This window comes from Callithrix jacchus, chromosome 22 (assembly GCF_049354715.1).
Source record: "Callithrix jacchus isolate 240 chromosome 22, calJac240_pri, whole genome shotgun sequence".
Classification (NCBI taxonomy): Eukaryota; Metazoa; Chordata; class Mammalia; order Primates; family Cebidae; genus Callithrix; species Callithrix jacchus.
The window spans coordinates 33405065-33906995 of record NC_133523.1 but is presented as its reverse complement, the minus strand read 5'-3'; the positions used below and the strand labels follow the sequence as shown (position 1 = coordinate 33906995).

At 48.7% G+C, this 501931-nt stretch overlaps 9 protein-coding genes, 1 long non-coding RNA gene, 4 other non-coding genes and 1 pseudogene across 92 annotated transcripts; 10 read left to right on the top strand and 5 right to left on the bottom strand.

The window, feature by feature from the left end:
- Positions 1 to 4758: 4758 nt before the first annotated feature.
- YIF1B (Yip1 interacting factor homolog B, membrane trafficking protein) lies at positions 4759 to 14810 on the top strand. Of its 4 annotated transcripts, none has more exons than XM_035287054.3 (8): positions 4759 to 4848; positions 10407 to 10645; positions 10723 to 10827; positions 10964 to 11042; positions 11172 to 11229; positions 12230 to 12385; positions 12461 to 12554; positions 14415 to 14810. In XM_035287054.3, the coding sequence occupies exons 1-8, from the start codon at positions 4800 to 4802 to the stop codon at positions 14568 to 14570; spliced, it is 936 nt and encodes a 311-aa protein (XP_035142945.1). In that variant the 5' UTR covers positions 4759 to 4799; the 3' UTR covers positions 14571 to 14810. The 4 variants fall into 4 exon arrangements, with proteins under 4 accessions (XP_035142945.1, XP_035142944.1, XP_035142947.1 ...); XM_035287053.3 differs by having other exon boundaries at positions 4759 to 4857; XM_035287056.3 differs by having other exon boundaries at positions 4759 to 4978.
- Positions 14805 to 15693, bottom strand: C22H19orf33 (chromosome 22 C19orf33 homolog). 2 transcript variants are annotated; one of them, XM_078359272.1, is made up of 4 exons: positions 15663 to 15693; positions 15451 to 15566; positions 15258 to 15363; positions 14805 to 15112 (listed from the first exon to the last, which is right to left on the bottom strand). In XM_078359272.1, exons 1-4 carry the CDS (start codon positions 15682 to 15684, stop codon positions 14805 to 14807), a joined length of 552 nt encoding a protein of 183 aa, XP_078215398.1. In that variant the 5' UTR covers positions 15685 to 15693. The 2 variants fall into 2 exon arrangements, with proteins under 2 accessions (XP_078215398.1, XP_017823315.1); XM_017967826.4 differs by having other exon boundaries at positions 14963 to 15112; positions 15258 to 15320.
- Positions 15694 to 29017: 13324 nt separating this feature from the next.
- SPINT2 (serine peptidase inhibitor, Kunitz type 2) lies at positions 29018 to 67004 on the bottom strand. 12 transcript variants are annotated; one of them, XM_078359261.1, is made up of 8 exons: positions 59775 to 60265; positions 36594 to 36764; positions 34000 to 34059; positions 33446 to 33517; positions 32743 to 32796; positions 31503 to 31664; positions 31196 to 31234; positions 29018 to 29619 (listed from the first exon to the last, which is right to left on the bottom strand). In XM_078359261.1, exons 1-8 carry the CDS (start codon positions 59878 to 59880, stop codon positions 29453 to 29455), a joined length of 831 nt encoding a protein of 276 aa, XP_078215387.1. In that variant the 5' UTR covers positions 59881 to 60265; the 3' UTR covers positions 29018 to 29452. The 12 variants fall into 12 exon arrangements, with proteins under 12 accessions (XP_078215387.1, XP_078215388.1, XP_078215384.1 ...); XM_078359262.1 differs by having other exon boundaries at positions 29018 to 29616; XM_078359258.1 differs by lacking the exons at positions 33446 to 33517; positions 59775 to 60265 and adding an exon at positions 66465 to 67004.
- On the top strand, positions 41191 to 41325 carry LOC144580956 (small nucleolar RNA SNORA70). Its single transcript, XR_013531356.1, has one exon. It is a non-coding gene; the product is annotated as a small nucleolar RNA SNORA70 (small nucleolar RNA).
- Positions 50765 to 50897, top strand: LOC144580957 (small nucleolar RNA SNORA41). The gene has a single exon (XR_013531357.1). It is a non-coding gene; the product is annotated as a small nucleolar RNA SNORA41 (small nucleolar RNA).
- A 325-nt stretch (positions 67005 to 67329) lies between the features above and the next one.
- PPP1R14A (protein phosphatase 1 regulatory inhibitor subunit 14A) lies at positions 67330 to 73263 on the top strand. Its single transcript, XM_078359273.1, has 4 exons — positions 67330 to 67565; positions 70945 to 71025; positions 71578 to 71610; positions 73052 to 73263. The coding sequence occupies exons 1-4, from the start codon at positions 67365 to 67367 to the stop codon at positions 73178 to 73180; spliced, it is 444 nt and encodes a 147-aa protein (XP_078215399.1). The 5' UTR covers positions 67330 to 67364; the 3' UTR covers positions 73181 to 73263.
- A 15831-nt stretch (positions 73264 to 89094) lies between these two features.
- Positions 89095 to 107035, top strand: DPF1 (double PHD fingers 1). 20 transcript variants are annotated; one of them, XM_035284774.3, is made up of 12 exons: positions 89095 to 89231; positions 96981 to 97136; positions 97223 to 97330; positions 100176 to 100303; positions 100511 to 100600; positions 101244 to 101322; positions 101531 to 101662; positions 102733 to 102783; positions 102877 to 102996; positions 104972 to 105084; positions 106364 to 106445; positions 106591 to 107035. In XM_035284774.3, exons 2-12 carry the CDS (start codon positions 97112 to 97114, stop codon positions 106659 to 106661), a joined length of 999 nt encoding a protein of 332 aa, XP_035140665.1. In that variant the 5' UTR covers positions 89095 to 89231; positions 96981 to 97111; the 3' UTR covers positions 106662 to 107035. The 20 variants fall into 20 exon arrangements, with proteins under 20 accessions (XP_035140665.1, XP_035140656.2, XP_035140652.2 ...); XM_035284765.3 differs by having other exon boundaries at positions 96976 to 97136; positions 100517 to 100600; XM_035284761.3 differs by having other exon boundaries at positions 96976 to 97136; positions 100517 to 100600; positions 106334 to 106445.
- A 3526-nt stretch (positions 107036 to 110561) lies between these two features.
- On the bottom strand, positions 110562 to 434187 carry SIPA1L3 (signal induced proliferation associated 1 like 3). Of its 15 annotated transcripts, none has more exons than XM_078359226.1 (23): positions 433511 to 434187; positions 429099 to 429340; positions 282404 to 282471; positions 228506 to 230331; positions 222165 to 222295; positions 209779 to 209967; positions 208724 to 208898; positions 205041 to 205144; positions 201857 to 202014; positions 194425 to 195001; positions 186441 to 186715; positions 176357 to 176608; positions 174764 to 174901; positions 164014 to 164141; positions 155762 to 155880; positions 153226 to 153653; positions 138191 to 138412; positions 126927 to 127092; positions 125197 to 125440; positions 121926 to 122069; positions 117354 to 117489; positions 114685 to 114766; positions 110562 to 112873 (listed from the first exon to the last, which is right to left on the bottom strand). In XM_078359226.1, exons 4-23 carry the CDS (start codon positions 230019 to 230021, stop codon positions 112730 to 112732), a joined length of 5328 nt encoding a protein of 1775 aa, XP_078215352.1. In that variant the 5' UTR covers positions 230022 to 230331; positions 282404 to 282471; positions 429099 to 429340; positions 433511 to 434187; the 3' UTR covers positions 110562 to 112729. The 15 variants fall into 15 exon arrangements, with proteins under 15 accessions (XP_078215352.1, XP_078215348.1, XP_078215354.1 ...); XM_078359222.1 differs by having other exon boundaries at positions 282413 to 282471; XM_078359228.1 differs by lacking the exon at positions 429099 to 429340.
- LOC118150335 (U6 spliceosomal RNA) lies at positions 388116 to 388224 on the top strand. Its single transcript, XR_004738448.1, has one exon. It is a non-coding gene; the product is annotated as a U6 spliceosomal RNA (small nuclear RNA).
- Positions 398701 to 424820, top strand: WDR87 (WD repeat domain 87). Of its 7 annotated transcripts, none has more exons than XM_078359216.1 (7): positions 399148 to 399224; positions 407795 to 407915; positions 409656 to 409762; positions 409896 to 410066; positions 410452 to 413327; positions 414079 to 414350; positions 415022 to 424820. In XM_078359216.1, the coding sequence occupies exons 4-7, from the start codon at positions 409983 to 409985 to the stop codon at positions 420289 to 420291; spliced, it is 8502 nt and encodes a 2833-aa protein (XP_078215342.1). In that variant the 5' UTR covers positions 399148 to 399224; positions 407795 to 407915; positions 409656 to 409762; positions 409896 to 409982; the 3' UTR covers positions 420292 to 424820. The 7 variants fall into 7 exon arrangements, with proteins under 7 accessions (XP_035140512.3, XP_078215342.1, XP_078215340.1 ...); XM_078359214.1 differs by having other exon boundaries at positions 399148 to 399308; XM_035284622.3 differs by lacking the exon at positions 409656 to 409762.
- A 1466-nt stretch (positions 434188 to 435653) lies between the features above and the next one.
- On the top strand, positions 435654 to 461819 carry LOC103787301 (uncharacterized). Of its 4 annotated transcripts, XR_013530796.1 has the most exons (8): positions 435654 to 435902; positions 439675 to 439797; positions 442578 to 442744; positions 443880 to 443988; positions 444402 to 444459; positions 446037 to 447012; positions 450412 to 450683; positions 451029 to 461819. XR_013530796.1 is itself a non-coding variant. In XM_078359241.1 (6 exons), the coding sequence occupies exon 6, from the start codon at positions 453526 to 453528 to the stop codon at positions 454933 to 454935; it is 1410 nt and encodes a 469-aa protein (XP_078215367.1). In that variant the 5' UTR covers positions 435654 to 435902; positions 439675 to 439797; positions 442578 to 442744; positions 443880 to 447012; positions 450412 to 450683; positions 451029 to 453525; the 3' UTR covers positions 454936 to 461819. The 4 variants fall into 4 exon arrangements, 1 of the variants encoding a protein (XP_078215367.1); XR_008478671.2 differs by having other exon boundaries at positions 443880 to 444459; positions 446060 to 447012; XR_013530795.1 differs by having other exon boundaries at positions 443880 to 444459; positions 446060 to 447012; positions 447124 to 450683.
- On the bottom strand, positions 439291 to 462057 carry LOC118150135 (uncharacterized). Its single transcript, XR_004738023.3, has 4 exons — positions 461809 to 462057; positions 443630 to 443688; positions 441747 to 441974; positions 439291 to 439782 (listed from the first exon to the last, which is right to left on the bottom strand). It is a non-coding gene; the product is annotated as an uncharacterized LOC118150135 (long non-coding RNA).
- Positions 462058 to 462153: 96 nt separating this feature from the next.
- On the top strand, positions 462154 to 491385 carry ZNF420 (zinc finger protein 420). Of its 21 annotated transcripts, XM_078359239.1 has the most exons (7): positions 462154 to 462259; positions 463101 to 463250; positions 463684 to 463727; positions 467183 to 467459; positions 473183 to 473309; positions 488225 to 490003; positions 491208 to 491385. In XM_078359239.1, exons 4-7 carry the CDS (start codon positions 467418 to 467420, stop codon positions 491237 to 491239), a joined length of 1980 nt encoding a protein of 659 aa, XP_078215365.1. In that variant the 5' UTR covers positions 462154 to 462259; positions 463101 to 463250; positions 463684 to 463727; positions 467183 to 467417; the 3' UTR covers positions 491240 to 491385. The 21 variants fall into 21 exon arrangements, with proteins under 21 accessions (XP_078215365.1, XP_078215366.1, XP_035140528.1 ...); XM_078359240.1 differs by lacking the exons at positions 463101 to 463250; positions 467183 to 467459 and adding an exon at positions 471248 to 471336; XM_035284637.3 differs by lacking the exon at positions 467183 to 467459 and adding an exon at positions 471248 to 471336 and having other exon boundaries at positions 488225 to 491385.
- Positions 468931 to 469070, top strand: LOC118150403 (U4 spliceosomal RNA). Its single transcript, XR_004738504.1, has one exon. It is a non-coding gene; the product is annotated as a U4 spliceosomal RNA (small nuclear RNA).
- LOC100386383 (ubiquitin-conjugating enzyme E2 L3 pseudogene) lies at positions 481288 to 481988 on the bottom strand (annotated as a pseudogene). The gene has a single exon (XR_013530797.1). The product of XR_013530797.1 is annotated as a ubiquitin-conjugating enzyme E2 L3 pseudogene (transcript).
- Positions 491386 to 501931: the final 10546 nt, after the last annotated feature.

Below are 501931 nucleotides of genomic sequence, written 5' to 3'. Positions count from 1 at the left end.
ATGAGAGGATATTTTTCCTTCTGTGTCTCCTGTAAGTCTCTCCACTTCTGCCTCCATCCGGAACTCACTGCCTTCCTGGCATCCTTCTGGAGGGCAGCCAGAATCCTGACCACATCTGACTGCTGGGGCTTGGGGCACAGCTCAGACATGCCCCAGCTGGTTCTATTAAAAAGTTGGCAGATCACGGAGAAGAGCCCAACTTGGGGCTGGCAATCCAGAAGTAGAGACACTTGATGATAAAACCAGTAACACAGCAGGTGCCCGTGATGGAACACTTACATTCTGCCAGGCTCTGTGGACACCTGAAAACTTGCACTGAATTCTCAATCCCCCCCATATAATTCCCACTCAACAGATGAAAGTTTAGGCTTAAAAATGAAGTAGTTGGGCCGGGCACGGTGGCTCACACCTGTAGTCCCAGCACTTTGGGAGGCCAAGGTGGGTGGATCACGAAGTCAAGAGATCAAGACCATCCTGGTTAACAAGGTGAAACCCTGTCTCTACTAAAAATACAAAAATTAGCTGGGCATGGTGGGGCGTGCCTGTAGTCCCAGCTACTCGGGAAGCTGAGGCAGAAGAATTGCTTGAACCCAGGAGGCGGAGGTTGCGGTGAGCCGAGATCGTGCCATTGCACTCCAGTCTGGGTAACAACAGCGAAACTCCGTCTCAAAAAAAAAAAAAAATGAAGTAGTTGTGGCCAGATGCGGTGGCTCATGCCTGTAATCCCAGCACTTTGGGAGGCCGAGGCAGGCAGATTATGAGGTCAAAAGTTTGAGACCATCCTGGCCAACATGGTGAAACCCATCTCTACTAAGAATACAAAAATTAGCTGGGGTGGTGGCATGCCTGTAGTCCAGCTACTTGGGGTGCTGAGGCAGGACAACTGCTTGAACATGGGAGGCAGAGGCTGCAGTGAGCCGAGATCACATCACTCTACTCCAGCCTGGCGACAGAGCGAGACTCCTCAAAAAAAAAAAAAAAAAATGAAGTAGTCGTTTAAGACCAGTTTGAGCAACATTGCAAAACCCTGTCTCTAGAAAAAAATACAAAAATTAGCTAAGTGTGGTGGCGTGCGCCTGTAGTCCCAGCTTCTCGGGAAGCTGAGGTGGGATGATTGCTTGAGCCCAGGAATTAGAGGCTGCAATGAGCTATGATCCCACAACTGTACTCTGGCATGGGTGACAGAGACCCTGCCCCCCCCAAATAAAAAGTAGTAGTCACACAGCTGGTAAAGGATGAACATGAGGCCAGCAGGAAGCCCAAGAACTTACTTTTTTTTTTGAGACAGAGTCTCTCTTTCTCACCCAGGCTGGAGTCCAATGGCACAGCTAACTGCGACATCTGCCTCCTGGGTTCAAGTGATTCTCCTGCCTCAGCCTCCTGAGGAGCTGGAATTACAGACGCCTGCCACAACACCCAGCTAATTTTTGTATTTTAAGTAGAGACAGCGTTTCACCATGTTAGGCTGGTCTAGAACTCCTGACCTCAGATGATCTGCCCACTGTGGCCTCCCAAAGTGCTGGGATTACAGGCGTGAGCTGCTGCACCTGGCAGTACTTGCTTTATTAATATAAATAAATAAATAATAAGGTTGGGTGCAGTGGCTCACGCCTGTAATCTCAGCACTTTGGGAGGCTGAGGCAGGTGGATCACTAAGCCCAGAAGTTCAAGGTCAGCCTGTGGAACATGGCAAGACCCTATCTCTAAAAAAAAAAAAAAAAAACAAAAATTAGCCAGGTGTGGTGGCACGTGCTTGTAGTCCCAGCTACTCCAGAGGCTGAGGTGGGAGGATCACTTGAGCCTGGGAAATCAAGGCTGCAGCGAGCCATGATCCTGCCACTGCACTCCAGCCTGGGTGACAGAGCAAGACCCTGTCTCAAAAATTAAGAAATAATAGGACTAGGCATGGTGGCTCATGCCTGTAATTCCAACACTTTGGGGGGCAGGTGGATCAACCGAGGTTAGGAGTTCAGGACCAGTCTGGCCAACATGGAGAAACCCCCATCTCTACTAAAAATACAAAAATTAGCTGGGCATGATGTCATGTGCCTGTAATTCCACCTACTTGTGAGGCTGAGGCAGGAGAATCGCTTGAACCTGGAGGGCAGAGGTTGCAGTGAGCTCAGTTCATGCTGCTGCACTCCAGCCTGGGTGACAGAGCATGACTTCATCACCCCCTCCCCCTGAAAAAAGGAATAAGAAAAATTTTAAAAAGCCGGGTGCAATGGCTCACGCCTGTAATCCCAGCACTTTGGGAGGCTGAGACGGGCAGATCACAAGGTCAAGAGATCAAGACCATCCTGGCCAACATGGTGAAACCCCATCTCTACTAAAAATACAAACATTAGCTGGGCGTGGTGGTGCACACCTAAAGTCCCAGCTACTCAGGAGGCTGAGGCAGGAGGATCTCTTGAACCTTGGAGGCGGAGGTTGCAGTGAGCCAAGATCACTCCACTGCACTCCAGCCTGATGACAGAGACAGACTCTGTCTCAAAAAAAAAAAAAAAAAAAAAGGAAAAGAAAAAGAAAAAATATATTCACAGAGGAGATGTATCTAGAGCAACTACAGCAAGAGAGGGCTGAGGATGAGGAGAAAATGGTGTTGGAGCCCAGGAGACAGAGGCTAAATCAGAGGTGAAGAAGAATGAGGGCATTTCACTCACAGAAAAGAACCACAACAGAGACAGGACTCATCACTGAGAATCCAGGAGTAGTCCTTAAAGTCCCCAAAAAGAAAATGTCTCAGAGGAGGAAGGGGAAGCCACAGCGATAGGGTCACTTGCTGACATCCTTCCGGATGTGCTATCGCTGCGCAGAAGTCACTTCCACCACTGTGTTTTCCTGAGATAAGTCGGGGAGGCTGAGAGGGAGAGAAAGGGGAAGAATGAGGGGCAGAAAGAGGAGAGATGAAGGGCGCTTGGTCTGCAGCGCTCTTCACGTGCAGGTGCGCCTGTGTGCTGTGAGCTGCTGGGGGTGTAGAATGCCTTTGGTGGACAGAGGGAAACAGTCTGCAATGTAAGAACATTTTTATGAAGTTCTGGGAAACTGCCTTAAGATCTCTTCCAAGAGAGACACCTGGTTCTTCTCACCTAACTTGTTGGGTTTCCTTTTCTCTAAATATTCACTTTAAGTCTGGGCACTGTGGCTCATGTCTGTAATCCTAACACTTTAGGAGGCTGAAGCCAGACGATGGCTTGAGCCCAGCAATTCGAGACCTGCCTGGGCAACATAGCAAGATCCTGTTTTGACAAAAAAAAAAAAAAATTAAAAATTAGCTGAGCATGGTGGTGCATGCCTGTGGTCCCAGCTACTGGGGAGGCAGGAGGATCACTTAAGCCCAGGGGGTCCAAGGTAGCCTGGGAAACAGAGCAAGACCCTGTCTCAAAACAAATAAATGTGCACTTTAATACGTAAGGACTGTCATAAAATTGTAAGCCCCCACAACTCCAATTAGCCCCTCAGGAGCACAAATGTTTCTCTTCCCTTGCTCCACAGCCTTCTCTGGCTCTCTAGTGCTCTCAGCAACCCAAATTTAACACCTGTCTGTAGAGAACTCCATTTTCCATCAAACTTTTTGCTCAATATTTACATTTTAAAAAATGTTTTGTAGTGGCCCGGCATGGTGGTTCATGCCTGTAATCCCAGCACTTTGGGAGGCCGAGGCAGGCGGAACACCTGAGGTCGGGAGTTCGAGACTAGCCTGACCAACATGGAGAAACCCTGTCTTTATAAAAAAAGAAAGAAAGAAAATTAAAAAAATGTTTTGTAGTGATGGAGATCTTGCTATGGTGCCCAGGCTGGTCTCAAACTCCTAGGCTCAAGTGATCCTCGGCCTTCCAAAGTGCTGGGATTACAGGCGTAAGCCACCATGCCTGGCTAAATTAAAAAAAATTAGGTGCCGGGCACAGTGGCTCAGGCCTGTAATTCCAGCATTTTGGGATGCCGAGGCAGGCAGATCACCTGAGGTCGGGAGTTCAAGACCAGCCTGGCCAACATGGAGAAACCCCCGTCTCTGGAAAAAAAAAAAGAGAGACAGAGAGAAAGACCATCTGGCCCGGCGCCGTGGCTCATGCCTGTAATCCTAGCACTTTGGGAGGCCGAGGTGGGTGGATCACCTGAGGTCAAGAGTTCAAGACCAGCCTGGCCATCATGGTGAAACACCATCTTTAAAAAAAAAAAAAAAAAAAAAGACCATCCTGGCCAAGAAGGTGAAACCCCATCTCTACCAAAAATACAAAACTTAGCTGGGCATGGTGGCGCGCACCTGTAGTTCCAGCTACTTGGGAGGCTGAGAGAGGAGACTCGCTTGAACCCGGGAGGCGGAGGTTGCAATGAGCTGAGATCGCGCCACTGCACTCCAGCCGGGCAACAGAGCGAGACTCCGTCTCAAAAAAAAAAAAAAAATTGTAGGGATGGGGCAAGGAGAGCTCAGTATGCCCAGGCTGGTCTCGAACCCCTGGGCTCAAGCAATCCTCCCGCCTCGGCCTCCCAAAGTGTTGGGATTACGGGCGTGAGCCCCCGCACCGGGTAGACACTAATTTTCTAACGTGGCAGACACCGCCTCCTCCTGGGATTCTTCCCGGCCCCGACTTCCTGCCACTCAGGCCCCGACTCGCTTTACGACACGAGCCCAATCTCCGCCTCTTACGTAAGGCACCGCCCACTCGCCTAGGCCTCCGTGGGAGGCGTGGCCTTCCCGCAATCCTGACACCCATTGGCTGTCGATTCGCCGGCGGGGCACGGGTACGGGAGCCGGGCGGGCACGTTCCGAACCGTGGCTGAGGCGGCGGCGGCTAAGGATGCACCCGGCAGGGTTGGCGGCGGCGGCGGCGGGGACGCCCCGGCTGCGTAAGTGGCGTACGTGGCCGGCGGAGGAGATCAGGAGGGCCGGCGGGCGGGGGCGTGGCGGGACGGCCGCGGCGGTTGGCTAGGGCACTGCAGGTCGGAGGTCACGAGATCAAGGATCTGGAACCCCGAGGTGTGCGCAGCGGTGGGATGCCAGGTCCGGGTAGGGGCGCCTTGGGGGGCGATTCTTTAGGAAATTCCTTTAGAAGAAAACAACTTGTGACAGGAAAAAGTGCGATATGCAGAGAAATGCAACTTCCATTCATTTGCAGTTAGCGATCCGCCCTCCCCTGCTCCCCACCTTTCCGTGGCTTCCCAATGCCCGCCTGCTGCCGCTCACACTCTTAGGGCAGCTTCTTGGCCCCCTGTGAGCGCAGAGGGCCATGCTCACCGCTCATTTAAGAAGCGAACCTCTATTTATTGTGCTGTAGGCCCCTTTTCCTGTCTCTGAATTTGTCTATTTACGCTCTTCATGTCCCTAAGTGTGCTGTGTGTTTCATTTATTCATTCAGCCTAACTTCAACTCCCATGTGCCAGGCCCTGCGCTGGAATATGGGTATGGGTACAATAGTAACCAACATAGCCCTGGTCCTTGCAACTTTACAGCTCAGAGTTTGGAGGGAAGAGAGATGCTTAACTATGAGGAAACTAGTCAACAAGTTTTGTGGGGGCCGGGCGCAGTGGCTCACGCCTGTAATCCCAACACTTTGGGAGGCCGAAGTGGGCGGATCTCTTGAGGCCAGGAGTTCGAGACCATCTGGGCAACATGATGAAACCCCGTGTCTACTAAAAATACAAAATTAGCCGGGTGTGGTGGTGGGCACCTGTAATCCCAGCTACACGGGAGACTGAGGCAGAAGAATCGCTTGAATCCGGAAGGCGGAGGTTGCAGTAAGCCGAGATGGCGTCATTTCACTCCAGCCTGGGCAACAGAGTGAGACTCCATCTCAAAAAAAAAAAAAAAAAAAAAAAAAAAGCCAGGCACGGTGGTGCGTGTCTGTAGTCCCAGCTACTCTGGAGGCTAAGGTTGGACGATTGCTTGAGCCCCGGAGTTCTGGGCTGTAGTGCTATGCCCATCGTGTGTCCGCAGTAAGTTTGGCATCAATATGGTGACCTCCCGGGAACAGGGGACCACCAGGTTGCCTAAGGAGGGGTGAACCAGCCCAGGTCGGAAATGGTGCAGGTCAAAATTGATGAGTAGGGGGATCATGCCTGTGAATAGCCACTGCACTCCAGCCTGGGCAACATAGCAAGACCACCTCTCTCTGAAAACAAAATTACATGTAAAATTTTTTCAAAAAAGATAATTGGGGGATTAGTAAAGGCTATAAAGGGAAGGATCCAGGGTGTGACTGGGGGTTGGGGAGGCCTCTCTGTAAAGCAAGAATGTGTGCTGTGCTGTTCCTCCCTTCAGCCACTACTCCATGCCCGTCTGGCCCTGTGGTGGGGATGTGGGGGCTACAGCAGTGCCCAGACAACCCCTGTCCCTGTCCTCATGGAGCTGCCAGGACCAAAAATAGCAGCAGGCTCCAGTGGTGGAGCTGCTGTTAGAGTGGCCCAGGCAGAGGGGTCGGGGCTGGGATGAGGAAGGCCCAGGCAGAGGGTTTGGGGTTCAGATGGGGGTGCCCAGGCAGAGGGGTCAAGACTAGGATGGAGATGTTGTAGGAGCCAAGGAGGCATGTGACCCAGCCTAGGGTGTCAGTGAAGCTTCTGATGATGAAGAGTTACTGAGGAGAAGGAGATTTGTGGTGGGAGAGAAAAGCAGGCTGGGTGCAGTGACTTACACCAGTGATCCCAGCATTTTGGGACGTCAAGGTGGACGATCACTTGGGGCCAGGAGTTCAAGACCAGCTTGGGTAACATAGTGAAATCCCATCTCTACTAAAAATACAAAAAATGAGCTGGGCGTGGTGGCATGCACCTGTATTCCCAGCTACTTGGGAGGCTGAGGCTTTAGAATCACTTGAACCTGGGAGACAGGTTGCAGTGATCCGAGATCGCGCCAGCCTGGGTGAAGAGCAAGACTTTGTCTCAAAAAAGGGTGATCTGCCTGTCTCAGCCTCCCAAAGTGCTGGGGTTACAGGTGTGAGCCACCATGCCCAGCCGACTAGCCTGGCCAACATGGTGAAGCCCTGTCTCTAGTAAAAAAGACAAAAAATTAGCCAGGCGTGGTAGCACAAGCCAGTAATCCCAGCTACTGGGGCGGCTGAGGCATTCAAGGTTGCAATGAGCTGTGATCACACCACTGCATTCCAGCCTGGGCAAACAGTGAGACTCTGTCTCAAAAAGCAAAAATAAAAAGATCACTCTGGCTGTCCATTGGAGAGGTTGGTGGCAGTGAGAATGGACAGAAGGACCGGGTAGGAAACTTAGGTCAGGTGTGAGTTGGCAGTCTGAGATGGAAGAGTGATGTTGAGACATGGTGAGTGAGAACCATGACTGGTTGATTGGATGTCAGACAGAAGGAGAATCAGGGTTAGGGCCCCGGGGTAAGCCAGAGGGAGTGCCAGGCAGTGGCCAGACCTGCATCTGGAGCCAGCAGAGTAGTGGTGCCTAGAGACAGAGCCCAGAAGCTAAACGCACAGTGCGGCTGGGAGAGCTGGGGTGTGGGTGTGGTGGCCCTGGGTGAGAGACAGAGGACAAGGGCAAGGGTGGAAAATGAAGTCACACATTTTAGGAAGCTAGGAATGCATGGTTGAATGGGAAGGAGCCATCGAGAGACCATCAGCTCCATGAAGGCAGGAGTTTTGGGTTTTGTTTTGTTTTGTTTTGTTTTGTTTTATTTGAGATGGAATCCCGCTCTGTCACCCAGGCTGGAGTGCAATGGCGCAATCTCAGCTCACTGCAACCTCCGCCTCCTGAGTTCAAGCAATTCTCCTACCTCAGCCTCCTGAGTAGCTGGGATTACAAGCATATCCCACCACACCCAGCTAATTTTTGTACTTTTAGTAGAGACAGGGCTTCACCATGTTGGTCAGGCTGGTCTTGAACTCCTGACCTCAGGTGATCCACCTGCCTCGGACTCCCATAGTGCTGGGATTACAGGCGTGACCCACCGTGCCTGGCCAAGTTTGCGGTTTTTATTCATTGCTGTATCCGCCATGCCCATGGCAGAGCCTAACATAGAGGGAGCTGCTCAGTAGATGCCTGTGGAGTCAGACAGGTAAGAGAAAGTGCTCCATAAGCATCCTGGACTCAGAAAGTTGGAGGTTGGCATTCGGGACACTGGTACCAAATGCTGCTGAGGGCTTGAGTCAGATGAGTGGAATTTCGTAGTGTAGCAGGGGGCACTTAGGAGGCCTGGTGGGAGCAGAGCCCTGAATGCCAAGAGCTGAGGGACTGACAGGGAGGGCGGAAGGGCTCACACCAAAGCTTTCAGGAAGCTAGCCCTTCTGGCCAGAAGTGGGAGAGAGAGGCTGAGGCAGGCAGATCACTTGAGGCCAGGAGTTCAAGACCAGCCTGGCCAACATGGCGAAACCCTGTCTACTAAAAATACAAAAATTGGCTGGATGGGGTTGGGGGGCGCCTGTGATCCCAGCTAATTGGGAGGCTGAGGCAGGAAAATCGCTTGAACCTGGGAGGCAGAGGCTGCAGTGAGCCGAGATCATGCCACTGCACTCCAGCCTGGGAGACAAGAGAGAGACTCTGTCCAAAAAAAAAAAAGAAGTAGTAGTAGGGGAGAGAAAAGGGAAGTGGGGCTTGCAGAGAGGCTGGGGCCGGTGCTGCCTGGGGAGACCTGGGTCTGTCTTCAGGCTACAAATAATTGAGAGGAAGAGCTCATGGCTAGTAGTTGATCAGCAGTGACACGGATGGACTGCTTTTAATGGGACCAAGGAGTTTATGAGCGTCACAACAGCTTTGCAAGGGGGGACAGGTAACTCCGTTGTGTAGAGGAGAGTGTCCAGTTGCAAAGTCATGACATGGATAATTCAGTTCCTCTCCCCATGCCCGCTGTCATCTGGCCACCCATTCCACGTTCTCCATTATGCCTGCAATAGAGCCTGGCACATAGTAGGATCTCAGCAGATATTTGCAGGGTAGCACTGCTTATTGATTAGGAGCAGAGGCCCTGGAGGCAGAGTGTGGGGTTCAAATCCCACCTCCCCATCTTCTCCATCTCAGTACACAGCACTCCCACTTGCCCCATTACTCAAACCAGAATCTGTGGAGACAGCGTTGGTTCCTTCTTTTTTTTTTTTTTTTTTGAGACAGTCCCATTCTGTCTCCCAGGCTGGAGTGCAGTGGTGTGATCTTGGCTCACTGCATCCTCTGCCTCCTGGGTTCAAGTGATTTTCCTGCCTCAGCCTCCCCAGTAGCTGGGATTACAGGCACATGCCACCATGCCTGGGTAATTTTTTATATTTTTAGTAGAGACAAGGTTTCACCATGTTGACCAGGCTGGTCTCGAACTCCTGACTTCAAGTGATCCATCCGCCTAGGTCTCCCAAGGTTCTGGGATTACAGGCATAAGTCACTGCGTCCAGCTTCCTCCCACTTCTTAACACACCTCCACTGAGCACACCTCCAGCAAGTCCTGTCCCTCCTACCTCTGAAACTGATCCAGAAATAGCCCATTCCCCTTTTACAACCCAGTTCTGTCTGCCATGGTCTCCCACCTGGACCGCCCCAGCAGCCTCCTCTCTCCCTTCCCTGCCCACCCTTCATCTGTTCCCCACATGAGGCCACAGGGACCTTTTAAAAACTTTTGAAACCTGGCTCATACTATGACTTTGGGCAAGGGTGTGAGCCTCTTTAGGGCTTGCTTTTCTCATCTATAAAATGGGGATGATGATAGCATTGGCAATTGGCAGAAACAGGGTGGTTGTGTGAAAATGAAATGAGTTCGTCCGCAGAATTATTGTAATATTTATCAGGCATGTGGGGCCGGACTCCTGCTCTGCCACTCACTCAGTTTGGCCCTTTGCACAAGTCATTTTAACTGCCTGGGCCTTGGTTTCCACACTTGTAAATTTGGGGTGGATGGGTAGATGGATGGATTGATGGATGAATGGGTGGGTGGATGAATGGATGGATAGATGAATGTATCAGTGGATGGATAGTTGGCTAGATGGGTGGGTAGATGGATGGCTGGATAGGTGGATGGTTAGGTGGGTGGATGGATGCATGGATGGATAGATGAATATATCAATAGATGGATAGTTGGCTAGATGGGTGGGTGAATAGATGGATGGATAGGTGGATAGATGGATGGATGTTTGGGTAGATTAATGGATGGATGGACGGATTGATGGATGGATGTGTGGGTGGATGGATGGATGGGTGGCTGGGTGGATAGATGGATGAATAGATGGGTGAGTGGATAAGTGGGTGGATGGATAGATGAATGCATCAGGAGATGGATAGTTGGCTAGATGGGTGGGTGGGTGGAGGGATGGCAGAGCCTGCACCTGACAGTCCATCTGACATTAAAGCCAGTCTGATGGTGACACCACCCTCCGCTGCAGCAGGAGCAGGAGGCAGAGGTGCAGGATGAATGAGGCTTGCCAGGCCTCCCTTACCTATCCGGTGTTCCCAGCGCCTCCCCACCCTTTCCCTTGCAGCCTCGAAGCGAAGGATCCCTGTGTCCCAGCCGGGCATGGCCGACCCCCACCAGCTTTTCGATGACACAAGTGCAGCCCAGAGCCGGGGCTATGGAGCTCAGCGGGCACCTGGAGACCTAGGCTATCCTGCAGCCTCCGCCACGCCCCAGGCAGCCTTCCTGGCTGACCCTGTGTCCAACATGGCCATGGCCTATGGGAGCAGCCTGGCTGCGCAGGGCAAGGAGCTGGTGGATAAAAACGTGAGTGGTCGGGGCTGGCGGGAATGGGGGAGACACATGGGGCCACGGAGCCTCAGGTTTGAGCTCTGCCTCTCCAGATCGACCGCTTCATCCCCGTCACCAAGCTCAAGTATTACTTTGCCGTGGACACCATGTATGTGGGCAGAAAGCTGGGCCTGCTGTTCTTCCCCTACCTCCACCAGGTCAGCACCCCCCAGGGGAATGTGGGTCTGCGGTGGGCCGGTGGGGACAGGTGTGGGGTGGGGCCTGGAGATTCACCTCAAGGAAGGGTGGGAGGGGCCTGGCTCTGAGGGTCCTGCCCATTCCCCATCACCACAGGACTGGGAGGTGCAATACCAACAGGACACACCGGTGGCCCCCCGCTTTGACGTCAATGCCCCAGACCTCTACATTCCAGGTTTCAACCTCCTCCTCCCCTGCACCCCCCTCCATCTTCTGGGCCTGTCTGGGGTGGGTGTGTGGGTGCCTGGAGACCGAGGGTGGTTCTTCCCCTAATGACCAGTGTCTGCATGTGTGCCTCCCACAGCGATGGCTTTCATCACCTACGTTTTGGTGGCTGGTCTTGCGCTGGGGACCCAGGATAGGTAAGGGAGGCCTGGGACATGCCAAGTAGGATGGGGTTTGGGAGGCCCGTGGTTGGTCAGGAAAGTCTCAGTTCCAAGGTCTTAGTTCCCTTCTCGGGAAAGCCCCACCTTGCTCCCAGGTGGCCCACAGCCCTCGGGGTCACCACCAGTGTCACCCTCGGCTCCTCCCTCTCCTTCCTGCCCACATGCCTTGCGTCACCACCCCCTGTGCTGGGTGACCCTCTCCATCCACGCTTCCTCTTGGCCTCTACTACCAGACCCATCCTCATCCTCACTGTGTCCTCACCCGCTCCCCCGACACCCCTACTCCAGCAGCAGTCAGGATGGTCCTGTCTGCGGGCCTGCCCCGCCCTACTGTCCCTGGCTCCGGAACAGGCCCAAGTTCCTGGGCCCGGTGCTGCCCCTCCCACCGCATGCTCCGGTCCTGTTCCTTTCCTGGGAGGGCTGGCGCTGTCTCCTGGGACCTTGGCACATCCGCTTCCCTCTGCCCAGGAGCATGTTCCCCCCACCACTGCCGAGCATGGATCCATTCCAGCGTCGCTTCCTCAGGGAAACCTTCCTGCCCCCAGGCTAGGTCAGGCCTCTCCTCTTGCTTGCACCACCCTGTTCACTTCCTTTGTGGCACTGAACACATCTGTCATTAACTGACTGTTGAGGCCCTGGGGATGTGGCGGAGGCCAAGGCTTTGTCCCTGACCAGCTCCTTCCTGCAGGCTTTGGCTCCGTGTTCCCACTCCTGGGAAGCCCTCCCTGACACTTGCCTCCTGACTGTCAGGGACAGCCCCCTGTGACTCCAGCCCTGCCCGCTGTGGGTGTCACTGTCTAGGAAGAGGTCTGCAATCCTCCCTGGATGGGATTTCCATGGGAATAGGATAGTGCCCAGAACCATCTGGGTCACTGCCTGGTGTCCGGCCCCACCCAACACAGGGCTGTCTCTAGGTGGGTGCTGTGACTCGGCGGTCTGAACCGGCCAACCAAGTGGCGGGGTTTGCTGTCTGCAGGTTCTCCCCCGACCTCCTGGGGTTGCAGGCAAGCTCGGCCCTGGCCTGGCTGACCCTGGAGGTGCTGGCCATCCTGCTCAGCCTCTATCTGGTCACTGTCAACACCGACCTCACTACCATAGACCTGGTGGCCTTCCTGGGCTACAAATATGTCGGGTGAGTACCCCCGCCCTTCCTGCCAGCCACAGCCCTCGGGCCTCGTCCTCACACAGCCTCCTCTCCCTCCCTCAGGATGATCGGTGGGGTCCTCATGGGCCTGCTGTTCGGGAAGATTGGCTACTACCTGGTGCTGGGCTGGTGCTGCGTGTCCATCTTTGTGTTCATGGTGAGCTGGGGCTCAGGGCGGATGAGGCTGAGGGCACAAGCGCCCTGGAGGGCATCCAAGCAGAGGATGTCAGGTGTGGGGTTCAGACCAGAGACACATTGCTTAACTGAGGGGCCCTGGAGTGGCTGTCCAGCCTGGGGGGTCAGGAGGGCTTCCTGGAAGAGGAGGTATCCTGAGCCCTGGAAGAGGAGACACCAGCCAGGCTGCAGGAGGCTGGGGATCCCCAGCACATAGGCTCCAGGCTGGGCTCTCACTCTCATTCCACTCTCCTTACATGGGGGCTTCTCTGCCAGAATTTCCCTGGAAGGGGATTTTCTAGAACCCTTCCAGCTGGAGTCAGGGGTGCCAGTGAAGAGCACTGGGGTCTGTAGGCCAGCCTGGACTCCAGGCTTAGTTGGATCCTGGACAAATCACTTACTCTCTTTAAACTCAGTTTCCCAGTTCATGAAATGGGATGATGATACTTGCACCCCAAGGTGCTGGGAGGATTCAGTGTGAGCATGCGAGAAGCAGAGGGCAGGCCACGTTGGCTGGTAGGCCAGGACGGACCCGCGGACAAACTTTAAGTGTCTTCATTTAAAAGTTTAGACCAGGCATGTAACTCACATCTGTGATACTGGCACTTTTTTTTTAATACTGGAGTGCGATGGCACGATCTTGGCTCACTGTGACCTCTGCCTCCTGGGTTGAAGCAATTCTCCTGCCTCAGCCTCCTGAGTAGCTGGGATTACAGGTGCACACCACCACATCTGGCTAATTTTTGTATTTTTAGTAGGGATAGGGTTTCGCCATGTTGGCCAGGCTGGTCTTGAACTCCTGACCTCGTGATCTGCCTGCCCCAGCCTCCCAAAGTGCTGAGATTACAGGCAGGAGCCACCACGCCCAGTCGATCCCAGCACTTTGGGAGGCTGAGGCAGGAGGATCACTGGAGACCAGGAGCTTGATACCAGTCTGGGCAACATAGCAAGACACCATCTCTAAAATTTTTTTTTTAAATTAGCCAAGAGTGGCAGTGTGCACCTGTAGTCCCAGCTACTCGGGAAGCTGAGGTGTGAGGATCTCTTGAGTCTGGGCGGTTGAGACTGCAGTGAACCAAGGTCACACCACCGCAGTCCAGCCTGGCGGACAAGGCGAGACCTTGTCCTTTAATAAAAATAAAGATAGGCTGGGCGCGGTGGCTCATGCCTGTAATCCCAGCACTTTGGGAGGCCGAGGCAGGTGGATCATGAGGTCAAGAGATCGAGACCATCCTAGTCAACATGGTGAAACCCCATCTCTACTAAAAATACAAAAAATTAGCTGGGCATGGTGGCACATGCCTGTAATCCCAGCTACTCAGGAGGCTGAGGCAGGAGAATTGCCTGAACCCAGGAGGCGGAGGTTGCGGTGAGCCGAGATCGCGCCATTGCACTCCAGCCTGGGTAACAAGAGTGAAACTCCGTCTCAAAAATAAATAAATAAATAAATAAAAATAAAGGTAGCATTCTGGCGTGTCTTCAGAAATTGCCATGTGGCCAACATAAGAGGGTGACAGCAGCCAGGGCCATGTCTCCCACACCCTCAGGCTGGTGTCCACCGTGAAGTCCCCCTTCACCTGTTCCTAGACCTTGCCTGGCATTTGAGTGTGGAAGCTTCTCGTATTTTATTCACAGGGCCTGAGGAGGAGGAAGTCCTCACCCTGTTGGGAGGTTTGGGGAAACTGAGGCCCCTGGGAGCAGAAACCTGAGGCTGCATAGGGCCAGGGACTTGTCCCCGGCTGCCTGGGGCTTCTAAGCAGAGGCTGGAAGTGTGTCCAGGCGCTCACCCTGGCCCAGAGGGCTCAAGGGTAAACCCCTGATTCCCTTCTTCCTTCCCCCCCAGATCCGGACCCTGCGGCTGAAGATCTTGGCAGAGGCAGCAGCTGAGGGGGTCCCGGTGCGTGAGGCCCGGAACCAGCTGCGCATGTACCTGACCATGGCGGTGGCAGCAGCACAGCCTCTGCTCATGTACTGGCTCACCTTCCACCTGGTGCGGTGAGCGTGCTCGCTGAGCCTCCCGATACTGCTGCTGCTGCTACTGGGGGCCACTGTGGCCGCTGGACTCATCTCCTGCCTGCGGGCCCCAGGGTCCATCCTGTTTGGGCACAGGCGCCGCCCCCATCCCAAGTCCCGCCGAATCCCGCCCCCAACCCAAGGTGCTGAGAGATCTCCAGCTGCACAGGCCACCACTCCAGGGTGTGGCCACTGTTACAGAAACAATAAACCCTGATGGTCATGAGCAGCCTCTCCTTGGCCATGTGCACAGATGGGCAGGGCGCCTGGCTGCCCGCATGGGCAGGCCCAGCCCTGGGCAGGGTGCAGGGAGCTGGGGATGGGCTGGGGCAGGGAGCTGGGGATGGGCCTGAGCAGGCACCACACTGACCAGTGGCAGAAGGCAGAGAGGAAGGTTTAATGAGCCCTGCCCAGGCCCCTTCAGTGGGGAGCCTCCTTCTTCTTGCCCTTCTCCTTCTTCTTCTTCACTTTGGGCTTCTTGGCCTTGCCCGGGGTGCTCTCCTGCTTCTTGGAGCCAGCAGCTTGGGACTGTGGGGCCGAGGGCAGGATTGGGAGAGAAGAGATCGTTCTGGGCTGGAAGTGAGACTGGGGATTCCCTCCCCCTGGCCCCAGCGCTGGGACCCTTCTCTGGGGTGCAGGGCACATGCCTGGGGTGCTGGCAAGAGCCCCTTACCTTCACATTCGTGTCCGAGTCGCTGGAGCTGCTGCTGGAGTCCGAAGAGCTGTGGCGGCCTTGCTGGATGGGGGTGTGGCAGTGAGGCAGGGCCCCTACGCATCCCCTGAAGTTGGAAGCCCACGGCAGGACCCTGGGGTCAGGGCAATCCCACCCTTCCCACCCCTCTGAAGCTGGTGGTGAGGAGACTTACCTTTGAACTCGGACCTCCCCCTGCCTCCGACTGGCCCTGAACTTTGTGGGGACTGAGCTTGGGGTCTCCCCCATGGCCCAACCCCAAACCAGGCTTCTGGGAGGTGGGCTCCAGGGCTGCAGAGAGAAGAGAAGTTGGGTGGTTGGTGCAGGCAGCGTCTGGGCTTGAGTCCGGCCCCCTACACCTCCAATCCACGCTCCTCAGCAGCTCACCTGCTCCCAGGTCGAACTCCATGGCAGTAAGAGATGTGTCCCAAAGGCTAAGGGCCCTGCAGAGGAGGACGGCAGGGGGAGGAGCGCTGAGACCTGCCCATTGGAGGAATGCTGAGCGGCCCCACCTGACCTCTGTCCTGGTCCTCAGCCCTGATTCACTGCGGGCACCACCCAGCATTTCCTCTGTGAGAAGCGGGGGGAGATGGACAGCTGACTATCCCCCCAGTCTTGGTGCCTGAGGGGAGGCTGACTGAGGGGGGCTCTGTGGATGGCATTCAGGGAGCTGCAGGTTTCCCCCCAAAGCTCAGATGGTGGTTCTTTAAGAGGGAGGTGCTGCCCCGCCTTCCCGGTTACTGCCACAAAACAGCCTCCTGGCTGGGCGCTGCTACAGGGGCGTCTCAAGTTCTAACTTGCTCCCACAGCCCCTCCACTTGGTGAGCAGCATCGGAGGGGTGAGGGGTGTAGGCCTGGAGCCAGCCTGCTGCCCTAGATGCCAGCTGTATCACTTAACAGCAGGGTGACCTCGGGAAAAGTTGCTTCACCTCTGCCTCAGTTTCCTCATCTGTAAACGACAGCTACTCCATGGGATTGATGTGAGTCAGATCAGGCAACTTCCTAGAATGGTGTCTGGCATGAAGAACTGATAATGTGTTGGGTTTAAAAATAATAATAATAAAAAGCAGGTGTTGGCTGACTCCATTTTTGGACTAAGCTCATCCACATCCCAGGTGAACAAAAAACAGAAGGTAGGTGTCTTAGGCTGGGCGCTGTGGCTCACGTCTGTAATCCCAACATTTTGGGAGGCCAAGGCGGGCGGATCACCTGAGGTCAGGAGTTTTGAGACCAGCCTGGCCAACATGGCGAAACCCCATTTCTACTAAAAATACAAAAACTAGCTGGGTATGGTGGTGGGCGCCTGTAATCCCAGCTACTCCAGAGGCTGAAGCAGGAGAATCATTTGAACCCAGGAGGCAGAGGTTGCAGTGAGCCAAGATTGCGCCACTGCACTCCAGAGTGAGACTCCACCTCAAAAAAAAAAAAAAATATATATATATATACATACACACATACACATATATATAAAAGATAAGTGTCTTAGTGTGGGCTGCTGTGACAAAGACAGGGTGGCTTCAACAGCAAACACAGTTCTCACCATCCTGGACGCTGGAAGTCTGAGATCAGGGTGCTGGTAAATCTGGTCAGGAGGGCTGCTTCCCGGTTTGTGGATGGCTGCCTTCTCCCTGCCTCCCTGCATGGCTGAGAGCAAGATCTATGTTATGCACCCCTCCCCCACTTTTTTTTTTGAGATGGGAGTCCTGCTCTGTCACCCAGGCTGGAGTGCCGTGGTGCAATCCCAGCTCACTGCAACCTCTGCCTCCTGAGTTCAAGTGATTCTCCTCAGTAGAATCAGGCCTGTTCTCAGCCTCCCAAGTAGCTGGGGTTACAGGCACCTGCCACTGCGCCCAGCTAATTTTTGTATTTTTAGTAGAGAACGGGTTTCACCCTCTTGGCCAGGCTTGTCTTGAACTCCTGACCTTATGATCCACCTGCCTCAGCTTCCCAAAGTGCTGGGATTACAGGCGTGAGCCACTGTGCCAGCCTGATGCCTCTTCCTTCAAGGGCATAAAATTCATTCGTGAGGGCTCCACTGCCTCACCTGAGGACCTCCCAGAGGTCCCACCTCCAAATACCATCACTCAGCTTCAGCACAAGAATTAGGGGAAGACACAAACACTGAGTTTATGGCAGTAGGTACTGTTCCAATGCCTATTTCACAGATGAGAAAATTGAGGCATAGGCTGGGTGCCGTGGTTCATGGCCATAATCACAGCACTTGGGAGGGAAGCCAAGGCAGGAGGATTACTTGAGCCCAAGAGTTTGAAATCAGCCTGGGCAACATACTGAGACTGTCTCTAGAGAAAATTAAAAATTAGCCAGGAGGCTGGGCACGGTGGCTCATGCCTGTAATCCTGGGACTTTGTCGGGGGAGGGGGTGGGCAGCGATCACCTGAGGGCAGGAATTCGAGACCATGCCTGGCCAACATGGTGAAAACCTGTCTCTACTAAAAATACAAAAAAATTAGCCGGGCATGGTGGCAAGTGCCCATAATCCCCCAGCTACTCAGGAGGCTGAAGCAGGAGAATTGCTTGAATCCGGGAGGTGGAGGTTGCAGTGAGCTGAGATTGTGCCATTGCACTCCAGCCTGGGGGACAAGAGAAAGACTTTGTCTCCAAAAAAAAAAAAAAAAAAAATTTAGCCAGGCATGGTGGTGCTTGCCTCCTGCAGTCCCACCTACTTGGGAGACTGAGGTAGGAGGATCACTTGAGCCTGGGAAGTCCAGGCTACGGTAAGCCATGATCAAGCCACTGCACTCCAGCCTGGGTGACGGAGCAAGACCCAGTCTCAAAACACACCCACAGGCCAGGCCCAGTGGCTCACAGCTGTAATCCCAGCACTTTGGGAGGCCGAGGTGGGAGGATCACTTGAGGTCAGGAGTTCAAGACCAGCCTGGCCAACACAGTGAAAAATACAAAAATTCACTGGACATGATGGTGCACACCTGTAATCCCAGCTACTTGGGAGACTGAGGCTTGAGAATTGCTTGAAGCCAGGAGGTGGAGGTTGCAGTGAGCCTGTTGAGACTCTGTCTCAAATACACACACATACACACAGGAAGTCTAGTTCTAGTGTGTTCATGCCATATATATATATATATAAAACCCAGGCAATGTAGCTCAAATCCAAGGCTTGGCCTGGCCCCTCTGTCTCACCCTGATGGGAGCTCTCAGAGGAATGAGCAGCCAGCTGGGCTCCCCTAGGGGAGCTTTCCCTCCCCTAGGCTAGAATAGAAATGGGAGCCAGAGCCATCTGCTCCTAACTCTGTGAGGCGAGATGTCTTTGGCGTCCCTCTCCAGCCCAGCCCTACCCCCAGCAACTGGGCTGCCTGCACCTGCAGGGAGTGGACATGGAGGAGCAGGTGGCTGAGGCCTGGGCGTGGTAACGAACATGAAACTCGTGCCCTTGTACACTCAGGTGTACATTCCTCAGAGGGGCCTGGCTTGGCTGCCGGCAACGCAGAGCAGCATTGCTCCGTCCCCTTTCCCAGCTTGGTGTCCAGCGTAGCCCATGCCTGCCACTATCTCCAGTTCCCCTTCTTCACACTCACTTCTTCGGCATATATTTATTGGGCCCCAGCACAGCTGAAGACCTGGGGGTGGCCGGGTGCAGTGGCTCATGCCTGTAATCCCAGCACTTTGGAGGCCAAGGTGGGTGCATGGCTTGAGCTCAGCAGTTTGAGACCAGCCTGGCAACATGGCAAAACCCTGTTTCTATTAAAAAAAAAAAAAAAAGATTGTTAAAGGAGGACCTGAAAATAAATAAATACAAATTAGCTGGGCACAGTGGGTCACGCCTGTAATCCCAGCACTTTGGGAGGCCGAGGCAAGTGGATCACTTGAGGTCAGGAGTTCCAGACCAGCCTGGCCAACATGGTGAAACCCCATCTCTACTAAATATACAAAAATCGGCCAGATGCAGTGGTTCATGCCTGTAATCCCAGTACTTTGGAAGGCCAAGGTAGGAGAATTGCTTGATCTCAGGAATTCGAGACCAGCCTGGGCAACACAGTGAAACCCCACCTCTACAAAAAATTTAAAAATTAGCCAGGTGTGGTGACCCACGCCTGTGGTCCCAGCTACTCAGGAGGCTGAGGCAGGAGCATCGCCTGTACCCAAAAGGTCTAGGCTTCAGTGAGCTGTGATTACGTCACTGTACTCTAGCCTGGTGACAGAGTGAGAGGCCCCATCTCTACAAAAAATTAAAAAGATCTAAAGACAGGCCAAGCACAATGACTCACGCCTATAATTCCAGCACTTTGGGAAGCCAAGGCGGGCAGGTCACTGGCCAATATGGTGAAACCCCATCTTTACTAAAAATACAAAAATGAACCTGGTGTGGTGGCGGGCGCCTGTAATCCCAGCTATTCAGCAGGCTGAGGCAGGAGAATAGCTTGAATCCAGGAGGCGGAGGTTGCAGTGAGCCAAGATCGCACCACTGCACTCCAGCCTGGGCGGCAGAGCGAGACTCTGTCTCAATAAATAAATAAACAATAAATAATAAAAAAGACCTGAAGATAAGCAGGCAAGCCACACAAGCATATGAGGGAGAGGGAAGAGCATGTGCCAAGGCCCTGAGGCAGGAATTTGCCTGTGTCTGAGGAGCTGCACTGAGGTCAGAGGGGCAGAGAGAGTGGAAGGAGAGAGGCAGATGAGAGAGAGGGGAGGAGTGGCGGGTGGTGGGCAGGGACCTGTCAATCAAAGACCTTTGCTCTTTACCCTGAGTGTGACTAAGAAGAGGTGAGCAATGACTATGGCTTTGCCCGCAACTGGACGCAGGATATGAGAGAAAGTGTCCTTCTCTCGCGGCAGAGCGGGCATTCCGTGTGGGTGAGAGCTCACCTGCTTTGTGCACCACCCAGAATGGTGTGACTCAGAGGGACTGTTCGCCATGCCTTGGTGAATGGGTGGCATCGCCTGCTGCCAGGTGCTGTGCTAAATGCGAGTCACTGCCAGCACAGAGGGGCTGCAAGTTTGGGTCCTGGAGATCAGTCTGTCTACCCTTTACTGCTCTGTGGACAAATCAGTTTACCACTCTGGACCTCTGTTTCTTCCTCTGTAAAAAGGAAAACTTACTTAATCTAGGAAATGGTTTTGCACAGCACCTGCCTGGCACAAGGTAAACTGATGCTCAATCAGTTTTTGTTTTCTTCTCTTTTATGGGGGTGGGTGGGGCAGGGTCTTGCTCTGTCACCCAGGCTGGAGTACAGTGGTGCGATCATAGCTCACTGCAGCCTTGACCTCCTGGGCTCAAGCGATCCTCCCACCTCAGCCTCCTGAGTAGCTGGGACTACAGCCGTGCACCGCTATGCCTGGCTCATACAAAAAAATTTTTGTGGGGCCGGGTGCAGTGGCTCACACCTGTAATCCCCGCACTTTGGGAGGCCAAGGCCGGTGGATCACTTGATGTCAGGAGTTTGAGACCAGCCTGGCCAACATGGAGAAACCCTATCTCTACTAAAAATACAAAAATTAGCCAGGCAGTAGTGATGGGCACCTGTAATCCCAGCTACCCAGGAGGCTGAGGCAGAAGAATCTCTTAAACTGGAGACGGAAGTTGCAGTGAGCCAAGATTGCACCACTGCACTCCAGCCTGGGTAACCTTGTCTCAAAAAAATTTTTTTGTGTAGGGAGGTGAGGGTCTCACTCTGTTGCCCAGGCTGGTCTTGAATTCTTGGGCTCAAGTGATTCTCTCTCCCCAAATGCTGGGATTACAGGCATGTAATCATTGCCATAGGCATGAGTCATTGCCATTCAGTTCTTACCCATCGTGACTAACAGGAGCAGTAACTGTAGCTTATGGTTGTCCTTCTCCCCAGATCCTGGTCACTCCTCACCTAGCAACAGGCCAGGTGGCATGTGGGACTTCCCTGTTGTTCTTGCCTTGGCATTTAATGGCTCCGACCTGCCCCGATTTTTTTTTTTTTTTGAGACAGAGTTTCACTCTTGTTGCCCAACCTGGAGTGCAATGGCATGATCTTGGCTCAACGAAACTCTGTGTCCGGAATTCAAGTAATTCTCCTGCCTCAGCCTCCCGAGTAGCTGGGATTACAGGCATGAGCCACCATGCCCAGTTAATTTTGTATTTTTAGTAGAGACAGGGTTTCTCTATGTTGGTCAGACTGGTCTCAAACTCCGACCTCAAGTGATCCGCCCACCTCAGCCTCCCAAAGTGCTGAGATTACAGGCGGGAGCCACTGTGCCCAGCATTTTTTTTTTTTTTTTTTTTTTTTTTGAGATGGAGTCTTGTTCTATCACCAGGCTAGAGTACAGTGGCACGATCTTGGCTCACTGCAACCTCTGCCTCCCAGGTTCAAGCGTTTCTCCTGCCTCAGCCTACTGAGTAGCTGGGATTACAGGCACATGCCACCACGCCTGGCCAATTTTTGTATTTTTAGTAGACACAGGGTTTCCTCATGTTGACCAGGTTGGTCTTGAACTCCTGACCTCAGGTGATCTGCCCGCCTCAGCCTCCCAAAGTGCTGGGATTACAGGCATGAGCCACCTCGCCTGGCCTGCCCTGCTCTGCTTATTCCCTGATGATTTCTGCCTAAAATGCCTTGGTGCAAAGGGTATAAACAGTGTCTTCTCCCCTGCAGGAAGAAGGGATCTGTGTTCCCAGCTGGCAGGCGTATCGGCGTCATCCGCTCTAGGTCAGCTTACCCCTTCTCTAACATTTCACCAGCAGCCCTCCTTCCGGGGGCCACTCTAACTCTGAAAGCTTCTACTTAATCTCTGTGATTTACAAAGATTTCTGGATGTCAACTTAACTGGGTTGGGACGCCAAGACGGTGTCAGACCAAGGGGGCACTGTCTAGTCCTCCTGGCGGGTCTCACGCTCCTGCACACCCGAGGGCTGATGGGTGGACTGGGAAAGCAGCTGCAGCAAGGCTGGTTTGGTTTCTTTCCTGAAGCTTACAGGAAGAGAGTGCCCTGGTCCTGTAAACACCATAATCCCTGTTCCTGAATGTTTTCTTTGAAATCAACCACATCTCGGGAGACAGATGACCTTAAGCACGCAGTATGCAGAGACCCAGATTCCTTTCCCAGAAGATGAAAGCTCCGTATGGGCCCCGATCGCAGCCAGTCTCGCTTGGCCCCTTGATGTTCTGGGATCCTGTTCGCCAGGAAATCTCGACGGACCGTCCCCGGGAAGTGCCAAGGGGCTGAAAACCCAACTGGAAAGGCCCAGGCTTGGCCTCCACCTAGCTGACTGCTGGGTCCAGGATTTGATTTGATTTTACTTAACAGGCTAGTATGGCTGGGCACAGCACTTTGGGAGGGTGAGGCGGGTGGATCACCTGAGGTCAGATTGATACTAGCCTGGCCAACATGGTGAAACCCCGTCTCTACAAAAAAATACAAAACATTATCTGGGCATGGTGGTGGGCACCTGTAACCCCAGCCACTTGGGAGGCTTAGGCAGGAGAATTGTGTGAACCTGGAAGGCAGAGGTCATAATGAGCCCAGATCGTGCCATTGCACTCCAGCCTGAGTGACAAGAGCGAAACTCTGTCTCAAAAAAAAAAAAAAAAAAAAAAAAAAGGCTGTACATGGTGGCTCATGCCTGTAATCCTAGCACCTTGGGAGGCTGAGGTGGGCAGATCACAAGGTCAGGAGTTTGAGACCAGCCTGGCCAATAAGGTGAAACCCCATCTCTACTAAAAATATAGAAGTTAAGCCAGGCGTGGTGGCACATGCCTGTAATCCTGGCTACTTGAGAGGCTGAGACGGGAGAATCGCTTGACCCCGGGAGTCAGAGGTTGGTTGCAGTTAGCCAAGATCGTGCCAGTGCACTCCACCCTGGGCGACAGAGCAAGACTCTATCTCAAAAACAAAACAGGCGAGTATGTGAGCCTTTTACTGCTTCAAAAATGCTGGCAGAAGCCTCAAGACTCCAGGGTCAGAGACAAAGCCTTTCTTGCTCGCACGAAGCAGTGTAGGTGTCAGTGTGTGTGGGCTTCCCCTGGGCAGTGGAGGCAGAGCCAGGGACCCAGATAGATATCTGTGCTAGTAGTGGGTTGTTATGAAAGAGGCATGCTAAGCTTTGGGGACCTGCCCAGGTATACCCAGCCTGCTCTCACCCCTCAAGGTGCTTGCTGCAAACACAACCCTAACAAATGACCAAGGGAGGCTGGGCGCAGTGGCTCACGCCTGCAATCCCTGCACTTTGGGAAGCTGAGGCAGATGGATCACTTGAGGTCAGAAGTTCAAGACCAGCCTGGCTAACATGACGAAACTCCATCTCTACTAAAAATACAAAAATTAGCTGGGTGTGGTGGTAGATGCCTGTAATCCCAGCTACTCAGGAGGCTAAGGAAGGAGAATCGCCTGAACACGGGAAGTGAAGGTTGCAATGAGCCTAGATCACGCCACTGCACTCCAGCCTATGTGACAGGAGCAAGACTCCATCTCAAAAAAAAAAAAAAAAAAAAAAATCCTGAGCTGGGCACCCTGGACCCCTCAGGCTGTGTGTTTGCATGTGGAAAGGGGGCTCATAGAATGTCTCTCCTCTGGGGACAAGGTTGCTTCTTGGACTTGTAATGACAGGCAGTGACACCAAAGATCAGCAGGTGAGACTCAACTTCCTGTATGAGTCCTAGTGAAGTGCTCTTCAACCTTTTTGGCACCAGGGACTGGTTTTGTGGAAGACACCGCAGACTGGGGTGGGGGTAGGGTGGGGGAGTTTCATACTGAAACTTCCACCTCAGATCATCAGGCATTAGATTCTTATAAGGAGGCCAGGCATTGTGGCTCACACCTATAATCCCAGCACTATGGGAGGCCGAAGTGGGTGGATGACTTGAGGTCAGGAGTTCAAGACCAGCCCCGCCAACATGGCGAAACCCTGTCTCTACCAAAAATACAAAAATTAGCCAAGTGTGGTGATGTACGCCTGTAATTCCAGCTACTCAGGAGGCTGAGGCAGGAGAATCACTTGAATCCAGCAGGCGGAGGTTGCAGTGAGCCAAGAGCTGAGATCGAGCCACTGTACTCCAGCCTGGGCAACAGAGTGAGACTGTGTCTCAAAAAAAAAAAAAAATCTCTCAGGGCATGGTAGCTTACACCTATAATCCCAGAACTTTGGAGGCCAAGGTGGGTGGATCACCTGAGGTCAGGACTTCGAGACCAGCCTGACCAATATGGTGAAACCCTGTCACTACTAAAAATTACAAAAAATTTGCCAGGCATGATGACACATGCCTGTAATCCCAGCTACTAGGGAGGCTGAGGCAGGAGAATCATTTGAACCTGGGAGGCGGAGGCTACAGTGAGCCAAGATTGTGCCACTGCACTCCAGCCTGCCTAGGCAACAGAGTAAGAATCTGTCTCAAAAAAAAAAAAAAAGTTAAAAAAAAGAGTATCATAAGGAGCACACAACCTAGATCCCTCCCATGCACAGTTCACAAGCGTTTGTACTCTTATGAACAAAATTAGCCTGGCTAATTTTTGTATTTTTAGTAGAGATGGGGTTTCAGCATGTTGGCCAGGCTGGTCTTGAACTTCTGCCCTCAGGTAATCCACACACCTCGGCCTCTCAAAGTGCTGGGATTACAGGCATGAGCCACCATGCCAGCCTTTTTTTCTTTTTTTTTTTAAGCGATGGGGTCTGGTCTTGCTCTGTTGCCCAGGCTGGAGTGCAGTGGGCAGCATTGTGAGTATGTCCTGACCTCCCAGGCGCAAACGATTTTCCTTCTCAGCCACCCTAAGTGCTAGGATTATAGTCTGAGCACCGTGCCCAGGTGGGAATTGTGAAACTTCACTTGGAACACCACAGCATTGGTTTGGTGAAGCCCCGTGGGCAGTGCCACCAAGCTGCAGCCTCAACTACTACTTAGGGTAGAGCTCAGGGCTCCTTGGGCATCAGAAGCCTATGATTTTGTACCAGCCAGACTGGAACAAGGCTGGGCCTGTCTCTATGTTTAGAAACGTCTTGTGTGTTGGGAGAGGAGGCCCCACATTCAGGAGCTGCCACCGATGGCATCAGATGCACATGGCATCAGAACACTGGCCATGCCTACAAGTGTGGGTTGTTTCTGGTTTTTTTTTTTGATTTTTGAGAGTCTCCTTCTGCCGCCCATGCAGTGGTGCAATCTCGGCTCACTGCAAACACTGCCTCCTGGTTTCAAGCAACTGTTGTGCCTCAGCCTCCAAGTAGCTGGGACGACAGGCATGTGCCACCATGCCCAGCAAATTAATTTTTTTTCTTTTGAGATGAAGTCTTGCTCTGTTGCCCAGCCTGGAGTGCAGTGTAGCAATCTTGGCTCACTGCAACCTCTACTTCCTACGTTCAAGTGATTCTCCTGCCTCAGCCTCCTGAGTAGCTCGGATTACAGGCGTGTCCCACCACGTCCAGCTCATTTTTGCACTTTTAGTAGAGACGGGGTTTCAACATGTTGGCCAGGCTGGTCTCGAACTCCCGACCTCATGATCTACCCACCTTGGCCTCCCAAAGTGCTGGGATTACAGGCGTGAGCCACCGCGCCCGGTCTACGGATGTGTTTTTGTAGTGGGTCAGAATAGCAGCTGTAGATACTGCTGGACTCGGGAGGACCAGGTGACTGCCTGGTCAAGCAGCAGTGCTGGGTCTGGAGGCCAGAGGGAGGATGATGGCCCCCTCCGCACCCCTCATCCCCCACCTCCTGGGGTCTAAAGTGTTCCCTCCCCAGAAGCCGGGTTGTTGCTCTCCCTTCAAGAACATGAAATCAGTCTGTATCCCAGCCCAGTTAAGTACAGCTCACCTCTTATTCATCATCTACTCATACCCAGACTTGTTTTTGGAAGTCAGATGTGAGTGAAACGTGGGCATTTTTACAGATTTAGAGACTTATGATTTCCCTCGTGTTGGCTGATGTGGGACACTATAGGGAGACTTGGCAAACAGGACACTCGACCAAGTGGCCACTGTCTTGGGGACCTAGGACCACAAGTCCAGGAGAGTCTCAAGGGCAGAACCCGAAATAACGCCAAGCCCCCAGGTCCCCTTCCTGTGGGCGTGCCCCCTCGAGGCTGTACCCATCAGGCAGGCATGGGCTTGATGTTGGGGGAAGAAAGAGGTACCATATCCAGGAATGCCCAGGGCAGAATCCCTAATTTTTATTTTTTACTTTTTTGAGACAGAGTCTCGCTCTGTCACCCAGTCTGGAGTGCAGTGGTACAATCTCAACTCACTGCAACCTCCACCTCCCAGGTTCCAGCAATTCTTCTGCCTCAGCCTCCCAAGTTGCTGGGACTACAGGCATGTGCCACCACACCTGGCTAGTTATTTTTTTTTTTTTTGGTATTTTTAGTAGAGACGGGGTTTCACGATGTTGGCCAGGCTGGTCTCAAACTCCTCACCTCAAGTGATCAGCCCGCCTCAGCGTCCCAAAGTGCTCGGTTACAGGCGTGAACCACTGAGCCCAGCCAGTTTTTTATTTTATTTTTTTGAGACAGGGTCTTGCTCTGTTGCCCCGGCTGGAGTGCAGTGGTGCAATCACATCTCACTGCAGCCTCAATCTCCTGGGCTCAAGTAATCTTCCCACTTCAACCTCCTGAGTAGCTGGGTTTTGCTACATTGCCCCAGCTGGCCTTGAACTTCTGGACTCAAGTGATGATATACCTGCCTCAGTCTCCCACAGTGCTGGGTTTACAGGCATGAGCCGCTGTGCCCAGCCCCTAAGGTTTATGGGTCTGTATAACCCCCAAGCCCTTTGTCCTGATCTTAACCCAGCAGATGGCCTAGAGGATCTCTTTCTGGGGACAGCCACACTGTCTGCCTTCCTAAAGTGTGTGGATCAGGAGAAGGCAGAGTGAGAATCTCTGAGTTGCCTTATATTTTTGGTGAGCTGATTTTTTTTCAGGCTGGTCAAGTGAAGCAGTGGAAGTAGAGAAGGAACAAAGAAATCTTAACTGTTTGTGATCAATTAGTTGTCACACCACTGCACTGGGACCAGCAATGAGGTGTTTTTTTTTTTTAATTTTATTTTTAAGAAAGAGTCTCTGTCACCCAGGCTGGAGTGCAACCTCCACCTCCCAGTTCAAGTGATTCTCCTGCCTCAGCCTCCCAAGTAGCTGGGTTTACGAAGCCCATCACCACGCCCAGTTAATTTTTTCTATTTTTAGTAGCGAGGTTTCACCATGCTGGCCAGGCTGGTCTAGACCGATCTGCCTGCCTCAGCCTCTGAAAGTGCTAGGATTGCAGGCATGAGCCACTGTGCCTGGCCGATTCTCAAGTTTTTAAGAAGTCCAAAGACACGACTTTTTGTTTATATGAATGAGATAGGAGACAGCCCGTATTGGAGTTGGTGGAGAAAGGTTCCTGCCGGGGTTAGGAGCCGCACTCAGAGCGCTACGGTTAGAGAGGCTCTTACCAAGTCCCAGGCCCTCTTTCCCTGGACCACAGGCTTGCGCAGACACCTGGGGTCCGGCAAGTAGATTCCACTTGTTCACCAACCCCGAACCAACTGCAGTGACCACTGGAGAGCCAGCTGAGGCCCGTGGGGCTGGGCTGAGGGGACCTCAGGACCCCTTCGCAGCACCTGCTGTGGTGGAAGGAGTCGGGGCAGGAGCAGATGAGCTATTCGCCCAACTTGCTTCGGGAAGAGATTTTTAAGCCCTAAGGGATTTCTAGGAAGGGCCAAGGGGAGGACACCAAAGTCCTCTGGTTCGCAGCAATGGAAAACACTGACTAGCCTGTCGCACTGTACCTGGCCACTCCTGGAGTGCAGGCCCAACCTCCTGTGTCTCTGAAGCAGGCAGAAGTCCAGACGTTTGCCTGAACTCATGGGGCACCCAGATGCCTGTAACCCAGACCCATTTTGTTAGAATGGAGAAAGGGAGGAAAGGGGCCTCTAGAGTCTACTGCCGGGAAAGCAGCACCCACAGGTGGCAGCAAGATTGAGCCTGGAGGCCAAATTCAGCCAGGCAGTGCTCTGTCCCCGTTCCCACACAGGGGTGTGTGGGAGACTTGGCAGAAAAGCCAGTGCAGGCAATGCCAGGCCTGACCTAGAGCGCCTCCCACCACCCCTTCAAGATGCAGAGTGCAGAACCAGGAGAGAAGAGTGGCGGATGCCACCAGGACTCAGTGAAACCCCTCCAGCCCCAGGTCTTGTCTTCCCTGGATGGTGGTACACGCCCCTCCTGTGCCCTTGAGGGCAGTGCTTTAAGATGTGGGCTACAGTCTATACTGGAGCATCAAGATCAGTTCAGAGGGTTGTAGCCAGAAGTTTAAAAAAGTGAAACAGAGAAAAAAAATCAGAGTTCACAGGTGGTGAGGCTAAATGTGGTTTGGTAAAAGTTCATGGGCATTCAGTAATATTTTATTTATTTTATTTTTGAGATGGAGTTTCGCTCTTGTTACCCAGGCTGGAGTGCAATGGGGCGATCTTGGCTCACCGCAACCTCCGCCTCCTGGGTTCAGGCAGTTCTCCAGCCTCAGCCTCCTGAGTATCTGGGATTACAGGCACACGCCACCATGCCCAGCTAATTTTTTGTATTTTTAGTAGAGACGGGGTTTCACGTGGACCAGGACGGTTTCGATCTCTTGACCTCGTGATTCACCTGCCTCGGCCTCCCAAAGTGCTGGGATTACAGGCATGAGCCACTGCGCCCGGCAGGACATTTATTTCATTTTGTGGATTGCATTCAAAAAGTCCTTTCAGGGGCCATTTTCTAGACTGGGACGCCTCAGATAGCGCTCTGTGATCATTTTGGTAGGGCTGAAATTAGGAGTCCCATAAAGAAAGCACATGCTGAAATTTATTTTAAAGGGGAAGGCCCCTTTTTATTCAACTTGTACATTTTACTTTCAGAATGCTAATAAAAAACTTCTGTTTATACTTTTAAAAAACCCACAAATCAGACAAACAAAAGAAACGATTATAACATCACTTTTGTGACAAGAAAAAGGGCCATGGAATTCAACATAAGCAAAGAAAACTCTACCTGGCGGAAAGAAATCTACCAGTGAGGAAACAACTGGTGGCTGCTGCCAGACCACAGGCCACGTGAGGGGAGCCTCCCTAGAGGACTTCCAAAGCAAACCCACCCCCAGCAGACCAGGAAGAGCTTCCTACCTCCCAGAGAAACAGACCTCAGCCCTAATGATCACACAAATCCAAGTCAATCGCTCTTTTAAAAACGCATATACATAGTGTCCCCTCCCTTCCCTGGTCCTCTTGGCGACAGGGCAGTCACAGGACGTATGTGTTCTTCACCAGGTGCTCCTCGTCGTCTCCGGTGCTCCAGATGGTACGCAGGGCCCACTCCTGCTTCCTCCGTGCCACCCGGATCAGGTAGACCATGGAGGCTCCCAGAAAGAGGATCAGCACCATCACCAACAGCCCCGCCAGAACCACTACTGAGGACGAGAGAGGGCCTCAGGACCAGCCAGGCAAGGGGCAGGCAAGGGGAGCTGCAGCCAGGGTGGGGCTCACCAAGGGCCTGGGGAATCCAGGTGGGCTCAGGCTGAGGACCAAGTGTCCCTCCCCAACATGGAGGGTGTACAGAGCTGCAGCTGGAGAGGACACATCCTGCCAGAGAAGTCACCAAGGAGACTCCACCAAAAAGGAGGCGCCATGCTACGTGCACACTAACACAGTGGCTGTTTGTATTTCTTCTTTTTGGACTAAAAATCCAACTCTCAGGGCTGCAGAGGAGCCTCAGGCCAAGAGAGGCACAGGGTGTAAAAAATATTTACCTCCGGCGTGCACACACAAAACCTCAGGGACTCTGTGCACACACCCCTGACCAACAATAGAAAAAGATGTGCCTTGCAGGTGGCTGGGATACTGAGAGCTGCCTACAGAAAGAAGTCAGGGCAGAAGCCAGGCGTATTTAGAGCTGTGCCAGGAGGGGACCCTTGTCCTCCCACTGCCTGGCAAATTTAATAGTCTCTGCCCCACTGTGTCCTGCCTGTCACTTCAGATGCTTTTCCTTTTTTTTGAGACAGAGTTTCGCTCTTGTTACCCAGGCTGGAGTGCAATGGCTCGATCTCAGCTCACTGCAACCTCTGCCTCCTGGGTTCAGGCAATTCTCCTGCCTCAGCCTCCTGAGTAGCTGGGATTACAGGCACGTGCCACCATGCCCAGCTAGGTTTTTGTATTTTTAGTAGAGACGGGGGTCTCACCATGTTGACCAGGATGGTCTCGATCTCTTGACCTCGTGATCCACCCACCTCAGCCTCCCAAAGTGCTGGGATTACAGGCTTGAGCTACCGCGCCCAGCGAGCTCAGATGCTTTTCTTCAGGATGGGCTCTGGCTAAGAAGCATGACCCCCTGTGGCAGCCTCCCCCATGTGGCTGTGGAGCTGCAGAGTTGGCCCTTCTGGGGCCACCCTCCAGACCCAGACTGCTTGCTTCCCTGCCCCATGCCTGGAAACCAGGCTTCACTGCTAGAACAGGACAGACTCGCAGGCCAGGTCCTGGCTCCTTCACAGACAGGGAAGCAGATCGAGAAACAGGCCAGACCGGCGTGGCAGGTATTTTGTGCCCACATTATCACCTGCAACTCTCTCAGTAACACAGGCCAGACTGTGTTGGGAAATGCCCTGGCCCCTGGCCCTCCACCCTGTCACCTGTGACCAACTCTTATGCCCCATATAGTACAGCAGCGGAGGCTCCCTCCACACCTCAGGCCAGCCTCAGGTCCGTGTGCAGCAGTCCCCAGATGCCCAACAGGAAAACCTTATCCCCAGTCACCCAGGTGGCCTGAGCAGAGCCTGCCTCGTGACTCTTCAGCCCCAACCATGTACAACACTGATGTACACTGAACAGTGGGACAAGCCACCATCCAGCCATTCTCACACAGAAACATGACTTTCTGCAAAGATGATGTTCCCAATGAAGGACAGTGTAAACCACAACTGGGCAAGGCTGAGCTTGTCAAGGAAGGGAGGAAGCAGGCTGATGGCAGGAGGAGGGTGAGGGGCCACTTACCCTTTGTGCCAAGCAGCAGGGAAGAATCCACCTGCTTGCCTGGAAGAGAACGCACAGTGTGCAGTGAGCTCACAGCCCCCACCCCACAGAGCTGCCCCCAGGGGTCCCTCAGCCAAGGCCTCCACGGGGAGCTCTTTCTGAGGGACTTACTTCTACCTCTTGTCAGGCTTAGTTGCCACTGTGGAGGGCCCAAGGACAGCATTCCCAAGGCCTTCAGATTTTAGGGATGGGGAGATGGATGGGGGTTCTCAAGGATGGGGCTTCTCCGCCAACAGCAGCTTCCTGGGCTGAGGGACCCCAGACTCACGGAAGCAGCGGAGCATGCACGCCTCCTCAGAGAGGTAGCTGTTCTTATTGCCCCGGCACCCTCCATAGATGAAGTTGTCGCAGGAGTTCCTCTCCACGTCAAAGTACCAGCGTGGGAAGGCCGCACGGCAAGGCCCAGTGACTGCCTTGGCAGTGCAGTATTCTGGTAGCAAGACAGCCCAAGGAATACAAATTAGCAGGGTATGCAAAGAAGGGAAGCAGGGCCGGGCGCAGTGGCTCAAGCCTGTAATCCCAGCACTTTGGAAGGCCGAGGCAGGTGGATCACGAGATCAAGAGATCGAGACCATCCTGGTCAACATGGTGAAACCCAGACTCTACTAAAAATACAAAAAATTAGCTGGGCATGGTGGCGCATGCCTGTAATCCCAGCCACTCAGGAGGCCGAGGCAGGAGAATTGCCTGAACCCAGGAGGTGGAGGTTGCGGTGAGCTGAGATCACGCCATTGCACTCCAGCCTGGGTAACGAGCGAAACTCCATCTCAAAAATAAAAAAGAAGGGAAGCAAGCTAGAACGTGATCGCGGGGGCTCCTGGCTCCAGCCAATGGAGAAACTTCTCTCTGGTAGAGAAGCCTGTAAATTACCGCCAAGGCCAGCCCAGCCACTCTGACATGCTGCTCCGAGGGCTACATGACGGCTTCAGAGCTGAGACTGCATTACTTTGAAGACTGCCCTCTACCAGGCCCTGTTCTAGGCCGTTTACATGCAGTGGCTGAGTCTCTATGAGACCCGTGAGGGACCCTTCATTTGATACATGGGAACTCTGAGGCAGGTCAACAGTCATGTGCCCACAGCCAAGCCGCTGCTGAGAGGTGCAGGGATAGTGCAGACTCCAAAGCCATGTACCAGGCTGCACCTCTAAAGCACATCTCCTTCCTGCTGCTGAGGCATCCATGTGGGGCCTATCACCTTGACCCCGATCGCAGGGGGCTGCCACCACCCAGGGAGGGGGAGCCCTGCTCTACAGCCTCCTCAGTGGAAATCCACAACTGTCTCTCAAGACCTAACTAACAATTCTCCTGCCTCAGCTTCCTGAGTAGGTGGGACTACAGGTTTGTGCCACCATGCCCGGCTCATTTTTTATATTTTGAGTAGAGACCGGGTTTCACCGTGTTAGCCAGGATGGTCTCAATCTCTTGACCTCATGATCAGCCCAGCCAGCCTCCCAAAAGGCTGGGATTACAGGCATGAGCCACCTCACATGGCCTCTTTGGAGTTTTACCTTCATAGTTGAACATATCGCTGGAGTGGTCATCAGAGTCCTGCCTTCTGGGAGCTGAAACACAAACGTGTGTGTCAGGGAGCCTGGGCCAGACACAGGACACGGGCCTAGTTGGGGCTGGGGCTGGAAGGGCCCACTGAGGAGAGTGGACACCACGCCTTTAAGGAGGGGTGTGGAGCCCCTTCCATGGGCAGCTCTGCTGTGTCACCCCAGCCATAATGAGCTCGCTCTACACACACACTGAGAGCAATAGATGAGGCAGCCCAGCAACCACCTCAGGGTTCCTATAGAAACCACGCCCGCGACAGCTCCTAATGGGATGAGGAATACAGTCTCGATCACACTTTCTAATACAGTGAGAGGAAAATGTTCCTCTCCAACAGAATGGAAACCAGAGCTGGCATGCAAGGGGCTAGCGGGGAACAAACAGGGAGCCAGGCAGAGCAATGCAGGGACAGGCATGGGACTCCTGGCCTAGCAAAGCTGGAAAGTGGCCACCCTAACACCCCAGCATTCTGCAAGCCAGCTGCCCAACAGCTGCTGAGCTACAGTGCACTCAGTGGGCAGTGGCTGCTGGGAGAGTCCCATCCTTCAGTGGGGGCGCGGTACAGTCCTCCCCTCCATGGCAGCCTCCCAAAGCCCATGGCCTGGGGACTGCCCTGAGAGTGCATTTGCTACCTGGCAGTGCATCGGGACCACTCACCCCAGGCGCCTGATGCAGTCTTTAAACCATAAAGGAGGAATGGCGCAGCGGCCGCCAGCACTACAAAGCAAGCTAACACACATCTTGAGATCATGCACTGCAGTGGCGGGGAGGCGGGGGTGGCAGAGGACAGAGGTCGCTCACAGGGAAGGGGACAGCGATGACAACAGAAAGCAAAGGAAGTAGAGGAGGCAGAACGGGCAGACGGGCAGACAGGCAGGGAGTGGAGCCAGCACAGCAGCTGAACTGCACAGCAAGGAGGGGCCTAAGCCTCACGAGCAGAAGCCACCTCCATCCCCTGTCTTCCAGGAGGAGGTAGGGGCCAGCCAGGAAGTGCTGCAGGATCCCCGGCACCTCTGTCAGCTGGATAGTGTAAACTCCCCCATGTAAGGATACTGGAGCCAGAAGCCAGCAGCCAGGCAGAGCCCCTGGTTTGCCAATTTTGAGTCAACAGAACCACAAGAGGGAAGCCTGTGACAGTTCCCAAATTGCAAGTGTCCTTTCACAATGACCCTCGGTGGCCTCACTCCATCTTGGTCTCTTTAAGAACCTACCACTTGGGACAGAGGAATCTGCTGCATTCCTGCTGATGGCCAGGTCACCCGTGGCATTCTCTGCAAGGGGACAAATAAACAGCACAGTGAGAAAGCACCTCCAAGACTGCCGGCGACAAAGAATGAGCTGGCCCTGTGTGCCTCTCACCACAGCCTCCATTTCTCCCTTGCAGGAAACTTCAACACGCATGCCAGACCACAACGAGCCCGTCACAACTTGGAAATAAGGAACTAAGATTACCTCCTTTAAGAGGTAACTTTAAGAGAAAACTTTAAGATTAACTTGCAAAGATGTTCAAAGTGATTTTAAAGGGACAGTGACTTGGCCAGGTATAGTGGCTCACACCTGCAATCCCAGCACTTTGGGAGGCTGAGGCAGATGGATCATCTGAGGTCAGGAATTTCAGAACGGCCTGGCCAACATGGCTCTATTAAAAATACAGAAGTTAGCCAGGCGTGGTGGCGCATGCCTGTAATCCCAGTTACTCAGGAGGCTGAGGCAGGAGAATCTCTTGAACCCAGGAGGCAGAGGTTGTGGTGAGCCGAGATGGATGGCATCACTGCACTCCAGCCTGGGTGACAAGAGTGAAACTCTGCCTCAAAAACAAAAAACAAAACAAACAGAAAAAAACCCAGTGACTTCCAGGGTCAAATAATCTGCTTAACCATATCAACTCATCTAACGAATTCAGCTGTAATCCTAGTGCTTTGGAAGGCTGAAGGGTCATGGGGGGGCCTCACTTGAGGCTGGGAGTTTGAGAACAGCTTGGGCAACATAAAAAGACCTCATCTCTTTAAAGAAAAAAAAATTTTTTAAGGTGAATATAATAAATTTTACATGGCATTTATTTTATCTCCTACACCTTGTCCAAGACGGAGGGAAGCCTGGCTCCCCTGCGTCCTCAGGGCTGGCCTAGCCTGATGCTGTTAAACGGTCACCTGCAAACCAGCTCCCCTCGTTCTGCCTCTCTGTTCATCAGGCGGTCTTCTGGCCATTGGGCTAGAGAGTTGCCTATGTGGACTAAAGGCACAGGCCCGGGACACGAGTGCCTGCTCCCTGGGTAGCACTGATTCTCATGATAAACTAATACCTTGGCATTCTCATTCTCACTTGCCCTCCCACAGAGCTTGCCTGCCTGGGAGAGAATATGCCGGCAAAGGACACCGGGAACTAGCAGCCCGCACAGTTTTTAGCTCTTTACAGACTCACATGGGGGCGCCTTGAGAGACATACATCACATCCAGTCAGATGCCAATATGTGCTTTCCGGACCCGCAAGGTGGGGCCTGACTCCAGAAAGACGGCTAACCTGCCTGCTCTCGGCAACAAACAGCCACATCCCCTGGCTGATGCTCACTGTCCACAGCCTGAGTTCTCAATACTTCAACTCCCTTCCTGAGGAGATAAGGAATAGCCAGGATGGACACATACATTTGCTAAAGTCAACTCTTGACTGGGATAACTCAGAAAAGGTAGCAAAAAATATTTCTACCAAGTCCTCCTTCATACTGAAACACAGCAGATGATAGAAAAATACAGTAACTGGGTCACGTATGGTGGCTCACAGCAACAACGTCAAGTCATCGAAAAAAAGTTAGAAATATTTTTATTTATGTTTTAATTAAAGACCAGTGTAATAGTTTGGGTATTTTCCCCCCGCAGTTAAAGGGAAAATGTTTAGCCAGGCGCAATGGCTCATGCCTGTAATCTCAGCACTTTGGAAGGCAAGCGGATTGCGTAAGCTCAGGAGTTTTAGACCACCTTAGGTAACATAGTGAAACCCACCTCTGCAAAACATACAAAAATTAGCCGGTGTGAGAACGCGTGCCTGTAGTCAGTCCCAGCTACTCGAGAGAATGAGGCACAAGAATTACTTGAACCCAGGAGGCAGAGGTTGCAGTGAGCCGAGATCACTCCACTGTACTCCAGCTTGGGTGACAGAGCAAGACTCCATCTCAAAATAAAATAACATAACCCAAATACTCAGGGAATAAGAGGGGCAGCCCTGTTGGAGTGGATCGAAAAGCCTCTGCTCAAGAAGGCAAGGCTACTTCCTCCTTGGTCTGCTCTGAGACTTGGAGTCAGAGGTGGGAGAAAGGAAGCTGGGTCATGCTGGCCCCTGTCGTCTCACTGCCTCTCTGGGAAGAGGAGGAGGGAGGGTCCGCTGTGAAACCACTGTGCAGCCACCAGGACATTCACACAGTGCCTGTTTCTTCTGCTTTTTAAACCACCACCCAGATTCCACTGTCAAGAACTAATAAAGAGCAGAAGTATCCACATTCCAGTCAATAAATTGTCTCTAAATAGCAAAACCTGGCTGGGCACAGTGGCTCACGCCTGTAATCCCAGCGCGTTGGAAGGCCCAAGTGGGAGGATCACTTAAGGCCAGGAGTTCAAGACCAGCCTGGGTAACATAGGGAGATCCCGTCTCTACATAAAATTTCACAATAAGCAAGGTGTGATGGCATGTGCCTGTTGTAGTCCTAGTTACTCAGGAGGCTGAGGTGGGGGGATCTGCTTGAGCCCAGGAGGTGGAGGCTACAGTGAGACCCTGTCTAAAAAAAAAGCAAAAGCTCCAGCTACCACTGTCTTACCTGTGACAGCAGCACATTTCTTGAGACACTCCTCCTTGCTCAGGTGATTATTGCTGTTTCCGTCACAGCCCCCATACACAAACAGCTGACAGGATCCGTCAGTGACATTGTACCACCACCTAGGCATGGAGGCCCGGCATCTGCCCACCACCTTCGAAGCCAGGCAAAAGTCTGCAACAAAAAGCACAACCCTGTTAGCTTGGCAGGGCAATCCTGGCAATGACGGACCCACACAGAGCTGTTCAAGGATTCACCAGGAGAATCAAAGCCTTGAGTTGCAGCAGTTCCTCTGAGCTGTTTCCCAAGCCCAGATGGCCAACAGACCTACTCAGTGCTTCTTTCCTTGCACAGGGAAGAAACACATCACCCAACAACAAAGACCCAACCCACCCACTGAACTGTATTTCAGTTGCGTGCTTTGTCCCCTGTTCACATTATTGAAGACGTGCACATCCAATGTAGAACCATGACCGTATTTATTTATTTTGGAGACAAGAGTCTCACTCCATCGCCCAGGCTAGAGTGGCTCAATCTTAGCTCGCTGCAACTTCTGCCTCCTGGGTTCAAATGATTCTTGTGCCTCAGCCTCCCGAGTGACTGGGACTACAGGCGTGCGCCACCATGCTGGGCTAATTTTTTTTGTACTTTTAGTACAGATGGGTTTCACCATGTTGCCCAGGCTGGTCTTCAACTCCTGAGCTCAGGCAATCTGCTCGCCTTGGCCTCACAAAATACTGGGATTATAGGCATGAGCCACCGTGCTCAACAGAAACATGACTTTTAAAGGCAAAAAAAAGAAAAAAAAAAAACCAAACAGAAACAAAAACAGACTCCAGGACTCTTCTGGATGCTGCCCCATCCCACAGGGCTAAGGAGAGCTTGGTGCTGAAAGGTTAGAGCCGGAGAAGTGAGGCCGGGAAGGAGGGTGCTGTCAGCACCCTCGGGAGTCCTCACGTGCACTTTTCCTAACCTTTCCTATCCACTCTCTGCCCAGGCAGGCCACAGGACAGTCAAGTTGCTGAAAGAGCCTCAGAAGGAAGCTTTTTTTAATTTATTGCATTTTAGGTTTTGGGGTACATGTGAAGAACATACAAGATTGTTGCATAGGTGCAAACGTGGCAGTGTGATTTGCTGCCTTCCTCCCCTTCACCTGTATCTGGTATTTCTCCCCATGCTCTCTCTCCCCAACTCCCCACCCCCCGCTGTCCCTCCCCTATTCCCCCCAACAGACCCCAGTGTGTGGTGCTCCCCTCCCTGTGTCCATGTGTCCTCATTGTTCAACACCCGCCTATGAGTGAGAACATGCGGTGTTTCATTTTCTGTACTTGTGTCAGTTTGCTGAGAATGATGTTCTCCTTTTTTTTCTTTTTAAATTTTTGTTCTCTTTTTTAGCTCTGACACAGGTCAGAAGAAAGAAGCTTCTTAACTCTAGTGCCTGCAGCCCCACCCGTGGCTCCAAAGATAACACAGGTCCTACCCCTGCACCAGGGCTTGTTATAGCTCCTATCTGGGCACACCAAAAAGGGCCTGGGTTTCAAGGTGCCCTCAAATCTGGCCCTACTTTGGTAAAAGGGAAACAAAAGCCAGAAACATTTCTTGCAAAAGGTCAATACTCCATTTTAAGAGAGAGAAAGAAACAATTGCTAGAAGCATTACCTGCACCAAAATAAGCCTTTCCACTGGAAGGAGGGGAAGCAACCCGAAAAGAGTGAATGGCCTGGCTGTGTGGCTCTAAGTCTGCTCCTGTATCACGGTATCACCCCGCCCTAACCCTGGGCTCCACCACCGCTGCCTGCTCAGCACAAGGGCATTCCAACCTGAGCAGGGCCTGGCACAGGGTGCTTGATAAACACGTCTCAAACAAGAGCATCCCGAGCCAAATGCTTGCTTACATGTTGTCATTTACTCCTCGCTAGTTGTTTTCATGTTTGTTAGGTTTATTTCGCCCACTGGGGATATATCTTCTGTTGTGTCTCCCAAAATATGTCACAGTGATGGGCATGAAACCAGATGTTCCACAGAACACTAATCCACAGACAAAAAGGTTGGTACTGTGCAAAACACACACGCACATATATGCCTCCAAGGAAATCCCACAGACACCAACAAATCACACGCAAGTAGCACGCATAAAAAGCATTCTGAACCAGGAATTCCCTATCATTTGAAGAAAGCTAACCATAAAAAGTCACCCGTTAGAAAGTACCTTATCTAGATACTTCATATGAATGAAAGTGTACAGTATGTCCATAAAAGGCATCAATAGACACAGGAAGTAGATGAGTGGTTGCCAGGTACTGGGGGTGGGAATGGGGAGTGACGGGTACAGGGATCTTTAGGAGATGATGAAAATGTTCTAAAATTGGATTGTGGCAATAGCTGCACAGCTCTGTAGAAGATGCTAAACATCCTTGGATGATATACTTAAAATGAGTGATTTTATGATATATAATTTTTTTTTTGAGACAGAGTTTCACTCTTGTTGCCCAGGCTGGAGTGCAATGGTGTGATTTCGGCTCACTGCAACCTTCACCTCCTGGATTCAAGCAATTCTCATGCCTTAGCCTCCTGAATAGCTGGGATTACAGTCGTGTGCCACCATGCCCATCTAATTTTTATATTTTTAATAGAGACAGGGTTTCCCCATGTTGGCCAGGCTGGTGTTTAACTCCTGACCTCAGGTGATCTGCCCACCTCAGCCTCCCAAAGTGCTGGGATTACAGGCGTGAGCCACTATGCCTGGCCTATGTAATTGTTTATCTCAAAAACAATAGAGTCTTCCTCTGTCATCCAAGCTGGAATGCAGTGGCAGGACCATGGGTCACTAAAGCCTTGCCTCCTAGGCTCAAGCGATCCTCCCACCTCAGCCTCCTGAGTAGCTGGGACTACAGGCGGGGGGGAGGGAAAAAAAAGGAAGTTTTTTTTTTTTAATAGGGGCACCTTTTATCCATTACACATCAACCAGAACCAGCCGGGTGTGCACCTGGAGCAGGTACAATATGCCAAAGGTCACAAAACACACAATCAACAAGGCCCAGAGAAAACAGCAGGAGGAGGTACTCTGGTGTGTGACTCAGCCCAGCCCAAAGCTGGGAGCAACACTGCCACCAACAAGATGAGATGAAGAGGAACCACCTGGGACCCAGTTATGATCCAAAGCTGAAAACAGCATCAAGGCAGGAGCACCCAATGGCTGCAGGAGTCAGCAGCCTCCCCGCTGCCCTGGCAGACACTCGGCTGCTTTTGTGTCCTGGCTTCCTGAGCAGTGTCAGACACAGCGTTTGTCCACCATAAACCTGAGAGGGCAACTGTACACCTTAAATGGGTGAATCGTATGAAATGTGAATTATACCTCAAAACAAAAACCAATAACCCGAGGGAGGGCCCAACAACACAGGGCAGCCAGGCAGGAACCACCAGACACCACACCTGAGAATGAAGCAGGGTGACCCACAGTATCACGGCAGGAATTTGGTAACTTTTCATAAGCAAGGGTGCCAGGTACATGTGGCATGTACAGACGCCTGAGAGTGTTAGGAGAAAAAATGCCTATCGAGGGATGGATGGCTGTTACCTGGGTGAATTCAACCCTGCCCAGAACCTGGCCATCATCTTTACAGGTGCAGACATGCACTCTTGCCGGGGCCCTGGTGCTGAGGAGACACAGGAGCGCTGGCCCCAGCTAACAGTGCACAGGATACATGAGGCCACAGCAGCAGGTGATGAATCTACAGCAAGAACATCAGCGCATTCTGTCAAGCACATGGACTTTCCCTCTTGTTGCTCAGGCTGGAGTGCAGTGGCACAATCTGAGCTCACTGCAACCTCCACCTCCTGGGTTAAAGCAATTCTCCTGCCTCAGCCGCCTGAGTGGCTGCGATTACAGGCGCCCACCATCGCACCCAGCTAATTTTTATTTTTTTAGTAGAGACGGGGTTTTGCCATGTTGGCCAGGCTGGTCTCAAACTCCTGACCTCAGGTGATCTACACACCTCGGCCTCCCAAAGTGCTGGGATTAAGGGTGTGACCACTGCACCTGGTTGACACTTCCTTTCTGGGTTGCTGCTGTGGGCCAGCACCTCTTCTAGCCTGGACACTTTCTGTCGACATGCTGGGGCCTTCGTGACAAGTCTTGTGAGCCTGGGAAGCCATTCCGTGTCTAGACAGCTACTCACAACTGCTCTAAATATTACACATTGACTCAGTAGTTTAAGTTTCAGAAAACAGCCTTATTTTCAGGTTCCTTGGGTAAAGTAGGAAGGAAAGACAGCATTTCACTGTTGTCCTAGGAGAATTCAGAAATGTCTCTTTATGGCCACAGTGGTTCACGCCTGTAATCCCAGCACTTTGGGAGGCTGAAGCAGGCAGATCACCTGAGGTCAGGAGTTCGAGACCAGCCTGGCCAACATGGTGAAACCCCGACTCTACTAAAAATACAAAAATTAGCTGGGCATAGTGGCACGTCCCTGTAGTCCCAGCTACTTGGGAGGCTGAGGCAGGAGAATCACTTGTGCCCAGGAGACAGATGTTGCAGTCAGCCAAGATTGTACCACTGCACTCCAGCCTGGGGAACAGAGCAAGACTCTGTCTTAAAAATAAACAAATAAATAAAAATAAACATCTCTTTTTTAAGAGCGAACTTGTGTGCAACGGCTGCAAACAGCAGCTTCCTTGGTAGTGTAGTGCAGCCTGTTTCTTGTATGGGTTGCTCTAAGGGGCCTTGGACACAAGCCTTTCAGATGTATGTTCATGTCTCTGACCTTGTACCACTCCAGTGTAGGCTCCAAACAGGCATGCGAGGTACGTTTGGAAAGCCCTAGGACACTGGCCAGGGTTCACATTGGCCAAGTTATCATGTCCATCTGCACCAAGCTGTAGAACAAGGAGCATGTGATGGAGGCCCTGCGCAGGGCCAAGTTCAAGCTCCCTGGACGCCAGAAGATCCACATGTCAAAGAAGTGGGGTTTCACCAAGTTCAATGCCAATGAATCTGAAGACATGGCGGCTGAGAAACAGCTCATCCCAGATGGCTGTGGGGTTAAGTACATCCCCAGTTGTGGCCCTCTGGACAAGCGGCGAGCCCTGCACTCATAAGGGCTTCCACTGTGCTGCTCCCTCTTAATATTCACCAATAAATTTACTTCCTGTCCCAAAAAAAAAGGAGAACGCTTGGACTAAAAACACATTATGTCTGAAAGACAGAAGTTGGCAGTTGTTGAAGCCGGATGATGGTGCATTGGGGTTTATAACACTTTCACTACTTTGTATATATTTGAAAATTTTTGTAATAAAAATAGAATTTTTGTTTTTGACATAGAGTTTCGCTCTTGTTACACCAGGCTGGAGTGCAGCGGCACAATCTCGGCTCACTGCAACCTCCGACTTCAGGTTTCAAGCGGTTCTCCTGCCTCAACCTCCAGAGTAGCTGGGATTACAGGTGTCTGCCACCATGTCTGGCTCATTTTGTATTTTTAGTAGAGACGGAGTTTCTCCATGTTGGTCAGGCTGGCCTCAAACTCCTGGCCTTGGGTGATCTGCCCGCCTTGGCCTCCCAAAGTGCTGGGATTAACAGGCGTGAGCCACTGTGCTCGGACAAAATAATAATTTTTTTTTTAAACCCAAATTTCATTTGAGCAAAAGAGTTCTAAGTAGCAGATTAATTGGCTGAAGTTAGGTCCAACTGAGACTAAATTTAGCCATGTCCTTACTAGTTAGGACACACATCCTTCTGTGAATCTGGAAGGAAGCTCCCTGCTGAAAGTAAATCATCTCGCTTTGTCACATGCTTTCACTAACTGAATTGCTTTTAAGCATCTATGATGTCAACTTTACTTTCAGGCTTGAGAGAAGTAAAGTCATGAAAAGGGATTTTGTTTGCTCATTGGTTTTAATGGAGGCAGTGTTCCTTCAGGAAACACAGGCCATATAGTATTCACTTCCACCACAAACAACAACAATGCATTTTCTCATTCACTGTTCTCCAAAGAGCTTGCCATTTATTTATTTATTTATTTAGAGACTGAGTCTCACTCTGTCACCCAGGCTAGAGTGCAGTGGCATGATCACAGCTGACAGCAGCCTCAACCTCCTGGGCTCAAGCGATCCTCCCACCTCAGCCTCCTGAGTAGTTGGGACTACAGGCACGAACCACCATGCCTGGCTAATTTTTTTTTTTTTTTTGTAGAGATGGGGGTCTCACCATGTTGCCCAGGCTGGTCTCAAGTGATCCTCCTGCCTTCATCTCTGCAAGTGCTGGGATCATAGGCGTGAGCCACAGCACCTGGTCGCAATACTTCTTGCCTTTGCCAAGCATGATGCCTGGCATATCATGTGCCCTACCTCTAACAGTCACAATAAAACTGTGAATCAAGTAGTAATACCCCTGCTTTACAAATGAGAATGCTGAGACCTGAGGTGATTAAAGGGAGGCAAGCAGCAGTGCCAGGATGAGCTCACAGAGGTCTGATGAGCGCCCAGGGGCTAACATGACCCTTCAGACTGACGGGAAGAAAAAGCCACAGCATCAACAGGCAGTAGAAAAACACAACGAGGTTGCCTACAAGCCAAAACATTCCTCAGGGTCTTTATCACAATCGGAGGGCTCACCAAGGCCAGGCCCTCGGCCAGGCCTCTGTTTTCAGTCACACTCAATGACAGGGTCACGGACAGCAACATACCAAAGGAAACGGCCAAGGCTGATGAGGACTGGGCTGGACACATATTTAGAAAGCTATTCTTTAATGAGGAATTCTATTATTACAAAATGACAAAATGCTATATTGGTCTTAAAACAGTATTGGGAAGCAATCATGAAAAACATGACTCAAGAGCTATTTTGTATGCACATAAATACTAGGGCAAAATTAAGTACATTCTGTATGTTTCCAAAATGCAGATGGACAAACAGGAAAATGCTGAAAGGAACCAAATTTGGATGAACTCTTAAGTTTCAGAATATCCAAGCAAAAGTAGAATTCCTGCCTTTAGGGAAGAGTAACTTTCTTTTGGAAAAGCATCAGAAATGGCTAAAGGCACACATCAACTGAAATATGAACCTCCCTTAGAAACTCCTGGCAGGTATTCTCAACAGCTGTTGTAAAACTGCAAAACACACGGGTCTTTGTGAATGACGTCTTGAAGAACAGGTTCCTCTGGATCTGAAGTCACTAGAGCTTTAACCAAGACCATCAGCCAGCGACTGAGACAACAACTACAGCCAGCTGGATAGATCTGCTGTCACCCTCAGAAGGACATTACAGAATTCTGGGGGGCGTCCCAAGTACTACCAATCTAATCTAATTTTACAGATTTTAAAAGACAGTACTGGGCTGGTGGCTCACACCTATAACCCCGGCGCTTTGGGAGGCCAAGACAGGCCAATTCCTTGAGCTCAAAATACCAAAAAAAGTGGGGTGTGGTGGTGTACACCTGTGGCCCCAGCTACATGAGAGGCTAAGGTGGGAGGATCACCTGTGCCAGGAGACAGAGGATGCAGTGAGCTGAGACTGCACCACTGCACTCAGGCCTGGGTAACAGATGAGACCCTGTCTCAGAAATAAAAAAAGACAGGCCAGGCGCAGTGGCTCAAGCCTGTAATCCCAGCACTTTGGGAGGCCGAGGCGGGTGGATCATGAGGTCAAGAGATCGAGACCATCCTGGTCAACATGGTGAAACCCCGTCTCTACTAAAAATACAAAAAATTAGCTGGGCATGGTGGCGCATGCCTGTAATCCCAGAACTCGGGAGGCTGAGGCAGGAGAATTGCCTGAACCCAGGAGGTGGAGGTTGCGGTGAGCCGAGATCGCGCTATTGCACTCCAGCCTGGGTAACAAGAGCGAAACTCCGTCTCAAAAAAAAATTAAATAAATAAAAATTTAAAAAGACAGATGAGATGGTACTGTAATCATTTTTCAAAAATGCATAATTGCAGCTGTGTCTGCTTTGCAAAGTACTTTAATGAAGTATTTCAACTATGCTGAGTACAGAAAATACCCCATGTGTAGTATGTCCACATCTCAATGTCATCAAATTTTAATATATTTCAAGGAGTAAGATATATATGAAGAGGCTGGGTGGGCGGATCACTTGAGGTCAGGAGTTCGAGAGCAGCCTGGGAAAAACGGTGAAACCCCATCTCTACTAAAAATAAAAAAACAAAATTAGCTGGGCTTGGTGGCGGGCGCATGTAGTCCCAGCTACTCAGGAGGCTGTGGCGGAAGAATCGCTTGAACCCAGGAGGGGGAGGCTGCAGTGAGCTCAGATCGCACTACTGCACTCTAGCCTGAATGACAAAGCAAGACTCTGTTCTCCAAAAATAAATAAATAAAACATGGATAGAGCAGAAACCCTTTGCATACCCCTCATTCCGTCACATTTGCTCTGCCTCAGCCAAATTAACCTCCCACCACCTTGAACTTGGTGTTTTCTTTTATTCATGTTTTATATTCATTAAAACATGCAAAATAACATTCCTAGGCTTCTAGTTATTGACACACTCCCATGAGTGCTCTGGGCTGAGGCACCAGAGCTTCTTGCCTCACCATATGCAGGACAGGAAAGCCCAAAGCCACTCCTGAAATGCTTCTCCTCCTCCTGCTCCACCCATATGTTTTTCTAGAACAAGGGGCTGCAAATGTTTTCCATAAGAGGCCAAATGGTAAACAAAGGCAGCAATTGTCCTGCCCATCAGTGTATGATCACACAAAGAATCTCATAATCAGTGGGAAAAATGATAAAAATTTTTGTCACTGGGCGAGGTGGCTCACACCTGTAATCCCAGCACTTTGGGAGGCTAAGGCAGGTGGATCACGAGGTCAGGAGTTCAAGACCAACGTGGCCAACATAGTGAAATGCCATCTCTACTAAAAGTATAAAACTTAGCCAGGCATGGTGGCACGCGCCTGTAGTCCCAGCTACTAGGGAGGCTGAGGCAGGAAAATCGCTTGAACCCAGGAGGCGAGGTTGTGGTAAGTCGAGATCATACCACTGCACTCCAGCCTGGGCAACAGAGCGAGACTCTGTCTCAAAAGAAAGAAAAATGAAAAATTTTGTCAAACTAGGCATGGCAGCTCATACCTGTAATCCTAGCACTTTGGGAGGCCAAGGAAGGAGGATCATTTGAGGTCACAAGTTTAAGACCAGCCTGGGCAACATAGTGAGACCCTGTTTCTACAAAAAATAAAAATAATTTTTTTGGCCAGGCGCGGTGGCTCACACCTGTGGTTAGGATTTCAAGACCAGCCTGACCAACATGGCGAAACCCATCTCTACTAAAAATACAAAAATTAGCTGGCCATGTTGGTGCACTCCTATAATCCCCGCTACTCAGGAGGCTGAGGCAGGAGCATCGCTTGAACTGGGGAGGTGGAGATTGTAGTAAGCTGAGATGGTGCCGTTTGAGACAGGGTCACCCAGACTGGAGTGCAATGGCACGATCTCGAATCACTGCAACCTCTGCCTCCTGGGTTCAAGCGATTCTCCTTCCTCAGCCTCCCCAGTAGCTAGGACCACAGGAGTGCAGCAACACACCTGGCTAATTTTTGTTTTTTTGCCTTTTTTTTTTTTTTTTTTTTTTTGAGATAGAGTCTTATTTTGTTGCCCAGGCTGGAGTGCAGTGGTGTGATCTTGGCTCACTGCTACCTCCGTTCCCCCAGGTTCAAGTGATTCTCCTGCCTCAGCCTCCTGAGTAGCTGGGATTACACATGACTGCCACCCTGCTCATTTAAGTGTTTTGTTTTTGTTTTTAGTAGAGATGGGGTTTCACCATCTTGGCCAGGCTAGTCTTGAACTCCTGACCTTGTGATCCACCCTCCTCAGCCTCCCAAAGTGCTGGGATTACAGACGTGAGCCACCACGCCTGGCCTAATTTTTGTGATTTCGCTGTGTTGGCCAGGCTGGTCTTGAACTCCTGACCTCAAGTGATCTGCCCACCTCAGCCTCCCAAAGTGCTGGGATTACAAGTGTGAGCCACCTTAGCCAAAAACACTACAGCACACCTTTTCCTAAAAACTACTCTCCTCTTTTCATTAAAGCCACTTGGAATTCTAGGGATAGTAGCCAAGGAGAAATTATTTGCTACAAAAAACCCCAGACATTGGAAGATCATATTTTACACAGAAAAGTAGGATAGGCTACGGGCCACTCCTCTGAATCAAAAAGCAAAGAAAGCTCTGAAGAGTCATCTAATCCAAGAGTTTCAGAGAACAGGGGCAACTCTTACTAGATCCATAAAAGGCCTGGTGTTCACAGACTTTCGACAGCTGAAAATTCACCCACCATGGAGACATTTTGTTCGTGCTGGCACACAGGGCATCCACACAAGGGAATACTCAGAACTGTTTAAATACACAAATACAGTCAGCTGATTAGCAATGAAAAAAATGATAAAAATAATGAAATACGCGAATGTGTATGTGCCAGGAGAGAAAAATGACTAAGACGGAAAAAAAGGAAAAGAATGGTTAATATATTGATTCAGGATACATGCATTAATCTACCTTTAGAGAAAGGTACAAGAGGAAGGAAGGAAGCTTTTATATTGCTTTTCATTTTTCTTTTTTTTTTTCTTGAGACAAAGTTTTTTGCTCTTGTTGCCCAGGCTGGAGTGCAATGCCACAATCTCAGCTCATGGCAACCTCTGCCTCTAGAGTTCGAAAGATTCTCCTGCTTCAGCCTCCCAGGCTGGGATTACAGGCATGTACCACCATACCTGACCAATTTTTTTTTTTTTTTGTATTTAGTAGAGACAGGGTCTCACCATGTTGGTCAAGCTGGTCTTGAACTCCTGACTTCAGGCAATCTACCCGCCATGGCTTCCCAAAGTGCTGGGATTACATGCATGAGCCACTGTGCCTGGTCTAAATTATTTTATTGATTTTTATTTTTGAGACAGAGTCTTGCTCTATTGCCCAGTCTGGAGTACAGTGGTGCGATCTCGGCTCACTGCAACCTCCACCTCCCAGGTTCAAGCAATTCTCCTGCCTCAGCCTCTCATGTAGCTGGGACTACAAGCACCTGCCACAACAGATGGCTAAATTTTTTTGGCATTTTTAGTAGACACAGGGTTTCACCATGTTGGTCAGGCTGGTCTTGAACTCCTGACCTCATGATCCTCCCGCCTCCGCCTCCGCCTCCCAAAGTGCTGGGATTATAGATGTGAGCCACCCAGCCCAAAATTTTTTTTTTTAGAGCAGGTCTAGGTTTGCAACAAAATTAAGAGAACAGTACAGAGATTTCCTGTATCCTTGCTGCCCTGACACAGGAAGAACACTTCTTCTTTTCCATCTGCATCATTTAAAACAGTTTCAGTCTTTTTTCTTTTGAGACGGAGTTTCGCTCTTGCTGCCCACGCTGAAGTGCAATGGCGCAATCTTGGCTCAGTGCCACTTGTGCCTCCCTGGTTCAAGCGATTCTGCCTCAGCCTCCCAAGTAGCTGGGATTACAGGCACGTGCCACCACGCCTGGCTAAGTTTTTGTATTTTTGGTAGAGATGGGGTTTCACCATGTTGGTCAGGCTGGTCTCAAACTCCTGACCTCAGGTGAGCCACCTGGCTAAGCCTCCCAAAGTGTTGGGATTACAGGTGTGAGCCACAGTGTCTGGCCTAGTTTCAGTATTCTAATATTGTGAATGCAGTATTGTTATTTTTTTTTAAGAGTCAACAGTGGTTTTATCTGGGTACTAAAATGTAGTCCTTCGTGTTGGCTTAAAATTTTTCAGTTAACAAATTTAGGCAGGGCATGGTGGCTCACGCCTGTAATCCTAGCACTTCAAGAGGCTGAATGGGATGATGGCTTGAAGCTAAGAGTTTGAGACCAGCCAGGGCAACCCAGTGAAACTTCACCTCTACAAAAATGTTTTTAAAAATTAGCTGGACATGATGGGATGCACCAGTAGTGCCAGCTACTAAGCGGGGGGCTAAGGTGGAAGGATCACTTGAGCCTAGGAGGTGGAGGCTGCAGTAAGCCATGATCGTGCCACTGTACTCCAGCCTGGGTGACAAAGCAAGACCCTATCTCAAACAATAACAAAAAAGGGCCCAGCATGGTGATGTACCCCTGTAATCCCAGCACTTGGGGAGGCCAAGATGGGTGGACTGCTTGAGCCCCAGATACAACAGAAGGAGGTGTTAACGGCTACCCTGGGACATAACGGTAGCATGAATTGGAATTGTCCAGAGTAAACTGGGCCCACTGACTGGGGATATAGTTCTTGTCCTCCAGGGTTTTGCAATTAAGCTGGAGCCACAAAACTCATATGGATAGAGAAAAATTACAGAAGGTAGAAGATTATAATCACACCCTCAATTCAAAGGGCTTGTAAGCCATACAAGGTGCAAAGGAACTGGCCAAATAAATGCTTTGGTATAGGGGAGGGACGCAATAAGGAAGAGTCATTTGTTTTCATTTATTTATTTTTTTTTTTTAATAAAGACGGGCTTTCACCATGTTGGTCAGGCTGGTCTTGAACTCCCAACCTCAGATGATTCCCCCACCTTGGCCTCCAAAGTGCTTGGATTACAGGCGTGAGCCACCACGCCCAGCCAGAAGAGTCATTTGTAAAGTGTGTAGGGCAGATTAGCAGAAAGAGCCTGCAACCTGAGCTGTTCCAGCGAAGGACCTGTGAGCACTTTAATCCCTGGCTGCTTCACACAAGCCAGCTGTGCTACCTGGGGTGGCTTTCCTCTGTGCTTTTTTCCTCCTTCATAACAGGTTAACAATAACACATGCAATAAATGATGAATAAACCCCATGTTTTGTTATTCAGTAAGCCCATATTATCTGATTCAGGTATGACTAATTTTAAAAATCATGCAGATTTTTCACCAGGCACAGTGGCTCACACCTGTAATCCCAGCCACTCAGGAGGCTGATACAGGAGGATTGCTTGAGCCTTGGAGTTCAAGGCTGCAGTGAGCTATGGATGCATCCCGCAATTCAGCTTGGGCAACAGAGTGAGAGATAATGCCCATCTCTAAAAAAAAAAAAAAATTAATTAAGTTAAAAAAAATTTTTTTAATCATGCAGATTTTAGAGGCTTAGGACGATAAGGCAAAGCTCGATTATGAAGTCATCATGTCCCTTTGGGTTAAGGTGAAAGACTGGGAATGTTAGCCAGACAACTATCTTGAGGACATTATAAATAGCCCAAGCAGGAGTGAAGGTGTGTCTGCACGTGATCTATGCCTGCTCTGGAGCTAGTTAGAATAAAAAGTTTCTGGCAAGTTTGTTAACAGAGTCCCCTTTTCTGACCTCTCTCCAGCCCAGTTTCCTGCATGGAATGTATCATTAATCTTGTGGCTATTTTGCCAATCGCTTGTCTGGGAAATGGCATTTGCTCGCTGTAACTTCAATTGACTTGTGAATGATAAAGCGCCAAGACTCAGTCGGCTTTCTCTCCACAGGCCCCGTGGAGATAGGTTCATGTGCTTGCAGATTCATTTCCTAAAAGCAATGCAAATGGGAAGTTTTTCTCTAACCCACATTACCAACATACAAGTGCTGTGGTCCAGGTGCGATGGCTCATGCCTGTAATCCTAGCACTTTGGGAGGCCGAGGCAGTCGGATTGCCTGAGTTCAAGACCATCCTGAGCAACATGGTGAAAACCCCGTCTCTACTAAAATACAAAAAATTAGCCAGGCATGGCAGTGTGCACCTGAGGCAGGAGAATTGCTTGAACCCGGGAGGCAAAGATTGCAGTGAGCCAAGATCACACCACTGTACACCAGCCTGAGCAACAGAGCAAGACTCTATCTACAAAGAAAAAAAAAAAAAAGAGCCATGTGTGATGACTCACACCTGTAATCCCAGCACTTTAGAAGGCTGAGGTGGGTGGATCACTTAAGGTCAGGAGTTCGAGACCAGCCTGGCCAACATAGTGAAACTCTGTCTCTACTATAAATTTAAAAAAATAAAAAAATTAGCTGGGCATTGTGTCATGCCCCTCTAATCCCAGCTACTTGGGAGACTAAAGCAAGAGAATCACCTGAGTCTGGGAGGCAGAGGTTGCAGTGAGCCACTGCACTCCAGCCTGGGCAACAGAGCAAGACTCCATCTCAAAAACAAAACCAAAAACAAAAGAGTGTTACGAAGACTAAAAGACTTTTTAATCCATTATAAGTGCTTGAAGCAGTATTTGGCACAGAAGGTTCGTTTCTGTTTTTGAGACAGGGTCTTCCACAGCTACTGGTCTGCAGCTGTTCTTACAGTAGCGGTTGTGACATTCCTCTGTGGGAAAGAAACTGTTAACACAATTCAACACCTCTTTCTTAGCAAAACAGAAAGTGGGCATTGTGTGACAGACACAAGAGAGAAAAAAGTGAGGAAAAAAAGAGAGACAGGGTCTTGCCCTGTCGCCCAGGCTAGATTACAGTGGTACAATCTTGGCTCACAGCAGCCTCCACCTGTGCTCAAGTGATCCTCCCACCTCAGCCTCCAAGTAGCTGGCACTACAGGCATGTTCCACCATACCTGGCTAATTTTTGTATTTTTTGTAGAGGCAAGGCTTCACCATGTTGCCCAGGCTGGTCTCAAACTCCTGGGCTCAAATGATCCGCCTGCCTCAGCCTCCCGAAGTGCTGGGATTACAGGCATGCGCCACAGAGCCCAGCCTGTGATTGTATTTTTTATGAAGAAGACAAGACTTATAAAATAGAGACAGTCAGAATAAAGATAAACAGAATGACACATTTCACTAGGAAGTCCAACCAGAGAGGATAAGGAGGAAGAGCGTACAGAGGTCAGCAGTACTACCTCAAGCCAAACCAATGATTTTTTTTTTCTTTTTTTTTTTTTTCATGGGAATCATCAAACCATAAAAACCAATGATTCTTATCTTCACCTAGAGGAAGACAATGGCAAACCACCCAAGTATCAAAGTCCTATATGGCTACAAGAACAGGACATGCTGGGCTGGGAGGCAGAAAGCCAGAGGGAGGGACTGGTGGAAAAAAGAAACACCAGAATAAACGAACCAACACAAACCCACCTTGCTTTCCATACCCACCTGCACTTCAAGTATCTTTTCACCAAAGAATGAATGAGAGCATCTCAAAAAGAGGTACTTAGGCCAGGCACAGTGGCCTGCAATCCCAGAACACTGGGAGGCCAAGGCAGATCACCTGAAGTCAGGAGTTCGAGAAAAGAGGTACCGAATGGCAGGAGGTACTGAGCTTATTTCAGTTCTACCAAGCCAAATTCCAAAGGTGATATTTATTGTGCAATCAGCCTCATTTACTTATTTACTTATTTAGAGAGGAAGTCTCACTCTGTCACCCAGGCTGGAGTGCAGTGGCATGATCTTGGCTCACTGCCACCTCAAACTCCCTAGATTCAAGCAATTCTCCTGCCTCAGCCTCTTGAGTAGCTGGGATTACAAGTGCCTGCCACTGTGCCCGGCTAATTTTTGTATTTTTAGTAGAGATGGGGTTTTCGACATCTTGGCCAGGCTGGTCTTGAGCTCCTGACCTTGTGATCCACTCACCTTGGTCTCCCGAAGTGCTGGTATTACAGGTGTCAGCCACCACGCCCGGCCAATCAGCCTTATTTTAAGGTGAGCTATAAATCTACCTACTTTGGTTAGCTGGCTAGGTTCTACATATTCGAGTGCTTCTGTTTCCAGTACAGAAAGCTACCAACTAACCATCTTCTCGAGAGTTGGGTGTCTGGAAGTTTTCATTATTGAGACAAGTAATTCACAACCTTTCAAAAAACAACCCAGGTATTTATGAGGAAAGAACATTTACAATTACAAATCCAACTTAAGTTATAAGGCTCATAAAATCTTGGTGTTTCAGATGTAAAATCTTGGCATTTTCTATATAAAATATTTAGATATCAATGTTTACATTTCAGGCTGGGCACTGTGGCTCATGCCTGTAATCCCAGCACTTTGGGAAGCCAAGGTGGGTGCATCACCCAAGGTCAGGAGTTCAAGATCACCCTGGCCAACAAGTTGAAACCCTCATCTCTAATAAAAATACAAAAGCAATGAGCCGGGTGTGGTGGCACACTTCTGTAGTCCCAGTTACTCGAGAGACTGAGGCAGGAGAATCACTTGAACCTGGGAGGTGGAGGTTGCAGTGAGCTGAAATTGCACCACTGCACTCCAGAGCTGGGCGATGGAGTAAGACTCCCCATCTCAAAAAAAAAAAAAAAAAAAAAATGTACATTTCATAAACCATCAGCACAATGCAAGCCATCACCATTCTTGCCCACTGTCACTCCAAATTCCGCTCTGAAACAGGACTATTAAGTCTACCCTCACCTCAATCCAAAACAAGAGCGCAGGCAGCCCATCTGATTAACAGGGAAGGAAACAAGCAGTTTCAAAGTCTTCCAAGGACCCGTCCACGTTAATTCACACTCAGGCAACCTTCACCTTCTGCAAATCACAGACCATTTTCAGAACGGAGGAAAGCTCTCGGACCCTCACTCTAGAATGGCGTTTCTCAGCCTTTTTTCATTACTACCGTCCCTGCAAGGAGACTTTTTGGACATGTTTTTCCTAATTGCCCGTGAAGTTTTAATACCACAGACATACTAGATATATCTATTCACGTAGAGCAGCCCTTCAAAAGGTCACAAACTACTGTAGCATCCTTTCTTCCCCCACCCCTTCAAGAACACGCCATAGACTCTAAACGACAAACTATCACATACAAAATTTTTTTGAGATGGGGTCTCGCCCTGTTGCCCAGGCTGGAGTGCAATGGCATGATCTCAGCTCACTGCAACCTCCACCTCCTGCGCTCAAGCAATTCTCCCACCTCATCCTCCCATGTAGCTGGGATTACAGGCTGACTACTTTTTTGTATTTTTGGTTTCACCATGTTGAAACTCCTGAGCTCAAGCAAACCACTTGCCTCAGTCTCCCAAAGCATTGGGATCAAAGGCGTGAGCCACTGCGCCCTGCAATAGCACATAAAATTTAAGGCCTTCAGATTAAGGGAATTCTGAAGCCGTGGACCCTGGGCCCAGTCAGGAATCACTGGGAGCTCCATCTCCCAACAGGTGTGTGTAAAACATGTGAATTTTTGCCCTCATTTCTAAAATGGCTTCTAATCATAAAAAGCTCTTCAAAGTAACTAAACTCTAGCTCGTACTTCATCCTGCCAAGGAAAATAGAAGTAAAAGTAAATAAACTGCAAAGGTCCTGGGCCTCGGCATCAACATCAGCACTTCTTTTCAGGGACTGTTCAGGAAGATGTTGCCAGAAACAACCCGTGAAATGACACTTATGAGAAGGATCTTGTAAGACATCGGAACCCACAGTCTAACGGCCACACTAGCATGTCCAGTGGGCCAAGGCCTCCTGAGGTGAATGAAGCCATGTCGGCATTACTCCTGCTGGGCTGTCTCCGGCCTCACATGAGCCACAGGCTTAGCGTCCCTCATTCAGCCTCCCCTGTCAGCCTCCAGACACAGCAAACAGAAGCTCTGCATGCGTACTGCAAATGGCTGGTGACGGGTAAAATGAGCAAAAGGATGGGGAGCAGGGTGAAAGAGAAGAATTGTGCTTTCTCCATCACAGGCTGAGCTCTCAAATACTGACCAGGGCAATGCAATGTGTCTGGTGGAAAGGGGTCAGTCTCCCACAGACACCTAAAGGCAAGACCCTCAACCTTTTTTAGGAACCAAATTTTCCTTTTTTTTTTTGAGACAGAGTCTCACTCTTGTTGCCCAGGCTGGAGTGCAATGGTGCAATCTTAGCTCACTGCAACCTCCACCTCCTGGGTTCAAGCAATTCTGCCTCAGCCTCCAGAGTAGCTGGGACTACAGGTATGTGCCACCACGTCTGGCCAATTTTTGTATTTAGTAGAGCAGTGTTTCTCCACGTTGGTCAGGTTGGTCTTGAACGCCCGACCTCACGTGATCCACTCGCCTCAGCCTACTGAAGTGCTGGGATTGCAGGCGTGAGCCACTGCGCCTGGCCAGGAACCCCATTTTTAGTGCTAAGTACACCAACCCTGACACTCACCACCAGACATACACTCGATGTGTTCATTTATTGTACTGTCTTCCTCTCATTATGACATGCCTGCCATGGATGGGGGAGGGGTCTGTCTATTTTGTTCAGTGCTCTATTCTGAGAGCTAGAAATGGTGCCTGGCCATTGGTGGGTGCTCAATAAACACGTGCTGACTGTACCAGTGAATAAGATCTCAAACGACCCTGGAACCAAACTGCCTTGCCTGCAAGCAGGACAAGCTCCCCTTCTATGGAGGATTAAGAATAATGTGAGACGCTGCTTTAGAGAATTCCCAGCTGAAGGCCAACACCAGCTTTACTTCAGCTCTTCTGTCATCTTATCTCTGACCGCCAGCGTCACAACTATGGGGGTGAGGAGGAAAGGAAAGAAAGGGTGGCAACTAATAACATGTTTATGGAATGTGCTGGAAAGCTAACCTATTAGTTAAGGTTCTGAGGACACTGTAATTAACCCAAGAGGTCCATGGATTTCAAAAATCCCTTGAAAATGCAGGAGAGGGCCAGGCGTGGTGGCTCACACCTGTAATCCCAGAACTTTGGGAGGCCAAAGCAGGCGGATCAGGAGGTCAGGACCCCAGCCTGGCCAACATGGTGAAACACTGCCTCTACTAAAAATACAAAAATTAGCTGGGCATGGTGGCGCAAATCTGTAGTCCCAGGTACTTGGGAGGCTGAGGCCGGAGAATCACTTGAACCCGGGAGGCAGAGGTTGCAGTGAGCCAAGATCATGCCACTGCACTCCAGCCTGGGCAACAGAGCAGACGTCTCAAAAAAAAGAAAGTGCAGGAGAAGGTTCTCCAGTGAGTGCTGCCCTACTTGCCTCCAGTGGAAATTCCCAAGAAGAATCAACAAAGGACCCTGAGCCAAGTAACCATTAACACAGGTTCTGATGCCCAGGGCCAGGCACAAAGTTATTGGCAGCAAGGACCACTCTAAAGGACCCTTTCAGTTTCTATTCTGAGGAGGAAATACATTATCTGGCCTTGTGTTGATCAACGTTACACATTTCAGGACCCTCCAAATACCAGGATTTACCACCTGGGTGGGAAAAGGAAAAAAAAAATCATGTTTATTTGCTGCTACCTGATAAAAGGATTTCCCCTAACAGCCATCACACACACACACACACACACACACACACACACACACACTCATATTCCTTCATTCTCTCTCTCTCTCTCTCACTCACTCACTGTAATGTGCAATTTATAAAGACCTTTAGGCATTATCTACCTTTTACTAAATGGAGCATATGTTTACGGTAGGGGTCACAAGCCAAAGGCTACAGAGATAGAGGGCAGGCAGCTGTGGAGACGAGGCAGGCTGAGTGAATATCTACAGGCTGGGGAGTGGTTTATGTCCTGCCTGAAAAAGGCACTCAGCTCCAGCCCGAGACTGCTGGGCAGGAAAACAGACCTGTGTTCTGATCCCATTCCATTACATCTTCATGTCTTTCAGACAAAGACAAAACCTACATTTTTTTTCTTTTACTTTTTTAAAGACAAGGTTTCTCCATGTTATTCAGGCTGGTCTTGAACTCCCAACCTCAGGTGATCCGCCCGCCTAGGCCTCCCAAAGTGCTGGGATTACAGGCTTGAGCCATCACGCCTGACCGCAAAACCTACATTTTTACATCTAAAAAAATCCCAATTCTGGAGAACGTACAAGTCATATAAAAGCTGCGTGAAGCTTCCTGGGAGTGGCCAGTTTATAATCTCTGTGTGCTTCCCACTGCAGACTACAACTGTCCCTATCGCTAGACCGGGGAGCTTTCTCACCTGGCACAAGCTCAGCTTCCCCTCCACCTCTGTCTGCAGAGGTTGGAGTCAGGACACTCTTTGCTGGGCCGTGTGCGGCCATCCACCTGTCCCTTCCCACCTGCCCTCACTACTCAGAGTCCCATCAACACATCAGTCATAGACCACATGATGCTAGACACAAGAAGCCCTGACCCAAGTTAACCCTCACTCTCACAGGGTGGCAGTGGGGCCTCCTTTGTCCCTATCTCCCCTCCGCCAACTCCTGGGACCTCTGGTGGTACTCAGGACTGGTCTTCAGCCAGTCTTCTATGTCTTCAATCTCTCCGCTGAACATTGCTGCCACCCTCTTACCTAACTGGAATCTCCCCTGAGGACACACCTCCTGGGGCCCTTCCAAGTGGGGAAGTCTCCTTGCTTCTGGGAGCTGCTTCTGAACTGTTTCTCTTCACCCTCCCCAAACCCCCATCTGGGAAACCCTTATCATCAGAGTAAATCATTCCCTACCCCACCTGGTGAGTTATCTGCCAACCCAGACAACTATTCCTTTCTTCCTAACTTTAGCTGAGGGCCTGCCGCCTCTCCGGCTCCTCTGGCTTCTTGGTCCCTAGACCTCCAGCTGATCTCATCCCACCCTCACCCCCATCCCCATCCCTCTCAGGGTCACACCTAGACCCACCTCAGTAACTGCCACCTCTTCAGAACCTCCCTCTCCTGCATCTCACTCACTGCCCACTGCATCCTGTCGGCTTCACTCCCTTCAGGACCTCAACTCCAGCAGTCTACTGGCCCCACCACCTCGGCCCTCTGCCCCCTCATGTCTCCACACAGAACAAATTCCTTGACCTACCCCATCCTCACTCCCTCACACATTCTCTGCTCACTCCTCTCGCACCACCGCACTCATCTGGCAGCACTGAGCTGCAGCAATGCCTCGCTCCCAGTGGATGACTCGCTTCCCGAGAAAACAGAGGCAATCAGGAGGGAGGGAGGAAAAAAAAAAAAATCAAACTGCCTCCTGCCTCGGATTAAGCTGTTCAAGCTTTCAAACAAACAGAACTTGTGATAAGTGAGGGCATGAGTTCACCCAGTCAGACATTAGTAATTCTGAAAGGTCAGTAGGTCCAGCTGGCGGCAGCAGTCAGGGAGACCACTCTGAACAGAGGCCTCTGCAGTGAGACCTGGCTTTGTCAATTACTACTGTCAAGTGACCTCGGACAAGGCGCATAACTTCGCCACTGCACCCGGCTGTTTTAAAGGTTAAAGGGCACATCCAAGCTCAGAGTAAGCACCAGAGGTAGCAAGAGGCCAGGTAACTGGAAGGTACATCCTAACGTAATTACTTCACCTGAAAAAGTCCAGCGGGGCCGTGCTGCCAAAATTCTGGTTCTGATTGCAAGAATGGTCAACGTCTGCATCCTGGACTCCCAGTCACCTACAGCCCAGCCTCTCCCCACCAATTCAATTGTTCCTCCTGCCTAGGGCATAGGGAAATTAACCACTCCCCAGAAATTACTACAGGTGATGACTTGGTGCCCACATATCCTGCTCTCTTTTTTTTCTCTCTTGAGAAGGAGTCTTGCTCTGTTGCTCAGGCTGGAGTGCAATGGCATGATCTCAAGAGATTCTCCTGCCTCAGCCTCCAGAATAGCCAGGACTACAGGTGCGCACCACCACAGCCAGCTAATTTTTGGTAGAGACGGGGTTTCCCCAAGTTGCCTAAGCTGGTCCTGAATTCCTGGCCTCAAGTGATCTGCCCGCCTCAGCCTCCCAAAGTGTTGGGATTACAGGCATGAGCCACCGCGCCTGGTTTTCTTTTCTTTTTTGGGGGGGGACAGAGTTTTACTCTTAGTGCCCAGGCTGGAACGCAGTGGTACCATCTCGGCTCACTTCAACATCCACTTTCCGGGTTCAAGCGTTTCTCCTGCCTCAGCCTCCTGAGCAGCAGGGATTCCAGGTGCCAGCCACCACGTCTGGCTGCTTCTTTGTATTTTTAGTAGAGATGATGTTTCACCATGTTGGCCAGGGTGGTCCCGAACTCCTGACCTCAGGTGATTTGCCTGCCTTGGTCTCCCAAAGTGCAGGGATTACAGGCATGAGCCACCGCGCCCGGCCTTGGCCTTCTGATTTTTAATAGGTCTAGTCCTGAATCCAGACTGCTTTCCCTTCGCATCCAGTATCTGTCTATAATGCCTTAGGGCACCGGGCTCTGGCCTACCTCTTCCACCTTCCATCATCCTCCCCTCCCCTCCCTCACGCCTGTTCTATCCAGCCTGGCTCTGTCTTTTCCTTGAACCTAACCCGGCTTGTTCCAGCCTCAAGGCCTTTGTACTCCATTGCCTGTAACTGGACACTGGTCCCCCAGGTCTCTGTGTGGCTACTGCCTCTTCATTCTTCATTTTAGAGCTCAGATGTCACCCTCCTCAGAGAGACATCCCCTGACCACCTGTGCTAAAGCCGCCCCATCAACTTACGTCACCCTGTTGGTGTACTTCGCCTGGTTCATTTACTTCTCAGTAACTTAATCTCATGGCAAGTGCTCTCTAAACCTTCCCTAGCTCTGCCTCTCCCACTGGAATACTAGCTCTGTGAATGCAGGAATCCAGCTCGTCTGAGTTAACTATTATCACCGGCGCCAGTGCCTGGCACGTAGCAGGGCCTCAGTAAGTTTTGCTGAATCAATGAATTCTTTCAAGAGAGCTCTTTTCAAAACCCGCTGGTGCTTGTCAGAGGCAGTTAAGGTTATAACAACACTTGTTCAAAGAGACCTTTCAGGCCACACTTCCTTCACAGTGTAGAGGTTTAAATCACCTTATCCGCCACCGACTTCTAAGGACCAATTCAAAGAACCCAACCCCAGCTGCTCAATGCCAACACTCTCTCGCGCCTTAGCAGAGCGGCTTCTTCCCCACACTTGCTTCCTTTCTTCTCCCTCCTTCTCGGGCACCTACTTTACGGCAACTCAACTACAAAAGCTTTGGGGGAGGCTCTTGTTCAATCTCCAAAGAGGCAGGGGTGAGGGGGGCGTCTTCCCTGAGTCTAAAACGGCCACCAGGTCACCCAAACCAACCCCCACCCTCTCAGGCCTGGCCTCTCCCTGGGCTTTGGCCACGGAACTTTCCACCGCCAGGAGGAGGCTGGTCAATTCACTTCGTCACCCCCTTCCTGCCACAGGAAGGGCCAATGCCACACCTTCTTGGTCAATACCTTCCTTCACCCGAAGGAAACTCTCCTGACCCTCGCTCCTCCGCCCGTCTCCGCTCTCGAGAGCTCCCAAACCTCAACTCAAGGCTCAATCTGCCAGGGCTGGCTCCACCACACCCCCTGAACTCCATCAAGTCGCCCCTAGTTTCCTCCCCCAATTCTCCCTGCTCGGATCCCCGTTGGCCCCCTAGCTCCTGCCCCCTGCGACCCGCCTCCAGTCTCCCCGACCCTCACCGTGGATGCCGCGTTCTCCGTCGGCCGCCAGGACCCCGGAGAGGAGCAGCGATGCCAGCAGGGCAAGGAGCGCCCGGCCCCGCCTCGGCCCACACAGCTGCACCATGGCCTGCTCCGCCGAGACGGTCAGGCGACGCCGCCAGGCGCCAGCCGTTGGGGTCTCGCGATCAGGTGCCGGAAGCCCCTCGCCGCGCACGCGCACTGGAGCGCCTCGCCTTCAGGTGCGGGCGCTCTGGGAGGGTCCGCCAGGTGCCGAAGTTCCCGGAAGCCGCCTTTCCGGACCTTCCGTGAGGGGGACACCCGACCTTCTCCGCGCGCGATGCCTGGCTCTGCTCCTCACTCGCGCCTTCGCCACCTGCGACACTCAACGCCCCTCCGCGCGTCCAGAGCCCCGCCACACCTCCCAAGGCTCGGGGGTCGCCAGAGCCAATGGCGGACGCCTGGAAGCGGCTCCCGAATGTGGCCTAGCAGGCAGGAGGCGGGGCGCACCTGGCGAGGCGGGGCGTGCAGGGCGCAGGCGCAGAGGGCATGCACCTGCGCGGCCGCTCCCACAACCCTGGCGCACCTGGGCCCGCCCCTGGCGCCGGGGAAGAGGCGGGGCTTGCGCGAGCCTCGCCCCCAACAGAGCCTTGCCGGGCCCGCTGCGCGCCCGCTGAGCACCTGCCACCCTGCCGTGGGCTGGGTGACGACGTCCGAGGAGGGCCTTCGCTCTTGGACTGGCCTCAGGATGGGAGGAGGGGGCGGCAGACACGGGTTTCTTGGAAGCCTGTGGTTTTCTGCCGGCCTCGCTTCTGCTTTCCTGTGAATTCCTTCGTGAATTCGGAGTTCACTGGACTCCTGCTCCGGGGCTAAATGCTGGGGATCCAGCGGTGGCCATGCCAGACTGGTCCCTGAGTCACCAAACAGGATAGTGGAAGCTTCGCGCAAAGTGATGAAAGCTGTGATGGGGGAAGAGCCACGCTGAGGGATCAGAGGCTGGGACGCTGGAGGTGCAGGGCATGATGGGAGTCCAGACACCTTTACCATCCAGCGTGAGAAAGGGCCAAGGAGGGCTTCCTGGAGGAGTTGATAGGCCCATGTAAAAATAACAGCGCCGGGCCCTGGCTCCAAGGTTCCCAGGACAGATAGGGAAACAAATACTTAGCAACGGGCAGCAAAAGACTTGAGAGGAAGGAAGCCCCTGGGGAATACCAGAGGAGACACCTGACCAAGCCTGGAAGTCAAAGAGGGCTTCTTGGAAGAGGAGTTATGTGAGCAGACTCTAGAAAGGAGAATTAAGTGGTACAGGCACACGAGTAGAGGATAGCCAACAAGGCAATCCAAACAAATGCATTATTATTGAAAACACTTGCCCAGTGCAGTGGCACGTGCCTGTAGTCCCAGCTACTCCAGGCTGAGGCTGGAGGATCGCTTGAGCCCAGGAGTTCTGGGCTGTAGTGCGCCATGCCAATCAGGTGTCTGCACTAAGTTCAGCATAAATATGGTGACCTCCCGGGAGCCAGGGACCACCAGGTTGCCTAAGGAGGGGTGAACCGGCCCAGGTCAGAAACTGAGCAGGTCAAAACTCCTGTGCTGATCAGTAGTGGGATTCCACCTGTGAATAGCCACGGCACTCCAGCCTGAGCAATATAGTGAGACCCCATCTCTAAAATAAATAAATAAAAGACTTTTATTATTATTATTTTTGTTTGTTTTTGAGACTGAATTTTGCTCTTGTTGCCCAGGTTGGAGTGCAATGGCACGATCTCGGCTCACTGCAGCCTTGACCTCCTGGGCTCGAGGGATCCTCCCACCTCAGCCTCCCAAGTAGCTGGGACTACAGATGTGAGCCACCACATCCAGCTAATTTTTAAATTTTTTTATAGGTGTCTTGCTATGTTGCCCAGGCTGGTCTCAAACTCCTGGCTTCAAGACATCCTTTGAATTGGGTGGTGAAGGAAGGGCTCTGGGAGGGGTGGCTTGATAATGAACCCTGAAGGATGCTAAAGGCCAAGGGACAAACATCCCAAGCATCAGGAACAGCAAACGCAGAGGTCTTCAGGCAGGAAAGAACAGTGTGTACAGGAGCCAGGACCACACCCACTCTTCAGCCTCCCTCCTAGCACAATAATACGTGAAGAGCCTTAACAGAGTCGTCAAAATGGTGTTTACCTTACACAGTGGAAGTTTAAGCTTGCAGTGAGGTCATGGACTCAAGGTGGAGTCTGAATGCGAGGCCAAAGGTGTCTCCCAGCACCTGAATCCCCCACTGCCACTCAGGCCCACCAAACCCAGGCCCGAGCATGAAGACAGAGAAGAATGTGTTGAACCGTTGAGGCTTGAAAGAAGGCAGAGGCCTCTTTATTTCATTTTATTATTTATTATTTTTCTTGAGACAGAGTTTCACTCTTGTTGCCCAGGCTAGAGTGCACTGGCGTGATCTCCACCCACTACAACATCTGTCTCCCCGGTTCAAACAATTCTCCTGCCTCAGCATCCCGAGTAGCTGGGATTACAGGCATGCACCACCAGGCCTGGCTAATTTTTGTATTTTTAGTAGAGACGGGGTTTCTTGATGTTGGTCAGGCTGGTCTCGAACTCCCGACCTCAGGTGATCCTCCCGCCTTGGTCTCCCAAAGTATTGGGATTACAGGCATGAGCCACCACACCTGGCTAGAAAATTATTTTCACTAATAGTCACGTAAGAATCATTGTTATAGTTCTTTTTTTGGTCTTTTGGTGGGAGGGAGCCTGCTTTGTAGTTTTAAAACAATTAACAATTGATCAAATAAACTTCAATTTTAGATATTACTCAAATCCAGTGTGAATGAAAATTTGCACTTGCTGGCTGGGTACAGTGGCCTATGCCTATAATCCCAGCAGTTCGGGAGGCTTGTAAATCATTCGAGGCCAGGAGTTCAAGACCAGCCTGGGCAACATAGCTAAACCCCTGTTCTACCAAAAATAGAAAAAATTGGCTGAGCTTGGTGGCCCATGCCTGTCCTAGCCATTTGGGAGGCTGAGGTGGGAGGATCGTTTGAGCCTGGGAGGTGGAGGCTACAGTGAGCTGGATTGTGCCACTGCACTCCAACCTGGGTGACAGAGTGAGACTCCATCTCAAAAAAAAGAAAATTTGCAGCCAGGTACAGTGGCTCATGCCTGTAATCCCAGCACTTTGGGAGATTATGGCAGGCAGATCACGAGGTCAGGAGATCAAGACTCTCCTGGCCAACATGGTGAAACCCCCTCTCTACTAAAAATACAAAAAATTAGTTGGATGTGATGGCACGTGCCTGGAATCCCAGCTACTCTGGAGGCTGAGGCAAGAGAATCCCTTGAACTGAGGAAGCAGAGGTTGCAGTGAGCTGAGATTGCGCCACCGCACTCCAGCCTGGCGACAGAGTGAGACTCCATCTCAAAAAAAGAAAATTTGCCCTTGCCAAATAAAAATATTACACCTCAAAGTTTATACTATTTGTTTTTTGTTTTTGTTTTTGTTTTGTATTTTAGTAGAGATGGGGTTTCACCATGTTGGCCAGAATGGTCTTGATCTCCTGACCTCCTGACCCGCCCACCTCAGCCTTCCGAAGTGCTGGGATTATAGGGGTGAGCCACTGCACCTGGCTTTTTGTATGTGTGTGTGTGTGGCACAGTGTCACACTTTGTTGCCCAGGCTGCTCTCCAGCTCCTGGGCTTCAGTGATTCTCCTATTACAGGTGTGAGCCACTGCACCCAGCCATTTTGAACTTTAAACACAAAAACTCGAAAGGAATATGTAGAGTGACAGAACAGTTTCTTCATGTTTATAATCATTGTGCTACTATATTTATTTCTAATCTATTATTAAAATGCAAGTACATGGCTGGGTATAGTGGCTCACACCTGTAATCTCAGCACTTTGGGAGGCTGAGGTGGTTCAGGAGATGAAGCCCATCCTGGCCAACATGGCGAAACCCCATCTCTACTAAAATACCAAAAAAAAAAAAAAAATTAGCTGGGCATGGTGGTGCACGCCTGTAGTCCCAGCTACTCGGGAGGCTGAGGCAGGGGAATTGCTGAAACCCAGGAGGTGGAAGTTGCAGTGAGCCGAGATCGCCCCACTGCACTCCAGTCTGGTGATAGTGAAACTCTGTCTCAAAAAAAAAAAAAAAATTAGCTGGGTATGGTGGTACACACCTGTAGTCTTAGCTACTCAGGAGGCTGAGACAGGAGAATCTCTTGAACCTGGGAGGCAGAGATTACAGTATGCTGAGATCGTGTTACTGCACTCCAGCCTGGGCAACAAATTGAGACTTCATCTCAAAAAAATAAAAAAAGAAAGAAAAATATTTATATATATAAAATGTTAGAAAGTGGCAAGTGTTATGTATAAAACAGAACTGGGTGAGAGGCGTGAGAGTTGCACTGTGAGATAGCACGGTCAGGGAAGAACTCACTGAATGGGGCATTGGAGGGCGTGAAGGAGTGAGCTCTGCCGACATTCTAGGGAAGCGCTTTCCTGGCAGAGGAACTTCCAGTGAAAGGTGCTGAAATAGGACTGTCCCTGGCACAGCTGGGACTGCTAAACCAAGGAATTTGGCCTTTAGGATGAGGTCTATGGGGAGCTATGGATATGTGTTTTTTGTTTATTTTATTTTATTTTTTTTGAGACAGGGTCTTGCTCTGTCACCCAGGCTGGAGTGCAGTGCTGTGATCTCAGCTCACTTCAGCCTCCACCTCCCGGGTTCAAGCAATTCTCCCACCTCAGCCTCCCAAGTAGCTGGGATGACAAGGGTGCACAACCATGCTTGGCTAAATTTTTTTTTTTTTTGCATTTTTAGTAGAGATGTGATTTCGCTGCATTGGCCAGGATGGTCTTGAACTCCTGACCTCACATGATACCCATCTGCCTTAGCCTCCCAAAGTGCTGGGATTACAGGTATGAGCCACGGCACCCGGCCTGTTTTAAATTTTTAAATAAAATAGCTTTATTGAGATATAACTCACATACCATACAACTCACCCTTTTATTTTTTTATTTGTATTATTTATTTATGTATTTATTTGTTTTGGGGACAGATTCTCATTCTGTCGCCCAGGCTGGAGTGCAGTGGCACAATCTCAGCTCACTGCAACCTCTGCCTTTCAGGTTCAAGCGGTTCTCCTGCCTTAGCCTCCCGAGTAGCTGGGACTACAGGCACACACCAGCACACCCCGCTAATTTTTGTATTTTTGGTACATACAGGGTTTTGCAGTGTTGGCCGGGCTGGTCATGAACTCCTGACCTTAAGTGATCCACCTGCCTTGGCCTCCCAAAGTGCTGAGATTACAGGCATAAACCACTGCTCCCAGCCCCAATGCACCTTTTTTTTTTTAATTTGAGACGGAGTTTCACTCTTGTTACCCAGGCTGGAGTGCAATGGCGTGATCTCGGCTCACCGCAACCTCCGCCTCCTGGGTTCAGGCAATTCTCCTGCTGCAGCCTCCTGAGTAGCCGGGATTACAGGCACACGCCACCAAGCCCAGCTAATTTTTTGTATTTTTAGTAGAGATGGGGTTTCACCATGTTGACCAGGATGGTCTCGATCTCTTGACCTCACAATCCACCCGCCTCGGCCTCCCAAAGTGCTGGGATTACAGGCATGAGCCACTGCACCTGGCCACAACTCACCTTTTTGAAGTGTCCAGTTTGGCCAGGTGTGGTTGCTCATCCCAGCACCTTATGAGTTATACGATTTGCCATTTTTTTCTCCCATTCTATGGGTCGTCTCTTCACTTTCTTGATGATGTTCTTTGAAACTCAAAAGTTTTACATTTTGGCTGGTTGGTGGGTTGAGGTGGCTCACACCTATAATCCCAGCACCTTGGGAGGCAGAGCCCAGGAACTGGCGAACAGCCTAGGCAACACAGGGAGACCCTGTCTCTACAATTTTTTTTTTTTTTGGAGACAGAGTCTCACTCTGTCCCCAGGCTGGAGTGCAGCAACCTGATCTTGGCTCACTGCAACCTTCACCTCCTGGGTTCAACCACCAAGTATCTTGCCTAGCCTCTCCAGTGGCTAGAATTATAGGCACGCACCACCATGCCTGGCTAATTTTTTTTTTTTTTTTAATTTTTAGTAGAGACAGGGTTTCACCATGTTGGCCAGGCTGGCCTTGAACTCCTGACCTCATAATTCACTTGCCTAGGCCTCCCAAAGTGCTGGGGGATTACAGGCATGAGCCACTTCGCCCAGCCACGTTTAAATTTTAAAGTATAGGCCAGGCACAGCGGCTCACACCTGTAATCCCAGCACTTTGGGAGGCCGAGGTGGGCTGATCACCTGAGGTTTGGAGTTCAAGACCAGCCTGACCAACATGGAGAAACCCCGTCTCTACTAAAAATACAAAATTAGCTGGATGTGGTGGCACATGTCTGTAATCCCAGCTACGCTGGGGGCTGAGGCAGGAGAATCGCTTGAACCCGGGAGGCAGAGCTTGCAGTAAGCCCAGATCCTGCCACTGCATTCTAACCTGGGCGACAAGAGTGAAACTCCATCTGAAAAAAACAAACAAACAAATTTTAAAGTGTAATTCTTGCTGCTCATAATTAGCAGTGGGAAGCCTGTTTTGAGGTAAGGGACTTCCCTGGCCACCCTGGCTAAAATTGCAACCACACCCTCACTCCATTTCTCCTTTTCTGCTTTATATTTCTCTAAAGCAGTCATAATAAACAGTATAATACTGTACTTACCGTGTTTCTCATCTGTTCCGGCCGCAACTGTCAACTCCGTGGGACTGGGCTTGTCTGTTTTGTTCCCTGCTCTATTCCTGGGGCCTAGAGCAGTGGCTGGTACAGAATGAATACTTAATAGATATCTGTTGAATAGGGCCGGGCAAGGTGGCTCACACCCGTAATCCCAGCACTTTGGGAGGCCAAGGCGTGGTGGAGCACCTGAGCTCAGAAGTTCGAGACCAGCCTGGCCAACATGGCGAAACGCTTTCTCTACTAAAAATACAAAAATTAGCCCGGCGTGGCGCATCCCTGTGATCCCAGCTACTCCGGAGGCTGAGGGAGGAGAATCGTTTGAACGCGGGGACGTTGCAGGGAGCAGAGATCGCGCCACTGTACTCCAGCCTGGGCGAGAGAGAGCGACTCCGACTCAAAAAACAAAAACAAAAAAGATATTCGTTGAATGGAATGAGTGAATGAACAAACGGATGGATGGATGAGTGAATGAATGAACGAAGCAACAAATGGCGCTCGACCTTCCACAGCGACGGCGGCTAAGCCGCTCCCGCACCGCCCCCCGCGGCCGCCAGAGGGAGCAGACAGGCCGGGTCCCGAGTGTCTGTCCCGGCCCCCCGCCCCTCTGCCCCCCACCCAGGATCCAGGCCCGGGGACCCCCCCCGGGACCCGCCTGGGGCTCTGGGACTCCGCGCATACGTGAACCCGGCACGACTGCAGGCTTCAAGCCGGCGCAGCGGCCTGCCCTCGCGCAGCACAGGGAAACTGAGGCCCGGGGCGGGGCCGACCTCCCGCCGAGCCCCCGCCCTCTTCCCCCGCCGGCCAGCCACGCCCCGGCCCGTAAGAAGTACCCGGGGGGCGAGGCGAAGGCGCACAGAGCGGGGCCGGGCCGAGGCCAGCAGCGCGATGGCAGCTCAGCGGCTGGGCAAGCGCGTGCTGAGCAAGCTGCAGTCTCCGTCGCGGGCCCGCGGGCCGGGGGGCAGTCCCGGGGGGCTGCAGAAGCGGCACGCGCGCGTCACCGTCAAGTATGACCGGCGGGAGCTGCAGCGGCGGCTGGACGTGGAGAAGTGGATCGACGGGCGCCTGGAGGAGCTTTACCGCGGCATGGTGAGCCCGGGGCGGGGTGGTCTGGGACAGACCGAACAGGGCGCGGAGTCCCCACGCCGTTGGGGTCTCGGTGCACGCTCGCTGGTGCACAGGCAGCCTGGTCCGCACAAGGGGACGAGTGCCCCAGCGCCGGGCACTCACTGGTCTGGCCGTCCGTGCCCCACAGCATTGAGCTCGTGGACACACAGAGAGAAACACACAAACTCCTGGGTCTCCAGAGATGTGTCCAAATGCCTGGGGAGGGCCGGGAATTAAGGGGAGAGAAGAGGCTAAATTGAGCTGAAACCACCACCTCTGGAGAAAGAGTGGGGGAAGGGGGATGTCGTAAAGCCAAACATAGACTTGGTGACAGAGGAGATACAGCCACACAGAGACCCAGGCAAAGGAAGCAACAGCAGACACAGCCGTGCATAGTGAAGGAAGCTATAGCCACTCACAGCCCAGAAGCAACAGCCATGCACAAACTCACAAGGTCACAAGTGCGTGGGGCTGGAGGGGGGTCACCCACAGATCAGCATATGCTACAGCCACAGCCACCCATAGACACAGCGGCGTGGCCACAGCTGTAGGCAGATGCAGCAAACTCCACTCAAACACAAAATGACTGGGGTTACAGCCCTCCGTTCCCTCCTAAAGGAAAAACTATGACCACCTACAAACACAGGCCAGACCCACAGCCACTCACAGACAGAAGACAGCAGAAACCGACCCAGCACAGTGGCTCACGCCTGTAACCTCAGCACTTTGTGAGGCCAAGGCAGGAGGACTGCTTGACATCAGGAGTTCAAGAGCAGCCTGGGCAATATGGTGAAAACCTGTCTACCAAAAATATAACAACCTAGCCGGATGTGGTGTCACGCACTTGTAATCTCTGCTCCTCGGGAGACTGAGATGGGAAGATTGCTTGAGCCCAGGAGGCCAAGGTTGCACCACTGCACTCCTGCCTGGGCAAGAGAGTGAGACCCCGTCTCAAAAACAAACAAAACCCAACAGAATTTATAACTACACTCAGACATAAAACTGTAAACTATAGGCACAGGTGGACATACAATGTAGAACCCACCGCTGCCCACAGGCACACAGGAGCTGAAGCCACAGCTGGATGTGTTGACAGACACAGCTACTCGGTCACTTGAGTCTCTGCTCGAATCATACTTTCAGTGACTTTTTTTTTCTTTTCCTTTTTTTTTTGAGACAGTCTCACTCTGTGGCTCTGTCACCCAGGCCAGAGTGTAGTGACATGATCTCGGCTCACTGCAACCTCTGCCTGCAGGGTTCAAGCAATTCTCCTGCCTCAGCCTCCGAGTAGCTGGGATTATGGACACGCGCCACCATGCTCAGCTAATTTTTTGTATTTTCAGTAGAGACAGCGTTTCACCATGTTGGCCAGGCTGGTCTCAAACTCCTGACCTTGTGATCCACCTGCCGTGGCCTTCCAAAGTGCTGGGATTACAGGCATGAGCCACCTCACCCGGCCCCTCTTTTTTCTTTTCCTTAGAGATGCAGTGGCTCAAGCCTGTAATCCCCACATTTTGGGAGGCTGAGGTGGGCAGATCACTTGAGGTCAGGATTTCAAGACCAGCCTGGCCAACATGGTGAAACCCCATCGCTACTAAAAATACAAAAATTAGCCCAGCATGTTGGTGGGTGCTTGTAATCCCAGCTACTTGGGAGGCTGAAGCAGGAGAATCGCTTGAACCTGGGAGGTGGAGGTTGCAGTGAGCCAAGATCATGCCACTGCACTCTAGCCTGGGCGATAGAACGAGACTCAGTCTCATAAAAAAAAAAAAAAAGAGATGGGACCTCACTATGTTGCCCAGGCTGGTCTTGAACTCCTGAGCTCAAGTGATTCTCTCTTCCCGGCCTCCCAGACTGTCGGGATTATTTATAAGCCTGAGCCACTGCAGCGGCCTTCTGTGACTTGTGAACCTACAGTGTACACAGGATCCAGGAGTCGTCCTTTCCTTTTTTTTTTTTTTTTGAGACGGAGTTTCGCTCTTGTTACCCAGGCTGGAGTGCAATGGCCCGATCTCGCCTCACCGCAACCTCCGCCCCCTGGGTTCAGGCAATTCTCCTGCCTCAGCCTCCTGAGTAGCTGGGACTACAGGCACACGCCACCATGCCCAGCTAATTTTTGTATTTTTAGTAGAGACGGGGTTTCACCATGTTGACCAGGATGGTCTCGATCTCCTGACCTCGTGATCCACCTGCCTCGGCCTCCCAAAGTGCTGGGATTACAGGCGTGAGCCATGGAGTCGTCCTTTTCACAGTGCAACAATGGTGGAAGGCATGGCCCTTCTCCCACAGGGACACGCAGTCCCTCTGTTCTCAGGCTCACAACTGGGCCCACACGGGTGAACAAGTGTGGTCGCTAGTGGCAGGTGGCATCTCTGAGGTCTTTCTTGGTTGGGGGATCCTACAGCCGGCTGAGGACACATGATGATGCGTCACATACCCAAGCCAGAGGCTCACACCTCACACCGGCAGGACCATAGCTCCCTATACGAAGCTACCACACGCTGCTGGGTCCCTCTGCATCCTCAGCCAGCCCCGGGCCCTTGGCATCAGGCAGTGGCCCTGGCAGAGACTCACACACCTGTGTCCTTGCTGAAGCAGCTTCACCACACATGAACCAGGACCCTCCAGCCCTGAAGCCGACAGCGGACTTTGGGTTGGGGAGGAAAGGATTCCTAACCTCTTGCTGCCTCAACAGCTGGGGACAGCTGGGTTGTGTTCCCGGCAGGGGCACTGAGCCGGCCTGTGCTTGGACCGCTGCCTGCAGAGGCCACACTAAGCACCCACTCTTAGCAGCCGAGTTGAGCTTCTGACTCATCCCACCCCCCCCCACCTTGGGTGGCCTCGGTGGTCTTCCCTCTGGTCTTACCAGACTGCATTTTGGCCCCTGAGGGGCTGGCCCAACCACTCCCCTCCCTTCCTGTCCCCTGGGGGAAGGGGCCGCCCCAGCTGGCTGCTGTTTGCCAGCCTCTCCTCCCCCGCACCTAGCGCTAAGTAAGACTTTTCCTTGAAAGGGCAGAAGCCAGCCCCTCTCCTGAATCCCAGAATCTGACATTCCAGGGCTCCACCAGGCCTGTTTTCCTCTGTGGGAACCAGAGCCAAGGCGAGAGCCCCGTGCCAGCCCCGAGGCTCCCGGGGCCCAAGGGCCCAGGCTTGGGGCTGGTACAGGGCCCCGGGGCTCCATCAGCCCATCTGCCACCCCTCCCCCCCCCAGATGTCCCGCCTTGGCAGTGCTGTCCCTGACTGCCACATTAATGCTCCAGAACTCGCCAGCTGGGCCCTGGGGCTGGTGGGGCAGAGCCCTGGACAAAGGCATGGGAGGGAGGGAAGGGGACCCCAAGCACCTCTCTCTCCCTGACCCTAGGAGGCAGACATGCCCGATGAGGTCAACATTGATGAGTTGCTGGAGTTAGAGAGTGAAGAGGAGAGAAGACGGAAGATCCAGGTAGGTGGGGTGGGGAGAGTCCCCAAGCCCCCCACTTTGCACATCCCATGTTTACCGAGTGCTCACTGGATGCCGGGTGCTGGCACGGCGGCCTTACACACATCCACCCACTGATTTCATCCTCACAGAACCCTCCGAAGCAGGCACTAGCGTGAGCGCCATTTTCCAGATGAGGCAAATGAGGCCCAGAGAGGTTGACTCCCTCGCCCAGCATCACACAGCTCAGAAGGAGCAGAGCTGGGCAGCGAACCCAGGCAGTTTGGCAGCCATGTCCCTGCTTATGGCTTACACCTTTTTAGAGGAGGGAAGTGCCGTGTGACCTCCTGGCCCTCTCGTGTGACCACTGGATCCAGTGACTCAGCCCTTCCCTGAGTCGCTCCGCATGCCCCTCAGGCTCTGTTCCTGTCTGGAAGCTTGGTGGGCAGTCCACCCTGGAGTCTGACTTCCATTTGTCTTGCTGCTGGAAATTTTTGGGGAAGTGAAGGGGCTGGAGGGGAGGAGGTGTTAGTCATTTCATTTATTTATTTATTTATTTTTGGTTGGGGGTTTTAGGGACTCCTGAAGTCCTGTAGGAGCCCCATCGAGGTGAGTTTTCTCTCCCCTATTACCAGCCCTTTTCTAGCCCCAACTACTCTGATGGGGGAGGGGAACGGAGCTGGCCATGCCTGGGACAGGCAGAAGGATCTCTGGGGAACCCCCGGTATCCCCCGCCACAGCTCTTTCTGGTCTCCAGGGGTGTCTTTTGTCCTCCTCCTCCTCCTCCTCTCTCTCCCTCTCCCCCATCTGCTGAGGGGGCTCCATTCTGTCCTCCCCCATCTGCCTGGTTTCTGCCTGTCCTATGCCTGTCCTTCCGCCACCAGCCTTCAGGCTCAGTCTCCTTCTGTCCCTCTCCCGTTACTGCCTCCATCACCCCGGGCTCCCTTCTCTACCTCTGGGGGCCCCTCCATCCTCCCAGGCTCTGAAGCTGAGCTGCCCAACCCCTCCCACTTCCTCCCCTGCTTTAAAAGGGAAAAATATTCATGTTTTTCCAGCTAGCTCTGGACAGCCTGAGGGACAAATGTCATTGTGTGTCTGTCTGCCCTGGATCTATCTCTGGGGGCCTCTGCGTCTTTCTCTGTCCCTATGTCTCTCGCAGTCTCTATCTCTACAAGTCTCTCTGTTTTCTTTCTGTGTCTGTTTCCCCCCTCCCCCACTCCCTATCTGTCTCCTTGGCTCTCTCTCTTCCTAGCTCTTTCTTTCTTTCTTTTTTGTTTTTTTGAGACAGAGTCTCGCTCTTTCACCCAGGCTGGAGTGCAATGGCATTAACTCGGTTCACTGCAACCTCTGCTTCCTGGGTTCAAGAGATTCCCCGCCTCAGCCTCCCGAGTAGCTGGGATTACAGGCACCGGCCACCAAGCCCAGCTAATTTTTGTATTTTTAGTAGAGACGGGGTTTCGCTGTATTGGTCAGGATGGTTTCAAACTCCTGACCTCAGGTGATCCACCCACCTCAGCCTCCCAAAGTGCTGGGATCACAGGCATGAGCCATCTTGCCTGGCTGACTTTTTTTTAAAATTTGAAACAGAGTCTCGCTCTGTCACCCAGGCTATAGTGCAGTGGTGCAATCACGGCTCAGTGCAACCGCCGAGTCCTGGGTTCAAGCGATTCTCCTGCTTCAGACTCTGCAGTAGCTGGGTTTACAGGCACATGCCACCATGCCCAGCTAATTTTTTGTATTTTTGGTGGAGACAGTTCACTATGTTAGCCAGGATGGTCTCAATCTTCTGACCTTGTGATCCGTCTACCTCGGCCTCCCCAAGTGCTGGGATTATGGGCATGAGCCACAGCACCTGGCCTCCTGGCTCTTTCTCCATCTCTGTCTCTTTCTCCTGCTTCACTTTTCTCTATGTCTATAGCCTCCACACCTAACTCCCCCCACCCCACAATCAGAGAACAGGAGGAGGCACCCAGGTCAGGGACTGGGCTGGACAGGGGCAGGGGGCGCCCCCGCCGCTCCCATGTTCTCAGCTTCCCCACCCTGTCCGCAGGACTTCATCCAGGAGCTGCTGGCAAAGCTTCACGGCCTCCACAGGCAGCCCGGCCTCCACCAGCCCAGCCCCTCCCATGATGGCAGCCTCAGCCCCCTCCAGGACCCGGCCCGGACTGCTCACCCCTGACCGTCTCCCACTCTCCCTGCCCTGCTCCCTGGACGCCACCCCAGCTTGTGTATAAGTTGTATTTAATGGTTCTGTAACAATAACACTGTGTGGCTGTTTTTCCTCCCTGGGGTTACCATGGGCTTCCCCGAGCTCCGCCCCCAGCCTCCCTCTCTCCTCCCATGGCCTCTGCCCTCATCCCTGTCCCAGCACCGCAGCTGGGCCAGCCAGATGGAGAATCACTCCTCCTGGGCCAGAGAGCATGAGAAGCCGCCCTGCTGACCCCACAGCCTTGGGACTTACATCCTAGACCCCGCCTACCCTTGAACTCTCCACCCCGCCCCCATCCCTAGTCCCAGCCAGCAGGGCCCCTATATGCGGGCTCCTGCAGGAATCTGGGTCAAGGGGCATGCTCATGACCGAAGGTGGCCAGTATCCACTCAGTACAGGTGATCACACAGCAAAACAAATCATTCAGCCACTCCATGAACTCTGTGCTGTGCTTACAATGGCCCTTGGTACTGAGGCTACAAAGATGAGAGGAAGATGGTCTCTGGCATCAAGGTGCTCACACACTATGCGGGGAGAAGGGTCCGAGTGTGAGGATCAGAGGAAGGTGTGCTGAATGGCCCAAGATACCTGGGAGCCTGGCAGTGGGGAGGGAGTCATACACTCTGGGGGTGGTGAAGAAATCTGGGAGGGCTTCCTGAAGGAAGTGACATTAAGGTAGGCTTTGAAGGATGCATAGGAGTTGTATAAAATGGATACACCGCTCTGAGGACTCTGAACTTATGGGTGGAGGGATTGATATTGGGGCAGAGACAGGGAAAATACCAAATGTTGCCAGGGCCGTCCACCAGTCAGGAAGGACAATGGCCCCCAGAGCTGGGTCAGGGAAGCTCCCCTATTGAACCAGGGTTAACCTTTCATGCTGGGGCATGGAGAGGCCTGGAGGGTACCAAGGGAGCAGCTGGGCCATCAGAAGTGGGTAATGGCTTTTAAAACATTTTTATTTTATGTTTTTTAATTTTATTATTTTTTTTAAAAAATTATTTATTTTGAGACAGGGTCTCATTCTGTCACCGAGGCTGGAGTCCAGTGGTGCAATCTCGGCTCACTGCAGCCTTGACCTCCTCAGGCTCAGGTGATCCTCCCAGCTCAGGCTTCCAAGTAGCTGGGACTACAGGCATGCACCACCATGCCTGGCTTTTTTTTTTTTTTTTTAAAGAAACGGGATCTTGCTGTGCTGCCCCAGGCTGGTCTTGAAATCTTGAGCTCACATGATCAGCCTTCTCTCAGCCTCCCAAAGTGCTGTGATTACACGGGTGAGCCACTGTGCCTAAGCTAATTTTATTTTAGAGACAGCCTCACTCCACCATCCAGGCTAGAGTGCAGTGGCACAATCACAGCTCACTGCAACCTTGACCTCCTGGGCTCAAGCAATCTTCCCAACTTGGCATCCTAAAGTGCTGGGATTACAGGTGTGAGCCTCCATGCCTGGCTAATTTTTTTTTAAATTATTATTATTTTTTTTTTTGAGACGGAGTTTCGCTCTTGTTACCCAGGCTGGAGTGCAATGGCGCGATCTCGACTCACCACAACCTCCGCCTCCTGGGTTCAGGCAATTCTCCTGCCTCAGCCTCCCGAGTAGCTGGGATTACAGGCACGCGCCACCATGCCCAGCTAATTTTTTGTATTTTTAGTAGAGATGGGGTTTCACCATGTTGACCAGGATGGTCTTGATCTCTTGACCTCGTGATCCCCTCGCCTTGGCCTCCCAAAGTGCTGGGATTACAGGCTTGAGCCACTGTGCCCAGCTTAATTTTTTTTTTGAGACAGAGTCTCACTCTGTCACCAGGCACCAAGCTGGATGGAGTGCAGTGGTGCAATCTCCACTCACTGCAACCTCCACCTCCCAGGTTCAAGCAATTCTCCTGCCCCAGCCTCCCGAGTAGCTGGGACTACAGTCATGTGCCACCACACCCAGCTTTTTATATTTTTTAGTAGAGACTAAAAATACAAAACATGGTTTCACCATGTTGGCCAGGATGGTCTCGATCTCTTGACCTCGTGTTCCACCCACCTTGGCCTCCCAAAGTGCTGGGATTACTGGCGTGAGCCACCGCGCCCGGCCTAATTGTGTACTTTTTTGTGGAGATGAGATCTCCTTATCGCTAAGGTCCAGACCAGTCTTGAACTTCTGAGCTCAAGCAGTCCTCCCACCTTGGCCTTTACCATGCCCAGCTCTCTATTTCAACATTTTTTGTTTTTGAGACCAGAGTCTCGCTCTGTCCTCCAGACTGGAGTGCAGTGGTGCAATCCCAGCTCACTGCAACCTCAACCTCCCAAATTCAAGTGATTCTCCTGCCTCAACCTCTCAAGTAGCTGGGATTACAGACATGCCACTATGCCTGGTACTTTTTGTATTTTTAGTAGAGATGGAGTTTCACCATGTTGGCCAGGCTGATCTTAAACTCCTGACCTCAAGTGATCTGCCCACCTTGGCCTCCCAAAGTGCTGGGTTTACAGGCGTGAGCCACCAGGTCTGACCTATATTTCAACATTTTAATAGTTCTGCTTGGACCAGTGGTCCCAGGTGTGTCTAATCAGGAGCTGGGGTGGGGCTGTGGCCGTGCTTGGGACCAGGGTGGGGTCAGAGCTGGGCTATCTCACCAAGGAGAAAGAAGTTGAGACCCCAGGGCCCTGTCCCCACCTGTGCCACCCAGCGGCCCCTCCACGATCAGGCATCCATCCCTGGGGGTCTGAGCTCCAGTCTGGGAGGAAGAGAAGAGGCCCCTGAGGAGGAGCAGCCAGGGGCACCCTGGCCTGTGCAGCCCTCCAGGTGCCCGCGCTGTCTCTGTGGCTTCCAGGGCCCCCTGCTCCACACTTACCGAGAACGAGCAGGTCCCTCCTGACACCCCAGCTCCTGGTCCCAGAACATTCCACGTGGGCCTGCAGAACCCTCTGTCCCTCTCATGGAAACTGGTTTTGGTTCCTCGTCCTGGTGGAGGCGGTATGTGCTCAAAACCCAGGTTCTAAAGTCTGGCATGTGCCATGTGTTAGGCCTCAGTATCCTCATCTGGAGAATGGGTACCTCACAGAACTGAGGCCCAGTGGGATGTCACTTGTCCTAAGTCACATGTCTGGGAAATGGTGGCACTGGGCTTCAGTCCCAGACATTATGACTCCAGAGCCCAACTATTTAACTCCTGCACTACAGAGTCCCTTTAAACCACAGCAACGATGGCTATTGTTCTGAGATGGGAAAAGATTGGCTACTTCATACTAAGGTGTTAATGATTGCTCACAATCCTTGGAGATAAGTAATGTAGAGCTCAATACAATTAACTGAGAACAGTGCCACAGTGAAGGATGGGGAGGCCCAGTGGTGACTCAGGCCCATAATCCAGTCAAGGTCAGAGGATTGTTTGAGCCCAGGTCGCTGCATTCAGCCTGGGCAACAGAGCAGTGTCTCAAAAAAACAAAAAAAAAAAAAAAAGGAAAACAATTGGGGAAAAATAGACCAAGCACAGTGGCTCACGCCTGGAATCCCAGCACTTTGGGAGGCCGAGGCAGGCGGATCACCTGATATCAGGAATTAGAAACCACCCTGCCAACATGCAATACCCTGGCCAATAAAATACAAAAATTAGCTGGGCATGGTGGTGGGTGCCTGTAATCCCAGCTACTCAAGAGGCTGAGGCAGGAGAATCACTTGAATCCAGAAGGTGGAGGTTGCAGTGAGCTGAGATTGCACCACTGCCCTCCAGCCTGGGCTGGGAGACTCTGTCTCAAATTAAAAAAAAAAAAAAAAAAAAGGCTGGGTGTGGTGGCTCACGCCTGTAATCCCAGCACTTTGGGAGGCAAAGGTGGGCGGATCACCTGAGGTCAGGAGTTCGAGACTAGCCTGACAAACATGGAGAAACCCCCATCTCTACTAAAAATACAAAATTAGCCGGGCGTGATGGCGCATGCCTGTAATCCCAGTTACTCGGGAGGCTGAGGCAGGAGATTCACTTGAACCTGGGAGGTGGAGATTATGGTGAGCCAAGATCCTGCCATTGCACTCCAGCCTGGGCAACAAGAGCAAAACTCTGTCTCAAAAAAAAAAAAAAAAAAAATAGCTGGGCATGGTGGCACATGCCTGTAATTCCAGCTACTCGGGAGATGAGTCGGGAGAATGCCTTGAACCCGGGAGGCAGAGATTGCCGAGATCCCGCCATTGCACTCCAGCCTGGGCGACAAGAGCGGAACTCTGCCTAAAAAAAAAAAAAAAAAAAAGCCCCAAAAGACACAGTGTACTTGACCCTCCATGCCCCACCCGGCTGCAGTCACACTCTCCTCTCCACCCATCTGGCTCTTGGCTTCCCGCCATCTGTGGTCCGTTTCCCACTCAGCAGCCAGACGATGCCTTTTCTCACTCTTACCCTAACCTCCTTTCCACCCTGTTCCCTCTTCCCCTTTTTTCTAAAGGTCACCATTTCAAAAAGAAAATCAATTTCTTAGTATTACTGTGATATTTTTTTCTGCAAATACAAACAGGCAGGAGCTCTAATCGCCCCTTTCATACTAACAAGGCAGACATTCCAAACATTACTCTTTGCTTTTTTTTTTTTAGAAACAGAGTCTCACTCTGTCACCCTGGCTGGAATGCAATGGTGCAATCATAGCTCACTGCAGCCTGCACTCAACAAGCCACCTGCTTTAGCCTCCCACGTAACTGGGACTACAGGTGTGTGCCACTATGCCCAGATAATTTTTAAACTTCTCGTAGAGATGAGGTTTTGCTGTGTTGCTCAGGCTGCTGTCGAACTCCTGAGCTCAAGTCATCCTCCCACCTCAGTCTCCCAAACTGCAGGGATGACAGGTGTGAGCCTCATCATTTAATAACTTACCCTGGGCCAGGCGTGGTGGCTCATGCCTGTAATCCCAGCACTCTGGGAGGCCGATACAGGAGGATCACCTGAGGTCAGGAGTTCAAGACCAGCCCCCCCAAACACCCCCCATCTCTACTAAAAAAAAAATTAGCCAGGTGTGATGGTGCACACCTATAGTCCCAGCTACTCCTGAGGCTGAGGCAGGAGAATCACTTGAATCTGGGAGGTGGAGGTTGCAGTGAGCTAAGATTGCGGCAATGTACTCCAGCCTGGGCGACAGATGGAGACTCCATCTCAAAAACAATCATAACGAAAAACGCACCCTGCAGACGTTTCATGTCACCACCTTACACAGCCATTCTTTGGCAGTCCTGGACACATTGTGCCCTGTCACCTTTCTTGTCTTTTTTTTTGTTGCCCAGGCTGGACTGTAGTGGTGTGATCTCAGCTCACTGCAACCTCTGCCTCCTGGGTTCAAGTCATTCTCCTGCCTCAGCCTCCCTAGTAGCTGAAATTATAGGCACCCACCACCATGCCTGGCTAATTTTTGTATTTTTAGTAAAGACAAGGTTTCTCCATGTTGGTCAGGCTGGTCTTGAACTCCCAACCTCAGGTGATCTGCCTGTCTCGGCCTCCAAAGTGTTGGGATGACAGGTGAGGACCACTGCGCCAGGCCCCTGTCACCTTTCTGCATTCAGCCTTCTGCCATCTGACTCTCACCCACACCTGTTTCTCTGCCATCCTTAGACCCACCTGCCTCCCCCTCCACAACCCAATGTGGCCACATTGCCTCTGCCTGGAGTTCTCCCAGGTTTCTCTCATCCTCACCGTCATGTCAGATGTCATCTTAGAGAGGTGTTCGGAGCACCTAACCTAAGGAGTGCCCTCAGTCACCATCCTGTCACTTGATTGATTGATTGCTTTTTAATTTTTTTGGAGACGGAGTCTTACTCCAGCCCAGGCTGGAGTGCAGTGGCGCAATCCTGGCTCACTGCAACCTCCACCTCCTGGGTTCAAGTGATTCTCCTGCCTTAGCCTCCCAAGTAGCTGAGTTTGTATTTTTAGTAGAAGTGGGTTTCTCTATGTTGGCCAGGCTGATCTCAAACTCTCACCTCAGGTGATCCACCTGCCTCAGCCTCCCAAAGTGCTGGAATTACAGGTATGAGCCACCATGCCTGGCCAATTTTTTTTTGAGATGATGTTTCACTCTGTCACCCAGGCTGGAGTGCAGTGGCACGATCTTGGCTCACTGCAACCTCTGCCTCTGGGTTCAAGCAATTCTCTTTCTCAGCCTCCAGAGTAGCTGGGATTACAGGCATGTGCCACCATGCCTGGCTAACTTTTTTGTATTTTTAGCAGAGACGGGGTTTCACCATGTTGGTCAGGCTGGTCTTAAACTCCTGACCTCATGATCCTGCTGCCTCAGCCACTCAAAGTGCTGGGATCACAGGTGTGAGCCACCACCCCTAGCCAATTTATCTTTTTTATAGAATTTATTGGCTGAGCGTGGTGGCTCACACCTGTGATCGCAGCACTTTAGCTGAGGCAGGAGGATCACTTGATTCCAGAAGTTCCAGACCAGCCCAGGCAAGACCTCGTCTTTACAAAAATAAAATTATGGTCGCAGTGGTGCACAGCTGTGTTCTTAGTTACTCTGGAGGCTGAGGTGGGAGGATCGCTTGAGCCCAAGAATTCCAAAAAAAAGAAGGAAAGAATGTATTACATTCTGAAACGGTCTGTCTCTTCTATTGTCTGCCCCCCCCCACCCCCACCCCACAACGACCACCACGACTTTCAGAATATTAGCTCCTCGCCTACCTTGAATAGCGCGGTGTTCCGGTGTAGAATGGCGCTGGGCGCACAGTAGGCGCTTGCTGGAGAACAGTGCCCCCAGGTGGTCACGTTGTGTTCTGCAAGCACCGCAGCCCTCCGCTTGCGGACGTGAGGCCTCCGCGCCCCCTCGTGGCTGTGTGAATTGGTTTATTTTATTTTATTTATTTACTTTTTGAGACTGGAGTTTCGTTCGCTCTTGTTGCCCAGGCTGCCAGTGTAATGGAGCAATCTCGGCTCACTGTAACCTCCGCCTCCCAGGTTCAAGGGATTCTCCTGCCTCAGCCTCCCGAGTAGCTGGGATTACAGGCATGCACCACCACGCCCAGCGAATTTTGTATTTTTAGTAGAGACGGGGTTTCTCCATGTTGGTCAGGCTGGTCTCGAACTCCTGACCTCAAGTGATCCGCCCACCTTTGCCTCCCAAAGTGCTGTGATTACAGGCGTGAGCCACCGCGCCCGGCGGTTTATTTTATATTATTTATTGTTTTGTTTTTGTTTATTTTTGATTCTCTTATTTACTTTTTTTTCCTTTTATTTTCTTATTTTTTTTAGATAAGGGGTCTTGCCCAGGCTGGAGCGCAGCGGCGCCATGATAGCTCACTGCAGCCTCGAAATCCTGAGCTCAAGTGATCCTCCTGCCGGCCCAGCCTCCTGAGTACCTGGGACTACAAGTACCCACCACCATGCCCGGCTTGAAGTGGTTTTTGTTTGTTTTTGAGACGGAGTCTTGCTCTGTAGCCCAGGCTGGAGTGCAGTGGTGCAATCTCAGCTCACTGCAACCTCTGCTTCCTGGGTTCAGGCAATTCTCTGCCTCAACCTCCCGAGTAGATGGAATTACAGGCGCGAGCCCCCTCACCCACCCTTGGAGGCCATTATTGTAAGTAAAGTAACAGGAATGGAAAACCAAAAACCGTATGTCCTCACTTGTAAGCAGGGACTAAGCTGTGACGACACGATGATGTAAGAATGATACAATGGGCCAGGCGGTGGCTCACGCCTGTAATCCCAGCACTTTGGGAGGCCGAGGTGGGTGGAGTGTCTGAACTCAGGAGTTTGAGACCAGCCCAGGCAACATGGTGAAACCCTGTCTCTACTAAGATACAAAAAATTAGCAGGACATGGTGGCGCGTGCCTGTAATCCCAGAACTCGGGAGGCTGAGGCAGGAGAATTGCCTGAACCCAGGAGGCGGAGGTTGCGGCGAGCCGAGATCGCGCCATTGCACTCCAGCCTGGGCAACAAGAGCGAAACTCCGTCTCAAAAGCAAATAAACAAACAGTGGAGCTGATTATGGAAAATGGAAGAGAATGTCACTGTGAAATTTCCACAAATTCTTTCTCACTTCCCCATCAAAAGGTGGTATCTTATTCCCTCTCCTTTTTTTCTTTTTGAGACGGAGTCTCACTCTTTTTGCCCAGGCTGGAGTGCAGTGGCCAGATCTTGATTCACTGCAACCTCTGCCTTTTAGGTTCAAGTGATTCTCGTGCCTCAGCCTCCTGAGTAGCTGGATTACAAGCATAAGCCACCACGCCCAGCTAATTTTTATATTTTTAGTAGAGACAGGCTTTCGCCATGTTGGCCTGGCTGGTCTCGAACTCCTGATCTCATATGACCCATCTGCCTCGGCCTCCCAGAGTGCTGGCAACCTTCTGCAAGTTTGTGCCCTCATTAGTTAGCATGGCTGGAGGAAGCATTAGTTTTCACTTTAAATTCCTGACCCTCCCCTCAGGGGAGCCCTGAGCAGCCTGGGCACCCGCTGGGGTGGGAGCCAGGCTCCATGCCCCCGTCTGGTCGCCTTAGTGACGGTTCCAAGTGTGTCTCTCTCCTTTCCCCGTTCTTGCTCACAAGCTTCTTATTTTGTGGAAGCCACTGGAAGAGAACACCCTAATCCCCTCCTCTCCTGCCAACTGCCCCACCTCCCAGCTTCTGTGCCAGTAGGTGCTTTCGGGTCCTGTTGGAATGGATCAGGTGTCTCTAAGGTGACCGTCCACTTGCGGACTTTCCCCCATTTTCTTTTGCTTTTTGTTTTTTCCTTTTTTGAGGCGGGGTCTCACCCAGGCTGGAGTGCAGTGGCACCATCATGGCTCCCTGAAACCTCAGCCTCCCCTGGCTCAGATGATCCTCCTACCTCAGCCTCCCAAGTAGCTGGGATTACAGGCATGTGCCACCATGCCCCGCTACATATTTTGGTATTTTGTTTGTAGAGATGGGGTTTTGCCATGTTGCCCAGGCTGGTCTCAAACTCCTGGGCTCAAGAGACCCGCCCACCTCGGCCTCCCAAATTGAGCCACCGTGCCTGGCCTTCTTTGCCCATTTGCTCTTGCTTCCTGAAGGTCGTTGCTCCAGCAGGTCTCCATTCCCTGTGTACTCATTCCCACGGGCACACAGACACGTCGTCACTTCTTCCATATGAAAACAAAAACACAACAGAAACTCTCTGGACTTCCTCCAGCTCCAGCCCCATTTCTCCGTTTCCCTTTATAGCAAAATTTCTCACAAGAGACATTCCCAGTTCTCTCTTACACCATTTTTTTTTTTTTTTTTTTTTTTTTTGAGACGGAGTCTCATTCCGTTGCCCGGCTGGAGTGCAGTGACACAATCTCATTTCACTGCAACCTCCACCTCCCGGGTTCAAGCGATTCTTCTGCCTCAGCCTCCTGAATAGCTGAGATTACAGGCACCCACCACCATGCCCAGCTAAATTTTGTATTTTTAGTAGAGACAGGGTTTCACCATGTTGGGCAAGATGGTTTCAATTTCTTGACCTCGTGATCCACCAGCCTCGGTCTCCCAAAGTGCTGGGATTACAGGCGTGAGCCACCGCGCCCATTTCCAGTCAAATGTTCACACCCTGCTGTTCCTACTCTGGAAATTCTCTTGTCTGGGCCCCATGGTGTTTGGGCCCCATCACACCTCCTGCTTGTCTTACTTGACCTCTCGGCTACATCTGGTGGAGGACTGTCTCCCACTCCCCTGAATGCTCCCTGCCTGCTTGCTTGCTTTTCTTTCTTTCCCTTCCTCCCTCCCTCCCTCCCTCCCTTCCTACCTTCCTTCCTCTTTTTCGAGATGGAGTTTTGCTCTTGTGGCCCAGGCTGGAGTGCAATCTTGCAATCTCGGCTCACCGCAACCTCCACCTCCTAGGTTCAAGCGATTCTCCTGCCTCAGCTTCCCGAGTAGCTGGGATTACAGGAATGTGCCACCACACCTGGCTAATTTTGTATTTTTAGTAGAGATAGGGTTTCCCCATTTGGCCAGGCTGGTCTCGAACTCCTAATCTCAGGTGATCTGCCCTCCTCAGCCTCCCAAAGTGCTGGGATTACAGGTGTGAGCCACACCGTGCCCTGCGAATGCCTTTTTATAAAACATTTATTTTGTTTATTTATTATTATTATTATTTGGAGACGGAGTCTTACTCTGTCTCCCAGGCTGGAGCGCAGTGGCACAATCTCGGCTCATGGCAACCTCCACCTCCCAGATTGAGTGATTCTCCTGCCTCATCCTCCCAGGTAGCTGAGATTACAAGCATCCACCACAACGCCCAATTACTTTTTTTGTATTTTTAGTAAAGACGGGGTTTCACCGTGCTGGCCAGGCTGGTCTCGAACTCCTGACCTCAGGTGATCCGCCCACTTGGCCTCCCAAACTACTGGGATTATAGGTGTAAGCCACTGCACCCAGCCATTTATTTATTTATTAAATAGAGATGGGGTTTCACCGTGTCAGCCAGGATGGTCTCGATCTCCTGACCTCATGATCCACCTGCCTCAGCCTCCTAAAGTGCTGGGATGACAGGCGTGAGCCACCACACCCGGCCTATATTTATTTTTTAAAACAGAATCTCATTCTGTCGCCTGGGCTAGAGCACAGTGACTCGAGGCGTGATCACAGCTCACTCCAGCCTTGACCTCCCAGGCTCAGGTGATCCTCCTGCCTCAGCCTCCCGAGTAGCTGGGGCTACAGGTATGCACCACCATGCCCTGCTAATTTTCTTATTTTGTAAAGATGAGAGTTTCCATATGCTGCTCAGGCTGCTCTTGAAAATGCCTTGGCTCAAGAGATCCTCCCTCCTCGGACCCCTGGTGCTGGGCTTGCAGGCCTGAGCCGCCATGGTGGCAGGAACGTTTTGTTTACAGGGCCGAGGTCTCTGGCCTCCTCCCACCTCCCCGCCTCCTCTCCGTGCTTGTCCTGGGCTGGTTTCTCCTCACTCTTACCTGCCAATGCTGGGGTCTCCATCTGTGGTCCTCTTCTCCATGCAGGCTTATCCCCGGGAAGCTCACTCAGCCTTCTCACTCTAGGCAACGTTGACAGTCTTCCAGAATTCTCTCCACCCTGACCTCTTCCTTGACCTTCGGACTCACCCAGCAAAAACACTTGGATGTCTGACGTGCATCTCAAACCCAACACCTCCGGATCTCCTGGCCTCTCCCTCACCTGCCCCCACTTTTTTCCTTTTTTTTTTTTTTGAGACGGGGTTTTGCTCTGTTACCCAGGCTGGAGTGCAATGACATGATCTCAGCTCACTGCAGCCTCCGCCTCCTGGGTTCAAGCGATTCTCCAGCCTCAGCCTCCTGAGTAGCTGGGATTACAGGCATTCGCCACCACACCCAGCTAATTTTGTATTTTTAGTAGAGACCGGCTTTCTCCATGTTGGTCAGGCTGGTCTCGAACTCCTGACCTCAGGTCATCCACCTGCCTCGGTCTCCCAAAGTGCTGGGATTACAGGTGTGAGCCACCACGCCCAGTGATCCTATCTTTCTTTAAAAAAAAAAAAGAAGCTGGGCATGGTAATATGCACCTGTGGTCCCAGCTATTTGGGAGGCTGAGGTAGGAGGATTGCTTGAGCCCAGGAGGTTAAGGCTGCAGTGAACTATGATGGTGCTACAGCACTCTAGCCTGGGTGACAGAGTGAGACCTTGTCTCAGAAAGAGGGCAGGGAGGGCAATGCTGAGGGGAGGCAGATTCTCCTGAATTATCTAGGTGGGTTCCAAAAACGATCATATGTGCCCCCCCCTTTTTTAATAAAGATGGGGTTTCACCATGATGGCCAGGCTGGTCTTGAACTCCTGACCTCAAGTGATCCACCCACCTCGGCCTCCCAAAGTGCTAGGATTACAGGTGTGAGCCACCATGCCCGGCCATATATGCCCTTTTAGAGGGAAGCAGAGGGAAACCTGACAGACAGGACAAGGTGGTGTGCAGGCAGAGCAGAGACGCGGAGATGCTGGCCTTGAAGACGGCAGTAATGCGGCCCCGCTCAGGACACAAGCAGCCCCCGCAAGCCGGAAGTGGCAGGACCGGATTCTCCCCTAGAGCTCTGAAGGAGCACTGCCCTGCCCACAGGTTGCTTTCAGCCCAGTGACACTGACTTCAGACTTCTGGCCTTTAAGCTGTGAAAGAATACATTTCTGTGTGTGTTTTCTGTTGTTTTTGAGAGAAAGTATCGTTCTCTCATCTCTCACCCAGGTTGGAGTACGATGGCGCCATCGCGGGTCACTGCAACCTCCACCTCCCAGGTTCAAGCAATTCTCCTGCCTCCTGAGTAGCTGGGACTACAGGTGTGCGCCATCACACCCAGCTAATTTTTGTATTTTTAGTAGAGACTGAGTTTCCCCATGTTGGCTAGGATGGTCTCGAACTCCTGATATCAAGTGATCTGCCAGCCTCGGCCTCCCAAAGTGCTGGAGTTACAGGCATGAGCCACTGCGCCCAGGCAGGGGAGGAAACTTCTGAAGGGCACATCTGAACATCCCAAGGGTGGATTAGAGAAGGCTTCCTCTGAATCGTAGTGGGGACGGGAGGGGAGAGGTGGGTGTTAGCAGATGCGTCTCCTTCAGAGGCCAAAGCTGGACCCAACGGGCATGGGGCAGAGTTTTCTATGATTCCAGGTCCACCGAACTGTGGATTAAAAACGTTAGTGTGTGCGCGTGTGTTTGAGAGAGAGGAGAGGGAGAGACCCTGGTGATCAGGTCCGGGGCAGGGTCTGAGGCTCGGAGCAGGGGCCCAGTGTCTCCAAGGGCACCCCATGGCCTGCAGGATGTCTCCCGGATCTGAGGCTGCTGGAGCGGCCTCTGCTGGACAAAGACTGGGGCCACAGCGCCATCTGGTGGGCAAACCCTTGGTTTCCAGGGTTGGGAGAAGTGACTACAGGTGGACACTTTTAGGATGTTTGTTCCCCAAAACTTGAAGGATGGGAAGATAAGGCATGAAGACCCCAAGAGGTCACAGCAGAAACCCTGCCCTGTGTCTGGGTAGATCAGGGGGTCAGGATTCAAAAGGATTCACATGCAGGCTGCGTGTCCTCTCCTCCAGGAAGGCATCCCTGACTGTCAGGCTAGGCCAGGAGACAGCTGCATCTGGGCTCCCACAGAGCCCTGTGCCTCTCCTGTCCCAGCCCTGACCCCTCTGCCTGTGGCCTCCAATCCCTGCCTGGACCCCTCTGCCTGTGGCCTCCAATCCCTGCCTGGACCCCTCTGCCTGTGGCCTCCAATCCCTGCCCGGACCCCTCTGCCTGTGTCCCCCTTGTCCCAGCCCTGACCCCTCTGCCTGTGGCCCCCAATCCCTGCCCTAACCCCTCTTCCTGTGCCCCCCGTCCCACCTGGGCAACACTGGCTGGTGATGAATCTGTTACTCTTCTGGACTCCAAGCTTCAGGCAAAGTCTGGGGCCATCTCAATTGCTGCTGTGTCCCCAGCACGTCCGCACAGGGATGGAGACCATTGTTCTCTAGAAATGAGTGGGTGTGCCATTTATTTATTGATTTTGAGATAGAGTCTCGCTCTGTTGCCCAGACTGGAGGACAGTGGCACCATCTTGGCTTACTACAGCCTCTACTTCCCAAGTTTAAGTGATTCTCCTGCCTCAGCCTCCCAAATAGCTGGGACTACAGGTGTCCGCCACCATACCTGGCTAATTTTTATAATTTTAGTAGAGACAGGGTTTCGCCATGTTGGCCAGGCTGGTCTCGAACTCCTCACCTCAAGTGATCCATCCACCTCAGCCTTCCAAAGTGTTGGGATTACAGGCATGAGCCACTGTGCTCAGCCCCGAGATATGCTTCAGATAGCCTGCTCTGGCTGTGTGGGGAGAGCAGACTTGTGGGGGCAGGAGCCCAGTGAGGAAGCTGCTACCATAGCCCAGGCAGGAAACGATGGTGGACAGGACTAGGGTGCAGGCCATGAAGGGTGGAAAGTGAGTGGATTCTGGATCTATGTTTTGAATATAGAGACAACAGGATTTGCTGATGGGCTTGGGTGGGGGGCGTGTGTGAGAAAGAAGAGGAGAAGGAGAGTCCAGGATGACTGATTGCACTTAGAACAAAATCCATTTTCTTTATAATGGCCTACAAGGCCCCACATGAGCCGGGTCCTTGCTCTGTCCCCAGGCTGTCTCCCCCTGCTCACTCTGCTCCAGTCACACTCGATTGCTCCCTGATCTTTGAACATGCCACGCTGGTTCCCAGCCCAGGGCATTTGCTCTTGGTGATCCTGTGCCTAGACATGCTTCTTAGTACATGCTGGTAACTTCTAGGTCTCAGCTCAAATGTCATCTCCTTGGAGAAGCCACTTCTTTTTTTTTGAGACAAAGTCTCACTCTGTCGCCTAGGCTGGAGTGCAGTGGCGTGATCTCAGCTCACTGCAACCTCCGCCACCTGGGTTCAAATGACCCTCCTGCCTCAGTCTCCTGAGTAACTGCGACTATAGGCATGTGCCACCATGCCCGGCTAATTTCTGTATTTTTAGCAGAGATAAGGTTTCGCCATGTTGGCCAGGCTGGTCTCGACCTCCTGACTTCAGGTGATCTGCCCGCCTCGGCCTCCCAAAGTGCTGGGATTACAGGTGTGAGCCATCGTGCCAGGCCAGAAACCGCTTCCTTACTCCTTCAAATCAATCTGCTTTTTTTTACTTGCTTCTTTTTTCTTTCTAAAATCTGTGTTTTGCTGAATCTATTTTCTTTTCTTCTTTCTTTTTCTTTTCTTTCTTTCTTTTTTATTTTTAGAAACAGTCTCTCTCTGTTGTCTAGGTGGAGTACAGTGGTGTGATCACAGCTCACTACTGCCTCCAACTTTCAGGCTCAAATGACCTTTTTGCCTCAGTCTCCTGAGTAGCTGAGACTGCAGACATGCATCACCACACCTAGATAATTTTTAAACTTTTTGTAGAGATGGGGTCTCATTATGTTGCCCAGGCTGGTCTCGTGCTCTGGGGCTCAAGCAATCCTCCTGCCTTAGCCTCCCAAAGTGCTGAGATTACAGGTGTGAGCCACTGTGCCCTGCCTCTTCTCTTCTCTTGTTTTTTTTTCCTCTCTCTCTCCCTCTCCCTTCTTTTTTGAGACAAGGTCTCACTCTGTCATCCAGACTGAAGTGCGGTGGCACAATCTTGGCTCACTGCAACCTCTGCCTCCCAGGCTCAAGTGACCCTCCCACCTCAGCCTCCTGAGTATCTGGGACTACAGGCATGCACCACCACACCCGCCTAATTTTTGGTATTTTTGGTAGAGATGAGGTTTCGCCATGTTGCCCAGACTGGTCTTGAGCTCCAGAGTTCAGATGATCCACCTGCCTCGGCCTCCCAAAGTGATGGGATTACAGGCATGGGCCACCATGCCCGGCCCAATTTTCTTTTCATAGCATCTCTCACTGTCTGAAATGATTTTATCTCTTTATTTTCTTATTATCTGTATTTCTCCACTAGAACGTCAGCTCCTTGAGAGCAGCAACTTTGTTTTGGTCATTGCTGTATCCTTAGTGCCTAGAAGAGTTTCTGGAACATAGCAGCCACTCAGTAAACGAACAAAGGCGTGATTAACCCCTGTGCTTGTTCACAGGCTCGCTGATATAGAAGAGAAACCCAAATAGGCCCAGACAAAAATACACGATAAAAACCCTAGGGTCATCCACATACCCTGGGGACATCCAGAAGCTAGGGACCACCTGCTCCCGCGCTCGCGGTGCCTCGAGGGTGGAGATCCCGAGCTGGGGACGGAGCACTCCCAGGGAGAGAGGAAAGATGCTCTGGGGGCAGCCCCGCCCCTCCCTGTATCCCCAGCAGCCAATGGGAGCGCGGTCCTCCTGACGCCCCCTGGGACGTGTAGTCTGGGCAGGGGCGCCCTCGGGCGCCGCCGAGCGCCCCTAGACTCCACGTCCCGTCGTGCGCTGGGAGGCGCGGGGATTGGCTGAGCCCCGCCCCCGGCCCGCCCCGCTCCGCTCGCGCCGCAGCCCCAAGAATGAATGAAATCGTAGCGCGCTGGGCGGCAGAGCGGGCGGCGCAGGCCGGGCTGGGCCCGCGCGCGGCGGCAGCGGCGCCCCGGGCCGGAGGCGGCCCAGCCGAGCGGGCCATGGCTACCGCCATTCAGAACCCGCTCAAGTCGTGAGTGTCCCCGCCGTCCCCGCCCCCTGTCCAGACCCCCCCACCAGGAGCCCTTCCCCCGCCCGCCCTGTGGCTGAGGAGGGGGACGCAGCGCGCGGACCCGTAGTTGAGTGGGGGCCCCCAGCGCAAACCGTTGCCCCGGGGGTCGGCCACCCCCTGTCGCCCCCTGGGGTTGGAGGCGGGAGCCTCTTCAGGGTCGCGGGGGCGCCTCTTCTTTGTCGCTGTCAGTGAAGGAATGTGGCGCGGGCTGGGGGTGGCGGAGGCCGTTTCCCCACCCAGAGTGGGGGTAGGGGTTTCCCTCTCCTCCATCTCTCCCTCAGGATCTCCGGAGGTGCCGGGCCTGCCCCGGCCGGGGCTGGAAGCTCGAACACCTGAGTCCGGACCTCGGTCCCCAGGGTTTCCATCACCCGCTCTCCCCTCATCAAAGCGCCTTTCTCTCTTTCCCCTTCTTTCTCTGGGGACCCCGGACCTCGCGGCCGCAGGGTGGGAGCTGAGACGTCGGGGGTCCACGGTTCCATCCCCGCTGCCTCCCTTTTTTCCTTCTGGGATCTCCGGGAACTAGAACCCCGAACCCACGGCCAGCATGGACCGCGGCATCCCTTCCTCTCCCCGCCCATACACATCAAACCGGAGCATCTCTGGTCCCCTCCGGGACCGGCCCGGGAAGGGGGTGCCTGCCGGGAGCGCCCTCGGTCTCCGGGGATTCCCTCCCTTTCTTCCTGGCCGCGGCCCTCCGAGCGTTCGCATTCCTCCCGGGCCCGGTGGCTGGGGACCGGGACGCCTGGGTCCGAGCCTAGACCCTCCTGACCCTCCCCTCTCCCTGCCATCCCTCGCGCTCTCCACCCCTCCCCTTCCCCCTCTCCATCTCGGGCTTGCTTCCTCTTCGGGATCCCGGACTCCTGGGTCCCAGAGCTCCCCACCCCCACCCCTAGTTCCTAGGCGGTGACAGCGGTCTCCCAGTGACAGGCGCTTGGCTGCTCCCGCCCTCCCTCCCCGCAGGCGAGCGCAGCGCTCCCCTCCCCCTCCTCCTGGGCCTGGTGGAGGAGGCGGAGGGCGAGCGCCCGCGGCGGCGCCGCACAAAGGGGCCGGGGCGACCTCCCCACCCTTCCCCCAACCCCGCTCGCTGGCTGCCTTGACCTTGAACATCGAGGGCTGGGGGCGGGGCGAGTGGGGACAGGGAGAGAGGGAGCGCACCCCCCACCCCACCCACAAGAAGGGCTGCGCCTGCCGGCTGGACCAGAGGCCGCCAGTTGCTTCTGGTTTCTGGCGGGAATGGGGGTGGGAGGTGGAGGGTGGGAGTTGGGAGAGGAAGGGGGGCAGGGACTTAGAGGCACGCGCCTACACGTGTGGCTCCGCCGTTAGCAGGGTGCCGGGAGCGAGTGTGTGGGACTCGGGTCCGTGAGAGGTGGTGCATGATGCTGACACCCCTCCGCTGCCCTCTCACCCTGAGTGGCACACACAGTTGTCTCTCATGTGAGGGACACTGCACAATGGTTGTGAGCAGGGTGCCGGGAGCGAGAGCTCCTGTGCAGGTTGGTGGATCTACCCCGCACTCTGACCCTGGCCCAGACACTCCCCCCCCCCCCCCAGGAGGTGTGCTGCATTGGAGAGCAGGGACCTGGGGAGAAAGCCTGGACTGAGAGGGCCCTGCCCCCTGTGCCCTCCCCTTCCAAAACGTATCTGCTGGGGTGAAGGTGGGGAACTCCCTGACTCCTGAAAGAATGTGAATCACATCCCTTGGGGAGAAGGAGCTGGAGGGTGCCGCCCTGGGAAGTTCCACTGCCTGAGTTCTAAAACCAGCTTGAGCCATGAACGTCCCCTGCCGCGAGCCTCAGTTTTGCCATCTGTGTATGGGGCTTTTTTTTTGTTTGTTTTTTTGAGACTGAGTTTCACTCTTGTTGCCCAGACTGGAGTGCAGTGGTGTGATCTTGGCTCACCGCATCCTCCACCTCCTGGATTCAAGCGATTCTCCTACCTCAGCCTTCCCAGTAGCTGGGACTACAGGCGCCAGCTAATTTTTGTATATTTAGTAGAGACGGGGTTTCACCATGTTGGTCAGGACGGTCTTGATCTCTTGACCTCATGATCTGTCGCCTCAGCTTACTAAAGTTTTGGGATTACAGGCGTGAGCCACGCACCTGGAGTATGGGGTCTTCTAACAGCCCTTACCACCCCATACGGCTGTCTCGGGGCTTAAATAAGGCCGTCTTTGTAAAGCGCTTAGCACAGAGCTCTGACCCTGACCAAATGTAGTGATTAGTAGGAGTAGTATCAATATTGATTTATGAAATTGATTTCTACTGTGGGTCAGCTCCACACAGGGCACTGGGGGATGGGAGCAGGAGGATTGTTTGGGCCAGGGAGAGGACTCGGAGGAAGTGTGCAGGAGTGTGGGAGGGGTGTGTGCAGGTGATTAGGCAGAAAGGAAAGAAAGGAGAGCCCGCTCCAAGTGTCAGCCTGGGTCTATGGGTAGAAACGCTGCTGGTGGGCCAGGGACGGTGGCTCACGCCTGTTTTTACAAAAATACAAAAATTAGCCGGGTGTGGTGGCACCTGCCTGTAGTCCCAGCTACTTGGGGGTTTGAGACGGGAGGACCACTTGAGCCCAGGAGGTGGATGCCTCAGTGAGCTGTTAGTGCCACAGCCCTCTAGCCTGGGCCATCAAGTAAGACTCTGTCCAAAAAAAAAAAAAAAAGAGAGAGAGAGAGTGAGAGAGAGAGAGAGAAAGAGGAAAGAAAGGGAGGGAGAGAAAGGAAACTGGAAATTCTGCTGGTAGAGGAGGGCTACACTCAGTGTCTACACTCAGGCTTCTCTTAAATCGACATGAGAGTCTGGGGTTGGGCAGGGGTGAGTCTGCGTGTCTGAGGCTAGAAGTGTGGGAATCAAGTGTAAGAGGGTGTGTTAGGGGACCCGAGAGCGGATGGGAGGTGAGAGAGGAAGGTGGGGTCATGGCTCACCGTGGGTGAGGCGTGGGGTGGCCACGATCAGGGCCTGGAGGCCAGAGTGATCGTAGGGGCGCCAGTGCCCCTCACTTCATTCCCTTGTCACCACTCCAGGTCATATGTGAATCAGAGACTTACCTCGTCCTGTTCCAGGAGAGGGGAGAGTCTGTGGAAAGGGTCTAAGACTAGAGGGGTGTGTGTGTGTGTGTGTGTGTGTGTGTGTGTAGAAGTGACCAGACCATGAGTGTAGGCGGCCTTGACTGGCTCTCTCTCCGGGGGTATTTCTTTCTTTCTTTTTTTTAAAGACAGGGTTTCACCATGTTGGTCAGGCTGGTCTTGAACTCCCGACCTCAGGTGATCCGCCCGCCTTGGCCTCCAAAGTGGTTGGATTACAGGCATGAGCCACCACGCCCGGCCACTGGCGGGGATTTCAAGCTACAAAAGAGGTGAAGGCTAGAGGGCCACTTCTGTCGGCTGGGGCGCCCCCTGGTGGACAAGGGCATTTGTGGGCGTGTTAATTCCAGCAGCTGCTCCAACCTGAATGCTGGCTCTACAGCGGGTGGAAGAGGGGAAGGGGGAAGGGGAGGGAGGTTAGGGTCGGGGGAGGAGAAGGAGGATGGAATGGTAGTGCTCCCGAGAGACTGGGTCAGTGTGGGTGACTGGGAGGGGGCGTCAGGACCAGTGTGGGAGGGACGTCAGGGTGCCTGCTCTCTTCCTTCAGTCTCACCTTCAAACAACCGCCAGGGGATTCCAGCATGTGAGTTCATCTTCCTGTGCCTCAGATTCCTCATCTGGAAAATGCAGATAATAATGGCCTCACTGGGTGAACTGTGCCCAGCAAATGGTGTGTGCATTTACACATTCAACAAATAGCTATTGAGCAGATAATTTTTTTGTTTTTTTGGAGATAGGGTCTTGCTCTGTCCAGGCCGGAGTGTAGTGGTGTGTGATCACTGATCACTGCAGTCTCAGTCTCCTGGGCTCCAGCCTCCTGACTCAGCCTCCTGAGTAACTGGGACCATAGGCATGTGCCGCCAGACCCAGCTATTTTTTATATTTTAGTTCTCGCTATATTGCCCAGGGTGGTCTCCTGAGCTCAAGCAGTCCTCTTGTCTCAGCCTCCCAAATTTCGGGGATTATAGGCAGGAGCCACCATACCCTGCTTACTTTTTTTTGTTTGTTTGTTTGCTTTTAGAGACAGAGTCTTGCTCTGCCACCCAGGCTGAAGTGCAGTGGTGGGACCACAAATCACTGAAGCCTCGGCCTCCTAGGTTCAAGCTATCCTCCCACTTTGGCCTCCCAAGTAGCTGGGACTAAACTCATGTGTCATCACACCCACCTAACTTAAAAATGTTTTTGTAGGCCAGGAGCATGGTCTCAAGCCTGTAATCCCAGCACTTTGGGAAGCCAAGGTGGTCAGGAGTTCAAGACCAACCTGGCTAACATAGTGAAACCCTGTCTCTACTAAAAATACAAAAATTAGCTGGGCGTGGTGGTGAGTGCCTGTAATCCCAGCTACTTGGGAGACTGAGGCAAGAGAATGGCTTGAACCTGGGAGGTGGAGGTTGAAGTAAGCCGAGATCAGGCCACTGCACTCCAGCCTGGGTGACACAGTAAGACTCTGTCTAAAAACAAATGTTTTTGTAGAGACAAGGGTCTCAGTGTGCTGCCCAGGTTGGTCTCAAACTCCTGAGCTCAAGCAATCCGCTCATCTCAGCCTCCCAATTGCAAACTAGAGCCATTGCACCTGGCCAGCATTTTTCTTTTCTTTTCTTCCCTTCTTCCCTCCCTCCCTCCCTCCTTCCCTCCCTCCATCCCTCCTTCCCTCCTTCCCTTCTTCCCTCCTTTCCTCCTTCCTTCCTTCCCTCCTTCCCTCCTTCCCTCCTTCCCTCCTTCCCTCCTTCCCTCCCTCCCTCCTTCCCTCCCTCCCTCCTTCCCTTCTTCCCTCCTTCCCTCCTTCCCTCCTTCCCTCCTTCCCTCCTTCCTTCCTTCCTTCCTTCCTTGACGGAGTCTTGCTCTGTTGCCCAGACCAGAGTGCAGTGGCGCCATCTCGGCTCACTGCAACCTCTGCCTCCTGGGTTCAAGTGATTCTCCTGCCTCAGCCTCCTGAGTAGCTGGAATTATAAGTACCCACCACCTCACCCAGCTCATTTTTGTATTTCTAGTAGAGACCGGATTTCATTATGTTGGTCAGGCTGGTCTCGAAACTCCTGACCTCAGGTAATCCACCTGCCTGGGCCTCCCAAAGTGCTGGGATTACAGGTATGAGCCACCACGCCCAGCCAAATTATTCTTTCAAGTAGCATTTAGGTATTACCATTGACATCTTGGTAAAGTACATATCACATCATTTGTGGAATAGCAAGTACTACCTGCCAGGTACCTTTGTTTTTTTTTGAGGTGGAGTCTTGCTCTGTCGCCCAGGCTGGAGTGTAGTGGTGTGGTGTCGACTCACTAAAGCTGGGATTACAGGCACGACCACCATGTCCAGCTAATTTCTGCGTTTTTAGTAGAGAGGGGTTTCACTATGTAGGCCAGGCTGGTCTCAAACCCCTGACCTCAGGTGATCCTCCCACCTGGGCCTCCCAAAGTGCTGGGATTATGGACATCGAGCCCCTACTCCTGGCCTGCCAGTTACCTTTAAAATGCTTTACCTATATCATTTAACCCTCACCACACTCCAGTGAGGCATCGTCCTCTTTTTACAGACGAGAAAACTGAGGTCCAAAGTGGTTAACCAAATAGCACCAAATAGCAGAGCTAGGATTTGAACCCGGAGATGTGACGACAGTTTCTAAGCCCCACTGCTGCTGTCAGGCCTGCAGAAGGCGTTGAGCAGGCTGGGGTGACCATGAGCGAGGCTGCTGGGAGAGACAGCCCCGGGTGGGGTCTTGAGCCAGGAGGGACTTGGGTGGGGGGGGGGTGTCTGCTCCAAGCATGCTGGGGAGAAGTCTGTGTGGGCACCTGGGAGGTGTCTCTGCGTCTCTTAGTATTGCAGTGTGTGTGCGTGTGGCTGAGTCCGTGCGAAGGTGTGTGAGTGGGAGTGTGTGGGAGGCTGTGAGTCTCCGCGTGAATGTGTGTGTAAACTGCCATGCGTGGGCGTGTGCGAGTCCAGGTGTGCGTGTGATTGTGTGCACGCGAGACTAGGATGTGTGGAAGAGTGAGGCCGGGTGAGTGCCCGGGGCCCCTGCCTCCGCACGGTCCCAGTCCCCGCGGGGTCCCGGGGGGCCCCCTGGCCTGAAACTACCACTCCCGGCATGGCCCGGGCGGGTCCGCCCCGCCGCCGCGATTGGTCGTGGCCCGCGTGCTCCCGCCCCCCGGGAATGAATGGATGGGCGGCCTCAGCGCCCGCCCGACCGCTGGGAGGACCGACCCGGCGGGGACCTGCTGGGGGCAGGACCCGGGGAGCAAGATGGCCACGGTCATCCCTGGCCCCCTGAGGTGGTGCGAGCGGGCGGGAGGCGGGGAGGGCGCGCGGGCGGGCCTGTGTGTGTGTGGCGGCCGGGGGTGGGGCCGAGGGGGTGTCGGGGGGGCTGTCACCAAGTGCGGGGGTGCGAGTGTGTGTGACTGTGGGTCTCTGACGAGAATGGTGTCTGATGCGCCGCTCCCCGGCGGGGTGGAGGGTGTGGGGGGCCTCCAGGTTCTTTTTGGGGAAGGGGACAGCGTCCCCACCCTGCGACCCTCTGGTCTGGGAGAGGGTGAAATGGCCCCGGGGTGCGGGGGCCTTGGCAAACTGGAGTGAAGTCCACACTAGCTTTGTCTTGGGATGTGGAGTGTGTGTGTGTCACTCATTTGTGTTCTGGTTTCTTGAATTTTCGGGGATAGGTGTGTGGACATGTGTCAGTTTCCTTTTATTCTGCTCTGGATATCTTTGGATATTTGGGTCTCCGAGTGTGTGTGTCGGTGTCCTCTGGAGCTACATGTCATTTGTCTTGTGTTCTGTGTTTGTGGGTATGTAGGGCTGCATATATATTTGTGTGTAAATTTTTGTGTGAATATGGGTGGGTTTGGCTTTCTGTGTTTTATATGTGTGCATCTGTGTGTGTGTCTATGTGTGATGTTTTAGATGTTGGTTTCACATTGTGCATCTTTGTAAATGTATGTACCTGTGTGAGTCTCTGTCATTTCTTTGTGTTGTGTCCACATACTGTCTGTGTGGTTTGTGTTGTGCCTTTGGATACATGGGGGCAAGTGGTTTGTGTAGTTCCTGTCTTTTGACATGGGTGTACTGTGTGTCTTTGGATGCATGAGGTGTGTGTGTGGTGTGATGTTTCCATGTTGTGTGTCTTTGTGTGGGTGGCATGTTTATGGTGTTTGTCTGTGTATACCTGATGTGTCTTTGTGTATGGTTATTTGTGTGGTCTGTCTCCCCATTATGGAACTTGGGATATTTGTCTTTTTCAATAGCTATTTATGTGTGCACGTGTGTGAGGTTTGTCTGTTTCTCCTTTGTGACTATTGGGATTTGTCTCTCTTTGTGTGTGAATTAGGTGTGACTGTGTGTGATTTGTGTTGTGTCCGCATGTGTTCATGTAGGGATGCGTCCGGGGGTGTTTTTGTTTGTTTCTGTACCGCGTTTCTACTCATGAGCTGGAGGCCTGTTTGAGTCCCAGTTTGGGGGCCCCTGGGCCCTGTCCCCTTCCCCCAGCCTGGGTTCCGGAGTGGGAGGAGGGGAGAGGTGAGGCTGGAGGGGTCCCCCAACCCTCCCAAGTCTGAGCGGGCCGGCTGCGGGAGGAGGGGTCCTGGGGGACCCTGCACGCCTGCCCTTGCTGACAGCTGCCCGCCTGCTCGCCGCCCCTCTAGCCTAGGCGAGGACTTCTACCGCGAGGCCATCGAGCACTGCCGCAGCTACAACGCGCGTCTGTGCGCCGAGCGCAGCCTGCGCCTGCCCTTCCTCGACTCGCAGACCGGCGTGGCCCAGAACAACTGCTACATCTGGATGGAGAAGACCCACCGCGGGCCAGGTACCGCCAGGAGGGCGGGGGTGGGGCGGGGCGGGGCCGACCGTCATACCGCGGCTGCCCTCTCACCCTCCCCCTCCTCCCCCCAGGTTTGGCCCCGGGACAGATTTACACGTATCCCGCCCGCTGTTGGAGGAAGAAACGGAGACTCAACATCCTGGAGGACCCCAGGCTCAGGCCCTGCGAGTACAAGATCGGTGGGTGCAGCAGCTAGGACCCCCATAGGTGTCCCAGAGTCTGCTGTGCATCCCAGCATGTGTCGGTCACATTTATCTGCCTTCTAGCAAGTATCTGTCTGGCCAACTATGTGTCTGTCTGCCCATGTGCATCTTGGGTGTATCCTGGAGATTCCACAGTTCTCTCTGAGTCACTAAGTGGCAACTGCATCTCCTCCTACATGGGCGCAGGTGCCCAGCTGTTGTTATTTATTTATTTTTGAGGCAGTTTTGCCCAGGCTGGAGTGTAGTGAGTGGCACAATCTCGGTTTACTTCAACTGCTGCCTCCTGGAATCAAGCAATTCTCCTCCCTCAGCCTCCTGACTAGCTGGGACTACAGGCATGCGCCTCCATGCCCTGCTAATTTTATATTTTTAGTAGAAGCAGGGTTTCACCATGTTGGTCAGGCTCGTTTGGAAATCCTGACCTCAGGTGATCCGGCCACCTTGGCCTCCCAAAGTACTGGGATTACAGGCGTGAGCCACTGCGCCCAGCCTGTTGTTTTTTAAACAGAGTCAGGGTCCTTACTATGTTGCCCAGGCTGGTCTTGAGCTCCTGGGCTCAAGGATCCTCCCGCCTCAGCCTCCCAAAGTGCGGGGATTACAGGCATGAGCCACCACGCCCCACCAAGGGGCCCAGTGGTATGGAGGGCACAGTGATATCTGTTAGTATGTGTGGGTGTGTGGAGTTTCTGACTGTGTCCCCTCCCCTGGAAGCTGGATGGGTCAGTGTCTGCCTGTATTTATTTTTTGAGATGGAGTTTGGCTCTGTTGCCAGGCTGGAGTGCAGTGGTGCGATCTTGGCTCACTGCAACCTCCACCTCCCAGGTTCAAGTGATTCTCCTGCCTCAGCCTCCCAAGTAGCTGGGATAATAGGTGCCTGCCACCACGCCCGGCTAATATTTTGTTTTTAGTAGAGATGGAGTTTCACCATGTTGGCCAGGCTAACCTCAAACTCCTGACCTCAGGTGATCCACCTGCCTCGGTCTCCCAGAGTGCTGGGATTACAGGCCTGAGCCACTGTGCCTGGCCATTTGCCTGCGTTTTTTTCTGTGGGTGCTTGAGGGTGTCCGCCTCTGTATCACCCCTTGGGCATCTGGAGGTCTCCATGCCTGGCTGGAGCTCTTTCCTCCCTTCGGTGTAATCTCCCCAAGTGTCTCCGAGTGTCTTAGAAGGCTTGTGTCTTCCTGCATGCGCCTGGTCTGTCAGGGCGCCTAGCTCCTCCTGAGTGTGTCTGGGTGTGTTGTGGCATGTGGCCATCCCTTTCTGTGGGTTGTAGGTGCCTTGGAGTGTCTGGGAGGATCTCTTCTTGTGTCTGGTGTATCAGGTACATTTCTGCACGTGTATGCCAGTCCATCAGGGGATCTGGACTTAACCTTGAATGAGTTTAGGAATGTCGGGGTCATCGGCTATTTCTCCTCTGGAGTCCGAGGGTCTGGACACTGCCCAGGAGTGTGGCAGTGTCCACCCAGCTGTGTGTCTTCCTGTCTGCGCCTCCTCTGTGTGTGTGTGTCTGTGTGTGTATCTAGCTGAGCGATTCCCCCTGGGTGTGTCAGTATCTCCTACAATGTGTCCAGGCATCACACCTGGCTGCGTCTTCCCCATGTGGGTCTAGGTATATCTGCAGGGCTAATTGTCTCCTTTCTTTCTTTTTTTTTTTTCCGCCCAGGTTGGAGTGCAGTGGCACAATCTCGGCTCACTGCAACCTCCGCCTCTCGGGTTCAAGTGAGTCTCTGCTTCAGCCTCCTGAGTAGCTGGGATTACAGGTGTGTGCCACCTTGCCCGGCTAATTTTTGTATTTTTTTTTTTTTTAGTAGAGATGGGGTTTTACCATGTTGGCCAGGCTGGTCTTGAACTCCTGACCTCAAGGGATCCACCTGCCGCGGCTTCCCAAAGTGCTGGGATTACAGGCATGAGCCACTGTGCCCTGACAGCTAATTGTCTCTTTCTGAGACTCTCTGAGTGGCCCTATGGGTCCGGTATGACTCCCCCATGTGTCTGGGTGCCCCCAAGGATCTGTCTATGCCTCTGTGAGTCTCTAGGTTGTATCTGAGAATGTGGCTTGCCTGGGCGTGGTGGCTTATGCCTGTAATTCCAGCATTTTGGGAGGCCGAGGTAGAGGACTGCTTGAACTCAGGGAGTTTGAGACCAGCCTCATCAACATGCTGAAACCCCATCTCTATCAAAAATACAAAAATTAGTCGGGTGTGGTGGCATGCCAGCTAGTATGCCTGCAGTCCCAGCTACTCAGGATGCCAGGGTGGGAGGATCACTTGGGCCTGGGAGCTGCAGTGAGCTGAGATTGCGCCACTGCACTCTAGCCTGGGTGACAGAGCCAGACCCCGTCTCAAAAAAAAAAAAAAAAAAAAAAAGAAAAGAAAAAAGAGAGCATGGCTGGGCGTCTTCCTTTTCGTGTCTGTCTCAGACAATCTGTCTGGATGTCCCTGTGGGTGTCCGTGTGTCTCCTCTGACAGTGTCTGTATCTATCTGTATTTGACTGGGTGTATTCGAGAGTCTGGCTGTGTCTCCCTCGCGTAGGTCTGGGTGTGCCCGATGCTCTGTGTCTTTTTCCGAGGCTTTCTGGGTATATCCAAAGTTCTGACTGTATCTCCTGCTGGGTGTCCAAGGGCATCAGAGGGTGTGGTTGGGTCTCCCGGGGTCTGGGGCTCCCTCCTAGGGTGTGTGGTTGAATTCTTGCCTCTGCTGCTGGCTGAGCGTTGGAAAGCCTCTTCCCTCCCCTAAAGAGCATGGTCCCCCACCTGCATAGTTTGAAGAATCCTCCAGGGTCAAATTCCCCATCTGACCCCCGCCATGACCCTGTCCCCAGACTGTGAAGCACCCCTGAAAAAGGAGGGTGGCCTCCCGGAAGGGCCAGTCCTCGAGGCTCTACTGTGTGCAGAGACTGGGGAGAAGAAGATTGAGCTGAAGGAGGAGGAGACCATTATGGACTGCCAGGTAGGGCCGCCCACAGGGGATGCCTCCCCCCTCAACCCGCCCGGCTTCCTCTCACCCCTCACCCCGGCCCACCCTCGCATTCCTGCTTTGTTTGGAAGAACTCCTGACTTACCCTCTCACCCCCAATCCCCACCTCTGCCCAGAGCCCCTCAAAAGCAGGTCAGTGCCCCCTACTCTCCTGACCTGTCTCCTTTCTCTGTGGCCTAGAAACAGCAGTTACTGGAGTTTCCGCACGATCTCGAGGTGGAAGACTTGGAGGATGACATTCCCAGGAGGAAGAATAGGGCCAAAGGAAAGGTATCATCCTGACTTCTCTTCGGGCCTCATTCATGGAGCAGGCCCAGTGGTCCTGCTGCTGCCATGAGCCTGACCTCATTGAATCCTCAGGGCAGCCTGAAGGGGTGGGGGATTTTATAGCCATTTTACAGATGAGGAAACTGAGGCTGATCTGTATTAAGTCACTTGCAAACCAGAGAGCATGCAGTGGGTTAGAGCTACCCTCATCCCTGTGCCACAGAGGAAGAAGCTGAGCGTTGGAGAGGTTCGAGGCCCCACAGCTAGGACAGCTGCAATTTGAATTTGCAAATGATGATTACGCTGTTTTCTCACGTTTTGTTTTTCAAGATGGAGTTTTGCTCTTTATTGCCCAGGTTGGAGTGCCGTGGTGTGATCTCAACTCACTTCCACCTCCTGGGTTCAAACGATTTTCCTGTCTCAGTCTCCCAGGTAGCTGGGATTACAGGCGCCCGCCACCACGCCCGGCTGATTTTTGTATTTTTAGTAGAGATGGGGTTTCTTTTAGTAGAGATGGCCATGTTGACCAGGCTGGTCTGGAACTCCTGACCTCAGGCGATCTGCCCACCTCGGCCTGCTGGGATTACAGGCGCGCCTGGCCTATTTTCTCACTTTCTTGGGCCCTCACTCCTGACTCTCCCCACAGGCATATGGCATTGGGGGTCTCCGGAAACGCCAGGACACCGCTTCCCTGGAGGATCGAGACAAGCCGTATGTCTGTGATAGTGAGTCCTTCTGAAGAGGGGGAAAGGCAGAGAGAGGGGGGGCCCAGAGACTCCCCACCTCGTGGCCCTCTCTCTCCCTCCTGTTCCAGACCCGGGTTGGGGGGATGCTTAGGTCTCTGACTGAGGTGGGAGGTGTGATCCTGGAGACCAGGGTGGAGGCAGCAGGGGCCTGGAGGGGCTGACAGGCCCTCCCGGCTCGCTTCTCCAGTCTGTGGGAAACGGTATAAGAACCGGCCGGGGCTCAGCTACCACTACACCCACACCCACCTGGCCGAGGAGGAGGGGGAGGAGAACGCCGAGCGCCACGCCCTGCCCTTCCACCGGAAAAACAACCACAAACGTGAGCTGGAAGGCCAGGTGGGGGTGGCGAGGGGCCCGGGGAGTGGGAAAGAGGGGCCCGGCTGGGGGCGGGGGTGGGGGGGCATTAGACATTTCTGGAAAATCTCCAGCTCAGCCGTTCCCTCCCCCACCGACCATGGGGATGCTGGCTCTGGGGTTGCCATGGCAACCAACCATCGCTCCTTCGCTCCCGGCTGGGCATAATATTTCTGGGTCTGATTTATTGTTTCAATTAGAGCTTGGGGAGGGGGGGTGATAGATGACTCCCCTCCCACCCTGCCTTCCCTTTCCCCTTTCTCTGTTAAGCTTTGGTCAAGGGTCAGGGCCTGTGGCCTGGGAGCCCTTGGTGTCCGCCTGTGCCAATCCCATGCCAATCCTGACGGCTGAAGGATGGGGGAGGGGAGGAGGGTTTGGGAGGGGCAGGAGAGAGACACCGTCTTCCCACCTCTCAGAGGGAGAGGCTGAGCGTCTTTATCCCAGGCCACTGCACACCTGGGCACCTCAGTGTCTACAGTTTTTCTTCTGAGTGTCCTCTGTACCAGCTCTTGGCCAGGGGCACCTGCTGAATTTGTTAGATGCAAATTACTGAGGGCGAAGGTGGGAGTGGCTGGCTGGGAGGCATGGATGTGAGAAGGGGGACAGGGAGCCCTTCTCTAGCTGTCTTCACCATGTTTTGACCCAATAAAGAGGACATGTCAGTGTCTCAAGGAGTTGGGAATCTGGCTGGGCACAGTGGCTCACGCCTATAATCCCACCACTTTGGGAGGCCGGGGTGGGAGGATCGCTGGAGGCCAGGAGTTGGAGATCAGCCTGGGTAACATACCAGGACCTTGCCTTTATTTATTTTTTATTGCTAAGTATCGCAGAACTTGCCTTTATTTTTAATTAAAAAAAATAATTGGAAGTCCCAATGAGAACTGTTTCCGCCTCTCCCCACAGTTTAGGGAAGCTACTCACTCTCCCCACCTCCCCACCTCCCCACACCTGGACCAAGAGGTCCATCCTGAGGCTGGGGGCAGGGTGGAGCCTTGCCTGTGGTGAGAGCCCCTCTCTCTGTCCCCCCTACCCCAGAGTTTTACAAAGAATTGGCCTGGGTCCCTGAGGCACAAAGGAAACACACAGGTACGGATGCCTCCCTCTGCTCCTAATGTCTGCAGCTACCTTTGCTGGGTGCCCCCGCCTGCCCCTCACCAATGCTGGTCTGCTGTCTTGCAGCCAAGAAGGCGCCTGACGGCACTGTCATCCCTAACGGCTACTGTGACTTCTGCCTGGGGGGCTCCAAGAAGACGGGGTGTCCCGAGGACCTCATCTCCTGTGCAGACTGTGGGCGATCAGGTGACAGTCCCCACCTGAGGTTTCTGGGGGCTGGGTGCAGAGGACATCTAGGAGTGCAGAACTGGAGGGTGGGAGGCAGGGTGGTGAGGACCAGGGGGACCCGGAGTTTGTCGGGGATACTGCGGATAACCACAGTTAGTGAGGCTGATTCAAATGCTGAGGATTGTGGGAACTGGGTCAGATCAATGAGGCTCCGGGGATAATGGGATGTGGCTCTCATGGCACTGTGCTTAGTATGGCATCAAGGGTGTGAGAGGCTGGGTGTGGTGGCTCACGCCTGTCATCCCAGCACTTTGGGAGGCCGAGGTGGGAGAATCACTTGAGGCCAGGTATTTGAGACCAGCCTGAGCAACACAGAAATACCCCATCTCTACAAAAAATTTTAAAATTAGCCAGGTGTGTTGTTGCATACCTATAAGTCTCAGTGACTCAGGAGGCTGAGGCCAGAGGCTCGCTTGAGCCCAGGAGTTTGAGACCAGCCTGGGCAACACAGTGAGATCCCATCTATGAAAAAAATAGCTGGCTATGGTGTCACACCACATTGGTCCCAGCTACTTGGGAGGCTGAGGTGGGAGACTTGCTTGAGCCCTGGAGTTTTTTTTTTTTCTTTTTGAGATGGAGTCTCCCTCTGTCACCCAGGCTGGAGTGCAGTGGGCCAGTCTCGGCTCACTGCAACCTCCACCTCCTGGGTTCAAGTGATTCTCCTGCCTCAGTCTCCCAAGTAACAGGGATTTAGGTATCTTTAGTACAGACAGGGTTTCACCATGTTGGCCAGGATGGTCTCAAACTTCTGACCTCAGGTGATCTACCCACCTCGGCCTCCCAAAGTGCTAGGATTACAAGCGTGAGCCACCTCGCCCAGCCCCTTGAGCACAGGAGTTTCTGACCAGCCTGGGCAACATAGTGAGACCCCATCTATTAAAAGAAAAATAGCTGGGATAGTTTTGCACTCTATCAATCTCAGCTACTTGGGAGGCTGAGGTGGGAGGATCGCTTGAGCCCCAGAGGTCGAGGCTGCAGAGTGAGCTGTGATGGCGCCACTGTACTCCAGCCTGGGCGACACAGCGAGACCTTGTTTCAAAAACCAAAACGAGACAAAAGGAGTAGCAAGAGACGGTGGCCAAGGCATGGCAGGTAGCAGGCTGTGCGGTGTGAATGACGGATGCCACCGCCTGGGCGCTGGTAGCAGGCTGGGCTTGCGGTGGAACTGTGGTTAACAGAAGGTGGTTCCCCATGCTGGACTGCAGTTGCCTCTCAGCACAGTGGGTCATGAATGGTGGTTGTCATGGCATCATGGGTAGTGAAATATGGTTGTCATGGTAACTCGGTATCCCGGAATGCGGTTGAGATGGCAGCGGGGCCATGGCTGCAGGCGACGTGCACCATGGGTCAGGGCTGCAGGTAGCGGCCTTTCGGGTGTCTCTGCGCTGGGGCCACGGAATGACTAAGAGCCTGGCACTGCACAGTATTGTGGGTAGCAGTTTGGTTGCTGGGGCATCAGGTGGGATGGGCTTTCATGGCATGAAACCGAGGTGTGGGGACCTTGTTGTGGAAGGCAGTTGCCATGGCATTGTGGCTGGGAGAGTGTGGCTGCCACGTTGCTGTGGTTAGCAGGACCCCTGGCCACTCTGCTGTGGGGAATGGAACGTGGCTGTCTCAGCCCGGTGGTTAAGAGTGTGGTTGCCACGGCGTTGTGGGTGGTAGAAGGGGTTGCCACAGCACTGTGGGTAATGGAATGCGGTTGCCATGGCATTCTGGGAGCAGAGTGTGGTTGCCATGGTGGGTGTGGTTGGAGACTGTGGTGGCCGGGGGACTGAGGCTGGCCACGTGGTTGCTGGGCAGGTGTGGGGACCCTGGCGGCTCATCCCGGCCTCATGAGTCATGGGTAGGGGCTGAGCTATGGCTTCCCCCAGCTGTCAGTGCCCACCAGGGGCGTGGTGACCCCCTAACTGCACCCCCTCCCCTTGGCCCTTAGGACACCCCTCGTGTTTACAATTCACGGTGAACATGACAGCAGCCGTGAGGACCTACCGCTGGCAGTGCATCGAATGCAAATCCTGCAGCCTGTGCGGAACCTCTGAGAACGACGTGAGTGCCGCCCGGCCCCCCCCCCCCCCGCCGTGCCCCCGATGCCTGCCCCGCCTATGCATCCGCCTCTGCCCCTCCAGCCTAAAGCCTGTGCCTGAGCCCTCCCTGTGATCACGAGTCCCCTGTGTTATCATTATGCTGGTGTCCATAAATCAAACCTGGTACTTGTTCCTCTTCATCTCTCCGGCTCCTCCCTAGAGCCACCTCTGAGGCAGGTGTTCCTGTCCCCACTTCACAGGGAAGGAACCGAGCTCAGAGAGGGGAAGGACCCTGCCCCAGGTCAGCCAGCAAGGGAAGTGGTGGAGCTGAGGTTTCAAGCCACGACCACTGCTGGCAGAGCTGGTGTCAGAGCATCTTAGTGTTGTTTAAAGCCTTCCACAGCCTGGGTAACCTGTAATCCCAGCACTTTGGGAGGCTCACACCTGTAATCCCAGCACTTTGGGAGGCTGAGGTGGGTGGATCACCTAAAGTCAGGAGTTCGAGACCTGCCTGGCCAATATGGTGAAATCCCCGTCTCTACACAAATACAAAAATTAGCTGGGGGCCTGTAATTCCAGCTACTCGGGAGGCTGAGGCAGGAGAATCACTTGAACCGGGGAGGTGGAGGTTGCAGTGAGCTGAGATAGCACCATTGTACTCCAGCCTGGGTGACAGAGCTAGACTCTGTCTCAAAAAAAAAAAAGGCCATGACCACTGCTGGCAGAGCTGGCATCAGATCACCTTAGTGTCACATAAAGCTTTCCACAGGCGGGGCATGGTGGACCCAGCACTTTGGGAGGCTGAGGAGTTTTGAGCCAGGAGTTCTAGACCGGTCTGGACAACATAGTGAGACTCCTGTCTCTACAGAAAATAAAAAAAGAAAGAAAAAGCCAGGCATGGTGGCACAGTCCTATAGTTCCAGCTCAGGAGGCTGAGGCAGGAGAATCATTTGAGCCCAGGAGTGTGAGGCTGCAGTGAGCTGTGACTGCACCACCACTGCACTTCCAGCCTAGGTGACAGGGTAGGACCCTGTCTCTAAAATTATAAAATAATAATAATGAGCCTTCCACAGAGTCTTCTAAAACCCCCACTATAAATGTCTAAGGGACCGTTGTCAGGGATGTGTGCTAGGCTAAGCAGTGTTGCCCACAGCTTTCCCGCTGCAGAGAGCTTCTCAAGGCCTCCCTCGGAAGGACACACCTCCCCCAGCCCCCTTGACCTAGCCCCTGCCCCAGCCCCCCACCCCCGTTTCTGGTGCCCGTGCCCCCAGGGTGCCAGCTGGGCGGGTCTCACCCCCCAGGACCAGCTGCTGTTTTGTGACGACTGCGATCGGGGTTACCACATGTACTGCCTGAGTCCCCCCATGGCGGAGCCCCCAGAAGGTGAGAGGAGAGGCGGGCACCACGTGGGGTGGATGGGTGGGAATGCTGTCTCCTGGTTGGCAAACACCCACATCCTCTGGGTGGGAAGGGGCTGGGGCAGCCCTCCCAGACCTGGGCCTGACTCCAGCCTCGGCTGCCCCCGCAGGGAGCTGGAGCTGTCACCTCTGTCTTCGGCACCTGAAGGAAAAGGCCTCTGCTTACATCACCCTCACCTAGGCCAGCTCTGCTCACCGGGACTCTGGGGTGGTGCTCGCCTACCTGCCTCTCCGAGCTCCTCAGCCCTCCCTGACCCTGAATGCCCTGCAGGGGGAGGAGGAGAAGGGGAAGCCGAGGGGGGGGTTGGGCCACCCCTCCCCTCTGTGGAAGTAGAATGTCTGCCCTGTGGGTGGGTGGGCCCGACTGGGGCCCGTCCCCCTCCCTTCCGCCCTATCAGTCCCTTGGCATATGGACACCCGGGGCCTCTGCTCCCCTCAAAGCCATACCCCGCCTCTGGGCGGGCATGGGGGGGTGGTGGGTGCCAGCCAGGGCATGGACAGAGCCTTTTTCTAAAGAAAAAGAGAAAAAGTTAAAAAAAAAAAAAGAAAAGAAAAGAAGTTAATATATACAAAGAATCCTTCAAGGCCTGGCTGGGTAGAGGGGCGCTGCTGAGAGTGTCCACTGGGCACCCGCCTCTGCCAGCCTCCTGCCAGGTGCCCTGACCCCAATTTCTGGAGCTGCAGCCGTCCCTCGCCCCACCCAAGGTGGGCACCTTCCCCTCCTGTGCCCAGGGCGGTGGGCGTAGTGTCCACCCACCCCTCCCGGTGCCCACGGTGGGTACTGCATGATGTGAACCTTGATTTTGAACTCTTCCTGCCCCTCCCCGACCGACCCGGCCTGTGCCCACCCCGTGCCTGCTGTGGCTGGTGGGTGGTAGTGGTGGGGCCGGGTGGCCCCCGCCCAGCGCCTGCTGGAATGAGAAGCACAGACTCCGCCACGGACTCCTTTTCCCTCCCCTCCTCCACCCTCCTTCCGCCCCGCCAGGCCTGGCGGCCCCCGCCCCCCTCACAGGCCATTTTGGGGGGAGTGAGGGGGCGTGGTTGTTTCTTGTGGTTGTGTGTGTTTGTTGTTTGGGTTTTAAAAAAGGGAAACTGAGACTGCAGGTGGGGGAGGTGGTGGATTTTGGGGGGATGTCCCCCAATCCAGGAGTACCCCTCACTTGTCACTGAGTCTCCTCTATTGCCTGCCTCTGCTGTGAATTAACTTGTTCTGTGTATTAAACTGGGCCTGACCCCTCTGCCCACAACTGCCTTGTTCTCCCGTCTGATCCGGGGTGTCACCAAGAAGTGGGGCTGGGGATGGGGGGGCCTTGTTGGGGGAGAGGCAGCCAGCCAGCCCCTACCTCCATCCACTTCCTCCTCTTCCCCACACCGCACCCTGCCTCTCCCTGGCTTTGTCCCAGCTCCGCCCCGCTTTGCCAGAAAGGAGGAGAAGGGGGATGGGGTGGAGGGGCTCCCGCCCAGCCAGCTGTGGTTGCCCTGGCAACGGGCTGCTGCAGCTGCGGCGGGCGCAGCCGGGAGGGAGGCGGGAGCTGGGCGGGGGAAGGGAAGGGCTGGGAAGAGGACGTTGGGGCGGCCCCTGCTGGGGTGCTGGGATGGGGAATGGGGGTGTCTGGAGGGGTCATCTCAGGCCCAGACATCTCCGGGGGCTCCGTGTTCTGGACGCGGGGCAAATCGGCAGTTGGGGATGGGGTGGAGATGGAAGCGCTAAGGGAGGGCAGGAGGGTACCTAGACTCGGGCACTGGGAGAGAGACAGACGTGGGCGACGGGTGGGGGGCGGGAGTGAGAGAGAGAACTAGGACACAGATCAGGAGAGAGAAAGAGATGAGGACAGTCACACAGTTACTGAGAGAGTCAGAAAAAAGAGCAGGAGAGTGCAGAAGGGACAGAAACGGGAGGAAGGACAGGGGAGAAGAAGGGAGCAGGGGTGAGGTTTAATGGAGAGAGGGAATAACAGTAATAAAAAATAGCTGACAGGCGGGGAGAGCGGGAGGAGGTGACTGGGGAAGATCAGCAGCAGATTTCGGGAGAGGTCTTCCCAAAGGGGAGGCAGAGGAGGAAGCAACAGGGATCAGGAGAGGGAAGAGAGTGAGAGGGAGGCACGTTGCAGGTGGGGAGAGAGAGAGACTTGGGATCAGGGACAGGCAAAGTCCCAGGACAACAAACAGGTAGAGATGGGGAGAGAGAGACAGAATTTAGGGGAACTGCAGAACAATCTGCAGAGAGAGCCGGAGGGGTGAGGGACTCAGAAAGACCGGGGAGGAGAACCGGGATGGGGTGGAAGCAGGAGAGACCGAGATGGGTAGAGGAAGCTGGAAATGGGCACGAAGGGAAGGGCCGCACGCCGCAAAGCACAGTTCGGGCGCGACCAGGGGCTGGCGTGTGCACGAGTTGTGGGGTGCTGGAGGCAGCTGGCATGGCTCTGGCGCCAGGAGAGGATGTGAGAACAGCCTGTTCCTCGGCTTCCCACCCCCTTGGCCCAGTGGCGGGGGGGGGGGGGGGGGGGGGGGGGAAGGGCAGTGTGGGTTGAGGATGGGGCGTCAAGGAGGAGGGTGGAGACAGGGAGGGTGTCTGGAGAACTCCAGAATTTTTAGGAGACGTGGGAAAGGCTGGTCCTGCTACTCTGATGCCAGCCCCACGCCTTTTGGAAAAAGACACTTTTTGAAGGGGGCAGGGTCTGAGTCAGAGAAGCACTGGGTTTTAGCTCAGGGATGTGAAACTCCACGACAGGCACATGGGTATGGGGGCAGGAAGACCCCACCTGTCCAGCCCCGTCAGGAGGTTAGGCTTCCAAGGGGCCGGCCTTCGTGATTTTAACAGGAATTTCCTGATTCAGAAATCAGTTTGGCCCAAAAAGCAAATGTTCATCAGGCCAGATGTAGATCTGGAGTGACTAGGGCTGCTTTCTACCCTCAAAGCACTCACTTGGCAACTGGTAGTGGGGGTCTGCTTCTCCCAGACAGAAGTCAGGGAGTGTCCAAAGTCAGCCCTGTGGCCGGGGCCAAAGGAGGCAGGGGCCCCTTACTTTAGAGTCTTGCAGCAAAGGATGGATCAAAAAATTGGAAACCTGGCCTTCATGTGCAATCTTTTTTTTTTTTTTTTTAAATTAAGCTGGGAGCAGTGGCTCACACCTGTAATCCAGCACTTTGGGAGGCTGAAGTGGGCAGATCACTTGAGGTCAGGAGTTCGAAACCAGCTTGGCCAACAAGTGAAACCTCGTCTCTACAAAAATGCAAACATTAGCCAGGTGCCTACAATCCCAGCTACTTGGGCGGGTGAGGCAGGAGAATCGCTTGAATCTAGGAGGCAGGGGTTGCAGTGAGCTGAGATTGTGCCATTGCACTCCAGCCCAGGCAACAGAGTCTTCTGTCTCAAAGAAAAAAAAAAAGTTAAAAAAATTCTTTTTGGAGGCAGGAGCTTGCTATGTTGTCCAGGCAGGTTTTGAATTCCTAGGCTCAAGCAATCCTCCTGCCTTGGCCTCTCAAAGTGCTGGGATTACAGGCGTGAGCCATGGCGCCAAAACTCCAGGTCAGGTCTGGCCTTCAGGCCTCCAGCATATGACCTCTGAGGCCGAATGTCACTCTTGAACATTGGCTGGGTGTGGTGGCTCACATCTGTAATCCCCACACTTTGGGAGGCCGAGGCAGTCAGATCATCTGTGGTCAGGAGTTCAAGACCAGCCTGGCTAACACAGTGAAACCCCATCTCTACTAAAAATACAAAGAATTAGCCGGGCATAGTGGCGTGTCCCTGTAATTGTAGCTATTTGGGAGGCTGAGGCAAGAGAATTGCTTGAACCTGGGAGGCAGAGGTTGCAGTGAACTGAGATCATGCCATTGCACTCCAGCTTGGGCAACAAGAGCGAAACTCTGTCTTAAACAAACAAACAAATTGACATTCTGAGTGTTGGATTTTTGTCCTTTGGATTCCACAAGGCAGGTGCCCCGTGGGTCTCAGGACGTGTGGGGTGGTCATGGTTTGGGGAACATGGGGACAGGAGCAGCAGGAGTGACTCATACCGGACCACAGCCTCTCGCCAGCAACTCCAGACAGCTGCCCCAAAAGTGAACACAGAAGCCATTTCTATGAAACATTTATTTCCTTTGAAACCTCCAGAAACATGCCAGAAAATCTCAAGACAGGGATGGGGGGGGGGCAATAAAGAATAATTATTAAAAAATCCAAATGAAACAAATCAACATATGACAAAAACTCCTGCCGCTATCTTCAGCCATCAGATAGAACACCAACCTCAAATTAAATAGATCTGTTTTTGCAGAAATCCTTACAAAATAACAGAAAACAAAACCAAAAATCATAATTTACACTTGTCCATGTACATGATTAAGTCCCCAAAATGATTCGAATGATCTGAAGATGGGGGAGGAGGCAACTGAAAAAAAAAAAGGACCTGATCAGGGTCCGAGGAAAGGGGTGGGGGACTGGAGAGCCCCCAGGGAAGGGGATGGGGGAGAAGACGACATCACAGTAGCTGGCCAGGGCTGAGGACGCTGCCTTGGGCACTCACGCCCACCTCACTGTCAGTGTGAAGGGCAAGGGCATGAGGGGGGCAGCACTGAGGTTTCCTCCTCCAGGGGGCCAGAGGCTGATCACAGGAGACACGGTGAGAATTCTCTTCTCTTGCCCCCACCCATCCACACCGGCACCTCCCTGAGTGCCTGCGTCCTAGGCAGACCCCAGAGCCCCCTTCCCTGAGGTTCCTGGCCCCAGAGAGAAGGCGGCGGAGTCCCTGGACAAGGGCCGGGCTGCCTGGTGCTGGCTTGTGGCCAGACCTGCTCTGCCAACTCCTCCCCACCTGGTGCCTCCAAGGGCACCGGCCTCCCCGCCCTGACTTTGTCCCTCTGGTCCTTCCAATGACCCCCAGCCCACGGGGGCCACATGCCTTGATCCTCAGCTTGAGGTTGGGGGGTGAATCCACAGGCTGTGGCCATACAGGCTTGTTCTGGCGCCAACTCTACATGAAAAAATAAATATATATATATATATCTTTTTCTGTTTGTTTTGCAAGAAGGAAGAAAAAGAAACGGTTTCCTGGGTGAACAGCGTGGTACCACACCGGCGTGGCTGCCCCTTATTGCCTTTAGAGAACCAGCGTCCAGTGGGGTTCAAGGGGGGGCGGTGCTCCCCAGGGAGCACGGTGAGGGAGTCTGGTGGTCGCTGCTCGGAGAGATGGGCTGGGAGACTCACAAAGGAAAAAAAACAGAGGAGGAGATGAAGGCTGTTCTTCTCCAGCCCTGTCCGGAGGGCTTCCGGAGCCCTGCCTGAAGCCCAGAAGAGGCCGAGGCTGCTGGTCAGGGCCAGGTCGTGCTAGGAAGGGTGGGGGAGAAGGGGGGGAGGGTGGAGGAGGGAGGGAGGAGGAGGGAGTCCGCCCTGTGGTGGCTCCACTGCCCCCGCCTGGCCTGGGTGGGAGTGGGAAGGTGGAGGGGCCTGTGGGCCCCCAGCCCAGGCGTGGTGGCCTCTGGCGCAAGAGGAACTGATAGAAAAAGATCGTATAAACTGTCCCCGAGGTACAAATAGAGTTTCTCTCTCAAATAAATTGGCTCTGGAGGCCGGCCTTGCCTCTCTCCATCCTCAGGCCCCCAAGAAAATAATTTAAACTCTAAGAAAGTGCTCCTGGCTGCTTTTTGGGAGGAGGGCGTTAGGGAGGGGATCATGTTCGTGCTTTTTGGAGCTTGCGCGCTAGGGACCGAGGCACCCTGGTTTGTTTCCTTGAGGGCCTCGCCTCTCTGGGTGTGGGGAGAAAGGGTTGCTTTCACGTTGTACTTTTCATGCAGGGGCCTCGGCCCCACAAGCTGCAACTTCGTGTGCGTGGTGAAGAAAACTGCTGTGTGACCTCCTGGAGCCAAGGGGTCTGCAAACTGGCTCCTCTCTCTGTCCCCATCAGCTTCGGAGGGCTGGTCCCAGGAAGAGGCCAGATGGGGACAGCAGGACAGGCCCAGGGGTGGTGTGGGCATGACCCAGCTCACAGGGACCACAGCTGGGCAGCTCAGAGGGAGGCCTGAGACCACGTTGCCCTCCAGGGCTTCAGGGCCGTGCGCTGACCCTGCCTCACAGCCCCAGTGAGGCCCCTCGGGTCCTACTGCCATTGGGGTTTCCGTGTCCAGGGGGAGTGCCCTGGCTGGGTCATCTTGGTCACGCCGGCAGCCAGGAGCTGAGTAGAAGGAAAGAGGCGAGCAGAGCCACAGCCTATGGGGAAGGAGCCAGGGCTGGGCGGTGGCCTCCCCACCTCAGAGCTCCTTCTTCTCCCTGCAGAAGATCTCTGCGAACTTGCGCAGCTGCTCGCTGGCTGCCTGCGACTCCTCCTGCAGCCGCTGGTTGTTCTGTCGCAGGCTGGCCACCTCGGACTGCAGCACCACCTTGTCCTGCTTCTCCTGCGTGGGGTGGGAGGCCAGCGTCAGGTGGGTGGGCATAGCTGCCCCCAGAACAGCTGACGACTCCCCGGGGCTGGAGAGCTCTGGCCTGGCGGTGCTTTGGAGCTGGGCCAGGCCGGGTGCATCCCACTCTGCGTCTCCACCACCAAGGGACCCTGGGCAAGTCACTCAGTTCCCGGTTCCCGCAACTCTACCAGGAGGCTGAGGAGTGGCCTGGAGCTCATATACTTAGAGCTCCTGGAATGTGGCCCATCGTGGAGTTCAAGATGCATTTGGGACACGGCTTGACAAACGTCACTATTGTCGTGGTCACCACATCCAAAATCATACTACCTGAGGACTTAGTGTCCCTATTTTCCTGGAAGAGGACCCCAGCCTCACACAGCAAGTGGGAGCTGGGACATGAGCAGGGTGGCCTAAGCAGACCCTATTCTTCCAGGAGGACATAGCCCCTGAAGACAGTCCCGTCTCAAATCACGTAGCATTATGCAGTGGGGCGGGGGTCAGAAACTGGGTGACTTGGATTCCAGGGCTCAAGGACTTATGCATTATATACTCTGCCACCTTTCTGACTTTTACCCAGAAGTATAGAAATGACAGGTAAAAGTCTCCTCATTCTTTTCTTTTCGTGAGACTGAGTTTCGCTCTTGTCGGCAAGGCTGGAGTGCAAAGGCATGATCTGAGCTCACTGCAGCCTCTGCCTCCCCAGTTCAAGTGATTTTCCTGCTTCAGCCTCTAGGATTACAGACACCAGAATCCCAGCTAGCTAGGATTACAGGCACCCACCACCACACCCGGCTAACTATCATACTTTTTAGTAGAGGTGGGATTTTACCACGTTGGCCAGGCTGGTCTCAAACTCCTGACCTTAGGTGATCCACCCACCTCGGCCTCCCAAAGTGCTGGGATTACAGGCGTGAGCCACCACGCCCGGCTGGTCTCCTCATTCTTCTGCCCCGTGGAGACAAGTCCAAAGAACAAATTGCCTGTCACCTTCTAGACGGCCCTCTCAACCCCTAGTGGTTAAACAGTAAATTAATATCATGATGACTGTGTAGCCAACAGTGCTGCAGCTCACTCTGGTTTTTACTTAAGTTACTGGACTCCTTTTGCATGTGAGTAAATACATAGATTTGTTATTACTTTAATTGGCTGCATGCTGTTCCGCTGCATGGGTGCCCTGTAATTTACACAGCTGTTCTGTTGAGTGAGAGCCACGCCAGCTCCAATTTTTTATTGCCAAGAGTGTGGCAACGAATGGCCTTGTTCACAATCTCTTTGTACCCACACCGGAAATTCTCATGGAAAAATTCCCACAAATGGAATTACTGGGTCAGCAGGGTGCACAATTACATTTTTTTTTTTGAGCTGGAGTCTTGCTCTGTCGCCCAGGCTGGAGTGCAGGGGCACAAACTTGGCTCACTGCAACCTCTGACTCCTGGGTTCAAGCGATTCTCCTGCCTCAGTAGCTGGGATTATAGGCGGCTAGTTTTGAATATAGGCCAGGTTGGTCTCGAACTCCTTGCCTCAAGTGGCTCACCAGCTTCAGCCTCCCAAAGTGCTGGGATTACAGGTCTGAGCCACCATGCCCGGCGCAATTACATTTTTGATAAATGTTCAACTGCCCTCCAAAAAGCCTGGGCCGATTATTCTTCCCCCAGGAACGGATGACTTTCTCTGTGCACTTGCTAGCTGCAGTGTTATCACTGTTTACTCTTCACCCATGACTACAGGCAAGCACAGGAGGTGTGGGGGTGGGGCGGCCCAGGGTCTGGGAAGTGGGATGGAGGGGGGCGTGGCCCCAGCCTTACCTTCTGCAGGTCGGTGTGCAGCTGTTTCAGCATCACCTCCAGCTGGTATACCTTGCCTGTCAGATCCAGGGGCGGTTCCTCACTGGAAGGACCAGGGACAAGGTCAGCCTGAGGCCCCACTGCCCCCGGGAGGACTCCTCGCCTACAGCTGAGAAAAGCCTGGGGGTACGGGCCCCCCTCATCCCTGACATTCTGATGAAGCCCAACGAAAAGCTCCGAGGGGAGGCAGGAAGCCAGCCCTCCACCCTCCACCCACCAAGGGCACCTCTGTGGATGTGGGTAGGGTGTTGAGAGCACCAGGTGTGGGAAGGGTGGGTGCGCACCCTGAAGTGCGCTTTTTCCCTGGGGCGGGGCCGTGCACGACTTCAGGGAGGACCCCTTCTTCGTACCGTCAGGATACAAAGAGCCCACTCCACAGACACCTGGTGGGTGCAGGTACCATTCCAGGCACAGGAAGCACGAGAGTGGACAGATAGTCAAAAGGGCCCGCTCTTGGGGGCAGGACTGACAGTGGTCCTGGCAGTGATGCTGACCATGTGCCTGCCAGTAAGAGCCGCCCCTCATCAAGCTCCAGACTGCCCGGTCAGTCTCAGAGCTCCCCTGCCCACTGTGGCCTTCAGAGGTGCTGCATGGTTAGCCACCGGACAGGGGACGAGGCCCAGGCGATGTCACCCAGTCATGTGTTGGTGCTAGGATTTGACTCAGGGACCCACGGCCAGTAGCTGCCCCTCTGCAGATACTCCCAGCACCGGGCCTGCCTGGCCCCTGCAAAGAATTCACAGCCTCTTCCTGCCTGGAGTTGGGGCTGAAGGAGGCTCCACTGGGCACCGTGGGTACACAGGCACAGTGGCGGGGATGGGGGGCTGGCCCTCCTGCCTCACACACCCTTTCCCACAACCTTGCTGCTCAGTCCTAGGGATCTGGGGCTGCAGAGGGAGATGAGGCACATGGACTCCAGGAACGCTGCCCAGGGCCACAGGTCCCACTGCTTCCCACAGCCCACACTGCTCCTGCCCCTCGGCCTGGCAGCACCAACTGGAACTGCCGACTTCTGGTAATTACAGTGGGGCCTATGTTCCTGGTGGAGGTTGCATTCTCAAGCCAGAGTGTGAAAAGCAAGAAGTCCAAACTACCCTCAAAAATGGCTCCCACTGCCCATGAAGTACAGTGCACGGATGGTTGGATATAGAACCCTGCACCGTGAGGTGTGCAGACGAGTGTGAAATGCACTATTTAAATCCATGTACAGGCAGAATGTGCCATTTACATTCTCTCTGCCTCTTTTTAATTTTGTTTTCTGCCAAGTGAGTGCAGTCAAATATGCTGTGCTGAATGTGAGAAGCCATGCGTGAGATGACAAATGTGAGATATCTGTCCCTGTCCTCTTCCTTCCCCCATGAAGCCTCCTGAGGGCCAGGCCTGGCCTCAGTTGCCACTGGGTCCTCAGATGGCCCAGCGTGGCACCTGGCAGGGAGGCCGGGAAGGGTGAGTGTGAGCAGAAGTCTGTGGGGTTTAGGAATCTGCAGAGGAGGAGACAGGCGGGAGATGGGCGGCAGAGACAGGGGATGAAATGCGCAGGGCTGGAGGATTGGGAGACAGTGTCTAGAAGCTTTCTTTTCGTTTCTTTTTTTTTTTTTTGAGATGGAGCCTTACTCTATGGCCCAGGCTGGAGTGCAGTGGTATGATCTCGGCTCACTGCAACCTCTGCCTGTCAGGTTCAAGCGATTCTCCTGCCTCAGCCTCTTGAGTGCTAGGATTGCAGGCGAACACAACCATGCCTGGGTAATTTTTGTATTTTTTTTAACAAGATGGGGGTTCTCCATGTTGGTCAGACTGGTCTCAAACTCCCAACCTCAAGTGATCCGCCCGCCTCGGCCTCCCAAAGTGCTGGGATTACAGCCGTGAGCCACTGTGCCCACCCAGTAATTTTTGTATTTTTAGTATAGACATGGTTTCGCCATGTTGGCCAGGTTGGTCTTGAACTCCTGACCTCAAGTGATCCAACCACCCTGGCCTCCCAGAGCGCTGCGATTACAGGTGTGAGCATGCCTGGCCTCTTTTTTTGTTGTTTTTGTTTTTAAGACTAAGTCTTTTTCTGTTGCCCAGGCTGGAGTACAGTGGCATGATCTCAGCTCACTGCAGCCTCCACCTCCCAGGTACAAGTGATTCTCTTACCTCAGCCTCCCGAGTAGCTGGGATTACAGGCTCCTGCTACCACGCCCAGCTAATTTTTGTATTTTTAGTAGAGATGGGGTTTTGCCATATTGGCCAGGCTGGTCTCAAACTCCTGACCTCAAGTGATCCACCTGCCTCGGCCTCTCAAAGTGCTGGGATTACAGGCGTGAGCAACTGCGCCCGGCCTGCTAAGCAGTTTTCAAAGTTGGAAGCAAAACAATTGTGTATGTATTGATTCAAGTGTCGTCTCTGATGGACCGGGCGATCTGTTGGGGCCAGGCGGAGTCTGTCTTGGTCACTGTGGATGCCCAGTGCATAGACAGTTGCAGGGTAAGGACTTCTAAGCTTGTTAGGAGAGGGGAGTAGCTGCTATAACAACATCTGCCGGAGACTGGTGGGCGTGACCCACAGAGGCTACCTCTCTCTGGATCAGCCTCTTCCACTGCACAGAACTGCTGCTGGCATGAACCCGGGTGTTCCCAGGGAAACCTCACCTCATGGTAGGGGTGGTCCTGGGGGTTGGGGGCCCCCTTTCCAGGCTCAGGTGACTGTGGACAGGACTGTGTGCAGGCGGGACGTCCGGGCTCAGGGCAGGGTCGTTCAGAGAGAAGAGCGAGACGGCTCTTTGCACTGCCAGGGAGGGAGGAGGAGGAGAGGGGGTCAGCAAGGCTCCCAGCTTCTCCCGCAACTGACTCTCCCTGCAAACCTCCACGGCACTGCCCATCATACTTGGGATAGATCGCATAGGCATTTGGGATAGATTCTTGCCAAAAAACCCAACCAAATGAACACACAAGAACACAAACAAAATCCCATCCGGATCCCGATCAAGGCTTTAGATCCAATGACTAACGAGTTTACATGAAATCCAAGCGCAGGCAGAAGCCAGTTAGATGAGAGTGCGAGGAGCAACCGATCAAATTCTGAGCCTGGGATGCTCTCAACGTAAATGACCTGATTTTAGTCTGAAAGTAAAAGGGAGGATAAAAGGGGTCCGAAGCGGACGGGCTGGTGCCAGGTCCACGGGGATTCGTTATCAGATTCGCTCTCCTTTGGAGGAAGCTGGGAAGATTTCAAAAGCGAAGAGAAGCGAGAGAGAGCACATCATGCATATTGAAGAGAAAAAAGAAATCGCATGGGGCTGCCAGTGAAAGTGAACATTCCTGGGTCCCGCCTTGGACACGTGACTCCAGCTAGGGCACCTGAACCATCTGCGTTTTCAAACATTGACTGTTAGATGTTCTTTCTGTAATGGCAACAGCTGGCCACTGCCCCAGTGCCCTCCAATAGTGGCTGGTTCAGTGAGCTATGAACAGCCAGACAATGAAATCCTTGGGGGTGTTAAAAACAAGAAGGCATCCCTGGGTGCTGTGTGTTGAGGGCAGCCTGGGGTGTGGCAGGGCAGGGCAGAGTGGCAAGCCCTGGAGGCAAGCAGCTCCCTGGGTCCAACTTCCACTCTGTGCCTCAAGCAGAGTAAAAACCCCAACACCCTGTCCCTGGGGCCACTCACTGTTAACATTTTTCCCATTTACTTTTTTTTTTTTTTTTTTTGAGACAGATTCTTGCTCTGTTGCCCAGGCTGGAGTGCAGCAGTGTGATCTTGGCTCACTGTAACAGCTGCCTCCCGGGCTGAAGCGATTGTTCAAGTAATTCTCTTGCCTCAGCCTCCTGAGTAGCTGGGCCTACAGGTATGCGCTACCATGCCTGGATAATTTGTCTATTTTTTTTTTTTTGAGACAGAGTTTCGCTCTTGTTACCCAGGCTGGAGTGCAATGGCCCGATCTCGGCTCACCGCAACCTCCGCCTCCTGGGTTCAGGCAATTCTCCTGCCTCAGCCTCCCGAGTAGCTGGGATTACAGGCACGCGCCACCATGCCCAGCTAATTTTTTGTATTTTTAGTAGAGACGGGGTTTCACCATGTTGACCAGGATGGTCTCGATCTCTTGACCTCGTGATCCACCCGTCTCGGCCTCTCAAAGTGCTGGGATTACAGGCGTGAGCCACTTTGCCATGATATTATCTAATATACAGTCATCTGCAAATGTTTTCTGATTTGCTGAATAATACCCTTTATAGCTTTATTTTTAAAATCTTTTTTTTTTTTTAAAGATGGGGTTTCACCATGTTGGCAAGGCTGGTCTCAAACTCCTGACCTCAGGCAATCCGCCCACCTTGGCTTCCCAAAGTGCTAGGATTACAGGTGTGAGCCACCACACCCAGCCAAAATCTTTTTTTTTTTTTTTTTTGAGATGGAATTTCACTCTTGTTGCCCAGGCTGGAGTGCTATGGCGTGATCTCGGCTCACCGAAACCTCTACCTCCCGGGTTCATGCAGTTCCCTGCCTCAGCCTCCCAAGTAGTTGGGATTACAGGCATGCGCCACCACACCCAGCTAATTTTTGTATTTTTAGTAGAGATGGGGTTTCTCCATGTCAGTCAGGCTAGTCTTAAACTCCCCATCTCAGGGGATCCATCTACCTCAGCCTCACAAAGTGCTGGGGTTACAGGTGTGAGCCACCATACCCGGCCTATTTTTTAAATCTTGGATTTAATGTATATTCACTTTGACATTCGATTTTTAAGAGACAGGGTCTTGCTATGTTGTCTATGCTGAAGTGCAGTCGCCATTCATAGGCCTGAGTCCATTACTGATCAGCATGGGAGTTTTGACCTGCTCCATTTCTGACCTGGCCCAGTACATCTGTCCTTAGGAAACCTGGTGGTTCCCAGCTCCTTGGAGGTCACCGTATTGATGTTGAGTTTAGTGAAGACACTGGATCAGAACAGCACACTCCAGCCTAGAACTCCTGGAAGCTCAAGCGATCCTCCTGGTTTAGCCTCCTGAGAAGCCAGGACTACAGGTATGTGATACCACACCTGGCTAATTTTAACATTTTTTTGTTGTGACAGGCTGGGCGTGGTGGTGAGCACCTATAATCCCAGACTCTAAGGAAACTGAGGCAAGAGAATCACTTGAATCTGGGAGGTGGAAGCTGCAGTTAGTCAAGATCACACCACTGCACTCTAGCTTGGGTGAAAGAGTGAGATTCTGTCTCAAAAAAAAAAAACCAAAAATAAAATAAATATTTTTATAGTGACATAGGCCTCACTATGTTGCTCAGGCTGCTCTTGAATTCCTGGCCTCAAGTCATCCTCCCACCTTGATCTCCCTAAGTGTTGGGGTTACAGGTGTGAACCACTGCCCCAGCCTGGAATATTTTAAAGCAACTCCCAGTCAGCTTTGCATTTCATCTGTAGAAGTATCACTAAGTAGCTCTAGTGGATAAAATATTTTTTTGTTTTTGAGATGGAGTCTCACTCTGTCACCCAGGCTGGAGTACAGTGGTGTGATCTTGGCTCACTGCAACCTCCGCCTCCTGGGTTCCAACAATTCTTCTGCCACAGCCTCCTGAGTAGCTGGGATTACAGGTGTGCGCACCACACTCAGCTAATTTTTTGTATTTTTAGTAGAGAAGGGGTTTCATCGTGTTTGCCAGATGGTCTCAATCTCCTGACCTTGTGATCCATCCACCTTGGCCTCCCAAAATGTTGGGATTACAGGTGTGAGCCACATGCCTGGCCTGTTTTTTTTTTTGAAGAAAACTACTATGCCATGAACACACCTACCAAAGTTAATGAGAATTCCTTTAGTCTTTTCCATTATGTAAATTGCATGGGAAAACCCATATTTATCTTCATTATGAACTCCACACCTCACAGCAAGCTGAAACCGCGCTGACCTCCACTCCCTGCTGGCCCCTTTACTACTGCCAGGAGGCACCGCCATGGTGGTGCTGGTGTGCTTTCTTCCAAGCCTTTCTGCTATGTCCACCCCTCCCCCATAACCTTCTGTGGTTCATCTATTAATCTGATAAGGAAGGAAAAATCTCCCTAGGCGACTGTGACGCACAGCCTGGGGGAGAAATCAGTGCCACTGGCCAGGTTCCCTCAGCTTTCTCACACGGGATGCACAGCTCCCAGGACGCCAGGTACCCGGAGTAGCTGCGAGTGGGTAGGGGGCTCTGGCCCTTTCCTGTGGTCCATGGTTGGGGTTGTCACTGTCTGGGCAGCTCTGCCTTCCACAGACAACGCTACAGCCGCTGATGGCATCTGGGTCTCCAGGGAAAGAACTGAGGCCTTCCTTGCTTCCCACTGTCCCGGAACCAGCCATCCTGGCACCAGCTGGTCCTGGCCCCAGGACGCTTGGAGACCTATGTGAGACGAGATGGCCTAGTTTCCCGGCTCCCTGTCCCCAGGGACTCCCAGCACATAAAGAGGCCTGGGTGGCAGAGCAAACCCTGCCCACTGTTCCAGGGAACCTAGAAAGTGAGGATCCCTGCAGGCCTGGTATGGGGAGCCCCCAACCCTAGGATCCAAGGTCTTGGTGAGAGCCTGAGGGCACTTGGAGAGGACAGTCACTAAAAGCCTTCATTCTCTCTTCCTGCCTCCCAAATCTGGGCTGAAAACCCAATTGTCCTCAGGGACACAGATTTTTTTTTTCCCCAGACATGGGGTCTTGCACTATTGCCCAGGTTGGAGCATAGTGGTGTGATCATAGCTCATCACAGCCTCTACCACCTGGGCTGAAGCAATCCTCCCGCCTCAGCCTCCGGAGTGGCTGGAACTAACCGGTGTGCACCACCGTGTCTCCCTTACTTTTTTTCTGTTGTAGAGAAGGGGTCTTACTACGTGGCCCAGGCTGGTCTCAAACTCCTGATCTCAAGTGATCCTCCTGCCTCGGACTCCCAGAGTGCTGGGATTACAGGCAGGAACCACTGTGCTTGGCCTCATATGTTTTGTATGTGGTGTTCTGTGTAAACACCTCAGGGGTCGGGCAGCCTCAGGCATGGTCACTTTCACTGGTTGGTCAACATGGTAACTGGCATCAACAAATGAAGATGCTTGCCCAGGGCTGCACAGTGGGCAAGTGACAGAAGAGAACTTGAACCCATTCCCTGATTCTGGAATCTGAGTGGGTATCCCTAGAAAGCCATGGGGCCCTCCATGAATCCCTCTAGAACCGAGGAGGGCTTGGGGGCCTGGCGGGGCTGGGCAGAAGGCGCTTACCTTCGTATGCCTTGGCAGCATTCACCAGGCTGGACCACTCAAGGCCAGCAGCCGTGTCAGGCAGGGGCATCATCCCAGGGTCCAGGCGCCGCAGGGGCCGGTCCCGTCCATCAGCCAGTGAGAGCTCTGAGGCTGAGATGGTGGCTGGATGGGGAGGGTGGAGACAGCAGTGGTTGGGCATGACAATGCGGGAGAGACACCTACATGAAGACATTCCCCTGCTTTTGCGGAGATGCTATGGGCGGGGGAGAACCTCCAGCAGGGTAAGGGGCTTGGGATTGCTGGAGCCTACTGAGGAGTGACTTGGAACAGGGTGCCAGGCCAGGCCTGGCGGAAAAGACATCTGGACAGAACTCTGAAGGGGAGGAGGGAGGGGGCGGGGGTGGGGCGGGGTGGAGAGGGACATGGGGAGGGGAGGAGCATTCCAGGCAGATGGAACAGCCCGTGCTAAATCCCTGAGGCAAGAGTGCTCTGGAAGGTTTAAGGAGCATGGAGGCGACCATATGGCTGGGTGAGGGTGAGCAAGGGAAGGAGCAGCGGGAGGTGAGGACAGAGACAACGTGGCCAGGCCAGGCTGTGTGGGGCCTGTGGGCCCTGATGACGACTCTGTTCTCACCCTGAGTGCAATGGTGCCCCTGTAAGCCTTCCTCTGGCTGCATGTGGGGAGGATTTGGAGGGAGGTGGGGACCAAGGAGGAGCTGTAACCATGAGAGAGCACCGCTGGGCAGGACCAGGGTGGGGATGCAGTGGGACACGGGGGCCAATGCTGGGCCCACATTTCAGGGGCAGCTGATGGGATTTCCTGAGGGATGGATATGGCTGTGAAACAAAGAGAAGGGCTAGGATTGCAGCTCTGATTGGGAAGGCTGGGGCAGGGGGATCAGAAATCTGTTTCAGGAGGTGCTCAGTGGAGATGACCCTGGATACCCCAAGGAGGTGGTGGGAGGGGGACTGGCCACAGGGGCCAGCAGCGAGGAGAGTCTCAGGTGCACCTGTAATGGAATCGCCAGTATATGGACAGTGTTTAGATGCGGTGGGGTTGGCGTGAGGGAGTTCAGGTGTGACGCATTGAGCAGAGAGGCCTGTGACATCTCAGGGGTTGGAAGTGACAAGCACGGTGCCAGCACTTGCATCTGCTGTGGCTATCGAGAGTCCCATGGACAAGGGCTCAGTGATTCCTTGAAGCCCCTAAGAGAAGGGGACAGAGGAGGACAGCCAGGTACAGAGAGACCAGGCAACACGCCTCAGGGCCCTTAGCTGGGAATCGGCAAACCCGGCCATGAGCTTCGCCCGCTGTGCATTCCCGGCACCTCCTCTGTGCAGGGCCAAGGGAGATCACCTCACAGCCTCATCATGAGTCTCGTGGGGGCAGGGGATGTCATGATCTCCATGCATGGAGCAGGAAAACTGAGACCTGAGCGAAGTGCCACCTTGCCTGGGCTCGCACGCCTCCAGCTGGTACTTCTCAGTGCGGACTACATATTAGGTGTATGCTACGTGCTTTTCATACATCCACTTGTTTGATTCTTTTAACTCACGGAAGTGGGCACTATTTTTTTTTTTTTGAGATGGAATCTTGCTTTGTTGCCCAGGCTGGAGTGCCGTGGTGCAATCTTGGCTCACTGCAACCTCTGCCTCCTGGGTTCAAGCAATTCTCCTGCCTAAGCCTCCTAAGTAGCTGGGATTAAAAGCACACGCCACCAGGCCTGGCTAATTTTTGTACTTTTTTAGTAGAGATGGGGTTTCACCATGTTGGCCAGGCTGGTGTTGAACTCCTGACCATGTGATATGCCCACCTTGGCCTCCCAAAGTGCTGGGATTATAGGCGTGAGCCACTGCACCTGGCATGCACACTATTTTTTACATTTTACAGTCAAAGAAACAGAGACACAGAGACGTTATATCTGTCAGTGGAGAACGTGGGACACAAACTCAGGCCGTCCAGCTCTGTGATGTGTGGTGTGCAGTAAGTGCTGGCCGAATGGGCTCCTGGCTCTGCCCTTGGCCTCCTTGCTCCGCCCTTGACCTCCTTGCTTTGCAGTGGTGTGATATTGGCTCACTACAACCTCTGCCTCCTGGGTTCAAGCAATTCTTCCACCTCAGCCTCCTGAGTAACTGGGGATTACAGGTGCCCATCACCACCCCTGGCTAATTTTTGTAATTTTAGTAGAGACTGGGTTTCACCACACTGGCCAAGCTGGTCTCGAACTCCTGACCTCAATCAGGAGGTCAGGAGTTGATCCACCGAACCTCAGCCTTCCAAAATGCTGGGATTACAGGCATGAGCCACTGCACCAGCTCTGTGGGGGAATTTTAATGGAGGAGATGGACCACACTTGATAAAAGTCCAAGGGTCTCCTCCACCCCATCAGCCACAGCTCACAAGAGGCTCTGTCCAGACATCACAGATAGGCACACCCCCTCAGCGGAGACCCTTGGGATAAAACATGCGTCTGAATTGGAGATGAGCTTGGATTTGAGAGAGTAAGTGTGCAGATGCTGTGTTATATAACACACCCAAAAAGCTCAGGGGGACCCTGCATGCAGCGGCACGCCAGCACTCTGCCCCAAGCTCCTCATTGCTGACACTGAGTAGGGAGACTAGACCCCCAAACGGCCTCATGTCCCTCCAGGCCGGGTAGCATCACCCAGTGAACGTGGTGCAAACTTATGTATGTCTCAGTTTTGGGGGTTTTAGGAGGTGGATGAGGGGTTACGGGGTACATCTGGGGCATGGCCAACTGCAGCTGGCTCGTGGCTTTTTATGGGGGTGGTGTGTGCACTATCTGTTCATGGGGGGTGTTAAATATTTGCTGGGTGATTAGGGAGTGGAGAAGTCACACCCTGCGCCAAAGAGTGGCAAATGTGGGGGGAGCCAGGGAAGTAAATAAAATGCTCATGAAGCAAACCTCTTGGTGCTGCAACAGGTGGGAGGGTTGGGGAACACTGGAGCAGCAGCTGGGCATCCCCCAACCCCAGGCCTGCACCCTGAGGGTGGACTTCCTCTCTGGTCTAGGGAACTCCAATCCTTGGGTGCTCCTGACTCCTAGGTGACCCTCTGACGCTTGGCCAATGATCCCTTGCTCCTTGGGTGATACCCAGTGCCCCACCATCAGGCCCCTCGAAGCTCCTGTGAACTCTGCTCCTCCCTGAGATGGCCCCGACACTGATGACCTTTAGCCTTTGACCTCCAGGTGAGCCTGTGTTCTGGTGCCCCCCACCTCCCGACCCCAGGGTAACTCCCGAGCCAGTCCCGGGGGCCCAGGCTTACATTTCTTCTCAGGAAAGCCACTGCCAGCAGCAGGAACAGTGCCAGGGCCGACGGGTGGGTGGGGGTGCTGGTGCTGGCGGCGCGCGGGCAGCGTGCTGGACGGGAAGGCGCAGGTGCTGGTGAAGAGCACATCGCTGGGCAGACCGGGCTCCAGGCCAGGGGGGTTGGCAAAGCTGGGCTCGCGGCGCCCGCTACATAGGCTCTCATCCGACAGCGTCCGCTGTAGGCCCTTCTGTGGCGACTGCTGTGGGACATGGGTGGGATGTGGGGGGCGGTCACGGACTGGGTCCTCAGAGGCACTGTACCCTCCAGGACATCGGTGGTGAGTCCTTAACCACCCAGCATCCATTTCTTTTTTAGAGACAGGGTCTTGCTCTGTCATTCAGGCTGGGGTACAGTGGGTGATCTCAGCTTACTACAGGCTTGGCCTCCTAAGCTCAAGTAATCTTCCTATCTCAGCCTCCCAGCTAGCTGGGACCGCAGGCACGTGCCATGGCACTTGGCTAATTTTTAACATTTTTTATTTTTTATTTTTATTTATTTATTTATTTGTTTATTTATTTATTTTTGAGACAGAGTTTCGCTCTTGTTACCCAGGCTGGAGTGCAATGGCCCGATCTCGGCTCACTGCAACCTCTGCCTCCTGGGTTCAGGCAATTCTCCTGCCTCAGTCTCCCGAGTAGCTGGGATTACAGGCACGCGCCACCATGCCCAGCTAATTTTTTGTATTTTTAGTAGAGACGGGGTTTCACCATGTTGACCAGGATGGTCTCGATCTGTTGACCTCGTGATCCACCCGTCTCGGCCTCCCAAAGTGCTGGGATTACAGGCTTGAGCCACCGTGCCCGGCCTAAAATTTTTTATAGAGATAGGGTCTCTTATCGCCCAGGCTGGTCGTCAACTTCTGGGCTCAAGTGATCCTCTTACTGGCCTCTCACTGGCCATCCAAAGTGCTGGGATTACAGGTGTGAGTCCCCACGCCTGGCCTTCTGCCTCCTTTCTGATCAAAGAGCTCCAGTTTCCCACTGGGGACACCCACTCCCCAAATCCATCCTCCAGCTCTGGGTAAGGGGAAGGTGGGTTGGGGAAGGTGGTGTGAGCCAAGCTGGACCCATAAGAGGCAGTGCTGGCACCCCTGTGGGTAGCACTGGGCTGATGTGCTCTCTTCCCCCAGGGCTGTGGACTGCTGGGACACAACTCTGGAGAGACTGGGGTCCATCTCAGTCCCCACAAAACAGCTCCTGCCTGGCAGTGAGGAGGAGCAGGGCAGGCCCGGCTGGGAGTGGAAAGCAAGTGGACACTGTGGAGGGTCCCTGGAGCCCGCTCTTCTTTTCTTCCATCCCTGAGTAACAAGAGCCTGAACTTCCCTGAGAGCCCCGGCTCTATTCAGTCCCTGTGGTTTCAGCAGATGCGGCCGTTTCTACCCTGGGCTGGAGGAGGAAGGCATAAGGCCCAGGTCTCTCCAGTTGCACGAGGTTCTGGATATGGGGTAGATTCCCACATGCCTGCCTAGTCTGGTTATCCTGCGACTCCATCCCAGACAAATGCACTGCCCTAACTCCTAGCCACCAGCCTCTACCCCCAACAGGACTGGCAGATGTTGAGGGCTGCGGACACGATAAGAAGGAGCTGGAGCGACCTCAGGAAGCAAAGCCCTCCTCCCCGCCTGCCCGGATCTGGGATCCCGTTGGGAGCTGGGGGTTGGGAGTGGGAGACGTGGCGCTACGTACTCCCGAGTCTCTCTCCTGCTCCGGCCCCAGGTTGTCCATGATGATGAGTTTCTTCAGGTCATCCTCGATGGTGGATTTGTAGTTCTTCCGTGGCGATCGGAGGTCTCGGAGGGATGCCCTCAACCTTGGTTGTCCGAAGACATTTTTGGTGTTTGTGTCCACCTGCCTGCAACAAGAGTGTCAGGGTCAGAGGGGTGTCAGGGAGGCTTCAGCCACTTCTCAAAGCTGTTTGGATTCAAGCGGGCTGGGATGCATGGGACGCATGGCCACGGCCTTCTCTCCTTCACCCAGCAAATGTGTGGCAGAAAGGGGCTTGGCTTCTTCCCTCCATTCCCTCGTTCCATAAACATTTCCTGGGAACCATCGGTCTGCTGTGCTGTCCTGTCCCAGGCACTGGGGACATGGCCATAGGCACCGAGCTGGCAGCCAGTCGGGGAGGCCCACGCTGAACACGTGCACAGAGACAGACCCCCTGTGTGAGGGGAGAGGCTTTTCTTTTTTTAGAGACAGGTTCTTGCTTTCTCCCTCAGGCTGGAGTGTTGCGGCCTCCTGGGCTCTAGAGGTCCTCCTACCTGAGCCTCCCAAAGTGCTGGCACTACAGACATGAGCCACCGTGCCAAGCCACAAGAGAGAAGTGTATGAAGAATAATAAAGCTGGGTAAATGGATGGGGATTGGTGGGGATCTGGGATGGCTTTTCTGAGGGGTGATGTCTGGGAGGGAGAAAGGGAGGAAGGGAGGGCTGAAAAAAGGAAGGAAAGGAAGGAAGGAAAGAAGAAAAGGAAAAAAAGGAAGGAAGGAAACCGAGGTAGGTGGATCACCTGAGGTCAGGAGTTCAAGACCAGCCTGGCCAACATGGCAAAACCCCATCTCTACTAAAAATAAAAAAATTAGCTGGGTGTGGCGGTGGGCACCTGTAGCTACTTGGGAGGCTGAGGCAGGAGAATCGCTTACGTCTGGGAGACAGAGGTTGCAGGGAGCTGAGTGCATTCCAGCCTGGGTGGCCAAGCAAGACTCTGTCTCAAAAAAAAAAAAAAAACCAAGTGTGGTGGCCATGGGGGAATGAAGCTAGTGAGTCTGAGGAGTGAGGGGGCTGGTGGGGTAAGGTGGGTCGGGATGGGGCGATGAGGGGGGTGAGTGGTGACAGGTGTGGTCTGGGAGGAGTCGAGGGCAGATCACCCTGGATCTTATAAGCCATAGTGAGGGCCTAGGATTGCATCTGGGGGCCTCTGAGCTGGCAATCTGTACTTTAGAAGTCTCACTTGGGGCGTGGGGGGTGGTGAGGAAGCCCCTGCAGCTGTTCAGGTGAGAAGGGAGAGCAGCCCAGACCAGGAGCTTCCAATTACCGAAAAGGGATGGGGTGTCAGAGCAAAACTGCCCTGGGTTGGGGGCTGGGCCCTGTGGGCAAGGGCTGGGCTGCAGGGAGTGGGGCTCCAGGCCGGATGCTCCACAACCAGGCAGGGACCTCCCGAGCCTCAGTTTCCTCATCTGTCACACGGGGCTGTGGAGCTCACACAGCACAGGACGGTTGAGGCACACAAACCCTGAGCAGGGGCCAGGTGCTGCGACTGTCACCCTCACACTTGTCTGCTGGGCCTCCTGCCGCAGAAGGTAGACTGTGAGCCGGGGTCACGCGGCTCACCACCCCTCCTTCAGCATTCCCAAAGCCAACCTCACACTGTCTCCTGAATGCTCAGTGGCCTAAGGACCATGGAGGCACAGCCCGGGGTGAACACAGGATGCCCTGGAGTGGACAGGCCTGGGGCTGAGTCCTGCTCTGTTCTTCTGCTGTGGGAGCTCTCTGACCCTCGGTTTCCTCATCTGGAAAACACATATGCCTCCCATTGTAGTGGTGGGGTTTGCTGCCAAGTGACTGGTGACGCCCTGGCACGGAGCAGGTGCCAGGAAGTGAGGGCAGCTCTTATAAGCATGGACCTGAGGCTGAGGGCTGACCTGAGCCGCCCACCTCCAGGCAGCTCAGCACCTTCTGGCCTCTGCAGGCTCCACTGACTATCACCCTGGCTCATAGCTTTCTCCTGGCCAGGGCTGGCTCCCCTATGTGCCCCTGACCTCCACTCAGAGGCCCTCAGGGCCACGCAGACCTCGCTGCCTCCCCTTGCCTTCCGATTCCCCCCCAGCCTTTGGGCTCTGGTCTTACTTCTCCAGTGGAAACTGGGAAAGCTGAGGCCCTGCTCCAAGGCATCACTATACCCCAGGAAAGAGGATAAATACCGACTGCTCAGAGGAGCACAACCCTCCCTACACGCCAGACACCACCTGAGGGCCCGCAATTCAGTTACTTGTGACATCCACACAGGCTCCCATAGCCAGCCACTATCACGATCGTCATTTTACAGATGAGAAGTAGAGGCACGAGGAGGTTCTGATAACTCCAGAACTCTGGCCCTGATGCCAGTCACCCTCTCATCACACTACCCTTCACTTTCACTGTCGCTCACAGCGGCCACTGCACCAGCAACTGTCTTTGTGTCTTTTTTTTTTTTTTTGAGATGGAGTCTTGCTCTTTTTTTCCAGGCTGAAGTGCAATGGCACAATCTTCGCTCACTGCAACCTCCACCTCCTGGGTTCAAGCGATTCTCCTACCTCAGCCTCCCAACTAGCTGGGACTACAGGTGCCCATCACTACACCTAGCTAATTTTTGATTTTTAGTAGCGCTGCACCATGTTGGCCAGGCTGGTCTTGAACTCCTGACCTCAGGTGATTCACCCACCTCAGCCTCCCAAAGTGCTGTGCTGGGATTACAGGCATGTGCCACCATGCCCGGCCTGTGTCTTTGTCTATTGTCAGTCTACCCAGCAGAATGTGAACCATACCAGAGCAAGGCCTGGGTTTCCCTTGGAACATAAATGCAGTCGTGTGTGTGTGCGTGTGCATATGCGTGTGAGACAGAGCCTCCTCTGTCACCCAGGCTGGAATGTAGTGGTGTGATCACAGCTCACGGTAGCCTCAACCTCCTGGGCTCAAGTGACCCTCCCACCCCGGCCTCCCAAGTAGCTAGGACTACAGGCGCATGCCATTATATCCAGCTACTTTTTTTGTAAAGATGGAGTCCCACTATGTTGCCTAGGCTGGTCTCAAACTCCTGGGCTCAAGCGATCCTTCTGCCTGTCTCCCAAAGTGCTGGGATTACAGTGAGAGCCACTATGTCCAGCTTATAAATTCATTTGATCCCCACCACAGCCATATGTGTTAAGCACTATTGGGATCCCATCTCACAGATGAGGCAGGTAAGGTACAGAGGAGTTAAGCCATTTGTCCCAAGTCACACAGCCTGTGAATGGAGGAATCAGGATTCAAATCAAGGCTGCCAGGCTGCAGAGCCTACCCACACCACTGCCAGGCTTGACTGTCACGTGTCTATCAGAGACGGCAGGAAAAAAAACACGTATGGTGTGGGGGACAGCCACACTGGATTAAATATGCTTCTGTCTGCAGATAACAATTTCTGGAAGAAATTACAAACCATGATGACCTCTGGGAGGTAGGAGTCTTAACAGAAGGTGGAAACATGGGACTTTTCATCTGATATCCTTCTGAACTGTATGAATTTACTTAACCATAATCACATGTTCTAACAATAATCATAGTAAAAACTAGCTTAATAAAGGCTGATGCTTGGACGTTTTCATTCTGTAATGTAAGAAAGAAAAAAAGTCTTTGAACCTGGAGAAGAAATAAGATGTCTTGGGTTCCCGAGGGTTTTAAAGACTGCGTTTCCCTTTTCTTTCTCGGCTGCCAGGCTTGGGATTTTAACAAAGGAAGGGTGAGTGGAGGGGCAGATTTTTTCCCCATCAGGTCATACTCCTCCCTAAATTAGAATTCCAGGTCTAGGGTAATGCTGGGTCTGTCAATATCAGGGAAGTATATTCTCTGGGCAAATTAAAAGCTTTAGATCCAGAGAGAAACAGAGACAAAGAGAGAGAGACAGACACAAATCAAAAGGGGACTCCCCCACCCCTTTTGATTTCACCATTTCCCAGAATGCCCTGCACAGGGGTATGTGACTCAGCATAGGGCTCACTGTGGCGGCCGTCTCCCTGGCCTTCAGCACCCCGCCAGCCAGAAAGGTGCACCGCCCACAGGCTCCCCTCGAGAGGAGCGTGCCAAGACCTCCTGGAAACATGAATAAAATGTGCTTGCTCTCTGCCCTAGCAGTCCTACTTCTGGAAACGTGTCCTTCAGAAAGCCTCACATGGGTTCACGGTGCCATGTGTACACGGATGCTTCCCAGGGTCTGGTCTGTGGAGCAGAGAGCAGCCCCCAGCTGCGCAAGGGCCGGCCCACCACCCAGAATCACACCCTCCAGAGATGCAGGCAGATGCACATGGCGTGCAGAGGCTCTCACAGATACAACGTCATGTGAAAAAAGAAGTATGTACAGTGTGAAACCATTTTTAGAAAACTCACACACAGCTCACCTTGGTGCACTGGAGTTTACCAAACTCGTTTTTAAGACTGGATGCATGAGGGATTCACTTTTTTTTTTTTTTTTGAGTTCAAGTCTCTCTCTCTGTCACCCAGGCTGGAATGTAGTGGCGCAATCTCAGTTCACTGCAATCTCTGCCTCCCAGGTTCAAGCAATTCTCCTGCCTCAGCCTCCCAAGTAGCTGGGATTACAGGTGGGTGCCACCACGCCCGGCTAATTTTTTGTGCTTTTTTTAGTAGAGGCGGGGTTCCACCATGTTAGCCAGGATGGTCTTGATCTCCTGACCTCGCGATTTGCCTGCCTCGGCCTTCCAAAGTGCTGGGATTACAGGCATGAGCCACTGTGCCTGCCCACCCACCTTTTTTTTTTTTGGAGACAGGGTCTTACTCTGTCACTCAGTTTGGCATGCAGCGGTGTGATCTTGGCTCACTGCAACCTCCACCTCCTGGGTTCAAGTGATTCTCTGAGTAGCTGGGAGTACAGGCGACTGCTGTCACACCTGGCTAATTTTTGTGTTTTTGGTAGAGACGGGGTTTCACTAAGTTGGCCAGGATGGTCTTGAACTCCTGACCTCAAGTGATCTGCTCATCTCTGCCTCCCAAGTGCTGGGATTACAGACATGAGCCACTGCACCCAGCCAGGATTCACCTTCTTGGAGACAGGGTCTCGCTCGGTTGCCCAAGCTGAAGTGCAATAGTGCAATCACAGCTCACTGCAGCCTCCACCTCCTGGGCTCAAGCAATCTTCCCACCACAGCCTCCTAAGTAGGTAGGACTATAGGCGCCACCATGCCTGGCATTTTTGTTTTGTTTTTACAGACTTTCGCTCTTGTCTTCCAGGCTGGAGTGCAATGGCTTCATCTTGGCTCATTGCAACCTCCACCTCCCAGGCTCAAGCAATTCCCCTGCCTCAGGCTCCTAAGTAGCTGGTATCACAGGTGCCCACACCTTGCTAATTTTTGTATTTTTAGTAGAGACCGCGTCTCACCATGTTGGTCAGGTTGGTCTTGAACACTCCTGACCTCAGGTGATCCACCTACCTCAGCCTCCCAAAGTGCTAGGATTACAGGCGTAAGCCACTGCGCCTGGCCAAGAATGACATCACTTTCTACACATGAATACAGAACCACTGCCAAGAGACTTATGTCAGGTACGGTGGCTCATGCCTGCAATCCCAGCACTTTTGAAGGTCTAGGTGGGAGGCTCACTTGAGCCCAGGAGTGCAGAGTGCGAGACCAGCCTGTGTAACACAGTGAGATCTCACCTCGACAGAAAGTGGAAAACTAGGTGGGTGTGGTGGTGGACTCCTATGGGGCCAGCTACTCGGGAGGCTGAGGTAGGAGATCGCTTGAGCTCGGGAGGTTGATGCTGCAGTGAGCTATGATGGTACCACGGCACTCCAGCCTGGGTGACAGAAAGCCTGTCTCAAAAAAAAAAGCCTTCAAGAGAAAGAGCAAGTGAGGAAGCAGCGCATATGCAGGAGGTGGCCACATTAATAAACGGGGTGTGAGGGAAGCCCACACAATCACATGTGCACAGTCATGTCTGGGACATTTCTGGAAGGATGTATAAATAAAACGGTGGTTGCTTCTGGGGAGGGAGCAGGATGGCTGAAGGCCAGGGTAGCGAGAGAGGCTGACTTTAGTAGTATTTTGGTTTTTTACATGTTTTACCTTTCAAAACCTCAGTGACAAAAACATCCTTCAGGTTATGTCTGGCGGCACTGGACATAATCTCTGATTTGCCTCTCTTGTCTAAATTTGGATTTTGGGTCTGGTGTGATGGCTCACACCTGTAATCCTAGCAGTTTGGAAGGCCAAGGTGGGCAGATCACTTGAGGTCAGCAGTTTGAGACCAGCCTGGCCAACATGGCGAAACCCATTCTCTACTAAAAATACAAAAAAATTAGCTGGGTGTGGGGGGGCGGGGCAGAGCCTGTAGTCCCAGCTTCTGGGGAGGCTGAGGCATGAGAATCACTCTGGTAAGCCAAGGCTGCGTGAGACAAGATCATGCCACTGAACTCCAGCCTAGGTGTCAGAGTGATACCCCCTTTAAAAAAAAAAAAAAAAAAAAGGGGACTCTGAGGGGTTAGGAGGAAGTAGGCAGCTGACAAGGGGGTTCCTGCCCTTGTCCCCAGACTGTTCTGCCCTCTAATGGCTGGGACAAGGCAGGCTGATGAAAGAGGAGTCCCAGGATGAAGGGGCTAGAGGTGCCTGCCTGGGCCCTAGCATCAGCCAGGACCTGCAGCTTTAGAGACTTCTATGGCAGCTGCTCTCAGTCCCCATGGAATCTAGCTTCTCTGTCCTTCAATGGGTCACTCTTCTGACAAACAAAGATTACACCCTAATGGAGGAGAGGCTGTTTCCTCAAAAAAGTCATTCCTCAAAAAATTGGAGCCACACCTCAGGTGCACATCTTCTGAGCTTGGGTCTCGGGTGATGAGATGCCCTGTCAGTTAGAGAGGCTGAATCCTGGTTCGGCCGCTCTGGCTCAGTGACTTGGACCACATACTTCTCCGACTGTGTGCCTCAGTTCCCTCATCTAGAAATGGGGTAACCGTGAGATCCCTCTTATAGGGTTTCCAGGAGAATCAATGGGGCCAGGTCCACACAGCTCCCTGTGCTGGCTGTGGCCAAGGTCATTCCTCCAGGGATGCACAGCCTCAGTCAAGGCCACTTTGGAATGTGTTTGAGGTCCCTGACCAGAATCAATGGAAAAGGAGGCAGAGACGTTTAGCAGACAGATTGGGTAATTATTCCTGGGAGGATGAGCTCATACATGGTGACCTTATGAGGACAAATGACAAAACCAACAATTGTCACAGTTATGGTGGTTAAACCTCAATTAAACAAGTAAGTTTAGGCGAGTGACTCGACCATTCTGTCTCTTAGTTTTTCTCATCTGGAAAACAGGATGTGAAGTTGCTACAACCATTGTTTGGCAGGGAGGACTGAATGCATTACTATAGGGGTGGGCTTGGCAGAGCAGGTATCTGTATATGCAGGTGAATATGCTCTACATGTAAGTTCTTGTGCCTTGGGATAAAATTTCAGTGACAGCACTGTACACAGACTAGAAAAAAAAATGGACAAGTTTAGGCCAGGTGCAGTGGCTCACACCTGTAATTCCAATGCTTTGGGAGGCTGAGGCAGGCCAATCACTTGAGCCCAGTAGTTTCAGACCAGCCCGTGCAACATGGCACAAGATCCCGTCTCTGCAATAAATACTGAAAATTTACAGGTGTGAGCCACTGCATCTAGTTGTGATTTTTAAAGTGTATTTACAACTAAATAAATATTAAAAGGGGCCTGGTGCGGTGGCTCATGCCTGTAATCCCAGCAGTTTGGGAGGCTGAGGCGGGTTGATTGCCTGAGGTTGGGAGTTCAAGACCAGCCTGACCAATATGCTGAAACCCGTCTCTACTAAAAATACAAAAATTAGCGGGGCGTGATGGCAGGTGCCTGTAGTCCCAGCTACTCAGGAGGCTGATGTAGGAGAACTGCATGAACTAGGGAGGTGGAGGACACAGTGAGGAGAGATTGAACCATTGCACTCCAGCCTGGGCGACAGACTGAGACCGTCTCAAAAATAAATAAGTAAATAAATATTAAAAGGAACTTTGAAACAGTTTCATCTGTGTCCCCCCTATATGTGCTATGTTTAGTCCACATAGGTTTATATACACATGTACAAGCCATCTCTGGATTTTACCACTGGGAAGCTGTCATCGTTGAATAGGGCTGATGTCTCTCCAGCTGTATCTTCTGGGCACCTACTAAGTGTGTGGTCTGCATGGGGTTCAGGGTGTCTCTGTTCTGGGCCCAGTGAGGATGACAGAGAGGAAGCAGGTTGCCAGTGGAATGGCAGTCACTGTGCCCTAGGACAGGTGCTGGGGAAGGGAGGAAGCGCTGTGGTCGGTGGGGAGGGCTGAGCCTGGTGTGGGGGTTCAGAGAACTTCTCCAAGAAAGATGTGTCTGTGTTAAGACCCGAGGAGGGTGGGACTGGGCCCTCACAGAAAGCCGTGCTGAAGTACCAAGCCCCAGCATCTCCAAATGTCACCTCATTTGGAGACAGGGTCTTTACCCACAGAGGTAGTCAAGTTAAAACGAGGTCATTAGCGTAGACCCTAACCCCGCTGGACTGGTGTCCCTGAAGAAAGGGGAAATGCAGGCACAGACGCAGGGAGAATGTCATGCGAAGAGGAGGCAAAGACAAGGCTGACACATGTATGTGCCAGCACCCACTGGGTGCTAGCAGGGAGGCCAGGAACAGATTCTCCCTCACCACCCTTGGAGGGAACCACCCTGCCGACGCCTTGACCTCAGACTTCTGGCCTCCCCAACTGTGAGATGATACAGTTCTGTAGTTTAAGCCACTCAGTGCGGGTACTTTGTTATAGCAGCCCCAGCAAATTAACACGGGTGGGCGGGAGTGAGCCTGGAGTGGGGGTGAAGGTGGGGGGGTTCCAGGCAGAGGAAGCAGTGGGCACGGGTAATTGTTGAGGAAGGTAACAGGGTTCAGCAGGGCCTGACTTGGGCCACAATGAAAAGTGGGGGCCTTATAGTATCTACTTATTGGGGTTTCCACGAGAATCAATCACGATCCATTGGTCTTGTGTGCATGATGGGGCACGTCCTGTGTGCCGGACACGTTACAAGTGCCTTGTGACCAAGACGGTGGCACCTGCTTTTCCAGGGGGGATATGGGATGTGGAACAGAGTATAGTGCCATGGAATGACGGCCTGGGCTACTGAAGGCCAGGAGGACCTGTCTGAGGGGGTGGCAGTAGACTGAGCCCTTGTCAGCTGTGCCCGAGAAGACTTGGAGGGAGCTCACTGCAGGCAGCAGTGAGAGCCAGTGCAAAGGCCCTGGGGTAGGCCTGGATGTGGAGAGTTTGAGGAGCAGCAAGAGGCCAGTGTGGCTGGAGCAGAGCAAGGAGGGGAGAGTGGATGGGAAGGAGTGCAGAGGTGAGGGGCAGATCGTCCAGGGTCTGAGCAGGAGCCTGGGCAAAGAACACAGCACCTGGTATAAAACGTGTGTAGTCAACGTGAGCCTCCACCATTAATCCCGGGAGCAGGCTTTAAGCCATCAGTCTAGTTTTCAGAATCCCCTCTGGCTCTCAGCATGAGCTCAGCACACTCGTCTGCTGATATCTCCAGGGACACCATTTCTGTCTCCTGACACGTCTCTCCCCGAAAGCTCTGTGTCATCCCCCAATTTGAATGTCCCCATCTAGGTCACGAAAGATGACACTACAAAGAACAGGATGGAGGAGGGCAGAGCCCCTCACTCAAGAGACATGAGCCTTGAGCTCTGATCCAGGCTGCATCTCTCACCAGCCGTGTGACTCTGGGCCTCAGCCGCCTCATCTGTAAAAGGGGGAGGACAGGTCCACCCCGTGGAGCTGTTATGGGATCCAGTGAATTCTTCCACCTCAAAGCATTTAGAACTGAACCCAGATGTGGTGAATACTGAGGAAATGTTAGCTACTGTATCTTTCAACTAAAAAACCTTTTCGCAACTGCACACTCCTCTCCTCTTTCACTTTAAAGCAAAATGCCCCAAATGAACTCTCATGCAGCTCCTCAATTCTGCCTCACCCTTTTCTCCTGAGAGAGAAGAGACCTCAAGAGACCTCTGGGAGGCTTAATCCTATACAGTCAGTTCTCCTCGGCTCATCACTCTGGCCTGGGCCCTGCCCCCTCTCCCCAGCTCCGCCCTCCCCTGGCCCTGGCCCCGGCCCCAGCCCCGCCTCTGCCTCCACCCCTCCCCGCCTTCCCCCTGCCCCACCTCCTTCACTGGCTTCTCACATTGGCTCAACACCAAAGGGTTTCAGTCTTCGTCCCACACTTCTCCCCTACCCACATATGCCCTTCCTCGGGGGCTCTTCCAGCCTCACAGCTTCAGGCTGATTAACGCCCAAAGTTCTCCCTCCAGCCTGACCTCTCTGCTGAATTCGGGATTCCTTACCCAAGGGCCTCCCCAACGCCTCCGTCCGGATGTCTCATGCACATCTCGCAGCGAAGCATCCAGCATTGAGCTCCTGCGCCTTCCCCACGCCTGCTCCCCACTCAAGGCAAGTCTATCCTCCAGGGTTCAAGACGCCGCATCATCCTTAACCCCTCTTTCTCTCACACCACATCCACCCTGCCAGCAAGCCCGGTCTGCTCCATTTCAGATAATCTATCCGGAACCGCCCCCTTCTCACCCTCTCCGCCCCGCCCCCCGCTCCCGCCCCCTCATCTCCGCCTGGACCACGAGACAGCAGCTCCTCCCTGCTCCTCGCAGGCTGTTCCCCACACGGAGCTACAGAGCCCCTGGAATGCCCAATTTAGATCCTGCCCCTCCTCTGCTCCACGCCCTCCCATGGCTCCATCTCTTTCAGGGCGGATGCCAAGCCCCTTCCACGTGGCCAGCAAGACTCTCCATGTTCTATCCCCACACCCTCCCCTGGCGCAAACTGTTCCAGCCACATCGTCCTGCCCACAGGTGATGGTGTCTCTCACTGTCTCAGGACCTCTGCAGCTGCTACTCCTTCTGCCTGGAGTGCTCCTCACCCACATAGGGCACAGTGCTAACCACCGTCGACCTACTGCATGCTTCTCTGTTCATTCCATTTATTGCTGCTCACCCCAATTGGAATGCCAGCTCCCCAAGAGGGGTTCTCGCTTGTCCTCTTCACAGCTGCAGACCCAGTTTGTACGCAGTGTGCTCACAGTCGCCTGTGCAATGACAGCGTGTGGCATCACCCATTTTCCGCCCCAGAGACGCCCTGGTGTGGCTGTGGCGGGCGCCTTGCTGGACGTCCAGGCACTTACTTCTTTGGGTCACTGAAGGGGAGTGGCCGTGGTGGGGGATCCTCCGTCCTCTTCCACCCTGTTGGATGCTTATTGCGCACAGGCTGCTTGGAGAAGAAGGACTTGGGGACAGAGGCGGAGAGCTGGAAGGGGCTGGGCTGGGCCAACTGGGAGGGCCGAGAAGTCTCTGCGCTGGCAGTTTTGTAAACCTGAGCCGGGTAGCCAACCCTGGAGCCCATGTCACTGCAAAGCAAAAAATGAAAGAGATAAAAAAACCAAATCCATTCCACATTTGGCAAGACAGAGCTACTGAAGTTCACTCTTGGGAATCAAAAAGTTCATCTGCACAAGAGACACAAATATATTACCATTGTGGAAAATTCCAACGCTATGGAAGCCTATCTGTGGGAAAGGGAAGGCTGCCCGAGGACGGCCTTCTACCACCCCGGCCTCCCTGGTACAACCTGTGCAACTAAAGGTGGGGATCCCACCTCCTGAACATCTCTAGTCGTTTACAGTTTGCTTTATTTCCTTCTTAATCTTTTTTTTTTTTTTTTTTGAGACAGGGTCTCACTCTGTGACCCAGGCTGGAGTGCAGTGGCGTGATCTCAGCTCACTGCAGCCTCGACCTCCCAGCCTCAAGTGATCATCCCACCTCAGACTCCGAGTAGCTGAGACTACAGGCATGCCTGGCTAATTTTTGTAGAGATGTAGTTTCACTCTGTTTCCCAGGCTGGTCTTGAGCTTCTGGGCTCAAACAATCCGCCTGTCTTGGCCTCTCAAAGTGTTAGAATTACAGGTATGAGCCACTGCACCTGGCCCTTAACCTTCTTCTTTTTTTTTGAGATGGAGTCTCATTCTGTTGCCCAGCTGGAGTGCAGTGGCACCATCTCAGCTGACTGCATCCTCCGTCTCCCGGGTTCAAGCAATTCTCCTGCCTCAGCCTCCCCAGTAGCTGGGATCACTGATGTGTGCCACCATGCCCAGCTAAGTTTTTTTGTATTATTAGTAGAGACAGTGTTTCACCTGTTGGTCAGGCTGGTCTCAAACTCCTAACCTCAAATTATCCACCTGCCTCAGCCTCCCAAAATGTTGGGATTACAGGCCTGAGCCACTATGTCTGGCCAGCCTTTTTCTATGCATCAAAAACATACACAAATGTACATAATCAGAGAAAGGGGACATTTTGGTGGGGGGGGTGGCGGGGAGGATTATTGGGTTTTGTTTATTTAAAGAGACAAGGTCTCGCTATGTTGCCCAGGCTGACTTTTAACTCCTGGGCTGAAGTGATGCTCCCACCTAAGCTTCCTAAGTAGCTGGGAACACGGGCATTTGCCATCACACCAGGTAGGATTATATATAAGTTAATAAATCCCTTTTTAGGATCAATTTAGTAGTATTGCAGGATGGGACTTTTGACTACAGTCAAATGAGAAGACTGGCAAATCTCCCCAGTGACAACAAAATTGACCACAACCAACCACTTCATTCAGTACTCCGAAAACTGACCAAACACATGACAATCTGGGAAGAATTTATGCTTGAGAAACTGAACTTTAGGCAAGAACAGAGGAAATTCATTGCATTTTGTCCTTCCCCCCACCCCTTCCCAGCTCAGTGATGAAGTTCTTCCAGAGCAGAGCCTTTGGGATGGTATCAAGGGTACCAACATACGTGCAACAGTAGCTCTGGACGGAGAGGAGAGAAAGGGCAGAATAAATATTTGAAGAAATAATGGTTGGAAACTTTTCAAATCTGATGAAAAACATTACACATCTAAAAAGTGCAACAAACACCAAGTAGGAAAAACACAAAGAGATTCACACCTAGAAAAAGACATGAAAGTTAAATGCCAAGATAAATATCTTGAAAGCATCAAGAGAAAGATGATTCATCACAGAGAGAGGAGCATCAATACAATAAACAGGCCTGTAATCCCAGCACTTTGGGAGGCCGAGATGGGAAGATCACTTGAGCCCAGAAGTTTGGAAACCAGCCTGGGAAACACAGCGAGATCCCATTTCTATAAAAAAGAAAAAAAAAATACAATTAACTGACTTCTCATTTAAAATAATAAAATAAAAAGTAATTTTTAAAGCGCTGAAAGAAAACAACTGTTAACCAGGAATTCTATATTCAGCAAAACCATCCTTGAAAATGAAGGCAACACAAAGATGTTCCTATATAAATAGAGACTGAGAATTTGTTGCTAGGACAGCTGCCTGATACAAAATAATTTAAAAATTTCTCAGGCTTATCCCAGCACTCTGGGATGCTGAGGTGGGTGGATCACATGTCAGGAGTTTGAGACCAGCCTAGCCAAAGTGCTAGGATTACAGGTGTGAGCCACCACATCTGGTCTAAAATTGTATTTATTTACTACAGAATAAGGCCATAAGGAAGAACAGAGGAGCAGGAAACATAACAGACATAGCAAAATAAATAGCAAAATGGCTAATGCAAATCCAACCATTAGCAGTAATAATTAAATTTAACATGAATGGTTTAAACACTCCCATTAAAAGACAGGGATTGTCAAACTGGATTGAAATAGCAACTATGTATCCTTTCTATAATTTAGCAACATCTGTCAATGGGACAAAGAGGATGCACTGGTGAGGAGGTGTCTAGGGAACTATTAAAGCATGTAACACCAAGAATGGTCAGGAATGCTTTCCCCAGGAGGGAAGAGCATCAGAGCTGAGAATTTAAAGATGACTGGCCTCAGCTTAACATTCGGCCTCCCAGAAATCCATGCAATGGAAAAGCCTGTACAAGGCTGGGCATGGTGACTCATGCCTGTAATCCCAGCATTCTAGTTGGCTAAGGAGAGAGAACTGCTGGAGCCCAGGAATTGTTGTAGAGAATCTATCTATTTTTTTTTTTTTTAAATAGAGATGGGGTCTTGCTATGTTGCCCAGGCTGGTCTTAAACTGCTGGGCTCAAATGATCCTCCCATCCCAGCCTTCCAAAATGCTAGGATTACAAATGTGAGGCACCATGCTCAGCCCTAGAGGCCCCACCTGCACAAAAAAAATAATAAAAATAGCTGGGAATAGTGGCACTCGCCTATAGTCTCAGCTACAAAAAAGAAAACCAAAAGCCTGCACAAATACACACAGGCTGCTATGAGGATGGTCTCTGCAGTACTGTTTATAATCAGCAACAGTTGGAAGTGCCCAGGCTGGAGCACAGGGGTGTGATCTCAGCTCACTGCAACCTCCGCACCTCTGGAGTTCAAGCGATTCTACTGCCTCAGCCTCCAGAGTAGCTGGGATTACAGGCATGTGCCACCACACCTGGCTAATTTTTGTATTTTTAGTAGAGACAGGGTTTCACCATGTTGGCCAGGCTGATCTTGAACTTCTGGCCTCAAGTGATCCATCCGCCTCGGCCTTCCAAGGTGCTGAGATCACAGGTTTGAACCACTGTGCTCTGCCACAAGCATATCCTTATAATCAAAAACTATGCAGTCAGTGCAAAGAAAGAGGTCAATCTGTTGATGTATGAGGACAGATGGTCTGAGCTATAATAAATGGAAACAATGCATGGTACAAAACATAATTCTGTGTTCTTTTTTTTTTTTTTTTTTTTTGAGACGGAGTTTCGCTCTTGTTACCCAGGCTGGAGCGCAATGGCATGATCTCGGCTCACCGCAACCTCCGCCTCCTGGATTCAGGCAATTCTCCTGCCTCAGCCTCCTGAGTAGCTGGGACTACAGGCATGCGCCACCATGCCCAGCTAATTTTTTGTATTTTTAGTAGAGACGGGGTTTCACCATGTTGACCAGGATGGTCTCGATCTCTTGACCTCGTGATCCACCCGCCTCGGCCTCCCAAAGTGCTGGAATTACAGGCTTGAGTCACTGGGCCCGGCCGATTATGTGTTCTTAAGGGGAAAAATCTCTCTCTCTCTCTCACACACACACACGTACGTATATATGTGGAGAAAGAAAGAAAGAAATTTTTGAAAAGCCACCGTGTATCATACAAGGTAAGGGTTAAGTGGTATATTTGAAAGAACTGGGTTGGTAAAGGTTTAGAGAACAGTCTCTGGAGGGGTGTACACCATGGATTATCTCTGGAAGTAGTAATGATGCCGAACACGTAGAGAATAAAAGTCAAATTAAGCTGGGCATAGTGGCACATGCCTGTGGTCCCAGCTTCTTGGGAGGCTGAGGTGGGAGAATTACTTGTAAGCAGGAGTTTGAGCATGCAGTGAGGTACGATTGTGCCGCTGTATTCCAGCTTGGGTGACAGAGAGTGTCTCCATCACTAAAAAACAACCAACCAAAACCCTAAAAAGTCAAATTAAACTGTATAAATGGCACTGGGTAAAAAGGAAGTGGCCAGCCAGGCGAGGTGGCTCATGTCTCATAATCCCAGCACTTTGGGAGGCTGAGGGGAGTGGATCACCTAAGGTCAGAAGTTCGAAACTAGCCAGGCCAACATGGCAAAACCCCGTCTGTGCTAAAAATACAAAAAAGAAAAAAATTAGCCAGGTGTGGTGGTGTGCACCTGTAATCCCAGCTACTCAGGGAGTCAGCCTGGAGGAGTAAGTTTTAGTGATTTGCTGCACAGCACCGTGACCACAGCTAATAACGATGTAGTGTATATTTTAAGATTGCTAAAAGAATAGATTTTTAATGTGCTCACTACAAAAAAATAAGTCGGTAAGGTGATGGACACATTCATTGGTTTAAGTGAATCTTTTTTTTTTTTTTGAGACATAGTCTTGCTCTGTTGCCAGGCCAGAGTGCAATGATGCATACTCGGCTCAAACTGCAACCTCCAACACCCTTGTTCTCAAGCGATTCTCCTGCCTCAGCCTCCCAAGTAGCTGGGATTACAGGCACATGCCACCATGTCCAGCTAAATTTTTTCTGGTATTTTTAGTAGAGACAGGGTTTCACCTTATTGGCCAGGATGGTCTGGATCTCCTGACCTCAAAATTTCCACCCGCCTCAGCCTCCCAAAGTGCTGGGATTACAGGCGTGAGCCACCATGCCCAATATGAATCTTTCTATAATGTATACCTAAATCAAAACATCCCAAAGTACCCTGTAAATATACACTATTATTACTAATATCCACCAATTTAAAATGAATGCATGCACGGGGTGGGTGCAGTGGTTCATGCCTGTAATCCCAGCACTTTGGAAGCTGAGGCAAGTGGATCACCTGAGGTCAGGAGCTCGAGACCAGCCTGGCCAACATGGTGAAACCCCATCTCTACTAAAAATACAAAAAACTAGCCAGGCATAGTGGCGGGTGCCTATAATCCCAGCCACTTGGAAGGCTGAGGCAGGAGCATTGCTTGAGCTCAGGAGGTGGAGGTTGCAGTGAGCTGGGATTGCACCACTGCATTCTAGCCTGGATAAAAGAGTGAGACTGTCTTAAAAAACAAAACAAAACAAAACAAAAAGAATGAATGAATATGTGTCTGTCTGCCGACTGAGCTGGGATTTTGTTGCTTATAGCCCTAAGGCATTCCCATGACTGTCCCTGTCTTCAATCTCTGCTAGCTCAGTAGGGCCTTGGCAAAATATCAATTCCCCTGAATGTGCTGTGCAACTCAACCCAGCCCTCTGAGGTGGGCACCCCCCCACACCATGGGCCATGGGCAATGCCAGGCACCATGCTTTGTCATTTCTCAGCAGCATCAGTGAAGGCCTGCTACACCAGGCGGAGTTCTTTTTTTTTTTTAGAGACAGGGTCTTGTTCTGTCAACCAGGCTGGAGTGCAGCAGTGTAAATCATAGTTCACCGAAGCTTTGAACTCCTGGGCTCAAGTGATCCTCCCACTTCAACCTCCTGCGTATCTGGGAATATAGGCATGTTCAACCCAGATAATTTTTAAACTTTTTTTTTTGAGACGGAGTTTCACTGTTGTTGCCCAGGCTGGAGTGCAATGGTGCGATCTTGGCTCACTGCAACCTCAGCCTCCTGGGTTCAAATGATTCTCCTGCCTCAGCCTCCCAAGTAGCTGGGATTACAGGCAAGTACCATCACACCCAGCTAATTTTGTATTTTTAGTAGAGATGGGGTTTCTCCATGTTGGCCAGGCTGGTCTCAAACTCCCGACCTCAGGTGATCCTCCTGCCTCAGCCTCCCAAAGTGCTGGAATTACAGGCAAGAGCCACCGCGCCCAGCTAAAAACTTTTTTTTTTTTTTTTTTTTTAGAGATGGGGTGTTGCTATGTTGCCCCAGTTGGTATAGAACTCCTGGGTTCAAGTGATCCCCCCCTCCACCTCAGCTGCCCCAAATACTGGGATTACAGGTGTGAGTTCTGCTGCTACCTGCCAATGGACAGAGTAAACATTCTTTCTGGAGCACCAGTGTGGCCATGTGTCCCCCTCAAACAAAGCCTCAGTATCAACTTGAAAAACGGGGCAGCATAGTGTGGGCTTTGCTGCCCACCTGACCCAGGTTCCAATCCTGGCTCCAGTCAACACACTGGCCATCTTAGGTGGGGTCTCTTCCCCTCAGTGAGCCTCAGTTTCCTCCTCTGAGAAATGAACCAATAACAGCACCTGCCTCACAAGATGCTATTTGCTAAGTGTTCAGGACTGAATCCTGAGGAGGAGCCAGGGAGCTGCAGGTGCCAGGGAGGTGGTGGGTTCCTGGGCTCTGGCTCAGACAGCACTAGGGGTAATGGGGGAGGGACAGGCATCCCGCTCCATGCTCCCATCCTCACCGGCTATGCGTTTACCTGTTTGACATCTTAGGGGAGCGTTTAACATTTTGTTGGAGTTAAAGGATTTATGCTTACAAAAAAAGCTGAAAAACCAGAGGCTGGGTAGAGAAATCATACCAGCTGCATGAGTGTGTGCAATGCTTTTGGTCTGTCCAGGCTGGGGACTCTAAAGGGGACCAATGGGTGGTCCTGGGTGGGTAACAGGCTCTCGGGGAGCGAGCCGTGGTCCCTGCCGGCAGGAGGAGGAGCAGTGGCGCAGTAGGTGGCAGTGACAGTGCTGAGTGCTCTGAGCCTGTGGAAGCTGCCTGGCCTTGTTCTAAGCATCTTATAGGCATCACCTCACTTAGCCACTGTGGCAGCCCTGAGGCAGGAGCTACCACTAATTCCATATTTCAGGTGGGGGAAACTGAGGCCCAGAGAGATGAAATAACTTGCCCCAAATGATGTAGTTGGTGGGGGATAGAGCCAGGACATAGGCAGTCCGGCTTGAGAGGCGATGCTTTTAACCACCATTCTGTAATTCCAGTGACAACAACTGTTAACGATAAATGTCAATACATAATACATGAGACTAAAACACAGCAGTAGCTAACACACTTGAGCCCAGCTGTGTCTCAGGCCCTGTGCTAAGTGCTTCAAACTCTTGGTCTCAGCTCGCCCTCACAACCTTAGATGACGGATCCTTTTTTTTTTTTTTTAAATAGTCTCGCTGTCAACCAGGCTGGAGTGCAATGGCATGATTTTGGCTCACTGCAACCTCTGTCTCCTTGGTTCAAGCAATTTTCCTGCCTCAGCCTCCTGAGTAGTTGGGATTACAGGCATCACCACCACACCCAGCTAATTTTTGTATTTTTAGTAGAGATGGGTTTCACCATGTTGGTCAGGCTGGTCTTGAACTTCTGACCCAAGGTGATCCACCCACCTTAGCCTCCCAAAGTGCTGGGAATACAGGCGTGAGCCACTGTATCTGGCTTTTGGCTTTTTTTTTTTCTTTGAGACAGAGTCTAGCTCTGTCACCCAGGCTGGAGTGCAGTGGCATGATCTTGGCTCACTGAAACCTCTGCCTCCCAAGTTCAAGTGATTCTCCCGCCTCAGCCTCTCGAGTATCTGGGATTACAGGTGCTCACCACCACACCTGGCTAATTTTCATAACTTGAATAGAGATGAGATTTCACCATGTCAGCCAGGCTGGTCTCAAACTCCTGACCTAAGGTGATCCACCTGCCTCAACCTCCCAAAGGGCTGGGATTACAGGCATGAGCCACCACCTAGCCAACAGATCCTATTATTACCCCCATTTTAGTTTATTTTATTTATTTATTTTAATTTTTTTATTTTCTCAAACCCCCATTTTAAAGATGAGGACATTGAGCCTCAGAGCAGCTAAGTGGCCTGGTGGAGATCACAGTTGGGGTTGGAGGTGGAGCTGTGATGTAGACACAGGTAGTCAAGTGCTGAGTCCTGAGTCACGGTGCTCACCTATGTACCCTGAGGGCCCCTGGCTGCTTGGCCTTAACTCAGGATCAATCTTGCTTTCTCTCCCTGACCTGTGTCATGGGCTGGAGAGCCAATCTGTCCCCGCATGTGGCTGGAATCATGCTCCAGTGTGTGTAGGAGCCCTGAGTGGCCACATAGCCTTGTGGCCTGTGGGGCAGAAGCGACGGGTCTTCAGGAAGTGGACACAGAGAGGGTCTAGGCTAGAGATTCCACAGAGATCCCAATCCAGCCGCTGCCCTCTACCTCTACCCCCATTGTCCAAGTGGCATCCTCCTGGGCTCCTCCCAGATTCCCTCTTCCTCCTGCATCCTTCTCCAGCCTCAACCCCAGCTGGAGACATGCTGGGAACATGTCAATCAGATCAGGACTCTCTCGGGGTTCCACCTCACCCTGGATAAGACCGAGAGCCCTCCCCAAGGGCCCCACCTCATCTGCTCCCTCTCTTCTCTGCCCCCAGCTCCTCCAACCTCCTCCCTCTCCTTTACTCTGTCTGCTCCAACCACGTGGAAGCTGTTCCTCAAACACACTAGAAACGCTTCCACCTAAGGGCCTTTGCCCCACAGATCTCTACCTGGCTTCCTCCTCCCAAGCTGACTGTGACTCTCTGAGGAGGTCTCCGTCTCCCGTGACCGTAGCCACCTAACACTCACAGGCAGGTGGGCCCTGGTGGATTACCTGGTGGGCCCTCAGATTACTTTTCAGGGCTGTGCCCCCAGAAGGGCATCCCGGGGACTCCTGGCACAGCCTGGGGAAGCAAAGGCACATGCTTCTTGCCTGCCCGGGAACACCCAGCTGTGTCAGCTCCACGTGGAGCTGAGTGCCTCTGATAGACCCTAACAGCTCTGACTAATTGCTCTGGATGCCCAGAAAGCTCTTGAGTGTGTGCTGCCTCAGGAGAGGGTGAGGGCCAGGTGGCTGCCAGCCCAGGATCACTCAGCCCACTGCAGTGCCCACGGCAGGTGCTGGCGCCTGGCAGCATGCCTGGCAGCTGGGCTCCCATGACGAATGTCTGGGAGGAGTGCCTGTGAGGTCATCGATGGGCACAAGCTGCTACAGGCTACAGTGGCTTCAACGGCAAGGGCTGCAGCCTGGGGAAGAGTGGGTGGGGAGCTCCCTGCCTGGGCATGTCAGGACCAAACCCTCTCCTGGCAGCCTTTGAATGTTGCTCACCACCCTCCCTGTGCCCAAGAGAGTCCATCCTCCCCAGAGTAGCCCACAGTGATCTTTTCTATTTTTTTTATCTTTTATTATTATTTTTTGAGATCACTTTGTCACCCAGGCTGGAGTGCAGTGATGGGATCTCGGCTCACTGCAGCCTCCACTTCTGGGGCTCAAGCAATCCTTCAACCTCAGCCTCTTGAGTAGCTGGGACAACACGTGCGTTCTACCACACCCAGCTAATTTTTTGTAGACATGGGGGTTCTGCCGTGTTGCCCAGGCTAGTCTTGAACTCCTGGGCTCAGGTGATCCGCCTGCCTCAGCCTCGCAAAGTGCTGGGATTACAGGCATGAGCCACCATGCCCAGAGAATAGTTTTAATGTTTTTTAAAAGCATTAAGTAAGATGATGTGCTCAAATGCCTCCCATGGCTCCCATGTCCTTTGGAACCAAATCCCAGCATCTGACTGTGGTCAATATGCCCACAGAACCAGGCTCCTGCCACCTCGCCATGCTGACCTCCTGTCACTTTGCCTCTGTCCCCTGCTTCAGCCCCTTTGGCTGCCTGACCATTTCTGGAGCACTGCGAATAAGTTTACCCTCAGGGTCTTGGCATCTACTGTTTCCACTGCCTGGATCTTGCCCTGGCTTCCTACAACCCATCACCTCCTCCCAGAAGTCTTCCCAGAGCCCCGCTCTGTTTGCCTTTCCTCCCCAGCACTTATCACCTCCTGGCACACTCCCCAGTGGTTCGGCTGTCTGTCTGTCTTGCCCTGTCTCCAGGAGAATGACAGCTCCATAAAGGGGGGACGCTGCTGTATTGCAGTGTCTGGAACGATGCCTGGCATAGAGTGGGCACTGCAAAGGTCAGTGACTGGAAGAATCACAGTCCCCTCTGGCTGCCCACCCCATCTCTTCTCACAAGCACCTCAGGCGATACCCGGGGCAGTCAGCCTGGACTCTCACACGGCTTGCTGGCTCTGCCCCGATCTACATCTTCTTCTTGGCTTACTTCCTGGTAATGCTGCCTGCTGCCACATCCAAAGTTGCTCTGTCCTCCAGCTCAGGCCCATGTTCTCCCATGCAGATCCAGGCCTCACCCCCTCAGAGACTTTGCCTCCTGTCTCGCCCCCAGCACCATATTTCGGTACACAAATTTGCCCACATTACCCCCACTGCTTTTGAGATCCAAATTCCATAATGGAGCTGGTAGGGCCCTGAATGTTCTGGCCATTGCTGACCTCCCCAGCCTCCCACTGGCTGCTCACTCTGTCTGTCAGCCTGCCTGCCCGCCCGCCTGCCTGCCTGCCTGCCTGTCTACCTACCTACTAGGTCTCGCTCTGTTGCCCACGATGGAGTGATCAATTGATCAACAGGGTCTCAATCTGTTACCCAGGATGGAGAGCAGGGGTGAAATCACAGCTTATTGCAGTCTTGAACTCCCAGGCTAAAGTGATCCTCTCACCTCAGCCACTCGAGTAGTTGGGACTGCAGGAGCCTACTGCCACACCCAGCTAATTAAAAAAATGTTTTTGCCAGGTGTGGTGGCTCATGCCTGTAATCTGAACACTTTGGGGGGCTGAGGTGGGCGGATCACCTGAGATCAGGAGTTCAAGATCAGCTTGGCCAACATGGTGAAACCATGACTCTACTAAAAATACAAAAAATTAGCCGGGCATGGTGGTGTGCACCTGTAATCTCAGCTACTCAGGAGGCTGAGGCAGGAGAATCGCTTGAACCCGGGAGGCGGAGGTTGCAGTGAGCTGAGATCATGTCATTGCACTCCAGCCTGGGTGATAAGAGTGAAACTCCATCTCAAATGCTGGGTTCAAGAGATTCTTCTGCCTCAGCCTCCAGAATAGCTGGGACCACAGGCGTGCACCACCACACCCAGCTAATATTTGTATTTTCAGTAGAGATGGGGTTTCACCATGTTGGTCAAGCTGGTCTCCAACTCCTGGCCTCAACTGATCCACCTGCCTTGGCCTACCAGAGTGCTGGGATTACAGGCATGAGCCACCACGCCGGCCTGGATATGTTTTTTTAAATCAACTCATTTTATTTTCCTTAACTTGTCCAAAGTGGTATCATAAAATCAGGGGGTGAGCTGCAAACACTTTTTCCTAATACTCGTTAAAGGAAGCACATATCCATTTAAAATACAACGTTTTCCTCCCCACACCACCCAAATCACCTCAAGCACCCCATTTTGGGAAATGCTGCGCCACACTAAAGGCTGGTTGCCTAGGAGAAAACTTCAGGAAGCAGCTTTAATGAGTAGATAAGAATGATTTGCAATTAGCATCAATTGTCTGTATGCAAATTAAAGCTCCCAACCAGGGTCCTCTTTTGCAATGGGTTCCTCTCCCATTTTGTTCCCTTCATTTCTGGGTTCAGCAGATCCTTTCCTTACACACAGGGTCATTTCATGCCCACCCTCCCATCTCAGCCACAGTCTACTCCAGGCCTGGCTGTCTTTATGTTTCAGATTTCAAATCCTCACAGTCGTCCGGGTTCACTAACGTGGGTGGTGGTCCCGTGCCTGGGACAGGGGGTCCCATAAGCGAGACCTGAGACCCTGTTGTAGACTCTCTTGGCTCCATGTCCCTCTCAGTGGCACAGTTTTGTTTTGTTTTGTTTTTGAGACAGAGTCTCTCTCTGTCCCCCAAGCTGGAGTGCAGCAGCGCGATACCCGCCTCCTGGGTTCAAGGGATTCTCCTGACTCAGCCTCCCAAGTAGCTGGGATTACAGGCGTGTGCCACCACACCTGGCTAATTTTTGTATTTTTAGTAGAGATGGGGTTTTGCCATGTTGGCCAGGCTGGTCTTGAACTCCTGACCTCAGGTGATCCTCCCACCTTGGCCTCCCAAAGTGCTAGGATCATAGGCGTGAGCCTATGCCTGGTCCCGGTGGGCACAGTTATTCATTCGTCTTAGTGATAATCTGATTCTTACCTGTTTCCCTCCCTTGACGGTGGGCGGTGGGGAGGCCTGGGGGCCTGATCCAAATGTGCTCGTGATTTCTCTCAGCCCCAAGCACAGTGTCTGGGACAGAGCACATCCCCAAGAAATACTTACGAATGGAATGAATGAATAAATAAATGAATGAAAGAGTCATTCAAAAGAGTCCAGCCAGGGTGCGGTGGCTCACACCAGTAATCCCAGCACTTTGGGAGGCTGAGGTGGGCAGATCACGAGATCAGAAGTCTGAAACCAGCCTGACCAACATGGTGAAACCCTATCTCTACTAAAAATACAAAAACTAGCTGAGCATTGTGGCACTGGCCTGTAATCCCAGATACTTAGAAGGCTGAGGCAGGAGAATCGCTTGGAAGGCAGAGGTTGCAGTGAGCCAAGATTGCACCACTGCACTCTAGCCTGGGTGACAGGGTCTGTCTCAAAAAAAAAAAAAAAAAAAAGTCCAGGTGTTCAAAAGATTAAGTGGTACTTGTCACCTGGTGTGGTAGCTCATGCCTGTAATCCAAGCCCTTTGAGAGGTCAAGGAGGGAGGATCACTTGAGCCCAGGAGTTCCAGACTAGTTGGGCATAGGGGCATGCGCCTGGAGTCTCAGCTACTTGTGGGGCTCAGGTGGGAGGAACACTTGAAACCAGGAGTTCGAGGCTTCAGTGAGCTCTGACTGTACCACTGCACCCAGCCTGGGTGACAGAGCAGGACCCAGTTTCCAAAAAACAGCCACTTGTCTAGGGAGATGAACCGAGAGATCTGAAACACTTAGACATTTTCTGTCTCTCTGCCTCCTCTCCTCCTTCAGCCTTTCTCCTGGGTTCTCTGATCATGGTGTGCCGGGGTGTGACACTACAGTCACTCTCAAACACAGCGTTTTTCAAATCTGTCGGAGAACACTGTAAGCCAAGAAATCATTTGGGGATTGATCAGCATTAAACATTTTTAGATAGAGGGGAACAGAATCAAAGTGTATCGCTCATAGGTTAAGTATTAATCTGGAAAGCACTGCTTCACTTTTTTTTTTTTTTAATATCGACATTTCTGTATAGATGCACACAATTCTATTGTGGACTGTGTTCGGAAGTCTGAGGTGGCTGCCTGAGTGTGGGTGTCCTGTGTGGAGAGAGGCTGGGCTTTGAGGACTGGCAAAGGATTTAGGGAGCCCCAAGAGAGGAAGATCCCTGTGCCAATGAGGCTCTGAGCCCTAATGGGTATTGGTATCGTGGACTCAGGCTGGGCCACCCCAGGAATGGTCAGGAAGGGACGTGGGGCTGTGGCCTCAGGGGCTGGCACTAGGGACTACAGCACAGGAAGCTCCTGCCTGGGGCCACAGAACCCTAAGGGGGTCTAAGGATGGGGCTGAGCTCTGTGTGTGCAGAATAGTTCTCTGATCTCTGTGCCCTTTTCTGGAAGGCAGCTCATGGCCTCCATGGGAACCTCAGTGTGTGTGTGGTTGGGACTCCAGGCTGCTGGCTGGCCAATGCCTGCTCTTTCTCTCACTCCCCTATCTGCCTCTCTACCAGTGGCTCTCAAAGTGTGGTCCTGGGACCAGCAAGACCTCCATCTACTGGGAACTTAATGCATATTCTCAGCCAGGTGCGGTGGCTCACGCCTATAATCCCAGCACTTTGGGAGGCTGAGGTTGGCAGATCCCTTGAGGTTAGAAGTTTGAGACCAGCCTGGCCAACATGGTGAAACCCTGGCACTACTAATACAAAAATTAGCTGGGCATGGTGGTGGGCATCTGTAGTCCCAGCTACTCAGGAGGCCAAGGCAGGAGAATCACTTGAACCTGGGAGGCAGAGACTGCAGTGAGCCAAGATCATGCCACTGCAGTCCAGCCTGGGTGACAGAGCAAGACTCCCTCTTAAAAACAATAACAACAAAACAAGGCATATTTCTCAGGTCCCCGGACCTACTGAGTCAGAAACTCTGGGTGGGGCCCAGCAGCTGGGCTGCATAAGCCTTCAGGGGCTTCTTTGGGGATCACTGCCCTATACTATAGAGTCTGGAAGGCCAGATCATGACCTTCCAGACCTCCTTGTAGCTGAGATGGCCTTGTGATGCCAGCTGCTGAAGGGGATTCTGGGAAAGTGTCTGCTTTCTCCATAGGAAGGGAAAGGGAAAGGTGCTTGGAGGCTGCCACCTTTCCTTCTGTTCTCTGCCTCCAACTGCCACCCACCAGGCACCACAGCTCCATCTCAAGGCCAGGGAGCAAGGTAAGGACCTCAGCAGGGAGACACAGAGCGCCCATCCTTGAGGTTCTCCATGAGCCCCAGCACTAGCCCCGCTATGCCCTCTCTGACACTTCATGTCAGGGGACTGCTACACCTCTGTTTGTTTAAGCCGAAGTGGGTCAGGTTTCCTATGGCCTTCGGCCAAATGCATCTAAAAGATACAGTCTGTAACCCCTAAGAAAGCATAAAAACTTTTGGTCTCAGAAGAGAGCAAAGAAAAATGAGGCAGAAGGTCACAGAGAACCAGGGACAGATGAAGACAGAGATACATAAGGCCAGGGGTTTCTTTCCCTCCACCTAGGTGGTGTCCCTGAAGGCTGATGGACGGGCAAGAAAGCAGCGGTCTATGAGCCCCCCCCCCCGGATTCTGTCAGCAAACCAGTGACCAGGCACATGCATCCGTGAGTGTGTTTCCGGGAGGAGAACCCCACCGTCAGGACTGTAGAACTAGAACTATCAGAAGTGGAAGGTGGTCAGAACCCGGACGAGGTGCAATAGCTTACCTGGGCTGCCTTGGCGGGTCTCGGCTGCCCCCGGCCAGGCCCGTGGGGGTGCTGGAGCCGGAGGAGTACAGCTTCGGTCGGTAGCCCTTGCTTTGGCCAGCAACTGTGGGGGCAGGGGAGACCTCCCGCCGCCTGTCTGTGTGGTGGGATCTCCCGGCACCCTCGAGACCCCCGCCATAAAGACCCATACTTCCAGGGGGCTTGTGTGGCTTGGCGGGCCGTGGTGCCTTGGCCAGGGACATGCAGCTAGGGCTGGAGGTATAGAGGGTGGTGTCGATGCCGCTGTCGCTGGAGCCGCCCTTGGAGAGGGGGTCTTGCTCTGGCTCCAGGGGGTCCAGGGGGTCGAACCAGCGGTCGTCGCTGTGGCTGCTGGATGCGTTGCTGGAGAGGGTGTTGCTGCTGGAATGACTCGAGTACTGAGGTTCTCCCTGAGGGGCAAGAGAAGCGTGTCACTCCCAGACTCCAGGGCAGGGGTGCATCCTCCCTCTCTGGGTCCTCCCTCTGCTTGGGCCTGAACCCTAGGACCAGATAGCTTCAAATCCTGGCTGCTCATCTACTGGCCGTGTTACCTTGGGCAAGTGATTTAACTTCCCTTGGCCTCAGTTTCCACATCTGTAAAATGGAGGGTAATAGTAAGCCTGCCTCGTGGGACTCCTGACAGGAACAAATGACATCATGCATATAACAGGCTTCCCACATCTCAGACTCAGCCAATCTAAGACTCAACTCGGCACCCTCCCTCCCACACCATCTTCCGTGTCTCAATGATGCCGGCCATCTTTCAGCTGCCCCTGCTGAGAGCCGTGGACCTACCTTGGCCCCGTTTTTGCTCTCACTCATGTCCAGCCCAACAGCAAATCCCAATGCCAGCGTCCTCAAAACGGATCTGGGACCTGTCACTTCCTGTTCCATGGCTCTGCCGGGTCCTGTCCATGCCTGTCCTGTCCACCACCACCTCCCCCAGGCCAGAGCAGCAACCTCCTCCCTGGTCTCTCTGCTCCCTCACCCCCGTTTATTCCCCACGCATAGCCAGGAGGCTGGGAACACCCGAGTTATATTATGGCTCCCACCTGTGGTTCCATCTTACTCCAGGCACAAGTGAGAGTTCTCAGCACCACCCACAGATGATTTTAGTGCCACGTTCTGGTCTCCAGCTTCATCTCCCCTCCCTCCTGATCACACTGCTGCAGCCACGTTGGCCCCCTTGCCATTCTCTGAACATGCTGGGCACTCCCCCTCTGGGCCTGTGTGCCTGCTGCTCCCTTTGCCTGCAATGCTCTTCCCTGAGAGATCTTCGTGGGCTGCCCCTTCCTTCACTCAAGGTTTCAGCTCAAAGGTCACCCCTTCGAAGGCCCTCTCTGACCACGTCATCCTAAAGCTGCAGTGCTTGTCACTTTCCCCCCGAACTGTGCTTTTTCTTTTTCTTTTTCTTTCTTTAACTTTTGAGATGGAGTCTTGCTCTGGCTGGAGTAGAGTGGTGTGATCTCGGGTTACTGCAGCCACCGCCTTCTGGGTTCAAGCAATTCTCATACCTCAGCCTTCCAAGAGGCTGGGATTACAGGTGCCCACCACCACGCCTGGCTAGGTTTTGTACTTTTAGTACAGATAGGGTTTTACTATGTTGCCCAGGCTGCTCTCAAACTCCTGACTGCAGGTGATCCGTCCGCCTTGGCCTCCCAAAGTGCTGGGATTACAGGCGTGGGCCACTGTGCCCGGCCCATGCTTTTTCTTATACAACAGATCTGTTTATCTGCTTACTGCTTGCTGCCCCCACTGGGAAGTCAGCTTCCTGAGGATAGGGCTGGTCTGTCTTCTTCATTACCATGGTCCCAATGTCTGGCATGTTGTAAGCACTTGTCAAACACCTGCTGAATGAATGGATGCCCCTGCAAACCATCTCCTCCTCCAGGACACAGGAATACATTTCACAGCCTTCCTGGGTCACATAAGACTACATTTCCCAGCCTCCCTTGCAAGTAGGTCTGGCCACATGATAGAATGGAAGTGATTCATGCCATCTCCATTCAGGCTTGGACTGAAAAATACCTCCCATGTGATCTTTTTTCCCACTCACTTCCACTGCTGGAAAGATGCAGGAACCCAACAGAGGGCTTGGATGCTCTGAGGGACAGCAGAGCCATGAGAGGGAGGGAGCCTGGGCTCTGAATCACCATGTGGATTGTGGGTAAATGCTCACTGAATACCTGCACTGCGCTGTTACGGGAAAGGGAAATTCACTTCCACTGTATGAGGTCATTGGGATTCCGGGCTATCTGTTACAGCAGCTGATTTACCATGACTGATAGAACATTGAGGAAACTGTGGCTCGAGGAAGGAAAGGGATTTGCCCAAGATGTCCTGGCTGATAAGGGCTGGAGCCAGAATGTGAATCTGGTTGGTTCCAACTCCAAACCAAGTATTCACCCCCTGTGGAGTGGAAGGTGGCAGAGATAGAGGATGTGCACAAGTGTGAAGTCAGAGGCCACACCCAGGTCGGCCTGGTTCCCTGGTGGGGCAGGGCAGGGCCCAGACTCACTTTGGAATGCCTGTTGGGGGAATCTTTGCCTGCTGCATCCTGCCTGGACGCGTGCTTGTTCCCGCTGCTTCCGGCTATGGCTGAGAGCCTGGCCTGGGCGGGCACATGCCACAAAGGCTCTGTAGGAAAACAGGAGACACACCAGTGGTTAGGAGTGACTCAGGCCAGGGCCTGAAGAATCCGGTCCCTCTGCCAGCCTGTCTGCTCACCCAGGGCATGACCCCAACAACTTATTCCTTGGAGTGTAACACTCAGTAACAGAGAATATGTGCCAGAACTGTTGTGAGAGCCTCACTGAGGCCGTACAATAATCCCATTTCCCTCCCTCCCTGTCTTCCAGGCTAACGTGCAATAGCCTCCATAAGCTCACTGTAACCTTGAACTCCTGGGCTGAAGCCATCCTCCCACCTCAGCCTCCCAAGCAGCTAGGAGTACAGGCGTGCATCGCCATGGTTGGCTATTTTCCTTTTTTTTTTTTGGAGGTCTTGTTATGGCATCCAGGGTGGTCTTGAACTCCTGGCCTCAAGTCATCCTCTTGCCTTTCAGTCTCCCAAAGTGCTGGATGACAGGAGTGAGCCACCATGCCTGGCCTCCTTTACCCATTTTTCTATGAGATTGACTGTCTTTTATCTTATTGGTTGGTAGAGTTCTTTACATATGCAAGGTGGCAATTCTTTGTTGACGATATTTACATAACTTTTAAAGAACAAAAATGGAATCTAATAAACATTGTCCTGCAACTTGGTTTTTCACTTTGTAATATATTTGCGCTTTTCTCTTTATATCTTCACAATACATCTTCACATAATTGAATGTGATGTTACCTTTTTTAAATAGCTACATAATAGTATTGCACCAAGTAAATGTGTATCAATGACCTGCAAGTTTCCTACTGATGGATATTTGTGGTTAGGTGAGTTTCTCTGGTAGTATGTTTTAATTCTGTGTGTGTGTGTGTGTGTGTGTGTGTGTGTGTATCTTCAACAATCTTGCAATGGCTTTTCTTCCACATGAGACTTTCAGCACATATGGAATTTTGTGTGGGGCAGAGAGTTCTGCTGGTGGAATTGCTGGTTCAAAAGTGAAGCAGGTTTAAGAGCAGCGGCTGTTGTGGGTGTCAACTGGTCTAAACTCCCAAGATTAGTCGGTGTGCCTGAACCGAGTATCTTGTTGACCTTGAAAAATATTGGCCAGGCACAGTGGCTCTTGCCTATAATCCTAGCACTTTGGGAGGCCAAGGTGGGCAGATCACATGGTCAGAAGTTTGAGACCAGCCTGGCCAATATGGTGAAACCCCATCTCTATTGAAAATAGAAAAATTAGCCGGGCATGGTGGCACATGCCTATAGTCCCAGCCACTTGAGAGGCTGAGGCAGAGAATCCCTTGAACCCAGAGACAGAGGTTGCAGTAAGCCGAGATTTCACCACTACACTCCAGCCTGGGCAACAAAGTGAGACTCCCTCCCCGCCCAAAAAAAAAAATTGACCAACCCCAATGGAGGGCACTTAGATAAGATCTATGGAAATTACAAGTGCACTAACTGAGGAGCTGAACACAGGTGGTTTAACCCCGAAGCTGGCTTTGCATCACAATGGCATTCAAGATAATTATCACAATGATAATTCCTATTAAGCATGTGTTCTGTACCCAGTGCTGCTGCAGTGCTCTGCATACATCACCATGCTGTATCCTCCCAGTACCACTGTGAAGTGGGCATCAGGGCCATCTCTAACAAATGTGGAACAAGACTCGGAGAGGTTAAGCAGCTGGTCCAAGGTCACACAGTGGGAAAGGCCCAGGCAGGACGCAGGGCTCAGGCCAGCCTGGTTTTGCGCTTGTGCTCTCAAGCCCTGCCCCTCCCCGGGCTTCACCAATGATGGCAATGCCGGCAGTGGTGGAGAGTGAGTGCCTGAGAGATGGGAGGCCTTGTTCTCCTAATGATGGGTCGTGGGCTTGGCAAGCATGATTTCACTAGACCACCCCTCCCCCTACCAAACTGTCCTGGAAAGAGAAACACCTAGGATGTCCACTACAGGGGAGGGACCTGAGGCTGATAAGGAGGAAGTCATTGCTGAGGCCACACACCAAGCACACGGCCAACTCAGAACTGCCCACCAGGCCTGTGGGACCCTGAGATCGCAACCACACCACCACCCAGGGTAGCCTCGGGCCCACGCTCCTGCTGGGTGACCGGGCAGGGCACTCAGGGCCACTGCAGAGAATGGTCTGGCTGGATGTAGTCTAGTCTCAGTTGAGGGTGTCACTGACTGCGTGGCTTTCACTCAGGAACCCTGGATGCAAAGCGGGGAGACTGGCCTCCTTGTCCACCTGCTCTGCCTCCATCAATGGTTTTTTTCTTTGGGGCATCCTTATATGCCCAGAAGGTGCTGGTTCTCCAGAAGGCAGGCAGTTACTCTGGGAAACCACATTTCTACAGAGCAAAGCCCATGGCAGTTACATCCAGCCTCAAAAACTACCAATGACAGACAATTCCAATGCTCTGCCTCTGGGCTGACCTCTGCCTGACTTGAGACTGGAACTCAGCTGCCCTATCGCACTTCTACTTGGGTATCTAACAGGCACCTCCCACCGAACACAGCCAAGGCCAAGGCCAAGGGCTGTACCTTCCCCCAAACCTGTATCTCCCAGGGTCTTCCTGCTCAGTTCATGGCTTCTCCTTTGAGCTGCTGAGGCCAAAACCCCTGTGGCATCCTTGAATTCTCTCATGCATACAACTAGGCATCATTAGGAAATCTGGTTAACACTGCCTTTAAAATACTATATCCAGGCTGGGTGCAGTGGCTCATACCTGTAATCCCAGCACTTCAGGAGGGTGAGGTGGGAGGATCACGTCAGGTCAGGAGTTCGAGACCAGCCTGACCAACATGGAGAAACCCTGTCTCTACTAAAAATACAAAATTAGCCAGGCATCGTGATACATGCCTGTAATCCCAGCTACTCGGGAGGCTGAGGGAGAAGAATTGCTTGAACCCAGGAGGTGGAGGCTGCAATGAGCTGAGATCTCACCACTGCACACCAGCCTGGGCAACAAGAGCAAAACTCTGTCTCAAAAAAAGAAATAAAATAAAATAAACTACTAAATCCAGAACCACACAATTCCCCCTTCTTCTGTTCCTACCTGGTCCTGCTCCCACCCCACCTAATGGTAATCTGTAGCAAGAGGGGCCCTAAGAACACCCAAGTCAGATCCCATCTGTCCTCTGTGCAGAAGAATGAGGCCTGTGGCTCCTGCCCCACTCTGAGTACAGGACAAAGGCCTCCCTGCGGCCCACAAGGCCCCACAAACTGCCTGTCCCCTCCCTGATGTCAATTCCTACCACATGGGCCTCTTCACCACCACCTCAGGGTCACCAACTAGCTGTTCTCTTTCCCTGGAATGTTTTCATCCCTGCTGACTTCTTTGCATTATTCCAGCCTCACTTGAAATGTGATTTGCTCAGAGATGCCCCCAAACCCTGTCGATCTCTTTCTGCACACTTTGACAGTTTCCACTTTTTTTTTCTTTTTTTGAGACAGAGTCATGCTTTGATGCCTAGAATGTAGTGCAGTAGCACAATCACAGCTCACTGCAACCTCCGCCTCCTGGGTTCAAGCAATTCTCTGCCTCAGCCTCCTGAGTAGCCAAGATTATAGGCGTGCACCACCACACCTGGCTAATTTTTGTATTTTTAGTAGGACAGGGTTTCACCATGTTGGCCAGGATGGTCTTGAACTCCGGACTTCAAGTGATCTGCCCACCTTGGCCTCCCAAATGCTGGGATTACAGATGTGAGCCACCGTGCTCAGCCTAGTTTCCACTTTATACTTAGCATTACTGGTTAATATTTTATCATGATTGTGCCCCTGTTACGGTCCAATTCTCCCCCCAGACTGTCAGCTCCAAAAAGGCAGAAAACGTGCCTGCCTGGCTTACCCTATATCCCTGGAGACCAGCCTGGTGGCATCATCAGCTGAATGCATGCACAGCTGAAAGGCCAGCTTCCTCCCCATCCTGGCTGTTCTGAAGTTCTCCTGCCCCGGCTCTGCCCTTAGCTGGCCCTGATCCTGGCCTGGGTCCTCCCCTGGTTCTCTGGATCAGCCCTCAGTGACCTGCGGGCCCTCCTACCCCAATTCAACATGCTGGGCAGGGGACAGCATGAGAGACTTGCTAAAACCCCAGCCAGGCACGGTCTTGGGGCAGCTGGTGACCCTGGAGGCACATTCCCAACCTGGGTGCTCTGAGGCCTGGGAAACCCATTCTAGGGGTGGGGGGTTGTGGGTGGAGCTTCCGGAGGGGTTCTGGGACATGCAGGCCTCTGTTCATATCCCATGATGCCGCTCAGCAGCAGTGATCTGGGACAAGTGACAACCTTTCTGTGCCTCATTGTCCTCCTCTCTAACTGGGGCAGTCGCAGTGTCCACTCTGGCATTCCTGAGATGACTCAACACGAAGGCATGTGTAGTGCCGTACAGTTGACAATCCACTTAACTGTGCTGCTGTTACTAGGAAGGATGGTTCGCTCCACCGGGGCTGGGCAAACCCCTACATTTGCTGTGAAGCCTGATCCTTTCCATCTTTAGTGAAGTTTTTTTTTTTTTGTTTGAGACAAGGTCTTGCTCTGTCACCCAGGCTAGAGTGTATAATGTTATGATCACAGCTCACTGCAGCCTCAAACTCCTGAGCTCAAGTGATCCTCCCACCTCAGCCTCTTGAGCAGCTGGGACCATAGGTATGCACTAACATGCCTAGCTATATTTGTAATTCTTTGTAGAGGCAGATGTGGTTGCCCAGGGTGGTTTTGAACTCCTAGCCTCAAGGAATCCTCCCACCTCAGCCTCCCAAAGTGCTAGGATTATAGGTGTGAGCCACCATGCCTGACGTTTTTTCTGGGTCTTGAAAACATTCTAGAATTCATGATAATTTTTTTTTTTTAGATGGTGTCCCGCTATGTCTCCCAGGCTGGAGTGCAATGGCACAATCTCAGCTCACTGCAACCTCCACCTCCTGGGTTCAAGCGATTCTCCTGCCTCAGCCTCCTGAGTAGCTGGGATTACAGGCACGTGCCACCACACCTGGTTAATTTTTGTATTTTTGGCAGAGATGGGTTTTTATCATGTTGGTCAGGCTGGTCTTGAGCTCCTGACCTCAAGTGATCCACCTGCCTCAACCTCCCAAAGTCCTGGGATTTTAGGCGGGAGTCACTGTGCCCGGCCTCAGGATGATTTCTAAACGCCGATTCTCCTGATCTGTGCGCGCACGTGTGTGTGTGTGTGTGTGTGTGTGTGTGTGTGTGTGTGTGGTGGCAGCAATTTAGGAGTCAACTATAACAACGTCCCAAGGAAGTGGGAGAGGAGCCAAGCTCCAGGGAGCAGAAGAGGGAAGGGAAGGGCAACAGTGAGTTTCTTATTTGGGGCCCATGGTATATGTGGGAAACATTTCCTCCCCATTTTATACTTTCGTGTAATGAAATAGTCAAGCAACACTTCTCTCTTCTTCTGAATTTGGTAAAAAGGCAAAAAAGAGATCCGAATCTGTCTTGGAGCAGAGATGACAGAACTGTAGGCAGTGATAGGCATGATCGAGTATGCCAAGGGCAGGAGCAAACCATGGCAGGCCCTGGAGGCAGCAGAGAGACGAAGGCCCCTGAAGTCCCACCTGCTTCCCTGAAGTCGAACCACTGTCCCTGGTTTACAAGAATCATGGGCTGAGAGGCTGAGGAATTCTCCAGGCCATGAATCTTGGGGCATGCAGCCTCTTCTGTACCCTAGAGCACCTGGGGGAGCTGGTGTGCTGATGGGGTTACCTCTCCCAGCTGCCTGGAAATTCTCAAACACTCCCTAAGAGGAAATCCTCTCCCACTCTGAAGTCACTGCTTTCTTTTTTTTTTTTTTTTTTTTTGAGACAGAGTCTTGCTCTGTCACCCAGGCTGGTGTGCAGTGGCATGATCTTGGGTCACTGCAACCTCTGCCTCCCTGGTTCAAGCAATTCTCCTGCCTCAGCCTCCCAAGTAACTGGGATTACAGGCGCCTGCCACCATACCCCGCTAATTTTTATGTTTTTAGTAGAGATGGGGTTTCACCATGTTGGTCAGGCTGGTTTCGAGCTCCTGATCTTGTGATCTCCCTGCCTCGGCCTCCCCAAGTGCTGGGATCACAGGCATGAGCTGCCGTGCTCGGCTGACGTCACTGCTTTCTAACACTAGTCATTTGTTTGCTTCCTTGTGAATCCAACCTGCCCATTCATCTGCTGGTTCTCAGCCTTCAAAAGGGCTACAAGTTTGTTCTATAAAATTATGTTTAAAATATTTATCTGAGATGTCCACAACATGATTAATAACGGGGAAGAAACATATGAGAAGATGCTCAATCTCAGCAGTCTTCAGAAAAATTCCAATTACAAACACAGTGTTGGCCAGGTGCAGTGGCTGGCGCCTGTAATCCCAGCATTCTGGGAGGCCAAGTTAGGAGGATCACTTGAGCCCAGGAGTTCGAGACCAGCCTGGGCAACATAGTAAGACCTTGAATCTATACAAAAAAGTTTTTAACAATAATAAAATAAAACCACAATGTGATACCACCACATGCACACCAGAATAAATGAAACACAGAGGTTGGTGAAAGCGTGGAGCAACTAGAACCCTCACGTTGCTGGTCAGACTATATGATGCTTTGTCATCTTGGGAAACAGTTTGGCTCCTTCCTATAAAGTTAAACATACTGGCCTGGTGTGGTGGCTTACACCTGTAATCTCAACACTTTGGGAGGCCAAGGACGGCAGATCACTTGAGGTCAGGAGTTCAAGACCAGCCTGGGAAACATGTTGAAACTCCATCTCTACTAAAAATACAAAATTAGCTGGGCGTGCTGGCTCATGCCTGTGTTCCCAGCTACTTGGGAGGCTGAGGCAGGGGAGAATTGCTTGAATCTGGGAGGCGGAGGTTGCAGTGAGCTGAGATCATGCCATTGCACTCCAGCCTGGGTCACAGCGGGAGACTCTGTCTCAAAAAATAGATAAAATAAAATAAAATAAAGTTAAACATATGGCCTAGCAATTTCACTCCTAGGTGTATACCTTACAGAAATGTAAGCATATGCTCATCAAAAGACAAGCCCAAGAATGTTCCTAGCAATACTGCTCTAAGCAGCCCAAACTGCAAACAACCCAAACATCTATCAACACCAGGCTGTGGCAATAAACTGTGGCTCATTCAGACAATGGGGGATACCACTCAGATACTGCGATGCCATGTACGATCATGTGGCTGGCTGTCATCAATGTAATGCTGAGTAACAGAAGCCAGACACACATACACAAAACAGACACAGTGTGATTCTGTATTCTATGAAATTCAAAATCTGGCAAAGCTCAGGCCATGAGAAGTAGGACAGGGTTCCTTTGGGGGTACTAACTGGGAGGGGAATGGGGACTTGGGGAGACTGGCCACGTTCTGTTTCCCACCTGGGTGTGTCCACTCTGCAATAGGTTATTGTGTGTGTGCTCATGATGTGGGCCCTTTTCTTTCTTTCGTTTTTTTTTTTTTTTTTTTTGAGATAGAGTCTTGCTCTGTTGCCCAGGCTGGAGTGTAGTGGTGTAATCTTGGCTCACTGCAGCGTCTACCTCCCAGGGTCAAGTAATTCTCCTGCCTCAGCCTACCGAGTAGTTGGGATTACAGGTGTGCACCACCATGCCTGGCTAATTTTTGTATTTTTAGTGAAGACAGGGTTTCACCATGTTGGCCAGGCTGGTCTCAAACTCCTGATCTCAAGTGATCTGCCCACCTCAGCCTCCCAAAGTTCTGGGATTACAGGTGTGAATCACTGCACCTGGTCAGGTGGGCTCTTAACACATGCTCTATGTCCATAAAAGGTGAAAACAACATAGAAGGGTTTATGTGATGAAAAGCCACAGGATGCAGTCAGTTCTGCTCCTGAAAGCACCACGTGCTTATTCCTTTTCAGCTACCTTCCCTGGTGGCTCCCAGCTCTGTGTCACACAGCTGCATGCCAGCTCCAGCCTTATCAGCGGGAGCAGACGCCACCTGTAATGCCCTGTCTGGATGGATAAGGATCTCACTCACTGGTTCCACTGCTCTCCTGGGTGCCCTCTCTAGTCTTACACGTGGCGCTTATAGTTTTCTTTTGTGTTTTATCCGTCACTGACAGGAGGTGGAGTGTTGCCTGTCAAGCTCTAAGTAAGAGGTCCTGAGGAGTGAGGCAGGTGGGTGGGCACGGCGGCTGCTGGGGGCCCTACCTGGCTTCTGGCGTTCCATGGTACTCTCCTGGCTGGTCAGGCCTCCGGAAGAAGAATCACCGCTGGACGTCCCATCGTGGCTGAAGTGGGGATCAAGAGATAGCAGGGGGTGTGGGGCAGCCGCGTACCTGCAGGGGACGAGAGGAGACCCGCCCAGGGTGAAAGACCGGCCCGTGTTGAAAACCACCCCAGCCTGAGCCTTGCTCGCCGTGGGCTTTAGACACATGGGAGGCTCTGCGGTGGATCGCAGAGAGAAAGCTGCTGGCAAGGCTGGATGAGTAAGCCTGGAAACGTGCTATTAGGTGTGGGTCCGGGATGAGAGTCTCGCCTGGGATGCCTGCCAGGGAGCTGGTGGTGGCAGGGAGCACAGGGCAAGGAGGGTTCTTCAGGGAAGGAGGGGGCAGAGTCTGCTTGGGCAGACAGCCCTACCCCTGGGCTCCTCTGGGGTCCTGTTTTCTGGCTGTGACACTGGGTGAATGTCCCCAGCAGCTACTGCCCCAGGCCTATCCTGGGCTGCCTTTTGGTTCAGCAAGCCCTGAGCTGGTCAACTGAGGCTTCAAACCTCACCACGGTCTCTTGCCTAGACAGATGCAGTCACTCCCTACCCCTGAGCCTCAGTTTCCCTAGTTGTCAAGAGGCGAACACAGTAGGCCCTTCTTCTTAGGGCTAAAGGATGCCTTGTCATGCCCAGTGTTTACTGGGGGCTGGTTCCTAACATGTGGTGACTTGGGACACCTGGCTGATGGGCTGGAACTCTGTGTGTCCCCCTTTGCAGCTGGAGCAGGGGACCACAGGGAAGAAACTGTGGTGCAAAAGCCTGGATCAGTGCAGCCTGGACTACCATGGCTCAAGTAATCCTCCCGCCTCAGCCTACTGAGTACCTGGGACTACAGGCACATGCCATCATGCCTGGCTGATTTTACTTTTTGTAGAGATGGGGTCTCCCTACATTGCCCAGGCCGGTCTCGAACTCCAGGGCTCAAGCAATCCTCCCACCCTGGCCTCCTAAAGTGCTGGGATTAAATCAGGCTTGAGCCACGCACCGGCCTGAGCTGCAGTTATTCCATCTGAAAAATGATGTAACATTTTCTACCTCACAGGGTTGTGGAGTGGACGGAATAAAGTTATCCCCTAGACAGAGGTCCTCCTGGAGGCCAGCTCCGCACATCTGCAGGCAAGGCCAGGATTTAAGGGAGGTGGTGGGAGAAGGCTCTCACTGTGCCCTCATGTCCTAGTGGCATTATCTCTGTTTTTTTGAGACGGAGTCTCACTCTGTCAACCAGGCTGCAGTGCAGTGGCACCATCTCAGCTCACTGCAACCTCTGCCTCCCAGCTCAAGCAATCCTCCCACCTCAGCCTCCTGAGTGGCTGAGACTGCATCTGCATGTTACCATGCTTGGCTAATTTTTAATATTTTTTGTAGAGATGAATTTCATCATGTTGCCCAGGCTGATCTTGAATTCCTGGGCTCAAGTGATCCACCTAGTTCAGCTTCCTAAAGCACTGGGACTACAGACGTGAGTCTCCACGCCCAGCCCCAGTGGCCCTGTCTACACCACGGGGTGAATCTTGTGGACACTTCTAATGCCCAGTACCCCTTGGATCAGAGCCGGTTGTGGTAGAGTCTTCTCCCTGCCTGGGGTTGGTTCAGGGACAGGCCTGTGACACAATTTTGGCTGATGAGGCGTGAAGGGAGGTCAAAGTTATTTAGACTCCCACAAAACATTTTCAGCTCTCCACCTCCCACCAGGTGGCAGGATGCACTTCCAGGTCTCTTGATTGGCTGAACGGAGCCATGTGACCAGCATTCGCAGCTGAGCTGTCAGGGAAGTGACTTGGAGATGCTGGCTGACTGGGCAGCCTGGGTCCTGAGAGGTCCCTGCCAATCAGCAGGGGAACAGCATAAGGGCTGAAAAATAAACTTCACTGATTGAAGCCAGGGAGACTTTCAGGTGTCTGTTACCAAGCATGGTCTCACTGAAATGGGGGAATTATGCCCAGAGTCTTCTGGGAAATCTTGCTTTTAAGAGGGATGACAAGAAAAGATGGTCTCTTTGTCCTCCAGATGCTGCTGGGTCCAGATTTAACGTCACATGCTGCTGCTGCCCTCTTGTTACCAGGCTGCAGGTGAGGCCCACTCTGACGGTGGAAGAGAGGAGACAAAAAGAATCTGGCCCTTGATAATGTGGTCAAGACGTTGAATTCACCCTCCCTGGAACCTGCCCTGCTCCTGAGCTTCCTTTTCGGTGAGGTAACAAATTCCTACAATGTTTGAGCCAAACTTTGGTTACTCTGGCCAGAAGTACCTCACTGACACAGGCCCTGTGCTCTGGGGAAGTTACTGAGCCTCCATTAATAATGCTGACATTGGTCAGGCACGGTGGCTCACGCCTGTAATCCAAGCACTTTGGGAGGCTGAGGTGGGCAAATCACTAGAGCTCAGGAGTTCAAGACCAGGCTGGCCAACATGGCAAAACCCTGTCTCTACTAAAAATACAAACATTAGCTTGGTGTGGTGGTGGTGTGTGCCTGTGGTCCCAGCTACTCAGGAGGCTGAGGCAGGAGAATCACTTGAACTCAGGTGGTGGAGGCTACAGTGAGCAGAGACTGTGCGACTGCACTCTGGCCTGGGTAACAGAGCAAGACTCTATTTCAAAAAAGAAAGTATTGATATTGCAGTTCTCTGGGTGGCTCCTGGCACCTGTACTTTCCACTTGGCAGGATCTGATGGGGGGAGGTAAGGTGATAAGCTGGGATCCCCCTACATGCCAAAGAGGAAGTAACTGACTTATCCAGGGTCAGCTTACCCTGCCAGCTCAAAGCCGGGACTGTCTCCACAAAGACCTTGCTCTAATCCTGGGCTTCAACACCCTGAGCACAGTGGAGGGGTACTTCAAGGGCATTGTACTCTCTGAAAACTCAACTCTACTCACTTGCCAGGAAAAAACACACCACCACTCCCCTGCCTTTAACCAGACCTTGACCCTCTAAACCCTCCAGGAAAGGAAGACAGAGCCAAAACATAGGAAGTACAAAACGTTAATTCTTAACTTTTCTCAATGTCTGAGGGCCCAGTTTCCAGCAATCAAAGGGATTTTACAAAGGCAACTTTGACTATAAGCAATCTTCACCTTACTAGCTGACTTCACACCTGGCTAGCTGCCTGGTAAAATGTGGCTCCATCATTGCTGGAGATCGGAGTGTTGATGCACTTACTCAGTTTTTCCAAAAAGTCGCTGTGAAATCCTCAGCACTCAGGAAAAATGGCTAGATGAACCCGGGGAGAGCGGAAAGTCTGAGTGGCGGACGCGGCAGGCTGCTCCCCATGACTAGCCTCTCCTTCCTCCTTGGTAACAGGATCCCAACCGTATCTGGGGCAGCAATGAGACCAGCTTGCCAGACTACATGTCCCAGGATCCCTTGCAGCTCTGGCCAATGAGATAAAACTGGAAGTGCCACACGTGACTTCCAGCCTCGCAGCCTCCTCAGGAGTGTGCTGCGGGTGCCTTTGCCTCACCGCCTCCTCAAGGCTGCAGCTTGAACAGCCACCTTGAACCAGGAGGCAAAAGGCCAAGGACAGCAATACATCAAGGAGGAGGAGGGGGCTGGTTTCCCGTCAATGTGGGGAAAGAAACGATCTTGTCAGAACCACTGCTTTCTATACTATGCAGCTAAACCTAATTGGATAGACCCTCTTTAGTTGGGTATATTTTACCTTGTTTCATCTCTCAGCTACTGACCCCAATCAGAAAACCTGTACTTTATCCAACCATATACTTCTCTTGCTAACACGACTTTTTTTTTTTTTTTTTTTTTTTTGAGATGGAGTCTTTGCCCTATTGCTTAGGCTGGAGTGCGGAAGTGACGCAAACTTCCACTTCCAGGGTTCAAGCGATTCTCTTGCCTCAGCCTCCCAAGGGATGACAGGCACATGTCAAGATACCAGGCTAATTTTTTTTTTTTTTTTGAGACCAAGTCTCACTCTGTTACCCAGGCTGGAGTGCAATGGTGTGATCTCAGCTCACTGCAACTTCCATCTCCTGGGTTCAAGTGATTCTCCTGCCTCAGCTTCCTGAGTAGCTGGGATTACAGGTGTGTGCCACCAAGCCCCGCGAATTTTTGTATTTTTAGTACAGATGGGGTTTCACCACATTGACCAGGCTGGTCTCGAACTCCTAACCTCAAGTAATCCACCCACCTCGGCCTCCCAAAGTGCTGGGATTACAGGCGTGAGCCACTGTGCCCCACCCAACTAACAAGACTTTTTATTATCCCAATGCAAACTGACCTATGTTGACCATTTACTGGGATGCTGAATATATCCCATTTGGGGCCATATCTATCACTGTCCAATTTTGGTCAAACTGATTAGAAATCGGGACATCCCAGCCTCTCATCACACACAGCTCTGGAGAAACATCCTTGGCAGAAGAGAAGATCAAATTGCCATCTTTAACCTTATCTGAGTAATTTTAAAGTAATTATCTCTCCTTGGAAGATGAAATCACTTCACAGATAAAGGGTTTGGGACTTTGGGAGGAGCTGACTAGCTGTGGTTTCAGGTGTCTCCAGGCAGAAACTGGAGGCACTGACTCTGGGGAGGCACCTTACGGGGAGCAGGGTCGGGCTATGAGATGCTGGCTTGAGCTTCCCTCTTGGCCATGGAGGAAAGTACCAAGACAGACAGGACTGTGGGCAGGAGCCTCACCCAGGTGGAGAGCTCCAGCCTGCTCTGTCAATATCCCACACTGACCAGTGGGAAAAACAGACAGGTGAATGACAGCATCCCTGGGTAAAATGATGGTCAGATGACGTAGCTTTGTTGGCTGCCACCCCAGCAGCCATCACCTTCTCCATCCCTGCTTGGTGGAGCCCAGATTCCACTCTGGTAGCCAGCCCTCTGTCACATGGCTTGAGTAAATCCTGACAGTTAACAGGCACAGGGGTGCAATGTGACCCTCCCAGGGACTAAAGGGTGGGCAAGTGATCTAGTTTCTTCCCTCTTAATTAACTGATTATTTTTGAGACAGGGTCTCACTCTGTCACCCAGGCTGGAGTGCAATGTAGCACACCTGGCTCACAGACACCTTGACCGCCTGGGGCCAAGCAAGCCTCCCACCTCAGCCTCCCAAAGTGCTGTGTCAGGGTCAGCCCTCTGGAACCATAGTCCTGGGTTCTCATCCTGGCAGAGTGACCTTAGCCAAGTGAATTCACCTCACTAAGCTGTAGTTTCCCCTCTGTAAAATGAGGGTCATTAAACTACCCACCTCAAGGAGTTGCTGGGAGGACTCACTGAGATCATGCATATAGATTGATGGAACCCAGAAACAGATCCACACAAGTATATCCCATTAATTCTGCACTCCCCCATTTCTGCCTTAAGGAACAAAAGCAGTACAGTGGAGTGGGGGTAACCTTTTCAATAAATGGCGCTGCAGCAAATCAGACAACAGTAGGCAATAAAGCAACCTCCAGATAAACCTCTCACCTTATACAAGAATTAACTAAAACAAACAAAACTCAAAATGGATCACGGACTTAAATGTAAAACAGTAAAACTTCAAAAAAAAAAAAAAAAACCACAAGAAAATCTTCAGGACCTAGGACTAAGCAGAGTTCTTAGACAACACCAAACACTTGCTCCATAAAATTTAAAAAAACAAAAAGCTCACTTGGGCATTATCAAAATATAAAAACTTAGGCCGGGTGTGGCGGCTCATCCCATACTTTGGGAGGCTGAGGCATGAGAATCGCTTGAACCCAGGAGTTTGAGACCAGCCTGGCCAACATGGTGAAACGCTGTCTCTACTAAAAATACAAAAATTAGCTGGGTAGGTGTTGCGTACCTGTAATCCCAGCTTCTTGGGAGGCTGAGGCATGAGAATCGCTTGAACCTGGGAGGCGGAAGTTGCAGTGAGCCAAGGATGGCACCACTGTACTCCAGCCTGGGCAACAGAGCAAGACTCCGTCTCAAATAAATAAATAAATAATAGAAAACTTTTGTTCTGTGAAAGACCCTGTAAAAAAGACAAAAAGACAAACTAAAGGCTGGGAGGAAATATTTGCAAATTGCATATCTGACAAAGGACTTGTATTTAGAATATCCAAAGAACTCTCAGACACTGAACAACACTGCATCCAATTAGAAGACGAGCAAAAGACACGCACGGGCACTTCACTGAGGAGGATATACGGCTGGCAAAGACACGACAAGGCGTTCAACACCGTTAGCCATTAGCAACATGCAAATTAAAATCACAATGAGGCATCACTGCACACCTATCAAAATAGCTAAAATGAAACACGGTGACAACGCCAAATGGTGATGAGGATGTGGAGACCCGGATCACACTCTGCTGGTGGGAATGTAAAATGATACAGACACTCTGGAAAACAGTTTGGCAGTTCCTTTTAAAACTAAAAATGGATTTACCATACGGTAAGCAATTGTACTCCTGGGCATTTATCCCAGAGAAATGAAAACTTATTTTCATGCAGAAACCTGTATGCCTGAATGTACATGTTCACCGCATGAATATTTATAACAGCCAAAACTCGGAAACTACCCAAATTGTCTTTTTTTTTTTAAGATAGTCTCGCCTTGTCGCCCAGGCTGGAGTGCAATGGTGTGATTTCAGCTTGCTGCAACCTCTGCCTCCCAGGTTCAAGCAATTCTCCTGCCTCAGCCTCCCAAGTAGCTGGGATTACAGGCATGTGCCACCATGCCTGGCTAATTTTTTGTATCTTTAGTAGAGACGGAGTTTTACCATGTTGCCCAGGCTGGCCTTGAACTCCTGATCTCGTGATCCACACGCTTTGGCCCAAATGTCTTTCTTTTTAATTTTTTACTATTTTTAATTTTTATTACTTACTATTTTTAATATTTTATAATTTATTATTTTTAATATTTATTTATTTATTTTTAAAAAGATAGAGACAGGGTTTCACCATATTGGCCAGGTTGGTCTCAAACCCCTGACCTTGTGATCTGCCCACCTCGGCCTCCCAAAATGCTGGGATTACGGGCGAGAGCCACCGCGCCCGGCCTAAATTTTTTTTACGTTTTAAAAAGTTTTAGCTGAGTGTGGTGGCTCACGCCTGTAATCCCAGCATTTTGGGAGGCCGAGGGTGGGCGTATCACCTGAGGTCAGGAGTTCAAGACCAGCCTGGCCAACATGGTGAAACCCTGTCTCTACCAAAAATACAAAAAGTAGCTGGGCATGGTGGTGCATGCCTATAATCCCAGCTACTCGGGAGGCTGAGGCAGGAGACTCACTTGAACCTGGAGCAGAGATTGTGCCACTGCACTCCAACCGGGGCAACAGAGCAAGACTCCATCTCAAAAAAGAAAGAAAAAATTATTTCAACCCAGGAGCATAGATTCAAAGTGTCCTGAATATGCCCTCCCCCAAATGTCTTTTCATGGGTGAGCGGTTTATTTCAGACCATGGAATAAACAGCATAATAAATGAGACTTGCAACAGTGTGGATGAACCTTAAGGATATTCTGCTAAGTGAAAAAGACAACCTCTAAAGGATACCTACGTCTGATTCCTTTTATCTAACATTCACGAAATTATAATTAAAGAGACAGTCTGGGTGCGGTGGCTCACGCCTGTAATGCCAAGCACTTTGGGACACCCAGGTGGGAGGATGATTTGAGGCAAGGACTTCAAGACCAGTCTGGGCAACACAGTGAGACCTTGTCTCTATGAAAGAAAAGAAAAATTGGCTGGGTGTGGTGGTGCATGCCTGTAGTCCTAGCTACTTGCAGGGCTGAAGTGGGAGGATTGCTTGAGTCCAGGAGAGGGAAGCCTCAGTGAGCTATGGTGGTGCCATTGCACTCCAGCCTGGCTGATAGAGTGAGACTCTGTCTCCAAAAAAAAGAGCCTCAGAACAGATGAATGGTGAATGGTTGCCAGGTTTAGGAATGGGGGGAGGAGATGGGTGTGGCTATGACAGGGTAGCATGAGGCACCTCGTGATGATTACACAAGACTCCACATGTGATAAAACTGCACAGAGCTACAGACACACACACATAGAAATGAGTGCATGTATAACTGGTGAATTCTGAATAAGCCGCAGGCCCGTACCCACGTCAACCTCTTGCTCTGATATTGCGTCATAATCATACAAGACATTAACAACAGGGAAGGCTGCGTGAAGGGGTCACAAGTCTTCCCTGTATGTTTTTTTGACAACTTCCTGTGACTCAATAATTATTTCAAAATAAAAATTAAAAAATAATAATAAAGGGAGATACCAAGACCTTAGGGGGAAAAAAATAGCTCCCAAGAGCTTTTCGTAACACCACCGCCACCTCCTTTGTTACTGGTGAGTTGCTCTGACTGCCTTTTCTAACCTCAGCCCCTGCTGTCGCCTGGGTGCCCCCACACCCCATGTCCTCCACATACCAGTTTCCTCTATGATTCGCCTGCATTTCACAGCGTCCTGCTTGTTCACGTCTGTGGCCTTTTCTCTGTCGGGAATGGCTTTTTCCCTCCTCTCTGCGGCAAACTCCTGTTAGTCCCTTAAAGTTCTGTTCAGATACCACCTCCTCCAGGCAGCCAGCCTAGACCTCCAGGGCTGGGCTGTGTTCCCTCCTCCTCTCTTAAAGTGCTCATTAGAGCACTTTCCGTCACAGTCAACAAGGGCTGACTACAGGACCCCCGGTAACCAAGCATCTCAAATATTCTTCCTGGCACGCAGAAAGCTCTTGAGACCCTTTGCGGAATGAAAGCTGAAAGGTGGCTACTAGAAAAAGAAATAGTAGGTGTGTTTCCCCAATTTAACAAGAGGCCAAGAATCTGAAAATGGACGAGTGTGGCGACTCTCAGAGCATGGTCCCTGGTGCAGCACCCCGAACCTACCAGGTCAGAAATTCGAGGCTCAGGCCCAGTATTTTAACAAGTCCTCCTCTGGGTGATTCCAATGCCTGCTAAAGATTGAGAACCACTGGTTTAGTGGCCTGATCTCTGGTCTTAAGGCAGGTGGGTTTTTTTTTTTGAGAGGGAGTCTCACTCTGTCACCCAGGCTGAAGTGCAGTGGCGCATTCTTGGCTCACTGCAACCTCCGCCTCCCAGGTTCAAGTGATTCTCCTGTCTCAGCCTCCCAAGCAGCTTTGGTATATCTTCATCCAATATATACCAAAGATCAGCCACGTGGCAGACCCTGTGCTATGTGATGGGAGGTCTTGGAGAGCACGCTTACTCTCTCTCTGTGTTTCTCTCTCTCTCGCTGTCTCACAGGTGCACACACATGCACGTGTGCAAGCACACACACTTAGCTGGCTAATAAGGATGGCGAATGCTTAAGGCCATGGTCAGAAAATACACAGGGAACTGGGGGGCAGTGACTTGCCTCAGGAGGGAGGTCCAGGGAAGGGTTCTGGAGGGAGCACAGGAGCTCAAGTTGGTAGGATGGGGGAAGTGTGGGTTCAGGAGTGTGAAGCATATCCAGGCCAAGGCAAGAATACAGTCAATGGTCTGAAATACACACAGTCCCTTAAGGAAGCTGGAGTGGCCGTGTGTCTGATGCATGGCGCTGCAGGAGGCTCACAAGGTACCGGGGCCCTGGCGGCCACAGGGAGGGGGCCAAAGCTGTGCCATAAGTGCTCTGGAGTGGTGACAGGGTTTGGAGCAGGGGACAGGAATGGTCAGATATAGAAAGATCTGGCAGGGTGCGCTGGCTCACACCTCTAATCCTAGCACTTTGGGAGGCCGAAGCAGGTGGATCACTTGAGGCCAGGAATTCGAGACCAGACTTGTCAACATGGTGAAACTCCGTCTCTACTAAAAACACAAAAATTAGCTGGGCATGGGGACGGAAGCCTATAATCCCAGCTACTAGGGAGGCTGAGACAGGAGAATCGCTTGAACCCAGGAGGCGGAGGTTGCAGTGAACCGAGATTGCGCCACTACACACCAGCCTGGGCGACAGAGTGGTCTCAAAAAAAAAAGGCATAGAAAGAGCCCTCTGGCTGTTGAGTGGAGGGGGGACCAGAATAGGTGAGATGAAGGCTGGAAGCCCACTGTGGCGGCCTGGGCAAGACAGCAGGGAAAAGAGGAGGGGTGGGCAGCAGAGATGCTCAGGAGGAGGACTGCAGGGAGAAGGAGGAAGGGGACGTTCACAGGATGAGGCCCATGGCTCAGGCCCAAGGACTGGGATTGGTGTGGCTGCCCCGAACCAGAAACCTGGAAGCGGAGGAAGAACAGAAGGCACCAGGGCTGAAGGTAGCTGGGCAATCAGCTCAGCTGGAGCCAGAGCCTAAAGGGCCTTGAATGCCAAGTTTATCCTGAGGGCACTGGGGAGCCAAGGAGGGTTTGGGGAGATCTCTCAGGCTGCCAGGTTGCAGATGGACCCAAGGGGGCAGAAGAGAAGCCTGAAATATTTTGAAAACTGGGTAATGCTGGCAGCGTGGTCCGAGGGGCTTAGGGCTAGAGAGAGTTAGGTGTGTGCTTGTGCTAGATGGTGGAAGCTCTCGCCTGAGCCATGACACAGGCGTCAAGAGAACCGCAATCAAAATTCTGCTGCAAGGAAAGCCAACGATGGGTCCTGCACAGCCCAGCCCAGTTTAGCTCTAAAACATGAGACATAACCACCCCATGGGGCTCCTTTGAGGACCTTTGGGGATCCAGAAACCCCATAAAATGGCAAATAAAATTGTGGGGGGTGTGCATTTCCTGGGGAAGAAGGAGCCACAGCTTTTATCAGATCCCTTAACATGAAAAGAGCGGAGAGAGGCTGACCTTTCTGGGGATGGCTTGTATCTCACGTAGGTGGCGGAGCCGGGGGTGGAGAAGCTCCCAGAAGGCTGTCGGTAGGGAGGGACTCTGTCGGCCCCTGCTGGTGATACTGTGTAAGGGGTTTCTGGGAAGCTGACTGGCCTGGAAAGAGACAAGGGAGGAAGGAGTCAGGGGTGAGTGGGAGGGTACCCTTGCCCTGGAAGGACAGATATATGGACAGACAGACAGACCTTCCCTCGTCAAGCCACATCCCTTCTGCTATCCACCGCTTAGGATGAAGGGGAGGATGCTAGCATCGGGCGAGAGAAGCTGGGATGCCCCTGGGACCCCTCTTCAGGAGGCTGAGGCACGAGAATTCTGGAGCCACTGCAGCCGCCCCAACTACAGCTTCTGCAGTGTAACAGGGGCTGCCCAAGAGCATTCTCGCCTCCCTGCACCTGGGGACGAGACGCCCCTCTGCAAGTTGGATTCCTTCATTTTTTGGAAAATTTTTTTTATCTTTTAAGATATAATATCTTCAAAAGAGTATCTGTAAGTTATATTTGTCATCATCATCAAACAAACTCCCTGAAGCTTCCACCCAACCCTAGGACTAGAATGGTGGTGATAACATCTATCCATGGGCTCTCCCATTTCCCATTTCCCTGCCTCCTCCAAAAAGAAATCACAGCCGGGCATGGTGGCTCACGCCTGTAATCCCAGCACGTTGGAAGGCCGAGGCGGGTGAATTATGAGGTTAGGAGCTTGAGACCAGCCTGGCCAACATGGTTAAATCCTGTCTCTATTAAAAATACAAAAAAATTAGCCAGGCATGCTGCTGCGCCTGTTGTCCCAGCTACTTGGGAGGCTGAGGCAGGAGAATCCCTTGAATTTGGGAGGCAGAGGTTGCAGTGAGCCGAGACCATGCCACAGCACTCCAGCCTGGGCAACAGGGTGAGACTCTGTCTCAAAAAATAATTCACTGTCCTAAATTTTGTGCTTATCAGTCTCTTCACCTTAAAAAAAACAGTCTTAATTTTTGATCTTTTTCAGAGCTGAGGTATGGCTGAGTCTGGAGTGCAGTAGTGCAATCACAGCTCACTGCAGCCTGGAATTCCTGGGCTCAAGTCATCCTCCCACTTCAGCCTCTTGGGCAGCTGGGACCACAGGCGTGCATCATACCTGGCTAATTTGTAATAAATGTTTTTTTACAGAGCCAGGGTTCTACTATGTTGCAGCTGGTCTCTAACTCCTGGCATCAAGCAATGCTCCTGCCTTGACCTCCCAAAATGTTGGGATTATAGGCGTGAGCCACTGTGTCCAGCCTAAAAAAGCAGTTTTAATTTAACTTAATCGTCTACTTAGTATAGTGGATTTCCAGCTCAGATGCTGAGCTCCCCAGCATTGGGTCCTCAAACAAGAGCCCTACAGTGAAAGCTGAAGGGAAGGATGGAGGGAGGAAAATGGAGACAGAAGCCTAAGAAGGAAGGTCGAAAGTCTGAGGCGAGGAAGAGGATGGAGGAAAATAGTGTGGAGAGGGAGGTGCAGAGGACAGGTGTGGGAAGGTGGGGGTTGGGCAGTATTCGTCCCCTCCCCCCCCCCACCCCAATTGCTTACCTCTTGCTGTGCAGTGGCTGGGACTCCCGGAAGGGGACCATGGGGGTCTGCTTCGGGGGCCGGCTCAGGGACTGGGCATGGCCAGGGGTGGTGGGAGTGGTCCACTTGGAGGCTGGTAGAGAGTTATGGGATGCAGGCCCACTCCACTGCCAGGGAGCATTGCTGCGGTAGGGGGGCCGGCCCCCAGGAGTGATGCTTTCCTGCTCTGTCTTGGGCTCCGAGGTATTCATGTCATAGGTCTCCGGCCAACCCCTGGGGAGAAAAACTGCGTCACTCAGAAAGGCCCCAGCCCACCAGCACGTGGGCCTGCTGTCTAGGCTGGGTTTTCCTAGCCCAATACGAACCAGGATGACCTATTTTTTTTTTTTTTTTTGAGACAGTGTCTCGCTCTGTCACCCAGGCTAGAGCACAGTGGCATGATCTCGGCTCAGTGCAACCTCTGCCTCCCGGGTTCAAGAATTCTTGTGCCTCAGCCTCCTGAATAAGCGGCACTATGCCTGGCTAATTTTTGTATTTTTAGTAGAGAAGGAGTTTCACCACCTTGGCCAGGCTGGTCTTGAACTCCTGACCTCAGGTGATCCACCCATCTCAGCCTCCCAAAGTCCTGGATAACAGGCATGAGCCACTGTACCTGGGCAGGTATGGCCTCTTTTAAAAGTTGAGAGAATACCCCTTAAAATGGTCTGAAACTTACCAGCTCAGAGTCTTCAACCAGGACAGGACCCAAGACAGGGGCTCTGACTGCCTGGCCCTTTCCACCTCATCTTCTCTCCCTTCCTCCCACTCTCTCTGTACCCTCCCCTCGCTTCTACCTGACCCAGGCCACACGTCTGCCAGTGTCCTCCATGGACCTGCCTGGCCCCCCTTAGCGGTACTCGGGGCCAGAAAAGCAGATGTCCTCAGAATCAAAGGACAGTATCTGCCTTGTTCCAAAGACTCTTAAAGGCAGCTGGAAGAGAAGCAGGTGACCTACTTTGCAGGGTGGTTTAAAAAAAAGAAAAAAGCCATGAAATCCACAACCTTGAAATAGATGCAGAGAGGCCTGTGACTCCCTAGACCAGGCTGGCACCTGCACCGGGGTACTCCTGGCTTGAGATGGGGAGATCTGCCGGTGGGGCTGGCATTCTCCACTGCCACTGCAGTGCCGCATGGGAGGGGCCTCGAGCCCGAGGATGAGGCCGGGGCAGTGCTCGGAAAATCCACCTCCCGGCAGCTGTGAGAGCTGAGCTCAGAGGAGCCTTCCGCCTGTAAGCTCCCATGCCCCCATCGAGATGATCCTCTGAGGGGTCTCCTGAGTTTCCTGGAGCCACCGGTTCAAGGCCACCCAGCAAAAGATCTGGTGGATATGGTGGTTCAGAGGCTGCTATGGTCTGGATGTGGGTTCCCCCAGAAGTCATGTGTTGGAAACTTAACCCCCAATACCACTGTTGGGAGGTGGAGCCTAGTGGGAGGAGCTCGGGGCCCAGCCCTCATGAATGGATGAATGCTGCTATAAAAAGGGCTTGTGGGAGTGGGTTCTCTGCTCTTCTGCTGTCTGTGGACATGGTGTTCCTCTTCTCCAGAGGTCACAGTGTTCAAGGCACCATCTTGGAAGCAGAAAGACCAGGCCCTATCCTGCCAGTCACTAGATCTTGAACTTGCAGCCCCCAGAACTGTGAGAAATGTATTTCTGTTCTTTATAAGTTATTCCACCTCATATTCTGTCATTGTAGCACAAAACAGACTAAGGCAGAGGTGGATGTGCTGTGGCACCCAGGGCCTGACACACTGCATCCCTCAGTAGCACCATGGCTGGAGCCAACATGCGGCAGTATCTTCTGGCTGTCTCTTTGGATTGGCAGCTGCCAATATCTTACCAGGCACCAGGTGAGGAACAATAACAATATGAATGTCTAACAGAGCCTGCAGACATGCCAGGCCCAGGCAGAGGTGGGAACAGGTACCATCGCTGTCCCCAGGCAGGGCACACCTGCCATTCCTGCCTGCCTGGTGTCTCTTCCCACACCCCCTCTCCTGATAACAGGTGTTTGTTAATATAGGCTCTGGGCAGGGCTGATCCCACTTATTGGCTCCAGGTATGCGTATGTGACCCAGGCCCGACCAATCAGAAGCTTTCTCCAAGCCCCCACCCCGACACAATGACTAGCACAGAACTGTCATGTGCTCTAAGCACGGCCAGCAAGAGATAATGAGCATTAATTCTGGAACTGTTTTTGTTTGTTTTTTTGAGATGGAATCTTGCCCTGTTGCTCAGGCTGGAGTGCAATGGTGAGATCTCGGCTCACTGCAACCTCTGCCTCCCAGGTTCAAGTGATTCTCGTGTCTTAGGCTCCCGAATAGCTAGGACTACAGGGGTGCCCCCACCACACCCAGCTACTTTTTGTATTTTTCGTAGAGATGGCATTTCACCATGTTTCCCAGGCTGGTCTCGAACTCCTACTGACCTCAAGTGATCCAATCTCCTTGGCCTCCCAAAGTGCTGGGATTACAGGTGTGAGCCACCGCACCCAGCCCCCGACTCCTTTTTTTTTTTTGAGACAGAGTTGTTCTGTCACCCAGGTTGGAGTGCAGTGGCTCGTTCTCTAGGTTTGAGTGATCCTCCTGCCTCAGCCTCCTGAGTAGCTGGAATTACAGGCATGTGCCACCGTGCCCGGCTAATATTTGTATTTTTAGTAGAGACAGGGTTTCACCACGTTAGCCAGGCTGGTCTCGAACTCCTGACCTCAGGTGATCAGCCCACTTTGGCATCTCAAAGTGCTAGGATTATAGGCATGAGCCACCACGCCCTATTCTGGAACTGTTTTTGAAAACCATTAGGGAAAAAAATCTATTTCCACTGGGGCTGCTGCGCTGAGGGGACTTAAGTTCAGAGCTGTGGGAGTGGGGGTAGGAGACCGCCTGAGAATGACAGTAAGCATGGAGGTAAAGAGGGGACAGAGGCTCCTGGTGAGGGTGTCTGAGTCCCTGGATATGGCTGTGCCTAAATGCTGTCCCGTCTCCTAGTCTTGTTGGGTGTGTGAGCCAGTGAAGACTCCCTTTTGCTGCGCCATGTTTATGTTTCAGCCTGTTCTGTCGCTGGTACCCAGAGTCTTGGTCAGTACATCACCTTTTAGAGAAAAATAAACTGAGGCACAGAGAAGTTAAATGACCCATCCAAGGCCAAACAGCCAGTAAGGAGTAGAAGTTGGATTTAAATATTTAGTACATTGACTCCAAAGCCCACAACTTTAACCTAACTACCAGGACAATGGCCCCACCATACAGTGCTTTGGGAGCCTTCTTAGGTCCTTGACTTTTCCTTTAGTTAATTTCCAAAAAAAATTTTTTTTTTTTTTTTTGAGATGGAGTCTGGTTCCTATCACCCAGGCTGGAGTGCTGTGGCATGATCTCGGTTCACTGCAACCTCCACTTCCCAGGTTCAAGCAATTCTTATGCCTTAGCCTCCTGAGTAGCTGGAACTACAGGCATCCGCCACCATGCCCAGCTAATTTTTGTATTTTCAGCAGAGACGGGATTTCGTCATGTTGGTCAGGCTGCTCTCGAACTCCTGACCTAAGCTCCTGGGCAGTCCCAGCTATGTAGACAGCTCAGTCTGAGATAGGAGGATCACTTGAGCCCAGAAGTTCAAGGCAAGTCTGGGCAACATAGCAAGATCCAAAAAAAAAAAAACAAAAAAAAACTAACTAAATTATAACAATAATTAAAAGACAAAAAGAGGAAAATATTATTCAGTCACTTTGAAGGCAGCATGGTCTGGGGAGAGTGACTCATACCTATAATCTCAGCACTTTGGGAGGCTGAGACAAGAGGATCACTTGAACCCAGGAGTCCTAGACCCCGTCTCTTAAAAAAGAAAAAAAAATTAGCTGGGTGTGGTGGCATGTGCCTTGTGATCCCAGCTACTTGGGAGGCTGAGGCAGGAAATAGCTTGAACCAGGGAGTCAGGGGTTGCAGTGAGCCAAGATTGCCCCACTGCACTCCATCCTGGCAACAGAGTAAGACTCTGTCTCAAAAAAAAAAAAAAAAGAAGGCAGCATGGAGTGGTAGAGCCAGGGCTACAGGGCCATACGGCTGGCTCAGATCCTAGCCCTTTTATCACCTACACTAGTGTGGGTGAGGAATTCTCTCCTCAGAGCCTCAGTTTCCTAATCTGTAAGATGGGGCTGGTTGTGAGCATTCTCTGAGCGTTAGCAAAGTCTGCACATGCCAAGTGCTTAGCAAATCAGAGCTGATACAGTTGCCTCCTCTGGCAGATTCTAAGGACAGTCTGCCTGGTTTTCCCACAAACAGAAGCAAAACCCTTGCTTCCACTTTCTGAAATCCAATCAAACCCACCTTGGGGCTCTGGAAAAGATTTTGCCCCAGCTCCTCTAACCTCCTGCCTTCCATAGTGATCTGAAAATGACCAGCCTCTAAATTGCAAGTGCTCAGCAAATAATGAAGACTCCTGGGCCCCACCCCAGATTACATGCATCAGAATCCCCGCTGAGGCAGGGCCCAAGGATCTGCATTTGACTGAGCTGCCTGTGAGGATGCTGACACACAATACCACTTGAGAAGACCTGCTTAAAAAAAATTTTTTTTTTTTTGAGATGGAGTTTTGCTTGTTACCCAGGTTGGAGTACAATGGTACGATCTTGGCTCACCACAACCTCCGCCTTCTGGGTTCAGGCAATTCCTCTGACTCAGCCTCCTGAGTAGCTGGGATTACAGGCACTTGCCACCATGCCCAGCTAATTGTTTGTATTTTTAGTAGAGACGGGGTTTCATCATGTTGACCAGGATGGTCTCGATCTCTTGACCTCGTGAGCCACCCTCCTTGGCCTCCCAAAGTACTGGGATTACAGGCGTGAGCCACTGGGCCCGGCCCCAACTTTTTTTTTAAGACAAAGTCTTGCTCCGTCACACTGGCTGGAGTGCAGTTGTGCGATCTCGGCTCGCCACAACCTCCACCTCCTGGGTTCGAGAGATTCTTCTGCGTCAGCCTCCCAAGTAGCTGAGATTACAGAAGCCCACTGACCATACCCTGCTAATTTTTGTATTTTTAGTAGAGATGGGGTTTCACCATGTGGTTCAGGCTGGTCTCGAACTCCTGACCTAAGGTGATCTGCCCACCTTGGCCTCCCAAAGTGCTGGGATGACAGCCATGAGCCCCTGAACTGGCCAATATATTGTTAATTGGGGATAGGGAAAAAAATAGCAAGATACTATACAGAGGTATAAAGTGCCAGTCTCTGTATTACTATTTGGTTTTATTTGTTTCATCTTTCTGAGTCTCACTGTTACGCAGGCTAGAATGCAGTGGTGCAATCACGGCTCACTGCATCCTTGACCTACCCGGCTCAAGTGATCCTCCTACCGCTACCTCCCAAGTAGCTGGGACCACAGACATGTACCACTACGACTGGAGAATTAAAAAAATTTTTTTGGTAGAGACAGGGTCTCCCTATGTTGCCTAGGCTGGTCTCAAACTCCTGGGCTCGAGTGATCCGTCCACCTGAGCCTCCCAAAGTGCTAGGATCACAGGCATGAGCCACTGCGCCTGGACTTTATTACTACTTTAAATATTTGCTTTCCTGCATAAGGTATTTCTGAAACTGGGAGCGGTGGTTGCTTCCGGTAGGTGAAACTGGAGGATGGGGGTAGGAGGCAGGGATGCCCTGTTACGTCATTTTAATCCTTAAAAACAACTGTACTCCAGCCATTGCACTCCAGCTAGGGCGACAAACAAACAAAACACACACAGAAACTCCAGCCTTGTGACCTGGGAGTAGGAGGAAGAGGCCATGCATTCTCCTCAGTGCCTGAGAGCATGAGGTCGGCGTGCATGCCATGAGGCCTGGCTGGTGGCAGCATGGGTGCTTCTGTCCCATTCTCACTGTTCCCCTCAGAGCTTACTGCAACAGACATTTGAGCCAGGGGTGGCATCAAGAGGCTGGAGAGCCCAGAGCCGGGGTTATCAGCTCTGCAAATGAGGTCAGCTACACACCTCTGCATTTGAACAACAACAAAAACCACCCAAGTCCCAACGCATGCCTGTTTCAGTAGCCTCGGTGTAAAGGGTGCAGGAGGGTAAGTCTTCCTCCTGAACAGGGCAGGGAGAAGAACTTGTCTTTCTGTTGTACTCTCCCTGGCCCTGTCTTCCCAAAGCTGGAGAATCCCAGACTTTCCTTTGCATTTTAGTTTGTCCCTACCTGCATGTTTGGGGTGAGAGTCACGCGACGGGTGAGCTGGCTTGTCACGGGCACACGTGGGAGTATGTGGAGAGGGTGCATGTCCTTCCCCGAGGAGCACAGCCGCCAGGGCACTTGCCTGTGGGGTTATCTGGCCTTGACTTGCCCCTGCAGAGATCTGAGCAGGTGTGGCTGGGCCTTGGCTCCAAGCAGAGGAGCAAGGTGGTAGGGGAAGAGGGCTGGGACCAGGAGACACCTGGGGTGTGACCAGAGTCCTGAGGCTGAGCCATTGGGGGTGTGTGGGTAGGGGTGGCCACACCCTCAGGCTCAGGGTTTGGGCCTGCCCAGAGCAAGTACGGCTCAGGAAGGTGAGGGTGGGGAAACCACTTGCATGCCTGTGTATTAACAGCTCGTGGCTTTCAGAGGCCACAGAGTATCATGGAACAGGCCGACCTGGATTTGAATTCTGCTTTGCTGCTTACTAGCTGTGCAACTCTGCAAAGGGACTTGTTTGCCCTGGGCCTCAGTTTTCTCATCTGTAAAGTGGAGATCACACCAGCCCTGGTATGAGCCCAGCAAAGTCGTATGTGAATATGGCACTCATCATCACCACAATTTGTGCCCTCTCCTCGGCTCAATCTGATGCAGTCGCACAGGCCCTCTTTCTGGTCTGTCACCCAGCCGAGGGCCTTTGCTCTCACTTTCAGGCCTTCCCGGACCACCATGTCCATGTGGGTTATGTGCCCTTCACATACCTCACATCCAGTATCTCAGCACTAGTGTCTCTCGAGTGCCCCCTATAGGCCAAGTACTATCCCATGGGCTTTTTTTTTTTTTTTTTTTTTTTTGAGAAAGCTTGAGTGCAGAGGCGTGATTATAGCTCACTGCAGGCTCAACCCTGAGTAGCTGAGCCTACATGTGTGTGCCATCACAACTAGCTAATTTTTAAAAATTTGGGCTGGGCGCGGTGGCTCACGCCTGTAATCCCAGCACTTTGGGAGGCCGAGGTGGGCAGATCACATGAGTTCAGGAGTTCGAGATCAGCCTGGCCAACATGGTGAAACCCTGTCTCTACTAAAAACACAAAAATTAGCCAGGTGTGGTTGCATGCCTGTAGTCCCAGCTACTCGGGAGGTTGAGGCACAAGAATAGTTTGAACCCAGGAAGCAGAGCTTGCAGTGAGCTGAGATCATGCCACCGTACTGCAGTCTGGGAAACAAGAACGAAACTCTGTCTCAAAAAAAAAAAAAAAAAAAAGTGTTGAGGTCTTGCTATATTGCCTAGGCTGGTCTTGAACTCCTGGGCTCAGGTGATCCTCCCGCCTAAGTCTCCGAAAGTGCTGAGAGCCACCAGCACTCTACAGGCATAAGCCGCTTACTGGATCTGGCCTGTCTTATGTGCTTTACAAGTTGAAACTCCTTCAACTTCACAAACACTCTCATTTTACAATTGAGGAAACCCGTGTACAGGGTGGTGAGGCCACTTCCCTAGGGTCACAGGTAACAAGAGGAAGAGCTGGGATTCAAATCAAGACAGCCTCGCTGCAGAGCCTGCCTCCCCCGCTATACTCTCCTGCCTCCCCCTCTGTAATTTGAAATCATCTCATGCATTTACTTGTGTACTGTTTGTCTCCCCTGGCCCACTGGGGCCTCACTCCATGAGGCCAAGGCCTCGGCTGTCCTCTGTGCACTGTTTCCAGAGATGGGAACACGGTGGGTCTCTCTCACTGGTCATTCCTGGAGGCTTCCAGGGACCAACTCATTATTCTGAAAACTGTATTTATCTTGCCTTCCTTGTACAAATTATACCTCCGGGTAACTAAACAGTTACTGAAGGAAAGCTCTTTTTAGAAGCATTCCAGCCAATACATGAAGAAGGAACGACAGAATGAAGATGGCGCTTGTCTGCATCTGCAACCTGTCATGAAATGATGGATCTAGGCAACGTCTAGTAATGGCTGCTAGGCCGTGAATCAGGACTGAAGGGGACATGTGGCGATGGCCAGGGCTGCTGTCTGAAGGCTCTGCTCACCCTTAGTGTCACTTGCAGAGGGACATGAGACACACAGTGCTTTCTCACAGATGTATACCTAGGAGTGCTGCGGCTGAAAGACATCCAGCTGGGGCCTGAGCAAGCTGCCATCTTTGACTCTAGTTTACAGAAAATCCCAGTGGTGGAGCAACAGGCAAACGGACACCATGGGGAGACCACCAGCTAAAGCCAGGAAGAGGAAGCTCTAAGGACAGGTGACCTGGTTTCTTTCCAAAATTAACTGCAAGGAAAAGGCCAGGCACAGTGGCTCACGCCTGTAATCCCAGCACTTTGGGAGGCTGAGGCAGGTGCATCATGAGGTCACGAGTTCAAGACCAGCCTGGCCAAGATGGTGAAACCCCATCTCTACTAAAAATACAAAAATTAGCCAGGTGTGGTGGTGTACGCCTGTAATCCCAGCTGCTTGGGAGGCTGAGGCAGAGAAGTTGCTTAAACCTGGGAGGCAGAGGTTGTAGTGAGCCGAGATTGTGTCACTGTCCTCCAGCCTGAGCAACAGAGCAAGCTCCGGCTCAAAAAAAAAAAAAAAAAAGAAATTACTGTTAAGGTGATTAACATGAGCCAGGTGAGGTGGCTCATGGGTGTAATTCTAGCACTTTGGGAGGCTCAGGCAGACAGATAACTTGAAGTCAGGAGTTTCGAGACCAGCCTAGGCAACATGGTGAAACCCATCTCTACCAAAAAATACAAAAATTAGCTAGCTGCGTATAGTGGCACAGGTCTGTAGTTCCCAGCTACTGCTGAGACTGAGGCAGGAAAATCACTTGAACCTGGGAGGCGGAGGCTGCACTGAACCAAGATGGTGCCACTGCACTCTAGCCTGGGCGACAGAGGTCAGGAATTCAAGACCAGTCTGAGCGACATGGTGAAACCCCAACTCTACTAAAAATACAAAAAATTAGCCGAGTGGTGGTGGGTGCCTATAGTTGCAACTACTTGGGAGTCTGAAGCAAGAGAATCACTTGAACCCGGGAGATGGAGGTCTCAGTGAGCTGAGATCCCGCCACCATACTCCAGCCTGGGCAACAGAAACAAAAGAAATAAGTCACCTACCATACCTACCAGCTTCCCACTGCTCCTGGAATAAAACCCAAACTGCTCCATGGCCCATGAAGCCCACACCATCTGCCTGGTCACCTCTCTGTCCTTTGCTCTTAGCTCACTCCTGCTCGCTTTGCTCCAGCCACATGGGCCTCCCCGCACTCCAGGAACGCGCCACCCATGTACACTGGGGAGGCTGTGACCTGCCCAGCTTCCGTCTGGAGTCTGCTGGTCAGAAAACCATATGGCTGCCTCCCTGTGGAGCCTCACAGAGCCTTCTCTGCCTGCAATGGCGCTGTAGCCCCTTCGTTACCCTGATTTAATTTCCTTCTGAGACTTCACACTACCTGATCCTGTAAGACACACCTATTTCTTCACTGCCTATCTCTCCCTGTAGAACACAAACTGCAAGGGATCAGGCACTTTGCTGTAGTCACTTTGAACAGAGCTTGCACATAGCAGGGGCTCAATAAACACACACACTGAACAAATGAATGAAGTGTGGTGTGTCCGCAGGCAAGTGACTGTTAACATTGTGTGCTTCGTGCAGAAAACAGGAAGAATGCTGCTCTCCCTCACAAGGCGGCCACGGAGTTGACATGGGCTCATGCCCGTATGAAGGAATAAACCAGTAACTGGCTTACAGTAAGTGCTCTGTAGATGTGCCCTCTCTCTCCTGTCACTGTTGCCGCTATTCCTGCTGAGAAGGGCCTGCCTATCCCCTTGTCTATTGGGACGTCAAATGACAGTGCCAGGGAGGCCTCAGGTCAGCGCTCTGGGAGCTGCCACCCACCACTCAGATGAAAGGCGGAGGTCCTTACCTCCGGGGCGTGCCGTCCTCAAAAGGCGGGATGATGACCACCTTCACAGTGACAGAGGTACGCAGTAAGTCAATCATCTGGTCGTGGGTCAGTGTGACCACGGCCACCTTGCAGATCTCCACCAGTCGGCTGCCCTGCCGGAGGCCGGCCTGCCAGGCAAACCCGTAGTCCTCAACCTCGGCCACTGTGCCATCGTACTTCACATGGAAGCCCAGCTGCCCGAGCCCGTTCCGCCGCAGCGTCATGTCCACTGTCTCCCAGCCATTGGTCATCACCTGCAGGCAACAGGCAGCATTAAGCCTCAGAAGCTGTATGCATCAGCTCCTCTGGAAGACCCCTGGTCAGATTCCCCACTTTGAGGCCAAAAACCTGCCATCTCCAACCTTCTCGTGCAATGGCAGGGGACCTTCAGGGGGAACACGCACCTGGTCCCAGCCTGGCTTCCCGATTACTGGAGGGGAAATGTGGATATCTGACCCTGTGGCTTACAACCTTGCAGAGACCATGGCAGTCATGAGCTATGGCTCCAAAGGTCCTGACCTCCCTCCTTCCTAGGGTCTAGTAGGACTGCACTTCTTGGCTCCCTTGTGATTGGATGGGGCCAATGAGTTGAGAGTGGTACTGGCATCTCCTCTGGGCTGAGGTATTTGTTTATTTATTTATTTATTTTTGAGACAAAGTCTCGATCTGTCGCCCAGACTAGAGTGCAGTAGTGCAATCTCAGCTCACTGCAACATCTGCCTCCTAGGATCAAGTGATTCTCCTGCCTCAGCCTCCTGAGTAGCTGGAATTATAGGCATATACTACCACGCCTGGCTACTTTTTGTATTTCTAACAGAGACGGGTTTTGCCACGTTGGCCAGGCTGGTCTCAAACTCCTGACCTCAGGTAATTCACCCGCCTCAGTCTCCCAAAGTGCTAGGATTACAGGCATGAGCCACTGCACCCAGCCTTATTTAATTGATTTATTTATTGAGGCAGAGTTTATTTATTTATTGGGGCAGAGTTTCACTCTTGTTACCTAGGCTGGAGTGCAATGGCACAATCTTGGCTCACCACAATGTCTGCCGCCTGGGTGCAAGCGATTCTCCTGCCTCAGCCTCCTGAGTAGCTGGGGTTACTATGATGCCCAGTCTTGTCTCAAACTCCTGGCCTCAAGAGATCCTCCTATCTCTGCACTTTTTATTCTTTCCCATCTTATTACTACAGCAAAACCCTCAGGAAGGGGATCAGTGCCTTTAGAAGAGGCCCAACGTGGTGGCTCATGCCTGTAATCCCAGCTACTTGGGAGGCTGAGGCAGGAGATTGTTTGAATCTGGGAGGCAGAGGTTGCAGTGAGCTGAGGTTGCACCACTGCACTCCAGCCTGGGGAAAGGGGCCCTCACCAGATACTGAACCTGCTGGTTCCTTTATCTTGGACTTCCTGGCCTCCGGAACTGTGAATAAATACATTTCTCTTGCTTATAAGCTACCTATCTAAGGTATTTTATAATATTCATGCTAAATGGACTAAGACATGTAACTTTAATACTGTTGTAACGCAGGCTGAGTGCAGTGCCTCACGCCCGTAATCTCAGATCTCTGGGAGGCCAAGGCAGGACTGCTTAAGCCCAGGAGTTCAAGATGAGCCTGAGCAACACAGCAAGACCTTGTCTCTTAAAAAAAAAAAAAAAATTAGCTGAGCATGGTGGCATATGCTTGCAGTCTCAGCTCTACACAGCTACATGGGAGGCTGAGGTGGGAGGCTGCCTTGAGCCCAGGAGGCTGATGCTGCAGTGAGCTAGGACTGTGCCACTGCACATCAGCCTGGGTGACAGAGTAAGACCTTGTCTTTAAAAATTAAAGTTGGCCGGGCGCGGTGGCTCATGCCTATAATCCCAGCACTTTGGGAGGCCGAGGGAGGTGGATCACAAGGTCAAGAGATCGAGACCATCCTGGTCAACAAGGTGAAACCCCCGTCTCTACTAAAAATACAAAAATTAGCTGGGCATGGTGGTGCGCGCCTGTAGTCCCAGCTACTCGGGAGGCTGAGGCAGGAGAATTGCTTGAACCCAGAAGGCAGAGGTTGCGGTGAGCCAGGATCGTGCCATTGCACTTCAGTCTGGGTAACAACAGCAAAATTCCGTCTCAAAAAAAAAAAAGAAAAATTAGCCGGGTGTGGTGGTACATATCTGTAATCCCAGTTTCTCAGGAGGTTGAGGCAAGAGAAGTGCTTGCACCCAGGACTCGGAGGCTGCAGTGAGCTGAGATTGCACCAATGCACTCCAGCCTGGGAGACAGAGCGAGACTCCATCTCAAAAATAAATTAAATAAAATTGGTTTGAAAGGAAAGGTGCTGCTCAGTGCCTCAAAAGAGAATGCTGTGGCTAGATTCGTCCTAGCCCATTACTTTGCTCTGGGAGTCAAAATTCTTCCCTTTGAAGCTGTCCCTCGTGTCTAAGGAGTTTGGCTGTGGGTTATAAAGCAAAGTCCTGGGTGTCTGTGCCCACAACCAGCTGGGTCACACCAGCCCTCAGCATCCTGGACTGTTCCCCTTGGAAGGCCCAACCTTTCGTAGAGTCCAGAGAGAGAGCAGGCAACAGCTCAACAAACACTGCTGTGGCGAGGCCTGCCAACGCCGTTTTTTCCATTCCTGCCCCCGTCCCCCACCGCCTTTCAGTAATTAGGCCCAGGCTCCTCTGTAAAACAGAGTTTTGATGGGCATGTGGCCATCTAGTTGGGGACCACATTTCTCTGCTTCCTTTGTAGCTGGGTATGGTCATATGACTCAGTTTTGGCCAACAGGATATGAAGTGATGAAACGTCTACCTCTTGTTCTTTCTTCTTCTTCTTTTTTTTTAAGAGACGGAGTTTTGCTCTTGTTGCCTAGGCTAGAGTACAGTGGCCCGATCTCGGTTCACTGCAACTTCCGCCTCCCGGGTTCAAGTGATTCTCCTGCGTCAGCCTCCTGAGTAGCTGGGATTACAGATACCAGTCACCACGCTCAGCTAATTTTTGTATTTTTAGTAGATACAGGGTTTTACCACGTTGGCCAGGCTGGTCTTGAACTCCTGACCTCAGGTGATCTGCCTGCCTCGGCCTCGCAAAGTGTTGGGGTTGCAGGCATGAGCCACTGCACTCGACCTTTTTTTTTTTTTTTTTTTGATAGAGATGGGTTCTCGCTCTGTTGCCCAGGCTAGTCTTGAACTCCTGACCTCAAGCAATCCTCCCAGCTTGGCCTCCCAAAGCTCTAGGATTACAGGCATGAGATACAGCACCCAGCCAAAATCCTCTAAATCAGGGGTTTCCCATCTTTCAGCTTCCCTGGGCCACACTGGAAGAAGAACTGTCTTGGAGCTGGGCGTGGTGGCTCACATCTCTAGTCCCAGCACTTTGAGAGGCTGAGGCCAGTGGATTGAGGCCAGGAGTTTGAGACCAGCCTGGCCAACACAGCGAAACTCTGTCTCTACCAAAAATAAAAAAAATGAGCCGGGCGTGGTATTGCATGCCTGTAATCCAAGCTACTTGGTAGGCTGAGGCATAAGAATCACTTGAACCTGGGAGGCTAAGGTTGCAGTGAGCCGAGATCGTGCCACTGCACTCCAGTCTGGGCAATAGAGTGAGACTCTGTCTCAAAGAAAAGAAAAATTGTCTTGGGCCACACATAAAACCCTAATGATAGCTGATAAGCTAAAAACATACACACACACAAAAACTAATAATTTTATAATATTTTAAGACATTATGAGTTTATAAACTCAGTTTAGGAATTTGTGTTAGGTGCCATTCAAAACTGTCTTGGGCCGCAGGCTGGACAAGCTTGCTCTGAATGTTAAACTTTGGTAACTAACTAAATATGTCTGGGGCTGTATCCAACCCCAGACCTTCTCCTTGTCTGATTTAACACCCTCTGCTAGGTTCTCCTGGCACATACTCCACACCCCACTTTTAAGCTCTTGGCACTTTAAATTGTGTGTTTAATACCTGCCCCAGATAGGAGCCCCATGAAAGTAGGTCTGGGCATGTTATGGTCACCACTATATCCCAGCACTGCCCAGGCCAAGGCCAGGCACATAATAACACTCATTCAATTAGCAAAAGATGGGATACGCTTGAACCCAGGAGGTGGAGGTTGCAGAAAGTGGAGATCACACTACTACATTCCAGCCTGGGCACAGAGAGAGACTCCATCTCAAAAAAAAAAAAAAAGAAAGAAAGAAAACCACACACACAAAATAACAAATGATGGGACACCATTAGTTCGGGAAGTCTGGGGCAGTCGGGTCAGCTGCAGGGGAGAGTCTGGAATCTGCTCCCTGTGGGTGCTTCACAAAGAGAGAGACTTGCTGTCATGAGTCACTCAAGAAGGGCCTCCCCCTTCATGGGAGATGGCTTCTGTCACCATTCCCTGGCCCACTGGTTCCCCAGCAGGCTCTGGGGCGCTGAGATTAGCAGTGGGTTGGGGGTATCTCTGTGGAAATGTGCTCAAAAAGGATTCTACCAACAGTAGGCACGGGGGTGGGTGTGGGGCAGAGTGGCACAGTGAGGATGTGGGTAAAACATGTCACCTGGCATGGTGCCTGCTCAAGAAATGAGAGCTGCTGTCAAGATTAGGGGAGGTGGAGTAGCCTGGCGTTTAAGAACCCAGGCTCGGTTGGATGTGGTGGCTCACCCCTGGAATCCCAGCACTTGTGGGAGGCCAAGGTGGGTAGATCACTTGAGGCCAGGAGTTTAAGACCAGGTTGGCCAAAATGGCAAAACCCTATTTCTACTAAAAATGCAAAAATTAGCCAAGCATGGTAGAGAGTGCCTGCAATCCCAGCTACTCGGGAGGCTGTGGCAGGAGACTCGCTTGAACCTGGGAGGTGGAGGCTGCAGTGAGCCGAGATGTCACTACTGCATTCCAGTCTGGGTGACAGAGCAAAACTCTGTCTCAAAACAACAACAACAAAACCCAAAGGCTCTTTGGGGTCTGGGCAAGTCCAGGTCTCTGCGGGCCTCAGTTTCCTCATCTGTGAAGTGAGGATGAGAACGGTATCTACCTCAAGGTGCTGAGCAGGGTATGATGCACAGCTGGCGCCCACTCTACGCTCGCTACTGCAGCCTCTGCAGGGTAGGGTGCATTCGTGCCCACGCTTGGGTCCTGCTCACTCAGCAGCTACTATGTACCAGATGCTGGCCTGGGTGCTGAGGACACAGCAGTGAACAGATACACACGGTGCACGGCAGATGGTGGTGAAGCAGGCAAAGCAGGGGAGTGTGCTCCAAGCCAGTGTGTGGTGGGTGCAATCTTAGATAACAAGGCCACACTGACAAGGTGACATGTGACCAAAGGCCTGCAGGAGGAAAGGGAGTGAGCCATGTGGTTATCAGAGAAATATTCCAGCAAGAGGCACAGGGGTAAAAAGGCCCTGAGGCCGGACGCCTCCAGAGCATGCACATGAAATCCCAGAGGTCTACATGGCTGGGACAGAAAGCAACAGCGAGATGAGGTCAGAGAAGTCAACAGGAAGCCAGATCACACCAGGCCTCAAGAGTTTCCTTAAGGCCCCAGCCTTTAACCTACAGTGACCTGAGGGTTTACAGGAGAAAGGTGATGTGATCAGATTGCTCTCACTACCATGTTGAGAACAGGCCACAGAAAAGCAAGGGTAGGGGCAAGAGGGACCAGAAAGGACACCACCGCAAGTGTCTGGGAGACGCCAGGGTGGCTGGCATCTGCCCATGGAAGTGGAGCTGATGAATGCGGGCATGAGGGAGAATGGAGCCCAGGCTGATGCCAAAGCTGTGACATCGGCAAACAGAGGGATGCACTTGACTTTTTTTTTCCTAAAACCTTACTTGAGCAGAGGACTTCTGTTTTAGGAGCTCAGGAAACCTCTGAGACGAGTGAGGAGGAAAACAGGAGTTTGCTTTTGTTTGTTTGTTTTGAGCTGGAGTCTTGCTCTGTCACCCAGGCTGGCATCCAGTAGGGCTCACTCTCAGCTCACTGCAACCTCTGCCTCTTGGGTTCAAGCAATTCTCCTCCCTCAGCCTCCCAAGTAGCTGGGATTACAGGCACATGCCACCATGCCTGGCTAATTTTTGTATTTTTAGTAGAGACAGGGTTTCACCATATTGGCCAGGCTGGTCTCAAACTCCTGATCTGAAATGATCTGCCCACTTCAGCCTCCCAGAGTGCTGGGATTATAGCCGTCAGCTACCGCACCTGGCCACTTTTTAATTTTTGTTTTTGAGTCAGGGTCTTGCTCTGTTGCCAAGGCTGGAGTGCAGGTGTGATCACAGCTCACTGCAGCCTCAAACTCCTGGGGTCAAACAATCATCCCACTCAGCCTCCTGATCTGTTGAGACCACAAGTGTGCACCACCATGCCTGGCTAATTTATTTTTAATTTTTTTTTTTTAGAAATGGGGTCTCGCTATGTTACCCAGGCTAGTCTGAAACTCCTGGGTGCAAGCAATCCTCCCTCTTTGGCCTCTCAAAGTGTTGGGATTATAGGCATAAGCCACTGCACCCAGCAATGCAGAATGATTCTTCCTCCTGCTTTTCAGGTAAAGAAACTGAGTCACAAAGAAGCTAAATAACTTGGCTCAAGGTCATGCAGCTGGTAAGTGGCAGTGCTGGGACTTGAAGCCAGGCCTTCTGACACTAGGGCTTGACACTTGCTCTGAACTGCTGTGTTGTATGCTATCTCTATTTAGCATGCATGGTATGCCATTCTGCTAAGCCCACTGCAGAGGTAATCACTGACCACAGTGTTCTATCTTGTGGAGCTTAGATGTGGCCTAAGTACTTCTCAGCACAATACTTCAGGCAGACAGCAACTAAGGTGTCACCAATCTGCCACTCTTGGTTTGCCCACAAGGAGTTTAGGGGAAGATTTCTACCCAGACTGTGAGTCTTTGTCTTTTAATAGGGCAAGTTAAGCCATTCACATTTATTGTGATTACTAACATGGGATTTATTCCTGCCAAATAATTTTATGTTCCTTTGTGCTTTCTTTTTTTTTTTTTTCGGAGACGGAGTTTCGCTCTTGTTACCCAGGCTGGAGTGCAATGGCGTGATCTCGCCTCACCACAACCTCCGCCTCCTGGGTTCAGGCAATTCTCCTGCCTCAGCCTCCTGAGAGCTGGGATTACAGGCACGCACCGCCATGCCCAGCTAATTTTTTGTATTTTGAGTAGAGACGGGGTTTCACCATGTTGACCAGGATGGTCTCAATCACTTGACCTCGTGATCCACCCGCCTTGCCCTCCCAAAGTGCTGGGATTACAGGCTTGAGCCACCGTGCCTGGACCCTTTGTGCTTTCTTATATTTTTTCCCTCCTTTTACCGCTGCCCTGTCCTTTAATGATTTGGACATTTTTCATCCTATTTTAATTATTTTAGAAAGTACTCTTATACTTTTTTTTTTTTGAAACAGGGTCTCATTCTGTTGCCCAGGCTGGAGAGCAGTGGTGTAATCTCAGCTCATTGCAGCCTCAACCTCTTGGGCTCAAACAATCCTCCCACCTCAGCCTCTCGAGTAGCTGGGACCACAGGCATGCACCACCACACTTTGCTAGTTTTCTTGTTTTTTTTGTTTTGTTTTGTTTTTTAAGATAGGGTCTCACTATGGTTACCCAGGTTGGTCTGGAATCCCTGGGCTCAAGCAATCCACGTGCCTCTGCCTCCTAAAGTGCTGGGATTGCAGGCATGAGCCACAGTGCCCAGCTTACATTTTTAACCTTAACTTAAACTTTCTATCAACGTCCAAGATTAATAAGCATGTCTCTTGTCCTTCCAAGGTAATAGCATAAAGAGCCTCAGATCCCTGGCACAAACCTTCCAGAGGAAAAACCTAGCTGCAGAATCCACATAATGTCTAGTGTGTCTGTGACAACTGTGATTCTCTTGGGGCCAGTGAGTGTCTTAGCCTAACTGACTGGGCTAGGGAAGTATTTCAGTGGTTCCTGAGACTGAAACCATACCAACCGCTGCCCCATCGCTGGGCTCTCTCCCTTACCTTCAGTCTCTGCACAATCTCCCTTATGTCCTCCACAGAGCCCTCTGCCGCCTGTAAGAAGATGTGGTCCCCTCGCCCATAGAAGATTTTGAGTGTGGAGGAGTCTGGGGTCCAGCCAATGACATCCCCGCAGTAGCAGTTGAACACCACTTCCTTGGTGCGTAGGTCCAGGAGCACCACAAACTCATTGGAAATTCCCAAAATGCAGTTAATTTCCACCCCCTGGGCGTAGTCTTGAGCCACCACCCTCCAGGCGATGGCCCCTGCGCTATGCTGCTCAGCGCCGGCCCGCGCTTTTGTCTTTTCCTTCTTCTTAGAGGTCAGGGAGATGAGGTTGAATTTGCCCGTGGAGTCGATGGGGGTGTTGGAGACACAGTTTTCAGCCAGGTCCTTGAGATACTCCTGGCGGGTCCTGGTGGCCATGGTGTGGAACTTGTCAGACTTGTGCGCAGCGTTCTCAGCGTTAATCACCTTGGCCAGCAAGAAGTCTCTGAAGACATCGGATTTGCGGAATGTGGTTCCGCTGGGGATGGGGGGGCCGAAAGGAGGAGCGTCTTTGGATCGGGTCACAGCCATACTGTGGAGGGAGAGATTATTTAGACAGTGGGAAGAAATGTACTCAGACACTTCAGAAAGAAAATATTTGATCACAAAATAGGAATAGAGTTTTCTCCTGTTTGTTTTGTTTAATGGAGACAGGTCTCCCTCAGTCACCCAGGCTGGCGTGCAGTGTTATAACCATAGCACACTGCAGCTTTGACCTCCTGGCCTCCAGCAATCCTTCTGCCTCAGCCTCCCAAGTGGCTAAGACTGTAGGCTCACACCACCATGCCCAGCCAATTTTGTTTATTTTTTTGTTGAGATGAGGTCTCAAACTCTTGGGCTCAAGCCATCCTACCTCCTGGGCTTCCCAAAGTGTTGGGATTACAGGTGTGAGTCACCACACCTGGTCAAACGGTTTCCTTCTGAAGAATGAAAGTCCACATCTAATTAGTAAGTTGCTGGCTAACCAGATTAGAAATCTAATAAAATGTGGGCCAGGCGAGGTGGCTCATGCCTGTAATCCCAACCCTCTGGGAGGCTGAAGCAGGTGGATCACCTGAAGTCAGGAGTTCTAGACCAACTTGACCAAAATGGTGAAACCCCATCTCTACTAAAAATACAAAAATTAGCCAGGCATGGTGGTAGGCACCTGTAGTTCCAGCTACTTGGGAGGCTGAGACAGGAGAATTGCTTAAACCCGAGAGGTGGAGATTTCAGTTAGCCAATATGGTGCCACTGCACTCCAGCCTAGGTGACAGAGCAAGACTCTGTCTCAAAAAAAGAGGTCTCAGGGCACATACACATACTGTATAAAGCAGATGTTTGAACATCCTCTGACATCAAAGGGTAATTCCCCAAGGACTGTCCAACTTCAGGTATTCTTGTTTTAAATACACATACACTGTATAGCAGATCAGCTTACAGTCTGGCAAAAATTCCCTCCCTCCTCTGTACCTTCGCAGGCAGGCACACCCCACAGATCTTGGTCATGAGACTTGATTTGACCAATGGCTTCTAAGTAAAGGCTTGAAGTGTGTGTGTGTGTGTGTGTGTGTGTGTGTGTGTGTGTGTGTGTTGAGGCAGGGAGACTGCCTCCTAAGCTCTTGCCATCACTGGGGGATAAACAGACCCCAAGTATTCTACTGGTCCCAGAAGATGAGAGACCCCTGGAGCAGATGTGGAACCAAGTCCATCCAGACTCCAGCAGATCTGCAGATGTGTGAGCCAGAAAGAATTATCAATCTCGTCACTGAGCTCTGGAGTGGATTTGTTACACAGCTTTATTGCAGGAATAGCTGACTGATACAGAATGTTTACAAGGTTTAGTTCTTTCAAACATTTGTGTGACATAAGTATACTTTTTGTAAGTCATCTCAACAAAGGTTATTTTGAAAATTCATTGTATTGCTCTGGTAGATCTGAGGTTTAAAGAAGAAAAACAATTTAAAAAGGAAATTCATTGTAACAGGAAGTTAGAATGGAACTCTTCCTGTTTGGTTTTGAGTGGGCAGGGCTGGGAGGAGGAGAAGGGCAAGGTACAGAAGCAGGAGGTATAACCAGGCTCCCCACACATTGAGGCTTCTGGGCGGAGGGAGGCCTGAACCAGGACAGGGAGAAGATCTGTTGATTTGGAGATTTGAGGAATGTCTTGGATGTGATGCTCTGATGACCAAATTGAATAGAGGCTCAGTGGCCTTTCGGCAGACTATTGCTAAAAGTGCACAAAAAGGCCAAGGCACCCGCTAGAACGTTCACCCAGGACAAGTGAGTTATGTTCTGTTTCCTTTATTATTATTATTATTATTTTTTGAGATGGAGTCTCGCTCTGTCACTCAGGCTGAAGTGTAATGGTGTGATCTCAGCTCACTGCAGCCTCCACCTCCCTGGTTCAGTCAGTTCTCCCACCTCAGACTTCCAAGTAACTGGGATTATGGGCACGTGCCACCATGCCCAGCTAATTTTTGTATTTTTAGTAGAGATGAGGTTTTACTACGTTGGCCAGGCTGGTCTTGAATTCCTGGCCCCAAGTGATCTACCTGCTTCAGCCACCCTAAGTGCTGGGATTACAGGGGTGAGCCACTGTGCCCAGCCTGTTCTTTCCGTTTCTTAATGGCACAAGCTGATGTAAATGAGTGAGCAATAAGTTAATTACATGTTCCTAAAAGTGCATGGTATTTTCATCCTTGATTAAAACTTCTATTTGTCAGTACAGTGTCTCTTCCAACCATCTGCAAGACAATTTAAAAAGTAGAGATTATGGATGAAAAATACTCCATGAAACTCAAACCCAAGGCCATACTTGCTCAGGTTTTGTTGATTCCCTCCCTTTACCCCCAAATCCTGACAAGGGCGACACTTATCCACTTGTTTGACAAGCATTTCCTGGACTCCCACGCTCTAGACTAACTTCTAGTCTAGGAGGAGGGACATCCGAAATCAACACACAGAGATAAACTCATAAAAACAAGGAAAGGGAACAGGGCATGTTACGACACAGGGAGAGGAGGACCTGACTTGGACCAGGAGAATCTGGGAGGGCCTCTCTGAGGAAGTGACGATGAAGCTGGGATCTAAGGGCTGAGTGGAACCAGAGAAAGAGCTGAGGGAGAGTGCTGTGGGCAGGGGGCACAGCACAGGTAGCAGCCAACTAGAGAAGGCCAGGGTGAGGTCACCAGGGGCCAGGCCACACAGGGCCTTGGTACATTAGCACTTCCCATCCTCATCATGAGAGCAGGCAACCATTTAATGGTCTGATCTGATGGTGAAACCATTCCCTATCTGCCTTTCTCTGTGTCCTCTGCAGGAGAAAGAAGTTCTCTCCAGCCGTGTAACCTGGGTTCCTGTGCCCTTTGGCTTCCAGCCGAGTTTGGCCAATGGGAAGCACTGGTAGGGGATGGGAAGGCAGGAGGAGAGAGACTGGAGTACTTATTTCTCTTCCTTCCTCCCTTCAGGACTGTGATGATAGCGTCAATGGCTGTCATCTTTGGTCCCTTACAGCAGCTGCTCCTGTTACGCCACCCCTCTCCCAGGCCCACAGCTCTCACCAGCTTTCAGAAACTCCTTCCATCTCCCTCTGGGCCCATCAAGCCTTGGGGGTGGGTGAAGGCTCCTGCCCTGGCTAGCTCCCCGGATGCAGCACCTTCCCACGTAGTTCCTGCAACCTCCCCACACTTCTGTCAATGGCCTGTGTGGTTTTCCATCAACTCCCTTTGCTTAAATCCTTGAGGGAGATTTGCTTCTTGCTGGGTTCCTGATGGAGGCAGGTGCTGACAGAGGGACAACTGACTGGCAATTGGCAGAGACCAGTATGGCTGCCTCAGGAAGAATGGACTGGAGGACAGAACATGTGCAGGAGACCAGTGTGGGAGCTACTGCGTGACCCCGGCCCATCAGGCCAGATCCCTCGCTCTCCATCTCTGGTGGACTGTCTAGTGGCCCTTCACACCCCAGGAGTGTCATGTGGCCAGGTGATGCCCTAGGCTTAGTGGATTCCCCAGCACAGGTACTCAATGCTGACTAAAGTAATGGTTTCAACATGGACAGATGAAATAGGTTTCTACCAAGGTATGGTGGGCATAGGTTTAACAGAAAAAGGCATTTCCAGTACACACATTCTTCAAAGAAGGCCACACACACCAGGCAGATGTGCTTCCGTGGGAAATCTTGTGGGCAGGGCCTTACCCCAGGCAGAGGGATGGATGAGATGACCTCCCCTGTCCCTCACTCTACTGAATGGGGTGGTCAGATTGCGCTTTACAGAGGTGAAGAGCTTTGCAACTTCTTTATTCAACACTTAGCTGCTTACAGAGACAGCTTTTCCTATATTCCAGATTCATGATTTTCCGAATCATAAAATTGCAAACAGCTGAAGATTTTTGAGCCATCAGAACAGCTGGTCCCTCACTTCCCAGCAGGAAGGACTGGGTTTTGAGAGTCCACAGGCTGCAGGGATGACACGGGTGGCTGTTTGGAAATGGCACACTGGAAACAGAAAAGATGACCACTCATGACACAACCAGGCGATGAGGCGACCTGTGGTCACCTGATCACTGGAGGGCGTTAAGCACTGCTGGAACACTCAGAATTATTTATTCAACAGTTGTTTTTCAAGGGCCTGCAACATTTGGGCCAGGCATCCTTCCAGCAAGCAAAGGCGGCTTCAGGGCCCACTATGTGCCAAGCTCTGTGCTGTGACAGATACAGGAAGCTCAACATGACCCGGGGTTACCGTCAAAGGAGGCAACAGTCCCGTTATGTCTTTTTTTTTTGAGACAGAGTCTTGCTCTGTCATCCAGGCTGGAGTGCAGTGGGGCTCACTCCAGTCTTGATCTCCTAGGCTCACGTGATCCTCCCACCTCAGCTGAGATTACAGGTGCATGCCAGCATGCCCAGCTAATTTACAAAATTTGTTTTTAGAGACAAGGTCTTCCTATGTTGCCCAGGCTAATGCTGAACTCCTAGGCTCAAGTATCCTCCTGCTTCGGCCTCCCAAAGTGCTGGGATTACAGTGTCAGCCACTGTGCCCGGCCCTGAGTCTAGTTTTGAAAGATAATTAGAAATTCACTGAGTTGGGAACCAGGAGTTGGGAGTTTCGGGAGAAGGTAAGCTGGAGAGTGGTGGCCAGGCTCCCTCCACAGCGAAGAGGCAAGGTCAGGTCTGTGGGGATGGAGGGACAGCAAGGGAGGGGAACGGCTGAGGAGCAGTTTCGGTTGTATCTCTAACATTCTTTAAAAATGAAGGAAAAAGGGAGACCTGAGGCAAACAGGAAAAGGTTTACATCTGTTGAAGCTGGCGGTGGGCACATGGGTGCCTGTTATGTGATTTTCTGCACTTTTCAGAATGTTTAAAATATTGTATAATAAAAATATTTAAAATTAAATTATAAAAAACAAGAAAGATTAGTGTGTCAGAGAAGAAATCACTCTGGAGACCATGTAGAGGCAAGCCCAGAAGGGTGAGAAGTCAGCTGCAGGCTGATGTGATGACCCCAGCAGGAGAGGGGAGGTCAGAGCGGGGACCTCTGACCTCCCGTGGTGAGAGCTGTGGCCCTGGGAGAGGGGTGGCGTAACAGAAGCAGCAGCTGTAAGGGACCAAAGATAACAACCATTGACACTATCATCACAGCCCCACAGCGAGGAAGGAAAGAGAAATAAATATTCCAGCCTCTCTCTTCCAGGCTTCCCGCCCCCTTCCGGTGCTTCCCATTGGCCAAACTCAGCTGGAAGAGAAGAGAAAGCTCTCCCAGTCAGTTCAACCCCCAACCTCTGATGCACCATAAGAAGGCTGCCTCCTTATCCAGTGTGTGCATGTGTGTGCATGCATGTGTACATATGCACGTGCATGTTTGCCCATGTGTGCATGTGCATGTGTATGCGTGGGTGCATGTGTGCACATGTCATGTGAGTGCGTGTGCATGTGTGTAAATCTCTCTCCATCCAAGGGTCCTCAGCCCCCAACAGTGTCCCAAGTGCTGGCACTCTGTAGCTGCTGCTGCACATCTGGGAACAGACAGGCAGGGGAGGGGGGCGGTCTCAGGTCCAGGGACATGGCTGTAAGGAGGCCCTGCCATGCGGTGTGCGGGTTCCCAGTAGCCAGCAGACAACACACGCAGCACAGTGGTGCTCCGCAGCCAGTGCTGCAGACTGGGATGCCCTCCCTTCCCTCGCCCAGCCGAGAGGCAGCTGGTAGACCTGTGCTAATTCCACGATGACTACTGGTACATACACACATGTGTACTCTGCTCCAGCATCTCCATTTCTAGAATTTCTTATACAGCTGTGTGCTTGGACCCAGGCGCAATGAGAGTATAAATAAGACTGTTCACTGCAGGCATCAGAGAATAACCCTAATATCCATCAATAGAGGCCAGGAGATGACCTGGCATCCATCCAATGGAATATGAGCATCAGAAAGAACAAAAAGCACTTTATGTACAGGTACGAAAAGATCTCAGCTGTGTGCAGTGGCTCACACTTATAATCCCAGAACTTCGGGAAGCTGAGGCTGGAAGATCACTTGAGGCCCAGGGTTCAAGACCAGCCTGGGTAAAATAGAGAGACCCCACCTCTACTAAATTTTTTTCTTTTAAATTAGTCAGGCACAGGAGTGTACACCTGTAGTTCCAGGGACTCAGGAGGCTGAGGCTGGAGGATCATTTTAGCCCAGGAGGTCAAGGCTGCAGTGAGCTATGATCGCACCACTGCACTCCAGTGTGGGCAACAGAGTGAGACCTTGTCTCTTAAAAAAAACCCTCAAAACAACAAAACCCCCCTCAATTCTACCTCCCAAGTGGGGCCCACTTCCACAGGCAGTCCCTGCTTTGCCCAACGTTCCCCTGGACCATCACTTGTGCCTCTTGGTCCTTGAAGCCTGGTGCCCAGGACTGGCTGGTGATTTTGGCTGCAGGACACAGGCACACAACTCCAACTGGGCCAGTGAGCCCCAATTCTGGAGCTTCTGATGCAACTCCTGGGAAAGAAAAGCTCTCATTTTGGGGGATTTGCAACTGGTAGGACGTTTGCCTCAGAGCTGCTAGAAAGGTGACCACCGGGAGAGGGAAACAGATCCGGCCAGGCCTAAATGTGCCATTTCTGAGAGCCAACGTACACAACTGGCTTTTTGTCTTAAGCAACATTGAGATGGGTTTTCTGTTCCTCACAACAAAAGATTCCAAGCAAATACAAATCCCTCATGGTTTCCTTAGCAAAACGGGAACCATGCTCCTTTCTGGCTAAAAACTACTCTCTCAGGTGGCATGGCATTGTTTGTGCGGAGCTCTCCTCTGGAGGCACAACAGGTGACAGGGGGTGGCCCTGCACTTGGACCCACTTGGGCCAGCGCCCGCCCCTCTCTCCGCATGCTGCTGGGGGCCATGTGTGGCGGGGCCTACCTGTAGCAGACGTTATCAGTGCAGGGGTTGTGGGCTCGGACGATGATGAAGACGTGCTGGAAGTGTGAGCGGATGTTCTTGGGGGTGAATGGCAGTGCGCCGGGCTCTTGGAAGATGATGGTCACGATGTCGTTTCCTATGTGCCTCTTCCGCAGCAGCTGGGAAAAGGGCAACAGAGGGGGACAGGGAAGTGTCACAGGTCGGCCTGAGGGGTCCTGTCTGAACCACTGCCTCAGCTCCTCACCCACCCCCGTTCCCACTCCCTGCTCACACGCAGCCAAAGGAACACCTGAGTCAGGGGACGAACCCTCCCGTGGTTCCCTCTCATTCAGGATAAAGGATGGAGGCCTTGCCATGGCCCGGCAGGTCCCTGTCACTCCTCTGACATTCCCCATGGTCCCTGCTCACCTGCTGCAGCCACACCCATCTCCTGCTGCTCCTCAACCATGCCAGAAACACTTCCTCGAGGCCTCTGCACTGCTGTTCCCTCCTCCCGGGGCCCCACACGGCTTCCTTCCTCACCTCCTCTGGTCTTGCAGATACGTCACCCTCCCAAGCAGGCCTTTGCTGACTGTTATCCAAGATCCACCCCACCACAACACTTCCTGATCTTTACTTTTCTGTCCCCATTACTTAACACTTATTGACACTCAGCAGAGATGGCTTTCGCTCCTTCCTTTTGTTTCTTGTCTCTTCACACTGAAGTGGCAGCTCCAAGAGAACAGGGAATTTGTTGACTGCCCCGCAGTGTATTCTCAGTACCTAGCAGTGCCTGGCATACAGCAGGCGCTCAATAAATAAGATCTAGAGAGCACAGGCTGGTGGCCTTCAACTTGCTCAAAGCCACACTCACAGGCAATGACTGACTCAGAACCCAGGTCACTGGCAGGGCCAGTTCTAGGCACCACCCCTTCCCTGGACGCTGACTGAAGTCAGGATGGCTGCAGCTTCAGAGTGTCCTATGGGACCCTCACCCTCTGATATGGTTGGCTGTGTCCCACCCCTACAATTCATCTTGAATTGTAGCTCCCATACTTCCCATGTGTTGTGGGAGGGACCCAGTGGGAGCTAATGTAATCACGGGGGCGGGTGTTTTCCATGCTGTTCTCGTGATAGCAAATAAGTCTCATGAGACCTGGTGGTTTTAGAAAGGGCAGTTCCCCTGCACAAGCTTTCTTGCCTGCCGCCACGTAAGACATGATTTTGCTCCTCCTTTGCCTTCTATCGTGACTGTGAGGCCACCCCAGCCATTTGGAACTGTGAGTCCATTCAACTTCTTCTTTTTCTTTATAAACTACCCATTCTCTGGTAGGTCTTCATTAGCAGCAGGAAAACGGACTAATACGCCTTCTCTTCCCTGCTGGTCAGTCTCCGATAAAGACTGTTATCTTCACAGGTAACACTGGATTCATGGTATTTGGCTTATTTGCTGAGATTACATTGTTCTTATTTGCATAGTTCTAGTAGTCGTTTAACTGTCAAGGAATCTGCCAACACAGGAGATCCACAGACAGGAGTCCCATGGAGCTCAAAGTGATGTGGCTCACAGTGTGAACTCCAGACATGCTTTGTAGCTCAGCTCCTAGTACTGAATGGTTGGTTCTTTATGTGTGTTTAAGTGGCATTATATCAAATTGCTAAAGTACCTATTGACTGTGGCTGGTCCTGTACTAGATACCGCACAGCCGTATCTTCTATTCATCATCTTTCTTAATCTCTCAACCCTGAGAGGTATTAACTCATTTTGCCCCATTTTACAGATGAGGAAACTTAGGCTCACAGAGGTTAAGTGATTTTCCCTAAGCCACGTAGCGATGCAGGGAAAGAGCCTGGATTCTAACCCACTTCTTTTTTTTTTGAGATGGAGTCTTGCTTTCTCACCCAGGCTGGAGTGCAGTGGATCTCAGCTCACTGCAACCTCCACCCCCCAGGTTCAAGTGGTTCTCCTGCCTCAGCCTCCTGAGTAGCTGGAACTACAGGTGTCCACCACCATGCCTGGCTAAGTTTTGTATTTTTAGTAGAGATGGGGTTTCACTACATTGACCAGGCTGGTCCTGAACTCCTGACCTCAGGTGATGCCTTGGCCTCCCAAAGTGATGGGATTACAGTTGTGGGCCACTAAGCCTAGCCTAAGACCAAATCTCTTAATAGCATGCTTTTAAATGAACCTTAGGAAATCAATATTTGATCATTTTTGGCCTATAGTGTCACTTGTGCCAACTGGGAAAATATGTACACTTCCTAAATTGTCAACACTCCGGGGCTTCCGTTCATTAGGAACTGGAAGAACTGTTTGCTGGGCCCAGCCTGCAAGGTGGGTCCAAGAGAGGGGCCGGGTCACAGCTGCAGCCTCTTGGCAGTGGGTGTTTAATGGTTCGCCCACCTGGTATCCCTTCCTCCTCCACACCCACCCAGTTCAGGAAAGTACCTCCCCAACCTCCGTCCATGTTTCGAGTTGAGCTGGCGCCACTCACCCTCTCTAGGGGAGGGCGTGAGCCTCAGGCGTGGCCAGTCTGCCCATTCCAGCCCCACTCCAGGCCCCAAGACTGGCCCAGGGACTGGCATGTGAATGGTCCAATGAGACTCAGTTCTGAAACACTTCTGGGACAACTGGAAAGAACAGTGCTCTTTCCACTGGGGTGGCTAAGCTGGTGGGAGGTGACCCTGGGGCTGCTGGGAGGCATCTTTGCCCTGCACCTGTGAATATAGCTGCTGCAAAGAAAAGTGGAGGTGAGAAATGGGGAGGATCCTAATATTGTTAGAGTCCCTGGATCCAACCAGACCTGAAGCCGGGCCTCTCCAGAATCATAGAGTTATATAATCCAGTAATTATCTTTTTCTACTTAAGCCAGTTTGGTGTGAGTTTCTGTTACTTGCAGTCAAAATGATGTTCACTGATTCACTCTTCTTCAGAAGACCAGTGACAACTCAAGGGGCCCTGGAGGGGAGTCGGGGTAGCTGGAGCCAGACAGGTTGCCTGAAGAGCAGCAGGAAAGACTGGGGCCAAACTGACATGGAACCATACCTGGCCTGGTCTCTAACCCCCAGGTAAAATGACCCCAATAAAGATAATCTCCAAGGCCGAGGGCCTCCATCTGCTCCACAGGATGGTATTGGGAGAGGCCGATGCTGGTGGGTGGGCAGCCAACATTCAGCAGCCATGCCTCTGCAAAAAATCACTGACCTGCTGCCTGTTGTTAGGTGTATAAGGGAGCAGGGTGGAGACGTGGAACATGATCTCGTAGTCCTGGTATGTCGTGTAGAGGGAGTGCGTTCCCGTAGAATCGGCTGAAACAGAAACGCCAGTTAGGACCACGTTTCCAAAACCTCTGGGTTTCTGCCATATCCCATGTACCATCTGTGTTGGTCTTTAACTTGGTGCTTTCACTTCAATCCACTCTTAAAAATGAAATACGTTTAGATAATAAGGAAACCTCACTGTGGTGTACCCTCCAGATTGGTAAATATTAAAAAATCTGACATGAGCACCAAGGGTTGGTGAGGATGTGGAGCAACTGGAACTCTTGAGGCGGCTGGTAAGGTGTGTAAATTGGTACAAGTGCTTCGGAAACCTTTTTAGCAATCTCTCTTAAACCTCAAGAGTGGCTTCACTCATCACCTAGCACTTCCTCTCCTAGGAGCATGGCCCAGAGAAATCATGTACATGTGTCCTGGGATGTGCATACAAGAATCTTCAAGTGTCAGTCAAGAGAATGGGTGAACACACTGGTAAATTCACACTGTGGAAAAATATACAGCCAGGAAAAGGAATGAGTTGTGGCTGCAGCACGGGGGAATCCTCTAAATACAGTGCCGAGTGAAAGATGCTGACACAAAGCAGCATGCACTGTGTGATCCCATTCCTGTGACTTACAAAAGCAGGTCAAATTACCCCATCGGGGATGCGTATGTTAAGCAGCAAAACTATGAAGAAAAGCAAAGAAATGGTTATAGCTGAGAATCAGGATATGGGTTCTAATAGGAGGGACGGTTATGACCAGGATGAGGCAAACCTGCTTATTAAGCCCATGTTTCAGAGCGGGAAACTGAGGCATGGAGAGGGAGTGACTTCCCACGTCCACGCTGCAGTGAGTGGTAGAGTCTGGACCAGGACTCAGGCTGTCGGGCTCCAGAGCTGCTGTTTTTTTTCTTTTGAGATGCAGTTTTGTTCTGTCACCCAGGCTGGAGAGCAATGGCCCAATGTGGGCTCACTGCAACCTCTGCCTCTTGGGTTCAAGTGATTCTCCTGCTTCAGCCTTCCAAATAGCTGGGATTACAGGTGCCCGCCACCATGCCTGGATAATTTTTCTATTTTTAGTAGAGATGGGGTTTCACCACGTTGGTGAGGCTGGTCGAACTCCTGACCTCAAATGATCCACTCACCCCAGCCTCCCAAAATGTAGGGATTATGGGTGTAAACCACCGTTCCTAGCCCCATATATCATATATATTTATGTACACATACACATGATATGCACAGAGACTGCTGCAATGAGCACGTCCTATGTGCCACCACCTTAAGAAAGAGATCATCACCCACACTCTAATGTGAGCACCATTCCCCAGACACATGCACCTCTCCCTGGACAGCCAACACTATCCTGCGTATTGTCTCCAGTGTTCCCTTATTTTTCCTATTCATTCATTCATTCATTTATTTATTCATTGAGATGGAGTCTCACTCTGTTGCCCAGGCTGGAGTGCAATGGTGCAGTCTCGGCTCACTGCAACCTCTGTCTCCCAGGTTCAAGAGATTCTCCTGCCTCAGCCTCCCAAGCAGCTGGGATTATAGGTAGGAACTACCATGCACAGCTAATTTTTTCATATCTTTAGCAGAGAAGGGGTTTTACCATGTTGGCCAGGCTGGTCTTGAACTCCTGATCTCAGGTGATCTGCCCACCTCAGCCTCCCAAAGTGCTGGGATTATAGGCATGAGCCACTGTGCCTGGCTTATTTTATTTTAATTTTGAGATGAAGTCTCGCTCTGTCACCAGGCTGCAGGGCAGTGGTGCAATCTTAGCTCATTGCAACCTCTGCCTCCTGCAGAGGTTGCAATTCTCCTGCCTCAGCCTCCCGAGCAGCTGGGACTACAGCCTCATGCCACCACTCCTGGCTAGTTTTTTGTATTTTTTAGTAGAGATGGGGTTTCACCATATTGGCCAGGCTGGTCTCAAACTCCTGACCTCATGATCCACCCATCTCAGCCTCCCAAAGTGCTGGGATTACAGGCATGAGCCACCGAGTCTAGCCTATTTATTTATTTTTGAGATGGGGTCTTGCTCTGTCACCCAGACTGGAGTACAGTGGCATGATCATATCTCACTGTAGCCTCAAACTTCCAGGCTCAAGCAATCCTCCTTCCTCAGCCTCCCAAAGTGCTGGATTATAGGCATGAGCCATCATGCTTGGCTCTGTTTTTCCTCAAAGTTCCACTATATAAGAGCATAGCCCCAAACAATATATTGCTGGGGTTTTGGTTTTTTTTTTTTTTTCAGAGACAGGGTCTTCCTTTATTGCCCAGGCTGGTCTCGAACGCCTGGTCTCAAGCAGTCCTCCTGCCTTGGCCTCCCAAAGTGTTGGGATTACAGCTGTGAGTCACCCTGCTTGGCCTACTGGTTTTTAAAATTTTTTGAGATCAGTTTTAGTTTAACAGGTAGTTTTAAAACTAATTGTTAGGCCAGGTATAGTGGCTCATGTGTGTAGTTCCAGCACTTTGGGAGGCCAAGGACCCTGAGACTAGTCTGGGTAACATAGCGAGATCTTGTCTCTATAAAAAATATTCAGTATGGGCTGGGCACAGTGGCTCATGCCTGTAATCCCAGCACTTTGGGAGGCCGAGAAAGGTGGATCATGAGGTCAGGAGTTCAAGACCAGCCTGGCTAACACAGTGAAACCCCGTCTCTACTAAAAATACAAAAATTAGGTGGGCATGGTGGCGGGCGCCTGTAATCCCAGCTACTCAGGAGGCTGAGGCAGGAGAATCATTTGAACCCGGGAGGCAGATGTTGCAGTGAGCTGAGATTGTGCCATTGCACTCCAGCCTGGGCAACAGAGACTTGGTCTCAAAAAAGTAAAAGGCATCATTCAGGTCTCGCTCTTCAGAGGCTTACTGTCTGTGCAAAGCACAAAGCATGTGGCTGTCTTCCACGCTGATGTCCACCATGCCAGTTCATCTCCACTAGGTGAACACACCACAACTCTGCCAGTGTGCACTGGGTGCATGGAGGTGCCAGCTGTTAGGGATATTCAGCCCTCTCCCGCTGCACATTAGACAGTGCACGTCTAGGCGTGCAGGAGCTGAGTCACACAGCAGGTTCTTTTCAAACTGGACTTGAACGTGCTGTACTGTTTTCCAAAGTGGCTGCACATGGCCAGGCGCGGTGGCTCACACCTGTAATCCCAGCACTCTGGGAGGCGGAGGTGGGTGGATCACTTGAGGTCGGGTTCAAGACCAGCCTGGCCAAGATGGTGAAACCCCATTTCTACTAAAAATACAAAAATGGAGCCCAGTGTGGTGGTGCACACCTGTAGTCACAGATACTCGGGGGGCTGAGGCAGGAGAATTGCTTGAACCTGGGAGGTGGAGGTTGCAGTGAGCTGGGATGATGTCACTGCACTCCTGCCTAGGCCACAGAGTGAGACTCTGTCTCAAAAAAAAGAACCCCAAAACAACAACAACAACAACAAAATCTGAGAAAACAAAGCGGCTGTACTTACTGGTGTTTCTACAAGTGAAGTCTGAGAGCTCCCACTGCTCCACATACCCACCTTGGCATCCCCACCTTGGCATCCCCAGGCCTTTTAAGCTTTGCCCGTTGAGTGGGCGTGTGGCGGTGGCTCACTGTGACCTAACTGGCCCCCACTTACTCTTGACATCCAGCTGGGCGGCGTACTTGGTGAAGCCCTTCAGGCAGACCTTCTCGCCGATGAGGGAGAGGAACTCCTCGAAGGCGGGGCCTGCCTCCTCGTTGTTGTACATCTCCTCCTCGGAGCTCTGGCCGGCCTTGCAATAGAGGATGCCCACCTTGTGCTTCCGGCAGAGCTGCAGAGGCAAGAGCAGCTTTGTGGAGGCAGGCCAGGCAGAGTTGGCAGAGGGAAGGGAGCAAGGGGTATTTCTGAGGGCTTCAGCCCTGGAAGCTGCTGGGACCACTGGGGAACCCAGAGCCGCAGCCAGACAGGAAGGAAAGCAGTGTTGGGGCATGACGGCATGTCCCAGTTGTCCCTCCGCCTCCCTTCTACTCGAGAGAAGCACCAACGAGGTGTCCAGGCCACTATGGTGGGTGGAGGATGGCTGGTGATGGCATGCTTGCATGAAAGAGACTGTTGCCTTGGCCAGCTTCCCACAGTAGGTGGACTGGGATGAGCTGAGATTCTGCAAAAGCAAAATCTGGAGGGCTCAAGGCTTATACTCAGTATCTTTTTTAGGGAATGGGTTCCCAATAACCATGTTTGCTTTAGGTATCCCAGATTCCCCTGGTCACGGGTGACTGGGCCACGGACAGACAGCTGACCTATGCACAGCCCAATCAATGGCTCTTCCGTGACCAGAGTCAGCTTGCTGGGGTCTGTGTGCAGCTGTAATTCTAACAGACTGGGAGCTGTGGGAGAGGTGAGAGAAGCAGAGGGAGCCAGCATGAGGAGTGGGGAGGAAAGACACACACTAACCCCCCACCACAGACAGATATATGCATGCACACATGCAGACCTAGCAGCTCTCTCACCCCCAGACCATCTCCCTCCTATAGGAGACCCAGTTACATTCCTGCTCTTAGCAGCACTAGAATTTTGATTTGAATCCCTGCTTTTCCTGAAACCAGCTTAAGTAGGTTACTGTTACTTGCAAAGAAAAAGGAAAATGGTACCAGGAGTGGGGTTGCCAGCTACTTTCCCAGCAGCCCTCCCACCTCCAGCCCCTGGCTCACCCCTTGCTCGTCGAGCTTCAGCAGCTGCTCCGTCACCTTGGGGGTGTTGAGGGCCAGCCGCAGGCAGTGAATGTTGAGCTCAGGGATGACATACTCCAAGGCATCCTTCAAGGGCAGACCACGCCCAGTCCCATGCTTGGTGGCTGTGGGTGTGGCATCTTCCAGGATGGAGCCCCGAAGGGTGATGAGCTACTCAGGGGATAAAAGGGAAAATTAGGGGCTCTCAGGACCGAGAAAGGGAGTAGAGCACATGAGAGGTATCTTGTTTTGAAAGAGACATGTGTGATGACTGAAGTTTGTGCTCTAAGGTCAGAAAGCGCTAGGTCTGAACCAATACTTGAACCTGCTTCCTCCTGGCTGTGTGGTCTTGACCAAGTGACTTCGTATCTCTGAGCCTCAGCTTGCTCTTCTGTGAAATGCGTACAGGATGGTATCATAACCTTGAAGGAGTGTTGGGTGGATTAAATGAGACAATAATGTAAACTGCCTTCATTTGTTCAACACATACTGACTGAGCGCTACCTATGAGGCACTGAGTCCTATTCTAGGTGCAATGAACAAAAATCCTTGTCCTTGTGGAGCTGACATTTGAACGGAGGAGATGAATTATGTAAGGCAGTAGGAAGTATAATGAATAGAACAGGCCCACCAGGACGTGGGCTCTCGTCATTATTACAGTAACATTGTATTATATACATATTACCGTAAATGCTCATGTAAAATACCTGCCTGCCTTGAATACTGGCACCATCTTAGATCTTGAACTGTGGCACTGGTTTTCAACCAATTTCATTAAAAAAAAAAAAAAGGCCAGGCGGGTGAATCACAAGGTCAAGAGATCGAGACCATCCTGGTCAACATGGTGAAACCCCATCTCTACTAAAAATACAAAAAATTAGCTGGGCATGGTGGCGCGTGCCTGTAATCCCAGCTACTCAGGAGGCTGAGGCAGGAGAATTGCCTGAACCCAGGAGGCGGAGGTTGCGGTGAGCCAAGACTGCGCCATTGCACTCCAGCCTGGGTAACAAGAGCGAAACTCCATCTCAAAAAGAAAAAAAAAAAGGCCAGGCATGGTGGCTCATGCCTGTAATCCCAGCACTTTGGGAGGCCAAGGTGGGGAGATCACTTGAAGTCAAGATTCGAGACCACCCTGGTCAACACGGTGAAATCCTATCTCTACTAAAACTACAAAAATTAACTGGTCGGGTAGCACATGCCTGTTATCCCAGCTACTCAGGAGGCTGAGGTAGAGGAATTGCAGTGAGGCAAGCTGGTACCACTGCACTCCAGCTTGGGTGGCAGAGCAAGACTCAGTCTCAAAAAATAAATAAGAAGAAACCACCACCAGGGATTCTAACTTGGTTGGTCTGGGATGGGGCCAGACATGCATGTCTGTACGCATGGCATATTTTTAAACCATCTCAGGTGCTTCTGATGTGTAGTCAGGGATGAAAACCTTTAGTCAAAGCCAATCACAATCATCTCGTTCCCATTCCTGATGTTGCTTTCCAAGTTTTTCCTACAGCCAACCATGTGACCAATTCCAGGCAGTAAGATGTTGGAGAATTGTGCCTAATTAGGACTTCTGGGGCAGATTTCCCTCTAATAAAAGGAAAGCCCCCTTTGGGAGGTCAAGACAGGCAGACTGCTTGAGGCCAGGAGTTTGAGACCAGCCTGGCCAACATGGCAAAACCCCATCTCCATTAAAAATACAAAAATGAGCCGGGATTGGTGGTGCATGTCTGTAATCCCAGTTACTCAGGAGGCTGCAACAGGAGAATCATTTGAACCTGGAAGGCGGAGACTGCAGTGAGCCAAGATTGTGCCATTGCACTCCAGCCTGGGTGAGAGAGCCAGACTCTGTCTCAAAATGTTAGTCAGGTTTTCTACTGCTTTGCAGACAAAGAAATGTCTAAGTGATATATCTTAATAACAAGTCACATTTAAGAAGGCGCAGTTCACTGCACTGTGCTCCAGGTAATGTACTAATTGTCTAACTATATGTAAAGGTCTGTTCAAGGGAGGTTTTTTCTCTGTTTTACAAAGGAGGAAACTGAAATTGCAAGAGGTTATGTGCCCTATCCAAGGTCACCACAGCTGACAAAATGGCAACCAGGATCCCAACCCAGTGCTGATTTCTCCAAAGCTGATGGTTTGTTCTGAGGTTTTGTTTTGTTTTTTGGTATGTGTATGGTAAGGTATAATCCAAATATGCAAAGTATACAGGCCAGGCACAGTGGCTTGCACCTGTCATCCCAGCACTTTGGGAGGCTGAGGCGGGCGAATCATGAAGGCAAGAGATCAAGATCATCTTGGCCAACAAGGTGAAACCCCGTCTCTACTAAAAATACAATAAATAGCTGGGCATGGTGGCATGTGCCTGTAGTCCCAGCTACTCGGGAGGCTGAGGCAGGAGAATTGCTTGAACCTGGTAGGCAGAGGTTGCAATGAGCTGAGATCACGCCACTACACTCCAGCCCGGGGACAGAGCGAGACTCTGTCTTAAAATTTAAAAAAAGTAGCTGGGTGTGGTGGCTCAACGCCTGTAATCCCAGCACTTTGGGAGGCTGAGGTGGGTAGATCACCTGAGGTCAGGAGTTCGAGACCAGCCTGGCCAACATAGTGAAACCCTGTCTCCATTAAAAAAAATATATATATATATATTTTTAAAGTATATAACACATAGATATGAGGGCAAAGAAATTATCACAAAGTGAATACCTGGGTAATTGCCAATCCAATCAAGAAATGTATTTCCAGCACCCACGGCCCTTTTGTACCTGCTACCTTTTCCCCAAAGGTAACTCTAACCTGACTTTCAACGCCATGGTTTAGCATTTATTTCTCTCTAGTTTTGAGCTCCAGGCAGTTTGTATTTTTTTTTTTGAAGACAGGGTCTCACTCTGTTGCCCAGGCTGGAATAAAGTGACACAATCACGGTTCACTGCAACCTCGACCTCCTGGGTGTAAGAGATCCCCCTGCCTCAGCCTCCTGAGTAGCTGGCACGTGCCACCATATGCCTGGCTAATTTTGTAAACTTTTTGTAGAGACGGAGTCCCACTACATTGACCAGGCTGGTCTGCAACTCCTGGGCTCAAGTGATCCTCCTGCCTTGGGCTCCCAAAGTGCCAAGATTACAGGTGTAAGCCACTGAACCCAGCCAGGCAGTGTATTCTTTTGTTATCTGGCTTCTTTCTCTGAATGCTACACATGTGAAATGCAACTGTGCTGTTGCGAGAGGCTGACATTTTACTACGATAGGTTTAATCCTTTTCGCTGTTGATGAGCACCGCAACTGCTTTCAGTATTTGCCAACTGAATAGTGCTGTTAGGAACCCTCACAGAAGCACCTCGGTGCACATGAACACGTTTTTCTTTTGGGTTTATACCTAGGACAGAAATTGCTAAGTCACCAGGCATGCTAATCTTCAATTTTACTTAACTGCCAAATAGTTTTCCAAGTGGTTGTACCAATCTACACCCCACCAGCCCTGTCTTCGAGCCCCTGCTGTTCCACATCCTAACACCAGCTCATGCTTAGAGCCACAGCATGCTGCTGGCCACCAGGTCATGCCATGCACTGGACCAGCGCCATACCAAGAATGCACAACGAAAAATCCCTCCCCAGGGGGCTTGTTACAAGCACCCAAAGTACACTTGGGGCTGTGGTTTAACCAGTAAGGAGGAGGCCAGGCACAGTGGCTGATGCCTGTAATCACAGCACTTTGGGAGGTCGAGGCGGGCGGATCACCTAAGGTCAGGAGTTCGAGACCAGCCTGGCCAAGATAAAACCCCATCTCTACTAAAATAGAAAAATTAGCCAGCATGGTGGCTCATGCCTGTAATCCTAGCTACTCGGGAGGCTGAAGCAGGAGAATCACTTGAACCCAGGAGGCAGAGGTCACAGTGAGTCAAGATCGCACCACTGCACCCCAGCCTGGGTGACCAACAACATCAAGACTAAGGAGGGTAAGTATTAATTGCAAAAATCTGCTCGCCTGAGTCAACAAACACAGGAGGTGGCAAAAATAACATGTCACGACTTCGGCTCTAAGCACACAGCCCACTCTCGCCAAATAGCACCTGGGCAAGAGGCATGTACGGAAGGAATAAAATGATCCCACTTCTGGCCCCGGTAATTAACAAACAAACAAATCTGTCTTATCATAAGCACAGTAGTCTCGAAACTGATCATAAAAAGCAATGATGTCAGGGGCTCTGCCCTGTCAATCTGGGTGGCCCTGGGGTTGCAGTTTCAGTTAAGGCACCAACAGGATCACTGTCTGTATCCTATTGACACTGTCCCACAGTGCCCTCTGCTGGAACAAGGGACAGCACGGACCAGAAATCTTCATTCTTCCACACTGGAGTCACATTTTGGCTCTGACCACCTCACCAGCATGCACTACTTGAAAGGCTCCCAGCTTTTCCTTCTGCACTGGGGATAGGAAGTGGGACAATGGCAGGTCATGAGTGGCCACCTCACTTTCCTCCTGGTCACCCCCACCATCACCTCCCACCTGAACAGCCACCTGTGGGTCTCCCTGCCCCTGTCCTGTCCCTAGTCTATTCTTTTTTTTTGAGACAGAGTCTTGCTCTTTCATCAGGCTGGAGTGCAGTGGCACGATCTCAGCTCACTGCAACCTCCATCTCCCGGATTCCAGCGATTCCCCTGCCCCAGCCTCCTGAGTAGCTGGGACTACAGGTGTGTGCCACCATGTCTAGCTAATTTTTTTTAAATTTTAGTAGAGACAGGGGTTCACCATGGCCAGGATGGTCTCGATCTCCTGACCTCAAGATCTGCCCACCTTGGCACCCCAAAGTGTTGGGATTACAGGCATGAGCCACTGCGCCTGGACCCCAATCCATCTTTCTGCAGCTTCCTGAGTCAGATCACAGCCCTTCTCTGCTCAGAGCCCAAAAACATCTGGCATCAGCTTGTCCAGGGCAACAAATGAAGTGAGCTGTGAAAGGCACAGTGCCACATGAGCAAGGAGGTTCCAGCTGGTACAGGTGATCCCCACTTACTCCTGACTCAGACACACTCCCCACTTGACTTTGTGCTGGAGGCGGGTATACCCTTTAAGAACATTCTCAGGGAGGTTACTTAGGAGGTGGTCTGCCTGAGTTTGAATTCTAGCTCTAGCCCCTCCCTAGCTATGTGACTCTGGGCAAGTCACTTAATTTTCCTATTTCCTCACTGATAAAATGGGGATAAAAATGCTTGTGTCAAGGCGTTGAAAGGATTCAGAAAGATCCATGCACAACGCTTAGCACTGTATCTTGGGCATAGAGTGAGAGCTCAATGTGTGTCAACCATTATTAAGTGCAGACAATGTTAAATGTGTATGTATAAAGCCACAAATCTTATTTTTTTATTATTTTGTTTTTGTTTTTGGAGATGGAGTTTTGCTCTTGTTGCCCAGGCTGGAGTGCAATGGTGCAATCTTGGCTCACTGCAACCTCTGCCTCCTGGGTTCAAGCGATTCTCCTGCCTCAGCCTCCTGGGTAGCTGGGCTAATTTTTTTATTTTTAGTAGAGATGGGGTTTTGCCATGTTGACCAGGCTGGTCTCAAACTCCTGTCCTCAGGTGATCCACCTGCCTAGGCCTTCCAAAGTGCTGGGATTACAGGCATGAGCCACTGCGCCTGGCAATTAATTTATTTTTAATAGAGATGGGGTCTTGCTATGTTGTCCAGGCTGGTCTCAAACTCCTGGCTTCAAGCAATCTTCCCACCTCAGCTTCCCAAAGTGCTGGGATTACAGGTGTGAGCCACTGTACCCAGCCAAGTTTTAATTTTTTAACCTTAAGCAGGAAGTTAAATTTTTTGCTTTTCCCCCTCTTAACAATATGCTTTGGAGATTGTTCATTTAAACATACACATGGCCAGGTACAGTGGCTCATGCCTGTAACCCCAGCATTTTAGGAGGCCAAAGGAGGAGGATCACTTGAGTCCAGCCAGGAGTTCAAGACCAGCCTGGACAACATAGTGAGATTCTGTCTCTAAGCATAAAACAAAATTATTAGCTAGGCATGGTGGTGCATGCTTGTGGTCTCAACTACTTGGGGGGCCGAGGCAGTAGGATGGCTTGAGTCCAGTAATTCGAGACTGCAGTGAGCTATGACTGCACCACTGCACTCCAGCGTGGGCAACAGAGCAAGACCTTGTCTCAAAAATAAATAAGCAAACACACAGACACGTACACAATCAGATATACCTACTGAACAAAAATGGGGTCACACTTGCTTTTTTCACTTAATGAAACGTTCCTTTTTCTACTTTGCATACTTATGTGTTAAGTTTTTAACAATAAGCATTTGGGACTTTTTAAATCAAAAAGAAAAACCAATAAAATAAAAGTCCAAATCTCTAACCCTATCAGAACTAAAGCCTGTCAGAAACTCACGTGTGCTAGGCCAATGGGAACCACTGGGTCATGAGGGCCAGACAGTTCCTGGCTGTTTGCTGTCCCCACTCCCTCCCCAGTGTCCTGGGTGAGACAGGGCAGCCCTGGCCTGGCGCTCATCCTGTCCAGGCCCTCTGGGTTTGGGCGAGTGGTGCCAAAGCCCAGATCCAAGTCTGTTCCTGCCTCAGTGGGGAGCCTGGCGTTGCCAATGCTCATATCCCATCTGCTGGGAGATGTAGGCCCACTGGAGACTGTCTGTTTGGCGGCTGGGGGCGGCCATCTGGGGCAGGCCGGCTGGCTGGCTTGGAAGGCAGCCCGGACCTCTTGCTTTGGCCCCCATGCCCTGGTTTACAGGAGCCCAAGGCATGTGTGTGTGTGAACATGAGAGACACAGAACTGTGGACATGAGAAAGACAGAACTCTATCCATGAGCTCAACCCACGCTTCCCAGCATGGGCCACTGACCTCCCGGGAAAGAACGTCAGCCACAACAGTGGTGCCCACCATAATCAGATGCTTCCTGCCCTGGAGCTGTGTGCTGCTGCTTCTTGTGGGTCAGTCCAGGTGAACCCTTCTGCCTCTCTTGGAGGCAGGTAACAGCATGAAGCTTTTTTTTTGGTGGGGGGGGGTAGGGGGACAGGGTCTCATTCTCTTGCCCAGGCTGGAGTGCAGTGGAGTGATTACAGCAACCTCCGCCTCCTGGGTTCAAGCCATTCTCTTGCCTCAGCTTCCTGAGTAGCTGGGATTAAAGGCACGCATCACCATGCCTGGCTAATTTTTCTACTTTTAGTAGAGACAGGGTTTCACCACGTTGCCCAAGCTGCTCTAGAACGCCTGACCTTAAGTGACCCACCCGTCTCATGCTGGCAAATCCCAAAGTGCTTGAGATTAGGTGTGAGCCGAGGCATCCAGCCCAGAAAGCCTATTTCACAGATGAAGAAACTGAGTTATGCAGAGCTAAAGCCGTAAGCCCAAGGTCACAGGGTTAGTGAGTGGCAGAGTGGGATTGAACCCAGGGTGGTCTGTTTCCACAGCTAGAATTCAAAGTCAACCCGCTAGGTGCTATGCTGCAGTGGTTAAGGGCATGTGCCCAGAAGCCAGGCAGCCCAGGTCGACATCCGGGCTCTGCTAAGTGATGAACTCTTGGGCCCCGATGCCCTCATCTGTAGCATGGGGATAATAATGGAAGCCACTAGGGGGATTTGATGGGTCAGTGCACATAAAGCACGCAGGACAGTGCTGGCACTACTACATGCCACAAGTGTTGGCTATTTTATTTGTTTTGTTATTACTACTTTCGGGCTGTGGGATCATCTGCTCATCCACCATGACTGGAAGGGCCTTAGGAAGGAGCAAGGCAAATCATGCCGACCACTGCCCCTCCCTCCAACTCCAGATGCCCGGGTCCGCAGGTCTGAGGGCCCGACAGTGGTTCTGCAGGAGGCTGGGCCCAGGGCTGCGTCTGTGTGTGGCCTGCTTGTGAGTGTGAATCTCTGGGTGGGTCACCTCCAGGGGCTGACTCCAGGGTGACAGGATGGCAGACTGAGAGACCCTCTTGCCGGCTGACTTCATGGGGCTCTTCCCGTCAAGTGTCAGGCTGGGCACTGCCTGCTTAATATTCGCAGCTCACCGAGCCCACAACACAGTCCTGTAAGCTGAGGATTTCCACAGGGGAAACTGAAGCTCCGAGAGGAGAGGAGCCATGTGCCCAAGGTTCTAGAACTGCTTAGTGGCCAAACTAGGACTCACATGGAGTCTCCAACCCACAGAACATGGCTCTGCCTCAGGACCTCTGCACTGGCCATTCCCTCTACCTGGAACGCTCTTCATCCACCTGTCCACACGGCTCCCTCTCCCCTCCTCCAGGTTTACTCCAATGTCACCTTCCAGTAACATCTCCCTTGACCTTTTTGTTAAAAACCTAAGCACCCGCCACACTCGTCGCTCCGCCTTGCTCGTTCCCCACCTCGTCACCACCGGCCTTGCTAAGGTGTTCTGTTTCCTGCGGTCTCCCCAGGAACCCAGTCCCACGAGCATCTTTGCTGCCTTGTTTGCTACGGTACCCTCCAAGCCCAGCACAGAGCTGGCAGGGGGGAGTGCTGAGTGAACGTCTGTGGAAGGGATGGATCCCAGGCCTGTGGCTGTGAGACTCAAAGGGCCCTGTGCCATCGCCTGAGATGGACCAGAGTCCCCCATGGCTAGTTTTGTAGGTGCTGGGGATGGAAGCAGACACACTGGGAATGGCATCAAGCCAGTTTCAAACTTAGTGAACAGGAAATCACAGCAAAAAAAATTATATAACCCAGCATCCATGCACTGAGCCTCACCACTCTCAATATGTGTGATGCAATACAGCATTTTTAGAGACAAGGGTCTCACTATGGTGCCTAGGCTGGTCTTGAACTTCAGGCCTCAAGCGATCCTCCCGTCTTAGCCTCCTAAAATGCTGGGATTACAGGTGTGAGCCACCATACCTGGTCTATATATTGTATTTTCTTTTTTTTTGAAACAGAGTCTCACTGTGTCACCCAGACTGGAGTACAATGGTGATCTTGGCTCAGTGCAACCTCCAACTCTCGGGTACAAGCGATTCTCCTGCCTCAGCCTCCCAAGTAGCTGCGATTACAGGTGCCTGCCACCAAACCCAGCTAATTTTTTTTTTTTTTTTTTTTTGTATTTTTAGTAGAGATGGGGTTTCACCATGTTGGCCAGCCAGTCTGGTCTCAAACTCCTGAGCTCAGGTGATCCGTCCACGTCAACCTCCCGAAGTGCTGGGATTACAGATGTGAGCCACCATGCCCAGCCTATTCTATTGTCATTACGAACATAAACACAAACACTAGTACTGAGTTGGCTGAGCTCCTAACTCATCAGTGGGTCCAATGTGCAGTCTAAGCTGAGTCAGTCGAACCCCAGAGGCAGCCGAGTGCGGCAGCTGGAGCACAGACAGGCACTCTGCCCTGCCACTCCCCGGAGAATACTTTGGGTAAGTCCCTTAACCTGTCTGTGCCTGTTTTGTCATATCTAAATGAGGACAACGGTGTCTTCATCCTAGAATTGTGATATTTAAGTGAGTTAATAGATATAAAAAGCATAGAATATTGCCTGACACACAGTATAAAGGAGAGTTGCAGGAATAATGGCCACTGCAATAAATATTTTATATACATATACATATATATATATATATGTATATTTTGAGACTGAGTCTTGCCTCTGTCACCCAGGCTAGAGTGCAGTGGTGCGATCTCAGCTCACTGCAACCTCTGCCTCTTGGGTTCGAGTGATTCTCATGCCTCAGCCTCCTGAGTAGCTGAGACTATAGGCGCATGCCAACATACCTGGCTAATTTTTGTGTTTTTAGTAGAGACAGGGTGGTTTTTTTAAATTGCTATTGTTTTTTTTTTTTTTTTGAGATGGGAGTCTCACTCTGTCGCCCAGGCTGGAGTGCAGTGGCATGATCTTAGCTCACTGCAACCTCCACATTCCGGGTCCAAGTGATTCTCCTGCCTCAGCCTCCCGAGTAGCTGGGATTACAGGTGTGCACCACCATGCCCGGCTAATTTTTGCATCTTTAGTAGAGACGGGGTTTCATTATGTTGGTCAGGCTGGTCTCGAACTCCTGACTTTGTGATCTGCCTGCCTCAGCCTCTCAAAGTGCTGAGATTACAGGCATGAGCTACTATGCCTGGCCTAGAGACAGGGTTTTACCATATTGGCCAGGCTGGTCTTGAACTCCTGGGCTCAAGCGATCCACCTGCCTCGGCCCCCCAAAGTATTGGGATTATAGGTGTGAGTCATTGCACCCGGCCTATTTATAAGTATATGACTGTGGTCATCAGTTCACCCAGCAGTTGCCCATATGTCCTAAAACAGCCGAATGCAGTGTGAGCTGTCACCTCTCATTCTGCTCTGGTGCTCATCTGGCCAGAAAGGTGGGTAGAGGGAGGAGGGGGCTGGGGGGACAGAGGCGGTGACCACCTGTGGTTTGGCACACATGGGTTTGAGGCTGCCTATTCCTGGCTGCTGCAAAGCCTCCATGCCATCCCATTCCCCCAACTCAGTGGGAAGGTCTGGGTCAGGGGATGGGGCCAGGGTGCTCCGAGCTGCATCTGCCAGCCTGGATGAGGTCCAGGACTTGGCTGGCCCCACAATCAAAGTCCTTGGCAGCCACAGCCTGCTAGGCTTCCATGCCTTGGCAAAGGCCAGGCCCAAGGGGCTGGGGTGTTGCAGGCTGAGGGAAACCCATTTTGGAGGGCCTGCCTAGCTGGCGACTGCCCCTTTTCTGGAAAGGTCTTCCTTATTTGGGTCTTCTGGACCTCTGTCATTTCTGCTTGCCTGGCTCCCCTCTTTTTGCTAAGGACTACCCTGCCTCTTCCTCCAGGGAGTTCTGGTAGAACTGTCAATCACAGTGCCTGGCCCTACCAAAGGTGGGTAACGTGTGCTAGACCTGGCCAGTTTCCTCTACCGCCTCTGATCACAGTGACTGGCCCAGGGCTTGGGCTTGCAGCCCAGTGAGATGGAATCTTGTTCTGTCACCCAGGCTGGAGTGCAATGGCATAATCCTAGCTCACTGCAACCTCCGCCTCCCAGGTTCAAGCAATTCTCCTGCCTCAGCCTCCCGAGTAGCTGGGATTACAAGTGCCCACCAGCACACCCAGCTAATTTTTGTATTTTTAGTAGAGACAGGGTTTTACGAGATTGGCCAGGCTGGTCTCGAACTCCTGACCCCAGGTGATCTGCCCACTTTGGCCTCCCAAAGTCCTGGGATTACAGGCGTGAGTCATCACACCCGGCCAGTCTAACTGAGCCTTTTGAATGAGAAAGTGTAAAGATAATAGAAGATTTGGGCAGCTGACCTCCATCTTCCCATGATGGGGTGAGAGCTTGTTAGTGGCAGAAGAAAATGACATTCACGATGCAAAAAGCAGAGCCAAGCAGAGAGCTAAAGCAGCAGAGTTCTGGTGACTGCATTTGAGTCTGTAAGTCCAGCTGTGCCTGAAGCTTGCCCAACCCCTAGATTTGCAGTGACACAAACCAATGAATTCTGTTTCTGACTTAAGCAAGTTAGAAATAGATTCCTGTCACTTACAATTTAGAGTCCTAATAGAGTATGGGTGCCCCAACAGGCCTTCCCCACTAGCCACAGCTGACATTTAATCCAGAGGAAGGCCTCCAGCCAGGACAATGAAATTCTCTACTCAGAATGGAAAGTGACATATTCAGAGTACCTTGAACTGACTGGCATAACAGCAGTGCCTGCGGTTGAGTCCCCAATTCCTGTCCTGCCTGAGGATTGTTGCCTTAATTCTTTCCATTGTGTAGGACACCTCATGATCCTAAAATGATCTCTTACCTTCCTTTTTATTTCTTAAGTTTATTAAAGTTAATCTCTTGCAAACAGATTTTGTAATCTTGGGCTCTGAAGTCAGACACTCTGGACTGAAATCTTGGCCTGGCCACTGATTCACTGATCCTGTAGAAATCATTTAATTTCTCTATTTTTTTTTGAGTCAGAGTCTCACTCAGTCACCCAAACTGGAGTGCAGTGGCACAATCTTGGATTACTGCGGCCTCCACCTCCCAGGTTCAAGTGAGTCACCTGCCTCAGCCTCTCCAATAGTTTGGATTACAGGCACATGCCACTACACCTGGAGATTTTTTTTTTTTTGGTATTTTTGGTAGAGATGGGGTTTCGCCATGTTAGTCAGGCTGGTCTTAAACTCCTGACCTCAAGTGGGTCACCTGTCTCACCCTCCCAAAATGCTTGGATTACCGGTGTGAGCCACCACTCCCAGCCAGAAGTTATTTAATTAGTTTCCTCCTCTTTGAGTTCGAGAGACTAACAGGATTGCTCTCCTGGGGTTGCTGGGAGGATTCCATGAGATGAAGCTGGGGAAGTATTTGCCCCCAGAACCTGGCTCGAGATGGGAGTGGCTGTAATTCCTTTAATAAGAATGAGAGTGATGGGACCTACCTCGCGGGTCCGGAAGATGATCCTGTGCTGGTACTGAGGCCCATGCTCCTTGTGATCTTCCAGCTTCTCCCGCTTAATGCTCACAGCCACTGGCCCCAGCTTCTCATCCACGCCAAAGTAATTGGCATGTTCTAAGGAAGAGCAGGCAAGTTCAGGGTCAGCTGTCTGGCGAGGGGCCCTGACGCCCGACAGAACTGTAGATGGGGGGACCAGGCCGGCTCTCGTGCAATCTGTGGGATGCCGGTCATGCAAACCTCATGCAGGGCCACAGATGCCCACCCCCCCAAGTAGAGAAACCACAAGGCCCACCTTACTGTACCACCTCTGCCAAGTCACCTAAGTTTTTTGAGCTCAGTGCTCTCATCAGAGAAAAGGGGGGCCTGGACGCCACCCACAACCCAGAGCTGATGTGAGGGCAAAATGAGGCTACAAATCTGAAACACTCAGTGCAGTGCGTGGCATGTCATCAACCCAGCATCACTGTGATAATTCCCGTGTTTGCAAAAAGGTTCACTTGCCTTGACTGCCTATTAGCCCTTGTGAAATCATTAAGATTCTGGTCTAGAGCACCTCCTCCCACCTGGGCTCTGCCTCTTTACAGATATCTGGCCCCAGCCAAGTTGTTAGAAAGCATTTTCAGCTGTAAAATAAAGCTACAGGTGGACCCAGCCTTCAGCACTGTGCCAGGCACATAGTACACACACGGTGAGTGTTGGCAATGACTGTCCCCAGGGCCTGGCATCTGTCAGGGACTACGACAGGGGCCCCAGGCATCGCCTCTGTTGCACCATGTTTCTTTACCTAGGTAACTTCAACACCTCTTTTTTCCCTTAGGGCAACAGAGGCTTTAGCCAGTCATGGGGCACACCTCCTGCTCCCTCCTCTACCTGACAGCTGCCTCCTCTTTTTTTCTAAAACATGCTGCTATTTTATAACCCTTCCAGGCAAAACATTCTTCCTGATGTATAACCCAAGTATCTCGTGCTTGTGTGCGTATCCGCCGGGGGTGCTGACCCAAGTCCACAAAGTCAGCATCTACCCATCACCGGAAACTGTACTGGTACACTGAATGTTTAACGGATGGTTCTTATTCTCGCCAGACACTCTTGGCACATCAAACGTTAATTTAAGGGCAAAATATTTTGTGTTAATTAACGCCCCAATCAGAATAGCACCTGAAAGGGGGGTGGGGAGGTTTTTAACAATCTCTCCAGGTGGTCAGAGAATGGAATCAACATTGTATGCCACAGATCACAGATACCAGCTTATTCCTGAAGCAGCTACAGGGGTTGCTGCTTTACCCGTCAATACATATCTAGCTCCTTGCAAATCCTAGCATACGGTAGTCACTCAATAAACACTGACCAACGACTAATTTATTTCCTAGCTTTGACAAAGATTCTCTGCTTGGCCAAACTTTGGTCAGGCTTTGCATCTTCTCCTACGCCCACCTGTGCTCCTCCTTGTAAAATCCAGTTTTATTAAAGAACCCTGCTAAGTCAGTTTAGCAAGAACCCTACTCCCCAATATCTGAACATCCTCCACATCTGATCAAGCTCTTTATCTTCCACCACCCAAAGGTGATGTCTGATCATCCAGGCGTGTCATCAGCAAGAATATGGTTCGGTTGGTTTACCCAGAATCTTCCTTACCCCTGCCATTTCTTCTTAGTGATTTCTTTCATGCACTGACCCCCACCCTGCTTCTTGGCTATAAATTTCCACGTGACCATGCTGTATTCAGAGTTAAGCCCAATCTCTCTTCCCTACTGCCAGACCCCATTGCAGTGGCCCCTATGCCTACTGTGATGTTCTGAATAAAGTTTTCTTTACTGTGCTTTAACAAATATTATTCAACGGTTTTTCTTTTTTGAGACAGGGTCTTATTCTGTCATCCACGCTGGAGTGCAGTGGTGTGATCATGGCTCACTGCAACCTCTGCCTCCAGGGCTGAAGTGATCCTCCCATCAGCCTCCACAGCAGCTGAGACTACAGACATGTGCCGCCACACCTGGCTAATTTTATAACCTTTTTTTGAGGGTCTCACTATACTGCCCAGTCTGGTCTCAAACTCTTGGGGGCAAGTGATCATCCACCTCAGCCTCTGAAAGTGCTGGACCTCGTGATCCACCTGCCTTGGCCTCCCAAAGTGCTGGGATTACAGGCTTGAGCCACCGCGCCCGGCCCGAAAGTGCTGGAATTCTGTTATTATAGGCATTCAGTGAGGCCTTGTGCTGGGCCGAACATTTTTTTCTTTAACAGTTTTCAGGGCTACAAAGAAATTTTTAAAAAGAAAATGGCTTTTTTTTTTTTTAAAACTCCATGCTGAGTACTTCCTACCTAACAAGAACTAAGTATTTTAATGTATAATCTTATTTGATCCACATTCATTTCATGTAAGTATTTGTACATGTAGGTTGAAAAGACGGTGTTCTTTGTTGCTTAGGTACAAAGTTAATATACATAAAATGTAAAATCAAGTTTTCATTAGGTTAGTCAAATCCTTTAAATCCTTATTTTTCAACTACTAGATTCTGTCAATTTCAGAGAGAGTGTCTATGAATGTGAATTTTTCCACTTCTCCCTGTAGCCTTATGTTTTTTTTCTTTTTCTTTTTCTTTTTTTGGTTAGGGGGACAGAGCTTCACTCTGTTGCCCAGGCTGGAGTGCAGTGGTGCAATCTCAGCTTACTGCAACCTCTGCCTCCTGGATTCAGGATATTCTCCTGCCTCAGTCTTCCAAGTAGCTGGGATTACAGACACCCACCACCACGTCCAGCTAATTTTTGTATTTTTAGTGGAGACAGGGTCTCACCATGCTGGTCAGGCTGGTCTCAAACTCCTGACCACACATAACCCGCCTGCCTCAGCCTCCCCAAGTGCTGGGATTGTAGGTGTGAGCCAGCGTGCTCAGCCAGCCGTATCCATTTTTAAAATCTATATACCCCTAAATCAAGTTGCCAGGTATACAAAAGTTCACAACTACCAGAATTTCTTGGCAAATTTTAAGAAACATGAAAGGCTTTCCTAGTTCCTCTAAAAAGTACTGTCAGCCTTTAAATCTATTTCATGTGATACTGCTATCGCCTCATTGGCTTTTTCCTCATAAGCAACTGTCTGGAAATTCTTTTTGATCCTTTTCTTTTACATCTCTGTGTCATTCTGTTTGTGCATGTGACATTAATATAATCATCTTCATTTGTCATGCAGTCTGAAGGGTAAAATGTATCACATATCTGATCAGCTATGGAACAGATACCCCAAATTGAGGGCTGTCTGACACCAAGTTGGAGCTCCTGAGACCAGACTCTGAGCCCCGTGGGATGACTTAATTGACATTTGTCATGTTTGTCAAGGACACTACTTTAAATACTTTTAAAAAACTAGTTGCTGTGGGCCAGGTGCAGTGGCTCACACCTGTAATCCCAGTACTTTGGGAGGCCAAGGTAGGTGGATCACCGGAGGTCAGGAGTTCAAGACCAGCCTGGCCAACATGGAGAAACCCTATCTCTACTAAAAATACAAAAATTAGCTGGGTGTGGTGGTGGGTGGCATGGGCTTGTAATCCCAGCTCCTGCACTCCCGTCTTAGACATGCCCATCACCTCCTGCCTGGACTACTGCAGCGGCCTCCTCCCGGTTCCCCATTCCCTCCCCACCCCTCACAGTCTGTTCCCCACATGCAGCTGGAGGAGGTTCTGAATGCAGAAGTCGGATCAGGGCCCTAGCTGGGGGTGATGGTGGTGCCTGTAATTCCAGCTACTAGGGAAGCTGAGGAAGGAGAATCGTGTGAACCCGGGAGGTGGAAGCTGCAGAGAGTTGAGATCGCACCACCACACTCCAGCCTGGGCAACAGAGTAAGACTCTGTCTCAAAAACAAAACAACGACAAACTAGTGGCTGTGGAGTATTAGCTGCTAGTACTTCCACCCCCTCCCTTTTTTTTTTTTTTAAAGAAAAACCCCTCTATTCTTGGAAAAGAGAAGCTCTGTTTAGCTAAAAACCTACATTTCCCAGCCTCCTTGCACACAGGTGTGGCCACTAAGTGGAAGTGGTTGGACACGGCTTCTGAGAAAGCTCTTTAGCCCATTTTGGCTGGAGGTTGCAATTTTTTGAATTTTTCTGTGAGTGAAAAATCAGACCTTAGCAATGGCCAATAGTGTTCCAATAATGGAACACTAGGCATAAGGGGCTGACTTGACAAGAGGTCTGCCTTTCTGTCCTTACCCTTTCCTCTTTTTCTCTGCCTGGAAATACAGATGTGATGGTCAGTGCTCCAGCAGCCATCTTGGTGTGGGGCAGCGCGGGATCACACACTAAAGCTGACATTCCACAGATGCTGAAGACTGACCATACCAGACCTGGGCTGCTGACCCCTGGATTTCCTCACAGGAGAGACATCCTATGTCGTTTAAGCTTGTTATTAGCAGTTATAAGGAATTCCGAATCTCTTTTTTTTTGAGACAGTCTCACTCTGTCATCCAGGCTGGAGTGCAGTGACATGATCTTAGCCCACTGCAACCTCTGCCACCTGGCTTCAAGCAATTCTCCTACCTCAGCCTCCCAAAGAGGTGGGATTACAAGCACATGGCACCACACCTGGCTAATTTTTTTTTATTTTTAGTAGAGAGGGAGTTTCACCATGTTGGCCAAGCTGGTCTGGAACTCCTGACCTCAAGTGATCCACCTGCCTCAGCCTCCCAAAGTGCTGGGATTACAGGCGTGTGCCACCAAGCCCGGCTAACAATTCTGAATTGTTATAGCTGCCACCATTTTAAAATTAGGAAAGTCTACATTAAAGTATCCGAGTTTCAGGAGAATCTTGAAAAACTGGAAAGGCTGGCAACACTAGATTTGCCTGCATGTCTTGCATGACAAGAGTCAGCTGGCATGGAGCAGGAGCAGCCTAGTGTCTGCCTAGCACTCCACACTGTCCTGCTGTCCCCCGAAGCTGCCTGGGTTTTTGGCCGCTGCACTAAGCTATGCTGTCTCCTAGGAATGCCCCACCATGTATGAAGCCTATCTCTCCCTGATGTTAGCACCTTCCAAGCATCAATGGCTTCACCTTCAAACTGGATCCAGAAGCTGCCTGCAAGATTCTTCTCCACTCCTGGGCTCCCAACTTAGACATGCCCATCACCTCCTGCCTGGACTACTGCAGCAGCCTTCTCCTGGTTCCCCTGTCCCCTCCCCGCCCCTCACAGTCTGTTCCCCACATGCAGCTGGAGGAGGCTGTGAACACAGAAGTCAGATTAGGGCCCTGCCCTGCTCAAAGCCGTCCTGTGGCTCCATTTCATGCAGGGTACAAACGTGTGTCCTCGACACAGCCCTCAAAATCCCAAGCGACCTGCCCCTGTCACCTCTCTCTCTGCCTCAGCTCCATCCACTCTCCCCGTCACTCTGCCCCAGCAGCACTGACCTCCTGTCTGTTCCTCCAACATTCCAGGACTTATTTTTGAAATGGAGTCTCTCTCTATCACCCAAGCTGGAGGATGGAGTGCAGTGGTACAGTCTCGGCTCATGGCAACCTCCGCCTCCTGGGTTCAACTGATCCTTCTGCCTCAGTCTCCTGAGTAGCTGGGACTACAGGCATGTACCACTATGCCCAGCTAATATTTGTATTTTTAGTGGAGACAGGGTTTTGCCATGTTGGCCAGGCTGGTCTGGAACTCCTGACCTCAACTGACCTGCCCACCTCGGCCTCCCAAAGTGCTGAGATTACAGGCATGAGCCACAACACCTGGCTGTTCCGGGACTTTTCTACTCACTGTTGTGTTCCGGGAACACTGTCTACAATCTGCACATGGTGCCTTCAGCTCAGTACTCAACAGGACCTACCTAGGCCCTCTCTGACCTTCCTCTACTGAGATCTTCCCCCTCACCCCCCACCACCCGACGCTCCATTTCCTTCTTCCCTGATTTACTGTTTTCCACTGCATTTAGCACCCTGTAATCCCTTGCGTATTTTTCGTATTTATCCCGTTCTATTGTTCATCTTACCCATGTAAACATTAAGTGCTAGGAAGACAGAATTTTTGTTTTAAGCTGGTACATCCCCAGGCTCTAGAGAGTGCCTGGCACTGAGCTGTACCAAGCCCATATGTGCCGAGTAAATGTAGAGCTGTTGTGTCCTGTAGCTCAAGGTTTATGGAGTGTTGCTGTGTCGGACACAGGGCTGAGGCCAGGGTGGCTCTGCTCACCGGATCCTCACAGCCCCCCAGGATGGAGGCCTCTGTTCCTACCACATCCTCAGTGCCAGAGCAGAGCCTGGCACAGAGTGAACGAATGAGTAGTGGGGGACAAGCCGCGGCCTGCCCAACCTTCCCATCCACCCACCATCCGTCACCTTTGCCCACGAAGTAGTCCTGGTAGTAGCGGGCGCCCAGGTCCACGTGCTCGATGCTGTACTGCTGGGGCCGACTCTGCGTCCGCTGCTGCTCCTTGGGCACTTCCAGCACCGAGATGCTGGCGTTGGAGCGGTAGGCGCTCAGGGCGGGCTCTGCCGGGTGGCCCTCGCCGCCGCTGGGGGAGCCCACGGATGCCCGGGAGAAGCTCACATTGCGTTCACACTCGCCCCCGATCTCGTTGCGGAAGTGCGGGCAGCTGAGCAGCAGGTCGTTGCTATTGTCATCGCCGAGGTCCTGCTCCAGGTTCTCCTTGCAGTTCAGGTCCTCCGTGCTGGTGAAGGCTGGGTCCAGGCCTCCGAGGCTGTGAGCCCGTGAGGCTGTGAGGGAGGCCATGGCCGAGGCGGCGGAGGCGGCCGAGGCGCCTGTGGTGGTATTCCGCCGCTGCGCCACCGACACCCTGTTGGCGGCCGCCTCGTTGAGGTCGAACAGCATGCTCTGCACATCGAAGTGGGCGAAGCTCTTCTGACACATCCACGGCCTGCTGGCTTCCGGGGGGCTCCGGCCCTCGTCGGCCTCCCCCGGGGACCTCCCGGCCTCCCCCTCGGGTTTGCTGCTCCTCAGCTTCCGAAAGATGGATGAGTCCACCGTGTCCCCGCCGCCGAGGCCCCGCGCGGGTTTCTTCCGGGCCTTCTCCTTCTCCTTCGTGGGCTGCAGCGGCAGGAGGCTGTCCTTGGTGGGCTGCCCGTTGCGGGGGTCCCCTTTGGTTCCGCCACCGCCAGCCATGAGGTGCGAGACAGGATCTGCCCGGAGGAGCTCGGTGAGGGCCTGGCAGCCCGGGGCCTCGGGCTGCTCGCTGCGGAACTCGTTAAGGATGTCGAAGAAGCTCTGCTCAGGAACGCCCTGCACGTCAATGGACGAGGTGCTCCCATACTCGCGGAAGAGGGGCAGCGCCCCTGTGTGCCGGGCACCCCGCGGCTCCCCGGTGTCCTCCGCATCACACTCGCTGAGGGTGATCTCGCTGCTGCTGCGGTGCCGAAGGGGGAGGAAGGCCCTGCCTGGGGACCGGGGCCACCCGTCCTGGAATTCCACGTCTTTGGACCTTCTCCTGGAGAGTCGGTGGAAGGCTTTGGACCCTGAGGAAGCCGGGGTGCTAGCGGGGAGCTGTCCGTTCTGTATGCTCCTCATGGCATGGGCCATCTTGGTGGCCTTTGCGCCATCTGTGTCCTGTGAGGGGCTTGGGTTGCTCTGCTCTCTCAGGGCCTCCCGCTTGGGTGGCCAGTCAGCCACCCTTGCACGCACGCCCATCTTGGGCATGGCCGGGGTGGTGGGGCTGGGGCGGGTGGTAGTGGTGGCCGGGCTTTCACCAAGAGGCTGGGACATGCTGCCATTCTGGGCCCAGAATCCCATGGGAGCATAGTCCCCTGTATGTGGCCCAGGCAGGACTTCCCCTGCCCTAGCCCCACAGCTGGTTGCCAGGTCCACACCATCACTGGGAATGGCCCGATAGGTGGTCATAGTCCACGGGCACTGGAGTACTGCTGGCCCTGGATGCTGTGGTGTTGCTCTATGGGGTCCCCCAGCCCTCAGCCATTGTTCAGGGCCGCCAGGCCCAGGATGAAGGATGCTGGGCCCTGAAACCTGACAGGAAGGTTGTGAGCCTGTGGAGTCCAGTTCTCCACCATCGCTGTGCACAGCTGAGCCAGGACAGCCTCAGGAGGCAGGTGCTATCCTGGGTGCTCCAGACCGAGGGGCTCAGCAGCGCAGAGCAGGTAGCAGCTGTGGGTGCCGGCCGGCCAGAGGCGGTGAGGATATTGTTCCCATCATGCTGAAAAGGGAGAAAAGGAAAATGTGAGCTGCAATGGCTGCGCTACTGCTCCCAGAAAGTGGGAAATGTGACTTTTTTTCTTGACAGCTTTACTCATTTAAAAAAAAAAAAAACCTTTTTATTATGGAAATTTGCAAACATACTCAAAAGCAGAGAGAAGACTGAGTCACCCATCAGCTGCAACAACCGCTAACTATTTCCCATTCCCATTTCATCTATTCACCCAGCCTTATTACTTTCTTTGTTTCTGATAGAATATTTTAGAGTAAACCCCAGATATCAGGTCATTTTTTTGTTTTTTGTTTTGTTTTTTTGAGACAGAGTCTCACTCTATCACCCAGGCGGGAGTGCAGTGGCATGAGCTGGGCTCACTGTAACTTTCACCTCGAGGGTTCAAATGATTCTCCTACCTCAGCCTCCTGAGTAGCTGAAAATCCAGCACACGCTACCATGCCCGGCTAATTTTTTTGTATTTTTAGTGGAGTCAGGGTTTCTCCATGTTGGCCAGACTGGTCTCAAACTCCTGGCCTCAAGCGATCTACCTGCCTTTGCCTCCCAAAGTGCTGGGATTACAGGTATGAGCCACCATACCCAGCCAGACATCAGGTCACTACACCCAGAAATACTTTAGCTTGTATCTCTAGCAGATAAGATCCTAAAAAAAAATCACTACAGTAACATTATCATACTCATCTAAATTAACAAGAATTCGTTCATGTCATGCACTACCCTGCCTGTATTACATTTCCCACCATTGTCTCACAGGTGTCTTCCGTGGGCTGGTTTGTTCAAAATCATCCTCCGCTTATGCAGGGATTTTCTTAAGTCTCCTCTACAATAGCCATTTTCCTTTATTTTGATGCTCTTTACTTGTAGAAGAAAAGGGGTCACCTGTCCTGTGGATTTCCCCACTTTGAGGATCCCTGTGGTGCCACTTAACATGTTCCTCTGCCCCCTGTATTTCCTGTGAACTGGTGGCTTCACGCAGAGGCCAGACTATTGTCCATCTGCTCTGCTGTTCGCTCAGCTCAGCTACTCTGCCAGAAAGGAAGTGAAAATGACAGATGAGTCAATATGAGCACCAGTGGAGTTTGGGGAGGAAAGCCACAGAAGGAATGTCTCTAGAAATCCACATGCTTACTACAGACTACCACTGGGTAAATCAGAGCTCATCACTTTTTCACTGAGATCTCCCCAGTGACTGCTAACTGTATGAAAACACCATCTAAACTCCTTCCCTTGCTCCACAAGCCCCACAGGATCTGGCCCCTGATGTCTCTCTCCATCCCTGCCTAAGCTCTGACCATACTGGTCTTCTTTTCTGTTCTGATGCACCAAGCCTTATCCAGGATATCTGATATCCTTCCTCAGTCCTTCCCTGGGGTTGATTCCTTCCCATTATGTCAGTTCTTCCATGGAGACTTCCGGCCAGGAGTGGTGGCTCACGCATGTAGTCCCAACACTTTGGGAGGCCCAGGCAGGCAGATCACTTGAGCCCAGCAGCTCAAGACCAGCCTGATCAACATGGCAAAACCCCATCTCTACTAAAAATACAAACATTAGCTGAGTGCGGTGGCATGTGCCTGTAGTCCCAGCTACTCAGGGGGCTGAGGTAAGAGGATCACTTGAACCCAGGAGGTTGTGTGAGCCATGATCATGCCACTGCAGCCTGGGCAACAAAGTGAGACTGTGTCTCAAAAAAAAAAACCTCCCCAAACAAACAAACAAACAAAAAACCCCAAAACTTCCCAAATCACCGTATAGAGATAGAGAAGCCCCATCTTCTGGAAGCCTTTCTTTTTCTTTTTTCTTTCTTTTTTTTTTTGAGACAAAATTTCACTCTTGTTCCCCAGGCTGGAGTGCAATAGCACGATCTCGGCTCACCGCAACCTCTGCCTCCTGGGTCTAAGGAATACTCCTGCCTCAGCCTCCTGAGTAACTGAGATTACAGGCATGTGCCACCATGCCTGGCTAATTTTCTATTTTTAGTAGAGGCAGGGTTTCTCCATGTTGGTCAGGCTGGTCTCGAACTCCCGACCTGAGGTGATCCAACCGCCTCCGCTTCTCAAAGTGCTGGGATTACAGGCGTGAGCCACCGCACCCAGCGGAAAGCCTTTCTTAATTACCCACTCCACTTCCTTCCAACTTTTCTTAGCAGCTGTACATTCTGTCTACTGGCTGTGTCCGCCACTCAGATGTTGGCTCCATAATGGCAGGGAGGTCTGTGTTGTTCACGGTTGCATCCGCAGTGCCTAGAACAGTGTCCAGGACGTTTGTTCAGTATTTATCATATGTACAAGTGAACAGATGGCCTCTGCCTAATTGGAGGTATAAGTACCTCTTGATTTGCAGGTCCCTGGGGAAGGCAGTTTGTGCTTCTGTCCAACACAGAAAACACTCTGCGGGGTCACTTCCCTTTGTCTCCACCTTGAACTTCTAGATGATGAAAACCCTGCTGGAGAGGAAGGGGAAAGTGGGTCGCCGTCTGTGATGGAAACTGTTGACTGCCCAGCAGCCGTGCTCCTCCCTCCTGCCAATAGAAGTGATTTTTCTCAGGGTAGGAGAGTGCTGCTTTGGGCTGGGCACTCAGCTCAAGGTGCCCTCTAACTTTTCATTCCCTAGGAATCTAGAGCTGGATGCAGCTGTTCTTGGTCAATGGCTATTGGTGCTTCCTGTGTGAGAAAGTAGTAGGCCTCTTCTGCATGTTTGTGTCTGTGTGTGTGTTTGCGTATGTATGGGGGCTTTTCCTATTTGCGCCCAGAGGTATGGAGTGAACTGGCAGAGACCATGAGGGAAGCTCAGAGCAGATTCAAGGAGCAAAATAGCAAGGAGAGCCTGCAGCCTTTGAAAAAGTAGGCGTCAGAAGGGGACGGGTGGGGAGTGGGGAGCAATGGAGAGCCCCTCTTCCTGGTGCCCCATGAGAACACAAACAATCCTGAAGATGCTGCAGGGAGGCAGCACAGAGATGGGCTAGGGAAGAGGGAGGAAGCTGGAGCGCCCACAGGGTCGGGTTGCCTCAGGGAGACAGGAGAGAGGCCAAGAGAAGCCTGCGCTGACCTGGACAGCAGGGTATCTTCTGCCAACCAAGGCTTGCGGGAGTGTGGATGTCAGATCATCTGATTTTTCAAGAGAAATCAGAAATCTGATTTCTGAGAATTGCATGCAACATCTCCCAATTTGAAAAGCAAAAATACTGGCTGGGCATGGTGGCTCAGGCTTAGAATCCCAGCACTTTGGGAGGCTGAGGCAGGCAGATTGCCTGAGGTGAGGAGTTTGAAACCAGTCAGGCTAACATGGTGAAACCCATCTCTACTAAAAGTACAAAAATTAGCTGGGTGTGGTGGTGCATACCTGTAGTCCCAGCTACTTGGAAGGCTGAGGCAGGAGAATCACCTGAATCCAGAAGGCAGAGGTTGCAGTGAGATGAGATTGCGCCACTGCACTCCAGCCTGGGTGACAGGGCAAGATTCCATCTCAAAAAAAAAAAAAAAAAAAAAGGAAAGAAAAGGAAAGAAAAGCAAAAACAACAGAAGCAATAACAAACTATCATGCAGAGATGACTGGAAGAATTTTCAAGAAACTGCCAATAATGCTTGTCTCTCTGAGTCTGCCCCCATCACTCCCAAGTCCTTCCCTTGCTCCATTTTCTCCTTAGCACTTATGAACAGGCTTACTTCTTTCTCTTACTCATTTTATTTTTTTAGAGACAGGGACTTCCTCTGTTGTCAAGGCTGGAGTACAGTGATACAATCATAGCTCACTGCAGCCTCGAACTCCAGGGCTCAAATTATCCCCCTGCCTCAGCCTTCTGAGTAGCTAGGACTACAGACATATGTCACCATGCCCAGCTAATTTTAAAATTTTTGGTAGAGGTGGGGTCTCACTATGTTGCCCAGGCTGGTCTCAAACTCCTGGGCTCAAGCAATCCTCCCACCTCAGCCTCCCAATGTACTGGAATTACAGGCATGAGCCACCGTGCCCAGCTTCCTCAATGATTTTCTCGTTGGCATCTGGGAACTCATCTGCTACCTCTTGACAGAAGTTGCTTCTCCTGATACCTTAACATTGTTTAAGCCACACTCTTTCTAAAATTATCAAACCATCCTTTGCTGGCATTAAATTCTCCAGCTTGAGATTCTTCTTCCTTTTGCTTTAGCTTGCCACATATGACTTCACCTTTTCTCGAAGCAAATTAAAGTCTATAGGTATGCCATTCTTTTTTTTTTTTTTTTTTGAGACAGAGCTTTGCTCTTGTTACCCAGGCTGGAGTGCAATGGCATGATCTCGGCTCACAACCTCCACCTCCTGGGTTCAGGCGATTCTCTTGCCTCAGCCTCCCGAGTAGCTGGGATTACAGATACCTGCCACCATGCCCAGCTGATTTTTTGTATTTTTAGTAGAGATGGGGTTTCACCATGTTGACCAGGATGGTCTCGATCTCTTGACCTCGTGATCCACCCACGTTGGCCTCCCAAAGTGCTGGGATTACAGGCGTGAGCCACCGCGCCCGGCAGATATGCCTTTCTTATAGCAATTCAGTATCCTCATAGAAGCTGCATTTGCAACATGAGATAAAAATATATTTTGTAAAAAGTGCAAGGTTTCTGTGCCTGCTGACATAGGTGCAGCGACAGCTTCATGAACTTCCTTTCCATTTATTACGATGGTCCTCACATTACATTCACTGATATGGAAATGGCGGGCAACTGCAGCTGCAGACCTCCGTCAATGGCACATATCAAGCAACTGCGTATTTTCTTGTAATGTTATGACTTTTCTCTGCTTCTTGGGACAACTTCCAGCATCACTAGTGACACTTTGTATGGGTCCCCTGGGGTTATTCAGGGTTTACGGTATTGCACTAAACATGATGAAAAATGCGTGAGAACCTCCAGGGATCACTTTTCACTGCAATATGCAATTTGCTGGAGAGACAAGCTGCTCACACGGAGATGATTAGTGTCACACGGTGTTTTAAATGGATCCTCACAACACTTGAGCTCACTGCAGTGGCAACAGGAGGCAGTCACGAAACTATTACAGTAGTGCAGCATGTGCTGCAGTTAATTTCACAGTTATGATTTAATTTTTGTATTTTCTTTTTTGAGACAGAGTCTTGTTCTGTCGCCAGGTGCCAGGCTGGAGTGCAGTGGCACGATCTCCGCTCACTGCAACCTCCGCCTCCCGGGTTCAAGCAATTCTCCTGCCTCAGCCTCCCAAGCAGCTGGGACTACAGACGCACGCCACCAAGCCCAGCTAATTTTTTATATTTTAGTAGAGATGGGGTTTCACTATGTTGACCAGGATGGTCTTGATCTCTTGACCTCGTGATCTGCCTGCCTCGGCCTCCCAAAGTGCTGGGATTACAGGCGTAAGCCACCACGCCCAGCCCCTTAATTCTGTATGTTTATGTCTGTTTACATTTCTCTTGGCTTGGCAATATGTTTGTATGTATAAGTTTTGATAAATTTTAACTTTTTAGAATGCATTTGTGTACATTTTCCGGTAGTAAATGATAAAACAGACTAATACATATATATTTTATGTATTCATGATATACCTAACTTTTTTGTTTTTAATATTTTTAGGCTATGTGATTCACCTGTAAGTTCTTTTCTTTTCTGGTTTTTTTTTTTTTTTTTTTTTTTTTTTCCAGATAGAGTCTTCCTCTATCACCCAGGCTAGAGTGCAGTGGCACCACCTTAGCTCACTGCAACCTCCACTTCCCAGGATCAACCGATTCTCCTGCTTCAGCTTCCCGAGTAGCTGGGATTACAGATACCTGCCACCACGCCTGGCTAATGTTTGTATTTTTAGTAGAGACGGGCTTTCACCATGGTGGCCAGGCTAGTCTCAAACTCCTGACCTCAAGTGATCCACCTGCCTTGGTCTCCCAAAGTGCTGGGATTACAGGCGTGAGCCACCACGCCCAGCTCTGCAAGTTCTTTTCAAATTGTTGCAAATATCTAAAAAATTTTTAATGCATTTATTGAAAAAAATTCATCCATAAGTAGATCCTCGCAGTTCCAACCCATGGTGTTCAAGGGTAAAATGCATTTCCTAAGAACATTAACAATAAAAACTTCGATGAAGCCGGGCACAGTGCCTCATGCCTATAATACCAGCACTTTGGGAGGCTAAGGCAGGAGGACTGTTTGAGCCCAGGAGTGTGAGACCAGCCTGGGCAATATAGTGAAACCCCATCTCTACAAAAAATTTTAAAAATGTTTTAGCCAGACATGGTGGTGCGCACTTATAGTTCCAGCTACTTGGGAGGCCAAGGCTGCAGTGAGCTGTGATTGTGCCACTATACTCCAGCCCAGGTGACAGAGCAAGACTCTGTCTCAAAAACAAACAAAAAAACATAACAACAAGAAAAACACCACATACACACGCACCATGAGCGTCCACAAAATATGAATAGGTCACACTTGGGCCAGGGTTGCTGGTTTGCCAGAGAAAAGTGAAATTATTTTATCTACAGTGTTTATTGTCTCCACTCTAAACTGTCAGTTACAGATTGGCAAGAGTGTTTGCTTGAGAGCCTGAACCTTGCCCCACACCCCTCTGTGCTGGGCACCAGATCCCAGGTCAAGCTGGGATGACGGTCCGCCTGAGGGCGCTGCCTGTCCTCCGCAGACCAGCCTGTATTGTGGCTCCACCTTCAGAGTGCAGAGTACAGAGGGAAGAGTAGCCCTTTGAGGCCACACTTAGGCTGGCTGGGAAAACCAGTGGCCCAGATGCGACCCTGACTTGCTTATGCAAGCACCTCCTGACAGATGGGCTTTGCTAATGGCATCTGTTGCCAGCTCAGAAACCCTCAATCCATTCTGCTCCCTTCTGTGAACATACACAGATGTTCTTGCAGGCCTTGGTCTCTCTGCACAAATCCCTTCTCCTAGCAGGTGCAGCCAAGTCTTCCTGTGACATTCAGAGGCTGCGTGGCACCCACAGCTTCTGGGTTTCAGAGGGTGCACGCTGGTCTCTTTCTAGTTGTCTTCTACTGAGCTCCTCCTTCCTAAAAGTACCTGGACCTTCCTTATGGGGAACCCCTGTCATGAGAGCAGCACAGCACAGGCAGGAGCCAGACTGCCTGGGCTCAATCCTGGTGTGCCATGGACGAGTTATGGAGACAGTGACTCAGTTTCAATCTGTAAAATGGGTATAATGCCACTTGCCCCATGGCCACTGCTCTTACTACAGCTCTGTTGTGTATCTCTGGCAGGAGGTCTTCCCTTTTCTCCACAATTACAGAAGCACCATTGGGGTGGGCGCAGGATGTGGGCTTGGTCGGCCCAGGGTTCTCCCCTAGGGCTCTGTGTGAGGTTTCTAAGCGCATGTGAGGCTGGAAAGTGTCCTTGCAGGGGAAGGGACAGTGGACCTGGCTTCTCCTGTGTAGTAACTTTTGCTGGGGACCCCTGGTTTCGTCCCTACAGAGCTTCTTGGCTCCTGCTTGTTTCCTAAGATTGCTCCTCCAGCCTCCTGCTGATTCTATACGTCCTCAATGAATTCTGATTTGGCTACAGACTGCCAAGCGTGGCTTTTGCTGGCTGGACCCTGAGGACCCTGAGTGACACATGGTGCTGTGTGAAGGATGACAGCCAGGGAACTGTAGATGGGAAAAACTAGGGCAGCCTGGGAGACAGCAGCAAAATGAGGAGTGAGTGGCAGTGGGAGCAAGTCAGTTGGGATGCATTTGGCTGCAAGTAACAAAAGACTATCCAACGGTGGCGTGCCAAGTGAAGACATTTAGTCATCTCACATCACCAGGAGGCCAGGTATGGCAGCTCCAGGCCTGACGGGAAAACTGGACAGTGACATCAGGCATGTTCCCCCATTCCTTCTGCCTCCCTCATGTGCTATAGGCTTGAGCAAGTCTCTGGCTTGCTGAGTCATGGTCACAAGCTGGTGGCCACAGCCACGCTTTCCACTGAACCATGGGCAAGGGGGAAAGACAGGAATGGTAAGGGCACCGCTATGACCCTAACCAGGAAGGAGAATCTTTCCTAGAACATTTCTCTTACTGCAATCCTTTATGTCCCACTGGCTAGAATGTGGACACATGGCAACTCCCAATGCAAAGGGAGAACTAGAATCTGCAGCATTCTGATTGCCTCTGGGCCAGTGGGCACTTACCTGGGTCTGTTAGAAGCAACCAATGGTGTATCTGTGGATATAAATGCTCCCAGATGGCCCCTGTAACAAGCAGGCAAGCACCGTGGCCTTGGTGTCTTGGCTCCAAAAAGCCCAACTCTGTGAGAGCCACAATGTCTGCCAGACACTCACAGGCATGGCCAGGTGCAGAGGCTCATGCCTATAATCCCAGCACTTTGGGAGGCCAAGGTGAGTGGATCACAAGGTCAGGAGTTCGAGCCTGACCAACAGGGTGAAACCCCATCTCTACTAAAACTACAAAAACTAGCTGGGCGTGGTGGTGAGAGCCTAATCCCAGCTACTGAGGAAGCTGAGGCAGTAGAATCACTTAACCCAGAGGCAGAGGTTGCAGTGAGCTGAGACTGTGCCATTGCACTCCAACCTGGGTGACAGAGCAATATGCTGTCTCAAATTTTTTTTTTTAAAGCTCACAGGGCACAGCATAGGGAAACACAAGAGCCCTCCAAGAACGGACATTTGTGGTTTGCTTTCCCTGTTGCCAGGAGTCCTTTTTCCAACAGCCTAGACCCCTTTGGGAGCCTACCCTCTCCACTGGCCACCCAGTGGGTAAGAGGTGGGGCTCCTTCCCTAGCTCTGTAGCAAACCATGTGGCCCGATCAGAACCAGTGAGACCCATGATGTCTTTGCCAGGAGTGCTGGAACTGAAAACTGTGCTTTTCTCTTTAACCCTAAGTCTGAGAAGATGTGAGGGATAGAGTCGCTGCAGCTATCTCGTAACCATGGGAGAAGAGCTATCTGTGAAGGGGACTGAGGGTTAGAATCTGGGGCTGTAGTCATCATTTGAGTCTCTGTGTCAAGTTGGACACAAAGTCAGCCCTACTCCATTTCCCACCATTGGACATTTTAGTTATAAAACAAAACGACAATGAAAACATAAACAAAAGCCAGTATCTACAACAGCAACTACCATGAATGGGAAACCTTCCATGGCCCAGGTCCTTTCCTGAGCACTTTACACCTGTCAATTGCTACGCATTAACCCTTTCAGCAACCCCATGAGGTAGGATCATCATTACCTCCATTTTACAGATGAGGAAACTGAGGAGCAGAGAGATGAAGCAATGTGCCCAAGGCCACATGGCTATGAGTTGACTGAGCGGGGACTCAACCCCAGCCCCTTCATACCTCAAGTCAGATAGTCCTGAGTTCAAGCCCCAGCCTTCTCTGCAATCACAGGCAGCGTCTGGACCTCTGTGATTCTCGCTTAACTGTGTTGCCAATATGGAAAATATCTCCAGCTCCCACTGCCGAGTTCCAAATTCACCTACCCACCTGATTACTTTACATTATCACCTACACATCTCACATGCACTGCAACCAAACATTCCCAACCAGAACTCTTGATTGCTCCCCATCCACAAAATGTGTTCCTTCTAGGGACAGGTGGGATGAGCTAAGCTACGCCACAGCGATAAATGATCCCAGATGCTCAGGGGCTTTCACAAGAGGCTTGCTTCCTGCTCACACCACCTGTCCATTACAGGCTGGCTGAGGGCCCTGCTCATGCCAACTTCACTCCCAGCAGACAAAACAGCCCTCATCTGGGACCCTGCTGATTGCAGAGGAAGGAGACATGGTTGAACCATGCAAAGGCCCTTCCGGCTCCTGTTTAGGAACAACACAGGCACTCCTCACATTTCATTGGTCAAATCAGGCCACACATCCAAGACTGATGCCCACAGGGTGGGACACCAGAACGTGTGTCAGCTCAGGAATGGAACTGGCCACCTGATTTTTTTGGTTTTTGTTTTTTTTGAGATGCAGTCTCGCTCTATCACCCAGGCCAGAGTGCAGCAGCGCAATCCTGGCTCATTACAACCTCCACCTCCCAGGTTCAAGCAATTCTCTTGCCTCAGCCTCCCGAGTAGCTGGGACTACAGGCGGGCACCACCACACATTCTAAAATTTTTTTTTTTTTTTTTTTTTGTAGAGAGGAGATTTCACCATGTTGGTCAGACTGGTCTGGAACTCCTGACCTAAGGTGATCCACCTGCCTTGGCCTCCCAAAGTGCTGGGATCACCGGCCTGCCATCTGCTTATTTTGCATCTCAAAGGAAAGGCACCTCCTTCCATCCAAATGACTCAACCTGGAAATGTCACTGTCATTCTCCATGCTCCCTCTCCCTCACTCCACACTCCACCCCTGACCCAATCCTGAGGGCTACCCACCCCGCCCCCCACAGCAGATCCAAGTCCATCCTTCTCTCCCACCTCCTACCCTAATCTAAGCTGCCATGACTTCTCAAGAGATGATTGTACCTCAGGGACGATGCTGTCCCTGCTTCTGCTCCTCTTCCTGCTAAGAGCCCTTCTCCATACAGCAGGCAGAGCAACGTGAGGATGAAACTCAAAATCCCACCGCACCTGCAAGCTCCATTCCCCGTGCATTCAGAGCCTGGGTCACGACGCCCTTGTTTCTTCAGTTCGCTTGCCTTTTTGCAACCCTTCCTGCTCTTCTCTCCTGTGCCTTAGCAGTTCCTCGAGACTCGTGTGACCTTTCCTCCTCACCAACCTTGTCAATCTCCAGCCTGAGCTCTCAAACCACTCTGCACTTCTCTTTGGGGGCACCTGTATGATTATATGTCATTTGCCATGTCTTGAATCTTTGCCATATGTGAGGCTTGTGAGGGCACTGCATGCAAGAGTCTGAACGGGAGCCCACATTGCCAGCATGGACCTAACACACTGATGGCCATTCGTAAATATCCACTAAAGCCAGGTGTGGTGGTGCACGCCTGTAGTCCCAGCTACATGGGAGGCTGAGGCCAGGAGTGTGAGGCTAAAGTGCACTCTGATCACGCCAGTGAACAGCTACTGCACTACAGCCTGGGTGGCACAGTAAGAGACCCTGCCTCTAAAACAAACCCTTTTCTAAATAAATATCTGATTGGGCATGGTGGTTTCCACCTGTAATCCCAGCACTTTGGGAGGCCAAGGTGGGCAGATCAGCTGAGGTGGAGAGCTTGAGACCAGCCTGACAAACATGGAGAAACCTGAGGCCAGGAGTTTGAGATCAGCCTGGCCAACGTGGCAAAACTCCATCTCCACTAAAAATACAAAATAATTGGCTGGGCATGGTGGTGCATGGCTGTAGTCCCAGCTACATGGGAGGCTGAGGCAACAGAATCGCTTGAACCTGGGAGGTGGAGGTGGCAGTGAGCCGCTATCATGCCACTGCACTCTAGCCTGCAGCGATAAAGTGAGACTCTGTTTCTAAATAAATAACTTCCGAATGATTGGATGGATGACACCCTCACTCAGGACCAGGGAGCACTGGCTCAGTCAGGGTCTGTGATCCAAGGCAAGCAGGACTTGCTTGGTGCCTGAGTGGGTCCCTCCCTGGGAAGCAGCACACCCAAGAAGCTGAAAGCAATGCTTGGAGACCACGTGTAGGGGTGGGATGGGTTGTCCTTTCACAGGCCTTTGATTGGAGGTGGTGGGACCCACTGGGGTGGGCTTGATGTGCTCTAAGCATCTCTCTTCACGGAAACATGATCCAGTCACAGCAATGGAGGCTCAGCAGGGCTCAAGAACTCTAGAGGGCTCAGGGATGTGACATCAAGTCTGAGCATTCCTCTCCAAGGCCCAGGTGGAATGAGAACTCCTCCAGGCGTGCATCCAGTGACTCAACAGTTTCTGGGCACGTACAAGTCATTTGTTTATCCAGGAAGAACGAGTTAGTCCTTAAAATGCATCCATCCATCCATTCACTCACACAACAAACACCTACCATGTTCTTATACATCCCTCGGAAAAGTTCTTACAGCCAACAAAGCCCTAAAAATGTATGCATTTATCCACAATTTACCAGTCATGTGTAACTCATTCATTCATTCCACAAGCACCAAACACTCAAAATCCATTCGTTTATTCAGTATATATCTTAGGCACCCACTTCATATCATTTCTGAGCAGGACAGACTGTGCTCCCCGCCGCTCTCAGGAATGGATCTCCAGTAGAGAAAAGCCAGAGAAGTAAGATAGAATTTCCAAGGGTGGCCAGCATCGTAAAGGTTATAGAATGGCTGGGTGCAGTGGCTCAGGCATGTAATCAAAGCACTTTGGGAGGCTGAGTTGGGAGGATCGCTAAGCCCAGGAGGTCAAGGCTGCAGTGAGCTGTGATTGCACCACTGTACTCCAGCCTGGGTGACAGAGCAAGACTCTGCCTCAAATATAAATAAATAAATAGGACTGAAGATTACTCTAGCTGGGAAGGGGTCAGGAAGACTCCTTGAAGGTGGTGTCTTAAACCAGGATCTTAAACCATGGATGAGCAGGGAAGCTGGGAACAGCCAGTGTCCAAGGCTAGATGGGGATGCTCAGGGGACTGCTTCTCCCTGCCAGTTGTACAATAGAGGCACCAGAGGAGTTTTTTAAAAATATAGGTGTCTGGGTCAGGCACACTGGCTCATGCCTGTAATCCCAGCACTTTGGGAGGCCCAGGCGGGCTGATCACTTGAGGTCAGTGTCGCCCAGGCTGGAGTGCAGTGGCATAATCTCAGCTCACTGCAACCTCTGCATCCTGGGTCAAGAGATTCACCAGCCTGGCCAATGTGGTAAAACCCCATCTCTATTAAAAATACAAAAAAAAAAAAAAAAAGGTATAGTGGTGCATGACTGTAGTCCCAGCTACCTGGGAGGCTGAGGCAGGAGAATCACTTGAACCCGGGAGGTGGAGGTTGCAGAGTTGAGATCACACCACTGTACTCCAGTGCCTCGGCAACAGAGCAAGACACGGTCTCACAAAAAAAATAAAATAAAAATATAGGTGTCTATTCATACCCCACTCCCAGAGATTCTGAATCAGCTGGCTGGAGTGGGGCCTGGGCCTGAGTGCCTCCTAAAAGCTCAGCAGCTGATTCTATGGTGCAGTCTTAGTTGAGGACAGAAGGAACAGAGAACGCAGACAGAAGAGGGCCTGCCTCCATGCCCAGAGGGGCTGTACATCCCACAGGCCAGGCAGGTGACAGGAGCCAGGACACAAGCTACAGCAGGCCCAGCAAGGAGGCAGGAATGCAGGTGTGCTTGGGGAGGACTGACTGTCAACAGGGGTGGATGCTCCTGAAAGGGTCACAAGTGGTGGCAGTCATGGTTATGAAGGGCACTGGTGACTTTGGTAGGAGATATTTCAGGGTTCCACTGATTCAGAAAGCCTTGTCCTTGCCTCCCCTCCCCTTGTCCCTCCCATGCTGTCTGTCCCCCTACAGGCCAGATAGAATTCTCCCGTTCCTCCCTCTGCTGAGCTCCCAGGGGTGGACATGCACCCTTGACTATGGGACTTAGCCTCTGAGTATCTTTTGCCTTCCCTAGACTGTGAACAGATGCACGTCTGGGGTGGGTGGGATCTAACACATTTGTCCTCACGTGTGGGCGGGGCAGTGGAGAGGAATGATATGGTGACGGAGGTAAACGTAAGGTCAACACTGATGAGCTCCCCCGACGTGCCAGATTCGGGGCTACACACTGGTGTGTACTACTCTGCCAAGTAGGGGCTTCTTTTTCCTTTAAAATAAATTTCTTTTTTGAGACAGGGTCTTACTGTGTCACCCAGGCTGGAGTGCGGTGGTGCAATCATAGCTCACTACAACCTTAAATTCCTGGGCTCAGGCAATTCTCCCACCTCAGTCTCTTGAGTAGCTGGGACTACAGCTGTGTGCCACCATACCTGGCCAATTTTTTTATTTTAAAATTATTTTTGTAGAGGTGAGGGCTCACAAAACCTCAAACTCCTGGCCTGGTCTCAAACCAGGAACTTAACTCAAACCGAGTAATTGGGACTACAGGTATGTGCCAGCACGTCCTGCTAATTCTGAATTTTTTTGTGGAGGCAGGGACTCGCTATGTTGCCCAGGCTGATCATGAACTCCTGGACTCAAGTGATCCTCTCATCTCGGCCTCCCAAACTGCTGGAATTACAGCTTGAACTCCTGGCCTCAAGTGGGCCCCCTGCCTTGGCCTCTCAAAATGCTGGGGTTACAGGTGTGAACCGCCACATCCGGCCAAGCAGGGCCTTCTGCCATGCCCATCTATAGGTGGGGCAGAGGTTACAAGGGGCAGGTGGGATTCAAACCTCAACAGTCTGCCTGCCTTTGCCCTGTGCTCCAAATAAAAGAAAATCGTTCAAGTGAGTGTGCTGTGGGAACATGTGATACAAGTATCTTCAAAATTCATTCACAAGGACAAAATTCTAGCAAGTCAGCAACAGCTTAGTGGATTGCACACTAGGAATCTGGTTTTTCCCGTCTTCCCTGACCTTACTGGAAGTTTGAGCATACAAGGGACCACTACAGAGCTCCCTCAGGAAATAAGATGGATGGAGATCTCAGAAATCTCATTAGCAAGTGCCATGGCAGGAAGAGACTCTGCTCCACTGGCTAGAAGAGGAATGAGTGAAGTCTCGGCCACGGCCGTGAAAGCCAGCACTTCCACATTTAATGTCAAAGAACCCAGAGGACTGGTATTCCTTTCTCTCTCTTTTTTTTTTTTTTGTTGTTGTTGAGACAGAATTTCGCTCTGTCACGCAGGCTGGAGTACAGTGGCGTAATCTCGGTTCACTGCAAACTCCGCCTCCCGGGTCGAGCGATTCTCCTGCTTTAGCCACCCGAGTAGCTGGGATTAAGGTGAGTGCCACCACATCTGGCTAATTTTTTATATTTTTGGTAGAGATGGGGTTTCACCATGTTGGCCAGGCTGGTCTCAAACTCCTGAACTTAAGTGATCGCCTGCCTCGGCCTCCCAAAGTGCTGGGATTATAGGCATGAGCCAGCACATCAGGCCTCATTCTATTTATTTTAATCCAGCAATTCCACTTCCAGAAGTCTGTCTCTTAGACAGTAACACCAGTCTCTATCAAGACAGGTACAGGATGATTTGACTGTATTACACTGCCGTAACACAGAAGAACTGAGAACAGCCCAAATGCCTACAAGCACAAGACAGGTCAAGTGAATCTGGGCGCCTCTATTCCAGGGAATACAAAGTTATCTGTACAAGAAGAGACCGAGACCAGGCCAGTGGCTCAGGCCTGGAATCCATCTCAGCCCTTTGGAAGGCTGAGGCAAGAGGATCCCTTGAGGGCAAGAGTTCAAGACCAACCTGGAAAACATCGCAAGACCCCATCTCTACAAAAAAAATTTTTTTTTAATTTGCCAGGTGTGGTGATACATGCCTGTAGTACCAGCTACTCAAGAGGCTGAGGCGGGAGAATCACCTGAGCCCAGGAGTTCAAGTCTGCAGCTCCTTGATCTCCTCAAGAGATCAAGGCTGGGCAACAGAGCAGGATGGTGTCTCAAAAACAAATAAATGAATAAATACCTAAAAAGCAAGGTAGAGCTATGTGTAATGCATGCAAGATGTCCACGTGGCCCCAAGTGAGTGAGCACAGCTTACACTCAGTGCGTGTTCACCGCATGCCAAGCACGGTGTGAAGGGCTTTTGTGCAGTAACTCATCTCATCCTCATAACCCTGTGAGGAAGGGATGAACAGCATCCTCATTTATTTCTATTTTCATTTTGTTTTTGAGATATGGTCTCACTCTGTCACCCAGGCTGGAGTGCAATGGCGCAATCAGAGCTCACTGTATCCTTAAATTCCTGGGCTCAAGCCATCCTCCCCTCTCAGTCTCCTGGGTAGCTGCGACTACAGGTACATGTCACCATGCTCAGCTACATTTTTTTTTTGTTTGGTACTTTTTGTAGGGATGAGGTTTTGCCCAGTTTGGTCTCAAATTCCTGAGCTCAAGCAATCTGCCACCTTGGCCTCCCAAAGTGCTGGGATTAAAGGCATGAGCCACCGTGCCGGGTCCCATCCTCATTTTAAAGCCAATGCAACTATGGCCAGAGAAGTTCAGTACCTCGCCTAAGGTTACACAGATAGAAAGGGTGAAGCTGGGATTTGAACCCAGGCAACCCATCTTGATAGCTGCTGCCACTGTGAAGGGAAAGAAGCAAGCTGCACAACAGTTCATAGAGTATGACCCCATTTGCTTTCAAAAAGAAAGAGGGGAACAGAGAACTTGTTAGTGTGTATTTCACAGGACTTCTTCCAGAACTTTCTCTGTGGATCTATAAGGAAATACAAGTGCACAGGGGAGGAGTGTCTGAGGCTGGGATTAAGTTTTCAGTTTTAAAAGTTGGCACACAGCTGGGCATGGTGGCTCACGCCTGTAATCCCAGCACTTTCGGAGGCTGAGGCAGGCAGATCACCTGAGGTTGGAAGTTCGAGACAGCCTGGCGAACATGGTGAAACCCCATCTCCACTGAAAATACAAAAAAGAAAAAAAAATAGCCAGGTTGGTGGCAGGTGCCTCTAATCCCAGCTACTCAGGAGGCTGAGACAGGAGATACTGCTTGAACTCGGAAGGTGGAGGTTGTAGTGAACGGAGATCACACCACTGCACTCCAGCCTGGGCAACAGAGTGAGACTCCGTCTCAAAATAAAAAAAAGCACGTGAGGGACAATATGAGCAGAGTGAGAGCCACCCCTTGCAAAGCCCTTACCTTCTAGAAGTCAGAAATGGGGAGAGACTGCCAAGCTGCACAGTTAGAGCTCTCTGCCTGAGGGCCCATGGAGTCTGAACAATTTGCATCTTTCCAAATGGCAGAATCCGCTGTGGCCTGGTGACACACTCCCACCCAGAGCCAATGAGGGAAGGACAGTGCACTCCACCTTGTTTTCATGTATTTCCCCAGGAAAACAGAGGCTGAATTGCCCCAAATGCTTAAACTGAAATGTCTCTTGTTTTAATTTTGCTACCTAGTATAACTGAACTTTATTTATAGGTTAAATGTTCATAATGATTACATGCTTATGAAGAGAGATGAAGTTAAAAAAATAAATGGGTGAATACCTTCAGAGCTGCCTCTCTCACCTGTCACCAGATGCTGGAGGTCTCTCCTGGTGTGGCAGCTGTAGCAGAATGGATAGAAGCAAAGCCTATCCTGGTTCAATTCCCAGCTCCATCATTTAACTAGCTAGACCTTGGGCAGGTGACTTAGGCTCTCTATGCCTCAGTTTTCCCATCTGTAAAATGGAGGCAATAATAAAGCTCAACTCTTAGGAAAGATGTGGGTTAATAAATGCCACAGCTTAGAATATCCCTGACTTGCAGTGATAAATAAGTATTGGCTATTATAATTTTTTTCTTTTTTTTTCTTTTTTTTTTTTTTTTTGAGACAGTCTCGCTCTGTTCCCCAGGCTGGAGTGTAGTGGTGTGATCTTGGCTCACTGCAGCTTCAAGCAATTCTCCTGCCTCAGCCTCCCAAGTAGCTGGGATTACAAGAGCCCACAACTAGCTGGCCTAATTTTTGTATTTTTAATAGAGATGGGGTTTTGCCATGTTAGCCAGGCTGGCCTCAAACTCCTGACCTCAGGTGATCCTCCCACCTTGGCCTCCCAAAGTGCTGGGATTACAGGGGTGAGCCACCACTCCTGGCCTTCATTTTTTCTTATATAATAATCCTTTTTAAAAAATCTCAAGCAAACCAAATGTGACCCGGCGAGGAACCCTCATTCCTCTGGGCTGAGGGGCCCAACAGCCTGGGGTGGCTTATCTTGAGCAAAGGCTCCTTTCTGGCAGCCCCAGTGCCAGGGCCACAAGGGGTTGTCCCTCAGAGTCTGTGTAGGTGGCTGGGTTAGGGGAGGCTGTGGTGACCTCCCTGAAGCACACGTGGATTGAGCAGCTTGTTCCAATCCTGGGCACAGTCCCATTGACTCTAACGAGCCTTTGAAACACAAAGCTAGAAAGGGTTGCTTCCTGGAGTATGGGCACACAGGCCAGGCCCACCCAGGAGCTACAGCCATGTTTGTAGAGCGGGGATGATGTGATGCAGTCAGGCGAGGGGCCTGATGGGGCGGAGGAGAGGCCTCTGTTGCTGGTAAGGCCCCTTCTGGGTACTTAATTGGGGGCATAATCAGGGCTCCAGGCTTCCCTGCAGGGATCCCCCTGGCTTCAGCCAGACTCACTATCAAGCCACAGGCCTTGGTGTGGCTGTGCTGTTTCTTTTAATATTAATTTTTTTTTTTCAGTGAACAGCTGCTGCCCTAAACCCGCTAAGTGTCCCCACTATCATCATGTGGGGAACACTGGGCCCCACAGGGGCTGCTATGACCCAGCCTCCGGGTCTGCTCCCGTGGCTAGACTGATGGTTCAATATTTAGTATGTCCCCCTCCGGGGCTCATTCCTGTGGCCAGACCAAGCCTCCTTTAGAAGACAGTATCTTGTCAGCATGGAGCCTGACCTGCAAACTAATCCCAGCTAATTGCCACTGAAACCTGCTAAGATCACATCTGTTGGGCCTGGAGATTAAATCAATATTTGACAATCTTGATTAAATAGAGCCAGGGAATCCTTGTAAAAGAACATCTGTTAAAGCCCCATTCTTTCCGTCCTGCTGCTGGGGGCCAGGCTGAGGGGGGCTCCGGCTCTGCTTGTCCCAATCTGAGGATGGCTCTAGGCTGAGGGGATGGGGGCGTGGCAGTGGGGCCCACCCGGAATGTCATGGTCAGGAAGGTTCCCTGCAGTGGGAGGGCCGGCAGGGGCGGAGCTGGATACACACAGCTGGGCCTTGTTATCCAGGTTGGTGGTGTGGGGAGGAACCCAGCTGCTGGCAGTAATCATCCATCATCTTAACTGGCCCCTGACCCAGGGCTGTAGGGAGCCAGGCCCTGTGCAGAGCACATGACACCATGACACAAACCACTGCACTAAAGCCTTCTAGTTACCCGCTACTGTCACCCTCGATTCACAATGGGGTTCAGAGAAGAGAAGGAGAGGAGGGGCTGGGATCTGAACCTGGAATTGGCTGGCTCCAGAGTCTGCCCTGGTGACCACTCATGGGGCAACCCCATTTGAGAACTTCTGTTGTCAAAAATGAGAGCAGGCCATAATCCCAGTACTTTGGGAGGCCGAGGCAGGCGGATTACTTGAGGTCAAGAGCTCAAGACCAGCCTGTCCAACATGGTGAAACTCTGACTCTACTAAAAACAGAAAAACTAGTTGGGCATGGTGGTGCATGCCTGTAATCATAGCTACTCGGGAGGCTGATGCAGAAGAATGGCTTGAGCCCAGGAGGCAGCAATTACAGAGAGCTGAGATTGTGCCACTGCACTCTAGCCTGGGTGACACAGTGAGACACTGTCTTAAAATAATAATAATAATAATAATAATAAATGAGAGCAAAAACTGGCATTTATGGAACCAGGAGCCTAGGTGGGAGTCCTGCCCCATGGGTCAAGTTCCGGAGCTGCAGGATGGTAGCTCCCACTCAGCACTGGCCTTACACCTGGCTCCAGTGAGTCCACACAGAATCTCAAGGAGGAAGGGAACAGGGAGGCTCAGAGCAGCAAGTTCCTGTTGAAGAGCACCCTGTGAGGGACAGGCAGAAGGGGGACTTGAACCCAGGCAGGTCAAATCTATGGCCATTGAAACCAGTGTCATCTCTAAAGATCAGGGAGAGAGCCATGAAAACCGTGGGCACATAATAAATGCCTTGAACTCCACTACTGGGTGACTTAAGGCAGAAATTAGGCTCATGCCTTGGAGCCAGATTGCCTGGGATCAAATTCTGGCCCCAATATGTACCAGAGAGGGTAAGTGCCACCTCATCAGACTGCCAGTGCATCGGCAAGATGATCCCCCCCACGGGAGGGCAATACATCCCATCAATAGCACCTGCACTCACAGTGCACTCATTGGGGTGTGGGGGAAGTGGGAGTCGAACACCCAAATGCCTGCAAGCCACCATTCACTGGTCTATCTCCAGCACCCAAAACAGTGCCGCCATCAGGGTGAATATTCCACTAGTATTTTCTGAATCCATGAAAAACAAACAAACAAAAAAAAAACCCTCAAAAATCCAAAACTAAACAGATAACCAATTAGCCCGCCAACCAGATAACCAACCGACCAATTAACCAATTACTTAAACCAACCAATTACCCAAACAGCCAACCAGCTAGCCAACAAGCCAGTTAATGAGCCAACTGGTCGCATGTCTCAGGGGCCTGTCCCCATCTCTCTTTATCTCTACCCCATCTCTGTCCCATGTTTCTTGTCTCTGCTCCATCTCTCTGCACTCCTGTCCCCCCACCCCTCTGCATCCCTGTACCTGTCTCTCCACGGTCCTGTCCTGTCTCTCACTCTGCTTCTGTGTCTCTTGCACACGTGCACACACAGATGGCCATGGCCCTGCACATTTCCGGCCTCTGAGTCACAACCCCACATCAACTCACCACTAAGGATGTGTCCCAGGCCAGGAAGCTTCTGCCTGGCCCCTCTGTCACCTCCTCCCAGATTCCAAGTTCCTAACATCTGCAGGGAGGGAGGGAAGCTAAGGAATTGGCCAAGATTATTATAGAAAAAAAAAGAAAAACGAAAGTCCAGGCACAGTGACCCACACCTGTAATCCCACATAGTGAGACCCCATCTCTAAAAGGAAATGGGGTCTCACTACGTGGAGCTCCCAAACTGTCCAAAGTCATGCACCTCCATCCCAAACTGTCCAAAGTCATGCACCTCCACTAAGGCATAACCGCAGCCCCCCTGTACTATCATTTACCAGACGTGATCCTTTCAACCAGCTGACTGACTAGACCCTTAATAATATCCTTTTGGATTTGTTGCATTTTTTTCTCATATTCATTAAACAAAATGTGCAAATATTAGAACTCACAAAGCTTGTCTATTTATCAAGGAAAATGAGCTTTAGGACCAGAAATACATTGACTCCAAACCAGAATGCACCTCTCAGACATGATACGAAGTGAAAAAGCCAGACACAGAACAGTATATACAGTCCATGATTCTTTTTATAGAAAGTTCAAAACCAGCAAACTGGAACCACGTTATTTAGAGTTGTTCATATAGGGAACAGCTTTGAGAATGCCAGGAATGGTGGCTACGGAAGTGCAGAGCGCAGCAGTTTTTAGAAAGAATGTTCTGGCTGGGCGCGGTGGCTCACGCCTGTAATCCCAGCATTTTGGGAGGCCAACGTGGGTGGGTCATGTGAGCTCAGGGATTCGAGACCAGTTTGGCCAACACAGCAAAACCCCGTGTCTACTAAAAGTACAAAAATTAGCCAGGTGTTATGGCGAGTACCTGTAATCCCAGTTACTTGAGAGGTTGAGGCAAGTTGAACCTGGGAGGTAGAGGCTGCAGTGAGCCGAGATCACACCACTGCACTCCTACCTGGGCGACAGATAGAGACTCTGTCTCAAAAAAAAAAAAAAAGAGGGTTCTGGTAGGGAGAGCCCAAGGGGGTTCCAGGCTGCTAGCAGGTTCCCTTTCTTGACCAGGGTTACCTGACTGCTTGCTTTGGAACTCTTTGCTAAACTGTGTATTCACGTTTTACATGCTTGTCTGTATGCGTGTTCCACTTCACAATAACAGAGTTTTAAAAAGTCTTTTGTATTGTATGAGGTATTTTTAAACAGTGAGATTATACTCTTGTATGACATATGCAACTTAAAAATATATACAAATGTATTTTAAAATCTCAGCTAACATGGTAAAACCCCACCTCTACTAAAAATACAAAATTAAGCTGGGTGTGGTGACATGCACCTGTAGTCCTAGCTACTCAGGAGGCTGAGGCAGGAGAATCACTTGAATCTGGGAGGCGGACACTTCCAGCCTGGCATGGTCACTTACAACTGTAATCCCAGCACTTTGGGTGGCTGATGCAGTGAGGATCGCTTGAGCCCAGCAGTATGAGACCAGCCTGGGCAACAGTGAGACCCCATCTCTACAAATTAAAAAAAAAAAAAGAGCTAAGTATGGTGATATGCACCTGTAGACTCAGCTACTCAGGAGGCTGAGGTGGGAGGATGGCTTGAGCAGTGATGGCCCCACTGCACTCCAACCTGGGTGACAGAGTGAGACTCTGTCTTTTTATTGAGACAGAATTTCGCTCTTGTTACCCAGGTTGGAGTACAGTGGTGTGATCTCAGCTCATTGCAACTTGTGCCTCCCAGTTTCAAGTGATTCTCCTGCCTCAGCCTCCCCCAGTAGCTAGGATTACAGGCAGGTGCCACCACCCCCAGCTAATTTTGTATTTTTAGTAGAGATGGGTTTTCACCATGTTGGCCAGGCTGGTCTTGAACTCCTGACCTCAGGTGATCCGCCTGCCTGGGCCTCCCAAAGTGTTAGGATTACAGGCGTGAGCCACCACACCTGGCTGAGACTATGTCTTAAGAAAACAAAACAACAACGAAAGACTCAGCTGTTTGATCACCCTCTGTGCCACCCCAGTCACTTTCATACCATGGCCTGAGATTCACTTTCTCTCTCCTATAAGAGGTTTCCACTCCCAGAACCACAGGGCCACTTTGCCTGGACAAACACAAACATGGAGGCAGCCTGGGGGAATGTGCACTTCCTCTGAGCCAGGAGGAAGTCAGGGAGAGCGGGGCACCCTCACAGAGGCACTTTCAGGACAACTTTCCCTATGTGACAGCTGGGGACAGAAGGGAGGCACGTCCACCCACCTGGGACAGGCAGGAGGGTGCCTGTCTTCCTTCCCAGTGGGGAGAAGTGCATAGGAATGGGGGGAGGTGGTTGTGGGGCCAGGTGGCTGTTAGGAATGAGCATCCAGGCCCGCGCTTCAGCACTGCCACAGAAGGATCTAGAAGGTCTCCAGTTATGGCCCTCGCTGGGTGTGAGGCTCTTCTCAAGCCCGGGGACCAGCTGGCAGATGGTGAGGGGCTGCTGTTCTGTTTGCTCAACACCGTAATCAAACATCCTGTTCCTGGACTGCAACGCGGGCCAGCAGAGGACAGCAGGCTGGAAGGGGACCCACCAGGCTCTCAGAAGACCAGGAAAATGGCTCTCCATGAACCTGGTGAGTCTAGGACACTAGGAAACCAGCCACTCCCAGGACACAGACCTTTCTTTTTTAATGTTCCTAGTTGGTAGAAGGTTTCTAGAGGCTCTTTGGCAATAGCTTTTAAAAATGTTCTTGTCCTCTGAACAAGGAATGCTACTTCTGTAAACGTAGATATGAAGAGAAATTCATAGTATCGGTTACAGCAGGAAAAACCCCAACCTCAATCACCAACACCAGGAGTACGGTTAGAGAAATTACCGCACTCCCCAGGACAGCAAACATCTACAGGCGACGCAGATGCAAAGACTCAAAACGTAGTGCTGGGGCTACTAGTGGTTTTTAAAAATTTGTTCTTTATACCTTCCCATATATAAAATATATATGTTAATATAATATATACTATATTATATAAGTATATGTTTAATATACATTTATATAACATATAAAATATATATCACATATATGGGAAGGTATAAATATATGTCGTATATATTTAATATATATGTCACATATATTTTGAGATGGATTCTCACTCTGTCACCTAGGCTGGAGTGCAGTGGCGTGATCTTGGCTCACTGCAACTTCCGCTACCCAGGTTCAAGCAATTCTCCGCTTCAGCCTAACGAGTAGCTGGGATTACAGGCGCTCACCACCACCCGGCTAATTTTTGTATTTTTAGTAGAGACACAGTTTCGCCATGTTGGCCAGGCTGGTCTCTAACTCCTGACCTCAAGTGATCTACCTGCCTCGGCTTCCCAGAGTGCTGGGATTACAGGCGTGAGACACCATGCCTGGTCCCCGTGTGTATTTTTTAACGATGGTGTCTCACTCTGTCAGTAGCTGAGAATACAGCTGTGTACCACCATACCCAACTAATTTTTTAATTTTTTTGTAGAGAGGAGGTCTTGCTATGTTGCTCCAGGTGGTCTCCAACTCCTGGGCTCAAGCCGTCCTCCCACCTTGGCCTCCCAAAGTGCTGGAATTACAGGTGTGAGCCACCATGCCTGGCCCCTTTCCATATTTTTTCAAATTACTTTCAATGAATGTTTTCAAAATCAGGGGAAAACAAACAAGTTTTCATTCATTTGATTTATTCCATTAACTAGTTGATTATTTCCTGAGATCTTACTGTGTGATAAGTAACAAAGCAGTAACCAAGATAGCTCCTTTCTCTGTCCATCCATTGACTAAAGGGGGAAACAAACATTAATGAAATGCACTTAAGCAAGCACACCAATCAGTCTAAAACAAGAGACGGAAGGGGTAAACTGAGGAAGGAAGGGAGCATGGAAGGGGCAGTGTTTAAACTCAGCCCTGAAGGAGAAGCTGGCTATGGAAAGGGGAGTGAGTGGGTGAGGTGAAGGGAGGAAAAACAGGTGCAAAGATGCCACTGTGTGCAGAAATCTGGAGTTGACCTCCATGGCAGGTTTAGGAGGGCAGTGGCCTGACTGGCTGTCATGGAGGTCATGACCTGCAGTGGGCAGAGAGCCTCATCAGGAGGTCAGGGTAGCCACTCACGTGGGGCCAAGAGTGGCCTGGACCAGAACGAGGGTGGTGCTGGTGCAGAAAAGGGACGGACTGGGAAAGATCTGATTGCTCCTCAGATCAAGAGGTGCACAGAGGCAGTTCATCCTCAGCCAGGTACCTGGTGGGTGCTGGGCGCTGTGTCGCAGCGCCGCAGCCATCCCTCCTACTCTCAGCCTCCACGCTGCTCAGACTCACGAGGGAGAGGTGAGTAAATGAGCTGTTTCAGGGCAGTATGTTTGCGCTCTGACAGTCAGTTGTAGTTCAGCTGGGCTCCATTTTAAGAAACCCTGACGATTTTCCAAACAAAAGCCAGCCTCAGAACTGAGGGTGGGATGTATGTCAAAGTCCTTCCCAGCTGGTTTTCACCCAGCTTCTCCCAAGTGTTCCTCAGCAGGGGGCATCACTCTCTCAAGCGTTCCTCAGCGGGGGCATCACAGGCAGATGAAGAAACGGGGCACAAAGCAGTGGCGTTCCTCAACATCACCAACCAGAAGTCATGCTTGCAGTGGGGGAACCCCCACCCCTGCTCTGGGCTACTCCACGGCTGGGCGCCTGGAGCTCCACTGCTGGCTGTCAAATCAAAACCCACCCTCCTCTGCTTCCTTGAGAGAGGCCCATATTTGTTGGTGTGGCAGGATACTAATCCAAAAAGCTTCCTTTCCTGGGATCTCATGCAGCCAGACTAAGAATGTGTCTGATTCTGGCCAGTGAGAGGTAAGAGGAAGTTTGCAGCAGGTGGGGGATGGGACCTTCTGGTGAAGCTATGGTTTTTGTAATAAAATGGGGCACACCTCTTCTACCCTTCTCTAGTACCTGGAATGTAAATGCCACATCAGGGGGTGCTAGCATCATCTTTGGAGCAGGAGGCTAAGTGACATGCTGGGGATGGCAAGGTGAGGAGTCAGAAGGGGCCTGCTCCCTTCCCTGCCCACGCCTGCACCCCCCACAGTGGCGCCGCCCCCAGCTGCTCTCCCTCCCTTTCCTTCTTATGTGTAAGAGACCACCTGCTGCCCTACTGAAGCCAATGTGTACTGGTTTTTTGTTACATGTAGCCGATTGCAATCTTGACTGATGGAAGTCTTACCAGGTCCTCATTTTACAGCTAAGGAAACTGAAGCTCAGCAGGGGAGGTTACCAGGCCAAGGTCACAGAGGGTCTGGAAGTGCAGAGGCTGGAATGTGAGCCTCTATTCCTAACCACGTCACCGCAGCACCCCGAACCAGTTACAAGCACTGGCTTTGGAGAAACCTTGGTTCCAATAGGCTTCTCTATTTAGTCATTTACTTGTCCATTTCTCCACCAGAAGCAAGGGCTTCCGGGAATGTGGACTGTTCACCGTTCACCTGCTACTACCAAGGACTCATGGCAGAGGCACAACCACCCCCACGGCCTGAGTGGTGATCATGGGCAAGGAAGGTCATGTGGAAAGTAGGGATGACAACAGTGGCTTCCCAGGAGGCTGTGTGGGATGGCATGGTGTCCCATTAGTGCCAAACGAAAGGTTCTCTTATCGCCATCACTGAAGCTATGGAGCTCCTCTTCCAAAGGCCTCTCCTTGTGATCAATAGGGTGTATCAACTCCGGATGATTTTCTTTTCCCCTAAACTTGGATTCAAAGACAATTTCCTTTTTTGTTTTTTTTTGAGATGGAGTCACGCTGTTGCCCATGTTGGAACACAGTGGCACGATCTCAGCTCATTGCAACCTCCGCCTCCCAGGTTCAGTTGATTCTCCTGCCTCAGCCTCCTGAATAGCTGGGATTACAGGCACCCGCCACCACATCTGCTAATTTTTGTATTTTTACTGGAGACAGGGTTTTACCATGTTGATCGTGCTGGTCTCAAACTCCCAACCTCAAGTGATCCACCTACCCTGGTCTCCCAAAGTGCTGGGATGACCGGCATGAGCCACCACACCTGGCCTCAAAGACAAATTCTCAACACAAACTAGTCATAACTCACAGGCCAATCACCTCCAAGGACTTCCCACCAATTATCTGCGCAGGAGTGGCCTCCCTGTGGCCTGGCGCTTGTGTTCTGTCTGCAGTAACTAACTGCTGGGCTTACTCTCAGAAGCCCTGTGGCCCTCCCTGTCTGCACCATTCTCTGAACCTTTACCCATCTTCTGTCTAATGACAGTCTTTGTTTTTTTCTTTGTTTTGTTTTTTTAGACAGAGTTTTGTTCTTGTTGCCCAGGCTAGAGTGTAATGGGGTGATCTTGGCTCACCACAACCTCCATCTCCCGACTTCAAGCGATTCTCTTGTCTCAGCCTCCCGAGTAGCTGGGGTTACAGGCATGCACCACCCCACCTGGCTAATTTTGTATCTTTAGCAGAGATGGGGTTTCTCCAACTTGGTCAGGCTGGTCTCAAACTCCCAACCTCAGGGGATCCGCCCACCTTAGCCTCCCAAAGTTTTGGGATTACAGGCATGAGCCACTGTGCCTGGCCTAATGACAGTCCTTGACGGACTCCTACTAGGGGCTTTGGGAGAGGCACTGACCACCCCCTACAATAAGACCAAGACCTGTGTGGGGCAGCACCACGCCTACCTGCCTGCCTCCCTGGGAGGGCCCCATCCATCAAAGAGACAGATATTATACATCGGATGAATGTAGGAATGAATAAAAGAATGAATAATAACGCTGGCTAACATTTCCATGGGGCTATGTGCCGGGCACTATTCTATGCACTTTATGTGTATTAGCTCATCCGATCTGCACAATACTGGCTACATCAGACCACTATGAGAGAGGTTTCATTATCATCATCATCCCTGGTTTACACATGAGAAATGGAGGCATAGAATGCAGTAACCTGAGGACATGCTCGCACAGGGCTCCCCGGTAAGTGGCAAGAGCTGGGTTCAAATCCTGCAGGCTGACTTTGGAGTCCATGCTTTGAACTTCTAGGTTCTCCTGCCTTTCTACAGAAGAATCACCAGCCCCCACGACAATGAGGAGAAACCGCTTGACCAGGTTTGAGCAGAAGGCAAAGTTCGCTTTATGAGCCAGGGCAAACACTCTCAGTGGCCTCCCTCCTGCATTCCAATTGCCTTCTCCTTTGTTCACCTGCCAGTATTGAGGATGAAAAAGCCTCTCACTTTTCCAGCCAAGCAGTCAGTCTGCTAGAGGCTGGGGGAAACTTCCGGGTAGCTTCCTAGTAGAAGAAAGGTACCACAGCCCTGGCTGGCCCCTCCTTCCCACCTTGTGACTATGAGCGGACGTGATATCTGGAGCCACAGCGGCCATCTTGTACCATGGAGAAAAGGTCATGATGCTCTCAGAAACACAGACTTGGGGTCCTGACATGAGGAGTTCCAGAGCTCTGAAACTGCCTTTCCTTTTGTATTCTAGCTAAATAAGTCACTCTTAGTTGAGTTTTCTGTCACTTATATTTAAGGTTGAGATATAAAATATTTGGGAACCAGGATAGCACAGGCAACAGGCAATGAGAATGGCCCATTCACTGCTGTCCCTCGGCTCTAGCACAGTGTCTGGCACAGCAGGTATGCAGCCAGTTTGGTGAGTGATCCTGATTCACATCCCTGGAGACCATGTACAAAGTTGCTGAGAGTGCAGGCACTAGACTCTGACACGCAAGGCCAGCAACACTTCCTGCCAGCTCCGAATGAGGGTCTTCGACCTCTCTGAGCTTCAGCTTCCTCATCTGTGAGCACCTCACCAGGTTATGGAAGAAACATCAATAATCACACACGTGGATCACGCAGCACAGGACCCGGCCGGCGTGATGCTAAGCTGCATGTTAGCTGCACTGATGGCTGCTCACGTGTTCCTTGCCTATCAGATGATGGCCAGTATCTGTCTTTGCTTTAATGGCCCTCAACTGAGATAGATCGGAAAGACTATAAAGCACCATACAAGCAAATGTGCCTTCTCATCTTTGACTCAGCGTAGTGCAGCAGTTTTGTTTTGTTTTTTTTGAGACGGAATTTCACTCTTGTCGCCCAGGTTGGAGTGTAGTGGTGCGATCTCGGCTCACTGCAACCTCCGCCTCCTGGGTCCAAGTGATTCTCCTGCCTCGGCCTCCTGTGTAGCTGGGATTACAGGCATGCGCCACCACACCTGGCTAATTCTGTATTTTTGGTAGCGACAGGGTTTCTCCATGTTGGTCAGGCTGGTCTCAAACTCCCGACCTCAGGTGATCTGCCTGCCTGGGCCTCCCAAAGTGCTGAGATTATAGGCGTGAGCCACTGCTGAGAGCACAAATTCTGAACTCAGGCTACCTGGGTTTAAACTCAGTCCTGCTGTGTGATTTTGGACAGGTCCCTTAAATCTCTTTGTGCCTCAGCTGCCTCATCTGTATTTGGTTGGTGCAAAAGTAATTGTAGTTTTTGCCATTACTTTTGATGGCAAAAAAAAAAAGGCAATTACTTTTGCACCAACTTCACAAAATAGAAATAAGAAGGCTGGGTGCGGTGGCTCACGCCTGTAATCCCAGCACTGTGGGAGGTCACAGCGGGAGGATTACTTGAGCCCGGGGGTTCGAGATCAGCCTCAGCAAGAAAGCGAGACCCTATCTCTACAAAAAATTAAAAAATAATACACATTAGCTGGGCGTGGTGGCACACACACCTGTGATCCCAGCTACTTGGGAGGCTGAGGTAGGAGGATCGCTTGAGCTCAGGACTTTGAAGCTGCAGTGGGCTGTGATTGCACCACTACACTGCATCCTGGGTGACACAGCGAGAACCCCATCTCCAAAAAAAAAAAAAAAAGTACCTCCTTCATAGGTGACTGTGAAGATTAAATGAGTTAATAGGTAGAACTCTGAGGGCAGCCTGGCACAGGTAACCACCAGGAAGTGTCAGCATCTATTACTACCACTATTATCCGGATTCCTGGTGCGCCACTCCCTAGACATTTGGCCTTGGGCAAGGTACTTAACTCTCTGGGGTTAACAGTCTGTACCTACCTCATTGGATTATTACGAGAATTAACTAAGTTAATAAATGTAAAGTACTTGAAACAAGATCTGCTTTACAAGAAGGGCCCAGGTCACCTCAGCAATCACATTGCTTCTGACCAAGGCATTCTTGTGTAACCGGGCTTCTCTGTGTCCTTTAAACTCTCACGTTGGTGTTGAGCCTCCTGTTTGTGTATCTGGGCATCATCCCTTTCCCCTGGGGTCCCCCCACCTCCATGAAGCCACCAGCTCCAGGAAGGCACAAAGCACAGCTCCCACGTGCCTGATGCCAGCTGAGTACAGAGCTGCCCGCTCAATGCCAGCTTGCGTAGCTCAGTGGTACAACATTCCTCTGGCCTCTTGGAACACAGGTACCTCACACAGGGGGCTCCCTGAGAATACTCCAGCACCCAGAACTCTCTGGCATGGTGTCCTCAGGAGGCCTTTCCTTGGGGTCAGGGCACAGCCCAGTCTGATGAGCAGGAACAAAAGGCAGTGTCCGCTCTGAGTGTGGGAGGGGGAAGTTTGGAGGGGGTCCTCTGAGGGACGAGAAACTTGGAACCATGTAGGCCCATCCCAAGCAGCAGTGCCCGGCTGGTGGCAGCCAATGCCCAAAGAGTTGCTTCAGGTTACCCTGGCAACCAAGGGACCCACCTCAGTGCCAGGGATGGTACCTGTCACTAAACGATGCGCCCCCAACAGGCCATTAGACTCTCTCTCTTCAAATGGCGATCCACTGCCTGCCCTTTTCCTACCCTGCTCTGAAATACAGGGAGCTACATTTCCCAGGACTTCTGGTGCTCAACCAACAGGGGCAGTGGCAGAAGCCTGGAAGTTGGAGGTGGTAGGGAAGCTGGGTGGTCCTCCCTCCACCATGGACAGTGTCTCAGGCGGGGGAAGCCCCCACCAACACTGCCCTGGACTCTGCTAAGGCGCCCTCCTCCTGTGCCCTTCAGCACTGGTTACTCATCTAGGGACTGGTCTCCGCCCCTTTTTGGTTTCTCTGCTCTTCCCCAACTTATTTAACCAAATTCCCTGTATTGAATTCCCTCTACCTAAAATACCTAGAGTGAATTCTGTTTTCCCGACAGATACACCTGCCTTATGTCTTATGGGCACCTGAGAATCAAGGGAGAAGACACACCCTGGAAAATGAAAAGCACCACAGGACTATTTTCTAGAAATGTCCTCCTCTCTTCCATGATGTAAAGGCACATTGTGGGCATGCAGTTTAAAGCTCCCCACGTGAAATGATACGATGTTTGAGATTTGCTTCAAAATGACCCAAAGGCAGAGGAATGAATGAAACAGACTGACTATGTGTTGGTCACCAAGGAATCTGGTGACAAATGTGTACATGCAGGCAATGTATGCTTTTTCTACCCCTGGAAATGCCTGAAATTTCCCATTACTAAAACAAATCAAGCTGGGCTTGGTGGTTCAAACCTGCAATCGCAGCATTTGGGGAGGCTGAGGCAGGAGCATTGCTTGAGGCCAGGAGTTTGAGACTAGCCAGGGTAACATAGCAAGACCCTGTCTCTACGAAGAAATGAAAAAACTAGCAGTTGTTGGGGTGTGTGCCTGTGGTCCCAGCTACTTGGGAGGCTGAGGTGGGAGCATTACTTGAGTCCAGGAGTTCGAGTCTGCAATGAGCTAAGATCGTGCCATTGCACTCCAGTCTGGGCCACAGAGTGCGACCCTGTCTGAAACAAACAAACCAAACTAAGAAGCAAATCAAAACCAACAGGTCCCTATTCTGTTGGTGGGGTACACCAGGTTCTACCGGCAGAACTGTCTTTGAGGGCAACTTGTCAGCTCATTACATCAAAACCATGCATACCCCTGGACCAGCACAGTAAATTCAGCAACTCCAGCACCAGTAAGAACACTGGCTCAAGGACCCAAAGCTGCCTGGACAAGGCTCCCCACTGCGGCACTACTTGGAGAAAGACGAAAAGAAGAAACCCAAGAGTCTCTCATTAAAGAACCAGTAAACACATTTTGATAGGTCCATGAGATACAGGCAGCCATTAAAAAGAAAGAGGGTGGCCGGGTGCGGTGGCTCAAGCCTGTAATCCCAGCACTTTGGGAGGCCGAGGCGGGTGGATCATGAGGTCAAGAGATCGAGACCATCCTGGTCAACATGGTGAAACCCTGTCTCTACTAAAAATACAAAAAATTAGCTGGGCATGGTGGCGCATGCCTGTAATCCTAGCTACTCAGGAGGCTGAGGCAGGAGAATTGGCTGAACCCAGGAGGCGGAGGTTGTGGTGAGCGAGATTGCGCCATTGCACTCCAGCCTGGGTAACAAGAGCGAAACTCTGTCTCAAAAAAAAAAAAAAAATACTATGTGCTATCCAGAAAAGTCTGGTAAATGCAGTAATATCCACAAACATGAATACAGCACTTCCCAAGTACCAGGCACTGCTCTAAACACTTTACATATATTTTCTTTCTTTCTTTCTTTTTTTGAGACAGAGTCTAGCTCTGTTGCCCAGGCTGGAGTGCAGTGGTGCAGTCTCGGCTCACTGCAACCTCCACCTCCTGGGTTCAAGCGATTCTCCTGCCTCAGCCTCCCAAGTAGCTGGGATTACAGGCGTATGCCACCACACTGGGTAACTTTTGTATTTTTTGTAGAGATGGGGTTTCACCATGTTGCCCAGGCTGGTCTTGAACTCCTGGCCTCAAGTGATCCACCAGCCTCGGCCTCCCAAAGTGCTGGGATTACAGGTGTGAGCCACCATGCCCGGCACACACATCATACTTTTAAAAATTAAAAACCACATACACGGAAACAAATATAAAGCACTCGACTCAAATGTGAAAGAAAGGAGTGGCTTCAAGCTCGCTCTTTCTAACAACTCTGACTATATCATCTTGGACAACCCAGGAGAAGTCAGAAATGCCTCCATGGGCAAACAGTCTGATGTGTATTAAAAGTGAAAGCATATAACATTTGAAGAAGGTTTAGAAAGTTTAAAACAGTAATCATGACGGTGACAGTGATGATAAATGCTAATGCTTTCAGATCACATATGTTAGGCCCTTTTTTTTTTTTTTACAGTCTAACTCTGTCACCCAGGCTGGAGTGCACTGGTACGATCTTGGCTCGCTGTGCCTCCTGGGTTTAAGCAATTCTCCTGCCTCAGCCTCTCCAGTAGCTGGGATTACAGGCATACACTACCATGCCCAGCTAGTTTTTGCATTTTTAGTGGAGATGGGGTTTCATCATGTTGACCAAGCTGGTCTCGAACCCATGACATCAAGTGATCCACCTGCCTTGGCCTCCTAAAGTGTTGGGATTACAGGCATGAGCCACCACACCCAAGCCGGCACTGTCGTAAATGCTTTACATATATTATCTCATTTAATCGTCAAAATACCTTACAATGATATAATATACTACTATAATTTCCATTTTATATTTATAGAAGCTCTGAGGCTCAGAGAGGTAAACTCACTTGCTGGGTTAAATGGCAGGGTCAGGATTCAAACGCAGGCCATCGGCTCCAGAATTTGCCTTCCACACCGGTGCTGACAGGCTTCTCTTGAAAAGGGAAGCCTGAATTAGGCCAACAGGGGCATGAAGAGGCACTCAGCCAGACTCATCACGAGAGAGCTAAAACCCTAAAGACTCCACTTGATACCCTTCAGATTGGTGAAATTAGGAAGCAGGACAACAGCAAGTGTCAAGAGGTAAATGGGGAAGCTGGACTCTCCTGTGCTCTGGCGGGGAGTGTGGGTCAGAGCAGCCTCATGGAGAGCAGTCCGGACACCCCTGGGGAGAAAGTATGCCCGTCTCCAACTGCAACTGAGTCCTGGTGTAAGCCCCATGGGTTCCGAAGGTGAAGGCAGGCGGATGCTGACTGAAGCACAGTTTGAAGTGGGGTGGAGCTGGGGACAACCTGGCTGCCCAACACCAGTGGACCACACCCGTGAGGCATGGCAGATGTACAACACGTACAACCGTTCAGCTGCCAGATGCTACACACTGGACATACACACACAGCAATGTGGCTAGATGGCAAACACATGCGATTTGGTGAAAACCAGAAGAAACAGAAAGAATGAGATCTGGAGCCCCAAACCATTTCCGGAAGCTGACTCTTTACTCAAACCTCAATATATATTTTGTGAGGATGTGTGCATGGCTACAGACACACCACAAACATTTCAGACTAGGGGAAGGAATGAAAGGACCTATAGAGGATGAAGATGGAAAGAATAACAAAACCTTCCCAGTGACAAGGGAGGAGACACCCATTTTTTCTCCCATCATTAGACAAGTAGCCTTTGGCAGCCAGACTCCACTTGCCAATCCCCTCCTTCATTTTTATTGAGACGGAGCCTCGCTCTCTTGCCAGGCTGGAGTGTAGTGGTGAGATCTTGGCCCACTGCAACCTCCACCTCCTGGGTTCAAGCCATTCTCCTGCCTCAGCCTCCCAAGTAGCAGGGACTACAGGAGCATGCCAACACACCCAGCTAATTTTTGTATTTTTAGTAGAGAAGGGGTTTCACCACGTTGGCCAGGATGGTTTTGATCTCTCGACCTCGGGATTCACCCACCTCGGCTGCTAAAGTGCTGGGATTACAGGTGTGAGCTACTGTGCCCACCTGCCCCCACTTTTTGGGTGTTAACTGAGGGTGGATGACGCAGGAGGCAGAAACTGGACACAAGTGACTAAACTTCTTCAAAAGAAAACCACACTTCTTTGTTCTCAAATGCCACAAAATATGTTGGGCCTGACGACACGATTTGTTAACTTAGGGAGGGAGCTTGGTCAGGGCCTGAGCTTGGAGGCCACTTGGCTGTCTACTCAATTTCCACTTCTGCCTTTTTCAGCTCCTAGACAATGGAACTCAGTTGGTCCAGAGTGATCAGGATGTGGCATTCCTTTGGTTACTTGATTGGCCTGGTTGGGAGACACATGACCTCAGCTAGACCAGCTGGTAGACCTAAAGGAACCATTTATAAGCCAGCAGTAGGGGGTGTTCTCTCTCTCCTGATGCCTGTGGACAAGGGCAAGTGGCCCTGATTATCACCGCAAGCTATTCTGGAACCAAGAGGCATACACGGGGGCCTACGGGGGCCTTTGGAGGCTGCGAACCTGAGTCACTGACAGACACGCTTGAGCGGCTGATCTTGCCCACCTGATGCCCATCTACCCCTGGGCTTCTAGAACACATCACATGTCTTAACCATTGGCCAGATGGTGCCAGGGTTGTTGCTTGCAACTAAAAAGCATCCTGAGAACCACAAAGTAGGCTGCTATCTTTTCTTGTTAAATAAGAGAAAATCTCTGTAGGAGGGCAATGGGGCATTAGAGGCATGAACAGGAAGGGCCAATTCATCCCAATGTACAAGAACTGTTCACTCAACCCTCTGCAGTGGGCCACCGTTTACCTCGCATCCTTTACCACAGTGGAGCTGCGGCCAGTTTCCCACATTCTGTTTCTCCTGATAACGGCAGGGGGTTAATCCCCAGCTGACTGGAGCTGAAGATGAGAGGCAGGACCAGAAAGCCTGGCCTGGCACTCCTGCAGCTGCTCTGTTCCCCAATCAAAGGTCAAACTTTGGGATCTGGACTGCCGCTGGGGTCTGTAAAATGACACATGGCCCGAGGCACTCTGAGAGGAGACCAGGCTGGCTGCGGTGTCGCATCCCTCCGTCAGCATCAAGGGAAAGGCACCAGTGCGGCAGGGGCAGGCAAAGGAATGTGTGTTCTGGGGTCAGCCGGGTTCAATCACCACTCTACCCACAGATCGCCTGTGACTGCCTCTACTATAAAGTGAGTGGCAGGAGGGATCAAGGATGAAGGAGGAAAAAATAACACGAACCTACCCAGTGAGACATCGTGTCCCTGGCCATGTTGGTTGATTCATTCAACAAAAATTTATTGAGCAGCTCTTTTTGTGCCAGGTCTTGTTCTAGATGCTGGGGATACAACAATGCACCAGACAGAATTCCTATGGTCAAACAGGAGCTCACAGGCTACAGGGTGTAGACAGGTAGTATACAAGTCCACAAATCCACTGTGATATGTGTCATGAAGATAAACCAGGTGATATGATGGAGAGAGGAATGCGTGAGAGAGAGAGAGAGAAAGAGAGAGAGAGAGAGAGAGAGAGAGAGAGTGTGTGTGTGTGTGTGTGTGTGTGTGTGTGTGTGTGTGTGTGTGTGTGTCGGGGGGAGCAGGCTGGCAAGAAATATAGCAGAGAGATTATGAAGCCAGATGGTCTGGGTTTGAATCCTGGTTCTGCCACTTCCTACCTGTATGGCTCAGGCAAACAACCTGAGTTATCTGTGCCTGAGTTTCCTCATGTGTATATCTGGATAGTGCCTACCTCATGGGGTTTTTGGGAGGACTCAGTGGGGCAATACCCACAACACACTTAGGAGTGGGGACCACGCCTGGCTGGGGAGCTCATCCATTTAAGGGTCTCTGGAAGAGCCTCTCAACCACCCAGGCAGTGCTGCTGGCAGCCACAGCTACAAGCTATGTGGGTTTTCCAAGACATGACACACCCAAGTGCTCTCAAAGGTAGCCCCCTCCTGCAGGGTCAGATGCCACCTTGCTCTCAAGAGGGCAGCCATGGGTACAGCAGAAGGGATAGCAAAGCCGTCCACTTACCCAGCAACTGACAGAGGCCACTCGGGCACAGGAGATGCCGGGTTGTGGGGTTAGAGGAGCTGCTTAGGGTACCTGGGCCTCTCCACACCCTGAAAATCCCGCACCATCCCCAGGCTGCGGGGGAGATGGTGGATTCATGTGGACTCTTGCTGAGGGGTTGGGGTATGGGACCTCCTGAAACTCTCGGCCCATGAAGGGGTCCTTTCTGGTGCCATGCCCAGGAGACACAGGTAATCTGGAAACTCCCCTCCCCGGCTGCACTCTCTTTCCAGGGCTGGGCCCAGAACAGGGAATGGAGAGAAGCACACTGCTCGGCATCAGGTCAAAGACTCCCAACAGCCCCATCCCTGCCGCCTTCCCCGACACTCCCGACCCACGTGGCTCCTTGAAGCTTTGTGCTATCATCTGGCCACTCAAAAGAAGTAGGGAAGTGAGGAGAGGGGGCAGGCTGCTGGCAGCTCCAGGCCTGGGAGGAAATGAGGCCATCTTTGCAGGGAGCAGGCGGGAGCACCTTCTAAGAGGAAGGGCCAAAGCCTGGAGGTCCGGAGGAGAAGGAGCTGCTGTGACCTGTTTCTCGGGCCTCCCAGCGGCCTGGGATGGGCCAGCAAGCTGTTTCTTTCCTAGGGGCTGATGAGTCCAGAACCAGAGCACCTTCTCCTCTACAGAAATCTCCTTTCAACCCCGCAGATTGAGTAGCTCAAAGCTTCAAGGAGCCACAGTGGTGGGGGTGGCTCTGGAGTCTCTGACCTGAGCCTGGATTGGTACAAACAGTCCTGGGGGAGGAAGGGTGTCAGGGCATCGACCCTTCAAAGTGCACACAGAGAAAAATTAAGTGAAGTTAATCACTTCTCCCCAGAAAACCCTTCTATGGCTCCCAGGGGCTGTGGGAACAAAGTCCAAATCTCTTACATGGCTCACCAGACCAGCTGACCCACATTTTCCTCCCCCTACTCTGCTCCCCCAACACACCCAGCTCCTCCACACCCTAGGGCCTATGCATAGGCTGTTCTCCCAGCCCAAACCCCCCAGACTCTAGCTCACCCCAGGCAGGTCCCATTCACCCTTCCAGTCCAGGCTCAAAGGTTGCTTCTTCAGAATAGCCTCCTCTCACACACCCACGCCCACCCCAGCCTGTTACTCTCTCAAGGCCCTCTCCAGTTCTTTCCTTCTTCTTTCTTTCTTTCTATCTTGATAAAGTTGTGCTCTTGTCCCCCAAGCTGGAGTACAATCAGGGCTCAATGCAGCTTCTGCCTCCTGGGTTCAACCGATTCTCCTGCCTCAGCCTCCAGAGTAGCTGGGACTATAGGTGACTGCTACCACACCCAGCTAATTTTTGTATTTTCAGTAGAGATGGGGGTTTCACCATGTTGACCAGGCTGGTCTTGAACTCCTGACCTCAGGTGATCTGCCTGCCTCGGTCTCCCAAAGTGCTGGGATTACATGCATGAGCCACTGCACCTGGCCTTTTCTTCCTTTTTTTTTTGAGACAAGGTCATACTCTGCCACCCAGGCTGGAGTGCAGTGGTGTGAGAGTAACTCACTGCAGCCTGGACTCCCCCAGACTGTGCACTTTTTCTTTATAGTTTCATTACCACAGTTAAATTATGTGGCTATTTGAGTAATTATTTGATATTTTGAGACGGAGTCTCACTCTGTCACCCAGGGTGGAGCACAGTGGTGCCATCTCAGCTCACTGCAACCTCTGCCTCCTGGTTTCAAGCGATTCTTGTGCCTCAGACTCCTGAGTAGCTGGGATTACAGGTGTGCATCATCACATTGGGCTAATCTTTGTATTTTTTGTAGAGATGGGTTTTACCGTGTTGGCCCGGCTAATCTCAAACTCCTGACCTCAAGTGATCCACCTACCTCAGCCTCCCAAAGTGCTGGGATTACAGGCATGAGCCACCGTGCCCAGCCTGATTATTTGATATCTGTCTCCCCCACTAGATGGTGAGGGACATAAAGCCAGAATAATGGTAATGACAGAATTTTGCTTGTAACAACAGCTCAAGCCTATCAAGCACTGATGACATTTTTTATATCACTGAATCCTGACAACAGCTCTGTGAGTCAATATTCCTATTATCCTCTTTCTCTATGGGGACGCCACGTTACTCCCGTTGATGGCAGTGGGCACTCAGTAAATGGTCTTCGGGGCGTCTAGATGTCTGGGTTAGGTTTCAGACCCTCCTTCCCCATCACCCTCTGGGGACAGGAGCCTGGGTCCCTGGAGCACACGTTTGCCATACTCTGCAGTGATAGCCCCCAGTTCCAAGGGATCCTCTGGGTTCTAATCTCTCCCCAATCCATGAAGACATTAATTTAACACATTTTTACACACAGGCAGCTACTGTGTGTGGCGTGGCCTGAGCAGAGAGAAAGCAACAAATAACACGTGTAGTCACACCTTCACAGGGCTCAACAAAGCCCTGTCTCTCTTGAACCTGCTCCCGCCAGCCCTTTGCGCCTCCATCGCTGGACGCAGCAGTCACCTCGGGCCCTTGTTGCCCTCCTGCCTCACCACAGGGGTCCATGCTCTCTGGACTCCTCTCTCCTCCTCACTGGCGTTCCCTCCCCAGCCTCCTTCACTGATTCCTCGCCATCTCTCTGCACATCTTTTCTCCCCATCCACATGGCTTCCCCAGTGATTTCAACACCTCTGTGCTAGGACCCCTGCTCCTCCTCCTCCCACCTGGATCTCTCTCAACTTCAGGTGTGCATACCCAACCGTCTCCTTGCCAACTTATGCAGCTGTCTGACAGGCACCCGGCACCGAACAGACTCCCTTCTGAAGAATCAGAACAGCATTTCTGATTCTTCGCATGGCCTTCTGCCACTCGCTGCAAACCCCCAACCCGGGGTCCCTCCATGCAATGTCTTCACCCTTCACCTGGTGCTCAAACCCAAACCTCAGGTTCATCCTAGGCCCGTCTCTTTCTCTCACCCCCACATTCAGGCCAGCAATACTCACTGCCAGCTCCACCTTCAAGTTATAAATGGGCTCGCCCCTCCCTCGCACCCCCACTGGCAGCACCACAGACCACAGAAGGACCTTCTGCCCCAATTTCCTGGCTCTGTCTCCTGCTGCCACATACAGCCAGAGGGACTCTATTAATCTATGGGTCAGATCATGTCCTTCCTCTGCTCAGAGCCCTCCCCCTATCCATTTAGGGAAAAGGCCCCAGTCCCTAACAGGCCTCCTGTGGAACTGTGACCTCAGCTCCTCCATGCCCTCTTTTTTCTTTTTTTTTTTTTTTTAAACATAGAGTCTCACTCCGTAGCCCTGGCTGGAGTGGTGCAGGGGCATGATCTCAGCTCACTGCAACCTGCACCTTCTGGGTTCAAGCGATTCTTCCACCTCAGCCTCCTGAGTAGCTGGGATTACATGTGTGCACCACCACACCTGGCTAATTTTTCTATTTTTAGTAGAGACGAGGTTTCACCATGTTGGTCTTGAACTCCTGACCTCAAGTGAGGCCGCCTTGGCCTCCCAAAGTGCTGGGATTACAGGCATGAGCCACCGCACCCAGCCGGTAGCCACTGAGGCAGTGTGTCACAGTATCTCACTGCGACTATCATTTGCATTTCCATGATGATGAACAGGGATAGTGAGGTATGCACTTTAAAGAGTAACAGAAGCAACAGTAAATGGTTAACACTGACACAGCATTGACTACGTGCCAGGTGCTATGTTAAGTGCTTTCTTTTATATATACCGTGGCATGCTCCTGTCCTAAGCCTCTCGGGCCTGATGTGTTTTGGGATTCTGAATAATTCAGATTTTAGAAAGGCAACCCTAGAAGGTTCTGAGTGAACACTGGCAGCCTACCACACTGATATTTTTGCAGTGACAACAATACATCAGCTTGGATCACATTCCACCTAGGACTGTGGATCTGTTTTATCTGTCTGTCTATCTATCTATCTATTTATCTATCTATTTTGAGACATACGGCCCAGGCTGGAGCGCAGTAATGTGATCTCAGCTCACTGCAACCTCTGCCTTCCAGGTTCAAGCGATTCTCCCACCTCAGCCTCCTGAGTAGCTGGAATTACAGGTGTGCACCACCACATCCAGCTAAGTTTTTAGTAGAGATGGGGTTTCACCATGTTGGCCAGGCTGGTCTCGAACTCCTGACCTCAAGTGATCTGCACACCTCAACATTGGCTTTGGCAATGATTTTTCAGATCACACCAAAAGCTCAAGCTACAAAAGCAAAAATAAATAAATGAGACTACATCAAACTAAAAGGCTTCTGCACAGCAAAGGAAACAATCAACAAAATGAAAACACAACCTATGGACTGGGAAACAATATTTGCAAACCACATATCTGATAAAGGGTTAATACCCAACATTTATTAAGAAATCTTATAACTCAATGTCACAAAAAAATATCCAAGTAAGAAATTAACGAAGGGCTGGGTGTGGTGGTTCACACCTGTAATTCCAGCACTTTGGGAGGCTGAGGCAGAAGGATTACTTGAGACTAGAGTTTGAGGCCAGCCTGGTCAACACAGAAAAACCCCATCTCTACTTAAAAAAAAAAAATTAGCTGGACAAGGTGGTGGGCACCTGTAATCCCAGCTACTAGGGAGGCTGAGGCAGGAGAATAGCTTGAACTCGGGAGGCAGAGGTTGCAGAGAGCCAAGACAGGGCCACTGCACTCCAGCCTGGGCAACAGAGCAAGACTCCATCTCAAAACAAACAAACAAACAAACAAAAAAACACCCAATAGTAATAATAATAAAATAAACAAAAATTCCTTTAAAAAGAAAGAGGCAAATAATTTTAGGCCATGTTCAACCAATTTAAACAAAATACTTCAGGTAAAAGTCTTAAATGGGGCAGTTATATAATGTATACAAAGGGACAAACTAGAATTTTGAAATTAAAAAAAAAATAAGGGTGGCCGGGCACAGTGGCTCACGCCTATAATCCCAGCACTTTGGGAGGCCAAGGCAGGTAGATCACAAGGTCAAAAGATCAAGACCATCCTGGTCAACATTGTGAAACTGTCTCTACTAAAAAAAAAAAATACAAAAAATTAGCTGGGCATGGTGGTGCGCACCTGTAGAATTGCTTGAACCCAGGAGGCGGAGGTTGCAGTGAGCCGAGATCGTGCCATTGCAATCCAGCCTGGGTAACAAGATTGAAACTCCATCTCAAAAAAAAAAAAGGATGTGAAAACTGTCTTAAGGCAAAGTGCCACTGTGAGGGAAGAAAGCACATGGAAAAATTATCCTAAGTTGTCATTTATTATTCGCATTGGAATAATGAGTCCGATTGACTCACAAACGGGTGATTATACAATCACTTTTATATATTCATGTTTACTCAGCCACTTACCCATGTTCAGTAACTGTCCTTAAACATCCAAGTCGGCTTTTTAAAAAAAACTAACAGTGAGTGGCTGTGGAGACCACCGATTCCTCAAAGAGGTAACAGTAAAGGATGGCTTCCTGAGTGTTGGGATACAGTTTCCAGTGACAACATACACAAATTCAAGGGATGCCACATCACAAATGCTGCAGATGGATGTGGAGACGGTGTACTCTTTAAATACGTGTAGGTGACTCAAAAAGTGACTCCTGTGATGACAAGGATGTCTGCGAAGTGTGACTAACACTGTTTTACGATATGTGAGAGGATATATGGAACATTTTGAGTCCAATTTTCTTTTTTTTAATTTGAAGCAGGGTCCCCCTCTGCCGCTCAGGAGGCAGTGCAGTGTTACAGTTACGATTCACTGTAGCCTCCCCCTCCTGGGCTCAAGTGATCCTCCCACCTCAGCCTCCTGAGTAGCTGGGACCACAGACACAGACCACCACCCCATTTGTCTATTTTTTTTCTCTTTGTAGAGATTTGGTCTTGCTATGTTGCCCTGGCTGGTCTCAAACTCCTGGCTTCAAGCCATCCTCTCTCCTATGCCTCCCAAAGGGAGAGGATTACAGGCGTGAGCCAAAGCACCCTGCCAAATTCAACATTTTTGGTATCGGGATTCCAAACATGTCACGAAATTAATCAATTAGAAATACAGACAGGCAGCTGATTATGCTGTCAAAATCCCTAACATCTCATGTGGGCCTGCAAACTTTTTTTTTTGAGACAGAGTCTTGCTCTGTCACCCAGGCTGGAGTACACTGGCATGATCTCGTCTCACTGCAGCCTCTGTCGCCCAGGTTCAAGCGATTCTCCTGCCTCAGCCTTCTGAGTAGCTGGGATTACAGTCATGAGCCACCATGCCCAGCTAATTTTTGTATTTTTAGCAGAGACAGAGTTTTGCTATGTTGGCCAGACTGGTCTCGAACTCCGGGCCTCAGGTAATCCACCTGCCTGGGCCTCCCAAAGTGCTGGGATTATAGGCGTGAGCCACTGTGCCTGGCCTGCACGTGAGTTTTACATGAGGAAGATACAGTACACCGTGGACATCTGTGTGTGTCTGCTCAGCACTCCTTTCCAGCAGCCATGCCTTTAGCAAGCCCTGTCCACTGTACCTCCAAGCCATACCCAACCTGTCCCCTTCTCTCCCTCCACGCTCCTTACCTTGGCCCCTTCCTCCGTCGTCTCCCAGCCAGACTAGAGTAGCAGCTTCCTCCTTACTCTCACTCCGGCTCCTATAATTCGCTGTCACCAAGGCACACTAGCGGCAGATCTTTGGGACATGCAGAGTTTGAAAAAGTTCCTCCTACCTGCCCTGACACTGCCCAGGGCATCTCTACCTGCCATCCTCTGACGGTAGAAGGGACCTGCTTTAAGATGAAGGCACCGTGAGGGACAGCAGAGCTGTGGGCAGAGCTGAGCCCTCCAGGCTATTGCTGAGCTGCTGTATCACCAGCTCCCAGGGTCCAAAGAACCCTCAGACTTGGAGGTGGGGGGTCTGACTGCTTAAGTCTGCATGAACAGGGGTTGCTGTTACCTGGAGCCAAAAGCCTCCAATCCATATGCTCTTTATCTTTTTACTCTATTTACTGGTCAGCAGTTGTTTTCACTAGGTAAAATTATCCCACGTATCTGTCTGGTTCCTTGTCTGTGTCCCTCTCCTAGAATGCCAGCTCCGAGAACAGGGATATTTGTCTGTCTTGTTCACTGCTGGAACACCCCCTGCCAAAGAGTGGGAACTCAGCATTTGTTAAGAGAATGACTGAGCTCATCTCATTCTTTCAACAGCTCTAAAAGGCAGGTGTTCCAAGTACTAGCCTCCTCCTCGCCGCCAGCCAGACCCGGCACCATCTGCCCCCACCTACCTCTCCCAGCTCATGACCCTGCAGTTACACAGGTCTTCTTCCAGTTCCTTCACAAAGTCCAGCTCCTTCCCGCATCTGGAGCTCCGATGATGCAGTTCCCTCTACCAGGAACTCTCCCCATTCCTCGCCCCTACTGGGGGAAGGTGTACTTATCCTTCAGGCCTCCTCCCAAACGTCAGTCCTTATGACAGACGTTCGCTGACCTCTCCAGACATGTCCGGGACCTCAGATATGCTGCCCCGGCCCTCTGGGCTCCTCCGTCAGAGCACTTAGTGCAGACATAATCACACAGCTGTTGCCGTAATTACTTCAATTCGGTTTCTGACACTGAACTGTGAGCTCCAGGAAGGAGGGGTTACCCTTCTGCATTTCTAGAGTCCTAAGAAGGCCTGGCACACAGTAGGTACTGCATAAATACCACATCTGTCCATGGTGGCTGTGACAGTTACTGCTCACTGAGTAACTATCGCATTTCTAGTCCCTTGCAGTTAGACAGGGCCATGCAGCGGTCCTGGGCGCAGGTGGAAGTGAATGTGCTGCTTCTGGGCCTTGGCATCTAGGTGCCACTGCACGACCCTCAGTCCCCTTCTCCTGCCGTGAAGTCTCTGCAGCCTGTGAAGCTTTGAGATAGGGGCGCTCCTGCCAGCCTGGGTCCCTGAGGCACTGGGTTAAGCCCTCCCACCTGAGCTCCTATGTCACAAGTAAGAAATGGACATCTGTTGTGTCCGGCCTCTAGGATTTCAGGGTTAATCTGTTGCCACAGCAGAAACTCACTCATCAGAGGCATTCCTGTGAATGAATGAAGGCAGCTAGAAGGCAGAGACACTGGGAGGTGCGGAGCAGGGGACAGGCCTCCAGTCGCCCTCACTGAACTCAGTGAAAGAACAGGAAGTGGGGAATGGGCCAAGCACTCCCCAGGGAGCTGCCACTCTGGGCTCTTAATGGGGCAGATGAAACAACCCAGAGCCTCCACTGCCTTCAGACAGGGCCTACCTGGACAGCCCTCAGCACACATGCTCCTTAGGGATCACAGCCAAGGGTCCATCCCTGGGGATGGGGGAGGAGGCAGTGCTGAAGCCAGCAACACCCTGTAAAACCCTCTTAGCCAGAGGAAGCTGAACCAGCAAGGCTGCATGAAAGGTCTGGGCTAATTCGGGCTGACAATCTTCCCTCGGAATCACCCACTGGGGCTGTGCCCTCCCGGCTCCATCCCAGAGAATAAATCACACTGTCAGGTCTAATTTGGGACTTGGCTGATGGGCTGAGCAGAGCATCCATGCGTTCTGGCCACATGGTCAAGGGCAGCCTATACTCTTGAGACCACTGCTGAAAAGTCTGAGGACTAAACAAGAAAGGGGACCGGGAGGCCGGGAGCCACAGGTTTCCCATACACACCAAAGAAACTCCCAACTTGTTCTGTGAAATTCCTGGCCCAGGCCTCCGCTGTATGAGCCCTGCTCCCAGAACACAGTCCTGCTATATCCAGGCCTGTGCTAGCTCAGGGCCGGATGCAGGGTGACCCCTCCCCTGTCTGGTGAGTGAATAATCACAACAGCAGAAGCTACACTTGTCATCTTATAGGCTGTTACTAAGCGACCTAACCTCCAACGTGAGTAAAGGCTAATGAATGAAAGCTGCCACCATCCTTCTCCTCCTCATTATCATCATCATCATCATCAGCATCATATCATCATCATCATCATCATCATCATCAACTCATTATCATCTACAATGTAACTTCTTGAGCCAGTTACTGTCCTAGGTACTTGAAATTCACAATCCCGTCTTAATCCTTACAACAATCTTGGGAGAAAAGGGAAGCTCCCAGAGTTAAGCTACCCATTTAGGGCTAGTCAGGGGCTCAGCTATGACAAGACCCCAGGTCAGCTGGATCCTGGAAACCTGTGCTCTTGGCCTCTGTGTCAACCCATTTTTTATTTCGTCTCCCTGGAGAAGTTTGCCACCAAACTCCAAGTCACCATCAGGTGTCTCCTCAGGGTTCCCACAGCGCTGTGGCTTCCCCTATTAGAACTCTTATCACTCCGGGTTGTTTACTTGCAGAACTTCCCAGCACACTGTATATCGGGGCAAGCCTTGTGCCCAGCAGAGGGCCAGGAACATGGGAAGTGCCAAGTCAAGGATGGTTGGATGCATGGATGGAGCTTCCATTTTACTGAGAAAGGGAACAGAAGTTCAGAAAGGAAAGCTGTCATGAGAGCATCGCTGAAGAAAGACAGGTGGAGAAGATGGTAGAAACTGCTCCTTCATGAACCTCTATTTATCCTCCAAAGCCCAAAGCTGCTTCCAGGAGCCCTCCTTGACCCCTAGGCTGGGTTGGGCACCCCCGCTGGACTCCCTTGGGCTTCCCCGATCACAGACCTGACCACTCTGGTGAGGGCCTGCTTCCCTCCCCAGAGCCACCCAGCCATGAGGCTGGCCCAGCCACCACTGCATCCCCACTACTCTACAGGGACGGGCACAGACGAGGCGCATATTAAATGTGTGCGCAGTAACCAGCAGACCTCCCGAGAAAGACAGGATGGAAGCCTCATCCTGGGAGGAATAACTAAAAGCACAGATATAGTTTGTTTGGAAAAAGGGAGCAGTTCCCTCAGCCACGAGTAAGCCTGTGCAGGGCGGCCAGGAATAAGACGTGTGGCTGGCGTGGCTCCCGAGGACGGGACCTGAATCAGTTGGAGGTAGTCAGTTACACAGGGGCGGATGTGATTCACAAGACAGCTTTCTAATGATCACAACCTCCCCAGAGCAAAACACCAAGCTCCACTCCACCCGTGCTGGAAGAATTTAAACTGAGGCCAGACAGTGAGCAGCCTGGGTTCCTGCACCCCAGCCCCTGGACCTCTTACGAGGCAACAAAGTGTAATAGCTAAGAATGGGGACCCTGGACACAGGCCGCAGGCCCCCTGCTCTGCTCCTCTACTTGGCAGGCAGCTTCACCACACCGTGCCTCAGTTTCCTCATTACCATGGGACTATCACAGCAGTGATGTCTTAGGGTAGTTGCAGGAACTGAATGAGATCATGCACACGAAGCACTTACGGCAGGGCTTGGCACAGAGTCGGCACCCATTACCGTTAATTATCACTGCTTTTCCCTCCCCCATGGAGCCAGGCAGTGCTGGCTGGCTACCCCAACAGATCCTCTCAATTCATTTTTTATTTATTTTTTTTTTATCTATAAATTTTAAACTTTTTTTGTTAGAGATGTGGTTTCTCCATGTTGGTCAAGCTGGTCTTGAACTCCTGACCTCAGGTGATCCACCCACCTCGGCCTCCCAAAGTGCTGGGATTACAGGTGTAATGTAATCGCCTGGCCTCAGTTCATTTTTTCTCTGGCTTCCTCCTCAGGAAAGGTTGAAAATTTAAATAACATTTGGCACCTTCCTTGGAGCTAGGGGAGGCTATGTGACACTGTAGCAGCAACTATGTGTCCATGAGGGGCAAGGACAAGAGAATCAAAGAGGTTCTGCCCTGACACTGCCCAGCCACTAAACTAACACTGGCAGCCAAGTACCTCTAGGTGTGCTGTGGTGGGCGAGAAATCGGCCTCCATTCAATCAAGCTGTGGTGAGTGGGGGTTTCTGTTCCTGATGCTTGAAGGCATTCCTGGCCAATGCACACCCCATGATACAAATGGCTCAAGGCACACACCCATGTTAATTGTCTGCCTACTTCAGCTCAGGCCCAAAGCTGAGAACCCCTGATCCAGAGGAAAAACAGCGGGTGGCTGAGCAATACAGTGCTTACCAAGCCCAGTTGTGTTCCACCCTTCCTTTTCAGCTGCATCTACGCCCTGTCTGGACAATTATTTACATACACACACATACATAGGTATATGCGCGTGTGTATTTTGTTTTTCTGTTTTGTTTTATTTTTTTAGTGACAGGGTCTCTCGCGCTCTGTTGGCTGTAGCATGGCCTCAACCTACCAAGTGCTAGTGATCCTCCCGCCATAGCCATATGAGTACCTGGAACTACAGGTGCAGGCCACCAAGCCTGGCTATTTTTTAAACTTTTCATAGAGATGGAGTCTCATTCTGCTGCCCAGGCTGGTCTTAAACTCTTGGCCTCAAACAATCCTCCTGTCTCGACCTCCCAAAGTGCTGAGATGATAGGGTGAGCTACTGCACCCAGCCCTTAAGTGATGTTTAAACTTCACATATTTAAAAACAATCTATATCACCACTGAAAACGAAAAATTGCTATCTTTTGCTACAAAGAAAAGGAAACTTAAAAAAGAAACACAATGAAACAAAACACAGTCATCCATTATCTGATGTCACATTATCTGGGTTCAGTGGACTAGCAAAAATTCTTCACTTTTCTTTTCTACTGCGGGGAGAATTGTATCTGGCAATACTCGGGGTAACACTGGCTCCAGCTGAGCAGGGCTGCCCCCCGGAGATGGAACATATTTTCCTGTTCACAGAAACTGTGTTCAGAAAGGAGATGATTTGACTGCGATCTCCCAGCTGGCTGCGGATGAATTAGGCCAGGCATCGCCTCACTCCCTCCTCTCTTGAGGGGCTCCCCAGAGAGGCCTTCCTTGACCACCTTGTCTAAAAATCGCCCTGTGAGCCCAGTCCCCTTTCCTGCTTTATTCATCACTATATACTCCCACAGTGTTCATCCCCATCCAACTTATCCTAGATTCACTTTTTTTTTTTTTCAGACCGAATCTCGCTCTGCTGCCCAGGCTGGAGTGCAGTGGCGTGATCTTGGCTCACTGCAACCTCTTCCTCCCAGGTTCAAGTGATCCTCCCACTTCAGCCTCCCAAGTAGCTGGAATGACAGGTGTGGGCCACCACGGATGGCTAATTTTTTTGTACTTTTAGTAGAGATGGGGTTTCACCATGTTGGCCGGGCTGGTCTCAAACTCCTGACCTCAAGTGATCCACCTCCCAAGGTGCCTCCCAAGGTGCTGGGATTACAGGCGTGAGCCACTGCGTCTGGCCCTATATTCACCTTTTATCTGCTTACTGTTTTATTCTCCAGCAGGATGTCCGTTCCCTTAGGGAAAGGAGTTTGTTTTGCTCATTCCTGAATCCCTAGTGCCCAACAGACAGTAGGTGCTCAAATGCTTGCTTGCTGAGTGAAGGAAAATAAATGAATGAACAAATGAAACCTGTTCTTGTTCTTTCCAAGTTCCCTGAGGCGCTGGTTACCAGCTAGAAAAAATGCCGGTCTTCCTGCTGTGTGAGAGGCAATGCTAGGAATTTACTTGGGATTTGGGACCTTTTACCATATTAAAAAGGAATATGCTAGATTAAAACAAGTATCTATAAGCCCATAGGATATAAATTAGTAACTAAATAAATAAGAGGGAAGGGCCAGGTCTTCCTTACAGAAGAATTCCAATTAATAAATGTAGATGGAATAAGAGGCACATAAAAACTGCCTTCAGGGAAACAGCACAGCAATAACCTTGCAGACAAGACCCAGCCACCAATGAATGCTAAAATTAGTGGGCGGAAGTTTGAGGAAAAGCGGATGTGGAAAAGTAGCATAGCCTCAGAGTTTCTCCCCAAAGGTAGCATTTTGTATTGTTTTGTTAAAGAGACAGGGTCTCGCTCTGTCACCCACGCTGGAGTGGCACAATCTCAGCTGACTGCAACCTCCGCCTCCTGGACTCAAGGGATCCTCCTGCCTTAGCCTCCTGAGTAGCTGGGACTACAGGTGTGCACTACCACACCCGGCTAAGTTTTCTTAATTTTATTTTTTTTAGAGCTAGGGTCTTACTTAATCGCACAAGCTGGTTTCAAACTCCTGGCCTGGAGTACCCCAAGATAGCTATTGCTTACAAAGGGAAAACTGTAACTTCATAGTGGAGAAATCTGGCAGACAGTACCTTAACCAAGTGACCTAGGTGAACATTGCCAGGAATAAGATGCAACGATATCATGGACCTCCACAATGACGCACCAAGGAGAGAAGGCTGCCTCTGTGGCATTGTTCTAAATAATGAATAACCTCAATCAAGTCATGAGAAAACATCAGAAAAACCCAAGTTGAGACACACCACGAAATAACAGAGGAGTTAAAAAAAATACGCTCTTCCAAAGCGTCCAGGTCGTGAAAGGCTAGGAAAGATGGAGAAATTGTTCCAGAACAGAGGAGGTTAAGGAGACTTGAAAATCAAATGCATGGCCGGGCGCGGTGGCTCAAGCCTGTAATCCCAGCACTTTGGGAGGCCGAGGCAGGTGGATCACGAGGTCAAGAGATCGAGACCATCCTGGTCAACATGGTGAAACCCCGTCTCTACTAAGAATACAAAAAATTAGCTGGGCACGGTGGTGTGTGCCTGTAATCCCAGTTACTCAGGAGGCTGAGGCAGGAGAATTGCCTGAACCCAGGAGGCGGAGGTTGCGGTGCGCCGAGATCGCGCCATTGCACTCCAGCCTGGGTAACAAGAGCAAAACTGTCTCAAAAAAAAAGAAAAGAAAGAAAAGAAAAGAAAAGAAAAGAAAATGCAATGTGGGATCCTGGATAGACTCTTGGAAGAGAAAAGGAAATTAGTGGAAAAACTGGTGAAATCTGATTAATGTCTGTCATTGAGTTAATCGTACTGGGCTGGTGTCAATTTCCTGGTTTTGATCACTGTGTTACAGTTGTATAAGATGGTAACATTGGTCGGGCGTGATGGTTCATGCCTGTAATCCCAGCATTTTGGGAGGCTGAGGTGGGTAGGCCATGAGGTCAAGAGTTCAAGACCGTCCTGGCCAACATGCTGAAACCCTGTCTCTACTAAAAATACAAAAATTAATGGCATGGTGATGCACACCTGTAGTCCCAGCTACTCAGGAGGCTGAGGCAGGACAATCGCTTGAGCCCCGGAGGTGGAGGTTGCAGTGAGCTGAGATCCAACCACTACACTCCAGCCTGGTGACAGAGTGATACTCTGTCTCAAAAAAAAAAAAAAAAGATGGTAACATTTAGGGAAGCTGGATGGAGGTTAGATGTGTGAACTCGGGAACCATTTTTACAACATTTTTATAATTCTAAAATCACTTCAAAATAAAAGTTAATCAAGAATTATGCTAAGAAGCATCCTTTGTCAGAAATCTGGCCCCTAGCAACTGTCCCACACGCTGGCTTCAGGTACTCAGCCAGGTAAGACTGCCAGGATGAGGGAATATAATGAGATCCAGTGAAGATCCAGGAGAGAGAAACCCCATCCAGAGCCACACAGTTCCTGCAGCTCGGCCAACAAGGCTACCTGCGTCCAGGGTCTGAATGCCACAATCCTCCCACGTCCGCTTTCCACACTGTTATGATCTCTTGGTTCTTCAAGGATCAGACAACACCCCCCCGCCCCCCGCCGCCAACAACAAAACTGGGAATCGTTCAGGAAGGCTTGGCTGCAAACTAGAATGACATAGCCGGAGACCCACGCCACGGCTTAGAACTCATGCACAGAAACAAAGAGAACACTCGCTAGCGAACCCCACCCAGACCCAACCCAGAAAACTAAATATAACATATTTGAAACTTTTATAGCACAGGTAACTATTTGCCATATGTGTATATTTTAAACATGTGTAAATACCCATTACTCATGCCATCTATGTGTATCTATTTATTTTAATTTTTAGGTTTTTTTGAGACAGGGTCTTGCAGGAGCCTTGACCTCCACCGGTTCTGGTGATCCTTCCACTTTAGCCCTGGTGCGGCTGGAACTACCAGTGTGTGCCACCACACCTAGCTAATTTTTGGATTTTTTGTAGAGACAGGGTCTCGCTATGTTGCCCAGGCTGGTTTTTGATTGAACTCCTGGGCTCAATCGATCCTCCAGTCTCAGCCTCCCAGAGTGCTGAGATTACAGTTATGAGCAACCACACCTGACTCATTTTTAATCAATAGAGAAACCAGTACATTTACACAATGGGGAGGCGGGGCTGCTCTGAATCTTGATTGTGGTGGCAGTTTCACAACTTTCTACATCTGTCTGCATTCAAAGAACTGTATACCAGCCAGGTGCAGTGGCTCACAACTGTAATCCCACTACTCTGGGAGGTTGAGGTGGGCGGATCACCTGAGGTCAGGGGTTCAAGACCAGCCCGGCCAACAGGGTGAAATGCCATCTCTACAAAAATACAAAAACCAGCTGAGCATGATGTCAGGTGCCTGTAATCCCAGCTATTCAGGAGGCTGAGGTGGGAGAATCACTTGAACCTGGGAGGCGGAGTTTGCAGTGAGCCCAGATGGCACCACTGCATTCCAGTCTGGGCAACAGAGTAGACTCCATCTCAAAATAAAACAAAATAAAAACAAAAACAAAGAACCGTATAACAAAGAGAGAGCTTTACTCTATGTAAGGTTTAAAAATTGAATTAAAAAGTAAAGGAAAAAATAAAAAAAATATGGTATTATGATATGCTGAGGTATGTATAGTCATGAGCAAAGATCTTACTGTTGGGGATGGTGGAAGCAAGTCGAGAAGCACCGCATAGTGTAGCTCCTTTTTTAACACAGCAAACCAAAGTAAGTTTGTACATGTGTACGGAGGAATGTTCATGTGCGAGAAAAGGTCTGGCAGGGCACCCGGCCAGTGACTGACAGTAATTATCTGGGGTAGATGTTAGGCTTGCGGGGACGGGAAGAACAGTGAAGCAAACTTTCATTTTTCCCTTGGCACTCTGTTTTGTAATTTTAAGAAAATAATAAAGATGCTTATGTGTATGAGTTGTAAAATTGTAAGCAAAGCAGCAGTCACACCGTACTCACACTTAGTACCTTCTAGACACTAGCGCTCTTGGAGGATCCCAGGTGAGCCGATGTCAGAGACTGAGCATCTACATGGAGGAAAAAGAAGAGGTTAGGTCTCTGGCCGACTGAAGCCTTCCTGCTACAATACCCAGCTGTCAATCACATATTCACTCTTTCAACAAGCATTTACTGAACACAGCTGAGTGTAATCCCAGCACTTTGGGGGGCCGAGGTGGGTGGATCACTTGAGGCCAGGAGTTCAAGACCACCCTGGACGACATGACAAAACCCCGTCTCTACTAAAAATACAAAAAATGGCTGGGTGTGGTGGCTCATGCCTTTAATCCCAGCACTATGGGAGGCCAAGGTAGGTGGATCACAAGGTCAGGAGATCTAGACCATCCTGGCCAACATGGTGAAATCCCATCTCTACTAAAAAAAAAAAAAAAAAAACTAGCTGGGTGTGGTGTCACACACCTGTGATCCCAGCTACTTGGAGGCTGAGGCAGAAGAATCGCTTGAACCCAGGAGGTGGAGACTGCAGTGAGCCAAGATTGTGCCACTGCACTCCAACCTGGTGACAGAGTAAGACTCCATCTTAAAAAAAAAAAAAAAATACAAAAAAATTAGCCAGGGATAGTGGTGGGTACCTGTAATCCCAGGTACTTGGGAGGCTGAGGCAGGAGAATCGCTTGAACCCAGAAGGGTTCAATCTCGGCAGTGAGCCGAGATTGCGCCACTGCACTCCAGCCTGGGTGACAGAGCAAGATTCTGCCTCAAAAAAAAAAAAAAATCTATTTACTGAACACTTGCCATGTGCCAGCGACCAGGAATATACCAGTGTTCTCCAAGACAAAGTGGCTGTCCTCAGGGAGCAGACATTCTAGTAGGGGAGGAGGCAATAAACACATACACAATACAAAGTCAGGGAGTGGAGCCTTGATGAAGACCTTCGGAGAGGTAGGGGAAGGCCTCCTAGACGAGGGGGCACAGACACGAATGCATGAGACCACAGACCGTGTGACTACCTGGGAAAGAGCCTTCCAGAGGCAGGAGCAGGTATGGAGCATCTCAGGAGCAGCCAGGAGGCCTGTGGAGCTGGCACGGGGTGAGTGAGGGGCGAGCAGTGGTGGGGGTGGAGGGGGACAGATGGAGGGCTATTCTAAGGACATTTCCTCAGACAACTGTGAGCAGAGGAATGACAGAGAAATCACATTGTCTTGGTTTGGAGCTTCATATTATGAATTTATGCTTTTGAATATTTAGTATGCTTGTTTATATTTCAGTGAATATTCCATGGATGAATGAATGTCTCCAGGCAGAGAAGGCACTGTCTGTATTGTTTATCATCACATTCTGGGCACCAGCAGAGGCTGGGCGCTAAGTCAGGAGATGAGATCCGAGAGGGCCTAGAGCTGCCCTGTATCCAATGGCCATTCACTGATAACAATCCCTCCCAATGTGCCAGCTCTGTCCTAGCAGACATGCACTGACTCATTCCACCCTCCTGATCACCCAAGAAGATACTAACATGGGAGTCCATGTTACGGGTGAGAAAACTGAGGCACAGAATTCATAAGGAACCCACCAGCCGAGGTTGCCCATTCAGTCAAAAGAATACTAAGCCAGGAACAGTGGTGCATGTCTGTGGTCCCAGTTACTCAGGAGGCTGAGATGGGAGGATCGTTTGACCTCAGAAGTTCAAGTCCAGCCTGGGCAACGTAGCAAGACCCCATCTCTTTAAAAAAACAAAGTGTACTATATCCAGCCAGAATGTGAACCCATGCAACCTGGTCCCAGAGCCTGACCACCTGGCTAGACCACACTGTCACGAGGTGTCAATGAAGGCAGAGCCAACTGTAAGCTGGCAACACCTCCCTGCCCCACATCCCCAATACCACAATGTCCAAATGCTACCCAAATGCCCAGGCCAAGCTCAAAGGTCATTCAGCTCTTCCGGGAATCCTCCTAGGAAGGAAGCCTAGCAAGCAGTTAGCCAATACCCCAGGGTCCAGGACAACTTCAATGATCATTCCCCAGGGGTTCCCGGAGAAGCTCAAGGGGGTTCTTAACCTTTCTCATACCAGAGACTCCTACCAGCAACCTGGTGAATTAGTTGTAGTCTCCTCAGAATAATTTTTTTTTTTTTTGAGACAGAGTCTCCCTCTGTTCCCCAGGCTAGAGTACAGTGCGGCCATTTTGGCTCACCGCAACCTCCGCCTCCCAGGCTCAAGCAATTCTTCTGCCTCAGCCTTCCGAGTAGCTGGGTTTACAAGCATGCACCACCACCCCAGGTAATTTTTCTATTTTTAGTAGAGATGGGGTTCGATGGGGTCAAACTCCTGGCCTCAAGCGATCCGTCCACCTTGGCCTCCCAAAGTGCTGGGATTACAGGTATGAGCCACCACATCTGACCACATGCTTTTTATATTACGAGATCTAGTGGTGAGTCCAATAACTATAGTGATTTAGAAATAAGTGTTTAAATATTGTGTGATATTTGCAACAACTGTAACGTGATATGGGAATATCTGTGATTTCTAGTAATGACAAAATCTCAGATATTGCTAATCCAATTGTGGTTTATTGCCCTGTGCATTAAAAAAAAGTTAATTTCAGGCCAGGCACTGTGGCTCATGCCTGTAATCTCAGCTCTCAGGGAGGCAGAGGCGGGAGGATACCCTGAGCCCAGAGTTCGAGACCTGCCTGGGCAATATAGCGAGACCCTACTATTCTCCACAAAAAGGAAAAAAAAAAAACAAAAAAACACAGTTAATTTCAGTTAGAGGGTAGCAAAAATAGAGACGTAATGTTTTTTCCAGTCAACCTGGTGATTCACTCAACTTCCACCCTTCAAGGGTCCATGAACCCAAGATTAAGAACCCCTCAACTAGACCTGAGAGAGGGTAAAAGCAGAGCGAGTTCCAAGGGAAAAGAACAACTAGGGAGTGTGGGGCAGATTCGGCTCCGTGAATTTAGTATGGGAAGGGGTTCTAGGCATCGGCTGCTTTGGCCCACCCTACATCCATTTCTTTTCCTTAGTCAGCCCCTCAAACCTCACCTTTCCCACTCAGTCCTATGGGACTGACCCTGCCCATGGGTCATGGGTAGGGGTGGGAGTGGTCATATGATGTACCCCTGGCCAATAAAGCCACTGTACCGCTTTCCCTGTTCCCGGCTTCAGAGGTGGCCTGGGGTGACCCTGTCACCAAAGCCAGGATGATCAGAGCCAGTCAATACCAGCGTCATGATATATACTGGGACTATGGGGGAAAGAGATGGTTTATTTCCCTTGGAGCTGCTAAGCTGGTTGAATCTATTTGTGGAGCTGCTAGGGGCTGCTTCAGAGCCTACCTGAGAATAAACCCAGCACAGAAGAATGCAGAGCCTGGAGGTAAAAGGAAACATGTCCTGGCAACCTCATGAGGCCCTGGATCCAGCCATGCCTGAAACCATTCCAAGCTGAATCTCCCAGGCCCTGTGTCCATCCACTTCCTTTTATACTTCAGCAGACTGACCTGAATTTCTATTTGTTCACACAACCAATGACTCTCAAACCAACACAGAAGGGCAGAGGCAACTGCTGTTCTTGACGATTCCCATAGCTCCCTACCAGGCCATTTAGGAAAAGTACAAAATAAAATTAGAAACAGTCACTATACATAGAAACAGCAAATACAGAAAAATATGCCTTTAAAACACTCAGAAATGGCCTCTTGGGCCACCGCTATTGCTAAGCTGGTCTAGGAAGCCGTCACAATGGTGGTTTTCAAGATCCTTGGCAGGGCAGGAGGGAAGCAGAGGCACCCGGAACATTTTCCTTTATCACTAGACTTCCCATTTTAAAAATTCCTGGGATGATCAGAAAACCTCTGCAATAAAGCTCTTGTAAAATTTTAATGGCCGCCTTTTAAATTGCAATGGAAATTGCTTTCCCTCCACTCTAATTTTTCTCCTTTCTTTCTCTAAAGTGATGCATATGGCTCTATAAAGGCTGATCAGCAGCGAGTTGCTGTGGTGCCAAGTGTCTCTGAGCCAGCAACCTACATTCTGGCGACTAGAGGAAGCTGTGGATGCCGGTTGGTCTGCAGTCCCTCATGCAGCAGAGAGGAAAATGCCAAAGGGCCGTGGAGATGGCAGCAAAGGAGGGCTGCAGGGCCAGGAACCCAGGGCCCCACTTTCTACCACCTGGGAACGGATGATGACTTTCGGTCTGCCTCCACAATCCCAGCACATTTATGGCCATGACCCATTTGTCACACAGGTGACATTCAGGCTGAGCACTTCACTTCCTACAGGTTTACAGCAAGAACAGAATCCCCTAGTAGAGAATGGAAGAGGGAGAGGCGTCCTGCCTGAATGTCTCCGCCCCTCAGCCATAGATACTGGCTCTGGGAGAGGCATGTGATCCAAGCACGGCCAATCAGAGTGGGCCCTGGACATTTTGCTGCAACTTCTGGAGGAAACGGATGGGCGGTAAGGCAGGGACTGCCGAGGGCTTCTTTGCCATCTGAGGGTGAGCAGAGGTGGGACAGGAGGAAGGAGCTGAGAATGAAGTTAAACCTGAGAAAGGCAGACTCCAGAAATAAAGAGGGGTAGATTCCTGATGAGAATACCTGAGTAATTAATGACTCCGGTCAGGCCAGCTCTGGGACTTTTCAGGTCTCTGAACCATCAACTTCCCTTTGCAGTTTAAATCAACTGGAGTTGGGGAGGTTCTGTCACTTACAACAAACAGCACAGGAAGGGGCCTGAGAAATCAATACAGCACTCCTTCGTGTTTGGGTGAACATGACCCTTTTAAGACGCTGACGAAACAAAACTATGTCATGTCTCTCCAGGAAAGAAAGCACAAAATACTGCCTGCCTCAAAGCTGTCAAAGATTTCCGAAGCCCCTGTCCATAGGAACTAAGTGAAGAATGCTTTGATCTAGTCTGACTCGTCTGTCCACCTGGTGGAAAAGCAAACTGGGGTCCGAAATGTGTAAATGACTTTTCTGAGGCCCAGGGCTAGCTGGGGGGCAGTGCCCGGCTCCCCAAGACCCCCAGGAGGTTTCACCTTGAACTCTCCCGAGTACAGTCCTCCAAGGAGAATGCAGAGGGTAAAGGGAGGCCACAGGCAAGGCTCTAGGCCCCCATACCCTCATCTCACCTCCGGCAGCTCCATTTTTTCCTGCTTTATAAAATAGGCCTTGAAGGAAGTGTCTGACGTTCCGTAACGCCGTAATCAAACATACCGGAAACCAATCTTTCATATTCCATTTCAGAATATTCACATGTGAATGACCCTATGAAGCAGGCGTTATCACGATGGCTCCAGGTGAGCTGTTTCTGCCAAGCTGGCCAGGGCTCTCCTGACCCCAAGGCTGGCTGAAGCACCTGCACTTTTCTGTTCCTTGACCTGTACTTCTAGGCCTAGATTTTCTACTCCATCCTTGTATTTCCATCTCAATTCCTGTGGAAAGGATTATCTGCTCATAGCTCTCCACTCCCCTTTACCTGGTCCTCCCGAGGAAGAAGGAGTGGCCAATCTAGGGGGCCAGAGATTGTGACTGTTGCTGTCATCTGCTTTCAAGTGGGCAGATTATTAGCCTGCTGGGCCCAGGCCTACCAGCATTTTTCTCTGTGTTCAGAGACGGCAGGAGGTCCTCTTCTGTATCTGTCCTAGAGTAGAATAAACACCCTGGGCAGTGCCTACCCAGCCTCTAAGACACCCTGGCCACAGGTGCTCTCTCTTGACCAAGTGGTGATGGGGGAGAGCCAGGCCTTTCTCTCCTGTTCCTCTGTCTAAGTGGCTGGTCTGGAGGAATCAAACCCACTGGAGCCCTTGCTGTAAGCTTCACTCTCTAGACCGCCAGAGCATCGCTGTGGCATCAGGGACTTACTCACCTACTAATGAAGTGGTTCAGTCATCCTTCATTTAGAGAAGATTTCCATTATACCCATCCCTGTCCTGTCTTTGAAATAATGACTCAGGGAAGTATCTGTTCATTCAACTGCCTCTAGCCTACATCGCAACAAAGAAAAGCTGATAGGTGAAGGAAGGACTTTGCCTTGGGAAAATCTAGGCCCTCAGCAGCCCCTGAGATCATCTTGCAATTAATCATGTTTTCTCTTATGACCTATATTCTATTAATAGCACAACACTAATGATTTAGCACGGGTTCTTCTGCTGATCGATGCGGTCTACAAACATGACTAAGGTTGCGTCACTGACTTTTAAGGGTCTCTTCCTCGTTTCCTGTCCCCCCCGCCCCGTTGCCTCACCCTCTCCAGAAGAAAAGCGTGCTCGTGTGGTGCTCTGAACACACAGCTAAGAGGACTTCACTGTGCTGGGGGCCCAGTTGGTGGTCCTGCCTCCAGCCTAGCCTGAGTAGCTCCATGGTAGAGTGGGCTCGCACACAGGCCTCTGCTGATAAGCTGCTCAGGGAAAACAATGCCGTGCGACCATTCCACGCGCAGCAGCCTGGCCAGAATGCCAGGCTGACAACACCAAACGTGCTGAAGCTGTGGAGTAAGGAGAACGCTCAGTCACTGTGGGTGGGGGAAATGGGAACAAACATTTTGGGAGAGCAATTTGGCAACTTTATGTAAAGATGAAGAGAGGGTAACCTCAGTGACAAGCTTCACTTCACCTACTGACAGGCCCAGGGCTCCCTGCTGAGCCCCCAGACCCATGTACGGCTGCGCAAATTCTTTCTGGGTTGAAGCACAAGGTTTTTGTTTTAATTTTACTATACGCCAGGCATGTAGTTTTGCTTTGGTTTTCCTTCTTAAAGACAGGGTTGGGCTGGGCATGGTGGCTCATGTCTGTAATCCCAGCACTTTGTGGGGGCTGAGGTGGAGAGATCACGTGGTCAGAAGTTCGAGACCAGCCTGGCCAACATGGTGAAACCCCGTCTCTACCACAAAGACAAAAATTAGCCAGGCATGGTGGCAGGTGTCTGTAATCCCAGCTACTTGGCAGGCTGAAGCAAGGGACTCACTTGAAACTGGAAGGCAGAGGTTTCAGGAAGCCGAGATCATGCCACTGTACTCCAGCCTAGGCAACAAGCGCGAAACTCTGTTCCAAAAATAAATAAAGAGACGGTCTCACTCTGTTACCCAGGCTGGAGTGCAGTGGCATGATCATAGCTCACTGCAGCCTCAACCTCCTGAGCTCAAGCGATCCTCCTGCCTCAGCCTCCCAAGTAGCTGGGACTAGGTGCAAGCCACCATTCCAGCTCTGTTTTCTGTTCTTTATCAATCCACTTAAACCTCTTAACAACCTGTGAAGCACGTTCTACTATGATCTCCATTTTTAACAGACCAGAAAACTGAGGTACAGAGAGGTATCCTGCCCAAAATCACACAGCAAGTAAACAGCACAGCCAGGAGGGATTTGAACCCAGTGGGTCTGACTCCAGAACCACCAATAATGGCACCTACCAAACTCAGTAGTTAAGAGTATGAGCTCAGCCTTGAACTCCTTCTCCTTCCACATACACACATCAACGTCATGGGTCAAACACCTACATGGAAAAGGAAAAATAAAAACATGCCTAGAAGACAGCACAGGAGCATATCTTCATAACCTTGGGGAGGGCAAAGGTTTCTCACCCAGGAATTCTAGAAAAGCATTTCCCCTCTCTTCACGAAAAGGATCAGACTCAGATGTGGGGTGTGGTGCCCCATGTCTATAATCTCAGTACTCTGGGAGGCCGAGGCAGGCAGATTGCTTGAGCCCAGGAGTTAGAGGCCAGCCTGGGTAACACAGCAAGATCCCATCTCCATAAAATAAATGCAAAAATTACCCAGGCGTGGAGGCATGCACCTGTAGTCCTAGCTACATGGGAGGCTGAGGTGGGAGGATCACTTGAGCCCAGGAGGTGGAGGCTGCAGTGAGCCATGACTGCATCGCTGCATTCCACCCTGGGCGACAGAGTGAGATTCTGTCCCCCCCACAAAAAAATCAGACTCATCTACACAGTCATTTTCCCCTTCACCAGTCTGCCTTTTTCCCAGCTTGGAATGCAGATACGATAACTGGATTTGAGAGGGTTCCCATGTCCCCGGAACTACCTTGCCCAGATGAGAAGGGCTGAGTTCTCTGGGTCCAACAGCCATCTTAAAGCCATGGTGGCAAAAGAGTCAGAGCAGTCAACACCTGTCAGCCACTGAACCTGCCAACCTCTCTCTCCAGACATTGTTAGGTGACACGAATGACCACCGATGTGCCTATGTTTTGAGGTGGCAATGCCACTTGTGAATTCTGCTCGCTGCAGCTGAATGCATTCCTAAGTGAAACACCTGCTACAGCCGGGCTCCAGTAGCCACATGCTGTACCATCACTCTGGAGAGTCTGCAGAGAACCACCAACATGGACCTGAAGGGGTCTCAAGAAGACTCAATTAGAAGCTGAGCACGGTGGCTCATGCCTGTAATCCCAGCACCACCTTGGGAGGCCGAGGTAGGTGGATTACCTGAGGTCAGGAGTTCAACAGCAGCCTGGCCAACGCGGTGAAACCCTGTCTCTACTAAAAATACAAAAATTAGGCAAGTGTGATGGCACACGTCTGTAGTCCCAGCTACTCGGGAGGCTGAGACAGGAGAATCGCTTGGAGGCAGAGGTTGCAGTGAGCCAAGAGCACCACTGCACTCCAGCCTGGGCAACAGAGTGAGACTTCATCTCAAAAAAAAAAAAAGACTCAACTCAGAGATGAATTGTGGGACTCAAAGATTTCCACTAAGCATGGCTGATCAGAGGCAGCTAGAAAAACGACCTGGTGCCCGAATTAATTCTTGGGGAGCTGAAGAGAGAACAGCTTCTTTCCACTTAACACACTAACTACTAAGAGCAGCCGGGGTGACGGTCATTTTAAAGGCCAGGCCCAGCCTGCGGGCATACACGCACTGTGGTCGGCTGGCCCCAGGCTCAGGGGCTGCGGAAATCCTGCATAGCTTGTAGATCTTTTTTCTTCCTGTCACCAGCCATTTGCTGGATGTGCCAACAGTTAAACCCCTTCCTGCACTCCTATGAAAACAACTTGTCAATGTGGTTTCGACTGCTGGGTGCTTTTCCACAAAGCACTCTCCAGACCCCAGCTAATCAGATGGAAGACAGAACAGTGGCCAATCTACCAAAATAGGTCAGGCTTTATTTTTTAATCCTTTTATTCATAATAGATTGAAAGGGAAGAATGAAGGGGGAAAAAAATTACTAACAGTGAGAAAGCCTATGGTTATTTAACCTCTCTGTGCCTCAGTTTCCTCATCTCTAAAATGGGGATAATAATAGGGGTGTTGTGAGGATTAAAAAATTACTCCACAGAAATTGTTTAGAAGAAGACATTATACACTAAGTACGCAATAAGTGTGAGCTACCACAATTCTATTTACTTACAGATATATTTAGAGAGAGGTCTCGCTCTGTTGCCAGGGTGGAGTGCAGTTGTGTAATCATAGCCCACTGCAGTCTTGAACTCCTGGACCCAAAGTGATCTCTCACCTCAGCCTCCTGAGTAGCTGGGGCTACATGTGTGCGCCGCCACACCTGGGTAATGTTTTTAAAAAAAGTTTGTGCAGACAAGGTTTCACTAAGTGGCCCAGGCTGGTCTCAAGCTCCTGACCTCAGGGAATCCTCCTGTCTTAGCTTCACAAAATGCTGAGATTACAGGTGTGAGCCGCTGCACCTGGCCAGAGCTACCATTATTCTTATTTCTGGTGATAGGGTAGCTTTCTTGGACTGACTTCCTTGGCAAGCATCAAAATTGCACCCTCTGGTCAACCAGACACACAGAGACAAAGTCCCTGCTCTGATTCTGGCCACTTACGGAAAGAAGGAGGCTTGAAGGTCCAGGCCAAGGGGCAGAAGCTGGCTGTGATGGACCTGGGTACTGTGGACAGGAAATGAACCAACTCCAGTTGCTAAGTGCCCACCTAGCAGCCATTCTTCTCTTCCTTCTCAGGATGCTCAGCCGACTACATTTCCCAACCTCCCTGGCAGCCAGCACAGCCAATGTAAATATAAAGCGTGGGACTTTGAGGACAATTCCTCATCGGAAACCCAGAGCTGGACTATGCTTTTGTGCTTCTCCGTCACTCTATTCCCACCTGGACTCCATACTCACTAGCTTGGCTCCAGCAGTCACGCTGGGCCATGAAGCAACCTTAAGGACAAAGGCCTTGTGCTACGGATGGTGAAGCAGAAGGACCCTGGGTCAAAGGACTCTGCTTTTCTTTCTTTCTTTTCTTTTTTTTTTTTTTTTTTTTGAGATGGAGTCTCACTTTGCTGCCCAGGCTGCTGGTGAGATCTTGGCTCACTGCTACTCTGCCTCCTGGGTTCAAGCAATTCTCCTGCCTCAGCCTCCTGAGTAGCTGAGATTACAGGCACATGCCACCACGCCTGGCTAATTTTTGTATTTTTAGCAGAGATGGGGTTTCACCATGTTGGTCAGGCTGGTCTCGAACTTTTGACCTTGTGATCTGCCCAAAGTGTTGGGCCTCTACGCCTGGCTCTGCTTTTCTTGCTGACTATGAAGCTGCCACACCATGTGTGGACTGCCGATCTCTGGACATCTTACTCAGGACAGAAACTGCCTTCCATTGAGTTTATGCCACTGTTATTTCTGGTGTCTGCTACTGGCAGCCAAATGGGATTTTCAAATGATCTGGTAGTCTTGCATAGCAGATGAGTGACGGGACCTGCCGCCATTTAAAGTATCCTCATGCTTTAGGACACCTTGCTCTCATCAACACCAGAGAAAAAGCTAGATAAAGAATCTGCCAGATACAGAGTGGGCGACGATCATTTGGCCTTAGGAAGAGGTAAACTAAGAAATATATGAGATGCTGAGTCATTCATTCAACAATGGGCGCTACCTCAGTCTGGGCGATGGTGGGGTAGGGTGCTAGGTACAGTGAACGAAAGCAGACGCAGTCCGTGCCCTTACAAAATGTACTGTCCTCACTAGGGACCAAAGTAAGTGAGAACTTAAACACATATAAGTTCAGTGGTGAGAAGTACCATGCAGGAAGCCACAATGAATTTAAGACTAGAACTAAAGAAAAAGCAGAAGGAAGCATGTGAAAAGTGAGAGTATATTCCAGAATGTCCGTTAGCTGAAGAATTAACAAAATGTGGTACCTCCCCTACACAATGGAATATTCAGCCATAAAAGGAATGAAGCACGAATTCATCCACAATATGGATGGGCCTTGAAAACATGGCTGACTGAAAGCCAGTCACAGAAGACCATTGATTATACCGTTCCATTTACATGAAATGTCCAGAATGGACAAATCCATAAAGATAGAAAATAAATTTGTGGCTGGATACGGTGGCTCATGCCTGTAATCCCAGCTGAGGTGGGTGGATCACCTGAAGGCAGGAGTTCGAGACCAGCCTGGCCAACATGGTGAAACCCTGTCTCTACTGAAAATACAAAAATTAGCTGGGTATGATGGTACATGCCCTGGTCCCAGCTATTCAAGAGGCAGAGGCACAAAAATCCCTTGAACTTGGGAGTCAGAGGCTGCCGTGAGCAGACATTGTACCACTGCACTCCAGCCTGGGTGACAGAGCAAGACTACGTCTTAAAAAAAAAGACATTCAAAGGGCTATCTAGACTGAATGATCAGAAAACACACACACACACACACACACACAGAATCCCAGGAGATGGAGAAAAATACATGAGTTTGTTCAAAGAAACTCACAGGGAGCCCATGTGGCTAGATGGCTGCAGCAAGGGAGAGTGCATCTCCAGATGTAGCTGGTGCTCAAGGGGCTGTGTGGCCACAGTCAGCCATGTGCTTTTTAGTGTCATGGGAAGTGGGGAATGATGTGTTCTGATTCTCAGTTTCGAAAGATCCCTCTGGCTGTTTCACAGAGACCGTCAGTGTTAAAGAAGAAGAGAAAGGCCAGGTACACTGGTTCATGCCTATAATCCCAGCACTTTGGGAGGTCAAGATGGGAGGATCACTTGAGCTCAGGAATTCGAAACCAGATAGTGCAACGTTACAAGACCCTGTCTCTACAAAAAATAAAAATAATTAGCCAGGCATGGTGGCACATGCTTGCAGTCCAGCTACTCAGGAGGCTGAAGTGGGAGGATCACTTGAGCCCAGGAGTTCAAGGCTGCAGTGAGCTATGATCACACCACTGCACTCCAGCCTGGGCAACAGAGCAAGAGTCTGTCTCCAAAAAGAAAAGGGAGACAGCTGTTGCTATAGCAAAGGGGAGATGTACAGTGGAAGGAAAGGAGGATCCTAGTGAAGATTGATTTCAGCTCACAAACAAACAAGACTTGCTGGTGGACTGGCTATGGGTATGTGGGAAAAAAGGAAGATTTAATAATGACCTTCAAAGAGTCTCATCAGTTTTTCCAAACTGACTTTCTGCCAGATTCAAATTGCGTACAACACAACATCAAGAACAGTTCAGCAAATGCCTGTTAAATGAATTCAGTAAAGTCACTGCTCCTTTTTTTTTTTCAGGAAAAAAAAAAAGACGTGAATTCAAAGTATGTATACATATATGTGTATGTTTCTGGTTTGAATAAATGGATAGTTGATGATGTCATCTGCCAATATGGACCACTACCCACCAGTGGATGGCAGAGAAACAGGCACACGTAAAGGTACCGACTGTTTTGATTTGTATACACAGTTCACTAAAAATAGAGCTGGTCTCAGAAGTGTTTTTTTGTTTTTTGGGTTTTTTCTTGTTTTTTTTTTGTTTTTTTGAGACAGAGTTTCACTCTGGTTGCTCCAGGCTGGAGTACAATGATGCGATCTTGGCTCACCACAAACTCTGCCTCCCGGGTTCAAGCAATTCTCCTGCCTCAACCTCCTGAGTAGCTGAGATTACAGGCATGCATCACCATGCCTGGCTAATTTTGTTTTTTTTTTTTTTTCTTTTCTGGCAGACAGCACCAAGATAATTTTGTATTTTTTAGTAGAAATGGGGTTTCTCCATGTTGGTCAGGCCGGTTTCGAACACCCGACCTCAGGTGATCCGCCAGCCTCAGCCTCCCAAAGCGCTGAGATTACAGACGTGAGCCACCGAGGCCAGCCCAGAAGTGTTTTAAGTCCTAGCATGAAATGCTATTACCCCAAGTCAGGTAAGTTAAAATTACGGTGTCAACAGAACCCTATCTCCAGCTGCACCTTTGTTACGTCATGCGACAAACCCAGATATGGCTGGCTTTATGGGTGTGTGACCCCAGCAGCTGTGAGCCCTTCCCTTGGTCAAATGCTCTGTTGCCGTCTTTAAATCTGAAATCATTTTATCTTTAAACTTGTATTTTATAAGTGAAGTCCAGGGCCAATGGAGAAGGCATGTGAGCAGAGGAGATCCGATCCATTGTGTGCCTGTCACTCCTTGTCACAGCATCCTCATACAATATCCCTGATGCCCTGTGAGCACAGGATTCCGGCGGACCAATGATGCATGCAAGTTCAGCAAGATTGAAAGCAAGTATAAAGTAAGCATATTATCACACCTAGAAGGGAGTAAGCGGGGACACTGACAGTCCCCAGAGGCCCCTCCATTAGAGCCAGGAGTTGCTTCCAACACAGCAGAAGGCAGGCAATGAAATGCAGAAAGAAACACGAAGACCATGGAACCCTCTCACACTCTTTTTTTTTTTGTCCTTTTTTTTGGAGACGAAGTTTCACTCTTGTTGCTCAGGCTGGAGGGCAATGGCACGATCTCAGCTCACTGCAAACTTCACCTCCCAGGTTCAAGCAATTCTCCTGCCTCAGCCTCCCAAGTAGCTGGGGTTACAGGCACTCGGCTAATTTTGTATTTTCAGTAGACAAGGGGTTTCTCCATGTTGGTCAGGCTCATCTCAAACTCCCGATCTAAAGTGATCTGCCTGCCTCAGTCTCCCAAAGTGCTGGGATTACAGGCGTGACCTACTGTGCCCAGCCTTCCTTTTTTTTTTTTTTTTTTTAAACAGTCTTTCTCTGTTACCCAGGCTGGAGAGCTGTGACCTGATCACAGTTCACTGCAGCCTTGACCTTCCAGGCTCAAGTGGTACCCCCACCACAGCTACCTGAGGAGCTGGGACCACAGGTGCATACCAACATGCCCAGCCAGTTTTTGTATTTTTTGTGGAGACAGAGTTTTGCCATGTTGCCCAGGCTGGTCTCAAACTCCTTGGGTCAAGAAATCTGCCCACCTCAGCCTCCCAAAGTGCGGGGGTTACAGGCATGAGCCACCGGACCTGGCCACATTCTTTTTTACTTGTCACACTTCCCTGAATTAGCCAACTTGGTATGTGGAACAATGTCATGGAAAGAAACAGAAAGATAGGGCAACCCACAGTTCCTCTTCCTTTCATTCCTTCCTTAGTCATCAGTAAGTCAAAGGCAGAATATTGGTAGAATGTGCACATGTCAAGATACGAAATGAAAACAGTTTAAGTTGGTTTTGTGCGGCATTTCCACTGTCCTGGTAAAAATGAATGAAATATATACAAATAAGCCAGGAAATGCAAGGTGTGTCATTTAGTGATTCCAATGAGTGAAATGATCTGATACTTGCATTTCAACCTGGCATGGAGCTGGGCATGGTGGCTCAAACTTGTAATCCCAGCACTTTGGGAGGCTGAGGCAGAAGGATCACTTGAGGCCAGGAGTTTGAGACCAACCTGGGCAACATAATGAGATCATATCTTGACCAAAAAAAATTCTTCTTTTTTTTTTTTATTTTAGATGGAGTTTTGCTCTCGTTGCCCAGGCTGGAGTGCAATGGCGTGACCTCGGCTCACCGCAACCTCCACCTCCCAGGTTCAAGAGATTCTCCTGCCTCAGCCTCCTGAGTAACTGGGATTACAGGCATGCACCACCATGTCTGGCTAATTTTTTTTGTATTGTTAGTAGAGACGAGGTTTCTCTATGTTGGTCAGGCTGGTCTTAAACTCCCAACCTCAGGTGATCTGTCCACCTTGGCCTCCAAAAGTGCTGGGATTACAGGTGTGAGCCACTGCACCCAGCCACCCCCCCCCCCCCCCCCCCCCCGCAAAATTTTAAAATTAGCTGGGCGTAGTGGTGTTCACCTGTAGACTCAGCTGCTAGGGAGATCACTTGAGCTCGGTAGGTTGAGGCTGTAGTGAGCTATGATTGTACCACTGCACTCCAGCCTAGGCAACAGAGCAAGACACTCTTACTTAAAAAAAGAAAAACCGAAAAAGTATGTGGCATGAGAAGTGTTCCGTCCAGTGGCTCTGAGTGTTGGGCGTGGGGTGGATGTGAGTTAAGTTGTTGCTTGTGCTTTCTGTCCCCAGAACCTTCAGCTGGAACAGAGCCCAAGATCTGATGTCCTGACTTCAGCATTTCTGTAATTCCTCTGTGCCGGTCTCGCGAGTGGCAGATTTGGAGTTGCTGCACGCTTCACAGCTCACCAAACTCCGCTTAGTTCATCCACGTGACTGTGAAATAGGTCAGACTGCCTGTCATGGTCAGCGAGAAGTGATTCTCACCATGGCATCTGGCACTCAGGAACACCTTGGCCTCTCCTAGCCTGACAGAGGCCCAGGTGAGCCTTTATCACCACAAATGCCAAGGGCTCTCCACCTGTGGGGTGGGTGGAGGACACTCCCAGGTGGGCCTCTAATAATGATCAGTGGGTGAAGTTAATTCTGACCACAAGTAAGGACCATGGCAAGGCCTCCCAGGGAGAATGCCAGGCTGAGCAGGCCATGTGATGTGGAAGAGAATGACATAGATACCCACTGTCCCCACAAAATGACAATGACTTTTGTCGCTGTGTTTTACATCATCAAGGTACTTCTCTGAATGTTGCTTTCCCTTAAATACATCACAAAAATACCTCCAGGGCAGTGGGCAGTGCTCTCAACCCACTCGTTTTAGAGGTTGTTGAGGCCAAGAGTATGGACGTGCCATATTTTATTTAATCATTCCCCGAAAAATGGGCATTCGTTTTATTTCCAGGGTTGATTTTTTGTTTCGCCACTGCAAACAATACTGCAGAAATAGCCTTTTGGACTTGGGCTATTTGCTTTTCTCTTCTGCAGGGCAGAGTCTCAGGAGGGCTGAGTCAAAGACTGGATGAAATATGACGTGGTTACATTATGGAACGGTTTCCAGGTGAAGGTGTGGAACTGCACATGTAATATATGCTTGTCTGTGTATTGAGCATCTCTGGAAGAACATATGTGACAGGGGTGTCCTCACAGGAGGGGACGGGGAGATGAGAGGAGGGTAAGAAGACTACTGCATACCTTTTTTGCACCACTTGAATGTTTTATCACATGCATGGCTGGCTCATTCAAAAAGAAGATTTTTTTTTTCAGCCCACGCTCTAAAAACGCTGCAGTGATTCACATGTCCTCCAGCAACTTGGGAGAGTATTGAGTTGGGCTCATTAATGCCCTATCCTTTTCTCCTTCAAGGTCGTTCCTCCTTTTTCTTTTTTGCGGGGGGCCTGGTATAAGCTGAAATGTGTCAAATTTTACTTTCTCGTAATCTGCGACACCTCCTATTCTACAGCCTTGGGTAGGAAGAAGGCAAAGTCCCAGAGATGCTAGTTTTGACAACTGGCCTGGCCCAGCACCTCCCAGCAGCACCAGACGGAAACCCAGGCCAGGGTCGAAGCAGGAGGCAATGGGAGCTTGAAGGTCATGCTGTTTTAAACTCACACTGGCCGAGCTGCCCTCACTGGCTGTGTGGACTAGAGTCCCCCAAATGCCCAAAGCCCCTCAGAAAGGGCAAAGGAGGCCAGCAGCAGTGGCCACTGCCTGTGGGACCTGCATTCTCAAGAAGAAGGCCAGAAACAAAAAGGAACAGGGCACAAAGAAGGTGGAAGAATCAACTTCATACAAACAAGAGGCCTCTCGTTTACTTCCTGCAGGTCCAGCCTCCCTGCGAGGCTGGCCCAGAACCAAAGGACACACCAACCACTGCTTTCAATCCTCAGGAAAACAAAGCTGACCTAAATGCAGACAGCAAGGGCCCGAGAATGGCAGGAAATCCAATGTGATGCACCTGCTGCTGCAAGGTTGGCTGAAACTCTGGACTCACCAGCGGAGGGGAGAAAGGATGGGAGGAGAATGGACTTGGCTAGATGAGAGAGCAGCCCTGGAGAAGGCAGGGGAGGGAGGACATGAAAGAATCTCAGGCCAGGTGCAATGGCTCCTGCCTGTAATCCCAGCACTTTGAGAGGCCGAGGTGGGTGGATCACGAGGTCAGGAGTTTGAGACCAGCCTGGCCAACATGGAGAAACCCCGTCTCTACTAAAAATACAAAAATTAGCCGGACACAGTGGTAGGCACCTGTAATCCCAGCTACTCAGGAGGCTGAGGCAGGAGAACTGCTTGAACCTGGGAGGCAGAGGTTGCAGTGAGCCCAGATGGCACCATTGCACTCCAGCCTGGGCAACAGAGCGAGACTCTGTCTCCAAAAAAAAAAAGAAAAAGAAAAGAAAAGAAAAAAGAATCTCAAAATCAGCAGCAACTCTACATGCTTCAGTTGGTGGACTGACATTGGATGCTACTGTTCCACAGCCTGGAGGGAGACACCTCTGCCTCTCACCCCACGCTCTGGCCTGGGCTAGGCTGGGAACAGGGGAGGCTCCCTGCACAGCACCAGAGCAGGGGCCAGCCTTTACTCAGATGCTTCCCTCCGCCTGAAATGCCCTTACCCTTCATCCCTTAAGACTCATGGTAGCTCACACCTGTAATCCCAGTGCTGTGGGACACCAAGGTGGGAGGAACACTTGAGGGCAGGAATTTGAGATCAGCCTGGGGAACACAGTGAGACCCCATCTCTGCAAAAAATTAAAAAATCAGCTGTATGTGGGGGTGTGCGCCTGTGGTCCCAGCTATCAGGGAAGCTGAGGTTGCTTGAGGTGGGAATATTGAGGCTGCAGTGAGCCGAGATCACACCACTGCACTCCAGCCTGGGTGACAGAGCAAGACCATGTGTCAAAAAAGAAAAAAAAAAAAAAAAAAAGACGAAGCCCAGCAAAGATGTGCATTCATGCATTTTGGCTGGAGCAGCCTCTGTGAGTGGGAAAAATGGGAGACAACCTGTGTCTGTCAGCAGAGATCCAGCAACGATGCAGACACGTGGGAGAATCTTTCATGTCTCTCCTTCCCTCGTTCTCCACAGCAAGTTCATCAGCAAACCCTGTGGCCACTATCTCCAAAATACATCCTGAATCATTTCCTTCCTCCCTCCCTCCCAGGCCCAGACACCACCATCATCTTCCATCTGAACAACTGCATGAGATCCCTCTCTGGTCTATAGCCACGCTTCACGCTTCCCTTCCTAGACTCTACTCTCCCCCCGCAGCCAGAGGGATTACATCCAACAGGGTGGCCTCCAGCTCCTTTCCAGATTAAAGTTCTTCAACGTACCTCTGGCCTCATCATCTTCCCCCATCACCCAAAGGCTCCTGCCACACTGGCTGCCTCGATCTTCCAATTTTATTCCTGCCCCAGAGCCTTTGCATGTTTGGCTCTAGTTATTCTCAAGGTAGGCTTCCTCAGGGAGGCCTTCCCTGACCACCGAGCTTAGGGAGCTCCTACTTCCATCTATTTTTATTCCTTACAGAGCAGCAACCTTGGCCATGCCTGTAATCCCCGGCTCATGCTTGTAATCCCAGCTACTCCGGAGGCTGAGACAGGAGAATCACTTGAACCCAGAGGCGGAGGTTGCAGGGAGCTGGGATCATGCTACTGCACTCCAGCCTGAATGACAGAGCGAGACTTCATCTCAAAAAAAAAAAAAAAAAAAAGAGGTTCTCACTGTGTCACCTTGGTTGGAGTACAGTGACTTAATTTTAGCTCACTGGAGCCTTGAACTCCTGGGCTACAGTGATCCTCCCACTTCAGCCTCCTAAAGTGCTGGGGTTATAAGCGTGAGCCATCATGCTTAGCTCATTTTTCAATTTTTTATGTTCAGTAGAGACAGTCTCATTATATTGCCCAGGCTGGTCTCAAGCTCCTGGGCTTAAGCAATCCTCCTGCCTCAGCTTACTCAAGAGCTGATATTACAGGGCTGTGTTCTTAATAGCTCTACTAAGGGCAGCTGCTGCTGGGAGGGGGTCTGGAGGGAGAGGGCTGAGCAGGGTTACAGACGTCAATATAAGACATAATTATGAGAGATGGGGAGTGTCAGAGATGACTGGAGAGAGATGGAAACCAATCTCAAAAGGAAACAGAAGTTTTATCTCTTGTGTGGCAAACGACTATGAAAAATAAATAAGCAGAAGGCTCTCCACTCGCCTTACTCCAACCCACCAAAGCCTCACGATGGACAGCAGGGCTTTGTGACACGATTAACCATCCATATCACACCGTCATAGAACACCAGACCCTGTCCTGCTGGCCCCTGGGAAAATCCCCAAAGCAGATGGAGAAGCAGTGTGGCGATGTGGCCAGGGGCACCATCTTGGTGGTCGGCTAGAGCCAGGATCAGATCACAGCTCTGCTGCTTAGCAGCGTGTGACCTGTGGCTGGGAACCAGCCCATTCCGAATATCCCGAGTTTCCTCATCAGTAACGTGGTGGGAGTGTGGGGAGGGTTAAATGAGGTAACAGCAATAGAGCAGTTGGCAAAGTGACTGGCACAGAAGGACCCTAAAAGCACATGGGCAAAGCTGTTATTACAGCCAAAATACTCAAGAAATAAACGACATTCTCGACTCCTCATGTCTGAGAAGGTCTCTTGGGCAAACTGGATTCAGCACACATCCTAAGTGATGGGTCCCTCCAACAGAGAGTGCCTTCACGTTGGAAGTTTCCTTCTCTCTCTACCTATTCTCCATGGAGTAACAGTCCAGGACAAGAGTCACCCAGGCAAGGACAGATGGATCCCAGACAGCAGGAGAAACGTGTGGAGAGGCAACCTCCTCAGTGCTTCACAGGCAGAGCCCAGCAGAAGAGACCTGGCTAGTATCCCTAACTCTCAAGGTGACTTTGAAAAAGGAACGTGGCAGGCATGGTGGTTCATGCCTGTAATCTTAGCACTTTGGAAGGCTGAGCTGAGAAGACTGCTTGAGCAACATAGGGAGACCCTGTCTCTATCAAAAAAATTTTAAAAATTAGCTAGGTATGGTGGCATGCACCTGTAGTCACAGCTACTCAGGAGGCTGAGGCAGAAGGATTGCTTGGGCCCAGGAATTCAAGGCTGCAGTGAGCTATGACCCCATCACTGTACTTCCGTGTCTTAAGAAAAAAAAAAAGAAAGAAAAGGGAAGAGAGGTAAAGTGAGAGTTTGGGCCAGGCACAGTGGCTCACACTTGTAATCCCAGCATGTGGGGTGTGGGGAGGCCGAGCACAAGGTCAGGAGATTGAGACCATCCTGGCCAACATGGTGAAACCCATCTCTACTAACAATACAAAAATTAGCTGGGCATGGTGGCCTGTGCCTGTAATCCCAACTACTTGGGAGGCAGAGGCAGGAGAATTGTTTGAACCTGAGAGTCGGATGTTGCAGTGAGCCAAGATTGTGCCACTGCACTCCAGCCTGGAGACAGAGCAAGACTCTGTCTCAAAAAAAAAAAAAAAAAAAAAAAAAATGGGGGGTGGGGCGGGGGGAGAATTTTAACAGCTTAAAAGGCAGACTAGGGTGATTTCTCACCACTTCCCCAATTAGAACAGCAGTGGGCCTTGCAGTTCTTCATTTCTTAGAGTCCATGAAAGGAGGACCAGGCCTCTGGAGTCCTGAGGTCTGCATCTGTATAACAGGAGGATAACATTCACTCTTCAGACTCACTCACATTCATTCAGCATGTACTCATTAAGCAACTGCTATGGGCCAGGAACTGCTCTAGATGCTGGGGATACAGAAAGAAACAAGTCAGACAAAAATCCCTGCCTTTGCAGAGCTCACATTCCAAGGAGGATGGTGTAGAAAGCAAACAAATATATAACATCGGACCATGATAAATGCCAGGAAGCAAAATGAAGCAGGAGACAGAGTCAGGGAGGGCCATTTTAGACAGGGTGCTGAGGAAGGCCTTTGGGAGGTGGTGTCGCAGAGACCTCAATAAAGTAACTAAATCATACATGCACACACACAAAGATACTTACACACATATAGCCAAGAACACAGTGCCTGCTATAGAAAACTAAGGTGATCTAATTCGACAGTTAAGAGTGCTGTCTCAGCTCACGCTTGTAATCCCAGCACTTTGGGAGGCTGAGGCAGGCGGATCATGAGGTCAGGAGTTTGAGACTAGCCTGATCAACATGGTGAAACCTGTCACTGCGCTGTAGTGCAATGATCCGATCTTGGCTCACAGCAATCCTCGCCTCCTGAGTTCAAGCAATTCTCCTGCCTCAGTCTCCAGAGTAGCTGGGATTACAGGTGTACACCACCATGCCCGGCTAATTTTTGTGTTTTTAGTAGAGATGGGGTTTCACCATGTTGGCCAAGCTGGTCTTGAACTCCTGACCTCAAGTGATCTGCCTGCCTTGGTCTCTCAAAGTGCTGGGATTACAGGCGTGAGCCACCATGTTCTTTTCATTTTCTTCCTTAGCAGCACATGCCAGACACGGAAGGCCCCTCCTATCAGGGCCTTACTTGGCCTTCCCAGCTGCATGATATTCCACTGCACAGACAAACCCAACCGATTCCTCTAGTGCCCTATTAAGGCACATACAAGCCATTTCCCCTCTACTGCTCTGACAAGCACTGCTGTAATGAATAATCTTGAACAAAGATCACGTCTCACTCTTGGGAACATCTGTAGGTGAAGCTTCCTAGAAGTGGAGCTGCTGGGACAAGGATGGGTGTGTGCCGGCTCAGACTCAAAGGAATGGCCAGACTCCCCTCCAAAGTGACAGTTCTGTTTTCCCTCCCACTAGCTCCAGAGAAGCCTGCCCGCCCCCCCCCACACCCCTGCATCACAGCCCACAGCGTGTGCACATGCCCTTCTGAGAGGTGCAAAGTAGTATCTCAGCATGATTTTAATTGGCATTTTACTATGCCCAGAGTCAGGTATCTTTCCGTGTGTCTGAGAGGCACTTCCTGTTTCTACACATGCCGCCCATGTCAGTGTGGGGGACTGTCATCTCCCTGGACAGTATTCTCATGCCAATATTCAAAGCCCTCCTACCTTTCTTGCCCTCTCCCCTCTTATGTACCTCACTCTCTATACTGTAAAAGGCATGAGGCCCCACACCCTGCAAAGCCTGCAAGCTCAAGTATGATTGGCCCTGTCTGCTTCCTGCACCTTCTACGGCTCCATTCCCTCCTCACTCATGCTGCTTCATGTCTGGGCCTTTCAGTTCTTCCAGACTGGCTCTACCCACCTCAGGGTGTTTTTATATATTCAGTCCCCAATCCCTATCCTGGACTCACCCCTGCCACCACCACTCCCCTAGACTGGCAAACTCCTACTGATGCTCTCAGCCTCAGCATCACCTCCCCAACTAGTTACATGACTTGGCACCCAGTTTTTTTCCTCCACCATTCACTGCCTGTTTATTTGGGTGCTTTTTTTCCCCTTTTAGACAGCATCTCACTGTTGCCCAGGCTGGAGTGCAGTGGCGGGATCATAGCTCAACCTCCCGGGCTTAAACAATCTTCCCACCTCAGCCTCCTAAGTAGTTGGGACCACAGGTGTGCACCACAATGCCCGGCTAGTTTTTGTATTGTTTGTAGAGATGGGGTTTCAGCATGTTGTCTAGGCTGGTCTCGAACTCCTGGCCTGAAGCAGTCTGCCTGCCTCAGCCTCACACGGTGCCAGGATTCGTAGCTGAGTGATTCAGACAAGTCACTGTGCTCCATTTTCCTTTTCTCCTTATATTACTATTATCACTTCATTCATTCCCTTAGCAACATTTAGTAAGGTGCATATTTGGTGGAAAGGGCCATACCTTTAACAAAACAGACTTGGTTCCTGCCTTTACGGAGCTGACATTAAAGAGAAGGGGACATTCTGAGCAGATCAGCTGAGTAGCTCAGGAAAGAAGGGTGGGGTGGGCTTCGGAGCAGGCCCCCGGAAGTGTGTTGAATGAGACATCTGAAAGAGGAGTCGTCATCAGCCAGGCCACAAGAGGTGGGGTAGTGGGAGCATGGCAGGAGAGCCAAGAGAGCAGCCCAGGAGCAAGGAGCAGACATCGTGCCTTCACGGAGCAAGGAGCAGATATCGTGCCCTCAAGGAGCAAGGGGCAGACATCGTGCATTCAAGGAACAAGGGGCAGATATCATGCCTTCACGGAGCAAGGAGCAGACATCGTGCCTTCAAGGAGCAAGGGGCAGACATCGTGCATTCAAGGAGCAAGGGGCAGACATCGTGCCTTCAAGGAGCAAGGGGCAGACATCGTGCCTTCAAGGAGCAAGGGCAGACATCGTGCCTTCAAGGAGCAAGGGCAGACATCGTGCCTTCAAGGAGCAAGGGGCAGACATCGTGCCTTCAAGGAGCAAGGGGCAGACATCGTGCCTTCAAGGAGCAAGGGGCAGACATCGTGCCTTCAAGGAGCAAGGGGCAGACATCGTGCCTTCAAGGAGCAAGGGGCAGACATCGTGCCTTCAAGGAGCAAGGGGCAGACATCGTGCCTTCAAGGAGCAAGGGGCAGACATCGTGCATTCAAGGAGCACAAGCCCGGCAGGGCACAGGGATCTGCAGGACGAGGTAGGGGAGGGCGGCAGGCAGGGTCAGAGCACACAGGGTCTGGGGGGGCCACACTGAAGAGCTGGCCATCCTGTAAGGAGCTGCAATGAGATTTTAGTATCACTATGATCAAGAAGTGTAGCCCAACTGCTGTCCTTTGGCATCCTGCTTAAATGATTGCAGCTTAGAGGTTCTATGAAGATGTTACAGTGGGCACGTGGCAAGAACAGAGGGGGCAGTGACCTCATCCCTGCCTGTAGCTGATTGGCCAGGAGTGGGTGGGGGGCACCTGACCCAGCTAAGCCTGTCACAAGAACCCCTTCATTGGCCCCGGTTAGTCCAGAGGAGACATCCTCCCCTCCTAGGGTTGTTTTGGACTTGGGCGGAGAAAACAGGGGGTGACTGACTTTGGGGGCTTGTACTGCAAGGTGTACCGCTCAGCAGTCTGTGATGGCCAGGCTTCCTACCTAGTAGAAGAAAAAGGAGAAAGAGAAACTGAATATTAGAGAATGAATAATGCAGATCTAAAGGTAGGGAGTGGGCCAGGCGCAGTGGCTCAAGCCTGTAATCCCAGCACTTTGGGAGGCTGAGGCGGGTGGATCACGAGGTCTAGAGATGGAGACCATCCTGGTCAACACGGTGAAACCCCGTCTCTACTAAAAATAAAAAAAATTAGCGGGGCATGGTGGCGCCTGCCTGTAGTCCCAGCTACCCAGGAGGCTGAGGCGGGAGAATTGCCTGAACCCAGGAGGCGGAGGTTGAGGTGAGCTGAGATCGCACCATTGCACACCAGCCTGGGTAACAAGAGCGAAACTCCGTCTCAAAAAAAAAAAAAAAAGGTAGGAGTAAACAAGTGAGGAAGAGAATGCAGATACTTCAATCCCAGCACCCAGCCCCCGCTTCCCCTATGGGAGGTTTTGCAACTAGCCCGCTAGTGTGAGCTCACCCCTCTTATTAGTGATTGGTTTGGGGAAGATCACATGACCATTGCTAGGTCCAATAAGAGAGAACTCTGAGGTTTTGCACGATGGCTAGGGGACAGATACCCTCTCTAATACTCAAGACAGGGATAAGGACACAAGCCTGAACAGGTGCTGGCAGCTGGTGTGCAACTTTCAGGGGAGCCAGGTTTGAAGATGACACTGACATCAGAGGGAACAATCAAGAGACAGAAAGAAAATGGGTCACTGGCAAGAGCCTCAGGCTCCTGGACCAGCCAGCCCAGACATCTGCCCCACCTCTGGGCTTTCCAGTTGAAGGAGCCAATCCTTTCTCCTAAAATTTACGTCTGTCTGAGTTGGTGTTTCTGCTACTTGCAACCAAGGAACTGACTGGTCATGAGGCTTTGCTTCAGGTCTCTGGACCGCCCCGGCAGCCTCTGGTTAAATGCCCACTTTTTGCCTAAATTGTTGCAATATAGGAATTTGGCCAATGACTCAACTTGCCCACTGCCTCCCCAGCTCTAAAATGGGGATAATTATATACACTTGATTGAGCTGTTAAATGGATTAAAAATGATTTAAAGACTGTCTAGCACATTGTAAATTCTCAGCACGTTAGCAATTATTATTCGAAAGTACTGAAGGGTGGCTGAAAAGTCCCAATCCCAGCGAGCAATCAGCCACACCCTCCCCCCATCTTGTTTGTGGTCCCTTTGTTCAGATCAGCAAGTCCCTTCTTCACAAACAGTCCCAGAGAACAGCTAGCCCAGTTTCTGTCAGAAGGGTGGCAAATCTGGCCTGGGAGTAGGGATGGGGGTTGGATCTGAAATGAAAGAGATTTTACTCAACTTCTCCGGTAGCTGGGTGGTGGAGGAAGCCCTCATGAGCTCATTTCTCCATCAAATACAAGCTGGGGTCTAAAGTTTCAAAACACAGGCTGGGGCATGCTGGCACAGTCCCGAGAGAGGACAAAGGAAAGAGCCGGGATGGAGGAGAAACAGCGACATGGCAGGTTCCACAACGAGGAGGCTCCCGGGCTGGATTCCAGCCACATCCGCTCTCTGGGCAGCTATGAGGCTGCAGGAACAAGGGACCCCGCCACGTCTGTATTTACAGCTGGGAACTGGCAGTGGCACGGGAAACTCGGAAATAAACTCCAGTCAGGAAGTGAGAAGTGCAAGATGCTTCCATGGCAACGCCCATCTGGGGATCCCTGCCCACAGCTGGAATCATTCAGAAGCGGGGCTTATCATGTTTTCCATTTGCACCCAGAATATGACACTTAAACTATACTTCCTTGGGGGGCCTCTGTGCATAATCCCCCTGTACTACAGCTCAAAAAATCCCATTCTTCTTCAGAGCACTCAGAACACATGACTTATCCATATGGCTATGTGGTTCTTGTGTTTTCTCCCTGGCTGTGGGCTCCACCAGGGAGGAGCTGTGCCTGCCTTGTTTATTGGTGCCTGGCCCAGAGTAGGGTCTTTAGTCAATGTTTACCGAATAAACTCTCCTGTTTTTTGTTTTATTGTTATTTTTTCAGATGGAGTCTCACTCTGTCGCCCAGGCTGGAGTGTGTGATCTCGGCTCACTGCAACCTCTACCTCCTGGGTTCAAGCAATTCTCATGCCTCAGCTACCCAAGTAGCTGGGACTACAGGGGTATGCCTCCACACTCGGCTAATTTTTTTGTATTTTTAGTAGAGATCGGGTTTCACCATGTTGATCATGCTGGTCTCGAACTCCTGGCTTCAAGTGATCTGCCTGCCTTGGCCTCCCAAAGTACTGGAATTACAGGCATGAGCCACCGTGCCCCACCAGTACACCAATGTAACAGCAGCATTATTCACTATAACCAAAAGGTGGGAGCATCACAAGTGTCCATCAAGAAACAGATATGCAAAATGTAACATAAATATCATTATTATTTAGCCTTAACTATGAACTGAAATATTATTTAGCTTCAAAAGGAAGGAAATTCTGATACATACATGAATGAACCTTAAAGACATGATACTAAGTGAAATATGCCAGTCACAAAAGGACAAATACTGGATTCCACTCACAGGCGACACAGCCATCAATCTCATGGAGACAGAAAATAGGAAGGTGGCGGCCAGGGGCTGGGGGTTCGGGGATGGAGAATATTGTTTTTCAAACACAGAGTTTCAGTTTGCTTGATGAAAACTGTTCTGTGCATGGATGGATGATGGCTGCACGACCATGTGAATGTACTGAATGCCACTGAACTGCACACTTAAGGTACATTTTTTTTGGTAGGTATATTTATCAGTAAACAACTGGGCACAATATCAGAAAATTAAACACCTGACTTCTAGATTACCAAGTGAGCTGTGTGTATTTTCTTTTTTACAGTTTCCTTTTAAAAACTATTTAGGCCGGGTGTGGTGGCTCATGCCTGTAATCTCAGCACTTTGGGAGGCTAAAACGGATAGATTGCCTGAGGTCAGGAGTTGGAGACCAGCCTAGCCAACATAGTGAAACCCTGTCTCTACTAAAAACACAAAAAATTAACTGGGCGTGGTCACAGGTGCCTGTAATCCCAGCTACTTGGGAGGCTGAAACAGGAGAATCACTTGAAACCAGGAGGCAGAGGTTGCCGTGAGCCAAGATATGGCGCCACTGCACTACAGCCTGGGCAACAAGAGTAAGACTCTGTCTAAAAAAAAAAAAAACAAAAAACCTATTTATACTTAAAGTATGCAACTTGCATATACGTATACATCACAATAGAATCACCACAATCAAGCTGAAGCTAATTATAAAATAGAAAAATTGGCCAGGCATGGTGGCTCACGCCTGTAATCCCAGCACTTTGGGAGATCAAGGCAGGTGGATCATGAGGTCAGGAGTTCGAGACCATCCTGGCCAATATGGTTAAACCCCGTCTGTACTAGAAATACAAAAATTAGCCGGGCATGATGGCAGGCACTTACAGTCTCAGCTACTCCAGAGGCTAAGGCAGAAGAATCACTCGAACCCAGGAGGCGGAGGTTGCAGTGAGCCAAGATCGCGCCACTGCACTCCAGCCTGGGTGACAGAGCGAGACTCTGTCTCAAAATAATACAAAAAGAAAAAATGTATGTTATCCATATCATGCCACAATAAAACTTTTAAATGATTAAATGGTAAATTTCATGTTATGTATATTTTATCATAATTTAAAAGTACTAAAAAACTGCAGGGCCAGGCACGGTGGCTCACACCTGTGATCTCAGCACTTTGGGAGGCTAGGGCCGCAGGATTGCTTGAACTCAGGAGTTTGAGACCATCCTGGGCAACATAGCAAGACCCAGTCTCTATGAATAATAAAATACATTAGCTAGGCGTGGTGGGGCATGCCTGTGGTCATAACTATTTGGGAGGCTGAGGCAGGAGGATCACCTTTGCTAAGAGGTTGAGGCTGAAGTTAGCTATGACTGCCCCACTACACTCCAGCCTGGGCAACAGGGTGAGACCCTGGTTCAAAAAAATTTTTTTACGTTTTTAAAAATCTGCTTCTTTCTCAAGATCAGAAGAACTACAAGTGAATTAGAGTTCTCTCATCTCAAGAGAAAGATGGGACAGAACATGAATATCTAGAACAAGAATGGGCAGGTGGAGAAATGGACGTTGAGGGATCATCTTTGATATCAAGAACTTTCTGAGTAGAAATGTTATAGGCCTCTAGTACACCTTGAGGAAAGTTGGGGTGCAAACTTCTCTGGACACTCAAACATTAAGCAGAGAGCTTTATTCTCAAATAGCTCCACTCAACCTCCCCAGAAGCCAAGCTCCCGCGATTTCTTAACTTTTTAACATTTTTCCTGTTTATGAAAGTAGTATATGTTTTATATAGAGAGATATACACATATATTTATGTTCCAAAAAACTTGGAACATAAATGTACAAAGAATACTATAAAGTTACCCATACTCTCCCCACCAAAGGGTAACCACTGTGAAGACGTTGATTTCTTTCCTTCCAGTCTCTCTTTTTTCTCCAGCATGAGTGTGTATATAGAGAAGTAGAAAAGAGACATTTTCCCCCTTTAAAGTCTTTTGCATGCCCAAGCATGAGAAAAGAAGGAAAAAAAAGTCTTTTGCCCCTGCTTTCCTAGGAGATTTTGAACATCAAGTGAAAAATAACATTTTTCAATGGTGAAATTAAGCCTATTTCTTCAAACCATGGACTGCTGGGGAAAAAAGTGCTTCCCTCTTCCTCTCCTCTAATTTCTGCTTCCATCTGAACCACTATTTATAGACCAATGGTTTTTCTTTTTTTTTTTTTTTTTTTTTTTTTTAAGATATAGTCTCTCTGCTCACTCTGTTGCCCAGGTTGGAGTACAATGGGGCGACCTGGGCTCACTGAAACCTCTGACTCCTGGGTTCAAGCGATTCTCCTGCATCTGTCTCCAGAGTAGCTGGGATTACAGGTACCCACCACCATGCCCAGCTAATTTTTTGTATTTTTAGTAGATACAGATTTCACCATTTTGTCCAGGTTGGTGTTGAACTCCTGACCTCAGGCGTTCCACCCGTCTCGGCCTCCCAAAGTGCTGGGATTACAGATGTGAGCCATTGTGCCCAGCTGACCAAGGTTCTTAATCCTAACTGTGCATGCCCATGACAACAGGATACAGTAATAGTGTCATAGCCACTACTAACTGAGGAGTAACAACAGAAGAGGCAGTTTCGAACACTTAAAAAATGATGTCTAATTTAATCCTTAAATCCTACGAGGCAGGTACTATCATCATTTTACAGATGAGGAAACTGAGGCACAGAGAAGTTAAGCAACTTTCTCAAGGTCACATGGCCATTAAGTGGGGGTGGGGGGATTTGAATCCAAGGACATCTGGCCCCAGGTACCTTCTTTCCCCCGGTCCACACTGCCTAAGACCCTGGCGTTCATGACCAAGTATAAGCTTCATTCAGGGCTAGGTTCCCAGTGTCCCTATCACCAGGTTTGTCATGATTTTTGATACTTCTCTCCAGACTCATTCTGTTTCCTAAAGGAAATGAGAAATTACTGGAATTCAGCAGAAGTGAGACAGCCGGAAGCTACAACTGACCACACGCACATGTGGGTCTCCCACTGGGCTACTCAAGAAACATTCTTAAACGATGACCTTTCTGGAGCAACCAGGGGTCAGTTTATGGGTGGACTGCCTGCCTGGACAGAGACCCACCCAGTGCCAGATGGACTGCAGAGGCCACTCCCTGACATCCACAGGCAGCAGAATGGAGAGCAGCCCACCACCCACTTTCACGTGCAAATGGAGAGAAGGCTGGGGGTGGCCGCCTGTTTAACAAGGATGGGCAAGGACTACTCATGTGTGTCCAGGAGTGGGCCTGGAGTTAATATTTAGTCACTGTGGAAGACGGGCCAGTTACTTTATTTGGTTTTTTTTTTTTGAGACACAATCTCCTCTGTTACCCAGGCTGGAGTGCAGTGGCATGATCTCAGCTCACTGCAACCTCCACCTCCCTGGTTCAAGCAATTCCCCTGCCTCAGCCTCCTGAATAGCTGAGATTACAGGCACTGGCCACCACGCCTGGCTAATTTTGGCCAGTTACATTTTTGCTGTCATTACACAGGTCCCTGGAGAAGAGCAGCTTGAGGCTCTCTCCACCCCATGGTAAAACCAGGCCCATCAGTGAGAGAGATCCCAGGAGTCTATCACTGGGGAGTTTGGTCTCCTCCTCCTGAGCAGGAAAGAGATGAGAAATTGATGCTTTGGCCTGAAATCCACTATCCATCCAGCTGCTGAACCAGAAAAGGTCTCCCCACAAAGGGGATCACTGGAGCAAATGACGGGGTGAAACGGAGAGCTGCAAGGTGGTCATTTACCCATCACCACCCTAACCACCCTGGCTAGGGGCCTTCCCAACTGCCTGTGGGCAGCAGGATCGCAGTGCTTTTCACAGTCACACAATGTGTGTGTGTGTGTGTGTGTGTGTGTGTGTGTGTGTGTGTGTGTCAGAGAGAGAGAGAGAGAGAGAGAAGGCTGGTTCTTGTTCTGTTAACATGCTAAAAAAAAAAACCCTGAGCAGGGTGATTCATGCCTGTAATCCCAGCACTTTGGGAGGCTGAGGCAGGTGGATCACGAGGTCAAGAGATCGAGACCATCCTGGCCAACATGGTGAAACCCTGTCTCTACTAAAAATACAAAAATTAGCTAGGCGTGGTGGCATGTGCCTGTAGTCCCAGCTACTTGGGAGGCTGAGGCAGGAGAATCGCTTGAACTGGAAAGATGGAGGTTGCAGTGAGCAGAGATCCCACCACTGCACTCCAGCCTGGAGACAGAGCAAGACTCAGTCTAAAAAAAAAAAAATTGCTAAAAAAGTAGGGAGAAAGGTGCAACGAACTCTCATGTACCCAAACCTAGATTCAAAACCTGTCAAGATTCTGCCATATTAGCTTCATCTATTCTTTACTTCTTCCTTTCCCCACCTCCCCTTTTCCTTCTTGCCAAAGTATTTTACTTTATTTATTTACTTTGAGACAGGGTCTCCGTCTATCTCCTAGGCTGATACAGTGGTGTGATCTCAGCTAACTGCTGCCTCAACCTCCCAGGCTCAAGTGATCCTTCTGCATCAGCCTCCTGAGTAGCTGGGACCACAGGCATGTCCCACCATACCTACCTAATTAATTTATTTTTGGTTTTAGGCCTTTTTTTTTTAGTCAGAGTTTTGCTCTTGCTGCCCAGGCTGGAGTGTAATAGAGTTATCTCTCCTCACTGCAACCTCTACCTCCCAGGTTCAGGCAATTCTCCTGCCTCAGCCTCCTGAGTAGATGAGATTATAGTCATGCGCCACCACACCGGTTAATTTTGTATTTTTAGTAGAGACAGGGTTTCTCCAAGTTGGTCAGCCTGGTCTCGAACTCCCGACCTCAGGTGATCCACCCACTTCAGCCTCCCAAAGTGCTGGGCTTACAGGTGTGAGCCACCATGCCCTGCCTGAGATGAGATCTTGCTATGTTGCTCAGGCTGATCTCCAACTCCTGAGCTCAAGCAATCCTTTCACTTCGGTCTCCCAAAGTGCTGGGAATATATGCATGTGCCACTGCACCCAGCCTGAAGTATTTTAAAGCCAATACCAGATATCATCTCATTTCCACTTTATGCATTTCCATTTGCCGCTCTGAAAAACATGGACCTTTTCCTACATGTCCATAATATTAGGCCGGTTCCATTACCGATCAAAATTACTATGTCCTACCCCACGCTCCTGGAAAAAATTACTATGAATTATTTCCTAGAAGATAAGACACAGGACTGGCAGAGGAACAAGGAAATAGGTCATCTCAGCCTGCAGTAAGAGAGTAATGCCTTTCTGGAGGGACTCTTGGCAATACAAATCCAAAAAGGTTTAATAAGCCGTGAGTCGCTTCTGACTCAGCTCTTCCATTCATGCACTCATCACGAAAATACTTACTGATGTCTACCATGTGCCTGGCAGAGCTCTAAGCATTCTTCTCTCTGGTACAGATGTGGAAACTAAGGCACAGAGAGGTAAAGCCACTTGCCCAGGGTTATCCAACTCTTACAAGCCACAGCTGGGATCTGAATCCAAGCAGTCCAGGTTTAAATGGCAACACTAGATCCTGGCAAGGTGCCATTTGGGGCCTTCTACCAACTGAGAGACCAGTACTCTAGGTTCCAAAGAACTCTCTCTTTTTCTTTCTTTTTTCTTTGAGATAGAGTCCCACTCTGTTGCCCAGGCTGGAGTGCAGTGGCGCAGTCTCAGCTCACTGTAACCTCCATCTCCCAGGTTCAAGCAATTCTCATGCCTCAGCCTCCCAAGTAGCTGGGACTACAGGCATGTGCTACCATGCCTGGCTAATTTTTGTATTTTTAGTAGAGATTGGGTTTCACCATGTTGTCCAGGCTGGTCTCAAACTTGTGACCTCAAGTGATCCTCCTGTCTCAGCCTCCCAAAGTGCTGGGATTATAGGTATGAGCCACCGCGCCTAGCCCAAAGAGCATTCTCTAACAGTACTGGTGAATGCCTACCATGTGGACTCTTCCCAAAGCCTAGGTATGAGGCAGGGATGATTACATTAGTCCCACTTTTAAGACAAGAAAACTAAAGCACAGAAGATGAAGGTATCTATTAAAAGTTGCACATATACTTGTGGATATTATGTTGTGTATCTAGTATCTCCGCCTCATCTTCCCCCACTTACTCTAAAATACCACCTTCTTGGATAGGCATACAACCCAACTGGAATACTCCCTGGGGCTGGTATAAAAATACTGAGGATTGGCCGGGTGCGGTGGCTCATGCCTGTAATCCCAGCATTTTGGGAGGCTGAGGCAGGCAGATCACTTGAGGTCAGGAGTTTGAGACCAGCCTCACCAACATGGTGAAATCCCATCTCTACTAAAAATACAAAAATTAGCCAGGCGTGGTTGCGGGTGTCTAATTCCAGCTACTTGGGTGGCTGAAGCAGAGAGAATTGCTTGAACCTGGGAGGCAGAGGGTGTAATGAGCTGAGATGGCGCCACTGCACTCCAGCCTGGGCCACAGAGCAAGACTCTGTTGGACTCTGTTGCACTCCAAGGATGGCGGTGGAGGAATGTGGAGATGTTGGTTAAAGGACATAAAGTTTCAGTTAGGAGAAATAAGCTCAAAAGAGCTACTGTTCATCACGGTAGCAACAATTACTAACAATACATTGCATACTTCAAAACTGCTGAGAGAGTAGACTTTAAGTGTTCTCACTACAAAAAAAATAAGTGAGGTAATGCATTATGTTAAATGGCTTGACCCAGCCATTCTAAAAGGTACACATATATCAAAACAGCATGTGTATACCATAAATATATGTAATGTTTACTTATCAATTAAAAAAATAAAGGCTTGGCTCCCATTTGTAATTTCAGATACTCGGGAGGCTGGGGAGGAAGGATCATTTGTGTCCAGGAGATCAAGGCTGCAGTGAGCTGTGATCGAACCACTATACTCCAGCTTGGGTAACAGAGCAAGACCCTGTCTCTAAATAAATAAATACTAGCTGGGTGTGGTGGCTCACACCTGCAATCCCAACACTTTGGTTGGCCAAGGCAGGAGGATCACTTGAGGCCACGAGTTTGAGACCAGCCCTGGCAATGTAGTGAGACTTCATCTCTATACATATACACACCCAAAAAATTTAAAAATTAGCCAGGCGTGGTAGTGCACACCTGTAGTCCTAGTTACTTGGAGGCTGAGGTGGGAAGATTGTTTGAGGCCAGGAGTTCAAGGTTACAGTGAACTATGATCACGCCCCTCACCCCAGGCTGGGTGACAGAGCTAAATCCAGTCGGAACAAAACAAACCACTGAAGACTATAAATCTTCTTTCCACTGAGTTGATAAAACAGGAGGATCTGCACCCAAATCCAGCCTGCTGGCACAGTGAAGCCAAGGAGAGCCACAACGGCACATGTGAGCCTCATACTCGAGCTGTGTCTGAAGCTCCCCTCCTATAGACTCCCACTTTGGGAGGCCAAGGTGGAAGGGTCATTTGAGGCCAGGAGTTCAATACCAGTCCAGGCAACATAGCAAGACCGCCATCTCTACAAAAAATTTAAAAAAGCTTAGACAGGTGTGGTGGTACACACCTGTGGTCCCAGCTTCTTGGAAGGCCGAAATAGGAGGACTGCTTGAGCCTAGGAATTCCTGCCTGCAGTGAGCTATGATCGCACAACTGCACTCCATTCCAGGCGACGAAGCGAGACCCATCTCTAAAAAAATGCAAATAATAATTTTCCTGCTATGCATTGAAATAAAAGTACAGCTATTAAAATGCTTAAAGTGTTTCTTCACACAGCACCTTGAACCATCTGGTGAAATCCTCTGACCTTGGGAAACATGTCAGGTGGCAAGACAACATCACACCTGGTCGACGCGCTCCTGCCCACTCCTTTGCACACTCTCTCACATACATTCTGGAAACACAAAGGCTCGAATGCTACCTCTGAACAAGCCCTCCAGGGGAGGAGATCTCCACAGACTCCCTTGTTAGGGCTCTGATCCTGGAACGTATGCGTGATTTACATTTTCCACTTATGATGCTTCCTAGGATGGTCTAATAATAATAACCTGGCCAATACAGTGAAACCCCATCTCTACTAAAAACACAAAAAATTAGCTGGGCGTGGTTGTGCATGCCTGTAATTACAGCTACTTAGGAGGCTGAGGCAGGAGAATTGATTGAACCCAGGAGAGGGTGGTTGCAGTGGGCTGAGATGGCGCCACTGCACTCCAGCCTGGGCAACAAGAGTAAAATTCCACCTTAAAAAATAATAATAATAATAGCATTAAAAACAGCACTGAAAACTTTCTCTGTGCCAGGAGTTGCTCTAAAGCTTCATATAGATCACCTCGTGATCCCCACAGCCCCATGTGAAGTGGGTGTCATCCCCAATTCACAGATGAGGAAACTGAGGGTCGGGGGGCTGTCACTTATTCAAGGTCTCATAACTCAGATCTGACACAGCCAGGGTTTAAATCCAGCTGACTGACCGTAGGGATGCCCTCATTATTCTGCTGCCACCAGAACAACCAACAGTGATCAGGCACGACCTCTGTGCTTAGTGTCATGCCTGACACTGACCCAGAGAGTTTGAGGATCCTTCCAGGGGTCACACAGCTGGGAGCACCAGAGACCCAGATCAGCCGACTTCCCACACTCACACTCGCCCAGCACAACTGACCACAGAGCCAGCACATGGGTGACCTGAATGAAGCCTCCCTGAAGCCCTGGAGGACCTCCACTCCCAGCTTCCTTGCTGTCCCCCTTTAGCTCACATTCTTCAGTCCAGAAAGGCCACTTTGCTCTGAAAGGAGGAAAAGAGGCCCAGAAAAAAACACATGGAGTCTCACGTCACCACTTTTTAAGGCCAAAGAAGAGTGGCTGACCAACGTGGAGTTTTCTAGAACCATCCCATTCAAAACTTTTTTTTTTTTTTTTGAGACAGGGTCTTGCTTTGTTGCCCAGGCTGGACTGCAGTGGTGCAATCTCGGCTCATTGCAACCTCCACCTCCCAGGTTCAAGTGATTCTCCTGCCTTAGCCTCCCAAGTAGCTGGGATTATAGGTGCATGCCACCATGCGTGGAAAATTTTTGTATTTTTAATAGATATGGGGTTCCACCATGTTGGCCAGGCTGGTGTCGAACTCCTGACCTCAAGTGATCCATCTGCCTCGGCCTCCCAAAGTGCTGGGATTACAGGCATGAACCACCACATCCAGCCCCATTCATCATATTATTCTGTAAAGTTCCTCCTCTCCTGGTTGCTAGGCCTCAAGCTGACATGCTTAATTGTGCGTTATGATCATGACAGCTCATGCCATGGGGCTTACTTACCTGGAGTCGCACGGCCAGTGCTAAGTACTCCCCAGGTACTGACTCACTCAGTGAACTCCACAGCCTTAAGAAGTCAGGACTGTTATGACCCTTGCTGTAGAATGAAGAAGTGCAGCTCACATGGAGGCTAAAGCCACTTGCCCAAAGCTCTGGAGCTGAAAGTGGTGGTTCCTGAGGCCCTGTCTGTAGCCACATGGTGACACTGCCTCCCATGAGGATGCTTAGCCGTGGACTGAATGAACACTGCATGAGATGACCTCCGTAAATTACCATCCTTTCTCCCTCCCTCCAGGCCAAACTCAATGAGGCAGGTATTTGAAAAAGAAGTGAAGTCACCTGCCCTAGGTCACACAGCTAGTGCAGGGTGGAGCCCGGACACATCTGCCTGCAGTGTGACTCCAAGCCACCAGCTGTAAGGCTCCGTGGCCTCACACCTAACTCCAAACGCTCCAAATCTCTACCACAGTCCCAGCAAGCCCCCAAGAGAAATCCGTCTCCAGCTCCAAAATATTAGGTGAAGGGTCACCCGTGCAACAGGTCATCATCACAGGGCTGTCTTGAGTGACAGGAGCCTCCTGAATTGCAGGGCAGAAGAGAACCCAGCCACATTCCTGGGAACTATGACTGCACAGTCCCTGCCAAGCTGTCTGTACAATGGGCCTCCTGAACTCACATGCAGGTGGGGTGCATAAGCCTGCAGGGTTTTCCAGGGTGACAGTGGCTGACATAGCTTTCCCCCTGCCTTCAGGTTTTCCTCCGCAGCCTTTGCACTGGGGATATGGGGAGGCAGTTTTTCCCAAAACACCAGGAATGGGAACATCTGCTCCTTTCCATGCTGGCAGGGCCTTCTTCCCATCCCCAGAGAGATCAGCTGGTTTGGTCCTGTGTAGCCATTTGATATGTCCACAGAGGGCTTAAGAGCATGGAATTGGAAGCCAGATGACCTGGGTTCAAATCCCAGCTTTGCAACTTACTATATTTTTTTTAAAGGCCAATAAGCATTTTATTTATTTTATTCTTTTTTTGAGACGGAGTCTTGCTCTGTTGCCTAGGCTAGAGCTCTAGTGGCACAGTCTCGGCTCACTGCAGTGATGTAATCTCAGTTCACTGCAACCTCCGCCTCCTGGGTTCAAGTGATTCTCCTGCCTCAGCCTCCCAAGTAGCTGGGATTACAGACACACACCACTATGCCCAGCTAATTTTGTATTTTCAATAGAGATGGGGTTTCGCCATGTTGGTCATGCTGCTCTTAAACTCCTGGCCTCAAATGATCCATCCACCTCAACCTCCCAAAGTGCTGGGATTCCAGGCATAAGCCACCGTGCCTGACCCCTGCCATTTACTATTAATAGCTGTGAGATAGTGGACAAGTTACCTTCCCTTTCTTTGCCTCACTTTCCTCATCTGGAAAAGAAGGCTAATAACAGCATCAGTGCCACTGAGTCATTAGGGGGATTAAAAAGCACTTGGAATAGGGCCTGGCACCGAGTGTCTGCTGTTGTTGGTACTAGTGGTCCAATTCAACACACGCATGCCCCTTGAGTGGATGGAGATGTCTGCTGGGCCTTTGAGAATCTGTATACACTCGCCAGCAAGGAAATGAAAAAACAGACTCCAGTAAGAAACCCCACTGGGCTGCTGGCAGCAGAGGACACATTAGCCCAGACTGGGGCAGGGTTTTCGCTGCAGACTGACTAGCTGAGAAAGAGCTGTTCTCGCCGTCCACCAGCAGTTATGTGACTGTTGGTGTATTTATTCCTCATCTCCATGCCCAGCCAGAACAGAGTGCTCCATGAAGGCAAAGCTGGTATTCCAGATCCCACTGGACCTGGCTTCTGCCAAAGTTCCACAGATGTTCACCCCATGACCCTGCCTGTCTCACTGGCTGCTTTCCTCCCACATGTTCACGGTAGTGTCCAACATGCAAGAGGCCCCCAAAAGATATTATTGAATGGAGGAATGGAGGTTTTTAGATCTTTTAACAAGAACCCCCCCCCCAAAAAAAATGAACACCCACCACCTTGCCAGCCCTAAGAGAGACCCAAAAAGATGCCTCTGTCCTTACCCCAAAGAAGCTGGTGATCTGGTCCACCCAGTCACAAAGATCAAGATGTAGGTATAAAATGACCTGGGAATTCTTCCAAGGTGGTTCAGCACCCAGAAGAGGCGTGGGGCTGTGGGGCAGAAACAGGAGCTGACCCCACTCCAGAATGTCACAGAGGAAACACCAGAGAAGCCGCCCTCCCCAGCTGACAGGTGGAACCTTAAATAAGCACGAGGGCTGCACCAGCAAACAGAGGGCACCAGGCCAAACAAAAGGCCAGGTGGGGGTTCCATGTCAACAAGCAGCAGGGAACCCTAAATCCTCTATTCTCCAATGGCCATGCTCAGCCAGGTCCCAGCACCCACAATGAGTGTGTGGGAAGCCAAGGCTCATTCTGGCTGTGCCACCCCTACAAGCAGTGTAATGATGAAGGGGGTTAAAGAATTTATCCTGGCCAGGCGTGGTGGCTCATGCCTGTATTCCCAGCACTTTGGGAGGCAGAGGCAGATGGATCACGAGGTCAAGAGATCGAGACCATCCTGGCCAACATGGTGAAACCCCATGTCTACTAAAAAAAAAATACAAAAATTAGCTGGGGGCGTGGGGGCACATGCCTATAGACCCAGCTACTCGGGAGGCTGAGGCAGGAGAATTGCTTGAACCTGGGAGGCGGAGGTTACAGTGAGCCAAGATTGTGCCACTGCACTCCAGCCTGGGTGACAAAGTAGGACTCTGTATCATAAAAAAAAATTTCATCCTGCTGCAGGGAGGCCTGATGTGTGTTCCGGGGAATTCCCCATTCATGGGAGACCTTGGGCAGGTGCTTACTCAGAGCCTCCATATCTTCATTTATAAAACAGAGCTCAAGATAGGTACTGCAGAGCCAGGCGCAGTGGTGCAGTGAGATTAAGCCTGTAATCCCAGCACTTTGGGAGTCCAAGGCACCAAAAACTGCTTGAGGCCAGGAGTTCAAGGCCTGCCTACACAACACAGTGAGATCCGGTCTCTACTAAATATTTTTTTAAAAATTAGCCCCAGGCGTGGTGGTGTACACCTGTAGTCTCAGCTACTCAGAAGGCTGAGGTGGGAAAATGGCTTGAGCTCAGGAAACTGACGTGGGAGTGAGCTATGACCGTGCCACTGCACTCCAGCCTAGGTGACAGAGCAAGACCTTATCTTAAAGGAAAAAAAAGAGGCTGGGTGCAGTGGCTCATGCCTGTAATCCCAGCACTTTGGGAGGCTGAGGTGGGCAGATCACAAGGTCAAGAGATCGAGACCATCTTGGCCAACATGGTGAAACCCCATCTCCACTAAAAATGCAAAAATTCACTGGGCGTGGTAGCACAAGTCCGTAGTCCCAGCTACTTGGGAGGCTGAGGCAGGAGAATCGCTGAACCTGGGAGGCAGATGTTGCAGTGAGCCAAGATTGAACCACTGCACTGTAGCCTGCAACAGAGCAAGACTCCGTCTCAAAACAAAACAAAACAAAGACTAGGAGCTGCCCCAGAGTTAGGAGGGTTCTGTGGGAGGATGTACAAGGCCAGGCATGAAGAAGCACTCAAGCAGCAGTTCACTCGTTCCCTCCTCAAGCACACAGGCAATGCCTCCTACACGGCAGGCACTGTGCTGGGGAAAGCACGGGAAAGCAGACAAGGTCCCTGCTCTCACGGGGCTTCTACTCTATGAGGAGGGGAGAGGGTAAACAAATGGAATCCATTTTTGTTTGGGGGTCAGGCATAAAGAAGCCCTCATTGGGAGAGTGACTTCTAAGCAGAGAAACTCGAGAGAAGTGCAGGAGCAGCCAGAGGACTGTCTGGAGCGGGAGGGAGGATGGTCTGTGCAAAGACCATGGAGAACAAATGTGCCTGGTGCATTCTAGGGGCAGGGAAGAGGTCAGTGAGCAACGGGACAGGAAGCAGAGGACAAGACAGGGAGGTGACAGGGCCAGAACACAGAGGCCCAGTGGGCCACAAAGAAGACACTGGCTTTTCTCTTTTTAATTTTTATTTATGTATTACTTATTTTGAGATGGAGCCTTGCTCTGTCACCCAGACTGGAGTGCAGTGGCACGATCTCAGCTCACTGAAACCTCTGCCTCTCAGGTTCAAATGACTCTCCTGCTTCAGCCTCTCAAATAGCTGCGATTACAGGTGCATACCACCATGCCCTGGCTAATTTTTGTATTTTTAGTGGAGACAGGATTTCACCATGTTGGCCAGGCTGGTCTTGAACTCACGACCTCAGATGATCCACCCGCCTTGGCTCCCAAAGTGCTGGGATTACAGGTGTGAGCCACCACACCTGGCTTTGACTCTTCTCTTGGGTGAGATGCAGCCGAGGGAGGTCCTGAGCAGGGAAGGGACACGGCCTCAGGTGTTCACAGGCCCCACCTGGCTGAGCGTGGAGAACAGACCAGGAGGGGTGGGGCAGGAGCACAGGTTGCTGCCTTAGGCCACTGGGAGCCAAGGATGGACAGGACCAGCATGGGGACTGTAGGAGGAGAGGAGGAGTGTGAATTGGGGACAATTTCCAAAGGAGATAAGACCACCAAGCCTAGAGTTTTCTCTACTGTTATTAAAAGGGAACTTATGGAAACTTCATTTGATTTCCACTCTCCCAACACAAACACTGAGCTCAGTTTTTTATCCTTTCCCTACTTGTTAGTCCAGCCCCACCCACCATTTTACCAGTAGTAAAGGCTCCAGGACAGTGGCTGTCGAAGTGCAGCAGACAGGAGAGGCACCAGGAGATTATATCCCCACTGGGGCCCTGCCCCAAACTAAAGGGGCCCTAACTACTGCTGTGGGGCCTGAGCATCAGTGTGAGTGACTAGCTGGCTCAGGGAGTCCCAGGCATGGTGAAGTTTGAGGGTGCGAGGCCGCTGGTGACCAGCTAGGGACAACTTTGCCCTGCCTCTATTCCAAGGGACATTTGGAGACACTTGATGATCACAGCTGGGGGTGCAGCTACTGGCATCTAGTGGGTAGAGGCCAGGGATGCTGCTCAACATCCCATAATGCACAGGACAATCCTGACATCCAAGAATGATCTGGCCCCAAAGGTCAACAGTGTCAGAGTTCACAAACCCTGCTCGAGGCTCCCACATCTGAATGGGCAGTCAATCACCAAGGGGTCTGATAAAAACACAGCTTGGAATTCCAAGTGCACATCCCAGATTCTACACATCTCAAAAGCCTTGACTTCTAGGCCCTTGATTCTGACAGCTGTGGTTCGGGAAACAGCATCATCTACATCACCTGGGAGCTCAGTGAAAAAGCAGACATGGCCCGGCACAGTGGCTCACACCTGTAATCCCGGTGCTTTGGGAGGCCAAGGCGGGTGGATCACCTGAGGTTGGGAGTTTGAGACCATCCTGGCCAACATGGTGAAACCCTGTCTCTATAAAAAATATGAAAATTAGCCAAGCGTGGCACAAGTTTGTAATCCCAGCTACTCGAAAGGCTGAGGCACAAGAATTGCAACCTGGGAGGCAAAGGTTGCAGTGAGCCGAGATGGCGCCACTGCACTCCAGCCTGGGCAACACAGCAAGACTCTGTCTCAAAAAAAAAAAAAAAAAAAAAAGGCAAGGAAAAAGAAAAAGCAAATGCTCAGCTCCTCCTCAGACCAGATGAATCAGAACCTGCATTTTATCACGATCCCCAGGTGGTTCTCAGGTATGTTCAGTGATTGTGATTCCCCGTGAATTCAGAGACATCCCTGAAGGCACATGAGGGAGCTAAGAAAAAAATCTCCATGCCCAGGCCTCAGGCCCTTTATACAGGAAGAGGGGAAGGGGAAAGGCAGGTGCTGGCATGTTGTAAACAGTCCCAAACTGATTCTAACAAGATTAGTGCAGCCAGGGTTAAGAAATGAAGGAGCTTCCCCGGAGGAAGCAGTCCTCTCTCTCTGGTGAGCAGACGCAGCCCCTTTTGTGGAGGTGCCACACAGGCCTCCATCCCTGGCGACAAATATCCTGACAATTCTCAGCTTCCTGGCATCAAATAACCTGGTACCTCCAGCAAAAGGGCTGCTTTTGGCACCTGAAGTCTGGCTGGCTGTCAGACGCCAAGTTTCTGGGCAAGAACTGGGCTGGTGTGGAGAAACAGAAGTTGAATCCAAGTGTCTTAATTAACTGTTGACAAGAAACTAGAGGAAAGAGAAAGTGTCTCACCACAACTTAAAATTGGAAGGTGGGCCAGGCGAGGTGGCTCACACCTGTAATCTACTTTGGGAGGCTGAGGTGGATGGATCACCTGAGGCTGAGAGTTCAAGACCAGCCTGACCAACATGGTGAAACCCCAACTCTGTTAAAAATACAAAATTAGGCGGGCATGGTGGCGGCAACCTGTAATCCCATCTACTCGGGAGGCTGAGGCAGGAGAATCACTTAAATCCAGGAGGCAGAGGTTACAGTGAGCCACTGTACTCCAGCCTGGGCAAAAAGAGCAAAACTCTGTCTGAAAAAAAATTGGAAGGTGATACACTTATGTAGCACATTCTGTGTGCACTTTTCTAAGCACAGGAATTTCTGTTCCATTCTACAGATGGGAATGCTAAGGTGAAGCACATGGAAGGCATTTGCCCAAGGTCTAAGTGGGGAAGCCGGAGTTGAAGCCCTGAATCTGGGCTCCTAACTGCGGCTCTATTGCAGAAGCCCTGTTGCTTTACCTTCCCCACTTCTGACACAAAAGAGATGGTTCATTCCCCACAGCCCCAAGCAGCATGCTCAGTCTGGCTTGCCTGCTTTCTGGGGCTTCTCCAGGGCAGACAGCTTTCAGCTGATCTACTCTGGGGAAGGAGAGAGAGGGCTTCAAGCACAGAGCACCATCGCTTTGCTTGTATGATGGTACAGCTGGGTCACCTTTGGAAAAAAATGGAGCACCACATTCTTGGCTGGGAAGTCAGGGAGCCCACCCAAGGGGCGAAGGGTCCCTTCCCGGTGGCCTTGCATGCCTGAGTAAGGGTGCTGAGAAGGCTGGGAGAAGCCAGGGAGGGGCCCAGCCTTTGGGCCCGCCACCTCTCTTCCCAGATGCCAAAGTCAGCTCCCAGCAGCCCTCCTCTCCAAACACCCCTGAGATGGAAGAATGTGGAGGCTTTGGGGAACAAACTACAAAGCCCTCCCATCACATTCTCACCCTTGTTCACCCAACTGTTTGCATGGCTGGCTCCCTTCTATCTTTCAAGTCTCAGATTAAATGCCACCTCCTCAGACAGGCCCCTTCTTCATCCCTCTAGGACACCTCTCCATCACTACCACTCACTTCACCTTATCCTAGCTTAGTGTCTTTTCCTCCCTTCCCTCTCTCTCTCCTAGAGTTACTACGTTGCCTAGGCTGGTTTTGAACTCTTGGCCTCAAGTGATCCTCCTGTCTCAGCCTCCCTGGTAGCTGGGACTACAGGCATGTGCCACCACACTTGACTAAAACCATTTTCCTTGTAAAATTGGCCGGGTACGGTGGCACGTGCCTCTAGTCCCAGTTAGGAGGCTGAGGTGGGAAAATTGCTTCAGCTAGAGAGGTTGAGGCTATAGTGAGCCGAAATCGTGCTACCGCACTCCAGTCTGGGTGAGACAGAGAGAGACCCTGTCTCAAAAAAAAAAATTGTTTTTTTTTTAAAGAGATAGGATCTTGCTCTGTGTTGCCCAGGCTGATCTCAAACCAGCCTGAACTGATCCTCCTGCCTTGGTCTCCCAAAATGCTAGGATGCTTTAATCTCTTAGTAGCACTACCAATCACCTCTGAAAAATGTTTGTTTCTAGTCTGTCTCCTCCACCAGACCTTGTACTCCAGGACAGCAAGGACTAGGTCTGTCTCGTTGGCTGCATACCTGGGCCTTGGAAGAGTGTTTAGCACAGAGAAGAGGCCCTAGAAATATTTGTTGAAGGAATACACAAATCTTGACTTCCAGTCAGGTTCATGAAATGACTGTTCTCCCCCTGAGAAAGACACACTCTCATCTGCCACAGAGTTGCCTACATGAGAGACATCTGTGGAGTACCAGCCATATTCCACAGCAGCCTACAGAATAATCACTATTGTTGTCATTAACATCTATGACACCAACAGTAAGGCAGCTAACATTTAATGCACACTTGCTATGTGTCAGGACCTGTGCAAAAAAATCGTTACTAGTTCCAAGCTCATTAGTAAGCCAGTGACAAGGTAACTTGTTCTTTTCCTCATTTTGCAGAAATGAACACTGAAGCTTAAGAGATGCTTTGTTACTTGCCCAAGGTCACACATTAGCAAGGATGGAATCCAGCCCTTAACCACCTGGCTGCCCTGCCCTGCGCAGGGCTCACACAGCGCTCCCTGAGACTGGAAGGAGACAGCATCTACAAAAAGTACCTCATTGTTCTCAGGAGATTCAGCTGGGCTGGGTCTTTCTCCCAACTTCTCCCACAAAGAACACAGTTTCACACAACCCCAAAAATCCCCACTCAAATCAAGCCTGTATGAAGCAAGCTTATTGATCAGGGTTAGAGTTACAATTCCTCATCAGTGCTGAGCAATCTTTTCTTTTTTTTTCTGAATGGGGTCTTGCTCAGTCACCCAGGCTGGAGTGCAGTGGTGTGACCTCGGCTCACTGCAACCTCTACCTCCTAGGCTCAAGTTAAACTCCCACCTCAGTCTCCTGAGTAGCTGGGAGCTCAGACGCACGTCTGGCTAATTTTTGCATTTTTTGTACAGACAGGGTTTCACCATGTTACTCAGGCTAGTCTTGAACTCCTAAGCTCAAGCAATCTGCCCATTTCAGCCTCCCAAAGTGCTGGGATTATAGGTGTGAGGCACCATGTCGGCCCTGAGCAATGTTTTTTGGATGAAACCACTGTTTCTTAGGTTCACAAAGTGAACACACCATCTCCCCTGGAACTGAGCTGGTCTCTCCACATACCTGAAGCTAAGACACAATTACTCTTCAGTCAACGCTACCACACAGTGCCTAGGAGCCACAGCTAACTCTTAAGCCTGTGCCAGACACTTTAACATTCCAATTCGTGTAACCTTCACAACTGCTTGGTAGGGCAGGCCCTATTATTATCCCACTTAAGCGATGAGAAAACTGAGGTCCTGAGAGGCGCAGTCCCTTGCCCAAGGTTGCCCAGCAAGTAAGCGACAGAACTGGATTTGAATCCCAGCAAGTGGCTCCAGGGTCAGCTTTCAACCACCACCCTCCGCAGTCTTTCTAGCCCAGATGTGGCATTTGCCCAGAAGATACTGCGAGTTAAGTTCTCTTTAGCTGTTAGCTGTGTTACATGAGTCATTTATTTACTCATTTGTTCAGACATGTTTTTAAAACCTACTGCACAGCCAGGATTGGGCCAAGGGAAGTGGATGCAAGGCCCCTGCCCTTCCAACATTTTGCATAGAGGGACTAAGAAATGAAAAGGCAATTTCAATACAGCCTGGCTGGGAGATTGGGGAGAGGGGCAAGGGTACCATGGTATGCCTGACAGAGAAGCGTCGGACCCAGGAAGACACCCCTAGGAGGCCACAGAAACCTGTAAGGTGGGTCCTGAATAGCCAGGAGGAGCTAAGGGTGGACAAAGGTGCCCTTTTTCTGGCTGCCATGGGTCACAGTGGGAAAGCCCTTGTTGACCAGCCCCAGCCTTGCTCCCTCCTCCTCCACAGCAACATTCACAAGCGCCATTAACTGCGGGAGCCATAAGCCACTATACAGACATTGGAGGCCAGGGTCTTCCGAAAGAGAAAGCTCTGAAGACGTGCATGTGGTCTGCAAAAGATGCTAGCCATTTACATGGTGGGCTTTGATTCAGAGGGTAGAGGCTGCCCCTAACTAGCTATGTGACCTTGTGCAAGTGACATAGCAGCCCTGGGATTGTCTCCATGTCTGCCAAGGACCGAACACTGTCCCACCTCATAGGGCTGCTGGGAGGATTACATGAGTTAACCCAAGAAACTGTAACACCAAGCACATGTGACCGCTCGAAGAACGTTACCAGCATTACCTCCAGTACCTTGGACAGCACTAGACGCACAGTAGGTGCTCGCTGGTCCCAGAAGACGCAGCCATCTGTAAAGATCAAGGACCCAGCCAGAAGGAGGAGATAACCAGGAAGGCCTCTGGGAAGGTTAAAGAGACCTGCCCTGAAGAAACCGGTTCTCCTGCCTTTCTCTGGCTGAGCACAGCCCAGTTCCCAGAGCCTCCCTCTCGACTTTGATCTGGGACATTAAATTGTTTCCCTGATTTGACAGATACAACTTGAGAGCCTTTACAACAGTGTCCCTCACAGTCTTCCTTCCAGTGCTTTATGTCGGCAGTCCAGCTGTTTTGCCACATTTCATGGGTGACTTCTGCAAACTGACCACAATGTGGACATGTGTAAGACACTGGAGCCAGCCCCTCTGATGGCGAGACATGTAAATGGATTAATGTGCTCACAAGTAAGTACTGTGCATGGCTGTGGTGATATTTACATTCTGCGCAGGAGGTGATTAGGAAAATTCTCCATCTCTCATCCTTCCCTGCAGTTATGGGTGGTCGGTCACATGATTTTACATGGCCAATGACTCATAAGGGGACTAATGAGACAATCCTCTCCTCCAGGGCCTCCTTTCCTCCAAGGGGCAACTCTACCCTAACCCTTTGACATGAAAGTATTTGCAGGAAGGTGTCCTTCAGAAAAGGTGAGGTGTTACAACTAACGAAGCTGAAATGTTGAAATGACGGCGACGCTGCAACCACCTGCGCAGAGTCATCTGATGATACTACACAGCAGAGGCTGTGAAATAATAGGAATCATAATAACGGCTGGCATCCACGGGACCAAGAGCCAAGTATGATCACTTTCGTTTACAAGTGACAAAAATCAGGTACAGAGAGGCAGTAAGTAACCTGCTCAACATGGACAAGAAGTGGCAAAGTGGGTATTAGAACTCGGGTGATCAAACCAAACCAACACTCTTTTTTTTTTTTTTGAGACAGGGTCTCCCTCTGTCATCAGACTGGAAGACAGTGGCACAATCACAGCTCACTGCAGCCTCGACCTCCTGGGCTCAAGTGATCCTCCCACTTCAGCCTCCTGAGTAGCTGAGACTACAGTCATGTGCCACCACCTGGCTCATTTTTTGTAGAGGTAGGGTCTTGCTGTATTCCCCAGGTTGGTCTTGAACTCCTGGCCTCAAGCAATCCTCCCGCTTCAGCCTCCCTAAATGCTGGGATTACAGGCATGAGCCACTCCAGCTAATCCCCAAACCTTTCATCATGAGTGATACTAACAAAGTATGAGCCCAAACCAGCCCTATAAAAAGAACCAAAGCCATCTCTATCACAACTTGAGCACTCACTATGTGGCCAACTTGGAACTGAGTGTGGTGTATGCATTACCCTCCAAACAATGCCTGTATTGGGTATCACGACTGTGTCCACTGAAAAGATAAGAACTGATGGGACGTGTCCCATGTCACATGACTAGAAAGAACTGAGGAGGCAGGAAGTACAGCCCTGAAACCACCCAGTCACCAGGTCACACTTCTCGAGAGCAGCTCACAGGAGGAATTCTTCCCTCATTAACCAGAGTCACAATAACCCACTCTCAAGGTCATTCTTGGCCTCTCCTTGGTCACATGTGATGATGGCCATGTGTACTTGGCCACAGAGAAATCAGGGCATGGAAGGAAACAGAGCAGAACCCCACACCCAGGTGTGCCCACAATTAAGGGCACAGTCCCTCCATTGACCATCAGGCCTTGCTGAACCTTCATGCCTTGACTGGCCCCTCCTCCCTGGCCTCAGCCTCACAGGCCTTCCCTCTGCTCTGGAGGAAGCCACGCTGCCCGGAACCTGGACAAATGCTGTTCACACTGTCCCCTCTGCCTAGAGTGCTCTTCCTCATGTTCCCCACCCTAACATACACATTTCTTTTTTTGCCTTATTAGCTCCTCCCCCATCCTTCAGTTTCTACCAGAACACTAAAATTAGAGAGATCTCCAGGGTATGCTGTTCAGTAAACATTTGCAAAGTGCAGAACAGAGTACACAGAATTGATTTTGAAGCATATAAATTCATGACCTAATTTTTTTTTTTAAGTGTCACAAATAAAAACAAAGCAAGAGTGATGGGGAGAGGGTCAGGGAAGGCCTGTAAGAACAGGCCTGAATACATCCATCTGCAGGACTCCCCGATAATGTCTGACTCTCCCCACCTCCAGGCCTGTGGATTCCTGGGGCAGGCCTAGACCTGCTCTGGCTGCTAGCCAGCAGCCTGCCATAAAACCAGGACCCAAGAAATGCTTAGAGTGAGTGTGTACGTGGAGGTACCAACAGACACTGCCAGCCACACAGCTGGGCATGCCCACAGCTTGCAACTGGGCTCTGCTTCTGGGGAACACAGCATGCAAGAAAAGCACTAAGAGCAACAGTCTCCAATGTGCATTGCTAAAGGAGAGAGTGTAGTGCAGGTATCAGCCAAATTCGTCTGCAAAGGGCCAAAGACAAAATACTGTAGGTTTGAGGGGTCACACTTATCTCTGTTGCAACTGCTCAATTCTGCCATTACAGTGTGAAAGCAGCCACAGAAAATACACAATTGTGTACTGGCTGTGTTCCAATAAAACTTTATTTATAGACAACCAAATGTATGTGGCTGTGTTCCAGTAAAACTTTATTTAGGGCTGGGCACAGTGGCTCACGCCTGTAATCCTAGCACTTTGGAAGGCAGAGGCGGACGGATCACGAGGTCAGGAGTTCAAGACCAGCCTGACCAACATGGTGAAACCCCATCTCTACTAAAAATACAAAAATTCGCTAAAAATTAGCTGGATGTGGTGGCACGTGCCTGTAATCCCAGCTACTCAGGAGGCCAGGGCAGAAGAATTGCTTGAACCGGGGAGGTGGAGGTTGCAGTGAGGTGAGATTATGCCACTGCAAAGGGCAAGACTCTGTCTTGAAACCTGTATTTCATGTAAGTTTACATGGCATGAAATGTTGTTAATTTTTTTTCAACCTTACAAAAACATAAAACCCATTCTTAGCTCCCTGGTCATACAAAAACAGGCAGTGAGTTGGATTTGGCCTGTGCGCTACAGCTGGCTGTCCTCAAGTTGAGCATAGCTGCCATGTTTATAGATCTGCTTGTACACATGACTTCTGAAAGGAGATGTGAGAAACACTTCACAGTGGCTACTTCAATGGAGGGTTTGGGTGTGGAAGGAAAACTGCCTTTTTTTGTTTTGTTTTGAGACAGGGTCTCTGTCACCCAGGCTGGAGTGCAGTGGTGCGATCGCAGCTCACTGCAGCCTCAGCCTCCTGGACTCAAGCAGATTCTCCCACCTCAGCCTCCTGAGTGGCTGGGATTACAGGCCTGAGCCACCATGCCCAGCTAATTTTTAAATGTTCTGTAGAGACAGGGTCTCACTATGTTGTTCAGGGTGGTCTGGAACTCAAGGTGATCTTCCCACCTTGGCCTCCCAAAGTGTTGGGATTACAGGTGTGAGCCATTGTGCCTGGACTGACTTTTTATTTTTAAATACTGTACTATGTGCAAATTAAAATAATATTGTTTTAAAGTTAGTACCGGAGAGACAGGAAACAGGCTGTACATGGTAAAGAAGGAAGAACCCAAGCTTTGAAGCAAGAGACCATCGCCAGAATCCCAACTCGATTCCTCGCCTGCTGTGCACCCAAAAGGCAAATTATTTCCCTCTCAGAGCCTCAGCACAATGGGGATCATATACTGGCTTCAAGGGCCATTGTGAGGATTCCATGGGTTAATCCCTTTGCACAGTACCAGGCACCTGGAAAGAGGTAGCTATTACTATCTTCATTATTAAGAGTCATTCATGGGGGAAAGTCCTTCTCCAAAGAAAGGCCCTAAACATAACTGTGGCTCTGAAACTCCCCTAGAAAGCCCGCCCAGTCCCAGGGCCCATCATCCAACTGTCCACACAATAGATGCCTTGTGACGTGAAGAAGCTCATTTGTATTAGCAACTGCATTCCACAGAGATGCATCCTGGAGCCACGTCTGCACATCCTGTTCAACAGAGAAGGCAGCCAGCACCCCAACTATGGGTCTGCCCTCAACTGTCACACTGGGCAGGCTGCAGGACCATGCACCTATGAGATCATTCAGTCCCCATTTATTAAACACCTACTGTGTGCACAGACACCCCTCTGAACCTCATCTTGGAAGCTAAAGGTACAAACATGGGTTTCTTTAAAATGACTGGTGGAATGCTTTGGTTGTATGTTCCATAAAACTCTTGCATTTCTCTGTGTGTTTATCCATTCAGGACACATTTCCGAATGACCCCCTAAAGGCTAGGCACTATTCTAGGCATTTAACCAGTACCCTCATTTTCCAGTGTTTGTCTCTGGACTACAGGACCTGTGAGGACACCACCTTGCAAATCAATATCGCTTCTGTGTCTTCTGTGCTCAGCAGAGGCCACGGCACAAAGCAGGCAAGAAACCAACATTCGTTGGGTCCAATTACTGAGCATGGAGGACATGCAAGCTCTGGGCCTGCCTGGAGCCTGGAGTCTCTGCCCCAGCTTCTGGTGATAGCAGCTCATTTTCCTGGGGACAACTATTTTTTCTCCCCCATTCCTCCTAGTTCTGTGGGGGGGCGGGGGGACTGCCAATCATAGGACCTGCTCACCCACCTGATCCAAAATGGGCCAATGGCTTCCTCTTGCTCAGGGATTTAAATTTCAAGCTCCCAATAAAAATAATGAGGCCAGGCAAGGTGGCACATGCCTATAATCCCAGCACTTTGGGAGGCCAAGGTGGTCAATCACCTGAGGTCAGGAGTTCGAGACCAGACCGGCTAACATGGTAAAACCCTGTCTCTACTAAAATATAAAAAATAGCCTAGCATGGTGATACACACCTGTAGTCCCAGCTACTTGGGAAGCTGAGGCAGAAGAATCACCTAAACCCAGGAGGCGGAGGTTAACAATGTGCTGAGATCACACCACTGCACTCCAGCCTAGGCGACAGAGCAAGACTCCGTCTCAAAAAAATAAATAAAAATTAAAAATAAAATAAAAATAATAATGGTAGGCTGGGTGGGCAAGGTGGTTCACACCTGTAATCCCAGCACTTTGGGAGACTCAGGTGGGTGGATCGCTTGAGCCAGGAGTTCAAGACCAGCCTGGGTAACAGGGCAAGACCTTGTTCCTATAAAAACATACAAAAAAATCATTCGGGGATGGTGGCGCATGCCTATAGTCCAGCTACTCAGGAGACTGAGGTGGGAGGATCACCTGAACCCAAGAGGTTGAGACTGCAGTGAGCCATGTTTGTGCCACTGAACTCGTGCCTGGTGACAAAGTGAGATCCCTATCTCGAAAAAATAATGATGGTAATAACCACAGCAATTAAATAAAAACAACAGAAACTAGTATATATCTAGCCAAATAATCTACACTAGGCACTGTTCTAAACATGTCTCAATTATCAACTTATAAATCCTCACAGCAACCAGTTCTCGTTCCCATCTTACAGCTGACAAACTGATGCACAGAAAGCTTGAGATACTTATGAATAAGGGGTGAGGTTGGGATTCTCACCCAGGAGGCTGGCTGCAGAGTCTAAGCTCTTCACTGCTACCCTCCACTGCCTCTCCCAACCACTGGGGTGGCAGGGCACTAAAAAAGTACCCAAGTATATCCACTGAGAGACATCCCAGAGCTGCTCGATCCCTGAGTCCTTTTAGGGCCACGGGGGGGCCTGAGTTGATTTCTGTTGCTTGCAACCCAAGAACGCTGATTGATAAAGCAGATCACTTACTTGGTTTCACGCTTTCTGCCAGACTGGCCGGCACTGCTTCCAAGTGCCACAGTGCAGGAGCATCTTATACATATTTTAAAAGGTGGAGTCAGTGATCAGGGCATTCTGGGGCAGCCTGCATCTCTAAGAGCAGCCATCTTTCCACCCCGGGGAGAGAAACCCAATGGGAGACACACAGCAGGAAGAAGACCCAAGGAAATCCCTTCAGGGGCAGCCTTCCCCAGGGCACTGAGGGCACATTTGGTGGAACAATCCTGTACATAGGTCAGTCAGCATACCTGGCTCCCACCACTCATTTTAAGACCAACCCCCCATTTCTTTCTTTTTTTTGAGACAGAGTCTTGCTCTGTCACCCAGGCTGGAGTGCACTGGCGCAATCTCAGCTCACTGAAACTTCCACCTCCCAGGTTCAAGCGACTCTCCTGCCTCAGCCTCCAGAGTAGCTGTGATTACAGGCATCTGCCATCATGCCTGGCTAATTTTTGCACAGACAGGGTTTTGCCATATTGGCCAGGCTGGTCTTGAATTCCAGAACTCAAGTGATCCGCACACCCCGGCCGCCCAAAGTGCTGGGATTATATGCATGAGTCACCGCGCCTGGCCAGCCCCCCATTTCTGAATGCCTGCTGGGGGTGGTAGCCAGAGGCTGCATCCCTGAGTCTCACAACCAAGTCTCTGTGTCTGGCACTCCCTGTCAAGCAGTCCCCTAACTTGGATTCTGGCCTGGGTGGGATGATTTTTTATTAGCTGTTTTCAGACCTACAACATATAAATTTTAATTACTAATTAAACCTATAGAACCCTTTCCACAGCCCAGGAGCTGTTCTAAAGCTTTTACATATAGTAACTCATTTAATCCACCAGTGACATCCACCAATGACATGGGTACCATGAGCAGTATCACTCCCATCTAACAGTTGGGGAACCTGAACCTGGACATGCTGTGACATGCTGGTAGGTGGGGAGCCTTGATTTGCAGGCCTCCTCAGAGTTCAATGGGAGTGAGGACTGGGATGACGTGTCCAGGGCTTTCCAGTACCCCCCCCCCCCCGGAGATGCCCTGCTCCCTCTCTGCCACCATTCAGCTCTAGGCTCAGCCTACATGGCGCCTCCTTGGGAAGCCCTCCTCACCATCCTCCCTCCCGACCCCTGCCTGGGGCTGGCCCCGGGTTCCACACATTAATATGCTCTCGTCACTCCCTGTATGTTTCCTGTTTGGTATGTATCACAGCTACAATTGGGACTTTGAGACTATCTGCTGAATGTCTGAGTCTCTCATGTCCCCTCCAGACTGTCAGTTCCATGATGGCAGGGATCTGCTTAACGATGTTTCTGTGTCCAGCAGCCCAGATCTGGAGCCTGGGAGGCATCGTATAGATGGGCTGAGTCACAAATTAACTACTTTTTATAAATTCACATTTAAAACTAGGACAAGGGAGAAGGGCTGGCCTAGAATAGTGGGGAATGGAGAGATTCCATGAGAGCCACCTGTGTGTCTGATGGTGGCGCTGCGGAGGGGATCTACCACTGGGTGTTAGAACAGAGGGAGGGGAGGACACTGGGATGGCACAATGACATCAACTCAAAAGTCATTATCAATAATAAGGACTGGCAACAGGAAAGCCTGAAGGGAAACACAAACTCCTCTGTCCAGAGTTTCAAGCCTTCTGCTCCTACATCTCACCCTTGGCCCTCATGACAGTACTGGCTAGAACTGGACCCTCTGTTCAAACCCCACCTCTGTCATTAATCAATACTTTCATTTTGTTTTGTTTTGTTTTGTTTTGAGACAGGGTCTTACTCTATTGTTCAGGCTGAGTGCAATGGCACAATCACGGCTTGCTGTCGCAGCCTCAGCCTCCCAGGCTCAAATGATCCTCCCATCTCAGCCTCCTGAGTAGCTGGGACTATAGGCACACACCATCACACCCGGCTAATTTTTTGTAGAGATGGGGTTTCACCATGTTGCCTAAGCTGGTCTTGAAGCCCTGCCTTAGCCTCCTGAAGTGTTAGGATTACAGGTGTGAGCCACCATGCCCAGCCACAAATAAGTAACTATATGATGAGGAGGTCGATGAGTTCCTGTGCAACAGAAAAGTAGGGTATAGCAGGACCCATCTCAAAAGCTGTTGTAAAACCAATACTGCCAGGCACCCAGGAAGTACTCAATAAAGTCCAGCTGTTACCACTGTTAGATCAGCATCATGACCCTTCAGCCTCTACAACCAAGACAACAGGGAGGTCAGTTTGCCTCTGGGCTGCCCACGTCCTGTTACTTTGCTGCGGGAGGCCTGAGCTGCCCGCTCACTGTTGCTGACCTTCCTGGGACTCCAAGCCAACAAATCAATCCCTTTTCTGCCTTGGGTGATTGATGGGTTCTGATACCTAGAATCAAGAGTTCCAATGTAACATCACTATCCAGTCATCTGAGAAGCCAACCACACATCTAACTGCACAGTAAAAAGGCACAGAGAGGTTGTATCAAATGTTTACTTCACATAAATTCAACTAGGATCCCCTTACCCCTCATTAAAGCACAAATAATTTAAGCAGAACAGATGTCCAGCATTCCACTTCCTGAGCATTTGCTCTGGTGTGAGTGTGGGATGGGGGCAGGCATACACTATTTCCTCAGGCAGGCTCGGTTCTTCGTCATGGAGCAGGTTGCCACTCTGAGAGGCATTCTAGTGCTTCAAGATGCACTTTTTGTTTTTGGCAGGCATGGTGCTCATGCCTGTAATCCCAGCATTTTGGAAGGCCAAGGTGGGCTGATCACCTGAGGCTGGGAGTTTGAGACCAGCCTGGCCAATATGGTGAAACCTCGTCTCTACTAATACAAAAAATCAGCCGAGAATGGTGGCAGGTGCCTGTAATCCCAGCTACTTGGGAGACTGAGGTGGAAGAATCGCTTAAACCCTGGAGGCGGAGGTTGCAGTGAGCCAAGATCGTGCCACTGCACTCCAGCCTGGGCACGACACAGCCAGACTCCATCTCAAAAAAAAAAAAAAAAATGCCCTTTTTTTGTCATATGCCATGGTCCCCAAAGCCAAACTAACTCCTCTGGCAGGTGCTTATCAGAAGAACACGTGTTCTGACCTGGGTCAGAAAGTGGCTGACTGGGGTGTAGAATAGTACAGTACTGACTTCTTGTCCAATACCTGTCCTCCTCACTTTCCTTTCATAATGGAACCCCTGAATTTTAGCCAGGCACCTGATTGACTTGAATGAGGACTGCATTTCCCAGGCTCCCTTGCAGCTAGGTGTGGCTATGTAACTAATCAGGATCACAGGGAAGAAGTGAAGGAAATGTGTGCAACTTCTGGGTCTATACTCTTTGAAGCAGGATAGAATTCAGGAGCTCCATTAATTTAGGGGGAAGGGGGAAGAATTACTTCTTTATTTTCACTAATCTCTAACTGAAATTCAGCATTTTCTTCAATTAGGAATATAGGCAAACAATATAGTTTTCATGTTTACAAATTTGTTGCCAATGGAAACCACAGGTGGTATTATCCCATTGCAGTTTTTCTGGTTTATTTTGTTGAGGCAGGGTTTCACTCTATTGCTTAGGCTGGAGTGAAATGTCATGATCACAGTTCATTAGAGCCTCAAAATCCTGGGCTCAAGGGATCCTCTTGCCTCAGTCTCCCAAGTAGCTGGGACTATAGGTGCACACCACCATGCCCGGCTAAGTTTTTAAATTTTTTGTAGGGATGGGGTTTCACTATGCTGCCCAAGCTGCTCTCAAATTCCTGGCCTCAAGTGATCCTCCCACCTTGGCCTCCCAAAGCACAGGGATTACAGGCATGAGGACCACACCCAGCCCACAATTCTTACAAACGTCTCAAAATAGCACTTATGCCCTTTGTTACTTTGGAATTATGGTAGTTAGTGCCACCAATGGATTTTGCCGCCCTATATCACAAGTTTATCTTTATATTTCAAAAACTACATTTTAACACAATTAGTTTCCTTTGTGATCCTACATTTTACGAACTTGAAAACACAACTGTGAGAAAAAGATGTCAAAGGGTCCGTGATGTGCACACACTAGGTACTCTGCCTTATTACTAAAAAAGTTAACCATAGTTACCACATCACCTAGTAAACTCCACTCTGAAGGGTGTGTATATATCCACAATAACTGAAAAATATCTTTACACAAAAACTTATACATGAATGTTCATAGCATTATTCATGATAGCTAAAATGTGGAAACAACCCAAAGGTCCATCAGCTGATGCCTGGATAGCCAAAATGTGGTCTATCCATTCAATAGAGTATTATTCAACCCTAAAAAGGAATCAAGTACTGATTCATGTACAGCATGAATGAACCTTACAAACATTACACTCAATGAAAGAAGCCAGACACAAATGGACACTGCATTATTCCAGTTACATGAAACCTCTAGAACAGGCAAATCCATACAGACAGAAAGACTAGTGGTGCCAGGGGCTGAAGGGAAATCCTCGGGGGAATTAGGGAAGGGGGAAATAGGTTCAGGGCTTCTTTTTGTGCTGGTGAAAATGTTCTGCAAATAGACTGTTATGATGGTTAAAGAGCCTGGAGAATATACTAAAAACCGTGAAATACTTTAAAAGGGCAAATTTGCCAAGTGCAGTGGCTCATGCCTATACTCCCAGCACTTAGGGAGGCAGAGACAGGAGGATAGCTTGAGCCCAGGAGTTTAAAACCTGCCTGGGCAGTACAGTGAGACCCCATTCTCCAAAAAAAAAGGAGGGAAAGGAAAAAAGAAAAAAAAAAGGCAAGTTTTAACACATACAAATTATATCTCAAAAAAAACTACCTGAAAAAGAAAAGGAGGATATATAACCCCTCCTCTCACATTCTCCTTGCCACAGGCCAGGCTGCATACATGGCAATGACGAAGAATCATTCTGTACCATGCAGATGAAAGCAACATCCCAGGAACAAGAAGCAACAAGATGGCAGGAGCCTGGGCTGCTCACTCTCAAACAGGGAAATAAACTGCCCTCTCATTTTAGCCACTCTATCCTGGGTCTGTTACAGCAACCAAACCTAAACCTGACTAATACCTGACATCTTCAGAACGTGAAGATGATTGTGACTCTCTAGCATGCTTTTTTTTAGATGGAGTTTTGCTCTTGTTTTGTCCAGGCTGGAGTGCAATGGCGCAATCTCAGCTCACTGCAGCCTCCGTCTCCCGGGTTCAAGCGATTCTCCAGCCTCAGCCTTCTGAGTTGCTGGGATTACAGGCACAAGCCACCACGCCTGGCTAATTTTGTAGAGATGGAGTAGAGATGGAGTTTCACCATGTTGGCCAGGCTGGTCACGAACTCCTGACCTCAGGTGATCCACCCACCTTGGCCTCTCAAAGAGCTGGGATCACAGGCATGAGCCACTGTGCCCAGCCTGTGACTCTCTAGCATGTTTGCTTTACCCGATGACTGCTGAAGCTATCTCTTCTGAGATGCACCGCCCATCCACCGCACAGCCTCCATGCCCCACCTCCTGCAGAAGAAGAGGGTTCGACCACCTTTGCAGTCATGCCAGTTCAGGGACCTCTTCACTGTGTACCAAAGCTAAACAGATGGCTTTAGTGGGAAGAAAGAACTGTGGCTTTAGTGAGGAGAGAGTGACCTGGAAAACAGCTTCCAGCTGCAGGAACCTTGACAAACCGCAGAGATGCAGAAGGTTATCAGCAGTGTGGGAGAGTTCCTTAGAGGTAGTCCAATAGCCAAGCGTTAAAATGCCTGTCCTGGCCTCTTTAGATAGGAGATGACTAAGAGGCTAATTAAAAATGTGTGTTCATCATCGTACTCCACTTAACGTGGTGAAGTTTTTATTGCTGGGAGATAGACTATCTCCACTGGCCAAAAGTGCCAAAAGGAAAGTCACTTTGGGCATCACTAATGCCAACAAGCCTATAAAAATATGGCTGCAGTATGAATTCATTTAACCTACCAGGAACACTTTCACTTTGAAATTTCACCACCAGGGTTTTAAAAACTTCCACCCAGACTTTGTTCCCTGCTCTGGTTCAACGACAAACTAACCAAAAATGTTAAATGCGTGAACAATTCTGTTTCAACCACATTCATTTAATAAAGGGTTTGTTTTGTTTTACACAACATAGTATGTACTAGGGATGCAAACCCCCACCCCCACCACCAAAAAATAACAGGCCTGAGCTTGACCTCCTGGGACTCACAGCCAGCCCGGTGAGGAAGACGGGCATAAACATGTAAAGACAAACATGACGTGTAGTTAAATGTTATGATAACTGCTGTGAAGCTTTGCCAGGCAGGAATAACAAGGGGCCTGATTTACACTCAGGACAGTCCAGAAGGGCCTCTTCAAGGATCTGATGTTTAGGCGAAGATCTGAGGGATAAGAAGGAGAAGCCTTGAGGACAAGCGAGCAGGAAAAGCATTTCAGGCGTAGGGAAGGGCACATACAGAGGCCAGAGGAAAGAGTGGCATATTTGAGAAATGAACGTGAAAGACTCAGTGGTGTGCAGTAAGCAAGGCTGGCAGGGGCTGCATCATGGGGACTTTATAAGCCATGGTAGGGATTTTTGTTTTTATTTGTATTATTATTTTTTAGACACAGCCTAACTCTCACCCAGGCTGGAGTGCAGTGACCCAATCTCGGCTCACTGTAACCTCCACCTCCTGGGTTGAAGCAATTCTCCTGCCTCAGCCTCCTGAGTAGTTAGGATTACAGGCACCCACCACCACTATGCCTGTATTTTTAGTACAGACAGGGTTTCACCACATTGGCCAGGCTGGTCTCAAATTCCTGACCTCAGGTGATCTGCCTGCCTTGGCCTCCCAAAGTGCTGAGATTAGAGATGTGAGCCACCATGCCCAGCCTATAAGGGTTTTTTCTTTTCTTTTTAACAGAGATGAGGTCTCTCCTTATTGTCTAGGCTGGAGTGCAGTGGCATGATCATGGCTCACTGTAGCCTTGAACTCCTGGCTCAAGTGATCCTCCCACCACAGCCTCCCTAGTAGTTGGAATTACAAGCATGTGCCATCATACCTGGTCAGGATTTCTGAATGTTATTTTAAGTACTGGAGTATATTAGAAGATAAGTGATTGGTTCCCCACTAGCAGCCATTGTCTCTGTTCCTAAAAAGAACCCTATTTTCATTTGCAGTCCAGATGATTCCCACTTTCAGGGCATGATGTGTCAGTGGGGTTCCATGGATGACCCAGGCCTAACTAAGCCAATCAACCAGCTTCCCCTGGTCACAGCAACGGTTAACAGCTGGACATATGACCCAAGCTAGATCACAGTGAGTTTCAGAAGTTTCCACAAGAAGAAAAGGACTCAGCCAGGCTTAGTGGCTCACACCTGTAATCTCAGCACTTTGGGAGGCCAAGGCAGGCAGATCATGAGGTCAGGAGGTCGAGACCATCCTGGCTAACACGGTGAAATCCTGTCTCTACTAAAAATACAAAAAAAAGTCAGCTGGGCATGGTGGTGCGTGCCTGTAGTCCTAGCTACTTGGGAGGCTGAGGCAGGAGAATCGCTTGAACCCGGGAGGTGGAGGTTGCAGTGAGCCAAGATCATACCATTGTACTCCAGCCTGGCGACAGAGGGAGACTCTGTCTCAAAAAAAAAAAAAAAAAGGCTCACTCTTTTTCCAGTGGACCTGATACAAGGCTAGAGTTGTTGCAATCATAACTATAAGAGGACAACCAATTTGAGACTGGAACCAACTGGAGGTCAGGGAGAAAAACCCAGGTTTGGTAATAACATTATTTGAGCTCTGGCTCAAGCTGCACCTAAAGCAGATTACACCTGGACTTTGAGCATGTTATCTCCATTTCCTTCAGCCAGTTTGTGTTGAGTTTTCTGTTACCTGAGACGCAAAGATCCTGAATGTTAGAAATGGGAAACCACTGAAGGCTTTATACATAAGGTATATCACATGATTTCATTTCTGGTTTTGGAATGGAAACCAGAAATGGAATCGAGGAGGCAAGAATAGAAGCAGTGAGCTCATTAGGACTGCAACTGTCCCATGAAGAGATCAGGTCATCAGAACCCATTAATGAGACTAACATTTACTGAGCGCTTACTATGTGACAGGAACTGAGTTGAGGGCTTTGCTTGTCTAAATCAGTAACATAATTGGCCGGGCACTGGGATTCACTCCCGTAATGCAAACACTTTGGGAGGCTGAGGGGGGTGGATCGCTTGAGCTCAGAAGTTTGAGACCAGCTCTGGGAACACGGCAAAACCCCACCTCTACCAAAAATACAAAAATTAGCCAGTCTCATAACCTGGTCTCTAAATAAACAAACAGATTTTTTTTTTTTTAAGTAGAACAACCCTATACATGGTTAATTATCATTGCTATTTTTTTCCATCATGAGTTGAATTGTGTCCCGCTAAAAATCATGTGCTGAAGCCCTAACCTTTGGTGTTTCAGAATGTGGCCTCATTTGGAGATAGAATTTTACAGAAGTCAAGCTGGGATCAGGTCACACTGAAAGCAGGGTGAGCCCCTAATCCAGTATGCCTGATGTCCTTCTAAGAAGGGGAAATTTCCACATGGATGAACACAAGGAGAATGCCACACGAAGATGAGGGCAGAGATCAGGGTGCTGTGGCAGAAGCCGTGGAATGCCAACAATGCCCGCAAATCACCAGCAGCTGGGGGGGGGGATGGGACAGTCTTTTTGATAGACTTGGAAGGAATCTACCCAGCCCCAGTCCAGACCTTAATCTCAGACTTCCGGCCCCCTAAACTCTGAGACAATAAATTTCTGTTGTTTAGGCCACTGGAGCCTGGTACTATGTGATGACGACCCTAATGAAACTGAAGTCCAGAGGAGTGTGGTCACCTGCACCGAATTCCCCAGCCAGCCATAGAAACTGAGCCTGTTCACCCTGAGAGTCTTGTGTTCCCAACCACTCCACTGTTGTTCTGCCCTTGCGGTAACTGCTCCGCCCCCACACTTCCACATGCTGTTTTCCACCTGCGGACTGACATCTGCCTTCCTCTCTCCCCTCCAGTGCCTGGGCAGATGCAGAGAATAAATGAACATGAATGACTGTGGGCCTTTGGAGGCAGCCCTGGAGTGGGATAGTTCTGAACAGTGTTCCAGACAGAAGAAAACACTGGGGAGGAGGGTGGAGGCGGATCAAAATCACCTCCCCATCCCAGATGGCTGGCAGGACAGATCCAGCCTCTCCCGTAACAGACTAGAGAACAGAGCCCACCCCAGATGGATGGTACAGAGGGAGGTGGGCACGGTAGGAGTCATCCAGAAGCCACAGGAATGCTCCTGGATCCCAGATCAGGTCTCTGAGACCCACCACTCCACGCGTGTCTCGTAACATTCCTCCAGCTTCCATGAACCCAGGCCCAGTAACTCTCTGCAGACAGAGGAAAGGGAGCTCTGTCCAAACCTGTCCTTGCCATTGTGAGCAAGTCACTACAAAGCATCCCTTGCTGAGCCCGAGGCAGGGGGACACATGTGACTGGCAGGGGCCTGGGGCCAGTGTGGCAAGCTGGGAAGGACGGAGCCTGCCAGCTCCCTGCAGAGCCGATTCCTCCTCCTGAGGAACATTTCTTCAAACAGATCAGTGTTTCTGGACCAAGGCTGCAGTGGGCAGCATTAAAATCCAAGTGGAATTAAAAACCAATTAGCACTTATTTCAGAGAAAACAGTAAGCCATGGATCACACAGCAGGGGAGTGGGGGGATTCTGTCTGTGTCTAACCAAATGGTACTAGCAGAGGGGGTGGAGAACTAAGCCCAGCGCACACTTTGGCCGTGCAAAATAATGTGTTAGATCACAGATTGCTGATTCTAACATATACATTTCCCCCCAGTGCCCACCCCACACAAGCATCGGGAAGTTGGCAGGTGCTTCTGAGGTGGGCAGGAGGTGGCAATGCCCAAACACAGAACCTTGGTCCCAGACACGAACCTTGAAGAGAGGAGGGCGTGCTTCAGGAGGGCTGATATGGGATTTAATGTCACCCAACACCATTTGATGATACCGACATCAGAAAAATTCCATATACAGTTAAGGATTCTAGAATGCAGAAACTAGGGGTGGGGACAGGGAGGTGGGCAGAAGACAGTCTGCTGTTCTTTTCCTCAACATTTCATGACAAAAAAGTTACAAAGAAAATGTGAATCTAGAAGTTGAAAACAAAAGCCGTTCGAAATATAAAAAGAACTGATAAAATCATAATCACCGTGGGAAGCAAACATATTTCCTTTCAGGAGAGTAACAGATAAAATGGACCGAAATTATGGCTAGAGAGAATCTGAATAACACAAACTAGCAATTTGATTTTTAAAGTTTATATAAAACTCTTTGCCAGAAAACAGATGAGATTTATTCTCTGTAAACTATCCATGGAATCTCCATAAAAATGGATCCTATACTGGGAAAGAAATTTTCTTGAATTCCCCAAAAGAGAATATTTTCTATCATAATGCTTTCATGCTAATGCATTTGCATGAGAAATGAACAATTTTGGAAAAGGGTAAAAAGAAGTCTACCTAACTCTTTGGTTCGCAACCTCAGCAGCATGACATAATTACCAAGGGAGTCTAACATATGCTGATGCCCAGGCCTCATTCTCAGAGAATCTGATTTCACTTGACTGGGCATCTAACTTTTCAAGGTTCCCCAACTCTATTGTATGATATTAAGAAATTACCATTAGGCCGGGCATGGTGACTCCTGCCTGTAATCCCAACACTTTAGGAGGCTGAGGCAGGCGGATCACCTGAGGTCAGGAGTTCGAGACCAGCCCAGCCAACAATGGTGAAATCTACTAAAAAATACAAAAATTAACTGGGCACAGTGGCGGGCACCTGTAATCCCAGCTACTTGCGAGGCTGAGGCAGGAGAATCACTTGAACCCAGGAAAAGTACATTGCAGTGAACTGAGATTGCGCCATTGCACTCCAGCCTGGGAGACAGAGCAAGACTCTGTCTCAAAAAAAAAAAAAGACAAAATAAAAAAGAAAGAAAGAAATTCCCAATAAATGCTGGCTGGGCAACGTGGCTCGCACCTGTAGTCTCAACACTTTGGGAGGCTGAGGCAGGTGGATCACTTGAGGTGATCCACAGAGTTCGAGACCAGCCTGGCAAACATGGTGAAACTCTGTTTCTACTAAAAATATAAAAATTAGCCAGGCATGGTGGCACATGCCTGTAATCCCAGCTACTCGGGAGGCTGAGGCAGGAGAATCATTTGAACCTGGGAGGCAGAGGTTGCAGTGAACCAAGATCGGGTCACTGCACTCCAGCCTGGACAACAGAGTGAGACTGTTTCAAAACAAACAAACAAAAAGACAGACGGAAATTACTATGAACTGCTTTAGCTGTGGTAACTATACAGCCGTGTTTTCAAAGAGAAATTTTCTTTTCTTTTTTTTTTTGAGACAGGATCTTGCTCTGCCACCCAGGCTGGAGTGTAGTGTCACAAACATGGCTCACTGCAGTCTCGACCTCCCAGGCTCAAGCAATCCTCCCGCCTTAGCCTCAGACCACAGGTGTGCACCACTGTGCTTGACTAATTTTTTTAAAATTTTTTTGTAGAGACAGGGTCTTGCCATGCATGTTGCCCAGGCTGGTCTCGAACTCCTGGGCTCAAGCCATCGTTCTGCCTCCACCTCCCAAAGTGTTGAGATTACAGGTATAAGCTACTGCGTTCAGCCTCTTCTTCTTTTAGAACTATTTACTGAAATATTTATGGGTGAAGGGAAATACGATACGTGGTACTTGCCTCAAAACAATGGGCTGGGAAGTGGGTAAAGTCAGAATATAAACAAAATAAGTTTGGTCACGACTGGATAATATAAACTCTACTTCTTATATGTCTGCAATTGTTCACATTAAAAAGTAAAATTAAAAAAAAAAAACAACAATTTAAAAAGCTTCTAAATTGACTGAAATATGTAGCCAGAGTTACATATTTGAAATTTGGAAATTTGGAAAGACTTCTGGGTATGTCTCAAATTAAAGAGAAAAATCCAGATTCAAAACTACTAACCAGACTTCTGGAATGAGGAAGTGAGGAGGAGCTCAGAAAATTATTTCCCACCAAAATCAACAATGAAAGTGGACAGAATTGCCAAACACAACCATTTGAGGATTCTAGAAATCACCAAAGGCATATCCAAGATGCATTTACTCAAAAATAAATAAACACTGAACTTTGAGTAAAAACAGGGGGAGCAGGTGGCATTTAATTTGGGGTTTTTTTTTTTGTTTTGAGGCAAGTACCAGGTATTTTATTTCCCTTCACCCATAAATATTTCAGTAAATAGTTCTAAAAGGAGAAGAGGCTGAACGCAGTAGCTTATACCTGTAATCTCAACACTTTGGGAGGTGGAGGCATCACATGTACCAGCTCCATCACTTTGACTAAGGCAGAACAGGCCATGAAAACTTTATGGCTGGAGGGGGGCCCAGTGTCAAACAAATAGGGAAGACCAACATCACAGCTAGACTGTGGTTACAATCTGACTGGAGCCAGCAGCAGGCCTGCAGACTAGCCAGAAACTGAGCAGGAAGATCCTGGGAACAAGACAGCCACACCAGGCCTTGGTAAGCTCCCACACAGCCCTTCCGGTCTGAAGAATGTGCATAGATCCAAGGCTGCACATTTGCTCCAGAGAGACTCGAGAGGGCCCTTGCTGTCCACACATCCCTGGCCGAACATGAGGCCTTGAGAGTGTGCAAGGGAGACACCAGATGGCCAGGCAGAAAGTCATGGCTAGGGCTCACCCAGAAACTGCTTGGAAGGAAAAGAAGGAAAAACTGCACTTTGAAAATATTCCCCAATCAGCCAGGCGTAGTGGCTTACACCTGTAATCCCAGTGCTTTGGGAGGCCGAGGCAGGCTGATCACCTGAGGTTGGGAGTTCGAGACCAGCCTGACCAACATGGAGAAACCCTGTCTCTACTAAAAACACAAAATTAGCCAGCTATGGTGCCACATGCCTGTAATCCCAGCTACTTGGGAGGCTGAGGCAGGAGAATCGCTTGAACCCAGGAAGTGGAGGTTGCAATGAGCCGAGATTGTGCCATTGCATTCTAGCCTGGACAACAAAAGCAAAACTCCGTTTCAAAAAAAAAAAAAGAAAATATTCCCCAACCCAAGACACAGATCCATTGGCAAAGGATGGAAGCTTAATTGGGCCAAAGTGTTTCAGCACAACCTTGAATCAAGCATTAGCTGACCACTAAACCATGCTGAACCACGGGCAACGCCTAGTAAGTTCTACTTAAAATTAAAACTTTTTTTTTTTTAAAGATAAAAGAAAAGGGGTAGTCTCTATACCACAAGGAGACAAACTCCAAAGAATTAGCCCAGGATACTCACCAAACAAAACCAAAGGAGAAAAACGGCAGGGAAGGTAGAGATCAGAATCCACAGTTGCTACAGTGTGTGATCTAAAATGTCCGGTGTTCAACAACAAAACAAATTGAGGCTGTGTGTGGTGGCTTACACCTGTAATCCCAATATTTCAGAAGGTCAAGGCAGGAGGATCGCTTGAGCCCAGGAGTTTGAGACCAGCCTGGACAACACAGGGAGACCCCATCTCTACATGCATGCAAACACGCAAAGCTTGGCATGGTGTTGCATGCCTATAGTCCCAGCAACTTGGGAGGCTGAGGCAAGAGGATCACTTGAGCCCAGGAGGTCAGGGCTGAGAAGAGCCATGATCCTGCCACTGCTCTCCAGCCTGGGTGACAGAGTGAGATCTATCACAGACGCCATAGGATAACTCCAATTTACAATAACAAAGAGCACGAGAAAAGGTAAATACACAGGCAAATATAAAAGATGGCTTAAAGACACTTTTTCTTTTCTTCTCTTGACTGATTTAAAAGATGTAAGATTTCATAAAATAATTATAAAACCATACTGTGGGCTTGTAACATGTGACAATAATAACACAGAAGAGGGAAAGGAAAATGAAACTATATTAGAGCAAAATTTCTAAATTTAACTAGAACAAAGTTTTAATATTAATCTGAAGTAGACTGTGATAAATTTAGATGCATACTGCAATCCCTAGAGACACACTAAGAAAATAACAAAGAGTTTTTTAAAACCCAACAAAGTAAAAACAAAACACTAGAAAATATCTGCTTATCAAAAAGACGGCAATAAAGGGAGAATAGGAGGAAAAAAGATATGAGACATATCGAAAACAACAGAAATGATATTAATCCAAACACATCAACAACCACATCAAACATGAATGAATGAAATCTACCCTTTAAAAGTATATAATTCACCATCACCACAACTAAGCTTAGAAAATTTTTGTCATCCCCAAAAATAAACCCTGTACCCCTAGCAATCACTTTCCATTTCCTGTTCACAGCATCCCCAGCCCTTGGCAAACACTAATCTACTTTCTGTCTCTGTAGATTTGCTTACTCTAAACGTTTCATATAAATGGAATAAAGCATTATGTGCTCTTTTGGGTCTGGTTTCTTTCATTCATGTGTGTTTCAGGGTTCATCCATGTTGTAATCTCTCAGTACTTCCCTCTTTTCTATGACAGGATAATTCACCATTATTATTATCAAGGTAATTATATTATTTTTTTTTTATTGCATTTTAGGTTTTGGGGTACATGTGCAGAACATGCAAGACAGTTGCATAGGTACACACATGGCAGTGTGTTTTGCTTCCTTTCTCCCCTTCACCCACATTTGGCATTTCTCCCCAGGCTATCCCTCCCCAGCTCCCCCTCCCGCTGGCCCTCCCCTTTCCCCCCAATAGACCCCAGTGTTTAGTACTCCCCTCCCTGTGTCCATGTGTTCTCATTTTTCATCGCCCGCCTATGAGTGAGAATATGCGGTATTTCATTTTCTGTTCTTGTGTCAGTTTGCTGAGAATGATGTTCTCCAGATTCATCCATGTCCCTTATTATTATTATTATTTTTATTTTTATTTTTATTTATTTTTTTTTTTTTTTGAGACGGAGTTTCGCTCTTGTTACCCAGGCTGGAGTACAATGGCGCGATCTCGGCTCACCGCAACCTCCGCCCCCTGGGTTCAGGCAATTCTCCTGCCTCAGCCTCCAGAGTAGCTGGGATTACAGGCACGCGCCACCATGCCCAGCTAATTTTTTGTAATTTTAGTAGAGAAGGTTAATTATTATTAACAAGGTGAGAGGACTTAACACTTCCCAATTCCCAGAATGGGTATATATCACATTCTGTTTAGTCAATCATCAGCTGATGCACACTGGGTCCTTTTCACTTCCAGGGTTATGAATAATGCTGCTCTGAACAAGCATGTACAAGTAATTTTATAGACATATGTTAGCATTTCTTTTGCGTATAAACCTAGGAGTGAAATTGCTGGATCACATGGCAACTCTATGTATATACGTTTCTGAGTAACTGCCAAATTGTTTTCCAAAATGGCTACACCATTTTACAATCCCACTAGCCATGTATAATGGTTCCAGTTTCTCTACATCTTTGCCAACACCTGTTATTGCCCACAGCCATCCTAGTTGCTGTGAAATTGAATCTTGTGGTTTTGATTAGCATTACCCTAATGATAATTATATTGAGCCATTTCATGTACTTACAGGTCACTTGGATGTTTTAGAGAAATAGCCGTTCGAATCCTTTGCCCATGTTCTAAATTGGGTTTTAAAATTATCAAGTTGTGAGAGTTCTTTTTATATTCGGTACACAAGTCCTTTATAGACATGATTTGCAATTACCTTCTCTCATTCTATGGTTTGTCTTTTTGTGTTCCTGATGGCACCCTTTGCATCACAAATTTTTTTAATTTTCATGAAGTCCAATGTGTTTTCTTTTGTTGCTTGTACTTTTAGTGTCTTACCTAAGAAACCACTGCCTAACTCAAGGTCATAAAGATATAATCTTATGATTTCTTCTAAGAGTTTCATAGTCTTAATTCTTACATTTAGGTCTATGATCTACTTTGAGTTAATTTTTGAACATGGTGTGAGGTAAGGGTCCAACTTCATTCTTGCCCATGTAGATACACACTTGTAGTTTTTTGGGTTTTTTGGGTTTTTCAGACAGGGTCTCACTCTGTTACCCAGGCTAGGGTGTGGTGGCACAATCATGGCTCACTGTAGCCTCGATTCCCCTAGGATCAGGTGATCCTCCCACCTCAGCCTTCCTGGTAGCTCGAACTACAGGTGCATGCAACCATGCCCAGTAATTTTTTACAGAGCAGAGTTTCACCCTATTTCTTAGACTGGTCTCAAACTCCTGAGCTGAAGCGATCCAACCACCTTGGCCTCCCAAACTGCTGGGATTACAGGCATGAGCCACCATGCCTGGCCCATTTGTAGTATTTTTGCAGCTTCTTGTGAGACTAAAATTATTTCAAAAGAAAAGGTTAAAAAAAAATGTTAAAGGACTGAAATCATACAAAGTGTGGCATCCCACCTCCAAATATCTGCATTAGATAAGATACTTTTTAGGCCAGATAGGACGACTCATGCTTATAATAATCCCAGCACTTTGGGAGGCTGAGGCAGGAGGATTTTCTAGGCCCAGGAGTTCAAGACCAGCCTGTGCAACACAGCAAAACCCTTTCTCCACAAAAACAGAAAAAAATTAGCCAGAAAAAAATGCATGCCTGTAGTCCCAACTACTTCAGAGGCTAAAGTGAGAGGATCACTTGAGCTCAGAAGTTGAGGCTGTAGTAAGCTGTGATCATGTCACTGGACTCCATCCTGGGAAACAGAAGATTCTCTCTCAAAAAAATAAATAAAAATTAAATTAAATTAAAAATTAGCTGGGCACGGTAACATGTGCCTATAATTCTAGCTACTCAGAGGTTGAGGTGGGAGGACTGCTTGAGCCCAGAAGGCCATGATAGTGCCACAGCACTCCAGACCGGGTGACAAAGTGAGACCCAAAAGAAAAAGCAAAACAATTCCACTCACAACAGCATCAAAAAAAAATAATAATAATATATTACCTAAGAATAAATTTAACAGAAGAAATGTAGGACACAAAGCTAAAAGCACTAATGCTGAGAGAAATTAAAGAAACTCTAAATAAATAAGAAAAGAATTCTTAGTACACAAACTGGGAGACTAAATATTAATATGGTATTTCTCACCACAGAGCCTATCAAATCCCAGCAGGCTTTTGTGTAGATACTGAAAAGATGATCTGAAAACTTGTCAGTATGCAAAGAACTCATGCAAGCCAAAACAATTTTGGAAAAGAACAAGGTGAGGACTTAACATTTCCCAATTTCTAAAGTAACGTTAAGGCTACAGTAATGAAGACTGTGGCACTGGCAGTAGGATAGACATTTAGACCAATAGATCAGACAAAATAAACCCTTATGTTAATAATCAGATGACTTTTACCACAGTGCTACCTAATTCAATGAAGGAAAGTGGTCTTTTTTCAAGAAATGGTGCTGGGACAATTGGATATTAATATGGAAAAAGATACATTTAGGCCCTTATGTATTAGAAAAAATGATGTCAAAATTAATGATAGACTCAAAGGTAAGAGTTTAAAGTATGCAACTTCTAGGAGAAAACATGAGAGAAGAACTTTGATACTGGGTCAGAGTTCTTCAATATAATACCAAAAGCACAATCCATAAAAGACTAACTGATAAACAGAATTTCCAAAACTAAAAACTTTTATACTAGGGTGGGCGCCTGTAATCATGCCTGTAATCCCAACACTTTGGAAGGCCAAGGCAGGTGGTCCAAGGTTGCAGTGAGCCGAGATCGTGCCACTGCTCCAACCTGGGTGACAAGAGTGAGACTCAGTCTCAAAAAAACCAAACCAAAATAAAACAAAACAAAACTTTTATACTTCAAAAGGCATGATTACGAAAATAAAAATATTTTCTGGGAGAAAATATTTGCAAATCACGTATCTGATGAGTGTTATCCAGGACATATCAAGAACTCAGTGAAATAACAAGATTAAGAAATTAGCTAACAATTCAAACAGACATTTCACCAAAGGTGATACTCAAATGACCAATAAGCACATAAAAAGATGATCAGCAGCATTAGTCATCAGAGATATGCAAATCAAAACTAAAATGAGATACCACTCCATACCCACCAGGAGAGCTGTAACAATAGGTTTTGTTGAGGATAAGGAAATACTGGGCCCCAGCCAGGGGCGGTGGCATGCACCTGTGTTTCCAGCTACTCAAGAGGCTGAAGCGGGAAGACAGCTTGAGCCCAGGAGTGCAACGCTGTAGTGCACTATGAACACGCCTGTGAGTAGCTGTTGTACTCCAACCTGGACAATGCCATGAGACTCCATCTATGAAAGTGGTGCAGTCGCTTTGGAAAACAATCTGGCAGTTTCTTAAAAAGTTAAACAGAGTTACCAAATGACCTGGTAATTCCACTCCTGAGCAGAAAACATGTCCACACAGAGACCTGAACATAAATGTTTGTAACAACACTCCTAATAGCCCAAACTGGAAACAATCCAAATATCCATTAATGAATAACGATAATGAAATTATCCATTCACGGTTAATGAATAAACAAAATGTGGTCTACCCAACAATAGAATATTATTCGGCAAGAAGAAGAAATGAACAACGGGTATGTGCTATCACCTAGAGGAACCGCAGAAACATCATGCTAAGTGACAGAAACCTGGTACAGAAAAGACTACACACTGTTTGACTGCGTGTATTTGAAATGTTCAGGAAAGGCAAATCTATAGAGGCAAAGAGCAGGTTAGTGATAGTCTGGGCCTAGGCAAGAACTGACTGCAAACAGGTACAAGATTGGTGTCTTTTAGGGTAGCAATAATATTCTAAAACTGGATTGTGGTGATAGTTATACAACTTTTTGGAGGGGTTTATTTTTTTTTTTTTTTGAGATGGAGTCTCACTCTGTCACCAGGCTGGAGTATAGTGGCGCAATCTCGGGTCACTGCAACCTCCGCCTCCTGGGTTCAAGCAATTCCCCTGGCTCAGCCTCCTGAGCAGATGGGACTATAGGTGTGTGTCACCACACCTGGCTAATTTTTTTGTAGAGATGGGGTTTCACCATATTGGCCAGACTGGTCTTGAACTCCTGACCTCCTGACCACCTCAACCTCCCAAAGTGTTGGGATTACAGCTCAGTTATACAACTTTACAAATTTACCAAAAACAGCTGAATTGTATTTTTTTTTTGAAACAGCATCTCACTCTGTTGCCCAGGCTGGAGTGCAGTGGTGTGATCTCGGCTCACTGCAACCTCTGCCTCCCAGGTTCAAGCAATCCTCATGCTTCAGCCATCTGAGTAGCTGGCGTGCACCACCACACCTGGCTACTTTTTGTATTTTTAGTAGAGACAGGGTTTCACCATGTTGTCCTGGCTGGTCTCGACCTCCCGGCCTCAAGACATCTGCCTGCCTTAGCCTCCCAAAGTACTGGAATTACAGGTGTGAGTCACCGTGCCCAGCCTGAATGGCATATTCTCAGTGGGTGGCTTTCAGGGTACATGTGTATATATACACACATGCATAGACAGTGGTTGTGACTCTGTAGCCTACCCACCTTTGGACTTCCTGCTCCATAAGAAACTGACCAACTCTTGAAGCCAACAGGCCTCACGCTTGGATGTGCTTATCACCAGGGGTTTACAGAAATTTAACAGATCCAGGAGCATGTGTGTTTTCAAGGGAAGCAGTGTTCAGATCCTCAGCGTCCATAAGTTCCTTTTCCTAAAACTGATCTGGCTGCAAACCAGCCTGTCTCCTTCCCAGCTTCCCACCCACTGTTGTGCACCCCCCATTTTCCCAAGAAGTGCTACCCAGAGGTATGTAAACCTCCAGGACACCAAACATACATCAATATCAGTTTCAGGGAAGTAGCCTTTAGTGAACAATAAAAAGCTACTGACACACCAGACTTCCCTGTCTTGCCCTGACTTAAGTATTTTTCTGCCAAATATGAAACTTGGCTTTAAAAACAGGATCTTCTGACCCATAGTAGGATCATGAATAGTCAAAGCAGTACAGGTTAGTGGCTCTGATTTATTCCAAGGGAACATTTTTTAGGACCACCAAATTTTTCGAGATCCACCAGAAAAAATTCCCAGGGAAAAATTTACATGATTGCTTTCAGCTTCTGTGTACTTTACTCAAGGTAGTACAAACCTTTTTTTATCTAACCACATCATAAAACATTTCAATTACATTCAACCTTCAAAATGTGTACTATTTTCTTCTCCCTCAAATAAGACAAATTTAAAGTTACCATAAGTTTATTTTAGATGTTAGCTTCACAGTGTACAAGGAGGTATACAGGGGCTTATCAAAATTCTTTTGTTGGGGGGGGATGCAAACAAAAATGTTTAAGGGTGATCAATTTAAATTTGAATAATCCTGGCTAACCCATGCCCTAATTCCTGGTGGCTGACCTGTAGGAACTCAGCATGGGGCACAAATTCCGAGGAAAGCAAGACTTCAGACAATGGCAAAATCACACGTGCCTGGGGGTATTGCCAGCAGGGTAGAGTCAGTCAGGCCTCACAGCCCCTTCTTCCCCAACTCTTTCAAGGGCCTCAAAAGCAAAGCTGCTCAGGGAAAACTTGAAAGGGATTTTCTGAACGGATGGGTCAATTCAAAAGATCTCCTTTCACTCGAGTAAAAGGGCTTTCGCCCCTCCTTCACCACACACACACACACACACACACTCACACACACGCACATATACACACACAAAAGGAATGCATTCACCTTAAATTACCTTGAACTAAGTCAGTGATTACCCTCTTGCAGATTTCCCACTATTATCAAAATTCCTCTTAAGAGCAGACTTTGTTCTGAATTGGTCATGAACTCTATCCAGATCTTTCCAAAGTTACCTGGGGAGGTGCATACGGGTCCAACCATTATTCTAATGAAGTGCACAGATCCCAAATTCCTCCTGAAACACGACGCGCTGGGCCAGGTTTAGTGGCCAGTATGCAAAGCTGGGAAATGGGCAAGAAAGCAATGTTTTTTTCCAAAGAGGAAAAAACTCCAGATTTAAACTCTAATTTCATTCGTTTGAGAAAGATCCTGGGCCCCTGCTATGGATAGAGCTGTAAGCTGAGAATGCTCCATGCATACACATACTCTGAGATGTATGCAATCACCCAGGACGGTGTCCAAAACGCGGATACCCAGGCCCCAGGCTCCAAACCAGAACCTCCAGGATTGTGGAACAGAGTTGCTGCATTTTAACAAGTTCCCCAAGCCAGTCTGTTGATCACTTAAAGCTAAGAATCACCACTCAGGAAAGTCTAGCAAAGTGGTTCCCAAATATCTGATTCATACAAATCATTTGTGGAGAATTTATTTATTTATTTATTTATTTTTTGAGACAGTCTCGCTCTGTCGCCCAGGCTGGAGTGCAGTGGCGCAATCTTGGCTCACCACAACCTCTGCCTCCCGGGTTCAAGTGATTCTCTTGCCTCAGCCTCCCAAGTAGCTAGGATTACAGGCACACAACACTGCACCCAGCTAGTTTTTGTATTTTTAGTAGAGACAGGGTTTCACCATGTTGCCCAGGCTGGTTTTGAACTCCTGACCTCAAATGATCCACCCGCTTCGGCATCCCAAAGTGCTAGAATTATAGGCATGAATCACTGCGCCTGGCAGAGAATTTTTAAAATATAGATTTTGGGGCCCACTAAAATTACTGTATTACTTAGGACTCTTTTGGTTGCAAGTGGCAGAGACCCAATTCAAACTGACTTGAGGGGAAAAAAAGGAGCAATTTTTAGGCTCCTGTTACTTAAAAGTTCAGTTACCCAAAGCATTTGTCTGTAATGAATCATTTCTATCTCCTTTCCACCCAATCCTTTGGTTCCTAGGCCCCCAGCAGCATTAAGCTTATATCCCATAACTTGGCACCTCCGTGGGGAAAAAAGTTCCTCTTCTTTCCTGGGAGCTCCAGAGAAAGACCCGTCTTAATTCTGATTGGACTGACTTGACCCCCTCCCTTCCCTGAACCAATCCCTGTGGCAGGAAGACAAGGAATGGCCTGAATGGCCCAGCCTGCTCCTAAGGCGTTTCTAAGCCCAAACCAGGTAGATCAGAACACTCCACAATGCTGGGGCTTTTTTTTTTTTTTTTTTTTTTGAGACAGAGTCTCACTCTGTCACCCAGGCTGGCACAGTGGCATGATCTCGGTTCACTGCAACCTCCACCTCCTGGGTTTAAGCGATTGTCCTGCCCCAGGCTCCCAAGTAGCTGGGACTACAGGTGCCCAGCACCATGCCCAGCTAATTTTTTGTATTTTTGTAAAGATGGGGTTTCACCGTGTTAGCCAGGATGGTCTTGATCGCCTGACCTTGATCAGCCTGCCTTGGCCTCTCAAAGTGCTGGGATTACAGGCATGAGCCACCACGCCCAGTCTAACAGTGGGGATTTTTCAAGTTGTTTTTTCCCCTTCTGTTTCTAAAAGTTTCTTCTAGAAAATGTAAAAAATATGCAAAAGTATAAAGAAGAAAATAAAAATGATCTATAATCATCCTACCAACTAAAATGTTTAGAATCTTCACACTCAAAGCTGTGCACATGAGCACTGGTCTCTTGAATAGAGAACCTATACTGTACAAGGGATTACACTGTGGTTGAGTCTTCATGACAATTCTCCCGAAGCTGAAGATAAACATTTTAGTCATTTTCATGTTCGTAAAGCCAACACTGGTTTGCTTCCCTTTTCCAGTTAATTTGCTCCTGTTTATAACCCCTAAAGATGTGGGTATTTCCTAAGAAGAATCTGAATTGCAGTATAATTATAAAAATCAGAAAGTGACAGCCATATGACACTGTGATCTAATGGACAGACATTATTCCAGTTTCCAGGGCAGAGTTTTTATCTGTCTGATTGCCTGCCATATCCCCAGTGCCGGGGGTAAGTAATATCTTCCACACAGCAGTCTCAGTAAGTGAATGGACTGGATGGAGGAAGAGCAGTTCCCAAAAGCAAAGTCCCAAAAGAATGGTGAATGGTTGTAGGGCAGCCAAACCAGCAGATGATCATCCTCTCCACCTGCAGGAACAGACGCTCCAGGAGTGAAGCCAGAGAATCCCAACTGTTACCAAGATTCCCCAGGTGATGCCGACTCACAGCCAGGTTTAAGAATCACCGTGTAGGGAATAGATATGACCAGACACAAACACAGCATTTCCCCAGATGCTTCTCCCAGATCTGTCTTTCACAAGAGAAGGAAAAGTGCTGCATGCCAGGGGACTGGGGACAGACAGACCAGACCCCAGTCCTGCTCCAGCAGGGCTCACAGCCAAGGGAGTGGCATACAGGCTTACAGGAAACAAGTGCCAGGCTGGGTACAGAAGGGCCCTGCACAAGCATTCCTGAGCTGGGTGAGGCAGGCTCTAGCATCAAGCCCATTAGCTCACTTTCAGGTGTGATCAGGAGACAGGGCTACACTGAGCAGGGAACTTGGAATCTCTTAAATTACCAGTCACCCCAAATCTCAGACGACAAACATACATCTGATGATTGAGCCCTGGCAGCTCTTTCTTCTCCTTACTATGCAGATGAAGAAACCAAAGCTGTTACTCAGTTGGCCGAGGTCACAGAGCTAGCTGGTCCTAGAGTTGGGATCAGTCCGAGGCTTTTTATGACCAAGTCCTATCTTGAACTGTAGAGCACTATCCGGCCTCAGGAAGGAAAAATAAGGATGACAATGATGATGATGAAAACTAATACTTTGAGTAGTTACTGTGTATCAGGCTCAGACTAAGTTCTTTACCCAAGTTTATCTAATGCTCTGAACCACACCCAGAAGCAAAAGCCTCTAGCATCCTCGTTGTACATGTGAGAAAACTGTGGCCCAGAGAGGGGAGGGGATGACTCCCAGGTCACACAGCTAGCAAGGGGCAGAGCTTTGAATCCAGGCTATGTGGCCATGTTCTTAACCATGATATGCTGCTGCTTCACATGTGAGAAGGGAAATGTTCTGCCCTAGGCCAGGACAGCAGGGGAGTGGGTCTTCCAGGCTTCCTAGAGTCCCTCCCCCAACCTTTTTTTTTTTTTTTTTGAGACAGAGTTTTGCTCTTGTATCCCAGGCTGGAGTGCAATGGCACAATCTCAGCTCACTGCAACCTCCACCTCCCGGGTTCAAGCAATTCTCCTGCCTCAGCCTTCTGAGTAGCTGGGATTACAGGCACAGACCACCACACCTGACTAATTTTGTATTTTTAGTAGAGATGGAGTTTTACCATGTTGGCCAGGCTGGTTTTGAACTCCTGACCTCAGGTGATTCCCCCGCCTCGGCCTCTCAAAGTGCTGAGATTACAGGTGTGAGCCACCACACCTGGCCTTAGAGTCCCTTTTGAATGAAAACTGTGCATATACAAAGGCATGGGTGGGACAGCCACACTTAGTCTCCAGCCACAGCTCACTGGATGAGAAGGGTTGAGAGCTCACTGGATGAGTCTGTGGTTGAGAATTGGAAACCCCATAAAGGAGCAATGAGGCAGCCAAATGTCTAGAGAAACCCAAAGAGGGGAGAAAGCAGAGAGAAGGAAGAGGCAGACATGGGAGATGGAGAAAAAGAATTGTCTGGGCCTCGGGCCTATTGATCTGATGCCAGGAGACAGTGCCAGTCCTGGGCTTCAGAAGGCATCTCACAATTCTTTTAGGCTTAGGTGGGTCTATGATGGGTTTCTGCTATTTTTGACCAAAAGAAACTAGGCTAAGCAGCTGCCACCTGGCTCCCTCTCTGAGGCCATCTCCTGTCTCACTGCCCTCCTGCCACAATGGCGTCTGTGAATTGCTGAGAACAAGTTCTGTGAGCTCTAGCCTCAGGGCCTTTGCATCTGTGGTTCTGTCCAGAATGCACCTTCCACGGCTGGCTCCTTATCTTTCAGGCCTTGACTCAAAGGTGACCTGTTTAGAGGCCTGCCCTGGTCACTTCTGATAAAACAGTAGCCTTACTCCATCTCTAGCCCTTCCCCTAGTCTATTTCCCTTATAGCACTTCTCATTACATAACACTACATCATGTAACTGTTTTTAGTGTCCACCTGCCTTCCAGAATGTCAGTTCCAAGAGCATGGGGACCACGTCTATCCTGAGCCCTAAATGTAGCCTCAGCACTTGTGTGCTACAGGGTAGGTGCTCAGGAAATGCCCAGTGGTTATCTGCCCACCCACATTCTAAGCACACCTCCTGGGAACTTTATCCCTGTCCTCAGAAACCGAGGAACAATGACTGATGTGAGTGTTGACTATGTGCCAACCACTCTTTTTTTTTTTTTTTTTTTTTTTAAGACTGGGTCTCACTCTGTCGCCCAGGCTGGAGTGCAGTGGCACAATCACGGCTCACTGCAGCCTTGACCTTCCTGGGCTCAGGAGATCCTCCCACGTCAGCCTCCTGAGTAGCTGGGACCACAGATGCATGCCACCATGCCCAGCTATTTTTTTTTTTTTTTGAGACAGAGTTTTGCTCTTGTTGCCCAAGCTAGAGTGCAATGATACAATCTCAGCTCACTGCAACCTCCGCCTCCCAGGTTCAAGTGAATCTCCTGCCTCAGCCTCCTGAGTAGCTGGGATTACAGGTGCCAGTCACCATGCATGGCTATTTTTCTGTATTTTTAGTAGAGACAGGGTTTCACCATGTTTGCCAGGCTCATCTCAAACTCCTGACCTCAGGTGATCCACCCGTCTTGGCCTCCCAAAGTGCTAGGATTACAGGCATGAGCCACCGCGCCCAGCCAATTTTTGTATTTTTTGTAGATACAAGATTTCATCACATTGCCCAGGCTGGGCTCTTCTAAGCACTTTACATAAACCAGCGTAATTCACCGCGAGGTTTCTTCCCCCCCAGTATGAATTAATAGCCCTGAACACTGCCTATTGCTGCTTGTTCTCAAGTTCTTGTGCTTGATGTCAGCTTCTTCTCTGGTTTGGCCCAGCCATGGGGACAGATGAGTCCTTTATGATACCACCACTGCCCAAGTGACCACCATTAGCTTAAAGGGGATTCGGAAAAATCTTGGTCCCTGCCTAGCCAGGGCCCTACAGGATTGGACATCTGAAGCATCCACACCTGCCAGCAGCCTCCACTGGCATCTAACATTGTCATGGAAGTCCTGGCCAGGGCAGAGGCAGAGAACAGGCCTAAAGCACAGAACTCTAGCAAAGGGCAAACACTATAGGCCATTACAAGTAGATAAAAGGGACATGTGGCAACGAACTGCAGGGAGAAACTGCTGAAAACATATTACAAACAAGGAGGCTTGTTATTAAATAAATCTGCAATATTTCCCGCCGGGCTCTGCCCCATCCAAGCTGTGAAATGTCATGCAAGAAATGATACCTCTTTGTGCCTCGGTTTCCTTGCTGTGAATGGGAATATTATCAACCTCCTTCACTGAGTTACGGCGGGAGACTGAAAGGTAAACTTGACACTTAGACCAGGGCCTGGCTCATACGAAGCCTGAGTTTCGTATTAGAGGGAAGAATGGATTATGCCGTCAGTAGTACAGGAACAGCTAGTTGACTATCAAGGCAGTGGGAGCTGGATTTGTTTTTTTAAGAGACTAGATCTCACTCTATTGTCCAGGCTGAAGTGCAGTGGTGCAATCATAGCTCACTGTAATCTTGAACTCCAGGGCTCAAGTGATCCTCCCACCTCAGTCTTGTGAGTAATTGAGACCAAAGGTGTGTGCCACCACATCCAACTAAGTTTTTTTATTTTCTGTAGAGGTGGGGTCTCACTATGTTACCCAGGCTGGTATCAAACTCCTGGCCTCCAGTGATCCTCCTGCCCCTGCCTCTGCCTCCCAAAGTGCTGGGATTACAGGTGTGAGCCACCGCGCCTTGCCTAGGAGTTAGATCTTTATCTCATATCCAATGCCAAAATAAATTTCAGATGCTGGATGCAAAACACAAAGCCATAAAGTAACTTGGAAGAAAATAAAATATTTATCTCACCCTAAAACGAAGGCCAAAGCATAAATAAAACAAACAATAGAAACACACAGGAAAAACAGCTCTAACAACATGAAAATTAAAAAGCCTCAGAATGTTGAACAAAAAAATTAAGATAAACAATTTAGGAATATAAATTTGCAACATAACAAAATGATTCATATCTTCAACATGTAAAGAAATCTTCTACAAATCATCAAGAAATAAAAATATCCCCTAGAAAAATAGGTAATTAACTAGGAAATACATATGATTAATAAACAGATAAAAATACAATAAACTTCATCAGAAATCAAATAAATATAAATTATTAGTTACTTTGGTAACTTTTGGTTACCCAAATAGCAAAGATTAAAAAGCATTCTGGGCCAGTTATGGTGGCTAATGCCTGTAATCCCAACACTTGAGGGGGCCAAGGTGGGAGGATCACTTGAGGCCAGGAGTTCAAGACCAGCCTGGGCAAAAGTGCAAGAGCCCGTCTACACACACACACACACACACACACACACACACACAAAGTGTGGGGAGGAAAAGCAACACTGTGAGCCCAGCGTTGGTGAGGATCTAGGAAACCAGTACTGGACCTTTCTGGAATACAAGTCAGCAATAAATATCACAAGGCTTTATTAAAAACAGACACTTTGTTTCAGGAATTGCAACTCTAGGACTCTGTCCCAAGAAGAACTTCAGAAGCAAACAAATAATTTTTGTGAGATGTTCAGAGTTCCAATAATGAACGATGGGAACGGCCAGTATGTTTAACAGCAGGGAACGGATAGAGTGGAATGCTGTGTAGTCATTTAAAAGAATGTTGCGGACCTTGACCCACAGACGTGGGGGCATCTCTAAGCTAGACTACTGAAGTATAATCTGCAGGATGACATACCTAGAGTATGTCTGTAAAATAAACAGCTGTACTCACATGGACATGTAATTTAAAAAAACAGCTGGCTGGGTGGGGTGACTCACACCTATAATTCTAACACTTTGGGAGGCTGAGGCAGGTAGATTGCCTGAGCTCAGGAATTTGAGACCAATCTAGGCAACAAGGTGAAACCCTGTCTTTGCAAAAAATATTAGCCAGGCATGGTGGTGTACGCCTGTGGTCCCAGCTACTCGAGAGGCTGAGGCAGGAGAATCGCTTGAACCTGGGAGGCGGAGGTTGCAGTGAGCCGAGATCACACCCCTGTACTCCAGCCTGGATGACAGAGCAAGACTGTCTCAAAAAAAAAGCGCTAAGACATGATTAGACAGTCTCTGACTCACAATTTTTTGGCTTTACCATGGTGCAAAATTGCTGCAATTTCAATGTACTTTGAATTTTAAACTTTTTCCAGGCTAGCAATAAGCAGTACATGAGATATTCAGCCCTTTATCATAAAATAGGCTTTGTGTTAGATGATTTTTTCCCCACCTGTAGGCTAATGTAGGTGTTCTGAGCACATTTAAGGAAGACTAGACTAAGCTATGATATTTGGAAGGTGAGGTGTATTTACTGTATATATGTATATATTTACATATGTATTTATTTATTTTTGAGATGGAGTCTCACTCTATCACCCAGGCTGGAGTGCAGTGGCAACAATTTGGCTCACTGTAACCTCTGCCTCCCCGGCTCAAGTGATTCTCCCGGCTCAGCCTCCTGGGTAGCGGGGATTACAGGTGCCCGCCGCCACACCCTGCTAATTTTGTACTTCTAGTAGAGATGGAATTTCACCATGTTGACCAGGCTGGTTTCAAACTCCTAACCTCAAGTGATCTGCCCACCTCAGCCTTCCTAAGTGCTGGGATGACAGGTGTGAATGCATTTTTGACTCAAGGGTAATTTCAATGTATAATAGGTTCATCAAAACATAACCCCATCCAGGAGCACCTGTGCTTATCACATGCCAGGCACTACTCTAACTTCTACACATTTATACATTAACACGATTAATCCTTAAAAGCCTAGGAGGTTTGGCCCATCACCATCATTTTAAAGATGGGGAAATTAAGGCACAGAGAGGTTAAGTAAAAGCCGAAGTTCACACAGTCAGTACATAGCAACACTAGAACTTGAACCCAGGCACTCTGGCTCTTAATCCACCGCACAGACCAAGACCTGGAAGTGTGTATATACATCTGGGCACGACCTGGGGGCAAAGCCAGGCCACTGGGTCAGAAGAGTGAAGCAAGTTTTGTATTTTTTGAGATAGAATCTCACTCTGTCACCCAGGCTTGAGTGCAGTGGTGTGATCTCAGCTCACTGCAACCTCCGCCTCCTGGGTTCGAGCAATTCTCCTGTCTCAGCCTCCCAAGTAGCTGAGATTACAGGGGTATGCCACTGCACTCGACTTATTTTTATATTTTTAATAGAGATGGGGTTTTGCCATTTTGGCCAGACTGGTCTTGAACTCCTAATCTCAGGTGACCCGCCCACCTCAGCCTCCCAAATTGCTGGGATTACAGGCATGATTACTGCACCTGGCCTATGCTTTCTCTACATACTGCTCTGCTGTTGGAATGGCTTATAGCCAGTGTGTGGCTTCTGTATGTTTTAAAACAATAAAGATTTTTTGAAGATACTTTTTAAAAAATCGATCAACATAAAATCCTTGTCATGAGGCCTAAAGGCAAGCAGACAATCATTGACTACCAGTGGCCCTGAAGGGTGAACAGTGAGCAGAGGTAGCATCAAACTCAACACCACTTTTCACAGGGGACCACGCCACGAGGAGGTCACACCTCTTCTTAGAAGACACCAAGTAAAGCCATTTGGCTGGCTGAGGCATCACACACAACACACACCCTGTGGGGGGTGAGCTCCCTTTACAGGTGGAGTTCTGGAGAAGGTGATAAGGAGGATTTGATGGGTGAGAACACTTTTGGCCCAATCAGTTAAGCAGGCTCAGGGCTCAAAGTCCAGGGCCACACATCTTATCTGGGCCATGTGTAAAGTTGTCAGCAATCATAAAGTCCCTGTTTTCTGCCCTGTAATAATTACTGTAATAAAAGGCACATTGGAATCCAGGTTAGTGGCAATGGTAAAAAGGCCACCGGTGCAGATTTGATCTCCTACTGACTTCATAAATGCACAACACTGACATTGGGCTCCTCCTGACACAGGCTGTGTCAGTATCGTGATTAACAGCTGTGGTTGGAGTGAGGGAGAAAAAGGGAGCATGGTCAGACTGCGGGTGGGGCTACTCAGGTTCCAATCCAGCCCCAACAGCCTATGTGACAAGGATCAAGGACTTCACTTCTCTGGATCTCAGTTTCTTCAGGGGTGAAATGGCAAATAAGCGTCTACTCTGAGGGGTAGACAAGACATGTGTGTAGCAGGAAAGCTCAGCTCTTGGCCAGGCACAGTGGGTCACACCTAGAATCCCAGCAACTTCGGGAGGCCAAGGCAGCAGGATCACTTGGGGCCAGGAGTTTGACACCAGATTGGGCAACATAGTAAGACCCTGTCGAGAGAGGCGGGGGGGCTGGGTACAGTGGCTCACACATGTAATCCCAGCACTCTGAGAGGCCAAGGCAGGAGGATCACTTGAGGCCAGGAGTTCCAAACCAGGCTGTCCAACATAACGAAACCCCGTCTCTACTAAAAATACAAAAATTAGCCAGATGTGGTGCCATACACCTGTGGTCCTAGCTACTGGGAGGCTGAGGCACCAGAATCACTTGAACCTGGGAAGCGGAGATTGCAGTGAGTTGACATCACACCACTGCACTCCAGCCTGGGCAATAGAGGGAGACCACCTCAAAAAAAAAAAGGAAAGAAAGAAAACCTCAGCCCATGTTAAAGAGGACTGGGGCTATCCTTACTACCACAAAATCTTGCAGATCAAAGCCTGAACCCTCTGAGAAATCTTTCACCCCGCTTGACACCCACCCACTATGACCGATCCTTAGGCAAGTTCTGTTGGGTTACCCACTTCTTGTTCCCAGTGCCACCACTCTCATCTGGGACTTTACTTTTCTCCTCACAGCAGTATAGGCTGCCCCTCACTGCCCTACTTCCATGCCCACCTTCAATTTGTGCTCCTCGCGGTAGCCAGAGGGCATGAGAGAGGACACTCTGAATCAAACCCAAAACCTCACCAGGCTCTCCCCTTTGCCCGCTCTCCCTGCTTCCCCACCCAGTACTCATTCACACACCAAACCCATTCCAACTCAGCGCCTTTGCACCTGCTGTTCCCTCTGCTGGGAAAGCTCTTCCCTGATCTTCCAAATGGCTGACACCTTTGTATACCATTCCACTCTGGGCTGGCATGTCATCACCCCAGAGAGGCTCTCCCCCAACCACCCCAGTTGTCCCGCCTCCCACAGTCCCCTTCCACTTGCAGGTGCGTCTCTCTCACCATTCTGCTTTCATGACTTCACAGCATTATTCATCTCCATCTGGAGTGATCTTATTCATCTGTTTACTTCTTTCTTGACTGTGTCCCTCAACCTAAACAACAAACTCTTCCAGGAGGATGAGCCTTCTCAGTTCCGTCCCCAGCACTCGAAGCATATGTGATGGTTGGTAAATACTTGCTGAGCGAAGTTAACAATGGAATGACTGAATGAGCTACACATCACTGCACAATAAATCTTCTGCCCCCAGAAGGAATGTGTTGTAATCTCTAGCAGCAGAGAGGCCCTAGATATCGTGCAATATAATGAATAACTGATCCCAAAGCATCTAAATGATTTCAAGCGTGCTGCTGCTCTCAAGAATTTATGATCCAGACAACAGTGGCTGGGGTCAGAGCTCACCCCTGGCCAGGTTACCAGGACTAGCCTCTGCAATGGAGCAAAGCCCTTTATTGTTCTTTTGTCTAGGAATGGAGTTTCAGATCAGAAGAAATCCAAGCACTCAAAAACCTCTCGCCCCAAGCATAAAGGACTAATTCTTTGGCACAGAGCAGGAAAGCACCAAAGACTTTAAGGTCTGACAATGCATGACAGGGGAAAGAGAGAGAAAGATGGGAATGTCAACAGTCTCATTACTCTGACAAACACACACAAGGCCCCACCCGGCCAAAGGTAAGGCCTGGAGCAGCCGTGTGCACACAATGAGATGACTGGACTGGTTCACTTGTTTATTGGCAAGCCCAGAACAGGCAGGAGCAGTGGTGGAGACTGGCAAATGCTGAATGAATGAACATAAAAACAAAGAAGATTTGAATCTGCAGGAAAAACAACAACAGATTAGAAACCACCAGCCCCATTGTTAATAGTCATTTCTAATGTAAACAAAAGTTCAAAAGAGCCAGTACCCTCAGGATAACTGAATAATAGATGAGGGGCAGGTTCTCTAGAGAGAAATAGTCCTGCTAATAAATGAAGAGGTGGACAGAATTACAATAACACCCCAAATGAAATAATGGCTCTGAGCGATGGTCATCCACGGCCACTAACACCTGAGAATACAGAAAGGGACCACAGGCTTTACTAACAGACATACACAGCACACTAGGAGGACGGCTAGCCATTCCTGCCGAGAGAGAGAGAGAGAGAGAGAGAGAGAGAGAGAGAGAGAGAGAGAGAGAGAGAGAGAGAGAGAGAGAGAGAGAGAGAGAGAGAGAGAGAGAGAGACAGAGAGACAGAGAGAGAGAGAGAGAGAGAGAGAGAGAGAGAATGAATATGAGTGTGTGTGCGCACGCGTGTACGTGTGTGTGCATCTCAAACGATTGATCAGATCCAGGTTTGATCATACACAGGACAAATGACATGGCTTTTCTCAAACATATAAACTGCAAGAGAAAACAAAGAAAAAACAAACCAGGTGCGGTGGCTCACTCCTATCCCAGCACTTTAGGAAGTCAAGACAGGAGGATCATTTGAGACCAACCTGGCCAACATAGTGAAACTACTAAAAATAGTCTCTACTAAAAATACAAAAAAAAATTAGTTGGACGTGGTGGTACATGCCTATAATCCTAGCTACTAGCAGGCTGAGGCAGGAGAATTGCTTGAACCCCAGAGATGGAGGTTGCAGTGAGCCGAAGGGAGGGGGAAGCCATAGATTAAATGAGACTTCACAAGTAGATGAACCAAATCCAATGGTGAACCCTCTTGGGTCCTGATTGGAATGAACCAATTCTAGAAAGATATTTATGCGATGATCTGAGATGCTGACACTGCCTGGATACCAGATGATATAAGCAGTTAATGTTAATTATTGTCATGATTAAAATGTCTCGACATTATGTCTTTAAAGAATCCTTATCTTTTGTAGATAAATACTTGACTATTTAGCTTTAAAATAATACAGTAGGGGGCGGGTGGTGGTAGATATGAAGAAAACAGAGTGGTCATGAGTTAGTAAGACTAAAACAATTTTGTTTTTTTGAGGCAGGGTCTTGCCCTGTCACTCAGGCAGGAATGCAGTGGTGTAATCTCGGCTCACTGCAGCCTCAACCTCCTGGGATTAAGCAATCCTCCTGCCTCAGCCTCCCGAAGTGCTAGGACTACAGGTAAGAGCCTCTATGCCCAGTCATCCTTTATTTTCCTTTACATCTCTCATCTCTGACTTACTGAGTAACTGGCTTGCTGACTGTCTAGCTCCTCTTTTATAATACAAGCTCTGCTAGGGTGGAGACCTTGTTTGCTTTTCCATTATTCCTTTCCCAGCTCCCAGAATAGTGTCTGTACAAAACAGGTGCTCCCTAAATATCTGTGTAATTAATCAAAGAACCAAAAAGGTGGGGGCATCATCTCGAGGTACCATCCTGGTGCCTGTCGGCTCCTTTCAGCTCCACTATTAGAGTACGCCTCAGAACTAGAGACATTACTGGCTGCCTACCCCAATATTTAGTCTCCCCTTTTAACTTAGCAACCAAATCTAAATCTTAGCTAAGAACAAGGCCATGTGAAATAAAACTACATTTTCCAGGTTCCCCTGCAGCTACATACAGTACTGAGACTCAATTCCGGGAAAGGGTGTAAGGAGACTTGGTGTGTGTAACTTCTCTTCAGTTGCCTTAAAAAGACAGGAGTGCCCATCTTCATCTCTTCTTCTTTCTTGCCTCCTGGGACATAATGGCTGGAGCTTGGGCAGCCATCTCAAACTATGAGGTGGCAGGATAAGGGTGGTGGAAGCAGAAGGTGGAAGCAGCCTGGGTCCCTGATGAGAGCACAGGCCTCGCCTGTCTATTACAGGGCTCCTTTATGTGAGAGAGAAATAAACTATCTTGTTTAGGCCACTGTCATTTTGTTGAAACTAAACTATATGCAGTTGTAACTAATCGTTTTTTATTTGTTTGGTTTGTTTGTTTTTTTTTTTTTTTTTTTTGAGACGGAGTTTCACTCTTGTTGCCCAGGCTGGTATGCAAAGGCATGATCTTGGCTCACCGCAACCTCTACCTCCCAGGTTCAAGGAACTCTCCTGCCTCAACCTCCTGAGTAGCTAGGATTACAGGCATGTGCCACCATGCCTAGCTAATTTCCTATTTTTAATAAAGACAGGGTTTCTCCATGTTGGTCAGGGTGGTCTCAAACTCCCAAACTCAGGTGAGCTGCCCTGAGTTGATAAGCCACTGCGCCTGACCTTTTTTCTTTTTTTTTTTTTTTTTTGAGACGGAGTCTCACTCTGTTGCCCAGGCTGGAGTGCAGTGACACGATCTCAGCTCACTGCAGCCTCTGCCTCGTGGGTTCAAGCAATTCTCCTACCTCAGCCTCCTGAGTAGCTGGGATTACAGGTGTGTGCCACCACACCCATCCTGCAGTTGAAACTAATCCTAATGGATACATCTGAGACCAAAATTCCATGGTACAGTGGGTAGAACAGGTATAGTCACAGATCTGTATTAACGTATACAAATGCCCAAAAGTTAAAGACTGTTCCAAAGTGCAAATCACTGTGAGTTGGGGGCACACAAAAAGGTATCATGGAATTGGGGGATAATAGCAGGAGAGGAAACAACCACAGAAAGGATGACAGAGGATCCTAAACTTTCATTAGGTTAAATAGGCTGCCACCCCAGGATTAGTAACCACGGTATATAAAGAACATCTACAATTCAATAAGAAAAAGCAGCGAAAGTGGCCGGGCATGGTGGCTCATGCCTGTAATCCCAGAACTTTGGAAGGCCAAGGCAGGTGGATCACCTGAGGTCAGGAGTTAGAGACCAGCCTGGCCAACGTGGTGAAATCCTGTCTCTACTAAAAATACAAAAATTAGCTGGGTGTGGTAGCAGATGCCTGTAATCCCAGCTACTCAGGAGGCTGAGGCAGGAAAATTGCTTGAACCCAGGAGGTGCAGGTTGCGGTGAACCAAGATCACACCATTGTACTCCAGCCTGGGTGACAAGAGAAAAACTCCATCTAAAAAAAATAAAAAACAAGCAAAAGTGATGAGCAAGAAATATCCAGAAGGAGAAACATGAATGAAAAGATATTCTGCCTTACTAGTCTTCAGGGATAAATTAACCACAACGAGATTTCATTTCCTATCCACTAGACTGGCAAAAGTAAAGAAGCTTTACAAAACCAAGTGTGACAAGGATAAAGAATAAAAGAAACTCATATATCCGTGGCGGGATTTTAAAGAGCAGCTCAATAATACCTGGCAAAGTTAAAAATGATCACAACCTACAATCCAGAAATCTCATGTCCAGTACATACCCAAAAGAAATTCCTGTCCATGTACACCAGAAGTAAGGGTAACAACATTCACAGCAGCCTGTGCACAGCAAAAAAAATCTGAAAAATAACTAAACATCCATTGGCATGGAAATGACTCAAACAAAAATGTGGTCTATCCAACCCGTGGAACACTAACACGGCAGTAAATGAAAATGCACGAGTCACAGCTGCGCTGGTCTAAATCAATGTTAGAGTCATACTAGTAGGTGAAAAATCCAAGTCTCAGAAGACTATGTACAGTATATCTTTTTTTATTTTTGAGACAGGGTTTCACTCTGTCACCCAGGCTAGAGTGCAGTGGCATAAACAAGGCTCACTGCAGCCTCAACCTCCTGAGCTCAAGCAATCCTTCCTCCTAAGCCTCCTAAGTAGCTGGGACCACAGGTGCATGCCACCACATCTGGCCAATTTTTAAAAATTTTTTGTAGCGATGAGATCTCACTACAAAAAGGCTGGTAGGCTGGTCTCAAACTCCTGGGCTCAAAAAAGCCTCCTGCCTCAGCCTCCCTAAGTGCTGGGATTACATGCATGAACCACCATGCTCAGCCATATTTTTATGGAGTTCAAAAATCATCCTTTTAAAGACAAAGAATAATAAACAAAAAAGTCTAGATGATGGTCACTTCTGAGAGGGCAGGCAGGAGAGTGAATGTGAAGTACCACACAGGTACATGAAAGTTACTGGTAATATTCAAGTTCCTGGGTAAACAGTAGGCTAGTGGCTGTTCATTACAATAAACAAACATTTTTTTCATGGACCAAAAATGCCAGTGTATCATGTACTAAGCGTTATGATTAATCCAATTTGGTGTGTCCAAAGGCCATCTTTAAAAAGTGAATACAGGGCCGGGCGCGGTGGCTCAAGCCTGTAATCCCAGCACTTTGGGAGGCCGAGGCGGGTGGATCACGAGGTCAAGAGATCGAGACCATCCTGGTCAACATGGTGAAACTCCATCTCTACTAAACATACAAAAAAGTAGCTGGGCACAGTGGTGCCTGCCTGTAATCCCAGCTATTCAGGAGGCTGAGGCAGGAGAATTGCCTGAACCCAGGAGACAGTGGTTGAAGTGAGCCGATATCGCGCCACTGTGCTCCAGCCTGGGTAACAAGAGCGAAACTCCGTCTCAAAAAAAAAAAAAAGTAAATACAGGCCAGGTATGGTGGCTTACGCTCTGTAATGCCAGTGCTTTGGGAGTCTGAGGCAGGAGGATCACTTGAGCTCAGGAGTTTGAAACCAGCCTGGGTAACATAGCAAGATCCCAGCTCTACAAATAAATGAAAAAAAAAATTAACCAAACAACCATTCTACTTCAGCCTAAGCAACACAGTGAGACCCAGACTCTGAAAAGATTTTACAAAGTAATGCATTTAGAAAGAGGTGAGGAAGAATATATGTCAGGTTACTGACAGATGAGACCAATGAGGCAGGAAGCAGGAGTGAAGGGGATAGAGCAGTAAGTGGTTTTTGTTTCATGTTTTATTGTGCTGTCATTTACATATTCATTTCAACAAGAAATGTTTCCTGTAATTAACCAAAGAAGTATAGCCAAATGATTCAGTATACACCTCCAGTGCCAGACCAGGAGAGACTGCATCCCAATTCCACCATGCCTTGCCAGAGAAAATATGGCAAATTATTGAACCTCTCTGCCTCTGCTTCTGCCTCTGAGAAAAGCGCATGGTAACAGTGTCTACTTCATATGGCCACTGTGAAGATTCACTGAGTTGGCCTATGAAAAGCATCCATGACAGTTCCTCTACACAAGGTAAGCCCTTAATGAGACTGGCTACTATTCTTTTTTTTTTTTGAAATGGAGTCTCGCTCTTGTGGCCCAGGCTAGAGTGCAGTGGTGTGATCTTGGCTCACTGCAACCTCCGCCTCCTGAGTTCAAGTAATTCTCCTGCCTCAGGCTTCCGTGTAGCTGGGATTACAGCACCACCATGCCTGGCTAATTTTGTACTTGTAGTAGAGATGGGGTTTCTCCGTGTTGAACAGGCTGGACTTGAACTCCTGACCTCAGGTGATCTGCCCAGCTCAGCCTCCCAAAGTGCTGGAATTACAGGAATGAGCCACCATGCCCGGCCAAGAGTGGCTACTATTCTTATCATTAGACGAACTTCGAACACTGACATGAGAGAGGTGAGCTCAGCAATGATCTGGTCACAGTCTGCAAACTCTTACAATCTTTGGGAGAAGCCCAGTGCCCTACGCATGCCAGGAACTAACTAGCTGATAGCTGAATGTATGCTGCCTCCGTTTACCCACCACTTCTGGGGCTGTCTGGACGCAGCATTGGCAGGTGCATGCCCAACACATCCACTCTCTGTCTTCTTCCTTATTGACCCTTTGCTCAGGGTGGCAAAGACCCAAGTGAAAAACTGCAGATGTCCTTGCAGCGAGGAGTGGTCATGTCACAAAGTCCTAGCCAAACAGTCACAAGCAGAAGTCTGCTAAGGATTTCAGGGAAGGCTTTGGCTTCCTGATACAGGTGCTGTCTCCCTTCCTTAGACCTGCCTCTGCCTGCCCATCACAAGGATATCTGGCTGGAAGTGAAGCAACCATTTTATGAATACGAGGCTAAGGATGGTGACACAGATAAGGAGGGGCCTGGAGCAGCAGAGAGAGGATAAGGTGAGCGCCGCCTTATCCTGCTGAGCTCTGCACTTCTTACATGAGAAAACAACCCTGTGGTAGCCAGGATACGAAGGTGCCCCCAATGGACCACACCTTGGAAACTGTTTTGTGACATCCCTCCCATACTGAATCTGGGCTGACTCTTCCACTCACATTAACTAACAGAATGAAGCAGAAGTGATGCAGAGCCAGTTCTAGACCTAAGCCTTAAGAAGGCCCACAAAGCCTTTGGCTGCAGTGTTTTAAGTCCAGCTACAGGCTGGCCAGGCCACATGAAAGGAGAGATCCCAAGACTATGGACAGACATGGACCTGGCCATCCCCAAGGTGCCATTTCAGTAAAGCCAACTTGAATGTTCCAGCCCCATCCACGCTCTGACTGCAGCCACATAACAGACCCCAAGCAAGACCAGCAGAAGAGCCATCCTGCTGAGCCTCAACCACAGGTTCACAAGAAATAAAAAACTGCTGTCATTTTAAGGCCTTAAAGTTTGGGGGTGCTTGTGGTGCAGCAATAGACAACTAGAACAAACCTCTATCTGGGTACAACACTGTACAAGTCTCATGAAGACAAGCACAGTCCCTAACTTAAGTGCCACCTGAAAAAGAAACATGATAGATTACAAATTCCAACTAAAATCTCTTGCACGTTCTGATTTCCAACCAAGATTGTTAATGTGAAAAAACACGAACCTGTCCCTCCACTCCTATTTCATAATAAGTACATTCAACACAACTAATCTAAGTGCCATGAATCTATTAATTGTTACAACAACGAAAAAGCATTTAAATTGCTTTTTGGTTCAACATGTTGCTGGACCTGATGAGAACCCTCCAAAAACACATCTTCTATCTGGACAAGAGGCATGATTTTATTATTGTTACTTCATATTCACTCTCAAAGGCCTAGAGCTTAACAAGGTGGCCAAACAGGTTGGACGCCTGCAATGTAATTAAATAAGCCTACCAATAAAAATAATTTTAGGGGGGAAAAAATCTCTAGATGCAAAGGGAATACCCATCAGGATGTCTTGGCCAAATGAATTATGGTGCATCCACACCACTGTGTTAGGCAGACACTAAAAAGAGCAAATCTGAGCACAACGCAAGGATTCAGAGGCATTTCCATGTCACTGCTATGTGAAAAGAGCAAAATGCAAGACAGTAAGTGTAATATTATCTCCTATAGGATTATATAACCATGGAGAAAAATGTGGAAAGATACATACAGTCCTTGATTGTTACCATGGGTGAAGGATTGCAAGAGGATGTTGATGTAAGGGTGGAGCGGGGTGGTGGGGGAAGGCACAAGAAAGTGAAGGGACAGACGGAAAACATTAAAAAGGGGTTTAAAAAGAATTCACAAAAATAATTATCTTTGACCAGATGCAGTGGCTCATGCCTATAATCCCCGCACTTTGGGAGGCCAAGGCAGGTGGATCACAAGGTCAGGAATTCAATATCAGTCTGGCCAACATGGTGAAATCCCATCCCCACTAAAAACAAAAATTAGCTGGGTGTGTGCCTGTAATCCCAGCTACCCAGGAGGCTAAGGCAGAAGAATTGCTTGAACCAGGACCCAGGAGGCGGAGGTTGCAGTGAGCTGAGTTTGCGCTACTGCACTCCAGCCTGGACGACAGAGTGAGACCTGGTATCAAAAAAAAAAAAAGAGGCCCGGCGCAGTGGCTCACGCCTATAATCCCAGCACTATGGGAGGCTGAGGCGGGTGGATCACGAGGTTAAGAGATCGAAACCATCCTGGTCAACAAGGTGAAACCCCGTCTCTACTAAAAATACAAAAATTCTCTGGGCATGGTGGCACACGTCTGTAGTCCCAGCTACTTGGGAGGCTAAGGTGGGAGAATTGCTTGAACCCAGAAGGCGGAGGTTGCGGTGAGCCGAGATTGCGCCATTGCACTCCAGCCTGGGTAACAAGAGCGAAACTCGGTCTCAAAAAAAAAAAAGAAAGAAAAGAAAAACAATTATCTTTTTTTAATCTAATTTGCTAGGTGCTATCTAGGCACTAGACACAGTGCTGAGTCACCTGATCTCACTTTGACTTCTCGTTTAATCATCTATTAATTATCCCCATTTTCCAGATAAGGAAACTGCAGCCCAGAGAAGTGCTGTGTGCCCACAGCTGAGGCGGTGTTGGGGCTCATGCACTACATGAAATAAGTGTAATAGGAGGGTTCCCAACTAAAACCAAAACTTCCGCACCTGGAGCTCAAAGGACACATGTGTTAAATGTGGTAGAAGAGTTCTGCTGCTGCTCTGCACATTCTTAAAATAGCAGCAGGTCCTGACGTGCGATGATGTATGCTACGGCGGCACAAAGTCCGTCAGCACCTCAGTCCCCCGGTGCCTCATGCTGGGAGAAATCCAAGAGGGCCACTGACCTCACTCCATGAGCTCAGGGAAGCCCTGCCCAGGATATTTTTACAGAATCAATTGCTGACACCGGGAGCTAGAAAATAGATGAGGACGTGTCAGCTATTACACGGTCAGATTCTTTGAGCTCACCATTTAATTAAAACTTGTTCAGCCCCAGAGCAAGAATTATTGCCCATTAAAGCAGGGGAGATGGATCAACTGTGCCTCGGCTGGTTAATTGCTACTTCCCAGGCATTTCCTGGCCTCCCGCAGGAACACCAAGCAGGAGCTGGAGATATACATGAGATGTGTGTCTATGGTGGTGTCTTCCACACAGCCCTCTTTTTGCCTAAATTAACTGGACATCCTCTGCACTTACTAGGCCAAGCTTTTCTGTTCCAGGCCGCATACACCCAGGCTGCCCCGATGAGTCACTGCCAGGCCTGGGCGGCACAGACTGCAGGGGTTGCAGGACAGGAAGCCAGAGGGCTGGATGCTGCAGGAAGGTCCCAGAGAGCCGCTGGGTGGCCAAGGTGAGGCATCTCTGCAGGCCGCCTCACCCATGGCCACAGGTTCCTGGGAAAGCGGACACCCTCCTCAAACCCCAAACAGGGCTGGCCACCCATCCTTGGACAACGCTGCACCTGATATAAATTCATTCATATCATCATTTAGCCTGCACCCACCACGTGCCAGGAACTGCTCTACAAGGATGGACACAAAAGCGCCTGTGCTTCTGTGGAGCCTAGAGCTGGGAAGCAGAGCATAAACAAAGTATGTCAAGTGGTAATAAATGCTTTGAAGAAAAATAAAGCAGGGAGTAAGGGCTAGGGTGAGGGAGAAGGTGCTATTTCATAAGGAGAGAGGCCTCACGGAGAAGGTGACATCTGAACAGAGACTTGAGGGAGGGAGGGAGGGAGGGAGGTGGTGCTGGGGATTCTAGGAGAAGTGTTCCTGGCAGAGAGAACAGCCAGGGAACGTGCCTGAGAGAGGAACAGCGGGAGGCCAGTGTAGCTGGGTACAGCAAGCAAGCAGCCGAGAAGTCAGAGATAAGGTCAGACAGGGAAAATGGGGCCTGGGGTTGCGGTGGGGGCACTTGAGCACCACTCAGTCCCCAGACTTTAAGCACTTTACATAGATGACTCACTGGGTACTGCTGCTATTTGCCATTCACAAGAAGAGGAAACTGAGGCCCAGAGAGGAAAGGGGACTCACTCGAGACCACAGAGCTCGTGTGCACCAGGCTGGGCTGCCCCGCTGTCCTGGCACAGAAGTCTGCATCCAGCAGGGACTCAAGTAAGAGTCACCAATTCCTTCTCTTGGGAGAAATGTCCTCCAACTCTTCAGTCCCTCAACACCCAGCCCACTCTTCCTTCACAGTTAGGAGCAGACAGGTAAACATTTCAGGGAGAAGAGGGGGGAAAAAAAGAAAACAAAAAAGCCAATTGTCTAACTCCGGAGAGGAAGAAACATTATTCACTTTCTCTGCAAGTCACTGCCACATTTAATGAATATCGCTCACCTGAAAGGCTCCCCGAACACGAACACAGCTCTAATCACAAAGTGGGCAGGTGGCTGTCAGGGAGCCCCAGGTGGGCTCCTCCTGTTCTGGGTCCTCCCAGGCCAGGCTACCTACCTCAGCTCTCAGGCCGACCTCGGTGGTGCCCGCCCCCAGCCCGCTGAGGGTGTCTGGAATGCGGAAACAGGAACCTGCCGTGCCAGCTCCTAACAGCGACTTATTCAACAGCCGCAGGAACACGCCAGCCACCGGAGTTCCCCAGGAGATGGCTGGTCTTCGTGAACAGGCGCGTTCCCAAAGAAAGCTGTTTTGCCAACAGTCCCTTTGGGGAAGGGAAAAAAAAGGCCTCCTTACTCATCAGACACGCGGTCTGAGGAGTCTGAATGGGCTTAAGAGAAAGCTCACAGGTAACAAAGGCGGCTCGCCTGTTACCTCAGATTCAGGCACAGGCCACCTGTTCACTGACAGAGCCAGGTCTGGACTTGTGCCCACAGCGTCCCCTGCCCTGAGCTCGCGCCTGGATGCTTCATTTAGAACCGTACCATCCAAAGATGGGCTCTTTGGCCCGTGCAGACAAGGCACCAGCTCGCAGAGGCAAGGCCGCTTAATAATTAAACGCGGCCGCTGGACTCTTCCAGCCAGCTTTGGAAGCACAACCGAGCAGCTTTGACCGGCGAATGAGAACCACAACAGGAATGCTCACTGCACAAGGCGCTGTTCTAAGCGCTGCACGTGAATCCTCTCTCATAACCCTCACAGCGGCCCTCAAGGAGGGACTATCAGCATTCTTACTTTACAGATGAGAAGTTAACAAATAAGTCACAGGCCGAGGGCACACAGGAAGAAAGTGCTAGGGTGGGGATTTAACTCAAGCAGAGCGGCTCCAAGGTTCCAGTTTGTAACCACTTCTTTTATTTTACTTTATTTTATTTTGAGACAGTCTTACTCTGTTGCCCAGGCTGGATGGAGTGCAGTGGTGCACTCTCAGCTCACTGCAACCTCCATCTTCTGGGTTCAAGGGATTCTCCTGCCTTAGCCTCCCAAGTAGCTGGAATTACAGGCATGTACCACCGCACCTAGCTACGTTTTTAAAAATATATTTTTAGTATAGACGGGGTTTCACCAAGTTGGCCAGGCTGGTCTTGGACTCCTAACTGCAATGGTCTCCCCAAGTGCCAGGATGACAGGCATGAGCCACCGTGCCCAGCCTTAACCACTACTTTGGTTCTCCTCTTCTGAGAAGAAGCAGGTGCTCCTACTGGGCCTCAATTTCCTCATCTATGAAATGGGATGAGGAGTCAGTGAGAGCTTTATTATTGTTTTTGTAGAGACAAGGCTCTCACTGTGTCATCCAGGCTGGTCTTGAACTCCTAGCTTCAAGCAATCCTCCCTCCTCAGCCTCCCAAAGCGCTGGGATTACAGGTGTGAGCCACCGTGCCTGGTCAAGTGAGATCTTTTTGTGAGCTTGTGGCTCACAAAAATGCTCAATAACTATCAGCTGCACTTATCACTTGCTGCCCTCAGAGTCAATCAGGTCTAGCTTATTCCTTCAAAATACCGAATAATCAGCTCATGGTCACAGAGTTTAAATTCTAGGCAGCTGAAGGGAAAGAAATCAAGAAAGGCTCTTACGATCCTTCTTTTCATCCACACACAAAAATAAATAGAATGTCTATTCTGAGTCGGCACCGGGACACAGTAGTAAACAAAAACCACATAAACCCTGCCCACAGGGAGCTTATAGTCCCCTGTGAATGAACGGGCACAGAATATTCAAAGATTTGCAGATGTATCACGTACTGAGTGCTCCTCTGGGTTGGGTGCTGGGATGTTCTAAGCATGTCACGTGCTTTTGATGCATTTAATACTTCCAAGAACCTAGGAGGGCCGTACCATTACCAGCTCTACCTTCTAGATATGCAAACGGAGACATGCAAGGCTAAGTGGCTTGCCCAAAGTAAAACAGAGACCCCAAGATGGATCCAGAACTTGCACTCAACAGTCTGGCTCAGAGCCCATGCTGCACTGCTCAGCCCTTCAGTCTCAGAGAGCCACGGCTTTACACTGCAGCACCGAGCAGCAGCAACAGGCATCCTCAGAACGTTACAGTTTGCAAAAGGGATGGTCACTTTTCATAGATTTTTTTTTGGTGAGGGGGTGCAGGATTATCAAATACTACTTATTATAAGTCATATTTATGCTGGGCACTGTGGCTCACACCAGTAATCCCAGAACTTTCGAAGGATGAGATGGGAGGATCACTTGAGCCCCAAGAGTTCGAGACCAGCCTGGGCAACAAAATGAGTCTTCGTCTCCAAGAAAGAAAAAATTAGCCCGGTACGGTGGCATGAACCTGTGGTCCCAGCTACATGGGAGGCTGAGGTGGGAGGATAGCTTGAGTCCAGGAGGTTGAGGCTGCAGTAAGCCATGATCACGCCACTGCACTCTAGCCTGGGTGACAGAACAAAACTGTCTCTAAAAACAACAAACAATGGCCTGGCATGGTGGCTCACGCCTGTAATCCCAGCACTTTGGAAGGCCAAGGTAGGTGGATCACGTGAGGTGGAGCATTTGAGACCAGCTTGACAAACATGGAGAAACCCTGCCTCTATTTAAAACACAAAAATTAGCCTGGCATGGTGAGTACAATCCCAGCTACTCAGGAGGCTGAGGCAGGAGAATCCCTTGAACCTGGGAGGCGGAAATTGCAGTGAGCCAAGATGGCGCCACTGCACTCCAGCCTGGGCAACAAGAGCAAAACTCCGAAACTCCACAAACCAAACAGCAGAGGCTTGGTAAGCACTTACCATGTGGTGGCCCCTGGGGGTAAGCCCTTGACCAGCATCCTCTCCTTTCATCCAAGGACAACTCTCAGAGGGAGAAACTCAGCCTTTGCAAGGAGGGGAAAGAGAAGGGAGAAGGGACCCAGGCGTTTCTGAGCAGAGTGAGTGAGTGCTCTCAAGACCACACACTCTTAACCTTCAGACTCCTGCCTCATCACCCAACTCAGGTTTCCCTGAATTGTCAAACAAAATACTTGGTATTCCAACAAAATTCAGAGTTCTTGTGGTACAGGGACTCTGTGCACACAGTTTGAAAGGTAGGCACGATTAGAGAACAAAAAGTGAAGTCCTGATTCAGGTAATGACAAAACAAAGTTGGTAAGCACAATGACAAAAACGCATGGGTCTCATGCTTTCACTCTGTTTCACTTATTTCTGCAGCAGATCCAATTGTCTGCCTGCCCAATATCCACCCCCTCTCCCAGTCCTTTCCTAAATGGCACTCTTATTTTATTCCTGTAGCCACTTCCCTCCCTGTACCACATACTTCAGGTAAGGCTGGCTCCAGACCCAGCAAGTCAATCCTGATTGGCCCTTGGCTGATTTCTCTGGGCAGGGTCACATGTCACAATGTTGGCCAATGAGATATGAGGAAAATCTGTGAGGTAAGGAAATCAATGAAACCTCGCAGATTTTCCTCATATCTAAGCTGTAGTGCAATGGCACAATCTTGGCTCACTTCAACCTCTACTTCCCGGGTTCCAGCGATTCTCCTGACTCAGCAGGAGTAGGTGGGATTACAGGCACCCGCCACCACACCCAGCTAATTTTTGTATTTTTATTAGAGACTGGGTTTCACGACGTTGGCCAGGCTGGTCTCAAATTCCTGACTTCAGGTGATCCACTCACCTCGGCCTCCCAAAGTGCTAAGATTACAGGCGTGAGCAACCATGCCTGGCCTAAATTTTGTATTTATTAGTAGAGACAGGGTTTCATTATGTTGGCCAGGGTGGTCTCAAACTCCCAACCTCAAGTGATCCGCACACCTTGGCCTCCCGAAGTGCTGGGATTACAGACCTGAGCCACCACACTTGGCCAGTTTCCACACTCTTAAAGAGATACACAGCAAATGAGAAATGCCCTCTTTCTGCTGCTGGATGTGGCCCTGTCAGAGTGTGCCAACTGGAGCCCTGGGCAGTCATCTTGTGGCCACACAGGGAGCCTAAGGACACAGGAGACACACCGTGGATGGCAGGGTAGCTTGAAGGAGAAGGACAGGGTCCTTGCAGGCATTGTGGAACTGCCTAGTCAACTCCTGTGCTGCCTACCTACAGGTTTGTTATATGAGATCATAAATCTCATTATTTCAGATCAGTTTCATCTGGGCTTCCTATTACAGTAGCTCATGGTTCTCAAAACAGGCTTCCTAGACCAGGGGCACCAGTGTCACCATAAAATGCAAATTCCCAAGCTAGATTTCCGGAATCAGGAACTCGGGGTGGGGCCCAGCAATATGTGTTTTACCAAGCCCTCCAAGGATTCTAATCCTGGCTCAGGTTTTTTGTATTTTTTTTTTGAGACAAAGTCTCACTCACTCGGTTGCCCAGGCTGGAGTGTAGTGGAACGATCCTGGCTCACAGTAACTGCCACCTCCCAGGTTCAAGTGATTCTCCTGCCTCAGCCTCCCGAACAGCTGGGACCACAGGTGTGCACCACCACACCCAGCTAATTTTTGTATTTTTAGTAAAGATGGGGTTTCACCATTTGTCCAGGCTGGCCTCAAACTCCTGGTCTCAGATGATCTGCCTGCCTCGGCCTCCCAAAGTGCTGGGATTACAGATGTGAGCCACCGCACCTGGCCTTGCTCAGGTTTGAAAATCACTGCCGTAGCAAACAGAGCTTAAGAGTTAGGATCCAACTCTGGAGTCAGATTGCCTGAATCTAAATCACATGACCACGCTTATACACTGTTGGTGGGAATGTAAATGAGCTCAGCCACTGTGGAAAGCAGTTTGGAGATTTCTCAAAGAACTAAAAATAGAATTACCATTTGACCCAGCAATTCCATTAGTGGGTATCGACCCAAAGGAAAAGGAACCGTTCTACCAAAGACACCTGCGTTTGTAGGCTCATCACAGCACTATTCCCAATAGCAAAGCCATGGAATCCACCCAGATGCCCATAAGCAGTGAACTGGATAAAGATAATGTGGTACATATACACCATGGATTACTAAAGAACCATAAAGAAGAATGAAATCATGTCTGTTGCAGCAACATAGATGTAGCTGGAGAATATTATCCTAAGGGAATGCATACAGAAACAGAAAACCAAGCACCCCATGTTCTTCTAAACATTGGGTACACACACACACACACACACACACACACACACACGAACAATAAACACTGGAGATTCCAAAAGCCAAGAGGGAGCAGGGCAAGGGTTGAAAATCTACCTATTGGGTGCTCTGTTCACTATTTGGGTGACAGCATCCATACCCCAAAACCTCAGCATCACACAATATACTCATGCAACAAACCTGCACATGTACCCCATGAATCTTAAAAAAAAAATCACGTCACCGCCTTTTTCTAGCTGCCTGACCTTGAACAACTTATTCAAATGTAGTTACCTCATCTGCAAAGGGAGAATAGTATCTCACAGGGTTTACGTGAGGCTTAAAGGAGGCTTCATGGGAAGGACCCGGCACAGTGTCTTGCAGGCAGCAGACTCTACGTCCATTGCCTGTTTGCTGCTGCAGTTGTTGCTGCTGATGCTGTTACTACTGTTTGCAGCCAAAGACTCACCAACTGGCACATCTTCCCAACTGGGCATTTCCCAAGTTGGCACTGTATCTCCTTTAAAGTTGCTTCACCTCCACTCCCTCCCACAGGATCCAGGCCAGTGCCCTGGGGTTCCACTGGTGCACCTGCACTTCAGGGAGGTGCACAGCTCCTCAGGCCTCCTCCCCAAGCCTGAACCACCTGGTCCCTGCAGAGATTCCCAGGCACTTCAAGCAGGGTGCTCTGCCAGCTACTCTGCTTGGTGACTGATCCAGAATGCCCACGAGTTCCAGAGGGCACCCCCCACCATGTGAGTCACACCAAACATCCAGCAAGAGCCCACGGGTGCCCCTCCCTCTAGGAGCTGTGATTTCAAAACTGGTGGCACCAAGATGCAGAAAGCCAAAGTGACTAACATCATCCACCAGGTGAGGTCCCCATGAGAAGAGGCAGCCTCTGACTGGGCTTTATAGCAAGCCCCAGTTTGAGGCTACAAGTGGAGCAGGGGTTTTCACACCCTGGTGTCACAGGCAGGAAGGTGAGATCCAGGAGGAATGCCAGTAGGACCACCAACCTTTACAGCAAGAAAGGATTGGCCAAATTCCTCATGTTCCTGAATGGAAGCTGTTAGGCTGAACCTCATAAAATTGCCAATATGTAACCATTCTTGACCCACAAAAGCGCAATTTCAGTCTGTTCAACCTAATACAAGAAAATACAGGAAACTCACTAAAATAATGTAGTGTCAAGGAATTGGTCACCAGCAGGAAATCGGAATGGCAGTGGTCTCTTGGGAAGGGAACTGGGTGCCCTATTTTCGTTGCTTCGGTTCCATGTATGGGTGGTCACTAGTCAAACTTTTCAAAAGTGTACTAAATCAACCCTGCAAAATCTTCCCTTCTCAACCAGAGAAAGACAAACCTGGCCGGGCGCGGTGGCTCACATCTGTAAACCCAGCACTTTGGGAGGCTGAGGCGTGTGGATCACAAGGTCAGGAGTTCAAGAATGTCCTGGCCAATATGGCGAAACCCCGTCTCTACTAAAAATACAAAAATTAGCCAGATGTGGTGGCACACACCTGTAGTCCCAGCTACTCAGAAGGCTGAGGCATGAGAATCACTTGAACCCAGGAGGCAGAAGTTGCAGTGAGCCAATATCGTGCCACTGCACTCCAGCCTGGGTGACAGAGCAAGACTCTTGTCTCAAAAAGAAAAAAGAAAGAAAGAAAAGAAAAGACAAACCTGTGCAGGACCCTAAGAGATCTGCAAATCTGTCTCCTCTCTACCCTCATCCCTCCCACTTTCCCTGGCTCACGCTGCTCCAGCCATGTGGGCCTCAATCTTACCAGGCCCCTTGCCTCAGGGCCTTTGCACTGGCTGTTCCCACTCCCCTACCTCCTTCAGGTCTATCCTGGAGTCTCCTTCACAGAGATGCCATCCCTGGCCACCCTGCCCAAAATTTCAACACCTTCCACCCTAATGCAGTCATGTGTTGCCTAACAGTGTTTCAGTCAGTGATGGACCCATAAGACGACCTACAAGGGTGGTCCCATACGACGAAAATGGAGCTGAAAAATTCCTATTGCCTAGTGACATGGGAGCCACAAGAAGGTCTATGCATCATGCATTATTCACCTGTTTATTATGATGCTGGTGTAAACAAACTTACTGTGCTTCCAGTCATGGAAAGACAACATGGCACATACAATCCTGTACAGTAGAGAATATTTTTTTTTCTGACACAGAGTCTCACTCTACTGCCTAGGCTGGAGTGCAGTGGTGTGATCTCGGCTCATTGCAATCTCTGCCTCCTGGGTTCAAGTGATTCTCCTACCTCAGCCTCCTGAGTAGCTAGGATTACAGGTGCATGCCACGTCACCCAGCTAATTTTTGTATTTTTAGTAGAGGTGGGGTTTCATCATGTTGGCCAGGCTGGTCTAGAACTCCTGACCTCAGGTGATCCGCCCTCCTCAGCCTCCCAAAGTACTGGGATTACAGGCATGAGCCACCCCGCCGGGCCCATGAACAGTACGTAATACTTGATAAGGATAATAAATGATTATATTACTGGTTTACATATTTATTATATATATGATATCTTTTTTTTTTTTTTTTGAGACAGAGTCTAGCTCTGTCACCCAGGCTGGAGTGTAGTGACCAATCTCAGCTCACTGCAACCTCTGCCTCCCAGGTTCAAGCGATTCTCCTGCTTCAGCCTCCCAAGCAGCTAGGATTACAGGCAACTATTACTATGTCCGGCTAATTTTTGTATTTTTAGTAGAGATGCATTTTGCCATGTTGGCCAGGCTGTGTATGTGTATATATATATATATATATTTTGTTATTTTAGAGTGTGCTCCTTCTACTTATATGCAAAAAAAGCTATAAAACAGCCTCAGGCAGGCCCTCCAGGAGGTATTCCAGAAGAAGGCACTGTTATCATAGGAAGTGACAGCTCCACGTGTTACTGCCCCCTGAAGACCCTCCAGTGGGACAAAACGTGGAGAAGGAACAGTGATACTAATGATCCCATGTAGGCTTAGGCTCATGTGTTTGTGTCTTAGTTTTTACTAAAAGAAGCTCAAAAGGCAAAAAAAAAAAATAGAAAATTTTAAATTTAAAAATAGAAAAAAGCTTACAGAAAAAGGATATAAAGAAAATATTTTGTCCAACTGAATAAGGTGTGTTGTAAGCTTAGTGGTATTACAAACGAGTCGAGGCAGGGCACATTGGCTCAGGTCTATAACCTCAGCACAGGCAGGCAGATCACCCAAGGGCAAGAGTTCTAGACCAGCCTGGCCAACATGGTGAAACCCCATCTCTACTAAAAAGACAAAAAAAAAAAAAAAAAAAAAGAGAGAGAGAAGAAAATTAGATTACAGGTGCCTGTAGTCCCAGCTACTTGGGAGACTGAGGCAGGAGAATCGCTTGAACCCGGAAGGCAGAGGTTGCCATGAGCTGAGATCACACCACTGCACTCCAGCCTGGGCGACAGAAAGAGCAAGACTTCATCTCAAACAAAACAAAACAAAGCAAAACAAACAAAAAACAACAAAAAAAACCAAACAGCTAAGAAATATAAAAGTTTACAAAGTAAACAGGTTACAGTAAGCTATAACTTATGTATAATTTATTATGGTTAATTTATTATTGAGGGACTATTTTTTCAAATAAACTTAGTGTTGCTGAAACATCCAGTCTATAAACTCCACAGTATGTACAGTAGTGTCCTAGCCTTCCCATTCACTCACCAGAGCAACTTCCAGTCCTGCAAGCTCCATCCATGGTAGGTACCCTGCACAGGTGCTCCTTGTAAAAAACATCTTTTATGCCATATTTTTCACAGTACCTTTTCAGTGTTTAGATACACAAACACTTGCCATTGTGTTACAGCTACCGGCAGAATTCAGGGCAGTCACATGCCATGTAGGTTTGTAGCCTAGGAGCAATAGCCTGCCCCAATAGAGCCTAGGTGTGGAGGAGGCTGTACCACCTCGGTTTGCAGCAAGTACATTCTATGATGGTCACACAACGGAAGAGCCTAACAATGCATTTCTCGGAACACATCCCCACTGTGAAGCCATGCGCGACTGCTTCCTAGGCCCTTACCCTGTTCGATTTCTGCCCCTTTGCACTTGTCACCACCTGACATAGTATGCGTTTTATTTCTTTATCTTGTTTGTTGACTGACTCTCCCATTTGAAAGTGAGCCCCAGAAGGGTGAGAAGCCTCATCTGTTTTGCTCATTGCTATACCCTTGTATCTAAAACAGTGCTCCCCTCACTGAGGACTTGATACGTTTAAAAATCAAGGCCAGACATGGTGGCTCATACCTGTAATCCTAGCACTTTGGGAGGCTGAAGTGGTTGGATCACCTGAGGTCAGGAGTTCAACACCAGCCTGGCCAACACGGCAAAACCCCAAGTCTACTAAAAAAAAATACAAAAAATTAGCTGGGTGTGGTGGCCAGCGCCTATAATCCCAACGACCAGAGAGGCTGAGGCAGGAGAATTCCTTGAACCTGGTGGGTGGAGGTTGCCGTGAGCTAAGATTATGTCACTTTACTGCAGCTTGGGTGACAGAGCAAGACTCATCTCAAAAAAAAAAAAAAAAAAAAGAAATCAGACTCATGGCATCAGCATTTGGGGTTTGCTGCCCTCAGATCCAACGTGCAGTGCACACTGGGAAATACGCAAGAATCAAGCCACCTACACTGAAGACAGAGCTTCCGGCATTCTCTCCACACTAGACTCACTGAAAGCCTCTCTCCTGAAAGAACTGCAAAAAGTGCCTTTGAAAGAAAAAGAGGCAGGGCATGGTGGCTCATGCCTGTGATCTCAGCACTTTGGGAGGCTAAGGAAGGAGGACTGCTTGAAGCCGGGAGTTCAAGACCAGTCACAACAACATAACAAGAACCTGTTTCTACAAAAATATACAAAAATTATCCCACCGTGGTGGCATGTACGTGGGGTCCCAGCTACTTGGGAGGCTGAAGTGGGAGGACCAAGGCTGCAGTGAGTCGTGATCACACCACTGCACTGTAGAGGGTGAAAGAGCAAGACCTTGTCTCAAGAAAAAAAAAAGAAAGAAAAAGAAAGGACAGAGATGAAGATGGTGCTGGGGATGGAAGTTATGGAAGCTAGAGGGGGTACAGGACTTCCCCTGCCTTCCACCCTGCAAACAAACGGCGCAGCATAGAAAAACAGCACTGGAGGGCCAGGCGCAGTGGCTCACGCCTGTAATACCAGCACTTTGGGAGGCTGAGGTGGGTGGATCATGAGGTCAGGAGTTTGAGACCAGCCTGGCCAACACGGTGAAACCCCATCTATACTAAAGATACAAAAAATTAGCCGGGCATGGTGGCTGATGCCTGTAGTCCCAGCTACTAAGGAGGCTGAGGCAGGAGAATCGCTTGAACCTAGGAGGCAGAGGTTGCAGTGAGCCAAAATTGCACCATTGCATTCCAGCCAGGGCGGACAGGGAGAGACTTCATCTCAAAAAAAAAAACCAGGGCACTGGAGAGAAGAGCTCACCTTCAGATGCAACGAACAGCACCAGCACTGGCAGGATCAGACCAACCAGCGCTCCTATTCCCATCAACCATCTCTACCTACCAGGCAGTACTCCATCAGGAGAAGCCCCCAAATGTTCCCCTCTTTCCTGCCACTTCCACATTAGAACTGCACCACATACTGATATGCTGTTGTTCCAGATCCCCAGAGCATAAATGCAGTGATGTGAACGGGGAGTGTATGCTGGCTTGAAGGCACTGTAGCTGCTGGCTTGATTAGAAATACCATCAGCTCCCAGGCACTGTCACAAGCTGCATCTTGCCCCTTTTCTTCTTTTGTCCAGAGTCAGAACTGAAAGAGGCACGTTTCCTGCCTCCTGCTGTGGTGCTGTGGGTACACTGAAGGCTGGATTCCAGTTTGTGTGGGGCCTCAACAAAGACCCACCAGAGGAAGGCCCGGTGTCAGATCTGTGCATGTCTGTCCTGAGGGGAGGGTCTGAGGCTTCTTGTTGAAACAAGTCCTTGTAAAAAATGTGGGAGGGGCCCCACAGGCAGGTGCTTGAGGGAAACAGACCTCAGGGAAGAGGGACCTCAGTAAACCAACTTGAAGGCCAGTGCCAGGGTGCTCACTGCTCAAAGAAGCCAGGGCTGCTGGGACCTGGCTGGGTGTTCCCACTGATGTCAGACACGGCTTTATCAAAGGGGCTTCTAAAGCTGTGGGCCAAGTATTAACTCATATAATAGAGAAGAAAAAAAAAAGCAAATATTTGTATTATATAAGTGTACTAAGCAGAGGCAGGGAATTCCCCTGTATATACACTTGAGCTTGAAATACACAAATGCTGGGTGAATTTGTTGTACTTGTTTTTAACTTTTCATGATGATACATTTCAAATACACCACGGCAAAAAAAAAGAGTATAATAAGCCCTCATTGTCCAGCTTCAATAGTTCCATTCACGGGCAATCATATTTCATCTCTGATTCACCCACACACACTTGAGCCCCTGTACTCTCCGCCTGTCTGTATTATTTTGAAGCAAATCCTAGACATCTTAACAGTTTAATCATAGGTATTTTAGCATGAGCAACTTACAGATAAGGACTTTTTAGGTCGGGTATGGTGGGCTCATGCCTGTAATCCCAACACTTTGGGAGGACAAAGGGAAGATCACTTGGGTCCAAGAGTTCAAGACCAGCTTATGTAACACTGAGAGGTCCTGTCTCTACAGAAAATAAAAAATTAGCTGGGCATGGTCATGCACACCTGTAGCCCTAACTACTCAGAAGACTGGGATGGGGGGATTGCTTGAGGACAGGAGGTCGAGGCTGCAGGGAGCTATGATCATGCCACTGTACTGCAGCCTGGGTGATAGAGTGAGACCCTGTCTCAAAAACAAAAACAAAAAAAAATGTGCTCGCTTCGGCAGCACATATGCTAAAAAATTGGAGCGATACAGAGAAGATTAGCATGGCCCCTGTGCAAGGATGACATGCAAATTCATGAAGCATTCCATAAAAAAAAAAAAAAATTACAAACCAAGAAGTACTGTCCAGAGGGTATTACACTAAGGCCTCAGGGCCTGGCCAGGCGTGATGGCTCACAGCTGTAACCCCAGCACTGTTAGAGGCTGAGGCAGGCGGATCACCCGAAGTCGGGAGTTAGAGACCGGCCTGACCAACATGCAGAAACCCCGTCTCTACTCAAAATACAAAATAAGCCGAGTGTGGTGGCACATGCCTGTAATCCCAGCTACTCGGGAGGCTGAGGCAGGAGAATCGCTTGAAGCCGGGAGGCAGAGGTTGCAGTGAGCCGAGACTGCACCACTGCACTGCAGCCTGGGCAACAAGAGCAAAACTTGGTCTCAAAAGAAACAAACAAAAAAAAACAAGCCTCAGGGACCAACGGGCCCTGGGATCTGTTGCGGAGCTTCCCCAAAACAGAAGCTCAGAGATCACGTGGAGAGTGGAGAGGCTGGAACTAGTGAGTATGGTCCTGCTTGTCCACCCATCTGTTCATCTGTCCATTCCCGGAAAGAGCACACAGTGAGTGTTTAGGAGCCTAGACCGTGGAGCCAGAGGCTTGCATCTGAATCCTGAATTTGAGACTCACTACCTCTGTCACTTGAACTTCTCTGTACCTCAGTTTCCTCTTACAAGACATAGGAATAACAACAGTACCTACCCCGGGAGTGGTTCTAAGGAGTAAATGGGGTATTACATGAGAAGCACGCAGAACAGAGCCTCCTACATAGTAAGAGCTCAGTGAATGCTAGCTTACATCATTAATTCAGTCAACAGATTCGTACTGAGCATCTTAAATGACAGGCACTGTCTGGCAGTTGCAGGTAAGTGTGGTGAGCACCACCTGGAGAGAGGAACAAGCTGAGAATCTCCAGCACCTGCCCTGTTTGGGTAGGAGGCTGGCATTCATCCTGCACCTGAAACCACCAAAAAGTATAGAACCACGACCCTCGCTGAGTTGACAGAGGAAACCACTGTGATGTCCCCTCCCCATACCCCATCCACTGGCAATATCTTTGGAGCACAGAAAGGGTAAGACACATTCACACGCTAAGCTCTGCTGTTGCTTCCACCAGAATCCACAGCAATGAGGGCCAGAGTCAGAGACACAAGAGGCTTCACGCCCAAAGCAGCAGTTTGTTTGTTTGTTTTGAAATGGAGTCTCGCTCTCTTGCCCAAGCTGGAGTGCAGTGATTCGATCTTGGCTCACTGCAGCCTCCGCCTCCTGGGTTCAAGCAATTCTCCCACCTCAGCCTCCTAAGCAGCTGGGATTACCATCCTGGTGTGTACCATCAGGTCTGGCTAATTTTTGTACTTTTAGTAGAGATGGGGTTTCATCATGTTGGCCAGTCTGGTCTCAAACTCCTGACCTCAGGTTATCTGCCCTCCTCAGCCTCCCAAAGTGCTGGGATTATAGGTGTGAGCCACCACTTCTGGTCCCAAAGCAGCAGTTTAGAAATGAGGTTTCCAACAAGCCCAAGACCTTTCCTACCTTCCTCAGTCTCCCTGCCCACCCCCTCCTCCCAACTCCCCAAAGACCCCTCTCTTTCCTGGGAGATAAGGTTCCAGGTTCCAGCAAACCTAGAGGTCAATTTAAGGAGTGGACCTCTCAATCATTCAGGTCTCAAACCAGCACCCCGGCACCAATGTAAACCCAGAGATCAACGCTGAAAAATTGGAAAGTTGTTTTTTTTTTTTTTTTTTGAGACAGGGTCTTGCTCTGTCACCCAGGCTGGAGTGCAGCAGCGCAATCACGGCTCACTGCAGCCTTGACCTCCTGGTCTAAAGCAATCCTCCTTCCTCAGCCGCCCATGCAGCTAGGACTACAGGCACACACCACCACACCCAGCTAATTTTCTAATTTTTTATAGAGATGGAGACTCACTGTTGTCCAGGCTGGTTTCAAACTCCTGGGCTTAAGCGATGCTCCTGCCTGGGCCTCCCAAAATGCTGGGATTGGCTAGGCATAGTGGCTCACACCTGTAATCCCAGCACTTTGGGAGGCTGAGGAAGGCAGATCATGAGGTGAGGAATTCGAGACCAGCCTGGCCAATACGGTAAAACCCCGTCTCTACTAAAAATACAAAAACAAGCTGGGTGTGATGGCGCACTCTTGTAGTCCCAACTACTCGTGAAGTTGAGGCAGAAGAATTGCTTGAACCCAGGAGGCAGAGCTTGCAGTGAGCTGAGATTGTGCCACTGCCCTCCAGCCTGTGCAATAGAGGGAGACTCTGTCTCACACACACAAAAAAAAACAAACAAACCGTAAAGCTGGGTTTCTCTAACAACTAGACTAGTTTTCCAATTCTCAAAATGCTAGGATTACAAGTCTTCTACGACCAGCCTGAGAATCAATTTTGTGTAACACGTCCCTCCTGTGGTTTTCATTGCTCAAAACTCAGACCCTATCCCCCTTAAACACCCTCCAACGCAGCATATGAAACAGGCTTAAAGTATACACTCTGTACCGGAGCTCAAATTCAGCCTCCGCCATCTCCCAACTTTGAGCAAGTGGCCTCTCATTGCTTTACTTTAGCTTCCTCAACTGCAAAATGGGAATAACCGTGGTCCCTGGCACCTCAGAACACAAGTAACACCCACCAACACTAAACACAGTGCCAGGCACATAGGGCAAGTCTGACAGACAGTAGCTCTAAGGTGAGCTATACCTGCTTAAGATAAACCTGCTTTTCATCATACATCTGCTCTTCTCCACCAAGATAAAACAGGGGTGGCCTGTCTGATCTATCACTGAACTACCACCTTGGATTTGACAGCCCATGCTGACCAATGTAGTAGCCATTAACCAGATGTAGCTACCAAGTACCTGACACATGGCTGGTGCAAACTGAGCTGTGCCGGAAGTGGAAAATACACATTGTATGTCAAAGGCTTAACATGAAACAAAGGATGTACAATAGCTCATTAACGATTTTTATATTCATTGAAATGAATGGCAGGCCGAGATTGTGCCACTGCACTCCAGCCTGGGTGACAGCAAGACTCCGTCTTACGGCCGGGCGCGGTGGCTCAAGCCTGTAATCCCAGCACTTTGGGAGGCCGAGGCAGGTGGATCACGAGGTCAACAGATCAAGACCATCCTGGTCAACACGGTGAAACCCCGTCTCTACTAAAAATTACAAAAAATTAGCTGGGCATGGTGGCGCGTGCCTGTAATCCCAGCTACACAGGAGGCTGAGGCAGGAGAATTGCCTGAACCCAGGGGGTGGAGGTTGCGGTGAGCTGAGATTGCGCCATTGCACTCCAGCCTGGGTAACAAGAGCGAAACTCCGTCTCAAAAAAAAAAAAAAAAGACTCGGTCTTAAAAAATAATAAAATAAAATGTTTTAGATGAAATAAAATATATCACTAAAATTACTTACCTGCTTCCTTTTACTTTTTAAAATATGGCTACTAGAAAATTTTTAATTATATATGTGAGTCTCATCAGTGGCCCACATTATATTCCTTTTTTTCTTTTTCTTTTTTTTTTTTTTTTTTTTGAGAAGGAGTCTTGCTCTGTTGCCCAGGCTGGAGTGATCTTGACTCACTGCAACCTTCACCTCCAGGGTTCAAGGGATTCTGTCTCAGCCCCCTGAGTAGCTGGGATTACAGGTGTGCGCCACCACACCCAGCTAATATTGTATTTTAAGTAGAAATGGGGTTTCTCCATGTTGGCCAGGCTGGTCTTGAACTCCTGAACTCAAGTTATCAGCCTGCCTCGGCCTCCCAAAGTGCTGGGATTACAGGCATGAGCCACCGCACCGAGCCCCACATTATATTTCTAATGGACAGCACTGCCATGGGCCTTTGAGAATCAGTGTCTTATTCAACTTCATTCTGTCAGTGTCAAGCATGGAGCCTAGCACACAGGGTATGGTAGGTGAAGAAATGCTTCATAAATGGGCAGATGAAAGATACTCTCCAGACTTTCAGTTCTTTTTTTTTTTTTTTTTTTCTTTAAGAGACAGACTGGTGTGATCATAGCTCACTGTATCCTTGATCTCCTGGGCTCAAGGCATGGGAGTGCCTGGCCTCAAGTGATCCTCTCACCTCAGCCTCCTGAGTAAGGACTATAGGGGCACGTCACCAGGCCTGGCTAATTTAAAATTTTTTTGCAGAGATAAGGTCAGACGGAGTTGCTCACGTCTGTAATCCCAGCACTTTGGGAGGCCGAGGCGGGAGGATCACCTGAGGTTAGGAGTTCAACCAGCCTGACCAGCATGGTGAATCCCCATCTCTATTAAAAATACAAAAATTAGCTGGGCCCAGTGGCTGATGCCTGCCTGCTATCCAGCTCAGGAGGCTGAGGCAGGAGAATCGCTTGAATCTGGGCAGCAGAGGTTGCAGTGAGCCAAGATCACGCCAACACAGTCCAGCCTGGGTGGCAGAGGGAGACTCTGACTCAAAAAAAAAAAAAAAAACCTTTTCCAGCCGACTCTCAAGTCGCCTTGCATAGCTCACCCAAAGCAGACACCCTGCTCCCCTCTCTCCTTAGACACAACACTTTGGTTCATGCTAACCTGTGCCTGGAATGGGAGCCAAGCAGTCAACCTTGTTTTACTTGACAGGCTCTGCTGAAGGGTCTTTAGTTTTGAAACCACCACCAACCCATCCCTATCATGTCTCATTGAGAGTGAAAATGATGCCACAATATCCCAGGCCACACCTGCTACTATATGAATTAGGTACTAAATACAGTCTAAAATGCTTTGCATGTCAAACAGCATGGAAAGGAAATGCCATGTCCGCTTCCTCAATCTGCCTCTGCCTAGTAAGGAGGGCCTGGGAAGAAGAGTTTGTAATGCAGGTGAAGAGCATGGAGGGTGGAATCAGTTTCCGCATCTGCAAAATGAGTTCAATCAAGTTAATTACTTGATTGGACCACAGTCGGGACTAACAGAGGAAATCTATGAAATGCTTAGAAGAGCATCTAGCACAGCTCAAGCACCAAGTAAATGTTAGCTGCTATCAGTATTATTATTTTATAAAAATTAAAGTAGGCCAGGTATGGTGGCTCATGCCTGTAATCTCAGCACTTTGGGAGGCTGAGGGTGGAGGATCACTTTTGAGCCCAGAAGTTCAAGATCAGCCTGGCCAAAATGGGTCTCTACAAAAATATCCAAAAAATGTGGCCCACACCTGTAATCCCAGCACTTTGGGGGGACTAGACGGGCAGATCACTTGAGGTCAGCAGTTTGAGACCAGCCTGACCAAGATGGTGAAACCCAGTCTCTACTAAAAGTACCAAAAAAAAATTAGCCAGGTGTGGTGGCGCATTCCTATAATCCCAGCTCCTTGGGAGGCTGAGGCAGGAGGATCACTTGAGCCAGGAGGCAGAGGTTGCAGTGAACTGAGATCACACCACTATCCTACAGCCTGGGCGACAGAGCAAGACCCTGTCACAAAAAAAAAAAAAAAAAGAAAAAGAAAAAGAAAAAAAATGAAGTAGTATAAACTTGAAAACTAGGAATCCAGTCTTTTCCAGTCACATTGACACTCTTTACAGCAAACTCACTCCCACCTCTGGACCTTAACACTCTCTGTTCCCTCTGCCTAGAATGTTCTTTCCCCAGCTTTTGGCATAGCCAGTGGCGCAGCTTATTAAGGTCTCAGTTCACATGGCTCCTCAAAGAGGCTTGGGAGGCCTTCCCTGACAATCCAAGCTAAAGCAGCCACCTCTTCCCCCACCACCATCTTGCCCCATCAGTCATTTTCTTACCCTGTTAAATTTTCTCCATCACAGTTAAAACCACCTGAAGAGGCAGGATCAGGATTTTTTTAATTAAAAGAAAAAAAAAATGCTGGGCATGTGGCTCATTCCTGTAATCCCAGCACTGTACGAGGCCGAGGCGGGTGGATCACCTGAGGTCAAGAGTTTGAGACCAGCCTAGCTAACATGGCAAAACCCCTCCTCTACTAAAAATACAAAAATTAGCAGGTTGGAGCATGGCTGTAGTCCCAGCTACTCGAGGCTGAGGCAGGAGAATCACTTGAATTTTGGAGGCGGTGGTTGCAGTGAGCCAAGATTGTGCCATTGCACTCCAGCCTGGATGACAGCAAGACTCCGTCCGTATCAAAAAAATAATAATAAGTGAAATGATTCTGTTTATCATGTGTCTTCCCTAGCTGGAACGGCTAGAATATAAACTCTAGGACAGCAAGGATCTTGTCTGTCTCATTGACTGCTGACTCCTCAGTGCCTAGAATAGAACCCGGCACACAGCAGGGACTCAATACATTTGTCAACTCAATAAAATAGGAAGAGTAGCTACCAGCTACCAGGACTAATGACAACGTGCTGAAAGGCTTGCAGACATTTCATTCAGTCTCCAACAACCACCGAGATAAAGACTACTATCATACCCATTTTGCCAACGAAGAAAAAAGCTCAGTGCACATCTCACAAGTTAGTGGCTATACTGGGATATTAACTTGGTCTGCTGGCCACCTAAGCTACCTTCCAACCATGGCACACTTCTTGCAAATATGAGGAGTGGTATTTCCCACTGATCCTCCACCACCAGCCCCTCACCCCCACCACCCACTGTGGACAGGCCACTCTGCTGGCTCCTATCTTCTGGGGCAAATCTCCTCCCTTCATTCTGAGGCAGCTGGGTCCCTCACCCTCAGCCCCCAACATCTCCAAGCGGGATCCCTGCTGTATCACTTTTTCCTATTTCTATCTGGTGCTTCTAATGATTGTGTTGGCTCTTCCTGTGAATTACTTTGGGTTTGAAAGATCACATGTAAAAACAAAAATTAGCCGGGCATGATGGCGCGCGCCTGTAGTCCCAGCTACTCAGCAGACTGAGGCAGGAGAATTGCTTGAACCCAGGAGGCGGAGGTTGCAGTGAGCCAAGATTGTGCCACTGCACTCCAGCCTGGGCAAAAGAGAAAGACTCTGTCTCAGAAAAAAAAAGAAGCAATATCAGACTTGAAAAATATACAAATGCACAAACTGGTCCAACAACCTCTCATTCTTTTTTCTTCTTTATTTCTGAGACAGGGTCTCACTCTGTCACACAGCCCGGAGTGCAATGGGGCAATCACAGCTCACTATAGCCTCAGCATCCCGGGTAGCTGGGATAGAGGTGCACGCTACCACACCTGACTAATTTTTTGTAGAAATGGGGTTTCACCATGTTGCCCAGGCTGCTCTCAAACTCTTGGGCTCAAGCAATCCGCCTACTTCAGCCTCCAAAGTGCTGGGATTACAGGCATGAGCCACCAAACCCCGCCAAAGAGCCTCTCATTCTAATGGCTAAAAACATACTTTATTTTAAAGGAAATGATTGTTGAATTCTCTTAAGATGTAAATAAATTAATTTAGATTTTGCAAGTTACGAAACCTATTTTTGAAATATATCAGTAAAATACATTTTACAGCAGAGGCACCAATCACTGCACATCCTAAATTTCACTTTTGATTTACCACCTAACAACTGCAATGCCTGAAAAACAGACTCACATTTAACTCTTATATCACTCTACACAGACTGCTAAAAAGCCACATGCTGCTGTCACTGGTCATTGAGAACAATCAAGATTTTTTTTAAGTTGCTGCTTTATTTCTTCAGGTTAAAAAAACACATAGGTAAATTTGGTGGCCATCACAAACATGATTGAGATCACCAGATTCTATCATCAAATGAAATCACAATGACAGGTTTCTGACAATAAACTCAACCTGAAGGGAGCACTAATAAATGCCCTTCCCAGCCTCTTCTAGGATGTGTGGTATGTGAGCTGCCTCCTGAAATGCCCAGGATGGCCACTCTCCCACATGGGATATTCTAAGCCCCTGATACCATCTAACTTTTCTGAAATAAATTAACAACTCAGCCAATCTTTACTAGGCTACAATCACAGAATTGGGTCCCCTGAAAGCCAGGCTTTCATGCCACATCCATGGCCACTGCGGTCTAGCCAAGTCTATAACGTCTTCTTACCCTTATTAATATGTATGTTACATAGGTTTACATATATTAATCCTTAATGACTTAAAAAACTCAACCTCGTTATGGCCAGGCACAGTGGCTCACATCCTGCAATCCCAGCACTTTGGGAGGCCAAGGCATGTGGATCACCTGAGGCCAGGAGTTTGAGACCAGGCTGGCCAACAAGGTGAAACCCCATCTTTACTAAAAATACAAAACTAGCCGGGCATATTGAGGCACCTGTAATCCCACCTACTCAGGAGGCTGAGGCAGGAGAATCGCTTGAACCTGGGAGACGGAGGCTGCAGTGAGCTGAGATCACGCCACCGCACTCCAGCCTGGGCAACAGAGCTAGATTCCATCTCAAAACAAACAACAACAACAAAAAAAAAAAAAACAAAGAAACACAACTCAACCTTGTCAGAAAAGTCCACCACCTCCAGGAGCTGAGGGGAACTTTTAATGTCCATCAGATGGGAGACCAATATGGGCAATGAAACGGTATTTCTATGAAATGGCAGCTTTGTCCTTCTTGCCCATTGACTGGATGTGGGAAGGCTGGGGAAGAAGAGCAACTCCCAAGTTTCTTGTTTGGGCAACCAAGTCAATGTTGGTGCATTTGCCAAGATGGTGGCTACCGGGTCTGAGAGGAGAGGGTGACAGGTTGGACATGCTGAGTTTATGGTGCCCAAGAAACAGCCACTAGGGGCATCAAAGAAGCACAGGCTCCACATCTGAGCTGGAGGGCAGGGGGCTCAGTGGCTTTGAAACATAGAGGCAAGAGCTGGGGGCACTGGGACAATAATTAAAGCACTGGAGTGAACATACTGGGGAGGGGAGTGTGAGCAGGGGACTACCAATGGTAGGTCAGTCCCATTTTTTCTTAGGCCTTTTTACAATAGTGTGTTCCATAATTAAACCTTTGGTGAGTAAAAAATTTGGGGGTGAGGAGAAACACCAACCCTGTGGCCACTCTGCCATGTAGGTACAAACAGAAGCAGAAAGGGCCTATTAAAGAAAAAAAAAACAGCAAGATACATTTCATCATTTAATAAGCACTTACTGTGCTCTGGGTCTTGTGCAAAGCACTAAACATGAATTATCTCCTGGAACCATCCAAACAATCCTGGCACAAAAGTCCTATGACTACCATTCCACAGATGGGACACTGAGGCTGGGAGCAAACGTGTGGGGGAGCTCAGGACTGTCATGTCACAGCCCACAGTCAGGCATTCTCTGGGCCAGATGGAGAATATTGAAGAACAATTATAATACATAAGAGCTGCTACTTAGTGAGAGATGGCGCTGGACTAGAAATACAATCTCAGCAAATCCTTACAACCCTTTGAGAGTGATCTCGTTATTATCACATTTTGTAAATGAGGAACCTGAGGTTATAGGAGGGGAAGTCAACTAGACCAATTCTGAATCTGGCCCGGGGGAGAAACCAAGCCTACAGCCAGAGCCCACCCTCAGAGGGTCTCCGGGCCACTAGGAAAACGCTGAATAAATGGTACCATTTACTGAGCGTTAAGTGCCAGCTGCTGTGCTAAGCACTTTACACATGATATTCTCACTGCATCCTGAAAACAACTCGAGGAAGTGGTTGCTATTTAAATCCCCATTTTATAGACAGGGAAACCAAGGCACAGAAAGATGAAGCCAGTTGCTCAAAGTCACACAGCTGGTGAAGGACAGAGTTTAAATTTGAACCTGGGGTCTCTCTGCCTTCCAAACCAACGCTCTTAGCAAAATAATCTCGGTTAACAGCAGCTAGCCTGCATTGGGTGCTAACTATGGACTCACCTCTTTACATGCACACGCTCAACTAATCCTCACCCTATGCAATCGATAACATCTTCACCTCATTTTTCGGGGACCTAACAATAACCCAAACACGTAGTAAGTGCCTCTTGTGTGCCAAATGTTTTATTCCATTATCTCAACAGAATCTCCGCAAGACACTCTCCTACTCGTTTTACTGCAGGGGAAATTGAGGTTCGGCGCGGTTTCCCCAGATCGCAGATCCCGAGTGGCACAGCCGGGACGCGAATCCACCACTCCCCGCCTCCAAGCTCTTCCCCACAGCGCCGGGGTGCACGCCTGGAAAGTTGAGCCATGCGGACATGAGTCCGGCTAGGTCCGGAGGGCGCAAGTCCCGGCGCCGCCGCCCCCCACGGCTAGTACCCACACCCGGCCGTCCGCCCGTGCTGACCCTCGGGGTCCGGGCAGCCACCGATTCCCCGCCACCCTTGCGCGAGGCCGATCCCGCACCCGGAGCCACATACCTGGGCGTCCCGGCTGCCCGCCTCGCGGGCCTCAAGACCGCGGCGTCTGGCTCCGCGCCGCTCGCTGGAGACGCCGCCAGCTCCGGTGGCCCGAGTGACTTCCAGACTGCCCACTTCCAAGCCGCTTCGCGCGAGGCCTCCTGGGAACCGTAGTTTCGCCCTAGCCAGCAGCAAACTGCAAAGAGCCTAGCGCGCGGGGACTGCCGGGAGCCGTAGGCGCACCGCCGCGCTGCCTCCTGGGAACGGTAGTCCACTGGTCTCCTCAGTGTGGCTCCAGTCTCCTGAGCACTTCCGCAGCCCCGAGGGGCGTGAAGGAGGGAGGTGTGTCTTCTGCAGACTCCAGCTCGAGGGCCACGCTCTTCACCTCGCTGGGGCGGTTTCTCCTTTCTCTCAACCCCGTCTGCCTCCTCCCTTCATTCGGCGGAACCTCTCCCTCACTCTGCCAGGCTCGAGTCACTCACCCCTAGGACGCTAGCCTGAGAGAAGCAGGAGAAGCGGAGCAGTGCGCTAGACCCCCAGTAGAGGGGACGATGGAGGAGGGCGTCGATGCGCGCTCGCGCACGCGCGGTCGCCGGCAGACCCCGACCTAAATTGCCGCGGGACCCCGCGGAGAGGATTTTTTTTTTTTTCCTTTTGAGCGCGTGCGGGTTTTCGCAGCGGGCGCGCGCCCATGCGCACGCGCGTTCAGACCCCTGGCCTCGGGGAGTCCACCGGCCGTGGGGCTGGGGGCCAACCGCTCCGTGGGCGGAGTCCTCACGCAGCATCTGCCAGGTAGCTTCTCAGTCGCTGCCCCTAGCTCTAGGAACTCCTGGGTGCACACGCCGTAACCGTCCCTTGTCGGGAGTCCTATCGCAGGTAATAGGCGCACCCCATGCTTTGAGACAGAGACGCCCTGCCTCCCGCCCGTGTAGGGGGCCTGAGGGTGAGGGACCTCCGGTGGAGTCGCCTCTCCGCGGCCTAGACGGCTCCAGAGCTCTACCTTCGACGGGAGCCAAAAGATCGAGGGGGCTGCATAGGGGCCTTGTTATCTTGCATTCTTTCGTTTATTGCACATTCCTGAGGGTAACTAGTGTTTGTAGAGTACCTACACCTTGGGAAATTTTGTCCAAATTTAAGACACCTGCTGACATAACCAAGCAGCGGACGCCGCCCACCCCCACACTCCTTTTGTAATGTTCCTCGCTAAGAGTTACCGCGGGAATCTACTAGCAAGGACCTCTGGTCAGGAAGCCCTAGTCAATATCCTTTCCACCTCAGCCTGCCTTCTAGGAAGATGTTCACTAACACTTGAAGCTGGGAAGCATATGTTTCTTCCTCAGAGAACACAGAGAGTCTATTCTTTTGCCCATTCATTCAACAAAAATATATTAAGCTCTATTGCGTGTCAGGTTGGGTGATTATGGAGACACCTGAGAAATCCAGACAGACTGGAGTCCTCCTACCTTCAGGGAGCTTTCAGTCCAGTAGGGATATCAGGCCACCATGAGACCACGACAGTATACAGCAATGCTACCTAAGAGAAGAATACCTTGCACTTTGAGCCACCGAGGCAGGAGGATCACTTGAGACCAGCAGTTCCAGACTGGCCTGGATAACGCAGCAAGAAACCATCTCTACTAAAAACTAAAAAACTAGGTGTGGTGGCATGTGGCCATAGTTCCAGCTATTCAAGAGATTGAGTATCACTTGAGCCAGGAATTTGAGGCTGCAGTGAACCATGATTGCACTACTGCACTCCAGCTTGGGCCACAGAGCAAAATCCTCTCTCAAAAAAAAAAAAAAAAAGTTTGTGTGTGTTTGTATGTGTAATGCAAGCCACATATGCAATTTTAAATTTTACATAAACAGGTAAAATTCATTTTATTTATCATTATCATTTATTTACCTTTTTTTTTTTCTATGTTGCCCAGGCTGGTATTAAACTCCTGGGCTCAAGACTTCTTCCTACCAGCCTCCCAAAGTGCTGGGATTATAGGCATGAGCCACTGTGCCCAGCCATGAAATTAATTTTAATACTTTATTTAAACTCAAATATATCCAAAATATTCCAAGTTAGGTTTAATAGAAAAGTGTTTTCATTATTTCAGTTCTACCGTTTTTTTTTTTTTTTTTTTTTTGAGATGGGGTCCCGCTCTGTCACCAGACTTGAGTGCAATGGTATGATCTCAGCTCACTGCAACCTCTGACTCCCTGGTTGAAGCAATTCTCCTGCCTCAGCCTCCTGAGTAGCTGGGATTACAAGCATGCGCCACCATGCCCAGCTAATTTTTGTATTTTTAGTAGAGACAGGGTTTCACCATGTTGGCCAGGATGGTCTCAATTTCCTGACCTCATGATCCGTCTGCCTCAGCCTCCCAAAGTGCTGGAATTACAGGCATAATTCCAGCCTCAGTTCTACAGTTTAAGTTAATTAACATCAAATAAAATTAAAACTTTATGAGGCACTAACACAGATATTCCTTTGTAGTATTAGCTGCAGTAGCAAAAGTTTGGAAACTACCCAATGTCCATTAATAGATAGTTCAGCCACACAGTGGAATACCCTGCAGCTAGCAACTGTAGGGAAATAGTTTTATGTATTAATATGAATTAATATCAAAGCTACAGTAACAAAAAAAGGTGAAGAACAGTGTATACAGTTTACTATCACTTTTATAAGAAAAATACTTTTTTCCTAAAGTACAGAGATAAAGATTAAAAAATACTTTTTACATATATGCTTGTGTGTATACAGAACACCTAGAAATACACAAGAAAGGCCAAGCACATTGGCTAACACCTGTAATCGCAGCACTTCGGGAGGCTGAGGCAGGCAGATCGCTTAAGGTCAGGAATTCGAAACCAGCCTGGCCAACATGGCAAAATCCCATCTCTGCTAAAAATACAAAAAATTAGCTGGATGTGCTGGTGCATGCCTGTAATCCAGCTACTCAGGAGGCTGAGGCTTGGGAATCACTTTAACCCAGGAGGCAGAGGTTGCAGCGAGCCAAGAGCATGCCACTGCATTCCAGCCTAGGCAACAGAGACACTGTCTCAAAAAAACAAAACAAAACAAAAAAGCACACACACCCACAAAAGAAAGATACAACCAGAATTACCTCTGGGAAGGGGAAACAGGACCAGATGGTTAGGTGTGAAAAGGTGACTTTTTTCCCCTTATCTGCCCCTTAGTACATTTTCAATATTTTCCATGTCCATTTTTAAAAGATGCTTAATTACAGGAAGGATAATAGCTAAGTTATTAGAATAATTGTAAGAATTAAACAAAATAGGCTGGGTGTGGTGGCTGACGCCTGTAATCCCAACACTTTGGGAAGCTGAGGCAAGTGGATTCTATGAGTCCAGGAGTTTGAGACTAGCAACATAGTGAAACCTTATCTCTACAAAATAATACAAAAATTAGCCAAGTGTGGTGGCACTAGCCTGTAGTCCCAGCTACTCAGAAGGCTAAGACAGGAGGGTCACTTGAGCCAGAGAAGTCAAGGCTGCAGAGAGCCATGATTGTGCCACTTCACTCCAGCCCGGGTGACAGATTGAGGCCCTGTCTCAAAATAAATAAGAATTAATATATATGTAAAATGTCAGGTTACTACTTTACAACCTAATTAATCCCGGATAGTCATTAATTCTCAGGGATCCAGAGTAACTCTTCCATCCAACAGGAACTAACCCACCATGTTAATGTATGTTTGTCAGCCTGGAAAATTATTTCTTTCCATTAAGAAAGTGAAATGCGTTCCAATCCCAGTCCTAGCTATGCAGCCACCTGAAGGCCACAGTAGCACTCCCGGCACTGGGGACAAACTTGGACTCCTGATCACTAATGTCATTTAAAGAATCAAGTAAGCCTAGGTTGCCCCTCTGACTTTACAGTCAACCAATTAGGACCTTCTGATACCAGCTAGACTTTCTGCACCCTTGTCCCCCAAATGTGAGACCACCTACAAGGTTATCGAATCCATGTAGGGCCCTATCTCACAGTGTGGTACACACATCACCTTCCTTTTGGGTGGTCAGTTCTCCTTGTTATATGTCCTCAAAGCACTTTGTACTTAAAAATTGAATTTAATTTGAGAAAATTAAAAGTTACAGAAAAGTTCTAAAGGATAATATAACCCATCACCTAGAATTTCCCATTGTAATCTATTTTATATCTCTTCTTTGATGACTGTAAGCTCTAGGGAGCAAGAAACCTGCCTGGATCCCCTCACACACACCTGTTAACAGCACATCCGACAAGGAGTGAGCCAGAGGGAGCCCAGGGGCCTGACCTTGTCGTGGAGTGCAGCGCCCCCTAGAGTCAATTCTCTTTAACAAGACAACACTTGTGGGAGGTTTGCCTCCTCTCAGGCCGCCACTAACACTGTACCTTACAGAGGACTGCTGCAAAGAAAAGGAATATACTTTCAGTGTCAATGCCCAATCACGCACCTGGTTTGTCTCCACAGTCAGCAGGAATAACATTCGTTGGTCCCAAATACCCTTCACACTAAATTGGCCACAGAGCTTAAATTCTCCCATTAGATTATCTTTGCGTTGAGATATTAAACAATCAGTCAGGCTCACACCTGTAATCCCAGCACTTTGGGAGGCTGAGGCACGCAGATCACCTGAGGGCAAGAGGGCTGGCCAACATGGTGAAACCCCATCTCTACTAAAAAAAAAAAAAAAAAAAAAAAAAAAAAATTAGCTGGGCGTGGTGGTGTGCGCCTGTAATCCCAGCTACTCAGGAGGCTGAGGCAGGAGAATCGCTTGAACCCCGGAAGTGGAGGTTGCAGTGAGCCAAGATTTCACCACGGCACTCCAGCCTGGGTGATGGAATGAGAATCCATCTCAAAAAAAATTAAAAATAAAAGATATTAAACAATCAAGACCATTGGAATTAAAGCATTTGGAGCTTACTACAAACTTACTTTTAAGGACAGGCACTGGGATTAGGGAGTTGATTAGGGAGCCCCTCTGGGGCTAACCCAAGGAAACTGATCTACGAAGTGGGAGACAGTGGCTAATAAATAAATAAATATAGAGGGCCAGGTGCAGTGGCTCATGCCTGTAATCCCAACACTTTGGGAGGCTGAGGCAGGTGGATCACTTGAGCCCAGGAGTTTGAGATCGCCTGAGAAATAGAGTGAGACCCTGTCTCTACAAAAATTTTTTTAAATAAATTAGCCAGGCGTGGGGGTGCATGTCTGTGGTCCCAGGTATTCGGGAGGCTGAGGCAGGAAGATTGCCTGAGCCCAGGAGTTTTGAGGCTGCAGTGAACTCTGACTGCACCACTGCCCTCCAGCCTGGGCAACAGAGCAAGGCCCTGTCTCAAAAAAAAAAAAAAAAAAAACCAGCACATAGAATTAAATAAACATAGAGATTTGGGGTTTGAAATTCCTCCTTCTCACTCATCCCCTAGAAATGTTCCCCCAAATAGTCCCAACCAATTGTTCTTTGTAGGCTGGTCAAGAGAAGTGGGACCCAGTGGACATAATTGGCATAATGGGAAGTGATGGCAGTGACTGCAAATTTGCTACAAATGACTACTCTCTCAGCAGCTCTGGGGCTGCAAGAAGGGGCTTACTGGGATAACTCTGAGCTGTGATTGTTGTTTGGGTTTTTTTGGGGGGGTGTGTGTTTAAGAGATAGGATTTTCCTCTGTCACCCAGGCTGGCATGCAGTGCGGCCATCATAGCTCACTGCAGCCTCAACCTCCTGAGCTCAAGTGATCCTCCCACTTCAGCCTCCCAAATAGCTAGGACTACAGGCACATGCCACCACACCTGGCTACTTTTTTTTTTTTAATAGATACAGGGTCTCACTATGTTGCCCAGGCTGGCCTTGAACTTCTGGCCACAAGCAAGTGAGCCTCCTACTTTGGCCTGGGGTAACTCCCACAGGGCCATCCACTGCTGTGCAGGATCTGAAGCCAATCACACTGGAGCCTGAAAGGTGTTCAGAAACAGAATGGAGGAAATAAGTTATCACAGGTGGGCAGTGTGCAGTCTGGGGAGTGTGGAAAGAGACACAGGATGCTGTGTGCTGCTAGCCAGTCACAAGTTCCCATTGTGAGTGGATCTGTAGATCAGCTGGCAAAACCTCTTCCTCCTCTGATGCAGTAGAAGAATCCTGAACTGTGGATTGGATCTTAGTCTTTATCTGCCCTATGTAGACTCAAACACATCCCTTTTCCTCTCTGAGGTCATGTTCCTCTTTTGTACCATGGAGATGATGATATCTGCCTCTCAGGATTCTTTCAAGAACTAACAAAATGATTGATGTTGAAAGCTTTTCTGTGAACTCTCCTCCACTGTATGCATGTGAGATGATGATGATAAATTTGGTCTGCTGCTTTCCTCCACCCCAAATCCAGTGAGCAAGTTTCTGTGGCGATACAGAGCCCTGGCCTCGCTATACCAGAGGATGGGTTCAGCTGACCTTGCTTCAGGAAGCCCAGACCAAATGAACTGGGACTCCAACAGTTCTCTAAACCAGTGGTTCTCACACTTTATTGTTGAAGCAAGGTGCAATGGTTCATGCCTGTAATCCCAGCACTCTGCGAAGCTGAGGTTGGAAGATTGCTTGAGGCCAGGAGTTCAAGACCAGTCTGGACAGCATGGTGACAGGCCCCCACCCCTGCCCCACCCCCACTCCCACCCCACCCCCACTCCCATCTCTACAAAAATTGGAACAAAAAAACAAAACAAGCCAGGCATGGTGGCTTATGCCTAAAATCCCAAGATTTTGGGAGGCCAAGTTGGGAGGATCACTTGTGACCAAGAGCTCAAGGCCAATCTGGGCAACATAGTGAGATCCTGTCTCTACAAAAACAAAACAAAGAAACAAAAAGTAGCCAGGTGTGGTGGCACATGCCTGTAGTTCTAGCTACTTGGGAGGCTGAAGTGGGAGGATCACTTGAGCTTTGGAGTTCAAGGCTGCAGTGAGCTATGATGGTGCCATTTTTTTTTTTTTTTTTTTGAGACAGAGTCTCACTCTGTTGCCCAGGCTGGAGTGCAGTAGTACAATCTCAGCGCATGGCAGCCTGTCTTGCGAGTTCAAGTGATTCTCCTGCCTCAGCCTCCCAAGTAGCTTGGATTACAGGCGCCCACCACAACGCCCAGCTAGTTTTTGTATTTTTAGTAGAGACAGGGTTTCACCATGTTGGCCAGGCTGGTCTCGAACTCCTGACCTCAGGTAATCTGCCCGCCTTGGCCTCCCAAAGTCCTAGGATTACAGGCATGATCCACTGCACCCAGCCAAAACCCTGTCTCTTAAAAACAAAACAAAAATTCATATTGATGGCCCTTAACCTCAGAATTTTCAATAGAGTAGGTGTGGGATGGGGCACAATAATTTGCATTTCTAACAAGTTCCCACTATTTCGCTAAAGGGATGAAGTTCTTTTTCATCTGTAAGGCAAGGTTGGGCTCCATTGCCCTCTGCTGGCCAGACTATAAATTTAATTGCCATGTTTCGAGAGCACCTGAAAAGCACAAAGTATGAGTTGGAAGGAAAGAGAGTGGTCACCCGTCTGAGAACTAGGCTGGCCTACAAACAGCAATCATAAGTGTTTGTAGTTTCAGAGTGTGCTTAAAGGGTTTTCACATAAATAATCCTATTAAATTTTTGCAACAATCCTGTGACATAAGCAACAGTGGCATTTTCATTTTACAAATGAGGAAAAACTAGCCCATTGTCACATCAGTCATGAGAGACTCCCTGACAGAGGGAGAGTGCTAAAAGTAATTCACTGTACAATCAGGAAAAGTAAAGGTTTGTCCTCATGAAGGCCAAAGAAAAGGGAACAGGGAAAAAGAAAATGAACAGCAGATGTACCTTCTGTAAGAGAGCTATCTGAGGCCAGCCTCAGTGGCTCACACCTGTGATCCCAGGATTTTGGGAGGCCAAGGCAGACAGATCACCTGAGGTCGGGAGTTCGAGACCAGCCTGGCCAACATGGTGAAACCCCGTATCTACTAAAAATACAAAATTAGCTGGGCCTGGTGATGCTACCCGGGAGGCAGCAGCAGGAGAATCCCTTGAACCCAGGAGGCGGAGATTACAGTGAGCCGAGATTGCACCGTTGCACTCCAGTCTGGGCAAAAAGAATGAAACTCCATCTTAACAAACAAGTGCTCGCTTCCGCAGCACATATACTAAAATTGAAACTCCATCTTAACAAACAAACAAAAATGAGCTAACTGATTCCACAAGGCCAGGGAAGCCTGCTGCAAGGCCAAATGGCTCTATCCTCTCGCCATATGTGCGAGCTGGTGCTGACTCTTAGTCTGGGTGCCCCATAACTCCATTTCTTATTGCAGCAGTCAGACTCAAATGTCAGTAGAATCACCCAGGGAGCTCATTACAAGTGAGGGTTCCTGGGTCCCACTTCCATGCTTCTGATTCAGTAGGGCTGGGGCAGGAGCCCAGGAATATGCATTTTAAGACCTACAGGTCGGTATTGTGGCTCACACCTGTATTCCCAGTCCAGGAGTTCTAGACCAGCCTGGGTAACATAGCAAAACCCCATCTCTACAAAAAAAAAAAAAAAAAGTTTAAAAAGTTAGCCAGGCATGGTGGTATATGCCTGTGGTTCCAGCTACTTAGAAGGCTGAGGCAGGAGGATCACTTGATTTTTTAATTTTTTTAAAACTTACCCCCAGGTGTTTGGGCATAGTGGCTCACGCCTGTAATTCCAGCACTTTGGGAGGCCAAGGTGGGGGGATTACCTAAGGTCAGGAGTTCAAGACCAGCCTGACCAACATGGTGAAACCCCATCTCTGCTAAAAATACAAAAGTTAGCTGGGCATGGCAGCGGGCACCTGTAGTCTCAGCTACTTGGGAGGCTGAGGCAGGAGAATCACTTGACCCTGGGAGGTGGAGGTTACAGTGAGCCAAGATTGCACCACTGCACTCCAGCCTGGGCGATAGAGATTCTGTCTCAGAAATAAATAAATAAATAAAACTTACCCCCAGGAATCAGGAACCCACAAAATGCTCTCTGGACATACCACAAAATGTGAAGGACTATTATTTGTCTGTGAGGGTATTCTTTCCCAGCCCCTCTCTAGGTTTCTCTGCTTCTCTCACCCATATATCTTACTGGGTTATGATAGAAACATGCTAGGATTCACTCCGCATTGGCTCTCTCCAAGCCTCAGTTTTCTCGTCTATAAAACGAGGTAATGCCTAGCTTACTGGGCTGTAGAGAGGATGACACGAGAAGGTATGTCTTGTGCAAAGTTCCTGACTTTCAGGAGGTGTTCAATAAAAATGAGTTCCTCGTTCTTGCCTTCTGAGTCCTAGCTGCTTGAAAAGTGGCAGTGACTAAGCCGGGCTCTTTTGGATTCCCACAGGTTTTTAAGCAACAGTCCTCAGGAGGGCCAAGAGATACTCACGGTGATGTCTTCCCCCAGACTCATTCCCCTGTGGAAAGATTTAAAACTTCTCCTAAATGACGTCATAAATAAAAGCAAGGTAATATATATGTAGGACATAAATGTATTATGGGTTGGCTGCTACCTGTCTTACAGTAATAAGCATTTAGAAGAGCCACAGATTGTCCTTGAGAACAGGAAGCAAACAGGGTATACCATAAAGACAATCATCCCCTTCCTTAGTAGGAAGTAGGCCATCAATTTCCATGAGTCACAGATCTCTCACAAGGACTTTTTCTTTTTTTTTTTTTTTGAGACGGAGTCTTGCTCTGTTGCCCAGGCTGGAGTGCAGTGGCATGATCTTGGCTCACTGCAACTTCCGCCTCCCAGGTTCGAGCAATCTTCTGCCTCAGCCTCCTGAGTAGCTGGGATTATAGGCGTGCACCACCGTGCACAGCTAATTTTTATATTTTTAGTAGAGATAGTGTTTCACCCTGTTGCCCAGAATGGTCTCAAACTCCTGAGCTCAGGTGATCCACCTGCCTCAGCCTCCCAAAGTGCTGGGATTACAGGCGTGAGCCACCACACCCAGCCTCACAAGGACATTTCAATAGTGGAAAGTATACACACTGGAGCATTGTCAGAGGAACTGACCTTCTGTAAACAGAGATTTTCTAAAACAGGAGGAGGCACCAGAGAGAACCACTGCCAATCTGTTTTGCTATAGTTGGCTCTGCATAAAAGGATCCCAGGGCCAGCCATGGTGGCTCATGCCTGTAATCCCAGCACTTTGGGAGGCTGAGGCAGATGGATCACCCGAGCTCAGGAGTCTTGAAACCACCCTGGGCAACGTGGTGAAACCCCATCTCTACTACTAAAAATACAAAAAAATAGCCAGGTGTGGCAGTGGATGCCTGTAGTCTCAGCTACTCAGAGGCTGAGGCAGGAGAATCACTTGAACATGGGAGGTGGAGGTTGCAGTGAGCTGAAATCAGACCACTACACTCCAGCCTGGGACCACAGAGGGAGACCCTGTCTTAAAAATAAAAAAAGGATATCAGATGCATATTTGATAGCATATGCTCTATCACTGTGGGATAATATGTTGTATACATGTTTATTCTCTGTCAGATTTAAAGGCCAGACAGGGTGTCCCAAGAATCTTACTTAGTGCAGCTTTAAGCTTTAGTAACTTAGAGCTGCACTGACTTTGGGAGACTCTGCTATATTCCATGTGGGTGTAAGGTGATGTACTTGTCTGAGTACTCTGTTAAATATTGTATCTTTTATGGTACGTGTACCTTCTAGACACAAGTAAGAATGTTAGAGGAGGCTGGATGTGGTGGCTCATGCCTGTAATCCCAGCACTTTGGGAGGCTGAGGTGGGAGGATCACCGGAGGTCTGGAGTTTGAGACCAGCCTGGACAACATGGTGAAACCCCATCTCTACTAAAAATACAAAAAAAAAAAATTAGGCTGGGCATGGTGGCTCACGCCTGTAATCCCAGCACTTTGGGAGGCCACGGTGGGTAGACTATGAGGTCAGGAGTTTGAGATTAGCCTGGCCAATATGGTGAAACCCCATCTCTAGTAATAATACAGAAATTAGCCGGGTATGGTGGCATGCACCTGCAGTCCCAGCTACTCGGGAGACCAAGGCAGGACAATCGCTTGAACCTGGGAGGTGGAGGTTGCAGTGAGCTGAGATTGTGCCACTGCACTCCAGCCTGGGCAACAGAGTGAGACTCCGTTTCAAAAAAAAAAAAAAAATGTTAGAGGACAGGAGGCATGGCTAACTTCATGTTGGAAAGAACATCATTTTTCCCTGTGTTCACACTAGAAGATTTGCCCACAGAGGCCCTGCAGAGTTGGGTTCCTTCATGCATTGGAGGATTTGTTACATGGTTGTGAAGTATAACTGTCCCACAGGTGGTAAGTTGTACACAGGTGAGTGGAACAGGAGTAGGTCCTTCAGGTGGGAGGCATGACTTTGGGAACTGCTCCAGTTGTGACTTGTGCAAGAAATCTATGTAGTGCCTGTGTGCCCTGCCCTCTTAGTTTATGCCACGCCTCTCTCCAGCAACCTTTAGAAGACCCAAAGAATTACCTAGTTGTGCTGAGCGACCAGTCCCAGATACTGTTCAAAGAATCTCGCTATCCTCAAAATATGCCGTGTGTATGCTGTTACTTCAGTGATGCCTACTTCTTCGCCTCCCTCTCTTGGGTGACAACGAACACAAAAGAAATACAGGTAAGACTGCCTTCCTTTCCCTCCTCCTTCCCCTTCTTGGCTCATTCTCCAAGGGCGATGCCTATGGAGCTCTTAACCCAGATTGACAAAGGAAGATATTCCCCATGAATAAATGTGCTCTGAAACCAGGAATCCCCCCTCATCCTTTCTCCAATTATAGTCCCCAAGTTAAGTAGGCTTCATGGTTCCCCTAAAGTAGACCAAGGTTAGGAAAAAGGTCCTAGAATCCTCTACCGTACTTCCAATTCCCATCACCAAGGGATAAAATCTCACTCTAGCATCCTCTAATTCCTCCTTAGCACAAAACATGGGGAAATACAGGAACATTCTGTCCTTTCCTCCTCTACTATCATCTCTAGGCAGTTTCTATCTCATTCTCTTCTAGGCTGTAGTATGGATGAAGAGCAAAACTGAGGACATAGTTGAGAAGAGAACATTCTCCATGACTGAACGATTGCCACCCATCCAGTCTATGGTGCACACAGGTTCCTTTCATATCCTTGTGGTCTACTGTGGCGACCTGATCCTGCGACTCTTTGGGGACCACTTTCGGGCATTCAAACCCCTAGGTAAAGTGCCCTGCCGCTTCAACATCAGCTGCCTCTGCTATGACCCGGAAATGAAGATGCTGCTGTCCGGTATCCTGGGGGCAGTGGTCACCTGGGTCATTGAGCAAGGTGGCACGGGCCTCCAAATAGCCCACATAGTCTCCATGCCAGGTGATGAGCTTGTCCAGGACATCGTGCTAAATGGTCCCAATGGCTCCCTCTTGGCCCTGTGTGAGACGGTGGTGAGGGTCCTTATGCGCCAGGGCAAGGGCCAGCTGGGGGAGGTGAAGAGATTCACATCCACCAGCAGTGGCTCCTCCATCACCTGCTGCTTCACCTGTTTTGATCAGGGCTTTTTCTATGTTGGAAACCAAGCTGGGGAAATCCAAGTTTGGAGCCTCCATCAGGGCCATCCACTCCACAGTTTCCAGGCCCATAACTCATCAGTGATCTGCATCCATAGCCGACCAGAGGCCCACACCCTGCTAACAGCTGGAAGTGACAGCCTAATCAAGGAGTGGAACCTGACTTCAGGGAGCCTGCTCCGGCGGCTAGAGCTTGGCGAGGAGCTGTACCAGCTCCAGTTTATTGACAGCATTACTTTCTTCTGCCAAACTGCCCACAGTTTTTCCTTGCGCCGCCTACCCTGCTTCTACAGCCTCTTCAATGTCTGTGGCTCTGCTCCCCAGCAGTTGCGTCGGGTCTGCTGTGGGGATAACTGGTTCCGGATCCTGTGTACTACTGAGGATGGCTTGTTGCGCTTTGTGTCCCCAATAACAGGGGATCTTCTGGTTATCACCTGGCCCTTCTCAATCCTGGACCAGGCTGTGGATTGGGCCTACGACCCAGGTAAAGAGGAGCTCTTTGTAGCAACAGGCAGCTCCGAGGTGCTGGTATTTGACACAACCCGCTGCCCTTGCCCAGCCAAGTATCTCTTATGCACCTCCCCAAATTCTCAGGACTTTGTACAATGCCTGGCTTACGGGCATTTCAAATTGGGGCAGGGCCTGGAGGGACTGATATTCTCTGGGCACCAGAGTGGTGTGATAAGAGTGCTCTCCCAGCACAGCTGTGCCCGATTAGAAAAATTCATGCACTTTGGTGCTGTACTGGCACTCTCCACACTGTCTGGAGGGATTATGGGTGGCCAAAGAAACTCTCTGCTCTGTTCCTATGGAATGGATGACTATGTGCACCTGTCAGAAGTGGTGCTTGGTGGGGTCAAAGTGCATCTGCGACCTCTCGCCAGCATTCTCAGCAGCTGTCACCTCACACATCTGATACTCTTGCCCAAGTCTGTGGGTGCCATCACAGAGACAAACTGCCTGCGTCTCTGGAAGTTCCATGATTTTATGTCCTTTGGGTCACAGGATGGCTTGAAATTTATAGAAACACTGCCTCTGCACCAGTGTGCCATCACATCCTTTGATGTCTGCCTGTCCTTGAGTCTTTTCGTCACAGGTTCTATCGATGGCTCTGTTCGGATCTGGGACTTCCAGGGCAGACTCATAGCCATTCTGGACTCATCACTGCACTTTGGCCCACTCTGTTTTGCAAATGACCGGGGTGACCTGCTTGTGACTTTCAACCAGAGTCTTTACCTGGTGTCCTGTTTAAAATTGCTCCCCCCAGCCCTGCTGACTCACCTTTCCTATATGAGTTTACCAGATGAAGTACTGGAAGCCCCTAAGCCTTTCATACCAAGCTTCTTCTTCTCCTTTGAGACCATGTTTGTGCCCAAGTACATCTACCTTGGACAAGGGCAACAGAAATTAGTGGGTCTGGAGAAACTTGTCAACAACCGAGCCATTGCCTTTGACCATTCTGTGCCACATGTGATAGAAGAAGATGAGAAAGGGAGCCCAGTGTTACTGTGTTCCTCCATGCATTATTCTTTGCAGAACATGGAAGACTGGATGCAGATGAGCAAACGTTACCGCCACCATTATGTGCTTCCTCCCCAACTACAACTGACTAGCTGGGATGGACTCAACCCCTATCAGATATTGCGATACTACTTTGGTCATGGGCGGGAATGGCTTTTGGCCCCTGATTGCTATATCCCCAATTCGGTGATTCGTGCTCGTCTTTGGCCAGAGGGCACCCCAATATACCTACAGTGCAACCTGCATGCACCCCAGCGGGAGTTGGAATGGGACAGGTTTCAAGAATTCTTTTTCTGGCACAGCAGGGTAAGAGCTATAAGCAATATAGAATATTCAAAGAAGGAGGAGGATGAACACTTCCTAGAAATGAGACTTTCTAAGGATGTAACCTACAGTGTCCTTATAGATAGAGCAAACCGAAGTTGGCTGGGAAGAAAGATGAGTGAAATAGCCATTAATAGCATGATTGAGACAATGCTCAATATTATGATCCATGCTTCCTCACTGAAGTACCAATCCTGTGTTGCTGCACTAGGGCAAATCTTTGCCTCTTACCAGGTGTCTCCAACCCTACGCTCTGAGACAGCCCGTAGGCTACTGGATGATACAACCAATTCCAACCCACTGATCCGAGAACTAGCTTGGGAAGGGTTGAAGCGTCTAGGAATGATTACTCATCTTTTTGCCGTGCCTCTGGCTCAAGGATTAATGGACAAGGATGAAAGAGTGAGGAACAAAACCCTCATGCTCATGGCTGAGATTGGAATCCATTCTAGGACCTCACTCTTACAGCTGATCCAGAAACCAGAGACTTTTCAGGAGATGCAGTAAGTTTGTGCTTTTCCTTCAGTTCTTTACCCCATTCCCCATTTCCCCCCTCCTTTTCTTTGCTATCTCTTCACCCTGTTCATTAATTCTCTGTGACCTTTCTTCTTTCTCATAGTCTTTGCTCATTCCTAGATGACTATCCTTGACAATCCCCTGACCGCTCACTCTTCTTCCTCCTCCTTTTTTTTTTGAGACAGGGTCTCACTCTGTTGCTCAGGCTGGAGTATAGTGGTATGATCTTGGCTCACTGAAACCTCTGCTTCCCAGGCTCAAGCAATCCTCCTGCCTCAGCCTCTTGAGTAGCTGGGGCTACACACATGCAACACCACACCAGGTAACATTTTGTAGAGACAGAGTCTCACTATATTGCCCAGGCTGGTCTCGAACTGGGCTCAAGCAATCTCCTGCCACCTTGGCCTCCTGAAGTGCTAGGAGTACAGGTATGAGCCTCCTCGATAATGCATGGAGGAACACAGTAACACTGGGCCACTGTACCTACCTCCTTTCTCCATTGCTTTTCCTATGTGTCCTTTTCCTATGCCTACAGCCTCCAATATAGATCATTCTGTTCGTTGCCATCTTGGCTTCCTAGATGCTTTCTTTCATCTCAGCCATTATTTTACTCTATATATGCCATCTCTCTTGGCCACTGTGTCAAGTCTCCTGCCTGTTCCACAGCCGTTCTTTTCTCCCCATTCTCCCTTTTGTTCCTGACTCAGCATAATCCTTCTTCTCTTTTGACTTTCATAGGCAGGAGATGATCGGGGAGGAACACTTGGACCATCTGCTGGGGATGCGGGCCACAGATCTCCAAATCCTTTACACTCAAGTGGAGCAGAGATTGAATGAAAATCTGACCTTGTCAAGTAGTGATGAAAAGCCGGCTTTTTCTTTAGATGTCTCAAAACTTTCTGAGCTTAAATCCTTTCCCATGAAAGCCCCAACAAGTTCTGAAGAACCTGAAGTAGCCGTTAAGCCAAGCAAAGGCAAACGACGAGGCCAAGCAGGGAGCAAAAAGCATAGTATGTAAGGGGTAATCTGGTCCATGCCTCAGGGTCCCCAAGAGGCAGGGTAGTTAGGGTTAAAGTGGATCAAGAGATACCAGGTGGGCTGGCTGGACACAATGGCTCATGGCTGTAATCCCAGTACTTTGGGAGGCTGAGGCGGGCAGATTACTTGAGGTCAGGAGCTCAAGACCAGCCTGACCAACATAGTGAAAACCTGTCTCTACTAAAAACACAAAAAGTATCCAGGCATGATGGTGGGTGCCTGTAATCCCTGCTACTCAGGAGGCTGAGGTGGGATAATCACTTGAACCCAGGAGGTGGAGGTTGCAGTGAGCTGAGATGGCACCACTGTACTTCAGCCTGAGCAACAGAGCAAAACTCTGTCTCAAAAAAAAAGATACAAGGTGGGAAGAGAGATAAGTGGAAAGATCTCATTATAGACACTCTTCTAAGAAGGATCCACTCAAACTCAGGAAGACTCTAAGGCCCAGCTCTCTAGGATTTGGCAGGAGTTGGGGGATAGGAATAAAGCAAAAAGAATGCTTTTTTTTTTTTTTAAAGTCCTCAGCCTTCTCTGTTGGTACTTTTTTTTATGGCAGCTCTTCTTAGCTCACATCTGATATTGGGAAGGGTTTCATTTGGCTTCCCAGGGTTTGCTTACCTCCATCTCTCGATTTTTCCTGCAGGCCGGAAATGGTTGCGAGGTCTCAAGAAGATGAAAGAGAGAGGCTCTAAACATATGGGAAGAGAGCTGGGTCTCTTAGAGGATGAAAGTGGGACTGAGGCTGCACCAATTGAGATGGAGGACGTATCCATCCATTCCAAATGGTCTTTAACCACCAGTGTAAGCACGCTCTTAAAAGATGTTGACTCTCAAGAGAAAGATATCTCACAGGATCGCATTGCACTGACCCTGAAGAGGCTGAGGAAAATACGTGACAAAAGAGACAAGAAAGCAACAGCTCAGAAACCCAAAAAGAAGCACAAGAAGAAGGGAGAAGCCCAAGTTATAACTGGGGAACCTCCTGTAGTAGAACAGCCAGTTATTAAAAAGTTTAAACTTCAAGGGCGGGGAGCCTCTGGAGTGTCTGGCCGCAGACCTACCACTGGAGGTGGCTCAACATGGCGGGATGATCTATGTCATCTTATGACCCTGAGGATATCTGGTTCCCAAACAGAAATGTCAGAAAATCTAACCACTGAGCTAGTGAAATTTGCTCAGGAGACGCTGGTAGATAGGCACCCCAGCTGGGAACTCTTTCAGGAGATCTGCCCCCTCTTGAAGAAAGAAAGTAAGGTTCTGCTTGAGGACCTTGATTGGGATGCAGTCCCGCCGGAAGAAAAACCAAGTTTTACTTATGAAGGAGCAATTAGAGAGGACATGACACGAGATGTGATGCAAGAAGTGATCAGACATAAGGAAGTGCTACCAAGGGATGAGGAACAAGCACAAAAGACAGCGAAGGACATGCCGGGCTTGGAGGAAACCCAAGTGATTTTGAAAAAAAGCAAGAAAAAGAAAGTTATTTTTTTAGAACCAGGTGACGTAACCAAGGAAAGACAAATACCAAGGAAAGAAGAGAAGAAAACGTTTCAGAAGTCACCTGAGCGAGAGAGGAAAGCTGTCCAGTGGGAAAGAAAAGCGGGAAAAATAAAGACGGAAATGACTAAAGAAGAGAGGGATATGAGTGAGGAAGTGAAGGAAACGGCCACACTTGAGGAGGAAGTGGTCGAACAAGAAGAAAGACCAGTTTTGACTAAGAGGACACCATCTTGGCAGGACTGGAAAAGGTCCTGGGATGAGTGGAAACAGGTCCATGGTAAGACAAGGAAATCCTGGAAGGCATGGAAGAAAGACTGGGAGAAGAGGCTTCTTCAGGAAGAGGAGAAACTACACCAGGCTGGAGAGAAGCTATCCCCAGAGGAGGAAATGCTTCAGGAGGATCAGAGAAAGCTGAAATGGAAGGAGTGGAAACAAGTCTGGGAAAATATGTTGTCATCTAAGTCCAAGGAGCAACCGTACGAGGATGAGGAAGTAGTGACTTTGGAGGAAGAAGTGTCTCAGGAGGGGGAAGAAAAAGAAGAGCAGGTCACAGAAGAGCAGAGACAGATCCAAGAAGAACACAAACAGGCCAGAATTCACAGGAAACAAGCCCAAGCTGAAAAAAAACGAGCCCAAGAAGAGAGGAAATTAGCACAAGAAGAAGAGAAACTTGCACAACAAGAGAGACAATTGGCCCAGGAAGAGAGAAAACTGGCCCAGGAGTATATCAAAAAAACCCAGGAGGATGGGAAAGTGGCCCAGGCAGAGGGTAAGTTTGCCCAGAAAGAGGAAACACTGGCCCATAGAGGGGAGGAGCTAAGCCAGGAGGCAGAGAACTTGGCCCGGCAAAGGAGGAAACTGGCCAAGCAACGCGAGAAAGTGGCTAAAGAAGAAGAGAAACTAGCAAAGAAAAGAGGGAAACTGGCCGAGGTAAAAAGCATATTGGTCCAGAAAGTGGAAGAAGTGGCCCAGAGGCAGCAAAATCTGGACAGGCAAAAGGAGCTGGCCCAGAAACTGGAGGAACTGGCATGGGACATGGAAGAACTGTCCAGGAAAGAAGAGAAAGTGAATCAGGAAGAGGAGACACTGACTGAAGAAAAGAAGATACTGGCTGAGGAAGAGGAGACATTGGCCTGGGAAAGGGAGAAACTGTCTGAACAAGAGCGAAAACTGGCCCAGGACAAGGAAAAAATGCCCGAGGGAGAGGAAAGACTGGCCTGGCAAAGGGAGCAACTGATGGAAAAGAAGGTGAAACTGGCCCAGAAAAGGGAAAGATGGACTAACCGCATGGAAGAACTCACAAAGAACAAGGCGATAGTGTACCAGAAGAAGAGGAATCTGGCTCAGGAGAAGAATAAATGGGCTCAGGGGGAAGAACATCTACTCTATGGCCAAGAAAGACTCACCCACAACAGAAAGCAATTAGCCCAAGTAAACGACAAATTGAAAATTTTCAAGAAGACACTGGCTCAGATGGAGGAGAAGCTGACACAGGAAAAGGAGACAGTGAGCAAGAAGAAGGAGAAACTGTCTAAAAGAGAGAAAAAATTGGTCCAAGTAGAGGATAGTCTGGCCGAGAAACAGGAGAAACTGGCTCACGAGAAAATGAAATCGGCTCTGGAGAAGGCAATGGTCCAAGGAAAGAAACGGCTCAGAGGAGAGCTGGATATTGCTAAGGAAGAAAAGGCATTGAACCTGGAAATGAAAAGACTGGCTGAAGAGAAGATGAGACTATTGGAGGGAAAGGAAGCTCTGTCTAAGGGAGAGACTCCCAACACTTCAAGACTAAGGAAAATGACTAAAGTTGAACAAGAACTAGTTGAGAGGAAATTGTCACTAGAGGAGAAGATACTGCTACATGAAGACAGGTTACTGGCCATAGAGAAAAGGGAAATTGCCAAAGGAAAACTGGAATTTACTAGAGTACAGAGAATATATGCCCAGGAGCAAAGGAAGTTAGCCAAGGATGCAAGGATGTTGATTAAAAAAAAGGAGAGCCTTTCCAAGGAACCAGCAAAACTGAACAAAATCTTAAAGGCACTTCAAAAACTAATCAGGGATGAAAGGACACTAACCGAAGAAGAAATAAAGGTGACAAAGATAAGGAGGTCATTCTTTGCTAAAGAGAGCAGATTGAATAAAGAACAGAGTAAACTGGGTATCAAAGGGTGGGGTTTTTCTGAGAAACAATCAGAACTGACTAAAGATGAAAAAAAACTGACTCGGAAGCAGAGAAAACTGGCCAAGGAAATGAGAAGAATGATAAAAAAAGAAGAAAAAATAACTGAGGAAGAGAGCAGATTGGCCAGAGCACATTCAGAAGTCATACTGGATGATGAAGTGGAAGGAGGAACAGAAGAAGAAGAGGTAATCCCATTCCTTAAACAAAGGTGGAGAAAGAAGAAAGAGGCCAACGAAGTTGATGAACCAAAGGAAAAGTTTCCCAGTCAAGTGGATGAGGTGGAAAGTGAAGAGCATTTTTATGAAGAAATGGAAAGCCTGTTAGATGAACTAGAGAAGCAAGAGAGTTTGTCTTCTGAGGAGGAGGAGGAGGAGGAGGAGGAGGAGGATGAAAGGGATGAAGAGGAGGAAGAAGAAAAGGAAGAGGAAGAAGGGGAGGTGGAGGAAGAGGAGGAGGAGGAGAAGAGAAAGAAGAAAAAGGAAAAGAAGGAGGAGGAGTTTCAGGAGAAGGAAGAAGTGTTTGAGGAGAAAGAAGAAATTATGAGTGAGGAAGAGTTAGAAAGTTTGAGTGACAAGGAAGAGGAAGAGGAGAGCAGCTCACTGGAAGAAGAGGTAGACGAGGAAAAAGAGATCTTAAAAAGAGAAAAACTATTTAAGTTACAAGACCAAAGAAGAAAGAGCCTAAGAGGAAGGGAAAAAGTCCCTTCCATTGGAAAAGGAGTTTCTCATGTCAAAGGCAGGGCTATGAGACTAAGAGTTCTAAAAAGCCCTTTGAAGAAACTGGTGTCAATAGCTCTGGAGATGAGAGAGAAAACACCAGTGCCAGTGCCGGAGAAACAAATATCCTGGGAAGATAAAAAGGCCACAGTAGTTGCAATACCCAGGAAATTCTCCGGGACAATGGATAAAGAAAGAGAAGTGTTGGGAAAATATGAGCCCATACCTCCCCCTGTTTCGGGTACAGTTTTAGAGTCCCAAGAACAGGACTTAAAAATCCCATTTATGGCCCACATATTAAGGAAGACCATCGATGCTCAGGAACTCCAGTGCAAACCACTAGGTCCCCAGTGGAAGTGGCTTTTGCAGCATCTGTCTCTGCTGGGACAGACTGAGGTGCAGTTACCTCTGTCCCAAATCCGGGCTAAGGAACAACATGCAGACATAAGCCTCTCAGATGTAGAGTGGATCTGCCATGTCCTAGAACGAATGGAAGCAGGAGAAGAGCTTTCCAAGGACAGTTTCCACAGACTGTGCCAGCTCCTCAAAGACCTCACCTCAAAGGGAAATTTAGAATGGCTGCATCTGGCCAAACTTGAAGCCATTGTGTACCGTCACAGGCAGGCCCTGGAGTCACAAGGCACAAGGATCTCAAAACCAAGTAGGGAGTCCATGAGTCCTAAATACCTGAAAGTGATTCCTCCTATACAGGCAAAGGAAAAGGAGAGCTGGCTAGAACCTCTGGCTATTCCCACACGAAAATCCCCATTAGCTACCAAGAGGATTCCAGACCCAAGGGCTAAAAATTGGCATCTTCTAGGAGAGCCTTACAGAAGTGAGAGGGCACAGCAGATATCCATGGTTCACAAGGAGATGGCAATGCAACACTTTCATCCTGCCACAGGAGACATTTTTCCAAGTATCTATGCCTCTGTGGAAAAGCAAACCCTGGCACTGATGTTTCAGAAGGACTTGCGGGATTTTAAGGATAAACGCAGGTTTCCCAAATTGCCCAAGTTGGAGAAGAAGACACAGCCCATTTCTAAAAAAAAGGAAAAGTTGCCTTTGTGGGAGACATTCGTGGCACTGTACCATGTTTTGCGGATGCTGCAGCAGAGATACGGAAAAGACAGCACTGCTTGGATGGAACAGTTCAACCAGCTCATGCAGCTGTACCAACTTAAGTCCCCCCGAATCCAGAGGCTTCTACTAGAGTTACTGCAGGGAGAGGAACTTCAACCCCAAGAGATCATCTACAAAGAGGCCCTAAAAGCCACAGAGCTAGTTCCCGGCGAACGGCTGCTCTACTGCCTGTTTTGTGGCGGCTCTCATACTGCTAGAGGCCCTCAGGAGTTCCAGGGTGTGGTACCCGTCCCTGGGCAGAACAATGTGCATACCATCCTTCCTGTGGGCATTGCCCAGTATGGGATCTTAGAACTTGCCTGGAAGAGCCTGCCCCAAGCTGATATTCACCTCACCAAGGCATTGATACACACTGTTGCTCCCACTCCCTAATTTGGAACAGACTGGAGGTAGGGACCTTTCATTACCAACTGGAGAAAGTCCTGGTCACCAGAATCTAGACCTTCAGATAACTTTTTTTTTTCTTTTTAGATGGAGTTTTGCTCTTGTTCCCCAGGGTGGAATGTAATGTCACAATCTTGGCTCACTACAACCTCCACCTCCCGGTTTCAAGTGATTCTCCTGCCTTAGCCTGAGTAGCTGGGATTACTAGCATGTGCCGCCATGCCCAGCTAATTTTGCATTTTTCGTAGAGACAGGGTTTCTCCATGTTGGTCAGGCTGGTCTCAAACTCCCAACCTCAGGTGATCCACCTGCCTCGGCCTCCCAAAGTGCTGGGATTACAGGAGTGAGCCACTATACCCGGACCTAGACCTTCATCTCTGGGCCCACACAAAGGTAGGGCCAGGTCAAAGCCCTTTCCCAGCTCTGGAAACACAGCTTCTATATGGGGAATAAAGAGGAGGTTCTTGTTTGTAACAAGCACTTTGATGTGTTCTTTCCCCCCAAACTGGTTCCCCAGGAAGGTAGCCAGGGAAACCATTTACTCATACTCCTGAGATGGAGGAAGCATCCCAAAAGACAGTGGTGCTCACCGTGTGGATGGTTGAGGCAGAGGAGTCTGTCCTTGACCTCTTCATACCTTCCCACCATCCCCTCCAAGAACTCTAAGAGGGAAAGTACCAGGCACAAAAGCTAATGTATATTTGGCATGAATATGAGAGGTACTGATATCATGCAAAGAGAATGGGCTTTAGAATCAGAAGACGCAATATTTTATCCCTTAGTATTTGGGGGCCTACAGTGGGGCTGACTCTATTTTTCTGATTGTAGTTCTGCATGCTGATGATTTGAGTCCCAGATAACAGGAATACTGGGTGTTGAGGAGGCTCTCAGAGTAAAGGAATAATCTTCAACAAGTTTTAGCCAGTACCACCACCATCTGATTACTGGATTTTTCTGATAGCTCAGGGTTTCCATAATCTAAGGTCTAGATGTACTTCAAGAGTCCATGAAGCGCTTCAAATTGAATGAAAAAAAGTTGTTGGCATGTGTTAGGTACTTTTTTTCTGCTGAGAAAAAGTCTGTAGCTTTTATCAGAGTCTTAATGAGGCTCCTGACACAAATACATGAAATCAACACTTAAGGAGACAGCACAGGGCTTTAGCTCAGACATTGCCAATCATCAGTTGAATGACCTTCAACAAGTAATGGCCTTACTGGGCCCTAGTTTTCTAATTTTGTTTGTTTGTTTTTGTTTTTTAAGACGGAGTCTCACTCTGTCACCCCGGCTGAAATGCAATGTTGCGATCTCGGCTCACTGCAACCTCCGCCTCCCGAGTAGCTGGGACTAAAGGCACTCACCACCATGCCTGGCTAATTTTTGTATTTTTAGTAGAGACAGGGTTTCACCATTTTGGCCAGGCTAGTCTCGAACTCCTGACCTTGTGATCCACCTTCCTTGGCCTCCCCAAGTGCTGGGATTACAGGCACACACCACCATGCCTGGCTAATTTTTAGTAGAGATGGGGTTTTACCATGTTGGTCAGGCTGATCTCAAACTCCTGACCTCAGGTGAACCGCCCACCTCAGCCTTCCAAAGTGCTGGGATTACAGGCGTGAGCCACCGTGTCCGGCCAGGTGGGAAGCTTTTAATATGGGAGTGTAAACCAAAATAAAATTCTAAGCTCCCAGCCAACTGAATGGACCCTTCCTCTTGGCCAAGGGCGTTCTAAGGTATACCTGAAACACTAGTTCCAGCAATGATGGTCAGACATGTCTCATTATACCTTCCTTTCTTTGGAATTCAGGTACAGCTGACCAGCATTAACACCGAAACAGAGACCTTAAGACTGACAAAGCATACCCTTTGTAGCAATAAGATACCAACATGGGCCAGGTACAGTGGCTCACACCTGTAATCCCAGCACTTTGGGAGGCCAAGACAGGTGGATCACAAGGTCAGGAGATCAAAACCATCCTGGCCAACATGGTGAAACCCCATGCCTACTAAAAATTAAAAAATTAGCTGAGTGCAGTGGCAGGTGCCTGTAATCCCAGCTACTCAGGAGGCTGAGGCAGGAGAACAGCTTGAACACAGGAGCTGGAGGTTGCAGTGAGCTGAGATCATGCCACTGCACTCCAGCCTGGTGACAAAGTGAGACTCCATCTCACAAAAAAAAAAAAAAAAAAGATACCAACATGACAGACAGCAGACCCTGAAAGAAATGGAAGTATTTTATCCTAAAATACGTTTCTTTGACATATTTTGAAATGGCCCTGCAAAGCTGATTCTTGTGGGGCAAATTGACACATTTTGTAGAAAATCCCCTTCCCTTTCCAGGTCTTTTGCCTGATTCAAGAGAGAATTAACTAAGAATCTGGCATCTTTCTAAGTCTGATAAAAAAACATGTACAAATCTATTATCTCTGAGACCTGCTACCTGGACACTTCATCTGCATAGTAGGAATCTTGGTCTCCACAGCCCCTTATATTAACCCAGACATTCCTTCTATTATTGATCGCAGGTCTTTAGATAAACTCTTTCAACTTCCAGTCAGAAAATCTTTGAACCCACCTATGACCTGGAAGTCCCCCACTTCCAGTTGTCCAATCTTCCCAGACTAAACCAGTCTAATCTTCTATGTATGATGCTTTATGTCTCCCTAAAATGTATAAAATCAAGCTGCAGCACAGTCACCTTGGGTGCATATTGTCAGAAACTCCTAAGGCTGTATCACTGGCCATGGTCACTCATATCTAACTCAGAATGAATCTCTGCAAATATTTTACAGAGTTTGACTCTTTCTGTCGAGAGGAGACATTTAAGGATTTTTTTAAGAGTTAAAGAGGAAAGACAGGCCCAGCTTGGCGCGGTGGCTCACGCCTGTAAATCCCAGCACTTTGGGAGGCCGAGGCGGGTGGATCACGAGGTCAAGAGATCAAGACCATCCTGGTCAACATGGTGAAACCCCGTCTCTACTAAAAATACAAAAAATTAGCTGGGCATGGTGGTGTGTGCCTGTAATCCCAGCTACTCAGGAGGCTGAGGCAGGAGAATTGCCTGAACCCAGAAGGCAGAGGTTGCGATGAGCCAAGATCATGCCATTGCACTCCAGCCTGGGTAACGAGCGAAACTCCGTCTCAAAAAAAAAAAATAAACAAAAATAAAAAAAGGAAAGACACACAAAAGGTAGCTCAACAGTCAAAGACAGGTTTATTTTGGGACAATAAACCTGAGAGGGGCTTCTGGCTGATTTGGTCAGGAGCATTCTCTCTTACAGACTAAGTATTTATTGGTAAGAGAGCTTGGAATGTTTCTGTGTCGGGATGAAGTTTACAGTGGGGTTGGAATGACTCTGGTTAGAGGGGAGGTTATCTTGGGGTTATCTCTCCCAGCCAGTTGGGAGGGGAGGTTATCTTAGGGCTGGCATGTCTCTGGTTGGGGAGGGGTTTGGAATGTTTCTGGTTGAAGATGTTATTTGTGGTTTATGGTCATGCTGACCTCAGCCATTAGGCTGATGCCCTTTGGATTTAGGCAGGTTTTGATCAACGTGAACTTAAAATGACAGTGCTTGTCCAAGGTAGCGATACTTCTGCTCTGTCATGTTTGTCATGCTGATGTGGCCAAATCATGGAGATGGTAAGTTCGAAGGTGTAGGATGAACAGGGGAATACTAGGAATACTGGTATAAGCCAGGTCCCTGATAAAGCAAGAGAGAATGGGGTCCAGAGTCCAGCTGGAAGAATTAGCTTTAGACAAGGGGAAAAGGATGTACCTTTCCAGCATAGTGAGGGGTATGAAAGAAAAACATCTTGGGCCCCCAGAATCACTAAGCTAAAGGGGAAATTCAAGCTAGGAACTGCTCAGGGCAAATCTGCCTCCCATTCTATTAAAAGTCATCCCTCTGCCGGGTGCAGTGGCTTGCACCTGCAATCCCAAAACTTTGGGAGGCCCAGGTGGGCAGATCACCTGAGGTTAGGAGTTCAAGACCAGCCTGACCAACATGGTAAAACCCCATCTCTACTAAAAATATAAAAATTATCCAGGCATGGTAGTGTGTGCCTGTAATCCCAGCTACTTGGGAGGCGGAGACAGAAGAATTGCTTGAACCCAGGAGGAGGAGGTGGCAGTGAGCTGATACCATGCCATTGCATGCTAGCCTGGGCAATAAAAGCAAAACTCCATTTCAAAATCAAAAGACAAACAAAATCATCCCTCTACTCACTGAGATAGATGTATATTCTGATTGCCTTATTTGAAAAGGCTTATCAGAAACTCAAAATAATAAAACCATTTGTCTATCTTACCTGTGACCTGCAAGCCCCCTCCCTGAGTTTTCCCTGCCTTTCTGGATGGAACCAATGTACTTCTTACATATATTGATTGACGTCTCATCTCCCTAAAATGTATAAAACCATGCTGTGCCTCGACCACCTTGGGCATATGTCGTCAGGACTTCCTGAGGCTGTGTCACGGGCACGTGTCCCCAGCCTCAGCAAAATAAACTTTCTGAATTAACTGTGACTTGTCTCAAATTTTGGGGGTTCACAGGAGGAAGAAAAGAGAGGTAAGTTTGTAGCTGTGACAAATGAGAAAAAAACAAAATTCTAAGTCTCCAGTGTACTGAATGGACTAAATCTTGGCCGAGGGAACCCTAGAGAAACCTTGGAAGGTGAGTTCATGGCCATAATAAGATGCGAGATCAGAGAGGTCTCGAACCCTTCCTTCATTAACAGTCATTAGACTTTCTTCCCTAAGGGCTAAACAGAACTCCTCCACAGCCCTCCATTTTTTGAGACAGGGTCTCCCTCTGTTGCTCAGGCTGAAGCACAGTGGCACAATCATGAATCACTACGGCCCTGACCTCCCAGGCTCAGGTGATCTCCCACCTCAGCCTCCTAGGTGCTACCATGCCTGGCTAGTTTCTTTGTATTTTTTAGTAGAGACAGGGTTTTGCCATGTTGCCCAGGGTGGTCTTGAACTCTTGGGCTCAAGTGATCTGCCCACGTTGACCTCCCAAATTTCTGGGATTACAGGCATGAGCCACCACATGGCTGGCCCTAAACCAGCCCTTTCAAAAGACTGCTGGCTTATCTTCCCTGGTAAAGAACAAAGACAAGATTAATCCGTTTGATTCCTTCACCCCTTCCTGAGACATGCTTCCTATTCTCCTTTTCTTCAAATGTACATATTGTCTTTTATAAAATGTAGATTTACTGGGCACTAACTAAAGTCTCACAATTATGTAATCATTTGTCTCACTGTGGGCCTCCCCCTGCCTCCTGCTTTAAGGAAAATATATAAACACTAAACCTCCTGAGAACCTGTTTGGAGGTTCTCCAAACAGCCGCAGATATTTCTGTGACTCACGTTTTTTTCTGGGGCGCACCCTCAGAAAAAGATGCTGAAGAATCCCAAAGTGCTGGGATTACAGGTGTGAGCCAGTGGATGTGACCCATATTCTATTTTTAGAGTGAAGTAAAAAGTTATGATCTGGGAGTTTGAAGGGAATAAGAAGAAATTTGATTTTGCAGGGCAATGATCTCCAAGGAGTACAATATTCTTCAGGAGTGTGGGCAGCCTGCAAAATGCAGGATCAGTGAATATTGTTGATTCAAAACAAATTTAGACTTGGATAAGGAAAGACCTTAGTTAAAAAGGTGTGGTGGCATGTACCTGTAGTCTCGTCTACTTGGGAGGCTGTGACAGAAGTATCGCTGGAGGTTATGGTCAAAAAGTTGGAAGCTTCCAGCACTCTGAGGCCAAGGTAAGCAGATTGCTTGAATCCAGGAGGTCAGTATCAGCCTGGGCAATGGCAAAACCCCATCTCTACCAAAAATAGAAACATTAGCAGGGCATGGTGGCACGTGCCTGTCGTCTGCAGTCCCAACTATTTGGGATTCTGCAGCAAGATTGCCTGAGCCCAGAAGTCCAGGCTGCAGAGAGCAGTGATTGCGTCACTGAACTCCAGCCTGGGAAACAAAGTGTTTCAAAAAAATGTTTATAGTGGGAAGCTTGAATTTAAAATTTCAGAGGGGACAGGGTGTAGTGGCTCACACCTGTAATCTCAGCACTTCGGGAGGCTGAGGCAGGTGGATTACTTGAGTCCAAGAGTTCAAGAGCAGCCTGGGCAACATGGCAAAACCCATCTCTGTAAAAAAAACATAAAAACTAGCTGGGCATAGTGGTGCACATCTGTGGTCCCAGCTACTCAGGAGGCTGAGGTGGGAGAATCACCTGAGCCCAGGAGTTGGAAGCTGCAGTGAACTGTGATTGTGCCAGTGCACTCTAGCCTGAGTGACAGAGTGAGACCATGTCTCCATAAATAAATAAAAGTGCAGAGGGAAATCATTCTGAGTAATACATTCCAGGGTGTGGGTGGCTGATGGGGAGTAAAAGTGAAGGTTGTGAGAGTTAGTGAATCCAGGGAACAGAAACCCATGTTCAGAGGGGCTCTCACTCAGGACAACTGCATACCAGTAGCTGCAGAGGAAGCACAGGAGCCAGGTATAAATCTGGCCTCTGAACAAGGGAGAGAATCATTGATACCACGCCATTCTCCTTTCAATAAGATCTGTCCCTTCCCCCAGAGGAGTGAGCCAAGCAGTCACGACCCTCCTTTGGGTTATTGTGTATACCAGATCCAAGCTAAGCCAATCAGCTTCTCCTTTTGAGGAATTTGGAATTAAAACTGAGAGCAACTGGTCAAACTCTGCTGGCTGCTTGAACCGAGGAACTGTACCATTGGGCTGGAATCTCCCTATTTGGCCACGTGCATGCAAATAGGCTGAAAAAGCCAATATATGGATATACAGATATATAGAAAGGGAATGAGAGGGAGTGAAGGAGAGAGGCTTCTAAAGAGAAACATCAGATTATCTACAAAGGAACAAGGTTCAAACTGACATCAAATTTCTTTGTAGCCATCCTGGATGCAAGTAGACCAGGGAGTAAAATATGGAAGGGAAAGAATTGTGAACCAAGAAATTTACAACCATATTGTCAATCAATGAAGACTCTAAAAAAAAAAAACTTCATTTAAATCGAGCGTTAAGGGAATGCAATATTTAAATCAAACTCTGCCAATGCTTATCTCTAGAGGCTTGTTGCCATTTTTGTCTTCTATGGAATTTTTGTCCCAAGAAAGGCAGGATTACATTTTTTTTCGAACAGATTGAGCTGCTGTAGTGTATTCTTAGTTATCAAAATACTCATATAGCTTGGGGATTTTTGAATTTATAAATATTCATAATGTGTGAAAAAGCATGATACACACTGTACGATCTCTATCCCATAAAATTAAACGTGACTATACACACATAGGACCTAGAAGGACACGTCAAACTGTAAAGTGCTTATGACTGTGGATGACTTTGTTCTTTGCTTCTTGTGCTTTTCAGTTTCCTATAGTGCATACATTAATTTTTTAAAAATAAAAGTTATTTTTAAAACATGAAAAAAATAACTTTGAACTCGCAAGACCTCTCAAAGATTGCCACAGAGGCCCATTTTGAAAGGGGTTTGCAAGAAGGACCAAAAAAAAGAAAGAAAGAAAAAGAAAAATTCTATGGATGCTGCAGAAAAAAATGGAAAGAGGCCAGGCACGGTGGCTCACGCCTGTATTCCCAGCACTTTGTGGGGGGGTCAAAGTGGGGGGATCACTTAAGGTCAGGAGTTTGAGACCAGCCTGGCCAATGTGGTAAAACCCTGTTTCCACTAAAAAGACTAAAATTAGCAGGGTGTGGTGGTGTGTGCATATAATCCCAGCTATTCGGGAGGCTGAAGCATGAGAATCACTTGAACCCAGGAGGCAGAGGTTGCAGTGAGCTGAGATCGCACTTCAGCCTGAGCTACAAAGCAAGACTCCGCATCAGGGAAGAAAAAAAAAAAACCCAAAAAACCAAAAAATGGAAAGAAAGGGTGATTTATTTTGGTAATGATTTTGGTAACTGTTCCTTATTATTGCCACACTAATAAGGCTAGGATCAAATGAAATAAAGGGAACATTCATAACTCTAAAATAAAATTCTGGACAGTATCAATATGAATGGAGGGGACAAGGATAGGAGAAGAGCAGAGGGACACAAGGATCATGCTAAAGTATCTGTCCTGTTAGAGATGATGTTGTCAACTTACTGCCTCTCAGGCCGGGCACGGTGGCTCACGCTTGTATCTTTGGGAGGCCAAGGTGGGTGGATCACTTGAGGCCAAGAGATCCCAGGCGGGCAGGGGAGGAAGAGCCCCATTTTAACAAGATTGTTCCACTTGGAATAACAATCACCTCTAGACAGAGGTTTTAGAAGTTACCAATTTGTAAACACAGAATCCTGAAATAGGACAATCAGGTATACAAAGCGTCACCCTGCACCTTGCACAGAGATCCCAGCAAACACCACTTTTGTGCAAATGACAGAGTGGTATCTTCTAGGATCTCTGTGTGATTTCACCAACACGACACCCCATCTGGATATGTATGTCATTGCTAAAGACACTAAATGTGCCTACTAGATGCTATGAAAGTTTTTCACAACAGCCCCTGCCTTCTCACAACATAGCAAGAAGGGGAAATTTGTAAAAGAACACGCCAGAGTCTATGTCTCCCGATGATTATTAAAAGTTGGTAGAGGCTTCTTCTCTATCATCTTTGTTTCTGAAATCCCTTATGATTTTAAAAAATACAAATGCCCTGAATCAAAGATGCACAAGTGTTTGATTTCATTCCAGTTTGAAGCATCCCTTCGTTTGCTTTTTGTTTGAAAACTACAACAATAAGAGATTGAACGTTCTATAACTTACCAAAGATTTCAGAATCAACTCAGGTGAGAAGAGATTCCTTTTCTGAATGTGGATGAAGCCACCCTGATCCCTATTTTGTACGAGATCCATTCGTCCTGGAATTGTTGGAAAACTGCTCCTTCCCACTCCTTGGCTGAGAGTCCCACACATGGGGGGCTGAGGCAGGAAAACTGCTTGACCCAGGAGGCAGAGGTTGCAGTGAACCAAGTTTACACTACTCCAGCTTGGGTAACAGTGAGACTCTGTCAAAAAAAAAAAAAAAAAGAAAGAAAGAAAAGAAAAGAAAGAAAGAGAAAACAGCTGGGCACAGTGGCTCATGCCTATAATCCCAGCAGTTTGTGAGACTGAGGCAAGTGGATCACGAGGTCGGGAGATCGAGACCATCTTGGCTAACATGATAAAACCCTGTCTCTACTAAATATACAAAAAAATTAGCCGGGCGTGGTGGCACATGCCTGTAGTCCCAGCTACTCAGGGGGCTGAGGCAGGAGAATCGCTTGAACCCAGGAGGCGGAGGTTGCAGTGAGCAGTGAGCTGAGATCGTTCCACTGCACTCTAGCCTGGGTGACAGAGCAAGACTCCATCGCAAAAAAAAAAAAAAAAAGAAAGAAAGAAAAAACAAATATTTGAGGTGATGGGTATCCCAAGTACCTTGACTTGATAGTTATACATTGTATACAGGTATCAAAATATCACGTGAACCCCCCAAATATGTACAACTATGATGTATGTATAAAAATATAAAAAATAATAAAGGACAAAGAAAAACATACTAGTAAAAAGTACAACAGAAGGAAATATGTTAATCTTAAACAGGCAGCTAACAATCCTGCCTAAAATATAGCAAAGTGACAAAACCATAAGGAGAAACAGATTGTTGGAAATTTGAATACTCAATAAGAAAATTGTAATATGCTTTTTTTTTTTAAGATGTAGTCTCTGTCATCTAGGCTGGAGTGCAGTGGCATGATCTTAGCTCACTGCAACCTCTGCCTTGTGGGTTCAAGCAATTCTCCTGCCTTAGCCTCCCAAGTAGCTGGGATTACAGGCGCCTGCCACCACACCTGGCTAATTTTTATACTTTTAGCAGAGACCGGGTTTCACCATGTTGGTTAGGCTGATCTCGAACGCCTGACCTTATGATCCACCCACCTTTGCCTCTGAAAGTGCTAGGATTACAGGCATAACCCACTGCACCCGGCCACACCTGGCTAATTTTTGTGTTTTCAGTAAGACGGAATTTCACCATGTTGGCCAGGATGGTCTCAAACTCCTGACCTCAAGTGATCCACTTGCCTCAGCCTCTCAAAGTACTGGGATTACAAGTGTCAGCCACTGCACCTGGCCTGCTTTTGGATATTTTAACAGAAAGGTGGGGAGAAATAAATGACTGAGAGATTTAATCAGAGAAAGAAAAGATCCCAAGGATCTAAACAATAGTGTCAACCGTTAATTCCAATAACTAGCATATACAATAAATAGCATACAAAGCCATTGAACCTTTAATATCAATAGATTTAACCTTTAGCTAATTGCAAAACTTTAATACCAATACTTATATACCACATACATTTTTAAAATTATATTTCTCCTGCTCCTTACAGGTTAGACTTTTTTTTTCTTTTGAGATAGGATCTCACTCTGTCCTCCATGCTGAAGTGTAGTGGCACAGTCAGTCATGCTTACTGCCACCTCACCCTCCTGGGTTCAATGCTGGGATTACAAGTGTATGTCATTGTGCCTGGCTGATTTTTTTAAAAACATTTTTTATTGGTTGCAAGCAACTCAAAAGCTTATCTACAATGGCAATAGGGTGTCTGGCAGGCTTGAAAAACAGCAAAAAGGCCAGTGTTCCTGGAGTAACAGGGGGCTGCATTATTCACGATGCGTAAGATGGAAACCATGGTAGAGTTCTGAGCCAAGGAGAGTTGCAGTCTTATTTATTTATTTATTTTTGAGACAGAGTTTTGCTCTTGTTGCCCAGGCTACAGTGCAATGGTGCGATCTCAGCTCACAGTCACCTCCGCCTCCTGGGTTCAAGCAATTCTCCTGCCTCAGCCTCTGGAGTAGCTAGGATTACAGGCATGCGCCACCATGCCCACCTAAATTCTATTTTTAGTAGAAACGAGGTTTCTCCATGTTTGTCAAGCTGGTCTCAAACTCTCGACCTCAGATGATCCGCCTGCCTCAGCCTCCCAAACTGCTGGGATTATAGGCATGAGCCACCACACCTTGCCTGTAGTCTTATATTTTTAAAAAGCACCTTGACTGCTCTGTAGAGAATAGATTACATCGAGGTAGTAAGAAGTGCAGGGAAGGGAGTTGAAGCAGGGGAATGAATGAAGAGTCTGCTACAGTAATCTAGGGGAAAGAGAAATAGTGGGCAGATCTGGATCTCTTTGGAGGTTGAGCCATAAGGATTTGCTGATAAGACTGGGTGTGGGTATGAGAGAAAGAGAAGAGTTAATATGACTCCAGGGTTTTTTGGCTTGAACAGTTGGAAAGGTTGGAGGTACAACCAAGTTGGGGAAGATTAACAAGGAAGTGGGATACTGGAAGGAAGATTAGGAACTCACAAATTCAGTTTTGGACAAATTAAGATGCCTATTAGACGTTTAAGTGAATTTGTCGAATAGGCAATTGGACATATGACTCTGGAGTTGAAGGGAAAGGTTTGAGTTGGAGTTATAAAATGCAGCAAACATGGATACCAATGAGGTACCTTTTTATTTATATAAAAATTACAGCAAAAATGCCAGTATACCTGAAGGGGAGAGTAACAGAAAATGAAGTCAGAAAGTAGGCCGGGTGCGGTGGCTCATGCCTGTAATCCCAGCATTTGGGAGGCTGAGGCAGGCAGATCACTGAAGGTCAGGAGTTTGAGACCAGCGTGGCCAACACGGTGAAATCCCATCTTTACTGAAAATACAAAAACAGAGTGGTGTCAGGTGCCTGTAATCTCAGCTACCTGGGAGACTGAGGCAGGAAAACTGCTTGAACCTGGGAAGAGGAGGTTGCAGTGAACAGAGATCACACCACTGCACTCCAGCCTGGGTGACAGAGTGAGACTCCATTTAAAAAAGAAAAGAAAAGAAAGTAACAAGGGGCCATATTATGAACCCCAGATCAGAAGATAGCTAAGGCCATGAGACTGGATGAGATGACCAAGGGAGTGTGGATAAGGAAGAGGAACAAAGATTGAGCTCAGAGGAGCATTAATATTAAGAGGTTAGGGAAGAACAAGCATAGGAGATGGAGAAGGAGAGGCTAAGGAGGTAGAAAGAAAACCAAGAATGTGTGATATCAGGGAAACTAAGTTTAAAAAGTGTATTAAGGAGGAAGGGTGATTATTTGTGTTAAGTGCTGCAACAGTCAAGTAGAATAACCAAAAATCAACTACTAAATTTAGCAAGGTGATTATTGGTAACCTTGACAAGAACAGTTCTGGTAGTGATGGATGCTGAAGTCTAATGGAATGAGTTCAATAGAGGACAAGAAAAGAGAAATTAGAGGCAGGAAATACAGGTAATACTTTCTAGGAGTTCCGCTAGAAATGGAGCAGTAGTTGACGGGAGTAGGGGAATTTTTAAAAGAAAGAGAGCACTTTGGGAGGCCGAGGCGGGTGGATCACGGGGTCAAGAGATCGAGACCATCCTGGTCAACATGGTGAAACCCCGTCTCTACTAAAAATACAAAAATTAGCTGGGCATGGTGGCGCGTGCCTGTAATCCCAGCTACTCGGGAGGCTGAGGCAGGAGAATTGCCTGAACCCAGGAGGCGGAGGTTGCGGTGAGCCGAGATTGCGCCATTGCACTCCAGCCTGGGTAACAAGAGTGAAAATGTCTCAAAAAAAAAAAGAAAAGTTGTGTTTGGCAGTGAATGAACTAAAAACACAACCAAATCGTAAACAGCGTTTCTGTGGGGGGAGCATGAAGAATGACGAGGTTCGCGGTTATAACTTGAAAGCGGGAGCAGGGTGGCAGTGCACTTTTCTCCAGCCACAGTCGGGCGGGGTGCAGCCTGGCTACTTAGGGAGAGGAAGCCACCGCCTGGGGCCTGCTGGGAAGGCTCCTTCTCCTCACAGGACCTCCTGGGAGCCGCAGTCCACCTGTCGCCTCCACCAGGGAGGGAGACACGAAATACAGGGAGCTACAGAGGGGGCACGCTGAGCGTTGCCATCTCCCACACCCTGTATGCTAGGGGCTGTGGTCCCAGTCCCCACCCCAAGTACCATCTCTGCTCACATCTACTTGCAGGCAACACCGGGGAGATGAAGACCATGGAGCTTCCCAACGCGAGGCCGATTGGGAACTTCAGTCCTCCTGTCATCGCCCTCCTCCGCTATCACCAGGGGACGCCGGGAGCAGATTAAAGGGAAAGGCGAAACCCACAGAACTTGGAAGGGATCTTACCTGAACAGTCAGTTTCCCCAACGCGGGCCACAGCTGCACGGGGAAATCCTACTCCCTGTGGAGACGGAGGAAGGCACCACCGCCTGGGAGGGCGCTGCTCCCTGGACGCTGGCGGATGCAGTCCCGCGTCGCGGTCCTCAGAGGACTTGCAGCCCGCGCCCCCACCCGGAAGGACGACGTCTCCCGCCCCGAGGGGGAATCCCGCACTAAGGCCGTGGTAGGGGCTTGTCCACCACCTATTTATTTATTTATTTGTTTGAGACAGAGTCTCGCTCGGTGCCTCAGGCTGAAGCGCAATGGCGCGATCCCGGCTCAACGCTACCTCCGCCTCCCGGGTTCAAGCGATTCTTGTGCCTCAGCCTTCCGAATACCAGGGATTACTGGCGCGCTGGGATTACATGTCCGGCTAATTTTTGTATTTTTAGTAGAGACGGGGTTTCGCCATGTTGGCCAGGCTGGTCTTGAACCCCTGAGCCACCACCGTTTAATGTCGCTCTCTCTCTCCTGTCCCTCCTTGAGTCGGTCTCCGAACGCCCGGCGCAAGGCACTACTCAGAATTGGAGGGGGAGGGGAGCCTCAAGAGCCAGAGAAAAAGACGGCTGAAGAGGCGCGTAAAACGTCAAGAAAGGAAGGCTGCTGTGAAGCGGCAGCTGCTGGCTAGCCTCGCGGAAGCTCCCGGGCCGAGAGGTGCGCTGCGAGGGGGCGTGGCTCCGCGGATAATACAGCCCCGCCTTTGCGCGCGAGCCGAGCCCCTACTGGCTTGCACGCACGCGCAGTCGGTGGGTCCTGCGCGCTTCCCGCCAAAATGCGGTGGCGGCTTTTCCGAGCTCCAGCGAGGCGGCAATGAGATTCTCGTAGGGCACGGGGCTGGCACAAAAAGGAGCCACTGGTCCTGCTTAGACACCTGCCCCTGCTCCCTCCCGACGCCCTGAGACACCAGGTTTTACACACGGAGTCCAGAGCCTCTGTGTGTGTGTGTGTGTGGTTTTTTGAGAAGGAGTCTCTCTGTTGCTCAGGCGGGAGTGCAATGGCGCGATCTCAGCTCACTGCACCTCCGCCTTCCGGGTTCAAGCGATTCTCCTTTCTCAGCCTTCTTTGTAGCTAGGATTACAGGCACATGCTACCACACCTGCCTAATTTTAGTAGAGATGGGGTTTTTCCATGTTGGCCAGATTGGTCTTGAACTCCTTACCTCAGGGGATCCTACCTTAGCCTACCTCAGCCTCCCAAAGTGCTGGGATTACAGGCGTGAGCCACCGCGCCCGGCCTTCTCATGGCTTTTGTTTCGTGGCTTTTCCTGGCCTGGCAGGTCTGGAGCATTGCCTTTATGAAGGGCTACATGGGGACCCCCAAAACCACTAAAGAGCCGGCTGTGTGTGCAAGCCAGTGATGCAGGGCCTCTGTCACAAAGGCCAGAGCATCCCACGCACTTCCCAGCAGGCCAGGGACAATGGCATAATGGCTCAGAACACGCCTGGAGTCTGACTCTTGGCCCTGCCACATTCTGACTGTGTGGTGGGGCTTTTCCTCACTGGGAGGAAGGAAGATGATAGTTTTAAGTAGTGTTGCCACATTTTATTTAGCAAATACAAATGCAGGACACCCAATTGAGTTTGGATGTCAGTTAAAAGAGAAAACAGAATTTTTTAGCATATATGTCCCAAATATTGTTGAACTGTAATTCAAATGTAACTGGGCATCGAGTTCAAATGTAACTGTATTTTATCTAGTAGCCCTGCTTAAAGGCATTGTTTGGAGACAATGCATGAACAGTTCTGGAACGGTGTCTGGCACATGTAAACACACAATGAAGTCTATTAATATAAAAGGTCACACTCCCTCAGAACATATTAGTGTCTCTACTCATCCAGCTGTAGGATCTCAAATGGCCAGCCCTCAGAAAGTCACTCTGTCCTAAAAGTTTAAATCTCGCCATCCCACCACAGTGTAGTGACCCCTTTCCACTACCACAAAGTACCAGATTTCCCCTGCCTTCCAGCACTTGGCACATTCATGTGGGGATTTTCATGCTCTTCATGTTGCTGCTTTCACTGGATGTATGGGGGAAGGGCTGGGGGAATCTGAGGCATTATGATGTCGGAGCCAGCGACACTCTTTCTACAGGAAATTGTAGCTAGAGTCTGTCTCTTCTAGAATTAGGGGCACGTAATCCTCTGTGTGAGCCAGGAGGCAATGGAGATTCAGTGGGGAAGCCTAAGATGTTGTTTGTATGATGTTAATAACAAGCTTTCCCCATGGGGTGAATGTATATTGAGTGGCATTGGTCGCACTGAGCTCATTAAGACATCTGCGGTAGATGAGATGAAACTTTGTTTAATCTGAGAAGTCCAAAGGAAAAAGAAGTTGAAGGGGACAACCTAGGTTTATAAACGTAAGTCTATTTGACGCTAAAGTTTCTGTTCCGTCTCTTATTCTCCCTTGATTTCAGCGCACCCCTTCGCCTCTCTCATACATCATAGCACCCTGCATTTATACTGCATTTTTAAATTATAAAGCCTTTTGAATTTCCTTGTCTCACTTTCTTTTTCTTTTTTTAGACATAGTCTCACTGTAGCCCAGGCTGGAGTGCAGTGGTGCAATCTCGGCTCACAGCAACATCCGCCTCCCAGGTTTGAGTGATTCTCCTGCCTCAGCCTCCCAGATAGCTTGGATTACAGGTGCGTGCCACCATGCCAGCTAATTTTTGAATTTTTGGTAGAGATGGGGTTTCATCATGTTGGCCGTGATAGTCTCAAACTCCCGACCTCAGGTAATCCATCAGCCTTGGCCTCCCAAAGTGCTGGGATTACAGGCATGAGCCACCACACCTGGCCTCACTTTCTTTTTCTAAATGCTTTAGTAGGGAAAAAGAAAAGGGAATTTCTCTCTGAGATCAAGAAGGGTTAAAGTGAAATATCTGACACTCACCAAAAACTTAATGGAATGAAGTCTTAGTCTAGGATTTAGAAGTGTCAGGAAACCCCCATTTTCCCAGTTAGAGCTACTAGTCTTAAATTACCAGAGGAAACTTGGGAAGGCGCTGAGGTTGTAGGATCTAACTCTTACTTCTCTTCACACATCAGCTTGCTGTAGCAGCCTGCTCTCTCCGTCCTGTACTTTCATTCTCCCTTCTTAGTGGCTTCTTTCCCTTGACTTTTAAACACATTTAATTTTCTCATTTAAAAAAAAAAATCTGGGCCGGGCGCAGTGACTCATGTCTATAATCCCAGCACTTTGGGAGGCCGAAGTAAAGAGATCGAGACCATCCTGGTCAACTTGGTGAAACCCCGTCTCTACTAAAAATACAAAAATTAGCTGGGCATGGTGGTGCGTGCCTGTAGTCCCAGCTACTCGGAAGGCTGAGGCAGGAGAATTGCTTGAACCCAGAAGGCGGAGGTTGCGGTGAGCCGAGATCGTGCCATTGCACTCCAGTCTGGATAACAACAGCGAAACTCTGTCCCCCCCCCAAAAAAAAATTTTTCTTTGCAGGGGCCAATCACTTCGTGTTCCCTTGCATGTGCTTGAGAGTTGTATGCAAGATTTTGGAAAGTTTAAACTTCACTTACGGTAGGCCAGGCACAGTGGCTCACGCCTGTAATCCCAGCACTTTGGGAAGCCAAGGCAGGCGGATCACCTGAGGTCAGGAGTTCAACACCAGCCTGGCAACATGGTAAAACCCCATCTCTACTAAAAATACAAAAATTAGCCAAGCGTGGTGGCGGCGCACACCTGTAATCCCACCTACTCAGGAGGCAGAGGCAGGAGAATTGCTTGAACCCAGAAAGTGGAAGTTGCAGTGCGCCAAGATTGTGCCACTGCACTCCAGCCTGGGCGACAGAGTTAGACTCCATCTAAAAATAAAATAAGTAAACTTTACTTATGGTAGAAATTGAGTGAGGTAAAAGAAGAAAAAGAGTGAGGTAGTGACTCTCGCTGGGTGGAAAAGAAAGGGTTAGAATTGTTCAGCTAGGGATAGGAATCCCAAAGGAGGTCCTCCATTAGCACACTGGTGTCAGCAGGGAGCTGTTTGTCCTTGACCCAAACAAGATTAAGTACAGAAATTCAGAGTAAGCATTTAGGAACTTTCATAGTAGTTTTGCAGAATAATCTAATGTCTATTGAACTAATGATAAAAAAAAAAATCAGTGGCTCACGCCTCTAATCCCAGCATTTGCGGAGGCTGAGGTGGGCAGATCACTTGAGGTTAAGAGTTCAAGACCAGCCTGGCCAACATGGTGAAACTCTGTCTCTACTAAAAATTCAAAAATCAGCCAGGTGTGTTGGCACACCCCTGTAGTCCCAGCTACTGTGGAGGCTAAAACAGGAGAATCACTTGAACCTGGGAGGCAGGAGTTACAGTGAACTGAGATCATGCCACTGCACTCCAGAGCAAGACTCTGTCTCAAAAAAAAAAAAAATGGGGTTCTAGTACCAGAGCAGCTAGCAATCCTAAACCTAACGGGAAAAGAAATGAAGGGGAGCTGGATATGGGTGTTTAGAATTCTTATATTTAGGTATTTGATCTATTTTGTGCTTGTTTTTTAATAGTTTAAGGTAGATATCCAAATTCATTATGTTGCATGTAGATATTCAGTTGTCCTAGCACCATTTGTTGAAAATAAATATTTTCTAAGTAATTTTTTCTAATTATTTCTGTTTCTTTTCATTAGCTTTTCCTTTTTTTTTTTTTTTCCTTTAGATGGAGTCTCATTCTGTTGCCCAGGCTGGAATGCAGTGGCACAATCTCGGCTCACTGCAACCTCTGCCTCCTGGGTTCAAGTGATTCTCCTGCCTCAGCCTCCCAAGTAGCTGGGATTACAGGTGCACGCCACTATGCCCAGCTAATTTTTGAATTTTTTAGTAGAGACGGCGTTTCACCATGCTGGCCAGGATGGTCTCAAATTCCTGACCTCAAGTGATCCCCCTGCTTCAGCATCCCAAAGTGCTGGAATTACAGTCATGAGCGAGCCACTGCACCCAGCCTGCTTTTCCCATTTTTATCCTCTAGGTTCTTCACTGGGTTTTCTCCCTTGTGTTCCTTCAACTTTCATCCTTCTGCTTGTGATACTTGATTTTTCTTTGATTTCTGCCTGCTCTCCATTTGTTTTTACCTGTTCCTTCAGCATCTCTTCCCTGGATGTTTGTATTTTTGCTTTGTGGTCTTCCATCATAGAGGCAATTGCATCAAAATTTTTTTTATTCATGGCAAAATATTTGGTTATAATTTTTTTTTGTTTTTGAGGCAATGTCTCATTCTGTTGTCCAGATGGAGTGCAGTGGTGAGATCACAGCTCGTTACACCCTCAACCTCCAGGGCTCAAGCAATCCTCCCACCTCTGCCTCCTGAGTAGCTGAGACTACAGTAGTGTGCCATCACTCCTGGCTAATTTTTTATTTTTTGTAGAGATGGGGTCTTGATATATTGTCCAGGCTGGTCTTGAACTCCTGTGCTCAGGGAATCCTCTCACCTCAGCCTCCTGAAGTGCTGAGATTACAAGCAAGAGCCACCATACCTGGCCTAGTCATAGTTTTTATCTGACTCATTGACGCAGTTTTCCAGTGCAAACTCTTCATATAGATGGAATCATACAATACGTGCTCTTTTGTGTCTGTCTTCTTGTACTCAGTATTAGTTTTTGAGTTTCATCTATGTTGTTGCAAGTGCCAGCAGTTCATTCCCACTCCTATCTTTTTAAAAACAAAGGAGTTTCTCCGACTTCTAAAGGAGTACTTCTTTTTTAAATTATATTTTTCTATTTTAATTTTTTTTTGAGATGGAGTCTTGCTCTTGTCGCCCAGGCTGGAGTGCAATGGTGTGATCTCAGCTCACTGCAACCTCCTCCTCCAGGTTCAAGTGATTTTTCTGCCTCAGCCTCCCAAGTAGCTAGGACTACAGGCTCGTGCCACCATGTCCAGCTGATCTTTGTGTTTTTAGTAGATATGGGGTTTGGTCATGTTGCCCAAGCTGGTCTCAAGTTCCTGGGCTCAAGTGATCCACCTGCCTCGGCCTCCCAGAGTGCTGGGATTACAGGCATGAGCCACCTGGCCCAGCTTCTAAAGGAGTACTTCTCTAATTTATCCTGTTGCCCTTCCCTCTTTCCCATTTCCCTTAATTTCCATTCTAACATTAGATGTTATGATTAAGAGACCTTTACCTTCCACAGGTTCTGTAATCCAAGATGTCTATAAAGAGCTGGGATGTCACTAGGAAATCATCTTCACCCAGACTTATTCCTGAGTGGAAAAACTTGAATTTCCTCATAAAGAAGATCCTGAAGGACATAAAGGTGATGTGTATGAGAGCTGTGCACGTGGTGGGCCTGGACTGATTATCTCTGCCAAGCAGGCTGGGCCCTCCCACATCCCCCAACCATTTCTGCTAAGTTAAGATGATAGCATTAGGCAAGTTAGAACACTTTGTGCTGCAAGTAACAGAAAATGGATTCATATGGATTAAACAAGTAGGAGGCATCTGAGTCTTACATGTTGCCAAGGACCCGCATTATTTTTCTTTCTTTTCCACCATTTCTATTACGTTAGTTTATTATCCTAGGGTTACAAGATAGTTGTTGCATTTCCAGGTATCAGCTTCAAATTGCAAGTAGACAGAAGATAGAAAAGGGAAGGTCAGAGAGCCACAGGGCTGTGCCCTTCTGGGTCCATGATCACCCTAAACAAAATCGGAATTTTATTTGGATGAAAGGAAGGGGAAGAGGAAGGAGAAAGGTTTGGTGTAAAATAGATAGCAGTAATATCAGGTAGATATGTTGTGTTCATTTAAGATATTCTTAGCTCTTTGGCCAGGCGCGGTGGCCTCAGCCTCAAGCACTTTGGGAGGCTGAGGCGGGTGGACCACTAGGTCAGGAGATCAAGGCCATCCTGGTCAACATGGTGAAACCCCATCTCTACTAAAAATACAAAAAATTAGCTGGGCATGGTGGTGCGTTCCTGTAATCCCAGCTACTCAGGAGGCTGAGTCAGGAGAATTGCATGAACCCAGGAGGTGGAGGTTGCAGTGAGCCGAGATCACGCCATTGCACTCCAGCCTGGGTAACAAGAGCGAAACTCCATCTCAAAAAAAAAAGATATTCTTAGCTCTTTTTCATAGCAAAGCATTGATATTGTTTAATGAGTGAATTAATTGTTTGCACATAAAGGCTTGAAAAGAGAAAAGGAATGATGATTAATAGAATTAGAGGTATGTAAATGAGCTTTCTGATTAAGAGAGATGAGGGGTTGGGAGCTCAGACACCAGGGTTCTTTGACTCAGCTGTGCTACTGCTACTGAATCAGCAATTGCAATGGTGTTGTAAACTCTTGAGATCTGAAATACAGGTAGGGCTGGGCATGGTGGCTCATGCCTGTAATCTCAGGACTTTGGGAGGCCAAGACAGGAGGACCACTTGAGCCCAGGAGTTCAAAAGTAGCCTGGGCAGCATGGCAAGACCCCATCTCTACAAAAAATAAAAAAATTAGCCAAGTGTGATGGTGCATGACTATAGTCCCAGCTACTCAAGAGGCTAAGGCGGAAAGATTACTTGAGCCCAGGATTTTGAAGTTATGGTGAGTTATGATCACACCATGGCACTCCAGTCAGGTCAATAGCAACAGACAGAGCAAGACTCTGAGAAAAAAAAAAATTGTCCAGGCGCAGTGGCTCACATCTGTAATCCTAGCACTCTGGGAGGCCAAGGTGGATTGCCTGACCTCAGAAGTTTGAGATCAGCCTGGGTAACACAGTGAAACCCTGTTTCTACTAAAATACAAGAAATTAGCCAGGCATGCATCTGGCTATAGTCCCAGCTACTCTGGAGGCTGAGGCAGGAAAATCACTTGAACCTGGGAGGCAGAGGTTGCAGTGAGCCAAGATCACACCACTGCACTCCAGCCTGGGCAACAGAATGAAACTCTATCTAAATAAATAAATAAAGAATAGTGACAGAAGTGCATGCCACAGGGTCTGCCACACGTGGTGAGCATTCTATTACATGTCTGTGAAGTATGTGTTTCCCAAAGGTGGTATATCATGTGTGTGCAATTGTAACGGCTCTACCTTTTGGTGTAGGCTGGAACTTAAAAAGAGTTTACAGCGGTGACAGGTATACATATTTGTCATGGTTGGGTTCCTCTGTCATGCCTCAGATTTACATATTTGCCATGGTTGGGTTCATCCCTCAGTAAATATATATTTATTTTACTCATAGAGAATTGCATTCCTTTCTTTGTTAGCACTTACCATTTTGTATACTCAGCTGTTAGTTGTTTAATGTCTGTTTCCCCGCCAGGACTCATCTTCTTAAGGGCCAGAGCTGTGTCTATTTTGCTCAGCATTGTATTCTCAGTGTCTCTCATAGAACCTGTCAGCCTTTCTCAACTGTGGCTTTTCTTCTGAACCGTGGAACACAGACCATGATTTGAGGAGCTACTTTCTCATTTCTCTCAATGTCTCATAACTAGTAGCATTCTAGATGACGAGGAGAGAAATTAATTCATTATGTAGATTGGATACTTTAGGACATAAGGGCTTACTCTCTTTTTTTGAACAGAAACTTGGTGAGAAAGCCTGGAAGAGACTGATTGATGTAGATGCAAACTGTTGCAAACTGAGGGTGAGGGAGGGATGACTCCCTAAATAATGTTTTCTAGTAGTAGGGTAAATGTTAGCTAGAAAGCAACCAATGACCACTCATCCCTTTTATAGATATTTATTTAACTTATTGAGACAGGGTCTCGCACTACCCATGCTGGAGTGCAGTTGTGCAATCATGGTTCACTGTAGCCTGACCTCCTGGGCTCAAGCGATCCTCCTGTCTCAGCCTTCTGAGTAGCTGGGACTAGAGTCATGCACCACCATGCCCAGCTAATTTTTGTATTTTTTGTAGAGATGGGGTTTTGCTATGTTGCCCAGGTTGGTCTCGAACTCCTGGGCTCAAGCGACCCACTTGCCTTGGCCTCCCAGTGTTGAGATTATAGGCGTGAGCCACCACACCTGGCCAGTAAATATTTCTTAAATGAATGAATGAGTGGGGATTCAGAACTCTGAAATCAGGTTACTCCTCTCTCTCAGATTGATGAAGAACCAAAGAATGACGTGGTTATACTGAGTGACTGGCCTGAGACTCTATACCAGGAGTCCCACCATCCCCAGAACAAGCCTTTTGTCTGCTTCTACTACTCCATCAAGGTCAACTGTTTTGTTTCCTTAAACTGATGGAACCATATGGAAAAATGCAGGTAAAGCCCTTAATTTTCCTCCACTCTCCTTAATCCAATTTACATGCATCACACCTGAACTGCCCTCATTTTAGAATGATGGCAGTGACTGTGAATTAGCTCATTTTAGTAGCCATCTCCATATCCCAGTTTGACCTGGATGCAGTGATCCTTCTTCACCTCTAGTTATCAGGCCCACAGAATTCATATGCCCCATAAAGTAGACTGAAAGCCAAGAAAAGGGCCTTCAACATGGTGCTTCTATCATGTACACAATTCCTGGTACAATAGTCCTCGCATATTCATGGGAGATACATTCCAAGCCCCCAGTGGACATCTGAAATTGCAGATAGCACCAAACCTGATTGCCACCAATTGGAACATGTTTCTGTTCATGCTGCTCACCCACAAATTGAATGCTTTTTCCATCATAACTAAGCACTTATCATGCACTGTGGCCATAATGTGTGCAGTTGAGGTGCAACAGAAAAACTAGCATGAATTTCTCTTTCCTCCTTCACAATTTCACAGAAGGTTCATTCTTACTATAGATTGTAGCAACCTCATGATACAATTGCTTTCCTTATTAATTCAAGAACCTTCACCTTTTCACTTGAAAGAAGCATTTTGTGGCTTCTATGTGGCATATCTGAATTGCCAGTATCACTACTTCTGGCTTTAGGGCCATTATTAAATAAAATAAGGGTTACCTGAACACAAGCACAGTGATACTGTTACAGTTAATCTGGCAACCACGATGGCGATGGCTACTAAGTGACTTAACAGGAAGATAAGATATAGAGTGTAGATAGGCTGGACGGAGAGATAACCCAAGTCCCAGGCAGGATGGAATGGTACTGCGTGAGATTTCATCATGCTACTCAGAACATGCAATTTAAAACTTACTGTTTATTTCTGGAATTTTTAATTTAATATTTTTCGACTGCAGTTGACCAGACAGGTACCTGAAACCACAGAAAGTGAAACCGTGAGCAAGGGGGTTGCTGTAGTAGGAGGCTCCGAGAGTCAAGCTGCCTAGTCTTTCCTTAGTCACACCAGAGGAAAGAGGGATCTGAATATTCAGCCTTCCCTACCCCACACTTTTGGGAAATGATCTGCCTCCACAGTCAGGCTTTCATCTCTCATCCTCTTCTAGGCAGTACTTTGGATACAGAAAACGGGTACAGAAATGAAAGGAATGATAGAGAAGATGAGGCTTCGCATGATGGATCAGCTGCCGCCCACCCAAGCAATGGTCCACACAGGTTCCTACCATATGTTAGTTGCTTACTGTGGTGACATGTGCCTGAGGCTTTTTGGAAATCACCGTCGAGGGTTCAGATTTCTGGGTATAGTGCCCTGTCATTTCTCCATCAGCTGTCTCTTCTATGACCCAGAAACTGAGTTGCTGCTATCTGGTACCCTGGGGGCTGTGGTTACCTGGTTTATCTTACCAAATGGCAGGGACATTGAGATGGCTCAAATAGTACCTATGGCTAACCATGAGCTTGTACAGGGATTTTCCATGAATGGCCCCCAGGGATCTATGTTTGCTCTGTGTGAGGATACAGTGAAGGTCTTCATTCACCGGGGTCAGGGCCAGCTGGAAGAAATGAAGAAGTTCACTCCAGTAGCCAGTGGCTCTTCCATCACTTGCTCCTTTGCTTGTGTCTCTCAGGGCAATTTCTATGCTGGAAACAGGACTGGAGAGATCCACGCTTGGGGTTTAGACCAAGGTAACTTCCTCCACAGCTTTCAAGCCTATTCCTCATCAGTGATATGTATCCATAGCCGGCCAGAGATCCACACCTTATTAACAGCAGGCAGTGAAGGTGTAGTGAGGGAGTGGAATCTGACATATGGAAACTTGCTGCGGCAGCTGAATATGGACAATGGTCTGCAGAAACTGCAGTTTATTGATAATACCACTTTTTTCTGCCAGACCACCTATGGTTTTTCACTGCACCACCTGCCCTACTTTTATAGCCTCTTCCATGTCTGTGGTTCTGTTCCCCAGCAGGTGCAGCGGGTCTGCTGCGGCCATAATTGGACTCGGATTCTATGTGCCACTGAGGATGGCTTATTGTGCTTCTTGTCTCCAGTAACAGGGGATCTCATGGTTATCACCTGGCCTCTACTTGTTATGGATAAGGCTGTGGCTTGGTCCTATGACTCAGAGAGAGAGTAGCTCTTTGTGGCAATAGGCAGTTCAGAGGTGCTGGTATTTGATGCAACACGCTCTCCTTGTACAGCCAAGTATCTTGTGTGTACTTCAGCAGACCCTAAGGATACAGTAAGATGCTTGGCCTATAGGAGGTCCCATCTTCATAAAGGCCTAGGAGGATTAATGTTCTGTGGGTATGACAGTGGCATTGTGAGAATCCTTTCCCACTATAGTTGTGCCCGAATAGAGAAGACTGTTCACTCTGGGGCAGTACTGGCACTGTCTACCCTGGAAGGCACTCCGGAAAATGCCTTGCTCTGTTCCTACGGCATGGATAACATCATACACTTGACAGAGGCTGTGCTTCAAGTTAGCAGAGTAGTCCTGCAGCCTGTCAGCAAAATTCTCTGTGGCTGCCCCCTAAAACATGTGATACTCTTGCCAGGTTCTGTGGGTGCCATCACTGAGAGCTACTGCTGGCATCTCTGGCACTATGATGGCTTTCTGACATCTTCAGAATCAAAACAGAGCTTTGTTTTGAGAGAGACAAAATGCCTGCATGAATGTGACATCACTTCATTTGATGTTTGCCTTTCCCTGAAACTTTTTGTCACAGGTGGTATTGATGGCTCAGTCTGGATCTGGGACTTTCTTTTTTTTTTTGAGACGGAGTTTCGCTCTTGTTACCCAGGCTGGAGTGCAATGGCGCAATCTTGGCTCACCGCAACCTCCGCCCCCTGGGTTCAGGCAATTCTCCTGCCTCAGCCTCCTGAGTAGCTGGGATTACAGGCACGAGCCACCGTGCCCAGCTAATTTTTTGTAATTTTTTAGTAGAGACGGGGTTTCACCATGTTGACCAGGATGGTCTCGATCTGTTGACCTCGTGATCCACCCGTCTCGGCCTCCCAAAGTGCTGGGATTACAGGCTTGCGCCACCGCGCCGGTAGACTTGTAACCGAGTTTGACTCAGCCCTGCATTTTGGTTCACTCTGCTTTGCTAATAATCGAGGTGACCTGTTGTTGACTTTCAACCAGAGTATCTACATAGTATCTTGCTTAAAACTGCTCCCTCCACCTCAGCTGGCTAACCTGTGTATCCTAAAAAAATGCAGATGAAATACAAGAAGTCCCCAAACCCTTCTTTCCTAGCTTCTTCTTTATGTTTGAAACAGTATTCGTACCCAGATTTGTCTACCTTGGAAAAGGGCGGCAGGAATTACGGGGGCTGGAGACCCTTGTCAACAAACGGTTCATTGCCTTTGACAATACTGTGCCCCATGTTGTAGAAGAAGAAAGATGCAAACCCCTTGTGACTGAAAAGAAAGCCATATTTCCTTCTTTGGAGAATGAGGATATTGATTTGTCTACTCTTGACTCCAAGCATAATCGTCCCCGACATTGGGTTCCTGCTCAGTTGCGGCTGGCTGGCTGGGATGGATTAAATGCCTACCAAATGCTACAGTGCTTCTTTGGTCAAGGGCGACTATGGCCCTTTGCTCCTGATGGCTACATCCCCAACTCAGTGATCCGTGCCCGCCTATGGCCTGAGGGTACCCCAGTCTTCCTATCCTGTGATCTATATTCATCCTACCAAGTTAAGGACTGGAAATTATCATCTATGATTCTAGTAGAAGAGAACATTTCAAGGAGTAAACAGAAGGATAAATCCAAGGAGAGAAAAGGAAGTTTCCTTGATATTCTTGAAAGCATGGCAAAACCAAATTGGATGACAAGAAAAGAGAGTGGAAGGCTTATGGATGATTTAGTAGAGGCCATCCTCAACCTTACAATTTACTGCTCTTTAGAGGAATGCAAGAGATATTTTAGGATACTTCAATGTATTTTTGCCACTTGCCAGATATCTCCAGCATTGGTTTCTAAGACTGCTCATTGCCTCCTGCAAGATACAACCCATGCCAATCCTCAGATCCGTGAGCTAGCCTGGGAGCTGGACAGGCTAGGCCTCATGAACCATTATTTTGCTATTCCATTGGCTATGGGATTGATGGACAGTGATGAGAATGTGCAGGCTAAGGCCTTATACATTATGGTAAGAGTCACAGGCATCCAAACCAAGACCAGGCTGGTACGCCTGCTGAAGAAAGAAGAAACTCCAGAAAATTAAGTAAGTTGGATGGTGACCTTCTCCTCTTCCGGTTCTTTTCATCTCCTATCCTCCAAAATCTGACTATTTCCTCCTGTTTCTAAATCCCTTTTTAAATTCTATTCCTGCTAGGCATGGTGACTCACACCTGTAATCTCAGCACTTTGGGAGGCCAAGGCATTTGGATCACTGGAGGTCAGGAGTTCAAGACCAGCCTGGCCAACGTGGTGAAACTGTATTTACTAAAAATACAAAAATTAGCCGGGTGTAGTGGCGCACGCCTATACCCCTAGCTACTCAGGAGACTAAGGCACAAGAATCGCTTGAACCCAGGAGGCAGAGGTTGCAGAGAGCCAAAATGGCACCACGGCACTCTAGCCTGGGCAACAGTGTGAGACTCAGTCTCAAAAAAAAAATAAAAATAAATACATTATCTTCTTCCCCCTTTGCTCTTTGTTTCAATTTTCTCTTTTACCCAGCACCTACCCCTTTTCTTCTGACCACTGACTACCCTGTCCTTCCATTTTTACTTCATTTCCTCAAGATTCCTCAAGACTCATGTCCACAAATCTCCCAACCAAAGAAGCATCATGTATCCCACTGACTATAGGCATACCTTGGAGATAGTGTGGGTTTGGTTCCAGACCACTGCAATAAAGTGAATACTTCAGTAAAGCAAGTTACATGGTTTTTTTGGTTTCCCAGTGCATATAAAAGTTATATTTACACTAGACTATAGTCTATTACATGTGCAGTAGCATATCTAAAAAGATCAATGCACATACCTTAAAGAAAACTACTTTATTGCTAAAAAATGCTAATGATCATATGAGCCTTCAGTGAGTTGCTATTGTTTTGTTGTTGGTGAATGGTCTTGCCTTGATATTGATGGCTGCTGACTGGTGGGTACTAAAGTTTAGGGTGGCTATGACATTTTATTAAAATAAGACAAAGAAGTTTGCTGCATCAGTTGACTCTCCTTTTCATGAACGATGTCTCTGTAGCATGTGGTACTGTTTGATAGCATTTTACTCAAATAGAACTTCTTTCAAAACTAGAGTCAGTCCTCTCAAACCCTGCCACTGCTGTATCAACTAAATTTATGTAATATTTTAATATCCTTGTCTTTTCAGCAATGTTCAAAGCATCTTCACTGGGAAGAGATTCTTCATCCATTCAATTTTGATTATGAGATTGCAGCAATTCAGTCACATCATTGGAGTCCACTTCTAATTCTGTTCCTCTTGCTATTTCTGCCACAAGTAACTGCAGCAGTTACTTCCTCCACTGAAGTCTTGAACCCCTGAAAGTCATCCATGAGGGTTGGAATTAACTTCTTCTAAACATCTGTTCATGTTAATGCCTGACTTCTTCCCATGAATCACAGGTATTCTTAATTTCATCTAGAATGGTGAATCTTTTCCACAAGGTTTTCAGTTTACTTTGCCCAGATCCATGAGAAGAACTGCTGTCTTTGGAAGCTACTGCCAAACAAGATGTATTTCTTAAATAAGACTTGAAAGTCAAAATTAATCCTTGATTCATTGGCTGCAGAATGGATGTTGTGTTAATAGGGATGAAAACAACATTAACCTCCTTATATATCTCCATCACACCTCTTGGGTGACTAGGCACATTGTCAGTGAGAAGTAATATTTTGAAAATGACCTATCTTTCTCAGCAGTGGGTCTCAATATTGGGCTTGAAATCTTCAGTGAACTATTCTATAAAGAGATGTGCTGTCATCTAGGCTTTGTTGTTCCATTTACAGAGCACAAGCAGAGTAGATTTGGCATCATTCTTAAGGATCCTAGGACTTTCAGAATGGTAAATACACATTGGCTTCAACTTAAAAGTCACCAGCATTAGCCCATAACAGGAGACGTAGCATGTCCTTTGAAGCTTTGAAGCCAGCCATTGACTCCTCTCTAGCCATAAAAGTCCTAGATGGCATCTTCTTTGAATAGGCTATTTTGTCTACATTGAAAATCTGTTATTTAGTGCAGTCACCTTCATCAGAAATTTTAGCTAGGTCTTCTGGATTGCATGCTGGAGGTTCTCCATCAGCACTTGCTGCTTAGGCTTGCACTTTATGTTCAGAAACAGCTTCTTTCCTTAAACCTCATGAATTATTCTCTGCTAGCTTCAAACTTTTCTTCCACAACTTCCTCACTCTCAGCCTCTATAGACTTGAAAAGCATTAGGGCCTTGCTCTGGATTAGGTTTAGGCTTAAGAGAATGTTGTGGCTGGTTTGATCTATCCAGACCACTAAAATTTTCTCCATATCATCAATAAAGCTGTTTTGCTTTCCTATCATTGTGTGTTCATTGGAGTAGTACTTTCAATTTGCTTCAAGGACATTTTCTTTGCATTTGCAACTTGGCCTACTGTTTGGCACAGGAGGCCTCGCTTTCAGCCTGTCTTGACTTTCAACCTGCTTTCCTAATGATTCACTAAGTGTAATCATTTCTAGCTTTTGATTTAAAGTGAGAGACATGTGACTCTTCCTTTCACTCGAACACTTAGAAGACATTGTAGGGCTATTCATTGGCCTAAGTTCAATATTGTTGTGTCCCAGGAAATAGTGAGGTCTGAGGAGAAGAGATGGGGGAATGGCTAGTTAATGAAGCAGTCAGAATACGCACAACATTTATTGATTAAGTTCACCATATTACATGGGTGTGGCTCATGATGCCTTGAAACAATTACAGTAGTCACTTTGAAGATCACTGATAACACATCACCAAAGTGGATACAATAATAATAAAGAAAAAGTTCACAATACTGTCAAAATTACCCAAATGTGACAGACACAAGAAGTGAGCACATGCTGTTGGAAAAATGATGCTGACAGGTTTGCTCTATGCAGGGTTGACAAAGACCGTCAATTTGTAAAAAAAGCATTTGTGAAGCACAATAAAGCACAGCACAACAGAATGAGTTATATGGCACTACATTCCTTGCCATCCCTCAGTCTTTTTTTTTTTTTTTTTTGAGACTGAGGCTTGCTCTGTTACCCAGGCTGGAGTGCAGTGATGCGATCTCAGCTCACTGCACCCTCTGCCTCCCGGGTTCCAGTGATTCTCCTGCCTCAGTCTCCCAAGTAGCTGAGATTACAGGCGACAGCCACCACACCCAGCTAATTTTTGTATTTTTAGGAGAGATGGGGTTTCACCATGTTGGCTGGGCTGGTCTCGAACTCCTGACCTCAAGTGATCCACCTGTCTCAGCTTCCCAGAGTGCTAGGACTACAGGTGTGAGCCACTGTGCTCAGCCACATTCTTTATTCTTTAACCAGACTTTACTTCAGCTGTTCTAAATTAATACTTTAACCCTGTCTCTTCCATTGTAACTCTTCTCTTTTTTTGAATTTTGTTCTATAACTAGCTTAGTACTGTCTTTTTCTTTGACTTATATAGGCAAGAAATTATAGGGGAAGTCTCTCTGGGCCAACTGCTGAATATTCAAGCTGAAGATATACAGTCCCTGCTTACTGCTGTGGAGCAGCAGCTAAATGAAAACTTGACCTTGTTACAAAGAGAAAAACCATTTACTTTTTCTTTTGATATGCCATGGTCTGAAGAACTTAAGGTCTTTTCTGAAGAAATGCTTGTACCTTTGTCAGAATCTGTAAAGATCACAAAAGGGAAGAAAAGAAAGCAACGTTTTAAAGCAAGGAGCAGAAAGCTTAGTATGTATGGGGTGATGTATGGGGTGTGTTTGGGGCCAACCTAGGGACCCAAAATGCAGGGTGAATAGGTCCAAGGTATATGAAAGGATATTAGTGAGAATGGAGTTCAGTGGGAGAATCTTATTCATAGAAAGTGAACTTCCTGAGAAATAACCCCAGAGCAAATGCCAAGGTCTTATTTAGAATATGTTTGGTGGGATGAAACAGCAAGTATTTCCACATCATAAAGCCTCAGTCCCCCTGCTTTTTATCTCTTATGGTAATTCACCAAATTAAACTTTACAAAGGATCTTCCTCAAGACCTCTGTGTTTCTCTTAATTGTTTTTCCCCCAATATCTCTGCAGTTAAAAGGGACCTGAGAGTTGCCAGGAAGCAAAAAAAGACAAAGTTGGAAAAGTCTAGTTCTGTGTTGACACCTTCAGAAGATGCTGGTGAACAAAGAAAGGCCAGGAAATCAGAGCAATTTGAAACCCAGGATGTTGTCTTAGAGCCAGAGCTACCACTGAGTACTTTAAGTGCAGTCCAATCCCAGGATGATGCTGAAACAGAGGAGGAGGTCATTTTGCAAGCTATAGAGGCCATGGAGGCCACAGATGCCATGGAAGCCATAGATCAAGGTAGCATGAAAGATGATGGATCTGTGGTCTCTAAGCTGGAAAAAAAAGAATGCATTAAAAGGCTTTGGAAAAAGGCAATGAGAAAAGGCCTCAGAATAGCAGATGTGCAGAGGAAAGAGAAACCAGATTTGAAGGGCATTTCAGAGGTGACTACAGAAGAACCTAAGGAAGAAGTCATAAAAATTGATGAGCAAGAAGAAGGCAAAAGGAAGAAACACAAAAGGAAGAAGAACCGGGGTTTGGCTGGGACCCCTGGACGTGTGGGTAGACCAGACACCATATCTTGGAGGGATGACATTTGCTCTCTTGTCACTTCAAGGATAGCAAGTTCTCAACCAGGAATGTTAAGGGATCTGGGCAAAGAATTGGTAGACCTAGCTGGGGTGATACTTGCTGACCGACAGCCCAGCTGGAATCTCTTCCAAGAGATATGCCCCCTTTTAAAAGACTCAAGCTCAGTCTCATTAGAATTAGATGACAGAGTAGTGGAGGAAACACCCACCATAACAAAAAAGTCATTAAAGGGGTTGTCAAGGACAAAAGGACAGCAATATTGACAGAACAAGAGGATAAAAAAGGGTTAAAGGAAGATGAGGAATTTTCTCAAGAAGGAAAGAAAGCTGTTTTCCCAGCAGATCGCCTAGTCTCAGAGAAAAGGAAATTTAAAAGAAAAGTGAGGAAATGGGCCCAGCAAGAAGGGAAAATAGCTAAGGAAGAAAGGAAACTCACAAAGCCAGAGGAAAAAATGCAGAGAAAGTAGAAACCAACCAAAGATAAAAAGAAACTGACCCATCCAGAAGAAATAATGGCTCAGGAAGAAGAAGTACGTGCTTCCCCACAAAAGGAATTAGTCATGGAAGATCAGATGTTAGTCCTAGAAGAAAAAGGACTAACCAGAAAAAGGAGAAAACTACTAGGGAAAGGAAAGGAAGTGATCAGGAAAAAGAGGAAACCAACCCTAAAAAAGGAAAGGTTGGAATGGAAAAAGATACAGGCCCAGGAGGAAATCATGAGGGTCCAGGAAGAGGAGCTGGCTGAGGAAGAGGAGGAGCTGGCCAGGGAAGAGGAGGAGCTGGCTGAGGAAGAGGAGGAGATGGCTGGGGAAGAGGGGGAGCTGGCTGAGGAAAAGGAAGCACTAATCCTAGACACAGAGAAACAAGTTAGAGAAAGGAAGAAACACATCTGGAGAAAGGAGAAACATGTGGAGGAAGAGGCCCGGGAACTGGGGAAAATGGTTCAGGATCATTTGTCCATGTCAGAGGAAGGACTGTCCAGGAAAAAGAGAGAACAGACATTAGAAAGGGAGACCTTGGCAGAGCAAGAGAGTAAATTAATCCAAAAAGAGAAATGGTTTGGCAAAGAGGCTCTTTATGGGAAACATGAGGAACAAGACCAGACAGAGAGGCGAGCTCAAAGAGAGGAGAAAGAGGCCAAGGAGAGCAAACAGTTAGCCTGGAAAAGAAAGAAACTGTACCTAGAAGTTGATGAAAAGTTTGGAGAACTGGAAGAATTGTCACAAGAGGAAGAGAAATTAGCTCAAAAAATGGAGCAGGAAGCTGAAAAAAGAAAACGGGCCAGAGAAAAAATGAAACAGGTCTCAGAAGAGAAAACAATTACAGAGGAAATCAAGAAAGGGTCTCCAAAAGAAGAGAAGCAGCCCATAGGAAAAGAAAAAAAAGCTAAGAAAAAGAAGAAACAAATTGGGAAAGATGAGAAAGCAACTGAGGAAGAACAATGGACCCAGGAAAAACTAGCCTTACAAAAGGAGAAAGTGGCCCAGGAAGAGAGAATATGGAGTCAGAAAGACAAGAAATGGTCCCAGAAAGATGAGAAAGAGGTTGAGCCAAAAAAACAACAAGTCCAGAAAAAAGAGAAATTGGCCCTAGAAGAGGAGGAACAGGCTGGTCAAATGGAGGAACAGTTCCAGGAAAAAGAGAAAGAGGCCAAGGGAAAAAAGAAAAGGGCATTGGCAAAGAGACTGGCCCCAGAAGACAGTGAAGTGGCCAAGAAAGAGAGTCATATTGCTGAGAAAGAAAAGGCAACGTCCAGGGAAAGAATTGGCATAACTAAGAAAAAGAAAAAAATAACCCAAGAAGAGAAAGAAATGATAAAAGAAGAGGGTGAATTGGCCCAGGAAGACAGGCAACTGGCCTATGACGTTAAAACCAAGGAGAGGGATGTTGCCAAGTAAAAAAAGAAAACCAAAGAGGAAAGAAAACAGGCAATGAGAAAACTGGATATGGAAAAAGGGATTGGTTCTGAAGAGAAAGAGGCTCACTCCAGGGAAGAAAATATAAGAATGAAAGAGAATCAACTGTTTGGGATCCTGGCAGGAATAGTTAGAGAACTGATTACAGTTCCTTCAGAAGAAAGAGAAATAACTGAGGAAGAGATATCATCCATTATGGAAAAAAGTGAAATTGATGGCCACAGGTGGGAATTTTTTAAGAAACAGGAGGAAATAATTGAAGAAGGGAAGGAGCAGGCTGAAAGAGATAGGAAACTAGAAGATAGACTGGCCACCAAAGAGAGAACGCTAACTGATAAAGAGGGCTTGGAGGAGGACCGAAAGTTCTTAGAGGAGGTCCAGGAAAAGATAATATTCAATAAAATCCAGGTACAGACTCTGTTAAAGAAGTTTCAGAAGACAAATTTGTTAGAAAAAAGGCACATACAGGAGCTTCTGAAGAGAATTGAGAAGCATGAGCTGGAGAAGACTCAGATGAAGTGGTTATTAGATAATCTCAGAGGTGTACTATTTGAGGACTTATATAAGAGCTTGACTGAGAAGGAAACAGAGGAAGGTCTAATTACGAAGGGGAAAGAGGAGGAGATTCTGCCCAAGAAAGAGAAAAGGAAACATCTGATTAAGAAGAAGAAAATCAGTACAAGTGAAGAGGAACTGGAAGATAACTTGGCTAAGAAGCTAAAGAAAAAGGGTTTGACTCAAACAAGGAAAATGGAAAGGAGTTTGAAAGAGAGGCTGAGTAAGAAAAAAGAGGGCCCACGAGAGGAAGAGGAGAGCCTTAGTGAAGAGGAGTGGAGGTGCTGGAGTGAGGAGGAGGAAGAGGTGAGCCTGAGTGAGGAGGAGGAGAGCCTCAGTGAGGAGGAGGAGGAGGAGAGCCTCAGTGACGAGGAGGAGGAGGAGAGCCTGAGTGAAGAGGAGGAGGAAGAGAAAATGGAGGAAAAAGAGAAGGAGGAGGAGGATGAAAGGCAGAAGGATGTGGAAAGCCTGAGTAAAGAGAAGGAAAAGGAGAGCAGACTTATGGAGGGAATGTTCTCAGAAGAGGAGAGAGTATTGAAAACAAAGCTCTCAAAGGAAAAAGTGAGATTATCCAAGCTGGTGATAGAAGGTGAGGATCTTGCTGAGAAAAGGGAGGGTACAGCTAAAGGAGAAAGGCATTTTAAGAAAGAAGGCTTGATTGATGTAAGGAGACTCCAGACTTATGGACAAGGCTATGTGGCCAACAGTTCTGAAGAGCCCCTCCAAAATACCATTCCAGATAACCCTGGAGGGAAAAGAGAGAATGCCCCTGAAAGTGTCAGAGGATCACTGGGATTTGGAAGACAGACAGGGCAGTCAGCTTCTTGGAGTACAGCCCATGACAAGTTCATTGGGAAGACAAGAGAATGAACTCCTGGAGAAAGCCAGGGGTATGTTTTTACAAGCCATGGAAAGAGGCTTAGAGACCCAGGTTCCAGAAGGTCGCCGTAGGCTGGAGTTTCAATTGTCTGATACTTTCGTGGAACCACAGAAACCTAAACGCAGACCCAAAAGTGAAAGGTGGAAGTGGTTCTTGGGGTATCAGGATTCTCTGATGGGGGAAACTGAGGGCCAGGCTCCAGCTCCAGCCCCAGCCCCAGCCTTTTCACCTGAAATGGCAGGTAGGAGATATCAAAGGCCAGCCTTCTCAGAAGCAAGCTTTTCAGATGAGGATTGGATTAACAATGCCTTAAAAAGGCTGGAAGCAGGAAAGCAACTTTCCAGGGAGAGTTTTCATCGGCTGAGTCAGATCCTCAGAGACTTTACTTCAAAGAGATACTTGAAATGGATGCTTCTTTCTAATCTTAAGGCCATTGCTAAACATCTCAGGCAGAACCTAGAGTTAAGTCACACGCTGATACATTACAACCCTGTAAGGACGTTTTGAGTCCAGTGCACTTAAAAGAGATCCCTCCAATTAGAAGAAAAGAAACAGAGAAATGGTTGAAGCCATTCTCTATCCCCGAACCAGTGTTACCATCAGCCATCAAGAGGACTCAGACCCCACAGGCTCTCAGCTGGCATCTCTTAGCTGAGTCCTATAGAAAGAAGCAGGCACAACAGTTATCCACTGCTCTCAAGGAGATAAAGCACCTTTATCCAGTCAGAAGGGATGTTCCTATAGCCGTCTGTCCCTCTGTGGATAAGAAATCTCTAGCCTTGAAATTAGAGAAGGACTTCCCAGCCTTGAGGAGGAGGGGTGAGATCTCCAAATTTCCAATGACAAAGAAGGAAGCACTGCCCATGCCTGCTCTGGCAATACCATTAATTACCAAGAGAATTCAAGATCCCAAAGCTATAAACTGGCATCTTTTGGGAGAGCCTTACAGGAGTGCATGGGTACAACAGTTATCCGATGCCCTCAAAGAGATGGAGAGGCGACATGTCTCTGCCACGAGAGACATTTTCACAGGTGCCCATGCCTCTGTGGACAAACAAACTCTAGCACTAATGTTTCAGAAGGATCTCAGGGCTTTTAAGGGTAAAGGCAGGCCCCCTAAATTGCCCAAGTTGGAGAAGGCAAAACCCATCTCTGAAAAGAAGGAAGAGAGGCCTTTGTGGGAGACATTCGTGGCACTGTACCATGTTTTGCGGATGCTGCAGCAGCGATATGGAAAAGACAATGCTGCTTGGGTGGAACAGTTCAACCAGCTCATGGAGCTGTACCAACTTAAGTCCCCCCGAATCCAGAGGCTTCTACTAGAGTTAGTGCAAGGAGAGCAACTTCAGCCCCAAGAGACCATCTACCAAAATGCCCTGGAGACCAAGGATCTGGTGGAGGGTGAGCGGTTGTTCTACCACCTGTTTTGTGGTCATTCCCATGGCCCTGCAGGTCCCCTCAAGTTCCAGAATGTGGTACCCCTCCCTAGGCAGAACAGAGTCCATGCTATCCAGTCTGAGGGCATTGCCCAGTATGGCTTCCTAGAACTTGCCTGGAAAAGCCTACCACACGTCGGTCCTCATCGCATCGGGAGGCTACCCAGTATTCCTACTCCTACCCTCTGATTAGGCTTAATATTAGAACTTTGGAATCCTATGGGAAAAGGAGCTACCTGGGTCACAGACTTTAAGCGTCCTTACTTGTTCCCCGCTTTGAGGTGGGGCTAGATGAAGACCTGCCTCTATTCAGCTCCAGAAACCTGATACTGAATAAAGTGACATTTCTCAGTTGTAAAAAATATTCTTGCTTCTCTTCCTCTTCAGGCCTAGAATCCCTTGGAAAGTGGCCAGAGAAAACAGATGCCCTTTGTCCTAAGGCAGACAATTTTTTCAGTCAGTGCAATATATCCTTTGGAGGGCAAGGGCCAGTACCTAATCACCTTTTCAGAGAAGAGTCTGTCCCAGCACTCTTTCTCTTTGGCTACTATTTCCTTTCCTTAGAAGGTCTTGGAGAGATAGGTGAGCATGGCGGCTCACGTCTATATAATCCCACTGCTTTGGGATGCTAAGGCAGGCAGATCACCTGAGGTCAGGAGTTAGAGAAATATTTTTATCCAGAATATAAAAATGTTCTCTTTAACTCAATAAGGAAAGAAACCTCAATTCAGTGGGAAAATGGACAAGAGCCTTGGATTGGCAATCCACAAAATGAAAAATTCATATATAATAAATATGAAAAGGTGTCCAACCTCACTACTGGTAATCAGAGAAAAGCAAATTAAAACTATAATGAGGTGGATACTACTACCACATTCACCAGAATGGCTAAAAATAAAAAGACAACAAAAATGCAAATGTTGGCAAGTCTGTAGAACAACACTCTACATTTCTAGTGTGAATATAAACTGGCACAAACACTTTGGAAAATAGTCTGACATTATCAAACTAAAACTGAAAATACACAAAACCTTGCGCCATAATTACACTCCTAAGATATATAACTGACAGAAACACATACATATCTGCACCAGGAGACACACAGATAAGAATATTCACAGCAGCATTACTATAGCAAATAGAAACAGAAACAACTCAATTTCCATCCATAGAATGGATAAATTATAGTAATGCAATAGAAAACTAATCAGAAATAAAAATGAACAAACTAATGAGCAATGGAGTCAAGCATAAAATATACATAGATCATGATTCCATTTAAATTAAGTTTAAACTATTATCATTAGGAATGCAATTTTGATTATAAAACTTTCATGAAGACTAAGGAGAGTGATTACCATAAATGTCAGGATATGACTTACACTGTATTTAGGATGGCGGGTAGGGGCAGTGATTGTATCAGTGAAGGGCTTCCAGGGTGCTGGCAATGTTTCTTAAACAGGGAGCTGGTTACATGGACGTTCACTTGATAATAGTTTATTAAACTATATATTTGTGTTTTATGCATTTTTTTTGTATGGCTGTTATATTTCACCACACATATGGTAAAAGAAAAAGCTGAAGGATAGACTGGAGTTGGGCTAGCAGGAAGGCAGCAACTTTTATAACAAAATGGGGGTGCATGGGAGAGTTTTTAAAGTACAATCTTATTTTTTGAGATCAGAGTAAAAAAGATATGGAGAGGGCTATGGACCACAACTTTAAAACTTTGCAAAATATTTTACTTTATGTCCATGAAAATCTTTTATTTTCCTCTGAGAAATTAATAGACTTTTCATGAAAGACTGTGTAAACTATATAAGGACTTTTGTTAATTTTAGTTTTATGTCCTAATTTGTTTCTCCTAGGAAGGTCAGATTCAAATTTGAAGCTTAATTCTTAATGAACTTATTTCTGTATATTCTAATTGCAAGTTTCTCCTAGTCTTAATTATCTATGTTTTCCTAATTTTTATCTATTTAGGGTTTTTCATCTTATTGTTGAGATTATTGTGGTCTACTTTACCTGCCTTATAGAATAAGATAATAAAATCAATACATCATTTAAAACTCACATAGGACTTCATAATTTCTTCTGAAATATTTTTGCAAAGACCTATAATAATAAAAAGACAACCCAAAGAAATTGAGGAAAGTGTTTCAGTAGGCATTTCACAGAAGAGGAATGGCCAGTAAACATGTTTTTAAAATCTCAACCTTATTAGTAATCAGAGAGATGCAAATTAAAACCGAAATGAGACTCTACTGTATATATCTGCATATACATCTATCAGAATCACCTGAACTTAAAATTCTGTCCATTTCAAATGTTAGCAAAGAGTATTATTTGAAAAATCCTCTTTGGAAAATATTGCACATTGTCTAGTAAAGTTGAGGATATTTGCACGGAATATTTACTCTGTGTTCAGTAATATATTCTTAATATATATCCTAGAACAGGACTTAGCAAACTATGGCCCACAGGCTAAATCCTGCCTCTGCATAAAGATTTACTAGAACACACCCATTGTTTTACATATTGTCAATGGCCATGATTTTATGCTACAATGACAGAGTTGAGTAGTTGTGACAGAGGCTGTATGGCCCACAAAGCCTAAAATATTTCCTATATGTCCCTCTACAGAGGAAAGTGTGATGACCCTTGCCCTAGAACAGCCTCTGCATTTCCATCAGTAAGCATGTACGAGAATGTTCGCAGCAGAACTGTAATTGCAAACTTTGAAGCATCTCACATTTCTATCAATTGAGAATGGATTTTAAAAACTGTAATATAGTCAGTCAATGTAATACTGTACAATGAAAATGAATGGATTATAGCTACAATGCTTAATCTCAGGAACATAATATTGACCAAAAAAAAAAACTGCATCACAGAATAGTATACAAAATAGTTATATAAAACTCAAAAACATCCATAAGCAACATAGTTTTGGAGTAAGTAGTTGAAACTATAAAGAAAAGCAAAAGAATTCTAAAACTCGAGATAATTGTTATATCCGAAGGAAAGGGGAATAGAAATGGGAATAGATATCTAGGAGTCTTCAAAGTTAGTAGTTAATATTTTCTTTCTTAAAAAAATGTAGTTGGTACACAGGTTTTTTGCTGTATTGAAAATTTAAGAAACATTTCATAAATATTTTGTATCTACTCAATGTTTAATAGAAACTATCTTTGAAACATATGAATTTAATTAAAAGAGCAGGTGAAGGTTAAAATCTTTTAGTAGGACAAAGTGAACTCAATTTCCTCCAATGGACTGGAGCCTCTAAGGCAAATACTTGAATAATATTGTAAAATATTTCTGTTGACTGAAAAACTGGGCTTGAATAACCAATGATTTCACTCTACCTGATTCCTCCTCCCTCACCAAGACCCTTGTCATTTTTTTAACCATGTCTTTCTTTCCCATGATCTGATATGGAAATTATAATGGGCTTAGAAACTTAGAAGCCGTCTTGCATATAGCAAAAGATAAGACATTGGTCAGACTCTGGCTGTGGAATTGAGACCCATTTCCATGGTTGTCAGGAAAGCAAGGCCATCCTAGGAAGGGCTAGAGAAAGCTACAGTCAGAGTGGTCTCTGTACAATTCTGAAAAGCTCTAAATATTTTTTTATATTTTAAAATTAAAATTTACATATATGAGTAATGTTACCTCGTTGAGAGAGAGAGAGAGAAAGAAAAATAACCCATAGTGCTTAAGTTCCCTTTGACATTTACTTCTCCCCCTTTACCCTAAATCTTCCCTTCTCTCCCTAAAGGTTACCATTAACAGGAGTTTGGTGCCTATCACTCTATAAAATATGTACTTTTTGTTGTTGTTGTTTTGTTTTGAGATGGAGTCTTGGTCTGTCAGCAGGCTGGAGGGCAGTAGCACGATCTCAGCTCACTGCAATCTCTGCCTCCCAGGTTCAAGCAATTCTGCCTCACCACCGAGTAGCTGGGACTACAGGCGTATACCACCACACCCAGCTAATTTTTGTATTTTCAGTAGAGACAGAGTTTCACCATGTTGGCCAGGATGGTCTCGATCTAAGAGATCGAGAGGTCAAGGACCTCATAATCCGCCTGCCTCAGCCTCCCAAAGTGCTGAGATTACAGGTGTGAGCCACTGCACCTGGCCAAAAATATATACTATTTTTATACTAATTATAGCACATAGTCTTCTAACAAATCCTTCTCAGTTCCTGCAGTCTAGGTTTCTAATGGTTTTTACTTTTAAGTGATAGCTTTCTTTGTCTTGTAAACACTCATCATAACTATTCAGAAGACTGATCATACACACATAGGTTCATTCACTCAAGAATTCTGTTCACCAAATTTGCTATTCCAGTCACATTACTGGGAAGAGATCAATGTATTTGATATATGTCTTGAAAGACCAAGTTTTATTAATTTTTTCCCCTCCAAAGGAGTGGTGAAATTATCTTCTCTGTGCTAGAAGTTCACAAGTTTGTGATTATTCAAAAACCATAAAAGGCCAAGAGGTCTCGAAGTTAGTAAAGATAAGTTCAGGTTTACCAACAAACTCTACAGGCTTAAGTTACTTTCTCCCCACCAGTCAAGGTTTTCTCGTCAGAAAATAAGGACAAGTGTTTGACCTAGAATTTGGGAAATTTGACCAGTGCTGTACTGTGCTAAAATTCACCCTTTTTATGTATAACGTTATTTTATTGTTTTATTCGTTGATGGCCTCTTAACTTTACCCAGTAATAAGAGAAACTTTACCCTCTAATTAGAAAATAATGGATATCCACTTTTGGCCTACTGAGGCAGAGGAAGACTGTTACCCTAGAACTGGTTTTGAAATAATCTTTCTAAAAACAAAGAAAAACCTATGTTAATTTTGCATTGTTCCCCATAACACATACATTTGATCCAACAGAAAAATCATGTCTCAATTACTTGTCAGATAAATTATCGTTTCCAGATTATCACATTACTATTTAAGGAAGAAATAACTTGGCCATTGTATTTTCACTGTCACACGCGGTCACACATAGTTCATTTGCTAGTGGCACCCTTACAGACACTGAAATACAAGCACAAGGAAAGCACCTTTAAGTAACACAAATCACCAGTTACACAATTATGGACACACACAAAAAGCAGATATCCATAAGCAAAACCACAGCAGAGATCTGTGTAGAATCGTTTTACTCTGTCAGACGATTCTACAGTTATAAAATCCCATTACCACGCAGCTTAAAGTATCAATCACCTCACACCCTACAGCAGGAAGGATCTCACACACAGGCAGAAATACAACCATACACACCCGGCCACGGAAAGACTCCCAGTCCACCCGGCAGCTCCCATTGTCACATACACGCACACTCCCCCTAAGGGCCTGGCAGGGCACACAGAGGTTTCTCTGCAAATCCGAGGTTCTGACGGGTCCCCGCACCTGCCTGGCCGGCTGGTCCCACCCTCTCTCCTGGTCTGGGTAGACCCTGGGACAACTCAGAGCTCGCTCTCGCAGGCCCTGAGCGCCCGACGCCTGCGCACTGAGCGCGGGCGGGCACTCCTAGAAATCTCCGGGGCGCCGCAGCCGGGACCAGCAGGTTCCACAGGCTGAATCCACGAGCTCCCGGAGGGTGAGCGGTCTGAGCCTCCCCGCGTGCCGGCCGGCTGACAGGCCAGCCACGGCCTTCCCGGCGCTGGACTACATTTCCCAGAGTCACCGCGTCCGGAACGCGGCTTCATTTCCGTTGGGTTGCGAGATTTGGAGGCCTCGCGTGGAGAGAGGGCCGAGTCTGTGGAGGATCTTGGCTTGGCACCTGCTAGATTGGCGAACCTGAAATCGAGCTTGGAACCCGAGCGCCAGATCTTGGACCCTGAACTGCACCTCTGTCGGGGTAGGAGTGTCCGGAATGCCAGCGCGGACTTGGACGGAGAAAGCGTCGCTGGGGTTACCCATGTAACCCATGTGTCTCGGGTTTTGTGTGCTGGCTGCAGCCTGCCTGGTATTGGTGCCTGCCTGTGCATACACGACTGGGAGTGTGTGGCTGTGGTTTTGTGTATGAGCAGTTGTGTGAGTGTGAGTTGTTTGTGACTCTGAGGGTGTTTGTGACTGTTTGCTTATCTGGCTGGGATGTACTCATGTGACTGTGTATGTACCGTGTGTATAATTGAGGTTTGCTTGTGACTATAAAGTCTGTGACATTTATGACAAGAGTTTGAGGTTGTGTACATACCTGATATCGTGTGACGGGTTTTCCAGTAAATGTAAGATGTGTGACTGTAGCTGTGACACGGTGTTTGTGACCACGTGTTTCCCTGATCTGGTACTTGGTTGGGTGACTGTGTATGACTGTTGGGTTGTGTGTGCTGTTTTTATGACTGGGTGAAGAGACTAAACTTGCAGCTTGGAAAGGGTGTTTCTGGCGGTATGTGTCTCTGACAAGGTGCTTGGATGTAATTATATGCCTTGTACTTAATGGGATTTTGTTTGAGAGGAGGTGCTCTAACAGTGTAGCATAATTGGATGATTGTGCCTTTAGTTGTGTGACTGTGGAAATGTGATTATGTGTGACTGTCTGGCCATTTGTATATTCTGTGACCTTATGGGGGTTTAGTCCAGTACAGAAGTAAATTTCATTTTGGTATTTCTGGGGCTGAGGTCTGTCTATGGATCATGTCTTATGCGGCTCTGTGCTCCTCTGAGGACTTAAGGACTTCTTTTTGTTTTTACCACAGTGGCTGCCCGTTCATACATGGCCTGTATTCCTTCATTTCTGTATTCATCCTTGGCTCATCTGTGAAATGTAGTTACGGGGTCACGGCTTCTTCCCTGTGTCCTCTCACCTTATAGCCTGCAGGGGACTGAATGCAAGGAAGTGGCAAGAAGTAAGGAAGCCAGTCATTTGGACACCTGGGTGAAGAATAGGAGTTATTTGCAAGCCACAGACCTGGTTTTGAGATGAGAATTTTAGGGCTTAAAATACCTTCAAGACAGGCCACTGGAAATGTCATGGGATTCCAGGAGTGGGAATAGTTTCAGAGGGAGTACTTTTGGAGGCAGCCACACAGTTCTGAACCTGAAGCACTCCACCGCAGGGTTCTGTCTCCAGCATACAGCTTTGAATCCAGAAATAAATTCAAGACAAAGACACCTGGCCCTTTTTTCTGATACAGAAGGTAGAAGACCTGTTCTAGTCCCGCCTGACTTTTCTTTATGTTAAATGAGATTAAGAGGATAGGGGAAGAGGATGTGTTCTAATTTAGTATATTCCCCAAGAAGGCCTAATATCTCATTCTGTTTTTCTTTTCCTGAGAGTAGAACCCAGAGGATAAAGAATGGCTGTTTCAGTCGCAATGTCCAAGGTGAGTATTTCCTCTTTGTTTCCTGAAATACCTTTGTTATTATAGAACATAGGCATTTTTATTTTCTTTTTGAAATTTTCTGCCTTCTGAAATGACAGAGGGGTAAGGCAATTTTTGGTAGATTGAGACAAAGATAATGTGCCATTAATTGTGATAGATGCTTCCCAATAGTGATTAAATTTAGGAAGAATGGATTTTGAGACTCATGGATTTAAAAAGCGGCACTCTATGGTGTTATCTCTGATACAGCAGCATTTTGATTTTTTAACTTTTTTTAAGCTTTTTCTTAAAAATTTCAAATGTACACAAAAGTATAATGAATATGCCTAGCTTTAAAGCAATCACTTTCCAATCTTGTTTTATTTATTTTGACTTCAGTTCAAAATCCTTTCTAATTTGCCCTTTTGATTTCTTCTTTGACTTATAGGTTATTTTGAAGTATTGTGTTTTCAACTATTTTGACGCTCTTCCAGAGATCTTTTGTTACTGATTTCTAATTTTGTTACATTGTGTTCACAGAATAACACTTTGTATGATTTGAATCATTTTAAATTTATTTGGATTTGTTTTATGACCCAGAATTTGGTGCATCTTAGTAAATATTCCATGTGCACTTGAAAAGACTCTATTTAGTGGTTGTTTAGTGTTTAGTGGAGTGTTCTATAAATGTCAACTAGGTCAGGTAGATTGATAGTATTGTTTAAATCTTTCATATCTTTACTGATTTTTTTCTTTGTTGGATTTTTCTCCTTGTAGTTTCTTTCAGTTTCTACTTCATGCATTCTTTTTCTTTTCTTCTTCTTTTTTTTTTTTTTTTTGAGATGGAGTCTTGGTTTGTCACCCAGGCTGCGGTGCGGTGTCATGATCTCGGCTTAGAGCAACCTCCACCCCCCAAGTTCAAGTGATTCTCCTACCTCAGCCTCCCAAGTAGCTGGGATTATAGGTGGACACCACCACACCCAGCTAATTTTTGTATTATTATTATTTTTTTTTTAGTAGAGATGGGGTTTCACCATATTGGCCAGGCTGGTCTCAAACTTCTGACCTCAGGTGATCCACCCACCTCTACCTCCCAAAGTGTTGGGATTACAGGTGTGAGCCTGTAATCCCTGGCCTGGCCTGCTTCATGTATTTTGATATTCTGTTAGTAGATAAAGGTTTTAGATTTTTACATCCTACTGGTGAATTGACCCTTTTTTCATTAGGAAATGGTCTTCCTTATACCTGATAATATTCTTTGCTCTGAACATCTGCTTTGCCTGATATTTAATGTAGCCACTCCAGCTTTTTTTTTTTTTTTTTTTTTAGACGGAGTCTTGCTCTGTCACCCAGGCTGGAGTACAGTGGTGTGAGTAGCTGGGATTACAGGTGCCCACTACCACACCCGGCTAATTTTTTGTATTTTTAGTAGAGATGGAGTTTTACTGTATTAGCTAGGATGGTTTCGATCTCCGGACCTCATCATCTGCCCGCCTTGGCCTCCCAAAGTGCTAGGATTATAGGCATGAGCCACTGCACCCAGCCTCCAGCTTTCTTTTCATTAGTGTTAACATTGTATATCTTTTTCTATTATTTTACTTTTAGCCTATTTGTGTTTTGATATTTCAAGTGCATGTTTTATATACAGCATATAATTGGGTCTGTGTTTTTATTCAATTTGGCAATTTCCTTTTTTTAAACTCAATTTGACAATCTCCTTTTTTTTTTAGACAGAATTTCACTCTGCCACCCAGGCTGGAGTGCAGTGGCAAGATCTCAGCTCACTGCAACCTCTGCCTCCTGGGTTCAAGTGATTCTCCTGCCTCAGCCTCCTGAGGAGCTGAGATTACAAGCACACACCAGCAGGCCCAGCTAAATTTTTTGTATTTTTAGTAGAGACAGGGTTTTGTAGTGTTGGCCAGGCTGGTCTCAAACTCCTGACCTCAGGTCATCTGCTCACCTCGGCCTCTCAAATTTCTGTGATTACAGGTGTGAACAACCACACCCAGCCAGCAATCTCCAGCTTTTAATTGCAGTATTTAGACCATCTATACTTAGTGTGATTATTGATATGGTTTGGTTCAAATCCATCATTTGCCATTTGTTTTATATTTGTCCCATCTGTTCTTTATTTCCTATTCTCACTTTTCTGCCTTCCTTTGGGTTGAGACGAAGAGTTTCAAAATAACAATACCAATATATTGCCAACCATATGAATATAGAAAAGCAATAAAGTCCTGTTGGAGTTTGACAGGACATATCCCACTAGGGATGTATAATTGAATTACTGTGTTTTAAAAGTCATCTAAATAGCACTTCTCATTTGGTTAAGCTGCCAACTGGAAATGCAGTTAGGCTCATTTGTTTTATATTGCTTTTCATGTCTGGGGATTGCTTTTCTCCCACTATGATTTAATCTTGTTTTTAAATTACATAACATATATCCAAAATCAAAACTACAGAACAAGATGAATTTGGAGAAGTCTAGTGTCCACTTCTGTCCCCTCCACCAGCTTCTTTCTTCCCTCTGTACATAGCTACCTGTACTTCTCATTGGTTTTACTTTTATATTTCTTTTAAATGATATATATGTTTATGTATATGCATTTATATGTGTGTGTATGTATGCAATTTTTATTCTATTTTTAATTAAAAGGAGTACTCTGTGTACACTGTTCTGCACCTTCTTTTTTCTTTTTCACACATCTACAGTATCCTGGAAATAACTCTATAGGAGTCTATAAAGATCTTCCTCATTTATTTTTATAGCCGCATATTCTATTGTGGTGTTATAGTAATTCAACCAGTCTCCAATGGATGGCCATTTGTTTTTTTCTGTTTTTTACTGTTATATAATGCAGCCATCAATAACTACATATGTCGCTTTTATCTGTGGAAGTTTATATTTGGGGCAAGTTTGTAGAATTGGCCTACTTATAGTTTATGTTAATGCTTTGCTTAAGTTCTGCATGAATTGCAACTCCGTGTCATAACAAAGTTGGTACACTTCTTCATTTTTCTTCTTTCTTATCTTCTATTACCTAACTTTTAAAAAAATTATCTTAGAGTATATGCTGTTAAATATTCTTTTTTCTCCAAATTTAGTAAGAATCCTTTTTTTTATAAAACTTGCATTTCCTGTTTAGAGTTCAGGAAGCTGATATCTTTGTTTTCTGATATCAAAGTAGTACTCGTTTGTTGGTGTGATTTAGAAAATACAAAAATAAAGACACAAAGGATAAAATAACAATTACTGAAAAACCATCCTCTGTAATGAATCGTTCATATGTGGAGTCCATTCTTCAAGTCTCTTTTCTTTAACTTCTTCTTATGGAAAAAATTAAAACATATACAGAAGTAAGTGTAGTGTAATGTATCCCATATACTCTACCCATCACTCAGCTTCAACACATATCAGTTTATGGCTAAACATGTTTCATCTGTATCCCTGTTTCTTCTCCCACCCCTCTTCTAAGATACAACATAGAGGACTGGGCATGGTGGCTCACACCTCTAATCCCAGCACTTTGGGATGCCAAGGTAGGCAGATCACGAGGACAGAAGATCGAGACCATCCTGGCCAACTTGGTGAAACCCTGTCTCAACTAAAAATACAAAAATTAGCTGGATGTGATGGTATGTGCCTCTAGTCCCAGCTACTTGGGAGGCTGAGACAGGAGAATCCCTTGAACCGGGGAAGTGGAGGATGCAATGAGCCGAGATCGCACCACAGCACTCCAGCCTGGCGACAGAGTAAGACTGTCTCAAAAAAACAAAAACAAAAGCATAAGTTATCTTGAAGTGGATTTCAGATATATAATTTCATCCTTAAAGATATTAATATATATCTGTAAAAAGTAAGAACTTTTAAATTAAATAAAAATAATAACCATAGTATCATCACTGCTAAAAAGTAAAAAGCCAGGCATGGTGACTCATGCCTGTAATTCCAGCACTTTGGGAGACTGAGGTGGGCAGATCACCTGAAGTTACAAGTAGGAGACCAGCCTGGACAAAACGGTGAAGCCCTGTCTCCACTAAAAATACAAAATCAGGGCCGGGCGCAGTGGCTCACGCCTGTAATCCCAGCACTTTGGGAGGCCAAGGCGGGTGGATCACAAGGTCAAGAGATCGAGACCATCTTGGTCAACATAGTGAAACCCCGTCTCTACTAAAAATACAAAAAATTAGCTGGGCATGGTGGCGCGTGCCTGTAATCCCAGCTACTCAGGAGGCTGAGGCAGGAGAATTGCCTGAACCCAGGAGGCGGAGGTTGCGGTGAGCCGAGATCGCGCCATTGCACTCCAGCCTGGGTAACAAGAGCGAAACTCCGTCTCAAAAAAAAAAAAATACAAAATTAGTGGGGCATGGTGGTACGTGCCTGTAGCCCCAGCTATTTGAGAGACTGAAGTGGAAGGATTGCTTGAGCTTGGTAGGCAGAATTTACAAGGAGCCAAGATTGCACCACTGCACTCCAGCCTAAGCAGCAGAGTGAGACCCTGTCTCAAAAAAAAACATCCAAAAAAACAAAACAGGCAATATTCTCTTAATGTCATGAGCCAGTGAGTGTTCAAATTTTCCCATTGTCTATAAATATTTTTTATGATTTTTTTAGAATCAAGATCTAAACAATGTTTATTTGCTATAATAGTGCTATATGTTTCTTAAATATTCTTTTACTCCCTGGGTTCTTTCACTTTTTCTTTCTTACAGTTTATTTTTTCCAGAAACAGAGTTTTCCCGTAGAGTTACCCATGTTCTGGATTTTGTTGATTGCTCGCCTGTGGTGTCATTTAACATGTTCCTCTGACCCTGTATTTCTTGTAAACTGGTATTTAATTTTAGAGGTTTGATCAGGTTGAGGATTTTTGTTGGTTTTTGCTTGTTTTTTACTAATCCGTCTTACATAGTGATGTGCACTTCTCCGAAGTGGTGCATAGTATTTGCTTGTTTTCCTTTACGTGATGTTAGCAGCCAGCTATTGGCATCTTTGTTTGAATATGTTATTTTATCAGGGGTTACAAAATGATAATTCTTCTGCATTAATAGCTGGAATATGTCTATAAAGGGAGTCATTCATTCTCAGTGTCTTGGTTACCTAAAGAATAGTTTATGGTGTAAAAACAACCAAAAAAACAGAACTAGAATCAAAGATTGGTTTTTCTCTTATTATTTTTCAGCATCTCCCAAAGCTTATTCTGTGTTTTTCTTTTAAACTATTAGTAGCTTTGCGCAGTGGCAGTATCGTAGCCAATAAGGTTTATCCGAGGAGCAATTATTGCTAATTGAAAACTTTTCCCAATACCCTGCCGTGACGACTTGCAATATAATCGGCATTGGCAATTTTTGACAGTCTACAGAGACTGAATTAAAAAGAAAAGAACGGTTACTATTAACTTGTGGATTAAAACATGTCTGTTATGTTTCGATCTGTAAGTTACTGTTTTTATTAATGCTCACATTGTTCCATGCATGGCAAGTGGAAAGTTTACCCTCTGTGATTTTCCTACTCTTTTATTCCTTTTTGTTCTTTTCAACATGACTCCAGTAGTCTTTGGTAGATTCCAGACTTTCTGTTCTGACAGGGTATTCTAGGCTCATTTAAAACATTTTCCCATCCCAAACATAAGATCAGCCACTTCTTTATGGGACCCTGGTTCCTTTTATGTGAAGTAGTTTTAAGAAGTCACAACCAGGACAGCAGGAACTCTCATTGCTCCTAGTTGTCATTGCTTATAGCCTTAACAGCTGGTGAAATACAAATTTTTTTAGAAGGAGAAAAAAAAAAGCCTGAGGGTATACTGATATTTTCAATTGAATTAAAAGATTATAGAGTTTTTCTTACTATCTGATTTTATATTTGTGTGGCTTTTGTAATCTGAAAAAATCTTAATTCGTAATGATTAATGATACTAAGATTCTCACTGATATATGGGTATGTGTGTATAATCATTTCAGGTTATATACATGTATTAGTTTTAGACTAACAACGCTAATATTAATAACGGTATAACTGCTAAAAAAACTCTAATACATAACTTCACAAAGTTATAAACTCTAAGACAACTTTGAAAAACAGTTTATAGTTATTTTGTTTGTAGGTTATATTGGGTCTAAAGTCAAATGACTATATTTTGGCTGTGTGCAGTGGCTCATTCCTGTAATCCCAGCACTTTGGGAGGCCAAGGCAGGAAGATCACCTGAGGTCAGGAGTTCAAAACTAGCCTGGCCAACATGGATGAAACCCCATCTCTACTAAAAATAAAAAATTATCTGGATATGGTGGTACGCATCGGTAATCCCAGCTACTACCCAGGAGGCTGAGAGAGGAGAATTGCTTGAACCTGGAAGGCAGATATTGTAGTAAGCCAAGATTGTGCCACTGCATTCCAGCCTGGGTGACAGAGTGAGACTCCATCTCAAAAAATAAAAATAAAAAGACTATATTTTAAAGTTTCTTAAAATAATCACTTCCTTTATATGTTTAACCTTCCAGCTTTATGCGCAGATAAATTTGTTTCATTTTGCTTTTGGTTCCTGAGAATATTTTTCATTTTGATTTAATTTTGTGATTTTAGTTATAGGAAACATACTTGTGGTTCCAAAGTCAAATAGATTTGATTGTAATACTTTATAACTGTTGTAATACTTTATGTCTGTTTTCCTAGAGGATATTGAACTGTAATTTTTTTGTGTGTAATATCTTTGTGAGGTTTTAGTAATATGGTTATTTGGCCTCAAAATATAGAACAGAATGCTATCTCCTTTTTCTTTTTTCTGAAAAAGTTTGTGAAAGAATAGTGTTATATCTGCCTTAAATGTTGGTAGAATTTACCGGCAAAGCCATCTGGGCCTTCTCTAGATTGTTTGTTTGCTTGTTTGTTTCTACAAATTCAATTTCCTTAATATAAATGGGATTTTTTTTCTGTTTTTTTCTTGTGTGTGAATTCTGTGTGAATTTTGGCAATTTTTGTTTTAAGGAATTTGTCTATATCATTGAAATTGCCAACATTTTTCGCATAGAATTGTATTATCTTTTTAATTAAAGCCTTAAAAAAAATCTGTGCTCTAGTCTCCACTATGGTAATGTTTTTTTCTTGAAAACTTGGTAGGGGTTTACAAACTGTATTAATCTTTTGAAAGAATTGAGTTTGTTGTCATTTTAGAAATCTAAATTTCTTCATTATAAGTAATTGTAAGCATAAGCATTAATTATTTATGTCTTCTAATATAGTTGTTATGATCATAAATATACTGAAATATTAAGTGGTTGATTATCTCCATTTTGACATCTGTAGATGTCAAATTACCTACGAGTTTCATTTCAGAAGTGGTAGAGACATTGTTATATTTTCTTTTTGTAGATAGAAAGCATTGAGTTTGATCAAGGTAGGAACCACAACCTATATCTATCCTTCTTAGTGTGTGTTTTGCAGTGGAAGAAAGATACAGGAAGAAAAGAACAACAAAGACAATTCCAACTGAATCATTTCTTAATTTACAAAATACCTGTTCTTACTGTTCTGCTTTTTCCTCCCTAGCTCTGCATTCTCCAGACTCTGTGCTTTTCTAAGATAGGAACCCAGAAGAGGACTGATCATTTCTTGCAGGTTTAAAAACCATGGCTTGGGTAAATTGGAGTTTCTTTGTGCTCTCTTCACTTACTTTTTTACAGAGTATGTGTGTATTTGTATTCTTTACTTCTGAAGATTCATTCCTGACTGACCTCCCTCAGGAATATGCTCCCCAGTTTGTCCCATTCTTATAAGTGATAGTGTCTTCCCTAAGTGTATCTTTCTACTCTATAGTCACATACTTATTCAACAATCCATTCAGCATCTTTGACTAGGAGCACTGATCTAACAAAAGCAGAGTTCCCTGATTTCATAAGACAGAGGAAGATATTAAATGGCACCACACATGAAAACCTTTTGAACTTCTCTTTAGATCTAAGTTCCCAGGTAGACAAGACAGGAGTTGATCGTGACTGGGATCACTCTCAGTATATGGCAAGAGCTCATGTTTTATTAGTTTTTAAGATTAGGAAGATGATTAGGGACTGAATACAGAAAGATCAGGGATCTTCCCCAGGAAGATGTAACTTAATATGGATCAATTGGAAATTCAACATTATGTGCTGGTCTTGAATGTGTAAATTTAGATTATGTTTTTCACCTTTCTAATGCTTAGAATGATGAAAAGTTACGTTTATAGTTGAATAGTAAATACGATCATAGTAAAGGTGATCATTTCCCAGCAGAAGTTGCTGAGAATAATAAACTCTGAGAACTAAGAAATACTTACACAGTTTTATTTTATACAACCTAAAATGTTTAAATATGAGCACTTATTAAATCAGATGTATTCATTATATGGAGCTATTCTGTATCCTATAAAATATTTACTAAATTATTGATGACGAGGAAAATGTTTATGATATAGTACTTGGATCTAATGGTGAATCTGGAGCTTCAATAAATTCTTTAATTTTATACAAATCTATTTTATAAGGTTTTACAGATAATTTTTCCCAGTTATTTTGTTTATTCCTTAAATAGTGAAGAAAGAGAAAGTTACATTTATTGAGAATGTATGATACACAATATACATATTATATAGAATGCTTGTGTATACTATTTCCTTTAATTGCGACATTGCATTTAGTTTATTAATTCCCAGACTTATCTGTAAAGTAAGATGTTCTGTATGTAGAAAATATCTACAGCAGGCCAGGTGCAGTGGCTCACACTTGTAATCCCAACACTTTGGGAGGCCTAGGCAGGAGGGTCCCTTAGGCCAGGTGTTCAAGACTCTCCTGTGCAACATAACAAGACCCCTGTCTCTACAAAAAAATTTAAAAATTATCTGGGCGCAGTGGCACGTACTTCGGTCTCAACTACTCAGGAAGCTGAGGCAAGATCACTTAAGCCCAGGAGTTCGAGGCTGCAGTAAGCTATGATGGCACCATGTACTCCAGCCTGGGTGGCAGAGGGAGACCCTGTCTCCAAAACAACAACAACAACATCAAAACTATAGTAATAGGAATAATCAGGAACATATTCGTACTTTTCTGCCCATTTGCTCTCTTGCTTCCTTTGTGGAGTGTTCCCCATCATCTCCTCCTCCATTGAGAAAGTTTTGGTTTTGTTTTTGAAAGAGTCTTACTCTGTCACCCAGGCTGGGGTGCAGTGGCGTGATCTGGGCTCACTGCAACCTCTGCTTCCTGGGGGTAAGCAATTCTCCTGCCTCATTCTTCTGAGTAGCTGGGACTGCAGGCACCCACCACCCACACCTGGCTAATTTTTTGTATTTTTAGTAGAGACGGGGTTTCACCGTGTTAGCCAGGATGGTGTCGATCTCCTGACCTCGTGATTCTCCCGCCTCGGCCTCCCAAAGTACTGGGATTACAGGTATGAGCCACCACACCCAGCCTAGTTTTTTAATTTCCAAAACTAATATTTCATTTGTTGTTTCAGAAAGTAGTGATGTTCCGGGATGTTGCCATTGACTTCTCTCAAGAAGAGTGGGAATGCCTGGACGCTGCTCAAAGAGATTTGTATAGAGATGTGATGTTGGAGAACTACAGCAACTTGGTATCACTAGGTAAGGAATCTGGCCTTCATATTTCAGGATCTACCTTTGGAATGGCTGCTTTCTCGGCTGGTATTTCACCGTTGCCTTTTTTTTTTTTTTTTTTTTTTTTTTGAGACGGATTTTCGCTCTTGTTACCCAGGCTGAAGTGCAATGGCGCGATCTCGGCTCACCGCAACTTCCGCCTCCTGGGTTCAGGCAATTCTCCTGCCTTGGCCTCCTGAGTAGCCGGGATTGCAGGCACGCGCCACCATGCCTAGCTAATTTTTGTATTTTTAGTAGAGACGGGGTGTCACCATGTTGACCAGGATGGTCTCAATCTCTTGACCGCGTGATCCACCCGCCTTGGCCTCCCAAAGTCCTGGGATTACAGGCGTGAGCCACCGCGCCCAGCCTCACAGTTGCTTTTTAAGTAATTAGCTGAATTTCTTATTCTTTTCCAAGGAATGGTTTGAAATTACTGGAAGTTAATTTCTATCCTTCAAAAAGCCTTACCACTGCCTTCTAATACCATCTTCCTGCTGTCTTCCTTGATGATCAAGGGGCTAGATTGGAAGTTTGGAATAGTTGGAATATCTGCAGATTAAATAGCCTATACATTGTTACACTTTAGATCTGCTAAAGGAGCTCTGATAATTCACAACCCAGTCACATATTTTAAAAATATGTGCAGAGATGTATGTTTTTTCTGATCAGAGTTTACATCATTTGTATAGTGATAGAGCAGATCAATGCATTTTACCAACAACTCAAATGAACACAACCCATTAATTAGAACAAACACATTGTCTTATATGTGCTTAGTTGTTGAATATTACATATTAAGAAGTTTGGGCTGGGCACAGTGGCTCATGCCTGTAATCCCAGCACTTTGGGAAGCACAGGCAGGTAGGTCAGCTGAGGTCAGGAGTTTGAGAACAGCCTGAACAACATGATGAAACCCCGTCCCTACTAAAAATACAAAATTTAGGTGGGCATGGTCGCACATGCCTGTAATCCCAGCTACTCAGGAGGCTGAGGGAGGAGAATTGCTTGAACCAGTGAGGTGGAGGTGGCAGTGAGCCAAGATCCCATTACTGCACTCCAGCCTGGGTGACAGAATGAGACTCCATTTCAAAAAAAAAGAAAAAACTTTACATTAGCCATTGAATGAATATGCTAGAATTTTCTTGTATTGGAAAAGAGTTGAGAGGGAACTTGTGATTGTCTAGGAAAGTTTATTGTTTTCTTCTGTAGTATTTTTATACATAACAAAATCCTTATCAACTAAAACTTTAATAAGTGATTTTCCAACCTAGATGATCACTTTATTCCCTGTGCTGGAATAAAATATCCCTTGCCTCTTCCTTCCTTTATCCTCTAAAGGCTTTAGGAAGTTATTGATTAATACATGTCCCTAGAGCGCCCAAGTTGTGTGGAAAAAAGACCTATGACTTGAGGAGAAAAGCAAGGGTTTTCCCCATGATCTTCCTAAAGAATCTTACCTAATTCCTCTACCTCCTTTCCCTGTTGGTTTTTTATTATAATTCTTCCCACTTTCAGAAGAGGGAATGGCTCTTCCTCCTCCCCAGTGACAACACTTTTATGTAAACTTGGGAGTCAATTCCTTTCCAGATTGTTTCTTTAAATCTATACTTACCGTCTTTATTCTTTAAAGTATTGTTCATTTATCCAAAATACATTTATTGAGTACCTATTCTCTGTCAAGGACTATAGGAGCCATTGGGGAAATAATGGTCTAGATAAGATTCTTACTCTGCTGAAACACATTCTTATGGGAGAAATACAAAATGCATAAGGAAAAAAAATTATATGTATATGTATGTGCATGTATATACATACGTATGCATTTATTTAATAATTATCAATATAACAATAACAGGTAGTGATAAGTAGTACAAATAAAGGTAAAGAGAGGTAGGCAAGTAAAGAATAATGAGGAGTTGGAATGGCCTGTTTAGACTGGAGTGGCCTGTTCTAGATTTTGGAAAAGCCTCTCTGAAGAGGTAATATTTGAACAAAGACCTGACTAAAAAGTAAGGGCATGAGTCAAGCCAGTACCTGGAAAAGCAGTGCAAAGGCCTTGGGATGGGTATTAACTTCGTAGGAGGAACAGATAAACGTGTATCTAGAGAAAAGTGACTACTAGGATCATAAGAAAGACAGTGACACAGAATAAAAAAGACTGAAATTTTATTCTCTAAGGTGGTGCCTCCTGACTCCCCATCTGAAGCACATGCAAATCTCCAGAGGAAAGTAAGAGGCCTTTAGAATTCTCACAAGTTAAGATCAACAAAAGGTGAGCTCACAAAGATCATCAACTTCACAGGGAAATAGGTCACAGAAGAGGGACAGATAATCTGAAGAAATAACATATTACATGGCAAAAATCTTTACATATTAGAATGATTAGATGTAGCTACAAGCTGTGGCTGCTGGTTTAAAGAAATAAAGAAATTAAACCGCAAGAATGATGACTAATAGGTTTTCATATAGGGACAGATTTGAAAGAAAAACAATTTCTAAAAGTTCTATTTAGTTCTTTTTAAAAATGATAATTGAAAGCTTGATAAATTTGGCTGCATGAATATTACTCTCTTTATCAAAAGACATTATAAAGACAGTGAAAGACAAGCCATGAATTGGGCAGAGATACTTGCAATGCATATAGACAACAATGAAATTACTAATTAGTATCAGAATATAAAAAGCTTCTACAGATTGATAAGAATAAGTTAAATAACAATTTTGAAAAATTCAGAAAAAGATATCTATTGGCAGTTCAAGGGAAAAAATGCAAATTAGGCTGGGCATGGTGGCTCACGCCTGTAATCCCAGCACTTTGGGAGGCCGAGGTGGGCAGATTACTTGAGGCCAGGAGTTCGAGACCAGCCTGGCCAACATGGTGAAACCCCATCTCTACTAAAAATACAAAAATTAGCTGGGCATGGTGGCAGGTGCCTGTAATCCCAGCTACTCAGGAGGCTGAGGCAGGAGAATTGCTTGAACCCAGGAGGTGGAGGTTGCAATGAGCCAAGATCGAGCTATTGCACTCCAGCCTGGGCGACAGAGGGAGACTCTGTCTCAAAAAAAAAAAGCAAAACCACAATGATATAATTATTTTACATGCTGTAAATTGGCAAAAATTAAGATGTTTTACAGTACCAGGCATTTTCAAGATTTAGAGGCAGAAGTGCACTATATCTTGATATTCACAATAGCCAAAAAGTGGGAGCAACCCAAATGTCGATCAACTGATGAACGGATAAAATTTGGTATGTTCTTACAATGAAATACTATTCAGCAGTAAAAAGGAATGAAGTTCTGATACATGCTTTAATATGGATGCACCTTGGAAACATGCTATAAAGAAATACCTGAGGCTGGGTAATTTATAATGAAAAGAAATTTACTTGGCTCATGCTCCTGGAGGCTCTACAAGCATTGCACTAGCATCTGCTTGGCGTCTGGTGAGGCCCAGGAAGCTTTTAGTCATGGTGGAAGGGAAGGGGAGCCAGTGTGTCACATGGCAAGAGAGAGAGGAGGAACTTCCAGGCTCTTTTAAACAACCCAATCTCGTGTGAACTCATAGCATAAGAACTCACTCTTTACCACAAAGATGGCACCAAGCCATTCATGAGGGATCCACCTGCATGATCCACGTACCTTCCACCAGGCCCCACCTCTGACACTGGGGATTACACTCAACATTAGATTCCATCAGCATGAGATGCAGAGGGGACAAACATCCAAACATATCCCATGCCAAGTCAAGCCAAATACAAACATTACATATTATATGATTGCATTTATATGACATGTCCTCAACAGGCAAATGTGTACTGACAGAAAGTAGATTACTGGTTACCCAGCACTGGGGATAGGAAAGAGGTAGAGGGAATGGAGAATGTGGAGTGGGGAAATGAGAAGTGACTGCTAATGAGCACACAGCATTTCTGTTGGTGGTAAAAAAAAAATGTTAAAAAATTAGATTGTGGTGATAGTTATACAACTCAATGGGTATACTAAAAGCCATTGTGCAGAAATAATATGGAAATGATTTCCAAACTTGTGTGTACTTTAGAAACAGCTACGGTCTTTTAAAAAGAATTCCACACCCCAGACCAATTAAATAATAATCTCTGGGCATGGTACACAAGTATCATTATTTTTTGAAATTCTCTAGGTTTTTCAAATATTTAGACATGTTTGGTAACCACTGCACTGTGGTATTATCTGAGAACTTTTTTTAAAATTGAATGTTCACTTCATTTAATTTATTACCAATATACTCGGATTTATTTGTCCCCTATTTTATGCTTTTTGTTTCTTCTTTTTATCTTACGGGCTTAAAAAATTTCTCCCTCCTTAATCAGGGTGGATACAATCTTGTTTTATTTTTTGCAACTCCATTTTCCCCCTTATTTAGTTTGGAAAACATACAGTATTTATATTTTTTTAAAAGTTATCTTTAAATTTGTATCATGTGTACCTAATTATTTTAATGCCAGTAATATTTTACAGTTTTTATTCATTGTAATTATGTCTGAAAAATTACATATTTAATGGACATTATACGTTTTGATGGATACTAAAATGCATTTATTCAGTCCACATACAATAATTGGTTTGCATATTGCTTTGCAATAAACTTGCTCTATCTCCACCCCTAGGATTTCGAGGCCAACAAGTTGAAAAACACAGATAGAAAGGATAGTATCTACCTCAAAATAAATTGCTAACCATTGTGGCAATTAGTTGAGGTTCTAAGGAGAGATAAGAAATTGACATTTCTGTGTCAAATATATATTTTATTGTCACAGAATTCTTATCAGAAGTATACCAGCAATGCATACCTGTTTTATACTTTATCAATAGTGGCTTATATCACTTAGAAATATCTTTGTTAATTTGTAGATGGAAAACAAAAGAACGTTTCTGCCATTGCTGGTGAATTTAAACATTTTGGGGGTATTTCTGCCTGTTTTGGTACTTTAATTATTATCATTATTGTTTGTGTCACTTGACAAATACAAACTTAATTTAGCAAAGGCTGAAATTCATGTCTGACTTTCCTCAAGATAATGTAAAGGATATTGGAATCCTTTAACTTTTATCTGTTTCTCCAATCTGGTATTTTTCTCTGGTATTTGAGCTCTGTTCTTTTTTTAGCCTACAAAATGAGCATTAGTTTTTTTCATAATGTCAGTATTTGCTTGTGGATTTGTTTGCATAATTATCTTTTATATGTATGCTATTCCTCTTTCATTATACCTTCCTTCTAGGATATTTTGTTTATCAGAAAATACATTAGGGAAGGCGTCTTTTTTGTTGCTGTTACTGTTGTTTTTCGAGATGGAGTCTTCTCTTGTTGCCCAAGCTGGAGTGCAGTGGCATGATCTCGGCTCACTGCCACCTCCACCTCCCAGGTTCAAGTGATTCTCCTGCCTCAGTCTCCCAAGTAGCTGGGATATCAGGCGCCCACCACCACGTCTGGCTAATTTTTGTATTGTTAGAGATGGGGTTTCTCTTCTATGTAGAGATGGGGTTTCACCAGGTTGTCCAGGTTGGTCTTGAACTCCTGACCTCAGGGGATCCACCTGCCTCGGCCTCCCAAAGTGCTGGGATTACAGGCATGAGCCGCTGTCCCCGGCCTTATTGTTAACAAACGCTCTAAGTGTTTATCGTTGTTGCAAAAAACCTTGTATCACTGTCATTCTTGCCTGATGATTAACTAGGTATAAAATTCTATACTGACAATTATTTTTTTCTCAGCACTCTGAAGATATTCTTCCACTGTCTTCTGGCTTCTATTGTTGCTCTTGAGAAGTCTGCCATCTGTTTCATTGTTGTTCCTTTTGTAAGTAATCTGTATTTTCTCTGGCTGCTTTTAAGATTTTTTTTCTATAAGATTTTTAATATAATTGATTATATCGTTTCATTTATAGAAGTTTGATATCCTCCTCCTCCTCTCCCAGATCTTTTTTTTTTTTTAAACTGGTCCCTTTCTCATGGATTTTATCTTGCACTTTCATATATTTCCAGCACTTATATGTCAGACAATTCAAATTTCTGGGAAACAGGTCTAATTTTGCTGTTTCTTGTATCCTTGGGGACGCTTGTGTAACAGTGAATTATCCATAGCAGTTTTTTTCTCCTTTTCTTTGAGAGTCCAGGCCAAGACTGAAAAGTTCCATGTCATTTTCCTTTAAGGTTTGATGGATTTGTTTTTCTTTCTCTGAACTTTATGCCTTGAATAGTTCCAATTTTGTAAAGAGGTTTATTTGTAATTCCTGCTCTTTTGTCAAGGAGAGATCTTGTCTGTTGAATTTTTTCAGACCATTAAGATACAAACATCTAGGTAATTAAAATCAGCAAATATCCCAAGGATAGCTGTAACTTCAGAGCGTATTTACCCCTCTAGTTTCTGGTTCTTACTTCATTGTAGTACCCCTGGATTTACTTTCTTTTATGCTTCACATACTTTTAAAAGGACATTTGTCGCTGGGCGCGGTGGCTCACGCCTATAATCCCAGCACTTTAGGAGGCCGAGGCGGGTAGATCACGAGGTCAAGAGATCGAGACCATCCTGGTCAACATGGTGAAACCCTGTCTTTACTAAAAATACAAAACTTAGCTGGGCATGGTGGCGTGCGCCTGTAGTCCCAGCTACTCGGGAGGCTGAGGCAGGAGAATTGCTTGAACCCAGGAGGCGGAGGTTGCAGTGAGCCGAGATCGTGCCATTGCACTCCAGTCTGGGTAACAACAGCGAAACTCCGTCTCAAAAAAAAGAAAAATAAATAAATAAATAAAAGGATATTTGTCATATTTTATCCAGTATTTATTTATATTTTTCAAGAAATCTGATGCATCATTTACATATTAACAATATTGAATCCTATTGTTGAACATGTTAAATCTGCTTTACTTTTTTTCTTTTTTTTTGAGACAGAGTCTCACTCTGTCACCAGGTGCCAAGCTGGAGTGCAGTGGCACAATCTCGACTCACTGCAACCTTTTCCTCCTGCCTCAGCCTCCCGAGTAGCTGGGACTACAGGCACACGCCACCATGCCCAGCTAATTTTTGTATTTTTAGTAGAGACAGGGTTTCACCATGTTGTCCAGGATGGTCTCAATCTCTTGACCTCGTGATCCACTCGCCTCGGCCTCCCAAAGTTCTGGGATTATAAGCTTGAGCTGCTTTTCTTTTTTTATGTTCTCTGGAAAGTTTTGTGGTTTTTTCTTAAAAGGCTTTACACATTTCTTAAGCAATTTCTCAGTACATTTTGTTTATATTATGAATAGGATTTTTGTTCTGTAACATTTCTAAATGGCTAATACTGATATATATTATGTATGAGCAAGTATTGATTTCTATAAATTGATAATAATCTTATGGAAATATCTAATAGTTTTTCAGTGGATAATAGTGCATTTCTAGATAGACAGTTTTGCTCTCTACATATAGTATGTGGTCTTTTCCTATTTGTACCTTTAAAAAAAAGCAACTATATTCAGTAGGACCTCTAGCAGAATTTGAAAACAAATCGTTCTTATCTTTTCTCAAACTTTATTGGCAGTGTTTCTAATGTTTAACTATGAAATATATTTCTGTGGGCATCTGGTAAATACTCTTACCTAGATTTTTACCTGATTCTAGATTTAGAGAACTTTTAATAAAGGGTCTTAGAATATAGATTACAAATTTTGGCATTTCTTGAAATAATGTTATTTTATTCTTTAAGTTCTTCATGTGGGAAAATAGACTCTGATGTTGAATTATTCCTGCATTTGTGGGATAAACTTTATATGATTATGATGTGTTATCCCTTAAATACACAGCTGGGTTCTTTGTTGCTAATATTTTATTTTAAAATTTTACCTTTGTTCATTCATGAGACTGGCTTAGATTTCCTGAGGTCATTGTTCAGTGTTGTTGTATGAGTTGATTTAACTTTGTAAAATGACTAGTGTAGATTACCATGTTTTTTTTTTGTTTTTTTTTTTTTTTAGAACATCTTAAATTTTTAATCCTTTCTTTACAGGTTACCTAGACCACTTTTGATTAAGAAAACTGTAGAAAGTTAGTAACTGCCACAAGCGAACGCCAGGCGGTGGCACGTGTCAATTTCCACGGAGTCCTGCTTTGCGGGGTGTCTGAATGCACTGCACGGGGTCTCTGCTCACACCTGCTGGAACCAATCATGGCAGATTTTAGTCCACAGGTCGCTTTTCCCCATATTTCTTTGTAAACTCTTCACCATTCTTACAGAATTTTTTACGGTCCTTAGAGTATTCTTCAGCTAGGTCAGCCCGAAGTGGGTGCTCGGGCTGGGGGTCATTCACCAGTGCTATGAGGGACTGGATTACTTGGTCGGTTTTGGTTGCTGGCTTCCAGTTTTCAGCACTAATTACTGGGAGACAGACCTGCCCCTTTTCATCGATGTTCGGGTGATAGATCTTTGTTTTAAATGTGATCTTCGGTGGTTTGAATGGGTACTCTGCTGGAAAGTTGATTTCGATTCTGAAGGCCCCCTTATCATACGGAGGGTTGTCAGGAACAATAAGCCCTTGCCAAGTCAATAAATTAGCTTCATCAACCTGGATGTTACGGAAGTTTTTCATTCCACATTTGCGGATTTCTTCAAGCTCCTTCATCAGCCTCCTGCTGGCCGCCATCTTGGATTTGGTAGTGCTCCTTCCAGATTACCATGTTTTTATACGTTCAACAGTTATGTATGATTAGAATTATATATTCTTTTGTTGTTGTTGTTGAGACAGGGTCTTGCTCGGTCACTTAGGCTGAAGTGCAGTGGCACGATCACAGCTCACTGCAGCCTTCACCTCCCTGAGCCCAGGTGTTCCTAGATATTTAATTTTTGTATTTTTTGTAGAGATGGGGTTTTGCCACAGTGCCCAGACTAGTCTTGAACTTCTGAGCTCAGGCAGTCCACCTGCCTTGACCTCTCACAGTGCTGGGATTACGGGTATAAGCCACCACACCTGGCCTATATGTTCTTTAATGTTTGGATGATATTGCCGGTAAACCTACCGGTCACTGGAATCTATTGCCTTGACTGGTAGATACAACAGGTACAATGACCAGCATATACAAATGGTCATCCGTCATAGGTATCTGTTGCCTTTTAGGAGCACAGACACTGAACTCAAATTTAAGCTTTTTATGTGGTTATTGCATATATCAGTTATTTTATCTTTATGAGTAATTTTTCATCTATTTCATCCAGTTCTAATTTACTGTTGAGTTGTTTATATGTTTTTCTCATAAACACTTTCAAAAGTTTTATTTTACTTTTAGTTGACACATAATGTACATATTTATGGGCTACAGTGTGATGATTTGCACATATGTACTTTGTGTAATTATCAAATCAGGGTAATTAGCATATCTGTCACCTCAAAACACTTGTCATTTCTTTGTGGTTAGAACATTCAAGATGCTGTCTTCTAGCTATTTGCAAGCATTCAGGACACTTTTGTTGACTACATAGTCCCCTTGTTGTGCAATAGTACATCAGAACTTATTTCTCCTGTGTAACTATAACTTTGTACCCATTGCCCAGTCTCTTATCAGCCACCCGCCTCAGCCTCTGGGAACCACTGTTCTACTCTCTACTTCTATGAAATCAACCTTTTTAGGTTCCACATATGAGTGAGGTCTTGTGGTATTTGTCCTGTTCTTGTCATACTTCACTTAATATAATGTCCTCTAGCTTCATCCAAGTTGTCAAAAATACAGGATCTTATTCATTTTTATAGGTGAATAGTATTCTGTTCTGTATATATACCACATTTTTGAAAATTCATTTGTCTTTTGATGGACGCTGAGTTCGAGTCCATATTACTGCTATTGTGGATAATGCTGCAGGAAACATGGGAATGTAGGATACCTCTTTCACATACTGATTTCATTTCTTTTGGATATGTACCCACTAGGTGGATTGTTGGATCATATGATAGTCCTATTTTTAATTTTTTGAGAAAGTTTCGTACTATTTTCCATAATGGTTGTGCTAATTTACATTCTCACGAAGAGTGTGTAAGAGTTCCCTCTTTTTCCATATTTTTACCAGAATTTGTTATATTTTGTCTTTTTAGTAGCCCTTCTAATAATGGTGAGGTGATATCTGATTGTAGCTTTGATTTGCATTTCCCTATTATTAGTGATGTTGAGCATTTTTTCATTTACCTGTTAGCCATTTGTATGTCTTTTCTTAGAAATGTTTATTCAAATCTTTTTACTATTTTTTAATCAGATGACTGTTTTTTTTTTGCTGTTGAGTTGACTTTCTTATATATTCTTGGTATTAACCCCTGGCTAGATGCATCGTTTGTGAATATTTTCTCCCATTCTGTAGGTTGTCTCTTTACTCTCATTTCCTTTGCTGTACAGAAGCTTTTGACTTTGATGTAATACATTTGTCTATTTTTACATTTATTGTCAGTGCTTTTGAGGTCTTATTAAAAAATCCTTGCCCAGATCAGTGTCTGTTTCCCTGTGTTTTCTTCTACTAGTTTCATCGTTTCCAGTCTTACATTTAAGTCTTTAATCCATTTTGAGTTGAGTGGAGAGAGATAGAGATCTAGTTTTAGTCTTTTGCAGGTGGATATTCAGTTTTCTGAGTACCATTTGCTAAAGAGAGTGTCCTTTTCCCAATTTGCATTCTTGGCCTTCTTGTTGAAAATCAATTGGCTGCAAATATCTTGATTTTTTTTCTGGGTTCTCTCTCCTATTCCATTGGTCTATGTGTCTGTTTTCATGCCAGTACCATACTGTTTGGTTACTATTGTTTTGTAGTATATTTTCAATTCATGGAGTGTGATGCCTGCAGCTTTGTTCTTTTTGTACAAGATCACTTTGGTGGCCAAGTGTGGTGGTTCATGCCTATAATCCCAACACTTTGGGAGGCTAAGGCAGGTGGATCACCTGAGGCCAGGAGGTTGAGAACAGCCCGGCCAACATGGTGAAACCCCATCTCTACTGAAAATATAAAAAGTTACCTAGCGGTGGTGGTGGATGCCTGTAATCCCCGCTACTGAGGAGGCTGAGGCAGGAGAATCACTTCAACCTGGGAGGTGGAGGTTGCAGTGACCCAAGAGCACACCATTGCACTCCAGCCTGGGCAACAAGACCAAAACTCCATCTCAAAAAATAAAAAAAAAAGATTGCTTTGGCTATTTGGGGACTTTTGTGGTTCCATATGAATTTTAGGATTGTTCTTTGTATTTCTGTGAATAGTGTCATTGGTGGTATTTTGATAGGGATTACATAGCATTTGTAGATTATTTTGGGTAGTATAGACATTTTAACAATGTTAATTCTTCTGATCCATGGAATATATTTCCATTCATTAATTTCCTCTTTAATTTCTTTTGTCGATGTTTATAGTTTTTATTGTAAAACTCTTACCTCTTTTGTTAAATTTATTCCTTGGTTTGTTTCAGTTTTTGTTTTTTTTCTGTCATAAATGGGATTGATTTCATTTTCACATAGTTTCCTGTTGGCATATGGAAATGCTACTTATTTTTGTACATTGATTTCATCAGTCATTAGCACCTTATTTTGTTCATCTGATGAGCTCATATTTTCCTGAATGTTCTTTATGTTTATGGACATGTGATGATGTCTGCACACTGAGCGATTTATTTGAGTTTGCAGGCCAGGTGTGGTGGCTCATGCCTGTAATCCCAGCACTTTGGGAGGCTGAGGTGGGTGGATCACCTGAGGTCAGGAGTTCGAGACCAGCTTTGCCAACATGGTGAAATCCTGTATCTACTAAAAATACAAAAAAATTAGCCAGGCATGATGGCGTGCGCATGGATTCCCAGCTACTCAGGAGGCTGAGACAAGAGAATCATTTGAACCCAGGAGGTGGAGGTTGTAGTGAGCTGAGATTGTGCCACTGTACTCCAGGATGGGCAACAGAGCAGGACTCCATCTCAAAAAAAAAATGCACCATTTGCCTCATATCTCAGCATTTGATATAACCAATCATGCCTTCTTAACACCCTTGTTTCACATGGCTTCTGGGGTTCCGTGCTCTCCTAATTTTTCTTCTTCCTCGCTGGCTACTCCTTCTTAGTCTCTATTGCTGTTTTCTTCTCATCTACCTGAAGTGACCCAGGGTTCAATCCTCAAACATCCCTTTTTCATCCTTCCCCTTCTGTTTTATATACAAAGGTACTCCCTGGGTGACCTCATCAAATCTCATAGCTTTAAATGTTATTTATTTGGTAATGACTTTCAAACTATATCTGTAATACAAACACCTCCCTAGAGTCACATACTTGCACATATATGTGTCTGTTGAACATTTTCATTTGATATCTAATAGTTCAAAACCAGACTCTTCACATTCTCTTCCAGATCTGCCCCTATCACAGCAGTGAAGAGTTTTCAGTAAGTAGCACTTCCTTTGTTCCAGCCTTTCAGGCAGAACATGCATAGTCTTCCTTGTGTTGTCTTTTTCATGTTACATGTCCGTTCCATGATCACATCCTCTTTAGTATACCTTCCAAATATACCTGTTCTCTAATGATACCTCGCTTCCTCCACCTTACCGCCACGATCATCTGGTCTGAGCCAGGTGGATTATACTGGCCACCTAACTTCTATCCATCTCGCTTTTGCACTTTCCCATTAACTCTCTTTATTTATTAATTTTGGCTCCCCAACTCAGAGTAAAAGTCAATTTTTTTAAAATGGCCAAGACTGAGGTCAGATGGATTTTTTTTCCTGTCTCTGAACTTTAGGCCTTGAATAGGTTCCAAATTTGTAAAGTGATTTATTTCTAATCACTGCTCTTGTGTGGGTGCGAGGGCTTGTCTCTTAAATTTTTTCAGAACACTAAGATAGAACCTTAGGCTACTGAAGCCAGCAAGTGTTCCAAGGGTAGTTCTGACTTCAGAGCATGTTCACCTCTCTAGTTTCTGGCTCTTACTTCATTGCTTGATCTTCTTTCTTTTAATCTTCTCTCTCTCTCTCTAATATATATATATATATATATATATATTTTTTTTTTTTTTTTTTTCTTTTTTGAGATGGAGCCTTGCTCTGTTGCCCAGGCTGGAGTGCAGTGGTAAGATCTTGGCTCACTGTAACCTCTGCCTCTCTGGTTCAGATGATTCTCCTGCTTCCCCCTCCCAAGTAACTGGAATTACAGATGCCCATCACTACACCCAGCTGATTTTGTTTTTGTTTTTTTGAGACAGAGTTTCGTTCTTGTTACCCAGGCTGGAGTGCAATGGTATGATCTCAGCTCACCACAACCTCCGCCTCCTGGGTTCAAGCAATTCCCCTGCCTCAGCCTCCTGAGTAGCTGGGATTACAGGCATGCGCCACCATGCCCAGCTAATTTTTTGTATTTTTAGTAGAGATGGAGTTTCACCATGTTGACCAGGATGGTCTTGATCTCTTGACCTCATGATCCACCTGCCTCGGCCTCCCAAAGTGCTGGGATTACAGGCATGTGATTTTGTAATTTTTAGTAGATATGAGGTTTCGCCGTGTTGGCCAGGTTGGTCTTGAACTCCTGATCTCAAGTGATCCACCTTCTTTGGCCTCCCAAAGTGCTGGGATTACAGGTATGAGCCACCACGCCCAGCCTGGATAATTGCCTTTTTTCTCTCCAACATTCTATGAGGTTATAGAACCCTTTCATTATGTTTTAGACCTGTAGCAGCACCTGGGAGCTCTAGGATGTGTTGCACAGAATTTTTCTTGAATAGACAAGAGGAGAAGACATGAGCCAAAGCATGAAGGAACAGAGTAAACTGTGAAGTAATAATAAGTAAACAAAAGCAACTTAGTATCTTGTTTGAAAGGGATAGGGAGAGCTAAAGAAGAGCAATTGGAGAGGTAAATAGGATCATAGATTTAGTATGGAGGTGCTTTTGCTTCTATCTATAAGGAATTTGTAGGGAAACCAGTCACTGGTTTCTAGGCATCTACCACCAGAATGATATGAAGGATTGATTACAGAGCACCAGGACAAGGGTATTTAAGAGTAATAGACATATGATGGTGGGTGGTTACATGACTTGAGTCCTTACAGGTCAAAGTTTCTTTTGTTTTTTCTCCTGTTTTTCAGTTATCTTGTGCTTTCATTGACCTGTTTTACTGAGTGCTAGACATTGCAAAGAAAAATTTAAAAATTTCAGTTCTTGCATACCATTATAAAAATCCAGTAATGATTTAAGTTTGCTATGGCAAGCAGTCTTGAATGACCTTAATCCAAATTTTTGGATTGTCAGAAATGAGGCAAAGTCATTGAAGAGTTTGGATTTTATATTAAGTTTAACATGGAAGCTACTAAAAAGTATTAAGCAGATACAGAAAATCATGATCTGAATCTGAATCAGTTGATAGGAAGTATTAAAAATAGAGATCTCCAGGATCTTTTTCTGATTCATTAGCAGTTAGTCTGGTGTAATGTTGTTAACATGCTCCCCAGGTGATTTTGATCCCCACCAAAGCTTGAGAACTACTGACTTTAAAATTTTTCTTAATCTCTTCCCTTATCTCCTCATCTAAGTTTTCATTATTCTCTCATCTCTCAGATGCCCCTTTCATATATTAATATATGAGATATTTCTAAGCTATTTTTTTAATTATACGTAGGAACATTTCTGTACTATGAAATCAGTCAGTTTTGTGTATGAGAAAGAGAAATAGAAAAGAGCAGACATTGCAGAATAGAATAGAAAGCAGGGAAGATACTGTTTTATGAAACTTTATATATAATAGGTTGTGATGTGAAAGGTAGGTATCATTATGGGTCATAGTAAGCAATATTTGAAACAAACTCATGTATGTATGTTATTTTTTATGGGTATTATAATTTCCTATTATTTGTCTTTGCTATAGAAGTTACATTTCTCAATTTTTTAATTCTCTCTTATTTCAGACTTGCCTTTAAGGTGTGCAAGAAAGGACTTATCTCCAGAAAAGAACACTTATGAAACAGAATTATCCCAATGGGAAGTGAGTGACAGGCTTGAAAAGTGTGACCTTGAAGAGTCCAATTCCAGGGATTATTTGGAAGCCAAAGCCGAGATGGAGAGGCAACAAGAAAATCAGAGGGAATATTTCAGGCAAGGAATGATCATATATGACAAAATGTCCATTTTCAACCAGCATACTTACTTATCTCAACATTCAAAATGTCATTCTACTGAGAAACCCTATAAATGTAAGGAATGCGGGAAAGCCTTCAGACGAGCCTCACACCTAACACAACATCAAAGTATTCATACTGGTGAAAAACCCTATGAATGTAAGCAATGTGGGAAAGCCTTTAGTCGTGATTCACAACTCAGTCTTCATCAGAGACTTCATACTGGTGAGAAACCCTATGCATGTAAGGAATGTGGGAAGGCCTTTACTCAAAGCTCACAGCTTATTTTACATCATAGAATTCATACTGGTGAAAAACCATATAAATGTGAAGAATGTGGAAAAGCCTTTATTCGTAGCTCACAACTTACCCGACATCAAAAAGTTCATACTGGTGAGAAACCTTATGAATGTAAAGAATGTGGGAAAGCCTTTACTCAGAATTCACAACTTACACTACACCAGAGACTTCATACTGGTGAGAAGCTCTATGAATGTAAAGAGTGTAGGAAGGTCTTTACTCAGCTCTCACAACTTATTCTGCATAAGAGAATTCATACCGGTGAGAAGCCGTATGAATGTAAGGAATGTGGGAAAGCTTTTATTTGTGGCTCACAGCTTTCTCAACATCAGAAAATTCATAATGGGGAAAAACCATATGAATGTAAGGAATGTGGAAAGGCTTTTATTCGGGGCTCACTACTTATGCAACATCAGAGGATTCATACTGGTGAAAAACCCTATAAATGTGAAGAATGTGGGAAGGCCTTTATCCGTGGCTCACAACTTACCCAACACCAGAGAATCCACACCAATGAAAAGCCCTATGAATGTAAGGAATGTGGAAAGACGTTTAGTCATGGCTCGCAACTTACCCAACATCAGAGAATACATACTGGTGAGAAACCCTATCAATGTAAGGAATGTGGAAAGGCGTTTAATCGTGGCTCACTCCTTACACGACACCAGAGGATTCATACTGGTGAGAAACCCTATGAATGTAAAGAATGTGGAAAAACCTTTAGTCGTGGCTCAGAACTTACTCAGCATGAGCGGATTCACACAGGTGAGAAACCCTATGAATGTAAGGAATGTGGGAAATCTTTTATTCGTGGCTCACAGCTTACTCAGCATCAGAGAATCCATACTGGTGAGAAACCTTATGAATGTAAAGAATGTAGAATGGCCTTTACTCAGAGTTCACATCTTTCCCAACATCAAAGACTTCACACTGGTGAGAAACCCTATGTGTGTAATGAATGCGGAAAGGCCTTTGCACGTGGCTTACTACTTATACAACATCAGAGAATTCATACTGGTGAGAAACCGTATCAATGTAAGGAATGTGGGAAAGCCTTTATTCGTGGTTCACAGTTGACTCAACATCAGCGAATTCACACTGGAGAAAAACCCTATGAATGCAAGGAATGTGGCAAGGCCTTTAGTCATGGCTCTCAACTTACTCTGCATCAGAGAATCCATACTGGTGAGAAGCCCTATGAATGCAGAGAATGTAGAAAGGCCTTTACTCAGAGCTCACATCTTTCTCGGCATCAGAGGATTCATACTGGTGAGAAACCATATCAATGTAAGGAATGTGGGAAGGCCTTTACTCGTGGTTCACAACTAACACAACATCAGAGAATTCATATCAGTGAGAAATCTTTTGAATATAAAGAATGTGGGATTGACTTTAGTCATGGCTCAGAAGTTTACATGTGAACTGTCTGATTCTTTGAGATCACTATGAAGAGGTTCTCTGGTTATCAGCAACAAATTCTCACAAATGTGAATATGGGTACTCATCTGCCTCATAAGGCACAGCATCAGAGAATTTGTATGAGGAAAAGAAAATGTTAGTGTCATTCATATAGAAAAACCTATCGTTACTGAAAACCTATTAAACATTAGCAAATTGGAGAATAGTTTTAATACAGTAAATGTAGGAAGGCCTTTAGCCATATTGAAAACAAATATCTTTTTCAACATTATCTTAGCTCTACTAGTTGATTTTTTTTATTATTATATGTATCATGATACTTAACCTCTATCTTGGTTTAATCATTTTAAGATAGACCTAAGTATATTACCTTTATTATAAGATTCTTGGAAGTATTTTGTAAGTTATTACATGTAAAAGCTCTTAGAATGGTGCCTTGAACATAGCATACCACAAATATTAGCTACCATTTTCACTAGTGTTATTTTAGAGAATTTGCATGAGAGGAGAGCACTTATGAGTGTAATAAATATTGAGAAATCTTTTATTAATACATCCTAGATGGGTGAGGGGCACTGTATGCCATAATGAATGTGAGAAAGCTGTCATTTAAGTCTCATCCATTATTGCTATAAGAGGAAATTCATACTGTTCAAAAAAAAAAAAACAGTGGATTTAATCACTAGATTATTGAGCACAGCCGTTTGAGAATTGGAGCAAGGTGTGAAGTGATTTTTAACAAAATCTCAGATCCAAAGTCTAATAAATCTAGGAAATTTTTTTAAAACTTGAATGTATTGCTTTTGAAGTAAACAAAATAAGAACCAATGTTACAGACTGTTTTGCAATGCAAAATGATGAGAGTTTGTGATAGAGACTGCTTTTTTCCTACCCTATATCTATTTTCAATTTTTTAATAACAAAATTCTGGGCTGAAAATTATCTCAGCCTTCCTTGCAGATCAATAAGATAGAAGTGGTGTTTATATGAGTAGGAGATTTATGAAATCCATTTTTCCTGTCTTTTTTCCCTTCCTACAATGTGGACATCTAAGCTGGAGCTCCAGTACTGTCAGCAGGACTTTGAGAATGGTATCTGGGTGTTGTGGGTCATGGAGCAGAAATGCAGAAGGAGACTGCAACTCTGATGATTTTGTGGAACAGCCATCCTTGCTCTGGTCTGCTTGCCTCCTGTGTTTGTTTAAATAAATTAAACATCTTATTTGTTGATGCTATTGTAGTTCTGTTATTGACAATAAAAATTCTTAAGGATATAAAATTTTGTACCTAGAAGTGGGATGCTATTGGTAAAGGAAATCTCAAATGGGGTATTGAGGCCACTGGAGTATCTGTAGGTTATTGAGAATGAGGAACTGCCCAAATTAAGCTAGGAGCTGGAAGATGCTTGTTTTAACAGGCAGGACGTTGTGTCACTGCCTCCCACTCATACTACCATGCTTTATATCAGTCACTGCTGTGATGTTGGAAGAAATGCCAGAGGTGATTCAGGATGCATGCTGCATGCTTCTTGCTGCTTTCAGGAATGTCCTGTGAATGTGGTAAATTCAGAGAAGAGCTAGGTGGCCTGCTAGCAGCAACTGAAAGCAGTATTACTTTGGTAAGATGTTATCATGGCCGGCCCTCAGTCCTCTACCCTTAAGCCACTTACAGTGATACAACATGAGAACCTGAACAAGAAATTAGACCAGTGCTATTGCATACAAAGGCAGTCTGCTAGTAAACATATTTATGCTTTCCTTATAGGTGCTTATTGTTCTAAAAGTAGTCAGTTATTAGGTACTTAATATATTCCAGCCACTATCTTAGATGCTTTGGATATTTGTCTTAACAATTCTAGCAGGAGGAGGTACATATGTAAAGAGTATGTTAGAACTAAAGTGGTATGGGGAAAGAGTCATTCAAAGGCAGTGGGAGGGATATGATCATTTAGGTTGCCTTGTGAAATACAATGATCAAGGTAGACCGCCAAGAAGGAAAGACTTGAGCCAAGACTTGAAGGAGTGAGGTGATAAGTTAGTGGTTATCTAAGGGAAAAGCATTCCTGGCACAGGAGAAAGCTAGAGAGGTCCTACAATGGGACGATGCTGAAGTGTTTTAGGAAAATTGGGGAAGTTACTGAAGAGTACTTTGCAAAGGGGTGGTTGCTAGAGCATAACAGAAAGATAACAGGGCCATATCTTGCCAAGCGTGCAAGCCATTGTAAAGATATTTTATTTTGAGGGAAACAGCTGTTGAAAAAAATTGATGAGGAGGTTGTAGTAACTCAGATGAAAGAGGAGGTCATAGCCTAGGAAGAAGAGTGAACAGTTGGTATAGCGGTTATTCATTGCATTCTAGGTATATGGTAAATACAACAGCAAGAAAATTTTGTCTAGATGTAGAATAGACAAGTCCCGGCGACATTAGCTCAAAGACTAGTCTTGAGCATCTGGAAATACAGTGTTTTCATCAACCAGGATGGGGAAAGCTTCACTTCCAGCAGGGTTTTAGGGGAAGACTGAGAGTTCAGCTTCAAACGTGTTGAATCTTAAGATGTCTTTTACAACACAAAATGTCAGTAGTGAGTAGGCACTTGATGTATGAGATATACTAAACTTGAGGTTATATTACTTTAGTGGGTGTTGCCCACATTTATTTAAAGGATTCCAGATTTTAGTAGAGAAAGGGTAGAGAACAGGAAGAACTGAACCATGGAGCATTCCAACATTGAGTTAAAACAATAGAAGAATAACACTGAAGAAGCTAAGAAGGAGAACCAATAATAGAGGAAAACCAAGAAACTGTGGAATCACAAAAGCCAAATAAAAGTGAATTGAAGGAGAATCTAGGTATCAGATAGCTTTAGCAGACCAATTATATAATGTGAGGTTTGAAATTTGGCTGTTTATTGGTATCCATATCAGTAACCTTGGGAAGGGCACAGGATTTTTTTGTTTGTTAGTTCCTGGTGGGTTGACTTCAGAGTGATGGAAGCAAAACCTTGAAAAGATAGTTGAGAATGAGTGTAGAGAACACTGCATGAGGGACACAGCAAGCCACAGGCACCTGTGTTAGCCCAGCCTTTAGGTAACAGTGGAAACCCTGCAGGAGAGTCACATGCACACCCTCAAAGCAGTCTGAGGGAAGGACCCCATGGTGTATCCTTTGCTCCTGAAGTTTCTTCAGCCTGGTCAGCCTCCTCAACACCTAGAATCCCTGGAACTTCTGCTTGACCTCCTGAAGGAAATAGGCCGGAGCCTAAACCCCACGCACAGCTGCAGAGTTCCTAGACCCAATGCTGCAAGGACTCATCCCAGAGCAACCACAGAGGTCACTGAGATGCAGATTCACTGCTAGTGCCGTGTACATGTGCAGTTGGAGGATCAGTTTGAACCCAGACACCAGGCTTACACGGAAGCAAAGAGAAGGGTGGTGTTGGTGCCAGAAAAAGGGTTACCTTCCCTTACTCAGGTCTAAATAATCACGACTTGGTCACCTTTGACACTCCATTCAAGGCCAAAATTAGGCCTTAAGGTATGCCCTCAGGACTCCCCTTTAAATCGGAAGCAAACAGCAAATAATGCACGCTCTAAAATACCCTAACAGGAGCCACAATGGAAAAAAAATCACAAGCTGAGGGTCAAAGAGAAATACAGGAATAAGTTAAATAGAAGAAATGAAGACCTGAAAAGGGTCAACTCCAGTGCAATCACAAAAGGAAAGAAGTACTTATCATTCAGCCGGGCGCGGTGGCTCACGCCTGTAATCCCAGCACTTTGGGAGGCCGAGGTGAGTGGATCACGAGGTCAAGAGATCGAGACCATCCTGGTCAACATGGTGAAACCCCGTCTCTACTAAAAACACAAAAAAATTAGCTGGGCATGGTGGCGCGTGCCTGTAATCCCAGCTACTCGGGAGGCTGAGGCAGGAGAATCGCCTGAACCCAGGAGGCGGAGGTTGCGGTGAGCCGAGATCGCGCCATTGCACTCCAGCCTGGGTAACAAGAGCGAAACTCCATCTCAAAAAAAAAAAAAAGTACTGATCACTCAAGAATGAACAGAAAAATGTCAATAAAATTAAACACAACATTTATGAGAATGACAAGAATGGCTATGACTGGATAATCATCCTGTGAATAATGAAGCCATCTGAAAAGGCACAGAGACAGTTAGCTTGTTGGTAAAAGGAACGGAAACCCACAACTCCAGACTAATCAGACTTACCCAGTCATTAACAAATATGTGTAGAGAAAGAAGTGCTATTGAATGGATCCCCAAGAATGTTGTCCCTGATGAACTGGAAAATGATTTTTGTTGATAAGATTGAGCTGTACAAAAATCTAGACCCATCAGAAACAGGACAAAGATGGAAGTCATGGACCAGGCTAGAGCTCACCCATGATACATCACAGCCAACTGCCATATGGAACTGGGAACAAATGCAAAATGAAGACTGTTTCACTGGACACCACACATAGACACACAAAAAAACACAAAATTACATTCACACACACACGGATACAAAATAGTGACACAGAAACACACACACTCAGCCAGCTCGTGAGGCTGCAGGGTTCTTCTCTCTGTGAGGAAGCCCCTCCAGGAAAAGAGCATCCTTGAGGTACAGGCAGGCCAATCCTCGAGGTGACAGGAGGGACAACTTTTGCGGAGACTCACCCAAACTCCGTCTGAGTGGGCCTGAGGCCGGGATCCCACGGTGCATTTTCAGAACTCCAGTCGATGTTTCTTCAGCCTTTTCAGCCCTCCATGACACCTAGGATCCCAAGACCATCCTGCTGAACTCCTGGAAAAGACAAGCCGGAGCCTAGTGCCAATGAACTGTCACAGAGCGCTCCTGCTCTGGTGGTGGAGGAAAGGAGATTGTGTGAGACTGAAGACCAAATCCTGGCCGTCCTGTCCTCAAAGCCCACTTCAGTGGACTTCTTCCTGGGTGCCTGGTGGAGGCGGAGTTTCAGGGCAGGAGGCAGGCACTCCTTATTCCTCTTTGGATCTGACCCTGGATTGGATGGTGTGGGCAGAAATCGGGTCAGATGGGGGTGAGAATAAAATCTGGTGAGGTGTGGAGGGGGCTGCTGGGGCACATAGACACCTGAGTTCCCCAGGGAAGGTAACAGTGAAAAATTCTTATATCATCTATATTCTCATATAAGCCTTGTTATTTTTTATGAGAGACTTCTTACTAAATGAGGGACTACACTGGTGTCCTTAAACTGATGTGTATTTGACCTACTTAGGATTCTTGTTAAAAGACTGATTGAGATTCCTGTGTCAGAGTGAACCTGAGATTCTGTATTGCTAGTAGGCACTCAGGGGATGCCAGTGCTTATGGGTCATGATTCATATTGTCAGAAGCAAGTCTCAGTATTGTTCTTTGGAAGTAAGCATTGTAGATGTAGGCCAGTTGTGGTGGCTCACGCCTATAATCCCAGCACTTTGGAAGGCCGAGGCGGGTGGATCACGAGGTCAAGAGATCAAGACCATCCTGGTCAACATGGTGAAACCCCATCTCTACTAAAAATACAAAAATTAGCTGGGCATGGTGGTGCGTGCCTGTGGTCCCAGCTATTCGGGAGGCTGAGGCAGGAGAACTGCTTGAACCCAGGAGGCGGAGGTTGCAGTGAGCTGAGATCGCACCATTGCACTCCAGTCTGGGTAACAATAGCGAAACTCCGTCTCCAAAAAAAAGGAATTGTAGATGTAGGGTCTGCAGTGAAAGGCCTCTTCTGGATGTAGTCTTCATTTTTCTTTCTAATTACTTTCATCATATAATTAAAACACACTGATGGCAATATAAATGGAAACAGATAGATAGTTCCTAAATTAATTTTTTTAATGACTAATTTAGTTGACTCTTGGTTATCTGGGGACAGATTAAATGGTATGCATTTAGCCATGGTATGAAATAACACTGGGCCTGGTACCATGAAGAAGTGAAATCACAGTAATGTAAGCAAACATGAATATGTTTATACTATCATGTAATTCTGTTGAGAATTATTTGGTACCTACTCCAGCTTGGGACTGTTCCGTGATCTCAGGTGTCCGAGTAATTTTTGGGAGCAGTGCCTGCTTTCTCTTCCAGTCTCTAAGGAACAGAGGTCGGCATATGGGAATGGCAACATCTACACCTGGGCTGTGTTGTGATCGGTGGAGATTTCTAACATATTGGCTGCAAATACTCAGGTACTTACAGTTCCTTTAAACATTCATATGCGTTCTTGGAAATGGTAAATGTATTCTGAACTATAGGATGTGAATTTTAGCTGAATTGGTTTAAAATAATCTTTCCTATGGCCTTTTAATTGCTTTTACATTAACTAGGACTTAGGAGCTGTAAGACCTTTTCCTTCTGCTCTTTTTGACTGCTGCAAAATTATTTCTTGCCATAAACATGAATGCACATGCATACCTGTGGGCAAACCACATGTGTTGTATGATCCCAGGTTTAGCATTTCATCGTGAGAAGTCACATGTGCTATGTTATGAAAACTTAAAGGCTCTGAGTAAATCCTAATTATGGACAATTATGAAACAGTGAGAAAATCCTTTAAAATAATTTCATAGAATTTATTTTTTCTATCATACATGTCTACTTATGAGTAAAGTACTAAGAGGTGTATTTAATTTGTGATTTTTTATTCCCTATGGCCTACATGGTAACAAAATGCAGTGGTCCAGTATAGTATTAATTAGAAATAGATAATTTTTCAAGCTCCTAACTTAAGCAATCATGTTTCACAGAGAAAGTTTATTTTTATCATTAATTAAACATTAGATATGATGTGGATTTTTTTTTTCCAGAGACCCAGAGGAGGAAAACAAAGCTTCGTTCCTGAGGAAGAAAAGCATGAGGTTGGAATAAGTTAAGCACTTTTTCACGGTCTTAACCTGGAGAAATTTTATTGCTTAAAATTGTTTCCCTCCTATCCTTATTTTGTTTTGTTTTATTTTATTACCCCTTGTATGGCAGGAAAGAGTCCCGAGAGAGAGAAGACAAAGACCGTCTGTGTTGCAAAGAAGCCCAAGGCTGAAGATTGAAGAACTGAATGTGCAACTTGCAAGGGAACTGGAGACAATGGAAATCTCATCATGTAAGTTGGATGCTAAAACCTTGTTCTGAGGGGATGAAGATTCCATGTGTATTATTTGCTCATCACAGAAAAAAAATCTAAAACAAAATGGCAGGGTAGGACCTTTGTTAAAATATTATTGAGTGGAAACGGTACTTCAGAAACAGATTTCATCCACTGATGAACCTCCCACACATGGTCACACTCTGGATTTAGATGTTAATCAGAGAGACAATCTCCATTTTTTAACACAGGGAATTATTTTCCTCTTGACAAGATAAGTTGACAACGGTCTCTGTCTATAGGCCATAAAAGGAATTTGATCTAAACACTTTGTACCGAGATGATTTTTTTCTGTCTAAACAATACAGTGACTAAGCTCTGTTAGTATATTGTGCTTGGCTTTCTTGGAGGGGTCCTCAGCGGCATGCCTGGACATCCTTCTCGGGCTTGGATTCGCCCCAGAAAGCTTCTGAGAAGCTCTCTGCACCTGATCTGCCCCCACGGGAGGCCAGTTCCAGTACCAAAGCGCTTGTGGCTTTGTTTTTCTTCCCGCCTTTTCCGGACAGCAGTGCTGAGAAGCAAGAGTCTCTGGGCTTGGAGATCAAGGCAGGGCCACTTGCTGGGTGGCCCAGGTCGAAGTGGGGCAGTGAGCTCATGGAGCCGGGAAACGTTCCGCTGACAGCCTCCCCAAGGGTCTCAGGCATGTTTGTGGGGTCCAGCGACTCGTGCCACACCTCACCAGACTGAATCTCCAGCCCCATGGGACCGGATTGCTGCCCACGCCGTCCGATCCGGAATCCAGTGGGAAGAGCAGTCCCGAGTGCCCACCTGAGGATCGGTCTGAAGCGCCTTCCTCCTCCACCGGACCGAACAGGAAAGTCGGCTCAAGGAGGTCCTGAGGTCAGGAGAGTCGGGCTCCCGCGCTGCTTGTGGCACGCAGCCTCCTTCCCCGAGGTCGCCTCGGGAACCGCCTCCAGCATTTTCCTCTGCGGCTGTGGCCGGAGACAAGAGCACCGGCATTGCGGCTGGCCAGCCGGGCACGCCAATGCGCATGCGCGAGCGGCGCGTCACAGGCGCAAGGGCTGAGCTGGGGCTGGCGTCACAGTGACCGCCCCCGTGGCCCAGGAAACGGTTTCGGAGGCTTCGCAAAGCAGGTGCCCACTGCGATCGTCGCCGCGGTCCCGCGATTTCAGGAGCCGGGCAGGGCGGAACCAGGCTGAGAAATGGTCCGGCGTAGCTTCAGGGATGCCCAGGGCGATCCCCAAGGACCCCCACGATGCTTCAGGCCTGCCCAGACGGTGTGGGAGTGCGTCTCCTTGAAAGCTGTCCCTGCTGGGATTTCCAGGTACGGCCAGCTTGTGTGCCGCGGGGCTGGTCTCTCCCCGTGGGCCTTCCCGGCAGAGGGCAGAACCCCGCGCCTCAGGAGCTGCCTGCGACAGTTGGATGTCTCCGTGTGTCTTTGTGTGTGTGTGTGTGTGTGTGTGTGTTTATGTGTGTGTGCTGACACGAGTGTGGCTCCAGAACTTCTCTTTGTTTTCTATTTCTTTATTGATATATCTATTTTGTTCATATCACGTGTTCTAGCCAGTTGCTGCCCAAAGAAGTCTACAGTCAATGCTATTCCTATCAAAATACTGTCATTTTTCACTGAAAAGGAAGAAAAAAAAAACCGTAAAATTCACACAGAACCAAAAAAAGAGTCCAAATGGGCCAAGCGTGGTGGCTCACGCCTGTAATCCCAGCACTTTGGGAGGCCGAGGCGGGTGGATCACGAAGTCAAGAGATCAAGACCACCCTGGTCAACATGGTGAAACCCCGTCTCTACTAAAAATACAAAAAATTAGCTGGGCACGGTGGCGCGTGCCTGTAATCCCAGCTACTCAGGAGGCTGAGGCAGGAGAATTGCCTGAACCCATGAGGCGGAGGTTGTGGTGAGCCGAGATCGCGCCATTGCACTCCAGCCTGGGTAACAAGAGCAAAACTCCGTCTCAAAAAAAAAAAAAAAAGAATCCAAATAACCAAAGAAATTCTAAACAGAAAGAACAAGGCGGGGGGGGGGGCGCGGGGGGCATCACATTACCACATTTCAAACTACTATAAAGCTGCAGTAACCGAAACAGCAGGGTACTGGTAATATATAAATATAAACAAAACAAAACCCATAAACCCACATACACCAATGGAAGAGAATAGAGAACCAAGATATAAAGCCACACACCTGTCGGGGTCCGGCACGTCTGCCGGGGGACTACCCACCTGCGGGAGTCCCCGAGACCGCCAATGTAGATGTCTCCTTCAACCTGAGAGAGAGAGTGCGCGGAAAAGAAAGAATATAGAAAAGTAGAGTCTGGAGGGCTGCGTGAAGATTATGGCCAAAACGCAGCAAATTTATTTTTGTGGGTTACAGCTTTAATACCTTTTTTCTTGTTTACATTTACCTTATCTCAGCAGAAAGAAAGAAAGGGGTAGACAGAAAGGAAACAGAAACTCCATAAAAAATAGTTATCAGGGGCTTGTGATATCCCCACAGAAGGCAGTTTAAGGGGGCTAGTGGTAGTAGTTTACATTTCAATGATTTTACATTTCAAAGATACAATGGCGCCCTTAAGGTGGCTGGTTAAACCTGTTTTTCACCAGGAGCTAAAACAAAGGCTTGGCTCCAGGGAAAATATGGGCAGAGGTCTCTGCTCCTCTTAGGCATTTCAATTGCAGCAAGTTTATTGCTTACACAGAGACTGAAGGGGGACATGGAAGCAGACAGCACAATGTCCTCATAAACTGCAGGCCTTTGCTTTGCATTCTGTTGTTGCTTTTAGTGAGTCAGCTCACGGCCCTGTCTCACTCGACAGCCCTCGAGGTGAGGAAATGCAGTACAGGTCCAGCAGCCAAACTGAGGCAAGTCAACTAGCTGTCTCGAGCCCTTGGCGCGAACACCACACACACCTACAGCCATCTGATCTTTTACAAAGTTGACAAAATTAAGCAAAGCTGAAAGAATTCCCTATTCAATAAATGATGCTGGGAAAACTGGCTAGCCATATGCAAAAGAATGAAACTGGACTCTTACCTTTCACCATGTACAAAAATTAATTTGAGGTGGACTAAAGATTAAATGTAAGATCTCAGGCCGGGCACAGTGGCTCACACCTGTAATCCCATCACTTTGGGAGGCCAAGATGGGCAGATCACCTGAGGTCAGGAGTTCGAGACCAGCCTGGCCAACATGGTGAAACCCTGTCCCTACTAAAAACACAAAAATTAGCCAGGTGTGATGGCAGATGTCTGTAATCCCAGCTACGCAGGAGGCTAAAGCAGGAGAATGGCCTGAACCCAGGAGGCTGAGGTTGCAGTGAGCTGAGGTTGTGCCATTGCACTCCAGCCTGGGTGACAGAGTGAGACTCTGTCTCAAAAAAAAAAAAAAAAAAAAAAGTAAGACCTCAAACTATAAAAATCTTAGAAGGAAACCTAGAAAATACCCTTATCAACACTGGCTTTGGCAAAGAACTTATGGCTAAGTCCTCAAAATCAATTGCAACAAAAACAAAAATTGACAAATGGGACTTAATAAAACTAAAGATCTTCTGCAAAGCAAAATAAACTATCAACAAAGTAAACAGTCAACCTACAAAATGAGAGAAAATATTCAAAAACTATGCATCTAACAAGGTCCAAGTTTGGAAGTGGTGGATCACGTATGTAATCCCAGCACTTTGGGTGGCCGAGGCAGGTGGATCACAAGGTCAGGAGTTCAAGACCAGCCTGAAAAAGCTTCAGCATCCAAAAATCTGGAGCTACCCTTGGTTCTGGAAGCTTCCTTATTTTTACTTTAAAGTTTTCAGTTCCCATTAGGGGAGACCCTCATCCCCACAGTGGATGAATCATTTTTCTTCTTGGGCAACCTGGAGACTGCACAGAATCACTTTTATTCTTCTGCAATATCATTACAAAGCCAAGAGAGACATGTTTAAATTACAGCACCTGGCTGAGCCCTAGGAGGCTTGCCCCATATTCCCAACGTTTCGCATTGTGGCCTTCCATTGAGCAACTGCAGCTGACTGCCAATTCCCAGAACCATAAGCTCCTGTTCACAATCAAGGACTCTTCCACCTGCCTTACAAACTTGGGAGCGTCATTTTATTTCACCTCCTGCAGGTGGTCCTGAAAGGCACACTGAACTAACATGCGTTTGACATATGAACCATGTTCACTTTGGGGTAGAGACACAACATTTAAATTTATTACAATTAGGCCTATGCATCAAAAGGACTTTTCAAGCCAGGAAGACACAAGTGCACAGTCTGTGCTCAGTGGTCTTTTTATCAGGAGAAAGTTACTGAAGTTAATCTCTTGTCCAATCAAAACAACAGTTATAGCTGGTGAAACAGGGGCTGCAGGTCAGTCAGCATCTGGTGAAGCTGCAAATTGTTTTAATATTGTTTATGTTGAGACCAGTGCTTTTTTCATTCTTGTTACCCAGGCTGGAGTGCAATTGCGCAATCTTGGCTCACTGCAACCTCTGCCTCCCGGGTTCAGGAGAATAAGTGTTTATTATTATGTTAAGCCACTAAGTTTTGAGTAATATGTTACATAGTGATAAATAATTGTGTGGTTGTCCTAGTCTGTCTGGGATGCTATAACAAAATTCCCAGGCTGGGGGATTTATAAGCAAGAGAACTTTGTTGTTCG

What these genes read in the sequence shown, in the direction of transcription:
- YIF1B (XM_035287053.3), top strand. Translation starts at nt 4,800, where the DNA reads ATGCACCCGGCAGGGTTGGCGGCGGCGGCGGCGGGGACGCCCCGGCTG. An exon ending in CCCAGACCTCTACATTCCAG is followed by an intron (nt 11,043 to 11,171) that starts GTTTCAACCTCC and finishes TGCCTCCCACAG; the next exon opens with CGATGGCTTTCATCACCTAC. An exon ending in GCGCTGGGGACCCAGGATAG is followed by an intron (nt 11,230 to 12,229) that starts GTAAGGGAGGCC and finishes TGCTGTCTGCAG; the next exon opens with GTTCTCCCCCGACCTCCTGG.
- C22H19orf33 (XM_078359272.1), bottom strand. Translation starts at nt 15,684, where the DNA reads ATGGAGTTCGACCTGGGAGCAG. An exon ending in GGAGTTCGACCTGGGAGCAG is followed by an intron (nt 15,567 to 15,662) that starts GTGAGCTGCTGA and finishes TTCTCTCTGCAG; the next exon opens with CCCTGGAGCCCACCTCCCAG. An exon ending in ACTCGGACACGAATGTGAAG is followed by an intron (nt 15,113 to 15,257) that starts GTAAGGGGCTCT and finishes TCGGCCCCACAG; the next exon opens with TCCCAAGCTGCTGGCTCCAA.
- SPINT2 (XM_078359258.1), bottom strand. Translation starts at nt 66,753, where the DNA reads ATGCGCCACGCCGGGCTAATTTTTGTATTTTTAGTAGAGAAAGCGTTT. An exon ending in GAAATGTGCTGCTGTCACAG is followed by an intron (nt 34,060 to 36,593) that starts GTAAGACAGTGG and finishes GTCCCCTTGCAG; the next exon opens with AGAATGCCACGGGTGACCTG. An exon ending in CCTGCTGCTTGGCACAAAGG is followed by an intron (nt 29,620 to 31,195) that starts GTAAGTGGCCCC and finishes TCTCGTCCTCAG; the next exon opens with TAGTGGTTCTGGCGGGGCTG.
- PPP1R14A (XM_078359273.1), top strand. Translation starts at nt 67,365, where the DNA reads ATGGCAGCTCAGCGGCTGGGCAAGCGCGTGCTGAGCAAGCTGCAGTCT. An exon ending in AGGAGCTTTACCGCGGCATG is followed by an intron (nt 67,566 to 70,944) that starts GTGAGCCCGGGG and finishes CCCTGACCCTAG; the next exon opens with GAGGCAGACATGCCCGATGA. An exon ending in AGAGAAGACGGAAGATCCAG is followed by an intron (nt 71,026 to 71,577) that starts GTAGGTGGGGTG and finishes TGGGGGTTTTAG; the next exon opens with GGACTCCTGAAGTCCTGTAG.
- DPF1 (XM_035284759.3), top strand. Translation starts at nt 89,200, where the DNA reads ATGGCTACCGCCATTCAGAACCCGCTCAAGTC. An exon ending in ATTCAGAACCCGCTCAAGTC is followed by an intron (nt 89,232 to 96,975) that starts GTGAGTGTCCCC and finishes CCGCCCCTCTAG; the next exon opens with CCTAGGCGAGGACTTCTACC. An exon ending in CATGGCGGAGCCCCCAGAAG is followed by an intron (nt 106,446 to 106,590) that starts GTGAGAGGAGAG and finishes CTGCCCCCGCAG; the next exon opens with GGAGCTGGAGCTGTCACCTC.
- SIPA1L3 (XM_078359226.1), bottom strand. Translation starts at nt 230,021, where the DNA reads ATGACCACCTATCGGGCCATTCCCAGTGATGGTGTGGACCTGGCAACC. An exon ending in TCATCTTCCGGACCCGCGAG is followed by an intron (nt 209,968 to 222,164) that starts GTAGGTCCCATC and finishes TCCCCTGAGTAG; the next exon opens with CTCATCACCCTTCGGGGCTC. An exon ending in CACCTAACAACAGGCAGCAG is followed by an intron (nt 202,015 to 205,040) that starts GTCAGTGATTTT and finishes CCCTTTTCCCAG; the next exon opens with CTGCTGCGGAAGAGGCACAT.
- WDR87 (XM_035284621.3), top strand. Translation starts at nt 399,000, where the DNA reads ATGCGCGCTCGCGCACGCGCGGTCGCCGGCAGACCCCGACCTAAATTG. An exon ending in GAGACTTTTCAGGAGATGCA is followed by an intron (nt 413,328 to 414,078) that starts GTAAGTTTGTGC and finishes TGACTTTCATAG; the next exon opens with GCAGGAGATGATCGGGGAGG. An exon ending in AGCAGGGAGCAAAAAGCATA is followed by an intron (nt 414,351 to 415,021) that starts GTATGTAAGGGG and finishes TTTTTCCTGCAG; the next exon opens with GCCGGAAATGGTTGCGAGGT.
- LOC103787301 (XM_078359241.1), top strand. Translation starts at nt 453,526, where the DNA reads ATGAGAAAACTGGATATGGAAAAAGGGATTGGTTCTGAAGAGAAAGAG.
- ZNF420 (XM_054250191.2), top strand. Translation starts at nt 467,418, where the DNA reads ATGAGCCGAGATCGCACCACAGCACTCCAGCCTGGCGACAGA. An exon ending in CACTCCAGCCTGGCGACAGA is followed by an intron (nt 467,460 to 473,182) that starts GTAAGACTGTCT and finishes TTGTTGTTTCAG; the next exon opens with AAAGTAGTGATGTTCCGGGA. An exon ending in CAGCAACTTGGTATCACTAG is followed by an intron (nt 473,310 to 488,224) that starts GTAAGGAATCTG and finishes CTCTTATTTCAG; the next exon opens with ACTTGCCTTTAAGGTGTGCA.